Source organism: Ursus arctos, unplaced genomic scaffold, assembly GCF_023065955.2.
Source record: "Ursus arctos isolate Adak ecotype North America unplaced genomic scaffold, UrsArc2.0 scaffold_5, whole genome shotgun sequence".
In the NCBI taxonomy this organism is placed as follows: domain Eukaryota; kingdom Metazoa; phylum Chordata; class Mammalia; order Carnivora; family Ursidae; genus Ursus; species Ursus arctos.
Window position 1 is genome coordinate 19,420,615 of NW_026623067.1, and position 519,480 is coordinate 19,940,094.

The following is a 519,480-nucleotide window of genomic DNA, read 5'->3' on the forward strand; positions in this document are numbered from 1 at the left end:
TACAGTATCATACAAGATAGTTTCACTGCCCTGAAGATCTTTGTGCTCTGCTGGTTTTTTCCCTTCCTTCCTGGGATGGAACCACTGGCAACCACTCTTCTTCGTACTGTCTCCACAGTTTTGCCTTTTCCAGAAGTCCATATAGTTGCAATCATACAGTAAGTAGGCTTTCCAGCTTGGCTTCTTTCACCTAATAATATATGCATTTAAGCTTTTTTCCCTGTCTTTTCATGGCTTGATAGTGCATTTGTTTTTAGTGTTGAATGACAGTCCATTGTCTGGATGGACCACAGCTTGGTATCCATTCACCCGTTTCCAGGGTTGGGAAATTGTAAGTCAAGCTTCCATGAACAACTGTGTGGGGGGTTTTGTGTGGAGCTAAGTTTTTAATTCATTTGGGTAAACATCAAAGAGGGCAATTGCTGGACTGTATGGTAACAGTATGTTGAGCTTTGTAAGAAACCGCCAACCTGTCGTTTAAAGTGGCTGTACCATTTTTTTCATTTCCACCAGTAACGAATAAGAGTTCGTGTTATTTCACATCCTCGCCAGCATTTGTGGTTGCCAGTGTTTTGGATTTTGGCCACTGTTTGGTGTGCAATGGTATCTCTTTGTTGTTTTAGTTTTTGATCCCCCCCCCCCCGAAGGGATGTTGAGCATCCTTTCATCTGCTTACTTCCCATCTGTACATCTTCTTTGGGAAGGTGTCTGTTCAGATCCTTTGCCTATTTTTAAATCAGGTTGCTTATTTTCTTAGACGTGAGTTTTAAGAGTTCTGTATGGAGGGGCGCCTGGGTGGCTCAGTCATTAAGCGTCTGCCTTCGGCTCAGGACGTGATCCCAGGGTTCTGGGATTGAGCCCAGCATCGGGCTCCCTGCTCTGCTGGGAGCCTGCTTCTTCCTCTCCCACTCCCCCTGCTTGTGTTCCTTCTCTCGCTGGCTATCTCTCTGCCAAATAAATAAATAAAATATATTTTAAAAAAAAAAGAGTTCTGTATGTTTTCTGAACAACGGTCCTTTACAGTTGTCTTCTCTCCCAGTCTGTGGGGCTTACCTTCTCATTTTTTGAGCCATTATTTTTCAAATAGTTTCCCTGTACTTCACCCCTCTCTTTTGGGGATTCTGTTACATGTATCTTAAAACACCTGAAGTCATCCCAGTGCTAATGTGATTCATTTTTTTCTGTTTATATTGAAGTTTGGATGGTTTCTTTTCTCTTATCATATTCTCATATTTACTTATCTTTTCTTCAGCAACATTTAATCTGCAGTTAATCTGCTATTAATTTCCTCCAATGTATTTTCATGTATTTTTTTTAATCTAAAATTTTGAGGAGCACCTTTTTCCTATCTTCCATGTATCTCCTTCATATGTTCATTCTTTCCTTTACTTTCTTGACTACAGGGAATCTATTTAAAATCTCTTAATTTCTGTGCCTATTAATTCTACCATCTGCGTCATTTCTGTCTCTATTGATTAATTTTTCTCCTCAGTATAGGCTGCATTTTCTTGCTTCTTTGCCTGACTAGTAATTTCGGATGAGATGCCAAACTTTGTGAATTTCACCTTACTGAGTGATGGGTCAGTTTTACACTCCTTTAAATATTCTTGAGCTTCATTCCAAGGTGCAGTTAAGTTACTAATAAACAGTTTAATCCTTTCAAGACTCTATTTCAACCTTTGTTAGGTGCAACCAGAACAGCTTTTAGTCTAGAACCAACTTGGCCCTTCTGAGTACTTTGATGTCCGTGCATTACAAGGTTTCTCTATGCTCTCTAGAAGGACGTGAAGCTTTCCTAGCCCTGTGCAAGCTTTGTGGATTGTTCTGTCTTCCCTTTCTAGTAGTTCTTTCCCTGGTCTCAAAGAGTCTCCTCAGGTGCATGCACTGATCACCACCAGCTGAAGATTCAGGGGGAGTCTTGAGATCTCCAGAGCTCATTCTCTGTGCATCTCTCATTTTATGCGCAGCTCTCTCCTCTCCGATATTCTGCCCTGCACATTTCAGCCACGTTGGCTTAACAAAATTTTGAAGTCTATCTCTCCAACTGGATTCTACCAATCTTCCCCTTTCCTGTGCTATAGCATGGAGACTCTCTCAAGGCAGTAAGGCAGGGCAATCATAGGTACTGACTTTGTTTCTCCTCTATTATGGATCAGTATCCTCTGTTGTCTAAGTGTCCTATCTCTGCAATCCATTGTTTGAATTGTTCTGTCTGACTTTGGTTATTTAGCATTGACAGGCAATTCCGGTCTCTGTTGCTCCCTTAGGAACAGAAGCAGAATTCTGGTACTTTTTAATGTAAAGAATCTCTGTTGTTTATTTGCTCTTCATAACGTGGCTTGGCAGGGAGGGTGAAGGACACTAAAAAAGCTCCTTGGACTTAGAGCATCTGGGGGGGGGCACAGAAGCCAGAGTCGGTAGCTGCCTCAACACAAAAGATCTTGACCAGAAGCAGTCACTTGGGATTGGTTCTCACCAAAGTATACTTGCCCAGTCAACCGAAAGAACATTAGCTAGTACAGCCAACTGGTTGGTGCTCTTTTACTGACTTGCAGGAAATAAAGCTATAGGAAATTGCTAAAATGGGGGTCAGTACAGGCAGTGCCTTGGGGGAAGAGGGGAACAGACACAGTGGAGCACAATGGCTTCCAGGCTAGGGCAGCCGCCAAGCTATCCTCCAGCACCCTGACATCTTTTGAGAGGGGCTTTGCATGCCCTAGATGAAGCCCAGCATCAGTCCTGGCTCTCCGGCATCAAGAGGCACTAATTACCCTCTACCTTCTCCCATCAGGATCCAGAAACCCTCGGTCTGGCTTGCCAGGACCAGGTTGCCATAGTACACCTCGTAGTTGAGGAGAAACAGGACTGGAGGCTGTCTGCCTCTTTATCTGGCAGCAAAGCCAGAGCTGATGCTGTGACAGCACACAGTCACTTCTTTCTGCATCACCGTCACATTCGTCTATCAGTCATTTTAAAAATAATACACGTTGGGGCGCCTGGGTGGCGCAGTCGTTGAGCGTCTGCCTTCGGCTCAGGGCGTGATCCCAGCGTTCTGGGATCGAGCCCCACATCAGGCTCCTCCCCTGGGAGCCTGCTTCTTCCTCTCCCACTCCCCCTGCTTGTGTTCCCTCTCTCGCTGGCTGTCTCTCTGTCAAATAAATAAATAAAATCTTTAAAAAATAATAAAAATAAAAAATAAAAATAAAAATAATACACGTGAATTGCCCGAAATGCAAAGAAATGTAACGCTGGACATTAAAAGCATCCTCAGACACAAGACATTGCTCCGACATTGTTTTACAGACTTCCTGTCTTGTCCTGGAACAGACAGGGTTTTCTAAATCTATGTGTGTGTGTGTATCTGTGTGTGTGTGCACATATACACACACACACATTTATACACACATATGTTTTTCGAATTTTTTTCACTCACCTTGTCCTGTGACTATTTAAATAATTGCATAATATAACATTCATCAATGGGCGTAACAAAATATATTTAAACATTGCTCAGAAGTGAAATATTTTAGTTGTTAAATACTTTGAGACTCATCAGATTATGCCAAATTAAATTTTTAAATGTCCAATTATTGGATGCAATTTTCCATACATTTTTACTTATGCTATTTGAACTCATATCTTTTTGTTGCTATGCTCTCAGTCAGTACACAGGGAATCAATATTCATATGTCCTAAAGAGGTGAGAGGTGTGTGTGTGTGTGTGTGTGTGTGTGTGTGTGTGTGTGTGTGACTGTGGCCAGTTCACTGCTACAGGAATCAATGCACATCTAAGAATTTTCACTGGCATAAGTTGTAGAGTTATAAAAGGCCTCACTCACCAAAATATCTCCTCTTGATTGGTCTGTCAGAAATTTCTAATTTTCCTGTCACTCCATAAAGACCTTCTAAAGGTGCTGTGCATTTTAACTAGGCTAAAATAGACTTTTACTTGAGAAGAGTAACATTATCGGAGATTACTCTATCAAATTATTCCATTAGCACCCATTATCATTAAAAAGAATGCATGGTCCAGAGGGAAGGGGCTTCAGATAGACAAGCTTTGATTGGCAGCACAATGTCTAAAGCATATGGTGGTGATGATGAAATGGTAGGTGCAGATATATGATGGGGCGACCGTATCAGTAGAAAGACTTAAGGACAAATATCCAAATGTCATGTTCCCAGCCACATCAGAGGGCTGTGTCCAAGGCCGTTTGCCACATGCATCCGCAACAATGCAGCCATATTTGACGTCTGGCCAGAAGAGGAATGAGATAGATAGAGTGAAGGATCTGATCTTTGTTCTTTTCTATACCTTCTCACAGGGCATATATCCTGGCTCTAGAAAACAAACTGTTAAGCCTTTTCTCAATAGCCAGAGAGCCAAGCAACTCTCCATGGTGTTAGAACATGCCACAACATACATGGGTGGGGGTGAAGGGCAAATCTTCATCTTCCATTCAGACAGGAAGGATACAGTCATTTGTATATTACAAAATGAGCTCTGCTATTACGTAAGCAAAGAGCAGTAACCATAACACAATCTCAGAGCAACTTGTTCTCATAAATGATTATCAAATATTTTTATGATCCCAAAAGTACAATGAAATAGCCCGATACATGAATAGTTTCTCTTCCACGTAGAGAAGAACCACTAATGAAGCAGGGGTCAAATATTGATATATCCACAGTCACAAAACCTTGAGACCATTTCCCGGTTCATCCCACCAGTAATTCACACGCAGCCGTCAACTGCAGAAAGAGCAATCTGCTCACCACCGCGAACTTTCCTCTCTACTCAAGTTCTTCTCAAGAAACTATTCAGAATCTCCTATCTGGCTGCTAACCTTCCAAGTGCACACACAAAACTTCCGGACTGGTGAGTTGAACTGACATACCCTCAATTTTGAACAAAGAACATAAACAAATGACCCTACTATCTTGGCATCTGAAGGCATCACTGTTCTATGTTAACTCTACTACCCTGTTCCTTATTAGGAATCAAAAATAGAAGACAGAAAGGAGAAGAGAAGTGGGAATAAGACAGAATGATTCTTCAGCCTGTCACCTCAAGATTCACTAACACTACGGTAGATATTTTGGCACAAAAAAGTTTGAAATTCTTGGCTAGGAACAGCTATGTTGAATTAATTAATAGCTGTAGCATCGTGCCTCAACAAACGTGCTGGCCAGATGTCCTGATTCCGCTCCTCACCAGCTGCGTGACCTTGACCAGTCCCTCAACTTCTCTGTGCCTCAGTTTTCCCACCAGTAAAATAGGATGACAGTAGTACCGGCCTCACAAAGATAGTGAGGATTAAACAATATATATAAAAGCTGTTAGAAATGTGTCAGACTCATGGAAAGAGCTTTATAAATGGTAGCTGTTGCCATTATCTTTACCATCATTATTATTCTTACTGACAGGACCTAAAAGGTGCTGCCAGTGTCAGAAAAAGAGAGAAAGAGAACACATGGTCTCTGTTCCCAAGGACCTTCAGTATCCTGAGGAGTAAAAGCCCCACTGAGGCAAGAGTGAGGGAGCGCAAGGGCTATAGTTTGCACTCCTGGTTACCAGTCCAATAGAAGCTTCGAGAAGGTCAGGATCAGCATGGGCTGTCTCTGCAATAACAGGATTCCTGGAGAGGCAAGCATACAAGGCAGACCTTGAAGAAGTAGTAGGATTTCAAAAGTTGCTTTATGCTTGCTCTCGGACATGTGGTCCCCAGATGTGTTTCGTTTGGCTCCTACAGTACTTTTAGAACATTTTAATTAGTTGCCAACATTTAAAATTAGATCATCCTCCACCCTGCTTCAGCCGTTTAATTACCTGCCTGGTTCCTGTCATTATTTGAGTTCACAACCCCTAATCTATGGACTTAACACCCATTCTCATTGTCACAAGGAACCATAAGCTTTGGTAAACATATTAGAATGATTTGTTTTCTTCATATAACTCTGTCCCACACATAATAACAAGGGTTCATAAGAATTATTTTTTTTAAGTCGTTCTTTCTTCTTAGAAATGGATTTCTAATCAGGCCAGTTTGGACTGGATTTGAAGAAGAATTATAAAAAGCATTATGATTACTTTAACCGTTCGGTCTCTATTGTTCCTTTTTTATCAAGACTATTGGATTAGAACTTAAGGAACTATCTTTTAGAGGCAGAGAGAGCATGATACACTGTGGCACATGGGGAGAACGCCACGTAACTCGCTGCAAAAACTAGCAACACAACAAACACTTCCTAAGAGATGAAGTCCTGATTTGACCTTGGATTCTCAAACACGGTTTTTTTGAGGAACTACCATGTACAGTTCTTCTCCTGTTTATAATACTGTGTATAGAAATGCAACTGATTTCTGAGCATTGATTTTGTATCCCGCCACACTAATATTGTAATATGAATGTCTCCTTTCCAGAATTCTGTACCAGATCAACTCAGACCCTGCCTTCTCTTTTGTTTCTCAATGAATTCCCACAGGCCATGTTTGATAAGTTCAAAGATACAGGGTCTATGGCCCAAACCTCAATCTGCAGGCTTTGTTCATTATTTTATGATTCCTTACAACGTTTCCTTCAAAATCACCTTGGTTTCACTACTTTAGTATTGCCTTTTTATGACATACAGAAGATGATTCACACTCACGTTGTGGCTATCTGCGAGTCCGACATTCTCCACACAGAAGGAGCACATGTATGGGGCGCCTGGGTGGCACAGCGGTTAAGCGTCTGCCTTCGGCTCAGGGCGTGATCCCGGCGTTATGGGATCGAGCCCCACATCAGGCTCTTCTGCTATGAGCCTGCTTCTTTCTCTCCCACTCCCCCTGCTTGTGTTCCCTCTCTCGCTGGCTGTCTCTATCTCTGTCGAATAAATAAATAAAATCTTTAAAAAAAAAAAAAAAAAAAAGAAGGAGCACATGTGAGTAGTGCCAGCCCAGAGGGAAAGTATAAAGGAAGACAGCCTTCCCCGCCCTACGAGAGCTTTTGGGTTGTTTCCAGTATTCTTCATAAATTGGTCAAGCACATGCCAGTTGTCTTATTCGTCTTAAATGCTCTCTATTAGTGATATCATGCCAGTCACATCCCCCTGTCAGATCACCTGACACTCTCGAAGCAATGCATTGTACCCAAAAATTCTTTCCCTATCCTTTACCATGACGTGCTTCAACTTGGCTATCTTTCCTTACTGTCTCACGGCTGTATGTACTTCCTTCTCTGAAGCAATGTGAGTCCAAGGATATGCCTCTGAGTTTTCGCTGTCAAGTAGGAGGCCTTCCTTCTTTCCTGTCCCTTGTTTCTATTCACCTCTTCAGTCATCAGCTGGTTGGGTCTACAGTCTGCATGTCCAGCCTCCCCAGGTGTAGACCGCTTCTGGTTTCTCCCAGGCTGACTCCACTGTTTGTGGAAGGGAGATTTCTGACTACAGTGTATTTGCTCGGCTCATACTCTGCAGAGCAGGGGAGACCAAGTCCTGGGACAGACCTCAGAGGATCCAGGAAGCATCCTACTTCACAACCAGGCCTTTAGAAAGAGAACCAAAAGGAGACTGGGTGTAAGTCTGTTTGTTCCAACAACCCTGGAGTTCACGTCCGGAGACTCAGGATAGCCCGTGTACTCTAAAAATTCCAGGACCATTTTTATATCACCATTGGACTCAGCTTACCTTCCAGGTCTACAGAGGAATGTAGAGGCAAAAGTTCTGCCCCCTGTCCAGCTTAGGAGAAAGAAGACGCCTTACAGGTTGGTTTCACCACCAAGAGGCTATACAATTTGGGTAAAGGAAAGAACAGTCATTCTTCTCTTGGAGGTGGTCAAGTTTTCCCAGCGCATGACCACATGATATATTTGGGTGACTTCTTCCTGAAGAATACCTTGAAACCCTTCATCTCTGCCACCTGCTGGGAGCCACTGTGGGAGGCTTAGCGGAAGCCATTTTGTATTTTTTTATTTCATCTTCTAGATTTCTCTTTTGTTTTGCCCCTCAGTTTAGTCTCCTGGTGAGAAGCTGAGAAAACAAGCTACTTGCTCAACAAACGGTGCTAAAGGAATACAGGTTAGGTCTCCCCCACTTTTACTTACCTGCCACGCTGCCACGAACCCTCCATGGGCAAGCTCTGTTTGCAATTAAAGTCTACACTATGCACAGAATAAAAAGCAAGACACAGAATAATTGCTAGAGAGTTGTATATCAGTGCCTTTGCTTTCCCAGGAACAAATTACTATGGATTGGACTACATTTAGGTATTTTCACCCAGCCTGAGACACCTCCCTCCATGCCGCGTTCAACTGCCAAACACCTGTCAAGATCAGCTACCCATAGTAGAGGGGAATAGGGCCTCACTCGGGTGAACTATAGATCTAAAAACAAGCTTCTGTCCATATAATTATACCACAACCATCCATAAATGTTTTCCAGGCTGAAAATATTTGCATCACTCCTGCCTACATCAATACCCTAAAGGCCAAGACAGTGGACAAGAATAATCTCTGATATATCTAGAACAAAAAATATTAGTCATATTTTCAAATCCTATTCACCATTGTTGTAATGGAATGGCCTCTCTTTCTGTTTTAACCAGGCCAATTTACTTTAACTCATGTGATAGACTTCAAAGCACTGAAAATCTTGATATGGTTTCAAAAGGAGAAATTCTCCAAAGCAAGCTTGGGGAGTTCACTCAGCTCTCAATCCCTTTATCACTCCCTTCTCACTCGCCTTTGAAAAGAATTTTGATGTCTGTAAAATCAAGAATAATTATTAGCAAACTCAGTCACTCACGTCACATTTATGTATTTATGGCCAAATAAATTTATTTTTAAACTAATTTCTACTTACTCTAATATAGTCATTACTGCCTGTCAGTGAGTGGTAACATATATGGCTTTTGCAAGTTCATAAAAATTGCAGAGTTGTTAAATTTTAGAGCGAGAGTTTAATACTGAGCAAGAACAATTTTTTACAGCGAGGGACAAGGATTTCATGTGCTAAAAATGACCTTTCATTTCATAACAGGGCTCAGGCCAGGATTCCATAGTCACATTTTGTCCATCAGGTTCGAGGAATGAGATCAGACTCAGGGGCCAGGGGCAATGGCTTCATTCTTTGCATGATTGGAAAGACCCAGAGGCCAGGACCAAGAATCCAGATAGAAAGCTCATGAGGGGACGCCTGGATGGCTCAGTTGGTTAAGCATCTGCCTTCAGCTCAGGTCATGATCCCGGGGTCCTGGGATTGAGTCCTGCATCGGGCTCCCTGCTCAGTGGGGAGTTTGCGTCTCCCTCTGCCCCTTCCCCCTGTTCCTTTGCACTCTCTCTCTCACACAAAAATAAATAAATAAAATATTTAAAAGAGAGAAAGAAAGCTCATGAGGGTATGACAGGGAAGAGGACAGGGGGATAGAGTGGATGAGGGAGGTGGTGGTACAAAGTTCTGGAGACCCCACCTCTGTCCCCTCAGCAGCCTGCTGGGATGTCAGAGTCCAGTGAGAATCCCATCCCAGGACCAGCTCCAAGGTCACACTGCATCTCACCGCGGGGAGGTCTGGAAGCTGAGAGGAAGAAACGAAATACCTGGGTGGTACTAGAGCCCTTTGCAGGCCCCAGGAGGAGTCCTAAGGAAAATGAGAAGACACAGTCCCACATCCCACACCCCACGCCTCACACCCCAACCTGTGCTTCCTGTAGGACAAAGACAAAGAGGCCCAGTCTTCGATTTCTCCCAGTCTGCCGCACTTTCTCCCTAAAAGGTCAAAGCCACGGTTGGTTGTTTTTTGCTTTTTGGTTTTTTCCTACTTCTTTTTCCAGTTTTATTGAGATATAATTGACATAGAACACTGAAAGCTGTGTTTTGTTGCTTTTGTTTTTTGTTTTTGTTTTTGTTTTTAACTCCTCTTCCCATTTTGAAAAACATCATTCCTCTTTCCAGGGACTGCATCTTTCCTTTCGAGGCAAAGTCACTCTGAACCAAACTGGACAAACCATACTTGACTTAAACATATGTTTTCCAAGCAGGTTACTCTGTCATCTGGGAATTTAGCACCACTCTTCAGCCCTAAGTGGCATCAGAATACACTTTCAGCATTGAACTGTCAGAATATAATACGGCCTGCAATAAAACCCAATCGGTAAATAAAGTAACAAAACCGCTTCCTTTTCAAGGGGGCAGCGCGGTCATATTTTAACATGCACTTCTGATTCAAGATACTAATATCTTACTAAATACATTTATTTGCAGTTTGCACGCCGTATTCCCAGACCAGCACATTATTCGGGCTTAGCTGCGGTTTTTGTTAACGTTTTAATCAAACTCATAAATAAAAGGGAGAAATTTGGCCAGTTGGGAAGGCGCTGAAGTAGAATTGTATGCACAGCAGATGTCGGTGATATCTCTGGAATATACTAAAATACTGCCGAAGAATTGTGGGTTACAGCAAGTAGACTGTGATCAATTACTCAGTATTAAGGGAGTGACTTTCAAGATGGGGGGCTTTCTTTCTCTGTTTTCTGCTATAAATGGGTATCTTGTTCCTTTTACTCCTTCTCTCTTGCCCAGTTTCGGAAGCTGCACAGGCAACAATGTATCTTTCCTTGGGTTGCTTTCCATTTGTAAATTTTTCAACTCCCTGTATTTCTTGAGGTGGCTCTATGCATCTCTTGCTTTGTTGAAGGCCCACCACAGCATTCACTTTATACATGGAGCAAACAAAACATGGGATGGGGTCCGTTCTCTTCTAAAAGGTCACATTACATGTCGTTTCAATAAAATGGAGATAATCCTTTTCAAAGAATGATTTCATTCAGCCTATTAGATTTGGAACATGCATGCACATAATAAGAAAAAAACACAGTAATGAAAATAAATGTTTCTGGAATACTATAAACTATTGATGGAAGGTCTGTCTTTGTTTTCCGTATTGACCCTCGTAAGAAAGGCACTGAACTCACAGGGCTCTTTGAGCCATCAGTAGAAACTGCACGTCTGCCCTATAGCCCAGGGGTAGGTACCCGCTGAGATCCAGCAGAATTCATACCCCACTTGCTATCCTCACGCTTGTTCTATTGCAAAGGCAGTTTCCAAAATTTCTGGGCTAACAGCTATTGCTTAATTTTTTAATCGTTTTAAGAGTTACAGTTTCTGTCATTAGTAGGGCAAACTGACAAATTATCGATGACATATTTATGCTATCAGTGGCATCCCCTGGCAGCCACGACGCTGGAAAACATACTTGAGCAGTAACATGCATAGAACGCACGAGTTCACCATCTGGTTGTTTGGGTTCAATGCTGAAGAGTTCTTTTGCTTCAACGAGGCAGGGGTGAAACTGTGACTGGTTCGGTGAAATCTCAAGTCAATTTTCTATTGCATGTTAATGTAATATTTTCCCCATGGAAGGCTATGTTGCTTCCCAACAAAAAGGCGGAGAAAAAAAGAAAGAGAGAGAGAAAGGAAGTGAATCCTGTGTATACAGCTGCTCTCAGACTTCGGGGGAAGGTAAGCCTGAGTCACCAGGAAAACTGTGTGCACTTTCCCAAATGCCCATTCCCTCAAAGCTATGACTAGGTCTAAAAATGTCAACCACGCATACGAATCACATCACATTTGCCATCTTGTAAGCTTGTATTCTTTCCTTAGACTAAATCACTTGCCAGCTGTAATAGTCTTACTGATATTCAGATAAGTTACGTATCAAGTAAAATGATTTGCATGTACTACTGAACCGCTTAATGTCCAGGCCTTTAGCTATTCTTAAATTCTGCTGTGTCACACTGGAAGAATAGGGAACATATTGTCCACTTACAGGAGAAGTACAGTAGACTGGTTATCAGCATGGACCACCGTGTCCGAATTCTTAGGTTTGAATGTCCTAGGACAAGTTACTTAACTTCTCTGTGCCTTAGTTTTATCATCCGTAAAATAATTACGTTAATAAAACCTTCCTGAAAGGTTTGTTTTGAGAAGTCAATGAAAATATATACATGAAGCACTTTGAACAATTTTCTGGCATATAGTAAGTAATATGTACACAGAAGATGTTATTATTACTATTATTATCATAAATAAAGGAATGTTATCTATATATCACTTGGCTGTTTTGGAGAGAGCTTTTTCATAAGAATTATATTATTCATATGGACCACTTCTGTTCTTCCAGGTGGGAGCTCCTTGAGGGTAAACATGCATGTTTTTCCCTTTCTTAAGCTCGATACCGACCACACTCGTTAATCCTGGGCCCCACCATACCCACCACCTCTTCTGGTAGGAAACTGCTGGTACACCTAGGTACCACTGTCTTTGGTCTACCAGGTTTGTGTGAAGCCAAACACAGTTCTCTCCTAGGAATGCAAACTGTGGGATAAGGAGAGAATCAAGGGGCAGCAGTAGCTGAGAGATTGTATCAGGAGAGGACACAGCTAGAATGGGGTCAACAAAGGATCACGGGGAGCACTTTTGTGGAAATCATGAGCAGAAGAGACACAAGCAGGAAAAAGCAACGAGGAAGAGAAAATCAAGAGTGGAGGGCAAAGCAGTCCATGAGAAGTGGGGAGAGAAGGGGCAGAGGGAGAAGAGAGCTCAGAGAGCAATCCCGAGGACCAGACAATGTCTCTCAAGGACCTTCCAATCTCCACCCCCCCCCCACCCTCCTCTCACCAAGATCTGACATTCTGATTTGGCTCACAATTTCATATGCTCATTCCTGATCTCCCCCATGGGCATCCTTGCTCATTGGGTTATCTAAGAGGGATTTCCAGCAAAGGCGGGTCTATTAACTACATGTTCTGATTTTCTGTGTTTTTGATGCTCTGACGTCCGGGGGGGCCTTGCTGAGGCAGGCGGGACTGCCCCTCCCTGGGCTGAAGATGCCTCCAGAATGCACTTTAAAGATGCAGGGGGAACCGAAGGGGGAATAAGAGATTTCTGGTTACGAGAAGCAGAAAATTCTTCACAAAAGGGGTGGCAATTGAGATGTACTTCGGATGACAGGTAAAATGTGGGCGCACGCTGCATGATGGGATGGGGGAGACGTCCAGCAGGGAGCACAGCCCGAGCACGGGGAAAGCAAGAATGGGAAGAGGATGAAAACCTGCTTACCTGAAAAGACCAGAGGAGGCCAGGCCTTGGGGAAAGGTCAGAGCTTAGTTCACATTCATGTTGAAATTTTAGCCCTTTATGATGGTTTAATAGAATAGATGATAAACTCTATTCCCTCAAAATTCATATGTTGACATCCTAACCCCTATTGGGATGGTATTTGCCGATGTGGCTGTGGGAGAAAATTAGATTTTAGATGAGGCCCTCATGGTAGGATTTAATGCCTTAATAAGAAAAGACACCAAAGCACTTGCTAGCTATCTCTCTCTCTCTCTGTCTTAGGCTCTTCCCACCTCAGGGAGGACACCATGAGAAGGCAGCCATCTGCAAGCCAGAAGAGAGCCCTCGTGGGGGACCCAAATCAGCTGGCACTGTGATCTTAGACTCCCCAGCCTCCAGAACTATGAAGAGTAAATTCCTGTTGTTTCAACCATCCAGTCTGTGGTATTTTGTTACGGCAGGCTGAGGTGACTCATGCAGTCAGGAAGGGCTCGAACAAAATGCCAACTCCCGAAACGAACCTCTGCGGAACTTAATGCTGTCATCGCCTTGTCATGTACTTACTGACTTGACGAAAGCCGGTGGCTGGCAGGAGAAGATGTACACATGGATACGGGGATGATAATGGCACAGCTCTGGAGGCCGCTCGCCTTTATGGCCCAAACACCATTTCCCGAAGTAAATGTTTCCATCACAGTGTGACAAATGTAATAGGTTTTGGAGGTTGCATTTTCAAAAATTAATAATACACATGCTGTGTGAAAACATTATGTTCAGAGGCATGTTTTTAGGAGTTTCAAATAGAATACCTTAAAGAAATCATCTGAAAATGGGGTCATAAAGTTTCATAATGTATGATTCTAGTCACAGAGCATGGGGAGGAGATTTAAAACTGCCAGGTAGGAAAAGGTAACAAAAAAACTGGGGTATCATCAGTGTTTCTGTTCTATTAATTTTTTTTTAAATTGCACTAGTCGTACTTTCACCAGAGTACATGGGGAGTCAATTAATTGGTGTTCATGAGAGATGGAGGGAAAATGCACACAGACGACATAAATAATAAACCAGAGAGAAAATGCTAGCTTCTATCCCACCCAGTCACATTCAGAAACTCTGCGAAAAATAATCTACTTCTATTTGCGCAGTTCAAGGGGAAATTTAACAACCACACAGTATCAATTGAAGAGAGACCCTTTCCTGAATTCACGGACCTAATGGTAAATTACTTGATTATTATAATTTGGATTATTATAATTGTTAATGAGAGCCACTTGACTTTGATTTGGCCTCCAGGATAATCTTCAAAAAGCCTTTGCTTGATTTCTTCATATTAAAAGGGGGAAAGAAGAAAAACCAAATCAGTACAACTCAGATAAGCCATGCTTTTCCTTCTGCCCGTATGTATATAAACAAAAAAGAACTGTGAGGATTAAATACACATTCAGCATGGATTTTGAGATGCTCAAACAGCCAAGTACATGCAAACAAATGCACCGAGCTTAATCCCTAAGAAGCTTACCATGCGGGACACATGTGGGAACGTACAGTAGGGCAAAGAAGGAGCTAAGCAGTCTGAGATCCCGTGATCACCAGAGCCAGGATTCTTCTTTATGCCTCCATTCAGTTGAGATCATCTTCCCTGACTAGAATAAGGTGTTTTGTAGTCCCCTGAGCTATAAATATAGACAGCTTCTGCAGCTTGAGTTATTCACGCAATGTTGCTATGGAGTAGTTTTAGATTTACCATAACCTGAAATTTGTCACAGTGCTTAGACACACTTCAGTGGATGAACTTGCAAAAGTTTCCAGATCTCCCCCGTCAGATGCGAGTATAGTAACGATATTTACTGAGCATCTTCTATGGACCAAGCATTATAGAAGGTGTTGGGGAAACCAAAAAAGAACACGACCTTCAAGAGTTCACAGGACACCGTGTACCAATAGAAACGGTGAGCCAGCGATACCTTTCCTTTAATATTAAGTACCAAACAAGTGAAAATCAGCACACAGGAATTCCTGGCTGTGGGCTACTATGTCAGCCAGGAGATTACATAGAGAAATTGAACTTGATCTTGAAGCAGGACCAGAGGATCCAAAGAGAAAACCAGGGTTCCCCTGTCACGAGCTGCGTCCAAATCTGGGCATGAAAAAAGTACACAACATCCTTGAAGAGGTAAGTGATATTTCAACAGTAGCCAGAAAATGTCTGGGGTGTCTGACATATTCACTCCCTGAGTGAATGTCTGAGGTATTCACTCCCCTCACAGAGGTTGCTTATAATTTACTAGGAATGGGCAGTTGTTGGATGGGTCATTAGGTTGCTTCTAACCTCTAGAAAGGTCAGGAAACAGATTCAGGTGCCAATACCTGGAACCAAATGGGAAGGTGCCATGTTTCACACGTAAAGATGAAGCAAGCAGTGAGTAGACAAGATACTTGGGAGTTTTTCCAGGGGTGCTCAGTGTCTCTAATGCATACAGTTCTATTGCTGCCTACACTTCCCCATGACCAGGAGAACATCTGGTAGAGAAGTAATCACTGGGTAAGAGCACAGGGTTTGGAATGAGATCCCTTGGACCTCATTTTCTAGCTTGTCATTTACTAGGTATGAGACCTTGGCCAAACCACTTGTCCTCCATGAGCCCAGATCTCTTGACTAGAAAAATGTGATAGAAAACACTCAGCTCAAAGGGAATTTATAGGGATTCGATCAGAGAATGCATGAAATGCTCCTGATATTTAGAAGACACTTAAAAAAAAAAAAAGTCCACTATACTTGCAAATAAACTTGAAAGCTGGCTCCAGCCACAGAGAACACACTGCCAAATGACCAATGACCCTCCCTGCTGCCTCCAGGACTGACCGATGGCCTCATTATCACCAGCTGAGCTAACTGGCCACCAAGCAAGGAAAAGAGGAAACCTCCAAAGCAAAATGCTAGGTGCTAAAGAAACAACAAAAAAGATGTACCAAATGGGTAATTGGCTAGAAGAGGTCAGACCCATCAAGGAGAAAACAGAGCCCCACTTGAAGGCCATGTGGGGACTGATCCATAAATGACTTTGCTGACAATGTCATCCTCAGCAAGGACCTATATGCTATGCTCTTTCTCCACATTTCAGTCCCCTACTCACCCATAGCCTCACTCTGGTAATTCCAGCATGTCAACACTTCCAACGCCCTCCTTCCTCATTAGGGGGGATGCACTGAATGGGCCCCATGTCGAGATTTACCCTGCCATGGCTGTCAGTAGGAGTTCTAGCACAGTGATTTACTTCAGTATGGAATTCAAAACCAGAACCAGAAATCCTTCATTATCATTTAATATGAATCTATTTCATTAACTAATTTAAAATCATGCATAATTCATCACAGGCATTGTTCATTTATAGTTTAGCATGTTTTTCCCTAGATGTAGTCTCCGTAACAGCCTGGCCTCATTATTTTTCCTGTCTAAAATGATTGAGATGATATCCAACATTTCTTTATCAATGGAAATGGGATGGCTCTTTATTCTTTGCCAAATCGGGTCACTGATTTCCCTATGGGACATACTATTTCCCATCTCATGTTTTCAAAACTCTTCCTGAGCCACCCACATTTTATCCTTTTATATAATGATGCTTTTACCAATCTAATTTTATTATTTTATTTATTTTAAAAAGAAGGAATCTGTGATACTAAATCTGTGATACTTCCTCAAGTAAAATTTAGTGACAGATTTAAATCTAGAATTCCAATCTCCGATTTCTAAGTCCTCCAAAATTCTAAGCAAAAATCCAAAATTTGGTGGGTTCTTCTGCCTTGAGAAATTATCTACATAAAGACATTAGTGGATAGGCATTTAGCTATAGGATAATGAATCAATGTGAGGTCCTCCCTATTAACATATAATAATAATAATTTTATAATACAATCTTAAAATGTCTATTTTATTATTTTTCAGGTATGGGACAGCCAACAGATAAGGAGATGATTTCTACTGATAAGATGGTTTGTTGCTCATGGTTCCCAAGAGGAGGGTCACATCAGTCCCACAAGAGCCACACAGGGAAGTACCAGGGGCAGAGGGAATAAGGGGAAACTGAGAGCAAGAGCCTTTATTGTGGTTTCCATAGGAAGAAATGGATGAGACGTGGAAATCGGCTTTAGGATTGGCTGGTTTGAGTAATTTCAATGGGCTCTAGGGCATAGGGGTTGTCCATAATTGTCTGATACCTGACCCTGGGATGATGAAGGCAGAGGAATAGTGACCCTGAGCATAAGAACCCAACAGAGGAGAGGTGAGGGCTTGGGATCTGAATTAGTTAGCTGCCATGTACAAAAGGTGAGTCATTCACCTCACAGGTGAGTCATGCATTATCTTTAGGAACTGGTTGGCCCTGGAACAAGCAGTCTCTCCAGGATCCATAATGCCCCAGAAGTCAAAGCATCAGAAACACAGGATTAATACAAATACCTGGTCATTCATATGTCCCACACACAATGCTAATATCCATACCTTATCTTACATACAATTTCTAAAAACCCTAGAAAGTAAATACTATCATCATCATGTCTATTTTATAGATGGGAACCTGAGATTTCAAGACCAAAGGAACTTGGTGTGGATCACACAGCTAATAAGCGGGGGGATGGGAACTTCACCCCCACCCCCCTACCACAGCCAAGCCACGGGGCTCATGCTCTTAACCACGACACTGCAGAATCTATTCAGAGAATTCAGGAAATATCATTGATGACTTTAATTTTTACATAATATTTAGCCCCCAAATCACATCCAGGTTATCATGTTCCTAAGCTGATCAATTAGATCAGTCTGTGTTCAGGTAACATGGTTTAGAATCTGCGGGGTGAGTGGAGGAAGAGATGGGAATTAAGAATAAAAAACTAAAAAATACAAGACAGGTCTCTCAATTTAGGAGCTTTTAAAGTCAAACTCCAAAGTAAGGCTTCTGATGTCTAGTTTTCCTTTTATTATAAATTCTCTGTCTCTTTTCAGACATAGCTTGAATCTAACTCCAGCTGCAGAGCCCATCTCTGAATGGCCAGGAGAAAGAGCATAATCTCCAAACTGCAAACATAAGGTTCTAGCTCGCAAGGGCAATGGAAAGACAAGTAAGTTTAAAATATTTCGATATCAGAAAGAACGACTACCCAACATTTGCAGCAACATGGACGGCACTGGAGGAGATAATGCTAAGAGAAATAAGTCAAGCAGAGAAAGACAATTATATGGTTTCACTCATTTATGGAACATAAGAAATAGGAAGATCAGTAGGAGAAGGAAGAGAAGAAGGAAGGGAAGAAGGAAGGGGGGGTAAACAGAAGGGGGAAGGAACCACGAGAGACAGGGACTATGAGAAACAAACTGAGGGCTTCAGAGGGGAGGGGGTGGGGGATTGGGATAGGCTGGTGATGGGTAGTAAGGAGGGCACGTATTGCACGGAGCACTGGGTGTTATACGCAAATAATGAATCACGGAACACTACATCAAAAACTAAGGATGTACTGTACGGTGACTAACATAACATAATAAAAAATCATTATAAAAAAAAAGACCATTTGGACATTGGGGCCATTACAGAATGGTTCACTTACCAACACACACACGTTTGTCCACACCCACAGCCAGGCCTGGGGAACAGTCACAGCGGAAGGACCCTTCATTGTTGATGCACTGTCCATTCACGCAGATTCCTGGGGTCTGGCATTCATCAACATCTGCCCAGAGGGAAGCACAACCCAGGCCATTACTGGGTAAATTTAACCTTATTACAGAGTTTACCAGTTGTCACCCTTCTAGACTGTCAACCTTTTGTTTTCCATTTTATAGTCAGTGGAAGGACACATAGATGTGATAATAAATCTTATATCTAAAAAAATAAAATATGGGCGCCTGGGTAGCGCAGTCGTTAAAGCGTCTGCCTTCGGCTCAGGGCGTGATCCTGGCGATCTGGGATCGAGTCCCACATCAGGCTCTTCCGCTATGAGCCTGCTTCTTCCTCTCCCACTCCCCCTGCTGTGTTCCCTCTCTCGCTGGCAGTCTCTCTGTCACATAAATAAATAAAGTCTTTAAAAAAAAAAATAAATAAATAAAAATAAATAAATAAAATAAAATAAAATACATCACCATCATAAATAAATAAATAAATAAATAAATAAATAAATAAATAAATAAAATATTACAATATAGAGCTCAGAAGGAAAAAAGGGTGGGGGCATGTGAATTCTGATGTTTATAAAGTAATCTGTGCAAAGCCAAACAGAAGATTCACCTAAAAGGAAGCACCCGGGTCCCCTAAGTGAATTCAGGGATCTGCCAGGAGGCAAAAACTTTCTGAAGGTGCCTCTTCTGCCACAGTGATCAGTTTCAGGCATTTCTCACCATCACCAAGGCTGACTACTAAAGCTGTTGGGTTCCTTGGCTACCACACTCATTAATTGTGCCAACCCATTATGAAAGAGCATTTGTATTCCCAGTAATAGCATGCACCTCTCCATCCATATCCACCACCCACCCACCCATCACACACACACACACACACACACACACACACACACACACATTGCCATAGCCCTGCGGAGACATCAGGGACACCTTGTGGAGATAAGAACTCATTCTACCTACAGGACCTTATCAAATGGACTGAACGCCAAAAGAAGGGGTCCCGGCTCTAGGAGCAAATCCTTCTTTATTCCAAGTTAATTCCTGATCTCCCCTCAATTCACAGGTCTTCAATACTGTACTATTGGCATTTCATAATAAACAGAGGGTTACTATGACTAGAGAGACCATGCAATTTATTATCTAAGTTGACACACTTTTGAGCGTCCAAGGGGTCACTGTTAATAGTTACACAGGGACAAGAGGCATAACTGGGTTCTATTCCAGACAAACAGAAATGTCTGAGCACCGTAGCTGTGGGAAAGAGAAGACCAGCTCCCTTGACATTCAAGCTAGCTTTGGAGATGCTTGCCCTCCAGTGTCAACTGTGAGTCCTCAGCGGACACCAGGGAGAGCATTTGAAAGCCACTTTGTGACCATGTTACTCCATAAAGGTTCACCCAAAAGACTAAAAGCAAAGTGAATATCAAGGGTTACACAGATTTCTGTGGGAAACTATGACAAGGTTAAATAATGACAGGCTTTGTATTCTAAATTTACTCTAATCGCCAAAGGAATCAATAAAACATTCTAAGATAACCAATAACTCGATATATCAATGAGAATATAGACTGTTTAGAGGCAAGACATGGTAGTATCTATAAGAACAAATTCAGAGAAAATGGCTCACCCCAATACCACTTGAGTATTCAGCTCAAACTGACCAAAGGAAAATTTAGGAGGTCCTGTTGAAACCACTGGACATAGAAGGGCTTCACGTGTAGGAGGACGAAAGGAACCAAGAATTAATACCTCTAATGGATTTAATTAGATGTGCAATAATGCATCGTAAAATGTCAAAAATCTATATACCCCCACAAAGCAGAAAATCTAGTAGGGAGCTATAAAAGGTGTGTGGACGTGCATAATAAGAACCTGGTGAGTGACTTCAAAGATACAAGAATAGGCAGCTATGAAATCTCAAAGGAAGGAAACATCAGGGATGGCACAGGGTGATTATAATATTGAAGAAATGTTAGCTAGAGGAGGCAGAATTTGAAACCATGATTTAAAAATGGGAATGATTTTGACAATGAGCAGGAGATGAGAGGCATTCTGGGCACAGATTATGATGGGAACAAAGGAAGAAAGTGTAACACTCCTCACTGCCAGTGTGCATTCCCGGAAAGGTAGGTCAGGGGCTGGATAGAATGTGAGAGAATCTTCAAGTTAAGTAGCTTCTACTACAGACTTTCTTTACAGCAATTCTGGAGGAATGATTCAGTTATAATCTCTAAAAATTTGCCCTGATCATTGTGATTATTCATGAGAATTAGCATACCTTTGGGAAATAGAATATTGATGAAAGTATTTGTACTCTCAGATCCAAAGGTAAAATCCCCCAAGTCAGCCCAGCTGTGAGCAACCTAGATAAAAAATGAAAGTGCACACTTTTTTTTTTAATCTAAAAGCAAAAATAGCAAAAGCGAGGTTGCAAACTAGCTAAGACTCTCTTTGGTTTTTTGCACAATAAAGCCTTACATAAAGCATAGCTATTTCTGAATATCATAAAAACTTTAAAGATGTTTTAAAATGCTTTTGAATTTCATGAAATTGAAGGATGGTCTTTCCCCAGAACAACATGGTAGAAAAATTAGGACATTAATTCATGGTTCCTACAGCGTATGTCTTACAAACCTTTCTCTAGCAACAGTAGTTAACACTTCAATAGTGTTTGTGATGTGCCCAGGACTGTTTTAAAACACTTCACATCTATTTTTGGAAACAATCCTTTGTTCAAATCAAATTTTAGGTCAAGTCAAAAACAATAAGACAAATACATAAGGAGCCCTGAGAATCTACTGCACTTTGGGGGAACACAGATTTCCCACAAAGGTGGACAACATGAACCCAGTGTCAGGGAATGTCTACATAGCTCCTACATTGAGAACTATAGGGTTATTAAAAAATGATGGCAGACATGTTTATTCACCTTAGAGTTTCAAAAAACTTATGGTTGCCAACACTTTAGGATTATGAAATGTGATATTAAAATTTGGATGCCTGGCCTCTCCCAGAAAATCTGAAAATCTAGCAACCATGGATCCCCTCACCTTGCAGGTCAGTAATATCATATAGGGCAGAATCCTGGGTCCCAGGATTAGACAGTTGATATGCACTGTTCTTCAGCTCACCACTGCCACCATGTTGCTCCCGTCCCAGTCTATAGGCATTGGGTTGGAAAATCTTGGCTTGGGTTGTAAATTTCAAATGCTGAATGAATATAGCTTCCTAGAGCTATGGCTGGGATATAGTTGCTAGATCAGAGAGAGGTTAACTTTGAATTTCTTGACTCGGCTAGGAAAGAGTGGAACTTCAGGAAATGTGTCCAACCTGCTAATATTTGAACATATAATCTAGTTTTTCCAACTATTTTTCTCTATCTCTTGTTACAGAATCTTTACATAACAGAATTAGAGGTGATCTAATACAATACCTTCCCTTTGTAGATATGGATACTTGAGCTGACTGGCGGTGGTATCAATCCTGGTTCTTGACACCACCAAACTCGTGACAGATACTTGTCCCCTGGGGGCTGGGGGAAGTGTTCTGTGGTCCTTTTGGTTATGTACTTTAATTTATTGTTGTTGGAGTTTCTACACACTGGTGTGTGTTTAAGAGCAAAGAGAATAGATGTGATTTAACCTTAAATTAAGTGAAAAGAACTGGGGAGACAAATGAATGATCTCGATCATGAAATGGACAGTATGGAAATTAGCCAGCTTTTTGTTTGGAAGAGAGGCATGGTCCATCACTCAAGAATGACATCTAGTCGATTTCTTTTCCACTGAAGGTAATAACAGCAGGGCCTGGGCATGGCCCCGAACTTAGAGAGCATTGAGACGATCCATTAAAATTTACAATCCTATTCCTAGAGCAAAGAGAAACCTCTAGAGGTCTTTCTAGGCTTGGCCTCAAATTCTAATTATAACTCATAAAGGGATTTCTTAATCCAAGAATAGCTTCTTTGAAGTTAAAGAGTAGAGAATAAAATGGTAAAAATGATGTGTCCACAGGAGCATCCGAGAAGGTCATATTCAGGGCTAAGAGGGGAAATTTTTCAAGTACTAGGACTTTTCTGCATCGCATTGGCCATACGATCAGCAGCATCTGCTTGCTAGGGCTACCACAACAACATACCACAGACTGCGTGGCTTACACAATGGAAAATTTTTTGCTCACAGTTCTGGAAGCCAGAAGTCGGAAATCAAGGTGTTGACGGGTTTGGTGTCTCGTGAGGCCTCTCTCCTTGGCTTGCACATGGCCTTTAACTTTGTGCATACACTTCCCTGGGGGCTCTACCTCTGTGAATGAGGGCACCCCCATATGACCTCCTTTAGTCTTAATTAACTCTTTAAAATCCCTACATCCAAACACAGTCACATTTGGATGTCCTGGGGATTAGTACTTGAACATACCAATTTTAAGGGAATGCAGTTCAGTCCCTAACATCAGCACGAGTCAAAAGAGGAGAAAAAAGATCTGAGGGACCAGAATAGAGATCTTGATTTACCCATAGACAGCTGATACCCAGGGCCCCTCTCCTGGATCCACAGAATTCTTATTCCACGGGTAACGTGGGTCCGACTGCTCCAGGACCGCAGCTAACATGTGATCGTCCCCTCCGACCACATCCTAGTACGTCTGTTCGCCTACTGCACACCACACTGGGAAAAAGTCAGGAGGGCCGGGTAGAAGGCGGAGAACTCTGAAAGTGCCTCCTTAAATGTTACACCCCGGGCATCTCTCTTGCTTCATTCCAGTCTTGGCCCTCAGGACATCCCATGATTAAGACAGTAGCACCGGAAGGAGCTGAAACTGAGAAGTCACATAGCTCCTGATTCAAATTTCAGGTCAGGTCCACATTCAGGTTAGGAGGGAGGAAAGTGTGGGGCCACCAGAGTAATTTCCTTCTTCCTTATTTTAAGGTTTAGATAACAGTCAGAAGTAAAAAAAAAGGAAAAAAAAGAAAAAGACATGTGAAAGAGAGCATACAGAGGTGAAGTTATTTGGAATATATATTTTATCTAAGGTATGTAAAGAATCTGTTAAAATCTACCAGCTATTTTAAAGGTAATAACTGAGTATGTTAAAAAATTGTAGACCAGTGTTAGCTAAAGAGATACCAAAGGCAGGCACATACGATGACTCGTAGCAAGGTGGTTAAGGTCATACAGCCACAGGGCCACCACCCCCACCCCTAACGCAGGCAGAGGACAGAAGACACAGGATAGTGAGGTACAGATGAGATCGCTTAACTTGCTAATGCTAAGGTTGTTCTGTGCGTGCACGAGGCGGGCCTCAGATTCAAACGTGCTAGAGCCAGAAGCCGATTTTCTAGGACATTACTGTAAACACACTGAGTAGCCTGCTTTCGGGATTTTTTTTATCAATGGGGCATGAATCATACCTGTTTCAGGTCGTTCCCTCACGGGTCAAGCCCCACTGAAAGGCAATGGCTGGAATGGATTTTTCGTCTGTTTCCCCCAAGTCTGTGCCAGACGGAGGCTTACAGCACAGAACATGAAACGTCCTTAGCTTTACTAGGCCACTAACCACAGTTCTCCTTGCAGGGCACCTGGCTGGATCGGGGGATAGTTCAGGGACGTGATTCAAGTCTTCTGCAGCACTCTTTCGTTTAATTATGGTATAAAGGTTGGCATAATTGGATTACTTAGCCTGAAGAAGGAAAAGGCTGAAAAGTGACTTTGTAGCTGCCTTAACTACAGAAAGGATTTTTCATGAACTCCATCAACCAAGAGAAGGATTATCGTAAGGAATGGGCTATTCCATGGGTGCAAAGATGGGGAAGAAGGTGTAAATGGATTTTAGGAGAATTCAAGTCCGTTAGTAGGAAAATCTTTTGAAATCCTCTGAGGTGAAATACTGATTTTATATATATATATATACACACACACACACACACACACACACACACACACACATATATATATATGATTTTATTTATTTATTTGAGAAAGAGAGAATGCACACCTATGGGCAAGCCAGGGGACGGGCAGAGGGGAAGCAGAGGGACAAGCAGACTCCCCGCTGAGTGCGGAGCCCCCTGGGGGAGAACCTTGGATCACAACCCTGAGATGATGACCAGAGACAAAACCAAGAGACCAACGCTTAACCAGCTGAACCACCCAGACTATACTTAGGAGCCCTTAGACTATATTTAGGAGCTGTTGACAAGGGCATTGTTTTATAGACCCACAATTTCTTAAAAATCTTTAAAAAATTCATGGATCTCCATCTCTCTGAAATGACATTTATTCCAAAAGTCTCTTAAATCTTTCTCTAGCAAAGTGGATCACTTCAGTCACATAAAAACGTCCTAGAAAGAAGCCCTATTAGCCCATAGCACAGTGTGTTCTGTATAGTATAAGCTCGGAAAATGTTTATTGAAGGGCAATGAATGAAGGGAAGAAAGGAGTAGTTTAGTAGCCAAAACCCAGAAGTTTATTTCACTGAATACACTCTACTGTGGAGAAACAGTAACCGGATTCAACCTTGCAGTGAAAACTCTACTAAGAAGCATTTGCTTCCCCGATAGATCATGTATTAATTAGAATAAGAGCGCTATTGCCATAAGGGACACTACAAGGCCATGAAAATAATCTGCCTGAACGCATCTCCATCGGCCTCGAGCATTTCCCAAGCCACGCCTCACTTCATCAGGTGGATCTTCCTCGCAGGGACAGACGGACACCGCAACCTTGAGGCTCCGGCTCTGTCTGCACTTGGTATCTCATGGGTTCAAAGGAATTATTTTGCCTCAGAAAAGATGAAGAATGAGGGCATTCCGAGAGTACAGATGGGACTTAGCAACTGGCAAAACCAGTTCCTGGCTGTTATTTCTACTCCAGATTTAAATTCCCAGGTGTGTATCAGATTGGGCCAGCAAATGTCACAGGGTGCTTTATGAGAAGAGGAACGTACACCAGGCAGGAAAAAAAAAAAAAAGAAAAAGAAAAAGAAAAAGAAAAAGAAAAAGAAAAAGAAAAAGAAAAAGAAAAAGAAAAACCAAACAGGACTGCTTCCATCCCCTGTATTTTACAGACAGAGAATGAACACTGAAGCTCATGCAAAGAAGGGTGACTGATTTAGGAAAACGATAGTAGCATTAACGTTACAGGCCGTCTCCCCAGCAGTCCTGCACAGAATCTTTGCAAATGAGTACTCGGGTACCAGACTTCTATCATGACCGGTTTCTGATGGGCCCCTAATTCCTCTCCTCCACTTCCTTCCACATCGGCTTCTGTCCATGACAGGTGTGATGCAGGACGAGGGAAGAACAGCTTCATTCTCACTCAGAGCACAGAGATAAATGCAAGGACATGAAGGAAATAGTGGGTCTTCTGATCAGTCACTACAACAGATGCCTTTTAAAGTCCTAAATTAATTTTTCATTACCCCTGTTCTTTCTATTTATAAGACAAGCTTTTGTCCCTTTCTCTTGATTCCTTAGAGATGTCTAGTCCTGGTTTACTAACTCTCTGCAGTTTAATATTTGGGTCAAGAGCAAGTTACAAAGTCCTTTAATTAACTATGCTCTTCACAGCTTCAAAATTCTCCTTCCGGTGACAGCTCGTTACCTACTCTCTCATTGTATTTTTCCCCAGCTTTATGGAGATATAATTGGCAATTGTATTTATTGAAGGTGTACAACTCGATGATTTAACATACTTATACATCACAAAATAATCACCACAATCAAGCTAATTAACACATCCATCACTTCACATAGTTGCCATCTTGTTTGTTTGTCAAGGTGAGAACACTTGATATTTACCCTCTTAGCAAATTTCAAGTATACAACATTATTCACTACAGTCACAATGTTGTATAGTAGATCCCCAGAACATAGTCAACTTCAGTGCAATCTCTATCAAAATCCCAATGCTGTTTTTTTAAAAAAATAGGAAAAAAAACATAAAATCACATGCAACCACAAAAGACACCAAATAGCCAAAGAAATCTTCAGTAACAAGAATAAAGCTGGAAACACTATAATGCCTGATTTCAAAATACATTACAAAGCTATAGTAATCAAAAGAGTATGGCAAGGGCATAAAAACAGACATGCAGACCAATGGAACAGAATACATAACCCATAAATAACCCACATGTCTATACTCAACTGATCTATGACAAATATACCAATAAGACACAATGGAGAAAGGACAGTCTCTGCAGTTAATAGTGCTGGGAAAACTGAATACCCACATCCAGAAGAATGAAACCCAACACTTATACACAAAAAAATCCACTCCAAATGGATAAAACACTTAGACCTAACAGCTGCAGCTATATATACAAGTAGAAAACAAAGGGGAAAGCTTCCTGACGTTGGTCTAGGCAATGATTTTTTTCATATGACACCAAAAGCACAGGCCACAAAAGCAAAAATAGGAAAGTGGAATTCCATCAAACTAAAAAGCTTCTGCACAGCAAAGGAAACAGTCATCACAGTGAAAAGACAGCCTAAAGAATGGGAGAAAATATTTGCAAACCACGTGCCCGATAAGGGATGCACTTCCAAAATACATGGGGAACTCCTACGACTTGATAGCAAAAACAAGAACAAAGCACTTTTTTAAAAATAAGGGACCTAGGAGAGAGAGTTAAGATGGCAGAGGAGTAGGGGACCCCTTTTTCAGCCGGTCCCCTGAGTCGAGCTGGATAGGTACCAGATCAGCCTAAATAACCACGGAATCAGCCTGAGACGCAGGATGATGCATCTGGATCTCTACAAATGAACATCTCCAGCGCTGAGTATTGAGGTACGAAGAGGGGAGCTGTAAACCGTGCACGGATATCGGAAGATAAACGGAAGAGGGAGGGAGCCGCCGCGTTTGGGCGCCGGGAAGCGGCAGCTACCTGCACGGGGGAGCGGGCGGACTCACAGAGGGCGCCCGCGAGAGAGCGGACTGAGACCTGTGAGCCGTGAACGAGTGCGCCACCAGGCATCTCCCGGAACACCCGAATCCCGGTGTGCTCACGGGATCCAGACTGAGACCGGGAACTCCCGGAGCGCGCGCGCGGCGGGGCGGCTGGTGGCTGGCGGGCCACCTGCACGGGGGAGCGGGCGGACTCGCGGTCGGCACCCGCGAAACAGCAGACTGAGACCCTGAACCGGGTGCGCGCGCCACCAGGCTTCTCCCGAAACTCCGGAATCGAGGTGCGCTCACCGGGCATAGACTGAGACCGGGAGACCCGGGAGCGCGCGGGGCGGACGGTGGCTGGCGGCATTAGAAACACAAAGGACAGAGACGCGCCGGCCCTGGAAGTGAGGGCAGGGACGCCGGGTGTGAGGCGCACATCCCGGGACACTGCAGGGTTGAGCAGCACCAACAGTAATAGAGTTAAAGTGGCCAGAACATCAGTGGAGAACGGGTCGCAATCCCTCTGTTCTGTGACAATGCAGCCTCTGCTGCTCTGACCCTCAGAAGAGGCATAGCCGGCCGCCAGGGAAAGCCACCAGAGAACAAAAGCCTGGAAATACCGGCTCAGAGAGTGCCCATCCCCATCCTCCCTCGCAGGGGACACGGAGACTCTAACCAAACAGGGTTGCCTGAGTATCAGCGCGGCAGGCCCCTCCCCCAGAACACAGAAGGCAGGCTGAAAAATCAAGAAGCCCACAACCGGAGGGGCCTGGGTGGCGCAGTCAGTGAGCGCCTGTCTTTGGCTTAGGGTGTGATCCCAGCGTTCCGGAAAGGAGTCCCTCATCGGGCTCCTCCGCTGGGAGGTGCGTCTTCCTCTCCCACTCCCCTGCTTCTGTTCTGTTCTTGCTGACTGTCTGTCTCCCTCTCTCAGATAAGTAAATAAATAAAATCTTTAAAGAAGAAGCCCACATCTCTAAGATCCCTATAAAACAAGGGGCACGGCCTGGGACCCAGTCAATAATTTTGGGCTCTGGACAACCCCGCAACCTCCCCTCATTAAAATGACAAGAAGGAGAAGCCCCCCCCAGCAAAGAAAAGACAGTGAGTCAGTGGCCTCTGCCACAGAAGTAACGGATATGGATGTAACCAAATTATCAGAAATGGAATTCAGAGTAACAATGGTCAAGATAATGAGTAGACTTGAAAAAAGTATTCAGGAAAATATTACTGAGAATATAGAATCCCTAAGGGCGGAAATGAGAGCGAATCTGACAGAAATTAAAAATTCTATGAGCCAAATGCAGGCAAAACTAGAGGCTCTGACGGCCAGGGTCACCGAAGCGGAGGAAAGGGTTAGTGAATTGGAGGATGGGTTAATAGAGGAAAAAATAAAAATAGAAGATGGTCTTAAAAAAATCCACGCCCACGAATGTTGGCTACGGGAGATTACTGACTCAACGAAACGATCCAATGTTAGAATCATCGGCATCCCCGAGGGGGTGGAGAAAAACAGAGGTCTAGAAGAGATATTTGAACAAATTGTAGCTGAAAACTTCCCTAATCTAGCAAGGGAAACAAAAATTCGTGTCCAAGAGGCAGAGAGGACCCCTCCCAAGCTCAGCCATGAGAGACCTACACCACGTCACGTCATAGTGCATTTCGCAAATATGAGATCCAAGGATACAGTATTGAAAGCGGCCAGGGCAAAGAAATTTCTCACGTACCAAGGCAAAGGCATCAGAATTACGTCAGACCTGTCTACACAGACCTGGAATGAGAGAAAGGGTTGGGGGAGCATTTTTAAAGCTCTTTCAGAGAAAAACATGCAGCCAAGGATCCTTTATCCAGCAAGGCTGTCATTCAGAATTGATGGAGAAATAAAGACATTTCAGAATCGACAGTCACTAGCCAATTTCGTAATCACGAAACCAGCCCTACAGGAGGTATTACGGGGGGTTCTATAAAAGTAAAAAGGCCCCAAGAGTGATACAAAACAGAAAGTCACAGCCAATACAAACAAAGACTTTACTGACAACATGGCAGAATTAAAAGCATATCTCTCAGTACTCAGCCTGAACATTAATGGTTTAAATTCTTGCTTTAAACGCCACAGGGTTGCAGATTGGATAAAAAGAAATGACCCATCCATTTGCTGTCTACAAGAGACTCATTTCGAACCCAAAGATGCATTCAGACTGAGAGTAAGGGGATGGAGTACCATCTTTCACGCAAATGGACCTCAAAAGAAAGCTGGGGTAGCAATTCTCATATCAGATAAACTGGATTTTAAACTACAGACTATAGTTAGAGATGCAGAAGGGCACTATATTATTCTTAAAGGAAGTATTCAACAAGTGGATATGACAATTATAAATATATATGCCCCCAACAGGGGAGCAGCAAGATACACAAGCCAACTCTTAACCAGAATAAAGAGACATATAGATAAAAATACATTAATAGTAGGGGACCTCAACACTCCACTCTCAGAAATAGACAGAACACCCTGGCAAAAACTAAGCAAAGAATCAAAGGCTTTGAATGCCATACTCGACGAGCTGGACCTCTTAGATATATATAGAACACTACACCCCAGAACCAAAGAATACTCATTCTATTCTAATGCCCATGGAACATTTTCAAGAATAGACCATGTTCTGGGACACAAAACAGGTCTCAGCCGATACCAAAAGATTGAAATTATCCCCTGCATATTCTCAGACCACAACGCTCTGAAATTGGAACTCAACCACAAGGAAAAATTTGGAAGAAACTCAAACACTTGGAGACTAAGAACCATCCTGCTCAGGAATGACTCGATAAACCAGGAAATCAAAAATCAATTTAAACAATTTATGGAGACCAATGAGAATGAAAATACAACAGTCCAAAACCTATGGGATACTGCAAAGGCAGTCCTAAGGGGGAAATACATAGCCATCCAAGCCTCACTCAAAAGAATAGAAAAATCTAAAATGCAGGTTTTATATTCTCACCTCAAGAAGCTGGAACAGCAACAGAGGGACAGGCCTAATCCACGCACGAGGAAGCAGTTGACCAAAATTAAAGCTGAAATCAATCAAGCAGAAACCAGAAGTACAGTAGAGCAGATCAACAGGACTAGAAGCTGGTTCTTGGAGAGAATCAATAAAATTGACAGACCACTGGCAAGACTTATCCAAAAGAAAAGAGAAAGGACCCAGATTATTAAAATTATGAATGAAAAAGGAGAGGTCACGACGAACACCATGGAAATTGGAAGGATTATTAGAAATTTTTATCAACAGCTATATGCCAATAAACTAAGCAATCTGGAAGAGATGGAATCCTTCCGGGAAACCTATAAACTACCAAGATTGAAAAAGGAAGAAACTGATTTCTTAAACAGGCCAATTAATTATGAAGAAATTGAGTCAGTGATAAACAACCTTCCAAATAACAAAACTCCAGGCCCGGACGGTTTTCCTGGGGAATTCTACCGAACATTCAAAGAAGAAATAATACCTATTCTCCTAAAGCTATTTCAAAAAATAGAAACAGAAGGAAAGCTACCAAACTCATTCTATGAGGCCAATATTACCTTGATCCCCAAACCAGGCAAAGACCCCCTCAAAAAGGAGAATTACAGACCGATTTCCCTAATGAATATGGACGCCAAAATCCTCAACAAGATACTTGCTAATAGAATCCAACAGTTCATTAAAAGGATTATCCATCACGATCAAGTGGGATTCATACCTGGGATGCAAGCGTGGTTCAATATTCACAAATCAATCAGCGTGATACATCATATCAACAAGAAAAGACTCAGGAACCATATGATCCTCTCAATCGATGCCGAAAAAGCATTTGACAAAATACAGCATCCTTTCCTGATTAAAACCCTCCAGAGTGTAGGAATAGAAGGTACATTTCTCAATCTCATAAAAGCCATCTATGAAAAGCCTACTGCAAATATTATTCTCAATGGGGAAAAGCTGGAAGCCTTTCCCTTAAGATCAGGAACACGACAAGGATGCCCACTCTCGCCACTATTATTCAACATAGTACTAGAAGTCCTTGCAACAGCAATCAGACGACAAAAAGGGATCAAAGGTATTCAAATCGGCAAAGAAGAAGTCAAAATGTCTCTCTTCGCAGATGACATGATACTCTATATGGAAAACCCAAAAGAAGCCACTCCCAAACTATTAGAAGTTATAGAGCAATTCAGTAACGTGGCAGGATACAAAATCAATGCTCAGAAATCAGTTGCATTTCTATACACGAATAACCAGACCGAAGAAAGAGAAATTAGGGAATCCATCCCATTTATAATAGCACCAAAAACCATACGTTACCTTGGAATTAACTTAACCAGAGACGTAAAGGACCTATATTCTAGAAACTATAAATCACTCTTGAAAGACATTGAGGAAGACATAAAAAGATGGAAAGATATTCCATGCTCATGGATCGGAAGAATTAACATAGTTAAAATGTCCATGCTACCCAGAGCAATCTACACTTTCAATGCTATCCCGATCAAAATACTGAGGACATTTTTCAAAGAACTGGAACAAATAGTCCTTAAATTTATATGGAAACAGAAAAGGCCCCGAATCTCCAAGGAACTGTTGAAAAGGAAAAACAAAGCTGGGGGCATCACAATGCCGGATTTCGAGCTGTACTACAAAGCTGTGATCACAAAGACAGCATGGTACTGGCACAAAAACAGACACATAGACCAATGGAACAGAATAGAGAGCCCAGAAATGGACCCTCGGCTCTTTGGGCAACTAATATTTGATAAAGCAGGAAAAAACATCCGGTGGGAAAAAGACAGTCTCTTCAATAAATGGTGCTGGGAAAATTGGACAGCTACATGCAAAAGAATGAAACTTGACCACTATCTCACACCATACACAAAAATAAACTCCAAATGGATGAAAGACCTCGATGTGAGACAGGAATCCATCAAAATTCTAGAGGAGAACATAGGCAGCAACCTCTATGACATCGGCTAAAGCAACCTTTTTCATGATACATTCCCAAAGGCAAGAGAAACAAAAGATAAAATGAATTTATGGGACTTCATCAAGATTAAAAGCTTCTGCACAGCCAAGGAAACAGTCAGAAAAACTAAGAGGCAGCCCACGGAATGGGAAAAGATATTTGCAAATGACACTACAGATAAAGGACTGGTATCCAAGATCTACAAAGAACTTCTCAAACTCAATACACAAGAAACAAACAAACAAATCAAAAAATGGGCAGAAGATATGAACAGACACTTTTCCAATGAAGACATACAAATGGCTAACAGACACATGAAAAAATGTTCAAAATCATTAGCCATCAAGGAAATTCAAATCAAAACCACACTGAGATACCACCTTACGCCAGTGAGAATGGCAAAAATAGACAAGGCAAGAAACAACAATTGTTGGAGAGGATGTGGAGAAAGGGGATCCCTCCTCCATTGTTGGTGGGAATGCAAGTTGGTACAGCCACTCTGGAAAACAGTGTGGAGGTCCCTTAAAAAGTTAAAAATTGAGCTACCCTATGATCCAGCCATTGCACTACTGGGTGTTTACCCCAAAGATACAGACGTAGTGAAGAGAAGGGCCATATGCACCCCAAGGTTCATAGCAGCATTGTCCACAATAGCTAAATCGTGGAAGGAACTGAGATGCCCTTCAACAGATGACTGGATTAAGAAGTTGTGGTCCATATATACAATGGAATATTACTCAGCTATCAGAAATAACGAGTTCTCAACATTTGCTACAACATGGATGGCACTGGAGGAGATAATGCTAAGTGAAATAAGTCAAGCAGAGAAAGACAACTATCATATGATTTCTCTCATCTATGGAACATAAGAACTAGGAAGATCGGTAGGGGAAGAAAGGGATAAAGAAAGGGGGGGTAATCAGAAGGGGGAATGAAACATGAGAGACTATGGACTATGAGAAACAAACTGAGGGCTACAGAGGGGAGGGGGGAGGGGGAATGGGATAGACCAGTGATGGGTAGTAAGGAGGGCACGTATTGCACGGTGCACTGGGTGTTACACGCAGCTAATGAATCATCGAGCATTACATCGGAAACCGGGGATGTACTGTATGGTGACTAACATAATATAATAAAAAATCATTAAAAAAAAAAGAAGAAATAGCATTTGGCATATTACTTCATTGCTACAGGCATTTTTGTAGCTGGACAATGTAATGGGTTATAATGTTTTATATTGCTTTTTCCAAAACAAAATTAATATCACAAATGCATAATTTAAAAAGTCAGTTGGGGGCATCTGGCTGGCTCAGTCAGTCGATCATGTGACTTTTGATCCCAGAGTTGTGAGTTCGAGCCCCATGGTGGGTGTAGAGATGGCTTAAAAACAAAATCTTTTTAAAAATAAAATTAAATAAATACAAAAGAAAAAAATCAGTAAGAATGGAATGTTTTCAAGTCATACTGAAAGTCCTATAAAGTAAGTAATCTTAAGTGAAACAAACTACAGAACATCTACCTATAAAGCATACCGGAGTCCTCGAAAGTAAGTTTGCTTTGCTATTAGAATCTGTTACTCCATTTGTTTAAGTAGAAGATGCTTCAATGCCCTTTCCAAGCACGGCTGACATCACTTGAGTGCTTGTCTTCCGGCAAAAAAGAGATTATTCCATCCCAGCGCTTTTCTACCAAAGGGCAAGTCGGTTCCAATAACTTGGGAGACGACCAACACAGCTTTCCATTCAGTGTTCTGGGTCACTTGTGTGCTCAGCCCTGATCTGCGTCGACACATAAATGGGGGCCAGCCGCTGAGAAAAGTCTGTCTCGTGAACTTGGAGATCGATCGAAAACTATGGATTTGTTAGCTACGGAACTGCCTTGGTCGTTGCAACTTTTGACTCCCACGAAGGACTTTAAAAACAAACAAGCGAGGGAAGAAAGTCCTGCTTCTGGGCTCCAGCTGCCCTGCCGCGTGCAAGAGTCACACGCACTTCCCTGATGTCACGGTGACTTAACAAGTGTGTTCCCGCCAAGTTTACGGTTAGGTTATGCTGCGGAAGCCGCAACGTTCACAAGCTTATCCGGGATGACGCCAGAAACGTGGAACAGGAAGCAGGCATTTAGCAAATCATATAATGGACCAGCAGGTCTTTTCAAGCTAAAGCTCCTTTCGCTCTTGATTCTTAAATCAAGTCCTCTGGAAGCAGTTAATAAAATCGTATTTGAACATGTGAGTGGGTATGTGTTACATTGTGTGAGTGTGTGGATGTATTTTAAAATTCAAACTATTATAAACCTAAACAGAGTTGAGATTGCCAAGCGTCTGACCTTTCCATAATAACGTGTTACCGCTACCTCATTATTTTGAAAACTAGTGTAATACCATACACTAAACAAAGAACTTCTGAACATTAAAATGTGTATAATGAAAATTTCAAAAAGGATTAAATATCTGGCTAGCTGTGCAGACAACAAAAATAAAGGTACTAATACTTTGTGTTCAAACTTCCCTGCAGTGAGACCACTAAAAATGTTTACCAGGCCCGTTTGCTAACATGTATTAGGTATTCAAAAATGTCTACTGAATTACCAAGTCATTCATTAATTTGGCCTTTTAAAGCTTTCACCAACCACGCGATTTAACACAGATACTTGAACTGAGTATCAATGATCTTGTACCAAGTACCTGAATTGGAAACTAGAACTAACGTGAGAGCTTTGAAATGTCTACATGCTGTCTCCCCCTGCCCAGATTGGTCAGATCCATTTCCAGACCTCTGGATTTTTCTGATTCTGATTTCTTCTGGTCAACTCTGTTGAGGATTTTTCGTTCCTACGGCTTATATTATATTCTCAATTAAATTTTATGTATTTCATTTATATATTGTACAATATCATTGAGGCCACCAATGGCACAAGGTTTCCTGGTCCCAAGGCAATATGTAGGTTTGAAATAAACCAAGGCGGAACTTCAAAGGAAAAGGTGAAAGGAGGGGAAAGGAGGGGCTGTGATAGCAGTCAGCAAGAAAACATGCACACTTCAGAGCCATACGAGAAAAGGAAAGGTTGGATGCAAGAGGATTCACCCATAACCTGTAACTACACTTTACTGATATTTCCCATGCAGTGCATTGCTTCTTCATCCAACCAATTATTCTCGTGATTTTATAAAGATGTCTCTGTACCCATTGTTTGTAACGACCCAACTGCCCTTTGCTGATTATCAGTCCCATCAGGGCGGGAGTGTGTCCCCCCCATCTTCTATAAACAACTCCTGGAAGAGTCTTCCTTCTTGATGGCAAGGATTCTTTTATCCTGCATCTTCTTCCTGCTTCCTGAAGTTCTCTCACTTCAAAAATAGTTCTACAAGCTTTGCAGTCTTGGATTCAGACCCTGCAGGGACCTCATTGCAACGTCTCTCCAAGGTCCCCTGGTTTTTGTTTCAAGGAAGCACACTGGAGGCCAAAAGACAAAGAGTCTGTTTGAATCAACTCGAAGGGAGCTTCTCACGTGTTGAGCTAACATATGGTTACTGAACAGAGGGAGAAACGCACCCTGCTTGTTTTTGAAGTGTTTGGGTAATTTTGTTTGTTCTGCCATATGGCACCACACCCCTCTGCCCATATTTCAAATCTTTTTTTTTTTTTCCTTTTCTTTAGGACAGGCATAGTTAGAAAGAGAAGAGGAGACATTCAAATTTGGAGATTTAATTACCTTCACATGTTGAGGACCTAAGACGTCCATAGCCCCCTTTTCCGTATTTAATCACATGGACTCACTTGGGATGTCTCTTTTTATTACTGCATCAAATCACTGCTGGTGATGCTCATACCGAGAAGGGCTCCCTCCTCCAGACAGGAAGTGTGTGATCTTGGGACGTTTCCCAGATGTGGGGAGTCAAACTGGCAGCGAAACACACACTCTGATTCATTTAAAATAGCATTTTACACTGAACAAGAAGGAAGAGACCTGTGCAATTATTAGAGATGGAACTTTTAAGCTTTTAAGAGATCGCCTGGTAATTTTGATAATGGAACTTAATGGGGTGAAAACCAAAGTCCTGGGAATTTAATGAAATGTATCTGCTCAGGACTCGACTTGATATCAAACATTTTAAACCAAACATAAAAACATTATCTTCCAAACACAAGGACAGTCATAGTGTTAAAAAAAATAAATACAACCTTCAAAATGTTGTTTTCTTCCTTATTAAATGTCAATTGCTTCAAGAAAAAAGCACCAGTGTGCAGACTTAAAAGACTATCCTCTCTTTGAGGAGATAATTTTTCAAGCATAAAATTCTTTATCTTCACCCTTACCCATCCCCAAATAAAGACCAACTTTTGGTCTAAGTAATGGGTTTTTGGAACAAGCATCCCCTCCATCCCAGGTGGTCAGAAACAGATTGTCCCTTGGGCTATCTCCTTGCCTTCAAGGGCCCCTCCACCAGACTTGACAGTACTGTCTTTCTGACCAGGCACCTTGGTGTTACGCAGACCCCGGAACAGATAAACCAGAACCTGGGACCACGTAGCATCAGCATTTCAACAATTACTAGAAGACCAAGCTCAAGGTACCATGACAAGCAACACTCCAAAGTAGCAAGTTCTTCACTGCCTGAGTTTTCCTGCCAAACTGTGACTCTTTCAACATCAGATTGGTTGCAGTGTTTTCAACTAGGAGTCAGGGGCGACCTGTGTGCAAAGAAGCAAGGTTGTCAACTTGTATTTACATCTCAGTATCTCTGCCAGTGAGACAGAGACTGGCAATTTTCCATTTGAAGAGCAGCGAATGATAATGGCATAATTAATATTAATAGGGCCATTACACCTCCACAAATCATTCGCATATTTAAATGAACTCTCCATCTCTTCCTTTCTCTGGGCTATTTTTGCATTGATATTATTATAACCTTTAGATCTCTATTTTAACTTCTGAAAGCAATTTACCTCATCAGTTTAATATCAAAGACAAAACTAGGGAATCTTATTTGAATACAATTTTCATCTTTTATTTCTTTCAAGATTTCAAACTTAGCCTGGTAACAGGCATCCTCCTGCTGTATCACTTGGCTTTTGAGCAGTTGTGCACATACTAACCCCGCCCCCACATATCCCATCACCAACGCAGGGCTCTTATAACAGAGAGATTTTTACATAAGAAATAAGGCAGAATAAGAAAGTCAGATGGTGGACCCCACTGGAAAAAAAAAAAAAGAGAGCAGTATCAAGCTCAAAACAAGTATTTCACACACTTCACTGGGAATCCACTAAGCTAAGAGAGGTGGCATGCATTTATCAGACGCAATTAGAAAGCATTCCAGAATAAAACTGCAATGAAGAAGAAAGCGGGGTGCCCACTACTGAAACGAGGCTCTGAATCTGGGCCAAATCCTCTTTAAACCACGTGAGGATGGGTGGAAACCCTTGCTTAGGGTCTGGGACCCCTAATGAGAGACATAGAGTCTAAAGACAGAAGGCAATTCAATCTACAAAATTTGGGAGCTCACTAAATAGTACACGTGAACTTTAAGTTTCAAATGAGGAACAAAAGGGAAAAAATTGTTTGTATTACGTATCATATATATTTTTTATATTATATATATAAATTTATATATGTAATATATAATATAAATGTATCATATATATTTTATATTATATATAAGTTTTGTATATATAATATAAATATATAGAGAGATTTATATAATATAATATATATAATATTATAGAGAGAGAGAAAGAGATTTTTTAATCATTTTCAATAAAGGTCATTCTTCTTTTAGATCTAATTTAAAGGAATACCATTTCACTAAAGAATTGGGAACATTCGTAATATAGGAAAAGCCGCCCCCACTTTGAATGAAATCTGTTTCAAAACTTAATAATTTCAAAATGTAAATGGCTTATTTAAACGATTCAATTTAGAGTGATTTCAGATTTCTTCTGAGACTTGTAATATGGGCTAATACCAGCAAACACAACAATGGATTCTTCTCTGACAGGGAAGGGAAGAGAATTGGCAAGTGAACTGATAGAACTTTCTTGTCTAGAGGGCACCTGGGTGGCTCAGTCAGTTGGGTATCTGACTCTTGATTTCAGCTCAGGTCACGATCTCTATCGGGGTCCTGGGATCCAGCTGCACATCAGGCCCTGCACTCCGAGTGTAGTCTGCTTGAGGTTCTCTCTCCCTCTGCCTCTGCCTCTCCCCCTGCTCGTGCTCTCTCTCTCTCTAAATTAATTAATTAATTAACTACTTAATTAAAGCACATACCAGTTATTAAAAAAAAAAAAGACTCTCTTGTCTAGGATTTGTAATAGGCTCTACCTTAGATTCAACTATCTACACATGCAGCCAGATCCTTCCACATAGTTGCCTTTGTGCTAAATCACTTGCGTTTATAAGACAACGTACCAGAGTTTTAATTTCCGTCTGTCATACTCTGGGGGGGGTTGCACCCAGAATGCGGGCTTTGAAAATGAATAAGATCCAGGTTTGAATTCAGGCTTCACTGCTTATTATCTGTTTGACCTAACAGAGGTTTCTTCACCTTTTGAGCTTGCAGGAAAAAAAAAAAATAATAATATTGAGTCTCACCTGAGATAATGTACAAAAATAAAATCACTGGCACCTCATAGATGATTGACTGGCAAGTTTTAATTGCGCCTTCCTGGGTGATGAGTCCCAAGAAAAATTAAATTTTTAACCTTGTTTCTTTGATACTTTACCCCAACCAAATAAATTCATGACCCAGGATGTATATATTGCCTGTGATCTCAGTAACAGGATCTAGGACTAAATAAGATAATGTATCTAAACTGCTCTGAGATCTCTTTTAATGCACTCTTCGGTAGGAGTTCAATAAAATAGTCACCTAAGTGCCTGAAAGTGATAGAAAGAGCTTTACTAAATAGACAGTGGAGACCACAGAAATGAGACCAACCCAATTACATTCTGCTGAGCACTTGATTAAATTTAGCTTTCAAATCCTCTCGACAACCCTGTAAACTAAGTGATATTATTATCCCTGGTTTCCAGATAAGGGAACAGAAATGCAGATCAAATGAACGGTCTCTTCCAGGTAGTAGCTATCTTAATACAGTATGACTACTGTATATACAGCGATATGACAGTAGTTCAAGTATAACAGGGGTTGCTTGTTTCTAAGTAAGCCTCACATTTGTCAAACTCCAGAGCCTCACAAAATTAATTTTACTAAAATTGAAAGACACAGCTAGCCTCAGTTTCCATTAAATTCCTCAACACCTTAAGATGTTCCAAAACAAAACAAAATAAAAACAAAACCTCATGTCAATTCAAACAACTCTATTTCTGAGGACAAGGAGGAGAGGGAGGACCCTGTGTAGGTCTGTGGCATGTGTTCGAGATTTTACTTCTGTAGCTTGTGGAGCTAGTAGTCATCTACATCCTTCAATCTGTACTGAAAACGTGAAGGCTGTGGTGGAAAATGCCCACCAGGAATTGGAAGATTCCATTTGTCTTCAAACTGCCTTAGATTGACTCAATAGGATTAAGTTAAAACCAAAGCCACAGACTCTTTCACTATCATGATGTCTGGAAAAATTTAGAAATTACACAGATAACACAACACATAAGCAAAAGTGCTCCTGAACCCTGTCATTTTCTCTCCATTATCTGTGTCACTGAACTGTGCTTATTGTTTTGGATTTAATATTACATGATAGCATGTGGTTAGACTTGACAGAAATTGAACTGTCACTGGCCAGCCTTCATGAAGAGATCCTCTTAGCTCTAAAATAGATCATGACCCCCATCTTTATTTTCAGATTAGTTTTAACTTCTGAAAGCATCGTCAGTAAATCCAGAACACCATACTCCCATGGGATTAAACTGAATCAGTATATTTTCTTTGTTAACTTGAAATCACATCATACAATATGCTGACCAAAAAAGGGGAGGGGGATGATTGTATTTATTCTAGAAAAACTGGTTGCCCAGTAGGATTCAGAAAAAAACATAATAATCATCACCATTACATAAGTACACTTCACATGCTGTCTTGTATGTTCAGTAAGAAATACTCTACATTGATAATATTTAGCCAGGATCTGCACTTGCTTGATATTATAAACATGCCATCTCTACTGCTGTGTCTCTGAACATCTGAGAAAAAAAGAAATGTACATGGTGAATCCAATCCACTTCAAGAATCTAATGATTTCTCACTTTTAAGTAGACAATGAAAAAAGGATGCTCCAACCAGAAATAGAGATGAATGAAAAGTCCATGACACACACAATCACATTATGTATACTCAAAACTAATATTTACTAAGCCAATTGTACAGCCAGCTTTACTCTTCCGACTGAACCCACAGATTCTCAATCAAGAAGTTATCACTAGCTGATTGTTAGAACTATGAACTGAATTGTCACGACAGAATGGTTAATAAAGAAGAACCAAGAGATTATGAGTTATGAGGCTACATATTTTGTGAAATGAGCGTTAGAGAAATTTCCAGAGGGAACGAGGTTCCTGGAAATGAGGATAGGCATCATTTGGGATCATTTTCTCATAGCCTGAAACCCTGAGACTTCCTATCTCCCAGGCCTACTCTCCAATTGGATTTTCAGAGCCTGTCGGTAAGATTTATTACCTTTCTTGCGTTGAAATGGACACAGGTGAAGTTTTAAATATGGAACAGAGATGATGTGAAAGTTGCATCGGACCTTCTGTGTCAACAGCAGTCATCGGTTTGTCAATCACCAAGCGTGTGTTGAATATCAGCAATATACTCAACTAAAATGTGATCGGATTCATTGTTAGGATGACCCATTATACCGCTGAGTCAACAGTAGAGCAAACTTCAGTGGCTGAATTCTCAACTGCACCCATTCTTTCTGCATGATCTTGCATGTGGATTCCAGGAGAGTAAGTACATAAAGCTAGTAACACACCGTGTGGGTTATAGTAAACATTAGACAAACAGTAATTATTATACAGGGATGGGAAAGAAACTTTTGAAAGGCTGGATGGTTTGAAGGGGGTTAAAAAGTGAGACGCCAAGATCAAAAATATTTGGCGACTGACAAGTCAAAAAGTGTAACACCCTTTCAATGTAGTTGAAAAATTTATAAAGCTTTTTTTATCGTCTACCGACTACCTGGGTACTACAAAGCTTCTCATGATATGCCTACTCGGGAAACACGTTTCCCTACCACTCCCCCCAAAAAAAGATGTCAGTAATGTGCAAATCCTTTTAGACAGCTAGAGAACTCATACAGAAGAGGTTACCTATGGACTCTGAGAAACAAACTGAGGGCTTCAGAGGGGAGGGGGGTGGGGGAATGGGATAGGCTGGTGATGGGTAGTAAGGAGGGCACGTATTGCATGGTGCACTGGGTGTTATACGCAACTAATGAATCATCGAACTTTACATCAGAAACTAGGGATGTACTGTATGGTGACTAACATAATATAATAAAAAAAACATTAAAAAAAAAAGAAGAGGTTTCCTAGAAATTGAAATAAAGTAGAAACTGTCCTCAACTTAGTCAAGTTAGAGTTTTCAATACATTTCAATACATTTTACTTACTTTTCAGTACATTTATTTCTGTTTTAGATTATTAGCAACTTCATTACTGTTATCTTATTTCTTATATGTTTATGTTTCACCTCTTTTGTGTAGAAAGTCAACCCATTAAGCACAGGTACATTTTCTTATGCCTTTGTTTTTAACTCCTACAACAGGGTCTTGCCCGAAGGACACACCCAACAAGTATTTGTTAATATGAGAATATTACCAGTATTCTTTTCCAATATTCCAACATGGCTGGATTCATTTTTTTTCTACAAATGCCATTAAGTATGAACTCATTTCATACATTAACTCTTTAGCAGAATTTCTTTGTAAGTTTTCAAACACACAATTAAAAGATAATAAAGCAGTGAAAAGATGATCATACAGAAAAGCACATATCTGAAAAGTATTCGCACAGCCTGGTGCAATATTTTCTGACTGAAAAACAAAGAAATGGAAACAACAGATTTCAAATTTTAAGAAAAAAAAATTCTAAAGTGATAGCTTGCAGCAATTTTACTACCTTATAATCTGTCTGCATTGTTTTTTCAGAAATACAGAAATAAACATTTTATTTTTCATCTATTTCACATCCTGTAGTCTGATTTATAGCAAAAAAAAGGGGGGGGGAGAGAATTTGAATTTCCAAACCAATGGGTAATTCAGCCTTGTGCTTCTCTCACTCTATTCCTCTATTACTACCTGATAAATATTATGGAAATGGATTACGAAACACATACTTTCATAGAACTCATCCAAGAATAAAAGCAAAGTAGCTAAGTCTCGGGTAAATTGAAAGTGGCAGTTAGCACTAGATACACTGAGGGGTTTACCAGGACACAGAACATTAAGTACTGGACAAACAGGGTCAGTTGGTAAGAAGGTAAAAAAAAAAAAAAAAAAGAAGAGGAGTGTCTAATTAAATTATTAAATAAAATGAATTATGCAATAATCTAGTTTCAAAATGCAAAAGGTTCTTTTGATTTGAACACTCCTAAATCTTAACACCACACTATTTGACTCCAGGTTGATGGCTGGCTGATCTAGAATGTGTATTTTTGCTGACCCAAAATAGAAATGGCATCTACTTTTCTGTAGCTGCTTACCTGATGACGTGCCAGTTCATCTTCATGGGTACTCAAAGAAATTCAGCGAATGGAGACATGAACAGAATGCAAGTGACTCCGAAGACAAATGGCCATCTGGTCTCTCCTTCAGTTCTCTTTCTTTACTGGACTTCCTCTTGCTTAGTTGAGTGAAAATGACATGGATAATTCTTCTGATCAGACTGCAGAGAAGGGATCAAAGATACATCAAATAAAATTAGACAACAATAGCAAATGTAAATATGAGAGAACTTGGACATTATTGGAAATAGAAACCGATTTCAACAAAAAACAATTTTCATCTAGAGAAACAATCCATCTTATCTGCAAGATAGAAGTCAAGTAATGAACTGAGTACACCCACCTTTCACTCTCTCATCAAATTCTCTAGAAATGACATTAAATTATAGATAAATGAAATCTTTAACAGCCCCCCAAATTAAGAAGTGTCGATATGACTAAGAAATATTGAGGAATCTCTGAAAACAGGAAGACAGATAACATATGAAATTGGAAACCACAACTCAAAGGGCTTGCAAGTCCTTGTACCAAAACATACGGGAATGTCTTTAAGGGGGGCTACAACTGCTTGCAGTGGGATCTGTGGGGAATAAGAGAAGTCCACAGGACCCAGCAGTTTGATCGGTCAGATGCCTATGGTGTTTCACGTATGCACTCTATCCTCAATAAACACACTAGAAGAGCAAATGGAGGACTTGTATTTGAAAGGCTGAGCAGAATCCCAGGATGCTGGTGTAATGATCTATCAGCGTGGGAAACTCTTTGGCCAAGGGATGGAAAATCCCTTCCTGTCACCCCTCAGCGTATGCTGCCCTGTCCTCAAAGAAAGATATTATTTTTAGGAAAGTTCATTATTTTTCATATGAGGAGTTCCAAATGATTATTTGTAGAAAAAAATAATTGATCACGTCACCTTGGTTCACTTTCTACAATAGGAGACAGATAAAAATTGGACAGAAAATTGGTACTCTATCTGGTTATAGAACATTGAGAATTCACATGAATGTAAAAAAAAAGCAGATTCAACAAACATGTCAGCCAGCTTTTGTAAAAGACTATACCTTACATTCGCTATTAAAAATGCAGAACTACAATAAAACTTAAAAAATAAATAGAAATACTTTATTATCAAAATTAAAATTTTGTATCTGAAAGAAACTCTGCTCATTAGATTTCACAGTCGGTCCAAAAGGCCTATCACACGTATGAGTAAAAGAACCAAGCAACTGGACAGTTTCACATCTGTTCCATGTCCTAGAATTATATACCTCTGTATCCCTAGCAGCATCTCCCTAATCCCTGTCCCACGGTACCTGCCAGCCCGTGATATTTGCATCCTCACAGGGAACCATGTGAGACATGGCAGCCACATCCTAAAGCAATCACAAAGACTGTTTCCATCAGTGTGTGGTTCAGGAGGGAGTGTTGGGAGATTTCTGATGTGAGGAGGAACTGATCTGGTTCTCAGTTTGTCCATGTCCTCCACAATATCAAGGCCACCATCTTCTCTGGCTAAGCCACGTATCTTCCCTATTTTCAGTGTGATACATTTTCACGCTCTTTTGTTTCTCATCACAGAAGTAATTCCATCTCCAGAACCAACATATGCTTGGATGCCTCTATCTTTTCCCAGGACCTTCACCAATTTCTGAGGCTTTGCTGTATCTCAGCACTTCCTGAAACTGGAAACATCTAAAACAGGTGGAGGTCATCTTCACGATCAGATGTTTCTCGTGGGTGTTCTGTCCTCCGATTTCCCACAGTAAATGGGGTTTGGAGGGTTTGGCTCGCTTCCCCATCTGCCACTTGAGCTTGAAGTCTCTGAACTGCAAGACGTGGAGAGAACTGCGCGTGTGCAAGGGGAGGGGAGGGCTTCTTCTCAGCTTGACAGAGGACATATTTGATGAAAGACGGGCTTACAGACAGAAGCCACGCACTTCACTTAGGACATGTCCGCTCTTGCAGGAGACTTAATCTAGGAAAACAGTAGGCTGAGGCAAGAAAACTGATGTTCAAAGTGATGAAGGGGCTTTTTGATCTAAGGATCTTAGATTCTTTTCACAGTGCAAAGTTTTCACATAAATCTTTTTTGTAAACCCAAATCACACGACCTCTAGCATTTTAACAGGGTATATGTTACATCCTTCCTGAAAACAGGCAAGTATTTCTTGAAAGATAAACATTTAAGCTTCTTCACTATTTCTCAATTTTATTTTCACTAATACACACACAGAGAGAGACACACAGACACACACAAACACACACATCATGTTTCCCCAGATAATCCTTTCAGTGTCAATATGGTTATTTCCACATAAAGCAGATGAAGGCAAATAGGGAAGATGTTCACTACTTCAAGCCCCATTTCTCTTGATCTTCAGAATGGACTCCACCCTCAGACTGGAGATTGAGAAACAGCTCTGGAATTCCTGAGAGATTTTCTCGCCAGCCATCTCTGCATTTCAAGGCATCAATCTCTGTTCTAGTTGCAGATTTCACCAAGAGATTACACTTAAACTGAATTTAAACAACATGGTGCACCCAAAGCATCAGCAGAGATGGTAACTGAGGCACAGGCTCCAAAAATCAAGGTTGTGTTCGCGCTTTGCAGAAGATGACATGTTCGCTCCACCCACCTTCCCAGCACCATCCAGACTATTTTGCTTCCTGAGCACTCTGACTTGTTTGAGTGAACCTCAACTGCTCTCTCTTATTCTACTTTGTTTCTCTTTGTTATAAATTTTCTGGAAGCTATACAAATGAGGGCCACCAATCTCAATTTCATTCCTCTCATAAAATTTTCCATTATACGGAATTCCATAACTTGCTTTTTCCTATTTCACTCAAACAGAGAAAAACCAATTTTCCTCTTGAGCCACTCTTGAAGTTAGATGCATACAATAAGTCCATTTTTCAAAGAAAAAAATGGAATTTTTATACACAGGTTACTTTGGAACCTCATGAGCTTAGCCATCAAATCTCGACAGACTGTGGTTCCACTGTATCTGTTTTCATGTGTTCTTTAGGATTTCATTTCAGGTAATAAATAAGGCTTTTCACCCAGTCATAGGGCAGCCTCTGACCCTACCACCACATCTGATGCTCTGTCTTCCCTAACAGTTCAGCCCCTAGTTTCAGCAGAATTAAACAGAACACCCTTTGCTCTAAACCAAGGGTACTCCTATATAGTCTTAATCTAACTAAAAACATAGCACCATGTATAGACTTGTCCAATCACTATGTTGCACATCTGAAACTAATGTAACATTGTATGTCAACTATACTTCATTTAAAACAAATACACGATATGACAGAAGTATCATATTATGGCTATATTCTAATATTTCCATATTTTTAATACCAGCCAGAATATGCATATAGCAAATTAGACTACATCTGGCCTACAAATAAGAGCTTGGCAACATCAGATTTCCCACATATTTAGCTTCTGCAATTAATGTATGGAATGGAATAAACTGTAAATTATAATCCATATATAATAAAAGCATCGCATTTGCAAATACCTTGTCAGGAGACTGACACACCCAGAACTAATGACAGAGAGCATTCCATTAGCTTAACGAAAATTCAAAGTCAAAAATAAATTATAAATACAAAGCAACTCAAAATAAATTACAATTCTAGTTGAAAGAGATTTACTATGAATTAAGTGTAACATTACTAGCACTTTTGAAATTATATAGAAAATACTAAAATTTATCATCTGTTCTTGTGATCTATAGGAAGGTGAAGCTTCCCTAAAACAATCTGGAAAACGGAAATGAGAATGGCCTCTTAAAAGTTACTATTACTGTTTAAGACCAACTCTTAACAAAAAGATCCAAACAAACTGAGACACAAATTTACCTAATGAGGCAGAATGGTCCCAAAGCCAGTAAAACTGGGTTTTCACCTCGTCTGCTATCTAAAGAAAAGAGCTTCTCGATTTGAGAAGATTCATCAGGGTATACGGTGACAATGATCATTCTCACATCATGTTAAAAAAAAATAAAGGAAAAGACAGCAAATTATAGGACAATCGCAACTGTATATCCATTAGCTTAGAGTTAATATATAGGAAAAGTCCTTTGTGTGAATCCACGCACAGCAGCTACCTGCTGATTATGCTGACATGGGGAGAATATGAGGATCTTATAGACTTCAAAATTCTTATTTCTGAGTAGTAAATTTTCATGGTAAACTAATAAATTGTCTGAATCTTACATGGTATTAACTCTATTCCCTAAGTTAATTTCATTTTAAAAGGCAGGAACAGTTGGACCTATTTATCATTAAATCTTCCATTACCAGGGCAAAGTCTGATGCACACCATAGTCTTGATAAGAATTTTTAAGACTGTGTAATCCAAACACCTTTAGGGTAACCTAGTCTCTATGGCAGCAATATTTGCTTAACAAATAGACATAATAGAAAATCTGGTTTGAAATATCAGCTGTGAGATAAGGTTTCAAAATGTGTTCACTTCTGAGAAAAGCCTCTTAGACGGTATTTCAGGATCCATAAGGTCGAGTACCAGATAATGAAAAATGGAAAATTCAACAAGGTAATGGAGGACAACAAATAAATACTGTCATTATGTTGAAAAAGTCCATGTCAGTTATCTACGAAATGTGTTACAGAACTTGCAGACAACACTGACCTGAGAAGGGCTGTGTGTCTCAACTATACCAATGGTTTGAGTACCCATGAATATTTCTCCAAATGGGGTGAAAGTGGATAGAAATTACCGTCACCAAATTGGCACATTCCTCCAACATTTAAAATAAACATCAGTTATTTTTAAAAAGTATAAAAAAAACAAATTTTAAACTTCAACTTTAAAAAAATTTACATTAAACTTTAACATACAACCCCCCCTACCAAAAAAAGAAAACAATTAGAGCACTTGTACGCTTCATCCAAAGTACTTCATGTAAAACAAAACACAAAATATACCAGTAATAAATCTAAATCTCTATAACTGTGGCATAAGTAGTCTCAAGGAACCAGCTATACAAAAGTATGCAGATTACAGTTGAAAATAACTATAGAATAAATAGCAATGGGCTCTGGTTCTGAGAAGATATACATCTAGTAAAACTAGTTTGGATCTGTTGGCCAAGATCAACCCTGAAAGAACTGAAGTATGAAAATGCAGAAAACCGTGAAATCCCCCAAATAATGAGGAGCTATTTTGAGCTAGTATTTACATATGAGTATGTAGAAGGCTTGGGGGTGGGGAGTGGCACTGATCTGGGTTTAGGGGAGAAAAATCCATTGTTAGACAAAGTGGTAAGTTCCTGCCTGATGGGGAGAGAGTATAAACATCAACTCAAATCATAAAAATAAGAAAGAATTAAGAAGAAACAGAAGAAAGAAAGAACCAAATAATAAGTTGGTAAAGTTGGAGAGGGGACAAGATGGCGGAGGAGGAGGGGACTCCAGTTCAATCAGTCCCCTGAATTTAGCTCAATATCTACCAAACCATTCTGAACACCCATGAAATTAGCCTGAGATGTAAGAATATACATCTGGATCTCTCTACAAGCAGAAAATCAGAGGTTGCGAGGTATGGAGGAGGGAGTTGTGGTTCTGCAGGCAGATATAGGAAGGTAAACAGAAGGGGGAGGGAACCACCATAAGCCGGCCCCTGGAAAGTGACAGAACACCGGAACACAATAGCGACCTGCGTCGGGGGACCTGAGATAACCTGCAGATGGGAAGGGCCTGATAACAGCACTCAGACAGGATCCAGGACCAGGGGAGAATTCACGACTAACACCAAGGAAATAGAAACAGTTATTAGAAATTATTACCAGCAACTATATGCCAACAAATTAAGCAACTTGGAAGAAATGGATGCTTTCCTGGAAACCTACAAACTACCAAGACTGAAACAGGAAGTAGATAATATGAATAAACCAATAACCAGTAATGACATTGAAGCAGTAATAAAAAAAACCTCCCAAAAAACAAGACTCCAGGGTCTGACGGCTTCCCAGGGGAATTCTAACAAACACTTAAAGAAGAAAATAATACCTATTCTACTGAAGTTGTTTCAAAACATCAAAACGGAAGGAAAACTTCCAAACTCCTTCTATGAGGCCAGCTTTACCCTGATCCCAAAACCAGGCAAGGACCCCATCAAAAAGGAGAATTACAGACCAATATCCCCGATGAACATGGATGCCAAAATACTCAACAAGATCCTAGATAATAGGTTCCAACAGTACATTAAAAGGATTATTCACCACGATCAAGTGGGATTTACTCCTGGGATGCAAGGGTGGTTCAACATTTGCAAATCAATCAATGTGATAGAGCACATTAATAAAAGAAAAGACAAGAATCATATGATCCTCTCAATTGATGCAGAAAAAGCAGTTGACAAAATACAACATCCATTCTTGATTAAAACTCCTCAGAGTATAGAGACAGAGGGAACATTCCTCAATATCACAAAAACCATCTATGAAGAGCACACAGTGAATTCCTTATCAATAGGGAAAAGCTGAGAGCTTTTCCCTTAAGGTCAGGACACGATAGGGATACCCACTCTCACCACTATTGTTCAACATAGTGCTAGAAGTCCTACCCTCAGCAATCAGACAACAAAAAGAAATAAAAGGCATCCAAATTGGCAACGAAGAAGTCAAACTGTCTCTCTTCATAGATGACATGATACTTTATGTGCAAAACCCAAAAGACCCTGCCCCCAAATTACTAGAACTCATACAGCAATTCAGCAATGTGGCAGGATACAAAATCAATGCAGAGAAATCAGTTGCTTTTCTATACACTGACAATGTAACTGTAGAAAGAGAAATTAAGGAATCGATTCCATTCACAATAGCAACAAAAACCATAAGATACCTAGGAATAAACCTAACCAAAGAGGTAAAGGATCTGTACTCTAGAAACTACAGAAAACTTATGAAAGAAATTGAGGAAGACTACAAAAAGAAAAACATTCTATTCTCACGGATTAGAAGAATAAACATTGTTAAAATGTCTATCCTGCCCAGAGCAATTTACACTTTCAATCCCATCCCTATTAAAATACCATTGGCATTTTTCAAAGTGCTGGAACAAACAATCCTAAAATTTGTATGGAACCAGAAAAGACCCCAAGTCACCAAGGAAATGTTGAAAAAGAAATCCAAAGCTGGGGTCATCACAATGCCTGACTTCAAACTATATTACAAAGCTGTGATCACCAAGACAGCATGGTATTGGCACAAAAACAGACACATAGATCAATGGAACAGAATAGAGACTCCAGAAATGGACCCTCACTCTATGGTTAACTAATCTTTGACAAAGCAGAAAAAAATATCCACTGGAAAAAAGACAGTCTCTTCAGTAAGTGGTGCTGGGAAAATTGAACAGCTACGTATAGAAGACTGAAACTGGACCATTCCCTTACACCGTACACAAAGATAAACTCAAAATGGATGAAAGACCTCAGTGTGAGACAGGAATCCATCAATATCCTAGAGGAGAACATAAGCAATAACCTCTTCAACATCAGCCACAGTAACTTCTTTGAAGACATGTCTCCAAAGGCAAGGAAACAAAAGCAAAAATGAACTTTTGGGACTTTGTCCAGATAAAGTTTCTGCACAGCAAAGGAAACAGTCAACAAAACTAAGAGGCAATGCACAGTATGGGAGAAGGTATTTGCAAATGACATTACAGATAAAGGGCTGATATCCAAGATCTATAAAGAACTTCTTAAACTCAACACTCAAAAAACAAATAACCCGGTCAAAAAATGGTCAGAAGACATGAACAGACACTTCTCCAAAGAAGACATACAAATGGCAAACAGACATATGAAAAAATGCTCCACATCACTTGCCATCAGGGAAATATAAATCAAAACCACAATGAGATACCACCTTACACCAATTAGAATAGCAAAAATTAACAAAACAGGAAGCAACAAATGTTGGCGAGGATGTGGAGAAAGGGGAACCCTCTTACACTGTTGGTGGGAATGCAAGCTGGTACAGCCACTCTGGAAAACAGGATGGAGGTTCCTCAAGATGTTAAAAATAGAGCTACCCTATGATCCAACAATTTCACTACTAGGTATTTACCCCAAAGATACAGATGTAGTGAAAAGAAGGGCCACCTACACCCCAATGTTCATAGCAGCAATATCCACAATAGCCAAACTGTGGAAGGAGCCAAGGTGCCCTTCAACAGATGAATGGATAAAGAAGATGTGGTTCATGTATACAATGGACTATTACTCAGCCGTCAGAAAGGATGAATACCCACCATTTGCATCGACATGGATGGAACTGGAGGGGATTATGCTAAGTGAAATAAGTCAAGCAGAGAAAGACAATTATCATATGGTTTCACTCATATGTGGAACATAAGCAATAGCACAAAGGACCATAAGGGAAGGGAGGGAAATCTGAAGGGGGAGAAATCAGATAGGGAGACGAACCATGAGAGAATATGGACCCCGGGAAAAAACTGAGGGTTTCAGAAGGGAGGAGGTTGGGAGGAGGGGTAACAGGGTGATGGATATTAAGGAGGGCATGTGTGGTGATGTGCACTGGGTGTTATACGCAACTAATGAATCATTGGACACTACATCAAAAACTAATGATGTACTATACAGTGGCTAACTGAACATAATTTTTTTAAAAAGTACATTCTGCAGTGGGTGGATGTAATGTTCAACATATATTAATTTGTTGATAGTTACTAACATCTACTGTGTTCTTACTGACAGTTTGTTTAGTTTTTCAGTTTCTGAGAGGAGTGTTAACATCTCTAGCTTTGCTTATTATTCCATGCTTCCATTCCATTACATATCAGTTTTTGCTTCATGTATTTTGAAGATCTATTATTAAATGCACACATTTATGATGAAAAATAAATAAATAAATTGGTAAAGTTAATAGAAATAGGTCCAAGTATATCAATAATCACAATAAATATAAATACACTAAATTGGAAAACCAAATATTAAGGACCAATAGGTATATGCCGTTCGTAATTCATCAAAAACATAAGAACATGTAAATATTGGGAGAAAATGGTACAGCATGACCTATCTCAGAAAAACTAACCAAAATAAAACTGGAATAGCCCTAATAATATCAGATAGAGTACACTTTAAGAGAAACAGCACTACTAAGAATGGAGAGGATCATTGCAAAATGATAAAGGTCTCGATTTACCAAAAGAATGTAACAATTTAAAATACATGTGTATGTCAACCAAGATGGCTGCACAGAAGACTCGTGAACTCCTCTCCTCCCATAGACACACCAAGCAATTTCTTCTGAAAAAATCCAGAATAGCCAAAATGTTCCTATACATCAGGCAAATGAGAAAATATCCACAGGGAAACAGGTTAGAAAGTCTGAGACACAGTCTCACCATAAACTCAATTCCTGGCACAACATAATGCAATCAGGAGGTAACTCTCAACCTCCCACCTTCTCCATGAAAAGCAAAGTATTTGACTTCAACTGCTAAGACTCCCATTCAAGGCAAAGACATCTAAAACACTTAGCTCTGAAAGCCAATGAAGCTTGTGTCCATGAAACCCCAAGACTAGCAAAAAATTAGCAGTTTTTCATAAGTGTGCGAACACTCACCATGGCTATCCACTCAGGGCTTAGCTCAGAAGGCAGTTGGAAAAATGCCCATCTCCTAGTATTACAATAATGGTATGAAATCAAATATAAGAAGAAAACTGGAAAAGTCACAAACATGTGGAGATTAAATAACATGCTACTGAATGACCAATGGGCAAAAGAATAAATCAAAGGAGAAATCAAAAATATTTTCAGACAAATTAAAATACAAACACAACTTACGAGATGTAGCAAAAGCAGTACTATAAGTTAAGTTCATAGCAATAAATGCCTACATTAAGAAAAAGACAAGGCTCAAATAAACAACCTAACTGTACACCTCAAGGAATTAGAAAAAGAACAGATGAAACCCAAAATTAGTAAAAGGAAATAAGAAAGATCAGAGTACAAATAAATGAAATGGAGACAAAAAAAAAAAAAACAGAAAAGATTAATGAAAATAGGAGTTGGTTTTCTGAAAAGATAATGAAGGTAGACAAACCTTTAGCTATATTTATGAAGGAAAAAAAAGAGAACTTAAATAAAATTATAAATGAAAGAGGAGACATTCAACTGATACCACAGAAATACAAAGGATCACAAAAGACCACCATGAATCAGTCTATGCCAACACATTGCACAACCTAAAGGAAATGAATAAATTCCCAGAAACATATAATCTACCAAGACTGAATCATTTAGAAGAAGGAAATCCGAACAAATTACGAGTAAATAGAGTGAATCAATAATTAAAAACCTCCCAAAACAAAAGCTCAGGACCAGATGGCCTAACTGGTAAATTCTTCCAAACACTTAAAGAAAAATTAATGCCAATACTCAAACTCCTCCAAAAAAGTAAAAAAGAGAAAATGCTTCCAAATTCATTTTTTGAGAATAAAACTACCATAATATCAAAACTCAGCAAAGACACCACACCACAAGAAAAGACAACTACAGGCCAATATCCATGGGAAGTATAGATGCATAAATTCTCAACATAATACTAGGAAACTGAATTCGATAGCACATTGAAGAGATCTTGCACCATGACCAAGTGGATTATCCCTGAGATGTAATGATGGTTCACAGTGTATGAAAATCAGTTAATATGATTTACCACATATAACAGAATAAAGGATAAAAATCACATGATCATCTCAATCAAGGCAGAAAAAGCATTTGGCAAATTCAATACACTTTCATGATAAAAGCTTTCAACAAACTAGGAACAGAAGGAAATTATCACAGCATAATAAAGACCATATATACAAAGTCCACAGCCAATTTCATACTCAACAGTGAAAATCTGAAAGTTTTTCCTGTAAGATCAGCACAAAGCAAGGATACTCACCACTTCTAGTCAATATAGTATTGGAGGTCTTAGCCAGAAAAACTAGGCGAAAGAGAAGAAGAGGAAAAAAGGAAGGAAGGGAAGGAGGGAAAGGGAGTAAGGAAGGAAAGAGAGGAGGGAAAGAAAGGAGGGAAGGAAAGGAGGGAAGGGAAGGAAGGGAAGAAAGGGAGGAAGGGAGGAAGGAAAATAAAGAAAGAGCATCCAAATGAGAAAGGAAAAGTAATATTGTCCCGGTTTGCAAAAGACATGACCTTACATACAGAAAACCAAAAAGATGTCATAAAAAACTGTTTTAAGTAAGAAACAAATTTATCAACTTCCAGGCTATAAAATCAATATACACGATCAGTTGCGTTTCTATACACTAATAATGAACTACCTTGAAGAAAACTAGGGAAGCAATCCCATTTGCAATAACACCAAAAAGAATAAACTTTACTAAGGAGGTGAAAGACTAATACATTGAAAACCACAAAGCGATGATGAAAGAAATCAAAAATACAAATAGCAAAACATCTCGTGTTTATGCATTGTCATACTATTGTTAAAAAGTCCATACTACCCCAAGTGATCTACAGATTCTATGCAATCTATCAAAACCCCAGTAGCACATTTTACATAAATAGCAAAACCAATTCTGAAGCTTATATGGAACCACAAAGGACTCTGAATAACCTGTTCAATCTTGAACAAGAAGATCAAAGCTGAAGGCATCACACTTCCTGATTTCAAACTCTATTACAAAGCTATAGTAATCAAAGCAGTACGGTATTGGTATAAAATCAGACACGTAGATCAACAGAACAGAATAGAGAGCCCAGAAATAAACCTATGTCTATAGGGACAATTCATTCTCAACAAAGCAGCCAAGAATATACAACAGGGAAAGGAAAGTCTCTTCAATGAATGGCATTGGAAAAACAAGATAGCCAGAATGCCAAAGAATTAGAATGGATTCTTATCTCACACAAGACCAAAAAATCAACTCAAAATGGATTAAAGACTAAAACTTAAGACCCGAAACTATAAAACACAGAGAAGTAAACACAGGGGAAAGCTTCAAGACATCGGTGCTGATAATGATTTCATGGATAAGACACTAAAAACATACCTAAAAAATCAAGAACAGAAAAGAGAGAGTGTATCAAACTAAAATACTTCTGCAAAGCAAACAATCAACAAAGGCAACCTACAGAATGGGAGAAAATGTTTCAAAGCTTTTATCCGGGGAGTAAATTTCTGAGATATATAAAAGATTCTGAGATATAAACTAATAAATGACTGGAGAATGGGCTAAAGATTTAAATAGACATCTCTGCAAAGAAGACATACAAATGACCGACCGGTATATGTACCAATGCTCAAAGTCAATAACCATTAGGGAAAGGCAAATGAAAACTACAGTGAGATTTCACCTCATACCTATCACGGTGACTACTGTCAAAACAACAAAAGACAGCAAGTTTTGAGAAGGATAATGAAAATGTATATATGGATAAAATGGAATATTATTTGGCCTTCAGAAAGAAAGAAATTATGCAATCGGCAACAACACAGATGAACTTCAAGGGACGTCATGGTAAGAGAAATAAGCCCATCATAGAAGGACAAATACTGCATGATTCCATTTATACAAGGAATCTAAAATAGTCAAATTCATAGAATCAGAGAATAGTATGATGGTTACTCAGGACCAGAGGGATAGGAAAACAGGAATTGTGAGTCAACGGGCATAAAGTTTCAGTTATGCAACATAAGTCAGCTGTAGACATCTGTTATACAACGTTATACTTGTAGTTGAAGATACTGTATTATACACTTAAAAATTTAAGAGGTCAGATCTCTTGTTAAGTGTTCTTAACACAAAAAAATAAAATTTTAAAAATAATAATGAAGTCAGGAATGGTACAAGATGATGATGCTGCCGATTGTTACTATTTCTATTTAATATTGAGTTAGAGGCCCGAACTAGCACAATAGATCAGAAATAAAGATTAGAATTGAGGAGACAAACCTGTTATAATTGTAAATTATATCATTAATTGCATTTTAAAAACCCAAAATTATTGATCTCTTGGCAACGTGGCTGGATACACAGTCAGATGCATGTCTAGACAAGAGCAACAAACAACTAGACGATTTGATTAAAAGAAAAAAGACATCATTTTGCAATAGCATCAAAGAATACAAAGCTGAATACCAAAGAATAAGTCTACCAAAAGGTATTCGGAATCTCCACAATGAAACCGTAGGACATTACAGAAACGCATAAAGTTTTTTCTAACGTAAGCTAACTCTTTTCCAATCTCCATTAACACTCTGCTCCGGGGTCACTGAGGTTCTAGAAATTGGATTTTCGGAGAAAGTTGAGTCATTTCTGGTCTTTTAATGACTACAGTCTTTTGCATCAGGCCCAACTGCCTTCCTAGCACCCCTCTGGCCTACTCAAAATAGTTCTCTACTCCGACTAGTTATCCACTGATTTCCCAAGTTACTCCTTTGGAAGAAAGTCTATGTTTTCAGAAACCCAGCTAAGTCATATTAGACCAAATACTTCTCTCAAAATGTCTTCTCACTATGATTAGGTTTTGGGGTTTTTTTTGTTTTCAACCCTTATTTAATCCTCCCTTATCCCAATGCACATTTCCCACAATTATAGCAAAGTTGGTCCTAGTTTGTACATCCTTCTATTATTTGTGCCCAACACTAGTTATTGGCTCTTCACAAAAAATGAATTCCAAAAATGTACATTTGCATATACAAATTTATGTATGTAACCCCTACAACATAGTGATATTAGTGCATTACATGCATAACTAGAGGGCCTATTCAAAATCTTTTGAACTCCCCATTCACATTAATGTGGGAGGCAGAGGCAGATTGAAAAATAATGAAACTTACAAGCAGTCAACCAGTTTTTTCAACAACTTTTTAAAAACCTAATAATTGTTTTGTCTCTAACTTCTCTTTCTCTAATGGCATATATATTCATAAAGGTAAAATGTAAATATATACGTATACATCAAAGATGTAGGACGTGCAAAAAAAACTTAAGGTGGAGTTAGTGAAGTCCTTAATTTGATATATCAAGAAGTCTTCCAGCTTGATGTAACCCCAAGCGCCTGCAATATGCCTAAAAAAACAACGAAATGAACAGCTGAATGAAGCAAAAACTGATGTGGTGAAAGTTATCTTAAACCATGAGAAAAAAAATTTTTGAGATTACACTTCTGTTTGATTCAAGTCTTTAGACTAGAAGCCAATTGGGTGACAAGTGAATTTGTCTTGGCGTGCGTAACCATTCAAAAATCTCTTACGATTTCCCCTGAGAAACGACAGGCAAGTATTTACCAACATTCATAGGAGTCTGTTCTCTGAATTCAAAACTCTCATCGTCATAAAAGAGTTGGTATGTATTCTGCGACAGCAAACTTTCTCTTGGAATAAAATCTGTGATTTAATTTCAAGGCTTCAACTTACCTTCTCTAAGTTGCCTATGAGAAGGAGGTAAGCGCCCTGCGGAGGGAAAAGTCCGGGGAAGTCTTCATGTTTATACACTCATGACCTCATTAACTTACAACACATCGAATGCCCCTTCCCTCTCTTAGCACCTCAGAGGTTCCTTTCTTGTCTTCTGCTCATTTGCACCCAGCCTAACAGCCAGCCACTGCAGTGCACCACACTGAGAGCACTGTTGTGGCCTCATCAGTGTTCACCACGTAGGGACACCCAACACTGTCATTCACTCCTTGACTTACCATCTATGCTGGCTTCATTCCTCCCTTCCAGAGCTCCACAGACCAGACACAGCCTGTCCTCAGTCAACAAGCACACTTGTAATAATTACTGAGTGACCTAAGGTAGGTTGTTTTCTCTCGGGGACTCAAAATATAAATATATGAAGCCAAACCTATAAAACCCAAATCAAGTCAGATATGGCAGCTGCTGCAAGGTTTCCAAACTCAGCTCTTATCCCTGTCTTTTCTACTATATCAAACTCTTCTCATTCTCACCCAAAGCCCTTCTCCACACTTGGCCCCAATCACTTCTTATACACAAACCGCTTCATGGAAACCACACCGAATTCATGACAGTCACTTTGTAATTCCTCGGTCCGTGTTGCTTGCTCTCTCTGCGGGTGAGAGAGAGTTCCTACTTTTTTTTTTTTTAATATTTTATTTATTTGACAGAGAGAGATTGCGAGAGAGGGAACACAAGCAAGGGGAGTGTGAGAGGGAGAAGCAGGCTTCCCACCGAGCAGGGAGCCCGATGCGGGCCTCGATCTCAGAACCCTGGGATCATGACCTGAGCCAAAGGCAGACGCTTAATGGCTGAGCCACCCAGGCACCCCTCCTACTCATTTTGAGACCCACCTCAAAATTCACCCCCAATTTGTAACTTGGCCAAACTCTCCAACCAATTTCTAGGCAGAAGAAAAAAAAGAAAGAAAAAAAAAAAAAACTTGCTCTCTCAGATGTTCTCCCAAAGATTTTTATATACCTTCCTATTACAGCATGAAGTATACTGTATTATGATTCTGGCTTTATGTACTGGTCTTTCTCAAATCTTCACATTTAACTGATTAGAGTGGGCATTTGTCATTTGGGGGCTTTCAGCGAACCACATCTTTACTATTTGGGGTAGAGTTGTCAGAATTAGCAAAAACAAATACAGGACACTCACTTAAATGTGAACATACTTATACTAAAACATTAATTAGTATTTATTTAAAATTCAACTTTAGTTATCTTGTATTTTATCTCACATCCCCAAATTGGAAAAAAAAAAAAAAAACATGATAGGTGGGCGACAGAGTCACGTTTCCATTAGAAATGGCACAGGGGAGCAGAGATCTCTCTGCAAAGCCCAAGTATGGGGGCGAGACCTACACTCAGCTATTCCCCATCCAGTCTCTGACCCTGGAGCGGAGTATCCAGTGGAAGAACCAATATCCAGTCCTCATGCTGACCGTTTCCAAGGAGGAGTTACCAGCATCCCTCCCAGACTATTTTGGCTATGACCATAACTGCTAAGCCACCCATGATGACCGTTTCTCTGAGCCTAACTCACGTACTCCTCATCAATTCCAATTTCCAGCCACTGTTTTATTTTTCTGGATATTATGTTTTACCATTCAACATATCACATATTTGTTCATTTGGTGTCTATCTTCCCTAATAGAAATATAAGCTTCCTGAAATACAGGCTTCCAGGTCTTTGCTTTGTTCCCTGGTTTCCCCCTCACCCCAGGATGGGGCTCAGCTCATGGTAGGTGCTCGGGGTAGGTTTGCGGAATAAAGGAAAGTAATGAAAGAATGCTTTCAAACAAGTAACTTTTTCATTTAAATTTAACCAGAATTGATTTCCGTTTTGAAACCAAAATACTTATTTACTACATTCAGTTATTTTCAGCAATAGATGCACAGATAATTTAATGCAGGATCATGTCCACCACATCGAAAATAAATTATACAGATCTTGGGTGAAACGACAAAATGACTCTGGCAAAGTCTATAAATTTTGGTACCGGATACAGCAGGCTCAGTAATTAAGAAATCAGACAAAATAAATGATGGGCCAGTTTGTAGCCAACAGATGCCACTGCTTCTATGGTATAAGTTCTGTATTTCAAAAAGAATGGATGAGGAAGCAAAGATTTTTCTTTATAAAAAGAGAAAAACTTTCTCATGAAGTAGAATGGTGCTGTTCCTCACCATTTCTCTCTTTTGTAATAGTAATTCCATTTTATAAAATATGACACAACATTAAATAAATTCTTATTCACATATTATAGTAAAATGGTCAAAAGCAGGGTTGTTTCTTTTTCTTACTGCTCTTTTTCCACCCAATATTTTTGCAGAAATGGCCCTTTAGCAGTTGTTTTTCTAAAATTAAACCTCTTTATGAAATCAGAATGTGGTAGGGGTGTTTTTAATTTTACAATAAAATTAAACACTTGCCCCCATCAAATTGAAAAGCATACTATTCCTCTACAACTAGGACTTTAAAGATTTGCTTTTAAATTCAGTTATGTCATGACATTGTCCCACAGAGTAGCTTGGATTCATCTCTTTTCTTAAATCCAAATTCCAACATTAAGACAATCCCACGTTCCCCTGAACTGTGCCCTTTCAAACACACACACACACACACACACACACACACACACACATACACACCCTTAAGAGAAAAGGGACAGTCAAGAGGAGACTGATGAGTGAAAGGAAACCACAAGGAAGAGGAACAAAGATCCAATCAACCCTGTTCGAACTCTGTGTTTGTGCGCCCAGAATATAAACATTGGGTGTCCTCCAGCGTTAAGTCCGTGCTTGTCCTTACTCCCCCAATCACTCTCAAATGGAGAACTCCAAAGTTTACAGCTGATGACCCAAACTCATTTATGTATTCTAAGATTCTTATTTCTTTGAGAGAGAGAACATGAGTGGGGAGGAGGGTCGGAGAGAGAGGGAGAAGCAGACACCCTGCTGAGCAGGGAGCCCAACATGGACCCTGAGGTCATGATCTAAGCCGAAGGCAGACACTTAACCTACTGAGCCACCCGGTGCCCAACCCAAATTCATGTAAACCTGACTTTACTTCCAGATGCCATGAACAACTTCTACTAGAATCCAGAGTCTACCTTCGCATTTGTTACTCCTCCTTCCTGTTTAGGACCCATGCCCAGTGCTCTGTTATCAACACTCCACTGACTCGGGAACCTCAACCACAGCTCTCTGCATTAAAGCCTCTGTGGGACCTTGCTCCCTTCTTTTTCTTGACTTCTTAGCAAACTTGCACATAGTTGTCCTTGTCCTCACATACATTCTCTTCCTTTGAATTCTGTGACATCAGCTCCACTGGTTTTCCTCTCTTCTTACTAATCATTCCTTTTTGGTCTTCTCTAACTGCTTCTCCTCCTCCATGTAACCGTCCAATATTGGGATTACTTCTAACTTTTAAATATAGAGTGGTTCTAGGTTCCCTTCTCTTTAAATCCTCCGCTTGTTAAATAACAAGTACATGCTTTGCAGATAAAATGTTCGAGGTAAATTCCTGTCGACTCCAGGTTTTGTATGTAATATAATGACACCTAATTTGATATCTCTAGCTCAGACAGCTGCTCTGAATGTCAGTCCTTTACGTCCAACTGCATAATTAGTATCCCAGGCAGATATTTCACAGGCCCTTGACTTTACTCAAGTAAAATTGAACTCATGATATTCCTTCAAAAAGTCATCCTTGTTCTGGATCTATTATTTAGTCAAGGGTAGTCACCAAAGGTCCAGAGCACTGGTTACGATTCCAACAGACATGGGCTCTAGTCTTACCTCAGATAACTCAGTCCCATATCAACCAGCTACTTAGCTTCAGAAAATATTATTATATTATTAATTGGAAGAATGAATAAAGAATCAGCACCCAAGTGCGTTTTTCTCTTCATTCTTTCTCATTTTCCAATTACCACTGGTATTCCCCCAGTATACTTTTTTCTGAGTCACATCTGTCCTTGTGAACAAACTCTGTTTTATAGAATTATTTGGGCATCAGAGTCCCCTTTCTCTTATTTCAAGTTTGGCTTTAGAAACTATGGCATTTCCTTTTAATGGTCTTTGTGTTCTATGCTTCCAAAATTTTAGTTCCTCATCTGGCATTTTCTAAAATATTCTCCTACATCAATGTCTCTGTAACTTTTTATCTACAAAAGATGTATTAGTTACTTAACAAAACTCCCTATCACTAATTTTAAGTAAACTTTAAGTGTTATGATTTTCATTTATAAAAATAAAGTATATATTGAAATTGGTATTTTTATTAATTTCCTATCAGGGGTAGTGAAGATATTATCTCTCATCTTACACCAAGATCTCAAAATAATGCCAGCAATAAATAAGATTAGCGATAGATTAAGTAATAGATAGAGATTGGCTTGATTTATTTTCTTAGTCTTATAAGTCAACCATAATGGCAGTAAGTGTGTATAATTCTGGCTAAAAAGCTAAACAGGGACCCAAAAATTATGAAGAACTTTCTCATCAAACACTATTTCCAATGGTCCTTCAGAATATAAATTGGCAACCACACCACATTAAAATGTTTTAATTTGCAAGACAGTCGCAAATAGATTTTCATTTGCTGCATTATATTTGGCCCTGGAAAGTAATTTTGTGGCAACATCTAGATATCGGTGTAAAATATAACCATGACATATTATCAATGTTTTTCTCTGATGAGAGAAGAAAACCATCAAGCACTTGGTAAGAATCAAACTCATGGTATGAGCCATTTGCTCCATAATTTAGTCTCGTTTTAAATCTTGGACTACTTAAACAGAGTACAGTCATGATATATCTGTTCAAAGCAGGAAGTTTAGCCTTTTCAAGATACAAACATATCAATGGGATTCATCATTTGACTAAACCTTGAAATTATCGGCATAAAAAGTTTCAAGAAAAATATTTTATATCATCTTTATTTCAAAAACCGGTGAGAGTACCTGTTTTTCACTGATAGCTAGAATCTTCTAGCAAAAAAAAAAAAAAAAAATGAGTCCTATGCAATCTTCTTTTCTTTCTTCTCAAACATACTGAAAAGACGTATGAACGCTCACAATAATGTGGCTGTATTCATAATTCTTAGGATTTCATTTCATGGTGAAGAGAAAAAAATTGTTTCCAATCATCTACTGTGACTAAAGCTGTTCATTCCCGGTATTCAAAGCAAAGCACCCACTAATGCTATTCCTTCCTGTCCAAAGGCTCCTGCTCTCCCAGGCCAGTGTCAAGACACCTTTTCTATGTTGCAGCACAAATCAAATATAATCATTAACAATTCTTTTTTAAATTTCTGCAGCAATATATTTAGTGATAACCGAAACAGAGACCCACTGAGCACTTTTCTCTTGTAAACCAACTGCATAGTTGCCAAGATGTGTGCATGTGGAGCCCATCACTGGTTCCTTCCAAACAAAACTGCTGAGTGTTTAGTAAGTGCATGATGATAACTGCCTTTTTAAATCATATCTTTTTATATTAGGCAACACCCAACAATATTGATTCAAAAATTGTAACCTGCAAATTTTCTTTTCTTTCTCAACATAATTATACCAGTTTATCTTCTTCTTGGCAAAAGCATGACATTCTTCTTCTTCTTTTTTTTTTTTTTTTGAGGAATGTAGTATCGAAAAAATCTCACAGTAAATTTTGTGTCTTCTTGACTTAATAACAAGATTCAAGAATTTCCTATGCATTGTCAATTTTTTCTACCTGCCAAAGATTTTGGAGTTTCCCCAGCTCTTCAATTTCACCAATTGCCTCTATTTTCCCTCTCTTGTCCCCAAAGTTTGTGGTTGCTGTGCTCTGACGATTTGGGGATCCCAGCAGTTGTCTGAATAAACATAATTTTATTCCAATTCCCATTTTAGAAGAATCTAGATTGATTCGATTTACCAGTACTTTGAAACGAGCATAATAAACAGGGTTTTTTGTATTTGACAATATTCTAGAATAGACTGCAGATCCTATAAAATTACATTTTCACACATCCATCTGAATATTCATTGTATCTTTTACCTGTAGCTTTCTTTTTTTAGACTGCTTATCAGAACATACAGATTTCCGTTCTATATCCATGCAATTATTTTGAGAGGATACATTTTCTTCACAATTTTTATCATGGCATTTATGCTGTTATACAGCATTTTAATCAATTTTCACCAAGTGGGGCTAAAATGCAGAGCCACTCTAAAAAGAAAACATGAACTTAGCTTAGGCGGTAAGGAAATGGTGAGCAAACACTTGAACCGAAACAATCCATTCTCTGATAACGGACTTCAAGCCAAGATAAACTGAGCGACACAGTACATGTAACACATATAAGGCGGTAAGAAAATACCAGAATTTCTGAAAATCTCAGATTTAATCTTCTATTTCAAAGCTGTAAAATATATTTAAACGAAAGTATTTCTTTCCCATTTTCCTCTGTAAATATCAAATCAGGCCAACGAGTATTATTACCAGGTATTCGAGACCCATATGTTCAAAAGGTTTGTTCCACACATTAATATACATGTTACTGAAAAAGTGGCCCATGGCCAAAATCTTTTGGAAAATTCTAGGCTCAACAAAGTCTACCAGGTTTCTTTCTTGAGACTCTCCAAGAGCAAAGATTTAGCATGTGATATTGCCTGAGCTTAATTCAAGCAGGGAGCCTTTTTTTCCCCTTCTTATGGAAGTTTCCTTTGGAACATGGTTTGGGAACAAATTTCTTGTTTGTTCCTTCAATCCCAGCTGGGGTTAATTGATTAGAGGGTTTAACGAGTCTAAGCGGGTCTCATTTATGGCTTAGATTTATGCCCCCAGAAAGCAGCTCAGTTCCTTGGGTAGGCATGTCAGTTTCCTTTTTTCTGGAGTCCCCACTTGAAAGATATTAACCATTGTTCCTTTTGGAGAGTTACAATTGTATTCATTCTCCTTACTAATGCACATGTGTTTCTTGCATCCTTAGGATTTCACGCAGCCTAGCAGTCTGTATCTTCCATCAAAGGCTCAGCTTCATTTTGCACATTCTTGGGCCCTTATGGAGCTCCCACAGACTCTGCTTTCCTTCTCTTTCTCTGTTTTGTCACATTTATCCACTTACCAATTTTTTTTTCATCCTGGTACTGAAATTCCTCCATCTTCAGGTAATTTTTTTTTCTTCCTGCCTCCCTTCTTGAATAATTTCTTCCACTTTGCCTGAACCTGTTCACCACTGAAGCAGCAAAACTTAATACAAGAGAAAAAGAAGTCATTGCTTTAAAACCAAGATGGATTTTGTTGTTGTTGTTGTTGTTGTCATTAACGATGGTTTCTGGGAGATAGTGTGATTTAGTGGAAAGGTGAGATCCTTCTGAATTCAAATCCTACCAATTACCAGCAAGAGAATTTTATTCAAGTTTCTTATCCTTAACGAACTTCAATTTTCTCACATGTAAAATAGATGTAATAATACCCAAATACAGCTTTGTGATATCGAATATACCGGAAAATAACAAGGATGTAATAACTCTTAATTGCCCTCACATTTTTCCTTCCAGCAGTAAGTTTTTGCGCAGTAACTCAGACAAACCACTTTGATCTCATTTGCCTCATCCAAGAAAGAAGGTTAAACCAGACGGTACTCAAGACCCTTGAACTGCTAGCACTGTGTGTTGTTCGTGAGCTTAAAGAAGGTTCCTTTCACCTCCTTCTACAGGAATCCAGCCCTATGACAGTGTATGTATTTGGGAACTACAGAAAAGTAAACACAGCTTCACCTTGGAGGTCACTGGAGAAATTTCCCGGGTACCCCAACTTGGGGTCTCGTGATGAATTATAGCTCTCCATGGGCTTCTCTAAAAACTCCTCTTACAGTCACAGAAATACTTTACTTTTATTTCTCCTAATTTCTCTGAGGCCACCTATGCTTCCCTGAAACCCAGGGATTTCCAGAAATGTTATTAATAATTCACATACTCTGTGAACAGATTTTGGTCACAAGTTTCTGTGAATATGGGTCAAAGATATTCTAGGTCACCATTTCTAATAAACGATGAGCGGCTCTTCTGTTTCCTACTAAGGGAGCTCCAGCCCCTTTCGCAGTTTTCTTTAATGGAAGGACAGTTTCTACTCTTCACTCTTCATCATAGTATTAAGAATAACATAAACCATTGAAATAAAACTTACTTCATTAGGGTTGTGGATATACACTTCCTTTTCTTCTGATCCTCTTCCAGTGGAATGGATAAATGAAAAGCTCAGTCTGCATTTATTGCTACACTCGTCTCTGAAACCATTGCCCAAAACGAGGACTCTTTAGTGTCAAGTAACTGCAATGTTCTCTAATATCCCACAGGATAGCGACTGGCTGTTCAATACGGCCTTGAAAATTACATGGAAAATTAAACCAATCCAACTAGCCAAGATATATTAATGTAACGTTCTATGTCTGACAAACTCAGTCAAGCTAAAAATAATTAGCATTAAATCAATAAATTCAAGCTATTTACATAATTGTCCCACTCTTTTAGAAATCTGCTTTGCCACTCCCTTCTTGCTCTCCTTTCCACTACATATATCACAGTTAATAGGTTTTTAATTAACTCGCCAGCAGACAGTGTTTCTAGAAAGGGTTGGCAACTACTTATTACTAATGATAACTAACATGTTCACACACCTTCCATGTTCATGGGGACTTGCACACACACCATCCCAGTAGGGCCCTTTGACAACCATTCCCACTTTAATAACAAAAGATCATGTTCAGGCAGACTGGACAACATGCCCAAGATCCCCCAGCTAATAAAAGGTGAAACTGTAATCAAAGCCTAGGTCATCTGATTCCAATATCGGTATTTAGACACCATCTTTCAATTTATGACATCATAGCCACAAAAATTAACATTTAAAATGTTTTCGTTTGATTCTAATCACTCAGGTCTCCCTATGTTGCCCAAATGCTCTTAAAAGTTCTAAAAGAGGGGCGCCTGGGTGGCACAGCGGTTAAGCGTCTGCCTTCAGCTCAGGGCGTGATCCCGCTTTCTGGGATCGAGCCCCACATCAGGCTCCTCTGCTATGAGCCTGCTTCTTCCTCTCCCACTCCCCCTGCTTGTGTTCCCTCTCTCGCTGGCTGTCTCTCTCTCTGTCAAATAAATAAATAAAATCTTTTAAAAAAAAAAAGTTCTAAAAAAATACAACTCCAAAAAGGACTTGAAGAAATCTAATCCTCTATTTTTGAAGAAGCTCTATTTTATTTATCGTGTCTTTATCTCCATCAATCTCTGATTGACTAGGTGTGGTATTCTTTCAAATAGAGAAAGTAACTATATGTATGAGAGTATGTGTTAAGACCTCCTCATAAGCCCAGAATATCTTCTCCACTGTCTGTTATATCTTCATGTGACATAAAGAATCTTGTGTTATGCAGCCGACCTACGAAATGGGTCACCCATCTATCATCAGGTAATATTTTCCAGAAAGGGGGCAAGAGACATCAGCTGGCAAAGCCGGTGAAATCTCCCAACCCAAACAGAAACAGAGGTTGGGGTCTGTCTTATTTTGGTTTTGTGTGTGTGCGGATGGCAGTCAGGGGTGCAGAGTATGATGTGGAGGTTGGAGGAAGGAGAAAAAGATCGCCTTGAATTAAACCAGAATACTCAGTACAAAGGCCCCTACTTCATTACTGGCCTGGAGGTCAGCTGCTCTAAATCGAGTTAATTTTACAGAGCGTGAACGCTTTGGGTGACCGTGAGAAATCTTGAGGCTGCTTGCCCTCTAACCTCCACACCACCAAATGCACTAATTCAATATCCCTAGCTCGCTTTCTGAGCCCTGTCTTTCTCTGCAAAGCATGGGTCCTTGTATGGCCAGAATCACTGGGTGCTAGGGAAAATCTTTGTAAGAGATCAATATATCTTTGATAAAAGAAAGTGTTCAGGACATTCATGTTTCTACCCTGTGCTTGAAAGAAAAAAAAGAAGAAGAAGAAGAAGAAGAAGAGCCCAGAGCTTTGCATATGGTCCCCAAATGCTCTAGCACACATCATGATTTCAGCTACAGTTGGAGCTTGGAGCGTCGCACAAATTCAAGGCTTTTCTACCCCCCCACACACCTTTTTTTCTTTTTTTAGCAACTGATATGTGACAAATGATGAAATTTGCTATTGGGGCTTCCATGTTTCTTTATGATTTGTTATCAGGCCCTGCTATCCTTCAAGCCATAAATAAAAATGCAACTTTCATCTGCATTTCAAACTGAAGTGAAAGTATAAAAATTAAGGATTTTCATTTGTGTCTCAGTATCATTCACTCTCTGTGTGCTCCAAAAACAGCAAGACGTACTCCCCACTGCCTTTCCTCCAGAATGATTTCTTGGAAAGGCCGTAAGAATAACTTATTATTAGCACATCCACAACACGTATAATTTACAACTCTACCTACCTATTCGGCATTGAAATGGAGCTCACATACAGCTTGAAAAAGCAGGACAAAAGAGTTTTCTAACTGTGTCAGCTGCAATCAAACAAGTAAGATAAAACACACCCACCCACTCCCAATGTATGAAGAAAACAACCTCTTAATTTGCACTAGAATCTGGTGATTTCGGTTACTGAAAAATAAGGGCTCAGTATGAACAAAATCATGTAAATATCTATTTAATATGTCATGGTTCACCCAAGGGGGAAAAGGACCAGAGTAAAAACACGTTTAAAAATTAATTAAAACCTGGGGTGCCTGGGTGGCACAGCGGTTAAGCGTCTGCCTTCGGCTCAGGGCGTGATCCTGGCGTTATGGGATCGAGCCCCACATCAGGCTCCTCCGCTATGAGCCTGTTTCTTCCTCTCCCACTCCCCCTGCTTGTGTTCCCTCTCTCGCTGGCTGTCTCTATCTCTGTCGAATAAATAAATAAAATCTTTAAAAAAAAATTAATTAAAACCTAATCTGTTTCCATGTAAGAAAGCACTTCTTGCCTGGTCTGGACATCACTACCCCACAGCATGTATGTGTTTGTGTGGCGTGTGCTATGTGTTCGTGGATGTGGATGGGATTGTGTGTTAGATTTTCTTCTTTGGAATTTAATTTTTGCAAAAGCAATCAGATCCTGCTGGGTAGCTAAATGAATCAACCTGTCTAAACTTTTTTTTTTTTTTTTTACAAGAACTATATCTACATTCCAGCATCTTGAAACTATTGTAAAAATACACGCCAAAAAAATTAAATTAATCCCCGGTAGACTATAAAGGTTGCTGTTAATAATGTTCATCTGAACTTAAGGCTTCAAGTGTTGCATGCCTGTCAGAGGAAGGAGAAAGAAGAGGGAAGCAAGCATTGGACCAAAACAAGGAGGGCACTCTTAGCTTCCACAGGTACAAACTGCAGATGGGAAATAGATCGTTAGCAAAATAAATGATGTCCTGCCCTCCTGTAATTTTTCACAATCTGTGTGGCAAAGATTTCACGGCTGACACTGTCAACATATTCGCAGCATCTGTAGTCATTTACTGTGACCTGGTGGGTAAGGCAGGCTTTCCAAATAACCAAACACCAGATTCTGCATAATGCAAAACGCCTTCTGCTTTCCCAAGGGTACAATGGAATTAGAAAAAAGGAATTGGTCCAAACGCTGCATTTATTTAACAAGGTAGTTATACAGAGAGCAAGCGTGGAGGAAGTCTCTTCTTATTTTCAAACTTCGGTTCAGTTTACACCAAAACAAACTCTAAACTGCTCCTCTAGGAAAACATTGAGCAAATGATATTCCTTCCTGAACCTCCCCAAGCACACACCGCACCCACGCACACACACACACACACACACCCCACATCCACACACATCCTGACCCCACTTTTCTTCCACAAATGAAACATTCTAATCAATTGGTTGTTTTTCTTCTTCTTCAAACTAAGAAGAAGAAAAAGGCCATTTTCTGGGGAAAAATTAGAGTCAATGTACAAACACTTGGGAGTAGCCTGCAACCACAAAGAGGCATAGCCTATTAAAAAAAATTATATGTGTTTCGAACCCACCCTATTTATCAGTAGATCATTCTGAGTAATATTACCCTTTGGAGCTTGAGAGAGAGCCACAAATATCATGGTTGGAAGACAGTGTCTCTAAACCGGAAATGAATAATGGCGTTGATGAGTATGTCTATGGAACGGGAATGGTGTGCAGGTCCAGGACAATCCTCATAGAAAGAAGCAAAACAACAACAACAACAACAACAAAAATCATATACAGGTAATACCACAAGGGCCTGAAGTGAAGGTCATTACCTCTCATGATTACCAGGAGAAGCCCTTTGACTAATAGGTCATCACTCAATTGTAGACTTGGAGGACCTTCCAAGGAGCATTCAGTTGACCCCTCCTGTTTGTGAATCATGAGGAAATTTAGGGTCAGAGTCAAGTTTCTCCAAGATTAAATATGAAAAGTATGGCAAAGCCACAAGAAGAAACCTAGTCTCCAGTTGTGAAGCCAGGATCCGGGGGTAAATATTCCGTCCTTCATGGTGCTCAAATTCAGACGCACAAGAGAGCTCAGCTGGTTACCTTTACTTAGGGCTTCCTAAGAATGGTGTCGCTGAAAATTGGAAAATTCACTATGGAACTATCACTGTGTTTTGCACAAAATAATCTCTCAAACAAATATGGTAAGGCTGATGATTCCAGACAAAAAAATAAGCTGTCTTAAAGAAGGAAAGATTCAAAAACATTTGAATCATGGTACATTTGTTTTTTATGTTATCATTTTATTTTTTTAATTTGTTTATCTTTATTTAAATTCAATTAACATATATTATTGGTTTCAGAGGTAAAGTTCGGTAATTCATCAGTCTTATATAATACCCAGTGCTCATTACGTCATGTGCCTGCCTTAATGCCAATCACCCAGTTTCCCCATCTCTCTTCTTCCCTTCCCTCCAGGAACCCTCGGTTTGTTTCCTACGCTTAAGAGTTTCTTATGATGTGTCTCCCTCTCTGGTTTTGGCTTGTTTTATTTTTTTCCTCTCTTCCCCTATGATGCTCTGTTTTATTTCTTAAATTCTATATCTCAGTGAGATCATATGCTAATAGTCTTTGTCTGATTGACTTATTTCACTTAGCACAACACCCTCTAGCTCCATTCCTGGTACATTTCTAACCAAAAACAAAATTGATAGGATACTGGCCATGCGCAGGGTTCTTTCTCCCAGCCAGTCAAACCTACTTGTCTCACTCTTGAGACCTCCTACAGCTTCGCAGGTGAGGAAATGATAGGTGTCCAGCACAGGGTAACATCCTGAACAGAAGGCATTTGAGAATAATGAAAATCAAAGAGTATTCTGCTTGTCATGACCTCAGCTGATCTGAACAAAAGTGTGTTGTCTTAAACCATCTGGTCTCAGGGTAATGACTGGATTATACCTTACTCTCTTATTAACTTAACCAGTCACATATGAGCATCTTAGAAAAACAGTGACGTCCCCCTCTGCTACAATACATCAAGCAGCCCCACACTGTCCCATTGTAGACAGACTGTCACATCCACTGCAATAGGAGGGAAAAGTTATCTGAGTATCTGACAGCAAGAAGCCCTTTTGGGGGGAAGAGCACAGGGTCAGAGCCCTTGCCTAGAGTTCAAATATTTTTCTGTTAGCATAACAATCTTCACTGAACTGTCAGTGTTCTGAATATTTTGTCCTTAGTTCAAGTTTTTTCAGTAAGCAGTCAGTCGCTTGTGGAGCTAAAAAAGAGACCGAGTTTTCTAAGAAGTTTCTTTGTTCCATCAACAACATTTTCTTTTCCAGATAAGAGTTACAAATAACTCAAATATCTAGATCAACAATATTCTTGATAGTAAGGATATGAGGCAGGAGGAGAAAACCCACCTGGTAACCGTATCTCCAGATTTAATTGAGAATACTGAGGTTTGAATGTCCGTGCCTGGATCAAAGCTCAAACAAACACCACTTTGTTTTAGCCACAGAAGGATGAACACTTTATGAATCAGGAAAACACGTAAGTGGAATGAGATCTGTCAGATGAAATCACACCTCTTTTATATCAAGACAGTTTTAGTTTTTTTTTTTTTTTTCCAACAGATTAGGTCAAAACTAGAGAAATTGGAAAACTTGTAAGAAAAGTATCTGATGTAAACCAAAAAAGAAATATAGAAAGTAAATGAAATTAAATAGGCTTCACCTTGCAAATGGTATAACCGATAAGCGGTTAATATCCATAATATATAAAGAATTCCCACAACTCAGTATTGAAAAAAAACAAGCAGCTCAATTAGAAAATGGGCAGAGAACCTGAACAGACATTCCTCAAAAGACATACAAATGGGCCATGGTCCACGAAAAGCAGCTCGACATCACTAATTTTCACAGAAATGCAAAGCAAAACCATAACGAGATAGCACTTCCCTTCTGACAGAATGGATAGTATCAAAAAGACAAGACCTAAGTGTTGGCAAGGATGTGGAGAAAAGGGAATTCTCATGAATGGTTGGTGGGAATGCAAAATGGTACAGTCACTATGGAAATCAGAATGAGGTTCCTCAAAAAATTACAAATAGAATTAGCATGTCATCAAGCAATTATACTTCTGGGTATGTATCTCCCAAAAATGACAACACTAATTCAAGAAGACATATGCACCCTATGTTCACTGCAGCATTGTAATAGGCAAGACATGGAAGCCACCCAAATATCCCTCAGTAGATGAATGGATAAAGAAAATGCGGTAAAAACACACATTGGATGAAATATTACTCAGCCAGGAAAAGGAATGACATCTTGCTATTTGCACCACCATGGATGAACCTAGAGGTTATTATGTAAAGTGAAATAAGGCAGACAAAAAAAACAAATACCATATGATTTCACTCTATGCGGAATCTAAAAAACAAAACAAACGGATACACAAAACACAACAGAAACAGACTCATAGAGACAGAGAATAATCTGGTGGATGCCAGAGAGGAGGTGGAGTGGGGGGGTTGGATGAGATAGGGTAAGAGGATTAAAGGGTATAATACTCCCCTTATAAAATTAATAAGAAAGGGGAATACATCGTACAACACAGAGAATATAGTTAAGAACAGGTAACAACTTCATATGGTGACAGATGGTGGCTAGATTTATTGCGGTAATCACTTCCTAATGTATATAAATACTGATGCACTATGTTGTACACCTGAAATTAATATAATAGGGTACATCAAGTACACTTCAATAAAAAAAATAGACTTCACCATATTTCTTACCCCTGATGAAGTCACTTTCACTGTCATTAATTTGTGTTTAGGAGAGGAAGTGTGTATTTTTAAAACATTTAATAATGTTACTGTTGACATAAGTTAGCATGGGATTGGCTTGTAATTTAGGGTTCACAGAAAGACCCATTCCCATAAAAGCAGTTAATGCTATCACAGCAAATACCATGAGAAGCCCGGTCAACACTTTTCAAATAGGATTTTCTCAAACATTCTTTTTTTTCATCTAACATCCTGAATTTTGGCCTTTGCCGTCATAGGATTATAGCATGATCTGTGTAACAACATTTTGATACCTGCAAGGTCCAAAACATTGTGCTAAGTATTGGGGGTGAGTTTGGGAGTGGATTATAAATAAGCTGGCTGCGGCAGGATCTACTGGTAACGGACCAAGAACAGACACAAGGCAGGAGAAAGAGCGGGGCAACAAGAGGGAAGAAATGCACTGAACGCACAATTTGCTAGCAGCAACGTAACGACTGAGAAGCTATCACATCCCGCGTGGCGCTGCTGTCCCAGTCCGAGAGCTTCAGAAAGAGCTGGGTGGGGCAGCCATGCTGCCGGACAGGGCTTCACGGGCACCGCTCTGGGCAGGCCTGCCACCTGTCTCCAGCACAGACTTGGAATGGCGGGAGTAGGGATTTGACTGCCCCTCCTTATGCATCTTAGGTGGATGGAAATGGATTGACCACAATCCTTGCATGGCTCTCTTTCACGTATTTATTTATCTGCTTATTTCCATAATGGCTTTAAATCCCACTTTGAGACTGATGGGAATTTTGGAAATGATAAAATTAGAGGCCTTGAGAGGAAAATCACTGCTCAAGAGGGACAATGACAGGACTAACAAGAACTAAGATAGAGTGGCCAAATTTGGCAAATAAAAATACAGGATGCCCTGTTACACAATGAACAATGAATTGGGGGGGGTATAAATATATCTCATGCAATATTTGATACATACTTACATTAGAAAAAAATCACTATTTATCTGAAATTCAAATATAAGTAGGTGTCCTCTATTTATTTGGCAACCCTAGATCGGGGCTTGAGAAAGCCTAAAACAACACATTTTCTACCTCTCACTGTTTCCCAGTATTTTTATATGTAAAGCATGAAAGAACTGCCTTCTACTATATTCACCAACCTAATTATGCCAAACACAGACTAATTCAAGAATATTCAAAGCACAAAACAGAAGGAGAAAATTAGACAAAGTTACACATTTTCCATTCCTAAACATTTTTTCCAATGTAACTAAAATAAGATTCTTACCACAGTTCAAAATCAACATTGACAACAAAAAAAATAGCTTACCATTCTCTTAAAAATACCTGTAAGATTTTGCTTTGAGATTTGAAATCTGCTCAGACTTAAGGTGAGAGATTCTTAAAACTGTTTACTAAATTTGAAAGACACACACACATATACAATACAAATAATTCTATGGTCTATACAACAGAGATGAATCAAAAGATATATAATTTCATTATCCTTGAAGTCAAATCAAATCATTAGTTCCAAGACTTGTATCCCCAGTCACTTTGGGGACATGATAGAGAATAATAAATATAGATACTCTTGATATTATGTCAGAAGAGCTAACACCCCAACAGCCAAACTGAACCCTTTTCCATTTATATGAAGAGAGAAGGCCAAAAAAATCTAAGAAAAGAAAAACAACATTTCTGCATGAGGTAAAAATGTTATGAAAACAAAATCCTCCATCTTATATCCAAAACATGCCAACACCAAGAGACTCTTACTACAGATAATATCTAATTTCCAAGCCACGTACCCCCACACCTTGCCTGATTTACTACTTACGGCAAGGCTAAGAAGGGACGAATGGCACAGTCTTGATCTCCAAATGTCAGAATGACAGATGTTATTTCTCTGTTTCAAAGGACAAATCACTGATGCAGAGAATAACAAAATTTCAAAAGCATTCTGGCATGGTACCCTGAAAGAAAAATAAAGTGAAACAGGAAATCCCATCTTGAAGCAAGAGCCTATATCACACCACGAACCCAACATACAAAGTGAAGCCAGTGGGACTTTCACACAGAAAATGGAGAAAAGGATTTTTCCACATAGTGGCTACCACTGAAACACGGAGTCCACACCCTGTGGGTGAAAGGTCAGCTAGAGGGCAAGAGTTTTAGCCAAGACCTGGAATTCTCCAGGATACAGCCATTATTTTCCAAAATGAAGACCCTGCTTCCTAGTCCTGTGACCCTAATCCATGGCAAACTATTTAACTTCCCTTCGCTTCAGGCGCTTACTCTATAAATCAGGATCATCATCATATTTATTTCATAATCAAGTTGTTATGAGGATTAAATGAATAAATATTTCTAAAGTTCTTAGTATCTGGCACACAGAGCACACAAAAAAAAGTGTTCCAAAGGTCTTGGACGTAGCAATCCCAGGAAGGCTGGTTATTCACAATAAAGAGAAACACTCATCATATGAGCTAACCGTGTGGTATGGCATTCTACAGAGCATTACCATATGTTACATATGTGCACGTATGTATATTACATATATGTGATACATATATTGTCGGTCCTATTTTATTAGGAAGTAAAGAGGTCTTGCCAAGATCATGTGGCTAATGGATGCCACCTGTAAATAATAGCAGCTGGGTGTTTTTCCAAAAAAAAAAAAAAAAAAAAGCTTTTCTTTGTCTTTGAGGTCACTTTTAATTTGGTACCTTATCCAGAGTTCACACTCTTGCTTGACCCACCTTTTTCTTTTCTTTACTCCTCAAAGGCGCTGCAGGAAACAGGCAGGATGAGGGGGCAAAAGACAAAATATAAATTCGAACATGCCAAGTTTTAGCATCTGACTTTGGCAGAGTCACAAGACCATAACCAAACTGTTTGGGCACTTTTCTAAATTACTTTAAGCAACATAAATAGTTCCATCTTCTTCTCTGTCAGTCATCCTTCCACTCCAGCGTAATTACAAGGTTCTCTCCTAAGGATATCAGTTTTTAAAATAATTTATGCAACTGTGTACAGCTCAACTATGAGTTTAAATGAAAATTTTGATAAATGCAAGTAATTGATGTTAATTTACATATTCCCCAGCAATTATCTCTGATGTAAATGGTCTGAGGTTCTCTGCTGCATCTTAAATAATCAAAGACGACAGTGTCCACATAGAACTCATTAAAAGGTCACTTCAGGACAGAGACAGAAATCTAGGTAGAAAAGAAAAGCATCAGCAAAGGCCCAGGTACTCCAAAGAATTCCATTATGATGAGCAAATGTGCAAAAGGCCTGGGCAACTCATTTTCATAAAAATGAGGTAAGGGGGGTGCCTGGGTGGCACAGCAGTTAAGCATCTGCCTTTGGCTCAGGGCGTGATCCTGGCGTTATGGGATCGAGCCCCACATCGGGCTCCTCCGCTATGAGCCTGCTTCTTCCTCTCCCACTCCCCCTGCTTGTGTTCCCTCTCTCGCTGGCTGTCTCTCTCTCTGTCAAATAAATAAATAAAATCTTTAAAAAAAAAATGAGGGAAGGAACTATTCTTTATTTGTGAGTATCAGTGAATCCCTAATATGTGCCAGGCGCTGTACCAAGCATCGTGGACTCTGTGGGGAGAACGCAGAGACCCGGGCGTATTCCCGTTGAGTGTGTAATGACGGCATTAGATCTAGTCTGGAGACGCAAGAAGAGTGTCTATACAAGGGAGGGTTGTGCTGAGCTGCGAAATGAGATTTTGCAAAAGCTGGAAAGAGCAATATTCAAAGAACTCACAGTAAAAGGGACAGAAGGAAGCTGGAGGGGAAGGACCAAAGGGAAAGCTACGGATAAACGAGACTGGGCAGATAGCAGGGATTAGAGCAGTCAGGGCCCAATAGGTCAAAATAATGCATTTTTTTTTCCCAAGAGCACTGAATGTGGGGGTGTTTAATCAAGAGCAGGAGGTAGGGATGGGCTAGGGTAACACTAAGCTTTTGGAAAGTTTGTTTTAGTGTAGACACACAAAACAGGTTATTGCGGTAGCATAAGTGAGAGATGATGAGAGCTCGGGACAGAATGGATGAAATCGAGAGCAGGTTACACATGAGAGGTAAAATTGACAGCACTCAGTGATGGACTGGATGTGGATTTATTTGATGGTGTGTCTCTCATGCTAAAAAACAGTGCCTGGTACATAAGAGCACTTAATATTTGTGGAATCAGTGTTGAAGGAGCATATACAAGGATAAGGGAAATGAGGAGTCAAGGATGATTCCTGAGATTCTAGATGGCGTATCTTAGATGAACGGCGATGCCATGCAGAAACAGAACACCTGAGAAGGCCAGGCTTGCGGAAGAGTTCATGGGTTTAGTGTTAATCACACTGATTTTGTGATCTCTGTAACTCACGTAAGAGAGAGGTCAAGAAAGCAGAGAAAGTGGATAACCTGGAGCCAGGAGGAGGGGTCTCACCTACAGATACAGCTTTCTAAGTCACTTATTTATAGGAAGTGACTGAAGCCTTAAGTATAAATGCTTCTGCCCCGGGAGAGACTAGAGAGTGGCCTCAGAAGAACATCATGGAGAAGACAGCAGAACAGGTACAAAGAATATGATGGAAGGCAGACTAAGAGACTATTTCGAGAGGAAGTTGCACGCAATTCAGAAGTCATACATCTTAAAACCAGAACACATTCTTTGGGTTTAGCAATAGACAGCTCCTGAGCAAGTTTAGAAAGAGCTGGCCCAGCAGAGTGATGGACCAGGAGCCATGTTAAATTGGGTAATTGGGTGAGTGTTCAGTGAGGAAATGGAAGCACTGTATAGAGCTAATGGGAGAGAAAAATAGTGTGGTGGCTGGACAGGGATGAGGGAGCATTCAGATGACCAGGATATACAACGACGGAAAACATTCAGCTGACAGGAAGGTTGGCTATACAATAGAGAGAGAATGAAATGTGAAAGTTTCCTGAGAAAAGTCAACTCTGCATAATGGCAGTGTTAGAAATGCCCTCAGCAAGAGATTTTGCAGATTTGTCAAAATTTTGGAAGCGGACAGAATGGCCAAAAAGCACCTATCTAGAAAACGGCCAGAAGCAACCTATCCTGAGAAACGCTTGCAACAGATTACATATTTCCTGACATCTAAGGAGAAAAGCATCCTTTGAAGTTCCCTAACATTGTTCTATTAAGGTGGAAAAAATACCTTAAACTTATAGACCATTTCCATATGCTTTTTATATCGGTGGAGATGAAGAAAGGGTAAGAACAGGTATTAAAAACTGCACCCATGGATAATAAGTTCAATGCTCCAAATATAGGGGGAAATCAAGTGACTGGGTGTTGGGGGATACAGGGCCTTTGGATAAATTTATTTGGTCTAGTGCTCTTTGCACCACACCACCCATCCTGTGTCCCATTAAAATACATGTTTTAAAAATATATTTGTAATTGCTAAAGTAATTGCTGTACATATGACTGCTCTTTGTGGGAACAGCAGAAGACACAAATATTCTGGTCAGAAGAGGACACCATTATTTCCCGCCATTTTTCTCTTGATAGGTTGGATGCATGGATGGATGAATGGATCCATGTATGAAGAGATGGATCCAGAGATAGAATTTCTGCATTTGTACAAGAACTCGATGTCTTTATTTGTGATTAGCAAATGGTAAGGAGCACTGTACAAAAAGTAATTCAACCTTCCAAGGGGCCGAAATCCATGGGATCCACCAGTCCACTTTGTATAGGAAGTAAATGTCCTCGAGCCTTTCCCTTTGCATCAGTTCATGATGAAGCATTCGTGTGACCTACTTACACACGGCTAAACACCCTGATTTCTCTGGTTTCTCCTCTTGTGCCAATGTGTTGATGGCAAAATTGGGGTTTAGTTTTAGGGATAGGAGGAAAGTTCTCAAATGTCCAGCAGAAGCCTTCTGTTAGAGCTGGGTTTAACAGAGAATTCTGCAGTGGCAGATTGGACGTGTGGGCCCAAGAAGTATTTGCCTTTGTAACTGTCTATCATGTGTCCATCTTCATGAGAGCCTTTTAAAGAGAGTGGCTTTGCCAGGACAGGATTTGGGCATTGATAGATCCCTTGGGCTAATATCAGTGAGTTTCCACTGATCACATAAAAAACCAAGCATTGGCTAAGATTTTAAATTAGAGGTTTAAATACTTTAATGATAAAATGGAAGTGAAATATGCCCAAGTCCCAGAAACTGAGTGTCAGCGGAATGAGGAAACACATCTAGAATTATTATCTCCTTCAATGAATTAGTTCAAAAGAAAGAAGCCGTAAACCAAAAGTTCCTTGATCATGAAAAATGTAACTGCTGTATAATATACCCCAAAACTTACTGCTCTGTCTTCTGCCCTTTGAACTAATTGCAAGAAAATCAAGGGCAGCAGGTCTAGGGTTGATTTTAAAGTCATTTTGGGGTAATTTAAGGTAATTGAGATTTTTTTTTTATGATGGTTGCTGTAGAGAAGAATATATAGCTTTGCTATTCCTTGTGACAGTTCTTTGAATTACCACCTCCAGAATAAGAAGTATGAGACACGGCTGTTAATTTATAGAAATACACCCATTCGCCCTCCTGGGCTGGCATTACAAATGAGCAAAGTGAAAAACACGCTCTGGATCAAACGAGAAGTGCCTGTGAGTGCTCTTACCCAGCCCAGCCTCGTGTCTACCCCAGCGCACATGTGAACACGAGTCTAATACAGCCCTCTGAAGCCAGTCTGCATCTTGGAGCCAAAGGGCAACTCATCTGGAATCCTGAGCGCTAAGTGAAATGCTTAAAACATGCACGAATCTGAATTAGTCAGGAGCAGGACCTAAATAAATAAATAAATAAGTGTTCTATGAATAATTAGGCAAAATTGAAGCATGATGACAAATGCTCTGACTGCCTGTTTCTGAGAAGCTTGCTGGGGGTAAAGCTTGTCAGTCGCTGTCTCCTTAGCACAAATTGCATTTGATCTCGGGAAGGGCTCTTCAGAGCAAAAGAGTATAAAGATGTTTTCGGTATATCCTCTTCCCTTCAGTGGCCCTGCTGTGTGGGCCCCACCATAATTAGACGCGGGCTTTTAGTGGCGTGTCTTGAGTGTTCAATTAGGTCTCCTTTCTTCCCAATCAGTCCTGTTTCAGTATCAGTGAACACAAAGCCAATTATCTCTAGAAACATGCATCTGAGTTGCATTGACAAGCTTCCTACGTGGTTGACAACTATCACCGTGAGACCCAGCCCTTCATTCAGCTGTAGGCGAGAGAAAAAAAAAACGAATGGCCTAAATTTCTGTTTGAATCCAGTGCAAATCATGATGCTTGTCCCTGTCTCAACAGAGTGATAGACCAAAGGCTGGTTCTTCTGAGCGTGCACAGCACGTCAGCAGAGGGGCTCGTTAGGGACGCAAAATCTGGGGCCCCACTCAGCCCTACTGAGCCCAAATCAGGGGGATCTGCACGCACCTTAAAGCTTGAGACGCATGGATCTACTACCGTGAAGATATCTGCAGCAGTATACAATGTTTAGGAAGAACCTTCCTGGTTAAGAAGGGACAGAAGAACCAAAAAAGAAAGAAATGGTGGCCTTGTGTGGTGTCCTCGCCGAAATGTGAACGTAAAGCGTAGAGTTCTAGCACCATTAAAAGTAGTCAGTCAGAATGCAACTGGTAGGATATCCATCGATGAGGCTCATGAGGCCTTCCAATCTCCTTCCAGTCTAAGAAAAAGGCAGGGCTGTGTCTCCTTGTACTTAGTCAACGTGGCCACGGCTGAGTGACTTGCTTTGGCCGATGCAACATCAGTGGGAAAGGACTCAGGCCACTTCCATGTGGAAGCGTTTAGAAACGGGCACATTATTCCCCAGGCTTTCCCTTCCCCTGCCAATGTCTGTGGAAACACGTGGTGATGTGGAGATGCTCTAAAAGAAAGAAAGAAAAAGAGACAGAAAGAGAAAAGGAGACACGCTGCCCTTTTTTTTGGCGGGGGGGGGGGGGGTCTCCTCACAAAAAGCGGTGAACATAGAGCTTTAGCAGTATTCAAAGAAAGAAGTCTGATCCTATCTCCACCCACACACGGAGGACAGCTGCCCCAGAGAGATGCCTTGACCAGCAGAGGATGTTACGGGAGGAAAAAAATAAGCCTGTGAGAAATCGGGGTTTTATTACCATGGCATCACCTCCTCTTTCCTAATGGATACAAGAGGCAACATAGAAATGAGATGAGACAGAGGAAAGTAACCAGCGCCCACTGGCAAGGGAGGGCTGCGGAGCTAAGAGCTGCAGTCCAGCCTCCCCTCAAAGGCATCCACGCCACTGTCCTAGCCGATGTAAGCAGGGAGTGTTTCCAGACCTTCCATGTGGGCACAGCACAGCTGCACAACGCAACATCGTATCTCGATGTAGAAAGGAGGAGAGTCGTTTCTTGGTTTAGAGGAGAATGAAGCGGCTCTAATAGAATTCTGAACCTCCTCTTTCTTCCTAAAAATACCCAAATATACTGCTTTGTATTCACGGCAGGCTTTACCCATCTGTTCCTGAGGTGCTAAGAAGTGCCTATAGGTTTTGGATAAAGCAAGCACATCACTGGAGATGGTCCTTTCCTAAAGCACATGAATATGTCTGGATAACAAGGGTACAGCGACGCTGGCTTCACTGATTATTTTTTATCCACCACACAGTCACTTTTAGCAGAGACAGAAGACTTGCAACTCAGCCTTGTTTTTCAAAGCACGAAATGACACTGTTAGTGATACTGAAATGTCTGATGGTGTCACTGGACTCTCTCTGGGCTCAGAGAACTTAATCTCATCTAAAGAATTTCTGCTACAAAGTACAAGAAGACCACCCTAGATTCCCCTGCCAAAGGTCTACTGACATCACATGGGAGCAAGTGTAAAATGCTGAATGAAATGCTGTATTTGCATTCATTTCTAATTATTCATAGCTGGAAGACACCGTACTCCACAATGGAGCCACCTATGCAGGAACAGACAAGGACCCATCAGATAGCTGCTCCATCAGGCAACGCCAGTAGAGGGAGAAATAGTGATATAAGAAGATAAAGTAAAGAAAGCCGTTATTAAACTGAACTCTGCCATGAACTTGAGTAGGTCTGAACACAGATCGTGTCACGCTCATGTGTGATGAAATACAATGGAAACTTTCAAACACCAAGACATGGTTATTTGATCCAAGTCTTGTGTTGAAATTTTCCCTGAGTCATACAACAGAAAAATATTAAACACAGATTAAGGAAATTTGTTTTAGGTGTGATAATGATAAGGCAATTACACTTATAATAAAGACAAGACCTTATCTTCTAAAGATATGCTGAAACATTTTTAAATGAAATGATTATGGAGTCTAGCCTTGGCGTCAACATGATCTGTGTAGAGATGGGGGGAAGTAGGGTCTATACAGATAAAACACAACAGGACAGCCATGATCACTGTTGAGGCTGGTTGATGGTTATCTCAGATTCATGATGGGTAACTCAGATTCACCACACCATGCTCTCTACTACTGTGAATATTTGAAAATTTCCATAATAAAGAGAAAAAAAGATTAAAAAACAAACCAAGGCCTACGAATTTTCGATTGCTGGACATGCCAAGTCCTTGACTGACAAATCATAGTGGGTCAGCAAGGGAAACATGTGCACAAGCGAGCCTGGTCTCCCCATTACTTTCCCTGACTGCCCTGCACATAGGGTTGTTACTGATTAAATTTAATCAACTACACTAATTTACATTTGATGGCTGGACATTGTTGGGACATTTCAAAGGAATATCTATCGATGGAGAAAAAAAGAAGAATTTTTCTAATGAGCATTTAAAGCTTGTTCCTCTGAGCTGCATTACCCCAAGTGCCCTTCTCTTGTGCTCCAACAGCAAGACTGGTTCTCAATTTGGCCATGTCTTTTATTCATCTTTTTTTTTTCTTTTTTTCAATTCCAGATGAGTCATCTTCTTCTTTAAATTTAATTGGCATGTATTACACGTCTAATTTTCTCAACTTGCTCATACTTATCCAGATTTCATTGGGCTTCCAAAGTGAATTAGATATACTTCAAGTTCTGTCTTAATCATGCATCTCTTTGAAAAATAAAATTTCATGGGTCTGTGGAAGATTTTCTCTTTCTCTCTCACAGGAATTTAGAGAATAGCTAATGGAAGGGAGGACGATGTTGTTCTTTAATGTCATAAACCTGAAATAACCAGAAGATTCCAGAATAGTTTATAGACTACAATTTGACCAATTTTGATCTCAGAAATCTACATCAAGGGATATTTGTAAGATGATGTTCTGCCTTCATTTTTAAATTTTTTTTATTTTTCTGAAGATTTTATTTATTTTAGAGAGAGAGAACAAGTGGGAGGAGGAGCAAAGGGAGAGGGAGAGAGAATCTCAAGCAGACTCCCTACTGAGAACAGAGCCCGATGTGGGGCTCAGTCTCACAACTCTGAGAACATGACCTGAGGCAAAATCAAGAGTCAGACGCTTAACCAGCTGAGCCACTCAGATACCCCTGCCTTCATTTTTTAAAAAAGGAATAGAATGGAAATATTATTTGGATGCAGAAATCAATAATAATTAAGAAAAGAAAATTAGTGGTAGGAATTTTTTAACATGAACCAACCAAGCTGGTGTCTCCCATCAGGTAAAATCCATAGCTAAATATCATTTAAAATAATTAATTTATACATAGGGTCATCAAAAAAGAATGTCTTCACTTTCCAGGGAAATCTGCAACATTTTCCAGCCTCCTAAAAGATCATCTGCATAGAAGTATAAATTGGTACAACCACCTTAGAAAACACCTTCCAGTATCTTCTAAAGCTACAAATACGGATATCTAAATTGCCAACCAATTCTACTCTTATGTATATGCCCAACAGAAAGGAATACATTTATTTGCCAAAACCCATGTCCTAGAATATTCATAGTAGTACTTTCATAATAGCCCTAAGCTGGAAACCATCCAAATGGCAACAAAGAAATAAATAAATGGTGGAACATTCACAGCTTCAAGAGTAGAATCCTCCGGGTATAAATCATTCATCTCACTGTTATCAATCTCACTGTTTTCAGTAAACAATGCTGACAAGCTGGTACAAACCTCCCCAAATTCTGACCCACAATGACAAAGCAATACCCTTCATGTTCCATGCCCTTTCCAAGGAGTCAGTGCTGCTGTGGCACATTTTTGACTCTATTAGGACATTCTGGGCCTGCTGGAATTGACCCTGAGAGGATCCCAAGTTAGCCCATTTTAAGCCCATCCTTTATTGCCTCCTGAAATGAATACGAATACCACTGGAGATAATCTAAGTGTTAACATAGTATTTCCAGGAAACCTGGGTAACTTACAAATCTGTAAACCACCAATAGCAATGTGTTAAATCACTGACAACCCTGGAGAGTTTAGCAATATTTGTTTCTTTATCACCGCGCAGAAAATATCCTGAAGCAACAGACATGGGATTCCATGAGAAAGTACGGAAGTTCTGGACGTGGCGGGGAAGGAACTGTCTACACCACGTGCTGGAGAGAGTGACCCTGACCCACAGATACAGAGTGTGTACTCCAGAAGCCTGCAGGCGCAGTACCTCCTCCTGGCTCTTGTTCAGCAACTCTGAGCTTGTCTACTTATCTGTTCTTCGTGCAAAATCAGTCTTCACAATATCATCCAATCTCTTAATGATATGTGTACGCAATATATATACATATATCCTTAATTCTATACATATTATAGGCACATGTGTCATAGGTCACTACCTAGAACTTTCACTATCCAAGCCACTCAAAACTATGCCAATTTTCCAATGGACTCACTTAACTGGTCCACGAAGAATGAGGAAAAATCTCTTATTTTCTCAACTATTTGTATAAATATTGGAAAGACAGACAAAAAATATTTAGTTCCTTTTTTTTTTCAAGATTCTGTTTTTTTTAAATTATCTCTACACCCAGCATGGAGGGCTTGAACCCACAACCCTGGGATCAAGAGTCATGTGCTCCACTGACTGAGCCAGCCAGGCACCCCTCATTCCTTTTTTCTTATTATCTTACGTTTTTCTTTATTATCTCCTATTTTTCTTATTATCACAACACTTATTTCATCATTTTTTCTGGCCAAAATGAACGACTTTAGGTCATTTTAAAGTAATATATGTTAATTATTAAACACACACAAGAATACGAAGACATTTAAGAAGTAAGTCATTCTAGTGTAAGGGAGCCAAATTTGTTCGTTGTAATTTGTTTTCGCCCCAAACGCCACTGAAACCAGAGTAAAGGGGATTTATTTTAAAGATGTCAACCCTCAAGGAGAGGTCAGTAATGAAGCAGTGCATGCTGCCCAGGACGTGGTTGTGTAATAACTGATTTAGAAGACAGAAGGATGCTAAATTTCCTGCCGACAGAGGAAAAGTTTGTGAAATAACCTTATTTAAAAATCACAGAATCCTGACAAACTCAGAGTCTGGCAGCTCTTCTTACCTCCAGAAATAGGGGGAAAAGGGCTAATTATTAAATTATTGAAGAACTGTGGGAACACCGAGATGCAGTAGATTGGTGATCAGACCCTGTAAGCCATGCTGCTGGGCAACATCTCTCATATCAGCAGAAATCTGTGGATTTCATCTCCGAGGCTCTCTGGCTGGAGGGATATCACACACAGTTGAGAGCCTAAGTACCTGTCTTTAATTTTAAACTGCGTTTCTATATTCATTCTCAATTCTGACAGCAAAAAGCACACCTCAACTTCTAGAATTCCAGCAACCAGACTTTCATCCTTCAAGCAGGAGGCTAGAAGATTCTATCCTTAGAAAATCAGTCCAACCCCAAAAGAAACACCTAGAGATGGTGTCATTAGAAGGTGCCCCTACCCTACGAATAGCCCACCCAAGTTACCGTACAAGAAAGCATAATAACAACAGACCACACAGCCTGGGGGGGGTGGGGGGATATCTTCACCATTAGCAAAAAGTCCAAGATAATCAGAAAAAGCTCTAACCTAGAACATAGAGTCCAAAAAATTTAGTCACTCTTTAGTGACTTTGAGGAGAAGACAATCTTAAACAATAACTTTCATGAGCCTTCTCAAAGAGATGAAAGAAGATATTGTAACACAAACTGGACAGATAATGAAGAAAATTTAGAGTACAAAAAAAGGGCTTATGAAAATTAAAACACATGATGGCAGAAATGAAAACCCCAATGCAAGCACGAATAGGTCAAAGAGAGGAAACTTTCCCAGAAAGTAGAACAAAAGACCAACAGATGGAAAATAGCTATGAAAAGATAAGAGAAATAGTTCCTCAAATACAGCATCCAAATAATTAGGTTTTCCAAAGAAAACAGAGAATGTGGAAAGGAAGAAATTACCAACAAAAGCATTCCGCATGAACTGCCAGACTGAAATGGGTCACTGAGTGCCCAGTGCAGTGGATCAAAAACCACTTGTATCAATACATAACTTGGTTTTTCAGAATATTGGTGACAAAGAGAAAATGCTATGTATTTCTGGCAGAGTGAGGGAGAATGGGGAAGAACACATCACATTGACAGTAGAAGGAATCAGATGGCTTTAGATGTCTCAGTAACCATTCTGAAAGCAAGAATGCAGTAGTGAAGAAGTGCCTCAAAATTCTGAAGGATAATGATATCCAAAATACAATTCTATAGCCAGCTAAAGCATCCATCAGTGTGGAGATAAGACAAAGACATTTTCAGACTTGAAAGGTCTTTTTATCATGCATAGCCCTCCTCCCCTTTCTCAAAAATCTGCTAGGGGATCTGGGCTAACAACAACAACAACAACAACAAAGAGTAAACAAACGAAAGGACATTAGTATCAGGAAACAGGCGATCCGACCCAGGAGACAGGCAAAGAAGGAAAAGGAATCCTCAAGACAGGAAAGAGATCCCAGAGTTGCAGTCAGGCACAGGGTTATGGCTACCAGCCTTGGCTGGAGTAGGGTCACTCGAAAGATGACTTTCACAATAACTCACAGTCCTACGCCCCTGATGATAGAACACGGGGATACGGGTTGCATAGATTATCTGTATGCCTTGTTTGTCTTGATGATTCACGTGCTAATGACGCTCCTGTTCTTGTCTAAATACACTGTACCCTGAAGCAGGCAACTTCACCCCACCCCACAGACCTGTTCTGTCTTCAGATAAACCTGAGACCTGAAAAGCAGACCACGATACCGTTGAAGAGGAAAACATGAAACACTCTACTTCCTCTGAGCACATTTCTTTGGGGTATTCTATATTAGTCGTGCTAGGTACCCTGCTCAGCGGTGTGAGCCCCATTTTCCCAGGACTCAAAAAACCTGGAGACTGACTTTTCAGAGAAAGGACTCCTGGAAACCATCAAGATGTCTGAAGCCAATGAATCCGAGACTGTTCATGTCAGCTTCTCCCGGGAGCCTTCATCTAAAGGTAATAGACTTGTACGTGCTACTCAGTTTTTCCACACCAAGCAATATATTGCTTAGATAAAATACATAGAAAGCAAATCATCTTTTAAAGCAAGGAAATGAGTCAGGCAAAAGACAGAGAGTGGTTACCTGGAAAAGAGGAGGCAGGGTGAGAGCAGATGCATTAGGAGAGGGACAGATTGGTGGCCTGCGTGGCAAAGAGTCTTTTTGTCATTCTATACAAACATAAAATGTGTATGTATGTATGTATAGGGTGTATATACACACAGATATGTGTATTCTACTTTTACATCTAGATTTCACAATAAAAAATAGAAACAAGAAGTGACAATAATTTATCATATAATCCCACAGATAGAATCCCTTTGATCACAACAGGGTTTCTATGGGGGTCTGTGCGTGTTTTATGTGACATCTTCAATTGTTTTCATTTTATTTTGTTATTTTCTTCGCTAAACAACATTCTGGAGACATCTTCCCAAGCCAAAATACATCCATCTCCTTTAATGCATTATATGAACATTCCATAATTTATTCAACTATTCTCAGTAGGCCATCTTAAAATTCTTCTCATCCTGAAATGGAAACAAGCCTATCTGTCCCTTTCCCTCTGCTCAGAAATGCAGTAACAACCAGAAAGAGAAGACCATAAAGCTTTAAGAACTCGCTGGAAGGCAAGCATTCTGGAGATGGCTCTGTTCCATCAACTGAGAGAGATGCCTGTTAGGATTACTTTTTAATCAGAATTTCACATCCACACATTTCAGTATTCCACTGTTTTTAGGTTAACCGTATTGAGGTTATATAACCCCAACAATAAACACAATAATTAATCCACTTGGAAGAATATAAAAATCTTTTATTAACCATAAAATTGAATTTTTTTTCTGATATGCAAACAGTAAGAAATACATGCATAAAAATGTTTGAGACCACCACTCTCACTTTATGGCCCCACGACACCTCCTCACAGGGGCAGGAGCGATGGCGCTTCGGTCCATCTCCTTCCACACACTTTATGAAACTTTCTCCCTTCAAGGGAAGAACCTACTTTCAGTGCAGACTGTGCCACAGAGCCTCTCTGGAGGCTTCTTAGCATCAGAGTTAATAAGAAACCTGATGTCAGCTGACACGGCTGCAGAAACAAAGGGACTGTGTAATAATCTTGTTCTTACAAGTACTGCGATTCTTTTCACTCTCCTTTATGTATCCATCTACCCAAATCACTAGGCAGCTGCGCACTTTTCAGTTAACAGATCCGCAGGGCCCAATTCCTTTGACAGAGGCCATTTGAATTCGTTCTGGAAATCTTTGACAGGCAACCCCCTGAAACCAACTCCGACTCCAGCATCCTGGAAACCAAGGCTCTTCCCAGCCTACACAGAAGAAGTGGCGACCACCATCCACTCCCATGAGTATAGGCTGGCTTCAAGCCAGTCCCTCCAGAAACCCAGATACCGCTAGCTGACCGCCACAGTCTGCTACAAAGCACAGCATTCACAAGAAGACATCAATAGCACTTTTTGCCAAAGCAGCACAATGCCCTTCTTGAAGACTTGTTAAACAGGGACTAAGAAAACACATGAAGCCCAGAATCAAATCCATAACCCCAGCCCGAACCTCTGCCCACGCCAGACCCTCTCTTGTTCCCACCACCTCCTCCTCCCCCACCTTTCCTGTAGTTTACTAAAAGGGGTTAATGACTTACAAGAAGTGGAGAATCAGACCTCAAAATCTTGCCAAATGACAAGAGAATTAAGCAAGATTGAAGATTCCTGAACATCAATCAGGATCACACATGCAGTGATCACAGTACAGTTATACACATTTCTTCTCTTTACAGATCAAGCGGAAAGAAAGTACCACAAGTTGATGTGGGTGAGGGCCAGGCTTTTCAAGGTTACTTCCTAAATCCTAACTCATTCAATGTTTGGAAACTGCGTAATGAGCAGAAAATGTCACCAAGCCTCCCTACTCTGCAATTTGGTAAACGAAACTTATACATTTTTAACCAAGAACATAAAATGTTATAAATACAATTTTCTAAAATTAAATGCAATTAACCATTTTAAAGAGAATCACCCATTTAAAAATAAAAATTGGAAATACGGGGCATATATGAGTCTTTATTCATTTGTCACTGTTTCCATCCTGTACCATTTTATTTTCTACCACCATGATCGGATTGTGTTTTCCTAGTATTTTATCATGATTTCTATGAATAGATTATTAATTATTTCTATTGCTGCCTTAGATTTATTGAATGTCACCAAAGTAATATCCTCTGGTACCATGTGAAATATGAAGCTATTAACAAATAATCAAGTGAGAAAGGAGTTTAAATTTCTTTTCTGTAGAAGTTCCTCTATTTCAGGGTGTTATTTCCAGTGATCAATAGAACAGAGCTTTCATCATTTAGTGCAAGTGAATACACCGTATTGTTCGCTCATGGTTGGCCACCCTCAGTTTTGTTTCCAAATTGGAAAATTTTAATTTCCAATTTATTTATTCAAGAATATTGCCAAAACACGCCTTCTATATTTTAAAAAAATGAAAAAAAAAAAAACCCCATGCAAGATATTTCTCTGAACCATTACTATCAGGTCTGTTTGAATTACATCCTCGCCAACTTGAAGAGAGTTGAAAGAGGCGTCTCTCTTGTACAACGACGAGCTCTCTGAGAACAGGAATCCTGTTTTGGTCACTACCAGTACCTGGCACAGCTCTTGGCCCACAGTAAGCAGCTAATAACTGTGTGATAAACGAGTAAAGTTAAATAAGTGAATGAAATAACATTCAACGTATCACTGGAACTAACAATATAACCGTTATACATTCCAAGGAGAAATGAATAGGCTTCTGATAGGGTGCGGGTGTTCAAGTCAAGATAATATTTTTTGAATCTCCACTGTATTTATTCACGCCTATGTTTATTTATGTCTTTGTTATAAAATGAATGTTTTCTCCAACCACACTTTAGTTGTTATTGTCTTCTATATAGCACAGAATAATTTATATCCATAGGAAAATAACCTCTATGTTTTCCTTTTGCCGTGACTGAAGGAGCGAATCCAGAAAAGCTTGGTAACCTGCCTCAATACCACAGAGAAATTTCAGGGGAAGGGTAGCCCCTACTTTCGGTATCTCAGAGACCACGAAGAATAGAGAACTCCCCAGAACGAGCTGGAAGACACCAGTTTCACTGGAATCTCAAAGCCATTTTGGCTGCCAACCACGATATAAATGTCATCAGTCACGTTAGCGGTGAGACAGGGAAGTAAATGAATGATCTGGTGATGCTATGCACAGAGTATTTGGAAGAGGAGAGGAACTCCTGGATCCTCAAGGAAGTCTTCCCAAACATGGTGATACTGAGCTGGGCCCCGAAACACAAGAGCAAGGTGAAAGTCGGTGCAGAGTTTGAGGTGGGAGAGGACACGTTAAAGGCTTAGGGTCAAGGGAAAGCCTGGTACATGTAGACAATGGGAGCTCCTCAGTGGACAGGTGAGGGAGGGCGAAAGTGCCGGTGCCAGTGGCCAGGCCCACACGAGGAAGGCCATGCCCAAGACACCAAAGAGCTCAGATAATCCTGCAGATGAGACAGATCAGTGAGGGAATCTAAGCTGAGCATGTTAGGATCAGTTTGCATCTGAGGATGAAAATTATGTGAAGAATGTATTGGCAAGGGCCAGACTGTGGGCAAGCTAGTTCAGGAAGTTATTACAGTTACATAGGCAATAAATTCTGAGGACCGTACCAAACGGCCACTGCTAATACACAGTGCACCCTAAAAAAATGTTTTTGCCTTTTATTTGTAGCACGCCCCTCTAGGTCTACTACCACTTGCTTGAGAGGGTTCACAGAGATATTTGACCAAGTATACCTACTGCACCATGGAACGCCCACTTTCTGGGACATCTACACACCTAAAAATCCTTGCGAGCCAGTCACTGGGATATGTATGCACATACAAGCACAGAGTCAAGTTTCAAGTGTAACTAAGTCTCAACTTCAAAAATGGCGGGCCAACCATTGTGATGTTCGTCTATTTACAACAGTCTCGCTATCATCCATCCCAAACTTGATCTCAGGGCAGACACGATGCATAATTAGAGAGCACTGTGCACCGTTTGAGGTGAAAATATGAACCGGTAAGTATGTTTCTTGCTCTTTCTAGCCGTAGCAGATATTACTGATTTTATAGTTGCCCCAAATGACCATTGGAGATAAGAAAGTTCAATGCATACATTTTCAGAAAAATGAAAATAAATGTATTTTCTGTAATAACTATTGAATCATTTACTTGCTTCCTGAGCAAATCTAGACACTAAATTATCCCACTGGCTATATAATAAGGCGATTAGCACAGCACTGCTGCGGGCATTGCTTGCTAACACAGGAAGATGTTTCACACATCAAATAAAATGATAAACAGCCAAAGAGTGAACATTACAAGACACTCCTTTTATTCAGTATATAAGTTTCTCAGTATATAGAAAATAAAATACTGTAATTATATCAAACAGCCAGCAAGAATTATAACCATAAAGAGCTTACCACAGCCTAGTTTGCTGACTGCTATCCAGCACCCAGAAAACCCTGGGTTAAAAAACAAGATTGAAAACCAGTTTCTGAAATGTTTGTGTTATGCCTTTCATTTAGGCAGGTTTTAAAAATTCTTTCTAGTATTTTTTAGGCAATTGTACTTTAAAAAGGGTGGGGAGGCAGTTCTTTGTCATTCTGTCCTGAAAAAGGAAGATCCCATTTTCTGCCATTTGGTGTAATCTCAGTGAAAATGGAGGTTTATTCTCAAATAGCACATAGGTTAGCTGTATTTTCACTTAAAAAAATAAATATATATATATATAACTTTTTAATAGAGTTATCCAACAAGTTAATGGAGGTCAAACTGAACAATGGTCACTATGCCTAAAGCAGAAATAATAGCTACTATCCCAAAATATAAGGTCCTGGCTATCATTTTTCTTTTTTCTTAGGTACGTTATAATGATCTGTGATAGCATCCTGCTTATAATAAAATACAAAACAGAGAGAAGAGAGCAACAGAGGACAAGAAAGACAAAGAGCTGGAAAGTGACTGACACTTTCAAGTTACGCTATCTGAGTTAAAACTGACCAACACTTCAGATATCCTAAGTACAGAAGAGTACTTAGGGAGTAAGGTAATAATTTCTCAGGTAATCAATGCTGAAAAAGGGAAGTAACTTATAACTTCCATAAGTTCTACAGGAAGTTAAAAAGAAAGGGTCGGGGGGCACTTGGGTCACTCAGTAGGTTAAGTGTCTGACTATTGATATCAGCTCAGGTCATGATCTCAGGGTTGTGAGATCGAGCCCTGCACCAGGCTCCATGCTCATGGTGGAGTCTGCTTGAGATTCTCTCCCTCCCTCCCCCTTTGCCCCTCTCCCTCTGCCCCACTCCTTGCTCACCCGTGCATGCTCTCTCTCTAAAATAAATAAATAATTTTTTTGAAAAGAGAGAGGGCCAGGGAGTAAAAAATATATATATATATCGGGGTGCCTGGGTGGCACAGTCATGAAATCAAGCCCCACATCATGCTCCACACCCAGTGGGGAGTCTGCTTGAAATTCTCTCTCCTTCTCTCTCTGTTCCTACCACTCATGCTCTCTCTCTAAAATAAATAAATAAATTGTTTTAAAAATGTCATAAAATAGAAAGACATAAAGAATGGAAAAAATATATTCACCCCTATGCTTATCACAACATTATTTACAATAGTTAAGATATGCGACAACACAAATGTCCATCTATAGATGAACAGATAAAGAAGATATGATATCTATCTATCTATCCATCTATCTATACATTGCGTGTGTATGTGTGTGCATATATGTACACACACAATGAAATATTTCTCAGCCTTAAAAAAAGAATGCAATCCAGGGGCGCCTGGGTGGCTCCGTCGGTTCAGTGCCCAACTCTTGGTTTCAGCTCAGGTCATGATCTCAGGGAGTCATGAGACTGAGCCCCACATCAGGCTCTGCACTCAACTCATGCGGTCTCCTTGAGAGTGTTCCACCTCTGCTCCTCCCCCTGCTCTTGCTCTCTCTTTCTCTCTCTCTCTCTCTCTAAAATAAATAAATGAATAAAGTCTTAAAAAAAAAAAAAAAAACAACCAGAAGAATGCAACTTTGCCATTTACAACAACATGGGTGGACCTAGAAGGTACTAGGCTACGTGAAATAAATCAGAGAAAGACAAATCCTGTATGATTTCACTTACATGTGGAACCTAAAAAACAAAAATGAGTAACCAAACAAAAAGTAGAAACAGACCCATAAATACAGAGAAAGAGCCGATGGTTACTAGAGGGCAGGGGGTTGGGGTGAAGGGAAGTGGGAGATACAGGCTTCCAGTTACGGAATGAGTAAGTCACGGGAATAAAAGGCTCAGCATAAGGGATACAGTCAGTGACACTGTAATGGTGTTGCATGGTGACAGATGGTAGCTACACTTCGTGGTGAGCACAGGGTAAGTATAGTCTTATTAAATCGCTCTGTTGTACACTTGAAACTAATATAACACTGTGTCAACTGTACTTCAATTAGAAGAGAGAGAGATAGGAAATTGAGGGAGGTGGAGAGAAGACAAAATGGAGGGAGACCAGAAGGAAAACAGCACATTATGTGAGGAAGAAAGGAAGAAAAGTGAATCAAAGGCAGAAAATCGAGTTGCAAGTTTATCACTTCCTTCCCTACAAAGCTCAACATGTTCGAAGTGGAAACGTCTGTTATTGGTTGTCTCTTCCAAGACATACAGAGAGGCCACCACATAAAACAAAAATCCTTCTGCCCTACCTGCATTCTTCTAAGGTTGTTTAAAATAGGGAAAAAATATAAAACACTGTTTAGAAACAAATTACACATCATTACAAAGAAGATGAAAAATACACTGAAATATGCTTCTGCACAGAAATTACCATAACACGTGTTACAGGACAGAAACCTGTCACACTGAGGCACTGTCAATTCATCCTTCCTCCATTTAATATTTTCAAGAATATATAATTAGGTATCTTAAAACACAAATAAACCAGCACCGGCAATTATTTCAAACACAGCATGATTTTTTTTATGAATCAATTATTCAGGAAGCCCTTTACCAATCAACATAAAATAATAAATAATAATTCAAAAATTACATTGAAGTGTTCCGAACTGGGATGCATTCCAACAAGTTGGCAATAGTCTGCTTTGCAATCTGCTCTTCATCCCTCTAAAATATAAATTGCTCCTGCATAAACAATATCTCAGTAACTGACAGAGTTGGCAGCTCGGCTGAAGACAGCAGGGATATTAGCAACCATGACTGATAGCAAAATTGGGGGCTGCAGAGAGAGGACAAAGTATACATTCAAATTTAAGGAATAGCTGTTGTGTTTCACCGATCCCTTTCAAAAATGTGGGATGACATATTGAGCTCACCATCGATTAAAAAGAGGTATCTACCACGGCGCCTTCCACCTCCTCTGAAATCTTCAAAAAAAAAAAAAAAAGAAAAGAAAAGAAAAATCTCTTAGAGATGTGCCGTCCTACCCTTTTCCTGCTGTGGGCACACTGAGGGTGCATCCGGCTACATTTCTCCCAACTGGGTTTGCCCACTGGATGGTGTGGCTAATTACAAAGGGCGGCTGAAGGCACAGCCCCAGTGCTTGTAACGCCAGTGGGAAGCCTCAGCCCTCCCCCAGAGCAGAGCTGGAAAACCAAGCTGGTAATACCTAGACAGAAAACCCTGAGTTTCATTATAAGTTTTCCTCACCAATTTCCCCTAAAACCTCTTTACCAGGACAGCCTATGAAATGCCATCTTTCAGTTAATTCTGTAACAAAGCCGAACCTAAAAATACCAAAGACAAACATATTACATTTCCTGAGCTGCTTTCTCAAAACTTTCTGCTCAGAAATTTCTATTCAGTACTTGCTCTTGAAAAAGAGAGGGTCAGCTGGGGATGTACTGTATGGTGACTAATATAACAAAATAAAAATTATTAAAAAAAAAAGAGGGTCTACTTATTAAATGCAAGAGTGAAACACAGCAAAATTTCCCCCATCTCCCAAAGGAAAGCGCTTCAAAAAATTGGTAGGAATTTTAGGTCTCTACTATGGGACTTAAAAGGAAATGCTCAGATTCAGTCTGCGGAGAGAGGCTACTTGCTGTCCCTCCCTCCTTCCTGGTACTACTAACCCCTGAGTGTAACTGGGAATATGGAGCCCAGTCGGATGTCCCCAGCTTTTCTTGCAGTTAAGTGCACCCTTGGGACTCCAGTCTGTCTTCTGAGGTATAATGGAAGGGATGTGCATCATTTCCAGAAGCTTGCCTTCTCCTGCCCTTCACACCTCCCTCCTTTTCATCCCTTTGAAAGAACAGCCAATTCAGATAGAGTGACCACATCAACTCTTTCACCTAAGATGCTCCCATCTGCTCCTATTGCTCCGAGGTCTCGTGGTCACCCTAGTCGGAGAGCATGAGATGGAAACCGTCTTAAGACTGACTGAGTTACAAAACTGAACTTTTGGCCTTTGTTAGAGCAACTGAAAGGGCAGACTAGAAGAGCAACAGAAAAAAATCAGAAATCCTTGTTAAATTTCAGAATAAGACACACTTATTTCCTTCAAGGTATCTAAGAGCTGAACGTATAAACAAACAATTTTCATTTATTTGTTCATGAAAGTGTAGTGGACATTCAACGTGATATGACTTCCAAGTGTACAACACAGGGATTCAGCAATTCTATACACCCCACAAGGCTCCCCATGATAAGCGCAGTTACAATCGGTCGCCATAGAAAGTGATTAGAGTATCATGGACTATATTCCCTATGCTGTACTTCTTATCCCAATGATTTATGTATTTTATAACTAGAAGTTTGTACCTCTCAATCCCCTAATTAAGGCAGAATTTTTTTCAATGCTTGAAAACTCAAAAAACAAAAAGCAAAACAAAACAAACAGTGGGTAAAGGTGGTCAAAAAAGAGAAGCCAGTAGTTATTGTCTGGTGAAATCAAAGGAGGCTTCTTGGCAGAGGTAGCATTTAACCTGGGCCTTGTATAAATACATATGAATAGTCTTCCCAAAGGCAGCAGGAAGATTCTAGGTAAAGAGATCACCAAGAACAAAAGACGAATGGCAATGTGAAGGACATTGTCAAGAAATGAAATAGTATAGTATCAGACAGGCAGGAGGCAAGAAAAGGTCCAGAAAGTGTTGTCATTGGGATCCAGTTTTGAAGAGATCGGAATGCTATAAACTTTGAGGAGTTTGGCGCTTACTTGGCAGGAAGTATAAAGCCACTGAAGTTTTCCCTGAACCTTCCCTGGGGAAGACAGAATGAATTCAAAAGATACTATAGTGTTCATATTCATAGGATATATGCCTAATTAGATATGGTGAATAAGGGTAAAGAGTTAATGATGCATGGTGAGATATTTTCTAAATAACTAAGGCTTGTTTCCACCCCCATATTCTGTTATCTCTTAGTCCTTTCTTATCCCTGTCCCTTCTTAGCTAGATTTTTCCCTGCTTCTGAATTTTAAGAGCCAGGGCCTTGGACACATTCAAATCTTGGGGGAAGAAACATGAACAGATTCAGAAGAAATGAGGAAGAGAAAAAGTCAGCCTGTAGCCTTCCCATACCACATTTCTTATCACGCCAAGATTCCCCTAAGGCTGGAACAAGAGAGGGTCAGAGAATTATTCATCAGAACCAAGACACTCATTGGCTCCTGAGAAATGGGCCCTGCACTGTGACTGTCCTCAGAACTCACAGGACATTTTGTGGGAACCGGGAAGAGAGGGACCAGGGGCCTTTACAGTAAGCAGAAAAATGCAGGAAATCTTCAGATGAAAAATAGCAGTGTGGCATTCCAGAACTAACTAGACCTTAGTCAACTAGAGGAGTTCATCAGATCTCAACATGATGAGAGATGAAGGCTCCTGTAGGTCCAAGAGAGCAGAAGAGTAGCAGAGAGAAGCGAGGGTTTGGCAAGGGCCTTCCCAAGAAGAACATGGGGCTTCGTTCAACAGCTCATGTATTCCAGCAACCAAGGACTGGACAGGAGAGTGGGACTGCAGATGCCAACACTGTCAGATGCCACAGCAGGGCTGACAGACCCATCCCCACCACCAGCAACACGATGGCACCATGGAAGCCTCTTAGAATTTTGGTCCCCTTCAGCACAAGGAGTGAGGGAAACCCTCATCAGAACAATTTTCTGCTGCTCCAGAGAAATTGTTGCTAGAAATAGAAATTAAGTTCAGTGATATAAACAGTTTAAAAAGCTAAAAGCGCCCCTGTGCTTTAGGAACACTAGACAATATCAGATCACTGTGGATCGCCTTCAAAATCTCGAGCCCAGGAGACTTGCAAAGATGTTACTACCAAGTAGGTGACAGAGGTAGAGAAGGAGAAAATGACTAGCCTGGCACAATTTTTAAAAAATTCTGCCTCATTTAATTAATGATGAGAATCACTGCCTTAAGCATTTACTCTTCTTAATTTCTTTATTTCTTCAATGGAAGAGTATTGAGTAGATTTTCTCACGGTCTCTGAGCCGAGTTAAATGGGAGAAAAAAAGTGAATTAAATGATTTAATAAATTAAAATCTCAGAATTGAATTGGAAGTTAGAGTGAACCCTAAAATTAAGTTAAAATGAGAGCAAATGAAATGAAATAGAAGATAGGATTAAAAATTATCCTTGTAAACTAAACGTCTACTTTTAATTAAATGTCTTCTGTTGAGTTTAATTACCAATATTGCAACAATGTGATTTCATAATCTCAATATAATATTTTAACAACACTAAGCATTAACGCTTATGAACTAGCATGGATTCTGACCATCAATTACAGTATCATTTTATGGCAAATACACTTCAGACGCCAAACCAGCCTGCTAAGTAATTTTGAGGAAACTGAAGAGGAAAATGGTATTGGGGTGAGGGAGTCGAAGGAGGGGTTCAAGGAGAGGGTTCAGAAGGGGAGACGGAATAAAAAGAAAACAGGAGAAAAGAAAAAAAAAAACCAGGAAGATCCTGCCATCTGAATGTAATTTACAATAAGGACAACCAAACTCAAAATTATGTCCTAATTCTTTTTCCATTTTAAAGTATACTGCCCCAGGCAGTGAGCACCCCCGGTTTAGCCATGCCCTGCACCCTCCCGATGAAGTAAGAGAATGAGAAGGGTTGGCAGAGAAGAAGAAAAGAAAGAACCCCCCTATTACCCCCTACCCACCCCCAAACATCACACCTGTTGGGTCCCTCTGACCTGAGGGAGGGAGGTGAGGTGGAAACAGGAGATTTCTAACACATCCATACGCAGAGAGAGCAGCCCTGGGGGATTTTCTTGTGATTTCCTCATTTTCTTTCTTTTTTTTTAATTATGTTCAGTTAGCCACTGTATAATGTATCATTATTTTTTGAGGTAGTGTTCAATGATCCATTAGTTACGTTTAACACCCAGTGCTCATCACAACACGTGCCCTCCTTAATACCCATCACCCTGTTACCCCCTCCCCTCTGAAACCCTCAGTTTGTTTCCTGAGGTCCATAGTTTCTCATGGTTCATCTCCCTCTCTGGTTTCTCCCCCTTCAGATTTCCCTTCCTTCCCACATGGTCCGCCGTGCTATTGCTTCATTTTCATGAACCAAGGAAACACTGCACCCATTCCCACCAAGACGGTCGTTATCAGGGTGATGGTGCATTCAGTCTTCACAGGTGAAAATGTAACATTTTAAACCCTGAGTTCTTAAAAAGAGCCAGAATTAAAAGTGAAATCCATTGATTTCAAGGGCTTTACATTTGCTGGCCCTAAATAAAGACCAATGTGCAATTAAAGGAACCGGTCCTTTTCTTTTTTTTCCAGAAGGCTGAAAATTTTTGTTAAGTATCACTCTCAGTAATTCTAATACCAAGTAAGTGTATTTATATCAGAATTAAAATCTAGTTTATAGTTACTTTGTTTCCAAATTTTACCCCTTTTCTCTCTTAACAGGCTACGTAATTTACTTTTAGTCAGCTCATGAACATATTTTCAAATAAAATGAGAGGTGTTGCCAGAAGCAAGCCAATAAGGTATTTACTTTGTTTTAATTAGGGCTATTTTGCAGTGCATTCAATTTTAATTCTACTAATGTTCCTTATAAATAATATCAAGACAGATATTTTACTTTTGTCATAGGAGTTCTTCATGCAGCCGCGCCACAAATTCTTTGGGAGAAATGAACATTTTAAGATATGCTTTAAAATAGAAGACAGGGGTAAGAACACCACAGCCGATCCATTTGCAAGAAAATTTTCAATGTAAATGACTTTCCTCAGAAACTTAAAAAGGAATTCATTTTCGGGTTTTTTTTTTTTTCAATCAGAAAATTTATGAGAGAAGAGGAAATATTTATGAGAGAACAACTTCACACAAAATGTAACCCACGAGATGCCAGGATATTAGGATTAGGCTGAACATATGAAATTGCCAGTATTTGATCAAGTTTGACCTACACAAACGGAAAGTTCAAACAACTTACTGAATACCTTCTGAAACACAAAAGCCAAAAAGAAAAAGGAAAAAAAAGTGCCATTTAATTAGAAAAAAAAAGAATTCTATTTTTCAAATATCTCTAACAATCACACATACCTTGAGGGTTCTCTTTCCTAATTATCAAGGCAGGGCTAATGAATAAGGAAAGTAGTTTCATGTGACATCTTCCCCCAGAACCATTCAGATCTTTAAGATAAGCTCCTGGAGGGAAGAAACTGAATATTTAAGATGTAAATTTAAAAAGAGAACTTCTGTGTAATTATGTATTTTAGGGAATTCATTATTTTCCATAAGGGAAAAGATACCAGAATTCCTCCAAATCTTAATGTAGGATTTCCCGGAAGAATGTGGGTCTGGCCTCTCAGGGGAGGAAGAAGTTCTAGCAAGGGAGAAAGAAGTTCAATGGATGTATTCTTTGATCCAAAGAAAAAGATTCCTATGAAAAAAAGAAAATGATTCTGGGGGAAAAATGTTATAGAAAATGCAAACCAAACCATTCTGACCCTCCTTGCCCAGAATGTTACAGGATCAGTCTTTTCTCATTCATCTGAAAAAGCAAGGATTGGAAGGGGAAAAGGATTCTGGAAAGGAGTAAAGATGGTAACATTATATAATCAATATGCCCTATATTTTCCTGCTTCAACTATCTTCTCAGTAATGCCCGCCATATTTGGAGAGACATCAAGCACCAGGGCTCTGTGGGGTCCCTTCTGCCTGGCTTGGTGGTATGGGCAGCCTAACAAAATCTTAGGCTTTATGGATTGTTGGGCTGATATCTTTCAGAGTTGTTTTCAGTCTTGTGGTAAGTATTTTTGAGTTCAGACTGTTCTGCCCTCAGAACATTGAAATAATTAGCACCAAGAATCTAAAATCTTAAGAAATGAATCTATTCTGAATTAGCTAATGCTCCTTAGGGCTGGGAGATGTATCTCCTCTTCATGTTAGCCCTTCTGACGGACCTCTTTTAAAAATGTGAACAACAACAAAGGGAATATACTCAATAATATTGTCATAACTTTGTATGGTGACAGATGGTGGCCATTTTGCAATGTATCTCATGTCCAGTTGCTATGTTACACACCTGAAACTAATATATTATGTCAACTATACTACAATTAAAAATAAATTGGTAAAATGAATAAGAAGGTTTAAGGGACACACACAAAAAATAAATGTATTCTGGACTTTGTTGTCTCCTTAAATTGTTAAACCATACCATAGATGCTGCGGAATGGAGAAAGTACCATGGATGCTAGAGAAGCTTGAATGGAATACCAGCTATACCAGCTATAGGATTATAGGAACGTTACTTTGAATCTCAGGTGTTTATCTCTAAACTTCTATCTCTGTTGAGAAGAGAAAATGTGATCATGTATCCCAAAGGAAAATCAGTGCCAAGAACCTAAGTTCTCAATAAAAGTTAGTTACTTTTATTCCTTCTCCTCCTCTAACCCAGACACTATGGGTGCCTACCCTCTCCCCACCCCACGGCAGCTGTGCAACAGTATTAGCCAACTGTTGCTACAGTAAAAGGGTATCTTTACCCCCCTCCCCAAGGTATCCCCTGAAAACCAGTGCTTTCTTCCCTAACCTCCACCACTACCTAGAGTTAAGCCAGTTCATCGGATGTGCAAATGAGCAGTGGAGGTGGTGGAACCAAGAGCTGGAAGCAGAAGTAACCAGTGCAGATTCAAGTACATCATAAAAGCCAAGCTTTAACCAGAAATGACAAGGAATTGTTACCTCTGTCTACACCGCTCCAGCATTCTAGAGATCTCTACAGGGCTGGGCATGCCCGTGTCTGCAGCTCCAGCCCATCTGCTCTTCTCCATGCTCTCCAAGCTCTCCCACACTGGTCTCCCTTCCATTTCTTGAGTCACCACTGAATGAAATGGACATCCCCTGCCTCTTTGTGTGGCTGGCTTCTTCTAACATTTAGGTTCATCATTGTATTGTTTTGTTTTGTATTTTATAAAGATGTATTTCAAACCAAACCATCATGCTTCATGATGAAACCTTGGAAGCATTCCCATGAACATTCAGGGAAAACAAATCAAAGACTCCCATTATCACCATTATTATTTCACTTTTTCTTGAAGTACAAGTGAATGCAATTGCCAAGAGAAATAAAACGTAAGTATCAGCAAGATAGGGGCATGATTATAATATGCATTTGAGGGACCCCTGGGTGGCTCAGTCAGTTAAACATCTGCCTTCGGCTCAGGTCATGATCCCAGGGTCCTGGGATCAAGCTCCATGTTGGGCTCCCCCGGGAGCCTGCTTCTCCTTCTCTGTCTGCCACTCACCCTGCTTGTGCTCTCTCTCTGTCAAATGAATAAGTAAAATATTTAAATAATAATAATAATATGCACTTGATATAATTATATAAGAAAATTAAGTATACTGGTTGGCATGCAGAGCAACAGCATTCTTATATACACACAGTAACCACGTAGAAAATATAACAGGAGTTCTTAGCTAAAATTACAGATTGAATAAACACATCTCATTTTGCTTTCTCTTGAACTTCACCAAAACCATAGGAAGAGGAAATTTTTTTAAGGACATAAACTCACAGGGATAGGGAACAAGAGAGAGAAGAGACCAGTAGAAGTCAAAGCTATAATGCAGGTGGACAAATGAACCAGTGGGGATCACTGAGAATTTCCCCAGTTCGTACAACAGAATCCTCAAAAGGCCAAAGGCAGAAAAGAGAGAGCAGTCTACTTCTTGTCATACCTCTGCATGTCAGGGTTTGTTCCTTTCTTAAAATTTTTTAAAAAGATTTTATTTTTTTATTTGACAGAGAGAGAGAGAGAGAGCACAGCAGGGGGAGCGGCAGGCAGAAGGAGAGGGAGAAGCAGACGCCCCGCTGAGCAGGGAGCCCGATGCGGGACTCGATTCCAGGACCCTGGGATCATGACCTGAGCCAAAAGCAGACACTTAACCATCTGAGCCACCCAGGCACCCCTCTGCATTTCAGGGTTTTTAAAAACCCTTCTACCGACACATGACTTGTATACCATGATGGTCACCTGACTAACGGATACAATTCCATGTTTTTTGTATGCGCGCAAATGTGCAACCATCATCATAATCTAATTTTAGAGCATTTTTATAATTGTGGGTCTCAGTTTAAATGGCACCTCCTTACAGCTAGCTGTCCTCCCTGACTGTCCCGAATAGACACACACCCCTTATTTCCTGCTTCTTTTCTTCAAGCGAATAATGATCTATAGTTGTAATACTTAGCTACCAGCTTCCTTCTTTATGGTAACCTTTCTCATGAGAAGGAAGCTCCATGAAGAGGGAGTATGTGTCTCTTCGTCTTCTTTGTAGTTAGCTGGTAGTGCAGCACAGGCCTGCCACGTGATAGGTGATCACTAAAAACCGTTGCATGAATGAACTGCGAAGACGTAATTACGGCAGAAGACTGAATTGTGCTCCGTGACAAGATGGGGGACCCGTCCTCAAGAGCAACACCTTGTGGCACGGAGGAGGAACTGCAAGCAGGAAGGGGGACCAACCCTATGGGAGTGAGCAGACCTGTTAGGATCTTGGACATTGAGGGAAAGAGGGAAGGGAAGACTTCAAGAAGACAGCACCACTCATAAGAGTGGGATGGTCTCATGCAGTTTATTTTAAAAAATACATATGATTATATATGCAGCTCAGACGGGCAAATCATTCAGATTGCTTGCACTAGCATCTTAAAATACACAAAGTAAATGTATCCTTGCAACATCCAGCCTGTATCTGCTATGTTAATTAGAGGCTGAGTCCAGGGTAGTGCAGAGTTCCGAGCTAGAACTGATACCCCCATTCTGCCACTTACTAGCTGTGTGACTTGGAGCAAGTTACTTAACTGCTTTGGGCTTTGATTTGTACATTTATAAAATGGACATATTAATGGTTCTTAAGGCACAAGAGCTGTTGTATTAAGTGAAAATAATCAGAACGGTGCCTGTCACATATTGAGTGTCTAATAAAAGTTTCCCAACAGTTGTAGAAGCAGCAGCAGGCATCGCACCGCCGGGGTGGCATAAATCATTGTAGATGGTGGTACATGACCGAGGGGCCACCCAGCACACGTGCGTTATGGGGCAGGACCGTCAGATTTAGCTCCAGGTCAAGCAGTGTCAAATACGAAGTATGAAATGAGTATCGGATCGACTGGTGCTCCCAATGTTTCCCATCACGCTGCAAGATGATTTGACACAATTGATTTTTCCTCAAGAACTGAGGGAATCAGCTATTTGTGGGCCCTGTTGCTGGCAAAGTAATGCTAAGGAATTCGCTCTCGACTTTGGCCCCGTGTGTCAGGAGGACAGTCGTGTTGCTGAGGGCGAGTGTGTGTGCACCACCAGTGCAAGGAGAACATCATTTTTTAGGAAGCAAAGTGGGAAGACAGGGAGCAATCCTAAAAAAAGAAGCCATGCTCACTAGTCATAGATCAAGAGAACCGTTTCTTTAGAAGAGAGCCCCTGGTTTGCGTGTTCAAACAAAATCTCCAGGGCCTCCTCTTCAAAGGTGAATGAGAGAAGCCCTCGTTCAGCTTTTTAGTTGACTTCATAAGTAATCTGTCCAGTGGGGTCCACTGGTCCTTCGCGTGTATTATCTAAGGAAACGGCAAAGCAGAGTGAAAACGTGGTTTTATCTTGAGATCTGCCTGAAAATCAGCTGCAAATCAGGGCAAGCCTCCAGGTCCAAAGAGCAGGGAGCCAAACCAGTCATGAAATTATCCAAGGGGGAGTGGGAGAAAGTTCTCTGCAAGGAGAGGTTTTCAGCATACCCAAGAATAAGTGAGCTGACTTCACGTTGAAAGTGAATGTGTTATTTTTAAAAATAGCCTAAAGGATTATTTTCCAGCTATGAAATAAAACACCTATCTAGTGAACATTCCACAGAATGATAAGTGGATTAAAGTCGAACACTCAAGATAAGCAAGCACGAGCAGAATTACACCACACATACTGTAGGAAGACAAGTAGTGAAGGAAACAGTAACGAGCTCTTAGACTAAGCTGCCTGATCCTTCCACCGCAGCCCTTCCTAAAAATAAAATTTCAGACCCATGTAGGAGAGGAAACTTCTTCCAGATCACTCTTAGGCTTACTTAGCAGTGAGAGTACCAAATAAAAAATCAGTTTTGGCCATTCAAACATACGCAGTAAGGTCCCTTATGCATCGGTAGAGCGATTCTTAAAGCAACGATTATGTTAAATTCATTTAAAAGAATGAAAAACAAGGGTATTCTTGCTTTGGGTCATCTTTTACTAATAAGTCAAGTAATGAGTGAGTCTCGGGGACAGGCCTAATGTCTGTTTAGTGATAGCCAATACCTGATTATTTATGGTGATTCCGTTTCTTCCAACCTGACACATTTCCATGGACCCGGGAGTGTGTGTTTGCATTTTGCAGCAATGAAAATATTATAGGAGTGGGGAAAATGAGAATCGGTGTTTGCCCTGGGAGATAAAACGCACAAGAAAAAACTCCTAAAAGAGTTAACAGGCCGTGTCAGGGCTTCAGGGGAACAAAGGTAAAAGGCAAAGGTGAAAGGCCTTGGTGCGGTAACCCAACCAGAAGCACCTGGAGATTAGGCCAGGAGGGGGAAGCTGGGGGATGGCGTGGAGAACGCGTAGCTATGCTTGCGTGATTCATCTCCACTCACACTTCCAAAATGGAGCAGCGATGTTCTCTGAGTTTGTAACACGGTTTGAAATTGAGGATGGAGAATATGGCATGGGGAGAGACAGAATAGTTGAGAACAAGGCTCTGGAAACCAACAGCCAGGGTTTAAATTCAGTCTCTACCATTTAGAAGCAGGGCGACCTCATGTTAGACTCCGTGCACTAACCCCTTAAATGGGCATAATGATAGAACCTCCGTTATAGAGCTGTTCTCATTACTAAATGCAATAATCCCTTAGTGGAGTACTGAGCACATAGCATATATAAAATGCTCAACTATGAGCTGTTGGTAATGTCATTACTATTCCTCAACCCATGTTATAGAGCACCTTCTACTCACCAGGCACGTTCTAGGTGCTAAGGATACAGCCGTGAGCACATACCTACATAGCATAGTACTCAACAAGTGTTAAGTGCTACGAAATTAGAAATAGTAGGTTCGAGTGACGGAGAGATCCAGGGCTAGTGACGGAAGAAATGGTAGATGAGATTAGAAAGGAGAACAGGTGTTAAATCATGTGAAGCCTCGTGGGCTTTTGATAAGCACTTTGGGCAATACTCAATTTATTGAATAACAATCAAGGAATAATATGATCTGATTAACACCTTCAAACAATCATTTTGGCTGCTGCTGTGTTGGGGGAAGAAACCATAAGGGGGGAAGAGTAGAAGCAGAAAACCAGATCGGTGAGGATCAAAATTACTCAGAAGAGAGGTAATAGTGCATTAGCCTAGGGTCAACTAACAGTGGACATGGTCAGAGTGATTGGATTCAGGCTATCTGCTGACAGTAGACCTGGCCAGCGTGGTTGGACTGAACGCAAAGCATAACAGCGTGAGAGGAACAAGCATGACTCCAGACAGACAGAGGAGTGCCAACTGTCAAAAAAGGTGAGGTTGACAGAGAAAGGAAAAGGCTTAGAGATAGGGGCACCTGGGTGGCTCAGTGGGTTAAGCATCTGCCTTCAACTCAGGTCGTGATCCCAGGGTCCGGGGCTCGAGCCCTATTATCAGGCTCCCTGCTCAGCGGGGCGTCTGCTTCTTTCTCCCTCTCTGCCCCTCCCCTCTGCCCCCACTCCTAGGCTCATGCTCTCGCTATCATATGAATAAATAAAATCTTTTAAAAAGTTAAAAAAGGATTGGAGGTAGAAATCAAGACTTCTGTTTGAGGCAATAATTTTGTGAAGCTTAGCAGATATCTAAATGGAAATGGAAAGCGGGCAGTTAGATGGAGGCATATAGAGTTCTAAGTGGAGGTAAGGACTTGAGACATGTATTATGGAGCTGTCAGCATTTAGATGACCTATAAAGCATGCAGTGAACGAGATCACCTAGCAGGTGAGGGTAGCTAGACAGAATGGAAGGCTGAAGGCTGCGCTCTGGGCACTTCAACATTTGATGCTGGGAAGAGAGAGACTGTAGAGGTGTGGCCACTGATGGGGGTGTCCTTCCCAGACACGTGGTTCCACTGCAAATGTGATTCCCAGGATGTGCGTCCAAAAGAAGAAAGGGAACAAATGTATCAAATGTTTGCAGGAGGGTGGGTAAGATAAAGAATGAGACTGGCCACTGATTTTGGCAAGGCTGAGATCACTGGAGACCACACAAGGGCTGTTCAAGTAGAGTCTTGGAGATGAAAACCCAATTGCAGTAAGAGGCAGACATTAGTGACTAAAGACAATTCTTTCATGGAGTTCTGCTCTCAAGTGAAACAGGAAAACGAGAGAATGGCTTCAGAGAGATATGGAGACAGGTGATAACTTTTCAAGTAATGGAGATATTACAGCCTATTCTACACTTATGGAAATGACCCTGTAGATGGAGGGAAATGGGGCTGGGGAGAGGAGAATGGCAGAAGCAAAGGGTACAACTAGATAGGTTTACGACCTTCCACGGGAATGCACATCTCCGCTGCTACAGGAAGGACAGATTAAAAGGCTCTATTTCGTTCCTTATTTTAAAACCAGGGCATCAGATGGACCTCAGGAATGTGAGGGGAGTATGGGAGGGTGGAAGAAAAGGGAAGATGTGAAATAGGGTGAGAGGGTGGGAGAATTTTCATGAACAAGATAAACAGAGAGAGAAAGAAAGAGCATGCAGTATTGAGAGGCCATTTGAGATTTGGGATTTGTGGTCATACATTTTAAATGAGACCGGTCAGCGTTTAAGTGTCTGTTTCTCCAGCCGTGTTCAGGGGCTCAGGTTCAGGTGCAGAGCTAACCAAGAGGTAGATTCAGCCAGGGTCATGGTTTTGTATAATGCATTTCACCAAGGGAAGGAGAACAAGTGTGTTGAGAGTATGAGCAAGAGAGTGATTATAATGAGAACCTTGCAACCCAAGTCAAGCAGGGAGGGCAGTGAGGTAATGGGGTCAATGGAGGAGAGAGCCTTTGAGGAGAACAGAATTGCTACAGTAGGTATTTTAGAAAAATTAGGAGAGGGGAGTCAGGGAGCAGGAGACCTAAAATTATGATTATTTCTAACAACAGCATTTGGGAATTTTGCAATGGCCTCTGCAATGGCTATTCCCCTCTTCAGAACAAAAGAAGCCTTATTATGGGAATTCATCCTGTTTGGGGATGAATCATGTCCACAAGAGAAGCTACATTGACATCTTAATCCCCTAGTACCTGTGAATATGACTTATTTGGAAAGAAGGTCTTTACAGACATCATCAAATAAGATGAGGTCATTAGGGTAAGCCCTAATCCAATAGAATCGGTGTCCTTATTAAAAGAAGGAAATCTGGACCCATGGAGACTGACATGGACACAGAGTCAGAGACTGGAGTTACTTAGCTACAAGCCATGGAATGTCAAAGATTACTGGCAGCACCAAACACTAAGAGAAAGGCATGCAACACAATTCTCCCCTAAAGCTTGCAAGAGACCATGGTTCTACCAACACCTTGATTTAAGACTTGCAGCCTCCAAAACTGTGAGAGAAAAAATGTATATTATTTTAAGCCTCCCAATTGGTGGCATTTTGTTACAGCAGCCCAAGCAAACGAATATACATACCCTCCTCACGTTCAGCCATGTTCTTCGGGTAGGAGAGAACTCACCCCTAATTCAAGGAAATCAGCAAAGTCCATCTACCTGGCCAAAGGATTGCCTTAGGGATAAATATGTGACTCAGCAAAAGCCAAGAGGACTTGAGGAGATATTTACAAGCTTCTGGGAAAGAAAACCTCCTTCTTCTTTTTCCTGAGTTGCTGACAAAACTTCCTTCTCCTGTTGGAAGCGGAGGAGAATGCTCTAGCCCTGGAAAGGGTAGCCATCTTGAAATGGTATGGGAAGACCCCCAGCGGTTGAGGGTCAAGGAAACAAAGCAGAGATACTGAAAAAAGAGACTTTTTCTGCCCTGGATCAAACCAAACGTGACCTGGAAGTTTCTGTGACATGAAACAACACATTTTCTTTATTAATTCAGTGAGTTGACTTGGACAGAAGCAACCAGTTAGACCTTTCCCTGCTCTCACTGACCTCTTAAATGCACCTAACCTATATTGATCAAGAGGGGCTTAACATTTCCCTCGACTTCCCTGAACTTCAGGCAGGTCTCTTCCTGACCAAACGCCCTGATCTTCCTTTACTTAGAGAATTTGCTTGAGAAAATTCTCTACTGTAAGTTCTTTCTCTGCTCCATGAGACGTAAATCTTTTTAAAAGCCTCTTGCCGGTTTTATAATCCAGCAATGTCTGGAGGACCCAAGAGCCGTAGGAGACAGCGTCCTGATCTGCCAGTCTATGGAAAGGTAGGAGCTTAACTGTAATAAGCACCAATTCGCAAACTCAGATGACCTAATCACATTGACCAGTCTCCCCCCACGACAGCTTCCAGTAATTTCCACTAGCTCACCTCGGCATTTAAAACACTCCTGTCTTTTGTTTTGGGGGAGTTGAGTTCAACCTCTCAATCCTATTGCAATAGCCTTGAAGAAAGTCTCTCAGGCTTGTTTAACTACGCCCCGTGCATTTTTTTCTCTGATATCTTGAGTTAACCTCCACTTTATACTCTGCTTTAGAAAACCAGGCACTACACAAAATAGTCCAAACTTTCCCAATATGGTGTTTTGCTAGCACACGCTTGGATCTGACATTTTCCTGCATCGCACACAGCACAGTTTGGCTCGATGAGATAAGCAGCTTCAGTCCTTCACCCAGAGAAGGGCCCCGCGTTCCCAGAATGAGTAACGCCAACAGTACCTTGCCCACTGCACCTTGTTTAGATTCTTTCCAGTCCATTTTATGCTTAAATCTCCTTCCCCTGGCTTCCTCTCTAGCCTTTTCTCTTAGCCCTGAAGGTTCCTCTCTCTCACAGCCAAGTTCCCCTTCCAAGTCAGCCCACCTGAGGTCTTTCCCTTGTTTATAAGAAGATAATCAGCTACATTCTCTCAGGCAGAGTGGGCAGCCGGCTTCAAACAGGAAATGTCTTTGAAATAGCCTGCAAGGCAGCCAATTTAATTGTTCAGGAAACACGCCTGGAGGCCAAACACTTTGGTCTGTTTCATTCTTGAAGTATTGCTCTCGAGTGGACACAAGACTCTCGGTGAAATTCTCAACTGAAAAAATCCATTTTTGCTTTTTGTTTTGGTTTGACACTGCCAGCGTTTAACCAAGTGGAAATTAGAAATCTGTCTTTCAATTTAAATTTTGCTCCGGTGACACCGGTAAACCCTACCATGGCACAAGAGTGTGGCAAAGGGATCCTACCGTTCTTGCTTCCCCAGGCCGCTTCTTCCCACCCGACGGAGCGCTCTGGCTCTCTTCAGACTCCCCTTAATGATTCTAAGCCACCATCCAGAGTTGTTGAACTTCCTTAAAAGAATGCTCAAGAAAGAAGCCTAGAAGACAGGCCCTCCTCCTCAGAGCTGAGGAGCCTCATGCTAGGACTCTGGATGGAATCGGACGCTTTTCTGTCCGTCTCCCCTTGGACAAATACCACAGCAGCTCAGCAGCAGAGGCTCCCGATGCCTCTCGTCTCCTTGTCCTGCTATCTGGAGAGCTCAGTCCCACTGCTGGCAGCAATGAGGGAGCCATTACTGGGGTTCGTACTATGGAGATTGCCTGGGAAGAGACAGGAGTTATTATGACCATGAATATACCTCAGTGTTCCGCTGGAGAGCTGAGCTTCACCACGTGACTAGCTTTAGCCAAGAGAATGTGAATGGAAATGCTGTGTGGCACACCAGAGCAGAAGCTTCGAGAACCACTAGGTGGTTCTGTTAGTTCTCTTGCTCCTTTCCTTCTGCCTAGAGTATGGTGGGTCCCAGATAGGCACCGTTCTTTGATGCTGGGGTTGTTTCTCTAGCCTATGTGTCAGAGATACAACCAACCTGAATGCCACATAAACACTGTTGAAACCTGTAGAGATTTGGGACCATTTGTCACTGCAAGAGAACCAAGAAAAACCCAGGGCCTCGAATCAATTCAGACAAATGAATTCCTCTCCATCAGGCCTAGGGTTTTAGACGTCAGACTGTCAGTGTCATGACTAAACCCTCCCGATGAAGGCTACCACAACTACTGCTACTTCCAGTCTTTCCACGGCGCTCCAGTGCTCTATTGCTTAGTGCCAACAGATGACTTCTGTTTCTTTACTGTATAAAATTGTAATAACACAAACCTAGCTTACAGTTCATTAAACTTATCAGTTACTTGCATATTGATGTTCTGATTCTATGTCTTACAGGAATGGAGCCCCAACATTATTACCACCTTAGCTGTGGCTGGAGGATGTTGCGGAGGGAGGTGGGAGCTGAGAGCATGAGGAAGAGGACAGAACAGCTCTGCTGGTGCACAGCCTAATGACTGTGCCCGAATCTCCTAACTTCTTACAACCTAGTTTCTCAACTAACAGGGAACAGATACTGCTTAATATTGGAGAAGAGACACTCGGTTGAATGGAGAGAGGTAGATTTTTAATATTATATTTCAAGTCCAGTCCTAATAAACAAAACAGTAAGTAGTTTGGAAATTGCCATAGACTGAATATTTGTGTCCTCACAATATTTACATGTTGCAGTCTATGCCCCAGTGTGACAGTATTTAGAGGAGGGGCCTTTGGATTAGATCGTGAAGGTGGAGCCTCATGAATGGGATTAATGCATTTATAAAAAATTAAAAAAAAAACCCAGGAAGCTCTCTCACCCTTTCTGCCATATGAGGTCAGAGCAATAAAAAAAAAAAAAAAAAATGCCAAGTAAGGCACCAAGAAGCCATCTCTCCCCAGATACGGGATCTGCTGGCCCCCTTATGTTGGACTTCCAGTCTCCAGAACTATGAGAAATAAATTTCTGTTGTTAATGCCACCCCATCTATGGCATTTCTGTTACTGCAGCCTGAATGAACTGAGACAGAAATACATCTTCGGGACTCATGAGAAGAGGAAGTCTCATAGGAGACTATCTACGACTTCTACTCATTCAACAAATAGGTACTGAAAGGTACTACATGCCACCTGTTCCTGTATATGTTCAACACACGGCTGTTCGCAAAGCAAACGAAAGCCCGCTCCTGGGAAGCGCACACTGTCCCATGACCCCACGTCATGAGGTCCTGAACACAGGCTCTCACTGTTAATCGGCACTGTTACTTTTTTTCAAGTACATATAGACTATCTATTCTAACGTAATTCTGCGGCTCCCATACTGCCTAATTTTTCAACAGTATAATAACCGTAATTGGTATCAATACCCATTTACAATTACATTAGCAGCACTGATTTTACAGTCCCTAAATGGATATAATCAACAGACGAAAAATGTTTACTAAACATTCGTTAGTCTGGAGACAGAGATGATACTTTACTATTCATATAATGACAGACTTTCCTTACAGACAATTTGAAAGAAATGTCACTCTCTTTATTCAAATGGTACAATAGTGCAATTAAAATAAGACATTTGTCTTCCAGTGTGCTTTCTCTATCACTACTAATGCGCTGGGTCATTAGCTCCAACACTGTGAATACGTTCTCACTACCCCATTCAATTTAATTAGTGCACCAGATAATATATAAGAGCATACTTTGTACTGCAGCTAATAGTAGGTAATAGCTCTTAAAAAGAGAGCAACTGCCTTACTCTTTGATGGCTGAAGAGAAGAAATATATATATAATATGTATGTAGATAAATATATATAAAGTGTATATATATGTACATATATTTGAAGTCATTGAAAGATGTCACAACATAGTTCTCTTATGAAGAACAAAGGTCATCATCATCATCTCTCTAGAAATAAAGTGAATCTCAGATTGGGATAAATCCTCACCGCACACAAAGAGCAAATATAACCACACAAAGAGCAAATATATCCACACAAAGAGCAAATATGCCAAAGGAGACTTACCCTTTTTTGTTTGGTAACTCACAGTAAGCCGATATAGCGTGCCAGTAGCTGGCTTGGTGATCATTTCACACTTCTGGATAGAGTGTTCAAAGCCAAATGCTTAAACAATATAGTCTAACATTTTCTTACACCGTAGATTGGTACTCTGTCAATTTACTCTCAAATAGGACATTGAATCAATATTGAAATCATATCCTTATCAGAAAAGGGAAGATGTGTTTCTCACAGTGTTGGTGTTACATCTGTACATTAAGGGATTTAAGCTAACTCCTCTGCTTTGTTCACTAATTCCTAACATCTATCTTCCATTTGTATCTATAGGCAGTCGTTCTAGAAATCACTAGGATATATTAGCAACAGAGAACTTTCAAACTCAATTAGCCTCAACCAAATCCCAGCCATGCGTCAGACAGGATGCTAGGCACTGGCACTAAGACTCCGCCCAGGCTTCAAACTGTTCAAGATTTAGTAGGAGAGACAGAGAAGGGGAATTGTGGAGAGCTGGGGACAAATCTGGCTAGGCTTTGTGATTAATACAGGGTCTCATAACTGAATAATTTTCTGTGGCACCGTGTGAATGCTAAATCAATGGGTAATGGATCAGATCAGAAATATGTAAATTCCTCTTAAAAATACTAGAAAGGCTCCAACGTTAGAAATGCATGATTGATTTAAGGTATTGTGAGAGAATCAAAATCTTGAATAAATGTTTGTGATTAGATTGTTAACATGAAATTAAAGATACTATTAAATTAATATTGCAAGCCTTTTGGGGAGAGATTGATTTTGAATGTACCACCACCCACCATCCTAGAAGAGGCTTTCAGGCATACCTGTTTAATCTGGATTAAGGTATTTACATATGTAAAACCAGAATGCCTGGGGGAGTAGGAGGAAGGGCTGGTCTGCCCCAAGATAAGAGAAGATAAAAATTCAGTCAATTGGTTATTGTCTTACAGGTTTAGAGACCAGGAGGTCTTAGAGTTTGGGTGTTGGTCTCCTGGTCCAAAACGCAACAGGGTTGTCTATTCTGAAAAAGAACTCAAAGAGATAGATTGGCCCTGGTAAGGACTGATTTTTATTTCCACCAAAAGGTGCAGTAAAGATCTTTCACATTCAATAAATCTCTACTAAGCAGCAACCTACTGAATCAGAAGTGGAGCCAATTCCATTTGGCCAGTTATGTGAGGAGTTATATGTGGAAATCCAAAACTGTTTAGACTTCCTCCTAGCTCGGTCCTCTGGCCAGTTGTCTGGCAAACCTGCCCGTGGATCAGCTCTGCCTACAGGGAGGAAAAATGAATTGGCCAGGCAGTCACAAATATCTAATTTGCATGAAAGCTAAACTTCTTATCTTAAGTAAATAACCTGATATTCTGGCTTGCAGATTAGTCTCATGAGTTTCTCAGGTTGGAGTTCCAGCATCCCCACATCTACGTATTCTGGGACCCTGATGAGACAAATTTCCTGGTCCCGCAAGGCCAACTCTAGCTTAAGATAAGTTTACCAGTAACATGCAACCTGGTATGGTCCCACTAGGAGCAATGTGACCCCTCCCACTCTGACGACACCTAATTGGACCACGGATTGGTGTCCAAACCATAGAGGCTACAGAGAGACTCAGCATAAGAAGTGAATGATAAAATACAGAATCTGTTAGATTTTCCTTAGGAAATTTGACATGACTTCAAAAAGAGTCAAGAGACATCAGGATGGGTAACGGTGAAAAGACACAAAGAGAATGCAGCCAGAAGGAGCCAAGAGGCAACAGGTGCAATATGGCAGCACAAGTCATAAGAAACAGAATCTAGGGGCGCCCGAGTGGTGTAGTCGGTTGAGCATCCAACTCTTGGTTTTGGCTCAGGTCCTGATCTCAGGGTTGTAGGATCCAGCCCTGTATTGGGCTCAGCTCCGAGTCTGCTTAAGACTCTCTCTCCACCTCCCTCTGCCTCTCCCCTCTAAAATAAATAGATAAATGTTTTTTTTAAGAATGAAAGAAAGTAGAATCTATGAGGTAGAAAGAACTGAGAGGTATTGGTCTGTAGTGACCCAAAGAGAAAAAGTTGCAGGGGCATCCTAACTGGAGAGCATGCCTACGCTGTTATAGCCTGCTCAATGGCCTGGTTCTTCTCGGGGTTCACCTACAGTTGTGAAAGCAATTCCTTCCTCCTTTATTTCTGTAGCTATCCTTCCCAGAAATCCTTACTATGGGAGCTTGTTAATGGTGTTATCCCTTGCAACATGGAAGGGCCTAACAGGATTTTTTTTAGAAACACTGAAATATAGACCTCCTGGATCAGACCTCCAGATTTCACAGTGCTGCTTTTAAAAGATGATAAAATATCTCCCCATGTCTATGTGCTAATGTATTATCAAGAGAAGCCCTTTTTTGAATGAAAACTTCAATATTTTTTTCAACCAAACCAATAAACATATTTTTACAAACCTATGAGCAAATAAATCAAAAAGTTCAGAGCTATCATTCACAAACAGAAAATTATTACTTGTCATATGTTCTGAAAACAAACCAAAATAATCCAATTGAATCATTTTCTAGTCCATGAGATAGAGGATACATGATGGATTTTGTCACTGTTGATTTAACACAGTTTACATTTTTTTCTGAGGTTCAGTAATTTGATCCAAGTATAATCATTTAGCTCAATTTATTCTTGTCCTTACATAAAACTCTTCTATTCTCATTTCTGTCACCAACTGAATCTCTTGTCTCCAGCTGAAGAACACATTTTCCTTGAAACTGCCGTTAAAAATCCAGTCCATGCTTAGCCCCATGCTGGCCACTAGTCTCAACCCAAAATCTAGAAAGTCTCTCCAAAAAAATAAATTATTAAAAAAAAAAAAAAAAAAGAGCTTGACCACTAGGGCAAGAAAATAGGCTTAATGGATACTAACTTACAAGACAATACTCAATAGTACCATATGAAAACTTTTTTTTCAAATTGGAAAAGCTCCAAGACAATGCTTTTTATAACAACATAGAAAATTGGTATAAAGAGAACATCACTGTGGACTAGAGTTTGACTGGAAAAATGTCGTGGGGCATATGAGTGTTGGGTTGGGCTTGGCCTGGCAGGTGGGATCAGAATAGAAGAGCAGAGGGGGGACTATGTCAGGAAATGGGACATGGAGTCAGGAGAAGGTTTTATCCAGGTGCAGGATTGGGATGGAGGAAGCAGGGAAACAGAGCAGGCTAGGCAGTGGAGTTCACTGATGAGGGATCGAAAACACCAGGTCCAAATGAGCCCACAACAATTGTAGACCTTACACAGGAAATATCCTAAAAAAAGTGGTTTTAGGAAGAGAGATACTTCTAGCAGCGGGACCTGCTGAATCACCATAGTAATCTAAGTTCAACAGGGCAAGTTATCAGACGAATATTCTAGTTGGTTGAGTTGGAATATGGCAAAGGGCAAATTAAACAGACGTAATAAGTGAATGATTGGGAATTGATAGGAGAGACAGGAACAGTATTAAAGCTTAACCAATCTCTTAAGCCTATGTCATCAGATTCCGAAAGTGAGGATGGAAAGGAGGGAGATGATGTGTTGGGGGTGAGGAAACTGGAGTTCTGAAATGATCAAAGAGGTAGCTTGGTGGGTCTGGACATCAGAGAGGAGAACAGTGTGTCTTCTGTCCTGCCTTACCTGGCAGGTGATAATCACACGAATTCGGAGCCATTCTAATGTGCTCACTTGACGGCCACATAAAAACACAGGTGTTGGGTGATCTAGTAAGGTGCAAGCTCGTGCCCATGCCACCCAACCAGTTAGCAACATATAGCATAGGTCTAGAATGTGGGAGGAAATGCTTTGCCAAGGTCATACCATAGCATGGTAATGATAGTTTTTAATAAGAAAGTAGTGGACATGTGCATCCCACACATGAGCCCCAAGTACTAATACTGCATGTCTAAAGACACCCGAATCTTTGGTTCAAAACAAGGTATCCTGAACTCTCCTTACAGAAACTCTGATTAGCTTTTACCTCTGTTTCAGGCAGCTAGTTTCTCTGAGGCAAATGTTCCATTCAATCCATCATCCTCTCCCCAGACTGTCCCATCTACTTGGATCTGCTTGGCTTCAGGCTCTGACACCCCCTTAGTCTTTGAAACTGAGACCTGTGTGCTCATCTGTGTGTTTGATCTTGTCCCAGACACTGAATCCAGTACTATCATAAAAGCAAATAGAAGTTAAAGAGCTCTAGGCCAATAATTCTGTGGCTCAGCGCTTCATCTCAGCTGTGTGGCCCTTACTGTTTTGACTTCATATGCAGAGGATACTTCAGTAGAGGACACTGGCTTTCTTCTGTGGGACCCAGCCACCCAAGCCAGGTCACTTGGTCTGAGGTTTTGTCTTCTCCTTCCCTGGCAAAATTCTCTAGAGCTCCAAGTCCTGCCATGACCACAGATCCTGACATCTGGGTCCCCAGCTATTTGTGTGCTATTTGTGGCAAACTTGCACTGATGAGCACAAATCTGTATTCCACACAGATGTGCAGAATAGTGCCCTTTTTGAAGGCACTGTTCAAACAGGATTGTGTTCTTCTTACTTTCAAATTCATCTTTTAAATTAAACTCTAACCTAGTACCAAAACTCCTTGAGTCAGAAAACAGTATGACTATACATATATATGTATATATATATTCATATAAATATATGAATGCATATATGAATATATGAGAATACATATATGAATATATATATATATATAAACTGAAGTCACATCACGATGGAAGGACTATATAAGTTAATAATTGTATTTCAGAAGAACTGAAAGTGTAAGCATGAGCCTCCAAATATCTGAAAACTGGTTTTATAATGCACTGTTTCACACCCTAAAAGACTTCAATATCATATGACTAATCCTAAGAAATCTTCTTTTGATTAAGTAAATCAAATCTGAATGTTTTCCCCATGAAAAAGATCATCTTACAAAATCTATTTGTGAGAATTTTGATGCCATAGATATTATAACCACTTTCCTCAAGGGAAGATATTTTTTGATCCATAAAAACAATATTCAGCAAAGAAAACCTACCTATCAAACTTAATGAATCCAGCTCACTGTTTTGTTTCAACTTCTATATCAAAGCCAGAGTATAGACATTATTTATATGTGTGGTTATATGGGTAATCTACACTCAGGCAAGAACTGAGTCACAATTTGAGAAGGTTCTATCTTTAGGCTAGCTATGATTTTGTTTTACTTCATTTTGATTATTCGTTTGTCAGTTTTCCTGTTTGTTTGTTTGTTTGTTTGTTTGTTTGTTTGTTTGGGGGACAGGGGTTAGTTTTAATATTGCCCAGATGGTTCTGGGCCTCCCCCTGCATTGCCAAGGAACCTAACAGTAAGATCAGGAAACGTGGCCTTGCTGTCTTCTCCTCAGAATGATGCCCACTTGCCTGTAGCTCTTTCCTTCTATCAGTCTTCAATGGTTGAGGAGTCGGCCAACTCCTTCTCATCCAGGCTCAACCCGCTGATCGGGACACTGTCCTTCAGCACCACACGCCCATCCTCCCACTGAACCCACATTGACATGCAGGCATGGCAGTTCTTCCACTGAGGCATCAGACAAGCATCACAAAGCAAATCAGAAAAAGAAGATTGAGAACTATGCCTCTATTCCTAGCTTATTTTCTCAGGACAACTCAAGGAGGACCCAGCAATTTAGAATTTAGGCCATGGGAGTTTGCCCCCTGAGGGTGCTTCCTCCCTTACTAATTCCTTCATCTTCCCAACTGTTCCGTATCATCTCTTCCCAGCCTACCTATAAGCAACTGTCTCCTGGCCAGCATTCTACCACCTTCCTCCAGAAAACCCCACCCTCTACCATTTCAGCAACGCCAGCCCCCTATTCCTAATTGTTTCTTGCAAATTCTTATGGCTTCAACCGCAGCCAGAAGTCATGTAGGTTTTATCCTGCCTAAGGTTCCTGTTGGCTTCAGAAGGGTGGATGAGCTCTGGTACTATACATGTATCCAGGGAAACAGTATATATAGCCTGATTTTGGTTGACTCTGTATGAGTAAAGTGAAAGACTCAATATACGAACAGACAATGGCTAGACCACATATGAAAACAGAACTCTGACCCACCATCTGTAGCAACCACCAACCCATTACCTATAGTAACCAGCACAGCAAGACCACCTGCTAAGCCAGACAGGTAAGAAGCTAGACCACTCTCTCTAGCAACCAATCTAGGAAGGCAAAAATAACCCACGTAACAGTCAGCCCCAAACAGCCAGAACTCAATTAACAACTGATGGATTTTAAAATTTTTGTCTCCACTTTCAACTTAGAGCCAACCAGAGAAAGCCAAATATGTACCTTTCACCAGTACATACCACGAACAGCCTGGCTTCCAGTTAGCCCACCTGTACCCTCCCCATGCCAACAGCCTCCATGCAGGGCATCTCTGAAGTCTTCCTTTTTTCCACTATAAAGCCTTCCCAGTCCTCTGCCTGCCTTTGAGACAAACAAAAGTGGTGGTCACTGACTCCCCGCAAACTCTGAATAAACAGCCTTTGCTCGTGCTCATTCGGTTGGTCTTCATTTATTTCCATGGAAGCCTGGTGTTAAGTTCTTTCATGACTAAAGGCAAGCTCATAACATCACAGTAGGAATTAATTAATTATCAGTTAAATAATTGATTAATTACCCGAGGGAGGCTCAGTTTACTGGTGTCACATGAAGGAAACACGTTAAGGTGATTTTAAAGCTGCTTCTCGAGAACTTTGAGAAATAGCCGACACCATTTTGCTAAAGGAACAATTGACTCCTACGTGTTCCTCCTTTTATTACCAGGAGCCCACACATTGGCTGAGAATGGCTCTGCCTGAGTCAACCAGAATGGATGGCATAACCTCCCAATACATTATTTATGATCCTAATGGGGTGGGGGGAGGGTCGTTTCATTCCCTCTCACTACATTTAATTTCCTTTCCCCAACTGGAAAGCAAAAGGCTTTTTGAAAAGTCATACAAACCGGTGTAAGGAAGGAGACAGAAGATACCATCTTTGGAAAGAGTGGGAGGAGGAGACAGACCTGAAAGACAAACAAGCTTTTACCTAAAAAAGGCTCCCGCACCAAGAGATGATTTAATCAATTTCTTCCATTATTATGGAATGGAATGGGGGGAGTGGAGACAAGATTCAAGCATTTCAAGGGCTTCTTGAATTTGTTAAAACAATTTGGCAACCCAGGAAATAAGAGACCAAAAGATTTACAAGGGATTGCTTGGAACATTTACAGATTTAAACAGAAAGTTGTAAATCTGTAATTTATTTAAATTATATAAGGAGGTAGGAGCCCCAGATTAAGTATAAATTTTACTACCGTGGTGATATAGTGTCAGGAAAACTGGTTGGAAAAGCCTACAAATTAAGCATTTGCATAAGAAATTAAGGAAAGTCTTAGAGACAAACTCCAAACACACAAAAAATATCCCAAAAGAGGAAATAAGGGTTACAGGTTTTACCCTATAGCAACACCCCAGTCACCGAAAGAGAAGCAACAACGTTAGATTTACTCTGCTCTATCGTAGCCCCTAATTCATTTTTTTTAAGATTTTTTATTTATTTACTTGAAAGAGAGCATAGAGGGAGAGGGAGAAGCAGACTCCCCGCTGAGCAGAGAGCCCGATATGGAGCTAGATCCCAAGACCCTGGGATCATGACCTGAGCCAAAGGCAGACGCTTAACCAACTGAGCCACCCAGGCGCCCTGTCATAGCCCCTAAGAGTGGCAAGTTAACAGCGAATAAGCTTTTGAGCCTTCAAAAATTCCTTGAGAGACTTCAACAAGTTTGACTAATATTACCAGAAGGAGAGAGACCTTCTTGCCACTTTCTCATGGCCCAGGGTGGGTGTAGCCAGAGCAGGACAGGAAGCAGCCAGGAGGCACGGCCCCTCCCTGGGCAGCAGTGTGACCTCGTCATTCAGGTTCCCTGCGACCCTGCGCCAGGCGCTTCCAGGACAGCAGAGGGAACTCCGTTTGCAGATAACTAAAGACCGTGCCCTTGGCCCGAGCATCATCCCTCTTGCTCTCAAGGCTGGATACCCATGGAAGGGATGTCCAGGGTTGCCCAGATAGCAGAGGCCACAAAGAAAGATGAATCTTACACTCACACTACTTAGAGAAACACGTGAGTAAGAATCCTAGCCATAAATGTGGAAGATTTCAAGTGGGACTAGAGTCCCCAAGTAAAAAATAAAGAGGAGACCCAAAACCACAGTGTTTATTACCATTCATACGATCCCCATTTTTCTTCAAGGATAATATGCGGTTTGAGGAAACGCTACTTAGAGATAGTCTATAATTTTATTTTCAGGGATGTTATTTTGAAATCTTTCAAACGATGTGTTTTCTATTTCTCTCCCTCCATTCACCACCACCTTGAATCATGATTGCCATCATGGGCCCAGAGAAAGTTCCTTCCAGACTGGAAGAAGGAATAAAGGAAGACCTCAAGGGCAGAAGGAAAGCCGAGGAGGAAGAGGAGGCAAGGAGGAAGAGGCAGCCAGACACAAATGCCCTACTCCCAGCCCCAGGCGAGAATTCTAGAGGACAGTGGTGATAGTGAGGTGAGGAGAACACACGGTTGGCCTCCTCAGCGGGTGGCCTGGAAAACCTGCAACCTTCTAGGAGCACCCCAGCACGTGGCTCGGCACCCTGTCCGCCATGCACAGAAGTGAGGTAGCCCTGGCTGGGGGGGCTGGCAAGGCAGGTGAGTCTGAGCTTTCTCTCCGGGCTTTCCTCCACCTTCACGTGGCTTCGGGCGCTGAGGGCCGTGTGTGTGGCGGAGCACGTGCAGAGATGCAGAGGCCCCAAGGGAACTGCGGGACTGGCAGAGGCATGGAGTCCACGCATGCTGCAGCACGTGGGGATTTCTGCCCCCGAAGAAAATGGCCAGGGTGGCAGGCTCCAGCAGTCAGTGACCGCACACGTTTCCAAGGGGCCGGGGGGGGGGGTGGATGCGCCTCAGTGCGCTCCAGACCAATCAGAGCAGAGAAGATCCGGAGGACGACTGGCAGACAATGAGGCCCCCTGCCCCAACCTCACTAGATGATGTCCGGCCGTCCTGCGTATGGCAGGGCGCCACCTCAGAAAGGAGCCAGGGAGGGAGAGCAAGTATTAGACCTGAGCATTCACCTGAAAGAGAACGCCAGACAAAAGGGATCTTGAAGGAGTCAGAGAAGCATTTTGCAAGCTCAGAATTCTCCTTCCACCACCTTCTCCCACGCCCTATACCTAAACCGAAGGAGATAAGTCTCATGAGGAAATTATATCAATCGAAGGAAAGATGAAGTTCCATCTTCTTTTCACATCCAACTTGACCTCATACATTTCTATTCTGATATTCCCTCAAGGAATGGCTGGGTGGCTCAGTCAGTGAAGCATCTGCCTTTGGCTCAGGTCATGATGCTGGGGTCCTGGAATCAAACCCCGCATTGGGCTCCCTGCTCAGTGGGGAGTCTGCTTTTCCCTCTGACTCTCTCCCCAGCTTGTGCTCTATCTCACTCTCTCTCTCTCTCTCAGATAAATAAAATCTTTAAAAAAAATAGGATTCCCTCAAAATATTACATATATACATACACACATATATCACATATATACACAAATATACGCATACATATATACATATATGTCTTAAATATTATAGTTTATGGGGCACCAGGGTGGCTCAGTCAGTTGGGCATCTGCCTTCTGCTCAGGCCATGATCCCAGGGTCCTGGGATCGAGTCCCGCGTTGGGGTCCCTGCTTGGCAGGGAGCCTGCCTTTCCCTCTCCCTTTGCCTGCCCTTTTCCCTGCTTGTGCTCTCTCTCCCCCCTCTCTCTTTCTGCCAAATAAATAAAATCTTTAAAATATATATGTTATAGTTCACAAGAGAAGATGCAACTGACATGGAGGGAAAGAAAGTTCACAGTACATATATGGATGAAGACTGGTTGGGAAATTTCCCTTTTTTGCGGGGGGGTGTCTGAAGATGGCCAGTGGGAGAGAGCCACACTGAGGTGGGTAAACACAGTCCAGAGTGTCAAAGAGAGGACTAAGGGTCTGCGTGAAGAACACTACGGTACCGCAGGAGCCACTGGCATTAATTATAACAAATCTATAAGTGATGGAGATAATGGCATTTTCAAAAAAATGTGCTTCCAACGTTGTGATGAATCTGTCTATGGCTATGCCTTCAAAAGACAGCAAGAAAAATGATGAGGCATTTTTTCCATACGCTGCATACTAAGCTTTAAAATTCAGTATTATTTCCGAATCATACTTTATTGACTCCTGTGGAGCTTGAGGTATATGAGTTGTATAAAAACATGGAATCATGACAGAAAGATCATTCTGATTCTAACTTATTACAGATGCTGTATGGAGTTATTTACAATAAAGAAGGTGCTTGTTTCCAGTAAGAGCCTAGAATTTTCCTAATGCCATTTTCACAGTACCTGCACTGGCTTAGATGCAGGACAGAGCAGAACTACAAAGAGCTTGTCTTTGGAAGGCCACCAGAGAGGTCTGAAAAAGCCCTCCAAAATATTCCTTAAAAATACTATGCCTAAGCCCCAGAGGTCACACTTTTGTCTATACTTTGCTTAAATACTGATGTGTTTGAATTTCCTACTCTAAATAAGTGCTGGGTCCATTCCTTGCGGAACAGCAATTCTGAGCCTCTGCAATAAGATGATGGGCAGGCCCCTAGCATGGTATTTGCATGAGAAGCTCCCAAAGGGAGAGGCAGTCAGGCAAACACTCCTGGACCAGAGACAAACTACAATCAGAGGAGAGGTTTAAGGATTCCGAGTATAATCCAGGGCCACTTGACTTTTCCCTTCACCCCAAGAAGGGAGGAACTGGAAATAAAAGCTAAAGATATATCTTGCTAAAGACCCTCAAACCAGAACGATTAGAAACCATCTAACTGTAGTAACAGGTACACAGAAGGGAGTATAGCATTCTCCATGACACAGGGCCTGGACCCTCAAGGACTCGAATGCATCAGCAGAAGGTGAACAACACGGACTCCAGCAGAAAGGGCAATGACATGTAGGCTGAGTATCAGTGCCTGACAGATGGGGCAGCACTCAGGGGAAGAAGAGGAATCCAACAGAGAGGACATCAGTGTCCAGCAAAGGCATCAGGACCCAGAGGATACCATGTTACTTATTTACGAACCCAACTGAAATGTCTTGAGGACTTCCAGATATAATTACTGGAGAAAGCAAAAAGGATTGAGCAGGAGATAGAGTTCCTGTATTGGCAGACAGACACGAAAGGCACCCAACACTGGGTATTACTGTTAACATCTCCCCGTATATAAGATTAGGTAAGTGTAGCTAGGGAAACCCAGATTATATAGATGTCAAGGCAAGTTTCCATAATCATCCTCAGAGTTCCAAGGATTCTTAACCAGGATTCCAGGACCCCTAAACAATATAAAGAAATACTTAGTGAATGAATGCTTTCAGTTTTTATAAATAAACCCACAAGTTTGCAAAATTCTATGGGTGTGCCTTTATGGATATTTCTTCAGGGGAAATGTTTTCATCTCATTGTCAAAGGAGTATGTGACCCCATGCAAGTTAAGAACTTAAAGTCTTTCTTGCTGCATCTCAAATATATGTCTCATTTCTCTGGACTCAGGGCAATAGGAAAGGCCTCTTTTGGTCCACTCTGAGAGCTTTAGAGCTGCTTTCAAAGATCTGTGATGAAGAATATCCTTTATCTCCAGAATCTCTGCCCTTGCAATGTCAGAAGCTCCCATCCAAGTGGTTGGTGTCATGTTTTCGCTCCTTCATCCCCCAGACTGGCAGCATGGAACTGTGTTCAGCTGACCCAAAAGAATTTCAATGGATCCCAGATGACAACAAATGTAGGTGGCAAAAACAGAGCCCATTTCACATTATTTATGAACGTTTCATATGACTTTCCCCCCCAATGAAAATAGTGGAAGCCACAGTTGAGTGAAGACTGCAAAATCAGGTTCTGTGTATTTAGCAACAAGGACCATCTGGATGGAGAGATAAGATACTGGTCCTGCTCTAATGGGCATTCGTTATGGGCAAGGAGATTTTTTTAGTGATTTACTAGTTTTATGGTCAAAGCAGCTTCAGGTGATAGCAGAGAAACTTCCTATTTTCTTGTTGAGATCTGTAGGTATTCCATATATGCCTTAGAACAAAAAGAGAAAACTAAAAGCACAAGAAAATGGTTAAACATCAGATGATTAAAAGAATTTTTTTTCTCTTTTTAATGACCACATTCCAGCTTCTTTCAGCACTGTTAAGTTGGAGTATTATAATGATGAATCCAATTAAATACACGAGTTACCAGTATGTGACCTTAGTCCAGCACCACTGACCTTGTAGGTGTTTCAGTTCTGTTGAGATAATTGCCAAGAGGACAAATTATAAATACAACTGTTACTATTGTAAGCAAAATCCACTGCAAAAGCAGTTAGTTCTGAGATAAATTGCCTAAGGAATCTACCAGATCCCCAAGGTCTTTCCATTGTGTTCACTAGTCAAGATTCAAACATGAGCACTAAATCAAAAATTCTAGTTTCCAGAGACTTCTCAGAATTTTAAGCAGTGTCTTAAAATGCATTTCACTCTGCACATTAAAACCTAAAGGAGAATCGATCACTTCAAAAATTATTACTCTGTGATCTATGGCATTGAGATAATTCAACAAATTCCGGTCATGCAAAAGGACACATTTATACCAAAAAGGGGATTTTCAAAGGATATTTCTTCTGGTGAAACTCATTTTTAAAATGACAGTTATTACTTATTCTGGAGACACTTAACCATTAATGGTGTGATAATCTCAAGATACAGCTGAACATTTTTAGAAAGTTAAGCCAAAATTAATCAATCTATCTAATTTCTACTAAGGGGAGAAGAAAGGTCCTCTGAAGACCACATTTTCTTATGAGACTATAAGTTTAAGACAGCAGTATAATTGGAAAGAAATTTATTAAAGGGCTGGAAATTATCCTTGAATTAAAACATTTACAGCCTAAAGCTGTAATTAGGGCAAAGGTAAAGGCAAGAGATTCTCAAAGCAATCTTGGCTGCTTCTGACTGCTCCTTGGATGCCTTCTTTGCTGATTCATTATCTTGCTTCCATTGTTAATTACGGGAGCTCCCCAAGGTTTGATAATGATTCTTTTGCTTCTTCTCCTTTCCCTCTATTTTATTCATTAACTTACATGATTTGAACAATTTACACAGAGATTGAGCTAACATTGATTGATGTCCCCTGAATGCTCAGCACTGTGTCAGGCAATTAGAGGGTTAACTGTAGACCTTGTGTGAAATGCCTAATTCCCCCGATTATGTCTCTCCACTAGACAGTTCCACATGACTGTGTTAGCCCTATCAGAAAGCTATGCCCAGTGTGGTGCAGGAGGAAGACACCTCAGAGTCAAGGGGCGGGGTTCTTGTCCTAGCGCTATCATTAATTAGCTATGTGACCCTGAGCAAGTCACTAGATTTCTCCCAGTCTCAGTAAAATAAAGATGTTGAGCTAGACCCAAAGTTGCAAACTGGTACTCGTTTGGGCAAATCCAGGTTTTAGACATATGTGCTTGGTCTGCACAATGATTTTTAAACGTGGAGGGCTTAGTCAAATTCTAGATTTCTGTCTTCTCTAAAAAAAAATAGAAGATAAAAGCCTGATTTCTGTGATGGCACTAGTTGGCTGCAGACAAGAAGTAGCTGCCCCTCCAGATTACTCCCTACAGCTCCCAATGTTCCTTACTCTGTTACGAGTGTTCCCTTCATCACCTGACTTTATATGGCCTGCTTCTCATCCAGATGGCCAAGGCGAGCACTTCAATGCATTAGTTTTACTTCTATAATTCCAGTTCATGATTTATTTCAGGCTTTCTCCCCCTTAGTCCAGAACCATAAGCTTGACAGTTGAAATCTACCTCAAACTCTTCAGTGTTAAATAAATTCATCTCTTATTGTAGGCTATCCATCCCTTTATAACTTCTGTTTGACCATTTTTATCATATCTAAGCCCCAAAGACTTTAAAATCTTGTTTTTACCTCCTTCCGTACTTCACTCACAACCAGATGCTATAAACCCCTTCTCAGAAATTGCGGGTTATTATATCCAAAGCCAGTATTCTTAATAAGGCTCTCCCTAACCAAATCATACACTGAAAGTAAGAACACCCATATTCTTTATAAGTCTACAAAGTTTCTAACAACTTAGCACATCTTCTAAAGAAGCAATAATGGATTTCAAGGATCTCTGAAGCAGAGACTACAAGTTGCTATCTAAGAGCCATTTCTCTCATCCTCCCTTAGTTAGAAAACCTAGATTTTACTTGGGCAGTTGTTGGGGCGTGGGGGGGGGGGGGCGGGGAGGGAAATCACTGCGACCACCCAAAAGACTACATTTCCCAGACACTCTTGCAGCTAGATGTGATCATGTGACTAAGCTCTGGTCAATGAGATAAGCAAAGTCTTACGTGGAAATTCTGGGTAAACAGCCTAGGGAAACCACTTCAACGAGGGGAAAACTTTTTTTCCCCTTTTGCCCCTTTTCCTGACTGACTACAAAACAAATTTGATGAATGGAGCTTCAGGAGCCATTCTGGACTAAGAAGTAATACCACTGAGATTGGAAGCCATGCCCTTAGAGGATAAGAGAGAAGGATAGGAGGCTGGGTCCCTGATGACCACAAAGCACCATACTGTTCAGCATTTAACAGTAACATACTGACATACTTGTGTTTATTCAACTCCTTAAAAAACATTGCTACTCGGTTTTCCTATTTGCAGCTGAATCTAACTCTAAGTGACAAAGGTGGGCTCTCTTGCCCAGCTCACCGACCTTCCCAATAACCCCTACGTTTTCTCTCCTTAAATCATGATGACACTTTTTCATAACTGTTTATATTTTACCTCATCTATCAAGAGTTTCCAGAATAAGAGCATTAAGCTCTCGTCACCCTCCTAACCCAGGAACCTCTCTGCCCCTCATACTGCAGGCTTTTTTTTTTTTTCTAGCTACTTTCTTAGCACCAAGGTTAAATGTTTTACATAATGGATCACAATCACAAAGGAGGGGGAGGATCTTAGAAGAAGATAAAGAGAAGGAGAGCTGGAAAGGAACAAGGAAAGAGAGGGCCAAGGAATGGAGAGGACTTCAGCTGCTTCTCAATTTGCTATGGAGGAGTTATGTTTTATTTTGTTTTGACCCACAAGGCATCTGTATCCCCTTAGCCCACAATGAGTCATAAAAACGAAGAGTGTGGGGAGAAATTTCCAATTAAAAGAGTATAATTAAAAGAGGTACTAGATCCCACAGCAGAAGAGGAACTTTTTAGTATTCCTAAAAGGCGTAAGGTTGGAACACAGGTTGGGCTTCAATAAAATGCCCAGAACCAACCTCCATTCTCACATACTCCACGGTTTGTGTATAGGAGAAGATCCCGAGGCCTGTGTCTGTTCACTGTATGTCTGAAGTCTTAAGAGTTTGCTGATCTCAATATGCACTTGTTTTAACTCCACTGCTCCAGTCATCTTTAGCTTCTCAGAAAACCACGAGATGAATGGTAGCAAGAACCATGAGGTTGCCTTGCCTCTAACTGCTTCTTCGCCTTCCCTGCCATTCTGATCCCATTATATAGTAAAATCTATTACAGAATCTCTTGCATCTTCTCTTCCCTTTATGGGCAGTTAACTCTGTTACCTGCCAGCAGGTAAAATGTCACAGGGTCACTATCAAAGAAAGTAAAACAATATAACATTGTCCACAACAGAAAAAGAAAAAGTAATGAGCCACTGACCTTAATATATTTATAAATCCGTGGGTCAGTTCTATGAAATTCCTTGAAGCCTCCCTGCTTTCAATTAGTGAAGAGATGGTTTATTTGAGTCATTAGGTTTCCTAAAATACCCAAGTGGGAAAACACAGTTGTTATATCTTAGAATTTCATCCAGACCATAAAAAAAAAAAAAAAAAAAAATCAAGACTGAATATAAAGATTCGGCATGTCCCAAAAAGGTTGCCCAGCCCAGAAAGTATGAAGGTAGATGGGAGATGGTCAGTGATGTAGGCCATAGATGATATCAAGAAGGCTGTCAGCAAGTAGCCAAGCCCACCCCTGAAACTCTCAGTCACTTAAAAAAAAAAAAAAAAAAAGAGGCGGCAGAAAATCCAATACAAACTTGTTCAAGCAAAGTAAAGAATAAAGTGACTCAGAATTGGCTTAAGATGCAGCTGCTTGAAAGGACTCAGATGATGTCACCAGATATGTTCCATCTGTCACCTCTACTTAGCTCTGCTCTGCACATTAGCTTCATTTTTGTTTTATTTTTATTTATTTTTTTTAAGATTTTATTTATTTATTCGACAGAGATAGAGACAGCCAGCGAGAGAGGGAACACAAGCAGGGGGAGTGGGAGAGGAAGAAGCAGGCTCCCAGCAGAGGAGCCTGATGTGGGGCTCGATCCCATAACGCCAGGATCACGCCCTGAGCCGAGGGCAAACACTTAACCGCTGTGCCACCCAGGCGCCCCTCATTTTTGTTTTAAACACAGACACCCTCAATGGCCCCTAAGTGGTTGCTACAGCTTCAGACCTTTGGCCCACCTTACAGCATCTTAGACCTTAACCTAAGACTTGAGCAAAAACGAAAGCAGGTGTTGCCTGGGAGAGTCCGCCGAAGCGCTCTCCTTCTCACTCTGACAGAACCTGCTTGAGGTGCATGCCTAGCCTGGAACCAATGACAAGAGCCCGTGAAGCATGAGTGACTTAAAACTGGGTCATGGATTTCATCCCTGCAAGTGGGGAAGGCACGGCTCCTGGAGAGATGTGGGCTGGGATGACCAAAGAAAGCAAAATGATTAAGGGATAGCCATAAACAAACACGTGTACACGAGCACGTTGGACGCTGGTTACAAAAAAAAAAAAAAAGTGCATATCTGGACAGGAAACAAAGACAGGGACAAAGAGAAAAGCAGGGCAGAGAAATGATTTCATCAAAACAGATAACAAGGTTGAATCCTAGTTATCACAACAGAGGCACAGATCAATAGCACAGTAAGAGCAAGAAGAGATTTGGAGAAAATTCTGTCACTGCCACATGCTGAGGTCAAATTTGTCTCAGTTTCTGGTAAGGACATGGTCCTGTCACCCCATCTGTGGCAAGAGAAGCACCTCAGGGGTAGGGCCTGACATTCTTCTGCTCAAAAATAGAGTGGGCTTAAGATGGGTCCAGAGGAAGAAAGATTTGCTTCATACAGTGTCCTTAAATTCTTGGTCTTTTCATTTCGTTGGCAATGATGAAGAGGGGAAGAAAGTGCCCAGCTGCTCAGTTTCCATGACCCATGGAACAGTCCTTCCGAAAAAGAATCAATGGTTATATCTCAAGTCTTGAAACTGTCAAAACTCTGCCAACTTTGCCCAACCTGCAAAAGAGTGACTTAAGGAATTAGGCCGAGTGGGCAGGAGAGTGCGTACATGCCTCACTTTGGATTCTGAACTGGTTTCTTATCTCAACTCCCATCAAAGGATGCAGTTCAGGAGCTTGAGAGAGGGGCCCTCACTGAAAGGTCTCATGCATCAGCCGGGGGCCGCCTAATAGATGATGACAGCCTGACGCCTCTCCTGGAGAGCATCGTGACAGGTCTGGAGACTTGAAATCATCAGCTGCCAGAGGCCAGGTTCCAAGCAGCCATTGCCAGACGAGGACAAAAGAGAGACTCATGTGAGCAGGCAGCTTGGGAAGCCCCCAAAGCAGCAAGTGCGTGGGCAGGGAAAGGGGGTGTTCTCATCCCGATTTCCACACAAAGCTCACATTTAGCATAAGCAAGTGTATGGCGACCATCAGCAGAGCTCTAAAGAGAGCTGTCAGAGGGTCTTATTTTTCAGGGCTGTACCTGACTGTACCTTCTGTCCTGCTGGACCAAACTCTCCGAGGCTCCCTGTGTCGAGACTGTTCTTTGTTCCCACGGGCCGCTGATGACTGTGCTTCATCCCACGGTTCTACATGGAAGCTCTGGATTCCATTCGAACAAACTTGTTTTTAATTTAATACCCTCATTCTAACTAGATGTAGTTTCACATCCCTAGATTCGTCTGAAAAATACAGTGCTTTTATTCTAAATCTGAGTATACCATAGAAAAATGCACTAGTATTCTTTGTCCAAATATCAATTTCCTGCCGAGCTTAAGGTTGGATTCTGTCTCCATAATTTCTTTGCAAACTCAAATTTATTTAGTACATACACTCATTAAAACATTAAAGTATGTATTGACATTTAATTTGAATGCGTTTATTGTGTTTATGCCACTAAATAGGTGGCATATTCATTCAAGGCACAAACAGAAAACTAAATGATTTTTGCACCTGCAAAACAATTGGAGGAGTGCCAGTGACTTTCTTTACTCCTTACCTGAGGCTCCATGGCCATCGTGGTCTACATTTTCTTCCCTATTCGGAATGCTGGAATTGGCCCCTTCTGACATAGGCTGTCATGAGCCACTCAGGGCAGTGGTGAGACATCAGCATTCAATTGTGCTTGCTGTCAGCCTCACCATGACCCCAGTCAAGTATGTAGGTTCATGGGGACCATAAAGAGGCTTGAGCCATGGAAGGTTCCCACATACTGAATCTCGGGTTGGTGGTATGTCCTATTCCTCAATTCCTCTAAACTAGAAGTGTTGCCAGTCACTTTCTCCAACTCCCAAGGTCTCGGCTTTCCTACCTGGAATCAGACCTCCTTCCTGTTCTCCAAACCCTTCCTCCTGGATATTTCATTACTTTGTTCCATCTGCCCTTCAATATATTCTTTTAGACCAGCTGGAGGTTTCTGACTTACTAAGAAACCACCTGTACCCACTTGCCATTTTTAATATGTAATGCACAATTATGATCCCTCCACCTGACTAGACCTTTCCTGCTTGGCCAGCGCCTTCCCTAACCATGGTCATGAGCTTCTCATCCCGGCCACTTCGTTACATACAGTTCTGGCTGGAATATGGCAGATACTCAATAGTGGTATTTATTTGTCTTGGTTTTGTATCTGCAAGTAATTGAAAATTAGAAAATGGTAATCTTATCGTAAGCCTGGATCTGTGCAGTACTTCTAAATACCTGAAGCTAAGTATTATTTTTCATTTTAGACCGTAAAAGAACACTTCAGTTTATTTCTTGTCCAAACACTAATTTCCCCATCATGCAGATGAGCGTTCTCCAGCTTTGCCACTGAAAAAGCCCTATTCCAGAGGAAAATATATACATACTTCATGGATCAGACTTGCTTCCCCATAAACTGTCTTTGAATTCTAGTGTTCTATCTTAAATACAAAGTGAGTTTTTATCTCATTTTATACACACACACATATATATAATTTTATCTATATATACTTACAGAGAGAGATAAAATATACATTGATAGTACATTTTAAAAGATTTAATCACTTCCCATCAAGTAGGAATAGCCACTTGAAGAATACAGATTCAGTTTGTTCTGTGTGTTCATACACTTTCAATAAACAGGTAACATCCACGTTCCCCAGCACATACTCACACCCTAGTTTGTTGGGTTTTTTTTTAAAGATTTATTTATCTATTTGAGAGAGAGCGTGTGTATGCTAATGCACTGGGTACAGGGAGGGGCAGATGGAGAGAGAGAATCTCAAGTGGACTCTGTGCTGAGCGCAGAGCCTGATATGGAGCTCGATCCCATGACCCTGAGACCATGACCTGAGCCAAAATCAACACTCAGTCACTTAACACACTGACCCACCCAGGCGCCCTAGTTTGACAATGCACGTAGATTATGCCAAGGTTTTTTTTTTTTTCAGAAGAAAATCATATGATCTATTGGACTGAATATAAATATGATGAACAATGCCTACCTCTTTTTAGGCTTCTTAAAAATCTACCTTATTTTCTTTTTCTCCACGTCCCCTATAAAATAGGACAGCTATATTTCCCTCAGAAAGTTGTGAAGTTGAAAAGCTCCTATTTTCCCTTTCAAGAGGAAGCTGGCAATCCCCAGCTACCTCAAATAAGATAAAATACATGACGTAATTTTTAGTCCTAACCTTACTGAAAATACAATAAATCCATGTATTAACTCTGGATTTACATACATATCTGTAATTAGTAACATAAATACAAACATTTTTTTTTTACTATTTTTTTTTACCATTTCATCCCTGACCCCTATGCCTTTCAGAGGAAATAAATAAATAAATATAACATACTTGAAATAAAAGTCCACTTACTGACTTAGATTAAGACACTTTTTGGTGCCCCTTCGTAAGAAAAATGTATGTCCATTAAGATCAAGTAGAGAGAGAGACAAACCAAGAAACAGACTCTTAACTGTAGAGTACAAACTGATGGTTAGCAGAGGGGAGGTGGGTGCGAGGATGGGGGAAATAGATAAAGGGTGTACTTATCACGATGAACACTGAGTAATGTATAGTGATGCTGAATCACTACATTGTAGACCTGAAACCAACATAACACTATATGTTAACTATACTGGAATTAAAAAATAAAATAAAACAAAATAAAACAAAACATAATAAAATAAATAAAAGTAAAATGATCTTTGGGGCGCTTGGGTGGTGCAGTCGTTAAGCATCTGCCTTCGGCTCAGGACGTGATCCCGGCATTATGGGATCGAGCCCCACATCAGGCTCCTCCACTGGGAGCCTGCTTCTTCCTCTCCCACTCCCCCTGCTTGTGTTCCCTCTCTCGCTGGCTGTCTCTATCTCTGTCGAATAAATAAATAAAATCTTTTAAAAAAAAAAGTAAAATGATCTTTGAGTGGATAATATAGTCCAAAAAATGTTACTTTTATGAGAATTTGATGGCCCTTTAAACAGAAAGACTTAAAACAAGTGCCAACTGACCTGGGAGCTTAGTCCTTTAAAAAGGAAAAGGTAGGTTTATTATACAGTAAAGTTTTACAGAGCAGTAGCATTTATTCCAACGTGGTAGGGTGGGAAGAAAGGAGAGTGATCAGAATGGCAGATTTCACAATTCAGAAGATCATAGTCCTGGAGGAGTCTGCAGGTCCTTTTTGCCTTCACCATGTCCTCGAGTACTGGACACAACTCCCTTTGCAGGAAACAGGAGAAGAGAGAAATAAAGGCCTCTTTGAAAAGCAGTGATAAAGGGATCCCTGGAGGATTTCTGAGCTCTTGAAACGATCTTCATGGCAACAGCTTGACTCTGCTTCCTGCTTCAGTGAAGACTGCTGGAATATGAATTAGGGGTGAAGCACCGGAGCTATTTGCAAGTTCATGTTAAAATTTGATTTCCCAAACTCAAGAATGCTGGCAATTTGTAGTTGAATCAAAACAGTGCTTTAAAGGCACCCTACAAAGGAGCTCAGCGCATGAAATAAGCACCAACCAGTTTCGCTTTTACAAGTGGTCTCACAGGGGAAAATACAGGGGAGATGCCATCATCCTCACGTAAAAGACCCAGAAATGTCTGCAGAATATGGTATCTCACAGATGGTCAGAATCTCAGATGATGTTACCAAAGGTGATGTATGGAAACTGCAATGAGTTTGAGGATATGTGCTCTTCCCATTTTAAAGCCTGAAGATTCCCCAGCATCATGTCTGACGTCAACAGTTTTTTTATAGCATCAAGATAACACGCTGTTCAGAAGCCATACTTCCAAATCTTTTTTTACGTCACAACTTTAGGACTGACGGTATAATTTCCAATGCTTAGTCTGTACTTTCCACAATGCAGAAGATTCTATTAAATTTGTTCGGTAAATGAAATTCCTTATCAAATTAGTTACTGAAAGTTAAAAATCTCTTGCAAATTACCCGGAAGCCGGTGATGGCAGCAGATGCTCAATGAGAGTCCTTTGTGACCCATAAATCATTCCCACAAACCTGTCCGGGCTTGGGGGGAAGAAAAGAGAAGCTCTGTCCAAAAGAGTGGTAACGTCCACTACATCATCATACTGCCTGGGATTTCACAATTATCTGCATTCACGTTCTCGTTTGATGCTGCACCATGCTATGCTATTTTCAAAGGCCTTTCCATGACATATGGTGCCACCAGTAGCAGTAATGTGGCTGAGCAACCCTGAGCTGAGCCGATACCGTCTGCTCCCTGGTGCCGTGTGTACCCTTACCGTCTGTAAGGGTAAGTCCTTACATGCACATGAGACATGTCCTAATGGTTGGCTACCTGGCTTTTCTGGCTAGTAATCACACGACCATCTAGATTTCAGAAACTATGCTCTAAAGTAGACATAAGACAAACTCACTGGGGCTATACGCCAAGTGGCAGTGTTTTTTTAATGGACTATTAGCTACAGATATCTTCTACAGAGGACTGACCAGCCTCCACGTGGCAAAGCTTTCCTTTTTGGGAGAAGTGTGATAGACAGACTTTCTAATGGAGGGGCCCCCATGGGAAAGAATGCAGGGGGCCCTGGGAGCAGACAGTAGACCCTGGCTGACAGCCACCAAGAAACCAAGAATCTCAGTCCTACAACTGCCAGTAACTGTTTCTGTTGACGATCACGTGGGCTTGGAAATGGATTCTTCACCAAAGCCTTCCGACAAGAGCCCAGGCTGGCCAACAACTTGATTTTGGTCTTGTGACACCCTGAGCAGAGGACCCAGTTGAACCCAGATACACTTGGATCCACAGACTCCAGCTGTTGTCTTAAGCCAGCAAATCTGTGATGAACGATGGCACCAATAGGAAACCAGCCTGAGCAGACTACGTATGCTGCAGTAGGAGACGAGGGAGGGTCCTGTCCAGTCAGTGTGAAGAGGCAGAGCAGCCCGGGTGGTTAAGGGTGTCCACCTAGTAGAGGCAGCGATAATAATTAAGTAACCTCATGGGACAGGCACGTGGGCCATCAGGGTAGAGCCATCTGTACATACCATGAAGAATTTGCAGGGTTCTTTAGGGTTTCTCTTTTTTAGGAAAGAAGCACATACTTGTTCTACACCTGAATTTTTTAAGTGGATACCATTACTAAAAAAGAATTGTTCCCAGTTCAGAGCTGACAAAGTCAAAAATCCTTAAGATCCATACCAAAATGGTCTTATGTACAGCCATGTTTTTGACGACCTCAGCATATGTAAAATTTAACATGTCCTACATCATGCCAGGCATCTTCCCACTTTCTCCATGATTTATATCAATTTAGTTTTCTACTATCTCCTTCTTTCACCCCATCTCACCCTGAAAACAATTATGCCCTTTTCCAGAAGGGCAGACATTTGTCCTTACTCATCCAGCAAAGATTAAGTGGCCCCTATAAGTGTCAAGACATTTTACTAGGAACTGAATGTGATCAAAGATGAACACGATAGAATCCCTTCTTACAAAGAGATTCAAGAAATGCAGTATGGAGGACCCAAAAACCAGAAAATACTCACTTACTGAGCTGTCACAAATCTTGAGGAAAAAAACCCTAGAAGCTGGAAACTGGAAGATAAACAGCTTGCTGAGGTTCAAAATGTCACAGCGCACAGAGGGAGCGGAAAACTCTGCCGTGGCCCTCCTGAGAAATACTGTGCATTTGTTTAATTTCTTAGCTCACCTTTAAAGCAGACCTCTGGATAGAGAAACAGTAGAGAGGTGTGATGAATATGCTTAAAAAGTGAAAAACACAGGTAAGAAAAATACCAAGTGAGACGATTTCATCTGCACAAATCTTACACTAATCAAGAGAAAAATCAATCAGAAAGCATGTGATCGGTGTTTTCTCCATTCCATCAGTTCTATCATGAATCCAACATCCTAGGAGCTGGGTTTGTTTTTCTTACTTGCGTTATTAATTTATTAGTGTAAATTTATACATGTCAACATAGATTTACAGCCGGGGAACAACCTCCCACAAATATTATAGTCTTCAAGGACACACAGCTAAGAACTCTTAAATTGCTTTAACACTTGCTAATATAGTTTAGCTTCACTTATGTGAGAAGATAAATAGCTGGAGTCCTGCTAGAAAAATTATTTTGGTAATATTTCTGATTTTTCCTCCTGGCTTTTCTTAAAAGTTCTAAAGTTCTTTTTATCTATGAATCACTGCTTCCAATTACAACGACTGCGGATAGTAATTCTGCCCGCACAGGTTCAGTGCAGAAGAGAGGGCTCAGTTCACCCCTGATTTGGGTGCAAGACTCCCATGCTCTGCAGTCATTTCCACTCACATTCTTTTCATTACTGTTATGGCGAATGAAGCTCTTAGCACTGCAGGCATATGAAAAAGGGAATTCATGTGTTTGGGACTGCGTGGAGATGACTCCTGCCCACAAGAAGCATTCAAGGTCCCCCATGGCAGAAAACCAGACTATGTGTGTCTCCACGGACTCCCTTCCCTTCGCGTCACTCCTCACCTAACCCAGGACCTCTCCTCACTCGCCTGGAGAATTCCAACAGTCTCCTAACTGCTCTCCTGTCTACTCTTCAAATACCTACCAAGTAATTCCCCTACCACACACAGCCTTAAACGAGATGTTTTGTTTTGGATGGCATTGTACCCCTGCTTACAATATTTCAATGGCATAAGATACAATGAATAAAATTCAAACTCAGGGGCCCCTGTGTAGCTCAGTCGTTAGGCGTCTGCCTTTGGCTCAGGGCGTGATCCCAGAGTTCTGGGACCAAGCCCCGCATCGGGCTCCCTGCTGAGAGCCTGCTTCTTCCTCTCCCACTCCCCCTGCTTGTGTTCCCTCTCTCGCTGGCTATCTCTATCTCTGTCAAATAAATAAGTAAAATTTAAAAAAAAAAAAAAACTCAGTAAGTATTCAAGAAACTCGTGTCCTGGTCTCTGCCCACCTCTGCCTCTAGCCTCTTCTCTGGGTGTCGCTCTTGTCCTTTAACACATGATCCCACCCCCCGCTCCCCCGAGCTATTTACCATCATGCAGCACACCTGGCTGCATTTCCTAGCCCAGCGACTTCTTTTTGCCTGGGATGTTTACCCTTTTGAGCCTCGCCCTGATCCAAGTGTTCCAGATTCCGGACAAGTAACTGTTCATCTGAGAACTAAAGTTTCATCTCTCTACAAAATCATTTCTGCTCCCATCCACCCTTACCCAACCCCTACAGGCACAGGAGACCATCTCCTCCTTTGCATTGCCTAAGTATCCTCTATACAGTCCCATCAGACTTCCTATAATGGGTTAGGAAACATCTTGCTTTTCATGTCTATAGCTCTGTGTCAACATCCCATAAGGCAGAAGCGGTATCTTCCCTGTGTGTCCGAGAACCGCCTTCAAGGATGTTGTAACATTGCTGGGAATAGAAAACCCACACATGAAATAGCAGCAAGTACCAAGCAATAGTATCTGATAAAAGGCTAAGGAATGTAGCTCTTGTTCTAAGTACTCTGAACATCCTAAGAAGTCGCGTGACATGGTGGAAAGAGTTCTACTGTCACACTGACCTGAATTCACATCCTGACATTTCCACCTCCTAGCTGTGGCACTGTGAATACATCAAATCCTTTCCCTGGGCTAAACCAGGACAACAGCACCCACGTCACAGAGGACTCGTGTCAAGATAAGATGAGATACGTAACAATCCAACACAGTGGCTGCTAAGAAAATATCCATTCTTGTCCCTCATCTCTGAGAAGGGAGAGTGATTATATGTGCTTAATGATCCCAGCATAAATTCCTAAAGAAGGTGAGATTTATTAACCTTGAAGGAAGAAGGATTTGGACAGATTTTGATAAATGCAAAGGCAGTTGACTTGCTTAAATCTCTTCGCAGATGTACCTAAGACCCAGCCTTCACATGCTATGTCCATCCCACAGTTCGGCCCCTCGTTGCAACGTGAGAGTAATTATGCATGAACATAATCCAGCTTCAAAATCTAAGACTATTTTAAATTAGAGAGAAGACATAAAATCATCGTAATGCACTTAAGAAAGACTCATTCTTTAGTTGAAAGAATGTTCCCAAAAATGATGGTGAAGAGTACTGGGCTGTTCACTCCTTTGCACAGAAGTAAGCATTATACTACCAGACAGCTGTGCTGGCATGACGACATCTACCAACATTTAAACAAACACAAGGCAGGTAATAATTTCCACGTGTGGATAGTTGGAGTGTTTGAGAGAAGTCTAAAGCAATCTTATTTACTTCCATGGAAAAGTGTTCAAGAAGCATCTTTTTTTTTTTTTCCATATCTGAATGTTTTCATGGCTGAAGCGAGGCCAGGACAGCCTGGAAAACAATTTACGATGATGTGTAAAGTAGTGACATTTTCCAACAAGTCAGGCTATTCCATCATCCCACCCGTATTAATAGCTCTTAGTGGCGTTTGACATGTGATAGCCTCAACCCAATCACCCACTTCAGCTGGAGGAGAGCAAGTCCTACCCAAATGGGAAAGTGTCCAAGTTTGAAGTTGATGACAAACACCAGCCTTCATCCTGACTGTTTCCAGGAGCAGCTTTCTGTCACAGAGAAGGGGTGCCCTCGGCAGGCTCGCCTGCTATCACTGTAATGCCAGTTCATTTCATGTCACATCCATAGCTAGGTCTGTGCTATCAGGAAACCAAAGCAATTGATTTCTTTCTACCTCTGTTGAGATAAGTGGAGCAATGTGTAATTTGGTTTAGGTAAAAAAAAAAAAAAAATCTAGATTGTAGGAAGAAGTTTAAAGAAAGGGGTAAGGACACAAATGACAATTTTCACGGTACCTCAAACACAGTAGGAATTTAATAAATTTAAAGAAGTTTACAAAGAATTGAAGTAAAAAATCCAAAGACAGGAACAGAAAGTGAAGGAATGATATGTTGTAATATTTGGTTTTGATACCGTTCACTCTGGGTTTTCTCCAGTATGATCAACTGCAGTTGACTGAGCTCGGCTCCCTGCCTCTGATCTGATCTGCACACAATATCCATAGTGCTCCTTTGTAAATGTCCAGTCAGACCCTATCACTTCTTCACTCAGAACTCTAATGGCTTCCCGGCTCACTCAGAATACAATCTAAAGGCTTCCCCGAGGTCTACGGAACTCTCCTGAACTTTCCAGCTTCACCCCCACCATCCTCTTGAGCTTCCTCCAACTCTGAACACTAAGCCCACTCCTGCCTTGAGCTTTGCATATGCTGTTCCTTTCCCTACCCCATCCCACCCTCTCAGAGCCTTTCTCTTCATTCAGGTCTGCTCAAAAGCCACCTCGTCAGGAGTCACCTACCCAAATGTCACCTTCCTTGACCACCACATCTCATGCAGAAGCTCCATCACTATTTACCCCTTGCCCTGCTTTATTGTTCTCAGCAAGTGTCACTACCACACATTAGATTATTTGTCTAGCTGTTTATCAATTTATCTATCTTGCACATTAGACTAGTCGCTGCGGGATGGGGGATGTGATACCCCAGAGCCTGTAATACTGGGTGCCACATAACAGATAATAAATGTTGCAGGAGGGAAGGAGACATGGAGGAAGGACGAGAAGAATGCTCCCTTGTCTTTCTACTCAAATGTCTGTGTTTTTACTCCCCAAGTTAATGGACATGGGACTGGCTGGATGGCAACTACTTACCTCTGCTGATCCACCTGCTAGAGACAGTAACACCGGGGAAAGAACATGGGCTTGGGAATCAGAGAGACCAGAATTTAAATCCCATCTCCATTACCACATAGCCTTTTTGACTTTGGACAAGGTTTTTAACTTCTCCATGGAATTTTACAGTTGATAAAACTTTAAACAACCATATTGAGCTAGGCACTGGTGACACCTCAGAAAAATTATTAAAAGAATTAAATTAGCTAACTTCCATTAAAACGAACTTAACCAAAAATGCATAATTGATAAAGTTCTCTGTCCCTTCTACCCTCCACCCCATCCTCCCAGCAGTCTTCCATGGTGTTCTGCTCAATAAATGAACCTGAGTTAAGCAAAAGAATTAACGGCTGCTATGCCTCTACGAAAACCAACAGTGAGCAAACAAGATAACTCAGTTGAAAGTACTGCGGAAATGGGAGCACAACATACACATAAATCGCAGGAATTACCGTTACCATCGTAAAAAAAAAACTTATCTTGGAGCCAGGTTTCTATGTCATGAACTTCCAATCAAGTAGATTAGCTGGAGGATAGTTCAAGTAAAGAGGACATCAGGGTAAAGAATAAGTCAAGTGAAGACAAAAACCGGGAAAAGAAGAGGACGAGTTTCAAGCAAGGACCATGCATGAGGAAGCACTCGGGAATACCAGAGTCTGATGTCAGGATCGGAGGCTGGCAAGAGGCTTCAGGAAGTGGTCCATCAGACTCACAAAACCTAGAGATTCCATCTTTGCAGGAGAAGTGATGGAAGCTGGTAACACTACGGGCTCCTCTGTGGCCATTTTTCCTGCTGCTGTGGGACCACCATCAAGCCCAGGGAAGAATGGGACACACAATACAGCGCATATCATCTCACCGGTCGGCAGAGATGAGTAAAACAGAAGTAACGGAAGCACTCGGTTCATATTTATCATTAGCCAAATGGATTCTTCCTGAATCACCTCCCTCAAGCCCACAGCACTGCAGGGAAGGGAGCTAACATTTTTCTGCATTCCTGCAATACGCTGGGTCTGGTGCTAGACACCATCACATACGTTATCTCATTTTTATTCTCACAATAATCCCAGTAAGCTTTATTATCCCCATCTTCCAAAGGAAAAAAAAAATAAGACTTGGGTAGCTTTTGAAAATATCAAAGCTAGAAAATAGCATTTTGCTCCAGCTCTGGAAAAAAAGAGCCAAGTCATCCCTCCCATTTGGAGAACGGCACTTTATAATTTCAAAAGCGTTTTCACAAGAGAATCGTGACCTTCACAAACACCTTGAGAGGCAAATAATACCGTATTATTATTCTCACTAAAAAATGGAAGGAGCTGAGGCTCAGAGTAATTGAGCGATTTGTCTAAAACTGCGGAGCCAACTAAGTGGCAGAACTGGGATTTCGATCCACTTTCCTAATTCTAAGACCGGTACGCTTTCTACTAAGAGATGATTCCCTACTTTTCAGAAGATTACTAGGTTTGTTTGAGTAAACCCTGTGTATTTTGAATCCGAGCTGGCAAAGAACATAGTTCTTATCTCAAACTGCCTAATAGGCCAACCTCCGTGAATTGCCATTGATACCTTAAAATCTCAGGGACTCAGCGCTATATAAATCTTACTTCCTACTCAGGTTAAAGTCCAAAGCAGGTACTCCTAGCACCCAATAAATTTAAACACCCAGGATCCATCCATCCCTTACTTAGGCCTTAGAATCCTCTCCACCCCAGCAGAAGGGGAAGAAATAGGCACACACCTTTCGGCTCCATTCCACAGGGAACTAGTCACAGGCCATTCCTGGGTTCGAGTGGTTTAAGCAGTCCAGAAACAATTCTGTGTTATATGAAAGGGAGAGCATGACTGGTCAGTGAATAACTAGTCATCTCCATCACACCCTGCTAATACCACCGAAGAGGTAAGTGATGTAAGATGATGCCTTAAGAGTCAGAAAGCTCTGAAACTGGAACTCAACCACAAGGAAAAATTAGGAAGAAACTCAAACACTTGGAGACTAAGAACCATCCTGCTCAGGAATGATTCGATAAACCAGGAAATCAAAAATCAATTTAAACAATTTATGGAGACCAATGAGAATGAAAACACAATGGTCCAAAACCTATGGGATACTGCAAAGGCAGTCCTAAGGGGGAAATACATAGCCATCCAAGCCTCACTCAAAAGAATAGAAAAATCTAAAATGCAGTTTTTATATTCTCACCTCAAGAAGCTGGAACAGCAACAGAGGGACAGGCCTAATCCACGCACGAGGAAGCAGTTGACCAAGATTAGAGCAGAAATCAATGAATTAGAAACAAGGAGTACAGTAGAGCAGAGCAACAAAACTAGAAGCTGGTTCTTTGAGAGAATCAATAAAATTGACAGACCGCTGTCAAGACTTATCCAAAAGAATAAAGGACCCAAATTAATAAAATTATGAATGAAAAAGGAGAGGTCACAACCAACACCAATGAAATTGGAAGGATTATTAGAAACTTTTATCAACAGCTTTATGCCAATAAATTAAGCAATCTGCAAGAGATGGAGGCCTTCCTGGAAACCTATAAACTACCAAGACTGAAACAGGAAGAAATTGATTTCTTAAACAGGCCAATCAATTATGAAGAGATTGAGTCAGTGATAAACAACCTTCCAAATAACAAAACTCCAGGCCCGGACAGTTTTCCTGGGGAATTCTACCAAACATTCAAAGAAGAAATAATACCTATTCTCCTAAAGCTATTTCAAAAAATAGAAACAGAAGGAAAGCTACCAAACTCATTCTATGAGGCCAATATTACCTTGATCCCCAAACCAGGCAAAGACCCCCTCAAAAAGGAGAATTACAGACCGATTTCCCTAATGAACATGGACGCCAAAATCCTCAACAAGATCCTGGCTAATAGAATCCAACAGTACATTAAAAGGATTATCCATCATGACCAAGTGGAATTCATCCCTGGGAGGCAAGCGTGGTTCAACATTCGCAAATCAATCGCGTGATACATCATATCAACAAGAAAAGACTCAGGAACCATATGATCCTCTCAATTGATGCAGAAAAATCATCTGACAAAATACAGCATCCTTTCCTGATTAAAACCCTTCAGAGTGTAGGGATAGAGGGTACATTCCTCAATCTCATAAAAACCATCTATGAAAAGCCTACAGCAAATATCATTCTCAATGGGGAAAAGCTGGAAGCCTTTCCCTTAAGATCAGGAACACGACAAGGATGCCCACTCTCGCCACTATTATTCAACATAGTACTAGAAGTCCTTGCAACAGCAATCAGACAACAAAAAGGGACAAAAGGTATCCAAATCGGCAAAGAAGAAGTCAAAATGTTTCTCTTCCCAGATGACATGATACTCTATATGGAAAACCCAAAAGAAGCCACTCCCAAACTATTAGACGTTATAGAGCAATTCAGTAACGTGGCAGGATACAAAATCAATGCTCAGAAATCAGTTGCATTTCTATACACGAATAACAAGACTGAAGAAAGAGAAATTAGGGAATCCATCCCATTTACAATAGCACCAAAAACCATACGTTACCTTGGAATATACTTAACCAGAGACGTAAAGAATCTATATTCTAGAAACTACAAATCACTCTCGAAAGACATTGAGGAAGACACAAAAAGATGGAAAAATATTCCATGCTCATGGATCGGAAGAATTAACATAGTTAAAATGTCCATGCTACCCAGAGCAATCTACACTTTCAATGCTATCCCAATCAAAATACCGAGGACTTTTTTCAAGGAACTGGAACAAATAGTCCTTAAATTTGTATGGAACCAGAAAAGGCCCCGAATCACCAAGGAACTGTTGAAAAGGAAAAACAAAGCTGGGGGCATCACAATGCCAGATTTCGAGCTGTACTACAAAGCTGTGATCACACAGACAGCATGGTACTGGCACAAAAACAGACACATAGACCAATGGAACAGAATAGAGAACCCAGAAATGGACCCTTGGCTCTTTGGGCAACTAATCTTTGATAAAGCAGGAAAAACATCCAGTGGAAAAAAGACAGTCTCTTCAATAAATGGTGCTGGGAAAATTGGACAGCTACATGCAAAAGAATGAAACCTGACCACTCTCTCACACCATACACAAAGATAAACTCCAAATGGATGAAACACCTCGAGTGAGACAGGAATCCATCAAAATTCTAGAGGAGAACATAGGCAGCAACCTCTACGACATTGGCCAAAGCAACCTTTTTCATGACACATCTCCAAAGGCAAAAGAAACAAAAGATAAAATGAACTTGTGGGACTTCATCAAGATAAAAAGCTTCCGCACAGCCAAGAAAACAGTCAAAAAAACTAAGAGGCAGCCTGCGGAATGGGAGAATATATTTGCAAATGATGCTACAGATAAAAGACTGGTATCCAAGATCTACAAAGAACTTCTCAAACTCAATACGCAAGAAACAAATAAACAAATCATAAAATGGGCATAAGACATGAACAGACACTTTTCCAATGAAGACATACAAATGGCTGACACATGAAAAAATGTTGAAAATCATTAGCCACCAGGGAAATTCAAATCAAAATCACACTAAGATACCACCTTACATCAGTTAGAATGGCAAAAATTGACAGGGCAAGAAACAACAATTGCTGGAGAGGATGTGGAGAAAGGGGATCCCTCCTACATTGTTGGTGGGAATGCAAGTTGGTACAGTCACTCAGGAAAACAGTGTGGAGGTCCCTTAAAAAGTTAAAAATTGAGCTACCCTATGACCCAGCCATTGCACTACTGGGTATTTACCCCAAAGATACAGACGTAGTGAAGAGAAGGGCCATATGCACCCCAATGTTCATAGCAGCATTGTCCACTATAGCTAAATCGTGGAAGGAACTGAGATGCCCTTCAACAGATGACTGGATTAAGAAGTTGTGGTCCATATATACAATGGAATATTACTCGGCTATCAGAAAGAATGAGTTCTGAACATTTGCTGCAACATGGACAGCACTGGAGGAGATAATGCTAAGTGAAATAAGTCAAGCAGAGAAAGACAATTATCATATGGTTTCTCTCATCTATGGAATGTAAGAACTAGGAAGATGGGTAGGGGAAGAAAGGGATAAAGAAAGGGGGGGTAATCAGAAGGGGGAATGAAGCATGAAAGACTATGGACTCTGAGAAGCAACCTGAGGGCTTCAGAGGGGAGGTGGGTGGGGGAATGGGATAGACTGGTGATGGGTAGTAAGGAGGGCATGTATTGCATGGTGCACTGGGTGTTATACACAACTAATCAATCATCGAACTTTACATCAGAAACCAGAGATGTACTGTATGGTGACTAACATAATATAATAAAAAAAATTACAAAAAAAAAAAAAAAGAGTCAGAAGTCAGCTTACATTGTTTTGCAGAGCCACAAGCAAGAATCCTATTTTTAATTATTTCCTCCTGCTACCATGAGTTCTTTTGAAGCATACAAATAATAACAAATAAATGGACACCTGCCTTCTAGGTTAGTGGATTCTTATCCACTGAGGAGTATGAGATTACCTAGGATGCATGCTAAAAGTAAATAAACAAACAAACAAACAATGTAGATTCCCAGGAGCCAGACGCAGAGATATTTTCACAAGTAAATCTGATCTATTGCCTCAGGCCCACAGACCACGCCCTGTGAAACACTAGCTTAGAACCACAGTTCCTTCACGATTGGTGATGACACTATGGCTGCCTAACACCAGGTTGGAGAGAAGATAAAAGCATGTCTTCTGACAGCGCCCTCACAAAACTCCAGCAGAAGTCAGCTCCAGGAAGGAGCAGAAAAGGGACACGGTTTCAGATTTTCCACATTTGAGCAACACCCATGCCCCCAAAGGGTTTGTTTTGCTACCCAGGTTCTATTTTCTGGTCTCCTTGACAATGCAAAAACAACTTGGCCCTTTGTGGAGACTCAGCTTACTTCAAATGGCAGGAGGAGGACACAAGGACAAAGGAGACAAAGATGGATTGAGCAGATCTAAGACCTAGAAAAAATAATGTCTGTATTTAATAACTTCTATTTTACCTACAACACTGGGACTCTCTGTGGAGCAGGGAGAAACCAGGGTATGTGGTATGGGGCGCGCTCGAGCTCTGAAACAGTTGCCGCTCATTAACCTTGTATAACATCACATTGGATCCTTCCTTAACATGGCTAACAAATCACCTCTCATATCAAGTGGTTGCCCCAGAAGCCTTCAAACTATTTTAAGCCTAGCGCCGTGTCCCAGAAATCATTCTGAATGTTATCAACGGTGATCCTGAGGAATTCAAGAACAGTCAGTCAAAGAAAGTAATTCAAAATATTTTCCACTTTGGGTGTCTAAAAAAGACCTTTTTATTGGAAAAACAGAAAAATAAGTTAAGATTTAGAATGCTTGGCTTCATCCTGTTGCCAGGCTTTACAATTGTTTATTGAACTAGACAGAAGAAAGAGACACACTCAGAAAGCACCTGAATGTGAGCTGGGACAGGTGGCTGGGGACAGAGTGAAAGCAATGTAATTGATTAGACCTGCAGCAGAGCCCAGCAACTATGGGGAGGCATGGAGTCATGATCCGGGAATACCATCATGGCCCCACCTACTCAGGGGTCTCCTCAAGCATGACCCTTTAGACAAGGTGTCTTGGGAACACTGGATGGTAACCCAGTAAGTCTTACACGTCGTCCTCAGAGCCATGGCAAACTCTCAATTCTCCAACATGGTGAATCCAAATGATCATCTATGAGTTTCAAGCTCCCTGAGTTCTTGGCTTCCCCACACCTCCAGTACTCACAACCATTACTCTCCTAGCATGCCCTGCAGCTCTAAGCAGGTAACTGTCCCACCACGTGGCTTTTCTGTTGCTCTGTCTCCCACATGACCTGACCTACTTGTGTCACCAACTTTCTCTCTTCTTTCACAAGATATCTCCAGGCCTTCACTTACTAGGCATAGTGGGTTACCTGCCAATTAGAGTCACTACTACACTCCAGATCAGTGACTCCAGAGTCCCTCTTGCTTCCTCCGTTTCTTTTGCACTTCCTTATCCACAGGATAGCCACATTGGACAATATCTCCCACCACTCCACTCCCATTGTCTTGGTCACCCCAGATTCAGGCATTACCATTATTTCTCCGGACAGATTTCTGTCTGTGTTTCCTGCCTCCACTTTCTACCCTTCAAACTATGCCCAGACCATTTGGCAAATAAGTAACCCTTAACATTCTAATCCTGAAGAACTCATGTTGTTATGATTGCATTAAGGGTCCCAATTCTTCACCTGCCCTTGAAACTGCATGTTCTTTGCCATGCAAAACTGCAGTTCCATCCCATTCTGACCCTGGGCTTGCTCATGAGACTTGTTTGGCCAGTAAGATGCTTGCTTAAAAAGCATTTGCACAATTGGTCTTGACTGCTCTCACTCTTCTATACTGCCATGAGAACATGCATAGGCTGGACTACTGGGTGAGAGACATGGGAAGAACTTAGTGTCCCCAGTCATCCTGGAAGGGCAATCTTAGATCAGACAATAGCCCAACACCAGAAATAGGAATGAGCCTCGCTGAGACCAAAACAACTCAGCAAGTCCAGCCCACATCATCAATCCACAGACTAAGGAAATGAATGCTTATTGTTTTTAGCCACTGATACGTGGGATAGTTTGTTATGACAACAGACAACAAATATGACAAAACATAATACACAATTTCAGAGGATATCTAGCCCCATCTTGGTCAGAAATCAAGCTTCCCATTCATGTCACCACTGTCTCTCCAAGCTCCCATCTGTGGAGTTTGTGTGGTCCTGGGATAGCCAATAGAACAGGTCAGATCTGGACAGACCCTCTCATACATACAACCATGATTCTTCACCAGATGACTGAAGCAGACTCCTGGTGACATTCAAGGTCTATCAATGAAAGCAGTAAGTTGTGGTGACTCAGTTTCCTCACAGCTGGCTAGAACTGATGGTAGAGGATGTTTGCTTCAGTAACAGTAGAGATCTTACAGACTAGACTCTGAGATTAGGAAAATGAATGCTACAAATGTGTGTCTGAAATTTTCCTTTCACATCTACCAGGAACTTTCCAAAGGAATAGTCGAGTCTTTGTAAGATTTGTTTCTGATTTGCCTCATGTCTACATTTGGGGGCTCTGGGGGAGAGAGTGGGAACTATAGAAGAAGACCTTGGGATACAAGCAATGGGATTTTGTGAGGATTGTGGAGAAGGGGAGGAAACCAACTGGTACTTTGAAATATTATTCCAGATTTGTATTTTCTCTCCAACTTGAATTTGAATTTTTTGATAACAGATTCTCAATCTAGTGCCCTTTTGAGGAGGCAGTAGAAGCAAAGGAAAGAAAACCAGATTTAAAATCATGAACTCTTGTGATTTGGGAAAGTGACTTAATCTCTGTTTACTGAGAGTAAATATATCAACATTTTGTCTTATATAATCAGAGGATAGATAGGATGGATGGATGGATGGTTGATGGATGGACAGATAGATAGAATAAATAGATCAATTAAATGTTAGCTCCTCACCAAAGAAATCATACCCTGTGTTACCCCAGCCTATTATTCTCTATTATATTACTACTTTTAATTTTATTCACAATACTTTGTTGTTATCCAAAATTATCTTGTATATTTATGGGTTTTTTTCTTATTCTCCCCAACTCAAATGTAAGCTCCATGAAGGTAGTAACACTATGAGATGAGAGCCCCATGAGAGTATATTATTTTACTCTTGTATCTCTAGGTTTTAGAAATTGTTAGTTAAATGGCAGCCACTCAATAATTAATACTTAGAAAGAAAAAAGGAAGGAAGGAAGGAAGGGAGGGCAGGAGAGAGGGAGGAAAGAAGATGAGGGAAGATGAATGAATGCATGGATACTTTATCTTTAGGGCTATCTAACTTCTTAATAACATAGAATCCATCAAAGAAATTCTATTTCTTTGGGCACACTTGAGTTTATAGAAATAATTCCAACTAATAAAAAGAAAGATAATATTTTCTATGCGTTATAAAAAAATTACTTGGTATTCATAGAAATATTTCAGTTCAAAGATTTCTGTGTTCTCTGATATTTAATTCATTCTCTAAATAATCATGAGTTTCATAATTCTGTATATAGATACACATACAGACCCCATTCAGATAATAAAATATGCCATGTAACCCTTCTGAGGATATTTCCTTGTCCGCATAACTAAAAAGTTGAATAGCTTGACTTTGTGATTGTTTTTTAAATTCTATGAGTTAGGGGTGCCTGGATGGTTCAGTCAGTTAAACATCTGTCTTTGGCTCAATCATGATCCTGGGATCCTGGAATGGAGTCCTGTGTTGGTCCCTCTGCTTAGTGGGGAGTCTGCTTCTCCTTCTCCCTCTGCCCCTCCTCCATCTGATTCTCTTCTCTCTCACTCTATCTCTAGAATAAATAAATAAAATCTTTAAAATAAAAATAAATAAATTCTATGAGTTAATGATGATTAGGAAAACTATCATTTCTGGCTGTATGTTCTCCTCCACGAAACCAAAATCTCTGCCATGTGTATTCTTAAAATTAAGTTAACAACAGAAAAGCACTAAGGTTGGGTTTCAAGGTCATGTTTGCCCATTTAAGTTTGCTGCAGAAAAGTCATGTGGAATTACAAAATCCTGATTTAAAAGTACCCCTCTGCCAACACTGATTTTGTATGTGAGCTTCAGATGCATTGGCCAGAGCCAAAAGGAGCATTCTACAGCCAGGGGTCTCAACGCCTACCAGGCAGGCCCTGCCATGAGCTCTAGCTAGAGCTGCAGAAGTATGAGATGCTCCCTGGCCTTCAGCATAATCACATTGCTTTAAATCTTTCTACAAGCTTCCTGGGAATAAAGCATGAAGGAGAACCCAAAATGACATTAATGGTATCTCCTTCCCATCTTCTTGATTCATCTCTATCATAGTAGGTATTTTAGTCAAGGTTGTTTTGTTTGTAAGGAACAGAAAACCTCTTAGCAAGGTCGGTGGGGGGGAAGGACTTTTTTCTTTACTGGTACAATGTTGTCTTGTGGAATGTGGGGCAGAGACACACTTGGGCCCCAGTAGGGATAAAAATGTTGACTAAGAGTCAGCAGAAACAAGGCCACCATTTTCTTGGTCTTTTTTTCAGACCCTCATCTCTGCTCTGCTCTGTCCAGCAGGGTCAGGCTCCTCTCCCTAAAGACGTGATTTTAACCTGTTCCATGCCTGTGGCCACCACCTCGCCCCAAAGTCACACAATCATCTCAGTTCAAGCCACAGGCAGAGGCTGTGACTAAAACCTCCCTCAACCCAATCAACATTCCTGGGAAAGAGATGTTCATTGGCCCACATTAAGCCATGCAACTCTTCTTTTTAAATTAACTGTGTCCAAGTGGGCAATTCCATAACACAAATGTGACTGTGAGGGGTTCATCTGAGTGACGAAGTGAAGGGGGCAGGCTGCGGAAAATGGACATCACCATTAAGTCATCCCAAAGGGAGCCAAATAGCCTAATACAGCATATCTTCAAAAAGGACTCTAATAGGAGGAAGGTTCTTATTATAAAGGCTAAGAAATTACCAGAATTAGATTATTTCCAACAGGCATCTTGAGAACAAAGGCCACTATACCACTTATTTACATAAATGTATTACCTTACAGTTCTGTAGATCAGAAATCCAACATGGCTGTTACTGCGCTAAAATTGAGGTGTCAGCAGAGTTGTGTTCCTTTCTGGAGACTCTAGGGGAGAATACGTTTCCTTGCCTTTTCATCTCTCAGAGGCTACCCACATTCCATGGTCCATAGCTCCTTTCTCCATCTTTAGCACCCACATTCCATGGTCCATAGCTCCTTTCTCTGCAATACCAACATTGGGCTCTTTTCTACCACCACATCTCTTGCTCTGATCACAGTCTGAAAAATTCTCTGATCACAGTCTGAAAAAGTTCCTTCTGCCATGTAGGGTAAAATATTCACAGAGTCATTGGATTATGGTGTGGCCACATTTGGGAAGTCACTATTCTGTCTACCACAGAAAGGTTCTTGAAATTAAAAGACACTTACAGTTTTCTCATGTGCCTAAACCTCATCATTATCCTCCAACTTTTCATTCAGTGATCATTTCATAAAGGAGATGCATAATCCTTGTGCCTTTGAAAATTCAAAGTTTTCAGCCTCACATACAAAGGACTTATCAACATTTAATCTGATTAATATCAAATATCTGTAATCACCAATTATCAGTTCTATAAAAAAGCAGAAGTAACACAATTCTAACTCTCAAGCACTTTCCTAGGCACTTCATATCTCTTGTTTCACTTAATCTTCAGAATGACCCCACAAAGTGGATGGTGTTATCTCTATTTTACAAGTAAATAAAGCAATGATACCTAAATTTTCCAAATTCAAACAGTTAATAAGAAGAGGAGCCAAGATTCAAATGTGAAGCCCTGTCCCACTCCACAGTTCCCACTTTTGCCTTTGTATCAGACAGCTGCTAAGGAATAAAACCCCATCCTGGGGTGTCCTTATAAAGTTCTGCTCTCCCACCATCATAAAAAGCAACCACTCCATTGACAATATCAACCATTCCATTGATAAGAAACACCTTAGCAGCGAGGGACATGGGGAGACATGACTCACTCCTGAGCAGAGCCTCAGAGAGGGGAGCTGACAAGGTTCTGAGATGACCAGGACCTTGCAGACAGCTGCTTTTTATTACTTATCAGGCTTGAGGTTTCCTTTCTAATCGTCCCTCAATTACTTAGATAGAAATAGACATAGATAGGATGAAGACAGAAAAAGAGAAATATGCCTCAGTGTCCTCATCCACAAAATGGACATAACCGAAGTCATTTAACTCACCCCAAGTAATTATTGGGAGGACTAAATTAGTTAGTATATGTAAAGCAGTTAGAACAGTGCCTGGCATATAGGAAGCACCGTCTTAATCACTGTTACACCAACCTCGTCACCGTTGTCATCATCATCATCATCATGAAAATTTCAAACTTAAAGGACAAACAAGTCAAAATATAAGGACCAGGGGCGCCTGGGTGGCACAGCGGTTAAGCGTCTGCCTTCGGCTCAGGGCGTGATCCCGGCGTTATGGGATCGAGCCCCACATCAGGCTCCTCCGCTATGAGCCTGCTTCTTCCTCTCCCACTCCCCCTGCATGTGTTCCCTCTCTCGCTGGCTGTCTCTATCTCTGTCGAATAAATAAATAAAATCTTTAAAATATATATATAAGGACCAGAAGGTCTCTGGATATCAGAAAGAACTCCAGATACGAGCTTGACAAATTACCTTCTTGTGGTTTTGTTTCCCTTTGGTCTCAAATACAGGCATTGGTTAGACAACGAACACTCTCTCTCTCTCATTGATTTTTTATTGTGTCACTACAATGATAGGCTTTTACTCTTAATGCTGTTTCTTTCTCCAAGTGACCAAGAAAATGCAATCCCCAGCCCATCCAGTGAAAAACTGTATATATGTATAATTTCTCTTACAATAAAACAACATTTAGAACTTCACTTTTGTGGAGAGCTTAGAAATACAATAAGGCCTTCTTTGTAAGCAGGTGACTCAAAATACGCCATGTCATTCAAACTCTCATCCAAACTATTTTCTTTTATCAAAAATTGAATCAATTGACGATTTTCACCTAATTTAGGTTTCAGTCCCCATTTTCCCCATCTCTTCCAGACACTCTTTAACTGCTTTAAATTCCATCTCCACTGTTCTCTTTGAACATCTTTTGTTTGTGCTTTTATTCCCTTCATAGTCTCCCACTGTCTCTAATTCTTCCTATTTTTTTGGATGCTTAGGGCCAACTGTTCCCCAGTGCTTTGCTTGGGCTCCCCATCTCTCTCCTTGGTAGACCACACTGGGCTGCTTCCATAGACTTCCTGAGTGTCTTCCCATCCCTCCTGCAGCTTTCTCTCCCCTCCCCTGCTGCCTCCCTCTGCTCCTTCTTGCTCCATATGCCGCCCCCTGCTCACTTCTCCTTTAGCTGTAGACAGTAAGAGATTGGCTAAAGCTGCTCCTCAGCTTTCAACTTGTCAGCACACAGTTGTTTGCCTCAATAAAGTGGAAGCAATTTCAACTCTTCTTTTTCCACCAGTGCCTTGTGATCTTAATCCCTCTGTGCTGCTTCCCACTTCCTCTCCTGCAAGGCTCCAACCTCAGTGGACTGTGTCACCTCTCCTTTTCTTTATCCTTGTCCCTTCTCTAGGAGCCCTCGGTATGTCTCACCACCTAAAGTCTGCAACAGATCCCTCTGTGCTAGGCTTCTCATGTAATTCATTTCCTCATTGCTTACTACATGAGCAGAGTACTCCTTAAATTGTGGATCACTTGAGAACAGAGGGCTGAAGTCAAGTTTTAACTCCACAAATACACAGGGCTGATGTCAAGAGCTAGAAAGGTACATGACATAATGAATCGTGAGGGCATGTAGTTTCAAGACTGAAACCCAGTGCTTAGGAATGATTCCACCACTAAGTCCTTGTTTGAATAAAATGATTTATTTAATCTCTCTGAGCCTGTGTAATCTCCAAAACATGGTACTCAAATCGTGATCACTTGTTCCAATTATCTTTGCGGTATAACAAACTATGGTAAATTCAGTGGCATAAAACAACCACCACTTTACAATGCATATGGGTGTTGTGGGTCAATTGTTTGGGAAGGCCACAGTGGGGCAACTTTACTCCATGATATCTGGGGCTTCCATGAGGAAACCCAATGGGTAGGGCTAGAACAGCAGGGGTTAGAAGACCCACTTTCAAGACAACTTCTTTACTGACATGTCTGGTGGCCTCTCCATGTGGCCTGGACCTTCCATAGCATGGCAGTCTCAGGGAGCTTAAGTTTCTTTTCTTTTTTTTTTTTTTTTTAAGATTTTATTTATTTGAGAGAGTATGTGTGCACGAGCAGGGGGGAAGGGCAGAGGGAGAGGGAGAAGCAGACTTTCCTGCTGAGCAGGGAGCCTGATGTGGGACTTGACCCCAGGACCCTGGGATCATGACCTGAGCTGAAGGCAGACGCTTAACAGACTGAGCCACCCAGGCGCCCAGGGAGTTTGAGCTTCTTGGAGAACACTGGGAACTCCAAAACGTGATGACCCTATTCAACAAGGGAGAAGCTACATGACATTTTATGACCCAATCTTGAGAGTCACATAATGGCCCTTCCCCTGTATTCTACGGGTTGAAGCCTGCTCAGATTCAAGGGAGAAGAGTTAGACTTGACCTCCTGATGGGGAAGCAGCAAGACCACACTGTAGAAGACGGTGAGAGATGAAAGTTATCATGTGTGGAAAACACAACATGACACATCCCTATCTAACCTTCTAGTTCTAAAAACCTGCTTCCAAGCTTTATCTTGAGTCTCAGTAGATGGTCAGTTAAAATTTAACCTCTGCTCTCCAGAAGGCCATCTGAGAAAAACATGAAATAGAGGCTTTTTTAGACATACAACACAGCAAGAGCACAATGCAAATCCATCCTCGTTCAAGCAGCACAGTGTGTGTCACAGACTGAAGTCTCATAAATGTAACAGGCATTCCAGCAAGAGAGGTGTCATTGAAGGACGGGCTCATCAAAGAGAGTTTCATAGAGTAGAACTCAATTCACTGACCACTAATTCCTCACATTATCTCACTTAATCCTCATGATAATCCTGAGACATAAATAGCATACTCTGTCCTTTACAGACCATGAAGCTGAGACTCACAGAAGTTTAAAAAAGACCCAAGGTCCCCCTGCCAGCTACACCAGCTTCCATGCCACCCAAGAGGACGTAGCACTAGACCGAACTGGGTTTGAAGATGTGTTCTCAGTGCAGGATCTGTCACGAAGGAGCACAACAAAGAGCCAATTCTTAGCTTGGGGACAATATTAATAAACACAAGAAGCAGGAGCCAGGTAAATAAGAAGGATAGTGATGAACCTCGGGGTGGGAGGGGGGATCAGAGGGGACATTGCCTGGGCTACTCAAAGAGGAAAGTTGCTATTGGATTGCATCAAATCATAAGTTCTTCCCAGTGCAGCAATGTCCACATGTAACAACGTACACACAGTCTCACATTACTTTGCTTCAGCGCCAAAAAAAGAAGATGTGCACACCTTGGCATTTACCAGTCTTATGAAGGCTCCCAAGTCTGCACGGTCCTGCCTAATCTTCTTGCTAATCACGCATGCCAAACAGGTATGAAGACCATCCCCATGCAAACCACTACTGTAGTTGTGCATTTCATACTTACAAAATATGTGCCGATAACTGAGCGCCTACTACTCTCCATCCACAGGAGAAGTGCGTAACACCCAGTGTGTTTTTCGTTTGCCAGATGAAGACAGGGAGCGTTAAAATATGGATGGGTATTAAAATTATAATTTCAAGTTTTTCATTAAATCCCTGGAGCCACACACACTCCCCCATCACTTCATTCTTTAAATTGTTTTAAAATGTTGAGCACTCATGCGATTCTTTAAAATTTTATAACACCGTACATTTATTTCTGCCTTTCGGGTGTTCCTTTTTTTTTCTAGTTTTATAAGAAACAATTGACATATATCACAGTCTGCCTCTGGTTTTAATTCTCCGTCATATTTTTAGGATTTCTGCCGTTACATATGAAGAATCCAAAGGGTTTGGGATAGAAGAGAGAAGAAATAAGACAAAGGAAAAAACCTATTCTTCCCTTGTGACTCGGATTCATTCGGTGCAGACTTTTTGACTATCCTCGGTGAGGAGAGCTTGCTAAGTCACTAGAGGACAAACAACCCAAGGAGGGGGGGAGAGGGAACAGGAAAGAACAAGAGCTGCAGGATTTTTTTTATTTCATTTTAAAGATTTTATTGATTTTTTTCATGAAAGACACAGAGAGAGAGAGGCAGAGGCAGAGGGAGCAGCAGGCTCCCCGCTGAGCAGGGAGCCCTATGCAGGACTTGATCCCAGGACCATGTGACCCAAGCCAAAGGCAGACGCCTAAACGACTCAGCCACCCAGATGCCCCAGCCTGAAGGATGTTTAAACTGCCATCCAGGCTCTGCCATTTCATAAAGAAAGTTTTCCTCCCAAATAGTCATCAAGTGGAGAACTAGTTGACTATATTAAGGTACATCCACTCAGTGGAATCTGTGGCAAAAAGGAATAGAAAAGATTGATATATACGTCTGCAAGACATCTCCAGGATATATTGTTAGGTAGACAAAAGCAAAGTGAAAACCTGTGCATAGTATACCTCATTTATGTGACAAGAAGGGGTGGGAAACAAATCTTTGTATACTTATTTCCTTGTATTTTAAACAATAAAGAATGGAAGAAAAAATAATAAAATTGGTTATAGGGTGTGGGGAGGAAAGAAGTTCCCCTGTCCAATGAGATCGGAACCAGAAGCTTGAGCTGGAATTCATAGGCTCTGGAAAACTCTGACCAACTCACATTTCAACCCCACTCTTGAATGTGGCCCCATAACAGCTCTGGGGCCCATAACAGCTCTGAGACAGCTCAGACGCTGGGACAGGGATTGTGGGAGCCTCTAACTATGACAGCTGCCATGTCAGGCTGACCCGTCTGCTTGAGCTGGTGACCCTCTTTCTTCCTTATTAGGTGGAGGACAAACCCATTTCAGCCTAGACTATGTAAGTAACTGCTATCAACTACAGCCACTTCACACACAGATGAAGGACGGTCCATCATTGGCTGTCAGATCTAGAAGAAACGGCTCCGTCTAGCGAAACAAATCGTACCCTCATAGTTGTAGCATTACCCAAACCCACAGCTTTCATAATGATAAATACCGGCACGACTAACTTTTATCAAGCACATATTATGTCCAGGTCACTCAGCTAAGAGTTTCAAATACCTTCTTGACTGTTCACAATAACCCTAGTAAGTAGCTGCTAATCACTCCTACATCACTGAGGAGGAAAGATGAGTCCTCAACCACGTGGTATGTCCACCAGTGGATGACAGTTGCATTTCAAACCCAGGCATCTCAAAACCATGTTCTTCACCACAGGTCAGGCTGTCTTGCAGGCTGAGACTCTGTAACCCTCTGCTCAGACAAAGGATGACTGATCCAGAAAAAACATCACTGAGTCAGGTGCAATCAGAGGACCAATACACTTGGTCTGTGTTTTCCAGGCCAAGGTACTGTCAAGATAAGATATCCGTACAAACCGGGATAAGTAAATAACAGCACAAGACATGAAACCACTGAACTGTCCATTAGAACCTCAACATCCCAGAAAAAGACCAGAGCTTTCCCAAAATCCTCGAATTTATAAATTCTTTTCAGCGTGCAATTTTCCTCATAAATTATGATTACGTAGGGCATCACACACAGAGTTGCTTCGTACCTGATCAGATTACAGACAGAGCAGCAGGTGGGGTCTGCTCAATCACCAGGTGACTCACTCTGCCCACCGCTTCATAAAGATTACAGTTCATCCCTGCGCAGAGCTATCAAGGCCCAATGGACCCTGGGACAACCCCAGATTTTCAATAGTTAGACCTGTGACGGATAATCCAGGAACTCCCAAGGTGTAGGGAGTATGTTTAAGGCCAAAACAAGAGAGGCAAATCATCAATGATAGTATTAGCAGGTCCCCTTCTCAATGACTCGCCCACTCTGTCACCTGCCTGCAGCTCTCTGATTGTCACACCTACCTCTAAGGCTGAAAAACAACCCTAGAGATTCTGCCTTCCTTTCAGCATCCAGGACTCCTTACCAAAGGGGCTTTAGGCTTCATCAAACCACACACAGAGCATTTTACACCTTTCCCCAACACTGGGCAGAGGGAGATCAGTTACTGTTAATTACAGATGCTTTCTGTCATGATGGGCCAGATTTTCAAAAGAGTCTCAACTGCATAGCTCCCAAATGCCGTGCACAAACCTGGTAATGGTCCATGCAAATTGAATACTTAGTGGGTCTGTGTGCATTCCGTTCCAGGGACTGCCTTTGAAAATTTAGCCCCATAACTCCAAAGCGTTTGTAGCCTCGTAATCTGTCATCATTAGCAACAATGCTTGACTTGGTGCTCAACATTCTTATTAACCATGCAATTATGAATGCAGACAATGTTTAATCACTTTTACAAAAATACAGCTGTGTTGTTGGGGAGCTGTCATTTACTGCTCATTAATGATTGATTTTTTTTAACCGTCTAGATTGTTTTCATGAGAACAGCAGATTAACTATAAAGAATTCATTATTGGTCATTAAGGGATATTAAAATGGAAAACCTTTACAAGATGTGTCCTGTCTTGCTGCATGTGGATACCTGAGACTCTCTTGCCAACGTAGGGGAGGAAACAAAATACCATTCTTTCAGAGCTCTGGCAAGGAGATCCGGCTGAGAAGAGGTGGAGTGGAGAGAGAAATTAAGAAAAAAACATCTCTTTCTGCTGTAATAAAACATTGATTACATTTTACGACGGCAATAATTTACCCCAAATAATTACTTCAGTTATTGTCCAGCTTGTTCAAAGGCTGGCTGAGCTGTGGGTACCAATCGATTCATGGCAGATTGCTAATAATGGGCTATTTTGAAAACTTAGAGCTGTTTCTCCATCCCATACAGCGGAAGGCACTAATTCCTTTCCCACATTGCACATTTAATTAAAGATGAGTCAGGGCATTATTTTATGGCCAAACTTCCCTTCTACCTTGGATACAGAGAGCTGAGTTCTGCTCCATCAAAGGTCTCCTGGACATACCGTGATGAAATGTACTTTACCGTGGCCTACCCACAAAGACAGCAAGTTCCAAAACCTGAGAAAACACTGGAAAGATCAGACGGCTCAATGTCACGCCCTCCCTGGATTTCCAGTTCTGATGCTAACTGCCCCACACTTGGGGCTCTTTAGCTCCTTACTTGCTACGCAGCTGCCAGGATCTTGGAAGACCTGACCTGAGGGAGAAGGCTTTTCAATCAATCGCAACACCTCTTGCTCCTGTCCTCATTCACCCTTACTCGAGGTCTTCTCTGAAACTGCTGCCTTCTTTCTTTTCAATAATGTTGTGGGTTGGTTTTTTTCCCAACGACAAGTATAATACATATTTGTTTTAGAAAATACAGAAAGACACGGGGGAAAAATGTAAAGCTCTCTCTAGTCCCACACCCAGAAATAACCACCGCTGACATTGTATATTTGCTTCCGCTATTTCTCCTAGGAGCATTCTTTAGAGTTGCATGACCCTGGGTGAGTTACTTATCCTCTCTGTGTCCAGCTTCCTTATCTGCGAAATAGGGAAATAACAGCACCTACTTCAAAATGTGCTTGTGAGAATTAAATGAGTTAATGTTTGGAAAACACTTTGAAGAATGTTCAATACAGAGTAAGAGCTAGGTACATCTTAACTACCATAATTCCATAAACTGTTGCGAGAGAAATATTACTATAAAGGAAAGAAACACATCGTCATTAACTAGTGTAATTTTTTTTTTCAAGTTTAAATTCCCAGCTGAGGCTGCTGACCCAGGGAAACACACTTTGAGAACCACTGCTTTAAGTTAATGAGAAAAAAATAACCCAAAGTGAGAAGAACGCTAATGAAGGATGGAAGTGTATCTGGTCTAGAGAGCTTCCCTTGGGGGTGGTTTTGGAGGGATTCGAGAAGGGTGTTGCTACAAGACACCATGTGGTGAGTGGAAATGATGGCTTCCATTAGGTACAGAGCTCTGACGGAATGCTGCCCTATGACTTGGCCGGTTGACTTTGATCACTTGGCCAGTCATTGCTAGGCAGTACATCTTCTACTTACATACCCACGTTGTCTTCCCAGGATAATCCAGCATCATGCTTGGAAGAAATCACCAGAAATCGGAAACTCACACCTGGGAAAAGCAGCTTTGCAAATATCCTGTGCCTGGGGAAGTTTCCAGGACAACTGAGACCATCTGGGAAGCTCCTTGACTTTGCCGTCACCCTGAAGTGCGCAGGGAATGGAGAAAAACAAAATCAACATGAATATTCGTGATTTAACAGACCATCATACTGTTACTATTACTTTATATTCAACTTCTCTACATAATATGAGCATGTTCCCATTTTCTTGACAATTTTTAAAATTTGTATCATAACAGCCCATTGTATGGATATGCCATCATTGTTAGCCAACCCCTTTTGTTGGGTGTTTTTACCTCTTTAAGCTTCTCTCTTATAAATAACTCTGTGTTTATTTTTTATTCATGCTTTATCTTTTATTCCCTTCGTGAACATTATCAAAAATTCTCTAATTTGGAAGTCTGTGCCTTAAGAACAAAAGGCTTAGAACCACAGCTCCAGAGTTTGCAAATTATATTAGAAACTCTAGAGTCATTACCATGGGTTTTCTAATGCCTCTCGTCCAACAAAAGTAAAAAGCATCAGACTTCCTTTGTTGAAAAAGCCATACGATTGCCTATCACATGATACGTTAAACCTTTTGTCTCAAAGGTGTCATGGTATCAAGAGTAACCTACAAAATAATTTGTCTTTTTCCACAGTAAATTTTGGTTATGAAGAAAATGATGTGTTGCAGACTGATTATTCTGGTGCCTGACACACAAAACGATAAGCCAATATTTTGAATCAATAAATGAATGGTTGTCAAAATATCTACTTATTAATATGAGCAGAAGTCACTCTTAATATGGGTGAAATCTCATCGTAATAGAAGAGAAGTAACAAAAAAATTCATCTCTTTTGGTAACATGCACATTGCTGGGATTTATTTGGTTTTCATATTTTTACTGTTGTCAGGTTAAATATGAACTAATAATGTACAGTTAGTCCCTTGAGGAGAAGACAAAACATCTGAAAATAAGCACACTTAGCCATCACATTGAGGCCACTGATAATAAAACTGTCAGCTCCAACTCTTTCTCCAGGGTGGTACGTGGACTGTTAAATCATAGGTGATTTCTAACAAAAGAATCCCCTCTCATTAAACAATGTTACAAAGGGGGCCATCACTTTTCATTGGTGGGTTTCAACCCTGGCTGCGTGCTTGGGAAGCTTTAAAAAGGGGGATCTCGCTAGAGTTACCTGGGGAGCTTTCACAACTTACCATGCAGAGGTCTCATCCCAGAATAGACTCTCCAAAAACGGGACCCAGGCATTGGGACTTCATACAAGGTCTTCCACTGATTCTGATGTACCACCACAGTTGAGAAGCGTTGCTTCAGAAGACGTGGACAACCATTATAACACGACTTCAGGCACCCTATGACTTCAAAAGGACAATTACCTCAGAAAGACCTCCAGCTAGCCCTGTGCTATGTTGACAAATTCACTGAGGCATTGATTAGCTCTGTCAGCACCAGACGTAGCACATCTCTCCAGAGGCCATAAATAAATCTGGTCAAGTTGCAAACCTGTGGAATAATATGGGAAAGAGTAATGAAATGCCACACTGGAATAAATGATGGGCAATCCTGGCACCAACACATCACTGGGATATACTGGAAATACGGTACCTGTTATTTTGGATTTCCAACATCCTTTTTACAGTAACCGCTAAAATGGAAACAGATGCACTTGCATTCAAATTGATAGCATCCTTAAAGTGGCAAGAAAATCCCTTCCCGGCTCATTTGGACCCATTATCTCTGAGGATTTCTGTGATATAAATTGCACCTCATCCTCCGAAAGCCACCATCTCTGAAGCCTACTAACTCCTTCCACTGAGAGTCAAGCAAACTGGCAGTCATAGCAATCTACTCAAATTTCATAACTGAATAATGAAGGGATGGAATTTTGATCTTAGAGTGACTGACATGTTATCTAAATTACCTTATTACTATGTGTATAAATATGCCTGCCTTGCATTGTTATTGCATTGTTATTGGCTAAATATCAATATATATGGCCAGTAACAATGCAAAGCAAGCAGTGAACAGAAAGAAATCCGGCTATGCCAGGCTAGATTCTTGTACAGGATCTTTTGATTAAATAGATACTTGACTCTAAACAAGTCCTCAGTCTATTTTGGTCTCGTTTTTCTCAACAGTAAGCCATAAATAAGAGTAGGTAATTTCTATGGTGCCTCCAAATTTCAAAAAAAACAAAAAAAACAAAAAACTTCTGTGACAGTTCATCACTTTCCTAAAAATGACCTTTTCTGAAGTATGGTTAACTGGTAGATTTAGAAATCCAAGGATGCACAGCCATGAATCCAATGACCACAACTGCGGTTGTTCCTTGGGAATGATGTAATGGTGTAAATGCAGGGACCATGAGCAGGACCTAAGCCACAGAATTGTGATTTTGCAGATTATTCCAGAACACAGACATTATAATGTGAGCTCCAGCCCTCTGGAGAACGTTTTTCTTCAAAAATGCCTCTGTTTATACTTATTCAGGAACTGACCAACATGGAAATTTCATTCAGGCCATAAATTAGGTCCTTCTGGAAACTTTATTAATGTTTCAAAGCATGAATACTAGAAAAGTCTATTGACTAATTAAATGGCAGAAGATATATTACATCAATCTACTCATGCAGATTTCCAGGGTGACCAAGACCCACTTTCAAACATAACCAATGGATAAAGGAGAGAAGGCATTTCCTCCTCGAAAATTAGGCTTCCATCTCTTTACAGGACTGAAGCTGGGCACTGTCATATGAATACAGATCCGTTGTGGTCCACCCAGAAAGAGTGACTCCTAAGGTCTTAAGGCCTTATAATGTTTTAAAGAAAGATGCACCCAAAGCTTTGAAGGAAATATTCCAGCTCTGACTGCTAAGCCTTCAAACAACAGAGTTCATAATGGGAACAATGATAGACTTTTAGTGATAGAAACATTAGCAGACTCTGTAACAATATTATAAATCATTTCTAAATAACAATATTGATAAGATGAGCCTTTCAAAATCACCCAGGACACCTCTTTAACAGCTAATTAAAACTAGGGAGTAGAGGCAGCTCTTTTATCATTCACAACATTGTAGCTCTGATCATCCCACAGTGAATGATTTTACTTCAGTAATAACCCTGATCCGACATTCAGTTAGCAATTACCACAACAGACTTTATCTACTGGTAACAACTGGTTCGGAAGATATTGCCCTGCATGCATTAATTTCATCATGCTAATAAAGTTCCCTGTTATAAAATGCAAAAACATATTAACCTGTCTAATGCAATAGAAGACACATATATATCTTTCTTGCAAAATGATGATACACCAGCATTTCATTTCTATTTCAAAACTCAAGTGGGTAAAGTATATTAGACGAACAGAAAGTAACAAGCTATAATCTGCAGTGAACACAATAACATGACTAAGTGCCAACAAATTTTCCTGTGAGTAATTGCACTTACTGTAATTTATACACATTCTATTACCTTGGTGTTTGCATAACAATGCAAAACTGCTCATTTCCCAACACAGAACACTGTCATACAAGAAGCATATGCATCTTGTCTTTTCCACAGAATTCCGGGAGGCCACCGATGACTCCGGTTAACTCCCTTGGAATACCTAGCAAGCATGGACGGATGGAGACATTTAATAAAGATGTAGATATGACTAATGATGACAAGCTAGTATCCCCAGGGGACGATCCCTGGCATAGAGCAAGCAGTCCATAAAGATGTGTTGAATGAAGAGGAGGAACTCTATTGACTTGCTCAAGAGCAATGGATAGATACCTGTTTTCCCTTCCACCCTCCCCGTTTCCCCCTGAGGTTGCCCAAATACCATCTCCATTCCTACGTGAGAAATCCAAAGCAGGGATGCCTCAGTTTCCCCTTACTAGTACCCATAATCCCACTTTCAAGAGCTTCCTTTCCTAATATTTACAATGTGACATGTTACCATGGCCTGAAGACCACTCAGCCTTTGACCTGCTCTATTTCTTCCTCTCCAACCCTAGCTTCCCCATGGGTTTGTTCTTCTTTCAGAATTTTAAATGTGAAAGATGTTACAAGTGTTAAAATCCCAGGGGGGAAAAAATGAATCATGTGATTAAAACCAATATATGTGACATTTTGTTCTCCTGACTCCAAGGACTCATCCACAATGGTCAACTCTTTATTAAAGCCATGGCTTGACTTCCTACAGGAAATGGTTTTGCCTCTGCTGTTGCCAAACTTGGGAAGCCCGATCATCATACTGGAGTGAGGAAGGAAGGAAGGAAGGGAGGGAGGGAGGGAGGGAGGGAAGGAAGGAAGGGAGGGAGGGAGGGAGGGAGGGAGGAAGGAAGGAAGGAAGGAAGAAAGAAAGAAAGAAAGAAAGAGGGAGGGAGGGAGAAAGAAAGAAAGAAAGAAAAAGAAAGAAAGAAAGAAAGAAAGAAAGAAAGAAAGAAAGAAAGAAAGAGAAAGAAAGAAAGAAAGAAAGAAAGAAAGAAAGAAAGAAAGAGTCTGTGACTCCATTAAGCCTGAAACAAAGTAAATACATCCCGCCTTCCCCAGTTGAAGCGGAGTGTTCACACACGCCACCAAAGAGGCAGCCAAACTCATCTGCACACAAAGGGCCTGGGCCCTGCCTTGTCTGAGCTACGGCTTGTTCCCGGTCAACAACGGGAGGTGGTTTATCCACACGGTCAGTGCAGGCAGGAGTGCTCAGCTCTCTCTGGAGAAATGCGGCATTCCCACACACAACACGGCACTGGCTGGAGGCCTCGCGAATAGGCGGAGGAATGTGGACGATTTATAGACTGAAAACGTGCATGCAGACAGCAGCCCTGAGTTCACTCAGGAAACACGTGTGCTGTAGCCACACGGTGGGAGGCCTAGGTGGGACCCCCAGAGCACGGCAGAAACTCTACAGGGGACCTGGTGTGGCACCGCAAAGCTGGGGAGCAGCACTCTGGAGCCGTTCGTGGTCTTACAAAGATGGTGCAAACACAGGCGCTTTGAAGACCACGAGGTCAGGGGCGCCTGGGTGGCACAGCGGTTAAGCGTCTGTCTTCGGCTCAGGGCGTGATCCCGGCGTTCTGGGATCGAGCCCCACATCAGGCTCCTCCGCTGGAAGCCTGCTTCTTCCTCTCCCACTCCTCCTGCTTGTGTTCCCTCTCTCACTGGCTGTCTCTATCACTGTCAAATAAATAAATAAATAATCTTTAAAAAAAAAAAAAATGAAGACCACGAGGTCAGGACAGAAGGAGGCCAGTGGGAAAGCTGACCCCCTGCAGAATCCTTTCTAGGTGCCGAACTATACCCAACATAAGCCAGAGGTGGGCTTCCCCTTCAGCCCCAAGAGGCAGCTGTGCCCGGGAGACAGAACCTGCCAGAGAGATCTGTGGCTCTGAAGAGGAGCACACTAATCTGATGACTGCTTTCTTGTTCAGTCCAAAATGCTAGCTAGCTAAGACCCCTCTTTAAAATCTACAGTGATCCTGTTTTAAAACTTGTATTCAGCCAAAACGTTACCATTTTATTAAAGTGTATCTTCTCTGTTAGAATTGCACGGTCACCTTCACAAAGCAACAAGTAGGCTAAAAGGCAGAAGAAAAGGTGGAGTGGAGGAGCTCAGCAGACAATGCACCAACTGTACTTTGCAATTCAGGACAAAAGACTTTATTGACTGGGCCCCACACACAGTTAGCCTGCGTACTGGGCTTTCAGAGTACTTTCAGAGTACTTTCATTCTGGAATCCATTTTCAGAGTTTATGGCCTCCAAGGTTTTATGGTCTTTCCCAAAAGCTTTCTTCGCCTATTAATACGCATTATGGTTCTTCTCTGAATGGTGGTTCTTGTGAAAGCCAAGCAATGCTTATGTAATACACATGCAGCTTGAATGGGAACCTTCCAGCAGATTTGGGTAAGACTCTGGTCCTGTGTTTTTAGAATATGTGTGTGTGTGAGAGAGAGAGAGAGACGGGGAAAGAGAGAGAGAGAGAGAGAGAGGATTCACGAGCAGATTCTAACAGTTCTACCCGTCCACTCCACTTAGTCTTAAGAAAGACAGGAAAGAAAAAGATAAATAACTCAAACTGTAATTTTCATTTCAAATAGGGTCGTCTATTGCTTGCTTTGTGATTTCTGAATAGACTAGTGGTCTGAAATTATAGCCCATTAACTTGCCTGGATTTCATCTTACAGCGATACAAAAAACAAAAAAAACAAAAAAAACAAAAAAAAACAAACTCTCGGGCCAACTGTCTATAATTAAAAGGGCCAGCCATTTTCTTTCCCACTATTTCTCAAGCCTATTTCTCCAAGTCACCCTCCCACAACTCACCGACCAACATCACAAAGGAATTCTGAGACCCCAAGTATGCAAAGGCTGTCACTCTGACTTGACTGTTCAGAGAATGCTTGTCAATTAGTGTAACCTCTGGGTCTCAGGGAGGAAGAGTGATCACATTCCACAGATTCTCCTGGTCCTTCCCAGAAGAGCGTGAGAGTTTGTCTCTTAATGGGGTTTTGTCATTTACATTTGGCCATGTGGGGACTCGTAGGCACAAGGGTTACTATCACATTCCAGAATCTGCCTATTTCCAACATCCCTACCACTATATGCTCAGATGGCCACTCTATAAATGACACTAACTCTAAGCAGTAACACCTTCTCAGGAGGGCAGGTGGGACTTGAGGTAAGCACAAATGCCTTATCAACCAAGAACTGTTTTCACTGCTTGGCTGTGTTTTCTGAGTCATCTCAGTGAGGTTCTCAAAATCATATGCCTCTCAAGGACCATCAAGTTCTATAATAGACATACATATACATATATGTATATATATCAGTAAAGTCAGAATAACATTTCCTTCCTGCCTCTTCTATATAAAGGACTTGGGAATATGTATTTTCTGTGGAAGCCTTTTCTTAACAATAACAGGAGGGGGGCGGTACTAATCATGGCAAATATTCTTCAAGTTCTTATAATGAAGCAGGCACTTTACAAAGAATTCTTCCATATGTGCAATCTCATTTAATCTTTTTTTTAAAGATTTTATTTATTTATTTGTCAGAGACAGAGAGAGCACAAGCAGGGGGAGCAGGAGGCAGAGGGACAAGCAGACTCCCCGCTGAGCTGGGAGCCTGACACGGGACTCCATCCCAGGACCCTGGGATCATGACCTGAGCCGAAGGCAGCCACTCAACCAACTGAGCCACCCAGGCACCCTCATCTAATCTTTAAAACACCTCCATACGGTAGGTACTATTATTATTACCACCGTATCACAGAAGAGTAAACGGGGGCCTATGCCCATGTCATAGAGGGAGTCAGAGATTCAAACTCATATTCTTCTGCTTCTAGCACCCAGGCTCTTACCTGCTATGGGCCAGGGCAGAGAAGGAGAACTCCTGGCATTAGCTCTGACTCCAAAGAAAACAATCATAACATAAATACGTATATCATACGTACGTATCTGCATACCACAATTACGTACATACAGCATAAGTATGCTATGTATTCAGACTGCATAAATATTTTTAACTCCAAAAGTTTTTCCACCTCTCTAGTGGAATATACACGGAATTTGTGAATTAAAACTTCATGGGGCACACCACTATTGGCAAATCACACAATACTCAACACTTACATCAACTCAGCCTGCCTCCTATGATCAAGACAGAAGCTGTTTATGCGTTCTTACTTCAGCAATTAAAGACAGGGGTGTTTTCTAAAGTGAAGGTTGTTTTGACTTTGATGTGTATATTGCACACTGTCTGACCATAAAGGCCAGAGCTGGAGATGAATAACAGAATACTTTGTCCTTCACTGCTGGCGTGATGGCTGGACCTCCCTGGCTGTAAATTTCCCAATATTTGATGGCCCCGGTGTCAGCAGCAAAATGATGCATAATCAACACACCAGTACATTATGGGCCATGTCTTGATTTGGTGCCGAGTCAGGGAAGGAAACAGTCTACTTTTCAATGAGTTTTCTGAAATAATACACAGGCAATGTGTGGGGGAGAGATCGGAAGAGGGGAATCGAAGCTTGCTTTTCATCCCCCCCGTCTCCGAACCTCCCTTTGAAACCGACAGTCTGGAGGGACGCGAACCCCGATACCACCATAGTTGGGTTGGTATCGGGACAAGCAGGGTGCACAGGCTTTCACCTGGCCAGGAAAAAGGAAACAGCTTCTTTGGAACAGGAGGGAAAAAAGGTATTTGATGAAAGCCAGAGAAACAAGTCGCCTCAATCCTGTGATGAAGAAGAGACAAAGGGAGTGGGCTTGTGAAATAATGCGCGGAGCTAAAAATAATGTTTCCATGAAGGTTTTAATTGTTTCATTTTATCCAGAATAATTCTTGCAAAGTCTAAGATGTGGCTTTAGAGCTGAAAGAGAAAAACGCTCTTTGAAGGCCCGCCTCTGTGAAAGAGTAGTACAGTGACACCGAGGAAAATGGAAGCTGTGGAAAGAGAATGATGTGCAGGGATTCACATACAGCTGCACCTGTGACGGCTATCCCCCCTGCCTGCATCCAGAGCACAGGTTTCTGAGGCTAGCAAGGACCTCAGAAGTCGTCGCCCAGTCCAACCCTGATGTTTCATAGGTGACAGGCTTCAAATTGTTCAGTGACTTGCCCAAGGTCATGCCTGGAGTTGTATCCTTTTTGTTGTCTGAATAACAAATGGCCAATGGATGAGAACAAATGAGATCATGTAGCAATTTACCCAAAGACTTCCCATAAAGAAAATGATGATTCCCAAATACACACATCACATCTCCTAAAGCAAGAATTATTGTTTTTTAACTCAGACGTTCTGCCAGGTAGCCTTGCTTCACTCAGTGTCAGTTCTGGGTTGCCCACTCAGGTATTCCTTCCAGAGAGGATAGTGAAAAAAGTCCAGGAATTTTTCTCGGGGAGCAGAAACAAAGCCAAACCTTTGGACTTTGACCTCTTTCATTTTGATCTCATATCAAGCCTACAAGTTCAGAAGCACTTACATGTCGGTCAACTGTATCCTTAATGGCCAACCCCAATGAATAGAGCATGCAGCAGAGAAATGGCATATTTCCCAGCTTCTTCGTGTTCTCATATCTCAGCCCAGGAGCTCAACATGACCATACACTTTTCTGGAAAAATCAGAAATGAAAATCCCCGATTTGTTTGCCTTTTCCCCAGTTCATGATCCCAGAACCTGGGCCACGTCTTAAAGTTCCAGATGATATCCACCCAGGCCTGGAGACTTGTTCCAGTTCACAGGATGGTCTACCCAAGGGCACTCTCTATCTGGAAGGTCCGTTGGAAGATGGGATAGATTCCAAACATGACAGCGGCTACACATGGTCCTTTTAATATCAGACTCTGACTCAGAAAACATTAAGGTGGACACACAAAATGGTAAAAAGACTCCGTCTCACGCCCAAGCTTCCCTGTACCCCCACTTCCATGATCATAACTTGTCCATAAAACAATGAGAGTTCAGGAGAGTAATCTTTCTCCCCAAGGCCAAGCTCACTCTGACCTGGTATCCAGGACCAGTCCACGATTATTGATTATTGTAGGTTGATCTTAATCACTATCTTCACCAGGGTTATATTCACTCACACTTCCCAAAACTGAAGCCTGGAGTTACCAGCCAACATTCAAACTTCTCTCCAGCCTGCTCCCCTTCTTAGCTCCTATAGAATCCTACCGGCACTAAAGACTCTCATTTAGGAGTACTGTGGCTCCTGAGTCAAAACGTTTTTATTTTCCCCCGTGCTTCTTAATCTTCATTGCATGCAAATAACAGGGTGTAGAAAGAACATCAAAAAAAAAAAAAAAAAAAAAAAACAAAACCAGTGATATTCGTGAAGAGAAATCCTAGGCATGTGTATGGACACAGAGGAGTCATCTGGGCCTGACTTCCCTTCATAGGTGGGTGTGTGCACTGTCTCACGTGGGTGTAAGCAGCAGGCTTGGATCTCTGTTAGCTCCAGCAGCTGGAATATATCTCTCTCCAAAGAGCAGGCTCCTGAATTTCTCAGCTTCAACAACAGGAAGACCCTCAAAGGAGTGGGCCAGAGCCCGCCCCTGATTCTCTGATTCTTGTAGGCATGAGTGATAAAAATGAAAAAAAAAAAAAAAAAGGAAAATACTGTTTTGCTGCTAACGTAGTTTGAGTCATCCGTCCTATATGGGGGCCCAATTCGGTGTTCAGCACTGGTCAGACCCTATGGACACCTAAGAAAGAATGAGGCCCAGCACTGCCCTCACAGATCTGACAACGCAAAGAGGAGGATTTAGGCACATGCACAGACAACTAGATACAAATTCATAAACAGCCAAATTCATAAACAAATGGCAAGGATACAACAAAACGACTTCTCTTTTTCATTTTAGATAAATATCCCGAAAGAATATTATCTCTTTCAAAACACTCTGTAGCGGGGGCCACATGTTCCCATCACATTTCTGTTGCTCACAGGTTTTGAAAGCTCTTTGTCGTTGTTTTTTTTTTTTAAAGATTTTATTTATTTATTCGACAGAGATAGAGACAGCCAGCGAGAGAGGGAACACAAGCAGGGGGAGTGGGAGAGGAAGAAGCAGGCTCATAGCGGAGGAGCCTGACGTGGGGCTCGATCCCATAATGCCGGGATCACGCCCTGAGCCAAAGGCAGACGCTTAACCGCTGTGCCACCCAGGCGCCCCTGTCGTTGTTTTTGAACAGGTGCATAACAAAGTGGGAAAGTGGGAGCACAGACGAGAGGAATACTTGTCCCTAACGTTGTCTAGAATTGCACGTTTGCAGTGATAATAAAAAACAGACTGCATCTTTGTCGGTTCTATTATTTTTAAATTTTCTATAAACAAATCCCTTCTCACCGCCCACACCTGGGTGAATTCCCTCCATAAGCTGTGCTCCCACCCTGGTCTCTGTTCACCACTGCTTCTGAAGGCCCATTCACTCCAATCGCTCAGCGCTGTCCAATCTCTCCTTCGCAGTGGCTACCGTCCGTTCACTCATTTATGGAACATAAGAAGTAGGAAGATCAGTAGGAGAAGAAAGGGAAGAATGAAGCGGGGTAAACGGAAGGGGGAATGAACCATGAGAGACTATGGACTCTGGGAAACAAACTGAGGGCTTCAGAGGGGAGGGGGGTGGGGGCTTGGGATAGGCCGGTGATGGGTATTAAGGAGGGCACGTATTGCATGGTGCACTGGGTGTTATACGCAAGTAATGAATCATGGAACATTGCATCAAAAACTAGGGATGTACTGTATGGTGACTAACATAATATAATAAAAAAAATATTATTAAAAAAATAAATAAATGGAGTATTTAAATTTAAAAAAAAAGAGGGTGGGGGAGGAAACCGGGTGATACTACCATAGGGTGGAGAGTGAATATGGTTTCACACGGATGCTGTGGTTGTCCTATACTGCCCCAGAAAGCAGTTTCACCCGAGGAGTCACTGAAATGTTTTGGGCAAATGCAGCATTACCGGAATTTGTGTACAATTTCCTTAGTCTGAGCAGCCAGTGAACCACCAAGCCCAAAGCCTCAGGGGTGCAAGGCAACAAAAGTTAGGTTCTCACTCACGCTCTATGTTTCACATGGCGTGTCAGAAGGATCCTGCTCCCTGCAGTATCTCATGGGCCTAGGCTGACACAAGCCCCATCTTAACCTGTGTTTCCGCTACCATTGGTGGCGGCAAGAATGGAATCTTCCAAAGCTTTCTCCTGGAAGTGACACAAGTTGCTTCTGTTCCCATGTCACTGTCCACAGCAAATCACAGGGAACGCCTAATTTCCCAGGGGAAAGAGGTGTATAATGCCGCTGTGTTCCTGGAGGGAGGAAGGTCAGGATATTGGTGGAAGGACGTATGTCCACCATACCTCCCCTGTGTGACCGTTCTTCAACGAGGAAAAGACTCATTTGGCCTTATAAACCTTGGAAAGATAGTGTTCAGAAAACCGTCCTCACTATTATCTGCTTACTCTCCCTGTGTTGGATTTCTTTATTTTGCAGAGCTGCGACACAGTGGAAGATGTCATCATAACACCAGTAACTCACTTGTGGAGTTTAGGGCAGATTTGTGACAGGTGTCAGTTGACTGCCAGGGAATGGAGCATGGCATGAAATCAGAGGGAAGAAAGCCGACATGCCAGGCGAACTCATCTGTGCCAGGCATGGCACCAGACACTGTATTCTTGGGATCTCATTTACGCATCCCAACAACCCTGCAAGGTCCATATCATTATCCTCATTTAACAATGGAAAAAACTGGACACTTAGCTTAAAGTATACTGTACCAACCAATATCATGGGGAATAGGTGGTAGACTCAATGTTCAAGTTCAGGTCTACCTAATGCCAGAACCCTCAGAGTGAGCCACGGGAAGTTCAACCCATACAAATCCCCTTATTACTTGATCTGTACCCATTTTATAGCCTTTCCAATTAGGCCATCCATTTTTAAAATAAGAATGTGCCAAGCTACTTAAAAACAGGAATTTAGCTTCATTCATCTTTGCACAATCTGCAATGACTAGCATATACTTCTACACATGGTAGGTGCTCAAGAAAATCCTGGTTGTTAAACACCCATTGCAAGTCAAGGGTATTCCCCAAAGCAACACCCTCTTTCCTTTCTCCTGCCCAGCCCATGAAAGGAGACTGACGAGAAGAAAGGTTTCCTTAGTGAGTCTCAAAAAAGGCAAAGTTGTCAACATTTTCTCTTATCAAGAATGTTCTCTAAGCGAAGAAATAGAGAGCCGCTTCCACAATGCAGACCTGAATGGGAAGAGAATGGTCAGCAGGGCTCCAGGAGCTACCCGTGTTCCCACTCCGAACAAGCTCTTAACAAGAACACGCCTGCCAGGGAAACAGAGAGAAACTCATTTTGCGAGGAGACAACACACGGCTGCACAGTTCCACATTCCACGTAATCCCAGAGATAAATTCACCAGTTGTCCTAAACACATCACTCTACTGGGGATTTTTTTTCCTATTTCTAGCCAGTGTCTGCTGTTTGATATATCACAAATAAGTCACATCTCTCCCCCCACCCCCCACCTCTCTGTCTCTCTCTCTCCCTCTCCCTCTCTCTCTCACACACACACACATACACACACAAATACACAAACAAGCTCCTATCTTTAAAAGGTTACACATATTCTGAGTCTCCTTTCAAATCCCTACACAGGACATGGGAGGTCACAACGCAGACTGTTTCTTCACAATGGCGCTATGATTTTCTCCCGTGATGAAGGATGGCTCCTGTCACAGCGCCTTCCCAGAATCCTTCCTAAGCCTTTTTTTTTAAAGCACATGAGCTCTGCTTTTAATTGGGCATTTCATTAGAGAAGAATGAGGCATAAAGGAAAACAAAATGGTCTGTAGTCATTTGTTTTGTGGAGATCATTCTAGTCATCAACATCTGAACCCCGCTGAAGTACAGTTTCAATTTCCCTTCTCAACCATGGGTAAAGCAATGTTGACAACACATATTTCTCTCTGTCAAAACATTTCACTTACTCGGCAATCTGTAGACAGTTTGAGAGTCATATCACCAGCAAGCAGTGCCATAGCGTTCTTCCCATTATTTTACAATCGTAATGACACGTGCTTCGTGAGAGGGGCACAATGCAGGCCAGTATCCAAATTGAAAAGAAAAATGCTAACAGAGTCAGTGAGCAGAGAGGGCACTGTAAATAACGGGCCTCGTTACTGAGCCACAGAGAAAGAGGAGGCCGTCTGCATCCCACTTCCTCTGCAAGGCTCGGCCCCATTGCCCTTGGAGTGGAGTCTCCTGGGGGGTTCACTCGGGGAATTCTGGGAGCTCTGCGCTCAGGTGAAGAAGTGGGCTCAGGCTCACAGTTGAGAAATGGATTTCATACCAGTGGACCTAATTAAATTGTTCTTTTTGGCTGAGGGTGGGGAGAGGAAAAGCCAAGTGATCACTGATTAAAGAATTGTATTCAAGTACCAGTGGAAGACTGTCCTGGTGTATGTTCCTGACATAGGAAAGGCAAACAGCAAGGACTGAACTAGAATCTACTGACAAAATTGCTTATGGCTGCCCAAGAAAGATTTTTTTTTATTAAAGCTTAAGGTTTTTTGTTTTTTTTTTTTAAGATTTTATTTATTTGACAGAAAGAGAAAGAGAGAGAGAGAGCATGAGCAGGGGGGAGGAGCAAGGGGAGAGGTAGAAGCGGATTCCCCCACTGAGCAGGGAGCCTGATGTGGGGCTTGATGCCAGGACCCTGGGATCATGACCTGAGCCAAAGGCAGATGCTTAACTGACTGAGCCACCCAGAAGCCCCCCACCCCAAGAAAGATCTTAACTATAGCATAGTCTCCTCAAAAAGGTTCATTTCCGTGCGAAGTATTTAAGAGAGAATGTTCAAGGAAATGGAAGTGTGCTGCCCAGATAATGGCCTTGAGCTATAAGACAGAGACAGCTCAGCACCTCAAGGCCACGGCACTGGCAAAAAACAAATATCGAAGCAAAGCTGAACGCTTATTGCCAAGGCCAAAGAACATTTATCCGTCACGAGGGTCAGATTCACGGGTATTATTGTGAAAGCCCACGGGAGAAATACCCACCAAAAAAAGGCAAATAGAGTTAATAAAGTGTCCTCCAAGCAACCCACAAGCTTACCAATGGGTGGCCACATCGGTCCCCGGGTACTCAAGGGAGAAGGCCGTTTACCAATTACTGCTGATCGGCTGGTTTAGTCAAGCTGCTCAGATCTCCCACCATTCACCTCCAGCCTACCTTGCAATATACTTTGCAGGGTTTTGCTAAACTTATTTTCATCCGTTTATAAAAGGTCAACGAGGCTGTGTGTTGACTTGACAGCAGCAAGTGCTTTTGCTATAATCCCTGATCATATTAGTCTGGCTGGGTTTCGCGGGAAGTGTGCCGTTTGTCTTTCTTATAAAAATCCCTTGATTTGTCAAGTTGGTACCAGCTGTTATCACTTTAATAGAGATCACTGTATAATTTCAAAATATCTTACTCCCTCTAAAATTATCCTGATGCTCAAAACTGTCTGGAGCTCTGAAATGTGCTTCTTGCTTCTGTCTCTTATCTGGATGGGTTAATTAACTTCACCATCGTGCTGGTAGGCTGTGTTTCAGGCCAGGCATCCAGCCCTACCACAGCAGCTGCCTTCCACCATGTTCCTACAGACACAAACAGGTATGGCCAGGGGGATAACGTTGTGGTGTTTAGGGGGTTATTTGTTTGTTTCTGTTGTTTGTTTGTTTTTCCTCTCATGAACAGGAATGACTGGCTGGTAACTGGTACAGTAGAAAGTGGCAGCTACTCAAAGTTCACTCAGGCCATTTGACGGCAAAGGGAAGATCATTTACAGGGAGGACACTAAAAAGGGAAATGACAACGGTTCTATTAAAAATATTTCCTAGAAGCCTGGGTGGTTCAGTTGGTTACGCGTCTGACTCTTGATTTCGGCTCAGGTCGTGATCGGGCTCTATGCTGAGTGTGGAGCCTGCTTAAGATTCTCTCTCTCCTTCTCCCTCTGCCCCTCCCTGCTTGTGTTCTCTCTCTCTCTCTAAAAAAAAAAAAAAAAAAAAAAAGAACAAAGAAAATTCGTAGAAGAATGTATAAAGAACCTCTTTCCTCACAGTTCCCAAAATGTACATATCTGCCTCTGTGACAACCCTAAGAAATCTCTGAATCCTTAATTCCTAATATGCAAGTCGTCCTGGTGGATAGCCACCTTTAATATTGTCCAAGTTATCCAGTCAGAGCTACTTGGCCCTGAGATAGCACCAAGGTCACAGTGACTATGGCCACCACCTTCACCTCCTTTGCTTCCCAGAGCAAGTGATCCAAGTTCTAGGTCGACAAAATCAGCCTGATATTAAAAAGAGCCAAATTCTCCAGAGAGAGTCCCACCTACACCAGTGGAGTGGCCCAGATGTTCCAGAGAGACAGATGTGACTGTCACAGGGAAATAAATAACAAGGGATTTTTACCTGTGCAAAGCCATTGGGTGCATCTCTAAGGGGTTGAGGTCCCTCTCTTTTCTGTGTGTTCTAGGCCTTTGTCTAGAACAAAGCAAACTGTCTCTAGAATGAGTGCTCTATTATCCTCTCGTTTATTTTGACTCTATATAAAACGGTTAAATAAAACTATGAGAGAAAAAGTACAAGTAGCAGTGACAACAGATGGAGAAAGGGATGGGTCCAGGAGAACAGTAAATAGGTCTGGAGTTTGAAAGTACAAATGGCTTATTGTAAAGGTTCAAATTACTTGATCTCAAATGAGGACCTCTGCATATTCCAATGAACTTACTAAAAATCAAATTTTTGTTTTAGAGACATAAAATGGCAGATATGTAAATAGGCTTGTGTTAGGCCATGCCAGGATCCCAGTTTAAGGATCACAGGCTGACCATTATGGAGCATTTCAAACTCATCTCAGCCTGACTCACTCTTCTTCTTTCAGCTTACTTGGGTAACATCCAATGACATCTGTGTTTGTTTTCCTCTTGGAATATTTTATAGTCAGCTCCCAGTGATTGGGCAATAGCTAGCATTTCTCCACCATATTGATTCACCAAGTTGATAACCATTGGCTGTTGAGTTCAAGAATGCAGAGGATACCTGTCATTTGAGCAGTATCCCTAATGCCTGGACATCCATATACCAGTGCATATTAGGGACCAACAGATCAACAGATGACTAAGAACAAATATTTTCCAAATGGGGGCAAAAAATCACTAATCAGTCCTGCTTTTTCTCCCTGCGCAACAGGGAGAACTGCCCCACTAACTGGGAGGGACCTGGGTCAAGCACCCTACGCATCAAAGGCATACTTCACAGGGTAGTGACTAACAGACCCAGTAAGATCCTCGCTCCTAGAATGTCTGAATGTGAGACACCAAGAAGGAGGGGTATAAGAGACCCACAGACAAGAAGCCAAAGCAATGAGACAACGGAAGCTACCAGTAAAGAGAGGCCATGGGGTAGGGGGTATTAGGAGAGAGACATGGTAGTCAACAGCCTCAGAAGGAGAGAGTCACAGTGAACACAACAGAGGGGCAGGGACACACTCCGGCAAAGAGAGTGGACTCGTGTTTTTGTTGTACCCGGACACTGTCCCGTTTCTCTTTGAGGTCTTCTTGAGAGACTACTGAGGTGGTTTTCCCTTCTTCATATTCCTTAGATCCTAACGGCCTCAGGGACGTACCCCCTTCAGTGTAGTAACAACATAACCGTTGCTTACAGTATTCGGGAACTTTTTGGGGATGACTTCAAAACCTGAACAAGATTCTCCTGAATGTCCATAAAATGACAGAAAATCGTTCATCTCTGCGAAAAAAGGTTTTTGAAAACTGGAAAAGAGTGAAAGAGTAATTCAGAGTCAAATCTTTGAAAGAAGGTAGAGGATCTAACTGGAGAATCTTTAAAAAAAAAATCAGATATGATCCTAAAAACATGATTCTGCGAAGGACCACATGGTAAATATTTTAGGCTTAGGGCCATATGGTCTCTGTCAAAACCGCTCACCTCTGCCATTGTAGCATGAAAGCGGCCATAGACAGTACGTAAATGAATAAACATCACTGTGTTCCAACCAAACATTATTTATGAATAGCAGGATGTGAATTTCATGTAATTTTCATGTGTCACAATATATTATCTTTCTTTTGATTTTTTTTTTTGTAACCATTTAAAAATGTAAAAACCATTCTTCGCTCTGGAGCCATACCAAGCAGGCGGTTAGGCTGGATTTGACGCAGGCCATATTTTGCTGAACCGTGTTCTAAAGAAAGGAAAGTGTCAATGCACGTACCTGCGTGTGTGTATGTATGTGTGTGTGCACGCACACATGCAAATGTGTTAACCTGGCTCTGAAGACAGTTCCAAAAGGGTTCCTAGACCTTTAGCAGGAGTGATCTCATTGAAAAAAGTGATTGTTTCCCAAGGTGATTATAGTGAGGGGCAAAATTATCACAATACATAATCTCCTTGGGGCTTATGCATTTTAGAGACTACGCCTTATGCATTTTAGTTTCCTTCACTTGCCTTACAAATAGTCCACATTCAATTTATTTTTTGTCAATTGAATGCGTTTTAATGAGTTTGTTAAAAGCCATCTCATTACAAGATAGCCATCCCTTGAATACTAACTAACGATTCAAAGACTCTTGAGCAACTTAGATCAATATACCTGTAACGGAGTATTAAAATATTATCTGTCATTAACATTTGGTTTATTCGTTAGTAATTCCAATCTGGAAAGCTGTAACCTGTCTTTAAAAATGTCTTTTAAAAATAACTGAAAAACTAAAGCCACTCTTTTCTATACCTGGTTACCATGTTATCAAAATTCTATTTGGCAATAAAAATAGACTATTCAAACTTCAAGCCTCCAGTCATATTAGGTTAGCCCGAGACTTATGATGGAGTCAAAAGTTAAGTTGGTTTTTGACTCAATAACACTCTTCCTAGAGATTTTTAGTGTGACCCTCACTTAAAATCAGAACTGCAGATAGCAATACAAACTATATACAGAATCTCAGTGTTTCAGACTGATAGTTCCAACACTTGTAACACAAAAAAAGAGGAAAGTTCTATGTGTGCATTGTATTTTAAATTTCAAGAGTCTTTACCATTATGCTCAATTTGGGCAGAGCACATCTTAGAACATTTTCTATAAACATTTTTGGGAAAAAAGCCGAACTCATCAAACTGTTGTCAACACCTCACACGTTTTCCCTTCTTCCTCTGTCCCTCCCTCCTCTAACCTTCCTACTCCCCATATACACAATACATATTTTCTCCCTAGGACGGCCAACCTGTTAGGATGTTTTCTCAAAAAAATGTCTTTCTGATCCAATCTTCCTTCACTAAAGCCCAATTTAGAGAGCCCAGACCCCAGGAATAACCAAGATTATTCTGACGCCATAAACAGAAACAAGAGCAAAGACCCCAGCAAACAGTCCCTACTGCAGGAGAGGACCCCTCCCAGCTGAGCTCCTACTCCGAGACACTCCGCCGAGCATGCCCACAGACCCTCCTCACTGAGTGACACATAGCACGCAGGGCAGTCTGACGTGAGGGAGGACCACCCTTAGCTAGTCAACCCAGTGTCCAGTTTCAGACCAAACTGCCAACCAAAAGGAATGCGGTGGTCGGTGTCTCACAAAGCTGTGCGACTACTGTCCTGCCTCCCCCATGTCACTCAGGAACCTCATGCAACACCCTAGCACGGAACATCACAGGTAGACCTGAACAACCGCTCAACCAGCTTTGGCACATCAGAGAGGGCGAGGTCACCATTTATGGTGACTGAATCCTGCTGTGCAAGGCGGGGTGGCAGCCATGGGCCACAGCGTGGGCCTCTGAACAGGGCAGCCGGCCTGCAGCTCTGCACTCCCAGTCCGGTCTCCATAACAAGAGCTACAGTCAAGTCTTCAAAAGACATCAGACCATGTCAATCCCCTTGTCTATATTCCCCAGTGGTTTTCCATTATGAATGGGATGAAAATCCAAGTTTGTCAGCAGGGTCAGCTGGACTCTTGTCTATGCCGTGGTGGGCTCATCCTTGGGCCTACAACATTGGGCTCCCCTGCCTTCCTGCTTTGGGTTGGTTTGGCCAGTGCAAGGCATCCATGGGAACTCTGGGACATGCAGGTGAATGCAGGGATGGTTTTCCTCCAGCTTCCTCCCTGCTGGTTCACAGTCAGGAGCTGCTCCCTCCCCTTACCCACCTCCCTTCACCAGCCCTGGCATACTGCATTAATCCTTGCTTTTCCTAAACCGTGCCCACATCAAAACCCTCTCCAAAGAACCCAATTTTTAGTGTGCCTTTGGTTTCCTGCTCTGTATGCCCTAAATGATCTGACCTCTGCCTTCTTCTCCAGCTTCATACTATTAAACTCACTCTCACTCACTTCCTCCCAAGCCACTTGGGATTTCTCCCTGGTTCTTTTTTTTTTTTTCTTTTTTTTAAGATTTTATTTATTTATTTGACAGAGATAGAGACAGCCAGTGAGAGAGGGAACACAAGCAGGGGGAGTGGGAGAGGAAGAAGCAGGCTCATAGCGGAAGAGCCTGATGTGGGGCTCGATCCCATAACGCCGGGATCACGCCCTGAGCCGAAGGCAGACGCTTAACCGCTGTGCCACCCAGGCGCCCCCTCTCCCCGGTTCTTAAATGTTCTAAGCCTGTCCCTATCTCTGGACCTTTGTCTTTGCCTCAACTGTCCCCTCCACCCTACCCCACTCCCAGCCATTTACATGGTTGGCTCCCCCCCACCTTTCAGGGGGCAAACATTCCCTCCTTACACCTTCCATACCACCCAATTTCTAGAACATAATGATGGCTTTTTTTTAAGCACACAGAACTACCTAAAATAAATACATACATACATACATACATACATACATACATACATACATAAAATGTCCTTGCTTATTTCTTTGCTTAGTTTCTGTCTCTTCTTGCTCTCTAGGACAGCAAGGATCTTCTTGTCTCTTGTTCACTCCTTTAAACTCTGAACCCAGAACCACTCTTAATACATAGAAATGATGATGCACAATCATCTTCTGTTGAATTAATAAGTAGCATCTAATATGTTCAATCTATCATGGGAGAAGGAGAATGCAAGTACAGAGGGGCCAAGCTGAAAAAAATCATTAAACCCACCCTGGAAACTTTCCAGTAGTCTTTCAAGAGTCGCAGATTATTAAATTATCAATGATTTTTTTCAGTCAATAAGTACTTCAATCAATAAATGCCAGTCACTGGGAAAACAATAGTCAGCAAGATAGATCTGACCCTTCATGGGGCTTACAGACATTTGATAAGAGAGATAATTGGACAAGGAATCAGGGATTTAACAACTCCCCTCATGAAGTATAGAGTAATTTGGGGCACACAGAGAGGGTCATGGAGACTTAAAATGCAGAGACTCCTAACTGAACTGACCCAGAAGACCAGACACTGTTAGCGGGTAGAGTAACAGAGGAAACCAAGGTTTTGTGAACAAATCCATTACCATATACAGTCAGACAGGTTATCAAGAACATCTCTACCTGCTCACATAACAACCAGTCCTCACCTGGGCCTCCCACATCTGGGAGCATCATGTGTGTTGGTGAGTAGCCTCCTTTCTACGCCATCAAACTCTGGTTCATATGTGTGATCTCCAACTCTCTCGTCCGTGCTTTAGAACGAGACTCACGTTTTCTCTCTCTCTTGGCACATGTGATAACACCCAGCAGAAGAAAGGAGGCAAAACCACCTCCCTTATCCACCTCCACCCAAAGGAATGTTTGAGAACAACCAAAGGTCCATTAAACAGAGCCAATAATACACACAGCCTTCGTATCTTCTCTAGGAATAATGAGTTGAGTCTGATTATATAATTCTTTTAAAGAATAGAAATATTACAATGCTGTATTTTAATATTCAATACTTAAAAACAAGAAATCCAGGGTCCATTTTTTTGTTGTTGTTTCTGGATCTATTTTTTTGCAAGATTTTAAGTAATCTCTACGCCCAACGTGGAGCTCGAAGTCACCACCCCAAGATCAAGAGTCTCAGGCTCCACCAACTAAGCCAGCCAGCCACCCCTCCAGGATCTACTTCTTAAGTCCAAAAGAAAGTATTCTTAGCTCTTTTTCTCTTCATAAGGAATCTGCATGACCTTCCGGTCAGGGCAACAAGAGGCAAGATAACCAAGGTGGTGAAAGCTTGGTGGGTCTTCAAATACCAAGGCGAGAACCTGCCGGTCAGGCCACCTCGACCACCAAAGCTCATCTGTGACATCACAAGACCACAGTAAGGTGAAAACCACCCAGGTATCCACGCTGACTGTCCAGCGACAGAAATGAAATCAGAATTGTCACTCACGTGGCCTCCAGCTTTCGCCCACTTTCCGCCATTTACACTTCAGTGAAGCCACTGAAGACCAGTCAGGTTAAATGGCTTGCCAAGGTTGCACAGCGTGGGAGGGGTGGGAGGGGAAACAGAGTGACAGGTTAACCCCGTGACTCTTTTGAAAAAACAGCTCGGTTATTTGGTCCCTGGAAAGCTCCGTGGAGTTGGGAAAACATGTCTCTTCCCTCACGGCTTTCGTTCTAGACTCTGCAGCCTCACAACTGAGGTAAATTGGCTTAACAGAGCTTCTTCGGGCATGGTTGTCACCTTGTCTGAATGGCATGAGGTGATTCTCAGAAAAGGAAAACAAATGAGGAGTTTCTGGCTCAGTGCTGAGGAAAGTTGAAAGCCATTCAACCCTCCGCTCCTCAGCATTGCCAGTGTATCCTGTTAGCGGTGATTGCTTCAGCAAGCACTGTTGAACTGCATTAAGTCGGGATCAATCTGTCGCACAGCTCGGAGCCTACAGATGCATGTTTCAGTGCATTTCAGAAATGACTGACTAAATCGATCTTTTTTTTTTTCCTCTACAAAGTACAGGGGAGTCGGTCTTTCCCTGAGATGCACCCACAACTTGAACCAAAAACAGATCTCCCCCTACCCTGCTTTTACACAGACCACCTCCTGCATGTCACCCCATATCATCCCTTTATTTCAGCAAAAGTCCCCATAACAACAGCGGAAAGGGAAATCTACCTTCCACCCAGGCTGCAGCTTGGACAAGGTCCCCTACCCCCTGCCAACCCTCACCTCAGTCCTTGCTGTTGTAGCCAAAGGGCACTTGAGGCCATGACTGGAGGAAGGTGGGGTTAAGGTGGGCGGCAGGACGGAAGTAATGTTTGCTGAGTGTAGCCTGGAGCATGTTAACGGGATCAGAGGCAGAGCACTCACCGCCTTGAGCCTGCGTTCCAGCAAAGGGGGGAGAACGAGGCCAGCTGTGGGGGAGGGGGTTGGTGGGGAGCTGGGTCAGTCTGACCCGCGTCGTGCTCAGATCTACGGATCTACGTTACGTGGGGTTACCCAAGGCAGCCAGACGTGCACCTAAAGCACTACCCCTACCGTGTGTGGAGGGTTCACCGTTACTTGGCCAGACTGAGTATCGAAAGCAACCCAAGGGACGCTGCCTTGGCCTGCCAGGAATCAGCCAGCAACAGCTTCCCTTGTGCAATGGAACAAGCCCTACGGCACAGGGGACAAGCCAAAACAACTGATTCTTCATTTGCTCCCCACGCAAACCTCATCTACACGCTCACTCTTCCTCACCTCTTGGAGGAAATCTCTGGAAGATCCCTCAGCTTTTTCAGTTTGATTGAGGCACATGAAGAGTTTCTTTTGGGAAATAAATGTCTACTCAAACATAAAAATCAACACTCCAAACTCCTACCTAATTTAGAGTCCTCTTCCATCTCCACCGTGTTACTGTGTTCGGCCTAGAAATAAATAGAAGGTGGGGGAGGCCCACTGGCCTGACCCTCGCGCTCCCAGCTTAACGCTCCCAGGCCTCCCTGCTCGGCCCAGAGTCCAGCAGTGGGCCCAAGGGAGGAAGGCACTAGGGGAAGGACACAGTCTGAGTATGGCCATTTTCTCTGTGATCCAACACTTGGCAATGTTAACCCAGCTCTTTGTCTCACGAGGCCGTTGGAGGGTAACGTGGAGAACCCCCTCCTGGTGACCTCTAACCGAGGCCCCGGATGTGGGTGATGCTACCTCTGGGGTCAGGTCCCTTCTGACCCTCTCAGCTCCTGGGCCCCCAGCAGATCCCCTCCTCCCCCCGTGCAGACTCTCCTGTGTCGTCACATCGCATGGGCTCCCTGTCCACATCCTGGTCAGCTCCCCTCCATCACCACCATTATAGACCCTCATACACCCCAGGGAAAACTCATGCCTTCTCCGGCTACTGAAGGGGATGAGATGGCTCCCAGCATAGCCCTGTGTGTGCCATGCTGCCAGGCACACGGCTCTAGCCACTCCTCAGATATTATCAGATGTCCATCCCTTGTGCCACTACAAACTCCACAGGGGAGCTGGAAATCCGCAGGAGGACTTCTTGAAGCCCCGCTCAGGAGGAGAAGAGGGTGGCGTGGGAGGAGGGAAGAGAAGGCCACTGCATCCCACAGCCTTTTCCTAAGTCATTCCTCCTTTCGGCCCGTCTCCCAGGTACCCTCCAGGTAATGTTCCTGCCAGTCCTGCACGGGAGACTGCGGCACTCACTCTGAAATGTGGGTTTTCTGTTGCTTTCTTCTCAGCCTTTAGGACCTTGGCAAAAACCAGAGAAAAGAATCCCATTTTGACAACTGATGACATCATCGCGGTACTGCCCTGATGGCAAATGCATCCCTCACTTGAGTCCAGCTAGAGGTGAAAAATAGAAATCTGACTTACATAACCAACCCCTTCGACGTACACGCAAAAATTCTTGCCTTTGAAAAAGTTCCAGGCCCTACTATTTCAGACCTCACCATTACAGACGTCACAGTATAGTACTGAGTGCCTAATGGAATCTATGGGTCTTTTCCCCGTTTTCTCACCTTTAATTACTAAGGACCACAGCTGTGAACGGGGCAGAGAACTCCCATTAGGCTGTGGCGAGTTCCATGTCACCCTGCCTTGCCTTCTACTTCTATTCTCTGTCTCTGGCTGGTTGGCTGTCTATCTGTCTCTCTCTCACATGCACACAGGCTGCTCGAGCAGATTATCATGAACTTGGTAGCGTCAAACAACACACATGTATTCTCTTACAGTTTTGGAGGTCGGAAGCCCAGTATCAGTTTCATGGGGTCAAAATCAGAGGGTCAGCAAGGCCACACTCCTCCCAGGGGCCCCCTGGGAGAATCTGCTTCGGGCCTTTTCTAGCTCCTGTTCTAGCTGTGTTTCATGGCGTAGGACCCCTTCTTCTGGCTTCAGGACCAGAATACCATTTTGCTTCAAGTCATCACATTAGCCTCTGCCTCTCCAGTCCAATCTTCCTCTGATGCCCTTCAGGTGAACACCTGTGATTCCATTTAGGTCCCACGTGGGTAAGCCAGGCAATCTCCCCATCTCAGGATCCTTAGCATAATGACATCTTCAAGGTCCCTTTTGCCCACAGAAGGGCTACAAGGATGCAAGGACATTCTGTCAAGATTAGGACCTGGATGTCTGTGGGGGACATGATTCAGCCTTCTACACGGAACTGTAGAGTTCAGGGAAAGAGAGTGTCCTTCACCCGGCATGTGCCTCAAAGCCAAGTGAGAAAGACCTCCACAGAATCAGGTACATGAAGACCCTATGTTGTGTCACCCCACAACCAAGCCCAAACCACATCCTTTCACTCATTCAGCTGTAAAGGTTGGAGAGCTACACACTCCCTCTTGCAGCTACTTCTCCAGCTAGAGACGGCAGGTGGCAGAGCCCTAGCCGATGAGACCGAACTGAAAATCTCACAGTCCCAGCCTCCATCAAACTTCTCACCCCGAAAATAGAAAGAGAGAGCAGAAACTACAGCAGCCACCTCCAAGGGCAAGTTCAGGAGACTGGCAGAGGTGTTGGCCCTGACATTGTGAGGTGACTAAACTAGTTCCGACCCCCGGTGACACCAGCCGGGGAGACCACCGGCTGTGGAGCCAGGCTGACAGGGACAGATCCCAGCCCCGCTTCTCGATGGCTGAGTGACCCAGGGGAAGATCACTCCCTGTGCCTCATCTTTCTCTCCTATCATCACCAAGAGGCAACAAGATAATGCAAACAAAGGCCTGCCCAGCATAAGCCCTCAACACATATGACCCACAGTATTCTCTCTAGCCCCACCTGATGCAAAGTTTGTGCCAAATCCTTATTAGGAAGGGAATTCACAATAAATATAATGAATATAGCAAATTCCATCAAAACACACAGTGTAGAAACTATAAGTCCTACGACGGATTCACAGACAAAAGGAACCAGAGTGCAGGGGATCACAGAGGTCCTGCCACCAGCCGCTGAAATGGGGGAAGACCAAGGATTTCTACCTACAGCACAGCAACCATGCTGTTCTGCTGCCCACCCACTGACCCACGCTGAGCGCAGCACCCAGACCTCCATGTGCCATCCAGACCATAGTCAGGGTCCCTGAAAACTCTTTATTTTGCCCCAACCACAAATAGCACACTCACAGGAATGAAATGAGAGAGTTCCCAGGAAGAAAGACCAGAGCTTAACCTTCTTTATTCCTTTAAATTTTAATTAATTAATTTGTTAATTTATTTGAGAGAGAGAGAGAGAGCACGAGCAGGGGAGAAGGGCGGGGGGGGGGGAGAAGCAGACTCCCCAATGAGCAGAGAGCCCGATGCGGGACTTGATCCCAGGACCCTGAGAACATGACCTGAGCCAAAGACAGGCGCTTCACCTACTGAGCAACCCAGGTGCCCCTAACTTTCTTTAAAAACACAGGCAAGATGACAGTTTTCTTTAAACGCAGGCAAGATGACTGCCTTAAGCATTAAGGGTCCTTAGAAGGAGCATGTCATTCCCACGCATGGAAACAGGGGCGCAAGGATTCAGGGACACGATTTTCAGGGCAGAATGGGCTTCAAAGGTAGATAAGTGAACAATCTAATTCGGGCCATTATTAGGACATCTCATTCCTATCCCCTTCCGGCAAGATTCACCTGCAGCTCTCGAAGAATGTCTTCTCCCCTGACACCCTGAACCGAGTCATGCTGGCGAAGACAGCGAGCATTACAGTTAGTGGGCTGGAAAGAAAAATACCAGCCCTGGGCACTCACTGCAGTGGGTGGAGAGCATGAAAGCTGGACAGCTGAGGGCATAAGAGGGGCAGAAAGGGGGGTGTGAGCAGGGCCTAGGGTGCAGAAGAGCATGACAAGTGAACCACCTGGAAAAGAGGATGATCTGACTGGTGGAGAAGCAGCAGTAAGTATGACATCAGCAGAAAGAAGCTTGGAAAGATGGGGGATGGGGAGCCACAGGAAAACAAGCACTCAATCATAGAACTTTTTCTTCCCCCCAGAGAATGAAGAAGGTAATCTAACAGTTGGGGCATTTCTCATGTGGCCATTGGGATTGCTGATATTTTTTCTGGGCGTCTAAAACGATGGCCAGGACTGGTGTGACTTCCGGAGGGTATGGGGAAGGCTCCCAAGGCTCCAAACCAATACACAGAGTTCCTGGGAACAGCAGAGTGCTGCCGCGCTGCCGTTCCGAAAAGTTTAAAAGCATCTCACTACCATCCTCTGGAACGATGTGACCCAAACACTTTCTGTTTTTAGCATTGCAAAAACATTTCTTTTTGTCGTTGTTGTTCAAGAAAGACCGCTCAGCAGAAGCTCCCCTTATCCCCCTCCTGTCCCTGGGAAGGGCAAGAGTGCTTCAGGTAGGAAAATAAAGATGCTACTAATAGGAAGGGCCCGTGCAGGAGCAGGACGTAGCGGGGCGTCCCCTGATTTATGTTCACTAATAGCTTCTAGGAGGAGAGAGACAACGGTGAGCACGAATTGCATCGGACGTAATGTTTTGCTTCAAAGAATGTTTTGCCTCATTTTCCTGCTGCCTGTATGGCTGCAAATGAGAAAGAGCGCAGCGGACAGCTTTCCTTCTGATTTATAGGAAAGGTCATCTAATCCCAAGTCAGCATTTTGCTAAATATGAAGCTGTCGCATCCTCACCACCCCCTCCCCGTTCCCGTGAGGTTTTCGGTGTGTCTGGAGGTGGGGATCTGTGCCTAGCACAAGAGCAATGGATGTGTCCTCACAACTACTGCTCAAGGGGATCCAAAATTTTGAGGGGAGTAGTTCAGGTCATCGATCTACGACTTTCATCATGACTTTGAGTATAAATATGATGATACTATATACACGTCATGCATGTGCCAAGAATAATCACGGAATCACACGGTAAATACTATTTGGATCAATGAGATTTTCATCTAATATTTACGGTGTTGCCAAAAAATGAGACCAGATTCTGTAAGATACAACAATATGAGGAACACATAACCCATTTTCCCTTACTTAACTTGTGAATTTTAAAATATTTTCATATAATACTGGTTTAAAAACTGCATAGAATTATTGTATAGAATTACGATACTTTTCAAAGTATATCCCGATAACTGTAAATAATGACCTATTTCTCCTTCCAAGTAGTTAATGACATCATTTTCAATTACCAGAGACCCCCAAGGATAGAAAATAACAGTCTCAAAACAATTATCTTCCTTAGAGGCAGAACCAAAAAATAAAAAAATAAAAAATAAAATCACTGCCACCAGAGATACCAGAAAATAAATTAACAGAAAAAGATATTTACATCTCCTCCATAAAGGTGCATCATCAGAAAGCCGGAACATAAATAAAAGCAGAGGGAGGAAAAACCCTTGCACTTGCCCACAAAAAATTTCGCTGAAGTGTCCAGAACCTCACACTCTATAGCACTTTCTAATATTAAAATAGTATATCACACCTGCCAAAAGACCAAGGTGAAAGTAAAAGGTCACTGGTGATCTTTGCTATTGTGTGACTGTTTGCCCAATAGCAAAGTTACCAAGGAGTGTGTCCTGTGATTGGGACATGGCAAAAGAGGTCTGGCACAGTGGTCCAGCATGCGCACTGTCAAAGTCACAAGTAGGAACATCAGACCTGTCGAGGGAACTCGGAAAGGTCAGGTCAAACCAAGCTTGCCAGGAAACCTCAGGAAAGCCCCAGACTGACTGCAGCTCAACCCGGTGCTATTATTATTCCTCTTCGGGTTCTGAGGGCTTATTTTCAATTCAAAGGGCTATTCTTAAAATTAAATTGAGCCCATTTGGAAAGCCAAATTTCACAAGACAATGTATTCCGAGACAATTCTTCACCCTGTACGAATGTGTTCCTTCTCTTGCTTTCCCTTGAACCAATTCCATCAAAGCAATTCGGTTGTGCAATTCTATTAAGACCATTATTTGTCTTACATTTGACATATCCACTTGGCTTGTATATCGGCTAACCTGGGGGGGAAGAAACCTTCCCCAAAGGTATTCCAGCCTATTATGATAAATCGTTTCAGAGTTCCCTTTGATATTTGCTCTGATATTTTGTTGATTTGGACCTCAGAATGTCTTCTAATTTCTGGGGTTATTTCACCCTTCGTAATAATGCTGTTGCTTTGTATCAGAACAAATAAATCTCTATAGATTTCTAAAAATAAGTTCAGGTTTAGCATTCACTGAGCTATGCTAATTCCCTAGCACCTGAGAATGTTGGTTCTACTCCAAGAAATGGTCATCTATCATGTTTAACTTGCTTTTCAGATATTTACCATGTAAAAAATATAGGAGTTTACTCTTTACAGCCATGCAGAATCATCATTTTACTTCATGCCTGGCTGCCACGGTAGGCATTCCGGTCTGCAAAGTAGACTAAGGCTTGCTCTGGTACCCCTCTTTCTCAAAAACGGGAGCCTGAAGTGGGGGTGATATTTTGCTGAAATCCATCCCTGCCACGTTTCCCATCCTGAAAGACACTGGTCTTCGAAGTAGGTTATGGACACCCCTAAGGATGCCCTGAGGAGGGTGAGGCTGGTTATAGATCCTCAACTTCTCTATGCACACGTCCCTAACACGGGTTTGCTTGAGACAGAGCACCTGAGTCATAGCGCTCCTTGCCCCTTCCACAATACCTGGCCAGTCTTACTTCCATCCATTTTCCCAAGGGGCCAAACTGGGTAGCTGAACAAAGAGACAAGATGAATGCTCTTTGAAGCCAAAGTCATCTTAACCATCTCCCAATAAATGCATTTTCAATAATAATTTTACTTTTGTATATATTGGCAAAATTGTGTGTATTTTGTCATCATTTGTAATAAATGCGTGCTTTCTGACCCACTGAGTATGAATAATTATAATGATAAGTGCATCTAGAAGAAACATATTCACACTTTAAAGCCTTAAGGCGGTAAGAAATTTTTAAAATTTAAATGTATATAGCTATTTTTTGTGTTAGAAAAGTAGGGTGAGGTGAAAGACTTTCAAACATAACAATATATTATGTTAGAATACATTTCTGTGAAGGAAGACCAATAGAAAGACAATTGCTAACACAGAAAGAAATGATGAAGATTTCCCACTGTTATGGAAAAGATTCTTCATGAATTTTTTAAAAAGATTATAGCAGGAATCAAATTACTATGGAATTCCTACATGTTGAACACTTTTAAAAGAGTCATCTAAAAGCTTCTTTTAAGGTGTCAATATTTACCAAACAATGGAAATTACATCCTTTGGAACATTTAAATATATAATGAAAATTTTTAAGTATGTAAAAATGTGAAAAGCAGGACTTAGTCTGAGGAGTACTATCACATAATACTTAGGTATTTCAGAGAGGGAGGGAAGGAGAGTGGGAGAAAGGGAGAGAGAGAGGGGGGAAAGGCTTGCAAGCATTCATACTTGCAGGGTGACTGACAGACCATCTCTGACACCCCGCTAGGGCTTGAAATACTGTGGCCTTTAGTCTAGAAAAATTAAAGAATTTTGCATTGGCATTTCTGTTATGTCAAATGAGCCAATATAAATAATTTGACAAGGCCACCTTTAGTCAATTTCCACTAACTACAGCCAAGACAGTAGATCCAGTGTAACACAATTCGCTGTCGGCTTAGACCCCTATAGTTTCGACAACACCAATGAGGGTTACTAAAGGAACAGTGAGCAGGACAGAGTACAGGTAAAGCCAAAGGAAACACCAAACTTACAGAGGAGAAATGTGGCTATGAACTTCCGCATAAAAGGCCGTTTAAAGATGTCAAGATAGAATATTTGCTACAGAGCAGGGATGAATGCGGTAGTCTAGCTTCTTTCTTTTCTGAACATCTCAGCTTAGCTCTCAGACCCTCGTGGTAGAACGCTGAATACGTCAAGTAAACTGAGCCCATCCCAGAGGTTTACCCCCATCCCCCACCACACTCAGACTCCTTTGGATAATTCTTACCCTCTCTCACCTCTTCTTCTTCTTCTTCTTTCCTCCCTGAGGGTGATTTACGGTCCGTGGATGATCTGCGGGCATCAGGAGGAATGGGGCAACATGTCCATGAATATTCTTTGTCCGCGCTGGCCTCTGTTACAATGTAATCTGCCTCATCTGGGTCTCGATATTCCATTGTGGCATCCGGTGTGAAGTCCGCGACCCTCTCTGAGTCCTTCTCAGCCCAAGACGGGATTAGGCAAACATACGTCATTTATCACCAGGGAAATCCCACAATCCATAGATGGCTTAGACTCGTCGAGACTCACCTGCGAAGTGGAGATTATATCAGACATTCTTCTAATTTCTGTAAATCAATGCCTTAACATCTACAGAATGTCTACTAACTGTTCCCAAATAAACCTGGACTCACCCAAAAACATCTGGAAACTTAAGATAACCCCAAACCATATACTCTAACATCACAGTGAACATGAACTCCATGGGGACGCCACTTTCAAAGTTGGGTATCCAATCCTAAAATCGCCTATCCCTGACTTTCCCATTCCTTCCCACCGAAACCACCATCCACGTGTCTGCCCACTGCTCTGCTCCCTCACGCTGCGTCATGAAGGCCCTCGATGCTGCCCCTAAGTGTCCCTGAGTAGCATACTCTGTTCCCCCCAGGGGCCTACAGTCTAACAAAACTGTAAAACTCTAGCTTTTCTCTCTTCATCTGCCTCTGGCCTCACCTACGTTAAAATGCTTAAAACAAAGATGGGGTCAGTTTTTCCAGGGTCCCATGGCTGTGAGGGAGGGGTGCATACCTAAAGAAAATGTTCTATTAGAAAAAAGAAATTGGGGAGGGGAGGGTGGATTGTTAAGCAGCCAAACAGCATGCAGTCCAAGTGGAAGGAACTGAGGCAGAGACCAATTTCACATTCCTGACAACAACGTTAGGCAGAGAAAACAAAAGCCTGTGGGCTAAAATTAAATAGTGAAAAGAAACAGGTAAATTAAGCAAATTGGTCGTTCACTGAATTGTCTTTCAGCAAATTAACCTAGAACGGACATAATTGGCAATAAAGAAGGAATGGAATTTAACGAAGATTTAGTAATTGTCCCTGAGGGATGACCTAACAACTGCAAATGTTGGATGTCATTGTAAACAAGCCTTTTAAAGATCACTTTAAAAGCAATGCAGTGAGTGGCTAGAGTGTGGCAATCAGAAATACATACTCTTGGGACAAATGGAAGAAAAAAAAAAAACGGTCCTAATGTTACACAAATGGGTTCTGGTGGCTCAGGATGAATTTCCAGTGACAGCATCATGCATGATTCAAAAAGTGCTGTATCTCAAACAACTTAGAAGTGAAGGTGACAGGCCTCACGAAACCACATTAGAGAATTCAGAAGGTGGCTTTCGCGATGATGGAGACACGATGTCAAAGATGAAGACGAAGACCTCAGACACAGTGGAAGTAGGAAAAAGCATGTCTGTGCATTCGCACCGTTTTATATAATGTGATTGTGAGCATGGCGTAGAGGCCGACAGTAAATATCATAACCAGGCTCTTGGCTATTTCAACTCTCTCTCTTCAGGTTAACTTATTCTTGTTCGGAAAAACAACAACAACAAAAACAACAGATCTTCTCATTGAGAAAAGAGAAGATCGGGGTCACTTTACGGATGGAAGTTGCCAGCACGTGCTGAGTGGGAAGGGACCACCCTCGCAGAAGCCGGAATGACAAAGGACCTGGAGAGCCAGCTCTGGAGAAGCGGCCACTGACACTGCCGGCAAGACGAAGGTGAGTCAGGGGAGAGGAAAGGACGTTCCAGGTAAGGTCTGAAGCAGGCGGAGTCCTCGTCCGGAAGGAAGAGGCACTAAGGAACTGAAAGGAAGGGGCTAGAGCAGACAGAACAAAGAATAAGGCGAGGCTGGAGTGTCTGTCGAAGGACAGACAGTACAGAGCAGGGAGGGACGCTGATCATTCTCCTTTCGTCTAAGAATGAAATGAAGACAGCAAAGAGGTGACTGTTAACAGAAGAGGCAATTGCAAGAGATGGTGGCATCTTGGCAGACAAGAACCAGAGCCCAAGCCACACAAGCAAATGCACTGACAAAAGGGAGGGAGAGTGAAAGGTGCCTCCTAGTTTCCCTCTCACCAGGAAGCAGGTACATTTCATGGGAAAGGGAACAGTGGAAGAGAACCAGCGTCCAGTAGGGAAAATCACAAAGAGAGGACGGAGCATAATGAAACAGAGGAAGGTTTCCTTCCTTTGCACCATTCCTGCAGTGGGAACACAGACGCTATCACGTTAATGTCCATGTCTATTACAGGCACGGAAACTTTTATGTTTCAGGTGCTGTGTCCACAAAGGAAAGTTCCAAAACACATTTTAGGATCACCCAATTTGTTCCATAGGATGTGGAGTTTACAGTAATGGTCCCTGGTGGGAAGAAAGGAGGTGCTTATGGTGCACTGAAGGAAGTCCCACGTCACCACCATGTGATGGTGTTCTGCTGGACCCCACTGGATCAAGAGGCTGATCCTGGAATCCTGAATCCAGGGAAAGGTACCAGAAAGATTAAAACCACCACGAGCCAATAGGACCTCTTCCTATTGGACTCCAAAAGACAATACCTTTTTTTCAGAAGAGAAGGCTGGTTCTGATACAGAAACCTGGTGCACAAAATGGAAGAGTTTCTGCCTGTTAATTGTTCTGATGGCCTCACCACCAGTGTGGTTCAGTATTTCTCCTCCAGTAAGAATACTGTATGATGGAGCCTTGGGAACAGCTGGATGATGTCTTTGTCTACACTGCTGGAACCACATGGCGGTGAGCCTGCACTAACACCAGGGACCAGCACCCACTCCGAACCCCAGGCTATATCACTCACACAGATGCTGAGCAGACAACTCTCAATCCGGAGAAACACACGGATTGGGCTAACTGCCTTTTCCTGTGGAAGGAGGAGGGGAGGAAGTGCCTCTCCGACAGACACATTCAGTAACCAGGGAGTTAAGTGTTCCAGGCCATCTTCCTTACCGTGCAGGTAGTGACAGTCAAGGAGGTCACCATGGATACATCTGGCTGCATCTGTCTGAATTATTTGTATTGAACAGATTGCTATGGGGTGTTGTTGGTTTTTTTTTTTTTTTCCTGGTCTCATTATGTGTGTGTAATGCCAATTAAATAACAGGAATGAAAATTAAAAAGGAAAATATCTGCCCCTGCTGGGTTTAATCTCATTAGTGCAAAGTCAAATGATTAGTCCTAAAAAGGGCTCCAACAGGCAGCAAAGACCACATTAAAGTTGCAAGTGGCTTCTGCATCATGACGAGACAATGAATCAGAATTGCTCGGTCTATGGAAGACACTGGAGCCACTCCTGTAATAAGATCGTGTTAGGGCTTCAGCAGCATCGTGTCTCTGCCTAATCGAACAGCAGGGAGACTACCGCAACACATCCCCCAACTTCGAATCCATAACACAAAATCACCATGTCGGGCATTTTAAGGACAGGTGTCACGTCTCCCTGGGTTGACTATGAACCTCAAAAGATGCTTACTTTACAGTGTTTGTGGCTTACATAATCTCCATGCATCAGACTTTTTTCCTAATTTACCAAACCAGCCAGCTATAAATTTGCCAGCAGCGCTGGGTAGCTCTCAGAAAGGGGAAAAAAAAAAATGCAAAATGCAAGGGTCTGTCCAATTTAAGCCTCAGAGTGCATTTCAAATGAAGGGCTTGAGCAGCTGGGAAGTACACCAGCAGGCTGCTGGTCCTTAGCGAGGCCTCAGGTGGCATACCAAATATTCCCTTCCTTCAGAAAGTTTGAGAAATGTCAGCTACAGCTGTTTTGAATCAAGATGATTCCAGCAGAATCGCGGGAATAGAAGGCTATGCAAGAAATGGCCAAGCCCAGAGTGTTTTCTTCAGTGACACACTGACACAGAGCTTTACTTTCAAAGTGCTCGTATATTTTATCCCAGTTTACCTTCACCCTGAGAAGCAGAGAAAGCAGGAATTATGCCAATAATTCAGGGGGAGAAAGGAGGCCCGGATAGAGACCCCAGACATATTGATCATCTCCCGTGTATGGCCCCACTGAGCTCGCCAGTCCAAGGAAGCCAGCAAACGTGCAGAGCACGTGCAAACACTGATCTGGAAAAAAATCTCACCTGGGATGACACCATGCCGTTGCAGGATGCTGGAAAAGAATTACTCTCCTACCCAGGACAGAGAGAAACTGGACATTTTCCCAGCCCCTGATCGGTGAAAAGTAATCTTCCTGATCCAACAACCTTTAACAGTTAGGCGTCTGGGGTTCTCTGAATCCCCATAATTATTATGCAAAAGTGTGGAGTGTATGTGTGTGTGCGCACACGCACACGTGAAAATTCATAAGGATAACTCATCAGATTCTCTACCTCTATGACTTGTGAAAGGTTAAGAATCCTGATCTCCACAGATGAAGGGGACCCCAAAGTAAGTACTTTGATGAGGCTGAAAAAAATCAGAACTGTCTACCTTAGTGTGGAATTAGGAAAGAGTGAAGACAGAAGAGCCCTGGATGAGACACCAAGATTCTACTCATCAAAACTGGAACATGAGCCACTCTTAAAGCAATGGAAACCCCAAGAGGCAAGACAGTCTCAAGGGGAGGCAGTGCTCTGCATTGAGAAGATCAAAGAGTTCTGGACTTAGCTAGATGTAGGTTTGCCAACATCAACCATGTGACCTTGGCCAAGGTATTCAACATCGCTTAGGTTCCGTTTCCTCCTCCTCGAAATAATAAAAATATGAAAACAACCAGTCCAATCACTCAGCATTGTTTCAAGGATTCAGTGATATGATACAGGTCAAGTTCCTGGCAAACAGAGACCTTCAATAAATGCTAGTTCACATCCCCTTCCCCTGTTTGGGCAGCTTGATAAAGGATAACAAGAACAGGAAGGAAGGGAGGGGAGGGGAGGGGAGGGAAGGGAAGGGAAGGGAAGGGAAGGGAAGGGAAGGGGGAAGAGGAAGAGGAAGAGAGGAAGAAAGAAAGGGGTGACCCTGCTCCCCGACCTAGAAAAATTATAAGGAATCAAAAGAAGAGGGTCAACATGTAGCTGGATGAGAGAAGACAGAAGGCACATGGGGACCACAGAGAATGAACAAGCATGGACAGAGCCTCAGATATCCTTGGACCAGCCCCGAGACATGGGAACTTGGACCCAGATCCAAACCTTGGGACTCCTAGTCCAGTCCTCTTCCCATTATTTCTCCCTAAATCCTGCTCCCATGTATCTTTGTTGTTTCATTATTTGCATTCTGTCCCTCTCCACTTAACTGTATGACTAAACACAGTTTGCAATTAAATGAGTTGATCTAGCTGCTGTAAACAACAAAAGGTAATGTACAGGTATAAAATCATATTCATATCACAAGCCAACTGTCAGAGCAACATGAGTGAGGCAGCAAAGAGATTATCAATACCTGTAAATAATGCCACACGGACGTTGGCCTCCCATTACCAGGAGAGGACTCCATGCTGAAAAGACACCTGACAGGTACCCTTTCTCCTCACCTCCACTGTGGTGGCCGGGGGTAATCCAGTACAACGTTGTCTGCTCTCTGTGCCCTGGATTCCCTAGAACAGTTCTGATTTTAATTTACATAATGTGGCAGGTCTCTTGAATTCCTTGCCAGAGCAATGGAAACTAGACGGTCCTTGACATTGGGCCTCGCAGTAGTTACAGAAGCTGACCCTGGGTGGGTCTGATGAGGAGAAAAATCTACCCTTGATCAGGAGAAAAAACGGGGGAAAGCAAGACCAGGAGCCCTGGCTTCATGGCTTCTAAAGAGGTTAGAGTAGGGTCAGCACTGAGATACAGACCAAGAGCGTGTCCCCACATACTGCCGGGGTGGGTTTATTTTTCTTTGTCAAGATAACTGATACATGATGCTATCATTTATAAAGCTTTAAAAATAAATCAATAAAATAAAGATCTAGCTCTCCCTCTCCTTCCTGTTTCCCTATTCTGGTAGTGATTTGTTTTAACCCAATCAGGCTGGCATACTTGGACTTCATCTGCCTCTCTTTAAATATTTCTTCCTGAAAATAATCAAATTGGTCCATCACTCGAGGAACAGAGAAACTGTGTTCTATGATGGCTGGCTGGATGGACGGATAGGTACATAGAAAGAAAGGAATAGATCGACTCAACATTCACGGTCCTAGCTTACTCAGAGGAACAACAACACTAATAGCTAAGGTGCCTAGATTGATTAGAAATAGCCTAAGAGTTACTCACATTCTTCCCTAAATCTATATCGACCCTTACCTCTCCCAACTCCTACACATGCACAGAGGCACACACGTGCCTACCCTGGGATTAAGGTGACCTCGAGGCAGCTAACGTGAGGAACACTATCTATTTCTCTGCTCTCCGAGAATGAGACAGCAGAGGGACAGAGCCTAAGAAGGTTTAGGTTGACCTGAGAAGGAATCCAAAACCACAGGATTCCTCGGGAACTGGGGCGGAGACAGAGGACAGAATGGTGGGCAGGGTCTGCCAGCAGGTGTAAAGCTGACAGAAACCACAAACCAAGGCGCAAAGGATGGAGGGCAGCCCTGTGGCCTGTCTCCATACAGCCTCTAAGAATAATGGGGCACGGGCAGCCTGTTTCTTTCCCCTTTCTCGGGCTGCCCTAGTCTTGGTACTCTGATACACTTGGATATTTTCTACCAGGTGAGGCTGAGAGAAAGTCACTATTTTATATTGTGTTGTGTTGTGTTTTTCCACACAATACTCCGGAACTTTCCACTGGATCTATTCTGGTGTCTGGCATGGGGAAAATCTGACATGTGATGCTTTCTGATTTGGAAATAGATCTTCTGAAAGTAGACGAGTATTTTCTCCCTTGCACAGAGCGAGTACTAAGGAAATACTGACAGGCCTGGTGGGATGGGAGGTGGCTTTGGTCCCTGAACCCTCCAATGTCAGTGCAACTACAGTCTATGCAGAGCCAAAGAGGATCCCTTAGACCCCGCATGAGATATTTCAGCAGAAATGCCCCCACTCAGCAAACCCGCCACAGATTCACCTCCAACAAGAAAAGGACTGTGTCACATTTGCTGGCAGAGAACAATGAGGTCTCTGTACGCAACTGTGAAATGGCCCACCAGGAAACGCCAACGCAGCTGGAGGACTGAGGCCCCTAATCAACACTTTGAATCCTTTTTGGAAATAGGGAATACATTATATACCAAGGAAACAAAGGGAAATTTATCTAACGTGTAGCATTTGGGAAACACGCAGAGGTCCCGGGAATCAGCCTAGGCCTTCACGTATGGGATGATCACCACTTCCACGGCCACTGCACATGTTTCTGGGGTTCCGAAGCCGAGCAGCCGCTGACAGACGTGAAGCTTGGCGGCCCCTGGCACGACATAACAGCAAATAGCTAGGCTCGGTGCTAATGACAATCACAACCACAGCGCTTGCTAAACTATTTTTATTTTATCTGAGTATAGTTGACACATGATGCTACCTTAGTTTCAGGTTCGACCACACAGCACTTTCTGAGCACTCGCTTGAAGGCAGGAATGCTCAGGACCACTTCCAGCATACGCTAAACACGTACCAGATCGACCACTTCAGTGATTATGAACTCACTTAATTCTCACAAAACCCGTATGAGGTAGACCTTTTAAGGCACAGAGAGGTTAACTAACTTGGCCAGATCACACAGCTAATGAATGTCAAAGCCGCAATTCAAAGCCAATTCCAGAGGCATGCTTTAATCTACCAGACTACTTTGGGGTCATTTGCTAATACCGAACATGCATGTGGATCCTATTTTGCACCCTATTTATTCCTCTAAAGCAATACTTCCAGAGGATAAACTGTAACTTAAAAGAAACTGCTTTAAAAAAAAATTATTTCCTAGTCCTGTTTATTCTTCCCAGGAGCACCGTCTTCGAGAAGAGGAACATTGGAAATAACCATACATCACCCACCTGAAGCAATCAGGCCTCAGAATGTAACACTATTAAACCATCTCAAGGTGGCTTAGTACTCAAACATTTAATGTTTCATTACTGGCAACTTTAGTTTCTATATAACCTTCTTCGGAGCAAATATGAACATTTTTTCCCCTGGAAGTGTAAAGTATTATGTTTAACATGAATCGAATATAGCCCCATTTTTCCTACATTTCTTTCATCTGCAACAATGATCTTGAAATATAAAACGCATGTGCTCACTAGGGAACGGCAGAAAATTAATTCCCAGCAAATTTCGTCAATGACTGTCACTCACTTTCCCCCTTAAAGGATTGTTCTGTTGTCGCACAGACACATCATTAAGCATTGCTGTGAAAGGAGATAGATAACACATTCCTGTTTTGTAGGACTCAAGTCTAAGGGGAAATCAGATCTTGCTTAGTATTGTCATAGTTGCATAATTGCCCTTAAAATCCAGCTGTGAGTCGTGTTCCTACACGCAGTTACATGTGACCCAAGTCTTTTCTGAGCCGAGTGCATGAATACTCTTTCCTCTGGGTCATTTGCGTGACAGCCGCTCCCAGGCTCCCCATTGGTCCACTTCCACTCATGGGCTTCACAGACAGCTCTATGTCTTTGATCAGAGTAAATCGCTCCTAGATACAGTCTCCTTGAGGGCAGGAAACCTAGAATTTCTTTTACGTACCTCACAATGTCGGTATGTAAATACTATTAGCACTCAATAAATAATAATCAAATGTAAATTGCTTAACTGCCCTAACAACGCATGTTTTAATGCATTGCACTACTTTCCTTGTCCGGTGATATTCTGCTAAACGTAAGACAAAGGACACAAAGGGTCTCATTCAGCTTGCCATAAGACAGTTGTTTAAAATATTATCAGGAGCAGACGAGAGAGGACACTCCTCTGGTTATATAATTGTTTCATAATGATTACTCTGAGTTCCCTGACCCAGTTATTCTGGCTTTGGTCCTCAAGATGGGAGTTCAACTTCCATTCAGTTCAAACTCTCCCAGATTGATCAAGCAAGAATAAAAAGTCACAAGGGAAGTAAAGCCTCAGCTTTGAGTGGCAGCCTTGGCTACCAGCATCAGGAAATAAACTCTAACTGCAAAGGTTTCCAGGTACCCGAGAGAGAGTCTAGGAGGCAGATGGGACCCTGAAGGAGGGAAGGGCCATTGGAAAGGAAAGGCATTTGGCACCTCAGGAACAGATGGACCTGGACATTTTCCACTTCACTATTTGTTCAGGTGAACACAGAGAGTTTTGTAGTCTCCTCAGTAAATCCAGAGTTTCCAAACATCACAAAGAGCACATTAAACCGTTTAGCTGTTTCATTAAAAATAATGGGTTGCACTCAATAATAGGCCCCAGAAAACGGCAGGGATTTTGATTTAATCTGAAAGGACTGTTGTCATGGCTCTCACCCAATTATTAATTGATTGTCTGTAAACAAAGTCCAGAATTACCATCATTATCCCAAACACCTACTCCATCGTAACTACAAACCCAAATACAAATTGGTCAGTAAAATCTGCATGAGTGCAGAAAATGCGCTTTGGGACTTGAGCCTCAAAATGTGTATTCTAAAACTCTAAACACCACACACATTTTCTGGGCGATCAGATCTCATGCAACTGACAAATTACCGAGAAGCATTCTTTACCTTTCCCAGAACTCACGATGGAGTTAAAGCAGAAGAGAAAACGGACTATGAACTTTTGCTTCCAGCCCTACTCCACCCAACAGAAGCACCAAGTCTATTCACAAAATACGAAGGGGTGCAGTTTGATATTATGCCATGATGAGCTTCTGATATCAGGCAAGCTTCAAAACATCTGGATATCACCGTAATACCTGCCAACGACATACACACCATTTGGAGACCCTGATACAGGTGTATCTGCCTTAATGAATAGGAAAAGGGTCACACAGTCTGAGAGCCACCTCTTCCTATTCCCATGTCTGCAACAAGACAGGGAAAACCACCCGAGACAGGAACTCCATCGGTGTCTGAACTCTTGAGGGCAGATCCATAGAAGAGCATCGATCCCAGTTTGTGACCGGGGGTGGCAGTAACTCACCTAACAATAGTGCCAGCAAGAAGACAGCTGAACAGTTAATTACCAGGCTGGCTTCTGAACCTAAGGGGAATCTTAATAGACAGAACTAATTAAAATCAATACTCATATGGTAATCGTGAAAAGAAAAAAAAAGGGGAGAGCTCAAGATAAATTTTAAAATGGAGAACAATGAGCAATCTCAGTTCTTCACGCCCATCTTGCTATCCAGTTTTACCAGCAAATGTGTACCAACAGGTAGTCTTTCTGGAAAGACCTAAGCATAGGTGGGAAAGAGAACATACATAGGAGCCCACCGGAAGGATTTCTTGAGCCTCTGGGAAGGGTGGTTGGAAGTGGTCAGGGACACAGCATTTGTAAAGACGGGGCCATGCTAACATTAAGTGTTCCGATCCTGACAAAGGGAAAACTTCTGGCTGTGTGACCTTGGAAAATGTGTTCAATTCCTCTGGGCTCCAGTTTTTTCATCTATAAAATGAGAGCAGCAAAAGAGATGGTCTCTGAGATCCCTTCGCTTGGGTGATTCCGGAATACTGTATCTCAGAGATGCAGATGGAGCCTAGAATATACTTTCAAACAGAACGATACAAATAATGGCCATCCCCTTTTTTTAAAAAAAAGTAATGCTTCTTATGCTCATTTTCCTTAAAAGCAGTGAAGTACGCCACACTCTGTTCTCTATGGATAGCTTCCCCCAGCTTCATACTAGTGTGTGACCTTCAAGAAAAATGCAGAGTTCGGGTTTGTTCTCAAAAAAAAAAAAAAAAAAATCTCTGGCAAAATGATACATGGAAACTTAAAATCATGTCCCCAAACTTGATTATAACAGTGCATTCTGGTTTCTCTCTAGATTGTGGTGGTACTGTTCATTATAGGGCAAATCCTGGTAAAAGGCAAATCTTCCCAATACAGCAAAAATTGTCCTCATACACGATTCCAGCGTCACTGAAATAACATATCAGTTCTTTTCCTTTTCAATTTAATAATATGTACTCATGAGCCAGCCAAGAACAGCTCTACATGGCCATGTAACAGGAAGATAAAAAATCATTTTGACACATCATGGCTGTGAGTGGCAGAAAGGAGAGAAACTTTTTTCTTACTGTATTATTTATCTTGTAATTGTTTTTTTAATTGGTCATCCATATTCATGGTAAAACATTCAGATAATAGTATAAAGAAACACAGTGAAAAGTTAGGTCTCCTTTCTACTCCTGTCCCATAATACCGCTTCATGGGATGTGCCCACAAGGACGGTCACTGCCGTGAACCTCTTAGGCAGTCATCCAGAGATACAAGTGACATGCATATTTAGGACTCCTCTTTTTAAAACACAAATGTAAGCACATGTTACCATTGGTGTATCTTCTTTTTTTAACTTAAACTTAAATCTGAGATAGTGTGCCTTAGCATTACATGCCTCATTATTTTAAGGCACATATCTAATTCTATGGATAGACATCCTTTATAGAATTGATTCCTTGTCGATGGGCATTTATCTCCAGTCTTGTGCTATTACAATCACTGCTTCGTAAATATCTCGGGACATAATACTCTGTGCATATGTGAACGTATCCTTGGGAGAGATCAGAAAGAAGGTATCGCCAAGCCAGAGTTATACACATGTGTGATTTTGAAAGATATGGAAAATGGTCTCTGGGAAGGTTATACCCATTTACATCCTCATAATTAAAGGAGGAGAGTGCTGTTTCCCCATCTCTGTCAACACAGTATCTTATCAAATAGTTTTAATATTTTACCTACATGAGGGATGAAAAAATGTTTTGTGTTCTTTGAAATCCACTTAGAATGAGGAAGGTTACCCATCTTGTCATGTGTCTAAGATCTTGAAACTAACAGTGGTGACCAGAAGAGTGTGTCTTGCAGACCTGCAACCAAACGGTCTGAAAGAGACCAAGGGTCCCAGCTGCCGCCATCTGCTCCTAGCCAATAATGGAGCATGGCAGGGACACTTGGGCAAGCCCGTTCCATAAGACATCTCTGAGGGCGGCCCAGGACTCTCCAATAACCTTGCAGAAGTTTCCTGAGATAGTAGGGTGGCTTAGGACACTTTTGCCTGAACTTTCTTTCGCTTAGCGTCAGACTCACATCGTGGTCTGACAACCAGCCCAGCCTCTCCCAGCTCCTTCCCCATGTCCTCTCAAACACATTTCCCCTCTCATATGTAATCCTGTCTTGGCATCCAGGCCCCAGGGGATCCGGATTAACACATTAACTGATCATATTCTTTGCACGTCATGCTATTGTCCTGTCGGACTTCTCTTTATTGATTTATAGATGTTCAAAGTTCAAAGTTACTGCAAGCAACACTTTTACCAAATGTCTTGTCACTGTATAACATGCATCAAGGCCTTTCTAGCCTCTGACAAGTTTCTGTGCTGCTCAGCCGTCAGGCCAAAGCCACCTACTGTATAGTTTTGTTGTACCAGCTTCCTCTTCCTAGGTCCTAATTTCTGTATTAGATGAGATAAGTTAGATTATGCTCTGGAAACAATATCTCAATGCCTTAGCAAAAGCTTATTTCCTGGCTCACATGACATGTCCACTGCAGGTTGGCACAGGGACTCTGCTCATGACTGTCACTCAGGGATCAAGCTGACAGGGCTTCCCCTGAGCACACACTTCTAGATTACAGCAGACAGAAGGAAACGTGGAGAACCACATTCTTTACGTTTCTGCCTGTAAGCAGCATATACCACACCCACCCATGTTATACTAGCCAAGCAAGCCAGAAGGCCAAGATTAACATCAGAAACATCGAAGAGTAATTATCCATTTTCACAGGCAAGGAGAACTGGACATACTCAGTGAACGGTGCTCTAGTTAATACAACAATTACTGTCTACTCATTCTCCTCCCCTCTTCTCCTCCCACCCCCTTCCCTACCTCACTCCTCTCCCTCTTCCTTATCTTCCTCCATTTTCCCTCGGCTAACTCCCTCTTTCAAGCCTTCATTGCAAGAAGTCATGAGTTGACTTTCATATAACCTTCCACATCTCTTTCAATGCCAGCCCAAGTTCCCTCTTCTTAACCCAGTCACCAATACATGCAGCCTTGCAATTCACAGGCAAATCAAAGTCTGAAAGCTCAGTAGGAAGTGTCCGAAGTTCATGCAGACAGGCTGGAATGTCACTTAAAGGAAACCTGGAGTTCGGGCGTTTGGTCAGATTCCTGGAAGGAAAGGATTCACGAGTCCATTGCATGAGCTGATAGTGAGAGAGCTTCCCATCTGCACAGAACCTATGTCCCGAACCCACACGCATGTCTGAGTTGTCAGGGCTATCCTGCCAAATCCAGAGCCATGATTTCAGACCCAGTTAGTGGTGGATGCAGGAATTTGCACAAGTGGATCCCTCAATGGGCCAATCACAAGCTCACAGAAGGGCTTTTAGTTATCACTTTCAGCCAAAGGCAGTTAGGGCTCAAGGTAAACTAAACAGGTCTGGCAGAAATGCTAACTCGTTCAATAAGGTATCTATTCCAGGGGGCCCGTGTGATCCAATGATTTAAAATGTCCCACTTAACTTAGCGGAAAGTGGTTTCCACTAAACCTCTAAAAAATTTATCCAAAGAAATCCTATGACTTAAAGCACTACTTTTGGATCCACAGGGACTTGGAAACTTTGCAATTACAGTTATTTGAATTCAGCAAAAGATGAACTTCTGTGGCCTCTGGTGCAGATCCCGAGTCTTAGCCTGCAAGACAGCGTAACAATGCCATTGTTTCAGGCCTTTTAGAGCAAAGGCAGCACCAAATGCCAAGACAAATAACTCAGGTGCTAGTCTTGAGGGTTCTATAAAGTTGTGCTGAGATTTTTAGAAATTGAACTTCTCTAAGATAGGACTTCCACACCCGTGAACTATATTAGTTGGATTGGATGGTGGAAAGAATATATCCCGAGTTAATCTTCTCTGACTCAGATACCCACCTGAGCACCCAACACCCACAGATTTAACATTTCCATCAGTCTTACCCCAAACTGTGTCATAAATACGTCAAAGTTGAAGAATTGTATTTATAATGCGTTTTAGCTCGTCAAAATAAATGCTTTAATTAAAGGCTTTCTCCAATACCTTCTAAGCACTCTCTTCAAAACTAAAAAACATCACCATCATGACAACTCGCCTTCACACTCCTCCCCATCACCGCCCCCACCACAACACTGAGTGAATTTAATATTAAACCTGCAAACAACTCAGGACTTACTCAAGCAAGTTCTGAATTTTATAATCATCTTCCTTGATCCCCCACTTCTGGGCCGCCAGCCAGCATGTGAACAAGAAATGTGAAGGGTCATTTCCTGAGGTGAATGCTAAAAGTTTTTCAAAGTGATCGTGGGTGGCTTGGACCGCCTCAGCTTCAAAACCACTTTTTCCTGTTTTCATGCTTGATTTTGTGTGTCACTGACCAGTGTGGAGGAGAAGTGAAGTTCTTTCAGCTGTGCTGGAGGCAGCCTCTGTTCCTCCCAGGAACTCTCCAGCCCCCTCGCCATGGGTCCGGCTCTGTGTCAGGCAGTGCCCTCCACATTCCAGAATTAACCGCTGCCATATTCAAATCTAGGTGGCAAAAACTCCAGTTCTTCGTGCTTGTAGCAACCCTGCACTCTGAAAGTTTGCACCCAAACAAATGGACTCTCCCAGGTACTAACCTACTAGCCCTTACCTCCATTACCTTAAATAAGACTTTTAAAACAAAATATTTAATTAAATAAATCCCTTTTAAAAGTGTCCTCATTTATTTAATGAAATCGATTAATTTTCTCTAGATTTATCTGGAAAAATAACCATGGCTACACTCTGGTATTTCAGTTTCTATAAACCCTCATTCCCACTATACGTATATTTTCATTATATGCATTTGAGGCAGAAAACTCTGCACTAAAGATACATGGTTTTTTCTTAGATACTTTGTCTATTATCTGGATATGCTATGATCAGAAAGAGAAAGGATACATGGTTTGGGCCCCAGATTTTGTATATTTAGTACTGTTTTGTAAGTGTGCTGAAATGAACACTAAGAAAAATGGGAAGACAGAAGAAGGGACACTTTTGCTACTCAATAATCCTTTTCACCTAAACGAGAAAACAAAAATAATAAAAACCTCAATATCAAGTCTACTAAAATTTATTTTAAATAGTACTCTTAGCCTCTATATATTTTTAAAGACAGTCAATTAAAACGCGATGTAAAGAAAGACAAATATCTGGACTGCTACTGCTTTCCCTGTTAAGTCTTAGCAGGTAGTGACAAATTCTGTTTCTCACCTTGGGTTCCTACTCCAGGCGTGGACAGAGTCCTCTTGTAACTCGCCCTGAATTCTTCACTTGAGACCCAAATGTTCCCAGTGTCCAGGGTTCGAGAGCTTCTCGAACTGTTTTACACCAAAAGCCCTTACAAATTGTTTTCATGATGTAAAATCATCGTTCTCCCCAGCTGGGTTCCTTCGATTTTGAAAAGAGACCCAGCTAAGTTAAACCGAGTCCTAAGTAAAAAGTTGAACCGAGAGGTTAGGCGTGGGCATCCCCACCTGAGCCGCGGGACGCGCGGTTACCCGAGTGAGCATGCGCAATGAATGGCACGCCCTCCGTGGTAGCCGCGCAGCGAGGAGTCTAGTGAGCCTGCGTCCAGGCGCTGGAGCCCATGCTACGCGCATAATCCCGCGCTCTTAGTGAGCATTCCCATGAACGCCGAGCTGGCCATCTTTTCTATGGGAAAGGGAAAGACTGACGCCACATACTATGCCCTTACACTCATTAACGTGAAATCTCATGGTCGCCATGTTTATAAGCACAGGGCAGTCATTCCCATTTCTTGTCATCTGTTATTTGTAACTAGAGCTTGTTCTTTTTCTGGTTTAGATTGAGGAGGTCCTCACTCACACCATAAACAAAAGATTAGATACACAACTGCTTTCTGTAAAGGTCTGAAAGTGTTAAAGCAAGCATTCCCAAACTTAACCCTTAAAGACGTTGCGTCTTGGGTTAGGAGTCTCTAAAGTGACACGATGATCTCAGTCCCAAAGAGGGATTCCCTGAGCCCTTCCCACCAACTCTCAGATGTGACTTGGACTATTTCTTCCCGACTCCCAACATTTCTCTTCTATGAAGGGTGCTAATCAGTGTAATCCTCTATCATTTGCTGGCCCAGACTCACACACCTTTTAGAGACTGCTAAATTTAGGGAGCATAATAGCATGCTCACCCCATCCTTCTTTGGTAGACGGACTTTATCTGAAGAAAGCACACATTTTCCTCTACTCCCCCATGGCATAAATTGTGCAGGGCCCATCCCTGCAGGGAGAAGATTGCCTCACTCTAATGCTGACTTGAAGTGAATGGTTAAGTCGGCCTAACTTTGGTGGTCAATATTAATATGACCATTTAGCTAACAGTCTTTAAACCATATCTGCTATATTTTGTGATATTTTGGTCTCCATATTTTCTGATGTTTTCTTTTTCCCACCTTGTCTAAAAGATAGAAAAGGAAGAGGGTTTGTTTTGTTTTTAATGGGGGGCAGAAACTTATGTGTATAACATGTCATTAGGACTTTAATGGAAAATGTGCATGTATTAATACGCTTGGAGACTTTACAGATGCTTAAAAATAAATCTGCATTATTATATTCTAATGCCTAGAAGCATTCACCTGAAGGAGATTCTCTATACATTCTGGACTATGTTATAGACATAACTCAGCATTAGTATATTGAAAAACCAATAATACTAGACAGATGATCCATATTTTAACCATAGTGCCTTATAGAAAACCAGTATGCAAAAGAACCAACTTAACACAGATTGTACCTTCCCACAGATACAATGTTAGAGCTAGACCTTGTAATCCTACCGTGAAGACAATATCAGATAAATCAGAGATCTGGTCACCTAAATCTATTAAAATATTAATTTTTTAAGATGCAGGTTAAAATTATCTTTTCTAAGACCTTCACTGTGTTCCTTGAGTCAAAATGAGCTGATTTTTTTTTTCTCAGATCCTTCCCAAGAGAGCCATCTTCCTTTCTCCCTGCTAGTATCACACCTGCCTTCCCGGTTGCTCAAACTGTAATTTTTCAACTTTCCACCATCTGGAAAGTGACAGGCAATGGAGAAGTTGTTACCTGTTCAACTAACTCTCTACTACAGTGGAATTGCTTTAAATTCCACTTTTTAAGTTCCACCATCTAACCTTAGAGTCGTGGTTCCCAAATTGCACACCAAGGCACCCTGGGACACCACAGTGATCTCAGGTGTTTTAAAATTTTGAGGAAAGCATTATAATATTTGATATCTTTCAGACATAGCACAAATCCTAGCTTGAGACAGTTCATACTTTTGACACGAGGTCATACTATATTGCTTTTGATGAGGGTCACATCTTTGCAAACCTAAGTTTTGGGTAGCTGCTATGATAAAAAGCAAGCATTTCATAAAAATTAACATGCAGCAGGACGTGAAGGTAATTCAGTCTGATTCCAAAGTTTGAGAAACTGGGAATTGCCAAACAGATACACATATCCCATTAGTAACTGTGGGTTTTTAAGAATTTTTTTTTTAAATTTAATTCACGTGTATTATTTTTTCAAATGGCTATTAAGTTGTTGAGTTGTTTGGACCTAACTACTTAGAGTAAGAAAATGAAAAACATATCTCAGCCTCATCAAGGAAACATCCCTCTACAAATATTTTTATCTCCTGTTTTTATTTTTAAAAGTACTATGACAATGCAAAAAAATCTAAACAGTGAGTATAGTATATCAAAAGATATACAGTAATATGCTGAAACCAATGACCCCAAAAAAGTACTTTGTAAATTTATAAAAAACTGTATCCCTATGTAAGAGAAAGTAATTAGATGCATTCTCCATTTTATGAGTCTGAGGAAGAAATAAATCAGTGAGAGATAAATACACACTGTTGATGCTTTCACAAAGAGAAACCAGTGAGAAGATGGTTTAACTCTGATGCGCAGAAGCTGGGAGAGACCCACTTGCTACTGCTGGCATGATATCTATCCCCTGAGACCTATTTCTAGTCCTTGGTTTTCTTCAAGGTCACAGTTACATGTGCCATGCACACAGCTATCACCATGGTCAACAAGCAGTGATGAATATCTCTTCATTCCATGCCACACTCCTCCCTAAAGAAAGTGGGCCTGGATTTGTGAATGACTACATCCTGGACCCAAACACTGGGGACCAGAAAGCTAAGAAACTATTTCTGCCAACCCTTCCTATCTTTTTCCTTTTGTCCAGGTACTCAATGCATAGCTTTCTATTCTTGAAGTTCTCAGGGTTAAGGAAATCAAAGAACCCAAGGAAATCAGAAAGAAGCTGTAAATTACTGTTTGGTCCACAAACAAACAAAAATCACCCACCAAATCTACCCAAGGCACAAAGATTTCGAAACCCCTGCCTGATGTCACCAGAAGGTAAGGACCTTAATCACATTCTCCAGCACTCGCCATCTTGTTTCTGTTCTCCAGACTATAGTTTTTCCTTCCTTGACCAGCTTATTGTCCCCGTCCCCAAAAGCTGCTGTCCTTTTATCAGCCCTCATCCTTGTCAATCAGCAAATCACAGCCCTATATTACCGCCTACTTCCAATTTAAACCTGATCTTCTATAAGCATTCAAAATCATCAAATTGACTTCTAAGGCACAACGTACTCGTAACTGCCAGAAATTTTTAACATCATCTTATAAACCAACCCCTTGATTCTTCAAGATGAAGAAAGCAAGTAACATGACTTGCCTAGGGTCATAAGGATATAGGGAAAACTGTAAAGAATCTACCTCTTCTCTCCTGCTATAGGACACAGTATGTTTTGAAAAAAATTCTCCAAAATAAACACAAATAATGCAATGTGGGGCTCATTAATTACTGTCCCAGCGCGGCGTTTTAAGTGGCTTCACAGCAGTCCCACAATAACACAGCCTACCCCTCTGAGTGATCAGGGCCACATCACCTTTTCTGGTGTCAGATGTGCTGGAGTGTTGTGAGAAGAGGAAGGATGTACACGTGGAATAGGGCAGTCTCTGTACCGGGCAGGTACCTCTCCTGGTGGAAGGACTGCCCTAGATTTGTAAATGAAATCTTCCAGAGATGTCCACGTACAGAAGAGGCGACCTAGTCTTTGTGCGCAAATGTGGGCAGTGCGCCCTCTAGTGACAGCTGTTCAATCTGCAGGACAAGAAGAATTGGAACAGTGACCCTACTTGGAGGGTCCTTTGAGCTTTCCATGACGGAAATCTTTCCATCAGGAATCTTTTACAAAAGACTGGCCTGTGATCAAATGGACCTGGAAACACCAATCAGCAGTGTCTCTTGGGGCTGTGCTGCTGAGAAGCTGGACCCGAGGCCATCCTCCTACCAAGACCCACACTCTCTCATGCCAGCTTAGGGGATCTCTTAGGTTTAGGGAAAATCTTCTCCATTATGTTTATCTAAGACGGTTTTTCTATGCCTATTAATTCCTTTTTATTTTTTATTTCTTGACACAGACTAAAAGAGTACATGTGAAGTACCTAGAAAAGAGCCTGACACAGAGAAAGCAATCAACGAGGGGGAGCTGCTCTGTTCTCACTTTAGTCTTTCATAATAGGCCTTAAAAGCATATTATTCCATGATCTCAAGTCAAAGATGTTGAGGTATTATTATTAGTCAAAAAGTCATTAGCTTTTGACTAATAATGCTAACTGATATTAAATGAACATCTACATATGTATGCATTGTCCTAATTGCTTTTTATAGTAACTCATGTAATTCCCACGTTTATAGAGGTTGGTACCACTTTCATTACCCTTTTATGGATTAGGAAACTGTGACACACACACATTACATAATTTTCCCAAGTCCATCAGCCAGTAGACACTGGAACTGGGACTGGAATCTATGGAGTCTGTCTCTGGAGCTCACACTCTTAATTATTACACTAAACGAACTTCCCAAACTCCTCTTTACCTGAAGGAAGGAAGAACTTATACTTGAGACCCACTTAGGGAAACAAAGAATGGAAAGAACAATAAAATGGGTAAGCTCCATTTTAAAAGGATATTCTTCTTAATGCTGACACATGACTTTTATGAGGGGACCCAAATTATTACAGCATATAAAATATATAACTCCACCCTATCATCATTCTGATAATTCTAAATATAAATTCCTGGTTAGAATAAACATTAATCAAACAGGTGATTAACAATTATTTTTCCTGCCTTCTTAGAATTTATACAGTATTAGAGAGTTCATACTTTTACAGTATTTTAAATGCATATTAATTATTGACAAAAATTTATTTCTACATACAATAATGAATTACTACATGTGGTTCTGCCAAACCCTTTAACTTTTCCACTTTTCCTAAAAGGAAAGTTAGATGCAAAATCATTTCCCAATGCATATTTATCCCAGAAAGTTTTATGCTTAAATGATACAATCCAGTACCTAGAGTCATTACTTTGAGAAAAATATTGATTTTAACTGTAACTGCTTAGCATCAGAAACATTAATAAGGGTTTAAATGTATTCATTTAACTCTGTCATGATCTGATTAACCACAGCTTTAAAAAGTAATCATATGTATTTTAATTCATGACACCTCATTCTCCTATTAGACTTACAGACATGGGGATAAAAAAAAAATGTTGGCCAGCTTGGGGAAGCCTGGGTGGTGCAGTCAGTTAAGTGTCTAATTCTTGGTTTTGGTTCAGATCATGATCTCAGGGTTATGAGATCAAGCCCCCCACCCGGGTCAGGTTCCACGCTCAGTGCAGAGTCTGCTTAAGACTCTCTCTCCCTCTTCCTCTGCCCCTCTACCCCATGCTCTCTCTCACTCTTGCTTTCTCCCTCTAAAATAAATAAATAAATCTTTTAAAAAAAAATGTCTGCCGGGTTGGACAGGCATAGACTACTTCCCATGCACATTTCCTACGGGCAAGTTGTCAAAATAAGGTCTGTCCAGGGTTCAGAATCAAACACGTGTATGTGCATTAAATAGCAACATCACCTGGCATGAGGACCATGCATCTCGGTTCTCTCCCTTTTGCAGATGCCAGTGGGCACCGCCGTAATGTGCAGATGTCCTAACCTGTGTGTGTGTCCCCTTCCGCAGAATCTCTCCAGCCTCTATCTGCTCTGTCATCACCAGCACTTCAGTCTGCCATGTACACTTCACCTCCTTATCAGCAGGTGTAGACCAACAAGGTAGAACTCGCAGGTCACCTCTGACTCGAGGTTACTTCTCCTGAATGGCCCCAAACCCAAAAACTCTCCTGTCCTCATCTGCCCTCTCTCTGCTCAGACACTCACAATTTCTACATGTATCGTGGCAAAGGCTACCTAGCCTCCCTGACTCCGGTCTTACCCAACCAACACATATATAGAGAGATAGCCCTTTTTGTGGAAAATATTATGAAACTAGCCCTTGCTCAGTATTGAAAAAGAAAAACAAACTTTTGCAGCACAGAAAATATATAAGGAAAAGCGTGTCTCCACTTGCCACATACCTCAGCCCACTTCCTAGAGGACGTTTTTTTCTGTATGCATCCCATCCGTGTTTTCTTGGTCCTTTAGCATACCTGCAAACACATGTGTGAGTTCACCTTTCTGGGCCTAACCACTCCCACTGTGGGGGGAGGGCTGATCCGATGAGGGCGTGTCTAATAGCCAGGATGACCATTTCCTCAGAATGAACCTCGGGTGCCACCTGTCACTGTTCAACGATCTTACAGATTTCATCTCACACATGGGGCATTTTCAAATGAACTGACAAGAACGGCCTTTTTCCCTAGGAAACAGTCTCTCAGCTTTAACAAGAGAGCATGTGAATCTGGGAGGTGTTTTCCTAGAGAGGTGATGGATATGGTAGTTAGATACTCAGGCTCTGGAGCCGGAGCTGAGGTTTGAGTCCTGGCTGTATCACATATGTGCTGTGTGATCTTCAGCAAGTCACTTAACCTCTCTGTGCCTTGGTTTCTTATTTGTAAAACAGGAATGATACTAATAATATCTATCTCATAGAGTTGACATGATGACTTAATGAGTTAATATTTATTATGTGCTCATAATAGTGCCTGGTACATACTCAGTATTGTTAAAATGCCTATTAAATAAAATTAAAAATAGTTCATGACACTCATGATATAAACACATACCCTGACTCAATATGCTTCCCACTCAGCTTTACTTCCAGTTGCTTCTCCACATCCTATCTTTGTAAGTATTGGAACTACATGCAAAAATCACAACTTAACCGAGATAATCATTTCATTTTATGAGTAGAATTTCAGTTTAAATCTCCAGTATTTGGATTTCAAATTAAGTGTATGATCAAGCATTAATGGTGTGATGATGGTTACCTTTAAAATAGGAAATATTCTTACAAAGAAATTTTCATTCCTTTTGAGGCGGTGAGGAATTATTTATTATGTATTAAATTTTTGCTCTGCAAAGCAATAGCAGATTGATGAGCTGCTGGGGCCTGAATTATTCTCCAGGCTGAAAGATGCCTTTTGGTGGTATTCATCACCTAGCCCAGAAATGAAATAGACACAGGAGAGCCTTGCTTCTGACAATGCCCTGCCCCACCCAGCCCCATCCAGCCCCCACCAGCTTGCACCGGGCAAAGGCAGAGCTCTCCCTGAAGGGTGAGGAAACCAAAGGTTCCCTACCCAGGTTGTCTTCATCTGTCTGCAGTGTCCGTCAAGGTTCCTTATCTACACTGATGTTAGAGTTTGAATCAAGTATTAGAGTGACACTTAAAATGCCATTTTAAACCAGATATAAGCACATTTCTCATCCTGAAAAATCCTTGTGTAACTGATGTTCCTCTCAGGGACACAGTTCCACACCACTGACCTCACTCGGCTCCTGGTCTTCCTCTTCCTCCTCATCCCCTCCTCCATCTGACTGTCTTATGTGGTCTCATATAAGAAGAAATTGCCAGGACCCCGCACCCTTTTCAATAAATTACTACTTCAATAAAAGTATTAAATGCTGGCTTTAAAAACTGAAGCATGGATACTTTCTGACTGGTGATTAACTATATTTACGGAGGAATGATACTCATTTTCATTTATCCAGCATTAAACGGGACTCTGGGGATACAAGAGTGGAGACTACATTTTGATAGGAGGGACGGACAAGACACAGGGTTCACAGTTATGATTATATTAAATTATGGAATCAAATGAAAGGCTAGCGAAACACCAGAAGAGAACCTACTTTGGAGCAGGGGTTTTCTTTTCTTTCTTTTTTTTGGGGTGGGGGGAATAAACAAAAAGCTTTTATTAGGCAGCTATCACCAGGGGAGAGCGCAAACACAGTCCCCCACGACCACAAATTATGCAGTCGAGTTACCCGCTTTTGGGGAAATCACAGGGGTCAGCACATCCGCAGTGCAATGGACAAGCCTCAACCCGAGAAAACCACCTGCCTGACCATCGTGTCTCCCCTGCCAGGTAAGTATGGAGGAGCATGGGTTTCCAACCTCGGCCATCACATTAGAATCTCCCAGGGAGCTCTGAAAACTCCCAGACACGGCTCAGATCAACTAAAGGATGTCTGGGAGGTAGGATCAGGCACCAGTTTTTAAAGTTCCCCAAATGACTCTAAAGCACAGCTGAGAATGAGAGTTAATTGCTTTACTCTTCCAGGAAAAAAAACAAAAAACAAAAAAAAACACTGTATAGAGCTACGAACACCTAAAAGCAATTTGGTTCCTTTCTGATTAAATTTCAGTTATTGTTATTACTGGTTGTATGACCTTAAGCAAGCAATTTAACCTCCCTACATTTCAATTTCCTCATTTGTAAAATGGGCATAATACCCTCTTTCTGTGCCCACTGTATTGAATAAGATTATGCATGTCAAGTGCTAACCACAGTAACTGACACCTAGAAACTGTCGCATAAATGTCAGCTGCCCATGGTGTCATTGCTGCTGTTGCTCTCTCTGTCCTTTTTATTGTTCCTCTATCTGTTCTGTTGCAGAGGCCTGGAATCCCCTCAGGGCGTCAAGCTGTCCACCACACAAACTCGGAATCAGCGCTTGGGGAGGATTTTCTTGGGCCTGTAACAACCTGCAAAAATTTACCTTCAGATTTCTCCCTGTTGCTTGTACCTCCCCTGCCCTGTTTTTTCTGTTCTACACGCTTCCTTCTCGCCTTGAAGAAAAACAATTGCCAACCTGTGCCCAAAAGGGACAGGAGAGTACAAGGTCCCCTGGGGCCATGAGACCCTGTGAGGATAGCCCTTTTCCTGCCTTTATCCCTTCCAGATCCTCTGACAGCTACCTTTCCCAGCTCGTTCTGGGATCCTCTTCCTTGATTAATGCCCCATCACCAGTGAACCTATCTCTTTGCTCATCAGATGAGGAAGCTTCTACTTTTCTTTCCTAACCTCTGATGCAACATCAGAAAACAAAAACAATATCTACTTTTTTTCCAAGCATGCAATTTGGATACATATTTGTGTGTGTGTGTATATACACACACACACACACACATATGTATATATATATATACACACACATATATAATAATGGCATGCACCATTTCCACACAACTTCCAAATTTCTTATCTTCAAAATGAAGATAAAGTCTACAATCATCATCAGACCTTTATTTAGAACATACGGCTGCTTGTGGTAGAGATATAATACCACCACACCCAAAAACCCGTCTCTGTGACAGAATTATGATGGCATGCTTATCTTTGGTGATATCAGATGCAAGAAAATGATGTTCCTAAAACTGATAGAGGCAGACACACACTGAAGCATGTGGCCACGTAGCTGTGCATAGCTGCTTTTGTGTGACAGAATTCGTCCTGTGTCTGAAGACTCTCAGGCATGTGCTCAGAGTCCTCGCCAGCATTACTCAGAGTGAGTTACAGCCAGCAGCCCCCTATGTGATAGATTATTAATATTCATTTTCATTTCAAATCACTTCTCTTGGTTTCACATATAAGGGCTGAGATCCACTGTGGTTAGCAGAGTGGAGGAAGCAAATAACCAGTATGTCAAATTGATGTACTGTCGTAGTAAGCACACCGTCCCCACCACTACGGTGGGAGCCCAACCTTGGACGCCACGCAGACAATTATGAAGCATCGATTACTAAATCATGAGAGGCTAACGCATACCATCGCTTTCAAATTTGTAAAGATGACCAAAAAATACGACAGAACCCCACAGGTGGATGTCGACCTCCCTATCCACAAGAAAGCACTGACCACTTGCAAACAGGCGGTAGAGTCAAAAGGGCCCTCGGATTCAGAAAATGCAGATGCATGGAAGTTTTTCTTCTTCTCCTTTTTCCTCTTATTCCTTATCTCTCTATAACCCAAGACTGTTCCCCTCCTGAGATTAGGAATAGGGTACATGCTCTCTGATCTAGCAATTTGACTCCAGAGATATGACCTCTCAATAAATTGCCTGATATAGATTGGATTAGAAACATCGAAGGAACTGGTAACCCGAGACCTTTACTCCAGTTCACAGATAGAACAAGATGGGCCACAGCAAAACAAATGAAAGCCAAATACAGTGACAGCATAAGGACATTTTTCAGACCTCAAAATATTGTCAATTGCAGTTGAGAATTAAAATTTCACTCTTGGGGCACCTGGATGGCTCAGTTGGTTAAGCGTCTGACTCGATTTGGGCTCAGGTCATAGTTTCAGTGTTCTGGGATCAAGCCCCACATCTGGCTCCATGCTCAGCGGGGAGTCTGCTTGAGATTCTCGGTCTCCCTCTCCCTCTGTCCCTCCCACCACTCTCTCTCTCTAATAAATAAATAAATCTTAAAAATAAAATAAAATAATATAATATAAAATAAAATTTGGCTGCTGCATTAGCCATTTAAGTATTTGTGCCAAATCAAAAACAAAGTATGGCATCCTATACTCTACCAATTTTCATTTTTTCTCTTTAAATGATCATAAAATAAAGGATCTATCCTGAAAACCGACATGATTAATGTAACAGCTGCAAGACAGCCACCGACTGGTTGGTGCAAGTACCAGTGAGAGAAAATGCAACATATTTGAGACACACATTTCAGGATGCTCTTTAACCTGGCTGATTTCTGTTGTTTGGAAGATGCACTCTGGCAAAGAAGAGTTGCCTCTGGGCACATATTACACAGTGAAATAGAAAGAGACAGTACCTGCCAAAAGAATTCATAACCCTCAGGAAGAAGACAAACAATCCCACACTCACACCTTATTAGTATGCATAAGTATACAATCTAATTGTGCAAAAAGGATTTAATATTCTGCGTACTGATGTTCCACTGAGTTAAGCATCAATGAGCACATACAGGAGAACTCAGTGACTTCAGAAAAATTTCCCGTAACTTTCTAACTAAAATCTATGGTTTATAAGTTATCAGCAGGAAATGCACTACCTGCCAGGGTTTGAGTAAATATTCCGGCTCATCTTGACCTCAGGTGTCGCAGTATGCCCAAGGACAAGCAATAATCCTTGAGGAATGTGCTGATAGCTGGCTCGCATTGCTTAAAAATGGAATGCCCTCAAGGAAATATCCTGGGTCCAAGCACATGGTGCCTCAGAATCCCCTAGGCACGTGCTTCTCTCCCTTTGGTTTCAGAGAGTAAGTGCGGTACAGAGTTCTAACATATTCTTTTTTTAAAAAGATTTTATTTATTTATTTACATGTCAGAGAGAGTGAATGCACCCAAGCAGCGGGAGGGGCAGAGGCAAAAGCAGGCTCCCTGCTGAGCAAGGAGCCAAAGGCGGGACTCCATCCCAGGACCCTGGGATCCTGACCTGAGCTGAAGGCAGACGCTTAACCTACTGAGCCACCCAGGCACCCCTTAACATATTCGTTAAGACTCCAGTGTATGATACCATTAAAATATCTCAGATGCACAAGCAAATTAGGGGAGAACGAGTGATTCTAGCAAATTATCAGTGGCACAGACTGGGAGTAGCTCGTGGAGATAACCCAGGAATACATTTCAGTACACAACTCCAGGGTCACTCTACCAAAGGAATTGGGAGTGCTTCTCCCAGGTCACAGGGTAAAAACTTCTGGAGGGACTAAAGAGTGGAAACCCCAGGCCGCCTCCCGAAGTACCACTGTATCTATTTTACAGAGAGATTTCACGTAGGATTTCGTGAAAGTCTGAGAACACTGGCCTCCGTTACTTTGACAGAACTCAAATTGCCTTAAAAAACGGTGTTTCCTCTACTTATGATCTTTTCTACCGGTTCAGGAAAAGTAAAGGAAAAACGTAGAGACATACACCATGCATAGATACAAGTCACACAATGGGGTAAGGGCTGAGCTCCTTAAACGTGCGTAATTGCAACTAATCAGCCTAACAACCCTCTCCTGGGGTTGTCAGTATCCCAACGTGCCAACGCTCCGGGAAAACTGAGATCCAGAGAGGTGCAGGGGCTCCCTGGGGAAGAGCAAGCTAGGAGGCTGGGACTCTAACTCCAAGATCTGTGCCCTGGCGACCACATCTTGCTTTGCAAGACGCAGGACTCGCGACAGCAAGGAGCTCTCTCGAGCGCTGCGCCATGGCAATCTGCTGAAATTAAAATCCGATCATTTGGGGTTAAAATCTACACCGTCTTGTTCCAGATTCAACTATAAACAGCAGCAGAAGCCAAAGAGTTGACAACTTTCTCCCCGTGAACTTCTTTTTCAGTAGATCATTGAATAGACTGTTCAGCTCCCTCTCATTCGGGGGAGTAACGCAGAATCTCAGATGAATCCGCAGGCAGCCCCCATGCAGTTCCTTCCCCACAGCCGCAGGAGGCTGTCATTTCCTCCTGCCCCTGGCTAGGCCTTTCCTCCTCTCCACACACCTTCAATTCTAAGACCCTGCTTCACTGTGGAGGGGCAGGTGCAAGCCCGGAGAGCCAAAGCGTCTGTGTCCTTTCCCATTTTAAGTGAGGGCTCCGGGGTAACATAGGAGAATTCCACGCTCAGAATTTTTCATGCAGTATTTTTGTGAAATCACTGCTTTCGTATTTTGTGTCTGAGGGGATCCTGAGCCTGCTCTGTTCCATCTTCCCATTCCCCTTTCTCACCCCGCCATCACCACGATATCCTCAAGTGCCGGCAAAAGGAGTGCAACGTACAACCGCCACTTGATCCACGTTCAAGAGGTGCCTTTTGAATATAAAGATTCTGCAGCTGTGCCAGCTCTGAAGGCCTTTCTCCTACTTCGTGCTGCCATCTCGCGTCCTCCTCGCTCAGTGCCATCCAGTGGGGCCAAGTCCTCCACCCCGTGACAGAGAAGCAAGGAAGAACAGGAAAGAACAAAATGAAAATACATGGGGACAAAAGGAGAAGAGCAGAGAAGGGTGGTGTTTAAGGTTGTAAGAGGGCCCCCTCTGCGCGTCGTATGTAACGTGGAGAGAGAAAGCTCAGCAGCGGGGAGTATCTGGGTGCTATCAAGGTGAATAAATGCATCCAGCAGACACACACAAACGAGGCAAGAACCATTAAGCAGAATTAGAATTTTTGAACACCAACCCTGGGCCGAGCCTAGATATCCTTGCAGATCTGTCTAAACCACTCCGTACACGGTTATAAAACGAAGAAACAGTTTCTCTCACACCCAAGGATCTCAATATCCGGAGAGTCTAATGAGACCACGGCCTGACCCATTGACTTCTTCTCCCCTCTAGGAGCCAGACGGTAGGTGGAACTCACCCAAATGAGGTCTGAAATGACGAGGGGATTCTGATTATCGCCATCACTCCTTTCTCCGGTTTCCATACATGATGGAGGTGAGTAATAAATCAGCAGACTTAACTACCCAGCTGACACACAGTGTTACTCACCTCCTGGTCACTCCGAACAGCGACGCGGATCTATCGTGGGGAATGTCAGAGTCTCCGGGTACCACTGTGACATTCCGAAATGGTCACAGACATGGCTGCAAAAGCATATCCAGTAAGACGGGCCAACTTCAGCTCAAAGGTTAATTCTTTCAGCAGCTGAAAAGTCTGTCCTCTCAGGCATATCTCCGAGTCCGAGAACTTACTACGTAAGGCGCAGTCTCATTGGGCATGCCGAGTAAATAACCTCTCTGAGAACGTAGCATGAAGAACTGCTATGCAGACGGGGTCGAAGCAGGTGAACGAGCTAAGGGGAGGAGGCAGTCAGGTAGAAGGTCGCTTTGGGGTGTAATTTATGGTGCTTTAATCATCTGGGCATGTCCAGTGTTAAGGGAGCTGTTTGCTTGGCACGGGGCGGGGACTAACAGAGGCACCCATGGAGGAGACCTCAATGTAAGGAGGCCAAAATTCCACCCCAGCAAACTCGGGGGATGATGGCAAAGGGGCTGCAGGGTCACAAAGGCCAGGCATGAGGCAGCCTAAGAAAGGGCTTAATTATCTAGCCATTCTCATTTGAATTGGAGGTAGCCAGCAGGAGGAGTATGCTGGACCACAAATTAGGTGAGTTGGAAGGTTATTCCGTCTGAGATCAGAAATAGAGGTGAGGCAGAGCCTGCTGGGGGCAAAATATCAAAGGTCCTCTTGGCCATCAGGGGGTTCCCCTTCCTACTGTGGACCAGGCCATTCCCATGACCTCACACTTCAGTAGGTCTTAATTTCTGGCACCACTGAAATTCTGACCTTCTTCCTCAGAGAAGAATGTCATAACCCCTGATGCCCGGAGAACTTTAATCAGTACAGTTTTAAATATATTTTACTGCAAATTGAGTTTTACTGCCAAACGCTGTTTTATAACAATGCTCTTTTTAAGAAAGCCTCACTCTAACAAAAACATGTTTCTCAGGGCACCTGGGTGGCTCAGTCGTTAAGCATCTGCCTTCGGCTCAGGATGTGATCCCAGAGTCTTGGGACCGAGCCCCGCATCGGGCTCCCTGCTCAGTGGGAAGCCTGCTTCTTCCTCTCCCCCTCCATCTGCTTGTGTTTGCTCTCTCGCTGGCTGTCTTTCTCTCTGTCAAATAGATAAATAAAATCTTAAAAAAAAAAAAACATGTTTCTCTCGCGGCCACCATCCTCACAGTTCACAGAAGGAACGTCAGGGGCAGAATCATTCAACAAGACATTTCCGGCTGGAAATATTCATCCTGACTCCTCCTTCAGTTATGTTCCCAGAGAAACCCTCCTCCATCCTCTGAAAATATCCCTAATCCTTGACAGAAAAGCCTGAATAAGTATATTAGCACTACATTATGCCCTAAGTCACTAAATCACAGTAGAGAAATTGGTGTAGGACAGAGTTTAAAGAATTTTAGCCACTCAACTATTTTTTTTTCTTTTTTCAGGGGGGGAGGGGCAGAGTCTTTTTTTAAAGATTTTTATTTATGTATTTGAGAGAGAGAGAGAGAGTATGAGTGGGCAGAGAGACACAGGCAGAGGGATACGCAGATTCCCTGCTGAGCAGGGAGCCTGATGCAGGGCTCAATTTCAGGAGCCTGAGATCATGACCTGAGCTGAAATCAAGAGTTGGACACTTGGGGCGCCTGGGTGGCTCGGTCAGTTAAGCGTCTGTCTTTGCTCAGGTCATGATCCCAGAGTCCTAGGATCAAGCCCCGCATTGGATTCCTTGCTTGGCAGGGAGCCTGCTTCTCCTTCTCCTGCTCCCCCTGCTTGTGCTCTCTCTCTCTGACAAATAAATAAATAAAAATCTTTAAAAAAAAAAAAAAAGAGTTGGATGCTCCACCGACTGAGTCCCCCAGGCGCCCCTACCACTCAACAATGTAGAGGGTGTTATTTCTACTGCACTATTAAGTGCAGACACACATCCAGTGGGTAAATACTCTAAACCTGAACTACATAAATTCTCCCTGAAATACACAAACTCCACCTAAAATATGTAAAGTGCATACCTGAACTATCTAAACAATCCTAGCAAAAGTAATCCCAGAACCTTATATCCTCATTTGTCTTTTGGTTGCAAGATAGTTTCACACTCACCTATGACATTTCCTAAGATATTTCGATCTCCTACGTCTGCCATAAATGAGAAAAAATAATAATCTATTTGATATTATAGGTCTTTGTAGTAACTTCGAGAATTTATTCTATAAACATTTAGATTCAATTAGTCAAGATTTATTTCTGCAGTAGAATTTAATAATTATAAGAAAATGTATTTCATTAAGGCTATGCTTAATCTTAATAAATAATATTGGTCATTTAAAATTAATAATTGATAATTATTGATGATGCTTTCAATTTTTCATATCTTAGAGGTAGCCAGTGTCATGAATCTTGCTATTGCAGTAATATATTATATTCTGTTCTAAAATATACTCCAACTAAAATATATGTACATTCCTTTCTTTACTGTGAGGTGTTTTTTTTTTTCTTTCAGTTTAGAATACATTTTGAGTTCAGTGTTGGGGTGGAGGAAAGAAAAATCTATACTGCTTCAGTGAAGCTCACTGGGGGAAAAGGATATGAATAAGAATAAACTCCAGTAATTTTACCCCTTCATTAAAACCCATCATTTTGGTATTTCTTGAGGTTGGGAGTTGGGGGGGGGGGGTGGGTAGGAGTGGCTCTGTCTTTCACATCACAGTAGCTGACTTACCAAATGGAGAACAAGCAGGTGGAAAATGCAGCCTGACCCAGGACAATAGCTCAGGATAATACATGCCACTGGGTGGATTAAAAATTTATAAGATATTCTTCCATCTCTGCTTAGAATACAAATGAATATTTTCTTGTCTCATGTAAAATGATTTCTCACTCGGAGCTGAAGAGATGTGTAACACCTTAAATTCTATGGGTTTTTGCTTTTCTAATTATATTGTCCAGGAAATAAGCTAGCCAACTAGAGGACTTGGCAAGAGTCACATTCCACATACCAACCACATATAAATAATCTCTCTTTACATAAAAATCCCAGTAGGTTAATGAATCATCGAACTTTACATCAGAAACCAGGGATATACTGTATGGTGACTAACATAATATAATAAAAAAACGTTTAAAAAAAAATCCCAGTAGGTTGGAATGGTACGGCTTCACCACACCCACGCACACACACACACGCACCTGCACTATGTCAATATAACACTTTTCATTAAAGATTTCATTCTACATCACACAATGTGCCTCTGTGTGTGTGTGTGTGTGCTGCACGTAAACTTTCACAGCATATAAAAACTAACAGCTATCTCATGTTTCCAAATGTCAGATTCATGTTTTCCCTTTGACACCAGGCGGGGACTAACAAAAGGACCCAATGAGGAGGCCTCCACGTAAAGATGCTAAAATCCACACCAGCATACTAAGGGGTTTTCCGCCAGCCATGTGTCAGTACTCTGATGGAAATCCGGTGGGGCAGTGGGTGGGGAAAGCTGGTGTATGCCCACACAGACACATCAGAAGTCTGGAGCCTGTCTTTTGCCCCATAAGTTACCTAGAAAGGAAACATTTTGTTATGGGTAGCCATGCAACTTTGTTTAAATACATCAACAGAGAAAATTAATTTTCCCCCTTAAGGCAAGCGTTGAAGGTAATCTACAAATATGTGCTATCTTTTGCAAGATGGTATTAATTTGGTTTGACCTCAGATAGTGCTGATTACCACCACTCCTTCTAATGAGGACGTGTCCCTACCCTCAGGTTCTTCCCTCCCTCCCTCCCACCCTTCCTTCTTTCCTTCCTTCCTTCCTTCCTTCCTTCCTTCCTTCCTTCCTTCCTTTTTAAGATTTTATTTATTTATTTGAGAGGGAGAGAGAGCAAGCACAAGCAGGGTGAGGAGCAGAGGGAGAAGCAGGCTCCTCGCTGAGCAGGGAGCCTGATGTGGGGCTCCATCCCGGGGCACCAGGATCATGACCTCAGCTGAAGGCAGATACTTAACCAACTGAGCCACCCAGGTGCCCCGGGTTCTTTACTTTCTTGCCTTTGTCCTGTATTGCTGCAGTTCTTATGATGGAATGCAACATCATCATAATTTCTGTGATTGGAAATAATTCTGTATATGAGTTGATTCAGAGAGGACTAAAATCATCATAGTACCTGAGCAATTTTGTGCTCAAAGATTTTTATTAAAAATAAACTACTATTTTTGAATGAAATAAAAGTGTTATTCATGCTAGCCAAAAAAGAAAGAAAGGCATTTGTAAAAGGATATGGGCAGAGAGCAGAAAGGAAAGATGTTTAAGACCAAATAAAAATTGAATTCCTATAATCATGTAGCAAGAATGAAACGTAAGCCCCAGGCTCTCAGAAATCCAAGAAAAAAGCTGAGAGTTTCAAGGTGAAATCCCAATTGAGAAGATAATTCAGCTAGCCATTGTAACCATCTGGGGTGATGAATGTAAAAATGCCTGGCGAAAGGCAACTATCAGAAGTCAAAAACGTTTCCTTACAACTAGTCTTATGCACATGCCCACGCTGTGAATTTACTAGCTATGCTGGCTGAATCCTATACCACTTGTCCCTAACCCTTGGATCAAGTCCTTGGACACAAGAAAACATTCTATCTCTGTGATTTCCAATATTACAGATAAATTCTGATAAAACTGTATCTGTATAACAATGGAATATTACTCAGTCATCAGAAAGAACGATTACCCAACATTTTCAGCAACATGGACGTGACTGGAGGAGATTATGCTAAGTGAAATAAGCCAAGCAGAGAAAGACAATTATCATATGGTTTCACTCATTTATGGAACATGAGAAATAGCAGGAAGATCGGTAGGAGAAGGAAGGGAAGAATGAAGGGGGGGTAAACAGAAGGGGGAATGAACCACAAGAGACTATGGACTCTGGGAAACAAACTGAGGGCCTCAGAGGGGAGGGGTGTGGGGGACTGGGATAGGCCGGTGATGGGTATTAAGGAGGGCACATATTGCATGGTACACTGTGTGTTATACGCAAATAATGAATCATGGAACACTACATCAAAAACTAAGGATGTACTGTATGGTGACTAACATAACATAATAAAAATTTTTTTAAAAAACTGCATCTAAAATAAACAAGAGGAGTTTATACTTAAACATTCCACTTTTTTCTAAAATCAGCTTTGACAGCTAGAATTGGGAGAGAACTATAGAAGCTGATTTAGAGCTTACTGTGAAAAACAGCATTTTAATTTGAAATGAGAATAACTCAAGAGAATCAGCTGAAAAACTATTAGAATTAATTTTTCAAAAGCTCAGTAAAAATAGTTACACGGTTCATTTTTAAAGGTCACTCCTTGCAAACTAACATAAACCAGTTAGAAAGTGTATTGGAATAATAATAACTCATATTTACAACATCAATAAAAACATGATACCTAACAATAATCCAAAGAAAAAAATGTGTATCATTTATAAGGGGGAAAAAAAACCCAACAGATAGGTTGCCGGAGAAATGTAAACACAGAAGACAAAAATGAAAAGAGATGTTATTTCCTTGGGGGAAAAAAAAGACAGTCTTGTAAAGATGTCACTTTTTTCAAAATCACTTTACAAAGTTTGTGTGATTTAAATCAAAGACTCAGAGGGATTTAATATGGAAACTTGGCAAAAATGTTTTAGTCGTCTAGAAAAACAAACAGGCAAAAAAAAGAAGAAGAAGAAGAGGAGGAGGAGGAGGAGGAAGAAGAAAGAAAATGGTAAAGAATAGAAAAGAAATTAGTTTAACCAGATCTGAAAACATATTATAAAGCTACCATCATTGAATTTGCAAGCAGGATTAAGAAAAAAATCAACTGTATAGAAACCAAACCTAGGGGCGCCTAGGTGACTCAGTTGGTTAAGCGTCTGCCTTCAGCTCAGGTCATGATCCCAGGGTCCTGGGATCGAGCCCTGCAACAGGGTCCTTGCTCAGCCGGGACTCTGCTTCTCCCACTCCTTTTGTACATGCTCTCTCTCTCTCTCTTACTCTTGCTCTCTCTCAAATAAAGAAAAGAAAGAAAGAAAGAAAGAAAGAAAGAAAGAAAGAAAGAAAGAAGGGAGGGAGGGAGGGAGGGAGGGAGGGAGGGAGGGAAGAAAGAAAGAAAGAAAGAAAGAAAGAAAGAAAGAAAGAAAGAAAGAAAGAAGAAAGAAAGAAAGAAAGAAAGAAAGAAAGAAAGAAAGAAAGAAAGAAAGAAAGAAAGGAACCCAGTGTATGGAGCTGCTATCCAACAGAAATGCAGTATGAGCCACATAGAGAATTGAAATTTCTCTAAAACTCTCGTTTTTAAAAAGTAAGGAAAAAGTGAAGTTAATTTGAATAATGTCAAATATACTACTTATATGTCATTAATATATTACATATATTTTTGTTAGACCCAAAATATTATCACTTTTACATGTCATAAATATCAAGACATTATTGAGGTGTTTCACATTCTGTTGCTATTGCTGTTGTTCTAAGGACTTGAAGTCCAGTATACATTTTTTTTTTTAAAGATTTTATTTATTTATGTGACATAGAGACAGCCAGCGAGAGAGGGAACACAGCAGGCGAGTGAGAGAGGAAGAAGCAGGCTCCCAGCGGAGGAGCCCGATGTGGGACTCGATCCCGGCACGCCGGGATCACGCCCTGAGCCGAAGGCAGACGCTTTAACGACTGCGCTACCCAGGCGCCCCCAGTATACATTTTACACTTACAGCACAGCTCAGCATGGCCTGGCCATATTTCAGGTGCTTGAGGGTCACATATAACATAAGCTACAGCGTTGGATAGTGCAGGAACAGAGCAATTGTGATTTAAAAAAAAAAAAAAAACAACCCAGGGGCATCAGGGTGGCTCAGTTGGTTAAGCAACCAACTCTTGATTTCAGCTCAGGTCAGGATCTCGGGGTTGTGGAATCCAGCCCCTCGTTGGGCTCCATACTCAGCACAGAGTCTGCTTGAGATCCTCTCTCTCCCTCTGCCCCACCTATCACCCTCTCTCTCTGTCCCTTTCTAAAAACAAACAAAACACAAATTCATTAAGTGGTCTCATATATCTCAATCAATGAGCAGTATAAGCTCCAAAGATATAAAAGAGTTAAATGTTTCAAAGAGTCAAAATTCACCAACTTTGGAATAATGTAAGTGACTCTGCCGAACGAAGGGAAGGGAAACTTGTCTGATCTTTAAAGCAACATAAGCGGTCTCAGAACACATGGTCAGTAGATTTGGTTATGGAAAATTTCGAAACTTTTTCATTTCTGAACTCAAAAGATAACTGGTAAAAGCAAATATTTGCTGTAAATATGACCAATAAGGTTTTGATAACTTCGAGGAGCTCATGTTAAATCAAGGTGCAAACTGGTAAAAACCCCAACAGATGAATGGACAAGGACAGGAACAGAGAACTTAGAAAAGAAAATAATCAAATAGAGAACCGATAAAAGGGAGGAGGGGCTCACCTCCTAATAATCCCAGAAATGCAAATTTAAACAAGAAGATGGTTTAATGCTCTCTCCTTCCACACCCAACATTTGTGTCTTCCAACTTTTCGCATCTTTGATACAACCTTTGAGGGTGTAGCTGTGATTAGCAAATGCTATGACACCATATCTTCCACCATTTGAAAGAATTCTATATACAAATCATTAGAAAATGACCAAAAATCATTGTAATGCCTGAATTATTTAGTGCTCAAAGAATTTGAGAGAAAGAAAGAATCATGGCATTCCAGAGCAGATAGGACCTCAGACACCTAAAAAACAATGAAGCAATAGGAATGAAACTGTACTTTAAGCCACATTACTTTTGTTTTCCAAACTCTCACAACCTCAAGCATCATAGGTGATCTCAAATGTCAGCTGCTGCAATGACATATAATAAAAAATAATAATAATACAAAGAATAATGATCAAAAAAAGATAAACTTCAACACCCATGTTTGCAGCAGTGAAGGAAAGCATTGGTTAAGAGGTTAAGATTCAGCCTGCCCAAATCATAATGAATGTAGTGAATGTTAATATAGTGCCTACTATGTGCTGGGTGCTGTTCTAATCACATCCTCACGATAACCCGGTGACGTAGGATTATTGATACGCCCATCTTACAAACAAATTGGGCATCTTAGGTACAGAAAGCTAAGTAACGTTTTTAGAAACACATTGTTAGTAAGAGTATGTATTAATGACTATCCTGCCCACAGGAGACATAACCACATTCTAAAAAGCAGGCTAAATGCCTGCTAATTAAATATTTAATGAATGCTTATTATGTTAGCACATTGGTTTTAAAGAGTTCCAATTTATGACATAATTGAGTGTCCTTTCATATGCTAAAGTAACACTTACGATACTGTGGAATTCCTCACATATACTAAGTAAGGTATAAAGTGCATTAAAATGACTTTATATTGGGGCGCCTGGGTGGCGCAGTCGTTAGGCATCTGCCTTCGGCTCAGAGCGTGATCCCAGTGTTCTGGGATCGAGCCCCACGTCAGGCTTTTCCGCTGGGAGCCTGCTTCTTCCTCTCCCACTCCCCCTGCTTGTGTTCCCTCTCTCGCTGGCTGTCTCTCTCTGTCAAATAAATAAATAAAATCTTTTAAAAAAATGACTTTATAAAGGGGCGCCTGGGTGGTGCAGTTGGTTATGTGCCCTCCTCTTGATTTTGGCTCAAGTCATGATCTCAGGGTCATGAGACCGAGCCCTGCATCGGGCTCTGCCCTCAGTGTGGAGTCTGTTTAAGATATTCTCTCCCTCTCCCTCTGCCCCTCACCCCCACTCTCTCTCTCTAAAATAAATAAATGAAATCTTTTTTTAAAATGACTTTACAAGATTTAGGACAGCTTTATTACATACGTGTTTGTAGAGTTTTATGGTTGTCTTATTTTTCCTTCAAGGATTCTGGTGGCTTATATCAATGAATGGCCGTCTTTAATCTGAAACACAGGCTCCCATCAGTGGTATCAGTGGAAGACTCAATGTTATTTTCATTTCCCCCTTAGCTCCAGAAAGGGGAGTTGAGAACATAACAACATTATGGAAGTGAGTATGACACAGAGAATGTCCCACAAAACAAAGGGGGAGATGAAAAGCTGGTTCTTCGCAGCCCCTTTGGATTTAGAGATGTGGGGAAAGGAGATAAGAGTCATAGCTAGTTAAAATCCTGACTCCACCGCTCACTAGCAATATGACCTTGAGCAGTATCTTAGCTTAGGCTGCTGTAAGAAAAATACCCTAGGTTGGGTGCCTTCAACAACAAACATTTATTTCTCACAGTTCTAGAGGCTGAAAGTCTGACATCAGGGGCCAGCAATGTTCTTGGTGAGGCCTCTCTTCTGGTTTACACATGGCTGTCTTCTCGCTGTATTCTCACATGGGGGCGAGAGGAAGCTCTGGACTCCTCTTCTTCTTATCATGGGGGCTCCATTCTCATGACCTCCCTACTCCTAATCACCTCCCAAAGACCCCACCTCCAAATACCATCACAATGGAGATTAGGACTTCGACATAATGAATTTTGAGGAAATACACACATTCAGTCCATAGAAGTGGTTTATTTAACCCTTCTCTGCCTGAACTTCTCCATCTATAAAATAGAGGTAAATAATAGCACCTGTTGCTCGGGGTTGACATAAGGATTAAATCCTATCTGTAAAACACTTGGGTTGGTTCCTTTTACATAAGAAATGTATTTTCATCATTCTTGATCATGTTCTTTTTCATTACCCCACAGGGCTAGGACCGAGGTTCAGCCCTTCTTCACCTTTCATCTGGAAAAATTACAATATACCCATAGCTACTTCCAAAGTCCGACTTCCATCCCATGCATCTCCAATCCAACATGCATATTGCTATAACTAAAACAGAGATGGGATCGTGTCACTCAATAATTCCCCAGCACAGCAAGATAAAGAAGAAACCCTGCAATTCAGCATGCAATGCCCTCCATGACCCAGCCCCTGCCATCATGTGGGCCTCCACGCCTCTCAAAGGATGCTGAAGCCCTACAGAATTACTCACAGCTCACTGAAAACACTATCATATTACTTGGTTCCGCCTGAAAATTTTTCTCCTCTCAACCCAGTCCTTATCTCCACATACCTGAAAAGTTCCTAGCCATCTCTCAAAACACTTCAAGCACTGCTTCTCCATAAGGAATATCCTGTTTCTTGTCTAATATGGAATTAGAAATAACCACTTTTGTGCCATATCATACTCTATACCTAGTACTTACCTTAAACTTAGCAAACCTGGTCTCCTATGCTGGGCCAAATACTCTGGAGGGTCCTACCCTGTCCTTCCTTTGACTGTGACCTTCCCCTGGGGTCAAGAAGTCTAGGAGAAGTGAAGAAGGACTCAAGCACCAAATGTCTGTGTCTCCCCCTCCTTCTAGACCCAACAACTGGATGTAAGAAGTGGCCCTGAGCCCTCTTTCAAGGTTTGCAAAGGCCTTTCCCCTGGCCTGAGTCCCAAGTGCAGACCATGCCACCAGCAGACTCACCCCTGGATCACAGAGATCACCAAGGTGCAAACATTGGCAGGAGAGTATGAATGGAGCTTGGACATGGAATTTTAATTGTTCACACATGCATATAAGTTTCTACATGGTATAGGATAAAACGAGAGACAGGAAAAAATTAGATTGGAAGAGCCATTTGTTCTCTTGTCTGAAAATGTTAGGAGCATGCCTATGTAATTCCTGATACAGAATACACAAAGATTTAGTGTTAACCATTTAATTTTACAAATATTTCTATAATCTACGAATACTAATATAGTCCTATCATTTACTCTTTACCCCCCCCCCAAAAAAGTACAGTTGATTCTCCTTGTTTGTTGCAGTTATGCTCCATAAAGCTGCCATAAACACTGAATTAGCAAATACTAAACCATTGCTCCTATGGGAAATACAGGATTAGGTTCCTGTGAGCCTCTGGTTACAATATTTTCATCAACTAATCAATGCATTACCTTGTTTTGTGTGTGTTGCTCTTTAAAGACACCTTATTTGGGACATCTGGGTGGCTCAGTTGGTTAAGTTGTCTGCCTTTGGCTCAGGTCATGATTCCAGGGTGCTGGGATCGAGCCCCGAATCAGCCTCCCTGCTCAGTGGGGAGTCTGCTTCTCCCTCTCCCTCTGCTGCTTTCTCTTTCTCTGTCAAATAAATAAATAAAATCTTTTTAAAAATAAAATAAAATAAAAATAAAGACACCTTATTTAATATATATTGGTGATTCATTAACATTGAACTCACAGTGAACAACACTATAATTCATCCCTGATGAAGTTTATCTAACACACACATTTTCTCTGTAAGCACATTATAGCTTTCTTACACTAAGGAATACTGAAGGTAGCACTTCAGTACTATACTTGGGAGCCATTTAAACAGTGAAATCACCAAGAAAAAGCACAAAAATGTGAAAAACATGGCACTAAATAGATCATAAAAAGGACATTCACTTGCAGCAGGAGAGCTGATACAAAAAGGCAGAGCATCACCTTATTCTACATCAGCAAGGAATATGCAGATTAGGAAATTCACATTTTTGATCACTCTGCAATGTTTGCAAATGACTGCAAAAGTGCTTTATTAATTTGGGGGGGTGGTACAAATCATTTTAGCAAGTAAGCAAATTCACAAATACAGACTCTGCAAATAATGAGGAATGACTATAGGTAGAATTTTGGGATCTCCCTCCTGAGGATTCACCCAATGTGGTGCAAGATCCCTAGGAATTTAATGGAGTCTGGAAGGGGAAGGCAGTCCTGTTTCCATGCCCCAGAGGAAGAGGATGGCTCACTGGCTCAGACATTCTACATGTATTTACTGAGTGCCTCTTATGAGCCAGACCCCATGCAAACTGCCAGGGACTGAGAGTCACCAGTTTGTTCTCAGGGAAGACTTAGACGAGTCAAGGAGACCACTTCAACAGTAACACTAGTGAATATATAACGACAAATTGAGAGGGAATGCCCTGGAGAAAAGAAACATGGTCCTACAGGAGCTTTTACAAAGTTCCCCATCCCCACCCCCACCCCCACCCCAACTGGGGATGTCACCAACACTGGAGTAGCCTGCACAAAAGCCTCTTCTCTCTTCTTCCTTGGTGGCAGCATCTTCGTTCTATTCAGGTATTTTCCCTCCATGTGACTCAGGGAGGAGATCTTATGGTGAGCCCAAATTTAAGTCCACAATGGTTTATGTCAATAGGTATGACACAATTCCCCTTGCAGTGATTACCATGTATATGCCTACAGCCTCGTGAGATATGAACATAAGACTAGGGTCACATCTGTGAAACAGCGTCCTGCTCTTACACAGAGACATGTAGCAAAAGCCAGACCCTCTTCTTGCACTGTGTATGTCGTGCCAGACATCTGGGAGCCATCAGGAAAGCAACATGACACACTTGAAGAAGGTAGGCAATGGCTGATGCCATCATCAAGGTGAATTAAGCAATCTTCAAGTTCCCCAATGCCAGTACACACACACACACACACACACACACACACACACACACACACTCCTTATGTAAGATAATAAATTGGCCTCATGATTTATGCCAAGAGCAGCTGTTCTACCTAACTCGAAGTGACACCATCCACGTCTGAGTCTACTATGTGAACTTACGGTCCTGGAGATGTGCGACATAATCCCCTATATAAATCACTCGAACTGAGGGCTTCAGACGGGAGGGGGATGGGGGAATGAGATAGGCTGGTGATGGGTAGTAAGGAGGACACATACTGCATGGTGCACTGGGTCTTATACGCAAATAATGAATCATGGAACTTTACATCAAAAACTAGGGATGTACTGTATGGTGACTAACATAATATAATAAAAATTATTATCATTAAAAAATAAAAATAAATAAGTAAAAATATAAATCACTCGAGAAGGGAGGACAGAGTGGGGATCAGAGAAGCCTTCTCTGAGGAAATGAAGATTCAACTAACATTCAGAAATGAGAAGGTATCGAGATGAGAGAACCTGGGAGACCATATCCGGTCCTACTGAAACTTGATTAAGCCCAGAAACATATAACTGGTGTAATCTGGAATTCCTCTTACAAGGAATTCTTGTCATGTTTCCTGCTGCCTCTCCTACATCTAGCCTTAAAAGGCAGTGGGCCCTATTCTGTCATCCAACTCCTGGGTTTCCCTCCCACACAAGAGAAAGAGTAGACCATACATACTATTACGTAATGTGAATCTACATTTGCTGGATAAATAATAAATAAAGTGAAAATAAGCTAAGTTGAGTTCTCATCCACATTTTGCCAATCCTCAAATCTGGTATTGCCTCACAGTAGGGTCTAATCCCAGGTAGGAAAACCCTTCCAGGCAGAGCACGACACAAGCAAAGAGCAGAAGGAACACCTCTACTAATACAAAAGAAGAGGATCAGGTGAGCTGAGGAAGTGGGATTTGGAAGCTAAGAAGGTGCTCACCTATTGCTCCTAATTGATCTGGGATGTCCTGTGCTGAGGGTTGGGGGTAGGGCTCCAAGTCTTTCCACAGACCAACCATGAAATTGCATAGGAGCATGAATCCACTCCCTGGAAGTTAATCTCAGTCAAGAATGTCCCAGGCTTGGGTTCTCAAGGCTTTGCGAACCCCATACTCACCATACCCCAGGCATTAGCTAATTTAGGAGTGCTGTGTCAGAGATGATTCAGTGTCTGCCCTTACACACCTGGTCTCAACTCCCTTTTCCTCTTAGGAGACTCTCATCACCTATAGTAAAAATGGTTTTCCTCTTCATACCCTGCATGCAGAATGTTTCAGTACATCTCCTTTCCCAGATAATCGAGCCACACACCATACTGTTTGTGGTCATGCAGGAGGGGCATCCCCATAGATTTCTCTCCCCCACCCCCATAGACTTCTGATTACATTGCTTACACTGGAAAACAGGGCTTTCCACTCACCTACTAAAGGGTATCAACCCTACTTGCCTTTCTTGTATGGGAAATTAAATCAGGGCAGGGAGAGCTGGGGCTATGCCCACCTTTAGGAAAAGGGAGCTACTTTCAGTGCCTGAAAAATGATTTACTCTTCCAAGGGTGACAAGAATGACATCAGCAGAAGGACATCCATCTACAGCTGTCTTTTGCTTTCCCCCCACAAGGCAGGAGCTAAGTCTTCTTTGTTTCTCCATCTCTAGGGCCTAGCACCATGTCTGCCAGATGGCAGGTCCAAACAAACTCTAGTTCCGTTCAACAGATAGCACACATACGTGTACATGAGTCCTCATTGTCACACTATCCTGACTCCCAGTATAGGCGAGCCTTAGGTTAGAAAGGCTCCAGAGTCCTTTTCCAGGATGGTCTACAATAGGATACAATTTCTGAGCAAGATCTTCAAATGACGCAGTAAATAATCTAGTCTTGCTAAATTTCAGTATCAGATCTGGGCATTGTAGAAGTATATTCCAGCACTCTTCTTTGCTGCTGAAAGGTAAGGAAATGTCCCCCTTTTTCAATGTTATTAAACTGCCTTCCAATCTCTCTAGGAAATTGGGCATGTCTATTTTAAGTGGGTGGGGAGGCCCAGCCACTTGTTATGGGGCCAGACACAGGTATGGGGGCTCCCCTATGTTTCAGCATCAAAGACCTGATGGTAAACATCACTTTCCCCAAGACACCGCACAGCCCACTTGCTGTGTGCAGGAGGGCAACCCCCCTAGGTGGCAGCTTGGCATATCGCCATGCTTACCCCTAAAAGGCCCACTGACTCCACAAAATGGAGTTACTCCCAGGTGATCAGATTCTGTTAATACTTCTAAAACAGTAGAAACCCAAAATAAGGAATATAGATCCCAGAGCAAAGCCGGTCCTCACAGTTGCTAGAGTCTTTCTTTTTAGTCCCACTTCATTCTCCAGCACAGGTGCAATGATCTTTGTAAAACGTCTTAAGAACCTTATAGTAAATAAAAATGATAAATGTTGACCTTCATGGTCTCTTTCCAGCCCTAAAAATCTATGATTCGTCTCTTCCCAAGACTTCACATTTTCAAGGCCCAAGGAGGTTTAAGTAATAAGCCAATGTAAATAGCAGGTAATGGGCCCTGATAAATGTCCTGAACTGAAAGAGTAGCCAAAGGGGGGAAAGGAAAAAAGTAAGAAAGTGTAATAAAGCTGCAAATATCTTTACATTTGCCATCAGAGATGGTGGGAAGCCTGAAAAACTGCCCTTGAGAGCAACTCAAAACTAAGCAGGCTGTTCACACACGCAGATACCATTGCTGGCCTTTGCAAAACTGTTCTTTCAGAAAGTCAATAGTCTTAACTCCACTCTTCTAAGCGTCAAGACATGGCGCCTGGCAGCCAGATGTCCCAACCATTGCCCTATCAAGACCTGGGTTTGTTAAAGGTGCCTGGATTGTTAAAGCTGAAGGGTGAGTTTTATTCTGGCCAAACGTTCAACCTGGCACTAAGAAATCTTTTTTCATCTCTCCTCAGCACACACACACACACACACACACAACCACAAAGTTTTCCCTAGAAATTGGATGAAACAGAAAAACCAAATCTATTTTTGTTCCTGAATCCTGTTCCCCCAGCATCTTTCCCCCAGCCGTCTTGCTGGCCAGTTTTCCCCTCAGATACTCTGGGACCAGATCCAGAGCTACCATTTTCATTCTACCTTTTCAAGTCTGCTGAAAATAAAACTGCCTGAGGCCACTGCCGCGGGGGCCTCACTGTTCCCAGAGTGGCGTGTCCTCGTCCACCTCAAGGCACTCTGTCCGCCTGCTAAAGACGCTGTGCAGTGACTTCTAGGTTTCCAGAATGATTTCATGTCACCAGATCAAAATCTGTGTTGCTTGGCCATTGATGATCTATCAGCTCAAAACACCACACTTCTTTTAGGAAGACTGGAAACTTTTAAACATTGATAGGACGCTCATGGTCTACACTGGGGTCTGGAATTCATATTCAAAAATGTTTACACTTGCATGAGATAAAATGTAATAAATGGGGTTTTGCTAAAAAAAATAAAAAGTAAAAACTAAAAACTAAAATAATGAGATAAAATTGCCCTTAAAGTGGGAAAGTTTCCCACTGAAACATTTCCATTTCCTGATTTGCTTTCATACTCAAAATCTGTCTCTACCACCTCAGATTCCGGGGGGCAGTTTCTGGTCTTTGGTCTTCAATTTCCTCCATCATCATGTTTTTTTGTAGACAGCCTGCCTAACGTACTCACTAATGGACAGCTCTTAACGGAACTCAACGAAACTAGTAAAATTGTCCATTGTTTATATTAAGTGTTCACAACAGAAGCCCGGTGGGATACAGGATGGGAGAACACGGGTCCTTCTGGTTCCCTGTTGGGGCAAGAATGAAATTACAAACCAGTCTGTGTTCTGTACATGCTGGTCTGTGTTCGTTGTTTAGAATTATCAGTATGACACCCAGAATACTGTGTCATTTTTCTGCCCTAATTTTTAGATAGAGAGCTAAAAAACACACTTGCATTTGGCAACTGAGTCCTGACTGACATTACAAGTTCCATGTATTTTTGTTTCAACAAAGCAAACGTTTCTTGGCTGTTTTTTTAGTACTGTGCTTACCCAAAGGGCTAATGTGCTTGGTGTTTAATCCACTGATATTATCCAGGTTGGTCTCTTTTTATCCCTTTGTATATGCCCTGGGGTCAAAGAGAGCATGATGTTCTGTCTTCCAGCTTTTAAAATTCTATCTCCCCAAAGCACTACAGAGTAAATAACTTAGAAGAGAAAAGCTTCCCATAGCATCTTCCTAATGAAGAGGATTTTGGCTGCTTCCAGAATGTTCTTCACATCAGGGTAAGTATTCCACTTCATAGTAAGTACATAAACAGAACCTCGTCTTATTAATCCTAAAAACCAACATTCCATATTTTCCTCTTTCAGTTTCCAGCCTTCGATGCATAATGACATTGTATACATATCTGTCCTTTTTATCATGAGGCCAATTTCCTCCCTATTAATTAACTTCAATGCTAATTAGGTTATTTAAGACCTACTTGTAGAGTTTACAGAAAATAACAACATATCCATTATGTCAGCAATCAAACCCAAACAGGATTGGGAGGATGCCAAGGATAAAAGCTCATCAGTGAGATTCAGAGATCAAGGAGGAAGGGGTGTTGTAACTTCAAAAGACTTTGCATGGTAGTGTTAGCAGCCGCTTGCTTATTTGTAAGAGCCATTTCAGAAGGAATCATCTAAAGAATAAACTGAAGGAGAAAGCTGGAGCCATAAGCCATGCCTCTTTCGCCTTAACCCTCCAGCCCACTCACCCTCCACCCCTTCCCAATCCCCGAGCCTGTGACGGGGGTGAAATTGTTGGGCTTACCAGAAACAGCAGATTAGCCCAAACTAGAAAAGAAAAATAGACAAGTGCTGCTCATGTTGACTTAGGACCCAATCATGGTGGGCAGATTTTAAAGAAATTCCTTCCCTTGGTAAGACATGTAGCATGGATGTCTAAGCAGGTTTACATGATCAGGTGCTATTTCCTAATAGTCCTGGGGTCAGTTTGCCTGCTTGTTTCCAGCACAAGATGGGGTGGGGTAGGGAACTATAGCAACCTCCTTGAACCCTTAGCAAAAAAAAATGCCCTGTGTACCCCCAGCCATCCCCAAAAACCAACATTATCCATTTCAAGGGCTTACTTACCCCTCTGCTAAGGACCATGAGGCAAACAGGAATAGTATAAAATATGGTTGCTACCGGTCCTGATTGGCCATTATGGGAACGTGCATGCAGGCCTGCAAATGTGTGTGTGTCTCTGTGTACCCGTGCTACTGCCTACCCTTGGCTTTGGCCTGCTCCCCTGTTTCCAATATCCCTAGAGCAAGTCCCTCTAGATTGCCTTCTGCACCATCATCCAGCCCCAAGCATTGATTATTCAGAGGAGTCGAGCACACACAAGTCAGCTGAGCAGCCAGAGCAAGGGAATCTCACGCAGATCACATCCCACTGTAACACCACAATACTTAACGCTCACACTGTACGGTCAGCACAGCTCCGATTTAATTAAAGCACTCAATCGTGCCATTACCATTTTTGGTGACAGCTCAGGTATAAATATATTAAGCACAATTCTTCCTAGGCACTGCTTGTCAGCACTCTCCTTAAATGCCCTTTTGTCTTCTCTACCTTCTTTCCAAAGCCCTGAACTTTTAGCTTATAAATGATTAGTACCTATACACTTCCCCCTTCAATTCCCAAGTTAAATTACCATCTTTAGCCTTTTTCTGGATTCCTCAGGAGTAATAAGTCTCTTCCATTGGACCATAATTCCTGCCTCTTAACCTTAATCAAAACCACATTGACATCTCAACCTCCTTCCTCATAGCTGACTTCTCTGTATTTCTTCTCATGCTGGCTTGGATGTTAAGTGTTCTCTCTTCCCACAGATCTTGGACATTGCGTCCTGTTTCCTCCATACCGTGCTCTGTTTCTCTAGTTTCTCTGTTTGCTGTTGGAATCCTTTTCTCTCATTCATTCACTTGTCCATTCAACAAATATTTACTGAGCACCAAGTATGTTCCAGGAACTGTTCGAGGGCTGGATGTACATCAGTGAACAAAGCAGATTAAGATCCCTGCTTTTGCAGAGCTTACATTCTAGAAAGTGGAGACAAAGAAATTTAAAAACGAGCATCCTGTTTAAATGTTACTAGATTGGGGAGCCTTGGTGGCTCAGTCGGTAAGCATCTGCCTTTGGCTCAGGTCATGATCCCAGGGTCCTGGGATCGAGCTCAACGTTGGGCTCTCTGATCAGCGGGGAGTCTGCCTCTCTCTCTCCCTCTGCCTCTCCCCCTGCTCATGCTCTCTCTGTGTTTCTCTCAAAGAAATAAAATCTTAAAAAAAATGTTAACTAGATTGTGGTTAGTACCTTATAAAAAGAGAAAAGTAGACCAGGGCAAGGTGAACAGGAGTATAGTGAAGGTAACCTCATGAAGGAGGACTTGAACTTGGCAAGGGATTTAGCCAAGCAGGTATCTTAGGGAAGAGCATTCTAGAGGCAAAGACAGCCAGCTCAACAAAGGGCTTTCAAGCAGAAGGGCACTTGGCCTTGTCTGGAACATTCAGTGAGCAGTGACTGGCCAGTGTGGCCAGAGAATGTGGATTAAGGGTGATCCCTCTGAAATATCACCTGGCTTTCTCTGCTTGCTGATGCACTTGGTGTCTCCCACTCAGAGTAGAATCATATCCCTTTAAAACCTGATAATACACATCTGTGAATGGGTAGTTCCTAGACCTTTAAAAAGTTGGTTGCCCCAGGTTAATAAAAGAAAAATCTTGACACAGATTATTTTGCATCACTCCTCTAGATGGGGGCTTATCTTCTTAAACTTCTTACACTCATATTTCTGGGGCATATGCAATACCCTTGCTGTGAATGAATAAACTCTATGTCTCATCAGATGCACTAGGAGAAGACAGACACTGAGGGGCCCACAGTAGAGGAGGAAATGTGTGAAGAAAATGAGTTAGTCACCAGGCAAGCGAGACAAGGATAACAATGGTCCTCTCCCACTGAAATGACTCAGCCCTCCTCTACCCCGTCTTGGGGCACTCCTAATAAATTTGTACAGGTTCATGGACAGTAGAAAGATTGCATGCATCTTAAAGAAGACAGTGTTGAGGTGAAGCAATGCATAAGTAAGACTACTTTTTAAGAAAATATATTCATGCATTAAATAAATATTTATTACATATTATTCTGTGGTGACAAAGATGACCAAAACATGGCCCTGAACCTACGGAGCTCCCAGTCTCCCTAGGTTGATAAGCCAACAGAATATAAATTAATAAATCCTCTTGGCTTTAAAGGCAGGAGTTCTAAATCAGGGTATTCTTCAGATATCACCTTTGAGGGTGTTTTTATGCGTCGTGGATCCCATCCTGGCACTTCTAATGCAGTGTTTTATAACCTTCACAATGTGTACGTTGGAATCACCTGAAGAGTTTTTAATATAAGATGACCAGGTCCCAGCCCAGAAATTCTGATTTAATTGTTCTGGGATGCTGCCTGGGCATAAGAATTTTTAAGTTCCCCATGTGATTCTAATGTTCAGCCAAGGTTGAAAACCTTTTGTGGTAGGTTGAATAATTGTCCCAAGATGACCATGTCCTAATTCCCAAAACCTGTGAATGTGTCACCTTACCTGGTAAAGAGACTTTGCAAATATGATTACGTTAAGGATCTTGAGATGAGAAGATTACCTGGACATCCAGGTGGACCCGATGTAATCACAAGAGGTCTTTGTAAGAGGTAGGCAGAACCTGCAGCATCAGTAGTAAGAAATGTGATAATACAAGGAAGAGGATGGAGTGAAGCAAGGAAGGGTCACCACCTAAGGAGTGTAGGTAGTCTATCAAAGATGAAAAAACATTCAAAAGCAAGGAAACACATTCTCACCTGATACCTCCAGAAGGAACACAGGTCTGCTGACACCTTAATTTTAGACTTCTGACCTTCTTCACAGCTATAGAAGAATACGTTTTTGTTGTTTTAAGCCATTAAGTTTATGGTAATTTGTTACAGCAGCAATAGGCAATGAATATACCACTGCTTTTACCAGTAGATAAATGGAATGGAACCTAAGTATTAGATATTTATGTGTGAGTGTGTGCATTTTAAGTTCCCCAGGTAAATCAAAATGTATGTTCCCATTTGAAAACCACCAAGGGGAAAAACAAAACTCTCTCTCCCATCTCCTTCGTGCCCCTCACTGATATTCTAGTGAAAGACTAGCTCTTCAAGCCCAGGAGAGAGGAAGAAGCATGGGAAAATGGGGAGTATAAATACCGTGCTATAAATACTCCCATCGTGGCCAAGTATAAATGTAACAATTAGCTTGTATAATTCCTAAGAATTAAACAACAATTTCTCCAGAGCTGGTACAAACTGGCTCTAGCATACCGCTGGTAGGGCTTTGGGGGAAAGATAGAGCAGGCCTTAAGGCTGATTTGATCTGAGCCCATCTGGGGCCCAACTTGCCTAAGAGAAAGGAATCCCCCACATGAGGTAGCCTAGCTCCCTGGAGTTTACTAGAGTTTGAGTCCAAAACTCAACTAATAATAAGGTGTTACCTTCACTCATTCAACGAGTATTTTATTCAGCTCCCATTCTTCTAGGCACTGTTTTAGGCACTGAAGACATGGCATTCAACAATATATCCATTTTTCCTTCAAACGTGCAATACGTATTTATCAAGACCTACTCTGTACCAAGCATCACTCTAAGCCCTGGAGAAATATTATTACCAAATAATTTTTTTTTGAAAAATCCACCTCATGGAGTTTCATTCTAGTACATAAAGATGGTTTGGAAACAAAAAAAAAAAAAAAGTAAGATGTAAGAACATCAGATGGTTTACAGCTAAGGTGAAAAAAAAATGCAGTAGGGAAAAGACATAGGGAGAGGTGGAAGGAAAGTGATGATTTTAAACACAGGAGTACAGAAGGCTTTCTGAAGAAGTAGCATTTGAAAAATGACCTAAAGACAGCAAGGGGGTAAGACATCTGAGGAAAAGAGCATCGCAGTTAGAAGAAGCAACATATACAAAGGTCATGAGGTAGAAATACATGTGGAAAATTCCATTTGGGAGCAAATTGTTCAAGGGAGGGAAGGAGCAGTAAGAAATGGAGCCAGAGAAGTAACAGAGGCCAGACCACGGGGCCTTGTAGCCCTTAATCAGGAACGTGGATTTTATTCTCAGTGCCATGGAAAGCCATTGGAAGGTTTAACTGACCTGTGTCTTTACAGAGGGGAGTGGGATGGGTAAAACGGGTGAAAGGCAGAGGGAGATATAGGCCTCGAGTTATGGAATGAGAAAGTCATAAGAATAAAAAGAAGAGCATAAGGAATAAAGTCAGCGATACTGCAATCACGCTGTAATGGGACAGATGGTAGCTATACTTGTGGTGAGCACAGCATAATGCATAGACTTGTCAAATCACTATGCTGTACCCCTGAAACTAATGTGACATTGTGTGTCAACTATACTCAAATTAAAAATAAATAAAACGGATTTCTTGTAGGCAACAGAATTGACATAGTTGGGCCTTTTCTCCTCCCTAATCCACTTTGTCTCTGTCTTTTAATTAGTATATTTTGACCATTCACATTTAAAGTCACTACTGATGAAGTCAGGTTAATGTCTATCATGTTTGCAACTGTTTTCTATTCACAGCATTTATTCTTTATGTCCTGCCTGCTCTCTTCTTTTTTTTGGCCTTCTCTGGTTTTAATTTAGAGCATTCACATGATTCCATTTTATTTCCTCTCTTAGGGTATCAATTACTCTCCTTTTTAAAAAATTTCACTGATTCCCCTAGAGTTTGCAACATGCATTATTAGCTAAGTCCCCCTTCATATGACCCCATACTACTTCACATGTGGTGCAGACACTGTAGAATTGAACATTCCCACTTTCTCCCTTCTATTCCTGTGACTCAGTTGACTTCAGTTCACTTACATGTTTAATCACCCAATGATTATTATCATCACTTCCAAAAACAATCTTTTAAAGGAAATATTTTATTTTACTTTCATTTATTCCTTCTGCAATATATTTCTTTTCTTTATGTAGACCCAAGTTTCTGACCTAGATCATTTTTCTTCTCCCTGGAGAACATCTTTCAACATTTTTTGTAGGGCAGTCTGCTGGCAATGAATTCCTTCAAGTTTTGAATGTCTGAGAACATCTATTTCTTCTTTCAAGTTTGAAGGATAATTTGGCTGGCTATAGAATTCTGCGTTGGTGGGAATTTTTTCTCTCAACACTTAAAATATTTCACTTTGTTCTCTTCTTCTTTTCATGGTTTTTTATCCTTGTTCCTCTACGTAAAGGGGTTTCTTTGGGGGGGTCTTTTTTGGTTTTTTGCTTTCTTTTTTTTTATTTTTAATTTTAATTCCAGTATAATTAACATACACTGTTGGGGCACTTGGGTGGCTCAGTCAGTTAAGCGTCTGCCTTCAGTTCAGGTCATGATCTCAGGGTCTTGAGATCCAGCCCTGCATTGGGCTCTCTGCTCAGTAGGGAATCTGATTCTCTCTCTCACTCTCCCTTTGTGCTCTCCTTCTCTCTCTCAAATAAATAAAATCTTTTAAAAAAATAATATAGTGTTATCTTAGTTTCAGGTGTACAATATAAGTGATTCAACAATTCTATACATTACAGTGCTCATCATGACAAGTGTACTCTTATTTTGTTTGGTTTTTTAACTCTGGTTAAAAATTTTCTCTTTGTTTCGGGCTTTCTCTAATTTGAATATAATATGTCATGATGTAGGGGTTGTTTTTGGTTTTTTTATTTTTGGTTTTAGTGTTTTGGGTATTTATTCTGCTTAGTGTTCTCTGAGCTTCCTGGGTCTGTGATTTGATATCTGTCATTAATTTGGGAAGCTCGCAACCATTATCGCTTCAAATATTTCTTTTGCTCCTTTCTTTGTTCTTCTTCTGTTATTCCAGTTACTCATATTGCACCTTTTGAAGTTATCCCGCAGTTCCTGGATATTCTATTCTGATTTTTTTTTCACTTTTCTCTTTGCATTTCAGTTTGGAAGGTTTCTATTGTCCTATCTTCAAGCTCACTGACTCCTTCCTTGGCCATGTTGAGCCCATGGGTGAGCTCATCAAAGACACTTTTCATTTCTGTTTTGATTTCAAGTATTTCCTCTTGATACTTTCTTAGAGTTTCCATCCCTCTGTTTACATTACTCACCTGTTTTTGCATGTTGTCTGCTTTTCCCATTAGAGCTCCTAACAATCAGTTACCTTAAATTCCCCATTTGATAATTCCAATACTGTGTGTCATATCTGCATCTGGTTCTGAGGATTGCTTTGTCTCTGTAGACTGTTTTTTTCTTGCCTTTTGTCATGCTTTGTAATGGTCTACTGAAAGTTTCATGTGTATCAGGTTATAAGAACTGAGGTATATGGTCTTCAGTGTGAGTATTTATGTTAATCTGACTAGAAGTTGGGCTGTATTTAATGTTTCCTATAGCTATAGGTGACAGAGCTTCAAAGTCTTCCAGTGTCCTTGTTTATGTCTCCCCCATCCATGTTTGCTTCCGATGTTTGCTTCCCTGAGTATTTTCCTCCCCATAAAGAGTCTGCGTCTTGAAGCTGTTTCAACCATAATTAGTTTTTATACTGGGTCCCCACTGATGTGGTAGTAAAGTGTGGAAAGGGGAAGTGTTTCATAATCTTCCAATTAAAACCTCACTAGTTTTCTGCTTGGTCTGTCTTGGGGCTGTGATCTTCACAACGTTTCTCCACAGACATAGCTTCCTTTTCTTCCTGGCCCTGTCACTTATGACCACCACTACCATCATTCCATCCTTAGGTGAAACAGGAAGGCTGGAGGGAACTGGGGTGTGAGGAACGACCTGACCCCAGCTGGGACATGGTAAGCCATTTCCCTGGGAGAGTGTCCTTTAGTTACAGAGAGGGCTCCAGGCAAATTTAATAACAATCATGCTTCCCTTGTCTATCAGAGCCATACAAGGATCTTTAGCAGATCTTCACCATGAGAACCTGATGGAGTTCCTAAAGGTAAAGCCCATAAAGTGTCATCTGCCGGGTGTTTCTCACTCTCAAATAGTCCACACTCAGCCTCTAACAAACCATCAAAATTACCACTTAAGTGTTCCTTCTAGTCTATGGCTTAAGCAGCTTCTGCTTGAGGGAAACAGATCTTGGCCGTGACTCCCTGGATGCATCTTTCTCTTCAGATTTCATAGTGGTGGTTTGCCCAAAGACCTCAGTTCCCTGATGGGTCCAAAAATGTCACTGATTTTCAGTGTGTCCAGCTTTTTCTTATCATAAGGATTAAAGTGATGACTAAGTTTTTCACATTTCAGAGTGCAGCTGAAGTCCATTAAAGGATTTTAAGCACAGGAGTGATGTCATATGCTTTCTGTTTTTAAAAGACCAATCTGTGCATTATATCTCCTTTGAAGACCTCAAAAGGAAGTAGGCTGGAATAAGGTAGGTCTTAGATAGTTTAGGTTTCCTCAGCAAGCATCATCTTAATTGCAGCCCAACAGTTAGAAATGGAAAAAGAAGAGGAGTCCAAGATGGTGGAGGAGCAGGAGACCTTAGTTTTGTCTGGTCCCAGGAATTCAGCTAGATAGCTATTAAATCATTCTGAACACCTGCAAACTCAACCAGAGATTTAAGAAAAGAAGAGCTGCAACTCTACAAATAGAAAAGCAACCACTTTCTGCAAGGTAGGAGGGGTGGAGCAGTGAATCTGAGATGATATATGGGAAGATAATCCACAGGGGGTAGGGAGCCTCCATCAGCCCTCTACCTGAAAGTAATATAGCAGCTGAGCACAACATCAGAACTTTTAGAAGTCTGCTCCCATGAGGAATGTCCCTGCCTGAAAGGTGCTCAGGTGGTAAAGCAGGCAGAATCCTAGATAGGAAAGTGTGGTCTCAGGGTCCCCGGGTCATAGTAAGACGGGGAACCTGAGTGTGGCAGAGTTCCCAGGCATGAGAGCAGGGAAGCTGGCTACAATCAGCAAGCCCAGGAGTGGGCTTTCAGCTCGGTATTGCCATAAACAGAACTGCAGCATGGTTGGGTGACCACTCTCCAAGCTGGAGCCCAGCAAGAGGCAGAACCAGCGAGACTCCCCTTCCTCCCCCGGGAAGAGCAGCACAGGAGTGTGCCACAGGAGCCTGCAGGGTTTGGAGACTCGAAATGGGGTCACGTGGTTGAGACAGAAACACTCCGTCACAGGCTGAGTGAGCACGGAGTGCAGACGGAGACCAGAGAGCCAGGAGTGACTGACTGCTTTTCACTGAGGGAGTACTGAGGAGTGGGGCCCCAAGCTCTCAGCTCTGGGGCTGGAGACTGGGCAGCCGCCATGTTCATTCTCATCCTTTAAAGCAGCACAGAAAGAATTCAGGAAACAAAAGCCACATAGAACAATCTGAAGCAGATTACTTAGCCTGGCCACCTGGGAAGGGCAGTGCAATTCTGCCCCTGGGTAAAGACACCTGAGAATCAATACAACAGGTCCCTCCCCCAGAAGATTAACAAGAATATCCAGCCAAGATCAAGTTTACCTATCAATGAGAACTCCAAAAGTCCAGCGCTAGGGGAATACAGCATATAGAATTCATGTTTTCTTCCCCATGATTCTTTAGTCTTTCAATTTTAATTTTTTTTCTCTTTCCTTTTCAGCCAACTTCTTATTTTATCAACTCCTTTTCTTGTCTTTTTTAATTTTCATTTTACAGCTACAGTCTATCATTTCATTGTATTTAATTTTATTTTTATACATATATAAGTTTTTCTTTCTTTACAATTTTGGGATCTAGTTTTCTAACAGACCAAAATGCACACAGAATCCAGTGTATCACTCTGTTCTGTTCTCCAATCTGATTATATTCTCTTTTTTTTTTTTCTTTTCCTTTCTTTCTTTCTTTCTTTTTCTTTTTCTTTTTGGTTTTGGGTCTCTTCTGATTTGTTTAGTGTATATTTCTCTGGGGTCTGTTGCCATTTTAGTATTTTGTTCTCTCGTTCATCTATCCTTCTCTGGACAGAATGACAAGACAGAAACTCTCACCCTCAAAAAAGAGAACAAGAGGCAGTACTGATTGCTAGGGACCTATTCAGTACGGATATAAGTAAGATGTCAGAGCTAGAGTCCAGAATGATGATTATAAAGATAGTAGCTGGGCTTGAAAAAAGCATAGAAGACACCAGAGAATCCCTTTCTGGAGAAATAAAAGAATTAAAATTTAATCAAGTCAAAATCAAAAAGGCTACTAACAAGATGCAATAAAAAATGGAGGCTCTAACTGCTAGGATAAATGAGGCAGAAAAGAGAATTAGTAATATAGAAGACAAAATGATGGAGAAAAAGAGAGATAAACAACTACTGGATCACGAGGAGAATTTGAGAGATGAGTGATACCATAAAGCAAAACAATATTAGAATAATTGGGATCCCAGAAGAAGAGGAGAGAAAGAGAGAGTGAGAAGCAGAAGGTATATTGGAGCAAATTATACTGGAAAACTTCCCTAATCTGGGGAAGGAAACAGGCATTCAAGTCCAGGAGGCACAGAGAACCCCCCTCAAAATCAATAAAAATAGGTTAACACCTTGATATATAATGGTGAAACTTGAAAATCTCAGAGACAAAGAGAAAATCCTGAAAGCAGCTCGGGACCAGAGGTCCATAACCTACAAGGCTAGAAACATTAGACTGGCAGCAGACCTACCCACAGAGACCTGGCAGGCCAGAAAAGACTGGCATGATATATTCAGGGTGCTAAATGAGAAAAATATGCAGCCAAGAATACTTTAATCAGCAAAGATGTCATTCAAATTAGAGGCAGAGATAAAAAGCTTCCAGGACAAACAGAAACTAAAAGAATTTGGGATCACCAAATCAGCTCTGCAAGAAATATTAAAGGGGATCCTTTAAGCAATGAGGGAGCCCAAAAGGAACATAGACCAGAAAGGAACAGAGATAATATACAGAAACAGTGACTTTATAAGTAATACAATGGCACTAAATTCATGTCTTTCTATAGTTACTCTGAATGTAAATGGGCTAAATGCCCCAATCAAAAGATCCAGGGTACCAGATTGGATAAAAAAGCAAGACCCATCAATATGACGCCTGCTAGAGACTCATTTTAGACCCAAAGATACCTCCAGATTTAAAGTGAGGGGGTGGAAAACCATTTATCATGCTACTGGACATCAAAAGAAAGCTGGGATAACAATCCTTATATCAGACAAATTAGATTTTAAACCAAAGACTGTAATAAGAGATGAGGAAGGATACTATATCATAATTAAAGGCTCTATCCAACAAGAAGATCTAACAGTTGTAAATATTTATGCCCCTAACATGGGAGAAGCCAATTATATAAACCAATTAATACCAAAATTAGAGAAACACATTGATAATAACACAATAATAGTAGGGGACTTTAGCACCCCCCTCACTGAAATGGACAGATCATCTAAGCAGAAGCTCAACCAGGAGACAAGGGCTTTGAATGACACGCCGGACCAGATGGACTTCACAGACATATTCATAGCATTCCATCCTAAAGCAACAGAATACATATTCTTCTCAAATGCACATGGAACATTCTCTAGAATAGATCACGTTCTGGGTCACAAATCAGGTCTCAACCGGTACTAAAAGATTGGGATCATTCCCTGCATATTTTCAGACTGCAATGCTTTGAAACTTGAACTCAATCACAAGAGGAAATTTGGAAAGAACTCAAATACATGGAGTTAATGAGCACCCTACTAAAGAATGAATGGGTCAACCAGGAAATTAAAGAAGAATTTAAAAATTCATGGAAACAAATGAAAATGAAAACACAACTGTTCAAAACCACTGGGATGCAGCAAAGGCGGTCCTAAGGGGAAAGTATATAGCAACATAAGCCTTTCTCAAAAAACAAGAAAGGTCTCATATACACAAGCCAAACTTACACCTAAAGGAGCTGGAGAAGGAATAGCAAATAAAGCCTAAATCCAGCAGGAAAAGAGAATTAATAAAGATTAGAGCAGAAATCAATGAAATAGAAACCAAAAGAACAGAAGACTAGATCAACAAAACCTGGACCTGGTTCTTTGAAAGAATCAATAAGATTGATAAACCCCTGACCAGCCCTATCAAAAAGAAAAGAGAAAGGACCCAAATAAAATCATGAATGAAAGAGGAGAGATCACAACCAACACTAAAAAAATACAAACAATTATAAGAACATATTATGAGCAACTATATGCCAATAAATTAGGCAATCTGGAAGAAATGGATGCATTCCTGGAAACTTATAAACTACCAAAACTGAAGCAGGAAGAAATAGAAAACATGAACAGACCCATAAGCAGCAAGGAAATTGAAGCAGTAATCAAAAATCTCCCAACAAACAAGAGTCCAGGGCTGGATGGCTTCCCCAGGGAATTCCACAAAACATTTAAAGAATAATTAATACCTATTCTTCTGAAGCTGTTTCGAAAATAGAAATGGAAAGAAAACTTCCAAACTTATTCTATGAGGCCAGCATTACCTTGATCCCAAAACCAAAGACCGCACGAAAAAGGGGAATACATACCAATATCCCTGATGAACATGGGTACAAAAATTCTCACCAAGATACTAGCCAATAGGATCCAACAGTAAATAAAAAATTAAAAAGGATTATTTACCACGACCAAGTGGGATTTATTCCTGGGCTTCAAGGGTAGTTCAACATCTGCAAATCAATCAATGTGATACACTACATTAATAAAAGAAAGGACAAGAACCATAGGATCCTCTCAATAGATGCAGAAAAAGCTTTTGACAAAGTACAGCATCCTTTCTTGATTAAAACTCTCCACACTGTAGGGATAGAGGGAACATGCCTCAATATCATAAAATCCATATATGAAAAGCCCACAGCAAATACCATTCTCAATGGGAAAAACTGAGAGCTTTTTCCCCTAGGGTCAGGAACACAGCATGGATGCCTACTCTCATCACTGTTGTTCAACATAGTACTAGAAGTCCTAGCCTCAGCAATCAGACAATAAAAAGAATTACAAGGCATCTGAATTGGCAAAGAAGAAGTCAAACTCTCATTCTTTGCAGATGCCATGATACTCTGTGGAAAACCCAAAAGACTCCACCCCTAAATTGCTAAAACTCATATAGGAATTCAGCAGTGTGACAGGATGTATAAGCAATGCACAGAAACCAGTAACATTTCTACACACTGACAATAAGACAGAAGAAAGAGAAATTAAGGAGTGAATCCCATTTACAATCATGCCAAAAATCATAAGATACCTAGGAATAAATCTAACCAAAGAGGCAAAGGATCTGTACTCAGAAAACTACAGAACGCTCATGAAAGAAACTGAGGAAGACACAAAGAAAAGGAAAAATGTTCCATGTTCATGGATTGGAAGAACAATTATTGTTAAAATGTCTAGGCTACCTAAAGCAATCTATACATTCAAAGCAATCCCTATCAAAATACCATCAACACTTTTCACAGAGCTGGAGCAAACAATCCTAAAATTTGTATGGAACCAGAAAAGATCCTGAATAGCCAAAGGAATGTTGAAAAAGAATACCAAAGCTGGTGGCATCACAATTCTGGACTTCAAGATGTATTACAAAGCTGTAATCATCAAGACAGTATGGTACTGGCACAAAACAGACATATAGATCAATGGAACAGAACAGAAAACCCAGAAATAGACCCTCAACTCTATGGTCAACTAATCTTTGACAAAGCAGGAAAGAATATTCAATGGAAGAAAGATAGTCTCTTCAACAAATGGTGTTGGGAAAATTGGATAGCCACATGCAGAAGAATGAAAGTGGACCATTTTCTTACATCATACACAAAAATCGACTCAAAATGGATTAAAGTCCTAAATGTGAGACAAGAATCCATCAAAATCCTAGAGGACAACACAGGCAGCAACCTCTGTGACCTCAGCCGCAGCAACTTCTTGCTAGACAGGTCTCCAGAGGCAAGGGAAACAAAAGCAAAAATGAACTATTGGGAATTCATGAAGATAAAAAGCTTTTGCACGGCAAAGGCAACAGTTGACAAAACCAAAAGACAACTGACAGATGTTGGCAAAGATGCAGAGAAAGGGGAACCCTTTTACACTGTTGGGGGGAATGCAAGCTGGTGCAGCTACTCTGGAAAACAGTATGGAGGTTCCTCAAAAAGTTGAAAATAGAGCTACCCTACAACCCAGCAATTGCTCTACTAGGGATTACCCCAACGATACAAATGTAGTGATCCAAAGGGGCACCTGCACCCCAATGTTCATAGCAGCAATGTCCACAAAAGCCAGACTGTGGAAAGAGCCCAGATGTCCATTGACAGAGGAATGGATAAATGTATATATATACAATGGAATACTACCCAGCCATCAAAAAAAATGAAATCTTGCCATTTGCAAGGACATGAATGGAACTAGAGGGTATTAGGCAAAACAAAAAAAGTCAATCAGAGAAAGACAATTATCATATAATCTCACTTGTATGTGGAATTTAAGAAACAAAACAGAGGATGACAGGGGAAGAGAGGGAAAAATGAAACAAGATGAAATCAGAGAAGGAGACAAACCATAAGAGACTATTAATCATACGAAACAAAATGAGGGTTGATGGAGGATAAAGTGGTGGGGGGATGCGGTAACTGCGTGATGGACATTAAGGAGGGCACATGATGTAATGAGCACTGGGTATTATATAAGACTGATGAATCAATGACCTCTACCTCTGAAACTAATAATACATATATGTTATTAATTGAATTTAAATTAAAAATATCGGGGCACCTGGGTGGCACAGCGGGTAAGCGTCTGCCTTCGGCTCAGGGCGGGATCCCGGCATTATGGGATCAAGCCCCACATCAGGCTCTTCCGCTATGAGCCTGCTTCTTCCTCTCCCACTCCACCTGCTTGTGTTCCCTCTCTCGCTGGCTGTCTCTATCTCTGTCAAATAAATAAATAAAATCTTAAAAAAAAAATATCATTCGTTTAAAAAAATTAAAAATAAAGAAAAAGAAATGGGAAAGGGCATGCAGTGGACACTTTAATTCCATCTGGGAACATATGGAATGTTCTATAGAGGAAGTAATCTCAGGGCATGAGCATTCATTCTGCACACTCCCTGGTGATTTCTTCCAAACACCTTATCCATGTTGGCCACCCCCTCACATCAAAACACCTTCACAGTGATGTCCAATAGCAATATAGTTTGCACGTATGATTGGTAACATCTCCATTCATTTGCTTATATTTACGTCTTCCATCCTCCTACTAGAATGCCCATACCCTGTTCAACGTTCAGAGTTCAACTGATGAGTCACAAACCCAACGGTGCTTCCTCTAAAATAGAACCGCTTTCTATTTTTCCCTCTATCTTAAATCCCTATTATGTATATAATTAATACCACTGATTTGTCCTGAATTGGACTAAGTTTGAAATTTCTTCAATTGCCCCAGAGTTCCTAGCACAATGAGAACACATATTGGATACACAATAATCGGTTGTTAATTGAGAAAGAGACTGATAGTTGACTTTGGTGGGCTACTATTTTGCATGCTAACGAAATTTATAAGAGTCACAAACAATTGGGCTAATGCACTGAAAATTTATCTGCAAAGTTCAGTTCAATCACTAGTAAAAAAGACTATTAATGTGTTGTGTATGTGGTGTTTACATATCTGTGCATATGCAAACATATTTTCCTTTTTTATTAAGGAAAGCAAAGGTAAGCATAATGTCCCTGTCCCATATGCTTTACCTCATCTACATTTTCATTTATGTGATTAGACCTAACCTGTTCTAAGAATGGTAGTCCTGAGGCAGCAGAGTATAAATCATAGAATAATGAACGCTGAGAGCTAGCAAGGATGCAAGAGTTCAGCAGGTCCAATCTTCTTGCTTCAAAAAGGGAAACCAGAGTTCAAAAGAGATTAAGGGACTTGTCCAAGATCAAAGTGCCAATGCCTGGAATGCAAGTTCTCTAGATCCCACTCCAGAAAAAACTCCCCATCGGCAGGTGCTAGGTATACCAGAGGCCTAAGGTGGGTACGACAATGTGATCTTGGAGTATAGGTGTGCACCTGTTTCTCTGTGTCTTGCTGAAACGAGATACAGTGGAATCACCCCTACTGTCTGTTCCTGAAGACTAGAAGCACAACCCGTGAACAACTATTTCGACATGCATAGAAAATATTTATAGGCCACTTGTCTTTTCTATAGTCCTGGTGTAAATTCCTTTGTAGAAACATCTACAGTACAAAGGGTATTATGCTAATCTAAATTGTCTGTCAATGTCATTAGAGGTCAGCCCAAGTGGGCCAATTTAACTACAAAAGCACATTCCAAAGAGTGCCTCCTGTGAGAAGGGTTTTTGTTTTTGTTTTGTGTTTTTAACAGAACACTAATTAACATCAATATCTGCCTGTATCCACTGATTAGCATGCAGAAAAGCCAACACCAATTAATAAAACAATATGCCTACAAGCACACGGCATAGATAAGCCATATTAGGAAAGCATACGCCAAGAAGCTTTGAGCTTTGGCTCTGAAGGACTTCTGTTTCAGTCTCCCCCACAACTTTTTATATTTTTTAATTAAGCTCCTCAAACACACACTTGTACCAAATAAAGAGAAAGGGTAGGAGGGCAAAAACTCCAAAAATCCTGAATCCTCTGCTTAATACGTAGCATAACTGTTCTTCTCAACCAGAGCAGGTTTCTGATTGATTGTGCTATTGGGTTTTTTTCTTTGTCAGCCACCTGGGCGCTATTTAAATCCAATTCACTGATAGGGATTTTATGTCACTTTCTTCCCAGGTTTTTTTCTCTCACTCATCCATCCCTCAAGCAATAAATGGAAACAGGAGAGCTGACCCAACCAGGAAGACCATAAGGAAGAACAGAAAACAGGGAACTGCCCAAAAGTTTGGACTTCAGCTACGTCTAACTTCTTCAGTCTTCCCTCTGGTCATTTCACTTTCATGTGCCAAACAAAGACTTTCTAAAGAATTTTAAAACGTGTTCCCTTAAGGGTTTTCTTTCAAAATGATGCCTTGCTTTCAACATCTCCTTTGTGCATGCTCCGCGGGATGCCTGGATGATTTCCAATGTTACCTGGGCCTGTAGACTCTCTGTTGTATTTCCTTTTTAACAATTTCTGTCCCAAACACACTACAGAGGCAGGTGACACAAAAACCTTCAGTAAGGTGTAGTTTTAAGGAGAGTAGCCATGGGCAGAGCTTTGATTCTTTATCTTGCATCGACAAACAGGCTTGCAAAAAGTCAGCACCAGGTTCTGGAACGTGGAGCCACAAAAACATCAGATTCAAAGGCGCTTTAGAAATGGGTCTTTCCTCTCTGTTGGTTTTTCCTTCCTTTTCAGCTGCCAGTCTGGGCACTACCTTCCTTGGGCATTTCTGGGTCTTTCCTCTCTGTTTTTCCTTCCTTTTCAGTTCCCAGTCTGGGCACTACCTGCTTTGGCCATTCCTGGGATTATTTAATTCCCAGACTTTCCACAACATTTTCTCCTTGGTTACAAAGGCAGAAAGCATTGAAAGACAATTCCTGTGTGCCATCTCACCCCATTCTGGGATATAACTGTGCCTGGTCAAATCAGAAGTTTGAACATTGGGGGCTTCACGTATAATTTTTGTATTTTTCTCCCTTCAAGATTTCCCAGATTATTTTTAATCTCTCTGTTTTGTCATTTGATGACCTGCCAGACTGTTTTCCAAAGCAGTTTCATCATTTTACATATCTACCAGCCATATACGAGGGTTCTGATTTCTCTATTTCTTCATCAACACTTATTATCCGTCTCTTTTGACTAAAGCTGTCCTAGTGAATATCAAGTATTATCTCACTTGGTTTTCATTTGCATTTCCTTGATGGCTAGTGATGTTGAACACCTTTCCCTGTGCTTACTGACATTTGCATATCTCCTTTGGGGAAAGGTTTATTCAGATCCTTTGTCCATTTTTTAATTGGGTTATCTTTTTATTACTGAGTTGTAATAATTCCTTATGTATTCTAGATATAAGCCTGATATCAGAGGTCCAATTTGCAAAACTTTTCTCCCCCTCTGTGGGGTGTCCTTTCACTTCCTTGATGGTATCCTTTGAATCACAGAAGTGTTTTATTTTGTTGATATCGCAGATGCATTCTAACCCCCAGGGTCCCACTGAACTTGAAGCAGCACAGAGCCAGAAGTTCTCATTCATACCATTTCTCTGTATCCACTTCTGAGCCAAGAATCATTTCAGTGATTGTAAGAGAGTGGTTAGGAAGCACCCATAGTGATCTCTGAGCAAAACTTCAAGATATTTCACATCTCAGGAGCACAGATCCCCCCCCCCCCCCAAAACCTATGTCTGAGGTCTGCTGATTACCAGAGTCTACAGAAAAGGAGCAACTGAAAATTTCAAACCCAGCCACAGATGGACATTTGCCTGTAAGAGGTGATCCAAATAAGCTCTGGTTGCTGTAACTCCTGCCGTTCAGAGTGATGGATTTGATTCAGTGTGAAAGGGACTTCAAGATAGGAAATGCCATTTGAAAAATGCACCCAAAATGCAATCACAAAGTTTATCTCACATTCGTTTGTTTGGTGAGGTTAACTCTTGTGCAATTTTCTTTAACTTAACTCCGTTAAATGAATTATGCAGATACCAACCAAATAATAGAACCTGAAAAACCAACTTACTAATTTCAGTTGTTTCAGTCAGTAGTGCTATTGAGAGCTTTTCCAGCAAAGGAGAAAGAAGGCTGAAATGGATTTAATGAATCTAGGGTACGTGGTGAGCCAGGAATGGGTCATTATAGTCTAAAGCTGTCTCTCTGTAAACAGATCAATTCTCGCCGCACTTGTTTTGTTAGGGGGAATAGTAGTGAAGCCAGGTAGGACTATAATCATTTATTCTGCAGCATGACTGCAATATATCTTTTTTGTTTTTTTTCCCTTTCATGGTGGCCTTGATCATGTCAGAGCCGTACCTAAAAGTGACCACTCGCAGCCTCCCTGGATGAATTAAGCCTACCACAATGAAAGGGACTACTACCCGCTCACGACGCAGACAGAAATAGCTAATTCAGGGCTGCTGGTACATTACCAAGAGAATTTCATTTCTTCTGCCAATGGCAGCGATTTCTAAGAAACAACATCTAACATCACCAGGAAAATGCCTTTAATTAGATTGGGGGTTTGTTTTCCAAATCCTTTTTAAACAAAGATGCCCTCTCCCTCCCACTGAGAAAAAAAATAATATAAACAGATAAATCAAAGCTCTATGTTCAGTTCTATAATTCTACCTTCATCTTCTAAAACAGTCAGTGGGGATTTTGGGGGGTGGAGGAGAACTTTCACTAGAATCATAAGTGTGACAATGACGAGCATCTTTTACTTTCCCAAGAAAAACTTCAGAATCTTGGGAAAAGTGCATCTCAACTTCTTGACTATGTTCACAGGAAAATATCAGTGTTATTGGCAAAGCAAAGATTGCTACGCTACAGTAATAACACCTTGGGGTTCATACAATTCTGCCAACCTTTGAGTGCATTTGAGAATATTGTCTTTTCCCTGTACCCAGTGCCCTAAGAGGAAGGAATGATTCTACCTGTCATAAAGACTCAGAAGCTGAAACACAGACTATTTCAACAGCACGAATAATCAGTGGTTCTTTGATTGCTTTATCCCTTGCTGTTTCTAAACTTCTTGACTTCTATACATTCCTTTTCCCTGCTGCTTCTCCCCTCCAGCCCCTCAATCTGGGTAACCCTGTAGGGGAAACAGCTTCTCTGCTTTATAGACTGTAGTTTACTGATCCTCAAATGTGTTTCTTTCATAGAGACTAGGTACCTCCTGCACAGGTTACCTCACTCAGAGTCCACACAAACGCACCAAACTCTAAGGTTGCCGTTTCTGTCTCTAAAATTGTCAGCCAGAGGGCCCAGAGATCTGCAGTCAGTAAACCACCCCACCAACACACACACACACACACACACACACACACACACGCTATTACTGTCTATTGTCCTGCCCCAAAATGGCCCCTCAGCCACAACCACATCTCTTCCTTGTGTTCTAGATCATAACTGAACATACCAACAAGTTATGATGACAACCTGTCATTATCCCAGGGCGAGGAGGAGGGAGTCTAGAGTTTGTAGTAGTCTTCTACTTGCTGTGGAATCTTCCAGAAAGCAAATTTCCACACTCGCCTTTCTATCCTTGGTCCTCTAGGGCCAGGGAAGCTTCCAGGGATCCTGGCCCACCTGCCCAGGACTCCATCCTACTAACACAACCAGTGAAGCTATGCAATGAAAGAACAGCTTTGGAGTCAAGCAGATCTACATCTGAGTCCCAGCTTTAACATGACTTGAGTTTGAACAAAAGCTATCATCTCCACTAGGCATAGGTGCCCACATCTTAAAAACAGCAATATTATTTTCCAAGGTTGTGGCAAGATTTAGCAGAGATGCTACATGTAAAGCACTGAGCACAGGGCCTGACCCCGAGGCCTGGCATGTGGGGAACCTGTCGTGATGTGGCGACAAATGATCAGTAGTGAATGGTCTCCGAGGCCATTGCGAATGCGTGAAACCATGCTTTTCACAGACCTGCCCATGGCCTCAGAAATTATTCCGTGTCTGGGAGCTCACCCATCTTAGGAAGCCATCAAAGGTTAGAATCCGGTAATTTAGAGCATATGACTGATGGCAGCATACCCTGACTACAGGACCCCCCCTTCCCTATTAGACTCTTAAAACTTGAGTGAGCGAACCTAAGCGTATAGCACATAGTCCCTGGTATTCCAAGAGGCATTTATTGGGCGTGTCCTAAATGTAAGACACCCTGCTCAGTGCTTCCAGGAAAACCAGGAGGGATAAATGCATTTGCTTTTCTCAAGGAATTACAGCCTACTGAGGGAGTTAAACATGCAGGTGTACGTAAGGGTGACAGACAAAATGCAATCCAAAATAACACATTCACAGAGCCCCTTTAGAAAGCACAGGCCTTCTTTGGGTCTTGCGCAGGCTCATCAAGGACTGACACCCAATGGTTATGTCTTGGGCCCAGAAGTAAAGCATAGGATACAAGCATACAAGCACTGATTCTTCTGGGTAGAGAGACTGGCAATCCTTTTCCCCCCACCCCAGCCCACCTTAGCGGACTTGCTGCTCTCCGTGTGGTGTGAATGGGATGTGGTACAGCTGCCAGATATTGGTGTTCTCACACATGTGCACTTCTTCTGTCTACCAGGACTCAGGAGGGCCCTGAGACATGCAGCCAAACCTGTTTTCCTTTGTAAGTCTGCTGTCTCTGGGTGTCTCGCAGACCCCTTGTTCAGGACCCTGCAGCCCTTTGCAAGACATGACCAAGATGTCTGCTTCCAACAAAGAAGGAGTTTGCATATTCTTTGGAAAGTCCAAGTATTGCATGAATCAACGAAGTAAAAACTGAGAATGGCAAGGTCATTCAAGGGCATGGACAGGAACTGTGTGGGGCATATGGGCCCATTTGGACAACTCAGCCAGGCAATGAGCAAATCATGACTGATGGTGTCCTGTGGAGCCTCAGCTCCCCCCTATCAGCCTGCAAGGGAGCTGGCTCTTCTTTCTCCACTCCTGGTGAGGCTGCAAATGCCAGGCCCAATCTGGACAGGAGACACGCCTCAGTTAGCACCCAGGTTAGAAGAGGCAGTGAGCAGCTCGTCTCCTGCCTGCTGAGGCACCCTCAGAAGGGGCCCAAGTTTACACAGCAACATCTGCTACCCTCTCATCCTTCACTCCTGGCTCAACACCCTCAGAATCTGCGTCCACCAGCCTGGAAAAGTCCAATGACGCAGCTGGTGGCCCTGTCAAGAAATGGAAGCATCTTCGCTAGTTTTCCCCTCCAGTCTAGCCTTCCAAGCCCCATCCCCATCCCCATAATACCATCCACACAGAGTAGCCAAAGATCCTTCTAAAGCAAAGTGCTGATAGCTCCACTTCCCTGTTTCACGAGCCCCCATTTCTCTGCCAATCTTCAGAATAACACCAACCCCCACAGTGCAAAGTACAAAGCACTTCATGACCTGCCCTCACCCTACTTTCCAGCTGTCTCCTGCCATTTCTTCCCTTCCTGTCTGTGTGCTGGATTTCATGCAGATTTTCCTCCAAACCCATAAGAATATCACTCATTCCCTCTCTGTCTGTCTCTCTCTTTCAAACCTTGTGCAAACCGTTTCCTTTGGCTATGTCCCACTCTGCAGCTCCAACCCCTCATCCTCTTGCTCAGCAGAACTCTTGCAGGGCTGAAATTTAATGTCCATTCCTCTTCCTAGAACCTGTCTTTCTCTGCTCCTAAGACTAAGTGAGCTATCCCTCTTTTGCATTTCCAAAGCACCCTAGACTATCACGTATTATACTGTGTACTTGTTACTAATTTCTCTGTATCATTTATCATCCCCCCCACACACTGATAACACAGATACTCTATGTTGGGCTCCTTGGAAGCCAGACTCTGCTATTCACATTTGCAAGCATATTCTTCAACCTACCATAGTGCTTGAAACCTAAGTACATAGTCTGTAAGTATCTACCAAGGAAGTGAATGATAGAAAAATGAGTCAGCATCAAAAGTGAATATAGGACCTTCCTGTAACTAAGGTAAATTTTGGATAAAGAAATGATCTAATATAATAAAAAACTATTTAAAAAAAAGCAAGAAACATAAATTATTAATTTGGTGCTTTTTCACCCACGTGTAATATTCCACATGAAACAAAAATAAATAAAACTACTTGTCAAAAAAAAAAAAAAAAAAGAAATGATCTAATAAACCATACAATTCAGCACTCTTTTTTTTGAAGATAAGGAATGGAGCCCATAGAAGTTAAGTGAATACTTAGTTGACCATCGGAATCCCAGCTTCAGTAAACCTAGATCCCTAAATTCCCCAGCAAGAGCTCATGAACACTAAAAATTTCAAGAATCCACCATGAAGGGGGTAATTCCTTCTTTGGGGACAGGCTCCTTAAGACTCTGGCCTCAAATCAGACTAAAATTCAGTTGCACATGGCTAGTGATTCCTCCAGAGGAAACCCCATCTTTAGCCTCCTCTGCTGGGTCTATCATATTAGGTAGAGACCCACCCCACAGATTTCACACTGTTCCTTCAACTTTCTCTTACTCTGTGTTGAAAGGATGCCCACGAACAAAAAGACTGTTATGCCATCGTAGTACCCTCAACACCCCTTTCTGCTTTAGCATAATAAAGAGCAATGAGAGAAATCCTGGGCTCTCTGTTCTAAGTTCTATCGCTGATCTACTGAGTAATGTATGACAAGTTGATATATAATACCATTATCTGTAGAACAATAACGGACATAAATTCATAATACCACATTTGCTTCCTGCGCAGATTTATTTTAATGGTATATCATAATCCAAATTGCTGCATTTGGTAAAATTGAGTGGATTGGATATTTTACAAATATTCCATCTGAGAGCTGAACCCAACTCCTAGCTCCTTCCCCTGCCACAGTGACATGGGAGCAGAGGGAAGTCAGTGCCGCGGGGGCTGGACAGAGGGCACACAATCAGAGGCCCCTGACTTTTCAGCACTGGCTGGTTGAGGGGTCCCCCAGCAAGGAGTGATGTTCCACTGCCCTTTGGGTTCAGTCGGAAGTCCTGAGTGACTGCCCTTAATAAAGTTACCCAGGATCCCAGCTCCTGGCCTCTGGCATTGACAAGAACGAGAGTTAAAATTTATCATCAATTTTTTAAAAACGTAAGTTCCAGTGTTCAAAAACATCTCTTCGAGGCTTTTCCTGAGTTCTAAAAGAAGTTGATTTCCACTCCCTGACAGAGGTTCTCCCAGCTCCGTGGTGAGGGCCAGCAGCACAGGTCCTCAGGGTCCGGTTCCAGGCCAGCAAAAGTTCTTTGCCTTCCATCATCTAATCACCCACGGTCACCCAGAAGACAGCTTCCCTCAGGAGAGAGCAATGCTGGAAACGCTTCACTGTGCCCTGCTCCTCAGCGTAGGAAGTTACAGAGCAACTTTGCCTCCAGAAATATCCTGAAAGCACCAGATGTGTGAATGGGTAATATCATATTCAAGGAACACTCTATTTAGAGAAAGAATCTGTAGCCAACTCATCAGTGACATAAATGTATTTTATGGAGAAAACAACAATCATTGCTCTCTGGGGAAAAAAATTCATAAATAAACAATAAGTTTGATGTGAGGCTAAGAAACATAATGGATGGTTCCATATTCTTCTCCTTTACTTAAATCAACCATTCCATGTTCTTTCATAGACTAGCCTCAACTAAGTTCTTTTGAAAAACAGCTATAAACTAGAAGAATGGCATACTCTTAAAATCTAAAATAGGATTCAATTACACGTGATGCAATTCCTAAGTAACCTAGAGATATCCCTGCCAAACCCTACTTATCATGTCACTTGATCACTCGGGATGCTCTCACAAAGACACCTGCACCCTCTCTCTAGCCTCTTCAAATTCTAGCTGTGCATTGAGACAGCTCCTTCCATATGGCCTTCCATCCACAGGCCTTGGCTGGACCAAAGCCATATTGGTTTTCTGATTCTAGGAACATGACCTTTTCCAGGGTCACCTTCATTGTATCAAGCAAACACACTTGCCCTCTGAAATGCTTTTTCAAAAGAAACCAAATGAGGAGCCCCAGACCACTGGTACACCCTCACTTAAAACATTGCAGATGTCACCTTTCCTTAAAGGAATTTTTCTCACACAACAGAAAGCAAAAGTTTCTTTCATCCTGACTCCCAACTCTGTTCTTACTTTTTTGATGTGGAGAAGGGTTTTGAGAAATTGCCAGCAAGGGACTTCTAAAGGCTAGGTTGCTTGCTGACATGCTGGCTTATTTTGTGACAGGAACGGTGTCTTGTTCATCTTTCTACACTAAGCCTGTGACACAATCCCCGAGTCTTTATAGTTGCTTGATACATGCTACTGAATGTTGACTGAATGATTATTCTTAAAATGAAACAGGAGAGCCAAAGAGATCCTCACGATGTTTGGATAGGTAAGTTGCCATTCAGCCCCAAACAATACCCCTGCTTCTGTGTGAGTTTCGGTGACAAGAGGTTATTCACTATTTGGATCCCATTCCCTTACTCTGGAAAATCCAACTGCTTATATTGAACTGAAAGCAGCCTCCCTGAAAATCCATTTGATTTGGTACAAATTAGGCTTGAAACCCACATCTTACAATCATCTTGGAGGCTCTGCATTTTAGCAGTGGAACACCACCTTCCTTTGCATACTCTAACAACTAGGACCTGGTAAAATAATATGGAGAAGGGTGACTAGGTAATAAGGTGATCTCACATACACCTCCCCATCCTTGGGAGGTACAAAATGAAACTGATGGGGACCTTCCATTACTAAGACAAGAGAGTCATCTATGCTGCAAGGCTTATAACAAAAGGACATTTCTCTTCATTCTGAATCTTAATGTGGCTAAAGTCTTATCAAGTTATTTAAAACCATTTGGCCATTCATTCATTCTTAAGAATCTTTTGCCTTCCCAGTAAATGCCAGGTACTGTATTAGACATACAGAAATTGAAGACATGGTCAAGGTTCTCAAGAAACTCACACTCTAGTTTTAAAAAAGTAAACCAATAAATATACACTCTGTAATAAATACTCTGATGTCTATAGGCACACACATCTAGAGAAATTTAACCAGAGAAATCCTAAGTCAATCAGCAAAGATTATGGAAGTCTTCTCTAAATTGGAAATGCTTGACTTGATTCCCTGGATGACAGAGTAAAATTTAGCCAGCCAAGGAAAAGGAAGGGTATTAGAAGCAAAAAGATTAACCTGCATAATAGCACGGGAAATACAGAGACTGAAAAATGTTCAGGCTTACAAATGGCTTAACATCTTTGGAATATGGGTTGAAATAAGGGAATGACAAAGAGGTGAAACCAGAGGTATCTGCCAGGGCCTGATCACAAAAGAGTTAATATGCCACGCCAAGGAGGTTAGCCTTTATCCTTTAGAATAGAGAGTCACTGAAAACTTCTGAGATGGGAAATAGCAAGATAATATTTATATTTTGGAAAGATCGTTCTAATGGTGTGGTAGACAGCAGATGAAAGGGGACAAGAGTAAGTCAAGGAGAAAGGAGGAGATGTTTGGGATGATCTACAATGGAAGGAAGGGAACAGAGGTAGGAATAGAGAAGAAGGGACTGATTCGAAACACACTGAGGAAGTAGAATCAGCAAGATATAGTAGCCCTTGGGACAGTGGTTGAGCAGAAGAAGTGAGTCTACAACAATTCCAAGATTTCTAGCTCATGTGACCAGATGGAGAGAGGAACATTCACACATCTGCCTTCCTCAATGTTGTGTGTGAACCACCAACACCAGAATCACTAGAGGGGTTTGCAAACACTGTCAGTCCTGACCCCAACTCGGACATTTTAATGAGTCAGAATTTATGCATGATGAAATTTGAAACACACTTCACAAAAGTAAGACTGCACAAAACAGAGCAGGTGAGACAGGGAGGCAGGTAACGAGCTTAGTTGAAAGCCTGTTGTTTTTGAGAAGCCTGCGGAACATCCACAGGGATGGGTTTTATGAGCAGCAGATAATACAGGGCTCTGGCTCAGGAGGGAGAAGAGGTCTGAGGCTGTTTTCTTTAGGAGTCAACAGCTTTTACGTGGTAGCTAAAGATATGGGTGGTTTTTTTAACAAAATCATTCTGGCGGGTATAGAAAGGAAGCGATAAGAAAATGCCCAAGATGAACCCTGGGAACAGTGAGGTGTAGGATGCTGTCAGAGACAAAGCAGCCCACAAGGAAATATCGCAAGTAATACGACCGAAAGCATTGGGTTCAGCCTGGCCTGTTACTTAACCAGCAAAGAGGAAACCTAGGGCAAGCATAGCTTTTCTAATGATTCTAATCCATTACATCTCTAGGGAAGGGAAAGAGAGGATATGAGATGACTACCACTTAAATCTGTAGTGAGAGGTTTCATAATGCCTTGTCCATGAGTTGTTCAGGCTATTTTCTATCTAATTCCCCTCAAAACAAGACAACTTTGATCACTACAAAAAAAAAAAAAAAAAAAAGGCACAGTAGCCATCGGTATGGTTGCATATACACAAGCACCTCTTAGATCTCAACTTAACCCCAGAATGAGGGACATATGGTGGGAAAGTAGAGTGATAAAACTCTCTCACATGTTCCCTTGACAGCATCAGAGTAGTCGCTGGGCTCTGGACTCCCAAAAGACATAGGCCAGCCTCCACCCGCATTAAGAGTAAGTAGTGACAAGAAAGTCTTCAAAGGCAGGCATTAGGAACTAGCCCTTCATATCTATTCAAGGTCACTTCTCCACTTCAAGCTAGACAACGTGGCCCTGTACGGCACCTCAGTGACAGGCAGAGAGAAGATTTCATCACTCTCCTGCGGCTCAAATGCATTCGATTCAAATGCTTCAAACATTCCAATACCCCTATCTATGGACACTTCAAACAGCAACCCTAGCACAGGGGAGTTACTGTCATCTAAAGCTGTTCTTTTCTCTCATAATCAACAAAACTCATTCTATTTGAAAATTCAATTCCCATATCACACCATTTAACTATAAGGGATCCTCCCCATAACCGTCACTGCCAAACAACTTCTTTGCAGCTATCAGAACTACTAATGACCTTCCTAAACCATGATTTGTTAAAGCACTTCTAAAGTTACTCTTTGGTCAAACAAGTGTTCATGGGATTTTTCCAGTATTCTCCCTGTAGAAGAGGGGACATCCAATGGGCATAGCTAGATAGAGACCATAGAAATGCAGTGGTTACAGCACATCTAGTATCTTGGCTAATATTCGTCAAGGGTCAGACGGGTAGAAGGCTAAGCTGTGTTAATGATTCTGCTTCCAACATGTCCAATGGTTTATCAAGCAGTTTATTCAAGTATCTCAGACTTCTCTGTGACTCAGCTTCCTCATCTATAAAATGGGGATGATAACTTTGCCTACCTTGTATGGCCGTTGAGAAGGTTACATAAGGCAACCTATGTAAACTCACAATAAGTGCTCCGTGAGGTTTGCTCTTACTGTTTTCATTGTCGAATTCAATCAAGAACCATTTTAATCTGCATATCACATGGGTTAAAAAATTAGGGAAAAAAATCACCATCATGAACAAGGCCTTTTGGGGTTTTATTATAATAATAATAATTATTATTATTATATAATTATTATATTATTATTATCAAGGATTCTTAAACATGTGCTCCCAGGGATGCCTGGGGGCTCAGTTGGTTAAGTGTCCAATTCTTGGTTACGGCTCAGGTTGTGATCTCAGGGTCATAAGACCCAGCCCACGGTCAGGCTCTGTGCTCATCTGCTTAAGATTCTTTCTCTCCCTTGCCCTCTGCCCCATCCCCTCTAAAAACAAAACAAAACAAAAAACATATGCTTCCAAAATTCAAATGCAGCCTATTTAACAAAGCTAATACACTTTATCTCAACAATACTTTAATTTTAGCTCATGTAGATGACGCAGGGTTCTACTGGTTAGGACAGTATGCTGTAGAAAAGAGCAAAGACTTTTTTACATAAATATAAGTTCTGGTTCCCTTCATTTCCAGCTTTAAAACACTGAGAAAGGGCCTTAACTCTGAGCCCCATTTCCTCACTTATGGAAAGGAGACCCTATTGCTAACTTGGAAGGATTTTTGTAAGGATTGAAAATGAGAGACTATAACAGGTTTCAATTAACATAGTTTTCTTCCCCTGTCAGAAGAAACACCAAAACTTGTCACAAAGTGTATCATTTATGGAACATTTGTCTGAAGTCAAAACCTAAGGCCTGGCAATGGTTAATTATGGTATTTACATATCAATATAACCAATATTTTTCTTCTTTTCTAATATTAATTGCATTTACATCTTGAAAATTCAAGCAAAGCCCTGTCACATAGCATCCCAGGAAGGGAAAAAAAAAAAAGGACACTAAGTAGAGTTCATTCAAGATTGAGTAAACATTAAAGCTCAACATTTGTACTAGGGAATCACCAACTCAAATAGCTCCAGGAATCATCCATGTAATAGAAATAAGAGATGCTGTCTGAGTCAAACAATAGGGAACAGCGAGGACTGTAGCAAACTGAAGAGTATCTGCCCTTTCCAAAGTGAGCAGGGGCAACAATGTGGTTTCCCCTATGCAAGTGCAACGTGGCCAGAGCTTAGTGTCTGAAGAAAGGCCGGAAATCACATTTGTATGTGAAATAGTCCGGATTCCAAATATCAGCATTAAGTTTCATTAAAAACAAATAAGCACTCTAGGCCAAATAAAAATCCTTTGTGCCAAATTCAGTCCATGGGCCATCAGGTTACAACTTCTGATTTATAAATCATCATTATGATCACCATATGGCCACCCCTGGCAGAAACCCAAAAGTGGCCACTAATGTGAACTCTTTCCTTCTTACCACCCATCCTCTCTTTGTTCTCCTTCACTTCCTCTTCAATCAAGACTAGCCAGATCATGTGAAAGGAAACCTGGAAATGCCATTTCAAAGAAGTAAACTTGCCTAGACCCATCTCCAGGCAAGTGTGTTTGTTTTTTTATGGTTGTTTGGGTTTTTGGTGTTTTTTTTTTTTTTTAAATTTTACCCAAGATCTCCACATACGCCATCTTTGACAAGTCCTGGACCCCCTAGTATTGAAAGGCCTGTCTGCTGAGGCTGGGGTAAAAGACAAAAGAGGCAGGTCCCTCTCCGTTCAGGAGCACCCCTCCCCCACCAGGCCGGCTGACCTTGACAAGAAGGGGGGGTGGGAAGCGGCTGGCTCTCAAGCCCACCGACATTTGGAAACACGCGGCCCACAGCCCTGGCAGGATCCCGCCAGGCGCTCCTATGACAAGCCCACGCCTGTCGGGGGGACTCCCCTGACAGCGTGAGCAGGAGGCTGAATCTGTCACTGTCTGGCTGGAGCGGCTGTCTGCGTCAAGTGCTGAGACCGGATGCCTGAATAGGGGCTCAGTCAAGCGGGCATTTGTTACAGAAAGCTCCCCCAACTCATATTTCACAGCAATCAGAGGCGGTGAGGCGGAGACCCGAAGTGGCTCATCAGTACTGTATTAGCCGTGGCAGTTATCACACAGGGACAGCTGGGCTGACGCCAGAGAAGCCCTCTTTGGAGACAACAAATGTTCAGTGCCCCGGGGATGGTAGAGACAGGCCACCAGGCCACACTCCACACTCCCCCAGCCCCCCAGTCCCCGTACCTCCAAGTATGGCACTCCAACACCCCCATGAGGCTCGGAAAGGAAAGAGCGCAAAGAGACTGTGCTGGGCTGGGAGGAAGGCGCATGCTCAGAGGCATGAGAGAGGTAGGGGGCTGAGCCCCGCCTCTGGCCACCTCAGACCCAGGCCCTGGCCTCTGGTTTCCAAAGCCTCCCCTGAGGCCAAGCAATGAGGGCCCTTTGGGACTTGGCCTTCTAAAGAGAAGAGTTTTACTTTTCTTTCATCAACACTGCTCTCTACAATGCTCGACTCTGCAATCAGTCTGATGGATGGGAAGACAAATGAAAAAGGCCAAGGAAATGCCATCAAATTTAGTTTTTGTCTCAGGAGTTCTTTCACAAAGAAATGAGTTCTTTCCCCCCCGGCGTCCTTCTAATTGCACTGGCACGGCAATCAAGGATGGTGATTATTTCCAAGTGTCTCAACAATTAATTAAGATGCCCCCTCTCCAACCCTGCCCCAAAGCCCATCCTGCATTGTTAGTGACTTACCTCCTCTGGTCAACGTGAGAACCAAGTTTAAATAACAAGCAAAAGATGAAATCTTTCTCAGAGCAACCATGACTCTTCTGATTTCAGAAGCCAAGTGGCTCTGACGTGACTAGCAGTTACACAGTTACAAGCTGGCCAAGGAAAGAATGAGATAATCACTGGAATACTCACGAGGGTCCGCATCTCACTGTCGACTATTACGGTGACAGTAATAATATTAAGAATAACTGTTTACCTTTACTGGACACTTAGCATGTAATAAAGTCTTCTTCTAAGCATCTGTATGGACATTACTGAATCACTGTAATAACCAGTGAGATACGAATATTACCATCCCAGTATTACAGGAGGGGAAACCAAGTCCAGAAGGCTTCAGAGATTGTTAAAGCCACATAGTTTGGAAGAGGTAGAGTCAGGATTACAAATACACAGTGCCTGACGCGTGGTCCTAAAAATACTTATTAATTAGAGTGGCTAGGGGTGGTAGTGAAAGAACTCAACTTAGAGTCAGATCACCTGGCTTTAGTCTTAATAGGTAGACAACACCTACCAATTAATGAAAGACAAGATGACTATTCCAACAGAAAAAGAAGCAAAAAATAGAAAACTCACATTAAATTTTGACATGTGTCTGAAAAAAAAACGCATGTAGAATTTAACTAGTATTTCGATATTTAAAATTTGCAATGACATGATATTCTATCTTTTGCCTATCAAAATGGCAAACGCCTCTTAAAATTGCAATATCTAGTGTGGGTAAAAGTGTACTCTCATCCACTGTAGAAAAAGTGTTGATTTATATAACATTTGTGAGGGGGCAATCTGATGATATACGTTGAAATCTTGAAAGTGGTTTATAACTTTTCTGGTAGTTTCAAAATATGGCTATAAATTCTTTGATACCCCTCCACTAAGAAGTCTATATTCTCTCCTCTTTACCCTGGGATGGGATTATAACTGCTTCAACGAATAGAGGATAGCCAAAGTGACACCATGTGACCTCCAAGGTTAGTTCATAAACCCCATCTACATCTGTCTTGTGCCACTGACATACTCTTGGATCCCCGGACCAAGTCATGAAAGTACCACCACACTGAGATCACCAGGCTGGAGAGGCCACATGTAGGAACAGCAGTCAACAGTCCTAGCTATGCCCAGCCTTTGAGTTTGATGGCTGAGATCCCAGACATCATGGAGCAGAGAACAACCATCCCTGCCATGTCCTTACTGAATTCCTAACCTACGGCATCCACGAGCATAATAAAATGGTAGTTGTTTAATGCGGCTAAGTTTGGGGTTGGTTTGTTACACAGCAATCGATAACTGGAAAAACCTCTAATGTTGTAATTATTCTTCTGAAGTCTAGTCTAAGGGGATAATTAGAGATATGCACAAGAATTCTATACAAAGATGTTTAAAATAGGGGAAATGGGAAACACACATTGGAACAATAAGGGCTTTCTTTATCCACATAATGAAATGTGGGAATTTAAAATCAGGTTTTGGAAAACTATTTAATAATATGGAAAAATCTTCATAACATAATTTGAAGGAGGGATTTTCAAAGAACATAGAAGAAGTTCATTTTTTGTGGGAAAAAAACAAACCTATATATATGCATCAAAACTGGATAAAAATATTCCAAAATTTAAATAGGGTTATTTCTGAGTTATGATATTATGGACAATTTTTATTTCCCTCTTGATGAGCTTTTGTATTTCTAAAATTCCCTAAAATTAGACCTCTTTAAATCTATGTAAACTTAAAAAAATCTTATTGAAATCCCAAATTCAAACTCCAGCAACTTCTATCTTATTGTCTTAGGAAAGATTCTAAACTCAAAGCTCCCCAGATATAAAACCAAGAAAACAGCATCTACCTTGAATGATTTTTATGACCTTGAGCCATATAATAACTAAGCTTCTGGTATGGGCCCATCTCCATAGTAGGATTTCAGTAAATGCCTATTTTAATTCAATGATAATCACTTTGGGGACGCCTGGGTGGTTTAGTCGTTAAGCGTCTGCCTTCGGCTCAGGGCGTGATCCCGGAGTTCTGGGATCGAGCCCTGCATCAGGCTCCCCCACTGGGAGCCTGTTTCTTCCTCTCCCACTCCCCCTGCTTGTGTTCCCTCTCTCACTGGCTGTCTCTTTCTCTGTCAAATAAATAAATAAAATCTTTAAAAAAAAATGATAATCACTATGCCCAACTTTCAAACACAATCAGAATGGGCATTTGAGATAAATATCTGCAGCTCCCACATGAATAAAGAACTTTAAGGTTTGGTCGTGGTTTTTACCACTCGTCCAAAACAAGTAGGATTTGGTGAAACTGGGAACCATTCTGCCTTTCGCTGCTATGTGCTGACCTTATTGTCTGTTATAACTGGTGACAGACTAGCACCAATCTTTCCTGCTGCCACAAATGACAAACGAATACTTGGGATAAAGTGGAGAGGCTGGACAGAAGTTAATTTTCCTCTCTGGATATGGAAGCCCTTTCCGCTAATTAATTGCCCCCCACTATAACCATAAAGAAAGTCTTAGACCCAAAGCTTTCCAGTGAACTATAAAGAATGATTTCTCTTCCTAGTTTATCTTCTCCTCCCCAAACCCATGCCATGTTGTTGTGACTTTGTTAACATTTGTTAAGCAGAGCCCCAGGGTGTTGGATGGTGAACCTAGGTTCAATAAAAGACCACGGGGAAATTGAAATAGAGAAGACTCTGGCAGATCCTAGAGGAAGTGCACAGTGCACGCCTGCAGGTGCCACATGGAGAGGTCAAGGCAGGGTGCCAGCAGAGAGAGTGACAGGCCCTAGGGCACAGGCCTTTATAGGGCCCAGAGGTAGAGTGCTTTGGGGTTCAAAGACTAAAGCCAGATTGTCAATTCAAAAAGAGCAGAGTTTAGGTAAGCTTCAAGGGTGGTCTTATCTAAGGGACACAAAGGGGGAATGTAATTCACAAGTGTTGCTGAAAAGTTGTATGAGGAGCTTACATTTGCTCGTGATCTGTGGGCTGTTTTCTACCGGTTCTTATCTAAAACATGCATCTTAGGATGGGCTAGGGACAGTTCAAGGACCCTGCAGGCTGTCTGGCCATGTGAAACAGATGCCAAGGCAGCAATATGAAGGAGTGGTTTAGCGAAATTCTCCACACACATGTACATTCCTGATAATAGCTAATAACCATAGGAGCTCACCTCCGTGGAGAACCGCTCTGTGCCAGGCACTGGTCTCAGCCTCCATGTTCGTTAGCTCCCTTATCCCTCATGGTATGAGGCAGGCATTCTAATCGTTCCTGTTTCTCCTGTGAGGAATCAGAAACACGCAGGAGGTAAGCCACTTACCCTAATCAAACTCCAAAGCACATACTCTTTCTCTCTCATGTCTGTACAGTGATAGGATTATGCTATCCCAAAACCTGACATGGGTGGAAGAACATCAGACCACTTTCCATTATCCTTATCATTAGGGTGACACTTGACCCTAGAGCCTAACCCAAGTGCTGTTCATTCAGGAAGTGTTATAAATACAGAGAAAGAATAACCACTCTTCTACCCTGACCCCTGGTAGACCCTCTCTGTACTCTCCTATGCCACTATCTTTTGTAGGATACAAAGGTCCTTGGGCGTGTCCTATTAGTCTGTGTCCTCTGGGCCTGGTGCACCTACTACCCCATCTCAGGAGATTAATAACAATCTGTCCAGCTGAATTAAAGCGGATCTACTCAAATTAGTAGTTCCTCCCTAATTCCTGCCTCCCAAGAGTCCCTCTTTGGAAGAAACACACACACACACACACACACACACACACACACACACACACACACACAATGTGGTTGAATAAATGCAGATCCATCTAGTATGCAGTGATCTGGGTCTAGAGTTAATGCATGAGGAAACCTTAAACCCGAGCTTTAGAATTGAGTGGAGACTGACAAATGACATCCCTCGTCCCCACCTGGGCTTTGAACCAATCAGATTCAAACTGGGAATAAGATAAGAATAAGACAGATAGAATCCAAATAGGAATCCACATTTTACTGAGGATAAATTATTATCATTATTATGAAGCTGACATTGTAGAAAACTGATTTACATTTGTGAGTCAATGGGCTTCACAATCCCTAATTCCACAATTCAACTTACACACTCAGTTCTAGGAAGTGCTGACCAGGACAGGATTCCCTCTGGGAGGCGAACTCAGGAGTCTTCCCCTAAAGAAGAAAGAAAGAATGGAATGCCACTCCCCTTAACCTCCTTCTGAGTCACCAATACAATTAAGTCACTCTCCCTCCCTTTGCTGGGGAGAGTAAGTAAGGGTGGGGAAAAGACCACAGAATCCTGGCCCTCAACCTGCTAAGACTCTTGGGTGACTGAGAACCTGAAAGTCATAAGAGAAAGCTTTGGTATGACTGAGGACAGCTGACAGATTTCAGCATGGGGTTGAGCACTTAATTATTACAAATTATTTGTTTTTCTGTTGCTCTCTTATGTGTATAACATATATGTTTCACTAACATCAACAACTAAAGATTTTCAGTTTTAACTTTGTGCTGCAAACCCAGAAGAACAAGTATCACGTAAACAGAGTCCTCCGAAAACAGCCCCACTCCTTATTGTGTCATATGACCTTGAAGTAGGCTGTAAGCGCTCTGAAAATATGTTCTTTCACTTCATTGTACTCCCTAGAATATTCTGCATATGGTAACTTATTTATAAATGTTTTCCCCTAGTGCATACATGAAGGAAGAAATAGTAAGCAAAAAATAAAAACAGAAACAGAACTCATTGGCTCTTCAACTTGTAACTCAGGGAGGGAGAAAATACAGGCAGCTCAATGAACACACAGGTTGTGCTGTTATCATTCATTCACGCGTCAGTGTGGGGTGCTGGGGAAAGATTTTCCCACAGAAGACCTACAGCATAATCTTTGGATTTAGTTAAGATTCAACTGAGTCTCAGAGGGAAGCCCTAACATCTCTTCTCACAAAGAATACTCAAGCATTTCATTTCTGGGCCTAGGATGGGGCACAAAATATAAAGAATGGAGCCTAGGGGGAGGGCTATGGGGACTGGAGAGTGGGAGAAAAAGGCAGGGCGCCATGAGTCTGGAGACTAGAAGAACAGTCCAGGGCTTTTACCTGTCCTCCTTCCTCCCACCGTTGCTATGTAGGCCAACTCTCCAGCCCCAAATCATGCCCTAGCTCATCACTAGAAACAGGTGGGAAGTCAGAGATGGGGACGATAGGTGGGAGGAGAGAACTTTGCAGAAAAGAGAGGAGAGAGAAAGGGACAGAGGAAGACTGTTGCCTCATAAAGAAAAGGAGACTCCCTGCAGTCAGCCGTGGCTGGGGACGTCTTCCCTACGTGAGCTACAGTCGCTGAGCAAACATGACTGAAGTAAACCTCTTCAAACCAGTATGGATTCTAGCATGTTAGTTATTTGATATCAAAACTAAAAACAAGCTGGGAAGAGTCACCTGACTCAGTTCCAAGGCCATCCTCATCACTTACCACCTGGGAGACTCTGAACAAACTATTTTCTTTTAAAGATTTAATTTATTTATTAGAGAGAGAGGGAGCAAGTGAGCAAGCATGAGCTGGGCGAGAAGCAGAGGGAGAAGCAGGCTCTCCACTGAGCAAGGAGCCCGATGTGGGGCTCGATCCCGGAACTCCGGGATCACTACCTGAGTCAAAGGCAGTCGCTTAACGACTGAGCCACCCAGGTGCCCCTGGACAAACTATTTAACCTCTGCCTGGTACACAGCAATAATTAAGTATTTACTGCATGCCATGCAGAGTTCTAAGGCCTTTACATGTATCATCTCATTTGATTCTCAAAAAAATATTCTTAGGAAACAGAGGGCCAAGGAAGTTAAGCATCATGGACACTGACGCCACCCAAATCTCCCTTCACGGAAGGACCTGTTGACCCAGCTGCTAGCAGAGGGCTTTCCACTCCCAGCCACTCAAGGTTACCTCATCAGCAGAATTGCGTTGACTAAGCCACTCCCCTTCTCAGGATGGCCCACCTCCCATAACTGACTGGACACTAAGTAACTTGTCCAAGAGCCCAAGGACCCATGGTGGGGATACAAACCCAAACAGAATGGCCCCTGAGCTCCAGACGGCTCCCCTGCACTACCTCCCACAGTTAGACATTACTACTTCATTGCCCCAAGACTCCTAGCACAGTCTATACACCTCCTCTTATCCCGAGCTTTTCAGTAGCTAGATGGTTCCAGTAGAGATGTTGCCTCCAAATGCCACACAGAATTTGAACCTAACAAGGGAGAGCCATGGAGCACTCTGTCTTTGGGGAGCAGAGCTCATATTAATAGAATCACTGCCAACTTCATCTATCTCCCCCTTTTTGAATTAATTTCAGGGGCATGCCAAGTTGGAGATGCAGCAAGAAGGTAAGATTTCCTGAGCCCCCCAAATGAAGTTTGGAAGGAAAGAAACTGAAATCCACAAAGCAAACTCCCTCTTTAGCTCTGAAAACTGTGACCATTTTTAAATCTGGTGGAAGACTGTCTACCCAATCTAGGGAGCGAATGTTTATAAGATCATTTTCTATAATACACAGACCAACACATTTTCCAAATTAGGATTTTCTTCCACTCTATCGGTATCCTCAATTTGAGGAGGGAGCCCAATTTCTGCAATAAAGAAAGCTAAAACTGTCTGATGTTGATTTAAACAACTGTGAGTTCCTAAATATAGCATCTTGTTTTGACTTTGTTTTCTTTCTGCCTCTGCTGTGGGGTTCATAGTCACCTCTTCTACTATTTAACAGTATTTCCTTTACGAACATGTCACAGTCTCTGAATCAAACCTACTTAGCAAGCCAGAGCACCTGATCCACAGAGCATTTCCCCACTTCCCCAACCCCCAACTCCAGTCCTCCCAGTTGCCAGGATAAAGTCATTTCCAAAAACCACGAGAGGATAAATGGAAACCGGTCTTGACCACAGAGAAAGGAGTTGTACCCTCTCCATTTTCTGGCATCGGACTTTCTCTAAGGGTCTAGACCAAGTTCCATAGCTACCAAAGAGCCCCGGGATAATCCAGCCTGGCCCCTTTCATTCCACTTCCCAGTGTGTTGGTAATCAGGATGGGACACCACTGCAAGCCCATCTTAGATCTGTGGCTCTGTGTGAAGTAACATTCAATTGTCAAGCTTTGCATTTTCACCTCTCCTGTGATTGTTCTGCTCATGTCAGAGATGTAGCTTTGATGCAGACGTTGCACTGGAGAAAAGAGGAAAAGTAGCAGAAAAGAGGGAGCGGGATTAGTAGCTCAAAAGCTTTGAAAATCTTGATTTCACTGAAATGAAAACATGCCTTATCTACCTTCTTTAGACTTTGCTGATTGTATTAATTCCAGATGAAAAGTAAGTCAGTGGGCGTCATTTTTTTTCTTCTCCCCACTGGTGGAGTTTTTCTACAGGGAGCCTATAAAGGAAAACTCTCTCTCTCCTAGCGTTTCTAGGCAAAGCATTGAAGTACAATCCCACTGAAATCAAAGTGACAGCTAGAAGGCACCCCTAATCACCAGCTCTCTGAATTCTTTTAGGACTTGGATACAACTGTCAATTATCCCGTTCTCTTTGAGACCAGACAAGTAACAGTAAATGCAAGGTCTAAATCAAACTTGCCCCAAAACACAAAACAAAACAAAACAAAACAAAAAAACCCAAACACCATCGCTATCCTTTCACATCCAACAGCAGTATCCAATGCCAGACCTGAGACCCAATGGTAAACTAAGGAACTAAGAAACGTCACCAAAGCAACTACAAAATAAAATGTGTTAGTAAATGTGTTTAATGCAAAGTCACATAGTCACAATTATCACGTTTTCTAAACCAAAATGAACACATATCCAATACCGGATCCGACCATAAAAATTACTTCAGTAACTCTCTACTGAGTGACTAATGCATGCTAGGCACTGTTGTCCCCACCACAAAGTTGTGAACAAAACAGGCAGATATAAAATTTAATATTCCATAATCAGAAGTGCTATGGGGAAGATGATCACCACTGTCACATCTCTTCCATCCCCTTTGTCACTAAGCCAGAAGAAAATGATAAAAAGTGCTACAAATTATACTGAGAAACACTTAGGAATTAAGAAATTCTACCAACCCCTTGGGGGGAGGGGCTGGGGGAACCTGAAGGGGCTCACGCTCTTTACTGTCATCTTGCTTCACTGACTGAATGACTGAGCTCATTGTCCACTCCCTCTAGTCTCCTCCTTCAGTGCCAAATCACATTTAAATCATTCTAGGCTGGAGAGAATCTGTGCCACTTTTAAATGTCTTACATGGCATTTTAAGGAAATTGGATTCTATTGGGCAAGAAAAGAGGTCTTCATGAAATCATCTGGGCCTGTCCATTGAACTGAGGACCAGAGAGAATAATGAAAAAATGATCAGACAGGAAGAAATGGAGTTGAGTCTCTTCCTCCACCAAGCCTTCAAGGCCAAAGTTATTTCTGTCAGGGAAAATGAGAAAAGAATCACGTGACTTACAAGCCCTGGGAGGGAGATCTTACAGGATGAGACGTAATTGTTCAACATGGTTTTCAGGCAGCTAGAAGGAAGCAGTAAACAGGCATCTATGCTTTTGATATCTTGACACTTAGTGCTACGTGTCTGAATTTTCCTTTTAATGCCCCCCCTTTCCTGTTGGTTGCTGTGGCTTGTAATCAAAGTAGAAGCAAGGGTTAGAGGTTGGAATATGTTTCACTTAGATGATTTATTACTGGGAGAATAGAGAGGAAAAGAAAACTGATTTCTTTTCTCTTTCTCTCTCCATAAATACATTTCCTAAGCATCTTCACCCACTCTGAAGGTTTTATCCATCATCAATGTCTAGCTTTCATCTCAGCATCTAAGTGCATTTTGTAGACGCCACAATAGTACTTAAAACTCAGCAGGGCCAGCAGTTGGTTCATGGTCTTCCCATGCCCTGCAGCTGCTTCTCTTCATGAACCCTGTATCTCATGCACACCACCATCATGTCCAAAGTTACCCACCACTCAAGAAAACTACAACACACAAACAAGCAGTCACCTATAAGAACATTTGAGAACCATTAAAAGACACTGTTGAAATTTAAAAAGATAAAAATAAATGTAAAGACATCCCATGTTCATGGACTGGAAGACTTAATATTGTTAAGATGTCCGTACAACCCAAAGTGATCTATGGATTCAATGCAATCCCTATCAACTGGCAGCCATAAAAGGTGAAAAAGAGAATAAATTAGAGGCCACATTATCATAAAAGAACTTAAAAAAAAAAAACTTAAAAGGCTAGGAGACTTGATTGGATGAGAGGGAATGATCAGGAGTGAAAAATGTCCCCTGACCTTGACATGTGAGCCTTTCTAGCCCTTCTCTCCTGATGTGTGACTTTGGGGAGGGGTCAGCTGTTGAAAGAGATTAAGGGAGTACATCTCCACATCTACTTCCTTGCCCCACCCTCAGTTAAAACCATTCTCCTTAGTTGTGCTATTTTTTGCTTTCATTGTAAATGATCTTGTTTTTTTTGTTATCTTCCAAGCTGTCACCAACTCTGCCCGATGGAAAATGTAATAATCAATTCTCTGTTTCCAGTTATTTATAAATAAGTTGAAAAATGCAATCCTCAGAATTGATGTGTTCAACATGCACTTCAATTCTCTCCACTTTTTTAAACTGAAACCCATGCCCATCTCTAACCACCAACTGAGCTGTTAAATATTCAAGGCTGCACCTGTTCCACATAATGGGGAAAATGCCATAAAATGCCTTAAGAGAAAATGTACCTTTTCAGAGTAATACAGAATATGGAGAACGTTGGGAAACAAACTCCTCCCACCTCAAAGGGAGAAGACATATAAGACTGCACTGTGCTTCCACTAGACAACTTAGCAGGACCTGCACAAATGATTTTGTATGAACAACAAAGGGCTCCCCAAGTATTTCCCTCTTTCCATTGAGTAATATGCCACAAAGCAGCTCTGACCAGGAGAAAAAAGGAGGAATCTATGAGCCAGGGACACTTGAATCTCTGCTTTCATGTAGTTTATTCCTTGTAAGTGACCTCTGCTGCTTGGACTCTATGTGTGGGCACTCATCCTTTACAAGCAAATACAATTGTGAAGCGTTTTCCTCTGTGTATAGTTAGATAATGAATTCTTCCTGTTGCAAAGTGACCTCAAGAGCCCACGACCTCATTTCATTTCAATTTGTGCCAATGAAACGCTTGACAAATTGCTCTTTTTAGAGTCATGTATAACTTTGAGTTTTATTCCTAAGCATTGTTGCTCTTCTGACAAGGACAAATCGGGTTGTAGGATTTGTTCCCTATCCTTTGCAGTGCCAGTGATTACAGAACCAGCTGAGTGGGATCAGCATTGAGTATTTTTCTGTGATTCATTCGCTTTGAGTACAATTACTACAAAAAATCACAAAGTTCTGGACAGGCTAAAACCACCAAATGGAGATCAAAGTTTACTTTTAAATAAGTAAGCATGCGAAGATTCATACACATGAAGAGTACTTTTTCAAGCGTGTTCTTGAAATGCTAGCCATTCCTTATTCTCTAATACAAATAATTTCACATTTCTAGTCAGACCTTTTGTTCTGTGAGAGATGTAAGCAGAACAATGTTTCTGCTGGTGCTCTTGGCAAACACCGAAGCTCTCCTGCTGGAATTCTGTCATCTCTTTTTTGAACACAGGTGATAAACCAAATTTGCACATTGTTGATCTAAAACCCAAGTCTTTAACCTGAGCATAATGAAATCACATTAGGAGACATGCCTGTCCAAACACTACAGTAACTGCGCCAGGGCTGCTCGGAATAGCTGCCATTTGCTCATCTCTCCTCAGGCTGAAATTATTTGAGCTTCACCTGTTTCCATCTCAAATTATCCTATAATTGCCTTTTCATATTATAGGGTTATACCAAAAGTAGCAACTGTACCAACTGGCTCCCAGACATCAGGGACATGGAATTGGCTGTTCCTTTTTCCTCACCTCATATGCTCTGATAAGTGTTCACAGAATTATCTAAGGAAAGAAAAGTTTGCCTTAAATCTAGAAATGTGCCAAAGGAATCATCTAGCACATTCTTCAATATGAAGTGCTCCTCAAAGACACAAAGCTTTACTTTTAAAAACTGCCAAGTTATTTGTTGTTTAGAAAACATACCTGCATAATTTGCTTCTTACTTTCCAAGGGGAACACCAAAATTACATAATGAGCATTATTTTGAATATTCCCATCTAAATTATTTGAAAATTAAAAGCTACTTCCAAACTTCCCAAAATTGACTTGGAAAAAACCCTCATGCATTATCCTAGGGTGTGTCTGTCTCCAAATTAAAAAAAATTAATACCTACTTTGTTTTCTTCATAAAATACTGTTTAAGAATTAAATTGTGCTGGTTGGAGGATAGGTCAAATAGATAATGGGGATTAAGGAGTGCACTTGTTGTGATGAGCTCCGGGTGTTGCATGGAAGGGTTGAATCACTATATTGTACACCTGAAACTAAGACTATATTGTATGTTAATTGGAATTTAAATAAAAACTTTTTAAAAAGAAGCAAATTGTGAGCCCCTTTCCAAATAGGAAAAATGATTTAAACTCTTATTTAAAAATGATCTCTGTAGTTGTATTGTTTATTAAGTATAGTCTTTTAAACTGATGGTTGCAGTTTTCAGAGAGCCAGGAAATGACAGGAACAATTAGCATGGGATCAACAATCCTCAACCTTGACACCTTCAAGTCCCATGACCTGCGGCAAACATTTGGCCTCTCTGAACTTGAATTCTCTCATCTTTAAACATGGGAATAACTGGATTTAATTTCCAACAGTATGGTGGGACAGATACTATGAACAGCTCTCCCACTGACAAAATTAAAAAACACTGAATAATATTATTAAAAAACAAACAAACAAAAAATCTTTTAAATTTCATCACTGACTTGGCAAGCAAATAAGGACTCTTCAGAGCAGGAAAAAAGAAGTTAAAGCTGGAATTGAGAGAGATGAATGGAACTCTGAGGAAGATTTTCACCCTGAGGTCATCAAATTAACCCTATGATCTTAAGCCTCAGTTTTGAAAGAAGAAAGAAAACAGTCCTAGAGCTACCCTAGAGCTGTTTAATGGGAGACATCTACATAAGTTGGACTCCATAGGCCTATTTAAGAGTAAAATAGAAATAAACATTCCTTTCAGAAGGGGACAGAAAAGGAATTTAACATTCTCAATCTGGACATTGGTCTCCTCTGTTATTTCATTACTACCACCAGCAACTGCACATGCTTCTTACCTGAGTTCTAACACTACATTTGTGATCCAAAAAACATCAACCTAATTACTTAACTTCCTACCTAAGTAGTGTCATTAAACATCCATCAAAAACAAACACAAATTCTATTTGGAGAGATGTGCATTTCTCTCAGACTACAAAAATCCCATCAAATAACTTTCTGAGGAATATAAGCTCACAATCCATAGAATAATATCACAAAACACACAAAGAACCAAGAACTACAAGAAATCAGACCTATAAAGATCTTACACACTAAAATTATCAAGTTTGGATTATAAAATAAGTATGTTTAACAAATTTCAAGATATAAAAGAGAATACTTAATATATGAGAAGAAAGCAGATATAAAATAAGTGAAGCAAATTTGAAAAAATAAAACTTTGAGAATAAAAATTCTAATTCATCAAATTTTAAAATCAATGACAAATTAGACATAGATGAAGAGAGAATTTGCAAACTAGAAGACAGATTTAAAGATATTCACAATGCAGCACAGACAAAATAATCCCAAAGAGTAAGTCAGAGGTTAAAAATCACAGAGGATAGAATGAAAAAGTCTACCATATTCTAAGATATCCAGTAGGAAAGAAAGAATGAATGAAAGGGATAAAATACATAAAAAGAGAGAATGACTGAGAGTCTTCCAGAATTGAAGTAAGACAATAAATGAGACTCAGGAAATGAAGTTAATGTTCAAAGGGATAAGTTTTTAAAATCCAAATTTAAACATATCATGGGGAAATTTGAATATATTAAAGAAAAACAATATATTAAAATAAGTCAAAGAGAAAATACAAATTACCTACAGAGAACCTCACATCACATTGATGGCAGATTCCTCAATAGCAATAATGGAAGCCAGAAGAGAGTGGAACAGTATCTTTAAAATTCTAAGAGAACAGAACTGCAAACAAAGATGGTACAGCGAATCCCCTTTAAAAAAAATCAAGGGTGAAACACAGATACTTTAGGACAAATAAAAACTTAGTTTAACTATACAGACCCCTCTAAAAGGAAATTTTAAAGGATGCACTCCAGGCAGAAAGAAAAAACAAAACTGTTAGGAAGATCAAATGTGTAAAATGTAAGAGTACAAAAAAGTATATATGTGGACAAATCTCAACAACTATATAAAAAAACAATATTATCTAAATTGAAAATAAAAAACTAAAATATAGTCCAACAAAGGAATATAAACCAGATGGGAAATAAAACCAAAATTGAAGTATCCTCAGGTTCATGTATTCATCTGGAGAGTAAAGATACTCACTGTAGGCAACAGTAAGCATGTATATTCATTGACCTACTAAAACAAATAGACCGTATAATTTTCAAACAAGAATATGAAGGGGGAGGGGCGCCTGGGTGGCTCAGTCATTAAGCGTCTGCCTTCGGCTCGGGGCTTGATCCCAACGTTATGGGATCGAGCCCTGCATCAGGCTCCTCTGCTGGGAGTCTGCTTCTTCCTCTCCCACTTCCCCTGCTTGTGTTCCCTCTCTCTCTGGCTGTTTCTCTGTCAAATAAATAAATAAAATCTTTAAAAAAAAAAAAAAGAATATGAAGGGGGAAAGTGAAAGAAGGAAAGAAAGTGAAAAGAAGAAAAGAAGAAAAAAGAAAAAAAAAATACACAAAATGCAGGGCAAATAGAAAGCATAAAGCAAATTGGTAGAAATAAAAACAGAGCATTTATTATCACAAAGCATTTACTCAGGGCATATTCTCTAATCATGATGCTATCATGTTACATATCAACAACAGAGTGATAAATAGAAAAACTGCACAGGTGTGAAAATTTAAAAACACACTTTTAAATAACATGTAAGTTAAAAATCACAAAATGTTTAAATCACTATATATCAAAATAGTGCATATCAAAATATGTACGATAAAGCTAAAAGATACTTAAACTAGGATTGTATAGCTTCAAGAGTTCACATAAGAAAAGAAGAAAAGCTAAAAAAAAAGAAAAAGAAAAAAGATAAGCTGAAAATTAATGAATTAATAAGCATCTAATTTAAGATTTGGTAAAAAGAATTCTTTTTTTTTTTTTTAAGATTTTATGTATTTATTCAACAGAGAGAGAGAGACAGCCAGCGAGAGAGGGAACACAAGCAGGGGGAGTGGGAGAGGAAGAAGCAGGCTCATAGCAGAGGAGCCTGATGTGGGGCTCGATCCCAGAATGCCGGGATCACGCCCTGAGCTGAAGGCAGACACTTAACCGCTGTGCCACCCAGGCGCCCCTGGTAAAAAGAATTCTAATCACACTCCAAAAAATAAAAAAATTGATAGAAGAAAAAATAAACAAACAAAATAAAAAACATAAAATCAACATAGCCAAAACTGATTCTTAGAAAAGACAAAATAGATAAATATCTGACATGGTTCATCATAAAAAAGAAAGAGAAAGTACAAATAATAGTAACCCAAATGAAAAGGGAGATATAGCACCCAGCAAAATTATAAAAGAATACTTTTATTAAAAAGCTCTTTTATAATACTATAAAAAATGTGCAGACATAGGTAAAACTGTTAAATTCCTAGAAAAACATGTAAACACACCAATTGACTCCAAAGTATGTAGAAAATCTGATTTCCCACAGCCATTAAATAAGTTAAATCAGTAGATTAAAATATCCCAAGAGCATTCAGGACAACATCTCATATCACAGATGAAGAAGCTCACGTAGGGGCTTCACCACTGGCCTGAGGTCAGCAGTTATGGCAGCGCCAAGACTAGACCCCACATATCCAGATGCGTGTACTAAGTATTGGGTTAGTGCATTGCGTGTGTTTCATGAATTTGAGCTGAAAGAAATGCCTGCCTTCAACAATGCTCACTGGGAAGATTTTCTGAAACATAACATCACTAAGTCCCTATGGGGTATAGCAAAGGAATGATAATGCCCACCTGGAACCCCAGACAAATAGCTATGGTGGACCACACAGTAGGGTTGCCCATTAACCTTGCCTTGGTTGAGCCACTTGGGAAATTTTTCTCATGTGTCTTTTTTCTACTTGTGTTTTGTTTAAGGAGACTCACTGTGGAAATTCTTTCCCTTAGGGACCTATCACTTTTAAAGAGGTTTTCATAAAGGATGCTAAATAATCTGACTATGAAAAAAATCTCCTAAGAAAACACCAGATAGATAAATTTACAGGTAAGTTATTTTAAAAATTACATCCTGATATAAACTCTCCCAGAATACAGAAAAAGAGGAAAAACTTAACCAGTACATTTAATGAGTCTAGCAAAAACCTCGATGACAAAAGCAGAAAAGGACAGTACACCTAAGGAATGTCAATTTCACTCATAACTGTAGATGATAAAAATCTAAAATAAGGATAATAATTAATAAAATCCACCAATGTATAATGATGTGATAATAATGAAAAATTTGAGTTTATCCCAGACATGCAAGTTTGGTTTAATATAAGAAAAACTAATTAATATAATTCATTACATGGGCAGAGTAAAAGGAAAAAAAAAAATCATGTTATTACAAGATGAGTTCCCCAAAAGCAGACATGGCAGTGCAGACTCCGCAAAACCTTGGCCGACCAGCAGTTATCCCACATCAGAGGGAACTGGGCCTTCATCCCTCGCTTTGCTCAGTCACTGGACACAAGCTGCCCTGGAAAGGGGGTGCGCCTGGGCCAGGAGGCTGTATAAAATCTGACAGAGGTCCTCTGCTGCCTGCATGGCCTTACCTAGAGAAGAAGGCCTTCTGTGAGGGTGACTCTGGCAACACCTCTTCATATCTAACACACACCTCCGTAGATGAAGAAAAAACCTCCCATATAATTCAACATCTCTTTGTCATCAAGAAAATTTAATCAAAGCAAATGGAGGGAAACTTCCTGAATATGATAAAAAGAACCTACACAAAGCCCACAAAAAAGCATCGTACATAACAGCAAAACTGAAAACAATTCCATTAAAATCAAGAATAATACAAAGATACCCATTATCTCCATTATTATTTTCCTTATCATAATGTGCTAGAGGTCCCAGTCAGCACATTATGATAAGGAAAATAAATAGATAAGGACTGGAAAAGACGAAACAGTCTGTCATTATTTACAGATAATTTCATTTTCCATGTATAAAACCCAAGAGAATCAGATGAATTATTAGTGTAGCAAAGTAGCTAGACAGAAATCAATATATACAATTCTACCATTTTACTTTATACACGTTTTAAAAAAAAACATTTAATTAATGTGCTTTTAAGACCATTTAAAATAGCATTTACAATAGCAACAAAAATATAAAGTTCCTAGAAATAAATGTAATCTAAGATATGTGAGCACCTTATGTGTAAAAAAGTAAAACATTATTAAATGAAATTAAAGATGTAAGTCAATAGAAGACTGTAATATTTCACTATCAGAAAGACTTGAAATCATAAAGAAATAAACTCTTAAATAGGTCTGAGAAAAATTAATTCCAATAAAAATCCAGGCTTTTTGCAAAACATTATGAGCTAGTTCTAAAATTTACATAAAAAGACAGAGATCAAAAGTAGCCAAGACATTCCTGAAGAATAATGTAAAGGGATGTCTGTCAGACATCAATACGTATTACCAAAGGAGAAAATATGACCTTGAAACCAAAAAGATTTCTTTAAAAAGACAGACACTAATACACAATCGCGCACACATACACAAAAGCACAATTCATTAAAAAATTAATGGATCGGATTAAATTAAAATTAAGAACTTCAGGCCAAAAGATACCATAAAGAAAATAAAAAGATAAGCTACAAACTGAAAGAAAATTTTTAACACATAGAACTGACCAAGGATTCATATCCAGAATATATAAAAAACTCCAAAATCAACAAGAAAAACACAAGAAGTGGGAAAACTGGCAAAAGACAGGAGCAGTCACTTTACAGAGGAAACACAAACATCGGAAAAGATGATCAGCCTGAACCCTATTAAATGCAGATCAGAACCACACACAAAAAATACTATTTTAGGCCCATCAGATAGGCAAAAATTAAAATGTCTAAAAATGTCAAAAGTTAGCAAATATTTAAAGCAATAGAAATTTACACACTGCTGGTGGAAGTGTAAATGTGTGCAATTGCTCTGGGAGATAATTTGGCATTATTGCAGACGTGTATATTGCATATATGCATATCCTACAATCCTAAGTACCTACATACAGTTCTCATCTAGCAAGTTACAGCAAGAGACCTGTATAGTAAGTCATAATAACATTTTTTGTAACAGGGAAGAAAAAGGAAATTAGTCCCTCTAGTCATACCAGTAGAAAAGCAGACAAATTGGAAAATTTTTAATCAATAAAATGCTGTAGAAATAGTACTAGCAATAGGAAATAAATAATTACAGGTATGCCCACCAACATAGATAAATCTCCAAAAACTACAAAACTCATCAAAACCACAAGTCAAGAAAACTACATAAGGTTTAATTTCTTATACATAAAATTCAAAACTTGTCACATTCAACAACAAAGTTTTACATATGGAAACAAAACAAAAGAATAACAAATTCAAAATTGAGCATGTCAGTTTCCTCGGAAAGGCCAGGGAAAGGTGGGTGGGACACACAGGGCCTTTGAAAGTACTGAAACATTCCATATCTTAAGCTGAGTAGTACTCACATATGTGTGCTTTGGTGTTACTTTTAATACCTTCCATGTATATTGTAGTATTCCTTGGTATCTTCTCAGTATTTAATACAATTATTTATATGGGGTTAATAACACTTAGCTACCTACATGTCGGGATACCATGCCATTGTCTGATGATGGTGGAATGTTGTAATCTGCTAATTCAATCATATGTAAAAATGGTGAATATATAAAAACACACATCTCATGTTAGATGTACAATACTAATAATGTGTCTTATCATTTCTAATGCTTGGACCATGAGCCAGGAGAGCTTTGGTCAGGAAATGGAAGAATGGATTAAAAGGGGAGAGAGAGGCCCGGCCATTGGAGAAATGAAGAAATGTGAGCACAAGAGACAAGTGGAGAGAAGCGTGCTGAGTTCTGGAACAGTTAGAGGCTCTGAGTTCTAGAAGGAGAAGAACCCACTCAGATGAAAAATCAGCCACTCAGGAAATGCCCCAGCGTGGTTCCCTGGCAGCCAGGTTCGAGGCCCGGGAACCTACGGGAGTGACCCTGCAGAGGGAGAAGAATTTGGGTAGACCAGCAGTACAACAGGAAAAAGCTAAAAAGTTGGGCGATGCACAGCATCAGGGAGGAGAAAAGCATAAGAAGCTAGAAAAGGCCAGGGTGGTGTACAGAGCTCTCCTACATTAAATGTCTGTGGCACCTTCAATCAACAAGTGTCACATAGCCACGTGAGAAAGGAAAACAGGAAAATATTAAGGGTAGTTTCTCAGGCTATTGTCGGAGAAAGCAAAAAACAGAGGCAGCACACCAGTGACCTTGGCCCACAGATGTGTTCTGGTTGATCTGCTCTCAAGGTGCTGTGTGTGTGTGTTGTTGTTTTTTTTTTTTTTTTTAATTTGGATTAGTCACCAACATTTAAAACCCAGATTTCTAATTTGAGTGGAAACCAGAGGTATGGCAACACAGGGCCCGGAGGAGGAAAGGCCAACAGTCAGCTGGACTGGAGTAGCACTGCCTGCTTCAGTGCTGGCAGAGCCCTACGGCTCACTGACACCCAGGTGACACCACTCGCTCGGGGGTCCCTGCTGCTCCCTGTCAGTGTGTGACTTTGGTGACCTCGTCTATACCTTTGGGGAAACAATGGAGATGCCTGTAAGTGCAAAAATGAGTCTCGCGGGTGGGTGCTTGGAGGGTGGGAGAGCAGCCTTTCACCCTAAAAATGGGAGAGATAGGAACAGGCTCTCTTGCAATTCTTCCAGCTCATCTTACAGTTTTAATTTTATGTGCATACATTTATCATTTCCACTCCACTGAAAGCAATAAGACAAGACTATGTGATTACAGAACAGTTTCACTTTGAGATATTCAATGACCCTTTTATAAGTTTCATTTTTCTTGTTATAGTTTGTTTTGACCTTACTAACATCCAACGTGAGCAGCTGCTCTTTGGGGATGCTGTCACGGATGACCATGAGCTGGGGACCAGACACAGGGAAACAATTCAGTGCACCTGTGATCTACTTGGGAACAAAAGGCACTTCTAGCCCAGCCTAGCAGGCAGGTACAAAGAACAAGGAGGTTCTGGGGTAAAAACAGAGGACAGAGCAGGATCTAGGACTACCCTCACCCACAAACTAAATTCTCCATGGTTCCACATTAGGCACTTACAAAAATTCCAAAAATTTGTCTCATCGCTCATTATATTAAGGCAAGAAAGTATGTAGAGCATCTTAGTCTAGAGAAGTATCAGGATCAGGTGGCATTTCTGGAAGTTGAAAGAATGTTCTTACTGGAAACCAGCAACAGCATGATTGGAGGGCTATTAACAGGAAGAGAGAACCATATTAAGAATCAGAAAATTGCAGGGCGCCTGGGTAGCACAGTCATTAAGCGTCTGCCTTCGGCTCAGGGCGTGATCCCGGCGTTATGGGATCGAGCCCCACATCAGGCTCTTCTGCTAGGAGCCTGCTTCTTCCTCTCCCACTCCCCCTGCTTGTGTTCCCTCTCTCACTGGCTGTCTCTCTCTGTCAAATAAATAAATAAAATCTTAAAAAAAAAAAAAAAAGAATCAGAAAATTGAAACTCTATTCTAGATCCAGCTCTGCCACTGCATAGCCATGTGATCTTGGGCAAGTCACTTCACCTCTCCGAACCTCAGTTTAAACATCCATAAGATGAGAATAAGAGAAATTGAGCCATGTACCTGCCAGGGTTGTTGGAGGATCTGATAAAATAAAGCATGAGAACACATTTCAGAAGGATGTAAAATGCTTCACTCGTGTAGAAGAATATTAGTGCATCACTTCAGATGATACTTGCTCTCATGCCAACTTCACTTAGGTTGCTTAATAGGAAAGCATACAGCAGGTACAGAAAAAGCCGATGTCAATTGTCTCGGGGAAGACTGTAGTCATAAAATAGGCGTGATAGTTAGTTTTCTATGTCAACCTCACTGGCCACACGATGTCCAGATTAAACATTATTTCTCGGTGTGTCTGTAAGGGTATTTCAGGATGAGATTAACATTTGAACAGGTGGACTCGATAAAGTAGATTGCACTCCCCCATGTGGGTGGGCATCATCCAAATCACTGAGGGCCTAAACAGAACAAGAGGCAGAAGGAGGAGGAATTCATCCCTTTTTTGCCCTGCCTCACTGCTTGCATTGGGACATCTCTTCTGCCGTGGGACTGGGATTTACACCATTGGCTCCCTGGTTCTCATGTCTTCGGACACAGACTGAACTGTACCGCCAGCTTTCCTGAGTCCCCGGGTTGCAGATGGCAGATGGAAGGACTTCTCAGCCCCCGTAACGACACAAGCCAATTCTGCATAATCAATCTCTCTTCCCCCCCACTCAGTCTCATATCTATCTGTATACACACACACATCCTATTTTATATGTATATCCTGTTAGTTCTGTTTCTCTGATGAACCTTGACTAATGCAATGGGCAACACCCAAACCCTGAGTTATCTGTTCAAAACAGATCAAAAGAGAGCAGAACTAGACGTCATTCTTCTGAAGTGGTCTTGGCTGGCAATGAGTGTTTATAGCTTCAGCAACTCAGAGCAAGGCAAGCCTCCTGCCGTTCCCCATTTCCTACCACATTAAAGCCCAGGATTACACATCCACTAAATATCATGCAAAGTGTTTCTGAAAAAAAAGTATTGGTTCTATTCCTCTGAATTAGATCGCTTGTGTTTTGAAAATTTTACAAGTTCCAGTTTAGACGTGGAGCCAATAGTAGACACATACCTCATCTGAAACCTTCAACGAGCATTTCAGAAGTCCTCAGAACAACGATGACTCTTTTTTTTTTTAAGATTTTATTTATTTATTTGAGAGAGAGAGAGCAAAAGAGTGCATGGGGGGGGGCAGAAGGAGAAGCAGACTCCCCGCTGAGCAGGGAGCCCCATGAAGGACTCGATCCCAGGACCCCGGGATCATGACCTGAGTTGAAGGCAGATGCTTAACCAAATGAGCCATCTAGGCGTCCCACAACTGTGACTCTAAGTCAGGCAACGCGGTTTCTAGCTAGACTAGACCTCAGTAAGAATCATCAACTGAAAATAAAAGAATAAAAGAAAAATGCTTCCTATTCAGATGCTGGCTTTCCAAGTATTAGGTGCTCTGGCCAAGATATTTTAAGTGCTTTGATTAAAACACTGACAAACACAAAAATTTTAAACGACCCCTATTCTCAAGTCTTTGTTGCATAACTGAATTTTTAAATATTTTATTATTTAATATTTTGATATATGCAAAAGAATACATCTGAAACATACAGACGCTCTGGAGCATTATAATAAAAAGAGCACACATTAGCCTGATATCCAATTTAAGAACTAGAACTTGTTTTAGTCATAGGAGGAGAGGGAATAAAAATAATGATTCAGGACCTTGCAATTCCTAAAGGCCATCACTGCAAAGATGAGAATGCTGGGCAAATCCTCAAGTGGGTGAAAATTGTTTCCTCACACTCACTTTACTTTTCTTGATCCTTTCCAGGCGTATATGAGTTTTAAAATACAAATGGCTGGGACGCCTGGGTCGCACAGCGGTTGGGTGTCTGCCTTTGGCTCAGGGTGTGATCCCGGCATTACGGGATCGAGCCCCACATCAGGCTCCTCCGCTATGAGCCTGCTTCTTCCTCTCCCACTCCCCCTGCTTGTGTTCCCTCTCTCGCTGGCTGTCTCTATCTCTGTCGAATAAATAAATAAAATCTTTAAAAAAATAATAATAAAATAAAATACAAATGGCTAGATGAAGAAATGCCTAAATCAAAGGAAGGCTCTCTATTGACAGCACTCCGACACCAGTAACGGACCAGGTGGTGAGAAACCTTTGCAGAAGAAACCTTCTTATACAGAAGCAACTGCCACCTTCATCTATTAAGAAAACCAATAAATAAGAACTTTGTGGGCAAAAACTCTACTGGTAACACAACTCTAAAATTCAGGTATCTTCAAGTTCAAACATGATGAACTGAGAGCCCAGCTAAACACAGACAACTCAGTCAAGTACTGTACATTCCCCTTATCAGCAGGCAGTATGTTCCAAAATGCCCAGTGCATGCCTGAAACCCTGGATAGGACTGAGCCCTACCTATCCCATGTTGTTTCCTATATGCACATACCTGTGATGAAGTTTAATTTATAAATTAGGCACAGTAAGAGATTAATTACGATAACTAATAATAAAATAGAACAATACAATAATATATTGTAATAAAAGTCATGCGAATGAGAGAGAAGAAGGACTGTCTCACCCGCTCAAAATACCGTACCACACTGTACTCCCCTTTCTCCTTATGATGGTATGAGATGATACAATGTCTCCGTGATGAGAAGAAGTGAGGTGAACGAAACGGGCATTGTATTGGGGCATTTGGCTACAATTATCGACCTTCTGATCATACATCAGAGAGAATCATCTGCTTCCAGATAACGGCTGAGGGTAACTGAAACAGCAGAGAGCAAAATCGCAGATAAGGGTCTACTGTATTATAAAATCTTGATTTGCAAACTACTCTCCAAAAGAGAGAAGTTAACACAGGGCTACAAGCTGCAGTAAGTTACAGAGAGAGAATACTCACACCCAACCCTGACTCTGCTTCTACACATTGTCAGTCTGCTGCTCAGCTGTGGATAGCAACACACTTAGGTCTTTTCTTAAAGTGAACCCTTCTAGGTCATATGCGTTGCTCTGAGTGGCTCTCCTACCCTTAACTGTTTCACCCGTTCTAGCCCCACATAAAGGAGACACCAGTGGACTCCATTATAGCCTGTCAGCACGCAGATCGGAGTGCAGCAGAAGATCCAATAGGCTGCAGGCAAAACTCGACCTGCATGACCTTGGGAAATTTATCACGCTTGTGCACTTTTCAATTTCCTCCTCAGAAACATTAGAGAACAGGACTAGATAAATTCTTAAGCCCATTCCAATCCCCAAATTCTGAAACTGCCTTTGATTCTAACATTTAATCTTTTTGTTAAAAGAAATGATTTTGTGCTCGCCTGAAATCTTAGAGGAAAAGTTTCCCACCGTGTGTGCCTTGCAATCTATTCTAATTTAATTTTCTCTTTCCTAAATTCCAAGGGGTCTGTGGATTCTCGTTGGGATTAGAAATAAATGCTTCTGCAACATGAACCAATACATCAAACAAGAAAGAAAAAAAAAGAGGCTATGGCAAGGAATCTAGCATCCTTATGATTAACTTTTCCCCAAAAGGAAAACAAAGTTTACCTTTTTTTGTTCCACTCGATAAACATACAATCAAGCAGTCCCTCTTCTGAGGCTTATCAGTGTGGTTAAGACCACGTTTTACTAAGCCTTGTATTAAAAAATAACTAATTAACTCTACTCTCAAGACCCTTCAATTTTAAGAAATTTTATTCCATTAAGAGAAAATGTTTCTCTTGAGTCTGTTCTTCGAAGTGTCAAATCTTTTTCACAATGAATACCTTTAAACATATTTTCAATATCAGAAAACAGACTTTAAGTGAAATTTACCAAATAGTTTCTCATTAGGTTTGGAACAATGTATGTTATTCCAATGAAAGTCACATGCCCCCTTCCTTGCTAACACATTTCCTTCTGCATCTCAACTAAAGTTGATACATACTATGGAGAAGGGGTGTTCCCAGAGAGCTTCTGCTGCAGATGTGAGAGAACAGAGATCCAGCTAATTGCAAACATTTCTCACTCAAACTTTTGATATTTTAATATGTGGATGCTTTCTCCCCCAACCATGCAAATTTCAGTTCGGTTCACATAAACGATGAGTCACTCAATAATAATTAGATAGAGAGAATGAATCCAAAATAAAGGTGAGTTCCTTCTCAACCATGCCCAGCATGGTGTCACATTCAGAAAAAATAAAAACATTAAATTTGATACCCATAAAACAGAGAAAGGCAATCTAAATCATTAATCCAGTCCTTTGAAAGATGCCAAAGGGATCACTACATATTCTGCTCAACACCACTTCCAACCATCTGTGTGTAGAAGTAGCCCTCAGTATGAATGGTTGCACCAACCATTCTTCCAGGCTTACACTTGGGCCCACCCACAAATAGTTCCTCAACCTCAGCCCAATCTGGGTCCTCTCTCCCCATTATTCAGGATTTTTCTGAGCTAAGCCTTTCTTCCAATATTAACTCTTTACCCTTTCCAATGTAAATCTGATGCAAATTTAGCCTTTCTTAGTTCCTTTTGATTCCCATTTCTATCCATTTATGCTTTCAACCAAAGCCCACGCCCCTTGCTGCCACTGAGACAGGCAACAGTGGCCAGGACAGAAAACATAGCTGGAGCAGTTTCATGCTCTTTGGATTCCAGCCACAGTCTAAACCCTTGCAATCAATAGGGCAAAAGGCAGTCTCCTGACTTCTGCTCTTTCAGGACTTCCGAATCTCTAAATCCATCTATTAAATCCTCTCTAACTGAAATCCCTAGAACGGTTGCTGTGTTCTACCCTGACTCGACCAATATTAGGATTTATAAAGAACACAAAGCAAAAGGCAAGGAAAGTAGAAAATTTTCTTCAGGCATTTTGGGCACAAAGAAAACTGCAAAGTAAAGTTGGCATCAGCCATCAGGAACACACAAATCAAAACCACAGTGAGGTACCATTTCATACTCACTAAGCGGACTAGTAATCTAAGTCTCTGAATTTGACTCCAAAACTAGAAATCGTCAATAAAAATAGTGAGTAATTTGACTACATAAAACTTTTAAAAGATCTATGTAGCCAAAATAAAAAACATAGAACAAGATTCAAAGCAAACCATAAACTGGGGAAAATATTTGCAATATATCTGGCAAAAAGTTAATCTCCTTAAGCTTTAAAAAAAATGCCCTCAATTTAAAAACTAAAAGACTTATGCTCTAAAAGATATATAAACAGAGGATATGAATAGGAAATTGACAGAAGAGAAAATCCCAGAACACATGGGAAAAAATAAATGCAAATTAAAGAAACCACAACATACCACTTTCATCCATTTAACTATTAATTTTTTTTAAGAGCTAATAATACCCACATTTGGGGAGGGAGGAGAGGAAGGGACGTGTTCACATCTTTATTTTTTTTTTTTTTTTTTTTTTTTTTATTAATAATGATTTTTTATTATATTATGTTAGTCACCATACAGTACATCCCCGGTTTTCGATGTAAGGCTCGATGATTCATTAGTTGTGTATAACACCCAGTGCACCATGCAATATGTGCCCTCCTTACTACCCATCACCGGTCTATCCCATTCCCCCACCCCCCTCCCCTCTGTAGCCCTCAGTTTGTTTCTCATAGTCCATAGTCTCTCATGTTTCATTCCCCCTTCTGATTACCCCCCCTTTCTTTATCCCTTTCTTCCCCTACTGATCATTCTAGTTCTTATGTTCCATAGATGAGAGAAATCATATGATAGTTGTCTTTCTCTGCTTGACTTATTTCACTAAGCATTATCTCCTCCAGTGCCGTCCATGTTGTAGCAAATGTTGAGAACTCATTCTTTCTGATTGCTGAGTAATATTCCATTGTATATATGGACCACAACTTCTTAATCCAGTCATCTGTTGAAGGGCATCTCGGCTCCTTCCACGATTTAGCTATTGTGGACATTGCTGCTATGAACATTGGGGTGCATATGGCCCTTCTCTTCACTACGTCTGTATCTTTGGGGTAAACACCCAGTAGTGCAATGGCTGGATCATAGGGTAGCTCAATTTTTAACTTTTTAAGGGACCTCCACACGGTTTTCCAGAGTGGCTGTACCAACTTGCATTCCCACCAACAATGTAGGAGGGATCCCCTTTCTCCACATCCTCTCCAACAATTGTTGTTTCTTGCCTTGTCTATTTTTGCCATTCTAACTGGCGTAAGGTGGTATCTCAGTGTGGTTTTGATTTGAATTTCCTTGATGGCTAATGATTTTGAACATTTTTTCATGTGTCTGTTAGCCATTTGTATGTCTTCATTGGAAAAGTGTCTGTTCATATCTTCTGCCCATTTTTTGATTTGTTTATTTGTTTCTCGTGTATTGAGTTTGAGAAGTTCTTTGTAGATCTTGGATACCAGTCCTTTATCTGTAGTGTCATTTGCAAATATATTCTCCCATTCCGTGGGCTGCCTCTTAGTTTTTCTGACTGTTTCCTTGGATGTGCAGAAACTTTTAATCTTGATGAAGTCCCATAAATTCATTTTATCTTTTGTTTCTTTTGCCTTTGGGGATGTGTCATGAAAAAGGTTGCTTAGGCTGATGTCGTAGAGGTTGCTGCCTATGTTCTCCTCTAGAATTTTGATGGATTCCTGTCTCACATCGAGGTCTTTCATCCATTTGGAGTTTATTTTTGTGTATGGTGTGAGATAGTGGTCAAGTTTCATTCTTTTGCACGTAGCTGTCCAATTTTCCCAGCACCATTTATTGAAGAGACTGTCTTTTTCCCACCGGATGTTTTTTCCTGCTTTATCAAATATTAGTTGCCCAAAGAGCTGAGGGTCCATTTCTGGGCTCTCTATTCTGTTCCATTGGTCTATGTGTCTGTTTTTGTGCCAGTACCATGCTGTCTTTGTGATCACAGCTTTGTAGTACAGCTCGAAATCCGGCATTGTGATGCCCCCAGCTTTGTTTTTCCTTTTCAACAGTTCCTTGGAGATTCGGGGTCTTTTCTGGTTCCATACAAATTTAAGGACTATTTGTTCCAGTTCTTTGAAAAACGTTCTCGGTATTTTGATCGGGATAGCATTGAAAGTGTAGATTGCTCTGGGTAGCATGGACATTTTAACTATGTTAATTCTTCCGATCCATGAGCATGGAATATCTTTCCATCTTTTTATGTCTTCCTCAATGTCTTTTAAGAGTGATTTATAGTTTCTAGAATAAAGGTCCTTTACGTCTCTGGTTAAGTTAATTCCAAGGTAACGTATGGTTTTTGGTGCTATTGTAAATGGGATGGATTCCCTGATTTCTCTTTCTTCGTTCTCGTTATTCGTGTACAGAAATGCAACTGATTTCTGAGCATTGATTTTGTATCCCGCCACGTTACTGAATTGCTCTATAACTTCTAATAGTTTGGGAGTGGCTTCTTTTGGGTTTTCCATATAGAGTATCATGTCGTCTGCGAAGAGAGACATTTTGACTTCTTCTTTGCCGATTTGAATACCTTTGATCCCTTTTTGTTGTCTGATTGCTGTTGCAAGGACTTCTAGTACTATGTTGAATAATAGTGGCGAGAGTGGGCATCCTTGTCGTGTTCCTGATCTTAAGGGAAAGGCTTCCAGCTTTTCCCCATTGAGAATAATATTTGCAGTAGGCTTTTCATAGATGGCTTTTATGAGATTGAGAAATGTACCTTCTATTCCTACACTCTGAAGGGTTTTAATCAGGAAAGGATGCTGTATTTTGTCAAATGCTTTTTCGGCATCGATTGAGAGGATCATATGGTTCTTGAGTCTTTTCTTGTTGATATGATGTATCACGCTGATTGATTTGCGAATATTGAACCACGCTTGCATCCCAGGTATGAATCCCACTTGATCGTGGTGGATAATCCTTTTAATGAACTGTTGGATTCTATTAGCAAGTATCTTGTTGAGGATTTTGGCGTCCATATTCATTAGGGAAATCGGTCTGTAATTCTCCTTTTTGAGGGGGTCTTTGCCTGGTTTGGGGATCAATGTAATATTGGCCTCATAGAATGAGTTTGGTAGCTTTCCTTCTGTTTCTATTTTTTGAAAAAGCTTTAGGAGAATAGGTATTATTTCTTCTTTGAATGTTTGGTAGAATTCCCCAGGAAAACCGTCCGGGCCTGGAGTTTTGTTATTTGGAAGGTTGTTTATCACTGACTCAATTTCTTCATAATTAATTGGCCTGTTTAAGAAATCAATTTCTTCCGGTTTCAATCTTGGTAGTTTATAGGTTTCCAGGAAGGATTCCATCTCTTCCAGATTGCTTAGTTTATTGGCATATAGCTGTTGATAAAAATTTCTAATAATCCTTCCAATTTCAATGGTGTTCGTCGTGACCTCTCCTTTTTCATTCATAATTTTAATAATCTGGGTCCTTTCTCTTTTCTTTTGGATAAGTCTTGCCAGTGGTCTGTCAATTTTATTGATTCTCTCCAAGAACCAGCTTCTAGTCCTGTTGATCTGCTCTACTGTACTTCTGGTTTCTGCTTGATTGATTTCAGCTTTAATTTTGGTCAACTGCTTCCTTGTGCGTGGATTAGGCCTGTCCCTCTGTTGCTGTTCCAGCTTCTTGAGGTGAGAATATAAAAACTGCATTTTAGATTTTTCTATTCTTTTGAGTGAGGCTTGGATGGCTATGTATTTCCCCCTTAGGACTGCCTTTGCAGTATCCCATAGGTTTTGGACTGTTGTATTTTCATTCTCATTGGTCTCCATAAATTGTTTAATTTGATTTTTGATTTCCTGGTTTATCGAGTCATTCCTGAGCAGGATGGTTCTTAGTCTCCAAGTGTTTGAGTTTCTTCCAAATTTTTCCTTGTGGTTGAGTTCCAATTTCAGAGCGTTGTGGTCTGAGAATATGCAGGGGATAATTTCAATCTTTTGGTATCGGCTGAGACCTGTTTTGTGTCCCAGAACATGGTCTATTCTTGAAAATGTTCCATGGGCATTAGAATAGAATGAGTATTCTTTGGTTCTGGGGTGTAGTGTTCTATATATATCTAAGAGGTCCAACTCGTCGAGTATGGCATTCAAAGCCTTTGATTCTTTGCTTAGTTTTTGCCAGGGTGTTCTGTCTATTTCTGAGAGTGGAGTGTTGAGGTCCCCTACTATTAATGTATTTTTATCTATATGTCTCTTTATTCTGGTTAAGAGTTGCCTTGTGTATCTTGCTGCTCCCCTGTTGGGGGCATATATATTTATAATTGTCATATCCACTTGTTGAATACTTCCTTTAAGAATAATATAGTGCCCTTCTGCATCTCTAACTATAGTCTGTAGTTTAAAATCCAATTTATCTGATATGAGAATTGCTACCCCAGCTTTCTTTTGAGGTCCATTTGCGTGAAAGATGGTACTCCATCCCCTTACTCTCAGTCTGAATGCATCTTTGGGTTCGAAATGAGTCTCTTGTAGACAGCAAATGGATGGGTCATTTCTTTTTATCCAATCTGCAACCCTGTGGCGTTTGAAACCAGAATTTAAACCATTAATGTTCAGGCTGAGTACTGAGAGATATGCTTTTAATTCTGCCATGTTGTCAGTAAAGTCTTTGTTTGTATTGGCTGTGACTTTCTGTTTTGTATCACTCTTGGGGCCTTTTTACTTTTATAGAACCCCCCGTAATACCTCCTGTAGGGCTGGTTTCGTGGTTACGAAATTGGCTAGTGACTGTCGATTCTGAAATGTCTTTATTTCTCCATCAATTCTGAATGACAGCCTTGCTGGATAAAGGATCCTTGGCTGCATGTTTTTCTCTGAAAGAGCTTTAAAAATGCTCCCCCAACCCTTTCTCTCATTCCAGGTCTGTGTAGACAGGTCTGATGTAATTCTGATGCCTTTGCCTTGGTACGTGAGAAATTTCTTTGCCCTGGCCGCTTTCAATACTGTATCCTTGGATTTCATATTTGCGAGTTGCACTATGACGTGACGTGGTGTAGGTCTGTCATGGTTGAGCTTGGGAGGGGTCCTCTCTGCCTCTTGGACACGAATTTTTGTTTCCCTTGCTAGATTAGGGAAGTTTTCAGCTACAATTTGTTCAAATATCTCTTCTAGACCTCTGTTTTTCTCCACCCCCTCGGGGATGCCGATGATTCTAACATTGGATCGTTTCGTTGAGTCAGTAATCTCCCGTAGCCAACATTCGTGGGCGTGGATTTTTTTAAGACCATCTTCTATTTTTAATTTTTCCTCTATTAACCCATCCTCCAATTCACTAACCCTTTCCTCCGCTTCCGTGACCCTGGCCGTCAGAGCCTCTAGTTTTGCCTGCATTTGGCTCATAGAATTTTTAATTTCTGTCAAATTCGCTCTCATTTCCGCCCTTAGGGATTGTATATTCTCAGTAATATTTTCCTGAATACTTTTTTCAAGTCTACTCATTATCTTGACCATTGTTACTCTGAATTCCATTTCTGATAATTTGGTTACATCCATATCCGTTACTTCTGTGGCAGAGGCCCCTGACTCACTGTCCTTTCTTTGCTGGGGGGGGCTTCTCCTTCTTGTCATTCTGATGAAGAGAGGTTGCGGGGTTTCCAGAGCCCAAAATTATTGACTGGGTCCCAGGCCGTGCCCCTTGTTTTATAGGGATCTTAGAGATGTGGGCTTCTTCTTTAAAGATTTTATTTATTTACTTATCTGAGAGAGGGAGACAGACAGCAAGAACGAAACAGAAGCAGGGGAGTGAGAGAGGAAGAAGCAGGCTCCCAGCGGAGGAGCCCGATGAGGGACTCCTTTCCGGAACGCTGGGATCACGCCCTAAGCTGAAGGCAGGCGCTCAATGACTGCGCCACCCAGGCGCCTGGGTTGTGGGCTTCTTGATTTTTCAGCCTGCCTTCTGTGTTCTGGGGGAGGGGCCTGCCGCGCCGATACTCAGGCAACCCTGTTTGGGTAGAGTCTCCGTGCCCCTGCGAGGGAGGATGGGGATGGGCACTCTCTGAGCCGGTATTTCCAGGCTTTTGTTCTCTGGCGGCTTTCCCTGGCGGCCGGCTATGCCTCTTCTGAGGGTCAGAGCAGCAGAGGCTGCATTGTCACAGAACAGAGGGATTGCGACCCGTTCTCCACTGATGTTCTGGCCACTTTAACTCTGTTACTGTTGGTGCTGCTCAACCCTGCGGCGTCCCGGGATGTGCGCACCAACTCGGCGACCCTGCCCTCACTTCCAGGGCCGGCGCGTCTCTGTCCTTTGTGTTTCTAATGCCGCCAGCCACCGGCCGCCCCGTCTCTGTCCTTTGTGTTTCTAATGCCGCCAGCCACCGGCCACCCCGCGCGCTCCCGGGTCTCCCGGTCTCAGTCTATGCCCGGTGAGCACACCTCGATTCCGGAGTTTCGTGAGAAGCCTGGTGGCGCGCGCACCCGGTTCAGGGTCTCAGTCTGCTGTTTCGCGGGTGCCGACCGCGAGTCCGCCCGCTCCCCCGTGCAGGTGGCCCGCCAGCCGCCAGCCGCCCCGCGCGCGCTCCGGGAGTTCCCGGTCTCAGTCTGGATCCCGTGAGCACACCGGGATTCCGGTGTTCCGGGAGATGCCTGGTGGCGCGCGCGTTCACGGCTCACCGGTCTCAGTCCGCTCTCTCGCGGGTACCCTCTGTGTGTCTTCCCGCTCCCCCGTGCAGGTGGCTGCCGCTTCCCGGCGCCCAAACACGGCGGCTCCCTCCCCCTTCCGTTTATCTTCCGATATCCGTGCACGGTTTACAGCTCCCCTCTTGGTACCTCAATACTCAGCGCTGGAGATGTTCATTTGTAGAGATCCAGATGCATCATCCTGCGTCTCAGGCTGATTCCGTGGTTATTTAGGCTGGTCTGGTACCTATCCAGCTCGACTCAGGGTACCGGCTGAAAAAGGGGTCCCCTACTCCTCCGCCATCTTAACTCTTCCCCTGTTCACATCTTTAGAGAGGGGAATTTCACTCTACATATCAAAAGTTTTCAAATGTTTATGCATTTGGCCCAGTAAGTTCATTCCTAAAAATGAATTCTAACATTGTTTATAAAAGTTTTTTTAAAAATTATATACCAGCCAAAAATCCATCAATATATGCATTAGGAAAAATATACTTTTAAATAACATCTATTAACATAAAAGGTAGGTGCTATATTAATAAGTGAAAAAAGGTATATTATAAAACTATACTCAGAATGTAATTCTTTTTCTTTTTTTTTTTTTAAGAGAGAGTTTGTAAGAGCAGGGTCCCATGAGGAGGGAAGGGCAGAGGGAGAGGGAGAGAGAGAATCCTAAGCAGGCTTCATGCCTAGCATGGGGCTCCATCTCAAGACCCTGAGATCATGACCTGAGGCAAAATCAAGAGTTGGTCACTTAGCCACCCAAGCCACCCAGCACCCCCAGAATAGAATTCTTGTAATCAGAGAACACTCGTGACAATAGCAATAGTAATAGCTGACACTTATAAATATTCATTATGTGTTTGACATTGTTATAAACCCATTGCCTATTTTAATTACCTCGCTTAATTTTTACAACAATTCCATGAAGCAGTTACTATTACTGTCTGTATTTTATAAGTGGGGAAAATGAGGCACCAAGGACACAAGTAGCTTGCCCAAGGCAAAACAGTATTTGGACCCAGGCAACCGGACTCCAGCTCAGACACTCTTAACCACAATGCTAATTTCTGAGTTATACGAGTATTAGAGTAGAGTAGAATAGATTAACTGTCGGTTTTTAGTAAGAAATTCCCCCCAAATATTAATAATGTTTGCTTCTGAGAAATACTATCATGGGTGATATTTATTTTCTTATGTTTATTACCTGAATTTTCTAAATTTTCAACAAGAAATGTAAACTTTCATTAGAGGAGGCAGAGTTCTTACAATCCAATCTTTCTAGTCCTTTCCTATCAATAAGTAAGAAGATAACTGTTCTAAAAACCACAACTTTGCCCCAAAAGAAAGACCACTCAAAGAAAGCCCAAGTATTATTTTAAATATTTGCTACCTAATCTTAAAAGCAAGGAAGTCCACCCTTCCGGATTTCAATGTTCTCTTTCACATGAAGAAGTAAAGGTGAACATAAGTGGGGAGGGTGCAGGAGAAGTGAGCCAGGGACATGGTTTTAATCTATCATGAGCTAGTAAAAACTTCATCTCCTTACAGAAGTTGTAAGTTATTTATTCATTCATTCTAATACTTAAATTCAGAAGTTTAGAAATTACATTAAGATCAAAATGGATCAAAGGGCCAGATGTTGCAGGCAGGATGACTAATCAAACAGAGCCTGGGTAATGTGCTCCACGCCTTGCTCGATGGGAAGTAATTACTCCAACATTAGCTTTACAGTGTTTAAACAACCATTTCATTATATTTTTTCTACATTGATTAAATTTTCTCGGCATTTCTAATGCATCATTACATCTGCATTGCATTTAGATAATGCATAGCATTGCTACCCATTAAAAAGTCCCTATTTTTTTTCATCACCTTAATAAATCTAATTTGGCTTTATTCACATAAAGTTTGATAAAAAGTTATTAATCCTCTTATGAATAGCATACCTTGGATGGAAACATCCCATCTATCATTTGGCCAAAACAGTTGTTCACAAAGTTATAAGTGGACCCCCAAGCATAGTCACCTAAAAGCATATGTGGTAAAAGAAAAATTGTAGCACAAACATCATTGGAAAACTACTGTCCATGCTTTCTATGACTGCTGAGAGGTGGATATGATAATCACGGGACCATCTAAGCCACTCTGCCTCTTGTTCCTAAATATATAGCCCGAGGAATCAAACACAGAACAACAACATTGAGAATAATAAACTCACATTTTTAGCCTTCTATTTCAATATTCACATTCACCCTCAACACATGGTTAGAGACTCAGGACATTTTAGCCCTTGCCCAAGTAAATGGGCTGTAAAGTAATCTCCAGAAGATATTAGCTAAGATGAAAACCTCAGCTAGGATATCAGATATGCCAGGCAATCACTCATCGAAACTCAAACTGTGCTAAGTTCTCAGGGGAACTTCTTTTAAGCATTGCAAATAAATGGATCGCGTTGGTGAACTATTATGCGGTGACATTGATTCTGCCTTTTGAACGTAGGGTTTTGATAACAGAAACTCAAAAATCACTAAGCAAGTGCCCTTGGAAATCAGAAAAGGCAAGAAAGCAGGAGGTCTTAAAGAGAAAAAGAAAATCAACTGAAATCAAGTCACCATATTCTGCATTTGCATTGGAGATGCTGATACTGGGAATGGAGTGGAGAGAGCAACCCCTCACTTAAGTCTTGGGGCAGAATGAAGCATTGAAAAAACCAATTCCAAGTGTTTGGATTGTCCCTCATGAGTCAACGATTCACTGTTCAAATCTATGCTGCTATTCACTCACTGAAACATGAACCACCAGTATTCACTTCCATAATGGGGGGGGGGGGGAACACCTGTGAATTACAGAATTTACTAAAACCAAGTTCAAAGTCATGTATTCAGAGCCCTGAACCTTCCCCTCCCACACATCCCTCTCTTCTGTTCCCCCTTCTCCACTACTTCCCCTAGTTCTTGAGGACCCCCCAGGGGGCCTCTGTCTACAACTTACCTGAGAGTCCTGCTTGGTCTACTCCACTTCATCCCATCACTTGTTGAACAAGGTATGAATCCTAACATAATGACAGTAATTCCACTCAATTCTGTGAAATTTAATGTCCACTAAGCTAATGACCAGTGATGGGCAAGGGAGTCAAGGACAGGTTGCATATTCTTAAATGATAAAATCTCTTACGTAGAGATGAACTTGGCTTTAAACCTAGCAACTTAAGTAAGTAATAATGGAATCTTTAAGGTATGAGAAGTCTCAGAATTATGAGAGTGATATGATCAAGTATTTTATGGCTCTTTCCTATATTATTTCATCATAACTTTGCTGTATTATTTCCCATCTCAACAAATAATCCCTTGACCCACATCTCTCCGCAGCTTGGCCCATTTCTCTCCTCCCTTCATAGAAAAGCTTTCTACAGATCTCATCTATCTGTTCTGATCAAGTTTTTGTCCTCCACTTCATTAGAAAAGACTTCTATCAAGGTAACCATAAACCTCCATCCTAACAAAGCCCTTTTTCTGCCCTCATATTAGTCAATCTCTGAGAAGCGTCTGCCACAAGTGAATGCCCCCTAGGTGTGAGGACATTTCAGTACTCAGTTGTGGGCCCCCCTCTTCTCTGTCCACTCTCCCCCTAGGTGATCCTATCTCAGAATGTCTCCTGCTGTACCTTTTGATTAAATGTATAGGAGCAATGAGTCAGTACTGGGAGGACTCTATGGAAATACTGTGATGTATTAACTTATAAACTTCCTGTAAATACTTCCTTCTCTTCAGTCAAGTTATACCAGGATATTATCTGAGTCTCATAATAGGTTGAACATCACGTGGCCCACAAAATCTCCTAGGAGATCCAGCCAAGACATCTCTAGTCTTCCCCACACTTTTATCCTATTTCAGAATCCTAATGGATGGGCCATGATGACTCAAAAACGCAGACAGTATTATCAGTCTCTAGATTTAGTCCTCACATCTTTCAAATAGGGATCTCCTTTATATGAGGTTCTAATAAGGATTAAGCAAAGAAAGCTCAAAACAAAAATTTTGCACATATAGGCACTCAAATAAATGCTCATTCCTTTGACTCTTACAAATGTGAATTTTGAAGAGAAAAATATCTCTAGCCAACGTGATCACGAAAAGCTTAAAGAAACAGCTACCATTAAGATGGATTTCGAAAACTGGATAGAATTTCAAAAAGAATTCATGAACAAATGCATGAAAGAGAATAACAAAGGAAACATGGAGAGAGATAAGTGTATGAGATTGGCTGGGGCACAGAGCTAGAGGTCAGACTAATTCAGGAAGGATATATAAAATGCCAGAGTTTCTCTCATCCATCCTCATAGAACCTTAGAGTCCCAAAGCTGCAGTCCAGACCTATAATATCTGCTGACAGGGCTCCATGACACCAACTTACCTCTCTGATCACAGCCTGTAGCCATGACTATGATTCTTGCCAACTCTTCAGCTTAGCCATCCTGACGACCTCCTCTTCTTGCCTGCTTTTGTGGTCTTTCCAGATCATTTGTCCTATTTAGTGCTCTACCATGCTCTAATCCCAGCCCTTTCTCAGGTCTGCCCTAACCTATCAGCAACCAAGTCATTCCCTTGCCTCTTCAGAAAGTGAATCCTAAAGAGAAAAATATCTCTGGTCCAACAGCACAGAGCCCACCAGTAGGGAAGCAAGCACAATGACCCCTGTTTGAGGGAGAAATTGTCTGATCTCCAATAAAAGGACAGGAATAATGGCACGCACGTGTGTAGTAGAAAAAAAGTAAGAATTTAAAATTAATCGAATGGATTGGATATAGCTCCAAAAATGAGAGTGAGGCCCCTGGAGTAGAAAAAGGGCAACAGAAATAGGGAAATGAAACCAGGGAATGAAAATGAGCTTAGCTCTGTAACACTTTTCTCATTTCCTAATACCCAGCAAATATTCAATAAATATTTGTTGATTGATTAAATAAAAGAGGTTTGAGCTCTGACTGATGAAGTTTTGCTTATTTGCATTACAATACATCATAATCTCCAGACCTAACTGTTTACATTTTTAATTTGAACCCAAAATGCAGCTGTCATTTTAGCACACCAAATCAGACTAACAACAACTATTTGCTACCTGGCTTTGTTCTCACATCAACTCTTTTGGAAATGTGCAAGAACATCCCATTCATTGTAGTGGGAATGTTAATGAATGTAACTGATCTCACCTGGAATACAGAGACACTCCTGTAAAGTCAGAAATATAAAACCACTAAGCCTAGAAAAACATCCAGTTTTCAGTATTGAAGGAAGGGATTTCTGAACTGCAGGACTTCACATCTCAGAGTAAAAGCACTTATTCTTTCCAGGCTCAATGGCTAAACTTAACCTGGAATCCAGAAACATTCCCAATAAGGAATCCTTAGGTTTCACCAATTGTGGTAAAAGGTAGGTTTGACGGTGGTTGTACTTAGATTTTTTTTGTACCACTTTTTAAATTGTAGCTCGAGTAGTGAGCTTTATTTGAAGTGATAAGAAACTCAAAATAATCTTATTAAGGATTAAATTTTTAAAAGCCACATGGATCCTACTGGAAAGAGGAAGAAAGAAAGAAAGAAAGAAAGAAAGAAAGAAAGAAAGAAAGAAAGAAAGAAAGAAAGAGAGAAAGAAAGAAAGAAAGAAAAGGGAAGAAAGAAAGAAAGAAAGAAAGAAAGAAAGAAAGAAAGAAAGAAAGAAAAGGGAAGAAAGAAAGAAAGAAAGAAAGAAAGAAAGAAAGAAAGAAAGAAAAGGAAAGGAAGAAAGAAAGAAAGAAAGAAAGAAAGAAAGAAAGAAAGAAAGAAAGAAAGAAAGAAAGAAAGAAAAGGAAAGGAAGAAGGAAAGAAAAGAAGGGTTTAATTAAACAAGAAAGCCATTACACTGATGTGGGTGTAATGCTGTGGTAGCCTACATAAGCTAACCAAAATCTAAGCTTGTAAATAAATGTCTCAAGGTTATCCAGTCAAAATGTTTAGGACAACCAATCACAAACAGCCAACTAGACGTTAAGCTGAAGCCACCAGTCAAATTCCTTTCTTTCTTTCCCACTCTATGTAAATCTTTCCTCTGGCTTCTGTCAGGGGAGCACTCCCTACCACTTCTGGTTTGGCCTTAATCTAAAACTACTTTATTGCTAAAAAATGCTAACCATCATAAGAGCTTTCAGTGAGTTGTAAATTCTTTTGCTAGTGGATGGTCTTTCCTCCATGCTGCTGACTGATCAAGCTGTGGCAATTTGTTAAAATAAGACAACAGTGACGTTTGCTGCACTGAGTGAGACTTCCTTCAGGAATAATTTCTCATAGCAGGTGATGCTGTTTGATAGCATTTTACCCACACTAGAACTTCTTCCAAAATTGGAGTCAATCCTCTCAAACCCTGCTACTGCTATATCAGCTAAGGGTATGTCATGTTCTAAATCCTTTGTTGTCTTTTCAACAATCTTCATGGCATCTTCACCAGGAGTAGATTCCATCTCAAGAAATTACTTTCTTTCCTCATCCATAAGAAGAAACCCCTTGGGGCACCTGGGTGGCACAGCAGTTAAGCGTCCGCCTTCAGCTCAGGGCGTGATCCCGGCGTTATGGGATCGAGCCCCACATCACGCTCCTCCGCTATGAGCCTGCTTCTTCCTCTCCCACTTCCCCTGCTTGTGTTCCCTCTCTCGCTGGCTGTCTCTCTGTCGAATAAATAAATAAAATCTAAAAAAAAAAAAAGAAAAGAAAAAAAGAAGAAACCCCTTATCCATTACAGTTTTATCATGAGATGGCAGCAATCAGTCCAAACTTCAGGATCCACTTCCAATTCTAGTTGTCCTACTGTTTCCACCACATCTGCAGTGACTTCCTCCACGGAACTCTAGAACCCCTCAAAGTCATCCATGAGCAGTGGAATCAACTTCATCCAAACTCCTGTGAATGCTGATATCTCAACCTCTTCTCATGAATCACAGATGTGCTTAATGTTATTTAGAATGGTGAATCCTTTCCAGAAGGTTTTCATTTTACCTTGTCCATATCCATCAAAGGAATCACTACTGATGGCAGTTATGGCCTTATGAAATGTATTTCAGTAAGACTTCAAAGTCAAAATGACTCCTTGAGCTCTGGGCTGCAGAATGGATGATGTGTTAGCAGGTCCAAAAACAACATTAGTCTCACCTTACATCTTTATCAGAGCGTTGGGTGACCAGGTGCATTGTCAATAAGCAATAATATTTTGAAAGAAAAAATTTTTTTTCTGAACAGTAGGTCTCAAGAGTGGGCTTAAAATATTCAGTAAGCCATGTTGTAAATAGACGTGCTGTTATACAGACTTTGCTGTTCCATTTACAGAGCACAGGCAGAGTACATTTCGAGCCATTTTTAAGAACCCTAGGATTTTCAGAAATGGTAAATGAGCACAGGCTTCAACTTAAGTCACCAGCTGCATTAGCCCCTAACAGAAAGTCAGCCTGTCCTTTCAAGCTTTGAAGCCAGGCATTGACTTCTCCTCTCTAGCTATGAAAGTCCTATATGACATCTTCTTCCAATAAGGATAAGGTATTTTCTTCCAATAAAGCTCCTACATCACCACTTGCTGCTCCCCCTTCTTTCATGTGATGGTGGCTTCTTTCCTTAAACCTCATGAACCAAACTCTGCAGCTTCAAACTTCTCTTCAGCAGCTCCCCCATCTCTCAGCTTTCACAGAGTTGAAGAGAGTTAGGGCCTTGCTCCAGACTAGGCTTTGGCTTAAGGGAATGTTGGGGCTGGTTTGATCGTCTATCCAGACCACTAAGTTTTTCTCCATATCAGCAATAAGGTTGTTTGAACTTTCTTATCATTTATGTGTTCACTGGCATAGCACTTTTAATTTCCTTTGAGAACTTTCCCTTTGCATTTACAACCTGGCTAACTATTAGGTACAAAAGGCCTAGCTTTTGGGGCACCTGGGTGGCTCAGTTGTAAGCATCTGCCTTCGGCTCAGGTCATGATCCCAGGGTCCTGGGATCGAGACCCACATCAGGCTCCTCCGCTGGGAGCCTGCTTCTCCCTCTCCCACTCCCCCTGCTTGTGTACCCTCTCTCGCTGTGTCTCTCTCTGTAAAATAAATAAAATCTTTTTTAAAAAGAGACCTAGCTTTCAGCCTGTCTCAATTTCATCATGCCTTCCTCACTAAGCTTGATTATTTATAGTTTTTAACTTAAAGTGAGAAATGTGAAACTCTTCCTTTCACTTGAACACTTAGAGGCTATTACAGGGTTATCAATTGGCCTAATTTCAATATTTTCGTGTCTGAGCGAATAGGGAAACCTGAAGAGAGGGAGAGACACAGGTGAACATCTTGATGATGGAGCAGTCAGAACACACACAACATTTTTCAGCTAAGTTCATGGTCTTATATGAGCGAGGTTCCTGGTGTCCCCAAATAATTATAGTAGTGACCTCCAAAATCACTGATCACAGACCACCACAACAAATATAATAATGAGAAAGATTGAAATAATGTGAGAATGAGCAAAATGTGACACAGAGACACGAAATGAGCAAACACTGTTGGGAAAATGGTGCCAAAGACTTGTTTGATGCACCTTCAATTTGTAAAAAAAAAAAAAAAAAAAAAAAATACCGGTATTTGTGAAGCACAATACAATGAAGCGAAATAAAACCAAGTACCCCTATATTTTGAAGTGTTTTCAATCTGTGTTTTTTTCCCTGATGATTTTACTCCCTTTCCTATTTGTCATATATTTCTAAAAATTGCAACAACCTCCTCCAGAACAGAGGACCCTGCATCCCACGATGTGGTCTGATTAGGGTACTTAGTTTTGCCTACCAACTCTCCTGGACAGGGAGCTTCAGAAAGGATGCTAACACATGCCTCACACAAGGTAGGCACTCCAGAAATGAGACAGCTTCATGGAGGAATAGATGAAAAATGGCTATGTTCTGAAGCAAATGAACTTCAAACGACACATCATACATACTCTGGGTTTCCAAACTTCAGTTACCTGCATTCTACCCTAGTATTTTCATATTGCTCACTGGCTGTACTAAATAAGATTTCTTTGAAAGGAAGTGTCATATGACTACCGAAAATGGAAAGCCAGTATCAGCTGATGGAAGTAGACAACAACTATGAAAGCAAATACAATAAATGTTCGATTTCTTTACTTGGTGGATGGTTGCATGAGAATTTGCACTGAAATTATTTTTTGTCACCGTTTTACTGAGATGTAATTCACATACCATACAATTCACTCTTTTACAATATGCAAACCAATGGATTTTAGTATATGCAAAGACTTTTCTACCCTTATGCACCCAAAAGTCTTCTCAGTCCAAGACTGGGATTGCTTTGCTGTTCAAGTCCAACAAATCTTGTTGCCTGGCTCTCTCCTTGAAGAAGATGAAATTTAGATTGCAGTGAATATCTGTAAATCAGATATTCCGTACTGTGGCTATAAATCTTAATCAATTAAATCAGGTTTCAGTGGGTACTTGCAGTACTGGGTAGAATAAAGGAAGGAGTCCTGCATTTCCTTCCCTGACATCAGTTTTGAAGTTCACACTGTATGCATTTCCCTTTCCTCATGCAGAATCATAGGCGAGTGACAATTCTACATCATAGAAGATTCCGAACATCAGTCCCCAGTGGGACCCTGATTAGAGTATTTCTTTCCCTTTGGTGGGTAAAATCCAGTCTTCCTTAGTTCAAGTATATGCATCAAACACTAAGCTGTTAGAGTCCACCTGTCAAGGATCACAAGTTCTCTGATTAAAAAATAAAGCCCATTCATGGAACTAGGGCTTGCCTGCCAGCAGGCTCTTTGCCACAGTTATTATGAAAACTGGCAAAGAAGTGGGCAGAAAATCATTCTTCACCTTAACAGATGAGTCTCCCCTCACAAAATAGATGAATTTTGAACACCTTCTTAGACTCATAAAGGCAAAGGTACAGGGAATTTTATGGAAAATGCTGACCTCCTAAGAATTAGTTTTTAAATTGAATTTTCTACTCTTCAGACATTTGATAAACCCCTTGCCTCTCCCATTGAAGGCCATGCCAGAAAGTAACATATATGATTATTCACATTGATCACCCACCTGGGCCACGGTTGACTCCTGCCAAGTTTATATCTGAAGTTCAACTCCAAATGAAAATGTTCAGTTATTAGGAAATAACTTACAAATGAACATCCTCTACTTTTAAAAATGCATCCCAAGTTTAATTTTTCTTTGAAATTCCAAATGGACTATACTTTAATAAAAACCAGACAATTGAACACACAAATGCTGGGGGAAAGGGCAGAGGATTTTAGTAGCCACTCAAGAGGACTGGGCATGGAACTAGGTTCTCCTGCTGCAAGTCCTGTCTCTGTCGTCAAGTGTAATGCAAGTTCCTGACATTAAGGTTGTGAGCGCCAAGGCATCCATTTCAAAGACACCCATCTCGAGTAAACATGCCGTCAGCTATAGCACCCAGCTACTCGCAAACCAACTAGACATCCCCAAGCATGAAGTTCCCCTTTTAGAAAGCCCTGGGAAACCTAGATAACTGACCACTTGAGTGACCCCACTTCTTCCTTCTTGCTCCAAATTCCTGCTCTTCTGTTTTCAATTTGCTAATAGTGAACCCTCAAAAACCCTAACCCTTGACCCTAAGAAAAGTGGGGCCCCGAGTCCAAGCTCCCTCTCTCTCCCTACCCTTGACTTCAGCCTCTCTGTGTGGTCCTCAGGCATGCCATGGGCCCTATGGGACCTGTAATGAGCCTTGCTTTTTCTAAGTTCCCTGATGGCGTTGCTGAGGCACATCCTGTAATCATAAGAACCACAAGGGTCGGTCCAATGTCAGCTCTGATCCAGGAAATGTCTGTGAGGCTTGCCACAAGGAACACAGGCTCAGGAAAGTGCCTCAGGTATTTCTAGCTGAAAAGCATGTCTATCAACGGGTTGAGACAGACACGAGTCACTCTCTAACTTCTTTGAATTAGAATTATATAATCCTCTGAGGGACGCCTGGGTGGCTCAGTCGGTTAATCGTCTGCCTTCGGCTCAGGTCATGATCCCAGCGTCCTGGGATGGAGTCCCGCAATCGGGCTCCTTGATCAGCAGGAAGTCTCCATCTCCCTCTGCCTACGGCTCCCCCAGCTTGTGCATTCTCTCTCTCTCTCTGACAAATAAATAAATACAACCTTAAAAAAAAAAAAAGAACTTATATAATCCCTTGACATGAGAAAAAGATGATCGCTAATAAGCAGTTTAGCCTGGGATCGGCAATGGAATTGACATCACGGCTGATTTCTATTAAGTGAATTAATGAGTTTTGATAATACATTCTATATCCAAGGTATGTTTATATTTGTTTATAAGTTACTACATAGAGATTTACAATTGTGGAGTCACACTTGACATTTGAGCAACATAAGTGAACCTGAGGTGTGATGGATAATTGAAATATATTTCTGAAATGCAAAAACAATATAAACACGAATTTAATGTGATAAATACATGCAACCATACCTAAGAGATACACCTTGTCTAATAAAATGTGTTTCAGGAGCCAATACTATTTCTATACTTTAAAGTATAATGGGAAACTATAGACATAACTTCAAAAGAAAACATTGTGGGATTTTCACAATCAGCTCATGTTCATTTTAAGAAGCAATGTGACTGTCAGTCACTCATGGGCATATCTGGGTTCTTGAATGTCTCCTTTATCCTATTTACCATCCACATAACCTGGACCTCAAATTTAGCACAATTTGCAGTTCAGTTTTAACTTTCTGTTTCCAACATTCTTACACCTCGGTATTGCTGTTTTCTGAAATGAATTTATAATCTATGCATACAAATCAAACATCAGACAAAATTCTCCACACTTCAGGCCTATTTTAATTCCCCTTTCTAAAAACTAGTTTAAATGTGCCATGCAACAATAATGCCAACTAATGTCACAATCTGGCACTTTGCAGCTGTATTGGTTGAATGTATGTTTACACTCTTTAAAATGCTGTCTTTCCACATGTATGTTTGCTGATGGCTTAGAAACCAAATGATTAGCAAACCAAATCTTTAAAGACACTGGAGAAAAGAGCCTATCATCTAGTACCTTTTCAGAATATGAGCCCCACAGGTAACTTCAAAAACTCCAAACTCTGATGGGGACTCTAGCTTAGATTTCATTTTCAAGGGAATGTAATGTGGGGTGATATTATTATCAGTTCCCTACTTGGATAGCTTTTCCAAGTATGGGAGCTTTTAATTTTCCAGCCAACACAGTCTTATTTTTTCCTCTCACAAAAACAGGAGCTATAAATCACACCCTGAATTTCTATTCCTTGATCCCGTCCTGGCCTCCAGCCTTTTGCCTCTTATGAGATTTAACACAACTCATCCTTCTGACACGTCCAGTCCTTGCTAAATACATAGAGGAGGGTACTTGAGCCACTGTGGCTCAACATCCACAGCAATCTTTGGGGTAGGAAGCCAATCAGGGTTCCTTGGGAATCCCGGTTTCTGGAAGCAGCAGCCCTCTGTCTCCACCATGTCAATGTGAGGAGGATCCCTTCAGCAATTTCAAGGTATTTATACAAGAAGATCTTTTCAAAACAAAAGTATTGGCCCAAGATCAAAGCAAAGTCATAACTAAAGACCCATAGTCTTGAAGTGACACAACAAGTCATGCTTAAGAAATCAAAAATACTTCCGTGAAAGAGAGGTAATCACGAGAGAACATGGGATGTTAGAAAGTGTTGGGGGGGGGCACACAGCTAAAGGAAGTGAAAACAAAATGTACAGAGAGAACCAGAAAGGAGCACTTAGAACCTCTAGGTTATTCTATGTGGGCCAGCAACACAATTTTGGACCCATATTCAACTTCCTTGGCTGGCCAGGCTAGGTTTTCACACACTGAGCTGGCAATCTTCAAGGACAATTGTCCAGCTTTCTGTTCAGAGGAAATGCACCTCTATCTCTCTCCACCCCAGTTTCTTTCTGACAGTTTGAAAATTCTAGGCAGGCAGCTTTTGTCTACTGAAGAATGAAGATAGTATAAAGTGCCTGCCATATTGGAAAGCAGTTTGAAATGTGAGGTTGTCCAACTGGCAAAGGCATTTTGCAAAAAGGCATTTTTCAAGACTGGCACTGGAATTGGGTTGTGAATTTCTACTTCCAGTTTCAGCAGTTCCCCCCAAGAGAAAGTGCTTCTATACCACCGCCCTGTATGACCATCACCTTCACAAGCACAGCTGGTTCCCACCAGATACTGGGGCCGATGTCTAAGAATTTCAATTAGCCAAAACAAACTGTGATATTACAAAAACCTTACAAATTGAAACAACAGTGCTTCTTACCAGTTAATTATATATACATTAGCCATTTGAATAGCTATACCTTGCTTTTCACCAGCTCCTTCCATCTCTTGTATTGTTAAGTCAGCCCTGATGGGCACTAGTCGTTTAGAAGGCATGCAACTCCCCAACCGCCATCTGCTCTTTCCACAGTTGCTGCCATTGCTCAGGGTGGCAGCCACCCAGGACGGTAGGATGGCATAACTAGAGGGCAAATTAGGCTCTGGGGAATAGAGCCAGGTAGTTTCCAACTCTTCATGAGGCTGATTGTAATTGTAGGCAGGGCAGTAATAGGAAGAAGTGGGGAGGTAATGAGAAACGAGCAGGAGAGAAAGAGCCAAAAGCCTGACTTGTGGCCACAAAAACCACAGCCCTCTGTTAAGCTGGAGGTCAAGGAGGCTTCTGCATCAGAGAAGCCCTCCAAGGGGCCAATGCCAGAACAAAGAGCAAGTTCCACATTCAAAGACTGCAATTTAGGGCAAATGGGAAATACATGTGTCCTTGGGAAGACCCGCTGACAAACCAGAGCTGGACAGGTCTGGAGTCTGTACAGAGGAAATGTTTTCCAACTTAGCCAGGGAGAAATGTCCAGGGGAGACTCAGGCCTTGAACAGAAGAGGCCCAAGGTATGAAATATTAAGAAAGGGGTGCCAACCAAGAGTGCCAAGAGGGGAGGGCACACACGCAACAGAATGGCAACAGGGAGCAGGACCAAGGGCCGCAGGGTACTAGACAGAGGTATTAGGTAGATGAGGAATCAAGCTTGTAGCTGTGGGACCACAGGTTCGTGTCAAAGACTCAGATGAAGATTCTAGTTCTACCCCCACATACTCCAGACCTTCCCTCTCTCCTCCTTGTTTCTCCTCCATTCTGTTTTCCCAACCTCCATATTGGCATAGAAGTTGCCTCCCCATTCTCCTACCCCTCATTCCTTCCTCTTCTCTCCTTTCCTCTCCTTTAATGCTTTCTCTCCTTCTCTCTCCACTTTCACTCTTCGTTGCTGTAATTTCACAGATGACGAATTGTGACACATTGTTCTAATAGGGAGAGTAGGAGAGAAGCAGAGGTAACAAATTAAGGATACTGAAGTGAGCACAATTCGTTCTACTCTCCTAGGATTTCAAAAGCCATAGACTTAAAACATACTTATAAGGCTATTTACATGTTTTCCCAGCTCAAAGTCCAGGGCATACACATTACCATTATTTATTCCACCAGCCACGGCTCTGAGAATCACACCCGTGAACATTTCCACACAGCAGCTCACCCACAGCTTAGAAATTAAGTAGACTTCACACTTAGAGGCCATCCTCCCAGAGTTCCAAAGCATGTCAAATGTGAATGTCAAATAAAGCAATGTTCTTTAAAAAAAAATTTTTATTTATTTATTTATTTGAGGGAGAGAGAGTGTGTGTGTGTGAGAGAGAGAGAGCACAGACAAGGGGGAGGGGCAGAGGGAGAAGCAGACTCCCTGCTAAGCAGGGAGCCTGATGTGGGACTCGATCCCAGGACCCCAGGATCATGACCTGAGCCAAAAGCAGACGCTTAACGGACTGGGCCACCCAAGCTTTCTGAAGCAATTTTTCTTGCATCATTTCTTCTACTGGTTTTCATGCTTTGAAGTCTGATCCTTTGGTTTAATAATTCAAAGGACTGAATGCTTTTGTCTCCCCCAAATTTATGTTAAAACCCGGGACCCCAGTGTGATGATATTAGGAGATGGGATTTTTGAGAGGCAATTATAAAGGCAGAGCCCTCAGGAATGGTATTAGTGCCCTCCTAAAAGAAACCCCAGAGAACTCTGTAACTCTTTCTGGAGATGAACGCACAGTGAGGAGACAGCCATCTATGCACCAGGAAGCAGGCTCATCAGATAAAGAACCTGCCTGTGCCGTGATCTTGAACTTCCAGTCTCCAGAATGGTAAGAAATAAATGTCTGTTGTTTGTCTAAGCCAACCAGTCTATGGTATTTTTGTCATAGCAGCCCCAATGGAAGGAGACAATCACCTATGTTTTCTTCTGTGTGTCTTGTATGTTCATATCTTACACTAAACTCTTTAACCTTTCTGGGATTTATTCTGATAATATGAGGTGGAAGAGAAGAAGACTAACTTTAACTGATTTCCCCAATACTCTTTGTGAATGAATCTATTGCTTTCCCATTGGTTTATAATACTCCATTATCATCTTTGTAGTTTTGTTGCGGTTAGACTAATATTCTCTTAAAGAATGATATAAAATTATTCCCTCATTCTGTAGTTACCGAAGAGAATGAGAATTTCAAAGAACCAGCTCCTGGTTTCATTGATCTGTTCTATTGTTTGTTTGGTTTGTTTTTTAGTTTCTGTATCATTTATTTCTTTTCCAATCTTTATTATTCCCTTTCTTCTGCTGGTTTGGGTTTTGTTGGTTGTTCTTTTTCTAACTGTTTCAGCTATAAGGTTATGTTATTAGATTTTTCTTGTTTCTTGAGGTAGGCCTGTATTGCGATAAACTTCCCTCTTAGAACTGCTCGTTTTTGTTTCCATGTACTTTCTGATTTCTTCTTTGATTTCTTGGTTGACTCATTCGTTGTTTAATAGCATGTTATTTAACCTCCAGGTTACGTGTGTGCTTTCCAGATTTTTTCTTACGGTTGATTTCCAGTTTCATTGCGTTGTGGTCAGAAAAGATGCATGGTAGGACTTCAATTTTTTGAATTTGTTGAAGCTTGTTTTGTGGCCTCCTATGCGATCTATTCTGAAGAATGTTCCATGTGTACTTGAAAAGAATGTGTATTCTGCTACTTTAGGATGGAATGTTCCGAATATAGTTGTTAAATCCATCTGATCCAGTGTGTCATTCAAAGCCACTGTTTCCTTGTTGATTTTCTGTTGGGATGATCCCATCAACGTAAGTCGGGTGTTAAAGTCCCCTACTATTCTTGTATTGTTATCAATTAGTTCCTTTATGTGTGTTATTAACTGTTTCAGGTATTTGAGTGCTCCCATGTTGGGTGCATAAATATTTATAACTGTTACATCTTCCTGTTGGATTGTCTTTATTATCATATAGTGTCCTTCTTTGTCTCTTTTCACAGTCTTTGTTTTAAAGTCTAAATTGTCCAATATAAAGTATTGCTATTCCAGCTTTCTTTCGGCATCCACTTGCATGATAAACATTTCTCCATCCCCTCACTTTCAATCTGTGGGTGTCTTTAGGTCTGAAATGAGTCTCTTGTAAACAGCATATAGATGGGTCTTGGTTTTTTTAATCCATTCTATTACCCTATGTCTTTTGATTGGAGCATTTAGTCCATTTACATTCTGGGTAGTTATTGAGAGATACACACTTCTTGGCATTTCATTACTTGTTTTGTGGTTGTTTCTATAGATTTTCTCTGATCCTTTCTTGTCTTTCTCTCTTTCGTGGTTTGCAGGGTTTCTTGAGTGATATACTAGGCTTCCTGACTCTTTATTTTTTGCATATCTATTACTGTTTTTTAATTTGTGGTTACCATTCAGTTTATATATAACCTCTTCTGTTTAGAGCGGTCCATATTCAGCTGATGGTCACTTAATTTTGAACTCATTCTTTATTCCTCTTCCCTTCACGTTTCAACTATTTGGTATCATATTTTACATCCTTTTCTTACACCTCTGTGTTTATAGCGCATCATTTACAATAGCCAAATTATGGAAGCAGCCCAAATGTCCATTGATTGATGAATGGATAAGGTAGAGGTGGTATATATATACAAAGGAATATTATTCATCCATTAAAAAGAATGAAATCTTGCCATTTGCAATGACATGGGTAGAGCTGAAGAGTATAATCCCTAAGTGAAATAAGTCAGTTAGAGAAAGATTACCATATGATTTCAAACACCATATGACTTCCTTCATCTGTTGAATTCAAGAAACAAAACAAACAAAGGGGGAAAAAAGAGAGAGAAAGGCAAACCAAGAAACAGACTCTTAACTCTAGAGAACACACTAGTTCTCTAGAGGGGAAGTGGGCAGGGGGTTAACTGAGGGGAAGTGGGCAGGGGGATGAGGGAAATAGCTGATGGGGATTAAGGAGTGCACTTGTGATGACCAGTGGGTGTTATATGTCAGTGATGAATCACTATATTGCACACCTGAAACACTTATAACACTATGGTGACTGTACTGAAATTAAAATAAAATAATTTAAAAAAGAAAATGAGAATTTCAGGGAGTTCCTGGTCTGCCTCTACAACCACCACCACAGAATTAATATCATTTATAGCTGTGCTTAGCAAAATGCATAAAGGATAGTATTCCCACGAGAAGTGTGGTTGTTTTCAGATCTGTGAGAAGCCCTGGGTTGCCACAAATGGAATCCAGAACAAATGTAAACACTCTTGTTACTTTCTGGGTTTTATGTCCTAGGAAGAACTCAAAGCCAGGTGGCTAAGACGATATAAAGCAGCTACAGAGAGAGTCCTTCTCACTCCGCAACAATTGTGTTCTTTGCAGGAGACATCCAACCGATACCCTTCATTTAGGTTTTGTTGGCAGTGTTCCATGCCTCTGCAATCTGCTTAAAAGAGACAAATCAAATTCTATGTCACGGGAAGTTGTTCTCAGCCACGACATGGTACTAATTTCATCTAGATGGACACTAGTTGTCTGTCAGATCCTTGTGCTGAGACCCTTGGCTGTCTGGAAGCAGGAAAATGCAACAGGATGCCTAAGGGCCTGGAATATGAAACCATCTCCCCTTTCCAGGTTCTTAAACAGTCTAAGCAATTACATTATTGTATACAACAATGTAAATATCAAAAAGAAAAGACAACTTCAGAGTAGAGAGTAAATGAGCTTGCCCATGAATGTTTTTGTTCTTAATAGAAACATCACTGTACTCTGGTAGAAAGACCAGTTTAAAAAAAAAAAAATAGGCTTGGACTCCCTGATAAATTCCCCTGGGTAGATGAAACACAGGTTACCGAGCACAAAGTGATGGTTACTGACTGTGTTAAGAGAATCTGAAATCATTATGGTTTAAAAATGAAATTCACATTTCATGTAAAAAGAAAATTCAAACTAGTCTGTAACTGAGAGACAAAACAGTCCCCAGAGAAAATTCCTATCAAGATCTGCAAATCATTTTGTCAATTATGACTTTTACTCTTCAAAGTCGAGTTTCTCAGTCTCCTTCAGTACCCAGAATTAATTAAATAGTCCCTCCCTTTCTTCCACACTTCAAACGCAGTGTAATTTATAACCATATTTTTGTCGTGTGTGTGTGTGAAAGAGAGAGCATGTGTGAGAGACAGAAACAGAGTTTGATTGATTCATTAATTAATTCTGAGAATTAATTCAGGTTTCTACTATGAACTATACCTCATGATTTGAAAATAACCCCAACAGTATGATGAGAATACCGTTCCAATTTCTACACAACAGAATATCACCTAAAGATTAAAAAACCAGAGAGAGAGAGAGAGAGAGAAACTCTCCAAACTCCAAATTCACAGAACAAATTGTGAGTATTTGTATCCCAGCAAATGGAGCCTTTACTTTCTAGAAGTCTCACTGCTGGGTTCCTTTAAGTAACAAATTTCCCTTGGAGCCTTTAAAACATATTTACATTTCCAAAAATTCAATTGACAAATAATTTTTCACATAAACAGCTGTTGCACAAGGTAAAGCAAACTTTCACATATGTTTACCTTCAAACCATATCGTTTAGACTTAAATGTGCTGAAATTCTGGAACATCATTTTCTCAGAAAGATCGTTGATCTTAGAAGGGAGGTTTGCAGGGAGGGTCAGCTAAACACTTCTGGGAGGGGTGGAAAGGCGGAAGTGTGGAGAAAGCGGCTTCCTATGGCTGGTAACAGCAAAGCTTTCCTCCCTGGCCCACTGAGCTCTATGTTGACAGACAAAGTGGCCGGGAGCAGAACCAGCAGAGCAGCCCACAGAGCCATGGATAGGTTAGACCGTAGATCGTCATAGCCAGTGGAAGCAAGCACGATGAACCAACATATTCTGTCTTGGGCAAACGGTTATCCTCTGGGGACGCTGCAGAGGTAGCATAATAACAGAAGACAATGCCTTAATCTGAAGAGCTGTATGGACTAGCTATGTCCCTTCAAAATTCATATTCATATTCATATTCATTGAAGTCTAGTCCCCAGTGTGATGGTCTTAGGAGGTGGGCCCATTAGGAGGTGATTAAGTCACAAGAGTGAAACCCATCCTAAGGAGCCCAAGAGACCAGAGTTGTGTCTTTCTGCCATGGGAGCAGGAAGACAGCCATCCTTGAACCAGAAAGCCGGTTCTCACCAGATGCCAAATCTGCCAGTGACTTATGTTGGACTTCCAGCCCCCAGAACTGGGAGAAATAAATTTCTGTTGTTCATAAGCCCTGCAATCTACAGTCATGCGTTATAGCAGCCCAAACTCAAAGACAGGAGTGGTTCTTCAATGACGGAGCTGTGGACCCTAGTGATCCAGGAGAGAATGCAGTAACCTCATTAGTATTCGCTAAATAATGCCAAGGTGCCAAATGATCCTTGGGCTTAGCCTAGAAATTGGGGTGAGGAAAGTATGAGCTGGTGCAGCAGCTCACATTACGATTTCAGTACATAAGCAAAAGGCTAATTGTGAACAAATCCTAATACTGAAACGTGGCATGCCTGGCTCTCAGAACAAAGCATAAAACATGTCACGGCAAACATGACCAGCTCACAATAAAAAAAACAGCAGCTGCTCAAATAATGTACTGTTTGGGGAAAACACAGAAAAATGAGCAACTAGAATGCAATAGGAAAGCAATGTGGCTGGTGCTACGGGTGCCCAGAAGAAGATCCTCTGTTCCTACCTGCAGCCTTCGGAAGCCCTATATGCAATTAGCTAGAATTCTGTTCTCAAATACAGCATCTGTATTTTAAAGTTAAATGCATTGTCCATCAAGTGCACTGTTAGTATGATCTTTGGTGTCAGACCCTTCCTAAGAGGTGGATAGCCCCTGAGCATCTGAGCGAGGACCCAGAGTCCTGCTCCTCTTTCTCAGACCCAGGAGACTGGATTTGTGGACTCAAAATTCAGGGTCATTAAAGAAGCAACCTACAGACTCAGGGTAGAGGATGTGATCTTTTAAGTCAATATTCCGTTTCACAACCAGAAATCCATGAAGAGAGAAAAACCGTGGAAAACGGACAATGTTACAGCGATTGAGATGACACAAGTTCCTGGATAAGAAACCATTTAGTTCTTAAAAACAAACAAGCAACAGGTAGATCAAGCATTGAGACAAAAATATTAAAAAAAAAAAAAAAAAGATATGGCAGCACACCCAAAGAACAACTAAGTGTTTCAAGTAGTGGGGAAAGATGTGCTAAATATTTACCTCCACCCACCAAGTCAGCATTAGCAGTGATGATGTGAGCTCCTGGAGAGCAGGCACTGTGGGCGTGTCATGCTTGTATACCGAGAAGCACCTAGAAACTGCATTTCATATCAAAATTGCAAACTAAATGTCTGTTGAATGGAACAATATTGCTCAATTCCGTACTGTCGCTATTCAAATTGGAAGGAAGTAAAACAGAGCAAACTAATTTTCTATCCCTCTCCATATGCAACGCAGAACTGGTAAAGCACTATTGGAAGGGACAGGAAACTTAAATTCAGATACCTCACGGAAGGCCTGAAGCGAAGGAATAGATCTTCTTATCATATAGCATTTCCGTGAAAAAACTTAAGCAAGGAAACAAGCTTACGTGTTAGGTTTTTGAAAGAACTATCCAGACTAGTGAACATTTACTGTCCTGGCATTGTTGCTGCCACAATGACACAACTTTCACTAGACGTGTGGTAGCCATTTCGACTTAGAGCAACCTGACGGAGGAAAACTACACATAGACCAGCCAGTGGAAATTCTTCCAGAGAGCAAGCTTCACCCGAGAAACTTCAGGTGTCCTGAGGCGTTAAATCAACTTTCTATAAAAAATAAATTCAAATTTTACATGACATTGTTATGCCTTTCCTTTGGGGGGAATTTCTTAGCTTGCTCAAAGCTTGTATCTATACATATTTTTTAATCTTGAATAAGCAACGATAGTAATTTTGCACCCTGAGCATGCAGTCTTACCATTTACCAAGAAGGGAGGTCCTCATTTGTGGCACTCACTGTTAGTTCTCCAGAACGCATTTCTATCATCCTCCTTGATAACAGGACCCCAGTGTTGTTCAAGCAGCCATGTTACAGGTCTCATGGGATGAGCAAGGATCCATCTGAAATCAATCAGGGAAACCCCATTGCTCTCAGCAAGTGGTTGGCCTACAAGTGGGCATATGCCCTCCTTCTGACCAAACAGACATAAAGGGAGTATTTTCTCCCACGATACAAAGAAAAAATGCAAAGACAAAGATCTCTCACCCCCTGTCTTCCATTCCTATTTTTGTGTGGGGATATGCTACCTAGAGTGGTGGCAGCCACCTTGCAACCATGAGGTGACAAGCCTGTGAAGGAAGGTCAATACACTCAGGCTGGCAATGTGGACACATGAAATGCACCGGGGTCCATCACCATATCACTGAGTCACTGGACCTATCCCCAGATGAATAATAAAAGTAAGTGAATAATAAAAGCCCTCATCATTTAGAGCCATGAAAGTAGGGCTGTCTGGTAAATGCTGCCCTCCCCCCAAAGCATCCTAACCAAGTTGCTATCTTCAATAATTCTTAGATGCTTTAGTAAGGATATTTTAAAATTTAACCTGTCCTGCTTTTCCTCCATTCTCTCTAATCCAGCCATCCGTACTTCTTTTCAGGAACTTCGCTATTAGCCTAGAGCACATGACCCATCATTCAACCACATGCCTACTAATATTCTTTTTTTTAATTTTTTTATTATGTTATGTTAGTCACCATATAGTACATCATTAGTTTTTTATGTAGTGTTCCATGATTCATTATTTGCATATAACACGCAGTGCTCATTACAACATGTGCCCTCCTTAATACCCATCACCAGGCTACCACATCCCCCCACCCTCCACCCCTCTGCAACCCTCAGATTGTTTCCAGGAGTCAATAGTCTCTCATGGTTCATCTCCCCCTCTGATCCCCCCCTTCAGTTTTCCCTTCCTTCCCCTAATGTCCTCCATGCTATTCCTTACGTTCCACATATGAGTGAAACTGTATGATAATTTTCTTTCTCTGCTTGACTTATTTCACTTAGCATAATCCCCTCCAGTTCCATCCATGTTGATGCAAAGAAGATGTGGTTCATATATATAATGGAATATTACTCAGCCATCAGAAAGGATGAATACCCACAGACCTACTAATATTCTCAACTCCCTTGACACACTTGTCCCTCCGCTGCACGTGCCCAGCAAACCCCATCCTAGACCAACCAATCATCCACCTTTCCCATCCATATCTGAGCTCATGAATATTATCAGAGAAAGGCATGGATCGGCAAATTAGTGTCACCATCATCACTCAGGTTCTTAGGAATAAACTACAATCCCTCCCTGCATTTCTCATTACTCCATCACCAACAACTATTTTAGGCCTTCACCAACTCATCCTTCCCTTTCTATGTAGACCTTGCTTTCTGCCTTACAGCAGAACTCCCTTGATTTCTCAGCAGCCACTCACAGAGTGCATTCACCCTCATCATTTCCTTTATTTCTTGTAGTCATTAGGTTGCTCAACAGAATACCCCAACTATCTACCTTTCTGGCACTTGTTAAGATCATGCTATTTCATCCCCTTGTACTTGGAGATGGGTGAACTGATTCTTACCAATGATTTATGAGGGGAAATGACAGGTGCTGTTTTGGGGCCAGAATATTTAACTGACAATGGGAAACCCTCCAGACCTCTCTTCCCTTCTGGCATAGAAACCAGAAGTATTTGGCTTCATCAGGGTAACTGTGATGAGCAGATAAAAGTAGAACATGTAGCAGGAAGAAGAATTAAGCCTTTTTTAAAAACCACAAAGATTTTGGAGTTGTTTTTTATTGCAGCACAATCTAGCCTATGTCACTGATACATCTCTCCTCCAACATCATGAAATATATGGTCTCTCCTGCCATCTTCCACATATCCTTCCATGACAACAATCATCCTCTCTCTATCTTTGACCTTTCCTTCATTCCATTCAGGAAAAAAAATGCTAAAATTACTTCTGTATTTTCGTCTTTTAAAAATGTCCTTTAACAAGTCTATATCCATATTTTGTTTCCTTCCTTCCTCTGCCAAAAATATACAGTCTATACCATGTTCACTTGTACACCTCCTGTTCACTCTTCATTCCTTGATAATCTGATTGTTGCCCTACACCATCTACTGAAAGCATTCTTTCCAAAATTATATGTACAATTCAGTAGCTAAGTCAAACGGACCTTGTACTGGACATGCTGATAAATTTGCCTGCGGAGTCCACTTCTCCTTTTGACTGAAAGTAGCCAGTCCGCACACTTTCTGGATGCCCCTGCTGTGCCATGGCCCACGGGCTCTGTCCAGTAGACCTGCATGTTCTCTCTACCACCAGACTCCCCCAAGGAAACCCCCAGCCCAGGCACCACTGATGGACCAAGAGAAGACACGTGATCTAAAGACAGCCAGCCCATAGGACAGGCCAGAAATGTGTGATCTGTGTGTACAGGCTCACAAAGAACAGCGTGGCCAGGTTCTCTCTCCCATGAATATGAACTAAGATCGAAGGAAATTTGGCAGTTGGTTAGGAGGCATTGAACCAAGGAGGCCACTGTGGCCATCTACAAGAAAGCACAGAGAAAGGAGTTGGCTGAGAACAGAGAATGAAGCAGCTGCTTCGAGTTGGCCCCTGGGAAAGAGGTGGAAGGAATAGCTTGGGTTCCTGGTGGCTTTCCAGGTCCCAGTGGCCAGTCCTCTTGTTGCCCAGTTATGTTTGGTTTTTGTTCCTGGATTTACCTGAAATTATATAAAGTATCCTTAAAACAAACCCCAATTACTGTAGCTTGAGTGGATTTCTTTCTAGCAAAAGACCCTTTTCAAACCTTATTTTATTTTATTTTATTTTATTTTATTTTATTTTATTTTATATTTATTTATTTGACAGAGAGAGCAGGCAAGTGAGCACAAGCAGGGGGAGCAGCAGGCAGGAGGAGAGGGAGAAGTAGGCTCCCTGCTAAGCAGATAGCCCGATGTTGGGCTCAATCCCAGGACCCCAGGATCATGACCTGAGCCGAAGGCAGACACTTAACCGACTAAGCAACCCAGGTGCCCCCCAAACCTTATTTTAGTCTGCCTCCTTATAAGACTTTGCACTATTGATATGATAAGAAGGGTGTCAGGAATAAACTGGTATCATAAAATTTTAAAGAAATTTAAGGCCATAATATCCCACTATCTCATTTTATAGATGAAGAAATGGAGAATCAGAAAACTGAAGATCTGCCCAAAATGACAATGCTACCTCATGGCAGAGCTGGACAGTCATTAAGACCACCGGATTCCTTACCTAGCACCCTCGCCAGTACACCATGATTTATGAACTGCTCTCAAACTTAATCAAGGCCAGAAGAGCCTTCAGGATTGGAGAAGACCTAGTCAGGAGGGCATTTACCTTCTCCATAGAATCGCCCTCCTTTTGGCACTTTCTTTCCATTGGACTCCTGCATATGGGAGACGGGAAGCAGATGTTCTCAGAGCAGGGGTGTGAGAAAGGCAAACTAACACCTTCTCTTTGATGTGCTTGGAAGGACTCAAACTGCTCTCTCTAGAGTAGTTAAGACAGCTGCTGAGATGTAGCACAGCTTTGATCAAAGAGCTGGAGGTCCCAGAGTCATGAAATCACCCCAGGAAGAGAAATAGGGTGAGTTTAAATCAAATTTGGTAATCCAAGTCTGGGTGTGAAATATATTAAAATTAGGAAAAGTGATGACAGATAAAAGATTAGTGAAAAATGTGCCAAATTATTTCATTAGAGAATTGCTCTAAAGTACCATATTTAAACATAGTGAGGCCATTTTCTTCAATGTTCCCAATGTTCAACTGGTTTTTTAAAGGTATAGATGTGAATATGCATGTGTGCATATGTAAGAGTGAGTATATACCTCTGTATGCATTCATGTGGGGATATTTATGTATATATGTATTTACTGATGGAGAGAGAGAGGTTAAACTACTTCTGGAGCCTGAACAGAGAACCTCATCTGAATTGGGAAAAAATTAAATCCTGTGGCTCAAACACCAAGCATCTGCTGCTTAGTGATAGCATTTCCAAATTGTAAGTCTAGCTTTTTAAAGGGTAAAGTGAATCTTCTTAAAAGCACGTGAAATGTTTTAAAGTTACAAAACACTATATGGTTACATATATATATACTGTTAGAGCTATATATATTTATGTACATATAACATATAAAACATGTATCTATACATATAACTTATAACATATGTAACTATGTATTTCATAAGAAATACTATGTTTCATATCTAGTATATGAACTAAACATAGTATAGTTCAGTTACATATAACTATATATTATACGTATATATACTACAGCATACAACCATATATAGGTTATATATAACTATAACTATATATAACACACACTATATAACATACAGTTATACACTATATATAACTAACTATATGTATTCACACACTATACCATATAGGATTATATACTATATATAACTATAACTGTATACACACACACACACAAAATGACAAGAAAACAACATCTGTGGGTTGTAACTGAACTTGTCATGTATTATGCCAAGAGAAAACATATTCTGATTTCTCAGTGGACAAAATGGCAGAGAGTTTAGCGAGACACTGAACTACAGCTTTGAATCAATAGCTACATTGAATCCAAAAATCCAGAAACATTTAGACAGCCTACTCTGTGCAGTCAGCCTACGTCAGATCGTTTATATCCCGAGATACCCACAACCAGGATAAAGTCAACCTCTCTTTAGAAAGCAGTGCCATAGCCAAAGCATAGCACATGCTTTATTTTAGCAGCTAATTTTTAACCCTTCGGGCATGGATTAAAATGCCCTTTTATGGCAGTGTTCAGAGTCAGCCTATAAACCTCAGAATGCCTTAAATGTTCTTTGTTATCCCTCCAACTCAGTTCTTGTTTCCAAGTTAAAACTCTTCCCAAAGTCACCTCCTCTCACCTCCAGGAGAGGACCCCTCATTTCCAGCCTTCCTTGCACCACAAATCCCCTGAACGTGCTCCCTGGCCTGGCCCTGCTCAGCTCTGAACATATTAAATAATGGTTTCACAGCCTTCCCCTTTTCCAGCCCTCTGTTCCATCCCCCATTTTCCCAAAATGGCCAGGGACCCTTAAACCCTGCCCTAGATCCTCACATTTTTAACAGTTCTATCCTTTCTGATAACATCTAGTTATCTACTCCCCAGCCCCTTCTCTCAGAGCCACCTGCTGAGGCCAGCACTCCAAATCCAGCAGACCCATCTCCACGGAAGCTGACAAGCCCTCCTCCTCCTGAACAGACAATGACCGATACCAAAGCCAATACACAACATAATCACTCTTAGCCTACCAGATGAAAGTGTTCTCAATCTGCACACAGTCCAGGAAGTTTGTTGTAACTGGAAAAATTTCAAAGGCCGACAGAAATGAATCTCTCTCCTCGGAGACTGTCAGTAACACCCCAAGTTCACCACAGCATTTAGCCTCAGGAAAGCAAGAAATTCATTCATCTGTTGTATTTTTAACATCTTTACTTCTTGTCAATGTGCTGCTCTGTTTATAAGCTGCAAAATGTTTGGGATCAGATGTCTGCTCCTCAAATCTGCTACTTTTGGCCGGGTTCTCAGTAATACCTAAGGGTACTGTTTTGGACAATTTCAGGAATTCTTTATGTAAGCTCACAAAGGGTCATTTTCTTCAAATGCACTAGATTGTACACTCATCTGGTACATTTTCACTAAGACAGACAGATTCGCCTCTCTCTGGGTGTAATGAAGCCAGGAAACAAAAGTATGTTGTGTGTCCTCACTCTGAGACTCCTACTAAATCATCCTCTGGCATATTCTATTTAATAATATATTGTGTTTATTGTCTGTCCACCAGCTAGAAGGTAAACTCCAAGAAGGCCAGGGATTCATCTTTGCCCTCTGACGAATCCCAACAGCCTATTAACAATGCCTGGTGCAAACCATAAGCTCAATTTATTTGTTGAACTTATTAAGTACTTAATCTCCTGCTATAAAAGTTTATCCTAAATACTTTGTACTTGGCATGTTGAAACAAGATGTATGTTTTGAAGGGAGAAACACCTCGTAGGCTTTGAGAAAAAGTAAAAGGAGATCACGGACATTCCATCCAACACTAATGGTATGAATTACTCCATGAGGGGCCAGAAACACAACATTTCTTTGTGTTCCAAAATGACCCAAATCTGGCTCAATGCCCCCATTGAACAAGTGTTTTGAGAAATCCAAAAAGGTCACCTTCTTGGATTACCTCCCCTTACGTTCTTTTATATAATTTTTTATTTAAATTCAATTAATTAACATATAATGTGTTATTTGTTTCAGGGGTACAGGTCTGTGGTTCATCAGTCTTATATAATACCCAGTGCTCATTGCAACACATACCCTCCCCAATTTCCCTCACCCAGTTACCCCATTCCCCCACCCCCCTCCCCTCCAGCAACCCTCAGTTTGTTTCCTATGATTAAGAGTCTCTTAGGGTTTGTCTCCCTCTCTGGTTTCCTCTTGTTTCATTTTTTCCTCTCTTCCCCTATGATTCTCAGCCTTGTTTCTGAAATTATGCATATCAGTGAGATCCTATGATACTGTCTTTCTCTGACTGACTTATTTCTCTTCCATTCTTTTAAACAAGAAATCTAGAGCTATGGTGCCCAGAAAAATGGGACAGGGGCTGCTATTCTATCTTGGTCACTGATGCTCTCAATCTATGGTGAAAGAAATGGTGCCACCCATAGCTCTCCCTCTATTCCAAGCTCAGGCATGGGGGCCTTCGATGAAGCTCCCAAGACTAGAGTATCTAGTGTCTAGCCTACATGGCACCCACATGGCCACCTCCATGTGAAATTCTGTATCCACAAAGGTACAGCTTTTCAGTGAAGTCGATCCCCACTACTAACTGAAACTATAAACCCCAATTCACTTCCCAGTCCTCGAGTATCCTTCCAATATCCCAGAACTCCTTTCACTTTTCTCTTGAGTTCTTTCCCTTCACATCTCTCAGACAAATAAACAAAAAATTATTTGTATCTGTTGGGTCATAATAGTGTCTAATGGCTTGTCCTTATAGATGGTAGACCCCAGGGCCTAGAAATACAGAAAGATCTGAGTTGTCTTTCTCAGGGAACAAATAATATCCAGGCTTTAGGACATTCCTGATAGTGGCAGAATGGGAAGAATTCATCTAGGATTGGGTTCAGCTGATTGTGACATAAACCTCAGAACAACAGTGGCCTTCAAAAGACCGATTTTTATTTTATTCCCCTTAAAAGAAGTTCTGTGATGGCCTCCAGACCTGGTATGGAGGCTTCTATACTAATGCACCCCCAGCTGTCTTATGCCATCCCATAATCTAAGGCAACTGCGTGTGCATTGACCATAAGGAAGAGGGTTAAGGGTGCATGCCAGTTGTCTTTTAAGATTCCCGGGGCGCCTGGGTGGCACAGCGGTTAAGCGTCTGCCTTCGGCTCAGGGCGTGATCCTGGTGTTATGGGATTGAGCCCCACATCAGGCTCCTCCACTATGAGCCTGCTTCTTCCTCTCCCACTCCCCCTGCTTGTGTTTCCTCTCTCGCTGGCTGTCTCTATCTCTGTAGAATAAATAAATAAAATCTTAAAAAAAAAAAAAAAAGAATTTAACTTAAAAAAAAAAAAAAGATTCCCTAAGACTGCCATAGTCTACCATGACATCTCAGTGGCCAGTACATAGTCACACAGCCAGCCTAGTGATGAGGGAAGCTGGAAAATCTATCCTTATCTCACATGACTAGGTTGGATATTGGGGAAGGCAAAGAACAGTCTCTCTCACAGAAGGTAAACACTCATTCTACTTTTCCATGGTGTCTTGGCAATAGTGAAAAACTAAGCTCAGGGTTTTCTCAATAGGTGATCAAGCTGGGTAATTTAAATATTGAAATACTGTATGTGGAAATATCAAATAATTGAAATATTAGTAAATAATTCTTCTACTTCGCCAAGTTTAAGATTCACCTTGACTCTCAGTTGCCACTTGCACCTCACTTTGGATCAAGGTTAGGAAAAGAGACAAATTCATTTGTCAGCACGATCTTCTTCTCATAAGTTCTGCAGTCATCTGACTTGGTGTCTAGTAGGTGAAGAGATGTGCGCAAGATATACAAAATTTAAAGAGTGGGATGTAAGAGAAGCTAAATCTTAAATTAATCCTAATTTCAATTCTATAAAGGGCAGGCATGAAGCACTGAAGTTAACAGAGTAGATGACATTATCCTGTCTCCACTTCCGCTCCCACCAAATTATTAAGCTTGAAGAATCTACATCTTTTGTTCCATATTCCCCAAAGTCTTCTATATAGACAACATCCAATGGATCTTTGCTGCATTGAGTTGAAAATGGACAATAAAGTAAACATACGTAAGAACTTGTGTGAAAAGAAGATGAAAAGTTTAAAACACTTTTAAATTAATGGTACGGCAGAAAAGAACACTACATTTAAAGTCAGCAGGCTTGGGTGCTATAACTTTCTTCTCTCGTTATTGCTTCTTTGACCTCATGTGGGAAATGCAGAATGTAACTCTGCCCCTGCACTCCTGCACTGGGTTATAGTGTCAAATAAATATTCATTTCAAAACTCTGTACAAAATAATACTTGTTTGTATTCTTCCTCCTACACTTATCCAGTAAGCACACCGGATCAAGGAATCTTTGCAACTCAAGGGATAATAAAAAACAAAAGTTGATAAGGGAAGCATGTATTGGGATGAAGAGCCAGACTGTACGCCATTGGATGACCTGCCAGTAAAGCAGCCATATAGACAAGAGGCAGCAACCATGAATCAGTCAGGGAAAGACTTTTCATGGCAGCATCTAGGCTCCCCCTGCATTGGCTCAGGGCCTCTGAACTGGTTGTTTTTCTGCAACTGTCATGATCATAATAAAGACAATAAGCAGAGTTGTTTCCAGACATCCTTGAAAGGCCCATGAGTCATTAGGACAAGCACTCTGACTTGAAAAGATGTTCTTCCCACTGTTTAAACAATGGTCACACACATCCTACTTGAATAGTCCACTAAATATGTTTTGGAATGTCACCATGTGGTTGGAATTAACATTAAAACCCTATCATCACACCAGGTGAAGAGCTAGTCAGTACTTTATGAGAATATTAAACTATATTGCTGGGCTTTGAGAATACATAACAGGGCTTCTTACCAAGTCTGGAGAGCTAGGGAAGGTTCCTCAGAAGAAGTGGCATTTGACCTCAATGTGAAGAATTAAAAATGTCAAGTGAAGAGGGAGAGGATGAGATTTCCAGACAGGGGAATCAGCATGTGCCAAGGCCCTGTGGTAGGAAAGAACAGAGCTTAATTAACAAACTGAGGAAGGGGAGGAAAAAAAAAAGACTGTGAGCGGACCAGGAAGAGCAAAAAGAAGAGCAGTGCAAGATATGATTGGAGAGTTAGAGTATCAGTTGGGCTCTTTGGTTGTGAGCCACTGACGTGAACTCTGCCTTATTCATCAAAATAAAGAGAAAGTTTTTTTGGAAATCCACTAAAGAGCTCACAAAGTTGAAGCATGTTCACAGGATTTGGTGCCACTCAGGTGACTGGTGATCTTATAGATGTGGTCATGGTAGATTCAGTGTGAAACAGCAAGAATGGTTATCAGGAAATAGGGTAAAGGAGGCAGTAAACATGGGCTGCCTTTTGGGAACTCTGCTGTAAATGGGGAGGTCAGGGAAAATGAGCTGCTCCGGGATATAGATGCGGGGTCCTACCAGAAGGTTTCTTTTTTTAAGTTTAAGGAGTCTGAGCATATTTCAGTGCTACTGAGAGAGACTGGCCATACAAGAGAGAAGACAACATGGTAAGCACAGGATTTCAAGAAGAAAAAGAATTCGCAGCTCAAGTACAAGAACTATTCTTCCCAGGGTGGAGCAGCAACTCTAGTGCACGCCAAGAAGAGAGGAAGGATGCGCAGGGCAGGGAGATTCACTTCAGTGCTAGTGAAAAGACTCGTTTCCCGGCTGATGGCTTCCATTTCGTCTTTGCAGTAGGTCATTTTCGGAGACAGCAGAAGGTGAGAGATGAAGGAAGAGGATTAGGGAGTTAGAAGAAAGTAGAGATGACCACTGGCAAGACTTATCCAAAAGAAAAGAGAAAGGACCCAAATTAATAAAATTATGAATGAAAAAGGAGAGGTCACGACCAACACCATTGAAATTGGAAGGATTATTAGAACTTTTATCAACAGCTATATGCCAATAAATTAAGCAATCTGGAAGAGATGGAGGTCTTCCTGGAAACCTATAAACTACTAAGACTGAAACAGGAAGAAATTGATTTCTTAAACAGGCCAATTAATTATGAAGAGATTGAGTCAGTGATAAACAACCTTCCAAATAACAAAACTCCAGGCCCGGACGGTTTTCCTGGGGAATTCTACCAAACATTCAAAGAAGAAATAATACCTATTCTCCTAAAGCTATTTCAAAAAATAGAAACAGAAGGAAAGCTACCAAACTCATTCTATGAGGCCAATATTACCTTGATCCCCAAACCAGGCAAAGACCCCCTCAAAAAGGAGAATTACAGACCGATTTCCCTAATGAATATGGACGCCAAAATCCTCAACAAGATCCTGGCTAATAGAATCCAACAGTACATTAAACGGATTATCCATCATGACCAAGTGGGATTCATAGGGATGCAAGCATGGTTCAACATTCACAAATCAATCAGCGTGATACATCATATCAACAAGAAAAGACTCAGGAACCATATGATCCTCTCAATTGATGCAGAAAAAGCATTTGACAAAATACAGCATCCTTTCCTGATTAAAACCCTTCAGAGTGTAGGAATAGAGGGTACATTTCTCAATCTCATAAAAGCCATCTGTGAAAAGCCTACTGCAAATATTATTCTCAATGGGGAAAAGCTGGAAGCCTTTCCCTTAAGATCAGGAACACGACAAGGATGCCCACTCTCGCCACTATTATTCAACATAGTACTAGAAGTCCTTGCAACAGCAATCAGACAACAAAAAGGGACAAAAGGTATTCAAATCGGCAAAGAAGAAGTCAAAATGTCTCTCTTTGCAGATGACATGATACTCTATATGGAAAACCCAAAAGAATCCACTCCCAAACTATTAGAAGTTATAGAGCAATTCAGTAATGTGGCGGGATACAAAATCAATGCTCAGAAATCAGTTGCATTTCTATACGCGAATAATAAGACTGAAGAAAGAGAAATTAGGGAATCCATCCCATTTACAATAGCACCAAAAACCATACGTTACCTTGGAATTAACTTAACCAGAGACGTAAAGAATCTATATTCTAGAAACTACAAATCACTCTTGAAAGACATTGAAGAAGACACAAAAAGATGGAAAAATATTCCATGCTCATGGATCGGAAGAATTAACATAGTTAAAATGTCCATGCTACCCAGAGCAATCTACACTTTCAATGCTATCCCGATCAAAATACCAATGACATTTTTCAAAGAACTGGAACAAATACTCCTTAAATTTGTATGGAAACAGAAAAGGCCCCGAATCACCAAGGAACTGTTGAAAAGGAAAAACAAAGCTGGGGGCATCACAATGCCAGATTTCGAGCTGTACTACAAAGCTGTGATCACAAAGACAGCATGGTACTGGCACAAAAACAGACACATAGACCAATGGAACAGAATACAGACCCCAGAAATGGACCCTTGGCTCTTTGGGCAACTAATCTTTGATAAAGCAGGAAAAATCATCCGGTGGAAAAAAGACAGTCTCTTCAATAAATGGTGCTGGGAAAATTGGATAGCTATATGCAAAAGAATGAAACTTGACCACTCTCTCACACCATACACAAAAATAAACTCCAAATGGATGAAAGACAGGAATCCATCAAAATTCTAGAGGAGAACATAGGCAACAACCTCTACGACATCGGCCAAAGCAACCTTTTTCATGACACATCTCCAAAGGCAAGAGAAACAAAAGATAAAACGAACTTATGGGACTTCATCAAGATAAAAAGCTTCTGCACAGCCAAGGAAACAGTCAAAAAAACTAAGAGGCAGCCCACGGAATGGGAGAAGATATTTGCAAATGACGCTACAGATAAAAGACTGGTATCCAAGATCTACAAAGAACTTCTCAAACTCAATACACGAGAAACAAATAAACAAATCAAAAAATGGGCAGAAGATATGAATAGACACTTTTCCAATGAAGACATACAAATGGCTAACAGACACATGAAAAAATGTTCAAAATCATTAGCCATCAGGGAAATTCAAATCAAAACCACACTGAGATACCACCTTACGCCAGTTAGAATGGCAAAAATAGACAAGGCAAGAAACAACAATTGTTGGAGAAAATGTGGAGAAAGGGGATCCCTCCTACATTGTTGGTAGAAATGCAAGTTGGTACAGCCACTCTGGAACAGTGTGGAGGTCCCATAAAAAGTAAAAAATTGAGCTACCCTATGACCCAGCCATTGCACTACTGGGTGTTTACCCCAAAGATACAGACGTAGTGAAGAGAAGAGCCATATGCACCCCAATGTTCATAGCAGCATTGTCCACAATAGCTAAATCGTGGAAGGAGCCAAGATGCCCTTCAACAGATGACTGGATTAAGAAGTTGTGGTCCAGGGGCGCCTGGGTAGCGCAGTCGTTAAAGCGTCTGCCTTCGGCTCAGGGCGTGATCCTGGCGATCCGGGATCGAGTCCCACATCAGGCTCCTCCGCTGGGAGCCTGCTTCTTCCTCTCCCACTCCCCCTGCTGTGTTCCCTCTCTCGCTGGCTGTCTCTCTGTCACATAAATAAATAAAATCTTTAAAAAAAAAAAAAAAAAGAAGTTGTGGTCCATATATACAATGGAATATTACTCAGCTATCAGAAAGAATGAATTCTCAACATTTGTCGCAACATGGACGGCACTGGAGGAGATAATGCTAAGTGAAATAAGTCAAGCAGAGAAAGACAATTATCATATGATTTCTCTCATCTATGGAACATAAGAACTAGGAAGATCAGTAGGGGAAGAAAGGGATAAAGAAATGGGGGGTAATCAGAAGGGGGAATGAAACATGAGAGACTATGGACTATGAGAAACAAACTGAGGGCCTCAGAGGGGAGGGGGGTGGGGGAATGGGATAGACCGGTGATGGGTAGTAAGGAGGGCACGTATTGCATGGTGCACTGGGTGTTATACGCAACTAATGAATCATCAAGCTTTACATCGGAAACCGGGGATGTACTGTATGGTGACTAACATAATATAATAAAAAAACATTTAAAAACAAAACAAAAACAAAAAAAGAAGAAAGTAGAGACAGTTTTAAAAAGTCATTGTATGGAGGAGGAGGAGGAGGAGGAGCAAAAACACAGCAGGGGTGCCAAGAGGGGAGAGCATTTACCTGAGAGGCGAGCTTTATATTCCCATCTATTGGATGTGATATTGTGTCCCGAGCAGGTCCTTTAGGTCAGGAAACAGCTCTACGTTCTGGGTAAACACAGTGAGTGTTTGACATGTTAGCATGGTCTGTGTACTTTCAGGCCTCAGTGCTAAGGATAGCTGTGCCTGTCTCAACTTCCTACTTTCTTTCTTAGGAACGCAGTAAGTCCCATAACATCTTAATCAACTGTTAGCAATGGGGACTAAGTTTGCAGCCCACCTACGGCAAAGTGCACACGCGCTTTGGCACATGTGACATGCATTTGAATAAAGCATTACCCTGACTTCATCTTCTCAACTTATTTGCTTTCTCTTTTCCCCACATATATTACCAGAGAAATATATTTTACCCACCATAAGTCCCTTTGGTGGAATGAAGGAAGATACAACAATTAGTAAGTCAGTAATGGTATCAAAAGTGTCACTTGGAAGTTAATTTAAAACTATAATGATCATCACAGATACAGACATGTAAGCATGTGTATAGAAATAGATATAAATGTAGATACATAGGTATAGCAACATTTGCTGACAAAACCTATAGAAATGAGGAGGCCACGTATTGCATGGAGCACTGGGTGTTATATGCAAATAATGACTCATGGAACCCTACCTCAAAAACTAAGGATGTACTGTATGGTGACTAACATAACATAATAAAAAATTATTATTAAAAAAAAAAAGAAATGAGGAATGTAAAACCTACCTGAGTTTCCATTCTGAGAGATCAAAAGCAAGAATCTAACCAATTTGTAGAAAAGGAAAACATATTTATTGATTGGTTTAATGTTTTCTATAAAGCTAAAAATATTTTTACTAACTTCCTTTAAGCTATCGGCAAGAAAAATTTTAATCCAATGTAATTTTATAAAATGGTTAATTTGGGTGAAATAGAAAGGATTTTCATTTCTTTCAAATAGTTTATGGTTAATATTATAAAAGCTGAGGAAAATATTTAACAGAATAGTCTAAACTTAAAACAACTACTTTTAGGAAAACAAGTACTTTATTTTAATTTTTTTAAATTTAAATTCAATTATTAACATATAATGTATTATTTGTTTCAGGGGTACAGGTCTGTGGTTCATCAGTCTTACATAATTCCCAGTGAGATCATATGACAATTGTCTTTTACTGACTGACTTATTTCGCTTAGCATAATACCCTCTAGTTCCACCCACATTGCTGCAAATGGCTTGATTTCATTTTTGATGTCTGTGTAATATTTCATTGTGTATATATATACCACCTCTTCTTTATTCATTCATCTGTTGAGGGACATCTGGGGTCTTTCCACAGTCTGGCTTTTGTGGACATTGCTGCTATAAACATTGGAGTGCAGGTGCCCCTTCAAATCACTACATTTGTATCTTTGGGGTAAATACCCAGTAGTGCAATTGCTGGGTCATAGGGTAGCTCTATTTTCAACTTTTGAGGAACCTCCATAATGTTTTCCAGAGTGGCTGCACCAGCTTGCATTCCCACCAACACTGTAAGAGGGCTCCCCTTTCGCCAACATCTGTTGTTTCCTAATTTAATTTTAGCCATTCTGACTGATGTGAAATGATACCTCATTGTGGTTTTGATTTGTATTTCCCTGATGCCGAGTGATGTTGAGCATTTTTTTCATGTGTCTGTTGGCCATGTATATGTCTTCTTTGGAGAAACGTCTATTCATGTTTTCTGCCCATTTCTTGATTGGATTATTTGTTCTTTGGGTATGGAGTTTGATAAGGTCTTTATAGATTTTGAATACTAGCCCTTCATCTGATAGTCATTTGAAAATATCTACTCCCATTCTGGAGGTTGTTTTTTGGTTTTGCCAACTGGAAAAACAAGTACTTTAAACTTGAGCTTCTTATATGGCGGAAGTTACTTATTTTCAGTGTACTTCACACTGGATAATATCAGTGCTTTCCCTGACTTTGACTTTTAAATATCTAAAAGAGAATCAAGATGGCATAACAGTTAAGACCACAGACTCATATATCCATTTTCTTTCTCTGCCTGTGTGACTTTGTGAAAGTCCCTAATCACACTTTTACCTCTAGATTGTTGAGGATGCAGTGAGTTGATCTATGGGAAATTCTCAGAACAGTGCCTGGCATATACAAAGCACTTTACAAGCATTAGCTGTCACAAGTGCTCTTGCTATCTGTCATGGTCTTCATCATCTAAAAGATGTAGAAAGTGTCTTTGCTGGTATTTCTCCCAAGTGCCCCCAGAAGCTAGCATACCATGGGTAACTAATTCAGCAAAAGCAGTAATGACTAAGGTAGATGATGTTGGTCCTTTGACTTTAAGAACAATAATGAGACAGAGCACGCCTTCCTTTTTAGTCAAAAGACAGAACCAAAGAACTAACATCTCAAGTTTATGTGAAGGAGAATCAGACTGACTACAAGGGGGAAGAAAATCCCCTTCCCTAACCTGTTTCACTCTCTCACTACCAGTGACACAAAAAGGCAAAGCTTCCTAGGTCTTTCTGTCTACAGCTTAGGTCTCTGAACCCTGAGGTAGTTTTCAGGAAACTTCAAACCAGCTCCTGCCAAAGTGCTCCCCTCAGTGAAGCCCTTTCCATTCCATCAGGAACCATCCACTAGTCTTTGCTTCTTCTGGTCTGGTTGGTAATTAAAAAGCATCAAACTGGAATCCTCCACTCTACAGTTCTGCCTCAGTCATCAATTACTTATTCCTTACACAGTCTGAGCTCCAGTTTCCTTAACTGTAAAGTGAGGGTAATAATTAGAGAGGATTTGTTTATACCTGCCTGGTGATAAAACATCTGGGCTCCAGTGGTCTTGGACAGAAGCTGCCCGCTTCACACTGTCTTCTGCTACAGGACCCAAATCATACTGGAAATCCTGACTCACTCACAGATATCTATAAACCCTTATATATCACCGAACCCAGAGAGCACAGTAGTATCCATCAGTATATTCCCTATATTACCAATAGTCAAATGTTTCTGATATCCATTCTTTTGCTATTCCTTCTAGGAATCTGAATTTCCTCCCCTTTAGCTTATAGCAGAGAGCTTGAATGGAAAAAAGGAAGAAGAAGAAACATTTGTGGGAGATAGGTCTAAATGTTTCTGGTCCAAGTTTTATACTATCAACTATAGAAGCAAGGAGGAGAGTGAAATCTTTTATTAGGGCACACTACAAAATTAATTTTTAAGGATTTGATCAGTGATTACCCTGAGAATAAGAACATATTATGAATAACTCCAGCACCTTTTCACTTACATGATAACTTGTATTACGATTCTTTCTCATTGACAAAGCCCTTGAAACGTATAAACTCAATCAATTTACAGACAGGTATTTTTCCAGTCTGTGTTCTGGAACATGAATACTTTTTGAACTTGAATGGTACACCAGCACAGAAACATACGCTAACACATTTTATGTATATATATAGTTAATTCAGAAAGGCTAAACTTCTCTCTAAATTTGTTAGGATTTGGTGGGGGGGATGCCTGGGTGGCTCAGTCGGTTAAGCATCCAACTCTTGGTTTCAGCTCAGGCCATGATCTCAGGGTCATGAGATCGAGTCCTGTGTCGGGCACCAAGCTCAGCAGGGATAATTAAATAATTGTTTAATGAGAAATAATATATATTATTAAAAATAAATAAATAAATTTGCTAAGATTTTTTTTTAACCCAAGTTGGTAAACAAAAAGCTATCAGCAGTTTTGAGTTTGGAGAATGCCAAACAAATCTAATGACTTATATTACTCTTTATTTTATAATCTGGAAGACCACATCTTAGGGTTATCTAATGACAATTTAGGTAAGAAGCACGTGTGCTCTGTCCTAATAGTCTTCCTGCTCTTACTGGCTTTGAGTAAGGCCTCTGAAACCCTTGGAGACAGTAGGGTCACAAGACAGGAGGAGTCTAGGTCCCCAAGTTACCATTGGACCTAGTAGTATGCAGCCGAAATTTTGTGGCTTATTTGTTGCAGCATCTGTTACTCTAACCAACACGAAAGCCAAACACTGGATGTAAATGCTTGCATAATTACAATCTTTCCCTAACATAGCTAAAGTTTAGAACAAGATATAAGGGAATGCCCCTCGAGGGCAAATATGAAGACATTCCCGAGCAAGAATTATATGTGATGAATAGTATCTGCTGACTCCAACAATGGGATTCCTATTACTAAATAATTCTTTCTCTTTTTGCCCCCTCACTTCTGAGAACTAGAATAAATTCCCAGATACAATAGGAGGTTCTCAAAAAAGTGACTGACGGGTAATAATGGTTCTTCTTACAAGGAACAGAAGAAATACAGCTTGACTCCCCCAACAGTCCAATGAAGAATCCTTCCCTAGGCCCAGTATATGTCCCCTCTTATCTTTTCCATCATCCAAAAATGCTCCCAGGAAATAAAGACCCCAGTAGTACAACAGTGTAATCTTGCTTCAAAACCCCATTGGCAGCTTTATTTTGGCATATATCTACTTGCTTAAACATGTCATAAAGGGGTAATTTTAGGGGACACGCCTCCATTTAGCAGTCAAAACATCCCTCTCTCCCTTTATACGTCTGCTTTACATCTTTTCACTTTTTGTTTCAAACTACTTATTTTTAAGCCAGGAGTATGAGAACCCTCTGACCATCTTCCTCCCATCAGAAAATTCCTTCAGCATCTGGTTTTACTGATTTGCTAGCCTTCTCTCCAGCCTCCGAACTTAAAGGAAGCATATAAAAATATTTACTGAATTCCTGGAGGTGATCTTTTAAGAGGCGGGCACTAATTGGACGGAACCCTTTTATCCTAAATTACGTTTTAGACATCTTTGACAAAAGGTCTTCAAAGAGATAAAAAGTGGTCTCCTCACATTAATCAATAAGAACTTAGGTAAAAGAGAATTCTTGTTCATTTGAAGAAAAGACCAGACCCACGAAAGTATCCAGTATGAGGTGCCACCATGGGCTTGGCTGTTCATTATCCCCTGGGTTGGTTGTTATTTGCTTTCATTTTTGTTTTTCTATGCAAGGACTTAAGACACAACTCTAGATATTTAGGGGCATATTACTCAATTTACCAGAAATTCCTGAATGTTCCTTAATTAGAAGCTAGCAGGGCATCATAAAGGATATAACAACTTCTATATGAAAAAAGAAATTCTATTCTCATTATTTCCTGGGGAAGGGAAGGATGGCCCTGGAAACGGAGGCAAACAATTCCCCTGTATCAGCAGCTTCCTTTCCTTGTGACTGGTAATAAATACAACAACAGTTTTCTTTTCTCTTTCCCTCTGTTGAATGTAAATGCGCGGGGAGTGTCTACTCTATGAAAGGCCGTGGAAATTCAAAAATGAGAAAGTCATGTTCTCAGCTTTCAAGGTGCTTCTGATCCAGGGTAAGGGATGCAATAAAAGGGATCAGATGTGGGACGATGGAAAAGCTCTGGAGATGGGTAGTGGTGGTACCACACACAAGTATAAATAGACTTAACGCCACTGAACTGTGCACTTAAAAATAGTTAACATGGTTGATTTTATGTTATGTATATTTTAACACACACAGAAGAGAAGGAAGAGAGACTCTCTCTTCCCCTTCTTCTGTCAGAGGTAGAATGAATCAAAATAAACCAACTGGCACCAGCTCTGTTCCTTTAACAAGGGAGAAGCATGAAGAGCCAGTGCGTGGGTTTCCCCCTTTGGGAGGCTATCAGGCCCAGGCAGACGGTAAAGCTTCACAACTTGGTGGGACTCATCGTGGGTCATGTCTCATTCCTGGAGGGCAAAGTCAGAGTCATGCCTGCAGGGAGATGTACATGACTACATGATAATCACTGAGAAAAATGAATTAATGGTTATGAAAACTGCTCTCTTTAGAGGTGACCCAGTAAAGACAGACTGGGCTCTTGCTCTCACAGAGGAGCAGGGCCTGCTGACACAGGCGCCCCATGCTCAGAAGGGCCCCTGTGTTTGGTTCAGTGCACTGTTGTCGCCATCTTGAAATTCTTGATCATTTTGTCCACAAGAGCTCCCACATCATCCCTTTATACTAGGCTCAGCAAATGAGGTAGGTCACCAGACCTCCAGAGTGGGAATGACACAGCCCTTTTCCCTCCAGAGCCTGTGTGAAGGGGAGAAAATAAGGGTAATGCTCAAAAGGACGCGGTCTAAGACATTTCTCAAATTGCGAGAAGCCAAAAAGAATTCAGGGAGAGACATCTCCCATGGAAAGGGTTTGTTCCTTCAGGCCAAGACACACAAAGAAAGGGTTGCATGATAAAGTGTGTGCATGCACACATGGTGCAAAATGAAACCAGTCAACCAGTCAGGGGTGGAGGCAGGATACATAGGTCGTAACTTGAAATGCCTTCCCTTGCGGAATACAAGACAGTGTTTGAGTTAACTAGAACTTTGACCTTTATAGACTTTCTTAGAATACTCAAGCATTCCAAAAAAAAAAAAAAAAAAAGCCTTAGATATTGATGTTAGAATGTGTCACATGAGTCTGATGGAGATTGTGGGACAAGGGCTGGAACAGGCATGTTGGCTTTGTTCCTTTCTTTCTGAGCTCCACTGGAGAAAGTCATCGGTGCTGACCGCAATGCAGGAGCCCTCCAAATTTTATGACTCACCCATCTGTAGTAAAGATGGGCCCATAGGAAGAATGAAGGACCTAAGGACTGCCTGCCCCCATGTTGTGGTGAAAACTAGATTATGTCATTATTACATAATTCTTATCTTTTTCTGTAGTGTTTGAAATTTTTATCATATAATATACGTGTGTGTGTGTGTGTGTGTGTGTGGCTTATTGGGTAATGTCAACTCATTATTATATAAACCTGAAGTTTTTGGCAGTAACTATCCCTACATGGCCTATATAAGTAATGCCTTCCTTTTTATTATCTTGACCTAAACTTGTAAGTTTTCAGACATTCTGACTTACACAAACAGTATCCTTTCAGCCTGTAAGACTCAGCTCTCTTTATTCTAAGATTTCAATACTGCATTTGATTCAAATCTCTTCTGTCTACCCCACCCCCACCCCAAGCACAAGCCACACCTTTGGCTTGACTGACCTAAAATGGAGGGATGGGTCACAAGGTCTTTCACATCTCCCCTTTCCCCTTCCTCTACCCAGCTGCTTACTTCCCTGTTAGGTAGCAGGAAAAGAACAAAAGAAACCTTCCTAACTGGGCCAGGTCACACTCCCACCTGAGTTTGGTGGTAATTCTGTTCTCATTCATTGTATATGCACTCCTGCTGGCTGGTATGGACAGATGGTGCCTCCAACATGGTCTACTGGTAAAAAGCTCACTTGTCCCATCTGATTGTCCCCAATTCTCTGGAAAAGCGGACATATAAAAAGGAATAAAAATGACAGTCACCCTTTCCATATTTCCCCTTTTTTAAACAAGAATTCTTGTGGAACCTCCACTTGGCCTTGGGAAAAGAAAGCATCTCCTCCATAGAAATGTGAGTGGAAGGATAGCCTGTCTTTTCCTTGGTGTAGAGCTGGTTTCTGAATATGTTTCTCAGACCTGATGGGAGGTAGCTGAACCACCTGTTGGCTTTGCTCTGAACCAAGAATGTGAGATGTAGCAGTCATTCTAGGACAACTGGAAGCCTGTTTGTTGTATCAGGAATGCCTTTATTGAAATTAAATAAAATAGTAATAATATATGACTTGAACAGTAGCAGTAGAGGTATACATAGCATTTTTGTAAAACAGTGAAGGGATACTTTACCGAGCCTAAGAGAGGAAGGATGGGGACGATTTGCCACAGGAGAGAATGTCTTCCCTACATCCTAATTGGAAAGCAGAAATTATCCTGCTGGAAATTTACAAGTGGAGCAAAGTTTCTCAGCCTTGGCACTACTGACATTTAGGCAAGATAATTCTTTGTTATAGGACGCTCTTCATGCATCCCTGGCCTCTACCCTCTCCAAGACAGCAGCACCCTTCGCCAAGATACAAACACCTACAAATGTCTCCAGACATTGCCAACTGTCTCCCAGGAAGGCAAAATCACCTCTGGTTGAAAACCACTGCTACTCTTAAAGGCAGAGGGGAATCATGATCAAAGGTTCAAGGCGTGAAAAAGCGGGCATTATGAAAACTGCACATAGTTCCATCTTCGTAGAGTGTGAAGTACGGGGCAGGGCAGCTAGTGGTGGGAGGTGGGAATGCAGAAGCATGGGAGGCTGAAAATGGAGGGTCTGGGAGAACACACACAGGTGAAGGAATGTCATCTGTTTGGTGACGACAAGTCTCAGAAAGAGAAGGACATATGGGATTTGAGTTCCAGATACATGGTAAGAGGCCAGAGGAAGAGTAAGACTTCAGGCAGCTGGATCACTCGGGAGCTATGTCGGAAGTCAAGGTACAAGATGATGAAAAGCACTGAACTGGGGGAGCAGCAGGAGGGACAGGAACAGAATGACATGTGCATAGGAAGCCTGGGGGACCAACCCTGCCACTGGCAGCAAGAGCACACAGAGGATGGGCCATCAAGTTCCACAGCTGGGAAAGAGAAAAAAACTGGTTATGTCGAGTTGTGGATGCCTTCTTTCTCCCCTTGGTTGATTTAAGATCTTAGCCTACAGAAATCTTTTCATCTGGGCAGTCTTCTGGATTTCCCAAGGATGAAATACCCTGAGATTTTAAGCAACAAAGATGCTTATATTCTGATCCTTACCACCTTACGTAACTTGTTCAACACATGAATCATCACAAACAATACAGTAGGGCTTTGTCAGTACTCTAGAATCCCTCTTTTCAAATACCCTCATGACATTACCCCACCACTGGCCAAATTACCAGCAAGGAGTTGTCATGGTTTTGATATTATCTCTGGCAAACTATTAAGAAGAAAACACGAGAGAGGCCAAAGTACTATAAAAAGAAGAAAGGGCTCTTAATTTGAAATGACTTTGCCCCAGGTTGGCATTTTATCTTAGAAGAAAACGTGGCTACCATTTTGATTTGATGCATTATGAACTCATTCCACCGGAAGCCTTTCTGAAAAAGAATGATTTGTAGCAACAGTATAGATACAAAAGCAAAGGGATGTTGGTTGTAGAGTTGAGCAAACATCAACAGCATTTCTACGGTACTATATGGAGAGAATCTTTAAAAAGGAGATTTGGCTCCTGAATAAACTTTTCATGATGAGCAACCAGGGAAGTTAAGCTCCCCTTATTAGCCTCTTTTTCTGTTCTTCTCAGTGGCCCATATCGTTTACACTAATAAGCAGCAGCAGCTGAACTACACAAAAAGCTCCTGATAAACAACAGCTAAGGGAGGGCAGAAAATGGGCAAGATGCAGCTCTAACATAAATCTCAATGCAAATCCAAAGTCTGGCATTCGTGGCTTCAACAGTGCCCCCAAATGACACAGAAAGGCATTGGCCGGATCTCTTAAGTATATATTTCGCGTGTTAATGTTACAAGAATGTAAAAACGATTCCATTTCCTGCTTGATATATTCTCTCCCAATGTCTTCCAGGTCCAAAAATTTGGAGACTCTCCAAACAACACATAATAACGTGAGAGGAGGAAGGAAGTGAAGGAGGTGGGAGTCATGAGGGGGGAAGGAGGTTAAGAGTAATTTGCATTTCTCTTGTGTTCCACACTTGTTTAACAGGCTATAATCAATATCACTACTGATTTGGTTTCAGCTAAGTCACAAGCAAGCCTCGTGTCTGCACTAAGACCCCTGATTCCCAGGTTACAATATTATGTATGGGGCAAGAAGAGGGTGTCTCCATTTTTAGGTATCCCTTGGTAAATGGCATCTGTATTCCGTTCTTGGTTGCCCAAGGCAAATTGCCTCACTTCTCTATGTAACATAGACCTCATCAGTTAAGTGGGGCCCAAAGCCAGCACTGCTGAGCCCTTTAGACGTACCTCTAAAACAGTGCCACTCGAAGTACAGTCACAGAGCAGTACCATACATGTCATCCTCAAGTTTGTTAGAAATTCTGCATTCAGAATTCACGCTCCACCCCATGTTTACTGAATTAATCACCGACTTTGATGCACTTTGAGAAGCACTGCCCTAGAACCATGCTGCTGGTCTGCAACCTGCCTGTTCCCCATCCACTGTTCGATAAAGACAGAATCTGGATGGAAGCATTTAAAACATTCATAGACATCTGACACTATGGTCACATCTGAGGACATGAGCAACGGACTCATGTCCTTCAAAAGGAATGGACTGATGTGGGGTTTCAGCACTTGTGTGGGGACTTACATGAGGCACAATCTGCTACCAGTCATGGGCAGAGGAACCCCACATCATCATGATGGATTTAAAAAAAAAAGTCCTTCATCACAGGGTCTGAAAAGTTCTACTCTAGAGCAAAGTTCAGTAAACTTTTTCTATAAAGGACCATACAGCCTACAAAGCTTAATATCTTGAGCTCTGTAGGTCAGAAAGTCTCTGTAACAACTACTTACCTGTTATTATAAAGCAAAAGCAGTAAGAACATGTAAGCAAATGAACATGGCTGTGTTCCAATAAAGCTTTATCTACCAAAACAAGTGGAGGGCCAGATTTGGTCCACAGGCTGTTCTGTGCCAACTCCTACTTAAAGGATGACTGCTGGCCAAATATGATGCCATCAGAAGATTACGCTGAATCCACTTGACTCCATAGAACCCTAACTTTTGAGAACTGAGGAGATGAAACAAATCACCCCAATCCCCTAATTTTGTCAGTGATTTTTTTCCCTACTTACAAAGGCCACAGAAATAAAAACTGTTTCTCCCTCTTTGTTCCTATAATAATGGGAAATCTATGAGGATAAAGTCAAACACAACCTTCAACTACCACCCTAGCAAAAATTAGAGGATCGGAAAGGAAATGTCCACATCAGAGAAAGGAAAGTTAAGTCTACCTTCCTGTGGTTCAGGGCTCTACAAACTATGGCCCATTGGGGAATGGCACCTGCCAAATCCAGCCTGCCACCTGTTTCTATAAGTTTTATTGGAACAAAGCCATGCCCACACAATTACACATTGTCAATGGCCGCTTTTGAGGTACAGTGGCAGAGGGGAGCAGCAACCCTATGTTCCACAAAGCTTAAAATATTTACTATTTGGATCTTTACTGGGAAAAAATGTAGCTTCTGCTAAAGTTCCTCCCACGGCTGGCAGCCCCTTATTCCAGTCCAGAAAGCTCCAAGCAAGTAGATAAGAGGACAGGTTTCCATGTTGCCATTAATAAGACTTCTGCCAATGACTTTCTCTGGAAAAAATCTTCCTTTGCTAAACAAAGTGGCAGTCAGAGAGACTTCTTGCTGCGTTTCTCCCAAGTTTCTCAGTGGCTTTCAAGTTCCTTTTAAGTAAGTTCTTTTATTATTAAAAATATATAGGCAGAGTTACTAATTCATGAAGCAGTCTATTAGTCATGTAAAGGCAGCATTAACTTGGTGCCTTTTTACACTAAACTCATACAAAGAATATTAAAAGCCTTGAGAAGCGGGGGGGGGGGGGGGACCTTAACAAGATAGGCAGTAACATCCTTGCATCTAGACATCTAGACCTCCGGAACATTCCCAGAGTGAGTGAACAGTTGCTAAACAAATGGGTTCTCTTATTTCCCAGAGAATTCGGGGCTGTTTTTGTCCAAGCTTCAAAGAATAGAAAGCATCATAAATACATGGAGCAAACTTCAACAAACAAAACCTTCCGGCCTTTGAATTCATTGTAAGTAACACTCATAACATGAAGGAAAGTAGGCTGCACTAGTTTGGGTAAAAGCAGAAATTCACAAAAAAAGCTCTGTGTAACATGGTGCTAACAAAACACAGTTGTTTCACTGGTAGCCAGTTGGAAGGAAGCCAGGGCCACGTCAGTTACGGTGTGGTCTGTGGCACCTTATAAATACCACGACTGCCACCTTCTGGTCTTCTGATTCTATTGCATGCCCCTAGTCCCACCTCGGCCTCATTTTCCCTAAGCCAGTGAATCACGTGTAGCCTAGAATCATGGACTCCTAGAAAAAGAGATCTGCAGAGATCTCTACAGATCTTTACAGATTATGGAAACCCTAGACCAAGCTGCCTTTGTGCTGGCTTTTAATACTGACTTTTGAGACCCCCCCCAGTGTAGCCACATCCAGAAGACCGGAATCACTTCTAACTCTCCTTCTTGGCTCCGAAAACTTGAGAATTCTGTGGGCAAGAGAGACAGGATTATACAACTCCACTTCCACCCACCTGCAACTCTCACCACACCCCAAAGATAGCCAGGCAAAGAAAGGGTAGTCACTGGAGAAGTTGAAGAAGACAAGAGGTACATTACCATTTAGAGCCACTTTTCCCTGATAACAAGGAAAGGGACTTTTGGGTTTGGAACCAGGTTTCTTTAGGCAGGCTGTCATGCTCCTCATGAGAATATTTTAGGGGTCAAAGATGGGTAGGAGAAGTGGTTGCTCTTGCTGCAGAGATGAGATTATGTACATAAACAGAGGAAGCACCCTCTGGGAGAAGCCCACTTCTACAACCCCAAGAATAAAACCAGCCTTGGCTCTTCAGAGGCAGGAGCTCTCTGCTTTGCCTGCCTTCACCCCCCATCACAATCTGGATACAGAACAGAGCAAGGCCCGGCCACAAGGTTTCAAGGAAGAAGATCAGGAAGGGAAGGCTTACCGTGTGACAGGGAAGTAAGGCCCAGTGGGAAATACATCAGGGGCTGGGGGGGATAAGTGAAAGTTGTGTAGCCCCTTCCTTGACAGAGATGAGGGTCTGGCCTGCCTGTGTTAAATCCTTTTACTTCTGATTTGAAAAACATTTGGTTTCCTGAAAAGCAAAAGCTACTAGGGGCCTTTTCTTAATCCATCTTGCACATCCTCGGAATTGACGTCAACAAGTCACAATGGGAGTTTCCAGCAGTTGTCCCCGGGCAGAGCGATGATGGCAATGATACAGGGCCAGTGTGGCCCAGGGCCCCCAAGGGGAGGGACAGGAAGGATGTTCCCAGGGATCCTCTGGGCTCTGTCAGGAAGAGGGAGAAACACATCCCTCTAAGGAAAAAAGGCATTTGTCTCAAAGAAAAATGGTTGTATTGGGGGGAAATGTCATACTTAATGAAGCCAACCAGTGGTAAAGGAAACAAGCTGCCATGTCTTCGGAATGTTAGAAAAATAATGTTTATGTTCAGAAGATGCTGTTATGATTTACCATTACAGCTGCCGTTGGTTGATGGACACTGTTTCCCTTTCATCAGAGAAGCACCTGTTACCCTGTTTTACAGATGATCAAACTGAGGTTCAAAAAAGTGCAGTAATTCTTCCAAGGTCAACAGGAGTAGGTAGAAATGAACCCAGTTCTGTCTCCAAGTCTGGGCTCTGTCCACTTTGCCCTCAGCTTCCATGATTAGAGTCATTGTTTTTTTCTCACAAAATCAAGCCTGCAGGTGAGCACTTCTATTGAGATCCTCACATTTCTGAAACTGAAGACTGGAAAGACTGATTTCCACATGGGGAACATCTCTACGGACAAGTCACTTCCGACCCCCCACACTCCCAGCTGAAATGGACGAGGGAGGCTGGGGCTGCCTCTAACGGCAGCTCTTCCTGCAGCAGAGACCATGGTAGCTGCCCCAACTCTTGCCAAGTCAGCAGCCTGAAATGCACTGCCTATTCTCAGCCCCACACAGTCACTATCTCACCGTCACCTTTTCTGTCTCCTATACTTTCAATTTGGACCCTTCAGGGTGAGAAAAGTGGCTACAATTTATAGCAAGTAGATGTTTTACACTGAGTCCTGATAGGGAGTTTCACCAGCCACAGCCTCCTACAGCAGAAGCCAGCCAGCAGGACACCCAACAATCAAGAGAAATAAGGACCATCTGACAGTGACCAGAGAAGATACCAAAAACAGCACAAAGACCCAGACAAAGACCAGCTACCCTATACTGATTGATCTGTGGTCCCCCTTGCTAATATGCGCATGACTCCTTAAGGAGTGGGAAGTGAAGGGGCAAATCTTTAAAAGGAGAGAATCTCCCAGGTTTGAATCCTAAATCAAATGAATATTTATCCCAAAGACATTGAGCTGATTTAACAGAGACTATTTAAAAACAGAAAAGACAAAGTTACCAAGATACCAAGAACTGGCAAGTTTTAGATTTCTTTTTCCTACTCCCAAACGGAATATGGGATTGAGGAAAAGATGAGATCACTTATGGAAAATAAAGAGTACTGGTTTTTTGGTTTTTGGGGGGTTTTTTGCACATGTAAGTTGTAATGTGTAAATGTTGTCCCATGTGTGCTTGTGTGTTTGTGTGTTTTATGTCAGATAGCCTGATTTTCTTTTTGACATGCAAGGATTTCAGCAAGCCATTTTTATAAAGTCTCTCATGGTATCTTTGTGGACAAGTTGGAGAAATGTGGGTTGGATGATAAAACACTTATGTGAACTCTCAAGCTGCCTATATTTTGCTCCTTTTTGGACACAAAATTTTCAGGGAGACAGTGACAAAGTGGATTTTCCTCTAACAAAATGGCCAGAATGACGAAGAATCTGGTAATCCTGTCCTGGGGGAATAGAATGTTTTATCTTAGAAAAATGAAGGCTCTGGGTGCAGGAGGGAAGGAGTATGCATCTGTGATAGAGTGGAACGAGTGCTCTCTTGGAGGCAACCAAGGTTCAAATCATGAATCTTCCTTACTACAAAATGCTTTGTGTCATCCACATGTACTCACCATGCTCTGTATTGTAACTGCATTTTTTTGCAACAGTATCTACAGGGCAGGGTGAGCAAAGCAGCCTACTGGGAGAGAGCTAGACCTAGAGAGAAAGGGGTAGCAAAGGCAGGAAACCTAGGGAAAGAACCAGCAGCCCCAGGGAGGTGTTGATATTCACAAAGTAAGTTCACAGTCTAGACAGGGCATTTCTGGAGCAATTCCAGATGGAAAGCAACAGGGTTCTGTCACCAAGATGCAATGGGAATGTGGCTTTACCCCAATGGGCAAGTGGGGTGGAGATGGTCGGAAGGCCAACTCTGGAGGAAGGCTAGATCCAAGAGAGATTCTTCCAAGACCTGATGGAGATGGCTGCAAATAGTGCTGAACCCTGGGTGTGGACCTGAGAGGAACACAGCTGGAAATCCATCCTCTGCCAGCCTGGCTCTCAGGGAGGTTTTCTCAACAACCTCACTGAAGGAGCGAGACGTGGAGAAAGCCCAGAAAGAAGAGCCTCTGTCTGCCCCAAGGGAAGTATAGAAAGTGGCCAACTGCCCCCTTCTGGACCAAAGATGACTGGACCTCCTGGACCACAGACTTGCCTGGAATTCCACTTATGGATGATCATTCCTTTCGCTTAGATATAAACGGTCCTTAAGTGTTTCTTATCACGTTGTCAGCATCCTTGGGAGAAATAATACATTAAGCATCACAGTGCATTAATACCTTAATGAGGCTTGGTTCCAGAAGTTGCGCTCATTTTCAGTAGTGACAGCTAAGCAGGATCCAGACTGCAAGATCAGGAATCAACTTTGTTTGGTTCAGATGATTGTTTGGGAGAGCCAAACAAGGGCCTGATGACCCTCTGGGGGCTAGAGGGCTAGGCCGGCAGAGCAGGGAGGAGCCCTGCATATCTGGAGGCAAGGACAGTAGAGAATGAGGACAAGCTCAGGAAACAGGAGAAGGGCGGGGAGGAGACGCCTGAGGGGCCCTGAGGTGAACCTCTTCTACCTTGCAGTTCAGCTGAGGGCCAGATCCATCTATTCCTGCTTTATTTCACATCTCTTTGCCAACGGCAAAATAAACATGCACTGACTCGGTGCATTTCTTGATCATTGGAAAAAATTATTCTTAACAGAATAGCTAAAAGAAAACCATTTATCCATTCATAAAGCATGACATCACTAAGATTAATCTGTTTTATTTGAAGTCCTTTGAACTAGAAATCAGACATCTGCCTTTTGCAAAATGCAAAGAGCCAAAATATCCTCACCTTTTTTCACACCCAGAACCTGGGCAAATAACTAGAAAATAAGAGGGACGGGGGGAGGGAGCCCCCAGGAAGACAAAATAAATGCTCCCAAGTCAGTTCATTAAACACATGCATTTGAATTATGTGCCAGCCTTTTCAGTCCTTCTCATGTTAGAAAGTATAACCAAGAGGGAAATCCAAGAGTCTCCGAGAAGCAAGCACCCTGACAGTTCTAAGAAGTGATCGTGATCAGAAATAGAGAAATACCATACACCTAAGAGAGCTTAACAACTAGGGGTCATGTACACAGAGGAAAAGGTCTCTAGTTGTCTTAAAATCCTTGAGGACATGGAATGTTCGTTTACAATTGAGGCAAAGTTACTGAGAGTAGACAGAACGGGATGAAATGGTTCTAGGAATACTCACCTCTAGGTAAGCCTCACAGCCTTTGTTTTCTGCATCCTCTACTGGGGTCCTTCTAGTAATTGAAAATATTTAATATCTTGAATGCATCCCTCGGCATGACAGAGTTAATAAAGATTAAACCGCCAGTGAATTAATTATTGGATTCATGAGAGGCAAGTCATCACTGGTAAGGTGCTGCGCTAGGAAAAAAAAAAAAAAAACGTACAAAGGATTAATATGTCACCTAAATTCAGACATGAATGAGACTCAAGCATCTCTCGACAAACACCAAGACAGAGAATTTGTTATAGAAATAACATAACATTGGGGGCGCCTGGGTGGCTCAGTTGGTTAAGTGGCTGATTCTAGATTTCAGCTCAGATCATAATCTCAGGGTCATGGGATCAAGCTCCAGGTCAGGCTTCACACTCAGTGGAGAGTCTGCTTCAGGATTCTCTCTCTCCCTTTGCCCCTACCCCTGCTTTGTCTCCCTCCCTCTCTCTCTAATAAATAAATAAATCTTAAAAAAAAAGAAAGAAAGAAAGAAAGAAAGAAAGAAAAGAAAAGAAAAGAAAAGAAAAGAAAAAAAGAAAAAGAAAGAACATAATACAAAAAGATTCCAGAGAGAACAGATGAGAGAATCACCAAGCTGACCTACCTGTGACGGTCCCTCACTTTTAAAGCCTAGAGCGGGGTGTGAGAGCCTGGAGGCTCCTGACAGAATCAGGTGGTCGGGCAGGGATCTCCTCATCCCAGTTCACGTGCTTCCATCTGATCCCTTTGCAGGTGTGCACCCCCAGGTGTTCCACTTCACAGAGCGCAATCTACCCCATCCCGGGGCTCTGCCTCCAAAAGACACACTAGCTTGTGCAGCACCAGCTGAAGAGGTTCACTGGGATTCCTAGGACTGAGATGTGGAGGGAACAGGAGGTAAAGTGCATTCCTTATTTAGTCCATTCCAGCCCCATGAACATTTTTAGAAAAGCCTGTGAGTCAAGAATATTAAATATGATTAGCCTTATGCAACTCAGTATGGAAACTGGAAAATCTTACCAAGTACTGAGAATGGTAAGTTTTATTAACCCAGGTAGGGTTCTTACAAAATACTATTTCTTTTTTCAACAAACTATTGAAGAAGACAGGAAAATTACACGTTTTTAAATGTGATAAATTTGGGTGGACCTTTATTGTTGCCTTTCCAACTTCCGTTATGCCTTCTCGTGCCGTTGATTTTCATTTGAGAACTTCTCCCTTGCTTTCTTTCTATCCACTGGACTCTCAGGGGGCTCCACTGGCCCCCACGGGAAGTCAGTGACCCAGCCTACGTCAACCAGTGCATTGGATCTCCCTACATCACAGTCAAGGCTCGGAGGGGGGCATGTGACCTAAATCAGTTCGATCAGAGAGACTCCCAGGAGCTTTACAGGATCAGCTGGAAAAGAGGCAGTGGATAGGGAAGCTCTGAGGCCAGAGAAGTCAGCGGCAATGGAACTGACCATGGAGGGAAGACAAAATGTAGAGGAAGCAGAAGTGAGAGACGGAGAGAAACAGAGCCCTGGTGACACCACTGGAGCCCCTTCATCAAACAGCCCTACCTATGCCTCTCTTATGACAGCCATTCAATTCCCCTCTTGCTAAGCCCACTTGTGTTGGTTTTCTGTTAATAAGTACTAAACTCACTAGCCGTAATGATTTCAGAGAAATGAGATGCTACTCTATGGAAATGAGTATTTATAGAGCCAATAATTGTGCATCAATACTTTTCACTTGTCTCTCAAAATCCTATTTTCCTCTCAAACCTCAGAAACCCTGAAGACAAGACTTCCAGTTTTGGCAGCTGTAATCTAAAGCACATTGGAATATTTCCTCTTGCCTTCCTGGAAAACCCCGAAATCAGGATTTTTTTTTTCACTGAATTTTCCTTAATTTTTTTCCTCACTAGAATTACCCTTCATTTTCTCTTAAAATTTCCTTAACTTCTTTTCACTGAAATCTACTATGAAACATTTCCTCTAGAATAAAAACTTTCTCTGAAAATTGCAACTACTGAAAACAGTGGGTTTTAAATGGTGCAAAATTCCTAAATTATTCTTAGGGATCATTCTCAAAAACAATTATTACATTTGGCCTATATAACATGAAGTAGTGTATAAAATATATGGAAATGATTTAAAAGGAGACTAGGGCCCCAATCCAAAATAAGAAAAAAAGAAAAAACAAAAAAACTGCCTGAGAGTAAAACAAACGTATTTCACACACATCCTCACCCACCCGATAGGAGTCTAGTGCAAAGGGTGAGTCAGCTTCAAAACCAAGGCACCCCACATCAGCCTCAGAGCCAGTCCCGGACCGGTTGGCAAGGTCAGCCGAACTCCCCTTGGCTCAGTCCCGGCTGTCTCTTTCTGCACAGCGGTGCTCCTGCTCAAAGGCCCAGGCAGGGAAAAAGCCCTCCAAGCATTGCCTTATGAATGGGCATAAAGTGCCTTATTGAAACCAGGAAAAGCTTCCTCCTTGTGGGGCTGACCTTGCCACTCTGCCCACATTCCCCCGAGGTACGGACAGTGGCTGGAGCTGAGGAAATGCCTTTTGGCAGTTTTGTGCAAATGAAATTTGAGAAATTTGCACAGTATGTGTGGAACCCATTGTTCATATCTAAGCTTATTAGCTGTTTTCCTCCTGAGAGCAAAGAAGAGCTCCTGAGAGTGAAAAGGAATCCCATCAGAGGAGGGGAAGCCTGAGGGGCCTCCCAGAGGACCCTTCCCTGCAGGCCTCATTCATTACAAATGACTTCAGCAGAGGCCTATTGAAAGGAGGTCACAGGTATTTACCTTTCTTCTCCGTCTGTTTCAATCCATTTTATGGAGGAGAGAAAATGCCAACACTCTCCTCATCCTGGAGCCCTCGATGAATTCATTCTGCACATTTTTGTATGGAATGGTAGACTTTTTAAACAACAAAAGAAAATGTCATTGGAACAGACTTAAGCTTTCTTCACAGACAGACTGATTTCTTACGTGAGCCACACTGGATTACTCCACTGCCATCACCCCCCTGCAAGTTCTGTCATTTCTTACAAGTGGGGCTTTGTCAGAACGGAAGAGGGGCGGCTTTTATGGCCTAACATATCCTTAACTATCACCCACCTCGAATAACACTGTAACAGGGGCTCACACTGAGAACTGTACGGGCGATGGGACGAAAACAGATCAATAGTTTACAAATGCACTTATGTGATTAGTAGGCTAATGTATGTAAAGTAAGGTAGAAATAATCCGAAAGAGTGGATGTTCCAAAATCTGTCTTGGTCTTTGTGTATATGGTTAAATACATCTGGTGATTAACCTCAATTAATGTATATGTTTCCATTCAGTAAATATTAATGAAATGCATCCTTTGTGCCAGGTACCGTGCTAGGGGCTACGTACACATAAAAAATGACAAAGGAATCTCTGCCTTCAAAGGTTTCTCCGTCTGGTAAAGAAAATGAGAAAACAGACCGTGTTCTAGAGAGCTGAAGCAAAGAGTGTGGAATATTCAGGAAAATGAACATATTCAGGTGCAAGTGTTAACAGGACGGGTCATGTGGCTAGCTGCCAAGAAGCTTCTCAGGATGGCCCCACCTTGGTAAAGTTCCAGGAACGAGGCCTGCTGTGCTCCCTGGAAAGCTCAGATATCTGATTCTGTCAGCACACCGATAATGAATCTGTCACTGGGACATTAACTTATATTAACTGAGCTTAACCAGGAATTGTACTTCTAATTAACAAGTTTACAGTGAAACTTGCACTGTCTTGAGCGTTATGGACAGAGAGTGCTTGAGGTGGTGAACAGCCAGCTCCCTCTGCTTCACAAGACGCTCTCGCTACACATTCTCAACCTCAGTTATGATGTGAAGAATGTTTAGATGAGTGCAGAGTCCAAGCTACAGAAATCATGTGAATGGAACACATGTTTGATGACTTCAGGTGACGGAAGATGAGGAGCCCATCTCCACACTGGTGAGACCTGCTGAGGATACCTGGACAGTTAGGACAATAGTTACCCTCTCCACCGCGAAGGCAAAGGCATGCTTTCCCTGCTGACCAACCTACTTCCTTACCACCTCTTTTTAAAGTTTAAATACATGTAACTTTTATGTATATACATATTTCTCTAACTACAGGGAATTAAGAACAAAATTAAAATTACCTGTGATCTCCTAGATTTTGGAATGCTTCCTCTCCCCCCCCACAGTCTTTATAACATTTGCACGGATAGATGATAGATGTATGTATATGTTTGCAGACATAGATTTATCTACATATATTTACATGCATCCCATGAGAAGCTAAGGGATCTGGGATGTTTCATGTCAGCAGCATGTCGCACCCAGACATTTCCGTTGAGGATCTAAAATAATTGACAAGTAACTTAAATATTTCTAGTAGTCTCCTGCAAAAAAAGAAAAAGAAAAGGCAGGAATATATTTAGCAGAAATTCATAAAAACCCTTTCCCCTCATTTGACTGATTCTCTCAATGTCATACCCTATAATTCTCTCCCATTCCCCCGAAAATTTACCCCCTTCAAAACTCACTCAGTCTTTTCAAACCAACAAGCTTTCTTGCTCGCTCTGTCTTCTTCTTGGTCCTTTTGCAGTATAAATCTGGCTATTCCCCCATCAGCATCAGCTCCGCTCAGCAGCTACTTTCCCCACTAATCTGTAAGGAGAGTGAGGGAAGTGAACATGTCTTTCTTCTTTCCAACCAAGCCCCAGTACCAAGCACAGTGTGTTTAATACACCTGTTGATCACTGAAAACACACACACACACACACACACACACACACACACACACACACACACACACGGTTTTGCAGAATTGTGTCAATCCTCATTTACCTTTGAATCACTCGCATTTTGCATTGGGAACAATTTCCCAAGTCATAACAATTTCTTTCCCATAGACAAGTTGTTATTGGTTGCATAATATTCCATTTTACATAACTGTTCCATAATGTCATCATTTTCCAATTTGGATTTTTCCCTTTACTCTGCATAAACAATGCATCAGTAAACACCTTTGCACAAAATCGTTTCTGATTATTCCCTTAGAATGATTTTCTACAAGTGGAATCATTGGACTTGAATACAAACTTCTTAAGGTCTCAACACAGACCACGAAACTGCTTCAGAGAACAATTGCCATTTCAATTCCACAGCACGCAACAGTGCCCTTCTCCCTGAACCCTTCAGCACAGAATGTTGGGGTTTTTTGTTTTTATCTTCTCAAAATTGAAATTTGAAAAACAATATATTTCTTTTGGATATACGAATACCTTCAGTAAGGACTGACTTGACCTGGAAGACAATACACATTAAATCCCATATGTCACACTGTTAAAGTTTCCAAGGTGACCCTGTGGTCCTCTATTTCCAAGTTGATGCCTTACATTTTTTTGGAGCAAGGTGAAATATAAATGAATACAGTTTCCAAGTTCTGGAGGAGCACCTCACTGCTGTTCCCAGGGGAAATAACTGAAGACAACCCATGTGCAATAGAAAAATATAAGAAAAGCCCCCAAGAGGACATGGAAGGCTTTTTGGAGGAGAAAAATGATCAAAAGGAGCTTTGAACAAAAGTTCTTCAACAGTTAGACAATAAAGGCAAGTACATACGCTTGACTGTCACATTAGTGGCCCCCATTGTACCTCTTGAGCATCCTGGCATGCAGATCCTGCTCAGTCCTTTCCCCAGGCCATGTGACCTGCTTTGGCCAAGGGAATATCAGCAAATATGACACTGGACACTCTACAGACACCTGTCCATGAGCACTTGCCCACCTTTTGGAGAAGCTCAGATGAAAGATCACACAGAAAGAGAGGATCAACCCATCTATTCCGCCCCAGACACATGAGTAAGGCGGTAATAGAACCTCTAGCCCCAATCAAGTTGCCAACAGACCACAGTCACATAAAGCACTAGTGAGACCAACAGAAAAATCGGGCAGACAAATCAGTGTTGCCTTCGTCCACAAGTCTAGGGAATTTGTTACGCAGCAATTGATAACTGCTACAGCACATTCTAAGCATAAACAACAGCATTCCTTCAACAGTTACTGAGCACTGAGAATGCATGGTCCTGAAGGAGAGACTCACGTGTTAATAATAATAATAATAATAATAATAAACCATATAGTGCAACAATGGCTATGATATTTGATAGGTAAAGGCACAAAGGAAGTTCTCTACTCTACTTTGGTGAGTCAGAAATTTCACGTGAACTTTGTCTTAAAAAATGAGCAGGCAGACTAAGAAGAAGAAGGTTCTAAAAGCTAGAGGAAACAATGATGGTGCACAGATGAGAAACAAAACAGAATATTCGGGAACCTACACATGATTTTATCCAGGATGAGTACAGGCAGGAGAAAAGCAAAAGAGGAGTTCTTCAGATTCAGATAAGAATTAAATAAATTCTTAGTATCTCCATTTTACAGATATTACATGGGAGAGTAAAGAATACAAGTAAGTCTCTGCTCTTAAGCCCACACTACTCTGCCTTCCTAGAATGTCCAACGTATTCAGATCTAAACGCATCATGGTATACAAATGTCACGTTTCCGCTCGACCTGAGATGATGTGGTATCAAGGTGGGGAGCGGCCCTCAGCAATGTTGGATCACATCCCCCTGTGGATAGCTCATTCAGCAACTAGTTCATTCTAGCAGATTCACCATTCTGTGTCTTGTATCTAACTTACAGAATTCGGCTAGATTTTAGAAATCTCTTCTTAAAATTATTAATAGGAATCTGATATGACCTAACCCAGCAAACAAATTTTAGAAGATTCAGGGAACGGATATGGAGATCCAAGTGACAGCCAACAAAGGACATGAAACCAGCCGCACGAGACTTTAAGGGAATGTACTAATTGTTCACACGAAATGAAGGACTACAAACCACTACACGAGCTACTAAATTTTTTAACATAAAGAACCAGGGAGTAGAATGAAACAGCACCAGCTAATCCTTAGCTGGCAAGAGTAATTTTCTTGAGTCACACTAAACTCCATTTTTGCATAAAGGCAGGATTTTACGTTAGTGAGAATATGTTGTAAAAAATAAAAGAATACAGTGAAGGTGAAATCAAATCCTTTTTTTAAGATTTTATTTATTTATTTGAGTGAGAAAGCACAAGTGGGGGGGGAGGGGCAGAGGGAGAAGTAGACTCCCCGCTGAGCAGGGAGCTGGATGTGGGGCTCGATCCCAGGACCCCAAGATCATGACCTGAGCTGCAGGTGGACACTTAACCGACTGAGCCACCCAGGCGCCCTGAAATCAAATCTTGATTTGTAAATAACTGTACTGGTGTTGGCCATCCAACAATTTGTTGACTGTATAAAGGAAAGAGCTACAACTTTTAACTGGGTCTTGGCAAATGTACTAGGCAGCAAGCTCCAGGCCCGCTCCACACCAACACACACGGTGAACTCTGGCCGCAGAACCGACGGAGCTCCCCCCTTAACCTCATCAGCTGTTGATATTTACAGAGGAGTCTCCCTCACACTCCAGATAAGGAATGACAGCCCATGCAACAAAATTAGTGAGGGTCAATAGAACAAGAGTCAGCAGTTAATCGATTGCAGTAGGAACGCTTCAGTGAAAGGAGCCAGACCCCTGTTTTCTCAGGATAATCAAATGCCTGACTCATGTAGACTCATAAAATTGACTTGTTTTTTTCTTGGTCTAATTGACTGATGCCTGGGTATTACATAAACCTTAGGTGTCCTCCAGATAAGACTTAATACTATACCACGAGAGCCAGACACCTAATTATTTTCGTTCCACGTGAAAGATAGCCCAGTGAAATGGATGGATGCCTTTTCCACCAAGACAAGCTTTGAAAGTGTCAAGGGGCTCTGTGTAAGCCCTACTGAGGAACACCTTCAGTAAGTCTTGCCAATCAGATATATCTGCAGCGATAAACAGTAAAGATGCAATTATAACTACAAAATACATTACACATGTAAATATTACTCTGAATTCTGTTTTGCTTATTCAAAACTGACTCCAGTATGGTATTTTATGACTTTAGATCTGATTTTAAATCATCGAATATTAGACTGAGGAGGGACTTTGGAACTTTTCTAGCCTAATAAATCACCCAAAAGAGAAACCTCATGTACAGTATCTCTGGAGATCAGACATAAAGCACGATGAAAGGAAAAAGGGGAGAAAAAGCAAATTATTAGAGTAAAAATAAAATCTTAAAGCAGCATATTTTATATTTGAAAAACTCTAATTATAAGAAAATTCTCCTATAAATTGGGGCTAAATATGATTCTGGAAATTTCCACCCAAATGACACTTTTGGAAATGCATGTGATTAATCTCATACATTTGCTTTCGTGTGCATGCAAAGCTATATAACTGAATTTTGTTATGTTTTGCTCTTGAAAATTTTTAGTATTTCAGATTTAAGGAAGCCCTGGTTCAACTTCTACCTTTATATATATTTTTCAAAAATTTAACTATATATCCTTAAAATCGTTTCTAAATGTGTTCCATCCAATACCTCCACCAGTAGCTATTTTTAACACATCTTAATAATTTATAAATTAGATACATGTGTATTTTTTTACCATTGTATAAGGCATAGATCAATATGAACTTTTAATAAGATAATTTAGATAAAATAAAGAATGCTATCCCACCCAACAAACGTTGCCACTCTATGTAGCCAAATGACTCTCCTCATGCCTCACCCGGACCTACACATTCTCTGGCATAAGACAATCATTCTGCGGTTGGGTGAGGCACTATACTGGGAATGATTAAGTTAAATTCTACATACAGAAAAGCGGAGATCTCCAGCCCCTTTACTTTACTTATTAGAAGTCAAGTTTATTCCAACCATGCTTGAAACTGCGGGTCCTTCTGAGGAAATGGAACTGCTCAAAGAATACCTTCACTATTTGGCAATTCCAGAGTGAAAAACCTGCTCTTCGCCTTATGACCCCATTACGACCTCACCAGCAGAGAAGCTTCAATCATACACACAGAAATTTCATTAAGCTTGTTCGTGTCCCATTCTGGAATGTGAACAAAGAACCAATACCACTGAAAATTTCAGAATGGTCTCAGACATGAAAACCAGAGATCAAAACTAACAGAGGAAAAAAAAAAAAAGGCAAAAAACAACAACAGAAACTAAACATTATTCAGAGCTTTAAGGGAATATATCCACGAAATCAAAAACAAAATGTTATAATCAAAGGATATTAACAGAAAAAGAAAGATATCTTAGAGATAAAAATGTTGTCTACAAAATAGTTCCATATAAGGACTGGAAGTTTGAAGGGTGACAAAATATACCAGAAAGTAGAACTTAAAAATAAAGAGATGGAAAATGGAAAAAAGATTAGAAAATTAAAATCAAAATAAAAGTTCCCATATCTAACTAATAGGAGTTCCAAAAAGAGAGGATAAAGAGAGGGAACTAAAATAAAAATAATACAAGCAAAAAGTTTTCAAACCTGAAGGATATGAGTATCTATAACAAGGAGTGCCACCCTGAAATTTCAGAACCCTGGAGGGAAAAGGAACATTTATAAAAGTTTCTAGAGAAAAACAAGGGATCAGAAATCCACATGGCATTAGATCTCTTGATAGGAATTCTGGTAGCAAAATAGATGATACAAGTAGATGAAACAACGCCTTAATGAGGAAAAATATATATATTTCTAAATCATAGTACCATACTCATCAAAACTAGCCACCAAGGCATTTTCAGACATGCAAGTCCCTGAAAAGCTTCCCTCCCACATGCCTTCCACGAGGAAGCTAATGGAGAATGGGACCCAGCAGAATGAGAAAGAAAAGTAAGAAAAAAAGAAGGTGTGAGATACAACAAAGAAAAGAGGCAAGTGGAATTTCAAGATGCGATAGTAAGTATGTAGCAGCTCTAGAGAGCAAACATGACCATAATAATCTAAACACTAAATATTAAACAAAAATGTTATACATAATCCTACTGGGACAATGGAAGTAAGGCAAGAGCATGAGTAAGCGGAACAAAGGAGAACAAAATCCTCATCTTTCATAATAGAAGTCAACAGATAATGTCTACACTAGAAAAATCAAGGAATGACAGTATGGGCATACTATTCAGAAACACGGAGGTAAATGGCAAAAGAAACAGCCCTGGGAAAAAGGAATGAGGGCGGCAATGAATATAAATGGAAAACACTGTGTTTCTATCATAAACTTTGTAATTTTTAAGCTTCGTCCATGTACTTCATTCACACACACAAAAAAGAAGTTACAGAGGAAATTAATGATTCTAATATTTTCTTCCTGGAAGAGGGAAGATTATGGACTCTTAAGTATGCACATGCCACTTTAGACACCATCATTTTATACAATAAGACAAATAAGATCTGACTTCAATAGCAAGGTTCCTAAGAGCTCTGCAAGAGACCAGTCACAGAATAATGTAGAATTCAGAGGGAACGCTCTAGCCTATCTCAATCCGTAAATGACATTTCATGTAGAACCAGTCTACCGAGACTAAGTCGGTTCTAGGCATCCAGAAACCCAGTTTCATTTCCCCGTACGAAGCAAACTTTCTGATTCCACAATGCTCAGAAAAACCACCTGCAACACTAGTTAAAAATGCGGACTCCATAGTCTGTGGGACTCCATGGATTTCTACTTAGTCAGAGTATGGCACTGGGACCCAGAAATCTGTATTTTTACAATCGTCTCAAGTGATTTCATATCACCGATGCCCAGATTTTGAGAAAGAACATCAGGGCATTCTTCTGAAGTCCCGTGTTTTAAGGGCAAGGGTTGGCAAACTTTTCCTGTGCAGTGCCAGGTGGTTAATAATTTAGGCTCCAGCAACCATTGCAAGCACTCATCTGCGTTGCTGTCCCAGCATGAAAGCAGCCACAGGCAATATGTAAATGAAGGAATGTGGCTGTGTGCCAAAAAAAACGTGGTTGTCAACACTGAAATTTGGACTTTATATAATTTTGACATGTTGCTAAATATTATTCTTCTTTTGGTTTTTTCCCAACCATTGAAAATGTAACAGCCACTCTTAATTCCAGGGCTTACAAAAACAAGTGGGAGGCCTGATTCAGCCCTTGAGCAGGGGCTTGCTGACCTCCGCTGTAGGGTACCCCACAACCACTGAATGAGCAGCAACCCTGAGAGGAGTGCATGGGGAGAAGGGAGCTCCAGAACCCAGAGTCAGAAAAGCTCCGTAATTTGACATAAATCAACCATAAAAGCTCTATTACAAACAAGGCAAACTGAGCAGAACTGGTGCTTCCTCCCTTCCACAGGTATTCTACTAGAGAGAATGATTTATGACTTCCTCCAATTCCCTAAAGTCTTACCCCATTTTTTCAGAACTTGCTTTGATGATTATACGAATCTGATTTCACGCAAATAAAAACAGGAGGGGAGAAAGGTGAAGCACACAGAGTGACTTCCTCAAAGTCGTCTTTCCTTTTCCGATGAGGACTCCCTTCCAAAAAATCAGGCTTCCATAGGGTTTTTAAATTGTCCTCTCAATCATATGAAATTTTAGGTTACCCAACCAGGTCAGAGTTTTGGGCATCCACTAATATACTTAAATTTTAAATTTCTCTGAATTATTAACTGCCATCACACTGAACCAGAACCTTAGCATCTAAATAAATCATTTATTGTTCTTGTCATTCATTTAATAATTTTTACTGCGTGACAAGAGAAGATGCATAGGTTAATAAGATTTTATCATTACACTAGAAGTTGGTTCAGAAAAACTGGTCCTTGTCATTGAATATGGGTTCACAACCATGATGATTTCTACATTAGTTTATAGGGCTTCAAAAGCATTTCTTCAACCAGAACATGAGATGATTCATCTCTTAGGTTCCAAGCTTCCATTAAGATGATCGAGGACTTGGAAGGTCTCCTCTGTCTCACAATTTTTCCCATTCAAGCAACCACATTAATTTTTCTTAAGATTTGATTTATTTATCTGAGAGAGAGAGAGAAAGCACAAACAGGCGTAGGGGTAGAGGGAGAAGGAGAAGCAGACTCCCTGCTGAGCAGGGACCCCTGACTCGGGGGCTCCATCTCAGGACCCTGAGATCATGACCTCAGCAGAAGGCAGATGCTTGACCAACTGAGTCACCCAGGCGCCCCTCAAGCAACCACATTTAGATGAACTACTATTTCAATTACACATTAGCTTCTAAACATCCAAGTTTCCCCCCTCCCTTAATGTTTAGTATAAAAATACAAGGACCAGGCTGACATACATTGTATTACACTGTTTATCATTAATGTGTTGTCATTATTTTAGACTGTTTTATGACTAGCCGGATAAGCTTTATCAGTATATTTCTATATCCTTAAGTTACAAATAGCGATGTTTTGCAAGAATATAATCATTTAAAACTATTTTATAAACAAAATTTGCATATTAAGAGCTCAAATTATATATCTTTGATTTCATCGTGAATGGCAATTGATGATTCTAAAATGCAGAGCAACTTAATGGCTTGTTAGAAGTAGAAAATAAATAGGAAATGGGTACTTCTGTACAGTGCCTGCAGACTTCTCTGAAATAAATACATAGCCCTGAAATGAATGGTCTACAATCTGTTAGCAGGTCTGCCCCATTTGCCTGTTAGATACCATTTCAAATTCAGATAAACAGTTTTCAAAAAGGCAATGAAACCAATTTGCCCCATCTTTTGAGTGATTTTTACTGATTTGATCAATTACTCTACCTTGAAATTCCTTGAAAGACTAAAAAAAAAATCAAAATTAAACAAAACAAAACTGCAAAGATCAGCAGCAGACAGGAGAGCAGATACGTAGAAAAGTAGGTAAGCTAAGGCTTTGGCATTTCAACTCCGTACTCAGCCTGCAACTCACAGGTAACCTGAGTTATTTCCAATTCAAACTGAATCCTTCTCTGAAATCCTTCACACACACGTGCACACGCGGCGCACACACATGCACGTATGTGCACATTCTCTCCCTTCTTCTCCTCTCCTCCCATTCCCCTCCTCCACACCCTGCTCCTTCCCCCATATTCTCTCTCATTTACAGCTCTACAACCCCCCTAACTCTTGATACTCCGCAGAAAAACTACCCACGTCATCACTTAAATTCATCTTCCAAAATTAGAATACGTCTTCAGATGCTCACTCTGTAACATATGCTTTTAACACCTTGTCTCAACTTTGGAATAAAAATAAAAATAAAACAAAGCATCAAGATCTCAATCAGAACTTTTCAGATTTACAGGAAAGCAACAGGAACAACTACTTTTGCTTGAATCTCTGGCGTGCATCTTCAATATCCCCTCCTCCCACTCAGATGCAAACATTCGAGGAAGGTATACAGAGCAATGGAAAGTGAGCCGCTTCTGGATCTGGGATCAATTAGATCCAGGGCTTTGTAGGGTTCCACTCTCTTGCTGCTGCTTCTTCCTGCTGTCCCTTCTGATACAACTAATGAATCCTTCAAGCATTCGTTTATTCTTATATAGGTTACTATACATTCCTTGGTGTCTCTTCCAGACAGATGCTCTTCCTTCAGAGTACTTTGTTCATCATTTGTATACAAATGAATTTCCTCCAGGACTCTAGCTGGAATGAAAATGGTGTAAAATGTTTCATATGCAGACAAAAGCAACAGGCTATGTCACCACGGACCCTGCCTCAGCTCCCAGGGGCAAAGATTTTGAGACAAGCAACTCAGTTCATATCGAAATATAACTTTTTCCACTACAAACTTATACTAATACTTCTAGCAAACTTCCATGCCCACAGTAAAAACTGAAAAAAAAAAAAAAAAACTTAGAAACAATAATCTTATTAGTGTTAATCTGTTCCATTTTTGTACCGCTCAGGCAGGCGAGCTGAGAGCAATAGATCAGCAGCCATACCTACAGTAAATAATCTAATGATCCTAGTGCAAGCATGAAGACGCCTTCCTTGGTATCCTCTTTACCCATAAGGCGTTAATGGAAGTACTCCGTGGGTTCTAAAACAAAAGTTGCAGGCTCATATGACAACAGAAACCAGGGAGAAAACACAAGTGGCTGTGGTAGGCCAGGGAGACGTGGACACTGGCCTGTCTAAAGGGGGCACACCGCAGTGACCATCCAACTGTTGCTGTGAAGGAATAAAGGGTGAAGGAGGCCAAGTCTTTTAATTTTTTTTAAAGAAGCCAGAAATTTGGATTTTTAAGGGAGATTCCCAATGTGAAATGATAGCGACTTTTTTTTTTTTTAATTAAACAGTGTGCAGGGTGTAAAAAAGTGTGTTGTTTCATGGACCACCAGTCTGTCATATCAACGTATCTAAAATAAATTCTTCATCACAGCCCCTCTGACTCTAGCATCAGGAAGCAATTCTCTTGAATGAGACTGTGACAAAACCTAAGCAAGAAGTCCCACAAAATGATGTCCCATGGACCACCTTCTACAAGGCTACTGACTGGATACTGTGGGATGAGGAATGTAGGGTCGTGATTGGACCCTACTCTCTTCTAACAATGGCATCCTGAGTGTGTGAGAGATGAAGGTGAAGGAGGAGGCTAAGAATGCAGGGAGTGCTACAGAAAGGTGGCTGGCCTTCTGCAGACTGGTGACGTAGCCAGCACCTGCACAGAATGCAACAGGGACAGAACGAGGCTGGAGGTGGAGACGCTACCACATTACACAGCTGACACCCAGCTCCTGATCGTGCCAGGGGAAGGGCTGATGCTTTCCCCCAGTAACTGATCTTTGAAGTCCTACATTCCCTTGCCTAGGCCCCTAGCCCAGAGCCTGCTATTCAGCACTCATACCTCTGTGCTCTGCTCCAGAAGATGAAAGACCATGAGCAAACTCACTTCTCCTACTGTTCCTCCCCTCCTCCAGCTTTCCGTCCCACAGATGCTATCACAGGCCTGGGTATGCTGTGGTCAGCCACTCTGGCAAGGTCTTTAAATGGACTAGATGAGGTTTTAGGGAGAAAGCAAGGTCTGGGCTTTAGATGAGGTGGATGAAAGGAGAGTCTCTGAGGTTTAAGGATGGTTCAGCCCAGATCCTTAGGGCTGAAGGTAAAATGGGGGTAGAGGGAAGACAGAAATCTAGCCACAAACGCATCTACTAGCAACTCCCTTTGGTCAGAACTCTGGGTAATCAGTGACAGAACAGGGTCCAGTGAAGGAAAATGAGCTGGGATTCACAACTAAGAATGGGAAGGTATTTCAGTTACAGGAAAGCCTGATTAAAAAATGCTACAACATTACAACTTGCAGCTACACTTTCAACATCAGTTAGTAAAGTCTTGCTATTGTTTTGTACATTTCCGCTGCTCCAAGTCAGCAGAAAAGTGACTGGTTATAACACCGGCCAAAAAATGGGATGCCTGGGTGGTTCAGTCAGTTAAGCGTCCGCCTGTGGCTCGGGTCATAATCTCAGGGTCCTGGGATCAAGCCCTTCATCAGGCTCCCTGCTCAGCCGGGAGTCTGCTTTTCCCTCTCCCTCTGCTTATGCACGTGCTCGCTCTCTCTCTCAAATAGATAACATTCTTAAAAAAAAAAATACTGGTCAAAAAACAATAAGTTTTTCTAGGAAGATATTTTGACCTGTTAAAAGTTTCGATGAAATTATGTTAAGGTAGAGGTCTTTGGGCTCTTCAGAAGTTTTAAAGAAAGAAGATAACCACACTTACACAGGAAATGGTAAGCTGTCCAATTATCTGCAAGACTTATGAAAATGCTAAAAAGGTAAGACAGTTCATTAAGACAGAGTGGATTATTGAGGAGTTGAATTTAGATGAAAGGAAAGATAACTGTGAAATAAAATCAACATGAAAAAGGGTTAGCAATTATTTTGTCATAGACTTTGGGCAAAACATGAAGACTTAATTGTTTTTTTTGGCCAAAAAAAGCTTAATGTTACAGAAAATATTCAACATTAGTAATCAAAAAATCAGAAGAAATCCCCAATACTCTGAAGCCTTACACTGTCGAAGTGCCTGACTCATAAGCAATGTAAAGGTTGACTTCTTCTTTCAAATCACGGGAATCTTTCATGAAGAACTCATGCTACGTGGGCAATTAGACCTGATGTACAGAAATGGTAAAGAGTTTGGATTTTCTTTTTAACTCAAAAGAAACAAACCATAATTTATTCACCATATTTTCTCAGTAAAACTAGGTTGATTTCCACTTTCTTACTATTCTGAGCTAAAATTTTTGAAAGCTTTAATAAATCAAGAAATAATTTTATCTTTAAGAATATCTGGAAACATTCCCAAAATAATGCAGAATATATGTATAACTTCCTAACCTGATTATTCTGATGGGGACAGTGCTCCTTCGATGTATATATAGACAGGTGTATTTTTTTAAGACATCATTTCAATAATTGTATCAAACTTTTCTACCACGAGTAATTAATTCATAAAGAAATCTGTGTGACCCCAGGAGGGGCTTCATATTCTCAAGACTGATGGCTCTAAGTGTAGCATTTCAGGGGGCTTGAACTCCCTCCCCTCTGAACTACCTTTCTGTCCCTCTTCTCTCCTATTACCTCCAGTCTATGAGGGTCTTTATAGACCAGAGCACATTTTTTTTTCCTTTCCTAGTCATTTGTGATTGTCATTTGTGAGAGAGCGTGTCTGTGTTTCATCACGAGCTCCAGAGATATAAAATAAGGAAAACCCCTCAGCTAGAAAGGCTACCCCGGGTACAGACCGCAGCACTGTCGTGATCCCGGGCAGCATCTGCACAAGGATGAGCATGAGTCAGCCTGCTGCAGGCTCCACGGGATTTCCTTTGTGCGGTGTAGCTGCCAATGTACCTGTCAGATGCTCGTACGGGCTCCTCTTCTGCTAGCCCTGAGAGCTTCCCTCTCTAACAGCTCTCCTCGGGTGGGGTTGACCCCTGTACTCTGGCGCAGTGACCTACTATTAGCTGGTCCATCTTCAGCACTCGGCGGGAAATGGTCACAGTATAAAGTCAAGGGGGAGTAACTGGGGAGTCGACAGTAAGGCTGTAAGCATAAAACCCTTAAATAATAAATTCAGCCTTTCCTTCAAAAGGCAGCATACACATTTTTAAACTCCACATATTGCAGGGGCGTGTGGGTGGCTCAGTTGGTTAAGTGTCCGACTCCTGACTTCAGCTCAGGTCATGATCTTGGGGTCATGAGATCAAGCCCTGTCTCTGGCTCTGTGCTCACAGTCTACTTGAGATTCTCTCTCTCCCTCTCCCTCTGTCCTTCCCTCCATTCACTCACTCTCTCTCTCTAAAATAAATAAATAATAGCTTTTAAAAATAAAATAAATTCCACATCTTGTAGGGACCAATGTTTCTCCTTGCACACCCTGACTGTTGAGCAAGTCAGACAGTTTGAGAGCAGAATACATGATATTATGATATAGACTTTGTCATTCATTTCCTAATAGGAGTGAGAAGATCCACCCGACATCATCTTTGAGGTGATGCCACAGAATCATTTGCAGAGTTTCTATCGAAATTTTAAAGTCTAACAAACACAAACCTGGTTTATAATAAAATCCGGCAAAGTCACCCTAAGAATTAAAAAGAGAGAAAGAGACAGAGAACTTTTCTACATTATTTTTTGTTCAAATAGATGGACAAATAAGCTTAAAGAGGAACAAGAAGTTGATGCAAGAAATGTATCTTCTAAAATACTGCAATTCTGTATGGTTGATTGGTGGGATCCTAGCAAGGCACGATGAGATTTTTACTTGCGAATTAGGAAACTCAGATTCATAGTTTAATCATTTGAGAAAATACTTTGCAGAAAGAAGAGATTAGAGATCTATGAGCCATTTCTTTTCTTTTTTTTAAGATTTCATTTATTTATTTGAGAGAGAGACAGCACAGAGGGAGAAGGAGAGGGAGAAGCAGGCTCCCTGCTGAGTGGGGAGCCCAATGCGGGGCTTGATCCCAGGGCGCTGAGATCATGACCTGAGCTGAAGGCAGATGCTTAACAACTGAGCCACCCAGGTGCCCCTATGAGCCATTTCTTACCTTACTTCACTTACTTACTCTATGCAGTCTTAATACAAAAGATTGAAAGCAGTTCTGTTAGACATGGGATGCTCATTAATGAACAATTATTTTAGGATTCTTCCTACATCACCCTATTTTCTTTTCCATATTATACCAATATATTTGAGAAATGTTTACCTACAAGTTTCTTCATAGATTTGGGGGGGGGGAGCTATGCCTTCCTACTCATAAATATCTAAATAATTAAAGAAAAAGATCTCACCATTAGCCTTGAAAAATGTGTCACTTCCTTTGGTGTATGTTATGTATAGAGCGGTACTTATAACCAGAAAATAGTTTTTTAGCCTCACCTTTTGGGGGAAACTCTGTATTCGCATCAAGTAATGCTGGTACAACTCCAGATAACAAGCACTCGAGCTCCTTCTGATTCTATTTTAAAAGATTGTTTTGACAGCTCTAATTGTGGCATACAAAAATGCCAGTCAGGTAGCTGAACTTGCGGTTCAAAGACTCTCCTTCAGGACTGCATTTATTAAATATTAAATATGAGCATTAAGAATATCATACATTTTACATAGAATATTTTGGTTCCAACACGATTTCCTCACTGAAATCGTTGGTCAGTCCGATCCCTTGCTACTACCTTCCCTGAATTATGCACTAGGCAAGGCATTTCCTGTAGAAATCAGCAAGGTAACTGGAACAGCGTCCCTACAGGAAGGCCCTGTCAACATATATTACAGTCCCTTTTCTGAATTACATTCTGATGATAATAAAGTGAAGTAGGTTAAGAAAGGAAAGTTAATTTTCTTTATAAGAAACATCTAATGAAGCTTTTATTCACTTCTGACAGAGATGCACCACATGTTGAGAACAACATCCTGGGCTCAGGAGGAAAAATCAGATTCCATTCTCCATTCGAAGAGGAAGTGGATGTGACATGGTTTCTAAAGTGATAAGTTAAGGAATTAATGACTAGATCACAAGGATTGAAACAAATATTTTAATCAAACAAGATATGTAAAATATTATTGTTGTTGTATCCTTCCTTATAAAGATCCAGACAGGATTAAAGAATTTACTAAAAACTACCGATGCCTACCACTGTGATTAAAAGTACTTCTCTTTCCAGTAGACATTTGTAAATATAAAAAGAGAAATAACTGGACAGTCTGTTGTACAAGTTGGCTTTTTTCTTTTAAGAACAAGACTTTTTTTAGGTACAAGCATTTATATCCTAAAAATGTCCTATCACTATCAAATTTTCCCATCTGAAATCCAAAATACTGGATAATTCAGATAGCTAGATTTTTTAATGTAGATCAATGTCCTTAAGACAGTGCCTGACACCTACTAGGTGTTACATATATACTTGCTGAGTGAATGATTAATAAGGTGAATGAGAAAATGAAGAAAGTCAAGGTCTACATGGTATATATTTTCCCATCCTTTTAATTTTAGCCTTGTCTTTATATTTATCATGTCCGGTGCTTCTTATAAAATGCATATAGTTGGGTCTTGCTTCACTAGTGCTCACTAATTGTTAGGGAATGCGAATCAAAACCACGATGAGATACCAAATCACACTTGACAGGATGGCTATCATCAAGAGGACAAGAGAGAACAAGCATTGTTGAGGATGGTGAGAAAAAGGAACCCTTCTACACTGTAGGTAGGAATGTAAAATGTTGCAGGCATTATGGAAAACAGCATGGCAGTTCCTCAGACACCTAAAAATTGAACCACCACATGACCCAGCAATCCCACTCCTGTGTATGTATCTAAAGGAACTGAAATCCGAATGTCAAAGAGATAGCTGCACCCTCATGTTATTGCCACATTACTCACAACAGCCAAGATATGGAAACAACTTAAATGTCCTTCAATGGATGAATGGATAAAGAAAATGTGGTGTGTGCATGTATGTATATGGATACATACGCAGAATGAAATATTATTTAGCCATAAAAAATGAAATCCTGCCATTTGCAACAACATGACTGAGTCTAAGGGCCTTATGCTACATGAAATAAGCCGGAAAAAGACCAAGGAAGGGAGAGGGGCTGGAGGCTACATCAATAACCAACAGCTACTAAATTAATCAATCACACCTATGTAATGAAGCCTGCATAAAAATCCAAAAGGACAGGGTTTGGAGAGCTTCCAGGTTTGGAGATATGGGGAGAGCATGAAAGCTTTGAGCCCTTTCCCACATACCCCACCCTATGCATCTCTTCCATCTAGCTGTTTCAGAGTTATATTCTTTTATAACAAACTGGTGATCTAGTAAGTAAATTGTTTCTCTGAGTTCTGTGAGCCGCTCTAGGAAATCAATCAAACCTAAGGAGGGGGTTCGTAGGAAATTCCAATCTACCAACCAGCCAAGCTCGTTGGTTTAGATTGGTGCTGAAGTGGCGGTTGGGGAGGGGAGGTCCTATAGGACTGAGACCTTAAACTGTGGGATCTGATGGTAGCTAACTTCAGGTACTATCAGAACTTAGTTAAATTTGTGGAACACTAGGTCAGTGTCCACAGAGAATTGAGTTAATTGCATGGTGGTGTGGATAATACGCGCGCGCACACACACACACACACACACACACACACACGCAATGGACAAATCCTTCCACTGTAGCTTTTAAAATTCACAGTCAGTCACCAACAAGGTGACTATGTATTACAGTTTACACATTACTGCATCTCTTTACTGTTTTTCCAGGATCCCATCCAACAGATGGAATTATCCTCATTTGCATAATAAATGAGATGATCAACCTATCAATAGACTCTCCTATCCTCTAAATGTTTCCCTCACCATAACTACAACTTGCTGTTCCTTTGGGACACTGCTTCACCTGCAGCCCTCTGTGGTGGAGGCCGCTTTTCCTGTCACTTTCCTCATTTCTTCTCTGATGGCCACTGTCACTTTCCATCCAACTCTCTTGCTCCCTCCTTTTTCATCAAAAACTTCTACACATCTGCAGTGTATTATTAGACCTTAATACCCCTTACCCTCCTTGTTTTTTTTTTTTTTAAGATTTTATTTATCTATGTGAGAGAGAGAGAGTTAGTGCACACAAGCGGGGTTGGGGGGGAGGGATAGAGGGAGGAGAGGGAGAAGCAGACTCCCCACTGAGCAAGGAGCCCAATGCGGGGCTCGATCCCAGGACCATGGGACCATGACCTGAGCCGAAGGCAGACGCTTTAACTGACTGAGCCACCCAGGTGCCCCTCCTTACCCTCCTTGTTGACATTATCTATTAACCTCCACTCACTTCCCTTCACCCACTGATGAATTTAGCACCTACACTCCATCAGTAGTCTTATCCTTGCAGACTTACGTGTCCCAAAACTTTTCCATCCAATTCCATAGCTTCTTGATTTTTTAAGACCTCCAGTCAATGACCATACCAATTTTCCAGTATTCATGGTCCAGATGTCCTTCTCTCCTCCTTGGCTAGCCTAGACTCTATGGTCTAGCATTATAGCTCATTGGCATATCCTCTCTCCTTCCCTTCTAACAACACCCCCATCCAATGGGGTGCTGACTCTAGGATTATGCATGACTGCAGAATGTGCTGTGCACACACACACTAATCCTACAACCATGCTGACCAGATATACTTCAAGTTTATACTCATGTATCTGAAAAGGGCACACGACAATACCAAACAATCCGACTCCCTCCCCTGGTAAACCCACTCTCTAGGAAACTATTTCACATCTTCTCCCTCCACACACACATCTATCTCAGTATCTCCCTTCATGCTCAGTTGATAACTTTGCCACTTTCTTCACAGGAAAAAGAAATGCAATTAGATAAAAATCGTCTCATTGTTTTTTTTTTTTTTTCCTTCAAACAAGTTTACCAATGTACCAAGATAGCTACCCTTAATACCCCATAACTCTCAAAAAAATTCCTCTCCTTTGAACCCTCTGAACTATTATTTCTCTCAAAAATTCTTTGGGCCGGGGGCTCAGTGAGTAGAGCATGCACTCTTGATCTCAGGATTGTGAGTTCGAATGAGATATCACCTCATACCTGTCAGAATGGTTAAAATCAGTAACACGAGAAACAACAAGTGTTGGTGAGGATATGGAGAAAAGGAACCCTCATGTACCATCGGTGGGGATGGAAACAGGTGCAACCACTGTGGAAAACAGTATGGAAGTTCCTCAAAAAGCTAAAAATAGAACTACCTTATGCTCCAGTAATCACACTATGGGGTATTTAACCAAAGAATAGGAAAACATTAATTCAAAAAGATATTTGCACCACTATGTTTACTGCAGCATTATTTACAAGAGCCAAATTATGGAAGTAGCCCAAGTGTCCAACAGTTGATGAATGGATAAGGAGATGTAGTACATATATACAATGGAATAATAGCCACAAAAAAGAATGAAAATTTGCCATTTGTAATAACATGGATGGATCCAGACAGGGTAATGCTAAGAAAAATCAGTCAGAAAAAAAAAAACAGTATCATATGATTTCACTTGTATCTAAAATTTAAGAAACAAAACAAAGAGAAAAGAGACAAACCAAAAAACAGACTCTTAACTACACAGAGAACGAAGAGATGGTTATCAGAGGGGAGGTGGGTGGCGGGACAATGAAACAGGTGAAGCGGATGAAGAGCACACTCACCAGGATGAGCACTGAGTAATGTACATATTTGCTAAATCACTACACTGTACATTTGAAACTAATACAACACCGCATGTTAACTATACAGGAATTAAATTTTTTAAAAAAAGAGTTATTTATGTGCTGATTCCTTCTCATCACTTAGCACAAAACTGAAATGGCACCTCCTCCAGCAAGGCCTTTCCCAACTATGACTTAAAGTCCCATCACACTCTACTCTAGGACTCCCTTCCATAGCAGTTATCAATACCTGAAATTATTTTATTATGGTCTGTCTCCAACTACCAGCACTTCAACTTCTCAGACATAGAGACTCTGTCTTCCACATCACTCTAGTACCTAACACAGGGCCTGACAAAGAGTAAAAACCAAATAAAAATACCTACTAAATAAATGGTTTATTAGACTGATTACTGAGAAATACTAAGTAAACAAAGATCTATCTACTAACAGACATAAAAGATAGAACTTACAGACACTTCAACTATATACTACTAAATCTTTAATGGTGCCTAAGCCTATTTCACCACTAACATCATCATGTCCATTATTCAAAATAATGGTAGATGCATGCAGACATCTATTACCCAACAGGCTCGTCCTTTGACGCTAAATGCTAGGAATAATTCATGTATTTCAAATTAAATATTAATGATAATTTAAATAATGATGTTATTGAGAATCACCAAGAAAATAAAACATAGCAATTATATTTTCAAAAACATTTCAAATAACTTTTGCTATCAACAAAAAATAGTAAAACCATTATTCAAAATAACTATTAAGTCATTAGTAATTTAACTATTTCTTTTAAAATGGAAATTAAGTTAAACATTGTTAATAATTAACTGAATATTAGTTACTATAAATCACAAATGTCTAGTTCTAAGTAAAAACTTTTATTATACCCCATCACTAAAGACATTAACGAACTCTAAGCTAAAGAAAGTATTAATACTTTTCAAAGTAATGAAATCAATTAGCACAAATGAAAAATCAAAAAGTGACAGCATGATCCATTTTTTCTACTTTGTTAATAAATAAACACTTCACAAATTAACAGTCAATTTGTTAATGTATTTTACCTTAAAGATACTCATTATTTCAACTAATCTTTACTTTTACCTTATTCACTAAATGAATATTTTTCTTTCATAAGAGACTATATACGTCATGGGTGAATGTATCTGTCATATAGAATTTGCCACATAGAATTTAAATTTATGAGAGTTCTGAGAATTACTAAAAAAGTAAGTACTAAAACATGCTGTTATAATATTGCTTTCATTTCCATAATGTTAGCTATTCCAGAAATGGAAAAAAAGGGAAACTTACATTTTAGATCCAAAATCAAGGTTTGTCATATACATATAAAAATTTCTTCAGTGATTCTATTAAGAAAGAAGCAACTCTAAAAGTAAAACTATTTAATAAAGACAAAATGACAGGCAATTATATTTATAAAATCTTACGACCATACTGTAAATTATTGCCTTTTCATATCAACTGTTTCCCATAAAATTACATGTAAAAATGTAATAAGACATTTTTCACTTTGTAAATGACATATTTAGAGACAGAAATGAGTAAATGCTACTAGCATGCAAAAGAATCCTGAAGCAGATGTATTTTTAAAAATGTTTTGAGATTCCTCAAAAGTGGAACTACCATACAATGCAGAAATTCCACTTCTGGGTATTTATCTGCACAAAACAAAAACACTAATTTGAAAAGATACATGCACCCCTATGTTCATTGCAGCATATTTATGATAGCCAGGATATGGAAACAACCCAGGTGTCCCAGCAATGGATCAGTGGATAAAGAAGATGTGGTATATTTCTACAATGGAGTACTACTCAGTCATAAAAAAGAACAAAATCTGCAAGAACATAAGTGGACCTTGGGGGTAATATACTAAATGAAATCAGCCAAACAAAGAAAGACAAATATCACACGAAATCACTTATATGCAGAATCTAAAAAACAAAGACACAAAACAAAACAAACACATAGAGAACAGAATGGTGGTTCCCAGAGCGGAGGAGGGTGGGAAGTAGGCAAAATGGGTGACAGGGTTCTAGAGACACAAACTAGTAAGTCATGGGAATGTAATGTACAGCATAGTGACTATAGTCAAAAATATACATTGCATATTTGAATGTTGCCAAGAGAGTAAATCTTAAAGTTCTCATCACAAGAATAAAAAATTTTATAACTTCATATGATAGCAAATAATAACTAGGCTTATTGTGGTGATCATTTCGTGGGTTACACAAATATCTACCAAATCATTACATTGTACACCTGAAACTATTTAATGTTCTATGTCATTTATACCTCAATTAAAATAAGTGAATAAAGTAGAATGTTGTAATTTCTTAACATACCTTTAAGTAACAAAACTAAATTACAGTTTCTTATTCAAAGGATATCTACCTCAGTTTTTAAAAAATTCCTATATTTAAAAAGTTTCTTTAAAAATTCTTATTTGTTGATTCAAGTGAACAATTATTAAAGACTAATAAATAATTACATCTTTCTCTAGTGTGTTTTTAGTAGAGTAAGGGAGGCAAGTCATCAGCACAGAGTAAGTCATAGAGCACAGCCTGATTTCCTGCACAAATTTTAAATATAAAACTGTAATCTGTTAAGACCACTACAGGATCTTTTATAAGAAACCTACTTATACAAGGATACACAAATAATTTGTACACATAAAAAAAACCAGTAGGCAGGAAAAGGATAGTAGAAAAGGAGAGAGGATAGTGAGAGTGAGGAGGGAGGAGCCCAGGAAAGAGAAAGTATGAGGAAAGAGGAGGGAGAACATGGTTATAGCTGATAACACTGGACTATATAACTGAAATTTGCCAAGACAGAACTGAAATGTTATCACACACACACACACACACACACACACACACACACACACAAAGTTACCATGTGAGATGGTGGATGTGTTAATTAACTTGATGGGGAGGAGCCTTTTATAATGCTTATGTCTAACAAATCATCATGTTGTACATTTTATTTGTCAATGATACCTCAATAAGGCTGAAAAAAAAAAAGAAAAAGGAAGGAGAATATGCTAAGCAAATCCAGTAAATAAAAATTTAGATTGAAAAAATTAAGAGGTAGTGATCCATTCTATGCTATGGGATACAATGAAATGCAAAGCTCCATTACATCTAAACCACAGTATTATTTACCTAACAGATATCCATCCACTCACACCTATTTTTAAGGAATAAATCTACATAGGAAAAGGCTCATTACATAAAACTTGTGAGTTCACCAAGACAGATCTAGGTTGTTGTTGTTTTTTTACTTAGGGCATCAGTAACATTTACTTCCACACCAATGACAACTGTATCCAAGGGTCAACAATTTACTTCCCTGAAATTCATCAACGTTCAATGGAAAGGATTGTCTGACAACACAATCACATTTTTTAAACAGCCCATTTAGGGCAGTAAATGGGAATATGTGATGAACAAACTGAAGAAGTTATGTAGAAGTGTTCTCCCACATAATTCACCAACAATGGTGGTCTTGAGGAGCACGCTCCTTCCAAAATCTTGCGGAAAAACCCTAACATGGTAATGGTCATGGAAAGTTGGGTGTGAGTCTTCAAATAGGGGAACATAATCTTCCTTAATGTAACTCTCATGCCCCACATAAAAAGCCTTGTAATCCAACCTAGAGAAATCTGCTAAGCGCTATGACTTGCTTCATACACTGTAGCTCCCAACCCTTCATACTCACGTGGGCCAGAAACTCTGAAAACACCACCACTCACTGCACGATGATTTTCAACCCAACGCAATGGGCGACGAAACGCACGATCACCCTGTGTATAAAGAAATCCTATCCTCTAAGTTACGTGGCTCAAATAACAACACACAAAACAGTCTACACAACATCAAAGTGCAGTTGGAGGGTGCGAGGAAAGACTCCTCTCAGCTATAAATCCAAAAAACTACAACTACTCCAGGCAGATCAAGCAAATATAAAGCATCGGAATTAAAATGACAACTAATACAATAAAAATAATAATAAGTTTTAAAAGTCAGGTCAAATTTTCAGTTAAAGTCTCCATATAATACTGCACACTTTGAGTGTTTTTAGTAACTATTATAGTTTGTAAAACTGCCTGATGAGAGAGCAAATGAATACTAGAGAAGATTCAGTGAGCTCACCTTGTCGACAGGTCAGTAAAAATAAAAAATGAATAAAATAATTTAGGAGGCCAGTAAAATAATTTGGAAAACTATATATATATATATATACTCTCTTTAGAAATTTTTTATACATTTCCAAAAATACTAAATTTCAAGCTTTCGTAAGGGTTCAAAATTTACCCTAAAAGGCTCTAGTTAAAAGATAAAGGTAGTAATCATTCTAAAAAAGTCAACATAAATTAAAGTACAATTTAAAGATTTATAGGGTATTTTATATAGTAACTTCCTTTTTAAAAAGGCAATAATAATGGATAAAAAAATTCAAAAAATTTAGTTTTTAACCTGAAAAAACTTACTCTAAGATGATTTTCATCCATTTGTTAGGAAACCATTACACATTATTATTTCTTTTCTATTCTACCTAGATAGTCATTTGATGGGTGTTTTAGATTATTAATGAGCTAACTTGTGTTTAAATCCAAAAAAAGTCAGTAACACAAGATAGAAACCTAACTTTTGTTTAGTATTTTAAAATATTTTCTGCATAGTTTCCCCAAACATTCATTAGCACTCTAATTATAACTAGTATTAAAGCTCTTAAGAAGGATCAAATCCAGGTCAACAATGAAAAAAAAAGTACGAAAACGGTCAGAAATAACCACTCATGTATCACACATACACACACATACATAACAAGCTTACTTTTAAATCACAAGTTTAGTTTTTCCTTACAACTTAACACTGGATACAGAACACTCTAGAAGTCATAAATAAAAAACAAAACAAAGTCCCCTCTTCTTGCCAATTTGTGAATACAACTGCCATAGATTTAAGTTAGATAGAAACATATATTACATACATGTTTCTAATACTATATAAAATGTTAGTAAATATCTCCCCAAGAGGGTGGGGGAAATTTAATCTCTGAAATTGAAAGTTTTTGCCATCAAAAAAGATTAAAATAGCCCTACTTAGAAAAATATGTTCTTGAAATTATAGTTGTATTATATTCTCTTTCAGTTATTTCCATGTGAAAACTTCAATACGACTAGTTTATCACAGTCAGTAAACTTATTCGATGAATACTGAAAAATCTAAACTTACCCAGAGCGATTACAAATAAAAATGCGTGCTACGTCAAAATTATCCGCACCTCTTTCAAAGTTTGGGCTACTACCCAAAGCAATCTTCAGATTCATTGCGATCCATATCAATATTCCAATGGCATCTTTCATAGATAGAGAACAAACAATCCTGCGATTTGTAAGAGCCACAAAAGACCCCAAAGAGCCAAAACAACCTTGAGAAAGAAAAACAAAGAGGGAGGCATCACGCTCCCTGATTTCAAAGTATATTGCAAAGCTATAGTTATCAAAACAGTATGGTATTGGCATAAAAACACACAAATATATCCATGGAACAGAATAGGGCCCAAAAATAAATTCACACACGCATGATCGATTGACTTAGGATTTATGATAAACGAGCCAAGAACATACAGTGGGGAAAGGACAGTCTCTTCAATAAATGATGTTGGGAAAAGCTACAGCCAGATACAAAAGAATGAAACTGCACCACTATCTTATACCACACACAAAAATTAATTCAAAATGGATTAAAGACTTGAATATAAGATGTGAGACCCATAAAACTAGAAAAAAAACAAAGGCGGTAAGTTCCTTGATACCAATCTTAGCAATGATTTTTTAAATCAGGCACCAAAAGCACAAGGAACAAAAGTAAAAATAAAAAAGTGGGGCTACATCAAACTAAAAAGCTTCTGCACAACAAAGGAAACCATCAACAAAATGAAAAGGCAACCTACGGAATGGGAAAAAATATCTGCAGATCAGATGTCAGATAAGGGGGTTAATAAAAATATATAAAGAACTCATATAATTCACTAGGAAAAAAACCCCCACAATTTGATTAAAAAATGGGCCAAAAAAAAAAAAAGTGCAGAGGACCTGAATAGACATTTTTTTAAAGAAGACATTCAGATGGCCAACAGGTGCATGAGAAGATGCTCACTATCACTCATCATCAGGGAAATACAAATCAAAACCACAAAGATGATATCACCTCACACCTGCCAGAATGTCTAGTATCAAAAAGACAAGGAATAACAAGGGCTGACACGGAAAATGTGGATAAAGGGGAACCCTCATGCACTGCTGGCAGGAATGCAAAGTGGTGTAGCCACTGTGGGAAACAGTATGGAGGTTCCTCAAAGAGTAAAAAGTAGAGCTATCCTATGATCTAGTAATTCCATTGCTGGATATTTAGCCAAAGAACACAAAAAGACTAACTTGAAAAGATGCCCCTCTCTAGGCTGACTGCCGCATTAACAATAGCCAAGATATAGAAACAGCCTAAACAGCTATCAATGGATGAATAAAGAAAATGTGCTCTCTCTCTATATATATATACACGATGGATTATTATTCAGCCATTAAAAAAAAAGAATGAAATCTTGCCATTTGCGACAACATGGATGGACCTGGAGGGCATAATGCTCAGTGAAACGTCACATAGAGAAAGATAAGTAACATTTGATATCATTTTTATGTGGAACCTTAAAAAAAAACACAACAACAAGCTATAGATATGAAGTATAGACTGGTGGTTGCTGGAAGCAGAGAGTGACTAGTGGCCAAAATGGGTGAATGGGGTCAAAAGGAACTACCAGTTATAAAATAAATAAGTCATGGGAATGTAATATAAAACATGGTGACTATAGTTAATAACTCTGCAAAATTGTAAATATTGCATATTGGAAATTTGCTAAGAAAGTGTATCTTAAAAGTTCTCAATACAAGAAAAAAATCTTGTGGGGCGCCTTGGTGGCACAGCGGTTAAGCGCCTGCCTTCGGCTCAGGGCGTGATCCCGGCGTTCTGGGATCGAGCCCCACATCAGGCTCCTCTGCTATGAGCCTGCTTCTTCCTCTCCCACTCCCCCTGCTTGTGTTCCCTCTCTCACTAGCTGTCTCTATCTCTGTCAAATAAATAAATAAAATCTTAAAAAAAAAAAAAAGAAAGAAAAAAATCTTGTAAATATGTATGGTGAGGGATGTTAACTCGACTTACCATGTGGTGATTATTTTGCAATGTATATAAATACTGAATCATTATGGTATCCACGTGAAACTAATATAATCTTACATTCCAATTATACCTTAATACCAAAAAATCCAGGCAATTAATAGAACACTTAAATCATAATAGCTGAGTTCAAGTTTAGTCCCTAAAGAATATATTTAGTTTCCTTACTCTGTTATAGTATTCTATGAAATAAATTAAATCAATCTAAACTACTTGACCATTATTTTTGTTACTTATTACAAATTATAAAGTTTATGTTCAAGATTGCATATTGACGTAAGTGCCCTCTATTCCTGGTCGACACCTAACTATCTACAAACATTAATGAGAACAATACTGCCCCAATCAGGTATAATAATTTCTTCCCATTTTATAAAAAAGAACTTCTAACCTCACTCAATAACTAATCGCATTTCAAACAACAGATCTGAAAAAATGTATTAGAGGCACATTTTTTAAAACAAATACAATATGAAAATTTGCTTTTTATGGAGTCAATGAAATTTTGTTTGTATTTTTATGGCTATTTGGTTTACTTTCTTCTTCTGGGCAAGTTTAGTATGCAACTCTCATTCTTTAGACAGTCAAAAACGCACAGACTTGAATTTTCTGAACACTTAGCCTGTTCTTGTTGGTGGAAGACACCACAACTAGCACCATGCAACAACTGTACTAGATTTTAACACTGTCCATCAACAGTTCCATTTTCCTGAGCTTGCGCTTGTTCTTTGGCATTGGCTTAGGGTATAATCCATTTTTCAGAAGGTGTTCCTTGCTGAGGCGAATTTGAGCACCATGCTGAAGCTGGAAAGAGCATAAAGCTTGAAGAGGACGAAGCAAAGTCTGTGAAGATAAAAAAAGATACTAAAATAGTGTCTGTAACAGATCATGATATTGTATCTAGCTTTTTCTTCAGAAAGAGGGATTATGGTGTTTCTTCTATTGTTGGCTTTTAACTATGAAAAGTAATAGACACTCTACTAAATATATGATGATTTCTAAATATAAATTTCTTTTAACTCATACCTTACAGAGCGCTAAGGAATTCCAGTAAAAAGACACAAGTAGCTAATTCTCCATAGAGATGAAAAAGCCCAAATTTAGTTTTATACATTAACATATTCAAATACCTCAAAAAACTTTTGTATTATAATAATTTAATGTGTAACAGAATAAAAGAGACCTTTAGATACAAATTAGTTAATCCAATTTCCTTTTATTTTAAAGGTTTTATTTATTTGAGAGAGAGAAAGAGGAGAGCACGAGTGTGGGAGGAACAGAGAGAGACAGAGAGAAACAGGCACCCCACTTAGCAAGAAGCCCAATGTGGGGCTCGATCCCATGATCCTGAGGTTGCAACCTGAGCCAAAATCAACCGACTACACCACCGAGGCGCCCCTTAATTCAGTTTCAATCACAGACTGATGCACATTTCCTGCTGCCTGAGAACAATCAGATGATGACAGCAATGGGTAAGAGGTTTACTAATTCTCTCGCATTAGGGACCACATACAAGTTAGATATCCCGGTTTTGGTACATTTCAAATAATTCTAACTATATATGTACCTGTCTAAATCCAAATACCTACAGGGCCAATCATATGACATAAACATGTACACTGGGTGGACCCATACGATAACAAAGAACAGTGGAGATTAAAACACAACTACAGCACATGCCCGACCTGAAGTTTTTCAAGTTAAAAAAAAAAAAAAATTCCACTCTGTCACATGTTTAAAACATATTCCGAGTCAGATTCTTTCCTTGGGCCTGAGGCCCCTGATCTAAATCAAATAACAATAGCAAACTTGGGTAAGCAAACTGTTTTTTAGAAATAAAAGGAACAAAGAAAAAAGCTGATAGATTTATCTACCAAAATTTCACAACGTCCATATGAAAATGTATTCTCCCTCATACACAATGTGAATGGCAGTGAAGAGCTTAATATAAACTCTAGTTTGACCCTGAACTCTTAGACACTGTCACCAGCATTTCCTTGTCCATGTTTACTCTTTTTTTCCTTATTAAAAAAATCCAAAATATTATTTAAGGGGGCAACGTATCCAGCTAGTAATGCTAACTGGCTACTGACACAGCCCATATAACGAAGTGCATGTGGAGGTTCCTGCGTGCAGCTTCCAGAGACTCTCTTTAAAACGGGACAGACTCGGGAGGCAGAGGCTTCTGCACTTTCTTCTTGCCTGAAACAGGACTGTTAGGGGTGGGACAATCATCAAGTGACTACATTGCAATCAACATAAAGACTAAAGTCAAATATATCTGATGATGGACAGAGAGACAGAAGAGATCCCCAGCCCTGGGCTGCTCACCTCAGCATTTCTTTAATCCAGGAGAAAAAGAAGCCAGTATATACACCGTTCAACCACTCTGTTACATGCAGCCAAATGTAATCCCTGATATACACCAATGGGAAAGAGACAAACTTCTTGGAAGAGCTCTGCACGCCATTACTGTAGCCCCTTATATATGCTATCATGATTTCTTTTAACTTCTTCAAATAAGAGAGGGAATGTGGAAATGACTATATATTTCTTTACAGAGTCAACACAGACTGACTGGATCCTGAAACATCACCCCTAGAAAGCATACCTAGGACTATATACAGACTGAGATAATGGAAGGTTCTATTTATGACATTTGTTAGATTTTTGATGGACAAAATACTAATAGTCCTATTGGTAAGGGCCTCCAATGTTTCCCTCCTGAAAAGGAGATTCTATCAGTTTCCTGAGGTAATTAAGAGAATGAGTTGTGGAGACAGATCTAGATTAGATTCCCACTCCATCTCTGTGGTGCTCAGTAGTGCTATTCATAAATACACCAGTACTCCATCTGTCAGATTAGGTACGGCCATATCACTTGCTTTGGTTAACAAAACGTGAGTGTGAGTACTGTGCGTCACCTCTGGACAGAAGCTTTAAAAGAATGTATGACTCACCACCTCCGTTTATGCCTTCCTCGATGAAAGGAGAATGACATATCTAGATGGTGCCTCCACCAGCCTGGGCCCCTAAGTGACTACAGCAAGCACAAGCCCCCCGGCCATCCCACAGCACAGACAGTGTGACAGAGGCATAAACCTCTGTTGGGTTAAGCCATTCTGATTTTGCAGCCGCATCTAGCCTTTCTTGACGGGTGTAATCATTACTAGCTACGTGTTGCCAGATAAGTCATATAGCTTCTCCTTGCCATTTTCTTCATCTGTAAAGTGAGGGAAATAATGTCAACCTTACAGAGTCATTGTTAGGTTACATTAAGGGGAATGTGTTTAACATGTGTAGCACACCACGTGGTAATAAATGACAAGGCTTCTGTATAAACTAACATTATATCTGAGGCAATGTGAAGCCATAGGAGAAACAGGCTGGTTCACAGGAACAATAAAAATCCAAAATCCTTCACTTTCAAATTAAGTTCATTTTTAAAAGTTTATTTGGGGGGAAATCAGTGTTTTGTAAATCCTCTGTCTGCAGGTATAAAGTGACAGTTCTCAAGGGACCGTTACTGACCAGCTACTGTTGTCAAGCAGAGAGCTACGGCACTCAGGCCGTGCACAAACCTTTACCCCATTTACCTCTACAGGCTCATAAGATAAAACTTCATAAGTTGAAAAGGTTCTATTATAAAAAAGATCCCTAAGCTCAAGATTTTCAAAGTGTGAAAAGCCCTGGTAAATATTACAATAGCTGAATGAAAATCACCAATCGTCAGTTAAAAATTTTTGTCAATTTATTGGCAAGAATCAGGGGGACAAGGAAGAACAAGGGGATTAATTCTTCTTGAGTTCTTGGGGTCAGGCAATTAACACATGTTATCCCACTCAATTCTCACAACAGTACTAAGAGGTAACTATTTTCGGTATGTGATAGGTAAGTAAACAAGCACAAGGAGATCATGTGAATTGCTCACGGGCAAAAAGTGATGATGTAAGTGATGGAGGTTTAATTCAAACTTGCTTAGCTTACTCAGAGCTACTGTGAGCGTCTGAAAAGATGCTAGCTTTTAGCTTTTCTCATAAAGGACGAGGATGAATCAGCAGACTAAGAAAGCTCTTCTGTGCCAAGTTCTTTATTTTGAGGAGCCCTACCTACCCGTACAGAATAAAGCCAGAAGAAAAATTACTACCCTGCCCCACTGTCTTAATGTTTCATTAGGAGGCCGCTAATAAAAGCTTACTGGGGGAAACACGTATGTCCTAGCCTTCCTCCGCAGGAAAGAGAGAAAATACCTACATTCAGAACAGACGGTAACTGCATTTCTCAGGGGAATGAACTGATGTATTTTTTAAAAATTGTAGCTTGATTCGAACAGGATGGACTTGGGATTCCCCTACTGAGAAAGCTAATTTTTTGCCAGCTGTAATAATAAGTAACTTGGGATGTTCCATTATGCATTTTTCTGCCCCTGCTCCAGCCAAGAATCTTATCAGCACCTCCCAAATCACACGTCTGATTGTCAAACACCCTTTTTCCTCTCCTTGCCACTGAAGTATGACTACTCCTGGTGATCAAAGCAAACAGAAAGAGAACTGTAGGACCTCAATATTACTTTGGGATTTCGTGTGCCATTGGATCCACAGACAACAATAACAAAAGCTGAAGACAGGATGGATCCTGTCGCCATTCTGTGTCTTGAACTTTGCCTGTGGTTGGATATTATACTCAGAACGTAAGATAAGCTTCCTGCTGGAAGGGTACATTAACTAATACCAGAATCATGTATCTTATGAAACTGGGAAGGAAGGAGCAGTAGCAGCACTGGCAGTAGTAGTACAAAAACAATCAAAACCCCTAGCCCTATTGTATCACAACGACATTATTAAATCACCACCACTACCAACAATGTAAGCTTCTGTTCAGAATTGAAGCAAAGATCCAATTCCAATGTAGAAATAAGAGATGTAGGTCCATAGACGATTCTTTCCAGAACCCCAAAGAAGGAGAGGAAATAAAGTTTCAAATCCACAGTCAAAGAATATTACATTTTTCCCTCAAGATTTGAGCTTTTAATGGGTCCTTGGTCTGATGTGAGCTGATCGTAGAGTTTTAAGTCAACAAAAAGGAAAATAGAGAGACTGTACAGAAAGCAAGTTTAAATAATAGCACTCAGTTTCATCTTTCCTTTAAGATGCCCAAAATGAGTATATTATTTTTGCTCAAGAACATATAAACAAAATAGAAAAACAAGTATAGGGGTATATAAAGTGCTATGTTGATAGCTAGATACATGGGAGCCGGTGAAAAGGTTAGAGCAGAGGGAGTTAAGTCAGAAAACACTCTCTGGTCATTTGGGAGAAAGATGTATGGTCCGTCAAGAAATATTTTTCTTTCTCAAAGGAGAGAGAACAGAGAAAGAAAAATTTCCTAGACCCAAAACAAAGTTTACTCACACAGATACACACACAAAAAAGCCTACTCATGAAAGCCTACTTCTTTCAAAAGAAGAAAAGCCTCCAACTCTGACATTTCCCATAGCTTAGGGTAGGGGAGAGGGAAAAATGCAATTCAAGGCTTGCATCTGGCATTCTTTAACTCTCCCTGCTCTGGACGTCTTTGGTTCTTTTTCTTGGTAACCAATCCAATTACTCTGACCTGAGCTTTTAGCCATTACTCAAATTTCCTTCACGGCTAAGGCACACTCTTGTAATAGTACCCACAGAGTATAATGAGAGAGTGAAAGAAGGCAGGAATGAGTACTGTGTATGTGTGTGTGCCAGAAAGAGGAGTTATAAAACTCTATTTAGTTACACTCATTATTACTTTTCTTCTTGAGTTTTATTTATCAAAAATCTTCAGTGATTAAAATACTCTAACAATTTAAGTCTTATTTTGCTGTTCTTTTTTCTTTTGCCTTAAGTGCAAAGTTTCCTACGTGTTCCAAAAGACTGAGATGTTTGTGAGTTCAATGAACATCATTCTTTACCGATGATTATTAAGTATATATGAAATCATCAGGCTTTCATGGAAATTAAATAAAATGATGATTGTAGGTTATAACCTTTTCATATTCTGCAGGCATTTTTTTCCTCAAAAAATTATCTTTTTTATACTCCAAGCAAGTGGTGACTAAGATAAACAGAAAGTTGGTACACCTTCTCAAATAAAAGCACAAATACCAAAAAAAAATGCTCTAAAATATTCTTTTAATTAAAAGAAAAAAGCTGTGTACAAGAAAACACAAAATGCAAAAAGAGAAATACAAAATAATAAAAGAAAAATCTAACCAAAAAACCCTGTATTTAATGTTGTGCTACTTAAAAGCAATTTAGCTTATTACAAATGCTGTTTGCACAGCTTAAAATGAATATTTAAATAATGCAATCTGGATGCTAAACTAGCACAGAAAAACACCAGAGGGGGAGAGAAGGTTATAAATGCACACAAATTTCTATCGCAGATACATTCAATTTGACACCTGAGCTGCAAATTTAACAAGTTATGCATTTCTAAATTTTCTAGATAAAATCTAACCAAACTGCTTACTTTCAAAACCATATAACCTTCCAAAGACATACCTCTTGTATGTAATTGTTTTTCTCCAAAATGGAAAGAGCAGCAGCTGCACATTCCAGTGTAGAAAGGCACCTATTAGTTGGTTGCGTCCGAATTACATACTGACTAGAAATGCTAGTTTTTAGCTGCACCTGAAACCGAAAACAGAATAACAGAATGTAATTTCTGTTTTAAATTTAAAGTTATAAAATCTGTGTTTTAACTACTAACTTCCTTCCCAAATCGCCAGTTTAGAAGTATTAAATGTATTGGGGCACACTCAATGGCTCAGTCGGGTAAGCACCCAACTCTTGATTTCAGCTCAGATCATAATCTCATCAGGATCATGAGATCAAGCCCCATGTCAGGCTCCATGCTCAGCAGGGAGTCTGCTTGAGATTCTCTCCCTCCTTCTTCTTCTGCCCCTTCTTCGCACCCTCCTCACACACTCTCTCTCTCTAAAATAAATAAATAAATCTTTAAAAAAAGAAATATTAAGTATATCAAAATCTTTCATACATAATATCCTTTGATTATTGTTACTGTTAAATAGTCAAAGAGGATAGTTACACATATACCTGACATTGAAAATACATGCAGAATATATGCAAATTCCTACACATCATAAGTAAAAAGACTAATTGACCCCTTCCCAGGGGACCCATGCATGAAAAGGCACCTCACAAAAGAAAATATAAGAAAGGCAAATAAGCACATGTAAAAGTGCTTAACAGGACTGAATGCAAGTTAAAATCACAATGAGATAACATTTCACACTCAATCGAACAGTTAAAATAAAAAAGACTACCACCACCGAATGGAGAGAATATGGAGCAAAGGAAACCCTCAGACATTGCAGTAGAAGTGAAAATAATTTAATTACTTTGGAGAGTTGACAGTTGGGGTATTATTAATTTCATAGTTTAGTCTTTCATTATTTCTTAATATAAACTGATAGGTGTATGCTTGTATGGGGGCAAGTGAGTGTACACACACACACACACACACAAATTTAGCTGAGTGAGACTTGATAATTGACACAGAGTCAGACATGAGAAAGGCAACAGAAAATCAAATGTCAACATTCTGGCCTTTTGATTCCTATTTTAATCAAGTGAAATTCAAGTAATCTTACACTCATAAAGCCATATTCCTAGCCCATACTCTTTACAGCATCACATTTAAAGGTAGATGAGAATTTCAGTTTTTACTCATAAAATATGTAAGCATGTGGAATGAAGTAGTGATGTCTAAGTCTTAACACAGAGGAACTTGATTTTATTATCAGGTGTTCTCTCTCATTTACTATCTCTGAAGCTCCATGAGTCTCTCATTCCTTTAAAGCATTAAATCTCTCTTATATCCATGGAATCTTGTCTCTCAGTCCCCTTCTTCCTTTTTTTTTAATTTTTAAGATTTTATTTATTTATTTGTCAGAGACAGAGAGAGAGAGCACAAGCACGGGGCACAGTAGGCAGAGGGAGAAGCAGGCTCCCTGCTGAGCAGGGAGCACAATGTGGGACTGGATCCCAGGACCCTGGCATCATGACCTCAGCCGAAGGCAGACACCTAACCAACTGAGCCACCCAGGCATCCCTCTTCCTTCCTTATGCAGTCCCCCCATGAAGAGAAATATGGTCCTTCTACTCTGCGTTTTGTTCAAAGAATTCTCTACAACTTGTATCCTTTCTATCCTCAGAGAGAGGAAGGGGGGAGGGGGAGGAGGGGAAAGAGAGGAAGGGAGAAAAGAAAAGTATGCATCATAAAAGATTTACTACAGATGTATTTAGTTTTGGAATACATCCTTTAAAGCATATTTAACTAATAATGTTTTAGAAATAATCATATTAAAATGACTCTGCATTTCTACCAATGTAAAAAATGGAAAATAGATGCAGGGAGGGAAAGAGATGGAGGAAAACGGTTCAGAAACGTGTAATGATAAAAAGAAAGCCTATGATTACATAACCATAAGAATAATTCATAATGTTGATTAACTGTAATTACTAACAGCTTTGATATGTCATCAGGTCAACTAGAAAACATAGTCAGCTACTGCTTTCAGCACTCAAGCCCATCACTGGAGGAATTGATAATAAATATCTGATTACAACTAAAACTTTGGGGAACACGCAAAATTCACAGTGAATTTTGTTAGAAAATACTTGATTTCTATTTTTTTAATTTTTTTTAAAGATTTATTTATTTGAGAGAGAGCAAGAGGAAGGGGTAGTGGGAGAGAGAATCTTAAGCTGACTCCATGCTGATCAGAGAGCACAACTCAGGGCCTGATCTCACAACACTGAGATCACGACATGAGCTGAAAACAAGAGTCGGAGGCTTAACCAACTGAACCACCCAGGCACCCCTGGAATAAATCTGATTTTTAAAAAATAAGTTTGTAAAAAAAATATATTTAAAAAACAAAAAAGAAGCTTATTATTTCGGCAAGGAGTTTTACTCCTTATTATTTTACTTTCTTTTCACTTCTACTCCTTTCATTATTTTCACTTCTACTCCTTTCATTATTTTCACTTCTACTCCTTTCATTATTTTTACTTCTACTCCTTTCATACATGGCTGTATGAAATCTTAGAATTTGGAATTCACCTAATGTTAGAGGACTTCAGAAGGTCCTTCACAAATCATCTCTCCAGGATTTATCCAGTAAACAGATCTATTAAAAGTGTAAATAACTAAGATCTGTCATGTTATCAACGTACATGTTATTAGAGCATGTTAACATGACCTTCTCACAGGATCTATTAGGCTTTTGGGCTGTATCACCTTCATCACTCTTGATCCAGTGAGTAAATGAGCAAGAACAAAAAGAAATCCTGTTGATCCATCTTCTTGAGAAGTCACGGGCTTCATAATAAATAATTTGTCAGAAAGTGCCTGTTCAAGAACTTCCAAGGCAAAAATAACCATTCTAATAAAAGAAAAAATTAATATCTGACTAAAGTATATCAAACCTGACAATAGCTAATCAATTAATCTCAATCAAGTCATTTCATTTCTCAGTTTCTTCCCACCTATAAAAATCATACAGATGGACCTGATGGTGTTAAAACCTATCTTTTAGCAATTAATCCTAATATAGCTAATATTATATATTATATATAATTAATGTATCATATAATTGTGATAATATTGATGTATAATTATTATATAGAAACTTAATTTCCAAATATTAGAAGCCATGATGACTCAAAGAATGCTTCAGTAATTTTGATTTTTTTGGAAGCTGGTTCTCATGGGTTTAAGTTGTTTGACTGCTCTTGATGTAATTTATTCTTTAGGAACAGGAAAATCAGTGGTTGGTTTAGAATTCTCCCAGTATGGATTGTGAGCCTAATATATAACTCCCATTTTAGAAACAGCCAACTCTTCCAGGTCTTATTTCTAGATTTAGCAACAGATCTTTTCCATTGATTCTCTGAATTGGCTAAAATTTGAATTCCTAACAACTCTTCTGTTATAAGGCCTTCCTTTCTTCTCTTCCATTAAATCTTTTTTTTTTTAAAGATTTTATTTATGTATTTGACAGATAGAGACAGCCAGCGAGAGAGGGAACACAAGCAGGGGGAGTGGGAGAGGAAGAAGCAGGCTCATAGCGGAGGAGCCTGATGTGGGGCTCGATCCCATAACGCTGGGATCATGCCCTGAGCCGAAGGCAGACGCTTAACCGCTGTGCCACCCAGGCGCCCCTCTTCCATTAAATCTTAAATATAAATTTAACATACAAGAATACCAGGTAACAGTCTGATGACGATGATAGCTGTTAGATGCCTATAAAAAGGGCTTTTTCGAATGTCTCCTTCCTAGCATATTTTTAGCTGCTTTTGTCACAAAGTGACATGTCATTAAAAATCTGGGTGACACAGCATGTACAGTGATTTAGTAATGGCTTTTAGGGCCATAAAAAAAGTAAATATCCAAGGCAAGAACATGCCATGGCTTCTCTGCATAATATAACATAGGCATTTTTTAAATAATTTACTATACTATAAATTAGTTAATTCTTTTGTCAAAAAAAATAAACTTAAATAAGACCTCAAAATTAAAATTTTAATTCACACCTTCAGGCCCCATAAATGTTGTATTTTTATAATTTGATGGTGATTACTTGTTATCTGTACTCAGGCTATTTTAAGCCAAGTTTCATTACTATATAAAACTATTGTGCTTCTCATTTATTAAGAATCACAAGACATTCTAATCACTTGATCAGCCTCCTTGTTACAGGGTTCTAGGAAAAGCAATCTATTTTACAGTTGTTTCCTGAAACAACTCTAGTCTGGAATGGGCTGAAATAAACTCCCTTTTAGTAGCATCCTGAAGTCTTCACCACTGGAAGACACACGTAAAAACCCTCCTTTCTTCAGCAGCCTTTCTTCTATGACCTTCCACAAGCAAGATTCATCATCTGAGCCTGCGAGCGAACCTCTGAAAGAGAGGCACTAAATCTTTTCTCCTCGCCTCAATTTTTCAATCCCCTTCATTCCTTTCATTCCCTTGGTTTAATTCAACAGTATGATTTAATAGTGGTAAGAGTCTAACTTTGGCATCAGACAGTTGCCAGTTCTAACAGAGACTTAGCCACTTATGTTCAAACTTTCGTGCACTTACTGGACACTAAGTGCCCTTCCAGATAATGCGCACGTATTGTCACTTTTAATACTCACAGAGACCCTATGAAGTAAGTACTGTTATGATCTCCATTGTACTGAGGACAAAACGAAAGCACAGAGGGTGAAGTCACTAACTCAAGGTTCTAAAATCAGGCCTGGTGGAGCAGACACATGAATCTACAAAGTCTTAGTCAAGAATGGAACTCTATCACCAAGCTAATAATTAAAGGTTAGGCAAACCTCAACACACGAAACAAATAAAAACAGAGCTATTCTTGTGGAAAGCAAGACTGAGGCACCCCCCCCTCAAGAATTTTAGGGTTCTTCTGAACATGGTTTTAAAATAATGATATAAAAGGAAGGGTCTTCTCCTATACAATTATCAAAGTTACTCATAAATACCAGTATCCATGCCTTGCTCCAACCCTGCCACACTCTGAACCCTGCAAAATAGTGTGTATGGGGGCGCCTGGGTGGCCTTCGGCTCAGAGCGTGATCCCGGCATTCTGGGATTGAGTGCCACATCAGGCTCCTCTGCTGGGAGCCTGCTTCTTCCTCTCCCACTCCCCCTGCTTGTGTTCCCTCGCTCGCTGGCTGTCTCTCTCTCTGTCAAATAAATAAATAAAATCTTTAAAAAAAAAATAGTGTGTATGAATTGGGAGGCCAAAGGCACAACTAAAAGCATGAGATGGGGAGTTAGACACACCTAAATTTAAATCTGAATAATAGCTGTTATGACCGCCAACAAGTTTCTTGAACTCTCAGAGCCTAAAACATTAACAACTTCAGGGGACGACTGTGCTTTAAAGGAGCTAGTCTCTATGAAGTGTTTAGCAATGTGTGCCCTACAGTAAGCAGGCCACCCAGGCAAAGAGGGTGAGGAGGGTGGTTTTACTGATGCAGCTGATGTGAATCGGGTTGGTGGTGCTGGTGGTGATTCACAATGCTTTCTTCATCATCTAATGAACAGGTGCAAAGCTCTCCGATTTACTGCAATAAAGCCAGATGAACAGCCTGGCCAAGGGTGTGGATGAGATGGAATTTAGGACAGAGCCAGAAGTTAACTTTTACAGGATGGAAGAAGAAAAGCTAGGGAATAGGTAGAGAAGAAGAAAGAGGTTTTACTGAATACCAGAGAAGTACAAGTCACTTTGCCAGGTAAATAAAATATTCCTGGAGTTAGAAGCCTGTAAAGAAAGAAAGAAAAGAAAGAAAAGAAAGAAAAGAAAGAAAGAAAGAAAGAAAGAAAGAAAAAAAGAAAAAGAGACAGAAATATTTTCACTCAAGATATTATTTACAGACAAGGAAAATACTAGATTTTTACTCTTTCACCTTTGAAGTATGTGATCTGAGAATCATTAAAAAGTGTCATCATTCCCGAAATAATTAGATCTTGTATCCCTATATCTTAGGTATTTCTTTAAAACACTCCCACACAATACTATGTAACAAAAGATAGGCCAATAATTTGTAAGGATTTTTGAAAATCACTTTTAAAAGAAAAAAATTTTCATTTCTTGCATGAGCTTGCATGATTATTTTGTCTGCCTAATGCTTTCTACATATTTCCTCCTCTTCCTATACTTGTTTATGTGTGTGACTTATTGGTAATGTTTAATTGATTTTACGACAGTGCAGACAGACATAAAAAAGTGTTGGTTAACAATAGGTTGCTCTGTTCCTGTGAACAATACAGAGAACAGGATACCTAAATAGTAACAAATTATGGGTTGCAGAGTATCAGAACTGGGTATATTTATAACCAATTACTGGACCTTTTTGTGTACAACTGAACCAAATATGTAAAAGTTTAAATATCTATATACCACTGTCTCAATTACAGTATGTATTTTATTGAGCAACAATGGCAAAACCCTAAAAAAAAGGAGACATACACTATGTTCACAGGATGGAAAACTAAATACCGTAGAGATGTTAATTCTCAAAATTTGACTTCTGAGTGAATGTAATCTCAGTACAAATCCGAAGAGGTTTTTTTGTGTGATTTCGTAAAGCTGATTCTGAAATTATATGTTAATGCAAAGGGGAAAAGTACCAAGATATTCTGGAAGAACACAGTAGAAGAACTTGCTCTACCAGTTAGACCGAGCGTAAAGCAACACTAATTAACAGTGTGGAGTTTGCACAGAGACGTATAAAACAACAGAAAAGAATTTAAAGCCTAGAAATAGATTCTCACATAGGTACAAAAGTGATATATGACAGAGGCGGCCCCAACGCAGAGTTTTATACTGGCATCTTCAGTGAGTGGCGCTGGGACAATAAATGTGCAATAATCCAGGTAGCCATATGGGAGAAAAAAATGAAATTAGACCCATAGCTCACACCAAACAAAAAATCAATTACAGATAGATTAAATACAAACATAAAAGATAAAACTGCAAACTTTTAGAAGACAACATAAAAGAATACGAGAGAGAGGAGGTAAGAATGAACGTTGTAACACAAAAAAACATTAACCATGAAAAAAAAAGGACTGAGAAATTCAACATTAAAATCTAAAATTCCATTTACCAAGGCACAGTATAAAAAGAGTGAAAAGACAATATATTTGCAATATACACGACTGCCAAATGGCTCAGATCCAGAATAAAGAACTCCTAGAAACCAATAAGGAAAAAGTCAAAAAGCTGAAAGAAAAATGGCTAAGAGATGTTAATACACAATTCAACAAAGAGAACATCTAAGTGGCTAATAAACATATTAAAAAGTGTTAAACCACATTAATAAATATAAAAAGTAAATTAAAACAAAATGAGAAGCTACTACACACTCATCAGATGGGCAAAAAATTTAGAACACTGACATTACCAAATGTGAGAGAGATCAACAGCCATACATCGTTGGTGGGAACGTAAACAGTTACAATCACTTTATAACAATTTGGTTCAAACTAGTAAAACTAATATTATGCTTAACCCATGACCCATCTAGTTCATTTCTAGGTGTACACTGAGAGGAATTCTTGCATATGTGCATCAAGCTCTATGTACAAGAACACTCACAGCAGCACTTATCATAATAGCTCCAAGCTGAAAACAACCCCAATGTCTACCAATAACAGGACACACAGTAATATATCCACATAATGGGATATTATACAGCAATGAAAATGAGCAAAGTACAGGTACGTACAATAACATGGATGAGTCTTAAAGATATAAAAGTGAAGAAAGACAATATACAAGAGAGCATACCTAGTATGGTTTGGCTTCTAAACCGTTCAAAATTTAGGCAGAACTATAACATTTAGGGATACATATATATAGAAATAGAAAACAAGGAAGTAACTACAATAAAGGTCAGGATACTATTACCTCTGGAGGTAAGAAAGAAGGTACTGAAGGAGGTAGTGACATGTGGTAGGACGGGGGACTAGGCTTTTTGGGGTGCCAATAACATTCTATTTCTTGATTTAAATGGTGGCTATATGAGCAGTATTTTTTTACTGTAAACATGTTTTATGAACATCTGAAAATAAAACATGTCATTAAAAATTCTTGTTATAAGCCTTAGTTCAATAAATATTCCTTCCTTATTATTAGAAGTTTTGTATAGCACAAAACATTAAAATCAAACTAGAAAACAGAGAATAGCTGTTAGTAATTAGCTGTGTAACCTTGGGGAGGTTACTTACTTTTCAAGTTCTTACTTCCCTAATAAATAAAATAAAAGATTTAAACCTATCTCTCAGACTCTTTCAAGTTCTAAAATTCCTGGATTCCCATCACTCGTTGAAAACTATTAGGGCCCTGATTAAACCTCATATATGTTTCCATTCTTCACTGAACAAGCAAAGTGGAAAAAGTTGCACATGCAATTATTAAATAGATCTATGTGCAAACATAATATTATTTCACTAGTATTTAAAGACCAATAATCAGCCAAACTGTGACCCTGAATCACTATCTTCTTGTCAGTACAACAGAGTGCTAGGGATATAAATAGCTGCTGATTAATAAATAAGTTTTTAAAACTCAAATATGCAATAACCATTCTGTCCGAGAGCCGAAAAAGTGTTAAAGAGAAATACAATCTGGATCTATTATGTGGCGTTGTGGAATCTAATTTTATTAAGACTAATGTCCATGCAAGTGTCGTCAACATATTGAGATGTTACATGATGCCTATCCTTGTTCTGTTAATTATTTTCTTAGACTATTTAAGAGAGCTAGTGAAATCCAAAAAGTGAACTGGTATTTCTTAAATGAATCCATTCCAACACAATCTGGACACCATAAAGTACTGTATGATAGCCATTAATGATACAGTACGTTCTCCCCAGCAAGATGGCATAATTCTGTCAACTTTGTAGTTTGAAATATACATACATAAACGTTAGATGCTGAGTTTGACAAATGAATTTGTGTTTAGCAACACATATACAGCTCAAGAATCCTCACCCCAAAAAGTGGTCGAACCATGAGAACCCCAAGGGAGAATGAAAAGAACAGGGGAAAAAAATAGCAAGTGGAGAATTCTTATCAAATTACAGAGATTTCCTTACTACTCAGTAAGAAAAAAATTCTGATTTCAAATCAAAACTGAATTTTCCCAAAGCTCATCATTTATCTTTTCAAGTGATTTAAATGAAAATTCTATTAGATGGTTAATCAAAACAGTGGCATGTTAATTCCACACTTCTTTGTGGAAAGCATTAGTTCCAATAAAAGTATCACCACGATGATATGCAATATTTAACAAATTGTGGTTTATTGTTATGTTGTTTTTCACCATCTGCTTAATGAAAGCTTCTCCTGTAGTTTAACTTACTATTATCTTATTAAGATTCCCATCACTTCCTTAATCCATATAAAGGTTGTCTGTGTATATTTAATTTACTGGCAATTTCTAGAACCTAACTCCATCTTTATTAATTAGTTCTTTTCCTACTAGACATAGGTCAACATTCTAAGACAGACATAGACACACAAAGTCTGTGTCACTGTTAGCATGACTTCTATTTTTAAAATACTTTCTCTCCAATGACAGCACTCACTTCCAAGTCACCATCATTTCTAGCCCAAATCTCTGCAGATGCCGATCTGGACATCCTGCTTCCACTTTAGGCTTCTTGTAAATCATTCTCTACATGACAGCCAAGTAAGTGATTGTTTAAAAAAATAAACTGATCACATTATTACTCCAAGTGAAATCCTTAGCCGGCCACAAAGCAAAATCCTTCACGTCGGCTATAAATCACCCATGGTGTCAACACTAGCCTCTCCCACCTCTGTCACTATAGACCAGCCAGACCAAGTACAGAAACTTCTGGACTCTTCTCTTTACTTGGCTAACTACTACTTGTCCTTCAGTTCTCAAATGCTAGAGAGGTCTTCGTGAACCTCCATTTTCAATCAAACCCCCATTTTAAAACACTCTTTATATTCCATTCACAGATTTAATACTTTAATTTGCAATTATTTACCGATCTCAGCTGCTATTTGTTTCCACACAATGTAAGCTCCATTAGGACATGGACTGTCTATTTTACTTACCGCTGTATTCTAGTCTAAAGAACAGTGCCCATCACAAGGGCTAGTGTTCAATAAATAGGGGTTGAATTAATGACCAGTGATCATCGTGTATTTTTAGAAAATACACAACTTATAGTTGTAAATTCAAACCCAGCAGTGAATATATAAATTTAGGTGGGTTTGTGAGTTTACTAGTGAAGCAGAGGTGGCAATGAGAAATGGAGAATAAAGATCTATATAAAGAGGTTAGGGATTTGTGTCTGATTTGAACTTATAAAGTTGATAAACAACTACTTTAGCCAATTATTAATTTTTACATAGAAAAGCTAGAATTGGGAAGCAAATATTATTAATCATAGTTTAACCTCATTTGAGGGAACTTAGTCTATAAAGTAAGGAGAGCCTACTGATGACACACAAATCCTATAAGATCTAGAATTCTAGCCAATTGTTCTTAGTGTAGAAAAAAGGAATACACTTCCATTTAAGCTGAGAAATCTATAGAAAGCCCTTAGATTTTATGAACCAAATATTAAGTGTGTTTAGTTATAAAATATGTAGTGCTTATCCAATCCTCTTCTTGGAATATTAAAAGGATCACTTTCTTTTATTCTATGCATTCTAACATCATTTTCTATAATGCAAATTCTAAATATTTTTGGCAATTTCTTTTGGGATAAAGGAAACATTCAACCAGAGTAAACTCAGCATGTTATTGAAATCTACATCAAGAACATAAATAAATTATCTCTTCCAAACATTTTGCTTTAATTCAAAGTGACATTTTTAGAGCGCTCATTTGGAGAAAAAAATTCTAAAGGGAATAAATGTCATGCAATTTTTTAAATTGCACAGTCCTATAAGGAAAATACATGTCAGAAAAATCTTTTCTACAACTGTTGTATTTGTCTAATCACATATATATGCACACACACTCAAACATATTTATTCTACCATAAAAACGAGATACTAAAAGCTTCTAAATTGTCAACCGAATGTATGTGTCAGGCTGGTATCATGGAAAGCCAGTGTTTCATGATCAATTATATCATTTATATACTTCTAATACATTTAACATTCTTTACATAGTAAGAATTTTTTTAAATATACATTTTAAATAACCAGAGAGACTCTGTTTTAATAGCCACAGAATTTACATTTTGTTCCCTTAAAATTACAATGTTTATATTCTTTTACCCTAACTTTTCGAAGTAACACATTTACATTTGGCTATAGGTTATTTTTAAAATTCTAAAAATGAAAGTGTTAGGCAGACAGAGGATATTTGTGCACAACTTATACGCTTTTGCTCAGTGTGACTGGTTTTTGGAATTGTTTAATAATATTACATATGAGTGGATAAGTACTCTATCTGTAACAACATGGCATATATTAATAGTTTTTTGAGCACTCAAAGGTCATCATTAGTCCTAAATTTAGCTGTACATTATACCAGTATATAAAACACTAACCCAAATTTGGACGCATCAAAATTCTAATGAAAGATAATGATGCTTATCTAAAGTCTGAAAAGAAAATACTGGGTCTAATGATTTTCAATAACAAGTATCTTTAGTATTAAGTCCGACATTAGAGCTTAATAGGATAGCATATAACTCAAGGTCACCATCTTTATTAGCAACACATCAGAAAAATTTTGCATTTGTGCTTACTTTTTATAATCATCAATGTCTTTTCTAAATATAAAAAATAACACATTCATTATAAAAGATGTACAAGATTAAGAAATGCGTAATATAAAAAGTGAAGGTACCTTGTAATTTCACTACCCAGAGACAATGACTATTACTGTATAGTATTTATTCTTCCAACACCTTAATTTTAATATGTAATTATGAAATTTTTAATATCTACAAGAGAAAATACATAATATTTGAGTTATGAAGTACAAGACTAAAACGAACATCCCTGAATCTTCTAATAAATCTTTAAGAAACAGAATATAACCGAAATGATTGACACTTCCAGGACACTCCTCTCAGTATACTCCACACACTCACTGCAATACAGACAGACAGACTGACGGGTACAGGCATAGAAAGATCCACGCATCCAATCTCACTTAAAAATGTTCACAATAAAACAGAAGTTCTCCTAATCAACTTGACCTCCTCTGAGCTAACCACTACTCTAAATTTTTTATCATTCTCTTATTTTTAGGTATCCTAAATAAGACATTGCTCAACTTTGATTACTTTCAAGCTTTATAGAAAAGGTAATTTTTCTTCCATGACTTGTCTTTTTAAGAATATTATAATTCAGGGATTCATCCATATTGATTCCTATAGCTGCCATTCTCTCATTTTCCTTTCTGTCTGACAGCATCCCTGTTTGCAGACCTGTTACAGTTTATGTATTCATTGAAACATAGGAGTTATTAATTTGCTATTATAAACAAAATAATAAAAATCCATGTGCCCTAGTGCAGAAGCTTCCCTAGAGTACACACGTAGGAGTAAGGCCGAGAGCAAAGTGTTGGGTTATTATACTTTCTGCATCAAACAATGACAAATGTGCTCCAAAGTAGTTCTATCTTACACATTCTTCAGCAGGGAATCCGAGTTCCATTTGCTCCATATCATCACCAACATTTGCTATTATCAGATGTTTTGAAATGTGTGCCAATCTAGTGGGTATAAAATAGTTTTTCATTGTGAGTATTTTGTATTTTTTCTTTCTTCTACTTAATTCATCAGTTTAAAAAGCTCTCCTATATCCTTTACCTTCACTCCAAGGAGGCTGAGAATTTTATTATCCATTTTACAAATGAAGAAAAGCATATGTATGTACTTTTTTAAATTAAAGGAAAGTTTTAAAAAGTCCCAACAGAAATACACATATATAAGAGGCTTAGAGGTCTCTGAAGGGGAAAAAAATAAAGATATAGATATAGATAGATATATCTAAAAGGAAAAAAATGGCACAAGCTTGGTGCAGAAATAGAACTTTAGTATTAAAAGAAAGGAATAATTCTGGGTAGCTGATCAAACTGTTTGGGGAGCTCATGCAGGACCCCACGCGGGGATTTTCAGCTACCACCAGTGGTGAATGATTTGCTGGTGACTGCGGTCAGACCCTATTTGGCAGGAGCAGGTACCAGTGAAACAAGGGTGATTATTACTAAAAATGACCTCATTTTGGACCCCAGCCCAGGATACTAGAGGAATCTCAGTTTACTACTTGCCTGTTGCACCATGATGGGGGGCTATCTTGTACCTCTTAGCATGCTCCCAATCTGACATTATCTTGAAATAATAGGTTTTTAAATGTTTTTGGAAAGATATCCATGTGAAGCAGAAAATATCTTAGGCTGGGAATGAGCAGTTCTAATCCTAGGATCACCAAGTATGTCTTTGAGACTCTGGCCAAGCCATATAACTTGTCAGCTGCCTTAATCTGTTGTGCTTGCTAGAGTTATGAGAAAGACCAGAAGAAAAATAAGTACAGCAAAGCATTCTGTAAAATGTGAAATGCTTTACAAGTGGAAAGAGTTAATAATATTATTAATGCTGCTAACGTTCAAACTTTTACATCTATGTTAAGCAATTTGTAGTTTTAAAAGTCAGAAAGTTGATGAAAGCTGCAAGTAAAATAGAAAAGTTTGAAAAATTTTAAGAGACCTCAACAGTAGTCTCTATTCTGCCCCTAACTAGGTGACGGTTCCTATTTTATGTTTAATGTGTGTAAACTCGTTGTTTTGTTTTTCTAACCTAAGTATAACCTGCTGTGTGTGTGCACACACATATGTGTACCTCCCCCTTTTTTCTTGAAAGAAAGAGAGGCAGAGAGTGGGTACGCAGGGGGGAAGGGCAGAGGAAGAGGAAGAGAGAGAATCCCAAGCAGGCTCCACTTTCAACGTGGAGCCCCACGCAGGGCTCGATCTCACGACTCTGAGATCATGACCCGAGCCAAAACCAAGAGTCAGATGCTCAAACAACTGAGCCACCCAGGTGCCCCGTGCATCTCTATTTTTATAATATTGGGTGTTCTACCTCTAATTCATAGGATACTTTACATTATATATCACAAATACCTTCTATCAATTGCATGCTCACAATCAGCCTTTTACTTTATGGTTACTGCTTTCCATATTGTGTTTAAGGAATCTTAAACACCAAAGTCACCTAAAAAGATGAGTGGTAATGGCTCCTGGCAGACACAGTGGGCTGGGTATGTGTCTGCTCCCTCCAGTGAGAAGAGAAAATCTCACAACTCACAGAGTACTAAGTAGAGCACACAGAAGGGTCTTTCTTCCATAATAGGGAATAAGTAGCACTAGACAGAGCACTTGAGTACTTGCTTGCTTCCTCTTATATATCTGCCATCATCATGAGAATATGCCTGAGATGGTCCCCAGGAAGAAGAGAAGCAAGTGGAAAAAAGCTTAATCACATCAGGGACCTATCTATCCATGGGTCAATGTATTTGAACTCTAAGAGTGAAGCCAGCCACAACCAGCAGAGCTGCCTAGCATACACACAGCTCACCCTGTGAGCAACAAACTTATTTTTGTATGCTACCGAGATATTTGTGGTTGGTTGTTACACAGACTTATTGTGAGTATATAACTGATACACTGTGTAAACTTCTAAATGATAAAGATTTTTGGTCCTAAGTAACCAAAGAGCTTTGCGATATTTCAAAATGAAATCATCTACTGCCATCTAAAATTAAGAAAGTCGAACACCTAAAAATACATACTTAGAAGATAGTTAAGGTAGTAAATGCTGTTATGTGTATTTTAACACAATAAAAAATGGAAAGGATCTTTCCAGTATATAGTGCCAGGCATTAATCCTGAAGATGGTGTTAAAAAGTCCTCCCCAGTCAAGACCCTATCCTGCTCTCTGGCATCTTTTCTTGCCATTTCGTTACTTGTACCTCATTTTCCAAGGACCCTGATCTGCCTATAGTTCCTTATATGCACAATGCTCTTTCTCTTCTCTGATGTGGTATTCCCACTTTCCCCTCTTCATAGCAGTGTCCTTCCTCCTGCTCCTCTTCCCCTGGGTAACTCCTGACACCTTCTTTAGGTGGATAACACCACTTCTATAGGAAACATTCCATCATTTCCCCTGCTGGGATACATGCTATTTCTCTTCTCCCAAAATACCTACTACCATTGTTCTTGGAGCACTGCACTGTAATTATATTTATGTACTTGTCTCTTCCAACGCAGCTGTGCTCCTTAAGAAAAGATATTTTGCTCTCTCCTCATCCTGTGTTTATGACGCCTAACAAAGGACCTGGCACATAAAAAATGCTGAATAAAACTTCTGCTTTATAATACACGTACAAGCAAACAAGCAGACAAGCCAACCAGTCACATTCCCTTCCCAGGACAGACAGGAGCTCTGCCTTGTAATTTTTTCTATATTTTTCCTCACCACTGAGGAAAGTACCTTGGAAAAGGAGCTCACCAACTGACACAAAAATGCCTAAGACTTAAGAAAAATAGAGAAGTGGTTTCTATACTGGGATACTTAGTGACAGTTATGAAAAAAATTAATATGATAGCAGAGCTTTTCAAAAGTGCTCTGAATCATAAAATACTACCTGGCTCCACATATATTTTGTCTCTGTTACAGGATTTACTATTAAAAAGTAAGAAAAGGCCAAGGAATCTGGACCCCTCGAAAACCGCTCAGTAAATATTGAAATGTAACACAGGCAAGGAGATTTGCTTACAAACAATTTAGCACTTCAGTAAAAGAATTTAAGAAAAGGTGCTCAATTTCAAGAAAAGACAGAACCGCTTCTCACAGCAATGCTACATTCAGTGATATACCAGAGTTTACATTTTATGTCCAAATTTTTATTTGCTTTTGACAAAGCTACTGTGCCTGAGCAGAATACACGAAATAGAAAAAAACTCATCTGAATTTGGCTAAGAGATTGGTGAGGGGCGTCTGGGTGGCTCAGTCATTAAGCATCTGCCTTCGGCTCAGGGCATGATCCTGGCGTTATGGTATCAGCCCCGCATCAGGCTCCTCCACTAGGAGCCTGCTTCTTCCTCTCCCACTCCCCCTGCTTGTGTTCCCTCTCTCGCTGGCTCTCTCTCTCTGTCAAAAAAATAAATAAAATCTTAAAAAAAAAAAAAGAGAGAGAGAGAGAGAGATTGGTGAAATCACAACTCTTGTGACTTACTGACATGTGGCTCATTTTTTTTAAATAAATCCTTAACATGAAAACTGGGAGATGTTCAAAACTATAGAACAATGAAGGTAAACAAATTCCCTAGCTGAATTAGGAAATAACTTCCCATTAATTAAAAACACGTATAAATGGAACAGTGTTTTTCTTCATTATTCTCTTACCTCATCTTCCTTATCCTCAGTCCTCAGCTATTATATTCCATCACTCACAAGAGGCTAGCTAAGACTAAACAAGGTGACGTGGGCAAATAAACACGACAGATTTCTTCATCTTTAATGCTTTATAAATCTAGCAAATAATAACAGCATCTAAGAAAAATACTGTTTTCCTATTTTAGAAAAAATAATTACTTGGTAATGTCTGACTTTTGGTTACATCTGGACTTCTAAATGTATAAAACATGTGATGAATGAAGAAATAATTCCATTTTAAAGATAACCACTCAGAAAAACAAAACAAATATCCATACTTCCTGGAAATCTTATAATGGATCCATGTTAAAATACTATTTGAAATAAGAGCAACAAAATGTTTCTTATACATTTTTCTGCCAATATTTCAGATTAACAAGCAATGTATCATTATTTTATGCAGCACCATACTTTTAATAATTAATGATTGGTAGCGATGTAAAATAATCTCCCTGAGGATGATGGAGAAAAAAATGGAGCTGACCTAAGTAACTTTGGAAAATGGTATTTTAACTTGATACCGTTAGGCTAAAGGCAGAAAGAACTGTACAGAAACATAGTACTCTGGTTGGTAAATGTATTTCTTATGAGGAAAAAAGTTAATAATCATGAAACTAATTTGCATGTGTACTTTTTGAACAAATAACTGAAATTTAGATAATGGGACCCAGGCTTCTCAAGGTCAGAGAAAGAATTTACAAATAAGTAAGGGGAAAAGACAGGAATGAATCCCATGGTGCTGGATTAGAGCTGGAGACGGTGCTTTGAACTCATCTGCTTTAAGACATATACAGAGAGCTACATACAGAAATAGAGATGTGCATAGATGTGAGTTAGTATACAGAGATAGCTTTTTCTAGGGCTGTTAACTGGGAGGGCCCAGAAAATTGACACCCCAGTAGCAGCAAGCATACTTACTGCGTGGTTGCTAAATACAATTTTATGAACAAGAGCCAGGGATCCTAGGAGAAAGGGCTGAGCTACAGAAATTTTAGGACTGGGGCAGGTTAAGTACCTTCTAGTGAGAGAAAGTAAGGAAGTGCTTAAGAAAAGACAGAGAGGGAAAAAAAAAAGGAATGAGCTGTGTCAAAAGGACACAGGAACCAACCAGAAAGAACTCCCAATGGCCAAAGCTAAAACACTGGGAGCAACAAAACAAATAACGATAGAAATGGATTTTAACCCAAAGAATAAAACAAATATCCATGAGTGAATATGGATATAAATAAATGACTAAACAACCACAACAACAAAATGAGAGAGAAGGGAAGACTTGTAGATACTGCCCTACAGAAAATTACAAATAATGTATTTGGATATGCCTTCCAGGAGCTAGACCTTAATTTCTCTCCCCTTGAACCTAAACTGAACTTAGTGATTCACTTCCAACGAACAGGCAATGGAAATGGAAAAAGAGTGACTTGACAAGAGAGAAAGATGGCTGACACCACCATAAGTAAGCAAGTGATCGGTTAACTCCATCACTGAGAAGTATGCCCTGATATACAACAGAAGGGTACTCCACCTTTGTTGTATTATCAAAATCCATGACGCTGGTATAACCTGAGAAGACACCAGATAAACCCAAACTGAGCACAACATGCTTGACCAGGGCTCCTGAAAAGACTCAATGTCATGAAAACAAAAACCATGAATTAATGGTGACCATGAAAGCCAGTGGCTACAAAAGTGTCAAAGATCGTGGAGACCAAGGAAATGTGCCTACATGCAACATGGCATGCGAGGCTGGATCCTGGGAGAGAAAAAGGGCATGAGGGGGAGAAACTGGTGCTATGTGAACAAAGTCTGTACTGTAGTTAATAATACTGTAGCAATGTTATTTCGTTAATTTTTACAAATGCACCATGGTTATGTAAGATGTTAATGTTAAGGAAAGCTGGTTGAAGGGTATACAGGAATTCTCCATATTTCCTTTGTAAATTTTCCATAAATTATTCCCAAAAAGAGGCTTTAAAAAGGGTGATATAAAAATCAGTGAAAGAATAAAGAAAGTCACAGAATTTTTTTAACTGTCATTACATATGCCGTCATGCCACAAAACTTTAAAATGGAAGAAATGAAGGAAAATGAACTATTTCAATGTCAATACTAAATCTATGTACTGGCACTATTCTCTGAAGCTGAAGAATTGTTTCCACCTTCCCCTGTACCTGCTTTCTTTTAATGTTAACTTTGTATTTATTTTAATTTGACAATACTTCCTGAGATACTCTGTGCTTAAAGTAAATGCATAGATGCTCTCTTTCATATAGTCTCTCTCTCACCCAGCTCCATTCTTACATAAGTGGCATTACACTAGACACGCTGTTCTTCAGTTTGTTTTTTGGGGCTTTTTTCCTACTTACAATATAGCTTAGGTATAATTCTACAGCTTTTAATAACTATCAACTGTATAAAATGATGAAGCAACTCTTCAAAATGAATTGTGCTATAAAAATAGGCAAAAAGACAAAGGGATGAGGAAGAATTTCTTTATGCAAAAAAATTAATTATAGGTTTAGCAAAAACAAAAGAGTTCCATAAACATTAGTTTAAAATATTAATACTAGGGCACCTGGGTGGCTCAATTAAGCATCTGACTCTTGATTTCGGCTCAGGTCATGATCTCAGGGTTATGAGATCGAGCCCAGCGTTGGGCTCTGCACTGAGCATGGAGTCTGCTTAGGATTCTCTCTCTCCCCTCCCCCCACCTGCACACAACCTCTCTCTCTTAAAAAAAATTAATACTAAAATAAAAAAATTCAAATTTAACGTGATGTTTCAGCTACTTTTTCAACATTATTAAATGTGGGGTGGGGGAAGGTGCCTTAGATCTTTTAAGTTAGGGGGAAAACATCACCATTTAGAAGAAATAAGTATTTCTGTGAACCTTACAAAGAAAGTAGATAAAATCACAAAGAAAGTAGGTAAATATTTTTGGATTAATAAAATACAGACTTGCTTATTGCCAAGGATCAGAATTTCCAAGTATTTGAATCTTCAAAGACAGACATAAACAGATTTTTCTCCACACTTAGGTCACAAATTATATGCTATGAGCTTATTCAAAGTTAACACCTTTTTCCAGTTTATCTAGTTAAAAATAAAAAACAGTGGGTGATAAAAATACTTTTGTTAACAAGGTGTGTAGGTGTGTGTGTGTGTGTGTGTGTGTGTGCGCGCACTTTGAAAATAGAGTAAAGAAAACTGGGAAAGCACAAATACCTCCCAGTTCTTTGGCTAAATTAAAAATTTCATACTAGCATGATTAAAAGTGGGAAAAATATTTGACTGAATCTATCCATGTTTAGCCTTTGAAGCAAAGAGAAAGGTTCTATTTATTCTGATTACATTTTAATTATAAAGCTCTAGTCAGAAGACGGTAAGAAAATGCAAAACATTACTCATTGAGATGTTCACTTTGTATGGTAGAGAACCTGTTTCGTGGAAAGGGACATAGCAACATTTTTACATTCATGACTTTGTAAATACTGCATGTGAGGACGACAATTCCATGTATAAGTTTTAACACTATACAATCTCCCAGTTCCATTTATGGATATATACCCAAAAGAACTGAAAGCAGGTTTTGAGCTATTTGTGCACCCATGTTCATAGCAGCATTATGCACAATAGCCAAAAGGTAGAAACAACCCAAGTGTCCATCAACAGATAAACAAAATGTGGTATGTAAACAATGGGATATTATTTAGCCTTAAAGAGGAAAGAAAATCTACAACATCAATGCTGTAACACAGAACATGCTATAACATGGATGGACCTTGGAGCTATTATGCTGAGTAAAACAATCCAGTCACAAAAAGACAAATATTGTATGATTCTACTTATATGCGGTACTTACAGTAGTCAAATTCATGGAGACAGAAGGGGGAATGACAGTTGCCCACGGATGAGGGGAAAAGGGAATGGGAAGCTACTGTTTAATGGGTACAGGGTTTCAATTTTGCAAGAAAAAAAAGAATTCTGGAATTTTAAAGAATTTTACCACATTTTTTTTTAAACACAAGAAAAGAGCTATCAGTTGATGAGAAATTGTTAGAACAGACAATAGCTAAAAAGTGAGTGGGCTAACTGATAGAAAAGAAGTCAACCACATTCCAGAACTCCTGGAGAAAACTACTGCAGATCCACAAGGACCAAACTCAGAAGTAAAAATACAAAGATCAATGGGGATCTAGATTTAGAGCAATCTTTAGGATAATTTCATCAATGCTGATGAGTCTAGGCCACTCACACCCATACTAGAACCCTTCTCCATATCCTGATCTCTAGGCAATAGAGCCATTACTGTCTACAACCTAAAACCCAAGGATTCCCCTCTTTTAAAAATAATAATGACAATAATAATAAACATAAAGTGATGCTCTCTCTCCAAAGTAAATTAGGAAATGCAAATGTACACAGTGAGAAATTATTTTCCACAATCAGTTTAGGTAGAATTTAATCATCATTCCAATGGGTGTGGAAAAACAGATCCTCCAATATATCAGTACAGCCTTGCTGTGGAAACGTTATAGTTTCCATCAGATTTTAGAACATGAATACTCTTTGACTTGGCCATTCCACTTCTAGTTACCTACCACAGATAAATACTCACATACACAATGCATTAGGATGTTTACTAGAGCACTGTTTATGTAAGAGCAAAGAGCTGGACACAAACTAAATATAAAGCTACAGGGAAATGACTACATAAACTACAGTACATTTACTCAGTGGATGCCATGAAGCAGGGGGTCTGGTTGTTGTGGATTATCTTACACACCGATATACAAAGATGTCTACAAGTGAGGCCCTATATTTTACTGGATAAAACAAAGAATTCTAAAGCCAGACTACAGCTTAATTCATATCCAGAATGTTAATCACTTTTTATACTTTGGACAAGTTCTTTTACCTTCTTGGGATGGTGAGCAATAATCGTGTATTTCACTGATTCTCAGACGCACATTTTCTCCCCACATTTAACGTCTCTAAAATTAGGACATGTCTTATAATAAACAGAATTTTAGATTCCCCAACATCAGAAACAACCTATGTTAAAAATTAATGAGCTCAAAAACATTTATCTTAATCAAATGGTAACAGTTGGGATTCTCTTCCGAATTTTTTTAAATCTCATTAAAGCATGCTGCCTAATTAATTTTCAAGGGGAATGGATTTTTTTCATTGCGTTCTAGACACAACTAAATTGTTATTATTTTTCCTTATTTCCTTTTTAAAAATGTATCTCAGTTTTTTTTCCATTCACATATGTCAATTTTCATATATCTGTTGGGATTTTAGGCATCTACAAACTCATACTACCAGCAAAAAATCATGTACTAAAATGCATTCAAACAGCACTACACTTCATTACGGGTGCTCATCATTTGAAAACAAAATGCTCTAGCTAGTTATTTCTGTACACACATAAAAACGTAGTGTTTTTCACATCCATATCATGGTCTTTTCTAACATAGGCTAGTTTAAAACTGTTGAACACTAAAATAACCAACAAAAGTCACAGTTAAAGCTTATACATGAACATGGGGCGCCTGGGTGGCTCAGACGTTAAGCGTCTGCCTTAGGCTCAGGGCTTGATCCCAGCGTTCTGGGATGGAGCCCCACATCAGGCTCCTCCTGAGCCTGCTGCTTCCTCTCCCACTCCCCCTGCTTGTGTTCCTTCTCTCGCTGGCTGTCTCTCTCTCTCTGTCAAATAAATAAATAAAAAATCTTTAAAAAACAAAAAACTTATACATGAACCAAAACCTTAGGCTCCCTAATTTAAGTAGGTATTTTCTTTGGGGATTTTCCTTAACAATTAAAAACAAGTATCATTTTCAGTATTTTTATATGGCTTACGACAGCACACTGAAAATCATTTCAATCACCTGAAAGCTCACATGCCACCAGCAAAACATGTTACATGCAAATGATGTGATCATCTTAACTGTTTAGTAACTGTGCAACAGAATTAATCTCATAGTTTTAATTTCAATGTTATACATTGGATTTTGAATGCATTCTAGTATATATCTTGTTTGGAATAATCATTTTATGTCTGCAGCAAAACATTTAACATGCAAACTACCTTTTCTTTCTCATATGTTCAAATTTACATAGAAAGGGCAAATACTCACCTATTAAGTGACATGAATTTTACAAGAATATGAATCAAATTCTATCTTTGCTTCCTTTTTTACCATAGATTCCAATGACTTGAAATACCATGATTTATTTTTTAAATCCTCATTGTTTACTTGAAAGAATGAAATTTGAGTTTTTGAAAGTTCTTATATTAAAAAATGACACGTTTCATAAGAGTATTAACAATTTGAAAATACTATTTCTTTCTAATGACTACCAGTATTATTTGAAACTCATATTTTCCTAGAACCTCAATATTTCTTTTATAAAATGAAGGAAAATCAAACACTACTGGTCTTAGAGGATAAAACTTCTTCGAAATCTTTTTATAGGAAAGAGACAGCAAATAAACAGCTGATAAAAATGACACTTGAAAATGCTGGTGCTGAGTTTGACAGATATTTGTACTTTTGTACCTAATGAGTAGAAGAGAGCAACTAGTACAGTTCAGGATTAGATATCAGATTTTTGTAATTTATAAGGGCTCTTTTTCTGTAGATAAAACTTTGCAGTTACCAGATAAGAAAGGAACAGGCGAAGAGAAACACAAAAACTGATAAACATGCTCCATCTCTGTTTTGCCAAATCTAGAATATTCTCAATAAAATTCTTCCAGAAGTCCTAAAATTTTAGAGAAATGTACACTTGTAACTTCACTAACAGAATTGCACATTTATATACACGTATGACATGAAGTTCCTTCTGCATACATTTCAAAAACTCACCCACAGAACCAGAAAAATATCAAATTCTTCATTCTTTTTGGCTATTTCAAGAAAAAATATAAAATACCCTGCTGTTGTCCTGAAGATGAGGCCTACAAATGTTAATTATGTGCCATACTATTACTCCCCTACCCTTCTTCAGAAATCAATGTCTAGGAACATCAATAACACTAGAAAACACTCCCTTCTTACAGGAGTTCAGCATAACTAAAATGGAACTAAATTATTAGTGTACTCTTACAAAAACTTCATCGAATACATATTTAAATTTACTGTAGTATAAGGCATTTTGTTACTTTACATAAAAGGGCACTCTATTACTTTAGCTGACTGAAAAGAGCTTGATTCCTTGAAAATATCTCATCACTAATATCCAGCCAATTAAAATGTTTAAAAAATCATGTGGGTAGGTTCTTCCTTTCACAAAAAATGTATTTCTTCAAATACCCTCTAACACTTTCTATATCATTTCTCTGGACAGTTAAAAATAATCTTTTATTTATTTATTTCTGAGAGAGAGTGTGTGTACAAGTGGGGGAATGGGCAGAGGCAGAGAGGGAGAGAGAAAGAATCGTAAGCAGGCACCCCACCCAGGATGGAGCCTGGAGCACGGCTCAATCCCATGACCCTGAGATCACGATCTGAGCCAAAATCAAGAGTCAGACACTTAATCCAATGAGCTACCCAGGCGCCCCTAAGATAACCTTTTCCAAACTAAGGCTTCCCTAATATGCCACATCCAAACAGCCACCACTATACATTCTATTTTGGTTTCTGTTTTATTATAGACTGTGTTTGTTCAGTGAAATAACTATTCAATCAAAATATCATTGTCTATTCAGCTCTGCTCCATTATTTCTCATCCATCCTTTAATATTTACTCAGCTCCTGTACATGACAGATACTATTCTGGACCCCAGGCAACATAAGAATGTACCTTCAAGGAGTTAATAGTCATTGGGAATACAAGGATGGAACAACAGACAATCCGCACCTCGATTATCATGCAGTGTAGAAAAACCCAGGCAAATAAATGGGCAATTATGAGAGCATGTACTAGGTCCCAGCAACAGGAAAACTTGTAGATCTTGCTCCAGGTTGCTATGGAAATACCCGGACAAAAAGCCTAATCTTGCAGAGACATGTCAAGGGAGTCAATTAGAGAAAAAAGAAAGTCAGACCTATAGGACAAACATACGTTAATTAGAGGAATGTATGGGGAGTGCGGCTTCTGGACACAGGAAATGTTATGTAACACCGAGAGGTACAAAAATTCACGCACAAGTCAGGGGACCGCAAAGAATCTATTATTAGTGGACACAGAGTTCAAAGGGCTAGTGGAAAGAGATGATGCTGTATACTATAAGTTCTGTATCTATCCACTATTATGTTAGCTACATTCAGTTTATACTGAAATTACAAGATTTAAAAAGCTGTACATTTCTCCGAAGTATTTCTTATCACCGTATGTGAATCCACCCTACTAAAAATAAAAATAAAAAGTTTAATAAAGGATTCCAGTTATGGGATGAATAAGTCACTGAATAAAAGGCATCAGGAAAAAAAGGGATAATAATTTTGTAAAGACATTAGAAATGTAAAAAAAAAAAAAAAAAGCTAGTTGAAGATTTTTAAAGGTAGGATATTAGACTTAAATTTTTTAGCACAGTACCAGTAAGAAAATATAATCCTTTCATTTCCTGATTCTAATACTTTTACAAGGGTGGGAAATTTAGGTAAGAAGTTAATATTATCAAGAAATAGAAAGTAACAATAGGAAAAATGTAGTGTTTATATATTTTTAAAAAGTGGTGATCTATTCTGAATGTCCTTCCAAAAAGAAGTTAGGGAAAACCAATTTGAAAATGCTGTTATTAGCAAAAATTTCTTCTGACAGATTGGGAGTGGCTTCATGGTATGGTGGAAAGAACAAGGGCTTTCGGGTCTATTTCAAATCCTGGATCTGCCACTTACTCAACCTCCTAGGTAGCTCTTTAACTTAAAATTTGTGACAACTTCTGATCTTCTAAAAGTTCGTGTGAGAATATGAGATGCAGGCATGAACCATGGGCCTATTAAAATGATTCACAGAGATTTCCTATTACTCTGACTCTTGTTCTGGGTACCTGGCACTAAGTTCAGCCATGTGCGTGGACCAGGTTTTGACTCTCCAGGAAGTCTGAGGACGATCAATTAAGACTGTGTTCACATCCAAGTGTACGGATCTATACCATCACAGTACATACTGCTCAACGCTGAGACAGATGGAGCACACCCGGCCGCATGAGACGGGTCCCTGCACACATCCACAACAGTGTACTGATCTAGCCCTTTGTATATAAAAGGCTGGGCCCAAAGGGGAATGGCTGAACTTGGACACATTGTAATGTGACCCTCTTGACATGATCATCTGCAACTGGATACACGTGACAAGAATTTTGAGGTCTGGGATTGTAATGCTGATCACTCTAACAATGTGGACTTTTAGCCATTTCACTTTTTTTTTTTGGTACTTTGAGGTTAAGTTTTTTTGTAAAGATTTTATTTTATTTATTTGTCAGAGAGCGAGCATAAGCAGGGGGAGCGGCAGAGGGAAAGGGAGAAGCAGACTTGTTGCTGAGGAGGGAGCCCAATGTGGAACTCGATCCCAGGACCCTGGGATCATGACCTGAGCTGAAGGCAGACGCTTAACTGACAGAGCCACCCAGGTGCCCACTTTGAGGTTAAACTGACACAGAATAAACAACATATATTTAAATTATACAATTTGATAAGCTTGACATATGTATATATGTATATATCTGTGAAACCATCACCACGATCGAGATAATGAACAAATAACCACGAACCTCTTAAGCCTTTGCAATCTCTTCTTCTCCCTTCCCAACTCCCAACTCCATCCGTCCCATCCAGGCTTGCAAGGGTCTCCTTTATGACAGTATACATTAAATCTGAATTTCCTAGAATGTTATATAAATGGAATCATATAGTATGTGCTCATATTTACCTGCCTTCTTTCACTCAGAATAATTTCACATTCTCCAGGTAGCAGTGACTATGGGTAGTTTACTGCTTTTTACTGCTCATTAGTTTTCCACGATATGGATATGCCACACTTTGTTTATCCATACACCTGTTGATAGACATCTGCAGTGTTCCTGGTTTGGGGCTATTACTAATAAAGCTACTATGAACATTCATATATAATTTTTATATGGACATTTACTTTCATTTCTCATGGGTAAACACCTAGGAGTGGAACAGCTAGATCATATATTAGATGTAGGTTTCAGTTTTTAAGAAGCTGACACACTATTTTTACAAAGCAGGTGCATGATTTTATAGTGCCAGTAGGAATGTATGAGTTTCAGCGACTCTACAGCTTTGCCAATCATAGTGTAGAATTTTAGCCATTCTAATAGGCCTGTAATATATCTTATTTTGGTTTTATTTGCATTTTTCTAGTGACTAATGATGTTAAGCATCTTTTCATGTGTGTATTTGCCATTCAGCTATCTTCTTTGGTAAAGTGTTCAAAATTTCTGCCCATTTTGTAATTGAGATGTTTGCTTTTTTATTATTCAGTTTTAAAAGTTCTTTATGTATTCCAAATATAAGCTCTTTCTCAAATCTATTCTTTGCAAATATTTTCTCTCACACAAGAATCTTGACATATTGGTCACCTCTGGGAAGGGGAACTGGTTAAACAGTGCATAGAAGTGGGAGGAAGACTTCTCAGCGTATGCTCCTTCCGAATCTTTTGAATTTTCAGCCACATCAATATATTATTTTTACAAAAAATTAAATTCCAAAAAAATTGACAATATAGTCTTTTAAACAATTATTTAATTACTGTGATGCCAGAAAGTGCCTAAGTCACTGCTTTCTAAGATTAATATGTATCCCTTAGAAAATACAATTTTTCAGAAAAGAATGAAGAAACTTACTAGCTTTCTACCGAAATTCAAGATCCTCTAGATTCAGGAATAGATGCCTCATTTTGTTACTATTTGGTAATAATGCCATGTAAAGTACAATCTATTAATGAAGCAAAAAGTGATTAAAATAGTCAAGTCCCAGTTACCCAAGAAAAGGAATTAAATTTCATTATGTACATGAGCGATAAATACTGTTTGGCAGGTACTCACTAAAAGCTAGCAGCTATGCTAAATGCCCTGCATCTATTATGTTAATTAATCTCACAACCATCTACCAAATAAATGTTACCATTACTTCCAGTTTTCAGATGAGGAATCTAAGAGCAGAGAGGTAACTTGGCACGTCAGACAGCAAGTAACTTACGGAGCCAGATATAAAGCCAGACAATGTGACATCAGGACCTGGCCTCATACGCATTATGCCCTATGGCCTGTCCTACACATTTCATTGCACTAGGTACAATAAAGCTTTAAGCAGATAGTCTTGTATATATTCTTCAGTAATTCACATGTTGTAAACTCTGAAGTTCTTAGATTTTGAATTAATTCATTTAAATTTCTACATATCTTTGAAAATTGGTGGACTTTACTTTTAGAATGCAATCCTAAGGATATAAATTAAAGCAAGTCACCAAAGTACAAAAGCCTACTTTCACAAGTTTTGTGACCTATTTACTCTCTTTTAACTCAGAAGCCAGATAAACGCACAGGTAAGAAGTGGTTTTTAAAATGTGCATAGTTCATTATTAAGGAGGTAAATTATTAGAGCAAAAATACACAGAGAGCTAAATGTGAAATTCTGCAGAATCAAAAATTCTTATACATTTATGTAACTTTGTATCAATCATGAGATTTCATTAGTAACTGCTGTATAAAAGAGATTTTTAAATATGCCTTCTTTCTTCTGACTAAATTTGGCTCAATTCTTCATTTGTATTCTGGATGTTTTCTAAATTTATAACAATTTCCCCCAATTCTTTAAAAAAATTTATTTTCATTATTCGTATGGCAAGGTACTAGAAGGTCAAGTATTTTTTAGCCATCTGTTCCCACTACACAATCCACATCACTTCATGAACAGAGGCGGTTTTACCCACCATGCCCTATAATTGAGGCACATAATCATACCAGCTGCCAAACTATGCCAAGCATGCCTGCTATGCAAACAACTCTTCTTTCTCTGAATTAATTATGTCCACTGGGCCAATTTAATGCAGTGCTTCTCCAGCATTACCTTTGCCAACTGTGACAGCTGTTGCAAGAAAGTCTACAGTGCATACACTGCCTCTCAGCCAACTCTCAATTGTGGCTATGCAAAACATCTCTGAATAATGTACTCCCCCGAAAGAATGCAAGCATTTGGAGGCTTAAACACCACCAGTATCTTAATATGGCTCACGAGAAGTTACAGTAATTAGTATATACAAACACAAATCCATTTCACATTAGTACGTGATTTCACATATGCTAGCAAGCCAGTAAGATCCACTGGATCACAGTATTCATATTTAAAAAAGAGAATGTGTTATTGTAAATAATATAATGCATTACTAACAAAGTGGCTGATGTAACTAGGATAATTAAGAAATTACTAGTGACTGAATTAAGACAAAACTGCCCTTAGCTCAAACTTCTCTTAGCCTCAGGCACCCAGAAAACACCCACGAACCTTCCTACAGGCAAGACAACAAAATGATCTAGCTTAGTGCTGTCTAATGAAAATATACTCCAACCTACCTATGTAATGTTAAATTTTCTAATAGTCACATTTTAAAAAGCAAAATGAAAAGGTGAAATTAATTTTAATAATATATCTAACTACAAAGATCCAAAATAAAATACTACTTTAACATGTAATCACCTGGGTGATGGACATTGGGGAAGGTATGTGTTGTAATGAGCACTGGGTATTATATAAGACTGATGAATCACAGACCTGTACCCCTGAAACAAATAATACATTATATGTTAATTTAAAAAAAACATGCAATCACTATAAAAATTAAGAGATTTTATATTCTTTAAACTAAATCCAATTTGAAATTCATTGTGTATTTTACATATATAGAACATCTTAATTAGGAGGCCGAATTTTAATTATGAATCTTTCATTGGTATTTAGATTTTACCAGAGTTTAAAAAGTGGTTCACATAACTAAGTTCTTCCAAACACATTTCAACGTTTTCAAAGAATACATTCATGTACCACATAAATACAATCCTTCAATATTTGCATCAACATTGACAAAAATGGTTCATCTTTTTTAAATCTTTGTTTTAACTCAGAAGCAAAAGCATATAAATTTTAAAAATATGACTGTCTAGTGAGTAAACTCACTAAACCTTGTGTTAACTCAGTTTATTAATGTCAAATTCAAGGGCGTATTACGTAAATTGAAAAGTAACTTTAAATTTACAATATCAACAAAGCATTCTTCAATTTTTTGTTCTTTCCTTTCCTCAAGCTTCAAATTTACCTAATTCTTATAAAATATAATAATAATGTAAAAACTTAAATTGCAATGAATTTTTTTGTTTGTTTTTGACTTTCGAACATTTGACAAACATTCTGACTTGGAGTTAAGAGTATAGTAAATTATTTGTAAAACTCTTCTACTGTGCAACCAACAAATGTTGGCAAATAACACAACATGACTAAATTCACTGTCCTTTATTTCTTTCAACAGTTCCATAAGCCAGTGATAATTCATAGCATTTATACATATATACAGATTTTTTTTCTTTTTTTCTTTTTTTTTTTTAGAGAGAGAGAGAAAAAACACGTGAGTTGGGGGGGGCAGGCAGGGAGAGTGAGAGACTTTTTTTTTTTTTTTTTTAAGATTTTATTTATTTATTTGACAGAGATAGAGACAGCCAGCAAGAGAGGGAACACAAGCAGGGGGAGTGGGAGAGGAAGAAGCAGGCTCATAGCGGAGGAGCCTGATGTGGGGCTCGATCCCGGAACACCAGGATCACGCCCTGAGCCGAAGGCAGACGCTTAACCGCTGTGCCACCCAGGCGCCCCATGAGAGACTCTTTTAAGCAAGCTTCACGCTCAGCATGGAGCCTGACACAGGGCTCAATCTCACAACGCTGAGATCAGAACCTGAGCCAAAATCAAGAGTCACGTGCTTAACCAACTGAGCCACCCATGCACCTTATAAAAAATTATTTTTAACAGTGGTATCCATGACACTTTTTAGAGAGACTACTTTAAAAAAACCAAGGTACCAGTATTTTCAATATGTATAATATGATGTAAAAGAGCAATCCAGATAACCATTTCTTGCTTGAAAATTCCCAAAAATCTGGATTTTTTACTTTCTGTAGCTGGGGCACTATGCACATGAAATAAGTTTTTTTCATATTTAAATTTCTGACAGATTTTAAAGATTCAAAAAATATCTCTGCTCTGAGTTCAGTTTTTAGATTACAAACCAATAACCTTTCTTCCTACATTTGAGCTCACCCAAAGTATTTTTTTTACCTGAAGTATAAAATTGTGCTATGTTTTCTTTATCACAGGAAACCTAAAGCTAAATAAGAATATCTGCAATTTATCAAAATTTGAATCAACTGATCTTTGATATTATGGGGAAAGTCTTCTATCCTGTGACAATTGTATTGAGGCTTAAATGAAAATGTTTCATTTGGGGGGAAAATTTTTTTAGTATTTTCCTCATAATTTTCTAACAAAATTTCCACAACAAAAATAACAATTTCTTCTACCACCTCACCATCAAAAAATGACTTCCATGTGATCATGTTCATTTTTAAAAACCTAAGAAATTTATTAAAAACCTACTGCCCATACTAATTTAGAAAAGTCTGTGAGAAACAAGGCCAACATGCAAAACCGAATTGTATTTTTATACACTTGCAACAATTTGAAAATTAAATCAACAAAATAGTGTCATTTATATTAGCACCAAAAACATGAAATATTTCTAGATACATACAGCAAAATATGTGTAAGACCTAAACACAAAAACCACAAACTTGCTAAAACAAATTAAGAAAGAAAAAGAAATAGTAAGATATACCATGTTCATGTTCATGGACTGGAAGACTCAATTCACTGGAATGTCAATTCTCTCAAAATTAATCTACAGATTTTTTATCTACAGATTTAGTGTAATCCAAATCAAAATTACAGCAGGTGATTTGGTATAAACTGACAGGAAGACTAAAATTTACATGAAAATACAAATCAATTTTAGCCAAATCAATTTTTAAAAAGAACAAAAGCTGAATGATTTACAGTACCAGATTTACTGCATAAAAACACAGGATTAAGGATGGTGTATTATCAGAGTAAGGGAAGGCATGGATAAAATGGAACTAAATACAGCATCAAGAAAATTGACCTGCACATACAGATTAAACTGATTTTTTTAAAGATACTAAGGTAATTCAATGAAAAAAAAAGGTAATCTTTTCAACAAATGATGCTGGCGCAAACAGTCGATATTCATACGGAAAAAAATGAATCTCAACCCTTACATCACCCTTATACAAAAATTACCGCAAAACTGACCATCAATCATAAAGGCAAAACGACAAATGTCCTAAAAGAAAGCAAGTCAGGAGGGAATTCGAGAAAGAAACACAGTAGACTGACACCTTGATTTCTGTCCAGGAACTGTACCAGACTTCTAAGCTTCAGATAAAATAATTATTTTGTATTGTCTTCAGCCACTAGATTCACAGTAATTTGTTAGGGCAGCAACAGAAAACTGATACAGGTTTCAAAAGTATTTACTTCTCTACAGTGCGCCACCACTGCCTTTCTTCTAGTCTTCATCATCTCCTACCTGGACTATACATTGTTCTGTCTTCAATCCTGCTCTCTTCCAGCTGCTATAGCACTGTGTCTGAGGAGTGAAGTTTCTAAAATGTAAATCTGATTAGAAAAGGCCATTTCACTTTTTCTACCCATCCCCAATTGGGATTCTATACAATCCCAATCCAATCGCAACAGGTTTTTGTTAGAAAATAAAAAAATGGATTCTAAAATGTATACAGAAATGCAAAGGAAATCCAAAACAGTCTCTAGAAGGAAGGAAGGAAGGAAGGAAGGAAGGAAGGAAGGAAGGAAGGAAGGAAGGAAAAGAAAGGAAGGGAAAGAAAGAAAGGGAAAGAAAGGAATAGAGTTGAAGGGCTTATAATCTCTGATTTCAAGACTGACCGCAAAACTACAATATCAAGGCAGTATTGTGTTAATGTTAAAGACAGACACGGACATAAATGGAACAGAACAGATAGTTCAGAAGAGACTGATATACACATGGTCAAAGCATTTTCAACAAATGAGTCACAGTAATTCAACAGAAGAATGACAAGGCTTTTCCACAAATAGGTGCTAGAAGAACTAGGTATTACATTTTTTTAAATAAAATTTGACTCTTTCTTCACACCACCCAGGAAAAAAAATTAACTCAGATCATAAACATCAGTTCAAAATATATCACTCAGCTAAAAATATATAACTTATAAACAAAAAAGGAGAAAAATCATTGTAGCCTCTTGGTAGAAAAAGATTTCTTAGTATATAAAACACACAAACTATGAAAAAAAGGCTGATACATTGGATTTGAGCAAAATTAAAAGTTTCTGCTCCTCAAAATCAACATTAAGAAATGCAAAGGCAAAACACAGATCAAGAGAAAACATATGCAGTACATATGTCTGAGAAAGAACCTGTCTGCAGAATATATTCAAAACTACTGCAACTCTATAATAAAATAAATAATCCTCCCCAAAATAGGAAAGGACAGATACTACACTAAATAAGAAATACAAGTGCAAATAAGAACATGAAAAGATGCTTAAAATCATTAATCTTAGGGAAATGCAAATCAAAACCACAATGAGATACCACTACTCTGCCATTAGATTGGCTAAAATTGAAAACACTGACAAGTATTATCAAGGATGTGGATCAGCCAAAACCTCATACAATGTTGATGAGGAAATAAAATGGTGTAACCACTTTGGATAAGTGTTTGGCATTTCTTATAAAGTTAAACAAAAGACACAGAAATTCTACTCCTAGGTATTTACCCTAGAGAAATGAAAGCATATTATACCAAAACAAAAACAAAACAAAACAAAAACAAAAAAACTTGTAAAGAATTATTCAAACCAGCTTTATTCATCCCTTTTGCTTCCTTGGAAACATTACAAACTATCAAATATCAAACATCCTTTCTTTCTGCAACACACTTGACTTTCCCCTCAACTAAATCCTTTCTACTGGCTTGAATTATTAAGTATTTCCTATTGAGAAAAGTAATAAATTGAATACACCTTCTACTAACTTCACAATTCCATCCAGTTTCTATCCCATTTCTCTTCTTCCCAAACTATATAACATAGTTTTCTACATAAACAGGATTCATTTCTTCACCTCCACTTGCCCCTTAAGCCATGCTACCTGGTTTCCACCCCATCACTCTAATAGCAAAGCCTCTTACTAAAACCAACAATGAACATCAGATCACTAAAACTGATGCAAACTTCTCAGTTCTCATCTTAAACGATCTCCCAGGGGCATTCAACTCAAGTAGCATTCTTCTTCCTTAGTTCCCAAGATACCAGACTCCCCTAGTTTTCCTTCTGTCTACATATTGTCCATCTCTTTTGTGGTTTCAAACTGCTCCCCTGTCCATTAAAATTCGAGTTTCTCAAGGCCCAACCTTACTCTTTTCCTTTTGCCCTATTTTCTCATTCTAGATAACATCAACCATAGCCTGGTTTCACTTAGCTTCTACCTAGACCCACAAATGTACACCTCAGGCTCTAATTAATCACTGCTTTAAACTCCAGATTGAAAATTATTACTTTAAAGAGATTCTGAATTCTCAATTTCATTTTCATGAGAACAGTTCAGGAGATACTATGAATACCTGGTAAGTGCAAAGATTCTACATCTAATTAATAGTTTAGGATTATTCTAAGGAACAAGCACACCCTGATGGAAAGAATCTGAAAGCCTTTACTAAGGCATCGATTTCAACACATGCTAATGAGTAAGGGGAAGAAGGTGGGTATGAGCAAGCCCCAGAAGAGAGTGACTTACAGTGTAAATTACCATGTCTTTAGTGGCACTGAAATGGTGGGTAAAAGCCAAAAGCCCTCCAACTACTGAGTGAGACAAGGTCGAAAGAATTGGAGGGGCACCATCATGATCCTGCTTTGGAGTAAGAGCTCAACCAGTGGGTGGAGCTTTTGTGATCCAATTCTAAGAGCAAGAATTAGGAAGGTAGGGATTTAAGGCAGAGTTCAGTCCCACTGGGAAAAATGGAATGCTAAATCAGAAATTAAGGCTGAAATTCAGTCATCTCCATTGAACCACTCTCAGTGAGGGAAAGCACTCCCCATGCAACCATGTATGTTCAGGGTTCACCCTGATTATCCAAATGTCAAGCTCAAAACATCAACTGTCCGAAGTTGATGCAAATGAAGTGCCTAATATCAATGCTATCCTTATCAAAATGATTTCCCCCAAAAAAAATTCAAACACTAAGACTAAGGATGGAAGCATCAGTGCTCCTAAAATTGAATGGGCGCTTGGGAATAGTAAAGACAAGCAATGGAACTTGCAGTCATGAGATCTCTATTCTCATTTCAGTTCTTACATTTTCAAGTTTGATAAAACACCCTGAGCCTCAGGTTCCTTGTCTATGACATGAGACCACTAATAATACTTGTTCAAACCACCTTACAATTTGCTAAAATGAGATTATATAATACAAGCTAAATTATTTTCTAACTTGCATTAATATTCCATAGAGATGTCATTTATTGTTAACACTGAAAAATAAACATGATCGTTAAAAATAAATTAGAATTGAGGGTGCCTGGGTGGCTCAGTCAGTTGGGCACCTACCTTTGGCTCAGGTCATGATCCCAGCATCCTGGGATCGAGCCCCACATCTCTGCTGAGCAGGGAGCTTGTTTCTCCCTCCCCCTGCTCTTGTACTGTCACTTGCTCTCTCTCTCTCTCTCTCTCTCCCCCTCTCAAATAAATAAAACCTTTAAAATAATAATAATTATTATTATTAAATAAATAAAACAAATTACAATTGAATAACATTCACTCAGGAGTTCTGAAGGAACTCAAATGTGAAAATATCAAACTATGAGCTAAAATACATAATAACCATGGAGAGCATTCAAGAATGTTTCATGCTATCCATTAAAAAAGGCTCCAAGAGGTCTCTAGGAATGACATACCTGTGAGTAAACATGAAACATTTCTCATCACAGGTTGAACAATTTTCCATATTAAGTAAGAATAATTTACAGTCATAAAAAGCAGTAATATTTTCTGCAAAGGGAATTCATGTTTCCATAGTTCTTCTAGAGAACAAACATTATGGTGCATCTGAGCCTATCATACTGCATGCAGGTCATTCATTTTCAAATGAAAAAAATGGATCTGGGAAGGATTAGAATAAAATCAACTGGAATAGTTTCTCTCTAAAGAGGATATAATAAAAATATACTCTGCTTATAAAAACAAGAGCCAAGAGAAGATATTACATGTTAATAACATCACATAGGGTATAGATAACATGAACACAGAATTATTCAGCAGAACACAAAGAAATTCCTTAACTTGGAGAAGGTGGTCTGGGGAAACAGAAAAGGAATTAACAACTTCATAAAATATGTGGAGATATACAGAATGCATTAGTCCAATTATTCTAGCTAAAAATAAAAATACAGGCTACCTTGGGGTGCCTGGGTGGTACAGTTGGTTAGGCTTCCAACTCTTGGTTTCAGCTCAGGTGACAATCTCGGAGTCCCAGGATCAAGCCCCATGCCAGGCTCCACACTCAGCACGGAATCAGCTTGAGATTCTCTCTCCCTCTCCCTTTGCCTCTCCCACTCATGCATGCTCTCTCTCTCTCTCTGTCTCTCAAATAAATAAATCTTTTTTTTTTAAAGATTTTATTTACTTATTCGACAGAGACAGAGACAGCCAGCGAGAGAGGGAACACAAGCAGGGGGAGTGGGAGAGGAAGAAGCAGGCTCACAGCAGAAGAGCCTGACGTGGGGCTCAATCCCATAACGCCGGGATCACGCCCTGAGCCGAAGGCAGACGCTTAACCACTATGCCACCCAGGCGCCCCTAAATAAATAAATCTTAAAAAAAAAAATACCACAGGCTATTTCAGAAGTATAAAATAAATGAATGAATGATTTGCTTATTCAGTGTAGTGTGATTTCTTAATTAGCATGTCAGGGTTAATGGCAGAGGCCACATGTAAGCACTCCAGCTGACAATCCTAGCTGAACACGGCCTTTCATCCGTCACTGCCAAAGTGCCAGATATGTGCATAAAGCTCATGGACCCTCTAGTCCAGACTATGTATTAGATGAAAACCACCAAGTGACCTCTGCCAACACCAAGTCAAACCATGACTGAATTCCTCAACAACAAAACTGTGAGGTACAATACAACGGTGGTTGTTTCAAGATACTAAATTTTGTAGAATTTTGTTATGTAATGTGTCAGACGTCCCCCAAACCACCCACAGGTTCAGTGATTTGCTAGGACTCACAGAACTCAGCTGAGACTTATTACAGCAAAAAAATAAAAAGCAAAAGCAGCGGAGTGAAAAGATACATGTGGAAATATAGAGGAAACCAGCCACAGCTTCGAAGACTCCTCTTCCCGTGAAGTCGTACAGGACACACTTCAAACCTTCAGCATTGAACTGTGGCAGCCTATGTGAAGTGCTGTCCACCAGAGAAGCTCGTTACAGACACAATGCCCGAGGGCTTTATTGGACGTCAGGCATGTAGGCACCCTCTGCCTGGCACATACCAAATTCCAGACTCCCAGAGAACAGCAAGCATATGTCATACACCACACTGTTTGCACAGAGTGTAAGCACAGCGAGCCACTGTCAGTTAGGGAACTTCTATATCTGTGTCAGAAACTGTTTACCGTTCTCATTCCCAGAGGCTAACCACTCCTGCAAGCATGTTTCTAAGAATAGCCATCTTGAGCCTACTATGTTAATTGCTTAGTGTACATACAGCAATAGATAACTAGAACAAGAGATCGCATCATTGTCAAAAACAGGCTGTACGAACCATGTACTAAGCTGTACAAAGCACTGGCCTGACCTGATCTAAAATGGCACAGCTTCTATTCCTATGAAAAACTTAAAAGAGGTTAAAAAGGTTCAGTGTGTAAAACCAAATGTACTAAAAATGGTGGGGTTTTTTTGAAATATGCGTGATTGCAAATAACTTCAGAGTAAGATTACTATTTGAAAATTTTTAATCTCAGCCCTTTATACTGGTGTATTTAAAGTCTCCTAAAGGTTAACCTTACTAAAAATATACATTACACTACTTGAAAATAATAATTTAATGGTCAGTTGCTACTGGGCAAAAACAAATAAATGTGCAATGTTACAATGAATTCCCGAGCACTATAAATTCAGAAGGTAAAATTTTAAATCTAATAAAGCTTGTCATCAAAAATTATGATTATTAAGAAAACTGGTAATCTGATGCAAAAAAAAGGAAATTGCTCTAATTTTAATCACACAAATTGCCATTAAAAATATTTAGTTCAAAGAGACAAAAAGTTATTCTTAGCCCTCTTGCATACTTGACCTAAAAATATTTACTCAGGTAATAGCAGGGATCATACAGTCAATCCTTATTATTTATAGATTCTGTATTTGCAAATTCATCTACTCGCTAAAATTAATTTTTAAGTAAAGATCAATACTCTAGGTTTCACTATCATTTGCAAACATGCTCATGCACAGAAAACTGAAAAACGCAGTTGCCCAAAGCACACATTAGCTCAGCTGAGGTAGAACACAGTGATGCTCCATCTTCTGGTTTCTCTGCTCTCATACTGTTTACAAGAATCCTTTTTTCGGTGTATTAAGTGCCACGTTTTGTGTATTTTTGTGCTTTCTGTTGGTGATTTCACTGTTTAAAATGGCCCCCAGCATGGTAATAAAGTGCTGTCTAACGTTCCTAAGCACAAGAAGGCTGCGATGTGCCCTATAGAGAAAATATGTGTGGCAGATAAGCTTCATTCAGGCATGAGTTATATAGTGCTGTTGGCCATGAGTTCAGTCCATCAATCAATGGTATGTATTAAATAAGGTGTCTGTAAACAAAAACACACATAAAACAAGGTTATGCATTGACTGACGGACAAAACTGTTGTGACCAGAGGCTTGTAGGAAACTCATATATTCCCTAGGGCGAATGGCTCAGTATTCAATAATTCAGTGTTTACAGCAATTTTATAAACCCTAACTATCACAAATATCAAGAATCAACTGTATATATAAACTGGTTCTTCAAGTTTAATGTATTATAAGAAAGTTTGATATATGGAGAAGTTGGCCCAAATCATAAATGAATCTTCGCGAAGTGAACACACCTCTGTCACCATTACCCAAATCAAGAAACAGAGTATAACCAAAATCCAGAAGCCTCACATGACCCTTTCCTTTCATTCTGCCCTCCCACCACCACAAAAGAAACTGATCTCTATCCTGACCTCTAAAACCATAGTTTTGCCAGTTTTAAACATTATATAAATGGGATAAGATACACAGTCTAGCTTCTTATATCAGTATTATGTTTATAAAATTCATTCAGATGTTACTCATTCTTTAATTTTTATCACTGTGGAATATTACAATGAATATGCTACAACCGATCTAGTCTATTGTTGATGAGAATTGAGGCTACTGTAAATTCTGTTAATATGAACATTCTTCTACTTTTTAGCCTACCAACCTTAGAAATGTTTCCATTTAAAATAAATTAAATGCAAATATAAGTTACTGTCAGATGAACATCTCTAAATAAATAACTGTAAACAAAATAATGCTGTAAAACTTTATGCAAGTCGAGCAGGCGTGGTATTACTATGAAGATAATGAGGGCAAGATTATAGCAATGAACTGAATAAAGCATATCTCAGTGTGCAGAAAAGAAAAACTTTTATCCACCCAGGAAACACAGTCACAATCCTGACATATAAAAAAGATAAAGGATTTTGCCTTAAGATGGACTGGACAATAGAGTTAACAGATTAAACAAAAACCAATGATGGAAAAAATACTCAAGCATCTCAAAATCATTATCACTACCCAAGTATTTATTCACATATATCTTACATTTCCCCCAGGATTTAAATGTATTATAAAATATAATATGCAAGTAAAATTAAAATTATAATTGTTTATATTAAAGATTATCAAAACTTATATTACCAGTTTATATATTTTCCAAGATATTTTGCCTGTATTTTGTTGTTGTTGTTGTTTTTGTTTCTTTAAATTCAATTAGCCAATATACAGTACATCATTAGTTTTAGATGTAGTGTTCAATGATTCATTAGTTGCGTATAACACCCAGCGCTCATCACATCACGTGCCTGTATTTTTTGAGAGCCACAACATTATCAACAACCTATGACCTCTCTTTAAATTGCAAAACTCTAAACACTGAATAAAAGGGGGGGAGGATTCCAAATGCATATGAGTATATACAGTGCACCATAAGTATACTTGATAATCTAACAGTGTCAAATGTTAAATTATGTTTAAATACATAAATAGTGAAGCAGCATAAAACAATCAAATTTTGAGAAAACCAGATTTTTGATTTTACAATCCAGACCATTTCAGTTTTCAACAATTTGACTTTTACTGAGAATCAAGTCAAAACAGAGACCAAAATGCATATGATTCTCTCTGCAAAACTCATTATGTTGCCCAAGTCACACCTTTTATGTAACTGCAGAAAATGTTATATGCTGGTATGCATATATGGCGGTATACCGTGTGAGTTTAAAGAAAAGTGATATATTGTATCTGATTTAAGTAAGTATGACAACAGGCTGCAAATTGTGTCTGAGACCTGTCAACATATACTAGATAAGTTCTTTAAGTGTGTCCTAATTATCCACAAAGTGGATTATAAATTCAGATCAAGATATCAAAATGACTTAACCAGGAATATTTATTTTTAACACAAGCTAAACTCAGAATTAAACTGGATGGCTCACTATAATCTTAAGTTCTTATTAATGACTCATACTTATTTCCCTTTTATTATTTCTATGTTTTGGGCAATTTACCAGGAAACATATTCTAAGATTTTGTCTATATGACCACATAACAATACCTTTTCTTACCTTATGCTATATCAACATATATCACTGTATCCAGTAATCCTCTGAGAAAATAATTCATGAAAAGATAATTATTTAAATTGAAGACATACTGAACAGTGGAGGGCTGCAAATGTGCTACTTGAAATATCAGCCATCAAATGTTCAAAGGCAAAAAGATTTTTTTAAATGTGTCCTTTGTATTGAATAGTACCTAAAACAAAGTAGGGACTCAATAAATATTTATAGAATGGATGAAATATTAGTAGGTACATCTGTGGGAATGTATAGCTAAAATTAAAAAGCACATGCATATATGACAACCGTAATCCGTTTACACTCAAATAAAGATCAAATAATAAATCATAAACTGGTAAGAGTACCCAGATTTCTATAAACCAAAAAAATTACATTTTCACGTGAGACTGAATATTTACTGTCAAATTCATAGTTCTTTTCAAACATTTATCACAATTTTTCTTCAACATAATTATCTCAATGGATCTTTTTCACACTTAGAGAACATATTGTTTATAGTTTAAAATGTTTCTGATCATTGGAGAGGGTAAAACCAAGAACTCAGTTTTTTCAATCACAACCACCTCTGCAAGCATCCATTTGGGAAAAGTATACCTGTTACTTTACATGGTAATCAATATATTATTCACAGTAGACTTAAAATCTACTGGAACTCGTAAGTCTATAATAATTTTTGAGACATCTTCTTTGATGTACACACAATTGATTACCATATGGATCTAGAGATTTGGACTGCTTGCAAAGTTGTTAATGATATCAAAGGACCAGATGCTCTAAGCTCATAAATCGTCAAAAATTTGTTTATATCCTTTTATGCCATATAAATAGGTTTCTGTATTACTATATGATTTTTCTATATATTTGACATTAGATTATATCCTTTGGGTGCATCTATACATTTAATCATATCATAATGGACACCAGATTTTATTACTAATTTATCTTTGTTTTCATTAAAAAATATCTTTAATGTTATTTTAGTGACAACAGCACATCGTAAAACTCCACTTTTTTCACCAAAAATTTGGTTACTAAGCTTCACTGGCCAAAATGATAAAACCTCAGTCAGTATTCTTACAACAATATTGCCTAAAAGATTTTTTCTGGGAAACATATGAGATAAATTTTAAATAACTTTGAAAACTAATTGTTACATAATTGGTAAGGATTATAAATGTGTTTTCAAAAGTTCAAAGAATGTTGACAATATTTCTTCTTTTCAAAAGATAAAGACAGAAATTATGAGAGAGAAAAGGACACTGTACATCATAGTAACTAAAGAAGAATAGCTTTCTTAAAACATTAGTTATAAACCATAACCTAGTGGGAATACTCATCATTGTTAAGAAGTTAAAAGGATTCCAATTCTACCAAGTAAAAACTCAGCAGCACTTGAGGCTGCCTTTAAAATACTTTGAGAATACCAAGTATGATCTGGTCCTCTGAAGCCTATCAGAATGTTCAGGGAAAGGGTTAGGACCTCCAAATATCTAGCTAACTATCTAAAGGAGATTCTGAGCACCTCTACATGTTCTTCAAAAGTTGAGTGTTACAGGGGTGCCTGGGTGGCTCAGTCAGTTGAGTATTTAACTCTTGATTTTGGCTCAGGATATGGTTTCAGGGTTGTAGGATCGAGCCCTGCGTCAGGCTCCACATTCAAAAGGGAGTCTGCTTGAGATTCCCTTTCCCTCCCTCTCTGTCCCTCCCCCACTCACACGCATGCGCACGCTCTCTCTCTCTCTCAAATAAATAAATAAATCTTTTTTAAAAAGTTGAGTAAACGTCATGTACTGTCATTATGAAGACAAAAATCCCATTAAAAATAAATTTGAGGGGCGCCTGGGTGGCACAGCGGTTAAGCATCTGCCTTCGGCTCAGGGCATGATCCCGTCGTTATGGGATCGAGCCCCACATCAGGCTCCTCCGCTGGGAGCCTGCTTCCTCCTCTCCCACTCCCCCTGCTTGTGTCTCCCCCTGTCTCTGTCTCTGTCGAATAAATAAATAAAATCTTTTAAAAAAATTTAAAAAAATAAATAAATTTGAGTTACCCAGAAATATAAAGTTATGTACCAAAAATAAAAAAATAATAATAGTAATATTAGAGAATCTCTGCCATATTTATCATCATCATAACCCCATCTATTAATACATACTTGAAATTCAATCAAATGGAATGAAAGAGCTAAAGAGAAATAGCATTTTGCCTTAAAATGTAACATTTATATTAGATAATTTTACATACATATTAGTATGAAATTATCTCACAGAGAATACAGAATCAAAATCTATTGCCTTATTTAGGATTATAATCAACATCTTTTAATGCATACCGTTAGCATCTATATTAAATTTGGAGTTAGAGCAAGAATAGGTGATTCAATTAAAAAGACATTCGAAATAATAATCAGATACCACTTTATACCATACATTAGCAAAAGTTAAAATGATAACATAATTCCCAGGATTGTTGAGAATATGAGGCCATAGACACCTTCCTGTACTATTAGTGAAGACTGCTCTGGCAGTATCTTTGAAAATATAAAATGTACATACTTTTAGACCCAAAATTCACTTCTAGGAATCTAATAAAAATTCTCACACGTTCAAAAAGCTACTGTGTTGAAAGATGTTCACTAAAATTTAGTACTCACACCTTAAATGACTAATAAAAGGAATGGTTACATGAGTTATCATACATACATACTGTACTAACACAGAAAAAGATCCAAAATACATCACATCCAAAAAAAGCTAGTTCCGGAGTAATATATTCTCATTGTGGCACCATTTTTTTAACATACACATTAATGTAGCAAAAATAAGCATTTTTTTTGTTTGCTTTTTTAACTAGCTAACATTGTTTTCAGGAAAATTTCTTCCACAAAATGAGACATACCAAGAGATAATGAATCATACCTAAATCTCTACTGAACTGGTAAGCAATGACAAGTCGAGAGGTAAGAGAAGGGAAAAGAGAAGAAACTGACATGCAGAAAGAGAGACACAGACAAAGAGGGAGAGTGAAATATGGCAAAAGAACTAGAAGCATATGGGAAAAAAACAGGGCTACTGAACATTCAATTTTAAATCGCTCACCTTGTTCCAACCCCCTCCAAGCCCTGTAACCTCATCTAACCCTACATTCATTAACATCTATTATACATACGCATGAACACTCTGTGTGAGTGATGCGGGGTAAACTGCAGGAAAGGGGCAACCCTTCACATCTGGATAGACACAAGGCTGAATCCACGTCAGATGGGTAGGAACTCAGAGCAAGAGGTGATCATAACATTCTTGCAGAAAACTCCCAAAGCATATTTGGTAAGGAATGTGAGACAATTTTATTTAAATCTCAAAAGACAAAGTAACTTTTGTTAATAGCTGCATTATATACTTGTGTGTATGTTTATATAAATGTCTATATACGTGTGTTATGTGATTATGTATGTAAAACATTATTTACCCCTATTTGATTTGTTAAAATAAAATTTCCCTTTTTATTTCGTACTATAAATATTTTAGTTTCTCAGCCTTGCCCTTTCCTCCAAGGAGCAACTAATGGAATTTCTGGTTTATCTTGGAGAACACAGACCCTCCTAATTAGTAATTGCTAGTGAGAGGAATCTCAGAAAGATAACAAGAGATGCTCAGGCTCTTTTTCCTATAACTGCAGAGGGCAAAACATTCTGAGTCAGAGGGCCTGTCCTGATAACACACAACTGAAAGCATTCACAAGAACACAAGTCTAGGATAGAGGCTGTCAAGTTACAAATGTAATCATCCTATTCTATTTTCTGTGATAAAACCATCCTTCAAATGTTAATTTGTAATGAAGGAGTCCCTCAAATCATCTGGAGTCAAAGAATCCTAGCATGTCCTGGGACTACAGCCTTTATCTAAGAAATCTGTTTTTTTTTTTAAATTGGTTGTCTTGCTTGATAAGTGATTGCCCTAGAAATAGAATTTTAAGTCTCATTTCTATTTCTGAAGAATTTAAATACCTGGAGCATAGCTTTGTTAGCCATAAAAATTTTGAAACTTTATCTCTTTCCATTCTTCATACATAAAGGTAAAATAAGCTGACTTCTCTGGTAGATTCCTTACCTTAAAAATCATGCACATGTATTTTAAAATGCATTCATTGGATTTCATCAAAATTAAGAAATTCTGCACTTTCAAAGAGACTCTCTGCTAAGAGGATGAAAAGACCAGCCACAGACCAGAAGGAAATATTTGCAAATCACATACATAATAAGGGATTTGTACCCAGCATACATAAAGAACTCTCAGACTCAAGGGCCTGCAGTGGAAGAGGGAGGAAAAAAAAAAGAACTCTCAGACTTATTAATAAAACAAAGAAGCCAATTTAAAAATGGGCAAAAGATCTGATGTACACTTTACCAGAGAAGAAAGATGGCAAACAAGCACGTGAAAAATGCTCGGCATCATTAATCGTTAGGTAAATGCAAAATAAAGCCACAGAAGCTGCCCCCATACAATTATTACAATGGCTAAAATGTAAAAGACTGACCATATCAAGTATTGTCAAGGATATGAAGAAACTGGATCTCTCATAAACTACTGAAGGGATGTAAGTGGTAAAACCATTTTGGAAAACAGTCTGACAGTTTTCCCAAACTGCCCCCCCCAAAATTTTTTTAAGTCTAAGGTACACCTATTATATGAATCCAAGCATTCCACTCCTAGGTGAAAGCAATCAAAGAGAAAGCATACATCCATACAAAGATTTGTAGTGAATGTGCATGGCTACTTTATTTATAATAGCCCAAACCTGAAAACAACCCAAAGGGCATCAATAGATGCCCACATATACAAAGTGCACATATATCCACATAATAAAAAAGAATAAGCTTCTGATACACACCAAAAATAATAAACTGCAAAAAATGATTATGCCGAGTGAAAGAAGTCATACCAAAAAATAGTATTAACGTATAATTATATTTATATAAAATTCTAGGAAATGCAAACTAATAGATAGTGGCAGAAAGATCACTGGGTGTCTCAGGATGGGGGAAGAGGGGAATAAATAATGACAAAGCTCGAGAAAATTTGGTAAGTGATGGACATATGTTTACTATCCTCAGTGTGATGATGGTTTCACAGGTGCATACACAGGTGAAAACTTAGCAAACTGTACATTTTACACATGGGCAGTTTATTTCAGGAGAGTTACAAAACAAAATTTAAACGGAAAAAGGATTATACATTTGCAAAATAAATACAAGACGATGATATATGAAATTTTTAAGAGGCTTCATGGGAAGAAAGGTAAGTACATGATGATGATTCTTAGAGGCATCTATTCACCATAATGATCCAAACAAAGAAACTGTGCTGACAATGGGTTTACTGAGCTGCTAAAGACAAGTCAAACATGTCAGAATTGTTATCATGCGGACAGGATGATGCAAACGATAAAGGACAACTCAACAAATTACTGTTGCAGACAATGTACCTACTATATTCCAACACAGCACAGAACAAGAAATGCAAAAAAGAAAAACAAGGACAGGGAGACAGTCAACGAACTACCACATCACACTCTCTTTTAGTATCTACAGACGATACCATAACAAATCTTTACAGAAGGTTATCTTGCTATATACATTTCTAAAAAGAAACTCCTGAGAAATAAAAATTTCAATTTCTGTTATTACTGAATGACTGTTTTTGCCCGTTCCTGATAAATGACTTTATAATGAAAATTCTCACTATCAATGTTAACAATTCATAAGGAAAATGTATCTATTATGTTTACAACTATAAATATTTAAGATTTCATCTAACCTGTTATTTTTTAGCTTTCAGGTAACCCCAAGCAGTATTTTTCCATTAATGCAAGATAAAATGATACTTTGTATATTCAATTGATTCTCATCATATAGTCATTTTAAATAAAAAGTTTTCTAAGTTAGATACACATTTTTAAGAGCATTTGCTTCTAGTGACTTCCATCATATACCACATACTGTATCTTAAGTGCTAAGATGTCCAAATTATCAAGTAAACTATATTCGATGTAATAATATTTTATAAAGAAAGGTAATAACCCTGGTTCCTTTTTCTACTTAATCCCCGAAGTTATAAGCCAAGTTTTAAGATCGTGCTCCCAGGTAAAGTAAGATTGTTTGCACCATGTTTGTCTAAAGAAAAGGCCCTGATGGGAATACCCATTTCCCAAGCAAAGAAACTATAAGAAATTATAGCCCAAGACCAATGCAGTAAACCCTACAGCAAAAAAAAGGGGGGGGGGGAGGCAGGAACACCACAATTATCATTAAATGTCTGTGGTTATCTAATAAATTATCATCGCTGTCAATAAACTGTAAGCTCCATGAAGACGGAGATCAGGTCTACTCTAATTCACTAACAATACTAAGAACAATCAGAGTAGGCGATGGAGTAGAAAAAGCATTCAACAGATATATGTTGCACGAATGAGTTAGTGAACCAATAAATAAGTGAATAAATGAGCAAACATATAAACAACTGACAAAGAGAACACATGAGAAGACTTATTCTGGAGGAAAAGAACTTTTAGACTACAACTTTTCTGCCTTTTCAAGGATATTAAACATTAACTTTATGAAATATTAGGTAAGATAAAAGAAAAAGAAGAAAAAATACTAAAACTATTATTTAAAAAAGGAATAAAAATAGTATTATACTCGGAAAAGCAGAAATGAAACTGAAAAAAATATGCATGAGAAAAAAATCATTTAAATATGTCAGAAAACAATGAGATAAAGATGATTAGGAAGATGGGGAACAGCCAGTCCCTTCAACAAATCATACTGGAAAAGCTGGGTACCCATGTGCAAAAGAATAAAGTTGGACCCTTATTTTACACCATACAAAAAAATTAAATCAAAATGGATTCAAGATGTAAAAAAGACCCAAAGCTAAGAGCCTCCTAGAAGAAAACAAGGGGAGGGCTTCACAACATTAGATTTGGCAATAATGTCATGGATTCAAGTGATACCAACAGCACAGATAACAAAAGAAAAAAAAGGTAAAAAGAACTACTTGAGTAAAAAGCTGAAAAAGCTTTTCTGAATAACAATGTAATATGCGTTACATTCCCATTTTCCTTTTCATGAGGGCATTTCTCCATGTTAATTGACAGAGACGTGTCTTAGCTCAGGCTGCTATAACGAAATACCACAGACTGGCTGACTGTCACCATCTTTGGGAATTCCCCTGTTATGAGCCCTATATATGAGCCTTACAGCTCAGAATTTAAATCTTAGCCTTGGGAAACAATGCTCTGTGACTATCTTTATGTTTCTGCACACTCAGGGCTTTCTGAGCACAGAGCACTGGTGTCTCAAAGGATGTGTGAATGGTGCACACGTCTTGGAAGTGAGTATATACTCTTACACTGTATACGAGCACAAAAAAGAATTTTTTGGGGATGGAAATGCAAGATATTTTTAACTCTACAAAGTTGCAAGGAGGGAAATGCAGTTATGGGGTTACTTGGAAGGAAGGCAAGGGAAATTATGAACTACTGATTTAAACGCTGATTTGTTTCAACAGTTAAACAGTATTGTATGTATTATCACACATATCAAGAATCATCAGTTTCCCTCTCCTCCTTCAAAGGTAGACTATTTGACTCATGAAATTATATTTTTACATGGATTTGATGAGTTGTCCAAAAGACATGAACAACATATAGGCCATAATAAAATTTTTCAATATCTCACTGACATTCAACACCTGTTAGATGATAATTATCACCTAGATATGAGAAAATGTGTGTAACTATTTCTAATCTCCCGTAAGAAAAGTATATAATACATGTAAAAGATTATACAGGCAAGTCTAATTTAAAATCACAAAAATAAAGTCCATTTAATGAATTCCCAGAGATAAATCACACTAGTGACTGAAAGCATCAGATGCTTACCCCAAGTGCTGCAGTTTTCCAAACTGGCCCTAACCCTTCCTCCACACACTCTCACACAGGGGCCTCTACGTCCTTCTCTGTAATTAAGATTACACATTAATCCTTTCATCCCCTTAATATCAACATCATATTTGACATAGAAACTTTAAACACATATGTCAGAACTCTTTACCAGTCCCCTGCATACCAGCTCTGTGATCTTGGGCAAGTTCCATAACATTTCTGTGTCTCGGTTTCTGTTTCTATTAAATGGAAATCATATTAAATTATTATGACAACTAAATGAGTTAATATTTGTACTTAGAAAAGTAACCGACACATAAAAACTACTATAGGAATGCTTGGGAAATTAAATTAAATTAATAAAGGACAGAGTAACAGCTTCTTAACTTCTGAAAACAGTTCTAGCATTTGGCATCCAGAGATTCATAAGCCCTTCTCCCAAATCTGAACTCTTCTTTGACTTTTATACTCAGGGCCTCCAATCTTTTTCTACTTGCTTCTTTTTCTCTGAGCACTTAAACATCTAGTACTCAAGAAACAAAAGAAAAAACAGATAAGCTGGACTTCACCAAAATTACAAACTTTTTTGCATCAAAGAACACAATTAGGAAAGTAAAAGAACCACCCAGAGAAAAGAAGAAAATACTTGCAAGTCATACATCTGATATGAGGCACTCTAACGAATATATAAAGAATGCTTACAACTCAATCATAGAAAGAAAGAAAGAAAGAAAGAAAGAAAGAAAGAAAGAAAGAAAGAAAGAAAGAAAGAAAGAACAAACGGGAGGCGCCTGGGTGGCTCAGTCCATTAAGTGTCTGCGTTCAGCTCAGGTCATGATCCCGGGGTCCTCGGATCGAGCCCCTCGTAGGGCTCCTTGCTCAGCGGGGTGTCTGCTTCTCCCTATCTTCTGCTAGTGCACCTTCTCTCTCTTTTCCTCTCTCTCTCTCTCTCTCTCAAATAAATAAAATTTTAAAAAGAAAAAAAGAAAAATAGTTAATTTAAAAATCAGCAAAGCACCTGAAAGCTATTTCTCCAAAAAGATATACAAATGACCAGTTAGCACATACAAAGAGGATGCTCAACATCATTAGTCACTAGGGAAACACACACACACACACACACACACACACACACACACACACAGGAAAAAGACATATGTAGGGTTAGCCTGGATATGGAGAAACTGAATCATTCATACATCACTAGAGGAAATATAAAACAGAGCATCTGCCTTATAAAACAGTTTGGCAGTTCCTCAAAAAGTTAAAAACAGAGTTACTAAATGACCCAACGATTCTACTCCCAGGTATATACCCAAAAGAACTGAAAAGAGGTAGACACACAAAAACCTACAGACAAATATTTACAACAGCATCATCCACAAGAGCCAAAAAGTGGAAACAAACCAAATGTCCATTAATGGATTAACGATAAACAAAAAGTGGCATATGCACATACTGGAGTATAACTCAGCCACAAAAAAGAGTGGAGTACTGACACATGCTACAACATGGATCAACTCTGAAACATCCGCGGCTCCGGGGCAGAGCCTGACACAAAGGCTACATATTGTACGATTCTATCTATAGAAAATACCCCAATAAGTAATCTACAGAGACAACACCCAGAGCAGTGTGATACCTGCACTTGTGAACGGGGGAAGGAGGAAAAGGACTAAAATGGGTGCAGAGCTTTTGAGGGGAAGGAACTCAAAAACATGAAAATACTGTGGAAAACAGTAACAGTGACAGTTACACAACTTTGTATACATACTAAAATCCACTGAATTGTACACTTTAAAGGGCTGCATTTAAAGGCTGTGAATTACATCTCAATTTTAAAATACCTAGTACAGCAGTGCTTCTCGAACTTTAATGTACAGAAGAATTACCTGGGTATTTTACTAAAACGAAGATTCTGAGTAATTCTAAAGTAGGACTTGATATTCTGCATTTCTAATTAACTCCCCAGTGAGGCCAGTGCTGCTGGCCGATGAACCACTCTGTAAGGAAGGCAGGGCACCTCCTCCCACACCCTGCTACCGTATACCTTCACCTGACTTACTCTACTTGAGAATAAAAACATCTTATATTTTCAACTCTAAGTTTGACCAAATGGTTTGTGACACAAAATCATAAACTTAGGTTATTGTTAAAATAAATTCAGTACAAATTTTTTTAATTAGCAAATTCTAGGGATAGCCTGATATACTGAATTAGAATGCAGAAGAGGCAGATTAGACTCTTGGTTCTCCCCATAACTGGCTGCAACTTCAGAATAGTCATTTATAGATGGCCTTCAGCATCCTCCCTTCTGAAACGCTAAGGATTTATTAATCTTTAAGATTCCTTCTGGTTCAAAAATTTTATTATTCCCTGCCAAGGGATTTGAGAATTTCTCCCAGGAAGACAAGTAAGTTCACAGTTAAGAACTCAATGAGGAACCAATGGAAATAGGGTTCATGTAGATATTTCTTTTTATTATTATTTTTTATTTATTATTATTATTTATTATTATTATTTTTAAAGTAAACTCTAGGCCCAATATGAGGCTTGAACTTATGACCCTGATTTCAAGAGCCATATGATCTACCGACTGGGCTAGCCAGGCTCCCCCCATGTAGAGATTTCTGGTAACTTTCTTTAAATTATCTTTTCACATATAGCAAGATCAGAGTTCCTATCAATTTATGTTCTGTTACCTGGAATCATACACCCAAGAGAAGCAAGTTAACTCAAGTTCTATATGTAAGTACAATGCCATCTACAACCTTGGAGATAAGCCTCAGAAACCATGATGAGAACACAACACCCCAACACATGAGCCAGAAGAGATCCAGAGGTACGGATACAGTCTGTCAAAAAAAATGTGAATGATATGCAAAGATCAAAACAGTTCATCAGTGACATTATAAACCTTTGGCATTCTGCATTTAACACTCAACTCCTCTTACTATGCCCAAAGGATACTGAAGTTTCATGACATGAAATACTAACTTTGTTGTGGCACCAATTTAAAGCACATTTATTGGAAGATACAGTACAGAAGTCACTTAAGAAACAATAAGCAAAACACACTATTCAGAATCTACATCTCAAGGAGGCTGTATTGTGTCCTAGTTTTCCAGAATCTTTTACAAATTACTCTATGAAATTAAAAAAAAACTTTCTTCCGAAAAGGAAAAGGGTATTAAAAAATAAACCAACTCCCAATGCTGGTAATAGAAGTAATAAACATGAAATTTTGGATAAAATTAAAAGATAATCTGAAGAAAACAAAAACACTAAAATTGAAAAGGTATCTGCACCCCCATGTTCACCACAGCATTATTTACAGTAGCCAAGATAAGGAAACAATCTAAGGGTCCATAGATGGATGAATGCATAAAGAAAATGTGGTATGTGTGTACATGTGTGTGTATATACACACACATATATACATATACAGACACACACAATGGATATTATTCAGCCATTAGAAAAAGGAAATCTTATCATTTGCAATAACATGGATGGACCTTGAGGGAATTACGCAAAGTGAAATAAGTCAGACAGAGAAAGACAAACAGCATATAACCTCACTTGTAGATGGAATCTAAAAAAAAAATAATTTAAACAAATGAGCTCCTAGATACAGAGAAAAGATTGGTGGTTGCCAGAGATGGAAGGTGGAGGGGAGGTGAAACGGGTGAAGTGGGTCAAAAGGCGCAAACTTCCAGAAGGTGAGTCATGGGGATGTAATACACAGCATGGTGAATATGGTTAATAATACCGTACTGTCCATGTGAAAGCTGCTGAGAGAACAGATCTTAAAAGTTCTCATCACAAGAAAGAAAACTATGGTGACAGATGTTAATTAGACTTGGATCTTTTTACAATAAATACAAATATCAAAGCATTACGCTGTACAGCTGAAACCAATACAACGTTATATATCAACTATATCTCAATTAAAAATTAAAAGAATAATGATGACTTTGAATTGGGCAATAGATTAGATACGTAACGTAATCCAGTCTGTAATAGGTCTATGTAGACACAAGAAACAGCTTTCATGAAAATGTTTTAGTCCCTGGGTTCTCCCAACAGTGCTCTGCTTATCAAGTGAGAAATTCAGCTTTAGTGGAAGTTTTAAAGGCAGTAGAGCAAGGATCCGCAAATAACTCACTGGAAATAAGTTTATGAAGAAAGGTGGGAGCCTCCACAAACATTTCCATATTCACCTTGGATTTATTCCTAGCCAGTGTCAAGATTCCTCTGTGTAAAATTCCTCTGAGGGAAGAGATTCACTGCCAAATGGCCTGGATATATTAGAAATCTAGATTAAAAAGAGGCCAACTTAATGGGTCTGTATTACAATTCTTTTATTCCTCAGTTAAGTACAAAGTTTACATATGGTTATTCTCTTATTTGGGGAAAAATACTATTTTTTTTTCTGTAAAGAAAGCAATACCTTGGATTTTAATGCTGATTTTTTTCTTTCTGCCATTTTTTCTCATGTATTTGCAGCAAAATTTTTATACTACTATAGAAACTGAATGGATTGGCTAAACCAAGAGTAACAGTTAAGACAAATATATGCAGAAAGCAGGTGTGTGAGTATATGCGTATTGATGGGATGATAAAAGAAAACTGACAAATTACATTTAGAAATAAAGTCTAATCAATATGCATTATTTATACATTTGGGAAACTTAGACAAGAACTGAATTTTCGTTGTACATTTTTGTTTTTCCCTTAGTGAACAAGACCATAACAGAGAATTATACTAAAACATTGCTCTACAGCACTAATTTTGAATGAATTAAGAAATATATAAACAGGGGCGCCTGGGTGGCACAGCGGTTAAGCGCCTGCCTTTGGCTCAGGGCGTGATCCCAGCGTTATGGGATCGAGCCCCACATCAGGCTCCTCCGCTATGAGCCTGCTTCTTCCTCTCCCACTCCCCCTGCTTGTGTTCCCTCTCTCGCTGGCTGTCTCTATCTCTGTCGAATAAATAAATAAAATCTTTAAAAAAAAAAAAAAAAAGAAAGAAAGAAATATATAAACAAACATGCTTTTACAAGTAAACAAGTGATGCATAGTAGCCTGGTTATCTAGGTTTTTGGTCTGCCCGTTCCTGCTTCTAAATAGTCCTGATAACAACACCCCACGTCCTTGGAGAAATTTCCAGATTCACATGGTCCAACTGTCAATAGTGATACCACCATCCACCCCACTCCCAACAATGGGACAATCCGGGATTCTGCCCTGGGAAAGAGAAATCATCTTTCTGTTAAGATAAATTAAGCCAAGAGGAGACTAACCTGCTGCTTCCTACCGATTTCACTTCCTACCAATTTCTTCCAGTAGCAGCGAGGAAATCAAAAATCAAACCCAACACAAAGGGCAGCAAACCTCAAAAACAGAGATATGCTTGAGAACCAAATCCAGGAAAGGCTGACGCCACTCCTACCGGGTCTCGGCTTCCCAGTGACATGACCTGTATACTCTCTTTTTTGTTTCAGTTAGAGCTGGAGCTCTGTCATTAATTACCCGTGAGCAACGCATGCTACTTATAACTTAATTGTATTCACATATTAAAGCAGGGCCCCTAGGAAATCCTACTGTGTCATAAAATAAAAATTCTTTCCAGAAAAGCTGGGGAATAGTTACTAATTAAATAAAAATCATTACACATGAATGGGAAATTTTTCAAGAATGGGAGAATGTATTAAAAATAAACAAAACTTTTTAGTGTTACAAAACGTAGTTCAGAACTTACTATAAAATCACTACAATTATCAACATCATTTTATAGATGTCTAAAAATATGTGTAGTTATATTTAAAAATTAATCTCCTCTTCACCTCAACTTAGCTATCTGTGAATATATATGGTGTATGTATGCATATAAAACTTTTTTTTTTTTTAAGAAAGAGTAAATGTACAGACTTCATTGGTTTTTGCAACAACTTCCAGAAACATTTTGTCTAACCAACCCATACTCATAGATTTGGGCTAGGTATTGTATGACACTCTAAAAAAGCGTACGTATTATTATTCCTAAAATGACTCATATTTCCCATGTATCTTAAGATGAAACTATCTCAGGATATATGAGTTTTTATAAATTGCGTTGGGCTTTAAATTACTATTTCTTTTATTTCAGGCAAAAAAAATATTTAGGAAAAAATATTTAGGAAAAGACATTTTTGCTAGAGCTCTTGCTACAGCTAGCAACATTTCAATTTCAAAAAGTAAATTTGGATACCTATTCCTTAACTCTCAAAAGGTTCAGAAAAGCATAAAATACACACAGAGAGTGATAAGGCAAATAATGACTGTTAAAACTTTAGGGCATTAGAGGGACCTCTGTTATTACTCTTGAAACTTTTCTGGAAGTTTGAAGCTCTTTCAACATAAAGGTTCACAATTTAGTATCACCCCGTTATATAATTATTAGGGTATGTTATAAATATATTTATTTTCTATTTTGTGACTGTTTTCATATATATGGCCCATTTTTTTTTTTTTTTGAGATTTTCACCTTCACCTTATTCATTTCTAAGAACTCTAAGCTTCTGAAGCCTTTACCTGATTCACAGATTTCCAGAAACCCATTTGCCTTTCACTTTAGCTTATGGTGATATTTTCCCTCATGTAGTCAAATCTATTGAATGTTTCTTTTAAGTACCTTGTTTTATCTGATGGTTGTAATATACCCATTTCAAGGTTAAACAAATATCCACCTATATTTGCTTCCAGTTTGGAAAAACAAGAAAAGGAAAAAGTGATAAAAATATATGGTATAGTAGGATGGGAAAATTATTTAATCTACCTATATCCTTACCTGCTACTCAATTTAAAGAAGAAAATGAATTTGGTAAATTATATATTTTAAAATATCTTTTAATCTTTTTAATATGACTTTGTGATTCATTTCTACGGTACTCATGTAGTTACCACAAAATGAAAGATGCAGACACAGCATAAGCATGCGGAAAAGGAAAAAAAAAATTCAAGTATTTGCACTAAACCATTTTACAGACATAAGGCTTCCATTAAACTTTCTTTCTATGTTGGGCAGTGTCTAACTATAATGTCAACATAAATTTTGCCTAAAATGTGCAGCAACCTAACAGTATCCCTGCCTTTTAGGAGCGGGCTCCTGTGGAACATGGAATATTCAGGGAGCCAGATAAACGTACAGAAGCCATCCTAGGTAAATGTCCTCGATGGAAGTTCCCCTTTCAGAAGCAGTATGCCACTCTGGTTAAGACCACAGCTTGGGCTCTAAACGAGGTGGGTTAAATTCGCAGCTCTGCCCTGAAAGAGTTGTGCGATCTAAAGCAAACTACTGAACACGTCTGTGCCTCAGTTTCTTCATGTGTTACGTAAAACAGTAACAACACTTGGGAAGACTAAGCAAGTTAATACGTGTAAACCACTTGGAATCGGGACTGGCTCATTCAAGACACTCAACACATTAGCTATTTTTTACATCAGTTTTACAGAGATGAGCCTCATCTAAAAGTCTTATCTGCATTTTAATCAAAGGAAATGAAAACTACAAAGAATTTGAGACTAAAATCTCAGAATCAGGGTTTCACTGTTATTCTTCACTAAGTGCATAGTCTTGTTATGCATACAACAGAACAGATAAATATATAACACAAAAGCTACTAGAAATGCAGAGCTAACTTCATTTAAAAGACATAAACAGAAGCTTTTCAAATACCTTTGTATGACAAAAATAAAAGTATAAAGAAAAATCTGCGAAGGTGAATTTTTTATAGTAACAGAACAGATACAAAAATTTGCCATGTACTTACCTACACAAATCATAAACATATTCAAAATATTATAGACAGTGTTCTTTTATCATAACACAACAAAATAAGAAATAAAAATAAAACATGGACAAAAATGTTATAACACCTGAGAATTAAGAAGTCATTGACAAGGCACCTGACTGGCTCAGTTGGTTAAGCGTCTGCCTTCGGCTCAGGTCATGATCCCAGGGTCCTGGGACTGAGTCCACATTGGGCTCCCTGCTCAGCAGGGAATCTGCTTCTCCCTCTGCCCCTCCCCCCTACTTGTGCATGCACATGTGCTCTCTCTCTCAAAAATAAATAAGGGACACCTGGGTGGCTCAGTCGTTAAGCGTCTGCCTTTCGCTCAGGTCATGATCCCAGGGTCCTGGGATCCAGACCCACATCAGGCTCCCTGCTCAGCAGGAAGCCTGCTTCTCCCTCTCCCACTCCCCTGCCTGCATTCCCTGTCTCGCTGTCTCTCTATCTCTGTCAAATAAATAAATAAATAATCTTTTAAAAATAAATAAATAAATAAATAAAATCTTTAAAAAAAAAAGTCATTGATAATCCATGGGTAGAAAGAAATCAAAACAAATTACAAATTATATCAGTGCTTAGATAAAAGAATACCTCAACCCAAAACTATAAGATACAATGAAAGTTACACTAAGAAGAAATATTTTAGCCTTCTCTCCCTTTATTATTAAAGAAGGAACTCACTAATCTTAGTAAAGGATTAGAATACACAGTAAAATCTTACAAAAATAGAAAAAAATGAGCTGATAAAGGTGAAAGAAACTGATCAAGATAAAAAACACAGATTAAGAAAATAATAAAGTACAACACCCATTAAAACACTCTAAAGGCTAATACTTTCAAAAGCTAAATAAAATAGAGAAATATGTTTTGAGTATGCTCATAGAGAAAAGAATGTACGTGTGCGAGTGATTAGAGAGGACAAAGGACATAATTCAGAATAAATTAAAATAAGTATTTAAGAATATATTCAGGTATGTGGCAACCAATTTGCTAACTCAGGTGAAAGAAGTAATTCCCCAAAAAAGATAAAAGTTATTTAAAAACTGAACCAAATAGAGAAAGCTTGAATAATTTCCATGAGAGTTTGAAAGAAGGGTTTAAAAGTTATCATTTTTAAAAAGGCCAGGAGCAGGTGGTTTCACCAATGAGTTCATTCTCATTTTTAAAAAGCAAGGAATTTCAATATTATTTGAACTATTCCAGGCTATAGGAAAATATTAAAATCTCTCCCATTCATTTGGTGAAGTTAAGATTATCTTAGTACCCAAACCTGATAATAAAAGTATAAAAAATATACAAATTATAATTCAATGGCCTCATAAAAATTTCAGCAATTTATCAAAAGGATAATAGAAAATGATCAAGTGGAGTTCATTCAAAGAACACAAGAATGGCTCAATATAGGAAATGTAACAATATCAGCAAATTGGATAATCTATAATGAATGACAAAAAGTATTTCATAAAAATTCAGTCATTCCTAATAAGAACAGGTAATTTAGTTACCAAAAAGAAGTATTTAAATATAACACTTAACAAAAACATTAATACAAACAGAAATAACTAATCCTTAGACTTCACTGATTAAGTGTCTGAGATACTCTTACTATAGCCAAATGCCTAAATTATGGTGAAGTTTGGTGGTAGGAATTGAGAAAGATGAATAGATTTCAAATTTTCTACATATACATATCAAACACATATACAAGCATATACATATCTATGTACATGCATTCACACACATAAATAGCATCAAATCCATATATAAAAATGTATGTGTATCCCCTCAGAGTAAATATATACAATATACATAATTACACATTTGCGTTTATTCTATGTTAAAATACTAGTTTACCTGTTTAGGGAGTCGGAACAAAGAATTCTTATAGAAAATGTCCTTCGCCTGGCTCCATGTACCATCGATGATGATGATTGTGGAAGGATAAATAGGAGAATCTAATATAAATTCTTCCAAATTAGCAGCTTCAGCCCCTGGATATAATATTAATGTATCAGACTTCCGACAAACAGTTGAAAGTTCAGGATCTCTAAAAATTTTAAGAGAAAATCTTCATTAGCTTGTGAGGGGAGAAAAAGTTTATTCTTATTGTAGTTCCTTCAAAAATACAACGTCAAAGCATTTTGGTATTGCAAATGTAAGAATGAATGAGACAGCCTCTGTCGCAAGCAACAAAACAACCTCGAAGGGAAGGAAACAAGTTAAAGAGTCTATTAAAGACAATAAATGACATCTTCTTCAAACTAATAAATGGCATCTACGAAAATGTATGTCAATATCATATTTTACAGGGGCGCCTGGGTAGTGCAGTCATTAAGCATCTGCCTTCGGCTCAGGGCGTGATCCCGGCGATCTGGGATCGAGCCCCACATCAGGCTCTTCCGCTGGGAGCCTGCTTCCTCCTCTCCCACTCCCCCTGCTTGTGTTCCCTCTCTCGCTGGCTGTCTCTCTGTCAAATAAATAAATAAAATCTTATAAAAAAATCATATTTTACAGTTTCCTTTGAGATTGAGATCACGGTAAAAATCTTGACTTTCACCACTCCTAATACACATTGTACTAAAGTTCCCAGTTATTGCAATAAAGCAAGAAAAAGAAATAAAAGGCATAAAGATAAGAAAAAACCTTATTTGCAGGTGATAATGCTACTTCCATAGAAAGTTCTAGGGAAGATACAAAACAATTTCAATAAGTACCAAATGAATTTAGAAAGTCACCCAATACAGGGTTGACACACAAAACCCAAATGTTTTCTTATAAACTAGAGGCAAAAAATTGAAGGTAAGTATTCTTAAATTCCATTTACAAAGGATACCAAAAGCAGTAGGTCTCTTTACCATTATTCCATGGTTACATCATGCACTCTAAAAAAAGCTTAAATTAATATCGTTCAATTGCCAGATTAATATTTAGTTAATAATATTAATTGGCTTTAGTCTAAAAATCCATCAGTGAATAATAATTTACTGAATAAGCACTATATTAGGCTCCAAAGGAAAAAACCGAACTACTTAATATAATAGATTCAAAATGGGATGAGCTATTTGAAAATGCATCAAGTTTCTCATCCACAAACACATTTGTGGAGAGGTTAGATAGCCAAATGTCAGGAATGACCCACATAGTTTAGATACTCATCACTTTTGCAATGAAACAACCTGGATCCAAGCTGGCAGTTGGATCAAGTTTGGATATATATATATCCATCTATGAATTATAAAGAGACGATCATTCATTATAAAGAGCCTCTGTGTGAAAGAAATGACACAATGTAAATGATATGGATGCTCCCCATGTGAAAGGCTCTGATCTCACACGCATTCCCAACAAAATGGCAACATTCACAATAGCAGCACCAAGCCCAGAGCAAATCTCATCTCTGAGGGCAAGGCAAAAGAAAAAAAAAATTTTTAAAGAAAATTTTATGTAAGAAAAGTGTTCCTAAACAAAGTTTCAAAGAAGGGAAAAAATGATTTTATAAAAGTTTTAACATGGTATTATTTTCATAATTTGAAACTAAATAATAAAGGAACCTAAAATAATAAAGGAAGGGGAAAGTTTGGTCAATTCCCTGGGCTTGGAGCTAGTACTAGTCTTAGCATTTTCATAAGTGCGCTGAAAAAAATACACTTAACTGTGTAGATAGGATCAAAATAGTTAGTGAAGGCTTTGTGAATGGGCAGAGAAGCAAAAAAAAAAATCCTTCAAAGAAAAGATTTGTAGAAAATTTTAAATATACACATAGTATTTAATATATATTTATGATAATGGGTTATGTAATAGAGTATGAAATAAGATCCAAGAACATGACAGAACTGTCAGTGAAGTTATCAACTAATGGGCTGCTGCCTATAAAAATACTGGGCCTCATCAAAAAGAGTATTTTAAATAGGACAGGAGAAGGCATGCTATCCTTTAAAAAAAATGTGATGTGCCTTTAACAAGAATACTAAATATAGTACTGGTCACCGTGCCTTAGGAAAACCTTAATGGGCTAGAACTGGATAAATATGTGTTCATTTACATAAATGTATATCATATATAATTGTTAACTTAAAAAAAGAAGAAAAAACACAACTAAATCTAAGTACTCTACCATCTTGAAGGCAGTTTTAACAAAAATGAAATAAACAGTAAATATATGCCTTCCTTGGCTCAACATATATTCCTATAGAATTGAGATAATCCCTCTGTTTATTACATTTTGGCCCGTGTTTTCTGAGGGTGTTTTTGTTCATGTTTTGATTTGTCTTGTATTATTTGGAAGAAAGCGGCAAAACTTAATTTTTTTTAACCTCTTCCAATGTACCATGCTCTGGGTCTGATGGATAACGTGAAGGAAACCATTTTTTAAAGATCTGTGTAGGTAAGACTTATTCTCAATTGCCCTAAAAGGTAATTTACCTTTCCTCACTGAAGCGACGACCAATCTTGACTTTACACTTGTCCTGGGGGAGGCATGCTGCTAATAGGGGAACTGTCCGCAACACTTTGTTTTCCTTTAATTAAAAAATTAATTAAAACATAGATTTTCACTTAGACAAACACACTTTTAAATCTTTCGTGATGAACATCTGATTCATTACATAATATGTAACTTTCACAAGACGTTTATTACAGACCACAGTTTAATAAAAAGAGCTACAGTTTCTCTGATTTATCAGTATTAAATATAAGTGCACATTTTTATTCTACTTGAGTGTGTTTAGAGGTTTACTGATCAAATAAGAAGATAACATTAACCTAAATAATTGTTAAGATTATGAAAAATGAAATCTGCATTTAACTAAATTGAATCATTTATTCTGACAAATTTTATTTCAGTAGTAATTACATTTTGTAGTAATTACATTTTGTAGTATATCAACTTGAAGATAATTGCCTAAATCTTTATGTCCAGAAGAGAAGAAGGGCCAAAAAAACAAAATCATGGGGCACATCAAAATGACACTGAAGCCAATCTAGAAGAGCTCCCAGAGACCAAAATGGTACAATTTGAGTAGCAAACTAAGTAGCAAAGTATCTGGATTATGACATAAAATATAAAATAAATAAATAAATAGGAGCGAAAAGATAAATCCTCCTTATAGAAGAATTCCAGGTAATAAACATAAGAACTCGGTACTTCAGCAGGAGGAGCTTAACCTTTCCTACCCAACAGAATGTGGGCTGGATTTATAGCCTACTTCCAAACAACAAAGAGTATGGAAACGGGAAAAATTTAATAACCTGAGAGCAGAGAAATCTGGTGACCATTCCTGTAAACTCCATTAACTATCATCAGTGTTTTTTTCCAACATCCTAGCTTCCACCTTCCCTGTCACAAGAATTCTATCCTTTATCCTAGTATACCCAGCTGATTTGCTATTTTGCCTGAGCCTGCCTCTTCTCGGTTATTTTGGTCTACAGTGATCAGTCACTGTCTGGCTTTTCTCCACCAGCCCGACTGGAAATGTTAAGCCTGATCTACTAAGTGCCAGAAGCCAGGTCCCCTACATACAAACCCCTGTTACCTTTATCAGTTTATATAACATTGCTTACACATATATCCTCACAGCAAATAATGTGACCATTATAGCACAACACCCACAGCATATTAATACACAAAAGAGTGATGTTTCATGTGAATTTACTAAAGTAACTAAAAATAAGTTTATAATTACATTACTTATGTTTATAACAGAAACAAGAAGCATGGTAGTTAACAGTATTCAACACACACACAAATACACCCTTTGGGGACATTTTTGTGTTAACCTCTTTTGTCCTAAGTCTCTGAAGTGTTGATTAAAATAATATGAAAATAAATCTAGAGATACCGAGAGTAGTTAAATTCATCTACCTAAAAGTTGGAAAACAAAATAGGAGAGTCAGAATTTGTTGGGATTTGCAACTAAAGAGACCATGTCGCAAGCCAGAGCTGTGACGAGCCTAGAACCAATGTGGAGTAGCTCCTATGACAAATGGGATGAGGAGAGGTGAGGGGAGAGGTTTGGGACATTCTCCAGTATGTCCTATTTTCTTCCCTTCTTACTATCTCTATGAGACTATGACACACACTACTTAAACCACTCTCCAAACTTCTATCAACATATGTATATATGTCAAATTAAACAGTTCAGTGTCAAAAGATTTATAATGTAACCAGAAACAGTCCCCACTACCACTTCCCAAAGGCAATCACTTTAACTCTTTCAGCTATTTCTTCTAGTAGTTACCTCCATACCTGTATAAAACGTGTCTTACTATTTCTTGATTTATCAATTTTAGATATTACTTACAAACTACCATTTATCATCATCATCATACCTGACTTAATGTACATAATTCTAAGTACATTATAGATAGATGGATAGAAAGAGAGAGACAGACTGATTCATTTACTGCTCACAATAAACCAGTAAAGAAGTGTATCTTTTATCATATCCATTTTCCTAATGATGAAACTAAAGCACAGAGAGGTTAATTAACTTGCCCAAGGTTACAGTTTACAGAGCTATTCAGGCTTTAAAGTCAAGCTGTCTGTCTCCTGAGCCCTTACTCTTAACTAATGCACTGTATAACCACAGCCTCTTATAATAAGTGAGGATTCACCTTTCTTTCATCACTCCTTACCATCACATATTCTCATATTTTTAGTTAAATCAATAAACAGTGCTTACATCACTATGGCTATAGAAACACTACTCACAAAGGCCACACGGTTTCACAGAACATTTCTTCCTTATAGATATTTTTGTTACTTTTGAGATAACCATTTTATTTTATTCTTAAGTACTTTTCTACAAACATACACCTACTCTTTGAAATGCTCCATCATATCACCTCCATATCATCCACTCCAAATGGTCTTCAATCACTTTTTAGGGGGAGTCATCAAATTGGAATACTCTTTTATTAAAAAAAAAAAAAAAGTATGCTGATATTAAGCACAAGGAAGACCAGTATTATTGAGTTAGGTTAGAATTGAAAAGCTCCTTGGATGATAAGAAAAAACAGTATGATATAGTTATATAACTTGTATAAAATACGTTTGTAGCACACACAGTTATAGATGGATCACCTACACCGTGAACTAATCGTGAAAAAAAGGAAGAAAGAAAGGAAGCAAAGGAGAGGAAAAATGAATGAATGAATGAATGAATGAGATATTTGAAAGCATTAAATTTGCCACAAATCAATGAAAACACCTATATTTTTGACCTTTCACTTTTTAATTTTTATTATGGAAGTATAATTGACATACATACAATAGTATATTAGTGTCAGATACACAACACAGTGATTTGACAATTCTATACATTACACATGCTTACCCCAATAAGTATAGTAACCATCTGTCACTACCCATTATTACGATATTAATAACTATATTCCCAATGCTGTACTTTCATCCCCATGACTTATTTACTTTATAACTGGAAACTTGTACCTCTTAACCTCTGTTACCTATTTCACCCATCCCCCCACCGCCTTCTCCTCTGGCAACCACCGGTTTGTTCTCTGTATTTATAAGTCCGTTTCTGTTTTTTATTTGCTCATTTGTTTTGTTTTTCAGATTCCACTTGTAAGTGAAATCATATGGTATTTGTCCTTCTTTCTCTGCCTTATTACACTTAGCATAATACACTCTCCATGTCTACCCATGTAGTCACAAATGATAAGATCTCATTCTTTTTTAAGGCTGAGTAATATTACTCTGTGTGTGTGTGTGTGTGTGTGTGTGTGTGTGTGTGTGTACACACCACCTCTTCTTTATCCATTCATCTATCAAGGACACTTCGGTTGCTTCCATATCTTGGCTATTGTAAATAACGCTGCAATAAGAATAGTGGTGCATATATCTTTTCAAATTAGTGTTTTCATTTTCTGTGGGTAAATACCCACTGATGGAATTATTGGTCATATGGGATTTCTTTTTTTAATTTTTTGAAGAATCTCCATACTTTTCCAGAGTGGTTGTACCAATTTACATTCCCACCAAAAGTACATAAGGGTCCCTTTTTCTCCACTTTTTCTTTCCTGTCTTCTTGATACTAGTCATTCTGACAGGGGTGAGGAGATATCTCATTGTGGCTTTGATTTGCATTTTCCTGATGATAAGTGATGTTGAGCATCTTTTCATATGTCTTTTTGTCATATGTATGTTTTCTTTCAGGTCCTATGACCATTTTCAACTGGATTACTTGTTTTTGATGTTGACTTGTGCAAGTTCTTTTATTATTTTGCATATTAATCCCTTATCAGATTTATCATTTGCAAATAATTTCTCCTATTCCATAGATTGCATTTTCATTTTGTTGATGGTTTCCTTCACTGTAAAGAAGCCTTTAATTTTGGTGTAGTACCAACACTATAACACTATTTTTTTGTTTTTATTTCCCTTGCTTGAGAAGACATATTCATAAAAATGTTGCTAAGGCCAATGTCCAAGACTTCACTGCCTACGTATTCTTAAGGGAGCTTCATGGTTTCAGGTCTCACATTTAGGACTTTATCCATCTTGGGTTTAGTTCTGTGTGTAGTATAAGAAAGTGGTCCAATTTCATTGTTTTGAATGTAGCTGTTCAGTTCTCCTAACACCATTTATAGAAGAGACTGTCTTTTCCCCATTGTATATTCTTGCCTCCTTTGTTTGTAGGTCAATTGACCATATAAGTGTGGGTTTCCTTCTGGGCTCTCTATCCTGTTCTATTGATCTATGTGTCTATTTCTGTGCCAGTACCATAATACTGTTTTGATTACTACAGCTTTGAAGTATATCTTGAAATATGGGATTGTGATGCTGTGTTTTGCTCTTCCTTCTCAAGAATGTTTTATCTATTCAGGGTCTTTTGTGGTGATATACAAATGTTAGGATTACCTGCTCTGGTTCTGTGAAAAAATGCTGTTAGTATTTTAAAAGGTATTGCATTGAATTGGTAGAATGCTTTGTGCAGTATACATATTTTAATAACATTAATTCTTCCAATCCATGAGCATGGTATACCTTTCCATTTGTTTGTGCCATCTTCAATTTCTTCCATCAGTGTCTTATAGTTTTCACACTATAGGGCTTTCACCTCCTTGGTTAAATTTATTGCTAAGTATTTCATTCTTTTTGGTCTAACTGTAACTGAGATTGTTTTCTTAATTTCTCCTTTTGCTACTTCATTGCTAGGGTACAGAAACACAACAGATTTCTATATATTAGCTTTTTATCATTCAACTTTACTGAATTCAATTATTCTTGTAGTGTTGGTGGAGTCCTTAGGGTTTTCTGTAGTTCTTTGTCATCTCAAATAGTGACAGTTTTACTTCTTTATTACCAATGTAGAGGCCTTTGAAAACTTAAAATTGCCACAAATCAATGAAAACACATACATTTTCAACACCATCTTATGTCCAGAACCACAAAATAACGAAAAGACACCATACCATGTATACTGCAAAATGAAAAAAGCATTCACCATCAAAAATCAAGTTTTATCCAAAACTGTTATGGCCAGTAAACTATCATTTTTCATACATCTGAGCTGCAGAGTAGGGCAAATTTAAATGCAGCAAAATAATGCTAGTGACCAAATTGTTCAAATTCTGAAAAAAGCATATTGTTGTTAACACTAAAAAAAAAAAATAGGCTGCCCAACAAATGGAATATTAAACAATTTGCAATAAAAGAATAAGTGTTTTCACCATTTGGAAAAGGAAAAAGACAGACTGATATCTCTGAAGTCTTTGTTAAGGATTTTAAGTGGTAAAGGCTTCAGAAATTCAAGAAAAAAATTATTCCTTCCTTCAAAAGTCTAATTCAGTAGGTTATGTTCTGAGTTCCCAAATGCTGGAAGAATTTTAACTTCAGTTAATCTAAACCCATTTTGTACCATGCATCAACTAGTTTTATAATGATTATCACTTATGGTTACCAATGAAATCCTTTCATCCATCCTTCATTACTGCAGTTAATCATGAATTACAAACACACATACACACCAGTACATGCATAATTTTCACCTATATAGGAAAGTATTAATTAAAAAATCTTCATATACAACATATATGCTATAATATATACATATTTGCTCTATTCATTAAAGGAATAAAACTTTATTTTATACGTGCTTTTTATAACACTAAAATACTGCCAGTTACTCTAATTTAACAAAAAACAGTAAGAAATATAAGCTATGATCAAAATTTAAAAAGCAATGATTTTCTTAGTTCTTCACTCACAAAATCTCATTTTTTCTTCACACAAAATTGTTGGCATTTTAAATTCCTATACTATTCAATTACCATTTTTATGAAATAATACTGTTTTATGAAATAACAATTTTTATGTCTCTAAAGCATATGACATGACACTACGCTATAATACATAAAAGAAACTTTTTTCCCAAAGACAAGCATTTATCATCAATTTATTTTCAGAAATGTTAAAGAGCTGGAAGATATCAGTATGTTCAACAGTGTATTTCCTCTTACATACTAATATTCTATTTGAAATTACGTATTTTACAAAATCTTACCTCTGCTGGGTGCTGAATTATGTACAAATGAGTAGAGATGTGCAGAGGATGCAACGGTAGAAATGGACACAAACATACTTTCTGAGGCCGGCTAAAGGGCAGAAAGAAAAAAAACCTGTAAATGTTTAAAATACAGTGATATAATAATAACCTAAAACTTGAACATAATCCCTCTCCTTTATGTAAAGAGATTTGCTAAATTTGCACTCTTTTAAAATGAAACACCAAGAATGAATTTAATCAATTAGACTTCAGAAATGAGAATTTGGAAAAAGATGCAAGTAAATTCTGTACCATCTATAGAGATCAAAGTACCTCAAAAACTCTTGTCTAAGTTATCATTAGTGAAGAATACTCATAAGCCATCATCATGGTCTTTTTATTCATGAAGCAACACTTACTAACTGGCATTCCAAATCAAGAATAGATCCGACGTCAAAGAGAAACCTGGCAACTCTTCTAAATCTTCTGATATTGGAAGGAAAGATAGGATGATAAAATATAAGAATATAATTACCACCTAGAAGAGAGTTCTAATCAAACTTGCCAATCCACTGTAAAAAGAAACCCAAATGGGCCACCGGATTATATTAAGCTAGAATTATATCCACAGAATGTCTGTCTTATCCATTTATTCTCCCTTCTTTTATTGTTCATTTTGTTTTTGTTTTATTTACTTCTTAGTGCTTTACTATTGTTTCAGTAACATTTAATGACTCGTTACAAAATTCAAATGGAATAAAATATATATTTCCATCACAGTCCTCCAAACTAGGGGATTCTCTTCTCTAGGGGCAACTAATGACCAATTTCTTGTGTGTCCTTCCAAATGTATTACAGAAATATACACGGATCTTCTACCATTAAATCCCATATTTGATATGTGTGTTTATAATATGAAATTCATCAATTGGCCAGATACCATGGGAGAAAATTTTCATGACAGACCACTATTACAGGCAGATGTTACGTGCCATTACAACAGTACACAAATGAATGCTATATTAAAGGGAATTCCCAACAGCATACTGTTACTACTACAAAACTGACTGCTATCAACTCCTTCCTCAGTTTAACTTACATAGAGTTATAGCCAGAGGTAAGAGATGATTACATTAATAAACCATAGAGTGTGAATAAATTGGTTCAATTGTATCTACCACCTCATTCTGTAAAAAACTGTTAAACCTATTCTCCTGCTGAAGAAATTATCTAAATGATATCTTAGAAGTAAAAATATATTATACAACATGATCCCATCTCCGCTCTCCACCACTGAACCTGGAATAGATGCTCAACCCAAGGAAAACCAATATACTCCCTTTCCAGTGATGTCTGAAATGATTCAGTATGATTACTCTGCCCTACAATGGATTCCCTCTCAGGAATGTGAACAGATTAATAGGGATAGTGAACATCTTTCACTGGTCACAAGAAGAGTAAACACAAGTAAATACAGACAAGAACAGAGAGTGGTTGATGGAACTGAGACTACTGACAAAGAAATCAAGGGCTGCAATTAGAAAAAAAAGATTACTCCCTGAGTAGAAAGATGAAGAGGATGAAGCACATTCAAATTCTAAAATTTTAAGATTCTGATTTTTAAATGAAACTATATGACTGAAATGCACAATCAAACGTCAGTGAAATTCTCATAAAACGTAATTTAGTAACAGCTGAATCCAATTTAAAAATTCAGAATTAAAATGAGGGTCACCAGGGTGCCTGGCTGGCTTAGTCAGCAGAGCATGCAGCTCTTGATCTCACAGTCATGAGTTCAAGCCCCATGTTGGATGTAGAGATCACCTAAATAAACTCAAAAATATATATACTTTAAAAATGGATATCACCTTAAATGTCTGTAAGTTGTATGACAGGCTATGAAAGAGTGCAAGAAAACCATCAAATATCCCATAAAGGAAATAACCACATATCAGTAAAGGCAAAGAACTGCAAATCCAGTCAAGTAAACAAGCTGAGTAGATGCTGCAGATTTTTGTGGGCAGAAAAACACTAGGTAAAATAAACCTTGAAAATAACATCTTTAGTTTATCACATATACAGTGATTATGAAAGTCCTCAGTATGACTCTTGAGATAGTGCAAAGAACTGTTCTGGATTTTGGTAGCTCTGGTTTTCATGTCTGACCAAAACTGCTATTTGAAAAAGACAAAAAAAAAAAAAAAAAAAAAAAAAAATTAGTTACCTAGAATAGTAGTGTCCTTCCTGGGAACACATCTTTGAACTTTAGAAAGATTTAGAATTAACTAGTTTGGACAGTTCCACTTCCAGGATGACAGGGAAAGTGCTTCACAGACCCAAAGTCCAGTGAAATAAGCAAAGCTGACAAAAGCTATTTTAAAAAACAATCATTGAGGGGCGCCTGGGTGGCACAGCGGTTAAGCTCAGGGCGTGATCCCGGCATTATAGGATCGAGCCCTACATCAGGAGCCTGCTTCTTCCTCTCCCACTCCCCCTGCTTGTGTTCCCTCTCTCGCTGGCTGTCTCTATCTCTGTCGAATAAATAAATAAAATCTTTAAAAAAAAAAAAAACAATCATTGAGGGGTGCCTGGGTGGCTCAGTCTGTTAAGCATCTGCCTTCAGCTCAGGTCAGGATCTCAGGGTCTTGGGATCGAGTCCGCATCTGGCTCCTTGCTCAGCAGGGAGCCTGCTTCTCCCTCTGACTGCTGCTTCCCCTACTTGTGCACGCGCTCTCTCGCTCTCTCGCTCTCTCTCTGACAAATAATAAAATCTTTTTTAAAAAAATCACTGAAAAACAGAAATACTCTATGATCCAGCAATCGCACTACTGGGTAGTTACTCAAAGAATACAAAAACATCTACTTCATAGGGATACATGCACCCCGATGTTTATAGCAGCATCATTTACTATAGCCAAATTATGAAAGCAGCCCAAGTGTCCATGGACTGATGAATGGATAAAGAAGAGGTGGTATAAATATACAGTGGAATATTATTCAGTAAAAAGAATGAAATCTTACCATTTGCAACAACACGGATGGAGCTAGAGAGTATAATGCTAAGCAAAATAGACAAATACCATATGATTTCATTATTAGGTGGAATTTAGGAAAAAAAGCAAAGGAGGAAAAAAGAGAGAGAGGCAAACAAGAAACAGACTTAACTATAGAGGACACGTTGCTAGTTACCAGAGGGGAGGTGAGTGGGGGGGATGGGGGAACTAGGTGACGGGGATTAAGGAGGGCACTTATGATGAGTATGATGAGTACCAAGTGATGTATGGAATTCTTGAAACACTGTATCATATACCTGAAACTAATATAATTCTGCATGTAAACTAACTAGAATGAAAATTAAAAGTTCAAAACAAACAAACAACAACAACAACAACAAAATCACTGAAAGTCTCTGGAAATGTCCAAGGGACATATTCAAAGGAGGAAACATTATTCAAAAAAATCTACAAAAACTTGGTACTGGGACAGTTTGTGGCATCTGAGCCATTACCAATTTCCTACCTTGACCCGGCTCAAGTTGACAAACTCCACTCCCAGTAGGTGTGGCCAAGAGAACAGAGGCCCCTCTGTTAATCTGTTAATCAAGGTTTATCCCACATGTTACAAAAAAAGTAGGCCACCGGCTTTTCTCATACCCTCCAACTCCAAGCAGAAGAGGCTACATTCCTGGTGAGGATGGCCAAGAGAGCAGAGGCTGCCTTCCTCCACCCAGCCTCCAGCTAGAAAACAGAAGCTTGACCACCGTGTAGGAGGCCAGAGGCTACTGCTCAGCCCTGCGCCCAGAATAGTGGCTAGGAGAGTCTGCCCAAGAGGGGCAGACTGTAAGAAAAGAGAGTTCTGAAGCTCCTCCCAGAGGAACCGAATTCATTTGAAACAGAGCATGAGCAAGTTCAAGCCTAAGAGTGCTCTCAAAGATAGTAACTCCTCTTAATGAAGAGCAACAAGCTGTATGATAAACCAGCTAGATCATCAGAAAGAACCAAGGAGAGACAGCTAAGAAGAGCACACCTGCTGTCAGAGCAAACCTCAAAGAGTGGCCTGAAAAACCACCCCTGCCTGAATGTAATTGGATCAGACTGCTGAGAAATTTATAGCCTAGGGCACTGTATGGAAATAATAGGACAATCAGCTGGTAATTAGTGGAGCCCAACAAGCAGGATATGATACCCAAAGAAGAAGGCAGCTTAAGAAAAAGATCTGGAAAAGAGACCTTCAAAGAGAACCCTGCTAAAACCTTTGTGATAGTGGTGATGTCTGCGCGACTCAGCTAATGTAACAAAAACCTCTGACTTGTATAACTTAAAAGAATGAATGTCATGGTATATGAATCATATCTTAATGCAGCTGTTATTTTTAAAAATGTAAAAATGCAGTAGAAAAAGAATGTTCAACTTAATGAGTAAGAGAGAGGTGTTTTGTTACTACTGGCATTATGGTATCTGAAGGCGGCCTTCCTTTCCTACAGTGTAAGCTGCAGGAGGGCAAAGACTTGGCCTTTCCACTTTTCACCCCAGCTCTGAGCACAGTAAGCTATCAATAAATACTGCCGAATACTTGAAGGAATACCTTTGGATTCCCTCTTGCCTCCACCTCGGGATGCCTTCCTCCTCCTACACAATTTCTTATCCTATCCCTTCATTTTCTAACACACCAAATATTGATCTCTCCTTCATTTCTTCTCTAATACTTGAGCAATTAGTTTGTAATATAAATGAAATTCAGAATCTCAAGTCTCCCTTCGCTGTAATTTGTGATCATTCTGGTAAGCAGTAGTACATAAGAGGCAAAAATATTTACTGAAGAAAATATTTACTTAAAAAAAACAGCATTTTATGTGTAAACAACATAACTATGATTTAAGCTAAAACTAATTGTTTTGGCTTCTACTTTGACAGGCTCATAAAACATCATTACCTATTTATTTTAAAGCATGTCCCCTTTATTAACCTAATTCTAATTCCAATTAGCTCAAACTAATAAAACTATAGCTCTTTAAAACACTTTGCATTCCAATTGATCAACTTTATGTTCAGCAAGTTACTTTACAATATAAATTTGTGCTTATTTGTCACTTTGACGGCAATTTTGCTCATAACTTCCTCCTCCGCCATAGCCTGCAGTACTGCACTGGTGCCTAGCCGTCCAAGTATTAAACCACCTCTTACCAAACTACTGGGTAAGTAGCAGAGTACCTGCTCTCCTCCTCCTAAAACCTTTTCCAAAGAACAAAAAAGTCTCCCTACAACCAAACTTAACGCCAGAAGGTTTAAATATTTCAAACTGATAATGGATCAAGTAAGTTATAAATTCAACAAATTTTCATTCAAATATTTACTGTACACTTAATTATGTGCCAGACATAGGCACCTGGGACAATAAAACAGACAAAAACTCCGCCCTCATGGAGCTTATTTGTTCTGTCTGTAGTAGAAGGAATTTCTTAAAAGTTCCTTGCTTCCTATGAACTATTACAGTTGACAGGAAAATAGATACCAAATAACTACACATCAAAACTGATTATTTATAATAGTAAACATTCATTTTGAAATAAAAATCAAGGGGCGCCCAGGGTGCCTTGGGTGGCTCAGTTTGTTAGGTATCTGCCTTCAGCTCAGGTCATAATCTCAGAGTCCTGGGATGGAGCCCGGTGTCCTTGGGCTGCCTGCTCAGCGGGGAGTCTGCCTCTCCCTCTCCCCTTGGCCCTCCCCACCACTCCTGGGCGCTCTAGCTCTCTCAAATAAATAAAAAAATAAAATCTAGAAAAAAAAAATCAAGGCGTGCCTGGCTGACTCAGTCAGCAGAGCACGCCAACTCTTGATCTCCAGGCTGTAAGTTCAAGCCCTACGCTGGGTGGAGAGATTACTTAAGAAGTAAAATCTTAAAAAATAAATAAATAAAATAAAAACCAAGCTACTTCTAGAATTTATGTAGATCTGAAGAACAAATATTAATATCTGAAGAAATATCTACTGGTCAATTGGGTATAGGCTTAGGGAATAACTATTAAGATATGTCACTGACAAGGTCATTCATTATCTTGCTATGTGGTCTTGAGCACATCATAGGTTTTCAGTGCCCTCCTTCATTAAACTTATAACACACCACATATGTTCTGGGGAATAACTCCTGAATTGTAGGCAAAGGTTATAAAAATATAATCATTGATGCCTAGTAGTTTTCAGCTAATTTATAACAGAATGACCAAAGTAGGAGTGGAAATTTTTCTCTCTTTTATCTTTGCAATACTTTGTGACTGTAGAAGAGAGAAAAATTTACAATGCATTGCAAATGTATTACAAATACTGTTTTCCATCATTGGGATTTATCTTCTTTAAAATCTATACAACCCAATTAAGGTTAATTACATTCTTAAAATATAAATGGAATTTTCAAATAATTTCCCTGAGGAAGTTTTATGAAAAAACCTTCTTCTTCTTTTCTCGTTAAGGATGTAGGAATAAATATGTAGGTTTTCTGTCAGACTAGGATTGACTGGCTTCCTCGGTGAAAGCTGGAATACAAGGGTAATCTGTCACTCTGGGCATGCTATCTCTGACAGGCTGTAGGCAAATAAAATTATATCTGACATAGAAGTAGAGATGCTAGGACTTACAAAAAACATCTTTCAAAAGTTTAATTAAACTCATATAATAATCACTGAAAGCTATTTTTCTCATAGTACTGACTTCAATCAAGAAAATCTCACATAGGCAAACTTTAAAAATTAGTGAATAGATTTACAAAAATTACTATTTTTAAAGGATTTCTTTCATCCACTAAACAAGGGCAAATGTAGAACCCAGAAAAATAGTGTACCTCAAACTTCCCAGTACTCAACAAAATTTTTATAGTCCCAATGGAATGAAAAAGCAAAGAACAAAGAGTTTCATAGCTTTTCTATAGATTAGTTGAATAGATACACTGCATTACACATAAGAATGCCAACAACTTTCCAATTTTAAAATAGGCTTTGAAAAACTAAATACCACACTGCCCTCTACTGTCACTTTAAAGAAACTTAAATAATCTATAAAATAAACTAGTTTTTAAATTTCTTAAACTATATTCAGTATAACCAATGAAAGAAGAAACAGCTCTTCATCATCATTATAATAAAATTTTTATATAATACAATGTCATGTCCTAAAGGGAATAAAACAGATAATATCTACCATGTCTGACTACTTCAAGTATATATAACAATGATACTCTCATATCCGCCAAGGTGCCTTTTATCACTACCTTGTTTTATAACTTCTTCTAGGAGGAGAGGAAGGATAAGCTTAGAAAGAAAAGAAAATCACTGTTAGAAGACAGAAACTAACTCCATAAAGAAAATACCTTTAGATGAGACTTTCCAGAAACCTGTGCCCCAGAGGGCATGTCTACAGCAGTGATTTCCAAAGTGGATTAAGTAAAGTGAACCAGTGGGTCATTACCACTTCTACTTTGAATTAAGCATTACTAATATTTATTATATGGAATAACACTCCCTCCTTGGGCTAATATGTCATATGGTAACATGTTAGGATACGTGATATCCTGATAGAAAGAGAGGCATTCCATAACACAGCGGGCTAACAACGGCACCCACAAAGAAACTATATACACTCGTAAAGAATCCATATTGAAGTAGTTCTAATTACACAATCACAAATGATAAGTTTATGGCAGAGCTGTTTCCTACCTATTCCTAGTTCAAATATTTCATCAGAGTTAAGAAATCAAATCTGATATGATAATAACATTATTTTTAATTAAGTTTTTCATTGTAATTCCACTATTGTTAACATGCAGCGTTACACTAGTTTCAGGTGTACAATATAGCGATTCCACAATTCTATACATCATTTCACAATTCTATACATGAGTGTACTCTACAATCCCCTTCACCTATTTCACCCATCTTCCCACCCACCTCTCCCCTCTGGTAACCATCAGTTTGTTCTCTATAGTTAAGAGTCTGTTTCTTGGTTTGTCTCTCTTCTTTTTTCCCTTTGCTCATTTATTTTGTTTCTTAAATTCCACATATGAGTGAAATTATATGGTACTTATCCTTCTCCGACTGACTTATTTCACTTAGCATAATACTGTCTAGCTCTACCCATGTTCTTGCAAATGGCAAGATTCCATTCTTTAGTTTACATTACTTTGACTCTTCATAAGGATTATTGGTCTTTTTACTTGCGATGGGTAGGAATTTACATGTATTCTGCATATATTTTCAATGTCAGATATATGTGTAACTAACCTCTTGGACTATTTAACAGTAACAATAATCGAAGGATATTATGTATGGAAGTTTTTTTTTTATTATGATATGTTAGTCACCATAAAGTACATCATTAGCTTTTGATGTATGTTCCATGATTCATTGTTTGCGTATAACACCCAGTGCTCCATGCAATACATGTATGGAAGATTTTGATACATTTAATATTTCTTTTTTTAAGATATATTTATTTATTTTAGAGAGAGAGAGAGAGTGTGTGTGAGCGGAGTGGGAGGAAGGGGCAGAAGGAGAGGGAGGGAGAGAATCTCAAGCAGACTCCCCGCTGAGCATGGAGCCTGACATGGGACTTGATCTCATGATCCTGAGATCATGACCTGAGCTGAAATCAAGAGTTGGACTCTCAACCGACTGAGCCACCCAGGCACACCCATAAGGAGGAAGAATTTATTGTTAATTGCACACTTTTAAGTTACAGGCACTATGCTAAATACCTTCATTCAATCTCAAAAACCTATCAAAGACGAGTAGTATTACTGTTCTAATTTACAGGGCATGAAAGCAAGGCTTAGAGAGGTTAAGTAGCTTTCTCAAGAAAAGAGAGTTGGGGCTAGAACCCTTCAAGCAATCTATTTTGTGGATCCTGTATAAGCATGTAATGATCAATGAAAACTATTACCACGTAACTCAACCTAGGTTCCCCAGCCCCAAAAGGCCTAGCACTAGCATTAAAACACTTAGTGATAAACAAATAAACCTAAGAGTCTGAAAGAGACGACCAAGAAGCAAAAGGTTAAAACCAAAACATTTTTTAAATTCTCCAATACAAAATGTCTACAAGTAATTAAGAATATATGGTTAAAGACACAAAAAGTGGGAAAAAGCCAAGCCACAGGAAGCTACTAGTATCATGGAGAAAACAGAAGTAAGAACAAACAATTCGAACTTAGAAGACAGGCAAGACAGCAACTGAGCTGGACCCTGAAACAGAGTAGCATCTCAGACAGGACGCATGAGGGAAGAACACTTAATACAAAGGGAATAACAGCACCTGTTTGGGGGGACTAGTTCCAGGTAGCTGGAGAAGAGGGTATGGGAAGGGCACAGTGGAGGAAGAGATGCACAAGGCTTTGGAAACCACATTGGAGCCTGGACTTCGTTCTTTACCTGAAAAACAAGCATGGAAGGTCTCCAGGAAAGGAATATCATGAGCACACCCAGATGTTAAAAATCTAATGACCTCTGTTGAAAAGGAATTGGAAAACAGTTCGGAAATTCCTCAGAAAGGCAGAGAACTACCATATGACCCGGAAATTCCACTCCTAGGTATACACCCCCAAAAATTAAAAACAGGAACTATAACAGATACGGGAGTACCAACGTTCATAGCAGCACTATTCACAAGTATCCATCAACAAGTGAATGGATGATAGATAAGCAAAGAAAATGAATAATGGATAAACAAAAGTGATATATACATACAATTCAGCCATAAAAAGGAAAGAAATTTTGATATGCTACAATATGGATGGAACTTGAAAACATTATTCTAAGTGAAATGTCAGATACAGAAGGATAAATATTGTATGTTATATGAAGGATCTGGAATAAGCAAATTCATAGAAATAGAGAGTAGAAGAGAAGTTACCAGGGGCTGGGCAGGGGGGGAATGGGGGATGAGAAGTGATTATTTAATGGGCACAGAGTCAATGCCAAAGATGATGAAAAAGTCTGGTATATAGATAGTAGTGACAGCTGTACAACATAAGGAATGTATTTAATGACACTGATTATACAGTTAAAAACTGTCAAAAATTTGAATATTATGTTATATATATATATTAACACAACTTGAAAGAAAGAAAGAAAGAAAGAAAGAAAGAAAGAAAGAAAGAAAGAAAGAAAAATCTGCCAAGTAACACATCTACATAGACAAACAGGTCAGACATTTCTCCCACAGGTTAATCCCTCTCAACCTCTGCAAAGTCCAGAGACTCATTCTGTATCTTTTCTTTTTTTTCTCCCTGAGTAACTTTGGAAGGCTTCTTACTTCATTTCACTGCTGCCTTTATCCCCACTGCTTTCCCACGGGCTTCCAGTAGAGAAAACCAAAAGACAAGCAAACAAACAAAAAACTCAACAGGGGAAAAGAAAATAAATTCCTGTGAGTCATGTCTTCAAATTTGCCTTTTTGACTGAAAAACGAGGACTTATCAACAGAAATAAGATGCTGACCTTAGCCAGGTCAAAGATTCAAGAATAGAAGCTCACCCTTAAAAAAAGACAAGAATTAAAAAAGCCTTCATCCCAAAATAACTAACAATAGCCAAGGAAAAGGAAAAAGAAAAGAATCTATGGACTCAAAACCCACAAAGAAGCACCTCACTGGAAGTATTTATTGTATGTAGCAGGAAAACAAGCATAGTCATACTGTTCACTTCAATATAATCCTTTATCATGTGGTGTAGTAACAGAAGTATGAAAGCTAAAGCAGTCTGCCTCTTACTAGTCCCCTCACCTTGAGAGTCTATAAAAGGGAATAACTATTTAAATCACAAAGCTATCTCATGTATTAAATAAAAATGCACACAAAAAGCACTTTGTAACCTATGAACCCTTTTTAAATAATAGCAAATTTTTGACTAGACTATTTCTGAATATTTTCTCTCACTATATAAGCATGAACAGAACAATGAATTATTAATTTTGGGCAAATGTACTTTAAAAATTAATGTGCTCTGATGTTCTTTGAAGAAAACTTCTACCCATCAAAGGGTAATTATATAATTCTTATTTTTCTTGGGGAAAATAAATCAAACATTTAGAAAGCTCTATTGTGCTTTTTAAAATTGGTCACTCCTCTTTGGAGACTTAATTAAGATTAAGAAAAAAATTCCCTCTTGACATATATCATCTTTGCTCAACTTTGAACATAAGATTAGCCTGCACAGTAATTTGTAAATCAGTTAGCCTTCCACATATATTACAAATGAACGACTTCAAAGAATAAACATATTTTCTATACTAACAGGAAAGAACAAATTAACTTAATACTTTTGGGAATATGATATTTTTTATATGAACAAAGAATTAAATTTTCAAATTATCTAAGTTTTTACTCTAAAAAACTCTAAAAATCATCATCAAGAATCTAGTTGATTTTAGGGGCGCCTGGGTGGCACAGCAGTTAAGCATCTGCCTTCAGCTCAGCGCGTGATCCCAGCGTTGTGGGATCGAGCCCCACATCAGGCTCCTCTGCTGAGCCTGCTTCTTCCTCTCCCACTCCCCCTGCTTGTGTTCCCTCTCTCACTGGCTGTCTCTATCTCTGTCGAATAAATAAATAAAATCTTTAAAAAAAAAAAAAAAAAAGAATCTAGTTGATTTTAAATTTACCAAAATAGTTTTATTTTCTAAACCTAAGAGTTGATTACCAATTCAACACTCTTAATATATTCTAAACTAATTGCCTTGGGAATCACCATTTTTCACTTGTACTTACCATACTTCTAGGCTGATTTACCCTAATGCTTAAGCAGACTAGCCATCATGGTGTACATGAGACCTAGAATCAAGCAAATGCCTACAAGGGGCAGGTAGTTGATAAGCATGAATCAAGCAGGAATACCTAGGAGCTATGGTGCCCTGAACAGATCATACCCAACCCAACATCATGACCAACGCTCAGCTCAACCAACTACTGCTCCAAAAGGTGGTCCCTGAGCTGCGAGATCTTCCTATTCTCACAAAAGCCAGAAAACTGGATTTTTTTATATAAAACATCTTGATTTTCAACTGTTAGTACTAATTTAAAAACATAAAATACTAGTTCAACACAAAACATGTGTTGGCTGCCAATGTGTGGCTCTTGCATTCTTCTTAAACACCTGCTTCCCTCTCTCATGATTTTATCCCCACGATTTTTTTCTCCAGAATATGCATACCTAAAGAATAAGGAAAAATGAAGATGTGGAACAAAGGAGCTAGATGTTGTTAAAAGATATAAACCCAGAACACTTCAAATTTTCTAAGAGATGAGATCTTAAGTCTTCTCAGCAGAAAAAAAGACAGGATAATTATGTACCAAAGCTAATACTACCAGTGCTAATTATACTGCATTTTATTTTATTTTTTTATTTTTTTAAAGATTTTATTTATTTATACTGCATTTTATAAACCTATCAAATCCACACACTGTACAGCTTAAATTTACATTATGGTTTATGTAAATTACATCTCCTTTTTTTTTATATATAAAAGGAGCTAGAGAATACTAAAGTTCAGGCATCTTGTTACTAAGCTTGAAGTAAACATACTTCAGTTTAAAAAAATATGAAAATCATGTGCCTGGCTGGCTCGGTCAGTACAGCATGAGACTCCTGATCTCAGGGTCGTGAGTTCAAACCCCGCATCAGGAGTGGAGCCTACTTTTAAAAATAAATAAATAAATAAATAAATAAATAAATAAATAAATAAACAAACAAACAAAATGAAAATCAGAGGTAGCCTTGCGGCCTTGGTGGCTCGACTTCAACTAGTGACTACATCTAACTCTGCCAACAAAATCGTAAGGCTTCTTCAGCAAACACAGAGCCGGGTCAAGAGCTTGCTGAGCCCAGGAGCCAGTGGGCTGGAGCTGGAGACCCAACTCCACTGCTTATTGGCTACCTCTACCTCCCCATCATTTATTTTTTTGTTTTAATGAAGCATAATTAACATACAGGGTTATACTGGTTTCAGGTGTACAACATAATGATCCAACAATTCTCTACATTTACTCTGTGCTCACTATGATAAGTGTAATCACCATCTGTCACCATACAACATTATTATAACATTATTGACTATATTTCCTATGCTGTACTTTTCAACCCTATGACGTATTTATTTTACAACTGGAAGTTTGTACCTCTTAATCCCCTTCACCTATTTCACCCATCCCCCCTCACCTCACCTCTGGCAACCGCCAGCTCGTTCTCTGTATTTAAGAGTCTGTGTTTTTTTTGTCTCTTTGTCCACTTGTTTTCTTAGATTCCACGTATAAGTGACATCATATGGTATTTGTCTTTCTGTCTGATTTATTTCACTTGCCATTATACCCTCTAGGTCCTTGCATGTAGTTGCAAATAGCAAGATCTCACACTTTTTTTTGGTCAAGTAATATTCTATTTTATATATATAAATAAAACGTATTACAACATCCCACTATATATACACACACACACACACACACCCCATATATACATATACACATACCACACATCCTCTATCCATTTATCTATAGATAGACCCTTGGATTGTTTCCATAACTTGGCTACTGTAAATAATGCTGCAATAAACACAAGGGTGCATATATATTTTCAAATTAGTGTTTTCATTTCCTTTGGGTAAAAATCTAGTAGTGGAATTACTGGATCACAAGGTATTGCTGTTTTCAATTTTTTGATGAATCTCCATACTGTTTTCCACAGTGCCTGTAGCAATCTACATTCCTACCAGCAGTGCACGAGGGTCCCTTTTCTCCACATCCTCACCACTACTTGCTATTTCTTGACTTTTTGATTCTAGCCCTTCTGAAGTGATGTCTCATTGTGGGTTTTGATTTGTATTTCCCTGATGATGAGTGCATTGATCGTCTTTTCATGTGTGTATTGGCCATTTGTATGCCTTCTGTGGAAAAATATCTATTTAGGTCCTCTGCCCATTTTAATCTGATTATTTGTTTTTTGGGTGTCGCACCTCCTCATCATTTAACACCTAATGATATAGAGGCACCTGGCTGGTTCAGTCAGAGGACTGTGTGACTCTTGATCTCGGGACCATGAGTTCAAGTCCCACATGGGATGCAGAGATTACATAAATAAATAAAAACTTAAAAAAAATTTTAATAAAAAATAAAATAAAAGCTAACAGTTTAACTCTACAATTGTTGTTATGAGAAATAAATAAAATCTTGCATACAAAATACCTGGGCCTGGTGGGTAACCTGCACATAGTCAGTGTTTAATAAATGTGTGCTAAATATACTGGTGTGGTATATTATAATCCTTCCTATTTTGTACTTTGAGGGGAAGAAAGCAGTGGAGAGATAAAAAAATTCTGTTTTAGGGCTCATCTGTGTCAGCCTGTGTGCATGCCCTTGCTGCTGTTTCCCTCCCTCGATTAAAAAATACTGTATGGTTTACATTATTCCATTATTCTAAGGACCAATGATTTCCAGGGTTTCTAACTCTTCTCCTCAGGCTTATGGCAGTACCTACAGAAGATGTAAGAGTATAATTAAGATGCCTAACATCTTCACTAGAATGAGGTTCTAACTCTTCCCAGTCAAGACTTTTACCACTATGTCACCAATCAGTCTGAAATTTTTAATAAAACAGGATATAAATTATTATAGCTAAAAGTCACCTAATGAAGTCACACTTGTGACAACCATCCAAATAAAAAAATATTCCAGTGCTTGGTTTGTTGGATGCAAGTATATTAGGCTGAATTCTTCTTAACCTCCCTAACATAGCTTACCTGGCCCTTCCCAATGCAACCACCACTAATCTCTACAGCTCCCTCTCCTCCCCCTCCTTTCCACCAAGCTCTCCAAATATACTCTTCTCTATATACTGCACCTCTGTACATCCTGTTCCCTCAACAGGAACACACTTTAAATAAAATAGGTATCTAGCAATAATAACGATTATTTTGGGCTCTTTTAAAGAATATCCTATTCATGTTTAAGAGATCTTGTATTTGCAACTAGTAAGATTCTGCTCTGAAGTTAAACTGAGTTTGTACTGCCTGAATAAAACCAATTTTTGGAACTCCCTAGGCAATGATAATTATAGTCATATGTTTAGAGAAATGATTACTGTTTTAAGTAAATGGCCAAAAAATTTTAACTTGCCGATCACTCAAATCTAAGAATCCATTTTAGTTTTAAAAACTATTATAAGCATAAATGTAGATAAGTTCACCCAGGGAACTAGTAAAAGCACAAAAGCTTAATGAAATAAAACATAAAGACCCATCAATTAGCTTATATTTTACTAATAACACCTAAATACTCTCCATATTTCTAGAACTGTAATCTAACCAATTAAAATAAATAAAATGCATACTATACCAAGGGGGAGAAGAGCTTTTAAAAGGTACAAAATTTCACTAGCAAATGCAAAGTACAGAAATGTTGGAATGAATTATAATCCTAAACTATTAAGTAAATGTAATTGAAAACAAGCTAACATCCAAGTCATTCTTATTTTTTAAAAAGCAGATTAGGCTAAGGTGTAAGGAGGGATGAAAAGGCAGAGCAAACAGAATTTTTAGGGCAGTGAAAATACTCTGTATTATACTATAATGTTATATGGGTCTAAGGGTTAAAACTGTGGAACGCAACAGAAAGGTGACAGACGGAGACCTTCAGGAACAGAGCATAAAGATCCCGAACACCCATAAGGTAATAACTATATATGTTATTATAAAGTTGTCCAAAATCAAAACACATACATCACCTACAGTAAACCCTAATGTAAAACTATGGGCATTGAGTTATGATGATGTTCATCCAATTTAGCAAATGTACTACTTTGGCAGGGGATGCTGATAATGGGGGAAACAGGTGGGGGCAGAGGATATATAGGAGGTCTCTGCTCCCTCAATTTTGCTGTGAATCAAAGGCTTCTCTAAAAAATAAAGTCTATTAAGGGGAGGGGGAACAGATCAGAAAAACTTTAAATGTTTGCTAAATGTAGGAGACTAATTTTCTTCTTAAAAAATTATATAGAGCATTTATAATTAGCAGGTCTGAATAAACTAAAAACTACCGACAAAGCTAGCACGATAACTTAGCCTTCGATATATATTTGAAATACTTTTCTGTCAGCATTCTATTAAAACCCGTTTGCAGCATTGTTATCTCCTAACACCTTTGGGGAGCTTGTTTAAATAAAATGTACTCATACACCCCTTCTGTTCATATGTGTAGTCCCTTATAGACACAAATTATTTATTCTCCTCAGAAGTCTATATTGAGTATCTACTCTCAATAGTACATTTAGTAGATATAAAAAGACCCCTACACTCAGGATCCCTTCCTCTGAGACCTTACAATCCAATCCTGGGAAAAGATCAAAATGTCCAAGGAAGGATATTCCAAGTAGCCAAGTGGTAAACACACTAAACCAGTCTGTCCTTCTGTTTTCCTTCTCAGAATGCCTTTCTCCTGACTGGATCTTTCTCATCTTTCAATCTCAGTATAAATGCTATCTCCTCAGAAATATTTCCTTACACCGTCCTGAGATTTTCTGTCACAGCGTCCCATTCCTTTGTCTCACTGTTGGTTTGTTGTTTGTTTTCCATTCTGTAATTACATATTTGGTTGCTGGTTTATTAACTGCCTCAAATAATAGACTGAACATCCCATGCGGGCACAAATTCCACTGTATTAGCAAGAATTTGCAAAGCATTCAATAAACATGGGTTAAATGAATGTATAGGTCTGGGGCTCAGGACAAAGGGCTGGGCTAGAAATATTGGGGTAGAGGTGATAATTTATCCATGAAAACTGGTAAGATCACCCGTGCAAAATGTGGGGTTCTAAGAGAAGAGAATCTAGAATCAAGAGCTGAGGAAGCCCAACGTTCAGAGTTTGAGTAGAACTGGCAAAGAAAGCTCGGACCAACAAGTCAGATAAACCACAGGGAAGCCAGAGACACACAATGTTTGAAAAAGTCAGTATTCCCTCCCCTTGCTTGTGCTCTCTCACTCTCTATGTCAAATAAATAAACCAAATCTTCAAAAAAAAAAGGGGGGGTGGCCTGGGTGGTTCAGTCCGTTAAGGATCTGCCTTCAGCTCAGGTCATGATCTCAGGGTCCTGGGATGCAGGCCTGAGTCTGGGCTCCCTGCTCAGCGAGGAGTCGGCTTCTTCCTCTGCCTTTCCCCCTGCTTGTGCTCTCGCTCCTCACTGTCTCTCTCAAATAAATAAATAAAATCTTTAAATAAAAAATAAATTTTAAAAAAGAAGTCATCATTCAAATGCAGAATGCTGCCAAGAGATCTGGTAAAAAGTGAACAGGAAAAGATCCACTGGGTTTCATCTCAGGGAGGTTACTGGTGACTCTGATGAGAGCTATGTCAGGGGAGTGTAGGATGTGATGACAAACCGCTGACCTATTCCCGGTGAGGAAGCAGAGAGACCATCTAAGGGTTAAAACTGTGGAAGGCAACAGAAAGGTGACAGACGGAGACCTTCAGGAACAGAGCATAAAGATCCCGAACACCCATAAGGTAAAGAGAATCGTGTATCTAAACAGCACAAGATGCAAACAGGCAGGGAAAGCAATCCCTCCCCGCCCCATCCTGAAGTACACCAGCACAGTGAGGTAATCCGGAAAGGTACTGCAACAACTGGGCATATTGTGAGCATTCGGTGTTAGCTGTTGTTGCCTGTTTAATAAACTGTCTCTTCATCAGACTGTAAGTGCCCCGATGAGGACAGAGACAATGTGTTTTATCCATGCCTGCATTCCCAGGACCTAGCACCACACAGATGCCTGGCACGATACAGATGCTCAATAAATCCAAACGAATTCAGAATTCAAAAGGCAATCGTAACTATTATCTCTGTTCTCTATTTTTACTTTTTTTTTTTTTTAATTGAGATGACTGTGTCCCTTGAGCATAAAAGTGTTCATTACTCCAAGTACTACTGTCATTACCCCTCACTTCCCCTATCAGACTCTTAAGTTTCTTGACGGGGAACTCACGTCCGCTAGTCCCACCAAACGCTCGGGGTCTTCCAGGAAGTGAGGCTAAATACTCATGAACCGGGATAAACGGATTCTGACTAAAGGGCTGTGACAGCAATTTCACAGAGTGACCGCAAGGTCACCAGCCAACCCAAGCGCGGCGACGCCAGAGGCAGCGCTCCCCTGGGCGGAGCCGGAGCAGCCGCCTTCCCGGCAGGGGGCGCTGCAGCCTCCTCCGAAGGCCGCCGCCAGCCACAGTCCCGCCTCCCGTTCCGCGATCACCTGCAGCGGCTGCACTCGGGCCTCCGCTCGGCGGGCTCCACCGGCAGCTGCCACAGCGCGTCCGCACAGGCGCCGTCCGCCTCCGCGCCCAGGGAAGCCTCCGCCGGCGCTGTGTCGCCCTCCTGCCGCTCCTCGTCGTTGGGCGTCTGAAACCTCGAGGGCCCAGACCGCCGCGAGACGAGGTCCCCGGGTGTTCGCGCCTCTTTCTGCGGCTCCATGGCAGGCGCTCAGGTCCCGCTGTCACATTGAGTCGTCGCAGCCGCCGGGGGGCGCCACACGCTGTAGAAACCACCTCGCGCCGCACGGCGTCACGCACGCAAGCTACGTACGGGGGGCGGGTCCCCGAAGCGCAGGTCCCGCTCGAGGTCCCGCCCCTCAGCGGAATCGGGACGAGCCTATTGGTCGGTGCTCAGCGTGGGCTATTAGACCTAGAACCAAGAAGGGAACTGTGGGTTGTCCTGGGGAGCAGGTGGGACTAGGTAAGCCTCTCTGGGACAGGAAAAAAGGAAACCCCTCAGCAGACACCTCAGGGAGCCAACCTGAATCTGCCTTCCTTAATGTTTCCCCTTTAAAAGTGAAAATTAAATAGAATCCTGCATTTTCCACCTTAGGATGGCACTTTGAGAATTAAACTGGTTGAGTGCTTACCGCCGTTGCCGCTCTGATGTACTTAATCGCTAAAGGCCGGCGAAGGAGATGTCACACTGACTGACGACGGGATTCGCGGCTGGTTCGTTTCATAAAAATTCTTCTCTAGAAGCAGGGAGCTGCGTCCTGTGTCTTATACCTCTTGGTATTCCTCCTCGGCATCCAGCATACTATTTTACGCTAGACACCAAATGTTTCTTAAATGAGAATTTAAAATTATCTGAGGCCCCTAAAATCAGGAATCAATCGGAGGGTTGAGATTTTGTGGATGAGGGGGAAAAAGCCATCGAAAGGTAACTATTAAAAAAAAAAGGAGAAACAAAACTATTTTTTAAAAAAAGAAAGGGTGGGAGGGAGGAAGGAAGGAAGGAAGGAAGGAGGGAAGGAAGGAAGGAAACTATTTTGCCCAAGTATTTACAGCTCTTGGATAACAGCAATATAGCCCCCAGTGTTTTGAAAAGTCAAAATGAAGTCCACCTTAGAATGAAAGCAGAAATAGTACTTGCCTAAAATAGGAGCTGATGCTTTTCATTTATTAATACTGTATGTTACTTCTACCAGTGTTCAGCATTTAAACAAAAAATTAAACTTAGTTTTCATCTGTTATCTAAGTTTTGCAATCGTAATTATTTGATTCCGGAGCCATGAAGGATTAAATACAAAACAAAGCAGATTCAACACTAACAGTAATAGAGCAGTATTGTGTTTCTTAAAGTGCTTATTTCAATATTAGGTTTTCAGTCATCTTAAAACCAAGCTGATGAATAGAATACCGGGCTATTGTTTTTAATTATTTTGCATTCTTTTCTGCTGGAAACAGCACCTGTCATTTCTTTCCGAGCACTAGAAGAGAAAAAGGCTAAAAGACCCACCTGGTGATGGATGGAGGATGGGAGAAAGAACTGACACATAGGCAAGCTGAAATTGGGAAATAATGAAAACCCAGAGACTGTAGAAAGAGAGGTGAATCAGAAAATAAAGAAATATTGGCTGCAGATTTAGGATGGAGAACCAATTCTTTAACTGCCAAAACTAAATTCTCATGTGACAACCTTTAGACACTTTTTTCTAGTTTCAAGACATGAAATGTTCTCTTAAGTCATTTAAAGTTCCTCCCAACGTGATGTATGTGAGGGCAAATCAGTCCTCACAGCCTACTTATATTTGGCTTTCCCTTTAACCCCCCCAATCAGATTACTGGCTGTACACTTAAAGTATCCAAAATCCAATCATTGATCTCTTCTACTACTCCTGCCCTGGTTCAAGCCCCCATCCTCTCTTGCGTAGGATATTGCCATAGACACATAAGTGGTCTCCTGCTCTATCCTTGCTTCTCTAATAAATCCATTCTCCCAGAGGTAGACCAGAATCAAAGAAAACTCCCATGTAGCAGGGATACAGCCAAAGTTGGAAGAAAAGACTCATTCGTCATCTGGAAAGCAAGAAATTCACCCAATATCCAGTTTTCTTAACCCTGACCTTGAGAAGCCCAAAGAGATGTGTCACCTACACTGGCAGCTGCTACTTTATGTGAGGTCACCATCCTGGGGTGGACTTGGGTCAGAATTGACATCAGTGATCCAACATCTGAGAAATGCCAAGACATCAAGAAGGGGAGCAAAAGTTCCTTTAAGATATACTTCTGATTGGGGCGCTTGGGTGCCACAGCAGTTAAGCGTCTGCCTTCGGCTCAGGGCGTGATCCCGGCGTTATGGGATCGAGCCCCACATCAGGCTCCTCCGCTATGAGCCTGCTTCTTCCTCTCCCATTCCCCCTACTTGTGTTCCCTCTCTCGCTGGCTGTCTCTATCTCTGTCGAATAAATAAATAAAATCTTTAAAAAAAAAAAAAGATATACTTCTGATTTATGAGTGCAAGAATGTTGCAAGATAATCTATTAATATGTTAATGTATATATTGTTTATCTCCCAGCTCCAAGTAGGTTAACCTGGCTTGTTTGCCTTAAGAGAGTGTTGAGCGGTAAAAACGGATTAGAGACATCACAATATCAGGCTGGGGGAGGGGGTGGTTAGAGATGGTAAGTGGCTCCCAGGAGATGAGGCAACATCCAGATAGGAGGAATGAGGGAATGACTTCATGTGTGCCTAGAGGGAAGGAACCGTTTCCAGCCTTTTAAAGATCTACTGCTACCACCGGAATACTTGGGGCCAAGAAGGCAAGAACAGTGGCATCTCACTGGTAGCATATGAGGACAAAAGGGTCCAGGGGCCTCCCTGAGGTTTCGGTACATGGTAAGATCCTTGAGACCTTAAATGTCACTGATAAGGGAAAGGGCCTTCGTACTGTCTGGGATTGAATACCTTGCCAGCGCAGCAGAATGAAGATCGAACATTGAATAAACTTGGATTTAAGTGAAATAAAGACAGGGCATCTGGGTGGCTCAATCGGGTGAGCGTCCGAATCGACTTGGGCTCAGGATCGCGATCTCAGGGTCTTGGGATTGAGCCCTGCTTCAGGCTCAGTGCTGAACATGGAGCCTGCTTAGGAGTTTCTCTCCCTCCCTCGCTCTGCCCCCTCCTCCTCCCTGCTCCTGTGCACTTTACATACATACATACATACATACATACATACATAAAATAAAGCTGCATTTCCTGCTGTATTCACTTCCCATTGATGCTGTAACAAATGACCACAAATTTCGTGGCTTGTAACAATGCACATTTAGTACCTTAGACGTCCGTATGTTAGAAATCTGATAGAGATCTCATAGGGCTAAAATCTAGGCGGTGGAAGGCTGCATTTCCTTCAGAGGCTCTCAAGGAGAATCCCTTTCCTTGCTCATCATTCAGGTTATTGGCAGAATTTGGTTCCTTGTGGTTGTCATTTTCGTCCTGGTTTTCAGCTGAGGGGCTGTTCACAGCTTCTTGAGATCACCCACGTTCTTTGACTGGCAGGAGAAGCAAACGGTTACCTTTACTGAATCTCTTAGGGTTCTTTCTGGCCTGAGAATGAAATCAACATCAGACAGACCAACAGGAGAAAGGCATACAAATTTACTTGAAAGAAGATTTTCATGACCTGGGAGCCTTTATAAGGGATGAGGACCCAAACAAGTTGTGAAACCAACTTGCTCTTACAGCAGGTTGAACAGAGAAAGGCAATTGTGGAGAAGTGACTCAACTATGTGGGCAGGCTGAAGCAAGATCAGAGTTATTTTAACAAGGATGGTTTGTATAGACTTCTCTTGATCCAAACTTCCTGTCCTCGATGATTAGAATGTGTTTACCTTCTGGAATAGAGAGGACATCTTTCATATAGGAATGAATATTTCCTTTTAAGAAAAAGAAGGAAGATCAGTGTTTTTCTTGTATTTGCCGTCTTTCAAGCACCTTTCACTCAAAACAGTCAAAATGCCAAAGTGCCATATGCTTCAGGCAGCATGTTCTGAACTTCTGAGCCAGTAATGGCAGGTTGAGTCCCTGCTATGATTCAAATCTCCCCAGCACCTTCTTCCATAGTGTTAAAAAGAAAACCACAGGCCCAACCTGGGGCTTCATACCTAACAGTATTAGGTGACTATTATAGCCTTCCTCAGAAATGTAGTCTTACCTCGTCAGTCAGGAATTTTCAGATCAGAACCAATGAAGTCATCTGTCATACAGACCCTCTCTATTCCCCAATCCACATAAAAGGACCCATTTGTCCCCAAATGAAGATGACCTACCTGAAATCATCCTTTTTTCTGTTTATGATTTCTTTGCTTCCTTGTCCTGCCTTTAAAAACCTTTCCTTCTCTGCAGCCCTTTGGAGTTCCCCTCTACTCACAGGATAGGGCCGCTGCATGATTCATGAATTGATTAATAAAGCTGATTATGTCTTCAAATTGACTTGTTATTTGACAGATGAGGTGGCAGCACTGGGATCTGAAGTGAATTTCTAACAGCATTCAGGGAAACAAGAAACAGGCATGGGGCCCGTGAACCTTTGAGGTCCCTGTCTTTCTCACCATTTCCGAGGGCCCTTGGTGAGTCCCTCTTGGTTGGAGTTTCACTCTGCACTCGAGCTCTGATCAGCTTTCTAGTCCAGTGAATGGGTCGGTCTAGACTGACGGGAGGTACCAACAGAACGCCAGTCCCTCCACCCCAGTTCAGTCTGCAGTTCTACATTGGATGCCCTTCCCCCATTCTAAACCACTGTCCCTATTTACTGGAGTTTGCTGGCTTTGTTCTTACCCCAATTCCAGTTTGCAGTCTCCCCCGGTGGAGTCTGCTGGTGTTGTTCATGCTGGGAATTGCTGACAGTGTGCTCAGGGGCTTCCATTGCACAGTCCAAGTGACCCAAACCCCAGTCTTCACTTCTGTCCTCAGATCCCACATTGGGAACTGCTGGTGGACAGCTACAGTACTCCGCTGGTTTGGAAATCAGCTCACAATCTCCATTCTTTGAGGTTTGCTGGTTCATCCTTTCCCCAGTCCCTAGTTCTTTGGGTATGTCACCAGCCGGACCCTAAGACCTGACCTTTACTGTCCATCAGCTTGCACTCAGTAACCTTTGTACCACGTTCTTCCTTAAGCTCTTCTTTCCAGCTTATCCCTTAACTCAGGCAAATGGCAAAACTGCCCCTCCAGCAACAGCAACTGCCCTGACAAGACCTCCAGGTGTCCCAGGCCACCCAGACCAGTGTGAGCTAAACCCTGATTCCCACCTGCACATGTGGACCATGGAGTGATCTCTAGATTGACCTATGACCACCTTTATCTCATTAGAATACTAAAATCCCCACCCAAGGAGAAGCACATGCCTCATTTACATAACATACGATGTGTGTATAGGCATGTTTCCTTAAGGCGCATGTGTGACTTTATGCCCACCTCTGCATAGGATGACCAGGCTTCCCCATCTAAACATTCATCCTAACCCCAGATAAAAGGAATCCATCCACCATTGCTCCGGGAGTCATGGCTTTGGAAGTTATTCCCTGTGGTCTCCTTATCTCCCGAGTTTTCTTTGTATGACAATTCAACCTGGAGCGGTTTCTGACTCACCAAGGAGCCAACTCACATTGGTTCGGTAGGTAACTGTTAACTCCTGGTGTCCACAGCTCCATTTCCTGGGTACTATTGGTTTCTGTTAATGTGCCCATGAGGTAAAGGCTTAGCTAAAAGAAAAATAATAAATTATAATGGAATGGCATCCTTAAAATCCAAAGAATTAAGCACTCCACCTTCCAGAACACCTGCTTATTTTATGTCTAAGAGCCACGATCCCAGAAACAGTAAAAATCTACAAGCTTACTTTGTGTTCTAAAGAATTTGGCTTGGTAACCATCAGGTTTGGGGGACCGCCAAAAAGGCTGGGCAGAAATGTGAGTTGCACCGTATTTGCGGCTAGGTATGGCTAGAAGGACATGTGGGTTAACTCCACTTGCACCTGGGGTCCTACCAAACTGCTGTCAGCCTTCAGGGGAATTACAGCCTAGAAATATGAGGGCCTCTATGGGGAATCTTCCAATTAGATACCATCATTTAAGAAGTGCATCCAAGGGGTGCCTGGGTGGCTCAGTCATTAAGCGGCTGCCTTCGGCTCAGGTCATGATCTCAGGGTCCTGGGATCCAGCCCTGCCTCAGGCTCCCTGCTCAGCGGGCAACCGCTGCTCCCTTTCCCACTCCCCCTGCTTGTGTTCCCTCTTTCACTGTCTCTCTTTCAGTCAAATAAAATAAATAAAAATCTTAAAAAAAAAAAAAAAGTACACCTGAAACCAAGGGTTCCCAAATTAAACAAAATGGGATACCTCTTTTAATTGCCAAGCAGAAGCCTCCAAAAGGTTTCAAAGTTCCAAAACAGTTTCATTGAAAGATTATTTGCAAAAAGCTAATGAAAACTTGAAAACATAAGAGGTACCTAAAACAAGATTGTAAGACTGGCTAACTCCTACTGCTCCCCTCTTTCCTCCTTCAAGTACTCATCCTACTAATCCTCTGTCTGAATTGTTTCCCCCACTCTGAAAGGACTGCACTACCATAATCAAAAGTCTACCAAGTTAACAGCCTCGCAGATACACCGATATCTACCTTCACAGGAGGGCCCGCATATGGGCCGCCTCCCAGAGTTTATGAAACTGAGGGACATTCTGGTAAGACGGCTATGTTGTTCTCTTAAACAGCTAATGGGAAACTCTGGTAGATACAAGGGCCTACAAGAGGGGATCCTGGAAAAACCAGCAGAAGGCAGCAAAGGGTGAAAATTCTGAGCAGAATCAGTTCCTCTGAATCTCTGTTTATAGTGTCCAGTCTAAAGAGGAAAATAAAATTTCAAGTCTCTCTTCCCCTCCAAATCCAGACCCATTGGTTATTGATCTTTTCTCTCCCAGGGATCATGATTGTCTTATTTTACATGAAAGGGCTTGGCTTTTTGCCTGCCTAGGACATGCAGGTTGTTGGTTCATTCTTCTGGCTATCTTTGGAAGTGACTCTGAATCTTGGGAAGATAGTATCCTTTGCACCCTCTTCGGGGACCCCTCTCACACCCAAGGGGAGTTCCTCAGTACTGCCAGAAATATTTAAAATTACAATGTTGTACCCGGAGGCAAGGAAGCAAATTGACGATGTACTTAGAGAGGTGGATCAACCTATGTTATTTAAATTACGACCCAAATTTTTGAGGAATTGACAGTAACTGTCCTTATCTTACAAATCTTTGCAAAGCAAATGTCAGCTCTAGAGGCAATTCAAAATTAAACTATTCCTTTTTCCAATTGCAAAACACCTGTTATCTCAAAAGGCTTTTAAATTATTGGCCTTAGGAAAGCGAAGTCTTTCTTGGAGGAACCTGCCTTCTTTCTCTTCATGTCTTTGAAACAGAAACATAGCCCCCAACTGCCTGAGACAGTAGGGGGAAAAAGGGAAATGAGGCTTTTTTAAAAATAAAAACTACTAAAAGGACTCTTGTGCCCCAAATCCAGCACAGCCTCCTTAAGATTAATTGCAGGGACAAATAGAAATCTTAAAAATCTTCTCCACACATATTAAATAGAAAAAGTTTTAAACATCCAGACAAGTAAACCTAACTTATTCCATCTACCAGAGAAAGTAATTGAGGACCAACTTCTTTTATAACTAGTGGGTTTTGTACCTATTTTATATCATGGCTTTAAATTGAAAGCAAAAGCTGTAAGGTGTCTGTTTGCATCTGTATGTTCATATGCGTGGTAAAGGAACCGAACCAATGTGAGCTGGCTCCTTGGTGAGTCAGAAACCGCTCCAGGTTGAATTGTCATACAAAGAAAACTCGGGAGATAAGGAGACCACAGGGAATAACTTCCAAAGCCATGACTCCCGGAGCAATGGTGGATGGATTCCTTTTATCTGGGGTTAGGATGAATGTTTAGATGGGGAAGCCTGGTCATCCTATGCAGAGGTGGGCATAAAGTCACGCATGCGCCTTAAGGAAACATGCCTATACACACATCGTATGTTATGTAAATGAGGCATGTGCTTCTCCTTGGGTGGGGATTTTAGTATTCTAATGAGATAAAGGTAGTCATAGGTCAATCTGGAGATCACTCCATGGTCCACATGTGCAGGTGGGAATCAGGGGTTTAGCTCACACTGGTCTGGGTGGCCTGGGACACCTGGAGGTCTTGTCAGGGCAGTTGCTGGTGCTGGAGGGGCGGTTTTGCCATTTGCCTGAGTTAAGGGATAAGCTGGAAAGAAGAGCTTAAGGAAGAACGTGGTACAAAGGTTACTGAGTGCAAGCAGGTGGGCAGTAAAGGTCAGGTCTTCGGGTCTAGCTGGTGACAGTAGATGTGTAAAATTTTTTACCTCTGAATGGTATTGCCAAAATTAGCTTGTAAAAGAATTCTGTGTAATTGGTTAATTGGTTTAAACAAGTGGTTATATAAATTAATATTAATAAGAATTATCAGAAATATAATAGAAACTAACCCAAATATGTTCATGTTCAAGTTCAAGTGATCTGGGAAAATATTCGATATGAAAGCTCATTTAAGGTTGATGGCTTAATTAAAAGAGACGGATCTTTAAAGTTATCAGCATTAAATATAAAGCTTTTATTCCACCTGGGTTTACTAGCTAAATAAGCTCATGTAAGTCCTAAAAGATCTGTCAACCAAAAAAATAATAACTTGGATAATGGCTGATTTTGTCTAATGTTTCATAAAATTTTTATAGGTAATCTAGAAATTGTTGTTCAGAACAAGTGAATTAAATAGAGGTAAGCAAGATCAAAGTTTATAAATGAAGTTTTCAGTAATATTTATGTCTACTTAAATAGTTTCCCCAAATCTTTTTGGTAACTTGAAACGTTAGAGTTTGGCTAAGTTAAATTAAATTATGGGTAGTCACAATGTTACCCAGAACTGGGTTCTCCTCTCCAAGCCAAAGATACAACCAAACCAAGGAGTAGAAGAAGGAACGGTTTTACCTGAAACAAGTAAAGGAGAGTACTAGGGATATTTCCCAAGGTAGTGTCTCCCGAAACAACAAAACTGGGGAGGTTTTAAGGTAACGGTGCATACATATTCATGAAGGCGCATGAGCAATGGGGGAATTCAGCATAAAATTGGGGCAAAAGTTATCTTAAGGTGTCGGAGCCCGATGGAAGTCACAAGGGCCCACAAGGTCAACACCATCAATTCTCTGCCTTCCGTTGGTTCAGTATCTGGGTGCTCAAAGGGGTTTATTTTGTTTATTTCTTTAAAGATTTTATTTATTTATCTGACAGAAAGAGCACAAGTAGTGGGAGAGGCAGGCAGGGGGAGAGGGAGAAGCAGGCTCCCTGCTGAGCAGGGAGCAGGATGCTGGGCTCGATCCCAGGACCTTGGGATCAGGACATGAGCCAAAGGCAGATGCTTAACTGACCGAGCCACCCAGGCTCCCCTCAAAGGGGTTTAAATCCTGCAAAGATAACTCAAGAATGTGCTTCAGGGAGATCTTTACTTCTGAACAGGCATCATCGGTCTTACCACTGATTTATTGTTCCTGATATGATTAGGCTATCTCCTGGTCTAATAGTGGCTGTTTGTTCTTACATTCTTTTGTTCCCTTAAAATTATTTCAGACTGCTGAGGTCTATTCTTTTGCAATTTCTATGTATCCCGGGAAGTTCTGCAAGAAATACGCTTTGGGCCAGTAGTGCTGGTCAGGCACAGATCACAAGATGGCAGGGAACCTAAAATGACTCTTCTGATGTCAAGGAAGCTGTGTCTTATCTTTCTTTTTCCAGGGACCCCTAACTCTTTCTGCTTACTATTAAATTTCTAGATCATTTCCAAATAAGATAAAATACTTAGTTTATAGGTAAGGTTTATCTACTTTCGGCTTCTGATTAGAGAAACTGAAAGATATTTGGTTGTGTCAGTGCCACAATAGAAAATTGAAAAAGGCACATCCTGGGGGGATGGGGTAACTGGGTGATGGACATTAAGGAGGGCACGTGATATAAGGAGCACTGGGTATCATATAAGACTGATGAATGGCTGAACTGTATCTCTGAAACTAATATTACACCATATGTTAACTAATTGAATTCAAATTTTAAAAAAAGAAAAGAAAAAGGCATATCCTCTAAAATTATGAAATAAATTCATAATTTTGCACACCTAAGAATTATGGGTGTAACAAACAGTTCAGAATTACTACTTGGTTTCCAGAAGACATAAAGATTTCTGAGGATTTTTAAAAATTCTAAAATATGTAATTTAACTCACTAAGGTTTATAGAAAGGACTCTTTGGAAAGGAATTTTAATATGTGAGAACAGGTAAGAAGAGCTGGAGGTTTGAATGATACGTATGGTAATGGATCAGAATTGGAGACATCGGTACAAATTCATATTTAGGTTGAGATGGATACAGATGGTAGATACAGAGAAATATGTGCAGACACTTATATGCACAGTATAACACATGTATTTCCTTGCTCTGTCAGCTGACAGGGCTTAGGAGCAACAGCATCCCCATAGGAATAAACACACCTACACCCACATCTTGCTTTCTGATGCTATTGAGTAATTAAAGGAACCAGGAATCCTTGGACAAAGGGACAATTCTAGGACTGAGACCGGAAATATATAAAATGAACCTACACAAGGGTCCCTGGGTGGCTCAATCGGTTAAGCATCTGCCTTTTGCTTGGGTCATGATCCCAGCCATGGGCCGGGGATCAAGTCACGGCGGGTTCCCTGCTCAGTGGGGGGTCTGATTCTCCCTCTCCCAATGACTCTTCCCCTTGCTCCTGACCTCACTCTCTCTCTCTCTCTCTCAAATGAATAATTTTTTTTAAAAAAATCTTAAAAAAAAAAAAAACTCAAAATGAACCTACACAGCATTTTATAGTGCCACAAGGTAAGGAAATGATAAAAATAAAAGTAATTTTTAAACATATACAGTAATGGATGTATGTCGAAGAAACAAAGGAGCCAACTGAAAGAATACCCAGCAGCCAAAACTAGTACAATTCAAGCCACAAAATAAATAGCTCAACATATAAATAGAAGTCTATGAGTTCATGTAGATATAAATAAATAACCAAGTAAATAAATAAAACGGGGGAGAAGAGACAAATCCCCCATGCAGAAGAATCCCAAATAATTTATGTAGATATGTAATAATTTATGTAGACATAACTCCCCACTCCTTAAATGTAGTCTGTGCATAGTGACTTCCTGAAAAAGAATACAGCATGGAAAGGGACTGGAAGGAGAGTAACTTTTCAGAAGAATGATCTGACAAATGTTCCCTCAGCGAGATGGTCAAGGCCAACATGAACAGTGATAAGTCATCATGAGAGATGATATTATGATAATGGCAATTGTTCTCTGGGTTCTTCCTTTCCCAAAACCGTAACTGCAGTGAATCTGAGAAAAACATCAAATTCCCAGTTGAGGAACTTGCTACAAAATACCTGACCAGTATTTCTTAAAACTGTCAAGGTGATTAAAAACAAAAACCAGGGGCGCCTGGGTGGCACAGCGGTTAAGCGTCTGCCTTCGGCTCAGGGCGTGATCCCGGCGTTATGCGATCAAGCCCCACATCAGGCTCCTCCGCTATGAGCCTGCTTCTTCCTCTCCCACTCCCCCTGCTTGTGTTCCCTCTCTCGCTGGCTGTCTCTATCTCTGTCGAATAAATAAATAAAAAATCTTAAAAAAAAAAAAAAAAAAAAAAAAAAACCAAAAAAAAGGTCTGAGAACCTTTCACAGCTAAAAGGAGCCAAAGACGCATGGTTACAAATGTATGACATCCTGGGTGGGATGCTGGAACGAAAGGACATTAGGTAAAAACAAAGGAAATCTGAATAAAATGTAGACTCTAGTAGATATTAATGTCTTAATACTAGCTTATGATGTAACAAATATACTATAATAATGTAAGGTGTTAATAGAGGAACTGGGAACTGGACATAAAGGAATTTTCTGTACTAGCTTTAGAATTTTTCTCTAAAACAAAAACTATTCTGAAAAATAAAGTGTTTTAAAAAAAAAGACAGTTGTAAGCAGTTAAAACATAAGCTACAAAAAGTACCTTTTCATAACAGAAACGTAAAATTCCTAGGACTAACCTTTATCAGAAATAAGTCCTATATGATGACTAGAAGTCAAAGTTCACTGGATGATATGAAAGATTTGATAACTGAGGATGAACAGCATTTGTCTTTGTAAAAAACCAAATATGATAAACACGTCGTTTCTTCCCAAACTCTATAATGTTAGTACAATCCTAAATGGGGTTTATTCACTGCTGGTAAACATGTAAAATGGTAGGGGCACCTGGGTGGCTCAGTTGGTTGAGCATCAGGCTCTTGGTTTGGCTTTGGTCATGATCTCAGGCTCTGGGGATTGATCCCCATGTTGGGCTCCTGGCTCAGCGGAGAGTCTGCTCTGTCCCTTTCTCTCTGCCCACCACCCCTGCCCCCACCACCCCACCTGTGCACGTGCATGTGCTCTCTCCTTCGCTCTAATAAATAAATATTTTTAAGAATGCAAAATGGTGGGTGCCTGGGTGGCTCAGTCAATTAAGCATCTGCCTTTGGCTCAAGTCATGATTCCAGGGTCCTGGGATTGAGCCCCATGTTGGGCTCCCTGCTCAGTGGGGAGCCTGCTTCTCTCTCTCCCTCTGCCTGCTGCTCCCCTTGCTTGTGCTTTCTCCCTCTCTCAAATAAATAAATAAAATCTTTTTTTAAAAATGTAAAATGGTAGTTTTATGGCAGTTTCTTAAAAGTTAAGTATATACCTGCCTTCAGACCTAGCCTTTTTACTCCTCCCCAAAAGAAATGAAAATGTATATCCACACAGAAATGTGTATTTAAATGTTCACAGTAGCTTTATTCACAGTATCCAAAAACTAGGGGAAAAAACATGAATATCCATCAATAAACCAACAGATAAATAAAACATAGTATATGCATACTAATGGAAGAATACAAACAACAGAAGAGAAAAAAAAGAATGAACTAATATATGTAACAATGTGTTCAAATCTAAAAATCACGATGCTGAGTATGATTCTATATACATAATACTCTAGAAAATTTGAACAAATCTGTAATGACAAAAAAACAAATTGGCATTGGCATGGGGCCGAGGGTAGAAGAAGGGTTGTATAGAAAGTGGCTCAAGGAAACTTTTATTATTTTTTGTATTTTTTATTTTAAATCCAATTAATTAACATATCATGTATTGCTAGTTTTAGTGGTAGAGATCAGTGATTCATCAGTCTTACGTAATATCCAGTGCTCATTACATCACATGCGCTCTTTAATGTCCATCACACAATTACCCCATTCCTTCACCCCCCTCCCCTCCAGCAACCCTCACTTTGTTTCCTATGATTAAGAGTGTCTTATGGTTTGTTTCCCTTTCTGATTTCTTCTTGTTTTGTTTTTTCCTCTCTTCCCCTATGATACTCCGCCTTGTTTCTTAAATTCTACGTATCAGTGAGATCATATGATAATTGTCTTTTTCTGATTGACTTATTTTGCTTAGCATAATACTCTCTAGTTCCATCCACATCATTGCAAATGGCAAGATTTCATTTTTGATAGCTGAGTAGTATTCCATATATATATAATGGAATATATATATAGGAATATATATATATATCACATCTCCTTTATCCATTCATCTGTCAATGGACATCTGGGCTTTTTCCATAGTTTGGTTATTGTGGACATTGTGGCTATAAACATTGGGGTGCAGGTGCCCCTTCGGATCACTACATTTGTATCTTTGGGGTAAATCCCTAATAGTGCAATTGCTGGGTCATAGTGTAGCTCTATTTTTAACTTCTTGAGGAACCCCCACACTGATTTCCAGAGCAGCTGCATTAGCTTGCATTCCCACCAACAGTATAAGAAGATTCCCCTTTTTCCGAATCCTTGCCAACATCTGATTTTGGATACTAGCCCTTGATCTGATAAGACTTTTGCAAATATCTTCTTCCATTCTGTCAGTTGTCTTTTGGTTTTGTCTAAAATAGGGCTGCCTGCCTGAGATAGAAATGCTAGCTCAGGGATGCCTGGGTGGCTCAGTCGGTTAAGTGTCTGCCTTCAGCTCAGGTCATGATCCCAAGGTTCCTGGGAGTGAGTCCTGCATCGGGTTCCTTGCTCAGTGGGAGTCTGTTTCTCCCTCTGCCTGCGGCTCCCCCTGCTTGTGCTCTCTCTCTTTCTCTTTGACAAATAAATAAACAAAATCTTTAAAAAGAGAGAGAGAGAAAAGAAACACTAGCTCACAGGCTGGGTGAGCACTGAGTGTGGACAGACACAGGGAGCCAGGAGTGATTGACAGCTTTTCCCTGAGGGCGCAGTGAGGAGTGGAGCCCCGAGCTTTCTATCTGGGGCCTGGAGATTGGGAGGCCGCCATTTTCATTCTCATCCTTGAAAGCAGTGTGGAAAGCCTTCAGGGAACAAAAGCCACATAGAGCAACGTGGAGCCACTTACTTAACCTGGCCCCCTGGCAAGAGGGGTGCAATTCCTTCTGGGGCAAAGACGCCCTAGAATCAGTGTAACAGGCCCCTTCCCAAGCAAAAACATCTGGCCAAAAACAAACTTGCCAATCACACAGAACTGCACAACTCCAGTGCTAGGGGAAAATAGTATATAGAATTCATGGTTTTTTCCCCCACAATCCTTTAGTTTTTCAATTTTAATTTTTTCTCTTCCCTTTTTCGACCAATTTCTTATTTTATCAACTCTTTTTTTAAAAATCCTTTTTAATTTTCATTTTTACAGTTACATTCTATCTTTTCACTGTACTTAATTTAATTTTTGTATATATGTAAGTTTTTCCTTCTTTACAATTTTGGGATGCAGTTTCTTCTAACAAACAGAGCAAAATACACCCAGAATCCAGTGTATTGCTCTGTTCTCTTCACCTGTCTGATAAATTCTCTTTTTCCTTCTTCTTTTTTTTTCTTTTGTTAAAGAAAAGTTTTCATCTTCACAGTTACATTCTATCCTTTAATGTATTTAATTTTATTTTTGTACATATGTAGGTCTTTCTTTCTTTACAATTTTGGGATCTAGAGTTCTAACAAGCAGACCAAAATACACACAGCATTCAGTGTACTGTTCTGTTCTGTTCATCTGTCTGATTATTTTCTCTCATTTTTATAATTATTGTATTTATTTATTTATTTATTTTGTATTGGGCCTCTTCCGATTTGTTTATATATATTTCTCTGGGATCATTGTTGCCATTTTAGTATTTTTTTCCTCTTGTTCATCTATTCTTCTCTGGACAGAATGAGAAGACGGAAAAATTCACCTCAAAAAAGAGAACAAGAGGCAGTACTGGCTGCCAGGGACTTAATCAGTATGGACCTAAGTAAGATGTCGGAACTAGAGTTCAGAATAACAATTATAAAGATAACAGCTGGGCTTGAAAAAAGCATAGAAGACACCAGAGAATCCCTTTCTGGAGAAATAAAAGAACTAAAATCTAATCAAGTCAAACTCAAAAAGGCTATTTATGAGATGCAATTAAAAATGGAGGCTCTACCTGCTAGGATAAATGAGGCAGAAGAGAGAGTTAGTGATATAGAAGACAAAATGACAGAGAATAAAGAAGTTGAGAAAAAGAGAGATAAACAACTACTGGATCACAAGCAGAGAATTTGAAATATAACTGATGCCATAAAGCAAAACAATGTTAGAATAATTGGAATCCCAGAAGAAGAGGAAGGGGGGGCAGAAGGTATATTGGAGCAAATTACAGCGGGGGAAAAAAAAAGAAGAAAAAAAAAGAAAATAGGCATTCAAGTCCAGGAGGCACAGAGAACCCCTCTCAACATCAATAGAAATAGGTCAACACCGTGACATGTGAAATTTGCAAATTTCAGAGACAAAGAGAAAATCCTGAAAGCAGCTCAGGACAAGAGGTTCATAATCTACAAGGGTAGAAACATTAGACTGGCAGAAGACCTACCCACAGAGATGTGGCAGGAAAGGACTGGCATGATATATTCAGGGTGCTAAATGAGAAAAATATGCAGCCAAGAATACTTTTACTAGCAAGGACGCCATTCAAAATAAAGGCAGAGATAAAAAGCTTCCAGGACAAACAGAAACTAAAAGAACTTGGAATCACTAAACCCACCCTGCAAGAAATATTAATATTAATATTAAAGGGGATCCTTTAAGCGAAGAGAGAGCCCAAAAGGAACATAGACCAGAAAGGAAGAGAGACAACATACAGAAACAGTGACTTTACAAGTAATACAATGGCGCTAAATTCATATCTTTCAGTAGTAACTCTGAATGTAAATTGACTAAATGCCCCCAGTCAAAAGACACAGGGTATCAGATTGGATAAAAAAAAGTAAGACCCATTCATATGCTGTCTGCAAGAGACTCATCTTAGACTCAAGGAAACTTTTAGGGGGGATAGAAATGGATTGGAGTGGGAGTTTCACAGAGGTTATGCAGAGGTCAAATCTCATCAAACGGAACCCTTTAAATGGATATAGTAGTTGTATATAAATTATGCCTCAATAATTTTTTAGAAGTGTAGTTGACACACAATATTACATTTGTTTCAGGTATGATTTAACAAGTCTATATATTACTCTACACTCACCACAAGTGTAGCCATCATCTGTCACCACACAACGCTATTACACTACCATTGACTCTATTCCCTATGCTGACTTTCATTCCCATGACTTATTCATTGCATAACTGGAAGACTGTACTTCCCACTCCCCTTCCCCATTTTGCCCATCCCCCCACTCTGGCAAACATCAGTCTGTTCTCTGTGTTCATGGATCTGTTTCTGCTTTTTTGGTTTGTTTGTTTTAAGTTTTCAAAAAGCTTAAATGGGGGGGGGGAGATTTAGCAAAATAATTTGTTCTTAGGAGCATGTAAGAATAGGAGAGAAAAATCTGGGTAGTAAAAGGTAATGAGCGAGTCCTTTCAAATAAGCAAATGGAGATTTAGTAAAGCAGATATCACTGAAAGGATTGTTTCAAGGAGGGAAAGGAACTACAACAATACAAGAGCTCTATTACCATAAGATCTGCAAGCTTCTCAAGAGTAAAAAGAATTTGTTTTTTATAGGAGAAATAAACAAAGTTAGAAAGGGGTAGTGTGGGGTCGTGAAGTAAGAGTGGGACTGGAAAATTATTTTTACTCTGAGACCAGCCTAGTCTCTGGGGCGGCAGTTAAGGAGGGGTTATATACTGGCTCAAACTGACGATAAATCAAAGCTTAGGGACCTGGAGGAAGGAAAACATCTTAACCAAAGTTTGATGAACAAACATTTCATTCCCATTGATCAGTGGGACAAAACAGTTCAGTTAATAATTTATGAATAGAATTTGGAGGTCTGTATGTGGCCTTGTGATAGGTAAAGAAAGGAAGGCACCTGTAGTCCTATATAAGGTATATGGGAAAGGTGCTTCTTTGCAGCAAGCCTCTTCTGGAACACAAGAGGGAGGGCCATTTCTTAACTTTTGCTCTTTTCCAGAAGCACAGGCTCAGGTAAAATTCAGTTGTACTCTCACGTTGTATAATTTCAGGGGGCATTTTATTCTGCTCCTTGAGAATAACATATGTGAAACTATGATAATTGAGACCAATTAATGGAATAAAAGAGATAATTCCTGAACTCTTATCATTCTTACAGTATATTAAAGAACCTAAAACCTGATAAAGAATATAATATGAATCAATGGGAAAATCACACATTATTCAAATTATGATGTTGAGAAGACCAGAGCTTTGGATAAAAAGCAGGTAAGAGCTCCATATGACATCAAAAACTAAAAGATACCTAAAAGGTAGCAAATAAGAATAGAATTTAAAAATTATATCAGTGGGGCCCCTGGGTGGCTCTGTTGGTAAAGCGTCTGCCTTCCGGGGTCTGTTGGTAAAGTGTCTGCCTTCTGGGGTCCTGGAACTGAGCCACCTGTCAGGCTCCCTGCTCAGCAGGGAGTCTGCTTCTCCTTCTCCTTCTGCACCTCCCCCAATCATGCTCACTCTCTCAAATAAATAAATAAAATCTTTAAAAAAACAAAAATGATAAAAGTAAAAATGATATCATCCTTAATAACTCAGAGAAAATATAGCTTACTATCTAGCTGACATCTATATAAGGAAGGTCTTTATAAACATAAGGGTAATGCAATGAAAGCATAAATGATAAATGTTTATATGGTTACATAAAACTATAGAGTGTTTGCATGCCAAAACCAACTTAATGAAAATTTTAAAAACCTAACAAAATCCATCACTCCCTTCTCACCCATAAAGAAGGGTCACTTGCCTTTGTCTTTGAAGTGATTGTTGACATGAGGGAAGGAAAGATTTGGAGGAGTTATATCATGGAACCACTGAGTGCAGACCTGGTAATCAGCCAATAGGCATAGATACAGCCATATCCATTATTTAAAATGCTGGTTTATATTATCTGCGGCCTGGAGCCCCACCTTCCCTACTCTTGGTCCATCAGCCAAAGAGGTAAACTTGGCACAGCAGGAGGCCTTTGGGACCCTGATCCAGCCCTGCTATTTGTTTTAATTCGGAATGGACAATTGGGCCCTATGTGGGACTGATTATTAAATATTTTAATATCACCCTTGCCTGTATAGATGTCATCCCAAAGCATTTTTAATAGCAGTAGGAAAAACCATCTCTTCCCTTCCTGCCTCTCTCCCCTACTGACCTAGAACTGTGTTACTTGTGTTTACCTCTACAACTCCTGGGAAGAATGACAGAGAAAATTATTAACCAAAAACGTTTAATTTAAGAAGATTCAGATAGTATCCAAGAAAATTATTATCTGTAATGCTAAATAAAACACTTGTAAAAGAGGGTGGAAAGTAGGGAGATCAGGAGAGAAAAGCAAAGTGCAAAGAAGATGGATGGGGAGACCCCACGAGAGGATGATGAAGGATAAATCCCCATCTGTTTGTGGGAACACCAACAACACCCCCTGATCAGGGATTTCCAAACTTGGCATCCAAGATCTAGGCTTATGGACGTCATTCCCTATGTTAAACTATCTAAAGGGATAAAAATCTGAACCTTGAAATTACTTGAGAAATACCTCCCTTCTGACAACTTTGAGCCCCAGAGATCATCTGGGTCTAACATGTCATTTGTTGTCAATTCCTCATTTGTGCTAATAACTAGAAGTCATATGCCCCCGCCCCCACTTGCCTTTTAAATATTGCTGCATTTTGCAATGCAGTATAGAGGGAAATAGAAATTTATTCTTAAAAGCATCCTGGCAGCTATCTTTTGTTTTCATTCTTAAATATCCTTGAGGAGAAAAGTTCCAAAAGTAATTGTAAAGTTACCAAAAGTAACTTTTGCTTTTGGAGTGCCTGGGTGGTTCAGTTGTTTAAGTAACCAACTCTTGGTTTTGGCTCAGGTCACAATCTCAGGGTCATGAAATTGAGCCCCAAATCAGGCTCCACACTTACGGCAGAATCTGCTTGGGACTCTCTCTCTCTCTCTCCCTCTCTCTCCTCTCCTCTCTCTCTCTAAAAAAAAATAAATCTTTAAAAAAAAGAAGAAAGAAACTTTTGGTTTCAAAGTTGACGTTCTATAATCAGTATCTAGAGTCAAAATCCTTGAGCAGAGGGAGAGGATAGGTTTTGCTCATCAGCTTCCCCCAAAGCAACAACCCTGTATATGAGCTCCTACAGTAACCTGCAAGGACCTTAAGCTAAAGATTTTGCCTCTCATCATCCTATCCTTGGTGTTGTGAACCAGGAGCCTCAAAATGGTGCTAGAATTCAGCCTGGGATGAGAATATGGAAGCAGAAACCGTCATTGTAGAATTGTAGAAATCCCGAACCACAGGCCTCCTCAAACATAATCTTCTATAACCTACTTATTTTATAGCTAAGGAAATACCACCGGATATTTTAAGTTACTAATGAAAATCTGACAGCAAGGCAGTGCTACATAAAGCCAAGTCCCCACTTCCTTTTTCCTGTATTTTCTTAAAGGCACCCACTAAATAATTAGGAGAAATCAGATTGTGATAGTGCTATCTACGAACCAATCATTCCATGGTAGGAAGAACACAGGACTTGCCATTCTTCTGTAGATTCAGTGAGCTAAAAGTGAATATCTTTTATTTAGACAATTGGGGAAATCTGAATAAGGTCTGTAGATTAGATAACAGTATTAAATCAATGTTAATTTTCTTATTGTAAAAATTGTATGGGGTTGTATAAGAGAATATCCTTGTATTGGGGAATTGTACACTGAAGTATTTAAGCATGAGGAATCATATCTGCAAATTACTCCCAAATGGTTTAAAAAAATGTGTTTGTGTATGTGGTGAGGGAGGGAGGGAGAGGGAGAGACAGAGACATGGCTTGGACCAGAATGATAACAGAGAGATGAAAAGAAGGCATAGATTGAGGATGTGTTTACAAGTAAAGTCAAAATATTGGCTGATGGTTTAGATATAAAGACTTAGGGAAAAAAGAATCATGGGAAACTCATAGATTTTTGGGTGGAGTAACTGAGTGATGATGGTGCCGGTGATTGAGATAAGGAAGACTGGGGTGATAAACGAGTTTAGGGGAAAAGGGTGCCAAAATAGGATACGAAAAATTCTGTTTTGTCCATGCCATGTTTCAAGCACCAACACTGAAATTATATGTTGATACCAAGTGCGCAGTTGGATATGAGAATCTGGAATGTTAGGCACAGGGAGGATGGAAATACAGAGTTGAAATTAATGCTGATACTATTAAATGTGGTGGTGGGATTTTTGTTTTTTTGTTTGTTTGTTTGTTTGTTTGTTTTGTTTTGTTTTAATGGAGGGCTTGAAGTCATGACCCTGAGATCAAGAACTGAGCTCAAGAGTCCGACGTTTAAGTGACTGAGCCACCCAGCTGCCCCTAATTAAATGTGCTTTTGATTTCAAAAAACCAGAGATTCAAATGTACCCTAGAAATACCAGGGGTTTATCTGATTTCAGAAGCAGAAGCAAATAAAATGAGCCATCGCTCTGCTTTTTATAGCTTTTACTATAGCTAGCTCCATGAAATCTTCTCAAAGCCCTTTGATTGTATGGTAGACTTCCCAAAAGGTCTGGAACGTTGCTGCTTCTATGTCTGTTTTCAGTTTATTGTTCATGCGGGTAGGACTGGTGGTGAAAGGAAAGGGGAACAGATGAACAGGGAAAAATCTGATATTTCTCAAAACAAAGTGAGTCATTGAAATAGCATGTATATGATTTAACAGAAATAGAATTCTAAAATAAATATCCTTTGAATTTCATTATACTACCAACCTCAAAATTCCTGCAAAGACGAACATGAGGTAGCCTTGCCAATTGACACACTCCTTTGAACAGTTTGAAACAGAGCAGCACTGCACTGAATTCCATGCCAGAGCAGATGGTGCTATACCAAGCTCCGGTGTTATTTCTGAAATTATAACTTTGATTTATACTTTCATTACAAATATCGAATTAATTTGTATTTTAATTATTTTTAATTATAACATTTAATATAGTCACTTTATAATTTATAAAGCCCTTTTACCAATATTATTTCATTTTTTTTCTTCCCTATATCCTTACAAGGTAAAGAAGATATATATATAATATACAAAGAAGATATATATTTTTTTTCCTTATCTGACAGATAAAGAAAAAAATGACAGGCTTGGAAAATATAGTGGCTTGTCTGCATTAACATGGCTATTTTGAGTGACAAGACAAGGCAGTGAAAGCCAGATCTTCCAACTTTGGGGCTGATTGTCTTTCTGTGGTACTATGAAGACTCATTTTTTCCAAACTGCTGAGTGGATATTTATTAATAATGTTCCCAATTTCATAATACACCAAACTGAGATAACATAGAGTGAAATGAATGTTTTGACATCATGAAATTAGATCAGAAAAGCTAAAACTAGCATTTCTAGTTTCTGAGTTGCTATTTCTTAACTAATCCATTGAACAGTCACTCACCAATCGTTCAGAGAGATATGTTCACCATTGTAAACCATTGTCTCTCCGACCAAAATACCTCGAGCTAAAACCTATCACCAAAATATGCCTGGCATAAATTCTCCTGAGAATGCCTCTAATTCAGTTCCTTACCGCTTTTAACTACATTTTTTCTCAAGCTTCCAAAGAGATAATGGTTACATTATGTAAGCGACATGCATGTTTTTAAAACCCTTCTTCAGAAGGAAGTTTAAAAATCACAAAATTACTGAAGCAGATGTGGCTATTGCCACACACACACAAAAAAAGGAAGTTTCGAGAAAAGCTAAACATACAAATAATGTTAAAATATCAGATGTTAGCATGCTTGAGTGGACTCACTCTGGCAGTCACACATGGGAAATCTCACATTTTACATTTTGGAGACATGTTACACACAAAGATCCTATTCAGTGAAAATGCCGTTATATGAGCATATGATGAATGATTTATTTTGTTTATTTTAGAAGAGGTGTGAGTGCAGCTTAAGACTAGCCCAGAGAATTTCAAGTTAAAATTTTCTCGTCTAAGTATCATGTTTCTCTTCTAAAATCTCTCTCTCTCTCTCTCTTTTTTTTTTTTGGTAAAAAAAACATTCATTCTTGCATTCAAACTATAGCTTCTGAATACAAGCTCCAGAATTAGAATTCAATATGGTACCATATCAGCTGACAACAATTAATTCTGGACTGAGGCATATAGATAGAGTCTCAATGAACTTGTTACTTACCCTGGAGTACTCCTATACTAAAAACACAACTGTTACATAAAGCAGGCCAGAAGGTGAATACCAAGAAGATTTATACTCTTCTGTACATATATTTAGCCAAATCAGAATTATTCTAGGGGCGCCTGGGTGGCACAGCGGTTAAGCATCTGCCTTCAGCTCAGGGCGTGATCCCGGCATTATGGGATCGAGCCCCACATCAGGCTCTTCCGCTATGAGCCTGCTTCTTCCTCTCCCACTCCCCCTGCTTGTGTTCCCTCTCTCGCTGGCTGTCTCTATCTCTGTCAAATAAATAAATAAAATCTTTTAAAAAAAAAAAGAATTATTCTAAGACCATATAATCCATGATGTGAAAGATGAGTGGGGGGTGTGTAATTCAAAACAGTCCATATCTCCAAAAAGGAATTTAAGACATGCATTTTAGTAGAATACAAATACTTGACATTCTGAGAGTTCACAACTCCTAAAAAAGATGAAGTTGTATTATGAATACGGAAGATCTAACTAGACAAGAGGTAGGTCTGATATTCTGGTTCCTAACCGCAACAGTTTCAAACCAAAAATCTTTGTAAATAGTCTGAAACTCATCCTGCTCTAGATAATTCATGAAGCCTGGCCAGCCCAATTACAGCTCTTACCCCAGTTCTCTGCCCCCATCTCCCTAAGTCCTCTTCACTCAGACAGAAGTTCTGATTCCCTGTCTGGCCCCAAGCTTTGGAAACAGTGCTGTCTTCCCTTCGGTAGGACAGTTTGGAAGTCCTTTCCGTTCTGCTTTTGGGCATTTTCTAAATTATCTATGAGAAGCAATTAAAAATCGGTTTTTAAGAAGCAATAAAAATATTTTTAAGGGATTTAAGGATCACTGGTTCAGCATGCAAGGGATTCAGTAACAAGTGATGACTGTTTTTGCCATTGTTGCCTCCTAGTTCCAACTCCCAGGAGAGATCACCACCCTCAGACCCTGGGTCTTGTCCCCTCTACTACCACATAGGGCTTGGGCCCTTCACTGAGCCTGGCTCTTGCCACTTTCATCCCTGGAACTGGGCCCCCATTAACTGCTAGCTTACTTCCTTCGTAACAACACTCACTCTCAGGTCACCCCTTTCACATCTGGTTGAGCCTTTCTGATGGTGACCACTTTCCTGGCTCACCACCATTACTTATAGCCATGTTCCTCAGAGACCAAGTTCTGTAAGGCTTGGAGAGGTTGCCAACTGATGACCCATAGGGCAAATTTGGCCCTCTAACACAATTGGTATGACATACTAGATATTTGCAATTTTTAAATATATTAGGCCAAAAAGATGTTCTCCATTTGGCCATAGTCTCCAGCACTCCCTATTTTTACACCTACCTCTTTATTAATTTGCTCACCTGCCTAGGACTTGGAGCCATTTGAGTTAGAGCCCGAGAGAGAGAGCCCCTCCACTGTCCCAACAGAGCTCTCATCAATATCTCAGCTGGTTCTGTTTACCCCGTGCCCCAGCACAATGTCTAATTTCAAGTCTCAATTTCTGGTCTTTCTCGCTCCGTTGATGTCAGCAAGGCAATTGTGTGAAATGACAACACCATCTCAGAGGCGAAGAAAGAGGAGGATCCAGGGTCAATACTTGGAAGCACTCTAGAATCCTTACTTGTTTCCTACATCCCTCCAAATTACAGCTAAACTGAAGAAATTTGAAAAGAAACTCACCAGAAGAGGGAAGCAAAGAACAGCCCAGATGTGCATGAAGAGGAATGACGGCTGTTACTTTAGGAGTTAAAGGCAACAACCACAAAGATGGACAGATGTTCATCGCCCGACTGTCCGCATGGAGTAGTTATCTCCAGAAAGTACACGCAGTGCTACGCCCACAATAACCAAGGATTCGCATTCCATGCAGCATATGAGGAATTTGTGGGATTCAAGGAAACATTTCATATCGGTTTGGGGGAGATTTGGAGGGAGAAGGATTCAGGATATGTGGGGCAAAAAGAAGTCAGATGACAGAAGAGACAAGCATGTAAGCATGAGTGGAAGTAAGGAGGATGGGAGGCAGGGGACAAGGAAGGCAAAGTAACAATTTATTGAGCATGTACTAGGTCCCAAGTATGGATACTCACACCATCTCTCAAGTTCAGAGACTTGAGGATTTACTCAAGGTCACAGGGGCCTAAAGCAACAGAGTCAAAATGTAAAGCCAGATCTGTGACTCAAAAGTCCTTGTCCTTTTCATTGACACCAAAGTCTCTCCAAGGTGATTCATTTTAACCTGAGCAGCAAATGCGTCCATGAGAGTGAACTCGATAGTGTTTCCCTCATGGCTTGAATAAGTGTGTTTAACTTTTAAAACGGTCCTGGGAAATAAGTATTGTTTTTTCCTTTTTTCACAGAAAAGGAAACTAAAGGTCAAAGAGGTTAAGGATCACACCGAAAGTCAAGGGCTTTTGCAGACATCAGCACTGTCACTTGCTGCATGCCGCGGGCAGAAGGGTCACCCATTCTCTGGGCATCTTGCAAAGAGGGGAGCGAGGTAGGGCCAGGGTGCAGCTGGATGCATAATAGCGCTGTGCTTTCAAGAGAGGGATCCCACCCCCTGTGGCTCTCCCTTTTAGAGGGCAGGATGACATTGGATTTATAAGCAAAGGACAGAAAGTCTGGGCTTGAGCACTAAATGGTCAAGCTTTGGTGTCACTTGTCTGTGAACATAGCTGGTTTGGGGCTTAGTTCTTCCCGCTGGGAAAAAGGAAGCCACTGATACCACAAGAAGTTGTTTCGGACGTAGCCCCTTCCACCAGTGAGGGGAGAGACATCACCTGCTCCAGCTAGTTCATCCAAAGGACCCAGAAAGAACTTTTAGGAACATTGACTGGACAATCCAGCTTCTCTTTACTCATTCACCAAAAATAGTGGCAGAGGCAGAACTTGAATCCAGGTCTTTCAACTTCAGAACCGAGGAAGGAGTTAGAAAGCTAGCCCTTGTTGAGTGAAGACAACAGCCGAATCCAGAGGCTATGGTGAACTCAAGGTTGGGTCACCTGACTTATTTGTGTTTTCCGGGGTTCAAACGGCAGGTGATAGTCAAGTGGGTAAATGCCAGGATCCTGGTTCTGAGTGATGGGTCTACTCACAACACCCCAGACATGGCTAAGTACTTGAGGAGGAAGATACCTCCAACTGGGAGAGAAAGACCTCAGAGACTGACAAAGGAAATCATAGGAAACCTTTTCCATTAAGCTCAAAATGCATTTCTACTTTAAGTGGTTTGGCTCTTTCCTACTAATTTATAATATCATTTTTGTTTGGAAAATAAAATAGGCTACGTGTAAGGAGTCCTACGAGGAATGTTTCCATGAATAACTCCCCCATGATTTTTTAAAATTTCCTGTTAATTTTTAACTATAAATCATTTTTAAATGCAGGTATCTTTATACTACATTTACAGTTTTCTCTGGCTGTTCAGTTTTCATTTTATCTCTAGAGTAGATTTAGAGCAAAGACCTGCATTTTTTTGTATTCTCTTAAAGGTCGAGGGATGTTTTCTTGTATCATGTGACGAGCCATTCTTATGAAACTAGTACTGATCTGGGAATGCTCCTATTTTTTATTTCTTTCTATCCTAAAACTGAACCAGATGACAGACAAAAAATAGGTTTCTTTTCTAATCAAAAAATTTTTTTTCACAAATAGCTCCTTCGATGAAGTGATACTACCTCCTTTTTGCCTGACATCAAAATCAGGGCTTCAGTGTTCATTCGTTCCTACATTTGATCCTGGAAGGCATGGATTGTGGGTGAAATGACCCACTGCTAACGTACATGATTCACAAAGGTCATTTAAGAATGAAACACTCACCCTGTAGATAGATTTGGTTTTTCTACCACTGGTTTCCTTCCTTCGTCCTTCTTGCTTCCTTCCCTTTTTCCCTTCTTCCTTTGGCTGTCAACAACCTATAAGTGAATTCATTAATATACTTCATACTAATAGTAAGGTTCTATTTCATGGAAAAAAAAAAAAAGGAAAGGCCTGAGTGTTAAAAGATAAATACAAGAAATTATTTTTTTTCTTACTGAATCTCTACTGCATTTTACTCTCTGAATACAGCTTACGATACTGTTAATTTAATGTTGTGCTTTGAACATGTATCTTGGTAGTTTTACAAGACCATTTCTTGGTACTTTGGATCAGTAGGAAGGTAGGGAAGTGGGGGGCATGTGAGATTGAATCTCCCTAGAAGCGTATCCTGAAATGAGGAATTTGAGTGCCAGCAGTTATGTTGGGAAGTGAACTTCAAAAGCGCCAGCAGGAGTATGCGGAGGTGAGACAGGGAAGGGAAAAAATGGAAAAATTAGCTTTTATTAAGCAGATTACAGCTGTGGGCATCGGAGGCTCAAGTCCGCCAGGTAACATGCGGTAGAATTTGGTTTTGAGTCGTGCCCCTGAAAACCAAGGCTCTCCTGAGGAAGAAGGGAGATAGACGTAAATATGGAGAGAGGGAAGATAGGAAAGACTCTGTGGTATTTGATTGGAACTGTCAGTGTTAGTATGAACTCGCAATTTTTAAAAAGCAGTGTGTGTGTGTGTGTGTGTGTGTGTGTGTGTGTGTGTGTGTATTCAAAGGAAAGAACATGGGTGGCACCGGGGCGGCTCAGTCTCTTAAGTGACTGCCTTCGGCTCAGGTCATGATGCCAGGGTCCTGGGATCAAGTCCCCAATGGGGCTCCCTGCTCAGGAGGGAGTCTCCTTCGCCCTCTCCCTCTGCCTCTGCCCCCCACTTCTGCTCTCTGGCTATATCTCTCTGTCAATAAATAAATAAAATCTTTAAAAAAGAAATGAAGGAAAGAACCTATATCTGACCGAGCTAAGATAGGTAGTAGTGACCTGAAACAATGTGAGAAATCCCCAAAGGGGAAACCCAGAGGAAGAGAGGTTTTTCTTCCTTTTTGGACAGTATCCTTCTAGAGCTCTTCTCTGCTCTAAACAGGACATATTCTACACTTTCATTTAATGAGGAGGGTGCCTGATAAATCACTTTTCTATTAATCAGTTTAAGAAAGCAGGATAACATTTGCCGTAACATAAGCTTTTCTTCATTTTTATAAAATAAACACGGACTAATCACACAAATTCAATATTTGATAAGCAAAAGCGTTACAGTATGAGAAGGAGTAGCATCAAGTAAAAGATTTGATCCTTTGTTTAAAAAACAGAGTGAGGTCATCTTGACACAGGGAAACTGAAGGGACCCCCATGAGAATAAAAAAGCCATATTTTTTTCCTTCGTTACTTTTCCAGCTTCTAATCCTGCTAGGACCTGCATACCCACCCTACTCTACACACGCCTTGTAATGTGGATAGCATACGTCCTCCTGGTAAAGGACAAAGAAATAATGATGTCTTTGGAGTCTTCCAGCACAACAGACAACATGTAGGGGTGAGTGGACAGGGTCGTCATAAACTGCGTCCAAGACCACTGACTCCAAATACGTTGACATTTGAGACCCTGGGCTTCAGGGAATCAGTGACTTAATGAGGGACACCCGGGCCCTGTCCTTGATCTGACCAGTTCCTGGATACCTAAGAGGACATGTGCAGCAAACCACAAATGTCAAGAAAAACCCCAGACCCCGAGCAAAGAGACTCACGCTCTTCCCCTTTCTGTCTTCAGACACTCTGTATCTCTCTGTATATATATAGATATATACCTTCAATAAACTCCGCTTTCACTTCCTCCTGGCTCATGCTTGATTTCCATCCTGCGTGAAGCCAAGGACCCTTTTGGCTAGTCCTGTGGGACCCCCTCTCTCGGTCCTCAGACCCAGCCTGCCCGCGTCAATCTGATTCCAAGAGTGGCAGATAACTTAAAGGAGCCTTTCCCCTGAGGACGGTTGTAATTGCAGGAAACACAAAACATCTAATCATGGGCATCAGCATGCTAACAAGTAAATGAAGAGCTGGGTCAACATGCAGATGAAGAGCTCCAGGAAATGCCCCTGAAATTTGGGGACACTTCTGTTCTGGCTATATTACTCAGTTCCTGAAGAGGTAGCTGAGAATCTGAATACATTGATATTCATAAATTTATACTTGCTCTCCTTTCTGCTCTTAGCTTCTTTAGAAGACATAAAATTATTAAAGTAATAATTATAACAATGTATTTATTGTTGTCTTTGTGACATTTATAGGTGATGTTATAGATATAATATATAGAACAATAATACCACAAAATGGGGGGGGAATAGATCTATACAGGAGTAGTATTTTCATATCTCACCAAAGTCAAGTTGTATAAATCTGAAATTGATGTTCATAAAGAAGATGTATATGGAAAGCCCTGGAGGAACCACCAAGGAAATAACAACAAAAATAGTAGTAAAATCATTCCTGAAATGAAAATTTCCCCTTTTTACAAGGCCGCAGTCATTTTGAATTAGGGCCCACTCTAATGACCTCATTTTTTAAAACTTATTTAAATTAAAACTTTATTTGTTTTTTACATCAGTTTTAGGTTCACAGCAGAAGTATGGGCAATGTACAGAGATTTCACATATACCCCTGCAGCTACAATCAATGCACAGCCTCCCCCAATATCAACATTCCCACCAGACTGGTACATTTGGTACACAACTGATGAACATAGATAGAACTATATTTTTATTCTCACATTTTGAAGTTTATTTAATGATGTAAGGTAATACATTATATATATACTACATTATATTGTTAAATGAACAAAAATGAACACTCAACAGCCAGGTTTCCCAATCTGCTATAAATTATAGATAGTTGCATCATTTAAAAAATGGAAGAAAACACCTCATAATATTTATCAAAGATTGTTTCTAGGTGATGAAATCATAGCCATTCTCTCAATTATCTGCATTGGTTTTTGTGCCCAAGGACTTCATCCTAACTTGATCCCCTGCAAAGACCCTATTTCCAAATAAGATCACATTCACAGATACTGAGGTGAAGACTTCACCATCTTTAAGGGCAAGTACAATTCAACCCATAGCACCCTATTACAAGAATTAACTTAGGTAAAAATCCTCTTTATATCGAAGGGCCTTTCACAAACATAAAACATGAAAATTTACCCAGTCCCATATAATCTTATCCTCATCAAGCTGGGACTAAAAGAGAGTGACAGTCCAACGACTGTAATTGTCCGACTTTGGCTCTAACAACCTTGCAAGAACTCCAGCTCCTCAAGCTGTCGCCAGACTGTTTGGGGGCCTCATGGAGTGACTCTGCATGGAGTGTTCTCTTATATGCGCAATAGTATCCATCACTTTCCTGCACTACTGTTTCAGCTGATCCAGGCCACATAATCTGTCCTTGCTGATACTCAAAGCTCCTGACACTTGTCTCTTAATAGCGTCACCACTGCTACTGGATATTGTATCCATCCTCTCTGCACCATTGGAGAGGGGAAACATAGTTCCCACATACTGCTATTGTATATTTAATTATTTTTAAAAAATATTTTATTTATTTGTTTGACAAAGAGACAGAGCACAAGCAGGGGAAGGGCAGGCAGAGGGAGAAGCAGGCTCCCCATTAAGCAGGGAGCTGGATGTGGGGCTCGATCCCAGGACCCTGGGATCATGACCTGAGCTGCAGGCGGATGCTGAACCGACTGACCCACCCAGGCGCCCGACACCGTCTATATTTACCCAAATGCCAATTCTACACGATCTTAATACATACAGCTTTGTAACAAGTCTTATTATGTGATAGGGCAACTGCTTCTACCATCACCTACTTCTCTTTTTTCCCCTTCTTTCTCAGGAATGTCTTGAGTGATCTTGGACCTTTGCTCTTCTATATTATATACATGTTAGAATCAGCTTGTTAGTTACAAGAAGAAGGTTATATTGAGGTTTGGATTGAAATGGCATTTCATCTATTGACTTTTTCATGTACTCAGTCTTCCTGCCATGTGGGGAATTACATTGATGCAACGGTAGCCTCCCAGTATATTACTAGGCAAGCTATCTCAGACACCACAGAACAGAAAGGCTCAAGGCTAAAGGAAAAAAACTCACATCACATGGTTTATTAAATCACTTTAAAATACACAGTGGGGGGCACCTGGGTGGCTCAGTCAGTTAAGCCTCTGCCTTTGGCTCACATCATAATCCCAGGGTCCTCCAATCGAGCCCAGTGTCAGGCTCCCCACTCAGCGGGGAGTCTGCTTTTCCCTCTACCATTCCCTCTGCTCGGGCTCACTCTCTCTCTCTCAAATAAATAAATAAATAAATAAATAAATAAATAAATAAAATCTTTGAAAAAATAAATAAAAATAAAATACACAGTGAGAAATAGGGGAAAGGGGTAAGTTAACACATTTAGGATAGGGTCCAAGCTACATGGCAGGGTTTTGTTTTCTCTATATACCGCATGAGCTTTCCCCGTGTGGGTGGATGGTGTGGTTTTGAGGACCAGAGTTGAGGTTTGAACAAAGCAGCTCAGACAGAAGATGCCCTGCTCCAACGATGTATAATTGCCCTACCAGAGAGATTCAGGGGTGGGTACATTTGGTCACAGCTTTAGCATTTCAATTTAACCTGTTGAACAATCTTGGGTTTTATTTGTGTTATTGGGTAGAGGATACATTGGGCCAGAATAAGCATCCAGAATGGGTGGTTGAATAAAGTCCTCATGAATAATGAGTGCTATCATATATTAAGTATACTTAGTATGTCCTGAATATTAAGTACCTTTTGAGTATTTAATGTATCATGAATATTTAGATCTTAGTTCCTCATGAATATTAAGTATATCTTGGTTCTTTCATCCCTTTCTACTTAACACACGTGTGCTACATATTAACTTCTCATCCATAATTAATACATCTAAAGGCTTGCATTGATTTCATTTGTTTTCTTTTAGAGAAGAATTGAATATTTTTTTTTTAAGATTTTATTTATTCATTTGACAGAGAGAGAGACAGCCAATGAGAGAGGGAACACAAGCAGGGGGAGTGGGAGAGGAAGAAGCAGGCTCCCAGCGGAGGAGCCCGATGAGGGGCTCGATCCCATAACGCCGGGATCACGCCCTGAGCCGAAGGCAGACACTTAACGACTGAGCCACCCAGGTGCCCCAGAATTGAATATTCTTAAACAATATAATGTTGCATTAAGAAGTTGTACATTTCATTTGGTTTAACTTATTTAAATCACTTTAAATATTTCATTCCATTTTTTCCCCTTTAAAGCTCTCATGCAACATTTTATATTATTCATTCCCAAGTACCTCCTATCTTTTGTAGACATTGTAAATACATCCTCTAAATATTTAGTGACACATTTCCTGACATTCTCTCACCCTACTCAGGCAATGCATTATAGTTGAAAGAGCATGATCTCTAAAGTCAGATAAAACCAGATGCTCTACTTACTAGTTATGTGCTTTTGGGCTTTTCAACCTCGTGGAAGGTCAATTCATGAAGTAAGGGCAATAATACCTAACCCATAGCATTATTGTAAAATTTCAGATATATTTTGTGCCAAGCTGTCCTGTGCATTGTAAGCTGTTTAGTGGCATCCCTAATCTTTATCCACTGATACCTCCAGCATGCTCCCATTCCTCAGTTTTAAAAAAGAATGAGAAAATATATACACTGTACATATAACTAGGAAGTTTTCAGTTATTATTGTTAATAAGCCATTCTGGGCATCTGGATAACTGTATTTTTATATTTTATGAACCTAGAATCTCTTATTTCAATCAGGTTACACAAAAATATGTCCTGTGTGTGTGTGTGTATGTCCAAACAGAAAATTCTTGGAGTCATCATTATGAATTATTGTAATTTCAATAAAGAGGGAACAGATTTTACATTTGGATGTCTGTAGTATTCTGGATAATTAATGTCCATCATAGGATTTAATTCCCAGAAGCTCTTAGAAGCAGGTGCTGTTACGCTTTATAAAGGATCTTATTTCTTATAAAGGAGGAAGTTGAATTTCAGAGAATGTAATCTCTTTAATGTTAAGTCACTGCCAAGTGACCAGTCCTGTCTGATTCCAAAGCCCATGGCCTCCTTGTCACCCTAGGGAGCCACATAATAAATCCTTCAGAATGAATAATACATGTGGGGCTCTTTGTCCTTACATCAAATGGCTCAGACCACTGTGTTTTTGAGTTTGTGTGTCTTGTTTTGCTCTATGGAAGACCTGTAGGCGGGCACTCTTATTGATTCCCTATGCCATGCTTCTCTACAGCCCATACTTCAGATTTGTTCCTTGCTAGGAGAACCCCTGCTTGCTCATGTCTAGGGTAGCTTTGCGATTTAACAGAGGCTAGACCCCTCCCCAACCCCAATGATCTTGACTAGTGCCAATTATTGTCATTCTATTCCCCTTGCCAATGACTGGCTTAGGCACGGGTATGTGAAATAATTGTGGCCAAGAAGACATGACAGGAAGCCTACTAGGGGGTGTCCAGCAGAAGTTTCTCCCAGCACACCTGGGTGGCTCAGTCAGTCAAGTGTCTGCCTTCCACTCAGGTCATGATCTGGGGTCCTGGGATCAAGTCCTGCAACGGATTCCCTGCTCCATGGGGAGCCAGCTTCTCCCTCTGCTTCTGTCCCTCTCTCTCTCTGTCTATCATGAATAAATAAATGAAATTTTAAAAAAGAAAAAAGAAGTTTCTCCTAGCTGATAATAATAGACCCATGGAAGAAAATGACTCCTGTTCTTCACCCTGATAACATATCATCTTGTGGTCATAAGTAGACAAGCCTCAGAGCAAGAAACAACATGTCACTGACGAAAGAGTGAAAAATGGAAAAATGCTGAGCCTTTAATGATATCATCAAAATTAATACATCATACATTCCTAGGAGGTACAGCCTGGGTCATGCAGTTGTTGTTTTGTTTTGCTTTGGTTTGATCTCCTGTAGAGCATGTAATGGGCTGAACATCCTGTAATATTGTTACATGCCTTCTTTCCTACAGGTGAAAACATTTGGAAAGTACAACCAAAATTAAAAAGGTAGTAAAATGATTGAGAGAACCCTGAACCTTTTCTTTGTTTTTGCCCTGTAAAGTTATTTAAGAAATAGTCCTATCTCAAGACTAGTCTACACTTTTAAAAAATGTTCAGGCTGACTGCTTCATTGCTGTGGGAAAAGCAGCAAGGAATGAGGTGAGAAGCCAGGTGTTCATTATCATGCCAATTGTGTAGAATGCTGAAAAACCATTCCCTTCTCCTTAAAGAGTGTGTCACACAGGAAGCAGGTGGCCAAAATGTTAATCATGACTCGGAATCTCCCCTGCGGGCCTGTGTGTTTCACCGGAGGTACCACTATGACCAAGTCAGGTGACCAGGCTGTCTTAAGCATTTTAGGTACCAGATGACCCTCTACCACCGCTGATCATATTATTTTCACCCTTCCTCTTTTCCCCCTTCTCTTGGAGGTTGAAAGCATTCTTTTGTCTAAAAGTATGTTAATATGAGACATTGTGAGAGCTTTTGTCATAGTTGTAATAATTTGGGATCTACCCATGGATAAAGTAGAAGGACTTTTCCATTCTTACAATGTATATTGTGTTTCCCTTGTACATTGGCATAGACACTCAATAAATTATGGTATGAGTGAATAAATGGATGCTAGTGTAAAATAAATGGAAATAAGTTTTGACTAATGTATTCATTCATTTAGTCTCCTTGCTGTTGAAAAGCTCATTATATAGTCATGGCAAGGTAAATAGATAATTACAATAAGGATTGCAGGTATTATGCTAGAGGGTACTATGGAGGAAGAGTGACTTTTTTAAGCTGTGTATTTCAAGCAGAGGAAACAGCATATTCAAAAGGTCAGAGAGTGGTACATTGTCTTTTGTGGCTGGAGTAAAGAATGAATGCTGGCCTCTTCACACCTACCATCTCATTCCCAGAACCATGATGCTGATTATGTCAACCTTTATGCCTTCCAAGACCGCACTGGGCAGTTTGGCTCTGGAATCAAAATCAGAAAGATCACAAAGTAGAAGGAGGATAGATGGGCATTAATGAGCCATGAGTGAGATGAAATGTTAACTTAATCCACGGGGTAAAGAAAATTTATGGGCATAAAAGGATAAAGAGTATGTGAGCCAGTTGATAATTGGAGGAGAACAAATAGACACCCTGAAACGGATTTCAAGAAAGTGGTAGAGGCATGTCAGGACAGAGTCTGTTATAGTTATAGACTTGAATTCTTGTGGTATCACCATGTTCCTTATTGATAATAATTACCATCTCAAGAAAGTTGGGGAGAATGAGTTTCTGTTCTTCACAACTCAAGAAGCCTAATGAAAACCAACTCCTCTAATATGCATTTTTTCTGTTCCTGTTGAGTAGGATTCTTCCTTCACTTTCCCACAAACATGTCATTGTCATTTCTGCCTGCTTCTATCCTTTATGTCATTTATGTTAGACAATGTTCCTTTTCCTCTCTCCACCTAGGCATTCAGCCGACATCTTGAGCCTGACCAAACTGCCAGATATGCTCCTAGATGCTGCGGGCTACAGAGATGACTCACACACAGTCCTTGGCTTCAAATTTAGAAGCAACCTAAATGTCCAAAGAGACATGGTCTAAGTAATTATGGTATGCCTGACAAAACAGGTGACTTTACAGCCCTTAAGATCATGTTATGAAGAACACTTAGTGACATGGGCAAATTCACACAATCTAATGACAAATGACAAAAGCAGGTCATGATAATGGTGGGGAATATAGGCTTTAATTTAGGCTTTGTAGTCAGATCAGCCAGCATTCTAGAGTTTGCTAAGACCCTCTCTAAATGTATGAACTTGAGTAAGTGACTCAACTAGTCTGAACCTCAGTTTTCTTGTCTATAAAATGGGAATGATAGTATCTACTGTTATATAAGGTCCTCATGACAATTAAATGAGTTAATATATGTAAAAATATTTAGTGCAGTGCCTGCTCACAAGAAATGATCAGTAAATGCAACCCAATATTAGTATATCATAGTATACTAAAAAAATTAAAATATACATTAAATGTATATATGGAAACTGGAAGAAAATATCTTAAAATGTGAATAGCATTATACCTGAATGATATGACTACAGCTGATCTTTATTTTCTTCTTTATACATTTATGTATTTTCTATATTTTCTACAATGACAATGTTTTACCTTGTAACAAGAAAAGTTATTTGAAATGATCATTACGGTTCTTTAGAATAGGTTAAATATTGTTTCCAGTTTGATTTTTCAGACAAGTGAAATATTACAAAACTTTAATTAATAAAGTTAAAATTAGATTTTGTTGTAGTTTAAATTGTGATATTGTTCCAAACAACATGTCCAAGCACTTTCATTCTATTTCACAGTTTAAAAAATACTAGATTAAGAAGGACATTGAACTTCCCTTGCAAAAGAACATATAATAAAGGTGTGTTTAGTTAGACAGTCCTGCTCTAAATGAACAGTTATGGAGTTAAATTTGTTAAGATTATGAGTGTGTGTGTGTGTGTGTGTGTGTGTCATCACAACAGCATCAGTTCAAATCAAATCAGTGTTGTGAATACTGTGGATGAAGAGTGAGGAGAAAAGTATTGGTAGTCTCTTGGCCAGATGATATAACTATACCTATGTCTATACAGAGAAATAATCATATTCCACCTATTCAAAATTGAAGCATGGATCAAAGATAAAAAGATACAACCTCAGAAAACATGGATAGGGGGCGCCTGGGTGGCACAGCGGTTAAGCATCTGCCTTCGGCTCAGGGCGTGATCCCGGTGTTATGGGATCCAGCCTCACATCAGGCTCGTCCGCTATGAGCCTGCTTCTTCCTCTCCCACTCCCCCTGCTTGTGTTCCCTCTCTCGCTGGCTGTCTCTATCTCTGTCGAATAAATAAAAATCTTTAAAAAAAAAAAAAAAAGAAAACATGGATAGTCATGAATCTGGAGGCATTACACTTCATGATTTCACACTATATTTCAAAGCTATTGTAATCAAAACAGGATGGTATTGGCTTAAAAACTGTTACATAGATCAATAGAACAGAGTAGAACCCTGGAAATAAACCCATGCATATATGGTCAATTATTTTATGACAAAGAAGCCAACAATATGCAACAGGGAAATGATAGTCTCCTCAGTAAATGATGCTGGGATCTGGATAGCCAGATGCAAAGAATGAAGTTGGACCTCTATCTTACACCATACACAAAAATCAGCTCAAAAGCAATTAAAGACTTGAAAGTAAGATCTGAAACCATAAAAACCCCCAGAAGAAAACACAGAGGGTAAACTCCTTGGCATAGTTATTGGCAATGATTTTTTGGATTTGACACCAAAAGCAAAGGCCACAAAAACTGAAATCAACAAGTGGCACTACATCAAACCGAAAAGCCTCTGCAGAGCAAAAGAAGCCATCAACAAAATGAAAAGGCACCCTACAGAATGGGTGAAAATATTCGCATGTTGTGTATCTGATAAGGGGTTACTATCCGAAATATATAAAGAACTCATATACATCAGTAGCAAAAAAAATAAACAACTCAATACAAAAATGGGCAGAAGAATGGAACAGACATTTTTCCAAAAAGGACATACAAATGGTAAACAGGTACATGAAAAGGTGCTCAGCATCACTCATCACCAAGGAATTTCCAATCAAAACCACCGTGAGATATCACCTCACACCTGTTAGAATGGCTATCCTCAAAAAGACAAGCGATAACAAGTATTTTGAGGATGTGGAGAAAAGAGAACCCTTGTACACTGTTGGTGGAATGTGCATTTGTGCAGCCACTGTGGAAAACAGTATAGAGGTTCCTCAAAAAAAAAAACAAAAACCACAAAACAAAAAAACAAAAAACGAAACAGAACTACCACATGATCTAACAATTCCACTTCTGGGAATATATCCAAAGGAAATGAAAACAGGATATGGAAGAGATGGCTGCACTCTTGTGTTCACTGTAGCATTATTCACAATAGTCAAGGCATGGAAACAATCTAAGTTTCCCTCAGTGGATAAATGGATAAAGATGATGAGAGATGATAGATAGATAGATAGATAGATGATAGACACACACACACACACACACACACACACACACACACACACACTGGAATATTATTCAGCCAGTTAAAGAAGGAAATCCCATATTGGCAACAGCATGGATGGAAACTGAGCACATTCAGGGTGCCTGGCTGGTACGGTGGGTTAAGCGTCCGACTTTCAGTTTCGGCTCAGGTCATGATCTCCGGGTTGTGAAATCCAGCCCCACATGGGGCTCTGCACTTAGCCGGAGATGACTTGAGACTCTCTCTCTGTCTGCGCCGACCCCGTGCTTGCACGTGCTCTCTTTCTCTCTCAAATTAATAAATAGGTCTTTTTTTAAAAAGAGAGAAATTCAGGGCATTATGTAGTGAAATAAGGCAGATAGAGAAAGACAAACACTGCACGATACCACTTATATGTGGACGCAATAAGCGCACAAATTGTCGAACTCAAAGTAACAGAGTAGAAAAGTGGTTTCTAGGGGCTGATGGGTGGAGGAAATAAGGGAGGTTAGTAAGAGGGTTCAAACTTTCAGCAATAAGATGAAAAAGCTCCGAGGATTTAATATACACCATGGAGACTATAGTTGATAACACTGTACTATAACTGAAATTTGATGAAAGAGTAGAACTTAGAGGTTCTCACCAAAAAACCCTAAAAAGGTGAATTGGTGAGGTGGCAGACTATGTGTTCTCTAGAAGAGGGGCAGCGTTTTACAGTGCATATGTTTATCAAGTCAGCACGATGTACACTTTAAATAAAAGAAATGAAACAGGAATTTTGTTTACTAACTTTTCCTATTATTATGACATGGCACAGGACGCTGCCTTTAAGATTTACACTTTTTAGAAAAATGACTGCTCTCTGCTATTTTTCAAAAGGGTAAGCATCACAGGAAATGAGTACAAAGAATAAGAAAGAGAAAGTGGCGGTGGTTTGCAATGGCCTTGATGTTGCTCCTTACTTCCACACGGACAGAAACACTTGCCAAGAGCTTCAAATACTATGCAGGGGCTGGTAATTTCCAAATTTACACCTCCTGAAAAAATCTTGTCTTCTCTTAATCCCAAAACTCCTCTTGCCTGTTCTTCAGATCTCAGCCTAAATGTCAGTTCCCAGAGACAGCCTTTAGTGAGAACCAAGACCAGGTCAGTTTCCTCTAAGAGAGTAACTTTAAACCCTTATGGCCTTGACCAGCAGTGAGAAATATATTTTGCGTCATGATTTGGTGCACATATAGGCAAATATTCATTCTTTTTTTTATATAAAGATTTTATTTATTTGTTTTGAGAGAGAGAGAGAATGAGCTAGGGAGAGCAGCAAAGGGAGAGGGAGAAGCAGACTCTCTACTGAGCAGGGAGCCCAATATGGGGCCAGACCCCAGGACCTGAGCCGGAGGCAGATGCTTAACCTACTGAGCCACCCAGGCGCCCCTTCAAATGTTCATCCTTAAATAAATCATTATTTCTCCGTGCCAGTTATTGTTAGAAAGCACAAGGGATACAAAGCAAATAAAACAGGGAAACACTCTTGCCCTGGAGGAGCTAACATTCTATTGTTTCTGCTTCTGCCTGTGCCCTCCTGAAAGCTCTTCTCAATCTGGTAGCTAGAATGATCCTATGAAAGCGTAAGTCAGATGATCCTCTGTGGCTCAACATCATCCAGTGGCTTCCCGTCTCACTCAAAAGTCAAAACCAAAAGCCCTGCTTCAAACTACAAGGCCTTGCATAATCCAGAGCCCCCACTGGCCCTTCTTCCTTGTTGCCGTTCACTCCCCCTTCTGCCACATTGGCCTTGCTCATATACAAATTCAAACAATAAACCAGGCCCCCTCAAGGTCATTGCACTGGTTATCCCTTCCGTCTGGAATGTTCCTCCTCCAAACAACTGTATGGCTCACTCCCTCAATTCTTGTAGGTTTTTACCCAAAAGACACCTTCCCACAGAAGCCTTCCTTGGCTGCTGTCTCTAAAATTTCAACGCCTACCACTGACATTTTATATACTCTTCCTTGCCTTTCATTTCTCAGTTCAGCACCTCCTAATATATTCTATATTTTACTAATTTATGTAGTTTATTATCTTTCTCCTAGAAAGCACACTCCACAAGGACCTGGAATATTATCTGTTTACTCATTGATAATATAAACTGAAACAAAAGTTTCACAAAACAATACTTATCCTTACTGTGCGTGATTTATTCTGATATTTTCTTTTATTTCTTTTGTTAAAAACACTTATGGATCATGATCCACAGTTTATTTTTATTTTTTAAAAGATTTTATTTATTTATTTGAGACAGCAAGAGAGCACGAGAGAGAGCATGAGTGGTGGGGAGGAGGAGGGGCAGAGGGAGAAGCAGGGATCAATGGGGGACTCGATCCCAAGACCCTGGGATCGTGACCTGAGCTGAAGGCAGACACTTAACCCACTGAACCACCCAGGCACGCTGACCCACAGTTTATGTTACGCTCACCTAATATAGGTTTTCATTGCTTCTTGTGTGTTTGGTTTCAGAGTATAACATCTCTCCCTCCTTCCACCCCTCCAACCCCCGTAGTTCGTCCACTCTTCTGCTTATTCCCTGACATATTGTAAGTTCCATGAGGGGTCGGGGCCACCTTACTCACCGCTGTATTTCCAGCACCTAGAATAGCACTGTAACGAGTACAAGTTCCGTGCAAGCAGAAGTTAAAAGGTAGAAACTGCAAGAAGAAGTTGGTCACCACCCAGATGCTAAGCAGAAACCCAGAGGGAAGTAGGAACTATGACCGCGTAGAGAGCAACAGAGCTCTAACCCATTTCTAAGTCCCTATGTATCTCTACAGCAAACGTCTTTAACCCCTCTCTTAATTAAGGTGAGGTTTTGGTTTTTTGAAAATCATCCTACATAAATAGCAGATGAACTAAACATTTTGATCAATCAGAGCAAACAATCTGAATACTTGGGTAAAACGAGTATCAAGTTTCTAAATCTCACATGGAGGTTGATGGAGAAGTGGAGGTATTTCTTTATTTTATTTATTTTTTTAATAATAATTTTTTATTATGTTATGTTAGTCACCATACAGTAGTTTAAAGCCTGGAGACGGGGAAGGCAGGAGAGTAAGCCTGTTTCAGTCAGCCCTTCTGTCCTCTTACCACCCGGCTGACTCCTCTCTTTGCTCTGTTGCAGGCCTGCCACAGGGGAAGGGCTCCTGCTGGACTCCGGGCTCAGTAGAAGGATGATCTAGATTGTATTGGGAAGGTGCTTTGGAAGGTAAGTAAAACTTACAGGAGTCATCTCTCTCTGGGTGTCCTTTCTTCTCGGGGGTTTAGGTGAAAAAGGCTGGATTCCCCACCCGGGGAGGTGTCTAGGTTAATAAATAATTCTGGCCTGCTCAAGTTTAGGTTCTGTCTCGCTGTTTTGCATGCTGGCACATTTCATTGCTCTAGACCTCATTTTATACAAGTTATAAAATCTGAGCGTCGAGTTTGACCACTGAGAGGGTGCAGTCTAACTCACTAGATTCCACATTGGACGTAGGAGACCAAAATCCCAGACAGAAATAACATGTGCCTAAGACTGTGTTGTTTTTGGTTTTATACACACACACACACATACGCACACATGGGCATGCACACACACACACATTTGAGGGGTATGCATTACATACATTATATGTAATATTACATATTACATATACATGTAAATGTATTTCCTTGGCAGTGACCGATTTAATCATAAGTTAATAAATGTTAAACTTCAGTACTTTTCATTTGCATAGGCCCCTTCTAAGAAATGAATCTAGTTTTGTCTATCCTTTTTAAGAGGCCTCCCAAAATGTGTAATCTTCCTGCCCCATAAAATCTGGATCTGCCCATGCCTTCAGGAATGTTAAGGGTAGAGTTATATGTTTTAGGAACTTGGGTCTACCCAGTTCTCTGTGCCAGTCATTGTTAGACCCTCATGAGCCCAGACAGCTATGGGACAAGTTGAGGACTTGCTGCTGTGACTTTAAAAATAATGGCTGGAGTGTGGGGGGGTGGTGGATGGAATAACATTTGGTTTCTTCTTACCACTAAAGTGCATAAATCAGGGCTCATAGGAAAATACAAACAGAGTTGAGATACCATGGTATAGCACATGAGTATAGGAGGAAATGCCAATAACCCAAAGAAGCTCGGGAAAAAAAAACCTTTCTCATCTTTATTCAACTTGTAATTTATACAGATATTTAGCTAATATTAATATTACCAGAATAATGTAAGATATTGATAGTAAGGGAAACTAGGTATGGGGTCTATGGGGACTCCTTGAACTATCTTCTCAATTTTTCTATAAATCTAAAGTTGTTCTAAAAAATCAATTCTATTATTTAAAAAAAGGTCATCAGTTATTCCAATAAAAGCATATTATTTACATACTGCATTTCTATTTAATGGAAAATCTTTTGGGAGACTGACATTTGTGAATCTTAAAAAAATTATGCTGCAGACAGGTTTAATTCTACTTAACCAAAGTGGAGTAAGCAACTGATTTAATTAATTTAATTTATGGTAGGCACTGGATATTGTGTGGATTTTTAAACTTAATTAGGAAACGTTTTTAAATTAAATCCAGCACTGAATGTTTGTTTCTTTCCATTTATTTTATTTAACCTAATGATCAGAAACATACTGAAGCTATAAAACTCTTTAATGAGATATTTCACTTGGAGGGGAGGTGAGTTGTTTTTTCCCCCCTCCCCCCCCTCCCATAAATAGGTAATTCTAGAATTGGTCTATAATGAAACTCAACACCTGTTTGAAGTTTTATAGAACTATATTTTAAAGTAAGGCTCTTTAACCTTATAATTTTCTAGCACCTTTTATATGTACTTCGGAGCATTTCACGAGCACCTTATGGTGCATTTATAGTGACATTTCCTAAATGAGAGAAGCAGATGAGTCAAATGAGTAATACCAGATTCTCCATGAATCAGAGGAGGAATTGTTCCATTGAGTCATTACCTGCCAGTCCTAAAGTCATTTTCAGGAGAATTATTTAAACATAAACCATCTGAAATCATACCAAGGAAATAAAATAGCAGCCATGTGCCTACCAGTTTCCAACAGGAGGTTGTTTGAAACCAAATTTGAGGTGATTCATTTTCCTAAAGATACTGCTAAACTGGAACACAAAGGTATTGTTCTCCCCTTAAAAAATTTCTGTAGATAAATATCTGTTGCAGTCCTGCTATTCTTAAGGGCAAGTAGTAGCTTAACCTACTTAGAGCTTAAATGCCATTATTCTAAAACCCTTTCTCTCTGTTATGTGCCTAGATAGGAGGTATATTAGGCAAGTCAACAGCTCTCTATTAATTCTGTCAGGACTAACTCTAGCTTCTAAGATAACCACATATAAGTAATGCAACAACATTATAGCAGAAAACATAATCATGAAATTTTGGAATGCCATAAACCAAGAATATCCTTCCACTGCCCCTTCCTTTAGTTAATGAGGTTTCTTATGAGAATACATAACCAGAAATAGAACATCAATATTTTGTATACAATTCCAAACTTAATTAAAATTAGTTCTTACTTATACCCAAAATAGGTTGGGACCTGATAAGCTTGTTTTCAACCTACGAGGTACAAGCCTGTGCTAGTAAAAGACTGTATTTCAAGTAACCCATTTAGGCTTGTTTGTTTGTTTGTTTGTTTGTTTTTAAGGTTTTCTTTCTTTCTTTTTAGAGTAGGCTCCATGCCCAATGTGGGGCTTGAACTCAGGACCCTGAGATCAAGGGCTGAATGCTATACTGACTGAGCCACCAAGGAACCTCTAAAGATATTCTTTCTAAGTAATCTCTATACCCAATGTGGGGCTCAAACTCACAATTCCAAGATCAAGAGTTGCATATTCTACCAACTGAGCCAGCCAGGTACTCCATAAAGCAGTATGGTTTTTAAGATGAGTAATAAATAGAAAAATAGTTGATCTGACACACACTGGGGAAAAAATATATTAACATAGATGATCCAATAATTCTTGAACTGCTTGACATTGTCACAGGAGTTTCTAACCTTGTTGGCGGAGACCTTGAGGGCAATGAGAATTGTTGTGTCAAGCAAACAGCAGATTCTAATCAAATTCCTGGTTGCCTAGCTACAGTACTTGATAATGAAAAAATAAAAACACTGTTCCTATTAGTTAGGACATGTTCTCTTAGTATGAATTTATGGTATCAGAACTAATAAAACCTTGCCCTAAATGTGTATATAGAGGTGTGTTTATGAAGTTAGTCCTAGCAAAGTGGGATTAACTGCCAGAAATACCTAAAAGCCCTCCTGAGAGAGTTGTCTTGTTGTGGACTGACAGCACGTACCCTGAGGGGAACACCTTGCCTTATATCTTCACTATAACATCCTTCACAAATACAATACTCTTTGTGGGTAGGATCCCGCACCTTCCTTCTTGATTGCCTCATAAATAATTCACTCTAGCGGAATCTAGGACCTGCATCATCAAGGACAGTCCAATTTCACTAAAAATCTGTTTGACCTAAGTTTCCATTTAATGAGCCAATTCCCATCTCCAAACAAATGATCCATTAATAGTGAGGCTGGTGATACAATTCAACAAATTGCATTGAATGGAAAACCCAGCGTAGACGTGCTGTTCCCAAACACAGGTCTATCCAACATGACTATTAAAGAGTTAATTCCTTACACTCTGTGTTTACCTGCCGGGATCTGGATGAGCACCAGAACAGAGGATAGAGAAGCGAGACCAACCAACGAGACCAAAGACCAACGCGCCTAGACCCATTAGGCAGCTTTAAGAAGGTATAAACCTAATTGTGAAGCTCAGGATAGAGGAGGTAGGCTAAGGACAAGGTTATCACTAAAAACATGCAAAAAAGAGGTAGAGGTAAAAGAAGGGGACCTCTGGGATTGGATTGGAAGCCTAACTTGACGCAGAGTAAGATTAACAAACAACAAAAACAAAGAATTCCCTAATATAGAAGTCATCCTCTTCCCTGACAAACAAACCTAAGAAAAGACACTGCTTTATATATACATATATATATATATATATATATATATATATATATATATATATATATATATATACTTTTTTTTTAAGTTGCCATCTGGACTCTATAGCAATTGGTTTTCTTTTAAACATTATTTAAATTAATCCCAGCAATTTTGACATTCTATCAAGTTCGTCTAAATGGGAGTTTAATTATATTAAGTTTTTCCACTTTGTGAATCAATTTATAGCAAATGGCCAGCACGGAGATACAACTCCTTTAGGAAATAACTGAATTTGAGAGTAAGGGCTGAGCCAAACATCTGGTTAGATTGGGAGAGATGTGTTAAAAATCAGTGTGAGGATATGTCCGGAAGAGTATCCAAAATGCAGTGGTTATCTCCAGGAGCTGCGTGGCTGGGAGACAAGGGTAGGAGAAAGACATCTCACTATATACCCTTTTATACCTTTTGGGTTTTTTACACCATATGACTGTATTATCTATTCAAAGAAGGAAATAGAATTTTTTAAATGTTAGATTGATGTGTTTCCCTTAAAATAGCAAAAAGACTGACAACAATATAATCTAGTGGGAAGATCCTATTCTTGAAACAGTCAAAGACACAGCAAATGTCATTCTATCCCTCAGGTTAATGAGCTCTGCTATCTTGCAATCAGAAAGAATGCACTCAATCAAGTGTCTTTTGGGGTCAAAGAACAGTACTCCCGAAAGCCATTTCACAACTGTATTTCATTGTGTGTCATCATACATTATTTAGGATAGTCTTTGGGGCAAAAAATAGGTGTGGTTCCAAAATTAATACATTCAGCTCCTGTAGATAAAAGGGAAGCTTAGAGTACAGGGAGAAAGCAAGGTTGAGTTTCTTTTTCTTTTTACATCTCAGAAGGTTTTACTGATCCTGGAGCAGCTGACAGAAACAGGAAAATCAAACTGTGAAGTAGGAGAATGGACATGACCATGTTTGACAGACCTGTGAATTATTCAGTGTAGCCTATTTTAAGACTTACATTTAAAAAATGTTTCCAATTGACTGTATCACTGCTGATGGGGATTACAATTACTGAATCCATTTGTGACAACACAGGAAAGATCTTTAAGGCTGACTTCATCAAGAAATGGGATAGAGACATAAAAGAGCAGCCAATGGGATGATACGTAGAAGGTAGGAGATCATAATAACAGTATTTTTCTAGGTACATGTCTCTGACTCTGGCTCCATACAAATACTAACCTCCCTTCCTCTTTTCTTCCCTCCTTTCTTCCTCCCTCCCTTCTTTCTTTCTTTTCTTCCTTCCAAGAAGACATGATTCCAGGCAGTGGGAGTTCTCAGACCTATCTCCTGGATAGGTACGCAAATAACAAAACAAATCACATACACCAAATACTTGACAAATGCCATAAAAAAGAGCTATGGACATAGAAGGACAGATTCTGGGTATTCTGACCTGGCCACATTCTAGTGCCTTGAGTTCCACTGCAAATGAAGATACAGTTTGGATCAAAAGCTGTGCTAAGGGAGAGGATTTAATAAATAACCTCTTATAAGTATATGAATGGGTAAACACAACTCTGCTGCCCCTGGTGAATTAATGGCAATGTTTTCTGCTAAAATAATTTGTTCATTTATTATTGCAATTTAAAGTATTTATCAGTTGAAATGACCCATAGCAGTGCTTTGAATATTTGAGAGCAACTAATCATATAAGACTACCATTTTGCTTTGTAATTGACATCTTACTTGGGCTAAAACCAAAATTAATTTTACTCTATTATGACGATAACGAGCTTTAAGCTGAGTAAATTGGATGAGGAAAAACGCTAACTAAAATTTTGCCAGAGTTAGCCCACAGAGAAGGTAATCCAAACTCCAATACACATGCAAGGCATTTAAATCCAATCTAATAACATTCTGTTCTTTTCCTATTACTCTTAAAAATTGTTTCCCCAAACCTTTCATGCTTTTTCAACTAATGCCAACTAGCTATGGCTCCTTTTAGCTGCTTCTGACAGATTCAGATCAAGACTGGATTAGATACAGCAGGACCTAGCGATGGCATAAACAACCTCCCACAACTAAACGGACCTGAAATAGTAAGGCAAAACAAAGCAAAGAATCTTAGGAAACTGAGATGTGAGGTTCACGGAGGAACAGTCAGTGTATTCACAGGGGCACTGGTGTTTTAAGTGCCTCCTATGGCCCAGGCACAGAATCATTCCACCATTTTTTCCCCCATAGTCTAAATCTATGAGAAGCCCCAGTTCTAACCACATTTTAATTTGTGACAATGATAGTTACAACTTCGGAATACTTGAAGGGGCTTGTATGCCTTGCTCTTTTACTTGAAATAACAACCACCACTGATGTTTATTACTGAGAACATAATATTAAGTGTTTTTA

General features: G+C 40.1%; 1 protein-coding gene, 1 long non-coding RNA gene and 1 other non-coding gene across 3 annotated transcripts; all 3 read right to left on the reverse strand.

The window, feature by feature from the left end:
* Positions 1-18,702: 18,702 nt before the first annotated feature.
* Positions 18,703-359,824, reverse strand: LOC113261624 (uncharacterized). The gene is made up of 18 exons (XR_008957555.1): positions 355,263-359,824; positions 354,876-355,118; positions 353,516-353,629; positions 351,346-351,594; positions 350,709-350,887; positions 341,553-341,682; positions 334,331-334,416; positions 330,116-330,245; positions 328,916-329,030; positions 320,834-320,976; positions 271,835-271,902; positions 270,887-270,993; positions 231,308-231,490; positions 191,413-191,704; positions 161,776-162,082; positions 160,493-160,653; positions 43,316-43,497; positions 18,703-18,819 (listed from the first exon to the last, which is right to left on the reverse strand). It is a non-coding gene; the product is annotated as an uncharacterized LOC113261624 (long non-coding RNA).
* On the reverse strand, positions 214,800-214,963 carry LOC113261966 (U1 spliceosomal RNA). The gene has a single exon (XR_003318570.1). It is a non-coding gene; the product is annotated as a U1 spliceosomal RNA (small nuclear RNA).
* Positions 359,825-379,000: 19,176 nt separating the features above from the next.
* On the reverse strand, positions 379,001-473,082 carry DTWD2 (DTW domain containing 2). The gene is made up of 6 exons (XM_057307492.1): positions 472,238-473,082; positions 453,988-454,078; positions 447,884-447,978; positions 445,316-445,508; positions 387,182-387,310; positions 379,001-381,488 (listed from the first exon to the last, which is right to left on the reverse strand). The coding sequence occupies exons 1-6, from the start codon at positions 472,453-472,455 to the stop codon at positions 381,318-381,320; spliced, it is 897 nt and encodes a 298-aa protein (XP_057163475.1). The 5' UTR covers positions 472,456-473,082; the 3' UTR covers positions 379,001-381,317.
* Between the last annotated feature and the right edge of the window lie 46,398 nt (positions 473,083-519,480).

What these genes read in the sequence shown, in the direction of transcription:
- DTWD2 (XM_057307492.1), bottom strand. Translation starts at nt 472,455, where the DNA reads ATGGAGCCGCAGAAAGAGGCGCGAACACCCGGGGACCTCGTCTCGCGG. An exon ending in TAATTCAGCACCCAGCAGAG is followed by an intron (nt 447,979 to 453,987) that starts GTAAGATTTTGT and finishes TTTTAATTAAAG; the next exon opens with GAAAACAAAGTGTTGCGGAC. An exon ending in CGTCGCTTCAGTGAGGAAAG is followed by an intron (nt 445,509 to 447,883) that starts GTAAATTACCTT and finishes TAAAATTTTTAG; the next exon opens with AGATCCTGAACTTTCAACTG.